Source organism: Eulemur rufifrons, chromosome 20, assembly GCF_041146395.1.
Source record: "Eulemur rufifrons isolate Redbay chromosome 20, OSU_ERuf_1, whole genome shotgun sequence".
NCBI lineage: Eukaryota > Metazoa > Chordata > Mammalia > Primates > Lemuridae > Eulemur > Eulemur rufifrons.
The window spans coordinates 10,550,329-11,127,044 of NC_091002.1; the positions used below are offsets into that span (position 1 = coordinate 10,550,329).

Genomic DNA, 576,716 nt, shown 5'->3' on the forward strand with positions numbered 1-576,716 from the left:
ATGTTTCAAAATGGTTCCTTTCCCCCATCTCTGTTGCAAGTATGAAGGGATTTTTCTCCAATTTTCACTGTGAAACCCTGGTAGAGCATCTGGGAAGAAAATTTACAAAAGTGTGTATGTCAGTGGTTCCTATGACCCTCTCCACCCTGAGTTTTTAACTCTCAGACTTGTCTACTCTCAGTCCCCAGCAATTCTAGCAATATGTGCATTACACACTTCAGTCTTTCTTACCCCACTATTTGCTCCCTCATAGGTTTCTGCTCAGGGGTTTCTGCTTTGGTGAAGTTGTGATTTTCTGTATTTGCCTATCTGTCTCTTTAATTTGGGGGACAATAGTTTGCCCTCTAATGAAAGAGTTGTTGATTTTTCAGTTGGCTCAGCTTTTTACTTAGTAAGACAGAATAATGACTTCCAGGTTCCTTATATGCTAGACCACAAACTGGAAGTCCATTTCTATACAAACTTAAGAATCAACTTGTTAACATATGTAAAAAAGCAGCTAGAATTTTGACAGATATTGTATTTAATCTGTGTATATCAATTGAAAGATTATTGCCATTTTAGCAATATCAGGTATTCCAATCCATGAACACAGTATCTTTCCATTTTTTTTTAGATCTCCTTTAACTTTTTCAATGATGTTTTGCAGGTTTCAGTGCACTTTTTGTTAAATTTATTCCTAAATGTTTAATTCATTTTTATACTATTATAAATGGAAGTGATTTCTTTCTTACATGTATTTTCATTGAGGATATTCTGTTCTATTTGCAAGTCTGTTCAGTGTTTTTATCAGTAAGGTGTTGAATTTTTTGAATGCTTTTTCAGCATCACTAAAGATCATCATGTGGTTTTTGTCCCTTATTCTATTAATATACAGTATAATTGGTTTATTTCTATATATTTAATTTCCACTTGCTTATGGAGTTTAATCCTTTTTCTATGTTGCTAGATTCAGTTTGTAAATATTTTGTTGGGGATTTTTCATCTATATTTATAAATGATATCAGTCTGTAGTTTTCTTTCTTATGAGGTCATTGGTTTGGGGATCAGAAAAATACTGATTCAAAGAATTAGTTGGAAAGTACTCCCTCCTCTTCTATTTTTAGAAGAGTTAGTGAAGAATTAGTGTTAATTCTTCTTTAATCATTTGGTATAATTCATCAGTGAAGCCATCTAGTACTGAGCTGTTCTTTGTGAGATTTTGGATTACTATTTTTATCTCTTGTTATAGGTATGTTCAGATATTGTATTTCTTCTTGAGTCAGTTTTGGTCATTCATGTTTTTCATGAATTTGTCCATTTCATCTAAGTTATCTATTTTTTTGGTATCCATGAATTTTTTTCATATTATTCTATTATAATCTTATTTTTGTGTTTGCTAAAATTCTTAATTTGAGCCTTTTGTCTTGTTTTCTGCATCAGTCTTGCTAAAGGTTTGTCAATTTCATTGATGTTTTCGGAGAATCAACTTCTGGTTTCATTGATTTTTTTCCTATTTTTTTCTATTTTCTATTTCACTATTTCTACTTCAATCTTTATTCTTTCCTTCCTCTGCTAGCTTTTTTGTACTTTGCTTTTCTTCTTCTTCTTTTTTTTTTGTAGCTTATTATAATGTGCCTAGCTGTGGATCTATTTGTATTTATATTATTTGAAGTATCTTGAGTTCTTGGAAGTATAGATTGATGTTTTAATCAAATTTGGAAAATTTTTGATCTTTATTTCGTCAAATATTCTTTCCAGTTATTTTTCTGGTCTCCATTTGGGACTTCTATTGTGTATATGTTGCTATGCTTGATGGTGTCCCACAGGTCTAGGAGGCTGTGTTCATTTTCCTCCATCCTCTTTTATTTCTATTTCTCAGACCACATAGTCTCAATTGATCTATCTTCAAGTTTTTTGATGCTTTCTTCTGCCTGCTCAAATCTGCTTCTGATAAACTCTAGCTAATTTTAGCTATTGTCTCATCAACTACAGAGTTTCTACTTGTTTTATTTTTTTAATAGTTTCTATCTTTTTATTGATAGTTTCTATTTGATAAGGTATTGTTCTTATACATTTTTTGACATGGTTTCTTTAGTTTTTTGGACATATTTAAAATATCTGATTTAAAGTCTTTGTCTAGTGTGTCTAATATCTGGGCTTCCTCAGGGACAGTGTTTATTAACTTTGTTGTGTTTGTTGTCATGGGCCATATTTTTTTGTTTCTTTGTATGTCTTGTAAATTTTGTCGAAAATTGAACATCTTAAGTAACATAACACAAGTCTGAAAATCATATTCTTCCCCTTTCTTAGGATTTGTTGTTGTTGCTATTTTTTTCAGTGAGTTTTCTGAACTAATTCTTTAATGTCTGCATTCTTTGTCATGTGGGGCCACTGAAATCTCTGCTTGTACAGTTTATTGGTCTGCTATTACTGAAAAGAGATTTTCTTAAAAACCTGGAGCCAAACTTTTTTGCCACAGAACTTAGTGTGTTTATATTGGAGCATACATTCACACTCAGCTAGGCAGATCACGACCCTGTCTTAGCTTTCTCTTCCTATTTGCACAGAGCCTCAATTCAGTCAGAGGTGAGAGTTTAGGGCCTTCTCAAGTCTTTCCTTAGCATGTACATAGTGCTGGGCATGCACACAGCCCCACATATGTGTGTGGCTTTCTATATTCCCATAAATGTTATGAGTTTTCAAAGTTCCCTATGGACATCTCATTCTCCAGTTTTTACTTTTAAGCTTTTTGGTTAACCTGCTATTTATTCCATCTGTTGTTCACTGCCTCAGGCATGATGTTCTCTGTTCTTACTTAGTTTCAGCCATTTTTATTGAATAAATACTCTCCAGATTGATGAAAATCTTTGGTTAATTTTCAGAGTCCTGGCTGAGCACAGTGGCTCATGCCTGTAATCCTAGCACTCTGGGAGGACAAGGCAGGAGGATACTCGAGGTCAGGAGTTCAAGAACAGCCTGAGCAAGAGCAACACCCTGTCTCTACTAAAAATAGAAAAATTAGCTGGACATGATGTTGTGTTCCTGTAGTCACAGCTACTTGGGAGGCTGAGGCAGGAGGATCGCTTGAGCCCAGAAGTTTGAGGTTTCAGTGAGCTATGATGATACCACTGCACTCTACCCAGGGCAACAGAGTAAGACTCTGTCTCGAAAAACATTTTTTTTTCTCAGAGTTCTGAAAAATTGATTCTGAGAATTTTCCTCAATGTTCTCACTGCTGTTATGGAGGGAAAGATTTTTGGACATACTTTACCATCCCTCTGCTCTTGGAAGTTTGAACAACCAGTGAGACATCTTCCATATGAGATTTTGCAGCACAGAAGAATGATCATGTACCATGACGATGGTTGCCTTAATGGGACCTCACAAAGATCCAAAGCCTTCAGGCCTGTGATCACCAGGGGAGAGGTCAGCAATGTGCTCTTCCCAGAAAGCTGGAATTCCCTGATAACTGTATGTCACTGTGAATGATGATGTGGTAATTCTTTACCTTAGAGAGAGGAAAGAAATTGGTGTTTTTTGTAAGTGAAATAATGAAGGCACCTGGAAATTGTGACATTCTTCTAATCCTACATATCAGAGAAAATGCTGGAATTAGCTCCTGGTTCCTTTGGGCTTTGGTTTGGCAGAATATTTACTCACCGTTCTGGAACTGGGGATTGTTGCTTAGTAAGGAATAGAAGGGGTTTGCTGTATGAACAAGAAGCCTTTGTTGTAACTTCAGTGTATCCGAGGATTCTCTTAAACACACAGAGAGCATAATGCTTGTTTTAAGAATAAAATAAACAAAACACCTTTGAACCATGACATTCTGAAGTTGATGGTCACCAATAGCACCCAATAGGTCTGACAAAGGATTTCTTCATGAAACCCACGTCAAGTAATCAAAGACTAAACTTGTCTCCATAGTTGGGGTGAAGGGAAAACTTCCCCTTTGCCTTTGGAAGGTTCTCTGAAAAATCAACTCCATAAAGCAGATTAATAAGAGAAAAGTTATCAAATTTATTTTAACATGTATACACAGAAACTCCCAGAAAATGAAGATTCAACTCCCCAGCAGGGTTCAGAAGAGTATGTGCCTTTCTGATTATGGGAGGGGAAAAGAGGAATTCTGTCCAGGGGCAATAAGGAATTACTAGGGAGGATCAATGGATGGGGAACAAAGATTAACTGGTAAATGGTTCCTTTTGGAATTTAATGAGTCTGAGAAATGGGACATTATCTTCCCCCCCCTTTTTTTAAATTTTCTATATTTACATTCACAGGTCAGTGTATGTAACTCAAACTCCTGGGCTCTGTTCACTGGCTGGCACGGTGGCTCATGGCTGTAATCCTAGCACTCTCGGAGGCCAAGGCTGGAGGATCACTTGAGCTCCAGAATTTGAGACCAACCTGCGCAAGAGTGAGACCCCATCTCTACTAAAAATAGAAAAGTTAGTTTCTACTGAAAAAACAACAACAACAACAACAACAACAAACAGATAAATAAGCTGGGCATCGTGGCATGCACCTGCAGTCCCAGCTACTCGGGAGGCTGAGGGAGGAGGATCACCTGAGCCCAGGAGTTTGAGGTTGCTATAAGCTATGATGACACCACTGCAGTCTACCCAAGGTGACAGAGCAAGACTGTGTCTCAAAAAAAAAAAAAAAAAAAAAAAAAAAGTCTATTGAGGTGTGGTTACATTCCTGGTCTTACGAGAAGGGGAAAAATTGTTCTCATAGGCGGGTCTGGATCTCAGGCAGATAAAGAAACTTCAATGATTTTAGGAGAGTTGGTGGTGGTTGGGGGAAGGTCAGAGAGACCTTGAGGCTTTTTTAGTCAGTCCAGCATATCAAAATGCCATATTTTGGGATAAAAAATATTTCTAATTTCCTTTACTACCAAAGGTTTTGTTAATACTAATAAAATGTGGATAATTTAAAAATAAAAAATGCAATCTTTTTGATTAAAAGTAGCTGTCTCAGCTTGATTTATTTTCTTTGCTAACAGTAAGTTTGATACATAGACAGTTGTATGGCTTTTCCACTCTGAATGGCACCCTGGTTCTTTTAAAGACAGACATAATCAAGTTCTATAACCTTCCACTCCTTGCCTGGGAGATTCATACCTGTGGATAGGGAGTCTTATCCATAGGAGATGAGAAGGTGTTGAAGGTGAGTGCTGCACTGACAAGCAGCTCCCTGGAACACCAGGATGGGATGGAAATACAACCTGCAGAGGGTCCCTTCTGCTTTCCTCTCCCGCCCATCACTGTTTATTGTGTGAACACAGCTTCCTTCTCTCCTCAAATTCCCAGCCCATTCACACACACTCACATCTCCTCTAGTAGCCATTCAATGCTTCAGGAAAATGGCAAGTAACTTGCCAATGAGACAGTTGAATACCGCAGTAATCATGGCTGTAGACAAGATCCATCTGTGGATGCCCAAATTAGTGTGTGAAATTTTGAGGAGAAAGAAAATTTGCACTATTTCAAAAACTCTACCCCCAAATACTAATTCCAAGTGATCAAGGTTAACATCACCAGTAGTAAGACACACTGAGGTCACAAATGCTGTGGTGTGGAGCACTGAGAAGGACATGGTGTGGCTTCAATGCCCAAAATGCATAAACTCATGCAAATCACGAGAATATATCAGACAAACTTAAATTGAGGGGCATTTTGTGAAATAAACCATCAGTATTCTTCAAAAGTGTCAAAGTCATGAAAGACAAGGAAAGACTGAAGAATTGTCACAGATTGGAGGAGAGTAAGGAGAAACAGTATCTAAATGCAATGTGGGATCCTCCATAGTGATACTGGAGTAGGAAAAGGACAGTAGAAGAAAAAATGATGAAACTTGAATGAAGTCTGTAGTTTAGTTAGTAATATTATACTTATGTTAGTTTCAAAGTTCTCATTATCTTACTATGCATACCCAAGATGATAACATTAGGAGAAGATCCATGAGGGGCCTACTGGAACTCTCTGCACTAGTTGCACAACTTTCTGTAAGTCTAAAATTAACTCAAAATAAAAAGTTAAACAAAAATTGTTATACCCAATCTTTAACATCTAAATTTTTCATTCCTTTAATAATTTTTATTTTCATTCCTTTAGTAATTTTTGCCATTTTACTAAAAAACTTGATATTTTTGGACATGATATTTTAATGAGAACATGACTAATGCAGACTATGATAGGATCCCTTTGGAAAAATGAAAAGGATTATAACACAGTGTTCTCAAATTCTCATGATGCTTTTTCAGAGTTTACGTTACACTTTGTTTTGTGTTTAAAGTGCACTGGTGTTGTCAAACTAACAGTTTACAACAGATATGAGATTGAACTTAGAAATTTTTTTTTTGAATATTATATGGAATGTAGTGTCTTGCTAGTCACAGCTAAATGTTTGATGCTATAGCTAGACTTACTATTCTTTAGGGACTTTGGAATCTATTGCTTGTAGATTACTTTAAATACTTAAAGATTGGGAATTTGGTATTGTTGGTTTTTCATATTTAAGAAATGTTTAAAAGCAAGTGAGACATGGAATATTGAAAAACCAAATGGTACATGTAATCTTGAGTGTTATAACTTACACTTAGCTATAAATATGGGCAGTTATGAAGTCCTAGTCATCTTGTCTATGAGGAAGTATCAGCCAAATCCATGCTTTTCCATCTTTAATGTGCATAGGAATCTTCTGTGGATTTTGTTACAATGCAAAGTCTGTGATGGGGTTCTGCATTTCTAACAAACTCCCAGGTGATGCCATTTACTGCCGGTCCTTGCTGGTCCAGGGACAATATTTTGCATAGCAAGAACTTAAATGGCTGGGGAAAAAATGCTACCGATGAGTTCTGTCTACTTCAGTCATAAGGGACTTAATTTTAAACAAGTGAAATATTCAAGTACCTAAAGGCAGTGCGGCTTGATAATAAAATTTGAGGAAATATCGCCAATGAAACAAACGCCAGAGACAGGACGTGCTGCAAGAGACACACCATTCATCTTAGTGTCAGCTATTGCCTGAGTGGAAATGTGGAAAGAAAAGAGACTGGATTCAGTCACAGATTAAGCTGAGCCAGTTGAGGACAAGTAGGGATCGCCTTTTAGGGGCGCAGAGATCCCGCAGGAGGATGTTTGCCACTGCCGCCAGGGGGCGCACCACCACAGCTTTCCAGGAGGACAGCGTCTGAACTGAGTCACCCCGGCTGGTCACCTGCTGGATAAAATGAGGAAAAGGGACAGATACAGAGTGGGGCCATCCCACTGACCTCTGGTCTCTCTGGTGACCGGGACTTGGCGATAGGTCATGTGTTTACAACGCTTAGGTTGTTAACAGCTGAGCTGGGCTCGAATTGAAGTGGATTCTGCAGTCAGATTCCAGGCCTTGGGCAAGAGGGGGTTGCTGTGATTATCCCCATGGCGATGACTAGGGCTGTCTAAAGTGCGAAAAGTTATCTCTGTCCTTTGGATATTTTGTATTTTCAAAATGCTTCATTGATGTAGAACATCCTTCCGAGGAAGGGTTGTTATCGTCTTCTCATCATCCGTGAGGAAACTGAGGCCCAGGGAAGACGTGGACTACTGCACCTTAGATCTGGGGCCAAGTTAGAATCAGGAGTCCAGCTTCCCGCTGTAGCCAGCCCAGGCCGACCACCCGGGTGGGCTGCTCCTCCCCTGCCAGCTCAGGGCTCCTGAGAACGGAGCCGCAGGGCACAGAACTCCAGCCAAGGCTGGGAGGAAAGGCTTCGCGGAGGGCAGGCCCGGGGGCCGACCTAGCCTTTTGCTCAATCCTGCCAAAGTCAAACCATGTCAATTCCTTTAACTTAAGTCAACTTGTCTTAACTGCTTACACATGAACAGATTCTTTTAATTTTTCTTTATTTTTTTAAATTAAAAATTAGGACATACTGATGGGAGAAAAATAATTTTAAAGCTATAGAACAGTATAAAAAGTGAAAGTCCCTCTTCATTCACTGATCCCCACCCCAGATCCTGAAATCCCACCTCCAGAAGTAATCATCTACATACATATAGAGAAAAGGAAAGAGAGAGAGAGGTACACAGATGATTTTGCTGAACTTTACAAAAATGGGATTATACCATTCATACTGTGGCTTCTCTTTTTCACTGAAGATGTACTGTATGTACATCATGGCCTACAGGACGGAGGTTTGAAACTTAACAATGGTAAGACATTTCACAGATCTATTGTCTTGATTAAAAACATGGGATTCTTTTTTTTTTTTTTTTTTTTTGGGACAAAGAATCAAGGCTATTTATTTCCAGGATGATACTTCCTGAGGCACAAAACATGGGATTCTTAAGTGTAATATTTACACATTAACAAAAATAAGCTCCCAGGGCCCTCCCCAGGCTCTTCTGCATCTTGTCTGCCCAAGTTTACAGGAGCAAAATCAAATTAGTGGCATTTACTTATTTTCTTTCTGAAGGATCCTGATAGAATGAGCCAATTGCTCAAATTGTGAATATTTAATTTTTGTCCTCTGAAGATTTAAAATTTTAATCTCTCTATTATTTCCACAGTTCTGAATTATGTTTCATAGCAGTCATTTTTTTTTTTTTACTAGTACTCATATGAAACAGAAGATAGATACAGACCTAGCTAAAGGGTGTGTTTGTATATTCTCTGTCTTTATTTCTTCCCAACACCCAAAACACGTCAATTAAAAGTATTGACACATAGGAGCTGGGTAATAAATACATTTTTCCCTTTTAGATTTGCCCTCCAGGATTCACTGTATATGCCAAGCTGTCTCCTTCTCTAGAACAGCAGGTCTCAAACCTTAATACGAAAGAATCCCTGGGAGTTTGTAAAAATGCAGCTTGCCAGGCCCCCTGAACCCCGTTTCCTCAGGCTGGGGTTGGGAATGCACATTACTAACAAGCTCCCACATGCTTTTTATGTCCACCAACATTTGATCGAAAGGATGCTTACACATGAACAGAGTCTTTTATGTTCTCTCCTTTAAAAGAAAAAGGTATAGAAAGAGTGCACAGTAAATAGGTTGTGCTGACTTTTTCCATTAAAGGTGCCTCAAAATTTTATGCACATCTTAGGAATTCTTCCGTGCTTGTCTTTAAGGGCAACCTCTAAAGGTTTGTCAGTGGACTTGTCCTCTTGCAGTTACCCTTGGGCCCCTCCTTACGTAGTGTAACTAGTTTGAGAAGCAGCCAATGACTGTTTCGATTTCAGCACAAGTTTCTTATAAAACTAGCCAATCTGGGAGGTCATTTGTCTCTGATCCAGATGCAGTGGTTTGATTATTCTTGGCTTACACTAAACTTGGAAGGGAACTGAAGCAGTAGGTAAAAACAACCTACACCTTCACAGCATGAAAAAGGACAAATCACAGCTACGGATACTAATATGGACGGATGTCACAGAAACAAACATGAGCAAAAGTAACCTTCATTTGCCTGATGTTCCAGGACATGCAACAGTAACCTAGGGCAAGAGGGGTGTGAAGAGGGGTTATCTCTGGGGGATTATCACCTGGGGAGAGGTTGGCACGAGGGGGATGAGACTTGGGGGGGGGGTGCAGGAAATGTCCTATGTCTTCGTCTGGACCCCATGTAGGGTACATGCCCATATATAAAGTCACCAGTTAAACGCTTAAGCTGTGTGTATTTTGCTGGATGTACATTATACCTCAACAAATTAAGAAAAGGCAGCTGAATATAACAACAGTCCACTGGGAAAAATCTATAGTTATTTCCATGTGGTTAGCTAAAATCACCAAACAAATGCACACAGTTGGGCAAAAAGAAAATTAAACATTAGAAACTATTATATTAATAAAATAAGCAGTCTCTTTTAACTCCAGTCATAAACTGAACACCTAAAGTAATGTGAGCCCACCTTGTAGACACAGCACTCTAAAGCCCTCATGTAGGAAGTGTGGACTTGTGCACATAGAAATGATTATTTTTTGTCCTTCGAAATGCTGCCTGTTCAGGAAGTGTTTGAACGAGCAGTTTTACTGGCCTTTTGGATAAGGTAGTGGACAAGAATGGGGAGGAAAATAAGTTGTTAGGTCTCCCTTAGTAAAGTTGAGGTTTTGTCCAAATCTACATGACGATGCATGTGCAGTGACAGTACATGTGGAGCTGATCAGTGCTATTCATGCAATAGTGTCCTGAGGCCACGTGTGAGTCTTGCCAAGACAGAAGGCCTGGACCTTCAAGTCCCTAGGTATGAAGAGGGTGTTCCAAGAATACTCCTTGGGGAACTCTCTTTTATTCCCCCATCTACCAACACTTGGTCTTCTTGTGTTTAAACGTTTTTCCATGAACATCTAGCGGTCTCTCCTCTCTCTGCTTGGGCCATGTCTCCTTTTGTTAGAAGCAGCCATGGCGAGGAAGATGACTTGTCACTTTACCGAGAAAGTGGCTTCTCCGGTTTTTCCCTCCTCTCTTCTCTTCCCTTGTCTGACACCACTGGCGATGTCTGGTGTTATGAAGACAAACTTGCTTTGTCCTGGAAACTGCTCTGTCATGTCTGGGTGCTGCGGGCAAGGGGAGGCTGGTGGCGGTACAGAGATGTACCCGGTCTGGGCACAGACAACATACCACTCATTGGGGGATGGAAGATTTGGCCTGAGCTAAGTGTCAGTGAACATGGCTGTGGGAGGCTTTTTATTCTCTGCTATAAAGGCAGAGCTAGGAGAAAGATGAACCACATCTGTTCCCCATGTCAGGTGCAATGTCTCTTTGTGGAACTGAAACGGAAGTGTTTATGGGAGGTCAAAATGGGGGACACGGACAGGGACCCCCGCACCCAGCCCAGGGTGGGGAGCTGCTCTGTAAATCCACCTGTCTTATTCCTGGAAGGTTGAAGACCGCCCCTCCCCCCCCATCTGGGGGTGATGCCTCTCTTTCCAGGCAAGGTAATTCTCAGACTGAAGTATCAGAGCCTGGACTTGCCTCCTTAAGGCTACACAAAATGTGAGATCAAATGCAAACAGATTAAGAAATAAAAGGCAAAAGCCACCTCAGGATTGATGAGGATCCTGATAGTGAAAGATAATAGGCACATTCTTCATTTCAGCTCCTGCTCCATCCACAGTTGTTTCCTGGGGGAGCTTCCAAAGCCATGGAGGGGCAGGTAGGGTAAAAATGACTGTTTTCTTTGGTAGAGGAGCCGCCCCCCGAGATCTGTCTCCTCTCTCCCCCTCAGTGCTGACAGATTGCATGAGAGCCTGCTCCCTCGACTCTTGCCTGAAGGACAAGGACTTCCCTGATCCCAGGCAAATTCCTGCACAGGAGCCACCACCGGGCAGGCTGAGGAGCCCAGCAGGTCCAAGATGCTGCCAGGCTGGGGACCAGAGGCCTCACCTTTCTTCCCTGGGTGGTGGCTGAAGAGCTCGTTCTCTGTGCTTTACTTCAACAGCTCCCTTTGCTCTGAAATCGGTCAAAATGAATATAAACTGAAAGAATCATTTCCATGTGCCACGTGAGTGATCTCCCCCGCCCCCGACACTCTGTCTTTCTTTCTGTCGCTGCCTGTGCTGAGATAACTTCTAGGGACTCGCCAGTTCTGGGTTTCTCCCCTTCCTCCTCCTGGCTGCCTCGCTAACATACCTCCCACCCCACAAGATTGCACAACCCCATGTGCCTACGGCAGTTTCCCCCTTGGGCTAGTGCTCATTCTCTAACACAATTAGCTCCAGATTCCCTCTCTCACCTTTTATGTTTCCTAGTTTTCACTAGAAAACCTTAATTTGAGCATCTTTCCTGGTTTGTTGAATTATTCTGAGCTCCTAAATTTTCTCTTCTGTGTCTTCGAATGCTTGATACAAAGAACACAACCAGAGAATTCTCTACATGCTCTCTAGCCTGGATTAACTTCCATATTTTTACATCCTCCGTAGTCTCTGGTAACCAAAGTTAAAGGGACAACCACTCTGGCATTGTAGGGAAGGTACTCTGTGTATCTGGGAAGATGCCAAGCTGAGAACACGAGTAAATAAATGATATGTCCAGGAAACAAAAGTCTTTCTGCGTGAAAATGTACCTTCTGTGGAAAGGAAGCCACCTATGGCTACTTACTTTGTCTTTTGCTGTGACCCCGCTCTCCCCGGAATGTTAGGGATCATCCGGGAGGCGGTGAGGGAGAAAGTCACCCACAGGTTGGGACTCATTTGGACTCTGTGGGCCCTCCTAGACCTAGGCAGGAGACACCTGTACAGAGGGTCCCTCCTTCCTCCCCACCTCCCTAGGGCCTGCAGCTAAATTCCCTGATCTGAGCAGATCCCACCGATACAGTCACCCAGACAGACACCTGGTTTCTAGGTGATCCCTTTTTGAACTAGCCTTTTGTTTTCGGCCCCACCACAATGGCATCTCCTCCTCATCCCAGCCAGCAGCCCCAGGGAGGCACCTGGGAAGTGTCCAGGGAAGCCCAACAAGGGAGACTGGGCTGTGCCTGGGGTCACCAGATGTCCCCTCCAAAAGGGCACCAGCAACTTTTGTAGGTGGGGGCGGGAGAACTGGAAGGCGGGAGGCGGGGATAGGAGGACTAGGCTCTAACCTCAGGGGTAGGGGCGGGCTGATGCTCCTTGCAGAAGGCCAGGAGCCTCTTCAGGCCGCCTGTCCCCAGGGACTGTGCCAGCTGCCCCCCTTCTCTCAGCCACAGCATTGGGCTTGGTCCAGCACTATCAGAAAGCGAAGTGTGAGCCCGGGCCAGAGGGGGGAGCCAGGACACCCTGAGCGAGCCAAGAGCCTCCGGGGAGGCCTGTTCCAGGACCGGAGCAGGCGGCCGCGCACGGGGATCCCCACAAGGGGGCCGAGGGAAACCCCGGAGGCCCGCGGGAGGAGGCGAGGCCAGTGGCTGGGCGCGGCAGCCAAGCCCGCTCCTGGCGCTCCTAGTCTGGGCAGCAGGTGGGGAGGGGGCTGAAGAGACCCTCGATTTCTCCTAAAGTTTCCAGGAATCTTTCTTGGTGGAGACCCGCCTCTCAGAGGCGGCGTGTGTGCTTCTCAAGAGGGGCCCCCGTGCGCCGCCTCCCCTGCCCAGGTACCGAAGGGTTGAAGGATTGCACACGGGGCTCCCTCCCCAGCCCAGTCTCCTCCCCGCGCGCCCCCTCCCCGCCGTGCGGGCCAGCGCTGGCTGCATCCCGGCCGCCCCTCCGCGCCCGCGCTCTCTCCTGTCGCCGACCCCGGCCACACCAGCGGCATCGCTGCAGGCTGCGGGGAGCTGCGCCCGCCCGTGCTCCCGGGTCGCTTCGTGCTCCCAGTGCGCTCTGGCCCCAGCTCCGGCCCCGGCTCCCGCGCGCGGACCATGGAGTAGGCGGGAGGCCCCGCGACGCGCTCCTGCAGCCGGCGAGGCCGGAGCCAGCCCGGGGTGGCCTCGCCAGCCGGCGGAGTTAGCCAGCGGCGGGCCCTCCTCCCGCCGGTCCTGCACCGCTCCTCCTCCCCGGCCCCCGCCGCCCCCGCCTCCCGGCCGCCCCCGCCGCCCCCGCCGCGCCGCCGCCCCAGGCCCAGCGCGGGCGCGGAGCGTGGGAGCCATGGCGCGCGAGGAGGAGAGGGACCCCGAGCGCCGGGAGGCGGCGGCGCTGGCGAGCGGCGAGGAGGAGGAGGAGGGAGGGGAGGAGGGACTGAGCGATAGCGACGACGAGGGCGACGAAGAGGAGACGGGCAGCGGCGAGGAGGAAGAGGAGGCGGAGGCGGCGGCCGGGTGGGAGCGCAGCGAGGACGCGCGGCTGCTGCGCGCAGGGCTGCCTCCCGCCGCCGTCCCCGCCGCGGCCGCCCGCTACAGGAGCGGCCGTCGTTTGCCGGGGCCACCGCCCGGCCGCCCGAGGATGCCGCCGCCCGGCGACGAGGACCGCGCGCGTCGCCGCCGCCGCCGCCGCCGCCGGAGAGACCTTCTGCTGAGCCAGCTCTGCTTCCTGGCCTCGGTGGCGCTGCTGCTCTGGTCGCTGTCGAGCCTGCGAGAGCAGAAGGGTGAGTGCTCGCTGCCTGCCCCGAGTGGGCGCTGCGGCTCCGGCGGCTCTGGGCTCCTGGGCTGGGCGCGGGGCTGCTGCGGTCAGCCCGGCCGGGCAGCCCGGCTTGAGCAGGCTGGGTCGGCGGGCGGGTGGGGCGCCCGGCGCTAGGACTCCCTATACCCCCCCGCAGTGGCTCGGGAGGAGGGGACCTCGAGCGCTCGGACTGGGGGACAGAGAAGCGGCCGGCACGCGTGGGCGCCCAGGTGCCCTGGGAACCTTTACCTGTGCCTCTTGCCTCTGCGCTTCTTGCCCGCGAGCTCGTGGGGCGTTTTGCCCTCAACAAGCCCCCCAAGGCCAGCGATAAAGTTGTCCTGGCAAGATTCAGTACTTGTGCAGGTAACCACCTGTACACTCCCTGGTTTGCTGAAGGATCGAATGGGGTTGGTTGACTGGTTAACACATAATTCTCCATGCATTAATAGGACCGGCGGGGTGGACCCTGGTGGACCCTGTAGAAAGCTCTTTACCGTTCTTTTCAGAACAGGTGCCGGGAACTTCGGGTAGGAAAAAAGTGTTGGCCATCCAGCTAGGGGTTAGGAATGGACTTGTTCTCTTAAACTGCCCACTCGCTGGGAAGACATGGACTCCTTCCCATAGGGTCCCTTTTGCAGAATTGCTGTGTGGAAGAAATGATTTGGAGCCGACTGCCTGTTCACTGCTTTCGCGGTGCCCTGCACGGGTCCGTCCTACTTTTGTCTTTGTCCTTGGCCTTTCTTGAGCTGAAATAGATCTTGTAGAGAAATGTGCTCAGAACAGTTGTCTGCTGAAAACAATCTGGACCCCGGGGTGCAGCTGTCTAAAAAACTAAGGAAAGACTTGGAAGAACAAGTGTTGTAAAACGGTTTTATATCCCGGCCTTTCAAGCGGCAGGGTTCGTGGGAAAACAGCTATGGAAACGGTTGTGAGTAACAGCAGTTACAAATGTGTGCTGTGGTGTTAAGGCAGACATAGCTCTAATTCAAGGTGCTATGAGGTGCAGCATAAGGACATTTTGATGGTGATAGTAAAATATTTTTAAAGATGCTGTCAATTTAAAAAGGGATCTCCCCCACATTAGTGGATCTGTCCCTTCGTGGTGGAACAGGATGGTGGGTCGGTCTTCGTGCAGGTCTCAGCAGACCTCTTGACAGACTTCATCTTATATGGTAATGGGAGAGAGTCCCTCTTGATCTTCAGTGAAGCCGGTAAAGATTGCATGGCTCTCTCCAGGGCTCCCGAACCCCAGAGCCTCTGTCCATGGGTTCTGACATAAGGAAGGGGGCTGTGCCGGTGGAAGGGAAGCAGGACATGGCTCCAAGGGGACGTTCAGACCTGCTAGATATCAGTCTGCTGATGGATTTTCACCGAGAAGGTTTTCATTAACCCCCTTTCAATCTTCCCAGTTTTTATGAGTGCAAAGCCAGTTTGTAGTTCATGCCACCTTTGGAGAGGGCCATTCCAAGTCCATGACATGCCAGCCATTTTTCCGGCATGTTGGGGCTCTGTGAGTCATAGAGTTCCCACCACTTTTCAGGATTTAAAAGACATTTTTCTGGATGGAGAATGTGACCCATACAGTTAAGTCGATCATCAGCAGGGGGCTGCCTGGGCCCTGGAAAGCTGGGATGTTTGAGGGGGAGGGGTGTAAGACACTCTGCAAACTTGAAACCTGGTGACTAGAATGTCATTTTGAAATGGTTTCCCTGGCAGTGACATTTCTGATCAGGTGCCACTGACTCAGATTTAGTTCCATAGCACAGCCCTCTCCCCCAACCCCTACTCTCTCCCTTTCTTCTTCCTACCATTCCCATCCTGTTTTTCCCTCTCACTTCCTCTCCATCTCCTCCCATCCTTGTCAAGGAAGCCCCCGACCCTAGCAATGGAAAATCCAACAGGGAAAAGCCAACGGTGTTAAGGGGGATGCCAACCAGCCTCCTTCATTTCCCCCAAATGACATGCATGTTGAAATTGTCTCTAATTACTTTTTCTTCCATTAGATATTGATGGTTTCAGTATGTGATTCACAACAGTAGTTTTCAGCAAGGCACAGGTTTTTCAAGATAATTATTAACATATTAATTAATGCATGTGAATCTGAAAATGATTATTTTGCTTGAGGAACTGTCATTCAGCATACCTAAGCATTTGAATGGTGACTTTTACCCTGGAAAATTGGAGGTCACTCTGCTTGATGGTCCTTTCAGTATAGATACTGAAGTTTGGAATTTAGCCATGTTTTGAAGTCATTATGACTTAGAGGGGCTGAGTAGATTGGCTTAAGGTCACACAGCAATGGAAGAGTAGAGGGAAAGAAAACAACCTGAGGTGGCCTGGCTTTTCCTTCCTACCTCTGTTTCTTGATATTCAAGCTACTGTCTGGGTGCAGTTTTGTAATATTTATATAAGTTCATGGGGGTACCTTCATAATGATCAAAGGTAATATTATATTTATTCATGTTGAAAGCCATGCAATGATTGTTAACTGTAACTTCCCAGAAACTTGTTTTCTAATACATATTGATCTTTCTTTCCCTCCCTCCCTCTTTTTCTTCCTTCTTTTCTCTCTCTCTTTTCCTGTCTCTGTTTCTAAAAAGGACAGTTCTTTTACCAAATCAAGTAGAGATGTGTGGCAGTTATGTTATATAATATCGTATAACATTTCTAATCATATGGAATCTGAGATCCCTTTCTTAACATCCAATCAAACTCAGATTTGGTTATATACTAAAAATTTTCAGTTATATACTGAAAAGTTATTCAGTACAGTGTAGTGATCTTTTTCTGCTGAGATAGAATATGAGGCTTGTTTAATTTAGGTCAGGAAGAGTTAGTGGTAGAATCAAGAAAAATTTTAATTCTAACAACAACAAAAGCAGTAACAATAACTGGAATTTGGTGAGCTCTTAAGTGCTAGGCACTATGCTAAGTACACCTTATACGCGTTGCTTTGTTTTATCTGCAGACACTCTTTTCAGACATTGAGCCTTCAGTGGTGGAGAAAGACAAGCCCTAGGTGCCCTACTTAGTTGTTATGAATGAAGAGCTCATTTTTTGATCTCTGTTTTCAAAGCCAATGGAAATAAAGTGTTAGATTGGCTAATGAGGATTTTCTTTTCTTTTTGCAGTGAGAATGGATTACTTTTGTATATTTTGAATGGTTTAAAAGTGTTTAATTTTTCTTTGACGTAAACGACCTGGCCATCCTTTTCCAGAAGTGGTGTGGATTCTACCTCAGAAGTAATTATAGACAGCCTCTCTAGGAGACACATATATTTATATGTACATACATGTATATATATAAAACTTTGAAATACTTTCTGTCCTAGTTACTATTGCTGCATAACAAATCACCCCAAAACTTAGTGGTGTAAAATAGCTGTTCTGTTTTTATTATTATTTTGCTTATGGATACTTAGGGTCAGGAATTTGGACGGGGGGCAGTTGGGGTGGCTTGTCTCTGCTTCATTATGTCTGGGACCTTAGCTGGAAAACTGCAAGGCTGGCTGACCCGACAGCTGGATCTGGAGCCGCTGGAGGCAGCATCGCTCCCATGTCTGGAGTTGATATGGCTGCTTAACTGGCCCCTCAGCTGAGCTGCCAGCCAGAATACCTACTACATGTGGCCTCTCCATGTGACTCAGTTTGAATTTCCTCAGAGCATGGCAGCTGGGTTCCAAGAGCGAGTGTCCCCAGAGAACATGCATGGCCTCAGAAGTTACAGAGTGTCATTTCCACTATTTTCTGCTGGTCAAGACAGTGACGGATGTCAGCCCAGTTTCGAGGAGAAGGGCATAGACACCACCACTCACTCGATGGAGGGGAGTAGGATCACATAAAAGCCTCTGCAGTGGGAGATATTGTGATGGCTGCCTTTGGAAAATCCAAGGATTTGAGAGGTTGTAGCTTAAGAGTGAAATATCTTTGAAGTGTCTTCTGCTAATGAGAGTGTTGTTGCTCATTGTAACTGGTGTGGGGTCTAGATGTGGTTTTTGCAAAGGGGGTGAAGATTTTAACTGTCAATTTAAATTTCAGATCTAAGAGCTCATCTTTGCCTTTGTGGCTTCCCATTCCTCCGAGGGCTATGATAGCAACCTTTGATCCTTCGCGTGGCCTTCCTGGACCCTGCTCCTTTCCATGCTTCCCCACTCTGGCTTGTCCTCTGCCCCTCACAATGGCAACACTTCTTCCAGCCTCAGGGTCTGAGGACCCATAGCACATGCTGGTCCCACCACTGTCTGGATTGCTTCATCCACCACCACAGCGAGTGAATCCTTCGCTTCCTGGCTCCAGACCCTCCCACTAGACCCTATGCCTTCATTTTGCTCTCCGAATACACTGTCTTTTCCCTTCATAGCATTTATCACAGTTGGCAATTATGTATGCATTTGGTCTTGATTTGAGTAGCATCTGTTCTTTCACAGGTTGTAAGTTCCAGGAGGTCTGGGACCCTATGAATTTTCCTCCCTTCTGTCACCCAAGTCCCCCATCGGATAGTGGGAGCTCAGAAGATATTTTTCAAATTTAGAGGCAAATATAAAAGATATTTTTTTAAATAAAGGAGCTCTTTTGATTTCTGAACTGTAGTGCCAGTGATAAAAAACTATCATGTGTTAGGAGACCACTAACTGGCATAGATTTTATTGTCATGATTTATAATTCTGCCCCCAGTCCAGCAAACTCAATGTTGTTACCACCCATTTTTCATGGGATAGCACTGAGCAGAAGAAAGTAGAATGCCATGCCCGGCGTCAGTTTGTTAAGTGGCAGGATTTGAACCCAAGCCCACCCACATCAGAGCTACATGTGGCTGCATTTTCCAGCCTCAGCTGAGGAGGATGTGAATAGAAGATGAGGAATCACCCTGCCTTTTTCAGTCCACTGGGGAGTAAGGAATAACAGAAGGTTGGTTTCATAGAAGCAGTATTTTAGAAACACATTGCTTTTCAACCTTTCTATTTTCTGCATACACATATATAGATGTGTCTCTTTCCTCCTGGCTTTTCTTAGCTTCTCATCAACCCAGATTTTTCTCAAACATTTCCTCCACTTGCAAGGCTCGGATCCTTGTGGGAAGCTTTTTTTTTTTTTTTTTTTTTTTTTTATTTATCCTGGAGGGTTGGCAAAGCAAAAAGAATTGCAAAACCAGCTATTTGGTGAGAATTCCAAGGCCTGGTGGAAGTTGGCTGATAGGATAGGATTTTGGCAACTCTCATTTTCTGTAAGGAGGTTTCATTTCCTTGAGCTGAAGAATTCTGGGGAGGAATAACAGCACACAGGCTTTCATGATGGAGAACTGGGGTATGGGGAGTGCAGAGAATGTCCCTGAAGTTGCAAAGCTAATGGGTTATGCTGCCAGGAAGGTAATTGGAGGTTTTTCTGGTCTATTCCTGCCTTCTGTTTCTGGAGAGCTTGTTTGACATTCATTTTTATTTATTGTTTGCAGTGACTTCACACATGGGGCTATCCCGTAGGATTTGAGAACCTGAAGCATTAAGGATTCAGGTGGAAGAAGGTTTTTTATGAGCCACACGGTGATGGGCCACAGGTCTCCTAGGGTTCGACCTGGTGCTCCTTTCTGATTCCTCTTCCCCCTGGGGGCGGTGGTGCTCCTTGTCATTGCTAGGCCTGAGGGCTACACCATCCTTTGTTGGTTTCCAAGCCCTTCCCTCACCCTGTAGACTGTCCCATTAGGAAACGCTCTTTAGTGGAACCTCTTGAGGGAGTTTCTGCCTGGATCCCGACAGTGTGAGACACAGGGACCTCGTCCAGTCCATTTGTTCATTAAACACGTGGCAGGGTTTTTGCTAGTTGCCGGGGTGACAGCGGTGTCTGTGATGGGCACCCCGAGTATCCATCCTTACAGTGCTCAAGCGTGGGTGAGAAGAGAGGCACTGAACTATTGTAATTTTCATGTATTATGAGAGATACAAATGAGAAATGTGGCACGGCATGCAGGAGGTCGTGGTGGTCAGCAGAAGCTGGAAGCTGAAAAACAAAAGGAATTAGGTTGATAGAGAATGGGAGATAAAAAGGCAGACTCATAGAAAAACGGGCAAAATGACAACAGACAGGCAGTTTACCCAAAAGCAATTGCAGATGGCCAATAGACACAAGTTACAACCTTAATCTCAATCTTGACAGGGAAATCTGAATTTAAAAATAATGAAATACCATTTTTCTCAATATTAGATTGGCAGAAATTAGAACGTGGGATCACATCCAGGGTTGATAAAGGTGCAAGAGAAATAAATTCTCTCATTCACTTCTGTTGAGGATGTCAGTTGGCTCCCCAAACACTGTGGGGGACGGCCACAGGGGATCTGGTTTTAGTCATAGACCCCAAATAAAGCCTTGGCCTTTTGATGAGAATGGTGTGCAGGAAGGGGGTGGGGGTGGGATTAGAATGGCAATACCTAAAAACTCAACTTCCCTGGATCCACCTGTGGGCCAGGGAGCATGTTGGTCATGACCCTTTCAACTCTAGTGTTCAGGGCTTAGGTGGGAACTTGAGGGAACAGGGAAAGACCTATGTCACTTCTGGAGCTGTCCAAACCAATAAGCATTGTTTATTTAACTCATGAAACCTAGCAGTCATTCTTGCTTGTCAATAGTTATTTATTTCTAGGAGAGGGTGAACAAAGAAAGTCAGCTCATCTGTGACCTGGTTTGGGGACTTTCACATTTGCAACATTTGCAATATGTCTCTTCATTTTTCCCTTTGTATTTCTGCACTGTTTAATTTTAGCAAAAGTCATTTTCACTCAAGTGAGCCAGTCTGCCACGGAATTTGAACGTGTGGAGGACAGGGAATGATGAGCAGGTTTCTTGAGCAGGACTTTGACAATAGAACAAAGGGGATGATGGGTGCCGTGGGCGAGCAGGAGAAAGGGGACACCACGACTCTACATTGTCAAGTCAAGATGCCATTTTTAAGACAGAACGTGAAACATTCATTTTTGGATATTTTGACTCTGAGACCATTTAGGTAGAACGTACAGCTGACAGTTGAAAGTCAAGATCATAAGCACTTGTGGCTGCAGATAAAGGTCTGGGAGTTGTATACGTGAGGGTGAACATTGCATCTTCAGTTAGCTCCATGGTTCTCAGTCTTCTCTGCACATTGTAATCACCTGGGGAACTTTAAAAATTACTCATGTCTGGGTCCCATCTCCCAGAATTTCTGATGTCATGCTCCATTCAGGGGTGTGGCCTGGGCATTTTTTTTTTTTTTTCCTTTTTTTTAAAAGATGAAGGTGGTGCTAGTGTGCAGCCAGGGCTGAGCACCACTGGGTTAGGTTAATGGTCAGTATTTACCTTATTACAGCCACATAAATCCTCTCCATAGCTGAGCTCTAAAATACACCATAATTAATTTTCCTGTCCTGGACAGATGTGAATTAATATGTGTTTGTCTGCTTCATTTTCTAAGCCTTTATCACTAACTTAAGCCCAAACTTTCCTCCAGTTGCCTCAATCTCCTGTCAATATGCACAGTGACATTAAGTATTCTATCCAGTTTGCTTTTGGAAGAAATTGTTACCAGATTCTTCTGGCCTGTTCTAGTCTGAACAAGTTCCTTATAAAGTCTGCTGCCCAGCTGTCATCTTCCAATCTCCCTTTTAGCTTCATTCGGCATATTTCTTTCAATTCTCGCTTGTGTGGAAAGCCCTGCTTTTTGGAACCCAGGTAGGTGTCTTTCTTGGCTTATTCCTGCATTTGCAGTGTACATTTGTGGAGGTCACACACTCCAGGTGCCTCTGACCATAAGCAGTGGGGAAAGTAAAGGTTTGAGACTTTGTGTGTTTGAAAATATACTCCTTCTACCTCCACACTTAGAAGATAGTTGGGCCAGGTTAAGAATTAGTTTGGAATGCATTTGCCTTGAAATTTTGAAGGCATTGCTTGGAGGACTTTCAGCTTCTAGGCTTGCCTCTGCGAAGTCTGATGCTGTTCTGGTTTTTAAATTTTTTTGGAAATTTGTTTTCTTCTGCTAAGAGCATGAATGTTCTTTGCTTTCCTCCTAATGGTCTGTTTTGTCCCAGTATTCAGTCATGTAATAATTATATGACTGGTGTGAATCTGTTTTCATCCATTTTTCTGGATCTACAGGTTCTTTTAATTTGGAAGCTTATGTTCTTCGGATCTGGGAACTTCCCTTTTATGGTTTCCTCCATCCTAAGTACCCTTCTCTGTCTTTCTGGTTTGCCTGTTATTTGGATGTTTGACTTCCTTGATAGATCTTTGAATTTTCTTATCTCTTCTCTCCCATTTCTCTCCTCCTTTTGCTCTATTTTCTATAGATTTTCTTGTCTGTATCTTCCAACTCCTATACTGAGCTTTTAATTTCTGCTGTCACGTTTTTAATTTCCAGGAGCTTTTTTTTTCCTATGAAAGTTGTTCTTAATAGCATCCTATTCTGCTTTATCGATACAATATCATCTCATATATCCTTAAATAGATTCATAGTTGTCTTTGAAGTTTTCTTTTCCTTGCATGGACTCTGTTTCTCCAGGTTGCTGTTGTCCATTTATTTCGACCTGTTTTTCATATTATGTGTTTTCTTCAAAGGTCAGGGAATCTTTGGCATCTCCTGATATTTATGTGGGGCCATTGATTGGAAACTGTGCAAAGGAGGGTTTGTTGATTGTAAATGTCTCTGTAAGGTGATCTGACTGGGCCGTTTCACTGGGCAATGTGCTGTGTCTCTAGTTTTAGACCTTTATCAAGGGCTGGTCAGATTTCCCAGAGAAGGATCACTTGACAGAAAAGACCTGGTTACTTCTGGGAATCCAATGGAGAGGAAGCTGGGGTTGAGGGAGATTTGTTCAGTAGAAGCACTTTCCTAGACTCAAGGGATATTCAGCCCTCACAACTATGAGTGTGAATAAGGATTGAATAATTTATTTGTATATTTAGCAGGGCCATCTCAAATTATTTACCTTCCCTTCTTCTTCCCTTCCTCCTTTCTTCCTTTTCTCTTTTACCTACTATACACATGACACTGGTAAGAGCTGCTGCGTCCTGGGAAAACTAATGTTTAAGGATGGGGGGATGGGGGAAGGCTTAATTTTCATCATATCCTTTTCTTTAAATCGAAATTTCTACTGAGAGAATTGCAGATTCACATGCAGTAGTAAGAAGTAATACAGAAACATCCCTATACATGTTCCCCAGTTTCCTCCAGTGGTAACATTTTGCAAAACTGTAGCATAATATCATAACCAGGATAGTAACGTTGATATAATTTACCAATCTTATTCAGATTTCTGCAGTTTTATTTGTATAGTAGTCCCCCTATCTGTGGAGGGTACATTTTAAGACTCCCAGTGGATGCCTGAAACCATGGGCAGTATTGAACCCTACACGCACATTGTTTTTTTCTATATGTAATTCCTATGATCAAGTCTAATTTATAAATTAGGTGCAGTAGGAGATTAACAATAACTGCTAATAAAATAGAGCAATTATGACAATATATTGTAATAAAAGTTATGTGATGTGGCCTCTCTCTCTGTCAATATATCATATTGTACCATACTCACCCTTCTTCCTGCGATGATGTGAGATGATAAAATGCTTATGAGATGAGATGAAGTACAGTGAATGAAGTAGGCATTGTGACATAGTGTTAGGCTACTACTATTCACCTTGAACACACAAGTGCAATACAGCAACAATTGATCTGAAAATGAGCCAGCTATTAAGTTACTAGTACACTAAATCTATTAGTGTAGACAGCATGGAGACACTGGACACAGGGATGATTCACTTATAGTGTGGGATGGAGCAGAACGTTGTGAGATTTCATCATGCTACTCACATCAGCATGCAACTTAAAACTTAGGAATTCTTTATTTCTAGAATTTTCCATTTAATATTTTTGAACCATGGTTGACCTTGGGTAACTGAAACCATGGGAAGTGAAATCAGAAATAAGGGTGGACTACTGTATTCATTGTGTGTGTGTGTGTGTGTGTGTGTATTGGGTTATACACAATTTTATCACCTGTGTAGGGTTGGATGTTCATCATCCTAGTCAAGATACTGAACATATCCAATACTACAAGGATCCCTTGTGTTCCTCTTTTATACCACATCCACGTGTGCCTTTTAGTACAAAAAGAAGCAGTCAAGTAACTCATCGCACCTATTCCAAAAATAAAGTGAATTAAAAAATTATAAGTTTAAGAATTAAGGAAATTCTATCCCCAATAATATTACACTCTACCCAAAGGATTGCTTGTAAGTTTGTGGAGGGAAATGAGCAGTAAGTCAATCTACATTAGTAAAATTAGGACATGGAGGGTTTTCTCCATCATTGCAGTTTTATTATTCTCAGTTATGGTAACCTGAGCTGAGTGCCGGATAACAAGCATGGCTTGTTAATGGTTTCTTTGATGAATATTTTTTTCTGTCATTTGCACAATATTTCTGAATGAATGCTCCATGAAAATAGTTTATTCAAGTAGTTTGTTCATTCAGGCAGTTTAGCCATGACTCTTGCAATATTACTTTCACCAGTATTTGTGTCTTAAAGTATTAGAGATGGAGAAGCTCTTGGGAACCATGTGTCTTAACATCTGATTTTACCTTTGAGAAAAATGACATAAAAGGAAATCAGAATTGAGGACCAGAACCCAGGCCTTCTGACCCCTTGCTTAGAAAATACTTAAGGAAAAACAGCAGAAGGTTAAGGTTAAAAATACATTTGATGCAAATGACTTCTTGGTAAAAATTATTTCAGATTCTAAAATATTTCTGAAATGCTGGAATCTCTCTGAGATTTTTTGGCTTTCTGTATAGTTGTTGCACAGGAAAAGTTAGGGATTTTCAGGTTGAGCTACTTTTTGTAGCAAACAAAAGATTTGTTTAATCAGAAACACTGACTGTTGGAACACTCCTAGCTTGCTTTAGGAGAAAGTTTGCACCATTGGTTCACCTTCTTCTACCTGGGCAGTCACCTCACCTGACCATTAGAATGATTGGCTGTTTTGAAAATAAATGGTCATTACTTCTTCAGGTTGGGGGTCTTTGAGCTTACAAGTTTTCAACTTTTTTTCATCCCTGTTGTTGCAATTCTGGGCTGTGATTTGAACAGAAAAGTTTCCTAGGACCTTAAGAACCCAGGCTTTGAAAACTTGATGTTAAGGACCTTTTGAGTGGGATGCCACACTTTGATTGTTTCAAATCACAGGTGTTTGTTAGGCTGTGTGCAGAAAGAAAATTCATCACTCCTAGTTTCAATAAATCTGGGCATGAAGATTGGTCAATTTTAGTATTTTCCAACATTGTGGTATATTTCCTCCTTTACAAATGTTAAAATTTGTGTTGTACTCTATATAATGTCTTGGATTCGACTTTTAAAATTAAACAAAAATACAGTAAAATCGATTGACAATCAGGATGGAGAACAGTATATCACTCTGAAAACCTCCATTAAGATACCCATTTGTAGTCACACCCTAACCCATCCCTGATACTGGATCTGTTCTCTATCACTGTAGTGATATTCTCTTTTTGACAGTGTCATACAAATGGAATCCTACAGTGTGGAATCTTTTGAGACTGGCTTTTTTCACTTAGTATAATGCCTCCAAGACTTATCTAAGTTGTTTTCTGTATCTTTTCATGGCTGAGTAGAATTCCATTATACAGAAGTACAAGAGTTTGTTTATCCATTTACCTATTGAAGAACAATAGGTTATTTTTAGTTAGGGTAATTATGAATACAGTTGCTATAAACATTCAGATCCAGGGTTTGTGATTTCTTTTTCTTGCCTTATTGCAATGGTTAGGACTTTCAGTACAATGTTGAGTTTGAATGGACATCCTTGCCTTGTCCCTGATCTTAGGGGGGAAGTATTTAGGTCTTCACTGCTAAGTATAATGTTTGCTGAAGGTTTTTCATAAATGTCATTTATCAAGAGAACAAGTTCCCTTCTAATCCTTGAAGTCTGTCACATGCTTTTCCTGCATCAATTGCTATACTTACGTGGTTTTTCTTCTTTAGGCAGTTAATATGGTGGATTGCATGGATTGACTTTTGAATGCAGAATCAAGCTTGTACACCCTGAATAAGTTCCCTTTGATCATGGTGTGTTTTTCATTGTATATTTTCTGGATTTGATTTGGTCATATTTTGTTGAAGACTTTCACATCTATAATCACAAAGATATGGGTCTGGAATTTTCTTTTTTTGAACTGTCTTTGTCTGGTTTTGCTATCAGGGTAATGCTGGCCCCATAAAATGAGTTAGGAAGTGCTCCCTACTACATTGTGAAAGAGATTGTGTAGAATTGGTGTATTCTGCTTTTGAACTTATCATAGGCATTTCTTTATGGCATTAAACTTAAAAACTAATTTTAATGTTTTCCTAATAGTCATAATAATCACAATATTTTTCTTAGTATTACAGCAAGTGATGTTTATTGATCATTTAGAATACTTGAGGCACTAAGTGCTTTACCAGTATTGACTACTTTAATCTTCACAAAAGCCCTACAGACTAGATACCTTTATTATCTCCATTTTTATATGCAAAGAAAAATAACACACAAAGAATTTAAGTAACTTGCTCAAGATCACAGAGTTTCTATGTGGCCAAGTACGATTTGAATCCAGGCTGTCTGATTCCACATCCCATGGTCTTAACTGTTATATGGTTTCCTTTGATTATATCGTAACTTATTTATTCAGGCCTCCATTTGAGTTACTTTGGGATTTTCCATGTCTTCACTGCAATGAGTGTTTTTATAAAGAAGTCTTTGACAGTCTCTGCCAATTTCTGTAGGTTGGTTCAGTGTCAAAGGGCATAGTGTTGATTGTAAAGGTTAATGCATATTACTATATAACTTTCCAGGAATTGGAACAAATTTGAAATCCCAACAGCAGTGTTTGAGAGTGCACAATTCAGTGTTCTCTTCCCAGAAATATTTTTATGTATTTGAGATTCAGTTTGATTGCATAAAGATGGTGTCTCATTGCTTTCGTTTACCTTCCTTCTTTACCAGTGAGACTGAACATTTTACAAATGTTTATTGAACATTTATATTTCCTTCCTTATGAGAAAGGTTTGTTCATGATCAGTCTCCATTTTTTTTATAATGGGATAATAGTGTTTTTCTTAATGTTCTGTAAGAGCTTTAAAATATTTTATTTTATTTTACCCTATTTAAAAAGTTTTGCTTATTTTTTTGCTATATGGAAGATTTTCATTCTTACCTATTCAAAACTGATTCTCTTTTTTCCTTGTATTTTTTCACTTATTAGATCTATGATCTCAATTATATATTTATTTCACATTTTTTACTGTCTTTTCCTTCCCTATTTTTATGGTTTAATTTTTTAAATATTTAACTTCTCATTTAGAATTTATTTCATCCTTAGATAAAGATTTAATTTAAACAGATGAACAGATTTAATAGTTAATTCCAGTATTGTTTATTGAATAATCTTTCCTGTATCTGTACATTTGTGGCATCATTTTTATACTGTGCTTATTCTTTTATGTATCACAGGCAGTTTTGTGGTATCTATTTTATTCTATTTACTCATTAATTAATTGTTGTAGCTTATTAGCATGTTAATTATCTAGTAGGGGAAGACTCCTTTCCTCTTGCTTTGAAAAAAAAATCATTTTCTATTATCACTCGTTTATCTTTCCAGGTGAACTTTAGAATCTGTATTAAATTTTCCCCAAATCCCTTTAGGTTTTGACAACTCTGTGAATAACTTGTGAAAAAATGACATTTTATAGCATTGATTCTTCTCATTCATAGAGTGCTTCTTCATTTGGTTAAGGTTTTTAAAACAATCTATCAAGATTCATGATTATCTCCATTTCTTTTTTATATTTATTTGCGAAAGCTATGCTGGTATTTGTTATTTATTGTTGCTATTGTTTTATTCCTTATGTATGCTTTAAAATATTTCTTCTTTGTATTTTAATCTTAGAACTTTGAAATTACATAAATAATAATAAAAATTTATTATACAAATCAATACCATTAAATTTTCTAATAATTTCCTATTGGATAGAGAGTTTTTAGATTCATGCTGTAACTGAATAGATTTTTAGTGTTGGAAGTCCATGTGCTATCCACTGCGCTATGGAGCCTTTTGGCTATTGGTTAGTTACCTTTTACTGTGCTGTAAAAGTTATCTTTTATTTATAGTTTTCTATGTTTTTTAAAAAATCTTCCATGGATGTTGAATGTGATCAAATGCCTTATTAACACTTATTAAAGTGCTTGATAAATATATATATGTATGTATATAGTCATATAGAGAGAGACCATTTTAAGCCACTTTGGAAATAAACTCTAGATAGCCACAATATTTTTTCTTTTACTATGATGTTGGATTTTATTTGTTGGTATTTTGTATGAAATTTTTGCTATTACAGTCATGAGAGAAATTGGCAGATAGCTCCTGTAGCTCCTTTGCCAGGTTTTGGTATTAGGATTACACTAACTTACAAAATGAATTGATGATCTCCATGTTATTCTATGCTATGTAATATTTTAGAGTCATTAGAATTATCTGTAACTTGAAAATTTGAAAAAGCCTTTATAATATCGCCAGGCCTATGGTCTTCTCTAAAGATAATTTTGAATCAATTTCTTTCCATTGGTACCTTTCAGTGTTAGTGATTTGTTTTCCTAGAGAAAGGTCAATTTGATTAAGATTTTAAAGATGAACAAAATTATGCATTACCTTTATTTTTGTTTTAACTTATTCCGCAATAAAGATTATGTAACCTTTTCTCAATACTAATTTATGTTTCTCTTCTTTTTTTCCTTGATCAAACCTGACTGTATTTGGTTTATTTTATCAATTTCTGAAAATCCACCTCTTGTATTTCTTTGTCAGTTTTGCTTCCCCCACCTTTCTGAGTCATTGATTACAGCTTTAATATTTTTTTAAAATCTTCTCTTAATGTCTTTTTTTCTAATATCTTGAATTAAGCTCTTTAATTTATTTTTATTCTTTCTTGCTTAATAATACATTTGACTTTGAGGGTAGTTTTAGATTCACAGTAGAAGTTTTAAAATGTCATGCAATATTAGTACTTTTCAAATAGTCTTGTAATTGTAGCTTTATTTTTTTATGAGCTTTGATGGTGGCTTTTCATTTGTTTGGGTCATTTCTCTTGGAGCATGAATTGTATGTAACTTAGATAGCTATTCTTCTGTCTTCCATGTCTGTCATCCTCTCTTCCATCATTTTTACCTTTTTGTCTTTCCATCTTTATTCTATAAGAGTCTCTATATTTTTTTCTCCTCAATGATTTGATTTTCAGCACTATGGGGATGGCTTATTCCCATTTGTGTTTTGTACTTGCATTTATGGTTTTTTAACCATTTTATATCTTGTCCACCTTTCTATTAGCTAACTCCCACTGAAATCTTAGCTTTTCTCTCCAATTAGTAGTTTTTCTTTCATATATCCCATGTTTCTTTGTATATTAGGATTACAAAATAAATTCTAAAATTTGCTTCTACTTCCTATTATAGATTCTTTTTAAAAGAATAGCATTCTTTTTTATGTTGCAGAGAATTTTCGAAGTTTTCTTGAGCTATCCACCTTTGAAAGAGAAGCCCCAGCCATGTGTGTGCCTGTGAACAGACCCTCCTATATCCCTCCTGTACCCTTACCACTCTCACCCGGCCACATGTGTCAGGTTACTCTTAGCATCACTTAAGCTGAAGGGCTGGTTGATGTGTGTGGCCCTTGACCAACTTTCCTATGTTTATGTTGACTTTTCTAGGGTGACTCAGCTTGCCTAAGAGGGGATGTTCCCTGGTAGTTTAAATATTTAAATAGAGCTTTATTCATTGTAATTTTGATGAGTGGATGGTTCGTCCTAGTTCTTATATCTGGAGACACTGCATGAAAATCTACCACCCTGGTTTATGTCTCCCTAATGGTCCTTTCCATCTCTCCTCTTTTCTATTAATCTCCAGAAGCCAGTATACCACCATCCTTCCACCTTTTTGCCTGGGTAAGTTGCATTTCCAGGAATGGGGTTCTCTGAATGGGTGGATATAGAAAGACATATTGATGGGGTGGGCATGGCTTTGACAGCAGTTCCCTACAGCAGCAAAAGCCTCATGCTTCTGAGGTTGGGGTCATACCTGGAGACCAATGTGCCCTCCCAGGGTTCACCTGTCACCCTCATTCTTGTGTGCTAGGGGCTCTTCCACACTCAGCTTCTTTCTGTGCATTTCTCTATTTCCTTCAGTGGGAATGTGGGAAAGAGTGACTCACGTGCTGTTGGCTAATTACCATAGTGTCCTGGATTGCCTGCTCAGATTTTAGCTTGAAATTTTCAGTTTGTTACGAAGAAAAAGAAATTCTGTTCATGAATAGAAAGATTCAGGGACAACTAAATCTATCTAATATTCACTAGCTTGTCTTTGCATTTTTTTAGATTCACATCTCTTTTCTTATTTATCTTTCATAATCATCTCCACAGAAGCATGCATTGGGTATTATTAACCTCATTTGAGTTAAAATGACTTGCCCAAAGTCTCACAGGTAGGCAAGGGTAGTTTTATATTTATATTTGCTGAGAAAAAAAACTCTTACACTGTTTCCCCTGTGCTGAACATCTCTGAGGAAAGAGATGTTACTGAACATTTCTGCCAGGAAGCTGGACAGGACCCTGGGACCCCAGTGCAGTGGGCGGAGTCATGCCCCCTGTTAGAGAGGTCCACGTCCTAACCCCTGGAATGTGTGAATCTGCCATGTTACCTGGCAGGGGGAATTAAAGTTGCTGATGGAATTAAGGTTGCCAATCAGCTGCCCCTGAGATGGGGAGAGCTTCCCGGCTGCCAAGGTGGGTACTCAGAAGAGAAAGAGGGAGTCAGCGGCATCAGAGCCAGAGGGGGTGATGTGACAATAGAAGTGGCGGTCACAGTGACGTGATTGCTGGCTTGGGGATGGAAGGGGCCATGAAGCAAGACACAGGGGCAGCCTCCAGGAGCTGGAGGAGGCCAGGAAACAGATTATTCCCAGAGCTTCCAGAAGGAACGCAGCCCTGCTGACACGTTGAACCTAGCCCAGTGAGATCCCTTTTGGATTCTGACTCCCAGAACCGTGAGACTGGGGCTTGTTTAAAGCCACTAAGTTTGTGGTGATTGTTTACGGCAGCAGTAGGAAACTCAGACACCCAGTGTATCAAATATTGGCTGTGGTCTAACTCCCCTTGGAGCAGGAACAGGAAGTCCTGGAGTGGCTGTGTGCACATCACATGGGTGTTTATGTTACATTTCCTGTGTCATTATTTTGATGGTTTTACATTTATTTGCTCATTTTGTTGTTATTTCCCTCCCCTAACTAGAATGTCAGCTTCCTGAGAGCAGGAACTTGGTCTGGTGCATTCACTGATGTGTGCCCAGTGCCTGGTATGGAGGAGAAGCTCAACAGATATTATTTTTTTTGGATTATTACTTTTTGCCCAGGTGACATTATCATCCAACTAAATGGAACCTAATTTACATCCTTGGTTTAACACTGCAACCTCCATAGGTAAAATAGAAATAAAGTGAAAGAAGAAATTGAGTTAAAATTATGGTGCCTTTCACTATCAAAATATTAATTTTCCATGTTCATTTCTAGCATTTGGTCACATCATACACTTTTTTGCAAAGGTAGTAAATACTCCTCACACATTGAATAATCATTTCATAAAATAAAAGGAGGACATCATAAAATAAATTCAATGTCTTATGTAGCATTTTTGACTTTTCAATAGGATGTTCCATGTTGCATTTTTGTGGCATAACATTTTAAATAAATGTAACTGTATTTTTTTTTAATTATTTCACAGTCTGGTTGGCATTCCATTGACTATATAGTTCATAATTATTTATTGTTGTTTTTTTAAATATTATAATTTTATAATAGTATTATAATTTTAATACTATTAATTAGACATCTTTGTGCATGAGTCTACTATAAATCATATTAACTCTCCAGTTATTGCTAAGTGTGTAACAATCCTCAGGCCTGCGCTAACTGGGAAAGCCACTAACGATGGCTGTGGCTTTTGCATGTTTGTGTAGAGCTCTGTGCCCTGGGCTACCTGCCTTAGTTTGTTGAATAGTTTTTACACTTTTGTTAAGACTTACTGAGAAGGCGTTTTGCACCTGGCATCAGGTATTCCCACTTTATCTCTTCAACCTTAGCTGGTGCTTCTAACCTAAAATTGTTCTTCATCACAAGTCCCCAAAACGTCTACCACCAGTGGAGGCAAAAGCAGGGTGTGGATGGAACAGTGACGGCAAAGAGGAACTGCCAACTTGGAAGACGAAGCGAGAGGGTTATTAGTATCAGACTAAGGCATCTCCTTTAAATGGGTCACATCATGAGCCTGACTTTTTAAATAGATGTTTTGTTTTTCTTATCTTCTCTTCTTGACAGTTGCTTTGGTTTTCCTACATGCTCACTGTTCTTCTGATAATAAAATGAGAAGGAAAAACAAAATTTTAACTGTTGACTCAATTTCGCAAGAGGGATGAGCAGTCCGGAGGTTGGGGAGGGGATCGCCCAGGCCCCCAGTGGCTGGACAGCTGGCTGTGCTAACTGCATTGCACACAGCAGCTCTAAGCCTGGGAGGAGAAGGATGTCTACTCCCAGATCTGGACAGTTGTTTTGCCTAAGATGGCAAGAACATCATCTTTCAATCTTGAGCCAAGAAAACCATAAACGGACACATCTTGTCCTGCCCAGGAAGGGATGCTGCTGCAGGCTTCTGAGGTGCCATAAAGGTCCCTTGATGGCTCCTTCACCTTGGGGTTTGTCTTCCAATGTTTTCTGAGTCCATTGGGAAGTAGGGTAGGGAGGAGAGAAAGAGGAAGGGGAGATAAGAAGTATGCTTGCCTGGGCGTGCTCTTTTCTGATGAACGTTCTGAGTGTCAGCACAGAATGAAGGTTTATTTTAGGAGACACCAGGAATAAGATCTTTTATGCTGATATTGTGCAGGACTGATCTGTGTTTTCTGCTGCGAAGGACAGTAAAACTTCATGATGCTCTGGCGTCTTTATAGTTTCTGCCATGAAAACATTCAAGGATAGGAAACTTGGCTTGCAAGTGTGAGGGACATTGTCCAGAACAGAAGGAGTCCTGGGCAGAGAGTCCAGAGACAGGGGTTCTAGTCTCACTTCTGCTACTGACTTCCTGCATGTTCTCTTTTGTTCTCAGTTTCCTCATCTTTAAAATGTGAGCATTTATGCTAAATTGTCTTTATATTGGTGACACTGAGTCTCTCTAGTTTGATCATTAACTTTGAACCTCTAGCCTCCTGAAAGATGTTGGAAATATGCTTCCTTCTGAGGCTAATTTACAGCCAGACTAATATGGTTTTGCTCCCGAGCATGCCCTGAATCATTATTCATTTTTATTTCATGAGAATTACTTTTGTAAATGTGATTTTCTATTAGTTTCACAGAGCCATTGAGATTTCACAGCTCAGTGGATTTCTTCTGCCCGTCATAAATTTTTGCTCATAGTATAAACTAGTGTTTTGCAAAGCCAGAGTCTTGGATCAGCCTCCCCTGGGGTCCCCTGTGAACTTGTTAGAAATGCAAAATCATGGGCCTCACCCCGACCTGCTGAATGGGAATCTCTGAGAGCAGGACTCATGAAACTTTGTCTACTGGAGTTTAAACTCACTGCATGTGAGAGAGAAGTTTGACAAGCACTGCTATCAGCCACCGCAGTAAACATGGCTTACAGCAACGCTTCTATGCAAATCGTTGCGGAGATTTTGCCCTCTGCACATGGACATACACTCAAGCATGCGGTTTGCTCCTCGAGTGACTGACCTAATGGGCTGTGTTAGAAATGCCAAGATTGAGACCCTTCTGTGTTGGTGAAGCAACTGCTGCTTTATTGAGAGCCAACTTGAGAGGGAGCTGCAGGAGTGTAGGAGCATCATAGTTGTGGGTGCTCTCAAGAAATGAGTCCGTGTGCAGAGGGTATTTCTGAAGGGGCTGGAGGAGGAGCAACATCTGTGATATGGCTACCATTTCTGTTACACACTACTGATTTTGATGTTTGACCTGGGGTTTGGTTCTCTGCCCTGTGGTGGCAGACGGGCACCCAGCACTCTGTCGGCCGGCACTAAAGATGGTTCTGAGGCCAGCAGCAGGCAGGCCCTCCGGGAACTCTTCCTGGAGAGCCCAGCCTGAGCTTAGACGAGGTCCAAGGATTCTCATTATCACAGTACCGCACATAATTACAGATGCTAATGAGTGTGTGCATGCACGTGCGACACACACACACACACCCCACACATCCGACCCAGGAGAGGGTATTGTGAAGTTTCTCTGTTTATCAGCCTTAGCTGGCTCTTGCCTTTAATACGGCGGGACAGTCTAGGAGCCGCCTGGGTCGTTTCCTCGGTGTAGACTCGCTCACACTAAGTTAAACGCTGCTGAGTGCTTAACCTTCTCGCTCTTTGACTATTCTCTATCCAAGAATACTTGACTCATTTCTTATATCGTCTGTTATCTTTTAAACTCAACAGTGCTCTGGCAGGGCCATTTAATGTGGTGGCGCATAGCATGCCCTGCATAGGACACCCAGCGTAGGCGTGAATGGGGCTGAGACCCTGGCCTGGAGATGCAGCTGCTCGGAGGAAGAGCTGCCTTTTTCAAGAGTGCAGAAAGGTGCCATCCACTCATCGTTCCTGCCTGTGTGCCCACCCAGGGGAAGGAGCGGGGATGCTTTCTCCGGTTTGTACAAAGGACTAGCCGTGGCTCTAGGTCCTGTAAGGTACAAGGGGAAACAGTTATTTTCACTCAGGTGCTCTGCCTTGATGTAAAGCAAAACTCATGGACTTACCCCCTAAAGTCAGGTGCCTTCGTGTTGGCACAGCCAGGTTTAACACAGATCCCTGTGTCTTCATGACGCCGGTGTCTGGGAAGCTGGATCTCTGTACTTTTCCTCTGCGGTGTCTCTGCCAGCTGTTCCTCATCTGTACTTGCACCTTGTCTGCCCTCAGGTCCAGACTCTTGACACCTGGTATCTGCACCTTCTGGACCCCTTACCTACCTGGCCTCCCAGCCCCTACCACTTTTCCCCAACTTGTACTAGCGTGTCACACTGGACCGGGCTTCCTGAAGTGGCCCTGAGATGGTAGCAGGTGCATCCCCTGCTGAACATCTGTCTGTATTTTTCAATTTCCCTGTCATGTACAAAGTGAGACTAACCCCCGCAGCCCGCATTTGAGGTATCTAGAATCCGGCTCCAGCCTGCCTCGGAGATGCAGAGCCTGTTCCGTAGACTATAGGGTCAAGCGCATGTGGGTCATAAATGAAATTAACAGAATGAGCACGGGGTGACAAACCAAATGAAGACACAGTTTTCCTCACTCTTTCAATGTTTGCAGGATGCCCACAGGGTGACAGGCTCTCAAACATTTGGTCCAACCCCTCTTTCCAGGCCTAACTCAGCTCCAATGTCCTTGACTCCTTATTCTCCCTAATGGTGAACTTTTATTTATTTTTTTTAACTTATTCATAATTTAATTTGATAAAATTCAACTGTTACTGGGAAGCCACTGTCTGTTGGTAGCATATGGAGCTGAGTGCCTTGGAGGCACCTAGAGTCCATTTGGGAAGACAGGCATGTGTAAACAAAAGACTCTCGTGCCACCTGTGAACAGCCCTTACGAAGCAACGTGGGACCCTGTGGGAGGTATTCATAGGGGCCCATGTGGGTTAATACCGCCAAGTAGCTCAGGGGGAAGCAGGGAGTCTCCATCCCTCTCCAGGGGGTTGATAGATGGGTCCATATTTCATCGTATGCTTCTGTCTTCCTCCCTGCAAAATTTTTAGAGAAGAATAAAAACAAACTTAGCATGAACATCAAGGTATAGGGAAAGGTCAACAGCTGTGACGGAGACCCCTAGACAGACAGGGATGCATGTGTGGGAAAGGAAGGAGGGCGTGTCCCACAGGGGGTGGTGGCACCCTTGATACCTCAGTGTCTGCAGGTTTATATAAACCATACTTTTTTTTTTTTTTGATAGAGTATCCCTCTTCTTCCCTGGGCTGGCATTCCCCAAAGAACTGCCTAGGCTCCAGACACCTCCAAATCCTGCTTTGAACTTTAAAAAGTAATAGTAATTATATTTTATAGCGCTTGGCCTGAAATGATGATAATAAGAAATTATGACAACACAATGAACATTTGGGGAGCTCCTTTTAACTAGGATTCTCTAAATTCTGAGTTTAGAGACCCTCCAGGTTTCAGGTGCTGCAGATGTTCATTCATTTTCCTTCCCTTCCCACCGTGAAGCTCTTTCTGCAGTGGTTAGAAAAACACCACAGGCCTGGTATTGCTGGGCAGGTGGGTGCGGGTCAGTGTCTGGTGGGGAAGGTGTGGCCGGGCATCTGGGTTAGGCTGGCCAGTGCACCCTCTGCTCCTCTCCTGCCTCAGATGCCTGCCTGCACCCACTTTGCCATTTGTAAGATATCCTGACAAGGAATTTTTTTAAATTTCAGAATATTATGGGGGTCCAAACATTTTGGTTACGTATAATGCCTTTGCCTCGCCCAAGCCAGGGCTATAAGCATGCCCTTCCCCCATACAGTGCTCAAGGCATCCATTAGTTGTGAGTTTACCCATCCCCACTATCCCCCTCCCACCTGCCCAGCACCCGATGAATATTAATTCCATGTGAGCACCTTATTGTTGATCAGTTAGTACCAATTTGATGGCAAGTACATGTGGTGCTTGTTTTTCCATTCTTTGATACCTCACTTCAAAGGATGGGCTCAATCTCTATCCAGGATAATATAAGAGGTGCTAGTTCACCATTGTTTTTTGGTTGAGTAGTATTCCATGGTATACACATACGACATTTTATTAATCCACTTATGTATTGACAGGCACTTGGGTTGTTTCCACATCTTTGCAATTATGAATTGTGCTGCCATAAACATTCGAGTGCAGATGTCTTTATTATAGAATGTCTTTTTGTCCTTTGGGTAGATGCCTAGTAGTGGGATTGCTGGATCAAATGGTATTTATATTTTTAGCTCTTTGAGATATCTACAAATTACTTACCACAGGGGTTGTAATAATTTGCAGTCCCACCAGCAGTGTAAGAGTGTTCCTATCTCTCCACATCCACGCCAGCATTTGTTGTTTTGGGACTTTCTGATAGAGGCCATTCTCACTGGAGTTAGGTGATATCTCACTGTAGTTTTGATTTGCATTTCCCTAATGATTAGAGATGTTGAGTACTTTTTTAAATGTTTGCTGGCCATTAGTCTGTTGTTGGAAGATTTTTAGTTGCTGCTTCAGTTTCTGTGCTTGGTATTAGTTTGTTCAGGAATTCTATTTCTTCCTAATTGAGCTTAGGGAGGTTGTATGTTTCTAAAAATTTGTCCATTTCCTCCACGTTTTGTAGTTTTGGGGCATATAGATTTTTATAATATTCAAAGATAATGTTTTGTATTTCTGTGATGTCTGTAGTGACCTCTCCTTTCTCATTTCTGATTGAGCTTCTTAGAGTCCTTTCCTTTCTAGTTCTTGTCAATCTAGCAAGAGGGCTGTCAATTTTGTTTATCTTTTTGAAAAACCAACTTTTGGTTTTATTAATCTTCTGAGAAGGAATTGCATGAGAATTACCTTCTGAGAAGACTGGGCGTGGGGTCCCTTTCCAATCCTAGGGAATCTGTGCTCTCTGGGTTCAACATCTGTTCACATCACATGCCTGCTCAGCTTGGCTCGGAGACATCCAAAAACTGGCAGGGCCAGGCTGGAACTGGGGTCATACAGTTGATGCTTCACGTGTTCCCCTTGCATAATATCTATCTCCAGTCCTGTGTCATGCCAGGATGCACGTGTTGTCTTTGCGTGGGCATTAGCATGTGGCTGAATTCAGTTGGGTTAAGATTTGCCCCCAGTGAGAGGACGATTGGGCAGGAGAGACGTGCAGCTCTCATGAGGGACTATTGACTCTGCCTCTTTCTCACCAAATCCCAGCCTGTGCCCACGTTCCCTCCCAGCTTCCACTTGCTTTCTGACTGAAGCCTGCTCCTGGGTCCTGCTTCAGTTGATTTTACTTTCGGTAGTTCTTATGGGAGCCTGAGCTGCTGTCACGCTTTCCTGCTACCTTTTCCGTTTTCAACCCAAATAGGAAGTGAGAAGGATGGTTTCAGAGTAGACAGAATGTGATTCATTTTGTTACTTTACTTCAAATGTTTTGTTGTTATTTAGTATGTATCTACAGAAAAGTGTATATCCTAAGTGGATAGCTTGGTGAAGTTTTACAAACTAAATAGCCACCGCCAGATCAAGAAACAGAGCAGGAGCCGCATCCCTGAAACCTGCTCGTGGTCCTTCTAGAGTCACCCCCTTCCCAAGGGACCACTGTCCCCACTTCCGGCAGCATAGATTAGTTCTGCCTGTTTGTGGGTTATTTCACTGTCATTGCGGTGTATGTCCTTCTGTAATCTGTGTGTGGGTGTTACACGCGTGAGAGTTATCCGCCTCGTCAGGTCTAGTTGCAGGTTATTCATTGTTGCGTTCACTGTTTTATTGTGAGGATTGATGGACATTTGGGTGATTTCTAGGGTTTGTTCGTTTTGAGCCACGCTGCTCAGAACGTTCTTGTACAGTCTTTCTGTGATCACATGTACGCGTTTTGATTTGGTATATACTCCAGAGTGGAGATGTAGGGTCTTAGGGGATACCTATGTTTGCCTTTAGTAGATCCTAAAAAACAGTTTTCCAAAGTGGATGTACCTGTTTAAAGTGTAACCTGGATTTTAAAGCAAAGTGGGTAATTGGGTTTGAACTTCGCAGTCACATCTATTGGATTGAAAGGCTTCGTCCACAAACCATGGCCAAAAGAAGAGTCTGGACCTTTGGGAGGGGCGGTCACCAGCACTGTGGTGTCCACACCCCCTCGCCCTGGTTTGGTGCTGGGTCCCTGCAGCATGCAAGAGGGTGGCTGGACCATGCCTCGCCCTCTGGAGGCTGAAACAACAATAATATTTAGCACTATTACTGACCCTCTTCCTCCTCTTCTTCCTCTTCCCCCCTCCCCTCCCCTTCCTCCAAAAAGGAGTCTTATTCTCATTCCCCGCCCACCGCACACACACTCACACATCGCTTGTGTGTGGGAGGACCAGCTCCTGAGGTGGTGATGCAGTCAGGGGAACCACAGCGTGGACAGAGTGCTAATTATAACAAAGAATGTGTGATTGCAATCACTGGAGCTCTTCAGAGAAAAAAACAACAGAGTAAGAATGAGTCTTCCCAAAATTGTCACATCTGGGGCCAGGCCTGGAGCTGTGCTCCCTGCGCTGTTTGAATGTGCTAAGCCTGTATCAAGCAGAACGGGCAAAACAGCCCAAACACTCCAGCCATCACCTCCTGCGACTGGGAATCCCATCGCCAGCTTCTCCCCAGCACCCACTGTGAGGCTGTCCCCCTCAGGTGGGCTGGGACGTGGGGCAGCTGGGGACCTGTGTGGGGCAGCTGGAAGAGGCCTGCTGGACACAGGAGGGATCCAGCACTGTTGGAGAGGTGGTTGCTTCCTTGAGAAGTTTGTCAGCCCACTAGGGGATGGTATCCCTAGGGCGGTTGACCCTTCCCTCCCCTCCTCCATTCAGTCTGTCTTGGCTCCGGGTGGTGGGGGAGCCTTGGACAGGCATGGGTTGCTCAGATTGCTTGTCTGCAGGTGGCTGGAGCGGGGTGGGGGTGCCAAACTCTTCGCATCAGCAGGTAATTGATTTGATGCACACAACTGTCATGTCCCGCTGTTCTTGCCCTGCCTGGTTGGGCACAAGGCTCCGGGGTCTGGCCCAAGATCACAGAGCTTGGAGTGGAGGAGCAGGGATCTGAAAGCCCATCTGCCTTTGTCCCACCTAGCTGCTGTCCCCAGCCCTCCGTGGGGCACTGTAGCAGCTGCTTCAGCCTATTGGGGATATTTCCTGTAAGTGGAAGCCATACCAATGGTGACTGTTTCTGCATGTGGGCTGCAATGCTCTGGGACCTCTGCAGGGCCCCAGCTCCCAGCCAGACCCTAAAGCTCCTGGCTGCCAGCCCAGGAGACCCTGAGGGTCTCTCTCAATGGCTGTGCCTCCAGGAATCAGGTACAGGGGAGGCATCTGTGGGGAAGCCGCATGGATGCAATCTAGCGGGCTCTGTGAGCAGCCTTGGCACTAGTCCAAGGGCCCTGGACACAAAGCGGGTGTCCTGGGAGAGGTCCCAGCCTGGGTGGTGGTGAACACTCAAAGCTGAGGCAAGTGGTGACACAGCCTGGGGAAGGGTTTGTGTCTCCCTTTGGCCAGATGCAGCCCTTTCTTCTTGACCACTGCAAAGCTCAGGGCTGGGAAGCCACCCTCTGAGTTCTTTGGCCCTCCTTGGACTTCGTGGGGTGCCACGGTATTTGTTGTGGGAGAAGCATGATTTGGGGTCATCCTGAGTCTCCTCTGTCTTCTCTCTGGCTGCCCCAACCCCAAGGGCCTAATAGAAATGATCAGTTTAACAAGGTTGTGAATACAGTGGTTTCTGATGACTCCTTCTGTCAGCTGCTTCCAGACGTCCAGTGTCTTGGAAGAGTCTGTTGACCAATGAAGCCATAATAATGAAGCATTCATTTCTTCGTTTTCCCCTGAAAATCATCATAGACTCACACAACTGCCAGTGGGGCTTTAAAGAGTCACACTGCAATAACTAATGTGACCATCTGAGTTTATCTAATTGCAGCTGAAATTGGAGGCTTGTGGCATTTTCGTTAGCCATCGCTGCCTTCACTGGAGTAGATCTGAGGTTCCGGTTGCTTTGAAATAACGTGCAGACCCTCAACACCACACTGTCCTACTGCAAGACGGAGAGGTGACTCTGAAAGGGATGTTTGCGTTGTAAAAGTGGACTTCTCCTTGCAGGGTTTTCCCAATTCTAGGTTATTGGAACAGTAAAACTCTCTTGAGGGTGGGCCAGACTGTGTGGGCCAGTGTGCAGACAGGCTCAGGGAAGCCAGCGTAGGTGTTGCCTGCAGCACCTCACCTCCCTTGCGAAGGAGTAAATGAAAAAGGAATCCTAAATGTCCTCTTGTGGCCACCCACTGTCTCTGGTTGCAGAGCCTGATTTGTGGGCAGGTGAGTAATTGGAGGAGGGGAGCAGGACAGGCCGGGGGTGAAGACTAAGCTGGGTGTGCTCTCCCTGGGGTCTAGCTGATCCCACAGGGAGCTCCAGAGCACAACATCACACAGTTGATCCTCTCTTGGGGCAAAGGGGCCACCTTTGGTAACCACAGTCAGCCACTCGCTAGCCCCTGGCTGCCCCTGGCATGGGACTGGGGAATGTGTGTCACCTCCTAGGCAAGGCAGCTTCTCTGGAGAAAGAGTAGCTGAGAGCTGTGAGCAGCCACCACTTGCAGAAATGGGGTGCATGGCTGGTGAGGGGGATCTGGTGGACACCACCTGTGAGCACCATGCCACCTGTGGGCCTGGTTGCCACAACCGTCTACCTCCCTCAGTGCTGTCCCTGTGAATGGGGCCACTCTGGATTTGGATCCTCCCTTTCGGACAGGTCTGTGCAGTCCTGCTGGAACCTTGAAGTAGATTTGGGGAAAGCAAACCAATCACATCCAAAAAGACTATGCAGGTGGGCAGAGTGGAGCTGCAGGGATGTGGCCGTATGGACAGGAAAGGGCCTGGGGGTTCCAGAGGTTTGGGGAGGCATGCCTGTCTGCCACCTGTCAGAGGTTCTTTCTGGATGGCATTTCTGCTCAGCTGTGTGTTCCTGTTTTGTCCACACGCTTTGAGGCACCAGGGTCTATGCAGACCTCATGGGGGCTTGCTTGGGACACCAGAACTCTAGCTCTGAGCTCTCTGCCCCCCACCTCCCAGCCATCCCCTCTTAGGCCATGGACCTGTTCTCATGATGCCCTGGCCCCTCCTTAGGACACTCCATTTCTCCGTTCTTGAGGTGGGGTTGTTGATTAGGAAAACCTCACCCAGTCTCACTCAGGCCTGGGTAGCCGTGGCAGGTCCGAATTCTTTGCAAAAATTGAAGTAGATTTACTGAGTGTGCCCAGGGGCATTTCCCAAAGCTGACACTGGTGAGTTGATAAGAATGATCTATTAATATCACTAGCACTGAGGTTTGTCTGTGTCTGTGGGGCTTGTGGACAGATGGTGGAGTTTTCAGCTCTGTCCCTTCTTGGCTGGATTGGAAGTGCCCCTTCCAGGCAGGTGGCTCTGAATTCAGCAGCTTTGGCACCCTTAGCTCTCACTGGGGGCAATTGTGAGGAAGAGCGAATCAGCATCCCTGACAGTGTGGGTCATTTTACTGCAAAATGGCTGCCTTTTGTCTCCCTGGCAAAGGGTGCTGAGAAATGAGTGTTGAAGGCTGTAGAAATGCTGAATAATAAGTGAACTTGATCCCACCAGGCCTCAAGTCTGAATGGCTCCCTTTGATTGACCCAGTTACACTCTCAAGGCCCCTGGACTGCGGCTTTGGAAAAAGTGAGTGGCTTCAGCATCTCTCTCTGTGTCTTGATGCTATCAGATTCCCATCATGGACTCTCATCTCAATAGTGCGTTTTAGGTTCTGAGAATAATAACTCAAAGAATTTCCTAGAGAAGGTGGAGGAGGAGGGGAGGTGTGGGATTGTGAACAGGCATTCTGGAGACCCTGATCCAAGAGGAAGATTAACTTACAGCTCAGAGGGAGGAGTGGAGGCTTGATCTGCAGCCAGTCTGTATGGGCCCTGACGGGAGGTAAATAAAAACCCCAGATTTTGTAGGTGTTTCAGCTTCAGTCGTTTGTTCATTTACTCATTCACTGAGTCAACAGACAGGTGTGGGATGAGGTCAGTTTTACTTGTATTGCGTTTGAGATGTCCCGTATAGATTGGGGTTTGGACGATAGAGGTTTGGGTTGTGGGAAGAAGCAATTCTTTACTCTTTTCCCAAGACAGCACCAAAAGCAGCTGGAATGGCAGCTGACATTTTCGACACATGGCTGTGATCTGAAAGTTCAGATTAGTTGTCAGTTGTCTCTCTAAATTCATGAGGCAGATTCTGTCATCCTTTGTTAAATAATAATTTTCAAAAATGGTTAACCATGACCCTTCTAAGATATTAAATAAACGTGTTAAAGATTTTATTTAACTCATTATGAATGAGGGAACGGGTAAGATGTTACAGATACTTCAAAGGAGAATCTAAAGGACAGACACATTTATAGATCAGGAATATTACAATGAATGTGCAAATGGCAGCAAAATTGATCGTTTTCACAGTAGGGGAGAAAACTCAATTGAACCTAGTGGACAAAATTTGCATGTATAGATAATAATTATTTTGCATCACTATGAATTTACTGTATTGTAAAATACTCCAAAGGCAATGATAGGTAAGAATCAGACAGTCTGGAAGAGTGGGCTGTAAACAACGCATAATTTTCTATTGAAGTACAAATTTTTCCCTCTACTTTGCTTGGTGAAGTCCAGTATTTTTAGTATTGAACTTGTCATAAAGTGCCTGTCTCCTTTTTAATATATAGGTAGCAATAATAAAAGTTCTTCTTTCATTTTGCAGTGTTGTGTGTCTGTTTTTATGATATTAAAGCCAGGGCTATTACTCTCCAAATAATTTGAAGAGTTATTTTAGAAGAGAATTACTGAAGTTACCCCATGTTGTTTCCTAAGGTCTGTATTAATGAGTAGAAAGTATGATTTATAAGATTTACATATATGAATTATAAGATATTGGGTATATTAGTAACATTAGAATAGTGAGTGTGTGAACCAGAAATAAAATGGCTCAAACAACACAGAAGTTTCCAAAGCATGGCTATTGTTTGGTGGGAGATGGGAGGTGAGGAAAAAGAGCACATTCAGAAACATCTGGCTAATTCCAAAACATAATTCCCAAAAAACTAATAGTTTCTTCATGCAATATTTTTAATCTCTGAAAACTTTTAGAGTACTTTAATCAAAGTTGACATTTCTCACAGTTCAGAAGGAACCCAAATCCTAGATGCTTCTAAGTTGTATGCCTTTCTGAAGTTGGTTCTGAAAAAAGGTGTCATTGTCATGAAAGTGGAGAGGGGTAGGCAATTCACAGCAGGATTTAACCTGCATAGGGTCTTCTGGTTTACAGTGAAAATATTTCTTCTTGACCTTTCTGTAGCCTTTGATACTGCAGGCTCAACATTTCCTGTTGGAAACCTATACTTGCTTTCCTTGAGCTTCCACAGTCCCTGTTTCCATGTACCCTTTGTTCCTGGGCTGCTGCCCTCAGCACTGTCCTCTCCCCACAGCCTCCCCCTGGAGGCTACATCTTCATCTAGGCAATCCACTCCCAGCTAGGTTAGCATGACCGAGGTCTTCTCCTGAGCATGGTGCTGATATTTCCAACTACCACTGGACTTTTCTACCTGAACATTCTTACACTTGATGCTCATTAGGGCTGAAATAAACATAATCAGTTATGTTCCAATGAAATGTAGCTCCTTTTCAAACTTTTTCTCCTATCCATCTACCAGGTGCTGTCCGTTATTCTTCTTAATCTCTCTCCTATCTGATCTTTCTTCTCATTCTATTGTCAGGCCATAATTCAGGGCTTCATACCTTCATCAATGGATCGTTATAACTTCTGCATTCATCTTAATTCAATCAGTATTCTTTTAGTGCGCCCTTCTGCGTTGATACCATGAGCCAGGCACTGACCCAGCTGCCAAGGTTCCAATGCTGAGAGACTTCTGGGAAGACAGACAGACAGACATCTAGCAGATACACTTTTAGGTATCTAATTATAAACTGAGATAAGTGCTACAGAGAAGGTGCTGTGAAAACATGCAATGGGGAGCCCTGAATTAGTCTATACGGACAGGCTGATGAAGTAATCACTGAGAAGGCATCTGAGGAATGAGTAGGCTTGAAATACCTAAAGGCAAGGTGGAGGGGGAGAATTTATCAGATGAAGATCCCAGCATTTGCCAGGTGGGGTGGTAGGAAGCTTGGTGCATTAGAGAGACTGAGTGTGAAAGGCCTGTTGCCACAGTGAAGTGAGCGGTGCAGAGCTACCCAGCATGAGCTGCTTGGGTGAGAAGGCTGCAGCAGGCAATGCGAAGTTGCAGTAGGAATTCACTGTCTATCCTAAGGGTAAAGGGGCGTCTTTGAAGGGCTTTAAGCAGGGAGGCAATGACATGACCATATAAACATTTTCCAAAGGTGGTTGTGACTGCTGTGTGATGCCCAATAGACAAGATAACTTGAAAATCCTCCTGATCCAAAACAACAAGAAATGTTTGATAATATCACAGCAGAGCTGAACTTACAAAGAAGTAAGAGAGATCCCTGAAGCCATAAATAAAGGGAAATACCCTGAGCATGCTGGCACTGACTTCGTCATCTTCCCCCTGTCATTTGCTCATTTCAGTAAATAAGAGATGTACCTTTCAATGACCACATAAGAACAGAAGACAAGGCTGGGGGTGTAAGTGGGTTGAGGAATTGGATCTGAGACCCCGACATAAGAGAGGAGCCCTTTGATTAGTAAACGGGACACCATACAGTAAGTCTGCTTCTCACAAAATAATATGCTAGAAAGTTTGTCTGTTTTGACCTGGGCTCTAGTTCAGCTGGGGGGAGTCTTCTCCATAAATATCTTAACACCATGGACATGTTCCAGGTGCATTTGGAGTTTTTTACACTACTTTCATGGCCCAGACACCTCATGTCAAGAAATTAACATAATAATGGGTCCTGCACAGGTCTTCTCCCTGGGATTTCCTAGCATGGAAGTTTTCTCTGAAATTGTCAGTAGAATTAAACTCTAAAGATTTTCTTCTAGCCAGAGCAACAATTAAGCAAGAGAAGGAAATAAAAGTCATCCAAATTAGAAAAGAGGAAGTCAAATTATCTCTGTTTGCTGACGGTATGATCTTATATCTAGAAAACCGTAAAGACTCCACCAAAAATCTCTTAGATTTGATAAATGAATTCAGTCAAGTTTCAGGATACAAAATTAATGGACAAAAATAAGTAACATTTCTATACACTCAATGATCAAGCCAAGAACCAAATAAATCAAGAAGGCAATCCCATTTATAATTGCTACAAAAAAATACCTAGGAATATATTTAAGGAGATGAAAGATTCACAAAGAAAACCACAAAACACTGATGAAAGAAAATTGTAAATGACACAAACAAATGGAAAATATCCCATACTCATGGATCAGAAGAATTAATATCATTAAAATGACCATACTGCCCCAAACAATCTACAGATTCAATGCAATCCTTATGAAAATACCAATGTCATTTTTTCACAGAATTAGACAAACAATCCTAAAATTCACATGGAACCAAAAAAGAGCCCAAATAGCCAAAGCAATCCTAAGCAAAAAGAACAAAGCTGGAGGCATCTCATTACCTGACTTAAAATTATACCACAAGGCTATAGTAACTAAGACAGCATGGTACTTGTATAAACACAGACACATAGATCAATGGAACAGAATAGAGAACCCAGAAATAAAGCCACATGTCTATAACCAACTGATCTTTGACAAAGCTGACAAGAACCTATAATGGGGAAAGGACACCCCCATCAATAAATGGTGCTGAGAAAATTGGATAATCATAGGCAGAAGAATGAAACTGGACTCTTGTCTTTCACCATAGACAAAAATCAACTTATGATGGATTAAGGACTTAAATGTAAGACCTGAAACCTTAGAAATACCAGAAGAAAACCTAGGGAAAACTCCTCTGGACGTTTGTTTAGGCAAAAAAATTCATGACTAAGACCTCAAAGGCACAAGCAACAAAAACGAAAATAGACAAATGGGACTTCATTAAACTAAAAAGCTTCTGCACAGCAAAAGAAATTATCAACAGAGTGAACAGACAACCTTCAGAATGGGAGAAAGTATTTACAAACTATCCATCTGATGAGGGACTAATATCCAGAATTTACAAGGAACCCAAACAACTTAACAACAACAACAAAATCCCCCAAATAATCCCATTAAAACACGGGCAAAGGACATAAATAGACATTTTTCAAAAGAAGACATACAAATGGCCAAAATCATATGAAAAAAATGCTCAACATCACCAATCATCAGAGAAATGCAAATTAAAATACAATGAGATACCATCTTACACCAATCAGAATGGCTACTATTAAAAGACAAAAAAGAAGAGATGTTGGGGAGGATATAGAGAAAAGGGAGCACTTACACACTATTGGTAGGAGTGTAAATTAGTATGAGATTCCTCAAAGAACTAAAACTAGAACTATAGTTGGATCCAGAAATCCCACTACTTGGTATCTTCCCAAAAGTAAAGGAATCATTATATTAGAAAGAATCTGGTACTCAGATGTTTATTGCAGCACTTCTCACAATAGCAAAGATATGGAATCAACCTAAATGTCCATACTGGATGATTGGATACAGAAAATATGGTATGTATGCACAATGGAATACTATTTAGTAATTTAAAAATGAAATCATGCCTTTTGCAGCAACATAGATGGAACTGGAAGCCATTGTCTTAAGTGAAACTACTTAGAAACAGAAAGACATACACTACCTGCTCTCACTTGTAAGTGGGAGCTAAATAATGTGTACACGTGGACATAGAGTGTGAAATGATAGATATTGGAAACTCAGGAGTACAGGGAGTGGGAGGGGGTGAATGATGAGAAATTACTTAATGGATACAATGTACATTATTTGGGTAATGGATACACTAAGAGCCTACATATCACCACTATGCAGTATATCCATGTAGCAAAAAAAGATGTTTAAAATATTTTAGGCTGTGTAAAGCAATAATGACTATGTATCAATTGGGGAAGGTGATCAGAATTAAAACATTTTAAGTCCTTGTATTTTTGGACAAGAGAGTGGGTATGTTGATTAAAATTTAATTTTATTAAGTTATGTGTGTATGTTCAAATTTATGGGGAATTACTAAAATAATAAGAATAGGGTAAATGATTTCCAAACTAATAGAGGAAAAAAATTGGTATATGAAACCCAGTGAATCCAAAGGAGAAAAAAGAACAAATAGAGGAAAAAATTGAGAAAGAGAAAAAGCAGGATAAATAAAAGACAAAAAATGAGGTGATAGAAATAAATTCAAATAGATGAATTATAATAAGCACAAATGGACTAAATTTATTACAGATTGTCAATCTGGATTAAAAAACAAATTTCACCTATATGCTGTTTACAAGGGATACATCTACAATATAAAGGTACAAATGGTTGAAAATAAAAGAACTGAAAAATATGTGGTAGGCAAACACTAACCAAATGACACTATTGGATTGGATTGGATGTTACTAGCCAATAAAGTAGATTAAGGGCAAAAAATTATTATTTGGGACACAGATTGATTATGTAATGGTTAATGGTTCAGTTTACTGAAAAGATATAACAAGTTAAAACTTTTAAGCATTTAATAACATAGTCTCAACATGTTAAAAAAAACTTCAGCAAAAACTGAAGATATAGCAAGAGGAAACTGAAAAAAACTGACAAATTTATAATCATTGAGAAATTTTAATACAACTTTCTCAGTAATAATCAAGTAATCAAATCATGAAGGAATAAAAGATTTGAACAAAGGTTCAAATTGATCTGATAGATACATATAGAATTTTATTCTCAATAATATAAAATACATATATTTTTCAAAATATATAAAAAATAAATCATATATAACAATTGACCTTGTGCCTGGCCATAATGCAAGTGTCAGAAAAATGTCATAGAATCAGCATCACATAATTAAATTCTTTGACCACAGCGAGACATTTATAGCTTTATGCTATATGCAGTATGTTACATCATATTATACTTTATTGTATTATATCACAATAAAAGAAGACTAAAAATAAATGAGTTAATTGTTAAGTGTAAAAAGATAGAGGAAATAAAAATAAAATAAATCCAAAGAAATTACAAAGAAGGAAATAATATATATAAGAGTAGAATCCATGAGATAGAAAATAGACTTTTAGAATTAATAAGAAAGTTCTTCTAGATAGAAGATCCATACACACAAATCAATTGCATATCTAGACATCAATCTTAAAAATAGATAGATACATACCATTTAGAAAGCAAGGCTAGTGTCCCCACTTGGTTACCTTTTCCCTCAGTGGAGCATTGCCTGGCCAGTCAACCTTCCCATTTAGATACAGAAACCATTCTGTGTACAACTTTATGCCCAACCTCCTACCCATCCTCACTTAAGTTACTTCCTCAGTTGCTTTGCTTTATATATATATATATATATATATATATATGTAATTTTTTTTACTAAAAAAATTAAGGAGAAAAAATTTAAATCCAATTTCTGAAATGTCTTCACCTCTTTCTGGTAATCTGTGACTTTCTTAGAAAATTCTTTAGCATGGAAGGGTATAATCCCGAGGCAATACTTTTGTGAATAAAAATATGAGGCTCATAGCCGCTGAAATTTTGGTTTCCAGAGGCAGAAGACAGTCCCCAGTTCTGTCATATGAAGCTCATGGAGCACTGGAAATGCAGAATTGAGATGTGCTGTAAGGGGAGACACCCATCAGATTCTGAAGACTTACTTAGTGCAAAAGAATGTAACCATTTCATTAATAATTTTATATTGATTACATGTTGCAATAATATTTTCAATACATTGGATTTATTAATTAAAAATTACTGCAATTAATTTCTTTTCAAAAAACTTGTAAAATGTGAACACTAGAAAATTTAAAATTATGTATGTGGCTTGCATTTGTAGACATTTTATTTCCACTGGACAATACTGTTGCAGGTCTTTTTATTCCTAATTATATGTTTTGGGGTTAGTGCTTCATTTTCTCTCAGCCTCAGTTTCTTCCTTTGTAAATAGGGCTGATGAGTGTCTCACCTGCCTTTGATGGTTGAGGGCATTCAGTGGAGAAATCCATCCTTCCAAGGATGACTTGATAGACGCTAAAGCTTTATAAAACCTACACTGGGTCATTTTATTTCTTTTTCGACAGTTTATTTTTGTTCCAGAGCACAGCATAGTCCCAGAAATAGGAAAAAAATAAAAAAGGGCTTGGAGAAAATTGACCACATTGCTGGCATCTTGCCTCTTGGTTGGAGCCAGGCATCGGAACTAACCTCTAGGCAAAGTTTTGCCGTTTGTCTTCCTTACAAGCTTCTACTTTTAAAGGGAATTGTGTGTGCCCAACATCCCGTTACCCATGCCGCAGTGGTGCAGAATTGTAAAAATGACGCTGTAAGTCAAAACTGTGCAGTGTGATCTTAGTAATTAATAAGAAAGATTATGATGGTTTGTGAACTTAAATTTTTTTTGTCAAATCATTAAAAACTCTCTTAGTATTGCTTATAAAAGTAAAATGGAAAATAGTAAAACTAACATTCAGTTAGTACACTTAATTAAAAACATTAGGAATATTGATGTGGAGAAAAGGGAATCCTAGTACCCTGTTGGTGGAAATGTAAATTAATACAGCCATTATGGAAAACAGTATGGAGGTTCCTCGAAAAACTGAAAGTACAGTTACCCTAGGATCCAGCAATCCCATTTTGGGGTTTATATACAAAGAATTTGAAATCAGTATGTCTACACTTCCATGTTCATTGAAGCATGATTCACAATAGCTAAAATAGGGAATCAACGTAAGTGTCCACCAGCAGATGAATGAGTAAAGAAAATGTGGTATAGATATACAATGGAATACCATGCAGATGTAAAAAAGAGAGAAATGATGTCATTTGTGACAATATGGATCAACCTGAAGGACATTACGCTATAGCCAGGCACATAAAGACACGTACTGTATGATCTCACCTATATGTGGAAGCTAATAATAGAACACCTAGAACAGGGAGCAGAATGGTGGTTCCCAGAGGCTGGGGAGTTGGGAGAATGGGGAGATGTTCATCAAAGGGTACAAAGTTTCAGTTAGACAGGAGGAATAAATGGCAAGTATTTGAGCTGATGGACATGTTAATTGGCTTGATTCCATCATTTTGCGTTGTATGCATATAAAAGCATTGCTTTGTACCCTCTAAATATATACAGTTAACTCTTGAACAGCACGGACTTGAACTGCGCTGTCTTTTTTATATACATGGATTATTTTCAACCAAACTCGTATTGAAAATACAGTATCTGTGGGATGTGAAACCCCCATATACAGATGGCCGAATTTTCACACACTCAGGTTCCGGGGGCCTGACTTTGGGACTTGAGTATGTGTGCATTTCAGCCCGGGGGGGAGTCCTGGAATGAATCACTTGAATATACTGAGGGACACCTGTACCATTATAATTTGTCAATATCCAATTTAAAAATTGTTATAATTTTGAGATTCAAAGTGTTTTATTTCTTTGTAAAAAAAAAAAAACTTATCAAGGGTAATTTGGTTTGAGCAGAGCTTGACATACGGAGCAAGCGTCTTTTCTATGGCCTGGCTAGTTATCATACTCCTCTGTAAGTTCGGATCAGCTTCCAACATTTTATCTTTTGCCTGTCAGTGTCGTGAAATATCTTCGAGAGTTCCTTTAGGACATCGTCCTTTTTCTTGTGACTGCTTTCTTCATTTGTGTTAAGTTTTTCTTCGCTAGTTCTCACAGCTATGCATCTAGAGTCTCACACTGCATTCCTGTCAACACTCCCACGGTCACCTGTGTCTTCTAAAACTCCATTTATGTTCCATTCACATTTCTCTTCCAGCGTTAACACTTTTCATTTCTTTGCTTCACTTTCCTCCTGTCCGCCGCTTTCCTTCTTTTGATTATGCATCTGGTATTTTCTCCTGGTTTTATCACTGGGAGACAGGGAGTTGGAGGACCAACTGATGCTCAGCGACCCATTGTGACTGACTTTGAAAAAACTGATGTGTTGGTCACTAAGAATGGTGTGCCTGTTATTTGCGTAGTGATTCGTGGATTGAACAGTTAGCGGCCAAGTGTAAACTATTAGCAATTATTCCCAGTTAATATATGATGGTAACTGAAATTTGAACTGTGTTATTGAGGGCACGGGTGTTATTTGACCAAATGCCTATCAGACCTATACAAAGCAAGGACTGCCTGTACTCAGCATGCTCAGAAGGTTGTTCTTGGGGGAGACATACCTACCCCTTGTGTCTTATCTGATCTGAAAGACCACCTTTCCTGTTTGCAGTCCTCAGGTGTTATCTTTTGAGCACTCCAAGTGTGCAGAGGAAACATGCAGGGGTCAGAAGTCATTAAGTCATTCAACAGCCTTGTGGGGTGTGCACGATATCCATTCTGTGCTGGGCTCAGTGCTAGGCTCTGGCATGTTCGCTGGCAACAGTAAGTTCCTTAAATTGCTCTCATTTTTGGCATTTGGCAGCTAAGTTTCCATCATATTTTCCAAACCACTGCTTATACAATTTGCACAAGGTTTTAAAGTTCTCGCTTGCACAAGTTTCCACTCTCTTGATTGCCGGGATACACAGATTGTCAGGAGCATCAGGTTCCTCAGGTTGGGATACAGTCCCCGCGGTGGCGGCGTGCCAAATGGGACAGTCCCTTTTCTAAATAGAACAATCAACTAATGGACACAGTCTAAACTTGCATGGTTGCTGCTTAATTATTCAAAGCGTGTTTCATCAAAGCTAGTCCCATTTCTCAGCATCTTCTTTCTTCAGTGTTTTTAATTGACCTAGGAATTACCATACTCTGAAGGGTGTGTCATAGTTTATTTAGAATAGGATGCCTTTGCCTGGAGGGTTAAATTCCACTGAAAAACTACTTCAGCCAGAAGAGAGGTGTGGCCAGAGGGAAAGGTTCATGACCTTAGAGTTTTTAAAAAATTCTTAATCCTTTTGAGATTCTTTGCCATTAAGTAAATTAAATAGTTTTGGCAAATAATCTATTTGCTTAAGAAAACCAAAACACTTTTTTAAAGGAGCTCTCTGGCTCCCAGTGGTGAAGGGAACCAAACGTTTATTGAACTGGAGCTTGGAGCCTTTCACATATCGTCATACACACTCCCCATCATGGCCTTATAGGATAGGAACCATTATCTGCATTTACACAGTTTGTGGAAACTAAGGCCTAGACAGGTAAATTAAGATGCCCAAGATCTTAACATCCTTTAGTTGTTAAAGCTGGATTTTGATTTTTTTTAGTTTGTCTGATTCCAAAATACTCACATTTTTCTGTATAGAAATGATTGCAGTTGCCTGGCATGCTGGCCACCACCCTCCCATCCTGATACCATTACAGACATCACTAACTGATAACCTATTTATTCTCCCTGCCTTATGCCATAGTGCTGCCCATGAAGATGTTGAAGGGTGCTCAGAATGGAAAACCCATCTTATCCCCTTAATTAAAGGTAATATAAGCAAAGAGATTTTAGGGATGTCTGGTCTAGGGCAGCACTGGTATGTCTGCTGGTGGGCAACTTTCAGGCCAATTTGGCCACCCACTGCTGTTGGGTCAGAGGTGCCCTACCCTCCTCCTGACATTTTCTTATGCCCACTATTTCTATATTAGGAGTAGCAAGAGAGAGCTAAAGTGTTCCCTGTGAAATAAGCCACAGAGAGGAAAACAAGAATTTACGACTTTAAATCCTATCTGTTTAGCCAGTGCTTGGTTTAGGTTTTCCTAAAAGCAGACCCTTAGACAAGGACTTGGGTGCAGGGAAGTGACCAGGAAGCACAAGAGAAGGAATGAGGTAAGTGAGACAGGTGGGGAAGGGCTGATAAAAGGTGCATTCTTAGGCAGAATACTGCAGTGGACTATGGGCCCAACCCTAGTGGCATCTCTGTGAGACCGTGTCATCAGGTCTCTGAAGTGTCCCGCAGAGGGGCAAGGAAGCTGGGCGTTTATCCACCCAATCTGATCCCCTCAGATGGATGAGGGATGCTCACATCATTCCCCTCTTCCAGAATTAAATCTTCTACACTTCTCAGTTGTGTCTGTGCTGGGAGTGGAGACAGCCCTCTGGCGCAGGAGCTGGGGGTGCAAGCGCTTGGGTTGGGAAGCTGTGGGCAGGACACTTCACTAGGGTGGCTTGGGGTACCCAAGGGGGCGTGGAGGAGGCTTCAGTTGTGCTTTTCCTTTCTAGCTGGCTCTGTTGGGTGACTTCCCTAGGTGGTGGGCAGAGAGTTAAGCTGATCCCACTTTCTTTACTTTTTTTAGAATGTTCCCCAGATTCTGTATGTTCTGCACATTGGCTAATGCCATGGGATGTACAGAACCCAGATGGCCTTTCTCTGTGGCCAGCTACATTCTCAGTGGTTGCAGCCATAGTAAATTCCTTGTTATCTTTTACAGCTATCTCGGGCAAGCGTTGTTCCTTTTGACACATTGGGACATGTTAGCCAGAGCGACTGTTACCCCAGACAAGCATGGAGGGAAGACTAAAGAGGTGTTGGGGCTAAAATAACTAGCTTCGAAATGGAGCCAAATGGTCTTTCAACAGCAGAAAGGGCAGGTACAAGGCTGGGTGAACTCAGATGACCTTTGTACTGGACAGACCCTTTGCTTTGGGGTGGAGGTACATCCTAGCAGTTGCTGGTAGTAAAATTTTTGCCACCAAGGCTTGGAGCAAGAAGAAAAAATGTGGTGGTGACAGAGTAACAAAATACTTGCGGTCACAGGCGCTAATTAACCCAGACAGCTGATTTTAATCATTGCTGTCATCTGTTGAAATCGGCTAGCTGACGGAGTGGTTCAGCTTCATCTTTTCCAATAAGCCAATATTTAAAGCTGTTCTGTTTTCCTCTCCTACCTCTATTCTTTTAGCTTGAAAAAAAAATGCCTAAAATTGAAATCGGGGGAGCACATTTTCCCAGAAACTCCTTGCAGTGTCCCTTGGGTAGTCTTGGTACATTCATTTGTAGGTGACGTCGTCTCACCAGATTATGTAAACTAGGCAGAATACGGCTCCACAGATCTTACTCAACAACTTTTTTATGTTACTTCCACGATAAACTTCTTTGAATCCTCCACTAGAGCCTCCGATATGGCGGAGGGGTCAACTCCACATATCTGGAATTGATGTGTTGATAGCTCTGTGCTAAATTCCGGCAAGTTGCACAGAAGAGGTGGTGCTTGATTTCACAATCTCATGGTAGGAGCTGTGTGTGCATTTAGATTTATATAATTATGCAATAGGTACTTTGCCTTGTGGAGTGAAACAAGGTCATGTGGCAACATGTGGAGCAATTCCTGGACGCTCGGGCTTCCCACGGGATTAGGCAATAGTGCTGCTTCTGATGCGCCCGCGGGCAGCGGACAGAATGGTATCATTTGTAGAAGGCATCAGGCATTGGCCCCAGGGTCCGTAGGCTCATCTGCTCGTTCCCATACGAGTGGGTGGAGGACGGGACAGACTTAAAACTTCACATCCCCTGGGGTCTGTTGGAGTGAGCCAGGGTTCTAACCATGTCCTGGAAATTTCCACCCATGATCCACCATGCTGAGTGTAGATGACCAGCCACTTTGGCCACAGGAGTCAGTCATTTTCAGGGTGCTTTCACTTCAAGAGAGGCACGAAATTGTTTTGGACTCCAGGGTCTGATGAAGGCGGGTGTGACACATGCAAATGAATCCCTTACCAAGTTGCACCCTGGCCCTGCCCCGCTGTTCCCCTCGGGTCCTGAGCCCTTCTGAGCAGTCAAGTCAGATTCCACGTGGTCTGGCACGCACTTCCTCTCTGATTGTTTCGCGATTGTTAATTTTGAGTCATCAGCATCTCTGCCTGCAGGAACTGCATGTGTGCACCCTCCGTGGCCTTGTGAGGTCTTGGCCCAGAGTTGACCAGCAAGGAGCTGTGCGGAGCCTCGCCTGTTACCTTTGTCCCTCCAGGTTTCCCAGGTTCTCACGTCACATCATTGAGAGCCTACTGTGGGCCCAGCCCAGTCTGGCAGGAAAAGAAGCCAAGAGAAGGGTGTGGAATGGTCCTGTCCTCAGAGAGCTTCTGGAGTGGATGGAGGAACAGGGCATTCACATGTGAGACAAAAACAAGATCTGACAAGCGTGATAAAGCCGGGACCTCACCATCCTTCTCCTGTGACGAGTCCGTTGTTCATGTCCCATGTCTAAATCAGAGGCCCTGGTGAGAGACAGTAGGGAGTGGTGGGGGCTGTGGCGAGTGCAAAGGAGCTTTCCCTGTCAAATGCGGGGTAGACGCTCCCGTCAGTGTAAATGTTAACCGGCTGTTGAACTCCTCTGTCACAATCAAAGAACGAAAGCAAGAAACAGTTCTGAAGCGGCAAGCAGCAAAGTTTATTAAAGTGAAAGTTCACTGTTAAAGGAGTTAAGAACAGGTACACGTCTGAGCCCGCTGTGGCCCTGGGATTTCACTGGGTTTTTCATCAGCAGGCCACAGTACACTCCAAAAGGGGTAGGAGTGGGCACACGTCCCAGGGGACAGTGGCACTGGGATCTCTGTGTCATCCCTTTTGCTCGTCTGGTCTCTCCTCCTTCGTGACATTGTCTGTCTCTTCTTCTTTTTTTTTTCTTTGACTGGTCTCCTTCCTGCTGTCGGGCGGAGAATTGTCCACCTTACATGGGTAGGCCGGATGTGTCCTGGTGTCCAGAGCCCTTTGGGCGGGTGGCAGACGGTGATGGACGGTGTGCGCTGTGTCGTTTCTGTTACGTTTCTGTGACAGTCGTGGTTACCCTTATCCCCGCTGGTGTTGCAGTGTGTGTCTTACTCGGCACCCAATTCCTTCATGTTCTTGCTGCCGTATTCTCTGCTCACGTCTCCCTTTGCTACGTGCGCCAACACAAACACGACATGAACTCCGGCCCATGTTGCCAGATCTTCCAGATTTCCAAGAGAAACTGGAAATCTGGCTTTTTACATGAAATAGGGGAACTTTTGCAACACTGTATGAACAAACCAAACATGCCTGTACCCGCTATGGCCCAGCCATTGTGGCCTGTAGCCAGTACGATCCCATTGTGCTCCTGCAGGGTGACATTGCCCAGGCAGCCTGATGTCCATCCACTCCCACCTGGACACCACAGCCTGGCGCAGTCACCCCAGGTGCTCCAGGGGCTCCTCAGCAGGTCATGGGAACCCCACTTGGCCTTCAGTGAGCAAAGCCTGGGAAAGAGGGTTCCCTGTGGGGACACTGGGTTCCCTGTGGGGACACTGCCTCCCCACGCTCACTAGGCTGCTTGCTGTCCTGGGCTAGCATTTCTGAGGAAGCATTTCAGGCAGCCGGGTTGGGGGGGCACAGTTTGGGGACAAAAGCAGTGAATCCAAGCGTAGTGGAGTCTGTCATTCCTCAGCAACAAACTCAGCAGCTCTCCTCACAATTTAATAAATCCAGACTCTTGTGGCTTGTACAACAAGCGTGATGACAAGTAATGATAACTCATAAGCAAAAGGAAGAAAAGTTTTTTTGTCTTCCTGACTCATGCATTTAGTGTGGGAAATCTAGTCAGGACGGCCGCAAGTGTTCTCTGGAGCTGGAAGGCGAGATTCTGGAGGACACAGGGCCTGGGCTGGGAGATCTTTGGGTTCCACCAAGAAGGAGGAGACTTCATAGGGAAGGTTTCCCTGGAGCTCCAGGTCTCTCAGGGGCAGCACAGTGGTCAGGAACCTGCATCCTGGAGTGAGACTGCCTGGGTTCACATGCTGGCGGTCCTACTTACTAGCTCTGTGACCTTGAGAAAGTTACTCAACCTCTCTGTGCCATACTTCTTTCATCTTTAAATGCAGAGAATAATAATAATGCTAATAATAACACCTCCCGCACAGGGTTGTGGGAACTAAAGTTACTGTATATAAACCACTTACAAGACTATCTGGTACAAATAACAGCCATGCAAGTGTTTGCTATTATTAATTGTTCCTATGCTAGATGCAAAAGAAAGGGTGCATCTGTCTTGCCCTTTCCCAGAAGTAGTAAATGCCTTTGAATTACTGGGTGGGGATCCACGGGACAATATTATTTGCAAGGGATGGAAGTTCATTGACTCTCATCACCCTGCAGGCCTCCCCTACCCAGGTGCACCTGCATCGCATCTCCACAGCTGCCTCATAAAGCAAGAGATGTACGTATCGTCCCTCTGCCAAGGGGCTCAAGGGAGTTGGGTGGCTTATTCCTGGTGACCCGTCAGTTTAACCATTGTGGCCTGTCGGCGGCTGCTACTGTTGGAAATCTGCTCCCCTGTGGGATGGAGAGGTGTTCTCTTCAGGGACACTGTGACTGGGCTGCCCTCACCCTTGTCCTGCTTGGCCTGTGCCCTGGCTGGAAACAGAAGATGACCAACACGATTTAGAGTGTTGTTGGGGGTGAAGAGTGGGTGTCCATGGACGTCTGTTCAGCTGGATGGATTTTCATCTGTATCCTCTCCTGTGGTCCTAAGCCTGGGTGAGGAGGAGGCATAGTGCCGCTGGGTGGGCCCAGGCACACTTGGGTTCAAACTCAGTTGGAGCCACTAGCGGGCACATGGGTTTGGGCAAGTGATTGTCCTAGTATTTTCTTTAGTTTCCTGAAGAGAGACAGCCTAGATCTGTGCTTTCTAACACGGGAGCCAGGCGCGGTGCGTGTGGCTCCTGAGCACTTGGAATGTGGCCGGGTGGGCGAGATGTGCTGTGGATACAAAATCCACTGTGCCTTTGGAAGGCTTAATGTAAAAAAGGAATGTAAAATAGACCATTGACATTTTTTGTCTATACAGTGGGATACTATTCAGCAATTAAAGGGGATGGAGTACTAGTGCATGCTACAACATGGATGAACCTTGAAAACATTATCCTAAGTTCACTAAGCCGTTCACCAAAGACCACGATTCCATATATTTGACGTGTGCAGAACAGGCAGATCTACAGGGGCAGAAAGCAGATTAGTCATGGCTGTGGGGGTCCAGGGGGTAACAGTGAGTGAGTGCTAATGGGTGCAAAGTGTCTTTTGGGGTGATGAAATATTCCAAAATTAGATTTTGGTGATGGTTGCACAACTCTGTAACTATTCTAAAAACCACTTAATTGTATACTTTACATGGGTACATTTTATGGTACTTAAGTTATATCTTGATAAAGCTGATAAAATAATTTTTATAATTATAACATGTTGAAATGATAATATTTGGGATATATCAGGTTAAGTAGAATATATTATTAAAATTAAATTCACCTGTTTGGTTTTATGTTTTTAATACGCCTGCTAGAAAGTCTGGACTTGCCTACATGGCTTGAGTTATGTTTCTGTTGGACTGCCGCACCGTACCGTCTCTGAGGACCTTTCTAGCTCCAAAATTATATTCTTCCATCAAACGATCCCCAGGTTTGGACTTCTGATGACTCATCTGGTATCATGGCTAATACCCAACTTGAAAAAAGTTGATTCGGGTTTTTTTTTTTTTTTTTTTAAAAAAAACATTTGCTAAAATAGGTTTTTAAAGAGAAATCCTAGAAGGAGGTGCAGAGTCGTGTAAGGCGAGCCCAAGAGCTGGCACCATCACTCTTCCTGCCCCTGTGAGCGTCCCAGAGCCATCTTATAACCACGGATGGGCCTGTTTTAAAAACATTGATAATCTGAGCCTGAACAGCCCTTAATTGATCCTCCCCTGGGAAAGCTGACTCCGAGACTGCCCTGCTAAGCGGCAGGCCCAGAGGGACAGGCAGGAAATCCCCAGTTTGTGTTGGCCAAGTCTGGGTGCTCAGGTTCCTCACATCCTCTACGGTCCAGCTGCAGACCAGGGGAGTGTCTTTTAATCCCCAAATGCTCAACGTCAAAACATAAATCTTGGCCCCCAGTTAGTTGCACCTCCATGGAGAGCTGAAGATGATCTTGGGAAGCATCTTTTTACTTTAGTCTTTCCGCAGGAATTATTTAACAAATGCCCCTTCTGTTTCCTGCCTTTTGCTGGGTGCTGTAGGGGAATTCAGAAGTCGTAGTTATATCCCTTTGCAGAGAGGCCTGACTCCTGCAGGAACCAGAGAATGTCAGTGTCCATAAAACAAATTCCTGGATGTGGCGTGTATTTCATTGTGAGGATGAGTTGCTCTCCTTCGTTTTTCCTGCCTGTTTCGTAGAGGCTGGTAAGAGTCCAAGCCTTGGGGCTGTGAGCCCTTGTCAACCTCTGCATTCCTCAGCACCTGCACTTGGGTAGGTCCCTGTTTGGAATGTTGCTTCCAAACTATTTTACCTCTCTTTTCACCCGCATTCATTTGAACCACTGGTGCAAGCGCTCGCCGTCTTAGAGGCCTTGCTGCAAGCTCCCGGAGGCCTCACCTGCTCTCGCAGCTCTTGACCGGCTGCTTCCTGCTCCGAGAGCTCTTCTTGGGCAAACGCATGGGAAGGGAGGGCTTTTCGGAAAAAGCCACTTTTAACATTTCCCAGAGAACAAGGCAAAAGCAAACTACTTTGTGTCCTGGGCGTCTTTGTAAATGATAATTAGATCCACAGAGGAATAGTAACAGAAGCAGTAATGACAAGGCAGACATAAGGGTGAACCCTCTCCTATGGCTTTCTCACTAGATATAGGCTTTTCAGAGAACTTCAGAGAAGAATACGTGGACACGGGGCTCGCGCAGGGGCAAACAAGCAGAAGATAAGGCCGCTGTCTCTAGAAGTCAGAGTGGTTTGCAGGACACTTAAGCAAATTGCATTGAGGCCCTGTCTTGTTCTGGCAATAATTCACCAGAGAAATGAGCCATTTCACTAGAAGATTGCCACTTTAATATTAGCGCAGAGATATAGGCCCTGTTTCTCAATTAAATTAGAGTCAGGTGAGTTTTCTAGTAATAGTGATGTCTTGAGAAGGGATTGAAGATAGAGCCGCTCAGAGATAATTTGCCGCTGAGCAAAGTTAGTTCATGGATCTCCCCGGAGAGGACCCTTTGCTGGTATGGCTTTGCCCCTGAGAGGAAGCCCCCCAAAGCCCAGCATGTGTGAGCCTTGCTTCTGGAATGGGCTGCTTCAGCCTGCCTGACACCACCAGGGCATTTTTTTTTTTTTTTGGTCAACAGTGGATGTTTGTAATGTGCTTGGCCACTGTATTGGCACCATGTCACTCTGGTGGTGACAGTCCGGACCCCAGAGGCCTTTGGGTGTAGATACAGTCTTGGAAGCAGAGCACTGCTGAGCGGCAGCGCCCCTTTGTGTTTCAGAACCAGCCAAGGTGGTGTGAGCACACCGTGGCCACACGGTCAGGCACGGCCACGTCTGCAGGGGTTCATTGAACACGTGGACCGTGGCCGCAGCTGTTGCCTTTGCATTGATCCTTCTTTATGTCACCCTCAGACACTGCAAGAGGGGTGTTAGTGCTATCAGTGTAGCACTGAGACATCTGCATCATTATTCCCCCCACCAACATCGTATATGGAAATGTTCAACCATACAGAAACATTGAAAGAATTGTACAATGAACGCTCGGATACCCGCCACCGAAATTTCACTATTAACATTTTGCTATATTTATACCTTTTTTATCTTGCCGTGGGAAAATCTCTTTTTGATGCCCTTGTCATATTTTCTTGTTTAAAAAAGCAGCCCTATCCCTCCCATGTCTGAGATGGAAACACCGAGGGGGGATCACGTAAAACAGCAGGACAGTGAAGCTGAGGTAAGAGTCCCGGTGTCCTGAGTTTAAGGCAGAGGCAGCAAAAGCTCTAGAGAAGACCTCTGCAGCGGGAGCTGGGAGGCGGGGTCCCAGGCTTGGTCTGGTGCTGCAGAGCGTGTGAACCTGATGTGATCCCCTTTATTCTGCCGGGACAGTCCTAAGGATGGCATTGGCCTAAGTGCTGACTGCGATCTAGTCCAATGTAGAGAGCTGGCATGTAGATGTCACATTTGGCAAGTTGCTGGACTAGATTCTGTCATTTGGGGAAGGGATATAACAACACCTAGCTCACAAGGCTGTTGTAAGAGTAAGTATTGAGATGCAACAAAAGTACCCCAAACTATGCCTGGCATGAGGTCAGCATACCCAGGGTGGCAAGCATTATGACTACAAGTACACGTATCCTTTTACTCAGTGCCCAACACATAATCTCACGGAGGGTGAGCGTTGCTGAAGTTAGATCTGTATTGTATTTAGGAATAATAGTTGTAGCAAGAGCATCGGTTGTTGTAAAGTTAAGTAAGCCTGAACTGAAGACAAAATAAGCAGAGATAAAATAAATTTTCTCAGTTCACAACTTGTGAATCCTCTGCATGAATTTGTGAAAAGAGCTATTGCATTTGCCTTTGTACAAGAGAATTTTCTGGTTTATTGCTTCCCATAAGAGATGGAAGCTATGAGACCACTGTTGTCCTCTGCGACCCTTTGCAGAAGGCCTGTGGGGCATCATTGCCGTCGGCGTCATCTGCAGCATGGGACGCGGTTACTGGAGCTCTGCCCTCCCGAGTTAGGTAACGCCCGCTGGCATGGATGGACACAGTCCTCTTGCTCAGTGACTTCCTGTTTATCATCTGGCAGCAGTCAGGCTGTCATCGGAGAGGATGGGATCAACTCGAGTCACAGATTCAATGTGTTTCTAATTGGAAACCGAATCAGGATGGCCAAGGATGCAGGAGATGGCAAGGAAAGACTTTCTACAGCACTCAGAAGCCGCCAAGCCCTGACAAGGCTCAGTGCATGCTTCGGGCTTCACGGTGCCTTTCCTGGCTTCGTTGAACCTCTCCGAGGCAAGGCGTCCTCTTGGAGAGATGGGGATTTATTTCGGGCACCCCTCATCCTCTTCACTCCTTCTCTACTGCAGTTTAGAGCTGAGGGACACTGAAGCTGGCTGTTAGACTGCCCTGGTGGAGACAAGGTGAGAACGTGGCAGGTGTTCTCACTCTGCAGACGAAGGGGATTTGACCTGATGGATAATGGAACCCTGGGAAGGGAGACAGGGACTTTGTGATGAGCTCTCACTGCCCTTGTTAAAAGTCTTTGTGTCCAGGGAGGCTGGCATATGGAACAGTCTCCAGGCGTGTAGGGCCAGCTTCTAGAAAGACGTCCGTGCAGTAGTGAGGACATAAGGGTCAGAAAGTTGCAGAGCAATAATTTGCACTAAAGTTGGATGCTTCTCCTGACAATGCTTGTGTCTTGTTAATGAAAGGCTTAATCTTGCAGGGCAAAGTGGCTCATGCCTGTCATCCTAACACTCTGGGAGGCTGAGGTGGGAGGATCACTTAAGGTCAGGAATTTGAGACCAACCTGAGCAAGAGGGAGACCCCCATCTCTACTAAAATAGAAAAAATTAGCTGGGCATGGTGGTGCGCACCTGTAGTCTCAGCTACTCAGGAAGCTGAGGCAGTAGGATTGCGTGAGCCCAGGAGTTTGAGGTTGCTGTGAGCTAGGCTGGTACCATGGCACTCTAGCCCTGGCAACAGAGTGAGACTCTGTCTCAAAAAAAAAAAAGAAGGCTTAAGCTGACATAGCAGTTATGAAGTCATGAAACTTCATGTTGTCAAAGATAAAAAAACATGCAAAATGCTTCATGCACTGGGGGATTTATCAGCAGATATTTCTGCAGGTAGTGTGGGTGTCAAGGTTGGTGTGATCAGCGGACCAGTGGTGTCATCAAGGACCTGGTTTTGTTCTCTTCTTTCCCTCCCTTCCTTCCGTTAGCTTCATCCCAAAACCAGCTTCCCCCATGGTAGCAAAATGGCTGCAGTGGTTCCAGACACTGCCTCTTCACACAGAAGGAGAAAGAAATAGGATGTCAGTAGCTCTTTCTGAAGAGTGAGATGCCTCCTGTCCCGGAGCCACCAGCAAACCTCCCATCGCATCTCACTGGCAGGAATGGGGTCATTTACCTCTTCCTGAACCAACTCCTTTGGCCATGGAGATGCCATATGCTGATGATCATGTTAAATATGATTATGTTAAAATAATGGGTAGCCCACCCCAGGAGTTGAGGTGGGGTCAGGGCATCCAGTCTCTGTAACTTTCTGCTGCTACACAGAGTGGGGGGGAAGAATGGGAAGGGTCTTGAGAACAGGACAATGTCCATGATATCTACCCTGGGGACGTTTACTAACCCCATCTGCTTTACAGTAGCTACTGCTCTTGCTTCTACTATTATTTCCAAATACAATGCAGATATAACTTCAGCAGTATCTACCCCCTGTGATATTATGTGCTGGGCACTATGCAAAGGTCCACGTGCTCTTGTATTCATAATATTTGCTGCCGACTCACTTGCCCTGTCACCACCCACTCAGCTTTCTGCCATGGAGCGGCCACACTGGATTCCAGAAGAGACAGACACACCCTTCCTTGCCAGAATCCTTCGCTCCCTCGCCCTTTGGCGTGTGTGTTTGTGTGTGTGTGTGTGTGTGTGTTCTTTTGTTGACTCCTCTCCCTTCACTTTTAGAAACAATGGAAAAGGCCTTTTACTTTTCTTTTTTCTTTCTGGGTCCATGTCAGAGGACTCACCGACCTTGACTGGTGGTGGCTGTGGTGGACAGGGAAGCTCGCAGCATTCAGAAGGGAATGGTCTCTCTCACTGGGCTTTGGGAGAGAGAATGTGGGCTGGAGAGAAAGGAGCAGAAACAGAGAGGGAAGAGGAGCCCCCAGCTAGGGATATGAAGCAGATTCTAAATACTGAATGTTGATTATCGTTTTCCCTGAGTGCTTTCAAGGGGGAAGTTATTGGAAGTCTGTGCTCATTGTCGGGACTCTGGGAAATGAACAAATCCTGATTACACGGGCAAATCCCTAATCAGTAAAAATATACTTCTAGGAGTTCACTAGGGATGAGAGCTAGAGAGGCGTTGCTCTCTGCTGAAATGTGAGAAACAAGCCTCCCCATTGCCCAGGTGCCAAGCGGTGGCCCGAGAGTCCTGCTTGCATCAGCTCCTCCCAGTCCGGCTCAGTCATTGCTCTCTCCCCATCTTCCCTTACCTGCTGGTGGAGCTCAGTCTTGGGACTGAAACCGAGAGAGCACGGATCCTATCTTTCTTTCCATTCAACCTTGTGGTTCTCCTGTTGCTGGCTTCAGTTTCCAATTTGGAAAAGTGCAAGCAGTGGATCAAAGAATAGGAAAAAGTGAGAAGAATGAAGTGTTTTTGGATTTAATTAAAAACTGCACTACCTCTCTGCTCCTCATTTCTGTCCTTCTCATTGTGAAGTATCCAAAGGACATATTATAGTCCTGGTGTCAAGTTCCATGGTGAGAGGAGAGAGCAGAAGAGGAAAACATTATTAGAAAATCTACGTGTCCATGGCTCTGGACCAAACACATCTTCCCACTGGCTGCAAGAGACGTTGTTTCCAAGAGGAAGTCAAGGTTACCTTCGGGAGCTGACATCAGTTGGTGTCCCTCAAGACAGCCCCTCAACCCTCCTCTGGTTCCAGCTGCAGCTGCAGTGGTCAGTTCAGTGTGAACCTCTACTCCCTTTGCAATGACACTGCCGCTGCAAGCATGGGCCACGTGTCTTTCTGCTTACTGGCCCAGGGTCTTCCTGATAGGTGGGAGCCAGCTTGACCTACTAAAAAGTGCAGCCTGGAATTTGGGGAATTTGTGCTCCTGGGGCAGCCCTCAATTAGTGGGGGGTGGAAGCCATAGCCCTCATCTTCCGGGGAGGCATCGTGGATGCATGTCTGAGCTTCCAGTGGGATCATGCCCTGTTGCCAGTAGCAGCTGCCTCCATAATGCATTCGTATATATCCTTTTCCCCTTTCCCTGTCTTGCTTTCCACTTTGTTTCACTCCTTCTTTCTGGGAGCCCCTCCAGAATAAGCTACTTGCACCCAATTCTTTGTCTCAGACCCAGCTTTTGGGGAACCCAAAGGAACACCTCTCAACGTTGCAAACACTGTATTGCAACCTAAAGCATTACTGCACGATCACAATGGTATTTGAGGCTTTTATTTGTTTGGCTGCGCCAGCCTCTGGCTGTTAGATAGTTCAGGCTTGCCAGGTATCTGGGAGCTGTGCATAGACTATCTTGCTCCACCATCAGTGGCTGACCTTCACCCCCCTGCAGCCTATGCTTGAACCTTTTATGCCCCATAGACATCCTAATTCACAATTTTCCCAGTGCTGTTGTAGCCTTATTACTTTGATTCATAGAAGCCATTTGGGAGGCTCTATATTCATGGCAGGGTGAGGAATAATTGTGCAGAGAAAAGGAAGAGCTCTCTGCTCAGCAGTGCACCACGATGGACTCAGGAGGAAGGCAGGGAGGATTGGGGGAGAGTTTTACTGGGTTTCTGTTTGGGATTTCATCAGACCTTACATGGGATGGGATTAAAAAAAAAAAAAAAAAAGCAGAAGCATGTATCATCTGTGAGCCTCTCAGCTGCTGTTAGAGAAAGCCAACCCAGTCTGGCTCAGGCTAAAAAAGGATGCATTGCAACATGGAACCAAAAAGTTAATAAGTTTAGCTTCAGGTATGCAGAAGCTGAAATGTGATATCATCGGGACTTGGGATTTCTTTGCCTCTTGGTTTGGCTGTGTGCTGGGGGCATTTGTGGACTCTCAGCTTAGGAGCTATCCTACTTCCAAGTTCTAGCCCACTAGGAGAAAATGGGTGAGTCTCTCTCCTGGGAGCTCTGCTTTGATTGCCTGACTGTTACAGGCACCTCTCAGAACCGATCATCATGGCCTGAAGGATGTGGGACTTTGATTGGTCGGGCCATAGTTGGGTGGGTGGAGCTTCCTTTCATAACTGGTGGGCTGGGAGTGGGGGAGGGGTCGCTCCCATAATGAAAATCTGAGGTTGATTCAGAGTAAAGGAGAGGAGATGCTGGGAGGGGGGTGCAGGCACCAAACTGCCAGTGTAGTTAATATTTTCATTTTCCTAATGGAGTATTATTGAATCCCTCCTCTATGCAAGTACTAGGACCAATGAGAAAAAAATGATGTCATTAGGAAGTTTATAGTCTAATGGAAGAAATAAGATATATACGTGGCTAACTGGAGTGTAATATTCGTTTGAAGACAAATTTCTTGTTGCTCTGTGAGCAGATGATATGTTCTTTCTCACTATTCACATGGTATCTCTTCTTCCTTCCCTTCACCCCCGGAGAGTCCTGATACTTGGTATATTTGAAGAAAGGTGTTCAGTCAGGATTTTGTATTTCTCTTCCATCTGCCTGACTCCCTAGTGGTATTTTTACTCTAGACATGAATTAAGAAAGAAAAATCCCAGATTTAAGGAAAGACTCCTTTCTTGTCCTATTCTATGATAGCAGAGACAGGGCGGCCCGAGAGGAAATAGCAGACAAGGTTATATACATACCGAGGAATAACTGGACTGTTTATCCAAGTACAAACAATGGAAATAGCAGTGATTTTGAGGAGCCAGATGTTGTAGCCTGGTCACTTTCTACTCAATTGGGAGTAAAAAAGTAAGTTTTAAAGAGAACTGAAAGAACAGGTTAGCAAGGGTCAAATGTATTAGATGTGAAAAATATGGGTATTCAGGGTATTCCAACAGAGCCTGGGCCATGGCATATTGTGTAGCTGGAAGGGAATTTGTCATCTGAAGCTGTGATCACCATGCTGTTCTTAGGAATGAATATTTATTTAGAAATTATGTATAATTAATACTGTAATATATATTATACATACATATGTATGAGGTATTATATTTAAGCCTTCTACTTACTTTTGTATTTGTAAACTTTTATGTTTAAAAGAAGGATCTCAACACTACATAAGCTTCAGCCTCTGAAAAACCTGGATCCACCCCCAGATTTTTTATGTATGATGAAATATAAATTTAAGAGGGAGAAAATGAAGCTGAAATAAACCATTTAAAAATAATAATTATTACATTTTTAACAGAACAAAACATTTTGATTTTTCTAAAGTATTGTGGTATTAATGTCATTATGTTTCTGAGTAATATTTTATTGAGAAAAACATGATTGAATATACTTAATCATTGTTGAAAATATTAGTTTCGTACTTTGAGATACAGCTATTTGAAGGTCTGCTTATTTTAACTTAAGGTTCAGTTTATTTTAATATTGAAGTTTAACGGCTGTCTACTTGAAATAGATAATTCACCAAGATACATAGATCCAAATGGAAGAAAAGCATCATGGGCTATCCCTACTAAATCAAGATGTTAATTTTTCAATTTCATCCACTAATTATGCAAAGAATTTTGTTAACATCTTCCCATCTTTCCTGATATCAGTTGATTAATCTTGCAAGTTTTCAGAAAGTGTTGCATTTACATATTTTTCATAAATCGGCTCAAAATTCGTTGAAACTCTTTGTTTTGGAATGTTTTTAATCAGGTTAGATAATTCTGCTTCCAAATTTTAAAGTGTAAAGTATGATTTTTATCATGGGGTGGCAAAAAATTTCTTGATATTTGTTTTCAAAATGCTCTCTCTGTGGAACAAATTCCTTTAGAAAAGCAGCTACTTTTTCACTGGTCGTTAAAATGTCACCTTGAAGGACATGTGTGTGTGGTGGGGGAGAGGGGTGAATGGGTGAGAATGTTTTCTCAAAATATCTGCTAGGTGCATACTTAGCTGGAAGCCACATGTCTTCCTAGAAAAGGTTAGCATATTTATAGCAGTTGTCTTTTTATAAGAGAGAAATGCATAATTCATCTTTAAGTTCAACGGTTTTTAAAAATTCTTTGCCAAAAGATAATCAGTGGACATCTGTATGGTATAAAAAGATTTCATGATCATGCTCCCATCTCATTTCAAAATACTGTAGAGATTTTACTATTTCAAATAATATTGGCAAATCTGTTCAACTGAGCCCACGTGAGATGCATTTTGCTGCAATACTTGGAAAGCAAGTGAGCTAGGAAGGGCACTATGTCCATCCTGTACTCTGTCTTCTGGCCCCTCCTCTGCTGTGGGCAACAGGGGCCCTTCTATTACATTAATTATGGAATATTTAAAATATTAAGTAAATATGTACTTTTCTTATTTTTAGAGTGGCATGTGATACAGATAGGAAGGTTCTAATGTTTTCTTCCCAGTCTCCAGTACGTCATGTACCCCACCCCCCTGGAGTGCACAGCTCTGAAGGCTGGAGACCCTATTGGCCTTTGCTCAGATGACTCTACCCCAGATTTTTAAAAAAAGACTCTTAAAGTCCAAGCTCAAGGGACATTAGAGGTTAGCTCATTCATGCCTTTCAATTTTCAGGTGCCGTATTGGGATAAAGTGATTCAACTTCTCCAGCAGCCTAAAGCTAGTGACAGATTTGGGTCTAGAATCCCAAGTTGCCAAATGCCCAAGATGGGGAATTTCTATTACCATAAGCCCAGCTACCCTCCCATGTGGGCCTCACATGGTTTATGATCAACTTGAGTTGTTTTTGCTTTAAATCCTGAGTGGGGGAGGTGCCTCTATGCCACAGAGCAAGATCACCATAGCTCTTTTGTCTAAGAGGGCTTGGGGTTAGGTTTTAGTATTGATGACCTCTTCTCTTCTCCTCTGCCAGTAAGATTGACTTTCTTTCTTCTTCTCAGGCAAAGAAGGAAGCCAAAAGAAAACAAAAGTGAGGCAAACCCCATCTATTTCTTTGTCTCATCAGAATGTTCGATTGCCTCCATTGAAAGCTCCCTTTGGCCCTACAGTGTGGTGACAGGATCGGGGTTCAGCCTTGGTTCTTGACCTTGGGACAAGGAAATCTGATTATGAGACAAGGCCAACCCTTAGTTTAGCCACTAGCCACATGTGGCTGTTTAAATTTAAATTTACACTAAATCTAAAATTTAAAATTCAGTCCCCAGTTGGATAGTCTTATTTAAAGTGCATAACAGCTGGTGGCTACCGTGCTGGATGGTGCAGATATAGGACATTCCCATCACTGCACAGAGTTCTTTTGGACAGAGCAGATCTAAATTGATCACCACGGTATCTGGGGTTTTCTGCTTTTTAAAGTGTGGGAAATGATCCTGGGGGTCATTTCAGGAGCTCAGAAGGGAATAGGTAACCACCCACCTACCAGAAAGATCTCCATTTAATTTCCCAAGTGTTTCTTGGCAGGTTAGATGTCAGGCCAGATGGTCAGAGAAAAACCCAGGGAGTGTGACAAATAGCATGTGACTGGCAGCCCCTATCTGAACGGTGACTTCCCTTTCAGAGCAAGGGATCTACGTTATACAAATCGAGTTGTGGGTGCACCTGTCACCACCTGCCCCCCACCCCATCCCCAATGCCCCCTTCTTTCCAGCTTTATCATCCCTGGAAGGCTGTCCTGGCTGTGAGACCCCCCTGCACAGAGTCTGAGTTAAATTAGCTTCGTGCCCCCGAGCATGTGTTCAGTGTCATGGGGATGGGTGGGGCATCAGCTGATGCAGTGCTCCCTGCCACCTGAGAAACACGTGGCTTGTTTCACTCGCCCTCGTCAGGTGTGGTGGGCACACAATTTTAGAACTTGCTCCTGAGTCCTGTATGATAATAGTTAAGACTCAGCAAGGCTCTTGCTTTTGGAGAGGGTTGACTGTAGGTCTGCAGAGTTATTGGGTGAAGAGAACATCCCTCATACCTTCATCTTCTTTCTCCTGCTGGACAGAAGCCGTGGCTGGCCAGAGCATCATCCTCTTCAATTCCATTCCTGTCACTTCCCTTCCAAAGGCACCTGATTGGGGTCTCCGGGAGTGTTCAGAGCTACTGCAGAAAGTACTGCCCGGGAACTTGCAATTTTCTTTCTGAAACACAGCCCTGTTGGGGTGCGTAGTTGCATATAGTGACTCAGACCCTTTCATGGGGGTGCACGTTTATTTAAAAATGCATAATAGAGCCTCCCTACTCACAGTGGTGCTGCACTGGCATCCATGGGGACTAATGAGAAATACAGAATCTCAGAGCCCACCCTGACTTCTTTACTCCAAATGTGCATTTTAACAAGGTCCCTAAGTTACATGCATGCATGTGCATTACAGTTTGACAAGTGTCTTAGTCAGTCCGGGCTGCTCTAACAGAATACCATAAACTGGGTGGTTTAAATAACAGAAATTTATTTCTCACAGATCTGGAGGCTGGAAGTCCAGGATCAGGGTGCCAATGCAGCCAGGCTCCGGTGAGGGCTCTTTTTGGGTTGCAGACTGCTGTCTTCTTGTGTCTTCACATTGCGGAAAAAGGGCTAGAGCACTCTGTGGGGTCCCTTTTATGAGGGCACGGATCCTCTTCATGGGACTTGCTGATTATGCCCCAATTTCATGACCTCATTACCTGCTAAACTGGGGGTTAAAATTTCAACATATGAGTTTTGTGTTTTTACAAGTATTCAGTCCATTGTAAGAAAAAACCCCATATTGGACACTGTATGTGTGGAGAGATAGACCAAGAGGGAGTGGGGGTGGGGTGGGGGGAGAGAGAGAGAGAGAGAAAGACTAGAAAGTAGAAGAGAGAGGAGAAGGGTCCTGCTTAGGTAGGGCTGGCCAGGAAAGACATCCATGCAGAGACCTGAGCCTTGAGCCACTGTGAATTGTGGAATCTGGGAGAAGGCTTCAGATAGGCAAAGAGGTAGCTGGAGAGCTTTTCGGGTGCAGCAAGGGCCAGAGGAAAGGCAGCCTGAGAAGCAAGTGCTGCCTTGGCCTCGGGGCTAAGCTTGGGCCCGACTGTCTGCAGACCACGGGGGGAGAAGCCAGGCCCTGAGCAGCAGAGCGCTCCTGGGCTCAGCCCTACGGGCCCTTAGAAAAGCCCCACTTGCTTTATTTAGTTCAATGGAGAAAGGCGGGGCTGCTGTGAAAGAGAAAGCGCTGAAGCCAGGCTGCTGGGACTTGAATTTGTCAAGCCTTTGGAGCAATTTCAGAAGGGAGCTGTCAGGGCAGAGGTGGGAGGAAGCATTTTGGGGTGTCCACACCCTATGTGGACGCTGAAGCATCCCCAGCAGGGACTCATGTGGTCTCAGCCAGGGGCCTTTCTGGTCCCTGGGATGTTGAGGGAGACCCTGCGTACTGGACTTTAGAGACCGAGAGATCAAGCTGAGCACCGTGCCGGGAGCTTCGAAGCCCGGAACGATGTGTGTGGATGAGGTTGGGGTAGAGGAGGTAAGCGCGGGGCCGCAGGGCTTCTCCAGCTTCACCGTGTGCTTGAGTCACCTTGTGACATGCAGGGTCTGCTGCAGTGTCCTGCGTTTCTCATCCCAGGTGAGGTCGATGTGGCTGGCCCGGTGTCCACTCTGAGGAACACGGCTGTAGTGCAGACAGTTTCCTCCAGGTACCCAGAAAACCTGGGTATTAGCTCAGGTTTGCCACTGAAATTCCTAGGCCCTTCATGTAAACTGAACCCCAAAGACAAGGGGTGTGGCCCTGATCTAGGATCTTTCTGGACACTCAGGGCTTCCCTCCACCCTTGGGGATTTGGTGATAACTGCCCATGCAGGTGGTGGCTTTAATGAAACACTAGGACACTGTGGCCATCTCGCATATGGAGTTTCAGGCCAGTTTTGGTGAGGGCAGGGGCCACAGAGTGATGGGAACAACACAGGCAGGAGTCTGGGTTCTCCTGGAGCTTATAGCCTGCAGTGGGGAGTGAGCGATGAAATAAAGACAGGTTTTGGTGAGGGAGTCCTGGAGAGTCCAGGAAGGCTGCCTGGAGGAAGGGCTTCTTCCCTCTGGAAGCAACAGGGGATACGTGGGCTCCTCCACCTTTGTGAATCACACAACTAACTTGCCTGGATCTGCCCGATGACCACAACAGAATCTGTCTTTGGGGCCAGTTTGGACTCTTGGCTCAGGCCTTTGGTGTAGCCGCTTTGGGCCATCCCCTGTTCCCACGGCCACCCTTGCTGGGGGCTCAGCCAGCCTGCCCCTTCCCATCCCAGCCTCTGCCAGTGTGGGTATGGGTGTGGGGGTGGGGCCATGTGGAGGCCAGTGTCAGGTGGGACGGGAAGGTGAAGGGATTTTGGTGGGGAGTAGGGAGGTAGTGGGCCTCTCTTTGGTCTCCTAGAGGTGAGTTTCCATGGGAACTGGTGATGGGGCTGGTCTCCCTGGGTGCAGGACACCAGTGAATGCTGCAGACCTCACAGCAGAGCCCTGGAACGCTGGCAGCTGGGCAAGGCCCTGCCCCTGCCCTCCCTTTCTCCCTCAGGGCTCCTTCTTCCCCTGCACCCTCAGCCCAGCCCTGGGGTGGGGACCATTTCTGTACACCCTGCAGCTCCCCTGTCAGGTCCTTGCAGGCTCTGCAGCCTCCCTGTTCCTGCTGGGAAGGCTGCCCCTCAGGGCCTGGGAGCAGCAACTCAGACTCCAGGGTGCCCAGGGGCCTCCTGTGGGTCTGTTAAATGCAGATTCCAACTCTGGTCTGGCCTCAGGAGGTGCCCCTGCTGCTGCTCCTCTGACCAGGGGATAGGGACTCCCATGAATGCCTACCTCAGCTGGGCAGGTGGCTGGGGTTGCCTTCTCTTTGCTTCCCCTCGGGGTGGAAGCAAGGCCTGTCCCATTGGAGGGACTGAAAACCATCCACTTTCAACACGGTTTCCAGGTGGAGTGGAGGTGCAGGGCCTTGACACTGGGAAGAAGTTCGCATCCTGCACGAGAGCTGCTGCTGGGATTGCCGTGGCTGAGCTGGAGACGTTACAGGGAGAATCTGACCCAGCCCGCAGGTTTCTCAGCATCCGCCGGCCCACTGGACAGGCTGTGTAAATGGCTCCAGGAAGAGGGTGTGAATGGAACCCAGGGCCTTCTGCTGCTCAAGGTTCTACCCACCTCGTCTGGATCCTCCCTTATCTGACTCTGTGGAAGCTTTGAGGCACTTGAGGGGAACCGGTGCAAGGCCTGTTTAGCTCCCAGCTTCCCCCTCTCCTGGTGGGTTTGGAGAGCTGGATCTGGTGGGGTGCAACCTCTCCACAATTTGTGCTCCTTTCCAAGGACAAATGCAGAGGGAAGCTCTTGTTTCAGCTGGAAAACCCATGAGAAACAGCCACACGAACAAAGCCAGGGCCTCCCTGGCTCCCCTCTTCCCCCCAGAGGCTGAGGGTCCTCCTGACACTCTGAGGGCAGGGTCTGGGAGGAGGTCAGGTGCAGAGTGCTGCTGCTCTCTCATGGCTGCAGAGCGTGGTCCACTGGCGGCGGCTATGCGAGCCTGACCTCCAGCCCCGGGGTGCAGCTCCGCTGTGTACAGCGTGGAGGCAGCTGTGTAAACTGCAGGGCGGGGTGTTGCAGCCTTGGTGAGGAGCGCCCGCCCGCCAGTCTAGAGAGCTAGTGAGTGCTGCCACCCTCGGCCCTGTTTCTCATGCTGTTAACTGAGTTTTCTGGACATTATTTCTTCAGCATTGCCTTAGGCATTGCAAGACTCAGTTTCTTCATGTGCAGATGAGGGGGCTGTTGTCCTGGCTATCTGTGTATTTCAGGATGGAGGTCCTCTCCTTCCCAGTTTTCAAAAAGAAAAGCAGTATTACAGTTCATAGGAGGGAGAGTTAATAGGTCCTCTCAAAGGTAGCCTGTTGATCCCATAAGGTCACTTCCCTCAGCTTCTAGAGCTCTGGGACAAGGTGGAAAGCCCATAACCTGGCCTTTGGAGTCAGATCTGGGCTTGGGTCCTGGCTTGGTTGATTGACTCCATCAGCAGCTGCAGAAAAATGGTCATCACTCCCTGTAAGAGGACGGAGGGAGATGGTACAGGAAGGGTGCTTGGCACATAGGTGAGGGCATAAAAGATAGTTATGCTGAGGATGCAGCAAACTTCCCCACCCGACACCAGCCCAGGCGTCTGAAGGAGTTAATCCCCTTCTCAGGGAGCAGGCAGCCCCGCTGCTCTGCCTGGCGGGACCAGTGTTTGGGAAGGGGTGGAAGCCCCGTGGGACAAGGCTGCACACAGGTGACAGTGTATTAGTTTTAGGGTGAAGGTTGTGAGCTGGAGCTGTTTGTTGGAGGGCACAAAGGGAGATCCATTCTTGGTATGAGAAATCCTTGGGCTCTCCAAGCCCCAGTAATAGGGAGGAGGGAAGAGGAGAGGAAGAAAGGAAGAGAGAGAGAGAGAGAGAGAGAGAGAGAGAGTGCTAGAGCACGAGAGGGTGAGCGCACGGTTCTGTAATGGAAACTTGGCATCCGGCCTCGCTTTCTGTCCTTCCTTAGTGCATGTGGCTTGCATCTCGGATTGAGAACTGGGCTTCCTCCCCTTCCAGCCAGCACCCCACTATCTCCGGGGCCCTCTTCTATCCCCACTCCTCTGCGCCTGCAATTCCACTGGCTTCCTCTGCTGGTGACATGTGACATGCGAGCCTGCTGCCTCCCCTCTTTGCCCCCCACCCCCTCTCCTGACTAATTAGGCCAACATGCAACTTCCAGGCCCTGGCAGATGAGGAGCCAAGAATGCCGTGGACAGGGGCCAAGTGTTTTTGTTGACATTGCTCAAGTGTAGCTTCGCAGAGCGGCCTCTTTGCCGTAGCAGAGAAGTCCAAGGAAGCTGGGGAGGTGAGCACAGGGAGATCAGGGAAGACAGCCAGCCTGGGCACCTCTCCATGTCCCCTTTGCCTTCCCCACCCTCTGAGCCTTCCCCACCACCCACCCTCTGCCCCTCCTTCCTAAATGCAAGAAAGTAGCTCTTCATGTCTTGGTCCATGGGACCAGTCGGTCTCCAGGAAATCAACACCGGCCAGAGCGCCGTGCACAGGGTTGGGCTTTAGAACCATCTTATTCTTTTGTTTGTGATGCTTTCGAGGGGTGATCCTCCTGCTTCACTGCTTTCCTAATATGGTCGTGTGTCGCTTAATGATGGGAGTACATTCTGAGAAATGTGTCATTAGGTGATTTTGTCACTGTACAAATATCACAGAGTACACTTGCAAGAGTTCAGATGGTGCAGCCTACTGCACACTTAAGCTGTGTGATATAGCCTGTTGTTCCTAGGCTGCAAACCTGTACTGAATACTGTAGGCAAATGTAACATAATGGTAAGTGTTTGTGTGGCTAAGCATATCTAAACATAGGAAAGGGACAGTGAAAATATGGTATTATAATCTTATGGGACCATCTTTCTGTATGCCATTCATTGTTGACCGAAACATCGTTACGCAGTGCATAACTATGGTTTCTGGGGAAACAACCATCTTTGAAATAGGTCCAGTGTGACAGTCTTCATCCCTAATACAGGGTGTCCCAAAAGTGGCCATACATAAGGAAAATGGGAAATGGGACACCCTGTATTATAAGGTGCAGGCTGCGTTATTGAGCTACCTTACCATAGCTGCTTAATGCAACCCCGACGGATTTCATCCTGCCCAGGGACCTACCAAGAATTTGGCCTTTGAGGTCACTAGACCTGGGTTCAAATCCTCATTCTGCCACTTGCGGGTCATGTGATCTGGACAAGTTATTTAACCTCTGTGTGCGTCAGTTACCTTATTTGCAAAATGGAGCTGACATTTCCCTGTAGGGCTGTTATGCATGAATATGAAACACAGTGAAGAATGGAAAGTTTGCTGTACATAGTAGATGATCAGTGAGTGGAAGCTGTGATAACTATTGAATGGTGGTTGGTGTGGTCGTGAATTGGCTCTGATCTTAGGCAAATTCACTCCTACTCTGATTTATTTATTCCAAAGGTTAAGTTCACCCCAGAACCAACTGCCCCTTCCTACCTCAGCAGGAATTTTGTGAAGACAAACGAACTGGGGTGTAATATTGTCAAACTTGGTTCTCAGTGGGAAGGAAATGAGTGCAATGTGTCAATTTCGTCACTCTTACTTTCTCAGGCTCTGGTCTCTGTATTACTGTATCAGTGGTCCATGGTCAAATATATTTTTGTTGAGATAAAAGTTTGTAGGTTTTGGACTTTAGAGGTGCTGCCTTAATAGTCACTAATTCCTGAAGATATTGAATCATTATGTTAAAAAATCCTCTAATTTTCTGCTACAATAGCTGGCTTTATTTTTACATCTCTTAATTGGTATCAGCTTTTCTCTCAGAATTACAGAACCATGGAAACTTGGCATAAGAAAGAACTTTGGAAGTAATTGGAAAGGATACTCTTGCTTCTTTGCAAATCTTTAGGGTCTTCCTGAACATTAGGATTGCACCACAAAGCATTTTTCTTTGGCCCATGTTATGAGAATAGTACAATGGCCAATCTTCTGGCCATAGCCCGACTCTCGCTTTAGGTACCGTGTGGGTGTGCAGATGCCATGCTGCTCTCCCATGTCGCAGTGTTCTAGCAGAGGCCATGGTGCCCTGCCCACCTCGCTCTGTTCCGACCTCTTTAAGAGCAGGCCAGCAGGGTCTGGCTTCGAGTACCTGCATCTCATTGCCCAAGGCCCTTTTCTGAGCGCCACCTTGGACACCCACCTGGCAGGTTGGAAGTGCTGGGGAATCAACGTCTTCTTTGAACAACCTTCAACCAATGTTAGACCAGGAGTAGGTGGATAAAGACCCAAGCTCCCCACCCCTGGGGTGTCTGAGATGCATGTCTACACTGGCTCCCAGAGCTTTCCAGAAGGGTTAAGTTCGAGTTACTCATTTTGACAACTGGCTTGAAAGGCACCGTTTATTGGCTGGTTCCTCTTCCCCGTTCTACTTCCCCACTCCCCTGCCAGTTCTTCCTCGGATCACCTCCCATACAAACCACGTGGGCTCAGATCCGCCTCTCAGGGGCAGCTTCTGCGGAAACCCAGCCTGAGACAAAGGGGATGCCTTTCTCCACACTTTCGGATCATTCATGATAATATGGTGTTATATTCACATTTAGAACTGCTTGTTGGAGTTCAGCACTGCTCACCTTACTGTTTCCTCATGAGTTTTTGAGATTATTTTTCTCTGCTTGTCACTATTCTTAATCATGAGAATCAACCATTTGGGTTATCGAGAATATACAAATGCCTTGCTTTGACCTAGACTTATCTTTGGAACTGTCCTCACAGTTTTGGCTAAGCTGATACATGTGTCTACCATGTAGGATTTTGTATTTCAGAGTCTAAAATTATTGTTTATTCTAGTTAGGCTCCACACTCTCCTCCCCCACTGCCCCTGCTTTTTTTTTTTTTTTTTTTTTTTTTTAATGAAAACCTAAAAGGGAGTGGGGGCTCTCCTGGCTGATATGCATAAGTTGTAATTTGTAATTAGATATCTTGATAAATTTACTTCTGGAATCAGGGGCTATGTTTTACTGGCGGGGGGAGACCTCAACACATGAGTTGCTGATATTATGTGTGTCCTGTTGGCTTAGATGAGGTGCCCACATGCATTGTGATTTCCGGAAACTTCCATGAGTCTCACTTTATCTACTTATAAAGTGGGAAGAGCTATTTCAACCCGTACTTGCTGAGCATCTACTCTGAGCCAGCAGTGACTAGGTGTTGGAGAGACAATTGTCCACTCTCCCCCTTTCCTGAATGGTGTTGTGAGCCTCAAAATTGATAACGAAGGTGAAATCATTTGGCAAACTGAATCTCCGTGGAAATAGAGGAGTGGGCATGAAGCCCTTCAGCTCCTCAGTGGCCACTTCAGACACCACGTTGAAGTGGCTGGGTGCCCTGTGTGGCCTCATGTGAAGGCCACTGGGCCCAGGGACTAGGCCCTAGTCTTGTACTTAGAACCATTTTCTGCCCACAGCAACCCTGGACACTGCAGAGGCAGCATGGCCTCGTGTCACTTCCTTCTTTAGTGCCAAGCCCCTGGAAAGAGCCACCCTGACTGCTGTCTCTGGCTCCCTGTGACCCCCTGTGGTCAAGCTCCAACTGTTCTTTCTCTGTCTTTGTCTTCCTTGATCTGTCTGTGGTCAAGGCTGTTGGCTGCTCTCTTGTTCTTGACATTATTTTTGCTCACCTTCCATGACACCAGCTTTCTCTGTTCTTTCCCTTCTCATGATCCTTTGCTGAATTCTTTTCTCTCCTTGCTCTCTAAAGGTGTTGGGTTCTTCTATTCCTTCTCTCCAGGCAACCCCATCCATATGTATGCTTCACACCCTTCCCTGCTGGCTGATGGCTGCCCTGAGGCATCTCCACTCACGTTATTTGGGCAGCACGCCTCCCTTCCATGCACTGCAGACACTTCACATGCAGTGTGCCCTAAACAGATGCACTGCCTTCTCCTCTCCCAGGTGCTCTGCAGCTTTTGTTCTTCCTCCTGGCACTTCCATCCCACAGTTATCCCAGCCAGAGCCCTGGGCATGGGTACATTCTCGCCCCCAATGCACCTTCTGTGGTCTACTTTTTTCTAGTTCATGCCTTCGTCTCTTGTTGATTGAAGACTTGCTATGTGGTGCTCACTGGCCTATGCTTTGGAGATGGTGAAGTGGTGGTATCTTAGCTTGGTAACCTCCCCAGAGGGCAGATCCTGAGCTGGGGTTTATTTGGGAGGTGGTTCAAGGAAATCCTGATCGGGGCTAGACATTGGTGGGCTGGAGCCAGCTCACACAGACTCAGTGGATGTGAGAGGGGCCGACTCTCCCCAACTCCATTTTTAATGATGTCATGTTGGGATCTTGAAATTGGCCATGGTGGGAATATTGACACCGTGGAAATTGACCAATGGCTACAAGTCAGATCTTCCCTCCCACCCTCTGAGTGTTGGTTTTTAAACATTTCTCAGCATGTCATTGGGAGCAGAGAGTAGAGACAGGGAAGGGACAGCAGCTAATAAAGTGTGCTTTATCAAGAGGATCACACTGTAGACAACTGGAGCTTAATCCCACTGGGGAAAACTCTGGAATCCAGTTTAGGACACACACATCAGAGCCATCCCACTCACGTGGTGAGGTATCTGTACACCATTTCCCACCAAGCATTGGTCAAGAGCTGCCTTGGTTGGGCCTAGGAGGACCCAGAAGCCAGGGGAACCCCTCAGGCAGTCAGAGGCAGGGTTGCCTGGCGGGTAGGCAGGGCTGAGCGAAGGAGGGTCAGTGCAGGCTGAAACCCAGCTGTGAGTGATGTGTGGTTATTGTCTCTTTCTTCCCAGAGCTTGACCTCATGGACCTCATAGGGGAAGACAGAAAGTGGATGGTGGGGAGGAAGCTGATGCAGGTGAATGACACTCTGACTTCTGAAGACGCAGGACTGCGGAGCAGCAAGAACTGCACTGAACCAGGTAACGGGTGGCTGGCTGCACACGGGCAGGGGCGTCACTTTCTCTGGTTGTGGCTGAGGAAGTGCTGGATGCCTGTTTGTTCTTTGAGTTCTAATCAGGAGAAGCTTTAAGGACATTTAGGGCAGGATCTAAGCAACTCAAAGGTGAGATCCTACGGGACTATGAAGGTGTTTTTCTACCTCTGTGTTCTTTTCCTAATGGAGCTGGGGAAAGGTAAGTCCAAGGCACTGAAGCTCCTGACTCTGCTGGCGTCACACGTGGAGGCTGGTGCTAGCTAGTGAGAAACTGAGTCAGGGGTACGGAGGGGAGGTCGTTCTGTGGCCACCTTTGCTTGGATCCCTGGGATCCTCCGCATGGTTTTCAGTCAGGAGCCTTGTTTCTGTTACAGTAAACACACAGGTGTTGGGCCAGATCCTCTCCCATGATGCTGATCTTTTCGAAGAAATGAATTTTCTTTTATCAGTTGTTATATTTGGTATCTATTGTGTCTCTCCTTAGAAAGGTATATGGAACATTTTACCTCTAATAATACTGGACTACTAAAGAAAACAAACACAAAGGGGTCAACAGGAGCTAGGAATTGTCAGAACCCAGCTCACCAAGCCTCAGGGAAACGACACGCACTGCTCTGGGTGAATGAGGTCCCTGATAGTTTAGAAAGGGATAGTTTAGATAGGTTGGAAAGTTCTGGAAAGGGCCAGTCCCTAAGTATCTTAGGCTTTGGAGGCCATATATAGTGTCTGTAGTATATTCTTAAAAAATGCTTTTTTACAATGCTTTGAAATTTTAAAAATCATTCTTAGCTCACAGTAGATCTGTGGACTTATTTTGTCACCCTGACTTGCACTTCTCCGCTCACTGGGGCCTCCCCCCTTGCCTGCTGGGGACTCAGGCCTCGTGTGTGCCCCTTTCAAAGAAAGCTCAACAACACGTTGATTCCACATTCAAGGCCTATCTCGTTTTTAGTGTCATAATGGAAGGACATAAACAGTCTTTATTGCAGCCCAAAGAACCATAGACCTTTGAGGACAGCAGGTGTTTTAGGGAGTTGTGTGTCTGTGCTTTCTGGGGAAGGTGGGTAGAAGTGCCCTTCCCCACCGTGCTGAGAATTTTAACAGTCAGCTCAAAGCAAAGCTGGAAAGAGTTAAAAATAGGTTGTCTACTCCCCCATACCAAAAACAAAACAAAACCCAAACCCTACATAATCTATATTCCTCAAGCTGGAGAATTCAAGGGTTACTGTGGCTGTTACGAAATGCTCACAAGGAACATTCTTGAAGGTCAGTGAAGCCCATGGGCAGCTACATGAAGTAGAAATGAAAATAGCCATAAAGGGTTTGAGTGGCCCCACTGAGCGGCTGAGCCCAAGGCAGGTTTCCCAAGGCCTGGCCTGGGAGTAAGGACAGGTGCAGGCTCTGTGCTAAGAACCCTATTTGCTGCTCTGGTCTTGTGGACAAATAATTTTCAACATCTTTATCCTACTAATAGACTGATAATGACAATGACTGAGATATTAGGAGAAAGGAAATACAGTATCAGAGAGCCCAGTTGTCACCTGTGGTATGGGAAAGAATGGAGTCAGGCATGATTTGGTGACCAGCTGTGAGTGTCAGGTTCGGCCACACACAGGGCTTGCAGGGAGGGAGGGCTTTTGTTCCCTGTTGCCAGGGCTGTGTTTGGGGGAGGAAGGTGGGCGGTCTCCCCATGAGTAGCGTTGCTCACTGTATTAGGAAATGCCTTTCTCCGAGTGACAGGTGTTTTAATGCGCTTTTAATAAAGTGCATTAAAAGCCACTGCAACAGAGGAAATGACTCAGCCTCATAGGTAGAAAAGAAAATGTCCAAGTTGATAAAAAGAGCACAAAACCAGAACCTGCTGGTGTTGGCAGAGAGGGCACAGGGAAAGGGAGGAGAAGAAAGGCTTCAGGAGGAAAGTGGGAGGAAGCAAAAGAGCGCTCAGTCATGCTGTGTAGAGCAGGTCCACAAAGAATATGGGGCCCGGAGGGACATTTTTGATTTCCTTTTTTGTAGTCTAAGATGACTGGGCTTGATTTCTGGGGCCCTTGATTTGGAATAAAATGCTGTAGGGGAGATGATCATGCCTGAAACGGGAAGAGTCCTGTTCAAATCCTAACACATCAGGGGCTGGCTCAGAACCTTTGACCTTCATGAAGACTGCTGGGACCATCCCAAACTACAGTGGCCATTCTCTTTTCTGAATGCCACTAGTACAAAATATCTCTAACTGCACTGTCCAATATGGGCATTCAACGGTGATTTAAATTCAAATGAATTCAAATAAAATAAAATTAAAAATGCTGATTCTCAGTTGTACCAGCCTCATGTCAAATATCTGACAGACACATGTAGTTAGTGGTTACCATAATCGAACAGCATGGACCATAGAACATTTTCATTGTCACAGAAAGGTCTATTGGACAGGCTGGTCTAGAACCTTCAGTTGTCTTTGGACATATCTCCTGTCTTTGCAGCCTGCTTGCAAACATCTCAAGGATGTAGAGTGGGTATGTAAATCGGACAGCCCTATCTCTCACCTGGGTCTTGGGTCCCTGCTCACTTGAGTTTGAATCCCAGCCTCGAAGCTGTGGGCTTTGGCAATAGTCAGGTTCCCTAAGCCTCTATGTGCTTCTCTGTGAAGTTGAGATAATCATCCTGACCTTTCATGACTGCTGTGAGAACTGGTAATGAAGTAATAAAGTACGGACAGCTTCGTGCCCCATGTTTGATAGCTCTATCCAGGAGTGTGCTCATGAATTTCCCACTGTCTGCTGGGGAGTGCCCATCTCCCCATTTTGGGCGGGGCGTGGTGCAAGATTCCTAGAGTGACATTCTGCAGCCACTCCCCATGAGAGCAGGCAGATACGACTTGTCTGGTTCTGTCAACAGGCCGTGCCCACAGGTAGCCCAGGTCTGAGCAGTCAGCAGTGCCATCTTCTCACACAGGCAAGCTTTGAAGATCCCGGGTGTGGTAATGAGCGCCACTACCTCTGCCCAACCATCTGTTTCTAGCAACAGTGTGAGCAAAGCATTGTCACAGACAGCATGGCCCCCGGTTACCTGGCGCTCTTACCAGAATGCTGTGGAAGGCTGTTTCTCCGTTGGAACTCAACAGGTATTTTAAGAAAAAAAGTTGAGAGCCAAAGTACTCGTAAGGTCTTGATTTAGATGTACAATTTTAATAGCATACATGTGTCTGCCTCTAATTTGTTGGGTAGGGAATCGAACTGGAGAGAGCCAAGGGCTGGTTCACTCCAGGACATTGCTCAGTTTCCCTTAAGAGGCCCGGTACACAATGGCCAATACTTGTGCTGGTTGAATATAGTGGTGCCTGCTCTCAGAAGTCTTAAATATAGGGGCCTGTGGTTTCTGGGCTCTCCCTTCCTATTTGCGATGACGTCAGCAGCAGCAGTGTGCTTAACAGAGACAGAGGATCAGGGTTCCCTCTGTGCTTGGAAGGGTGATCACCCAGGGACTTGAACATTTGGGGTGCAGTGTTCGTCCTGGTCGTGGGAGTACTGCTGGCAAGGTCACAGGCAGGAGTTAATTGGGTGCCTGTCGTAAAGTACACCCAATTGCCACTTGTGATGTCACAGGGCTTCTCATACTGTAGACCGTGCTGTCGGAACCGCTGGCTTTAGATGCCATTAGAGTAAGGCTGTGGATTCAGGCACTGGAGCTGGAATTACTTCTATTCTGGTTGTATTCCCTGCTGGGGATGTGGGGATGCTTTGCCTCTCAGATGCCCACTTTCTCACCTATGAAATAGACCTTCAATTAAATTTATCCCTTCCGTTGCGCAAATTCAATAATTGCAAGAAATTTCAAGAATAGAAATTCACAAAAACTTCCGCCCCATTGCACAAATACCTTAACTTCCCTTAATAAGTACTCTGTGTTTGCAAAATTCCATGTCATGCTTTAACTCTTCTTCTTCTCTCTCTACCCTGTTCCTCCCTCTCTTTCCCTCTCTCTCTTTCTGAAAACCAGAAGCCCAGAACAACCAGTTTGTGGGCCAGGGGAAGCCTAGGGTGCCCATTATAAAATGGCGGTGCTGTCTGTGACTGGTGTGACAACAGATGAGTGACATACTCTTCCTATGACAGCTGCTATTATAAGGATATTGCTTTTTACATTTTGCATTTTTTAAAAAATGGCATTCTTCCTCTGCCCCACAAAGAACTAATTTTGGTGGAAATTTCTGATACCTATATATTTTTAACCTCCAGAACTGTAGGAACAAGACTGACCTCTGGGCTCCAAGTTTTTTTTTTTTGTTTGTTTGTTTGTTTTTGCAGTTGTTCCAGCTCTCTGTGAAATTTTAAGGTTGTTTTCTTAGCCTGACACTGCTGATTTAATCTGAAGCCTGGAAACATTTTTTTTTGGGGGGGAGGGGGGCGAATAACACTTGAAATTGTTTATTCAGATGACCTATTAAGAGAAATTTAACTTTGAATAAATTTGATCCACAGAAAATTAAGTTAGCTAAATGTAATATTGAGGGTGGTGGACAACTGTAGCAGAAATGAATTCTTTGTAATATTTATTTGTACACTTTGAGGAATTCTATTTATACACTTCATAGTCTGTCTCCAGAAAAATCTATTATCTTTGGGTTTTCAGTTCTTTGGTATTTTAAGGAAATGGGTTTTTCTTCAGAGTGCCTCTTTCAAATAAACTTTGGAAGAAGGAAAATATTTAAAATGATGGCCTTTGGTACAGGCTTCACTGTGAGACTGCTGGATTTCCTTCCGGTAAAGGATCATCTCACTCTGACTTCCTGGCTTAGTTGGGCCTAAGGCATCTGCTGGTAAGGACACTCGTCCTGTGTTGCAAGACCAAGGTGAGGCTAGCAGGGCACTGGTCCTAAGGGGATGTGCCAGGAGTGTTTGCCAGATCAGGTGTTTACTGGAATGGCCAGAAACCAGATAATCTAGGAGTTTAATATGAATTGCAATAGAGGAAGGAAGCCCTGAGTCCATATGAGAGAAGCAATATGAGAGTAGGTTCCAGGGATGAGTGTGGCCCAGGCACAAGAACTGGAGCCCAGATGCAGATCAGCAAGCAGAGCAAAGTGGTTCAGGGCGCCGGCTGTGAACAAAGGGAATCTCACTATTCTGGGGTTTAAACCATAACATCGGGGTTGGCTGGTTTTAAAATCACAGGGCTGGGCATGACCAATTCACAAAGCATGAAAGGGCCAACTTTTTCATCTTTTACATGAAAAAAAAAAAAAAAAAGATCCAGAGGGGATGAACAACCTGCCCAAGGTCTAAGGGCCTGTCAGAAGCAAAATAGGGCCACAAAATTCCCACACAGTACTAGATACATATTAATAATTGAATAGAAAACCTGATGTTCACACGATCTAGAGTAGCACTATCCAGTAGAAACCTAATTAGTGCTACAAGTGTAATGTTAGATTTTCTAGTAGCTACGTTACAAAAGAAGGAAACAGGTGAAATTCATTTTGATAATTTATTTAACCAAATATTTTTCAAAATATTAGCAAAGACAAATTGCAATCACCTCAGTGTGGTTATTGCTGAGTTTGAACCCAGGAAAGAACTAAATTTAAAGTCTTAAGATCCATGAATATGTTATTTTACTAGCTCACATAACTTTCACTGACTTCTCTCTGCAGTTGTAATTCTCATGATGATTCAGATAATAGCTGTTGACATTCTTAAGTGGAACAAATCAGAAACTAATCTGATCTCCTTTTTGATTTGTATCACATGCTTTACTGACTTAGTTAGATAGGGTAATAGAAGCTGCTGTAACAGATAAGTTGTTCCGATTCGGGGATTTAACACAGGAGAAGTTTCTTTCTTTCTCGTGTAAAGTTCTGCTCTGTGGTTGGCCTTGTTGCAAGAAGTGGTCCATGGACTCTGGATCCTTCCATCTGGAGGCTTTCCCATCCTCACCTTGGCTTCCAAGGTCTCTGTGCTTCTTTGCATTAAGGGGAATGAGCTGGAGAATTGTGGGCAGGTAGCAGGGTTTTATGGGTGAGCTGCTCACTTCCGCTCACATTCCACTGGCCAGAGCTCAGTCACATGACAGCTTCTAACCACAAGGGAGGCTGGAACATGTATTAATACATTTTTAGCAAAATGTGGAAAGAAGAAGAGAAAACAGCTTTGGTGAACAGGTAGCTAGTCTTTGCTACATTAACTTCCCCCAAACTTGTTTCTTTTTGAAAAAACAAAAACAAATTTCCCAACTTTCCCTTATGTTTATCTTATTACAAAAGCAAAATACTCCCACTATGGAAAAACCAAAATCCAAACGTATGTCTTCCAAGCCTGGCTTTAGCTCATGGCTTAATCTTCACAATTCTTGCTTGATCATGGTGACACAATCTGATTCTCTTTTCACCATGGGAGTTTCGTCAGTGAGGTAGAAATTGTCCCTTTTGTGCCTATTTGCAAATTGCATCTTTTCTTTGGAAATACAAGAACCCTGGGGAAAGTAATGAGTGTTTTTGTGTAGATGAAGTCATGGGCAATCAATCACATGGAAAGAGCTGGAGTTGTGGGGTAAAATCCTAAATCCCAAGTCTGTCACCTTCGACCTGTGTGATGCAGGTGAGTTTCCTAAATTCTTTGCACCTCTTTTCCACCCTGTATAAAATGCAAATTAAGATGCCTTCATCACAGAGTTGTGGTAATCATTCAGTGAAGTAAGCTTTGTAGAGCGGCTGGGCTTAGTATGTGCCCATAGCATGTGCTGAGTAAATGGTAGCTACGTTATCTTTGTTACCAGAAGGACAATGGAGGGTGGACTGATGGCAGTCATTGACAAGGACTTTACCACTCTCAGGCATATTAGAACATTGTGGGATGATTCAAATTGTTGTAAGGATGAATAAGTTATGCAGTGTAGTTCAGCAGTGATGCAACATGAGAATCGGGCTGTGTGAAGGAGACATACAGAGTTATTAACTAGGAGGCTTCTGATTAATGGATTTTTCTGGCCTGAAAGGCCACTATGATGATCAACAGGATGAAAGAGGGAGTGGAGGATTTTCTACTTCATACTATCGAAGAGTTTAAAAGTCTCAGGCAGTGAGAGGAAAGGGACAGACGCGATTCATTTCTTCCAGCTTTGATATCCTTTTAGGATGTTTTTATCGAGGCATTCTTTTAAACCCTGTGCTTTGAAGGCAGCCCAGGCAGCTTAATCCAATGAGTGATGCCTGGAATCTTCCTGAAACACAGGTAGAGGATGATAAATGCAGAGGTTTAGTGGGCCTGTTGGCAAAGCACTTTAGACATTTCCAAGCTTTTTCACATTCATTAGCTCATTGGAACACGTTTGGTCCTTGGAACAAATACCTCAAGGTCAGGAGCGACTGTGTTGTGATGCTCAGTTGGTAGATTAGTTAGTGCGAGACCAAGACAAGTTGAGTTAAAGAATTGAGAATTCAGTCATAAATGTGAAAACAAGCCCAGGGATTATTGCTTCTAGTGGATTCCAGTGGTTTCCAAACCCTTTTCCTTTGAGCCACAGCTCAACAAATAAGAACCTTTGGGCAAATTGGTCCTGTTGACTGTGGAAATTTTCACCCCCAAGGTGTAGGTATTAGGAGATGGGGCCTTTGTGAGGTGATTAGGTCGTGAGGGTAGAGCCCTCAGGGATGGGATTAGTGCCCTTATAAAAGAGGCCTGAGAGTGGCTCCTCAGCCCTTCCACTATGTGAGGACATAGCGAAAAGACGCCATCTCTGATCCAGGATGTGCACCCTCACCAGGCACCGAGTCTACCAGCACCTTAATCTTGGACTTCCCAACCTCCAGAACTGTGAGAAATACATTTCTGTTGTTTATGAGCCACGCAGGCTGTGGTATGTGTTATGACAGCCTGAGTGGACAAAGACACCAGGTGAGCTGTGCACCCTGAGACCCACCTTGTGCACTGGCTGCCTCTGTACAGCCGGCTGCGGGGAGGACGGGGAGGATGGCTGGGCCTGCCAGCCCTCGGGGACCATCAGCAAGCCAGCTAACAAACAAACAAAGGCAGCGCATCAGCCGAATCTAAGACACCAAATCTCTCTTGCTGCGGGTTCCACATTCATTCAGCGCTCCTCATGAGTCATAGGAGCATTCCTTATTATACCTCATCTTGGGGGGCCGTGGGTTTTGTTTCTAAGCTTTCTTCCCCTGAGGAACACCAGGATGGCATGTCAACCTAGCTGTATTTTAAAATCCCTGTATAAAGTTGGGAAGGAATGTTCCTGCCTTGTCCTGCCTATGGACCTAATCTTGCCGTCTGGCTCCTTGCTGCCTTGGTGCTCACCTCTCCTGCCTACTTAGCACCTGGGCTGGCCACGTGCAGGGCTGAGGTGCCATGGGATGAAGACAGGGCCATGGGTCACTGACCCCTTCTCCTCTCCAGCCATCCTCTGACCTTAGCATGACACTCCCAGGCCTGGGGAGACTCTGGGGCTTCAGGGTAGGATGAACCCCAGGGAGGCCCAGCCTTTCTTCCCAAAGGCTCATCCTGGAGTCTCCAGGCCTGACCCATTTCTCAACAGGCTCCAGGAAAGGGGGCAGCCTGGCTGAGGGCTGCAGGAGTTGGGGGTTGGGGGGTCTGAGCTACCCCACTGGCTGTGCTTTGCACAGAGGCTCCAAGCATGGGCTGCATGTGGCCAATGGACTGACGGCCACCCCTCCAGTTTGTGTGCCCTGGGGTAGCCCCACCTAGGCCCGGGACAGGGCTCACATTGCGCCTCAGAGAGTGCGTCTAAATAAGTACATGTCTGGGCTATCATATGGGCGCTTCTGAGGTTCCTGATAGTGTTAATCCCATTTCATTTGGCTGAAATTTCTATAATAGAACAATAAAGTCCCTGAATTAAAGATTAGCAGCCTTTTTTAGAATCCAACTCAGAACAAAATGGGTCTGGGCTCAGCCCAGCGGCTGATGATCCATCCCTGTCAGGGCCTTTGTGCTGGGAGCGCAGCCCGGGCTCCGCAGCCCTGAGCCTGCAGCCGGACCTCGGGGCTCCCCTGGCATCCACACTGCTGGGGTCAGGGACGCCGGTTTGAGACAAGAAAGGCAACAAGCTGCAGACCTCTGGCATGGGCCATTCCGCAGGGAGCAAGGGACTAGGCCCAAGGAGTAGGCTGGACTCATTTAAGCTTCTGTCACCTCAGTTTCTAAGTGGACACTCAGAGCTCCCGCACTGCCTGGGGTTACGCAGAAGCCTGCAGACAACGAGTGCTCGTGGTTTGTAATTGTGAAGTACTCCTGGGCCCAGCTCGGGCGGTGGGGACCTGGACCAGCCATGTAACCTCCCAGAGCCTTGGTTGCCACCCCTGGGAAGTGGGGACAATTCAAGGGACAAACAGAAAGAGGCAGTGGAACAAGGTGTCAGCGCACAACCAAAGCTCAGCTGTGCGTGGAAGCCCATTTCCCGGCACCCACTCTGTGTGGGGCCCAAGGGGTCTCAGAAACAGAGTCTCAGTTCGTCACACTTGGGAGAGTGTGATTATTATTCACGCTGTTGATTCCTTTCCCTGCTTTTTAGAGCATGGGAGTTTTCTATGACAGGAGGTGAGTAAAACGAATCTGACAGGTACTCATACTATAAAAACCCAGGTGGAAAGTAAAAATAGCCCTAGTTGTCACAGCACAGGAGCCCAGCACACGAACAGTCTGTCAGTATCAAAGGAAGCCTCCCCATGGAGCTTTTCCCGGGGAACGGGAATTCCACGTATGCTGAAATCTTGTTGATTTGCCCTGGGCAAACCCATAGAAAATCCCCAATGATGGTGGTGTTGGTCTTCAGACTGAGTGTGCAGGTTGGGGTACAGGATGGGTCACCATGGATGCTGGAGATGGACTAAGGGGCATGAGCAGGTGGGAAAGAAGAGGGCTCGCTCTGCACTTGACTCTGACCTGTTTGTCTTAGTCCATCCGGGCTGCTGAAACAAAATATCACGGACTGAATGTCTTCAGAACAACAGAAATGTGTTTCTCACAGTTCTGGAGGCACCGGCAGAGTCAGTGTCTTGCAAGGGTTTCCTGGTTCTTAGATGACGCTTTTTCTCTCTAACCTCACACCGAGGAAGGGGCAAGGGAGTTCTCTGGGGTCTCCTGTATAGGGACATTGATCCCATTCCTAATCACTTCCCCAAAGGTCCCACCTCTTCATACCTCGGGGGTTAGGATTGTAATGTATGAACTTTGGGGGAACATAAACATGCAGACCATAGCATCCTTGCGTCATTGTTGAGGTGAGATCTGCCCTTTGGACGACGGGCTAAGAAACCACCGTCTTTTCATATTCCAGAAACACAGAGTTTCCCCACTGCCCAATCCATTTTAACCACAAACACTGGACCAATTTATTAAAGTGAATTATTTAATATTGAATTTAAAGGAAGGAAAGTTTAACACAGCTGTTCCTTCCCCTCTGGCAGCTGTTTGTACCCACTAACCCTGGCTTTGTGCAAGATGTTGGTCCCTTAGCATGAATCCTTTGTGTTTCTGGCTCAGGAAGGGATGTTTATGGATGCCCAGGCCGTGTTACTTGGTGCCTGGTGGCTCTGCTTAGTGGTTCCCAGGGGGACAGAATCTCTCAGTCGTCCCGTTATAAATTCAGAATTATTGTCCTATCGATGCCACAATTTCACATGCTGTTTATTTAAAATTTTGCATCTTCTCTCTCCCCATTCAGTCTCAAGAATCTTTCCTTTAGGTCCGGTTGTCTGTCCTTTGATATGCTCGAGGGATTGGTTCTAGGACAACCGCTGGCACACACACACCAGAATGCGTGCGCACAGTCAAGCTCTGGATGTAAAATGGTGTAGTGTTTGCATATAACCGGCACACATCCCCCTGCAGATTCAAATCATCACTAGGTTACTTACAGTACCTAACACAATGCCTACACATCCCTTTATTCACTGTAGTACTCAGCATGTGGCAAATTCAAGTTTTGTTTTTTGGAATTTTATTTTCTAGATATTTTTGATCTGCAGTTGGTTGAATCCATAGATGCAGAATCCATGGATGTGGAGGGCCAACTATACTTTCTTTCCTTTTTTTTTTTTTTTTGCTTCAGCATTTTATTATGAGCATTTGCAAGCATACAAAAAAATAGAATTTTACAGTGAACCCTATAGACCTAGCACCTAGCTTCTATAACTTACATTTTATTATACTGGCTTTATCACATGTTTATCAACCTATCCAACCCTGTATTCATCCTTTAATCCATTGCATCTTAGTAGACGGCAAAGTAATTTGTAGAAATCAAAACAGTCCTTCTCACACATATCATTATCTCCTGCATATTATTAGTTAAAGTTTATTATTTGTTTATGCTTTTTCGTTTTGGGTTACATTTATATACTGTGAAGTGCTAAGTTTCAAATGTACCATCAGTGGTTTCTGACATATGAATAAACCTGTACACCCAACCACTATCAAGGTGTAGGACATTCCATCATCCCAGGAAGTTCTCTCATGCACCTTTTCAGGAATCCCCAGCCCGGCACACCCTACACAACCCCTCTTCTGATTTCTATCATTATAGATTAGTTTATGCCTGTTCTAGAACTTTACGTGCATGAATCTTACAATATGTGATTTTTGATGTAGGTCTTCTTAGCATACTGCTTTTGAGATTCATCCATGTTTTTGTGGGTAATCACATTCTTGACTATACATACACATGCATAGATACACGTCTATACATGTGGATGACACATACAGTATGGAAAAACTTTCTGGGGAAAGGTTAATTTTTGGGGTGTATTTCTTTCCAGGAAATGCCTTGTAGATTTTGGTCACTTTTCTTAGATTTAGATATCTATTTTAGGTCAATTTTCAAAGAGACTTTTTTGATTTCTGGAAACCTAGAGCTTTGCTTGACCAGGGAAGGTAACCTAACAAGGGCCAGTGATCCCTAATACCCACTCTCACTTCCCTCCAAAGTAAAACCATGAACTGGACTCAGAATTCTTATGGGAAGGGAGGAAGGAAGGAGGGATGAAGTGTCCCTAGTCCTTAAGGCCTTAAAGCCAGTCACGCCTTTCAAGGGTAACGCTGCATATTCAGCTATAACAAGAAGTGGGAGGAGAGAAGTTGAGAATTTGGAGGAAATGGTCTGACCTGTTGAGTACACAGCCATGTTATTCTGCTGTGGGAGCTGCTTCCAGCAGCCAGGAGGCCTCCTCCTTACAAACACAGCATCAGAGAGAGAGAAAAACCCATTCTTTCTTCAACCACCTTTATTGGGAAATAGACGGCTGGTTAGGTAAGAAGACCAGGCCCTCTGCACCTAGACAGGGATTGCATGTGGTAGGGTCTTTGGAAAGGGTAAGATCCTCATTTTCCAAAACAAACTCTGTCCCAGCAGAACCCTTTGTTGGTACAGGTCCTCATTTGGTTCTTTTTTTGTTAGTTCCTGACACAGCAGTTGACTTTGAGTAGGTCACTGAGATGTGTAAATGACATGAACAACAGCAGCACACCCTTGGTGACCATGAGTATATTGCTGTGCCCATCGAATACCTTGACTAAGATTTGGTTCCCCCAGAAGCAGATGCTCAGACAAGGACGTGAGTGTGTGTTGTTTATTTAGGAGTTGACTCTGGAAACACCCGTAGAGGGTAGGGAAGTGAGACTGGGAAGGAGACACAAGGTAGCAGCCAGTATGTGGTGTGTCATCCCCTCTTACCACTGTGGGCGGCTAGGCTTAGTCTCCCCCGGGGAACCCAGGATACAGTGTGGAATACACACCTCAGAGTTCTCCCACCAAGAAGGAGGGAGCTGGGTGAATACACCGACTCCTGTCAGTCACGGTTTGGGGGCTACTCCAAGGGGTGTCAGTGCCCTGGTGCATCCCACCTGCCCCTCGAACAGGTAAAGCAGTGCCTGTGACCAGGGACAGACCTCTGGAAGAGGAGTACAGGAGCTGGAGGTTGAAAGTTGGGTCACTGTGCACCAAAGAGCTGAGGGTGAGGAGCGGTGAATCAGGCACCGACAGCTGTTGCTAAACTCCTATTTCCCGCAACAAAAGTGGCTTCGATGCTGTTGAATAGGTTGGAAATCTCAGCCTGACCCAGAAGACCATGTAACTGCTTTTCCTCCGTGTTTATGTGTGTTCATCTTGCTAAGTGCAGGCACTCAGACTCACCCCATTATTTTTCACTGCCTCATAACGTGTGTTTTTACAAGTGCGGGTGGCTCACTGCGCCGGCCTGCCGCAAGCCGTGGCTCAGCTGAGTCAGCCGAGCCGAGGGCGCCTTCAGGCCTGGGTCTGTGAGAGTGAGGTGCTTTCCTGGAAAACATCCCGTCCTTCCTCATTCATCTTTTACTGCCTCTGTCCATGCTCCGGACTTCTAGGGACCCCAGAGAAGCTCAAACCAGGTCAAAATTGAGAAAAGGAAACCAATAAGAAAATTCTGCTTGAGCTCCTTCTGCAAGAAAATAGAGGCTTGCTCACAGGGGTTCCCTTCCCCAGGGAAGATCTTTTTATGTTGCAATCAACTAAAGTAAAAGAGTTATTTCTAGAAGTGTTGCTGGGGCCTGGGGCCTGGCACATATGCAAACTCGGAGAGAAGACTCCATTTGAGCCCTGGATAAAAGCTGGAAGATGAGGTGTCACCACACAAGTGCAGCCTGTCCTGCGGGCTTTGGCATGTGTGTTCTTTTAGGGGCACACACTGGCTTTTCCAGCTCCAGAGTCAAAAGCAAATGTATTTGTATCTTCAGGCAACTATTAATCCCTCACTGGGCTCTACTTTATGGGAAATGGAATCCATATGTCACACAAAATTATTTTTCAAAGTGACTTGATATGCTTGAAGTTAGGAATGCTGTAGCCCTGGCATTCTGGTCCTCCATGATTTTGCATTTCCAGAGCCCCCGGATGTGGGACACATCCAACTTGGTGATGCTCTTCAGCCCAAAGCCTGGCACAGTGGGATGAAGTCACATGCTGGAAGGTGATGTGTAGGTCCCGCAATGGTGATGGAGTGCAGTTTCTAGAGGAAGAATTGTACCTGTGGTCTTTTAAAATATGCCACAAGTGCTTTGATATTTCTCTCGATGTGAAATGACTCTCATTGCCTTCCACTTGAAAATGCCTGACCTTTGTGACTAATATTCTATCTAGCAGATAGAATGTAGCAAAAGTTATGTGCCTTTCAAAGCTGCGTCGTAAAAGGCAATACAGCTCTCTCTCGTGGGATAATTCCGCTTGGAACCTGGCTGCCATACTGGCAGGAAGCCCAGGCGTCATGCTCCAGTTGGCAGCCCTAGTTGAGGTCCTAGCTGATAGCCAATGTCAGCAACTTGGTGTGCAAGTGAATATACCTCCTAGATGACCCTCGCCTAGTCCTCATCTGACTGCAACTGAATGAGAGACCTTGAATGAGAACTACCTGAGCCCAGCCACCTCCAGAATGAGGAGACGTAATAACAATAAACAATTGCTGCTATGTTGTGCTGCCAATTTGGGTTGTTTGTTATGCAGCCATGGTGACTGATACATATATACACTCACTGTCACACTGCCAAAGAACCTCTGGGGCCCATAAAGGAGCTCTACTGTCCATCACTCACTTCCTTCATCCGGCGCACTGACTGACTGACTTCTTGCTTCCTAGGAAATCAGTGTCTGGGGAGAAAAGATGAGGAGGGGTGTCTCTCTCTGATTGCCAGAGTCTCCAGCTTGCTGCCAAGTTTTGTGACCTAGGGGCAGGCAGGAGGTTTCCAGCTATTTCACCCTTAGGAGGTTGGGGATTGAGGGCCTGTTTGGTGTCTGGCTGTGAGCCATGGGGGCAGTAGCTGCCATCTTTCTCCCTCCAGATGAGATCACTGCAGTGGTGACAGCTGTGGGAAATGGCTCTGTCTGTTGTCCTCATGCCCTGGGCCCTTGGCTGAACTGCATACCTAACTTGCTTTTGGGCCGTGGCCCCCACAACCAAGCCTCTGGCCTCAGGAAGTGGTCGGTTGCAGGGTACATGGCAGTGTGGCTCCAGTGTCCCTTCCAATGCTTTGGTCCTGGGGAGGGCAGGTCCCTGTGTGCCCAACCAGGACTCTTTTCTCTTACTTCCTCCCCTGTACCTCAATCTGTTCAGCCCAGGAATGGGTCTGCCATTTCTTCGCTCACTCTTGGAGGGGAACGTGAAAATGCATGTAAGAGAACTTTGAAAATCTGCAAAGGTGTTGCAAAAATGGAAGCCACTATTAAGGGATTAGTGAGTAATCCCCAAGTCAGGCAGGAGCAGCACACCTGTGCAGCTGTCTCATCACCTCTAAGACCGTGAGTTAGAGTCACAAACTCTCAAAACTCAGAGACTTTAAAAAAGCATGTGGCCCAGCAGCCCGTATAATGCCTGGATGTCTTTGTAACATAACCACACAGAGATCTTCCGTCGTGTCCTTGTATAGCCTCAGTGATGGGGAGCTCACTCCCTACCTCCTTTTAGAGGCCTTTTATTCCATAGGCAACTAGGATTATTAAAATTGTCTTCCTTGTGGTGAACCAAACTAATTTTGCTGTTAGTCTTCTTGAGTTCTGAAAAATGAATCTCATTTCTTTTCCAGGTGGCATACCTTTGAGGTCAGCTATTAAAGTCTTCCTTGTCCAGGTTTCCCTCTCTTCAGTTTTTCAGCTGCCCCCTTATGTGACGTGGCTTGAAGATCCTCTCACTACCACCAACCTGGTTACCTTCCAGGCCAAATGCTGATCTCTTCAGCTCTTAAAAATCAGCCTGCTGTTATTATGTTTGAGCAGCATGTGAAAAAATTGGGCCTGATTCAATCTGTGCTCAGGTTTTGGATGTAATTATTGCAGATGCAAACCCAGCATTCCTAAACAAGGACATAAATCTATAGGTTCTTTCCAAGGACAAGGCAAAGGAACCGGGCATTTGTCGAGAGCCAGGGCTAGGCTAAGTGCTCTACCTGCAGAATCCCCTTCATTCCAGTAACGTGCCCAGGAGTCAGGCATGCCAGGAGCATGCAGAATGGGCGGGGCACAGCAGGAGTTAAAACCCGGTCACGTAGCAGTACTCCTTCCCAGCGCCCCGCTCCTCCCTAAGCTGAACTTCAGGGAAGAATCCCGAGCAGATGTGTTATTTCCATAAGTACTGGGTTTTGCCCTGTGTGTGAGGGGCCCCGTGTGGGCAAGGCCCAGGGCTGTTTTGCCCAGTAGTGTATCCCAGGATGTGGATAGGACCTGGAGCATGCTACCTCTAAAATACTTGTTTACGTTAAATCTTTGTTGAATGAATGATTGAATGAATGAATGAATCCTTGTAAATTTGCTGTGACAATTTTTTTTTTTTACATTTTATTTTGAAACAAAAAGTTAATACAGAAAACTATGAGGGAAACATAATAAACACCAGTGTGTTTACTCTCAGCATGAATAAATGTTAACGTTTTTCTATCTGCTTCTAATCTTTTTCCATTTATAGGAAATCAAACATTGCACATCAAGTTGACATCCTTTTTATTTGCCTTGTCAGGTCTTCTACCTGCAGAAGCAAACTTCACCTTTATTTTGGGGTGTTTTGACCTATGTTTCATATTTTTTACTCAGGTGTATATATGCATAAGCAATGAACAATTTTTGGTATATTTTCAGATTTGCATAAATGTTATTTTACTATAGTAATACTCTGCAGTGCTCATTTCACTCAGATATGTTTGAGATCTGTGTGTACACTCTAGTTTGTTTATCTGCTGTCTAGGATTCCACTGTATCACATTACTGACATTTATTTACCCATCCCCCAATAATAAATATGTGATATGTGGGTGGTTTTCGGTTCCCTGCTGTGGATAATTAATATTATCATCACTCTAAGTTTTCAAGCAAGGAAACTTAGAGCCAACAGTTAAAAGACCCATCTAAGGTGTCACAGTTTTAATAGGTTGTAGAATCAGGGAACACACCTTTCTTGGCAGGCCAGGGGTCTTTCTCACTGTACCGCAGTTGTCTCCCTTCAGGAAAGGAGGCAGGCTGAAGGAAATGTTGAGCTGCTCTGTCTTCTGAAAGCTTCAGGCAGGCAAATGACCATTTTTAGAGGAGAATGCGAGTGTTATATGCGAAAGGAGGCCACTATCCCTTGTCTCAAGGATGAGAAAAGACTCAGGTGTGATGGGAGGGTTGTCCCTGATGCTGGGTCTTGTCTTCATGTCTCTGATCTGTGTTGTCACTGTTTGGTGTGAACGGCATTTTCACCAAGTCACCGTTCCTGGTGACCACCGACCACTCACCCACGCCTTCCTGGGCAACAGGCAGGTAAGTGTTACCACCACCTGGCGGCCAGCATTCATTTTACAAAAGCATGAGGCCCTGGGTGGCAGTCTCTCCCAGCCCAGAGGATCCAAAGCTACCCAACCCCTGGAGGTGGGGGCCATTTCTGTTGTGGGTTAACATCGTTTTTTTCGTTTCAACAGAATATATCCCCGTAGAGCAGGTTTTTAAATCAGTTAACAAAAAAAAGACACTCATCATTGCTTTCCTCGTTTCTCTTTAAAATTGAGTGCTTTGAATAACAACCGACTTTCACAAATATACCAGAAGATGGTCTAGTTTCTGCTACAATAACGACCTTTTATTTCCCTTTTTGCTGGACGGGAGTGCATACTGGTCTGTAGCTGGCTCTGTTACTTGCTATCAAGAGGCCCAGGGGCAATTGGCCTAACTTTTTGCGAGTGTGAGTTTCCTCATTTTTCAAAGCAGAGGATGTTGATGCCTCATTGCCAGAACAGAGTTACTGGGAAGCATGAGCCTGGGAGCTCCTGACTCGCTGCAGGGCCCCTTCGAAGACCTTCTATCTCATTTCCTTGTCATAATTTGGTAGGCTTTTTCATAAAGAGGGTCCTTTGAATTATACAGCTCCAGCCCCATCAACCTTGGATCCACCTCACGTACGGAAGGTTGCTGGAAGGAGGATGCGCTCAACCTCGAAGTGCCTGTTGCATCATTAGTGCGCAGCAATTGCTAGCTGTTGTTGGGATCATTATTTAATTAAAGACCTGCGTGAAGAGCCTAAAGCCATGACTGGAACAGAGTGAGGGCTTAATCAGCGGCAGCTACGGTACTTTTGTTCTCCGATTCTGCAGGGTTCATGTTTCTTAGGGTCTTCATCTTCAGGGACACTGCGGGGAGGCCAGGAGGGGCCTGTGCCTACCCACCTGCTGCCACAGATAGTCTGTGACAAAGTAGACAAAAATCTCATTAATTCCTTAAGAGCCTTCTGCCTGTTTTTCCTCCTCTATTCTCCATAATCTGATTTCCTGACTGGGCCGGCGACCCCAGACTGCCCGGGCGAGGCAAGGACACAGTGAGGTTCAGTGCCATCTACTCCTGTGCTTTTTCTCTTCTGCAGAGGACGTGAATATGAAAATTCCTCAACGAAAAGCCAACTGGGGGACATTTTACAGGGGTAAAAAGCCTATGAGAAAATGCTGATTACCAGCAAAAGCAGAGTGTTCGCAGAGAGGGCGGGGCTGTGAAAGAGAGGGCATAGTGTTGAAAAGCATGCTCCTGGGCACCGTCAGTGCCTGTCTTCTTAAATAAGCTACACCCTGAAAACGTGGGCCAGGATATTTTGGCCCTGCCTGAATTTTAAGACCCGGTGAGTTATTTTTTTCCTTTCCTTCTTGAATGCAAAGTGACAGTTGTGCTTCTAAATTTAACTCTTCCTGTCGGCTGCTTGGAGTATGTGCTCACAGAAGGCCTGTGTGGGTGTTAGCAGCTCTCCGTGGGGAAGGATGGTCCTACGTGGGCCCCTCAGGGTTAGTGGCTCTTGCACGTCACCTTTCTTTCTGTGCACTGATTTATTTTTTCCCAGGGTTCATTTCCGTGGCATTCTGTTTCTCAGCCTCCCTAGCTTTCTCCTTCCTCTTAGGAAGTCCCTAGCACTGCTTCTTTCACGAGCAAATGTGGGAAGATGGTCGTTTTCTGTGTAATTCTGAAAGTCGTTTATGGAATCCTCTTCCAGTTTCTCACCTCTCTAAATGCCTCCTTAGCATTCACCCATCCCCGGCGAGCCAGATCGTTTGTCATCGAGGCACCTGAACCACCAAGGAGGGTGAGGGATGTGTCCACGGTTACAGCACATGCTGAGAGTGGATGCCAGGCTCTGATGTGGGGCGGGGTGCTGCTTTCGCTTGGACCCCCATTCTTGGCCTTGTGTGACTGTTCACACCAAGGCTGTCTACACTAGGATGGTTTGTGGGGTTAAAAACTATCTCCTGCGACACTGCATAGCATACGTAGCAATGGAGGGTGACCCTTCACTGACCTTTCCTTTGAGTGAGATCTGGATCTTCCAAGGCAGGACTCGAGGTCTTCGGAGCCTTCTTCAGGCTCTGGCTGTTCTCTGCCCTGGGGAGAATTTGGTTGGGGTGGGCTAGGGGTTCTGAGTCAATTGTGGGGAAGGATTTAAAGGGCAGTTTGGTATAGAAATAGCATTGAACTTGGATTTTATAGACTAGGTTTTGGCCGTAGCCTTTCCATTAATCAATTAGATGGGACCATCTGTCTTCTATCTCAAAATGGGGATATGAACTACATTCCTGGGTTATTATGAAGAATAAATGAGATAATATTTGCAATCAACCCCAATAATTATAGTACCAGGTATATGATAAAGGCTCAATTAATGGTCACCCCCCCTTTGAACCCCAGGTTTTCCATATACGAAATGCACCATTAGACTAGAAGCTCCTACTAGCTCTAAAATTGAATGATTTTATTTTTTAAGAGGAGACATAAAATCTCTCTTCATGTAGATGAAAAGCTGCCATAGATGAAAACATAGAACTTAAAAAAAAAATTGTTTTGTTTGCAAAGCCCTTTGCACAGGAGCATTCTCGGTAGGAAAACTCCCTGAGGGCGGGGTGTTTGTCTAGCATGTTTCCTGCTGTTTCCGCAGTGCCTAGGCCAGGCCTTGGCACAAGTAGGCTCCAGTCAGCTATTTGGTGAATGAATGACTGGACAGCTTAATGCCTGTCTTTGTAGGACGTGAGACCCCAGCCTCGGTAGTGGTCTGCAGAGGTGGGGTAAGAGATAGCTGGTGACGGTGGAGGGCAGGGGGATGGAGGAGGAGCTGGCTTTGGGGGTCAGAGTGCCCTGCTCTAAGATTCACTGACCTAACTTGAATAAAACAAATAATAACACTTGCCTGAAAAGTAGGTGCCCCACGGTGCACGCTGAAAATGTGTTCTGTTTAGCAACAATCTGGCCCAACTTGGAAAACAAAACTGGGGGAGGGGGCTTTCAAAGCCCATTATTCTTAGGAAACACAGGCATCAGATCCTTGGAGAGACCTAATACTCTTTCATCTCAAAGCCTCTGAGAACTGCAGGAAGAAACCTGTTCAAATCTGTTTAAGCCCCTCCCTGTTTTCCAAACCAATTGAGTAATGGAACTCGTTTCCGATAATTCCTGTTAACCTCCTAGGAATCTAGAATTCTGCAAAATACACTTGGGGAAATTCCCATTCAGGTGGTTGAGAATTGTGTTGCAATTTGTGGTCTTTATTGAAGACATACACCTCCAACTACTTACAAAACCAGGTTGTGATCCTCTGAAACATCTCATTCTGGGCAACCAGTGAAAGCTTTAGATGTGCATCTTAAGTGCTCCAGAAACCTTGCAACTAACTGTAGTCTATGTAGTTACTTAACCTAACTCAGCACAGGAATATTTGCGTTTTTCTGGTCCCTGATCTTAATGGAAACAAAGAAGTTTTGAAAGTGAAATGTTATCTTTATTTACTACACTTGGTCTAATATCTACAGGACACACGACACAGAGGTCCCCTCCGCAGGAATATAAAGAGGGCCCTTAGGAAATGGATGGAGGAGGGTGAACCAGGTGAGTCTGTTTTCCCTTCAACTTGGCCACTGTTTAACTTGAGGATGTATCATATTACTCATATTTTTCTTCAGTGCTATGAGGTTTTCCAAGGGGCTCATAAAGAAATGCTTAGAGCTATATTGGCCAACCTTGATGTTACCAACTTCTTGACTTTTAGTTTTTTCAACCCTACAGCTGTACAGACTGCTGAAATTGCCCTTGCAAAAAGAAAGCACCTACTTAAACAGAGAGTGGCTTCATTTTGAAATTGCAGAAGACTAAAGGCACATTTACTTTTTTGCACATTTTGTTTGGAGAGTCCAGCAGTTAAACCTGTGAGTCTACCCTGGCAGTTCCCAGGCCACTAGCTGGGGGCAGGTGACATCTGTGGTGTCTTCTGAAAGCAAGTGTTGGAGAGCTGAACCACGCCAAGCTCCCTGTCTGTGTGCTTTGTATCTGTCTCGGGGTTTATCAGGATAGATTTTATACTCAATGCACTCTGCAAAACCTTTATTGAGCTAGTTTTTATTAAGGTGTCTGAAATTAGCCATGTCATTTGCAACTCAGGATGGAGATAAACTAAATGAGTTTGCAGGAGGGGGTTTATTTCATTGTTAAGGAGCCTGTATTATGACTTAAGTACCTCATTTATCTGGCATCGTCGAGACATCGTTTCTGCCTCAGTGGCTGCTGCAGATAGCGCAGTTTCTCGCACATCTAGGAACTCAACAAACGTTTGTTGAGTACGGCCCAGTGAACTAAATGAAACGTTTCTTCAAATGCCAGACCATTTAAAAAGGTGATAGGCATTTGACTGATATCTTTCTAAAGTAAATTCTATACATTCTTGCCTACTGAGTCACAGTGCACTGAATGTGGGTTGGACTTTCTTGTGATAAATTGAAGCCATGGTTTGTTGACAGCTTATGTTCTTGTAACATCTTATGACACAGACTGGAGCCTCCTTTTCTGTTGCCACTGAGTCCATTGTCACATCTACGACTTTCTAATCTGCCTTCAAAATGTTCACGCCCTCTAGTCTTCTAAAGTTCCATCTTGACAGCAAATCCTATGGAAAGAATATAAGCTTTGGTGTTAGGCAGACCAGACTTGAAATCCAGATCCTCCCATTGTCTTGCAGCAGAACATGATCGGGTTTCCTAAATTTGCTGAATATGGGCGTCCCCATGTGTCAGGTGGAGGATGTGTGCTTGACCTGATGGCATTACTAGTATATTAAATCAACTAGCGTATATTAAGGGCCTAACCAGGTGACTAGCACATTCTCTCCCTTCTGCTATTCAGTGTGGTCCAGAGAGCAGCCCAGTGGCATCAACATCTCTTGGGAACCTGTTGGAAATGTAGACTCTCACGCCCCACCCAGACCTCCTGCATGAGAATCTGCATATTAATGGGCTCTCAGGTGGTTCCCGTGGAAAGCACTCCTGTAGGGCTTCCCTTTTCTCTCTTTGGGAGAGAAAACAACGTGCCATCTTTACCTAGTCAAGGCCTTCAGCTTCCTGGCAGGGTGCAGGGTCCTAAGCCTCATGAGAAGGGGCATCTGAAAGGAGAGTTGGAACTCCTTTCTGGATCCTTCTCTGTGTAGGCGGGTTAGTTTGAGATAGCGCTTTATTGTTCGTTTCTTAGCCACACACATGCAGACATTGAATCATTTATGGGATGTGAAGACAAGGGAGTCCCTCTTCCCCCTAGGGGAGCTGGGCCTCCAGTCTGGGACTCCATGTGCATGTGCCCTGGACTGATTCTCGGTCACCAGGCCGGTTCCAGGCGGCAGAGCATCACGTTCTCTCCGTTACCAGCACCCAACCTACCCGAGTCCTGACCCCGCACAGTGAGGACAGTTCAGCAGGCTCTGAGCGCCTGAGCAGAGCCAGCCTGGACATCGGAGGCAGCCCTGGGAGATGGTGTCCGGCTTATTTGTTTTGGGGGAGCTGATTCCACTCCTGGCTACCTTATCTAGGTGTCGTGGCATCTGATCACCGATTCTTCAGTTTCTTGACCAGCTGGACCCTTGCTTTCACACCGCCCCTTCTAACATCTTCCTGCCGTATTCTAAACCCTTGCTGCTCAGAGTGCGGTCTGAGCACCAGAGGCATTGGCATGGCTGGGAGCTTGTCGGCCACACGGAAGGTCAACCTCACCTGGACCCACTGAGTCTGAATGTGAATTTCAGAAGTTCCTAAGTGATCATGTGCACAGCAGATTTTGAGAAGCACTGGGCTAGTGTGTGGTCAGTAAATATTAATTCTCTCTTCCTTTGTTAAACCTGGTGTGTGAAATAAAAATCAATAAGGCTGTGCACGAGAGCTTGAGAAACGAGAAGGAGAAGTTTCAGGGCAGGACTTTTGTGAGCACTGCCTCTTCTCTAGCCTCAGCCAGTTCTCTGGAAGGTCAGGGCTGCTCCAGGACTGACCTGTGGCTACCTGGGGAGACAGCTTACAGCTCAGGCCACTGTTCTTCCTCGTGGATGTCTGCAGCCCATGACGCCTTACTGGAGACAGCTGCTGTCTTTGTTGCAATCATTCGGGGCAGCAAGAGCATAAACAGAGCCCGATGCTGTGTTCAGCTTTCAGTTACATAACCTCGATTTGGAGTCATACTTTCCAGATGTTGTGTATGGACATGCTCTCCTCTTCCTGCACTACCTGTTTCTATAGCCACATTCGGCTTTTCTGGTGAAAGGTCAAAAACAAGCTCCAAGAACAGCGAGGGTACTTTAAGTGTGGGAAAATGCTTTTTGTGAGCTCATTCAAAATTGTATTTATTTGCTTTCCTGGAGTCTCTCTGAAAGCTTTTCTTTTCTTTTTCTTTCTCTGTATGTAGCCAAACTAACTAACTGACTTCCTTCCTTTCTTCCTTCCTTCTTTCTTTTAATGGAGAAGCACAATTTTGGGCCACTGGCTTCATTGAAGCTTTGAGCTTCAGTTTTGATTGCTCACATGTATGTACAGACTTCAGTTCAGATTTAGAGGAATCTGGGCATGAACCTAAACCCATGTGTGAGGGCTTGTGGCTATGAGAGAACCTCTGGCCTACAGTCAGCACCTTTTGGCCAGCAGGGTCCACTGGTGGGTTCTCACCATGCAGTGGATCATTGTTGGGCCATACATAGGAAATCAGGGTGAGGATGAGGTGGTAACTCTACAGTCGGATTCACTCAGTGGACCCACGTTCCCTGCACTTTTGTGCTGGTCCAGGCATCTCCTGGTGGTGGAAAGGCTTAGAGACAGAAGGGACACGCAGCCCTCAGGAATCACACACTGAAGGTGGCAGTGGGAGAAATCCAGCTACTTCTCTTCGGAGTGGTAGTAAATGTTCCACTAAAGATGTGCACATTGGGCCCAGCTGGGGCCTAGAGGAGGGTCAGGATGAATGGTAAAGTGCAGGCTAAAGAGAGGCTTCCAGGAGGAGGCAGTGTTGGAGTCCACAAGTGTTTCAAAGGAAAATGATTAAATTAGATCACACCTGGGAGGACGGTGGTACTTGTTTGAGGAGGTGGAGGCCATGAAATGAGGTCAGCTGTTGTACATCAGCAGCACCAGCGTGCAACTCCGTTCTGTCACCTCCGGTCAGCAGAGAATTCATTTTGCAGCACTTGCTTCCTGTGCTCATTAGAAGCCAATATTTTCAAAAGTATCACATGGAAGGAATATACCTACAGTTGCCTGATGTAATCCTTGGCCCATCTAAGAACACAGCTGCCCGTGTTCTGTCTGTAGCACTAGCAGTTCTTTTCCGTGTGTCTCTCTTTCTCATCTGTCATGAGTAATGAGTAATTTTGCACCCATTTCCTCCTCTTGTTCTATTTCATGTTTCAAACACTGGAATATCAAATGGAAGTGAGCGTATAATATAAGAACAGTAAATTCAAGGGTAGCTCACTGTCAGGATGGAACATCGCCATGTGAACCTAAATGGCATGTGAGTAATGTATTAAGGTGACAATGTTATTTTGAAGTGGCAGTGGATGTCTCTCAGTTAGATCATAGTATTAGAAGAGCTTTTTAGGAGTGTAAAACACAGGGCTCCATTTTCCCTTTTGTGAAGGGCTTCATTCTCACTTATAAGAAAGGCCTTATAGGTGTGCCAGATGTTAGTGGCAGGTCACCCAAGGTGTGGACAGGTGCAGGGGAAGACATTCCAGGGCACTGTTCAAATCTCCAGTGATTTTTAAGTTGAGAACAGTTTAAGCATATAGAGCTTCTACATTTAAATCTTCGATTTTTTTTTATTCAAAGAGTCATTTAAGCACACATAAAATCCAAACAGTACTGAACTATACAGAGTAAAAAGTTAAAATCCTCCTTCTCCAGCTGCACTGTGCAAGGATAACTAACCCTCGTGAACAGGGAGGCCGAGAGGGCGCGATTCTCCATGACCTCTTTCTGTTCATTTGCAAGTACATATATAGATTATGAAAACACCAGTGAGGTGCATTTTACACTTTATTTTGGTTCTTGCTAAACTGCTGCCCCTGATGTGTTTTGTTTTGTTTTGTTTCCTGCACACCTTTTTGCCCAGACTTTACGTTGACAGGGGTGATGGAGAAGGGCCTTGGGGTTGTGAGTTTTGTTTCAGCGCTTGAATGAAATGAGGTGTTGCTATGTGCTCGTGAGGTTGCTCCAAGCTCGGAGCTGCTCCACGGGCCAGCTGTGCTTCACGTGGCGGCAGGGTGGGTACTGGTGGGTGGTGGTGATGCTGGCACGGCCTGGCCTGGCCGTTCGGTTTCCCTCGCCTGGAGGCTGACACACCTGCTCACTCTGTTCTTCGGTTCCCCTATTTATTGCGCTTCGTACAACCAGCAGTGTTGGGACTGACAACATGAGGGGCAAACAGAAATGTTCTCTAGTATTTTCATGGATTTCTCCTTTTCTTGTGGCCTTTTAAAATCATCCCTTCTTACTGGGGGAGGGAGATAAATGAAACCAAGTGTTTCAGATGCTGCCCTTCCCCCCAGGGGTGGAATTAAACTGTAGCCTTCCGAGGAAGAGCAGTGGGGTGGCTGGTTCCTGCCCTGTTTGCTCCGGGTCCTGCACCTGAGTGGCACAGAATAGGGACCTAAGCTCGTCTGGAATCCAGCCCTGCTCTGGGCCCGTGGCCCACATCTCGCTCTGAGGTCTGAACTCGCTTCTCCTGGTAGGTCTTTCTTAGTTGACTTAGTCAGATTTTGAGACTTAACCAAGAATCTGAGACATTGACTCTACCGAGGCTATAGTGTCCTGGCTGGGGATTCCATGTGAACATGTGACAGCTTCTACTTTCAGAGCAGGTCCTGACCCTGAGATGGCCATGACGTGGGGTGGGTTTTTCTTGTGCTTGAACCTTTTCTCCTGCCCTTTCAAGCTAGTAACAGAAAGGTGTCACCCTGACAAGTTTAATCCCCCTGGGGCTTTCGAAACTTGCTGTGCTACTCCCCACCCCTGCCCCACGTTTTAAAGGACAGGCCGACAGGCCGAGGAAAAGGGCGGTGCCAGATACATGGGCTGAACTATCGAACTTCAAGTATTGGGCTGTGGGAAGGAAAACTCAAGCTGTAAACACTCCCTGATGAAATTCACAGATCACGTTTACAGAGCCTGGGTATTGGTGGTGGACAACAAAAGCTTTTGCCTTTGAAAATTCTCTGTCCCCAAGTTTATCTGTGATCGTACTGTGAGGTCCCAGGCATGCAGACATGTGTCCTTCCACGGACCAACATTTTGCAAGGAAGATTGGAGTAAAGAGGTGATTGTTGCCTGATTCTATTCCAAATCATCTTTACTGGTGTCCTGGACAATTGAGCGTTCTCACTCAGGAGTGAGGTTTTCCTCAACTGCAGGTTGAAGGGAGTTGCTGCAGGAGGTTCTCGGCTGTGCAGGCAGCCTGGAACTCCTGCCACGCCAGCACACACAGAGTCTTCCAGAAGGAGAGTCAGCAAAGGCTTGTCATAACACACCTTGGTGTTTACCAGGCCTTGGCCTGTCGGTGTGTCTGGACACGAGTTACCGACTATGGGCAGGAGGCCTGACGTTTCAGATGTGTGATTTACACATGGTGTCTGCAAAGCACAGAATTACATTATCACCCTGTCATCTAAAAGCATTAACTGCATGTTTTGGCATTCGTTCGAAGGCCACGTATAAAAGCACTGAAGAAATTTGCTTTGATCTTCTGAGTCTCAAGGCCAGTGTGCTGCAATCAAGTGACCTGCGTCTGGGGCATCTGCAGTCTGCCCCAGCTCTAGGAGGTCACCTGCTTTGTTTCTGCTGTTTTTGCAAAGAAAGGGTCCTTTGTGTTGCTGTGCTCAGACCCGCCTATCCTCGCACTAACACCTGCTTCCACAGTTCACACATGATAGTTCACTTTCTCCTGTGCTGGGCAGACCCGTTTCCCCTCTTTTCCACCAGACTAGGAATGTTTTAAATGGGAAATGGGAAGGAGGCTGTGTGCGGCGGTGGTCCAGGGTGGGTTTTCCAGAGCGTGATGCTGTTAGGATCAGGTTGTAGGGGCTGGTGCTTCAGAGACCCCATTCAGGTGCAAAGGAGAAGGTGTACATTTGAGAGTTTTTCCATCCAGCACCAAATAGGAATGGAATGGAATGTTCTGGGAAGAGACCCGATTTGAGCTGAAACCCTGGGGTCATGGTCCCACCCTGAGTGGGTGATATATGGCTGGAGGCAGATCCTTCAACCTTCCTGGGCTATGGATTCTTCCTACAAAGTGCCAATGTTTCTCCCTCTCGGTTGTAGTTACAGGAATTGCATGGAATGATGCACTGTCCTGCTTAGGACATGACCAGGAACACATACTGGTGACTTTTGTGATCTGTGTGGATCCAGGGGCCCTGCTGGTAGGAGGCTCCCCATCCTGCTGGAGAATTCCAGCACCACAACCAGAGTTCACAGTTTTTTTGTTCACTTGTGCACATAGATACAGTTGCTCCTCCTTAACTTACAGTGGGATTACCTCCTGATGAATCCATCCTAAATTGAAAATACCAAGTTGAAAATACATTTAATACACCTAACCTACCGAACGTCATGGCTTAGCCTGGCCTACTTTAAATGTGCTCAGAACACTTACATTAGCTTACAGCTGGGCAAAAATTATCTAACACTGTGGTTCCCAATCCCCAGTCTGCTGACCAGTACTGGTCCAAGGCCTCTTAGGGACCGGGCTGCAGAGCTCTGCTGCTCCCCACCCCACCCCACCCCACCCCAGCACCATCCGTGGGAAATTGTCTTCCATGAAACTTAGGAAGGAGCAGGTGCACAGCAGTAGGTGAGCGAGCGAAGCTTCATCTGTATTTACAGCTGTTCCCCATCGCTGGCATCACCGCCTGAGCTCCGCCTCTCCCTCCACCCCATTCATGGAAAAATTGTCTTCCATGAAACCAGTCCCTGGTGCCAAAAAGGTTGGGGACCACTGATCCAACACAAAGCCAGTTTTGTAGCGAAGTGGCGAATGTCTCGAGCAATGTGTTGAGCACAGTACCCTGCAGAGTGCAGTGCTGTTGCTACCCTTGTGATGTTGTGGCTGCTGCCACCCGGCATCATGGAAGAGTATTGAGCCACATAGTGCTAGCTTGGGAAAAAAAAATCAACATTCAAAATTGAAATACAGTTTCTACTGAATGAGTATCGCTTTTGCACCACTGTGAAGTCAAACCATGGTTAAGTCGGGGACCGTCTGTACTAGTGTAGGGAGCTGTGAGCCTATGAGGCTGAAGTTCCTACCTCTCCGCTGCACTTGCTGTGGAGCTGCAGGGAGAGGGACAGATAAAGGCCGAAGCAACCGGAGAAGGTAAGCAGGTCCCCAGGGTCACATAAAACACCGGGGAAGGGGGGTTGCTGGCAGCCCCCTCGGGGGTGGTGGGCTGTAAAACTTAAATGTCCCTCATGCAAGTACATGCAGTAGTTCATTGGACAGGACAGGGTTTCCCTGTTTAATCTGAGCTCTGGCTCATAAATCAGTCATATTTAAAAAAATCCAATCTTGAAAATGTCTCGAGGTTCAAAACTTCTGGGATTAAGTGAGGACGATGGGAGCTGTCAATCAGCTGGCTGCTAAGCCATCCTGACCCTCCTACCTGGGCAGGAGTAGAGGAAGGTCCTGGAGGCCAAATCGGCCACAAGGGTGGGGCAGGAGGTCACCTGAGCAGAGGCACACTTTGCTGAGGAGAAACTGAGACCAGTGTCAAGGTCTTTGTAGAGGAGAGAGACATCTTTAAATGTTCCCAACTCTCTTTGCAAAATTAAAAAAAATAAGGCATCTCTTCGATTGCCAGGTGGACGCTGGGTGGCTGGGCAGACGCACTCATCCACGGCTCTAAGAATCGTCTCCTTTCTGTTTCTCCTCGTCACTGAATTTTGCTTCTGCTTCCTCTCTGCATCCCATGATGACTCCCCTGTGACCTGCCGAGTTCACAGAAAAGAGGCAAAAGGGGAAAGAGCACTTCAGGGCAAAGCAGCTGGGGAGAGGTCCACAGGCCCCTCCTTCCCGGCCACCCTGTCACTCCTGTGACCCCGAACGAACAGGAGAGTAGATTCTGACCCCCAGCTGTGAGACCTCTGGTCAGAAAGCCGACAAGGAGGATCCCCCGGTGAGCTCGCTTCACATCTTTGGGTGGGGGAGTCTCTTTTGTTCGCCCCTTCACCAGCTCTCCCCTTCTTGTCAGGGAAATAGATCTGCTTTTCTAGATGAATGAGCACGCGCTGTGTTTACATAACGGTGACCTCGGGTGTCCTAGCTGGTGTAGTAATAACTGTATTCCGGGTCGTTCGGGAAGCAGACACCACCCATGTCCTGCGCAGGGGTCCTTGCTCCTACCACGTCCGTGCACACTGGCCATGTTCCAAGCGCTCACCCCGGCATTCCTTTGCCAGAAGGCTTTCTCTGGGGGCCAGAGTCCACATGGCTCTGTGCATGGCAGGCTGAAAGTGTCAGGGTCTTAAAGACCCCTTTAGTGGCCCTCAACCAGCAGCTGATGGGAGTTGGTGTACATACCCCAGCTCCCTCGCCTCCCGGGTGGGATGACTCTGAGGCACGAGTCTACACTGTCCCCTAGGGTTGCCCAGTTGGACCATGTTCCAGCTGCTAACGTGCCTGATAACACAGGGTTTGTTGGCAGCCTTTCCCCTGTCTCAGTTCCTTCTCCCTCTATCTTTACCTCCCAAATAAATTACTTGCACTATTTGTCTCAGTGTCTGTTTGGTGGGATTGGAAACCAAGACATTTACTCGCATCCTTTTTGCAGGTAGGCAATGGTAGATGTAGGGAAGGAGTCATTAGCTGTGATGAGGGGAGAGCAAGAGACAACCAGAGCCAGAGCAGAGCTGGGGGAACACGCGGGCACATCAGCACACAGAGGCTGTGTGAGTTCCTCATCCCTGGTATGATGTTCACGGCTTTTCCAGAAAAGCTGAATTAGCTTCCCTCACGCCTGTTTCCTGAGACTTAGCTACTGTTACTTCCAGGTATGAAATCAGGAGTGGGAGGCATCCCGTGTTCTCCTCTGCCGTGTAGAGGCCCCCCGAGACCCCCATCTCTCGCTCCTTTCACAGGCAGGTGAGGTGTGGGGAGGAAATTGCTGCTGGGCTCCTGAGACGCTTGGCTGTCATGGGGAAAGGCAGCTCACAGGCATGTGGGATGCTCTTTGGGGCTGATGACGTGGGGCCACAGTGCCCCCGAGCCCCACCCTGGCCACTCGCAGGGTGACAACCCACCTGGGAGAGGAGAGAAATATTCTATCCAGTTCCATGCTGAATGGCTTTCTCAGTGTAAATGATAGTTTCTTTTCTCCTTTTGAGACAGCCACTTTCTTCCACGTAGCTCCTCCCCTTGTTTCCAGCTTTTCCAGACCTGGGGGTGGGGGGTGGGGGAGTGGGGGGTTAGAGAAGGATCTAGAGCTCTCCCTCACACCACCACTTTCCAGAGCACTCTGCTTGTGGACGAGTTTGCCATGCTGCTGTTCTTTGCCCCTTCCTGCCATAGATGACTTTGCAATTCGTTTTCAAGGGTGAGGCTCCACTTCCTTTAGGGAAGTAGAAACAGACTATCAAAGGGAATCTGAAGGGACCACGGACTCTACTGTCCCATGAGCATGTCGTGGGAGACACCAGTAGGGACAAGGCAGGCTTAATGTTTTGCTCCATAAATATGTGTGTGTGTGTGTGTGTGTGTGTGTGTGTTTATTATTTTAAAAGTGTATCTCAAGTAAGCATTTTCCAGCAGAACTGGCTTGTAAACCAGCACCTCAGGCCTCGTGCTATTTGTTCAGGTGCTGCCTCTAAAACTCAGGTGTGGCTCACAGGCAATGCGGTTCTCCTTACCTGCGTCACAGGCAGCTCTGCCCCAGGGCCGGTGCCTCTGGTTCCGCTGTGGACATGTTCAGATGCACTTAGCTGGTGCCTCCTAAGTGCGTGGCTCTTCTGTGAGCTGTACTGGGGTGTGGACATGAATAAAATAGACTCCTTGTCCTGGAAGCACCAGAGTCTAGAAAGCACAGAGCTGTTCAAAATATTCAACAATCACCGAGTAGCTGGCGCTGGGTTGGATGGAGGGAGATCTCAGCTCCTGTAGTTAACAGTTGTGGAGAGGTGGGGATGAGGGGTCCCTGGGGGGCAGGAAAGCACAAGAGGGGGTGCTGGAGGCATTCGGAGGGCAGTTATTTGCTAACTGGGACAGCTTATCTTGGCATTTTAACAACTGATGCATCCATACCTTTGCTTACCAGTTAACCTGTGCCCAACTGATCATGGGCTCGTGGGTTACTCACACCTAAGGAATCGGTGCGCTGGGCTTGTCATAGCATTGGCGGCTCCTCCCTGAGCTGGGGGCAGATCACCAGAGCTTCCTCCTGCAAACTCCCAGAGGAGCGCTCTGGGCCTGCCTTCCTCCTGGGCAGCTGAAGCACAGAGTGGCAAAGCTGGGTCCACGCAGCTTGCTCACCTCCAATTACGTCTGCTTCAATCCTTTGGCATGTCAAGGCTGTGCCTAGAGCCAAAGGTGTTTAAATAAAAGGAAGCCCCGATGTCCCTTGTCCTGCACTGCAGCCGTTTCATGGCTTTGTTTCCTGTCAGGCGCAGATGGGCTAAGCTTTGTCACTTGGAGAAGTGGTGCACATGTGTTTTTGTTTCACTCAAAATATGGTAATTTACTAACATCATAAAGGTCGACTTATGAAATTAACATGAGGGGATGCCTGAGTGGAACTTAAAAGATTATTTCCACCTCATTTAGGAGATTGTTGCTGAATTGCTATTCTGGAGCTCTTGGGTTTGGACATCTGCTCATTTTTCTGGGGCAGATATTGTCCCTTGCTTGTTTCATACAATGGTCATTCTGCTTGGAGTGTGCTCACCTCACTGACACATGCATTTCTGGCTCCATGTCACCATCCTATGTGGGGAGTTTATCACATCTCTATCACCATATATATCGTGTATTATGTGTACACGTATGTGTGTGTTACATAACACATATATTACTACTATTCAGTCATCCTTGGTATCCATGGGGAATACCAAAATCTGTGGATGCTCAAGTGCCTGATATAAAATGGTATAGTGTTAGCATACAAACTATGCACATCCTCCTTTATACTTTAAGTCATCTCTAAATTACTTATAATACTTAATATGATGTAAATGCTATGTAAATAGTAATTTTAGTATATTGTTTAGAAAATAATGACAAGAAAAAAGTTACATGTTCAGTATAGATGCAGTGTTTTTTTTGAATATTTTGATCTGAGGTTGGTTGAATCTGTGGATGTGGAACCTATGGATATAGAAGGCTGACTGTGTGTGTGTGTGTATGTGCGTGCGTGCGTGTGTGCACGTGCATATACATAAATATATGTGCATTGAGTATATGTATGTGCATTGAGTATATGTATATATGTGTGTATTGTGTGTATATATGGTTGACCTTCTGTATCCACGCATACAGAACCCACAGATACGGAGGCTGACTGTGTATGAGTCTATGTGAGTACATATGTGTGTCACACACACATACATATATATTATAAATTACTTGGGCTTTTCTTTTTTGAAATCATTTGAAAGTAAGTTGCAGAAAGACCTCATGACCCTTTGGCTCTGAATACTTCAGCCTGATCTAGGAACAAAGACATCACATTCCTATCTGTAAACGAATGCTATTATGACACTCAAGACATGAAACAGTCACCTCAAAAACTTTTAAAATAATACAAATGAGGTTTTTATCAAATTAAGACCTGAGTGTTAGAAGCATGCACAGTTATTACAAATTTGTCGAGTAGGCATTTCCTGGGTCGCTGGCGTGCACCAAGCGCTGGGCGTGGCACTAGGGAAGCAACCGGCAGAGGAAAGAACGAATTGGTTAAGATGCTGGAAATACGGGAAAGGGAGGCTGGAGAAGCTCATGCTAAGGGACTTCAATCTTGGAAAATCTTGGAAAATTAAAAGCCACTTCTACCTCTAGGTTGTCAGATCATCTGAAAGTCAACATAAATTATCTTATCTTATTCCTTAGGTCTCTACGACATTTGTTATATGTCAATGGGTTTAAAATAATTAAAGCGTATGTCAAGGGGGAGTAGAATAAAAGATGCTATAAAGTTTTGTGTAGTTACCTTCCAAGATGTTAAATAAATGTAGTTCCATTTTCTGGTCAAAAATAATTTCAGCCATATCTAATATAAACCCATATTTGAAATTTCTCCCAATTGTCCCCAGAAGTCTTTTGTAGTTTTATTATTATTTTTTAAAATCTAGAATCCAGTCAAAGTTCCCACATTGAATTTGGTTGCATTCAGAAACAATCCCCTGCCTTTTTCTTTTTCTTTCTGCCACTGACCCTCCGACGAGTCCAGGTGCAGGGCGAGCATCTTTGGCGCAAAGGGAGAGGTGCCCTTCTCAGTGGGTCATGTCGGAGCCACAGGATATCAATGTGTCTCGTATTGGTTAATTCTGTTGGCTCAATGTGGTGTGTGTCAGACCGACACTTTGTCTGCATATGACTCTTCTGCTTCCCAACAATGTCCCCCACCCCCTGCCACTGTCGCTTTAGCCTCCATGGATCATCCTCACCTGGACCAGTATTGCAGCAGGGTGTACAAAATGGTGATTTTTCTGTTCAGTCATTTTTTTCTACATTAACTGGCAATCCTCTCTAAAAATGACCCCTCCCTTTGGTATCACTATGGATTCATGGAGTCTTTCTTCTTCTTCTTCTTCTTTTTTATTTTTTACAATCCATTACCGTCTTTGTTGTTGTTGTTGTTGTTGTTGCTCAAATTGGCCCCATGTTGGCCATAAGAGCCCATTTAAGCTGACATGTTCCTAATAGACTTTCCAAACTCATCCCACCTTGTTCTTTCCTCCTGGGGTATTTTTGACTTTCAAAGACCTGAGATTTCCCTCTAGCCTGTACCTACTTGCTGTTCTATGAAATCTAGTTAGAGTACAGCAGTTTTTCTTGTGATTATTGAGTATTGGTCTTAAATATATAGCTCTCCTTGGTGTCCACTTGGCACACACAGGAGACGCCATCTGTGTGCCAGACCTGGGCCCAGCAGCCACCACCCCGTGGGACATGGCAAACCCAGGGTCTGTGGCTAAGTCCTTCTCTGAGCTTGTCAGGATTAACTCTCCTTGTCAACTAGAGCTGACAGTGAGACAAAAGAACCCATTTGGGATGAACACATTTTCCTTTGAGGAGAAATACAATCTTCTTTATTCTCCAGGCTCTTAGAGGATTGAGAAGAGAGCTTTGTAAGCAGAATGACCTGGAGCAAAGTTTAACTATCCATGTGCTAACTGAGGGTTAGAGTGCAAGCACATCTGTAAGTTTTGGGGTGGCGCAGACTTTTCCTAGGACCCAGAAGTTTCACCTAAGGTTGTTGTTTGTGGCAAAGTTGATCATTTCTTTTACACTTATGATATACTTAAATCTAAGGGTACCCCAACGACCAATAGAATAGGGCCCCACGGAGCCAATGGGACTAGACCCTGCGCATTCAGGCAGCCATCTACCTGCTACGGCTCCATCCTCCATCTGGGATGTGCCCACTGTCAGTTTTTTTACTGTGAATCCTACATCCAGTGGGTTCACCAGGAGGTTAATATGGGAGGTTGAGACTTAAGGGGGATGTTTGCTACCATTGACACATTTTATGGAACCTTCTATCAGAGAGGTGCTGGAAACCACACTTACCCACAAGGGGAACTACATGCTGATGCTTCATTTGCCGAGACGGCAGAGGATTAGCTTTAGCTGGAAAAATTGCTCCTTTCCACTGCTTGGTTTTAAGATTTTTTTTTTTTTTTTTGTAGCTCTGCAAACCATTTAATTGATGTTATTATCATCAACACCATCATTAGCATTTCAAAAAACTCTACTTCATTAAGAATATTTGCTTTCTAGTCTGTCATAGACAAGAAGAAGACCTGCCTCACAGGGGCGTGTGGAGGTGGATGAGATCACACACGGAGAGCTCCCGGTGCGATGCCTAGCACAGGATAAGAGCTCCGAAAACACTGGTCATGCTTATTGAACATGTTTGGTCACCATTATGATCTGGCCTGGGAACACTTCGGAATGAAAAATGCTCTTCCTAAGTCATTAAATAGTTCCTCTTATTTCAGTCGTTTGAAATCTCCTAACTGCGCTGTGGTGGACGCTAAGTTACAAATGGGTGTCGGAGGGCAGCTTTCAACTGCCCTTGCCCCTCGTTAGAGGAGGGGAAATTAGCCAGAATGGTGCTTCTGCTGGCGCTAAAACTCCACCCAGATCAGCCTGCAATCATTTCTGATTTTAATATTTTTCTTGTCTGCAGCGAGGTTAGACCACACACATAGCATCATGTCTAAGTCGTAAACCCTTTGGCATGTATCATGAAGCATTGTCACTGCTCTAATTCATGAGTAGGATGTTCTGCTTTTAAGAAAATGTCTCTCTCAGGTTCACACCAAGTGGTGTCACAATCCCACGACCCCCGGGTTTGTCCTGCCCTCGGGGTTCACTGTGCCCCCGCTGTGCTGCTCAGAGCCTCTCCTGACTCCGCACCGTGATGGGTTGACATCTTTACCCATCCGTATAATCAGAGCAAATCAAGTTGTTGCTTCATTAATGAGATTTCCTTAAGGCGATGCCCGCGGAATACCAGTTATACAGCTGGAAATGGGGAAGAGTCAATTATCTTATATTTCCCTAAGAGTTTAGCACAGTCTAAGGTTTGGATTAATATTGTGACACATGCCTTCCTGGGAAACGTTTCAGACTTTTGTTCACTGGGTTAATCCACGTGGTATCTTTGCTTTTCAGTCTTCACCCTGGCAGTTGACATTTAAGGAGCACAGCCTTGCTGTTATGACAGCTACTGAAGGTGAATAGAGGGTAGGGCTTTTTTTTTTTTTTTTTTTTTTTTGAGATGATACCATCTCATTCTTACTTATGCTTATCATTCTCTTGCATTCCTAAAATAATTTAGATGGCCTTTAGATCGGAGTGGGGTCACCCCAGAAAGAGAGAAGGAATCCAAGCTGCGGCCGTGAGTGCTGGCTTGGACCAGCTCCCGCCTTCTTGGAGCTGTTGGTGGTTTCCTCCAGCACCCCGCTCCCTCCCGACACCTTCGTGAGGGAGGAGGTGGCTACCTGGGCTGTAGGGATGAGCACCTCTTATCCGAAATACTTGGGACCAGAAGTGTTTTGGATTTCAGATTCTTTTGGATTTTTGAATATTTGCATATATGTAATGAGATATTTTGGGGATGGGACCTGAGTCTAAACATGAAATTCATTTGTGTTTCGTACATACCTTATAGCCATAGCCTGAGGATAATTTTATACAATAGTTTTAATAACTTTATGCATGAAACAAAGGTTTGACTGTGACCCATCACATGAGGTCAGGTGTGGAATTTTCCATTTATGCTCAAAAAGTCTTGGATTTTGGAGCATTTGGGGTTTTGGATTTTCAGATTTGGGATGCTCATCCTGTATTTTGCTGAGTGTCAAGTTTTCCTCTTGGCTCATGAACTCTTCCTTCAGCCGGGTCTGGGAAGCAACGGACGAGAGGCCTGAAAGCGGTGGGGGTGACACTTTCACGAGGAGCTGTTGATCACGACGTGGGCAGGGAGAGGGAGCTGGGAGCAGACGGTGCAGCACCCAGAGTGGCCACAGCAAGGCCATCACCACCCGCACCTGAGGGAGCAGGGGAGGGCGGGGCCCCATGCTGGGAGCTGTGGGTGCCCGGACTTGATAGGAGCTGTCGAAGAAGTACCCTGGCCCCTTTCTCCTTCCACCCTCTAATCTCCTGCCATTGGCCAAATCCGCCTGGAAGCCAGAGGAGAGGGAGCCAGGTCCGGCCTCCCGGGGCGCAGATTAGGGCAGAGGGGTGTGGAGCTGGACCAGGAGGGGAAGGGGGAGAATTCCTAGCACAGTTTTCCTTTTACACAGAACAAAGCTGGTTTCCTTTGTATTACAGAAACGGATTATTTCGAAAGCCAGGAAATGTCAATCCTGCCAATAATTAGGTCCTGTTTAGAGATTCATTAGAATGAGATTGCTCCAGGAAAGACACGCGGCCTGCTCATTTCATGAAAGTTTACTGTTCCCTACATTTAGTTTAACTTTTCTTATTTCTTTAATTTTATTTTTTGAATATCTTACTCATATTTAGCTACCAAGTACTGGATCATTCTGTTCTGTTCTGTTTCACACACCAGGAAGAGAATTTCTAAATCTCTTCTTTCCAATGGTTGCTGGCGTGGTGGGTTGTCAGAAATACCTTGAGCTTCTCCAGCTATTGAGAAGGTCGCTGTTAACTCCCCGCCTGTCCCTCCTCCTTGGCTGGGCAGGGAGGGCCACAGGGCAGCAGGCAGCTACGATTGCTTTGTTCCCAGATGCCAAGGCACAGCAAGGGTCCCCAAGAGCAAGACCGTCTTTCATCTCCCCATGCAAGAGTTCCCCCAGGGAGAGATGCCGGTGTGGGGAACATACGAGATGATGCAGAGGTGCAACGCGCCACGTGTGTACTGGGCAAACTTCCGCTGGAATTGACAAGAGAAACGTCTGTGTGTGCCATACCCTGACGCTCCCTGGAGTCTCACTGTGAAGCTTCGCACATGACAACTCCTCTGACTTCAGTAATGTCCTCTACACCTTGCCCCAAAGTCGGGTTCACTCAGGATATATTTTTCTGCTTCGATGACTATTTCTTCCGTTTACATATGGTCTTTATCATCATAATATCATTGCTGATTTGAACGTGTCTGCTCCCAGCCTCAGGGCACTCTACCGCCTTCTTGGCTCACCGTATGTTTGTGGCCTAAATGCGTGTTGTCCTTATTTTGTCCGCTTTTCCACAAAGCTGTGTAGAAACATGTTCATTCATTCAATATATATATTTATTGGGCACCCACTATGTGTTACGCATTATGTGTGTTCTGGGACATAAGGACAAGGAACAAGGACAAAGCAGTGTCCCTCCAGGGTGGGGTTGAGGAAGAAGACAAACAAGAAATAAACAGGAATAAGTAAATATGAAGTATGCTGGAAAATGATGGATGCTACGGGGGAAAAAATGAGCAAAGTGAGAAGGTCGAGGCGTTGGGGGTGTGTGGGGTGGGTTGCAATTTTAAATCAAGGTTGAAGTCTTTGAGAGGTGACATCTGAGTGATCTCTGAAGGAGGTGAGAGAGGGAGCCACGGAGGTGCTGGGGAAGAGCACCCAGGCAGAGGGGGCAGCAAGGACAAGGCCCTGACATGCTTGGTGTGCCCACGGGATGGCACAGAGGGTCAGTGTGGCTGGAGTGGAATGAGGGAGGGCTGGGATGGGTGGGAGGTCAGAGGGATGGGAACACCAGGTGATTTGGGTCTTAGAGGCCAGCAGAGGTCTTTGGCTTTCACTGTGGAAGGGAGCACCACCTCTGCTACAAGCAGTGATGTACTAGCCTTATGTTTTTAAAGAATCAACCAGAGTATTGGGTTGATAATAAAATGTAGGGGCCAAGGGTGGAATTGAAAGACTTAGGAGAGTATTAAAATGATTGTAGCTCAGAGCAGGGTGGTAACCAGGGAGGGTGTGAGGAGGCCTCAGATTCTGGGTATGTTTTGAAGGCAGTGACAACATCCTGAAGGATGTGGGTGAGAGAGAAATAGAAACGTCCAGGGTTCTTGGCCTGAGCAGTTGCAAGAGTGGGTGAGGGGGGCTGCTGGGGCAGGCTTTGCAGGGAGAAGATCAGGTGTTCTGTATTGGAAGTGTTCATTTCCAGATGCCTTCTAGACATGCAAGAGGAGGTAATGTGTGGGAGGGTGATAATGAGTAGTGTGCAATCAGAATTGAGGTGACAGGGTCAAGGCTGGAGATAAAACTGGGGACTCTGAATCAGAGAGAAGCTTGTATTTATAGCCATGAGATGGAGAGGACTCCCCCGTGGGAGTGAGTGTGGGCAGAGAGGGGACCAAGGACGGAGCCTAGGCCCTGTGAGGAGCCAGAAGAGGAGACTGCAGGTAAGGCCAGAGGAGGACCAGGAGAGGGGCCTGCAAGCTGGTACTGGGGAGGAGGGAGTGAGTGGCGGGGTGGAGGCTTCAGATGTATCAGGTGATTCCACAGCCATTGGTGGTGACATGGACAAGAACAGTCATGGTGCTGGTGGGAACAAAATCCTGATTGTAATGGGCCCAAAAGATGACAGGAGGAGGAGAATTGGAGGCAGGTCAGATAAGTAATTCTTTTCACAAGTTTTGCTACAAAATGGTGAAGAGAAATACAATGGTACAGGAAAAGTGGGAATAAGATTTTTTTACTTGTTAGAAAGAAACAGTATGTTTTAGGGAAAAGAAAAAAAACAAAACTATTCCTATAGGAAATGCACAGTAAGAAGTCCTTGAGTTCAGGTTTAGTTCATCTGTTCATTGGGCACATATAAATAATTTGACATTGCTCAACAATTGTTATATTACCTTGGTTATTGTGATATTTGATCATTACATTGTATTATATAACTCTGAAGGCCATTTTGTGTGTATTACCAGTGCATTTGTTGCTTAGCTTACAGAGCAGTAGGGTGTATTGCGAAATCATTCTTTGGGGAACAGTTATGATCCCTCCCTCTGGGTCTCCTACCACAGAAATAATTCTTCCCCCTTCACAGCTAAGTGACCCAGGCCAGTCAATTTGTGGTTGAAAATATGTTCGTTGGTCCTGAGTTTGCTGTTTGCATCATCCCATCTACTTAATACACAGTGAGTGCTATCCTTTTTCCCCCCGTGCTCTTCAAGGTCAAAGTGTTGAACTTGGCAGCATGTGGGGACCCTGTGTGATCTGACATATGTGAAATCATGCTTGTTCCGGGTTGGAGACCTGTCATGTTACTGGACACTCCTTGAGCTGGTTGGAATTGGTGTTTTAATCTTCTGCAGAGTCTCTAAACATGATTTTAACTAAAAAAGGGCTCCTTAGCACACATCCTAGATCCTTTTGGACCATGTTTGTTGCAGCAAGGTTCTTGGGCTAACCAGATCACACATGCATCTTCTGAAACAAAATCATGCCTTAACAAGGAAGTATCTTAGTGTTTTGCAGGGATGGGGTGCTGTTGTCTCTTGGCCAAAGGTTTCCCTGGGCAGGGCTGGGCTGAGGAGGGTCTCAGGGGCTCTGGGTCTGGACGTGCTCAGACTCCTCAGGGCTGCTTTCTCTTTGGCCTGGAGGAGTTGATCAAGGGCATTGCAGAGCTGTGACTTGGGCAAATAGATGACCCCTAACTGTCTAGAGCCTCAAAGCAGGGGGAATGCTTATTCCTTCCCTTAATGGGATAAAAAGGCACCTTTTAAGCAATCAGGATCTTACGAATATGCTTAAAAATTATCCCCCTTTACACAGAAGCCACCATGAAGGGGCTCCCTCTGGCCAAATCTGGGACAGTTTGAGCATCCAAATATTTAAGGATAGGAATGAAGTATAAACTTTGAAAAAATAAGAATTCATGATTCCATACTTGTAATAAATAAAGAAATGTAGAAGCAAATATGGAAGATGGGGGCTCTTGCTTTCAGTAGGATGCTGAGTACTGACTGCTAAATGTGGAGAAGGTGCTGGGTTGGAAACTCATAATTTTGCAGCCATCAAAGTAAGGATTTGGTCAGATAAAAGTCATCAGTAGATGCAGAATCTAGGGGAAAGTTTAGGTGAGGAAGAGGTATTTGCACGATTTTAAAATGTCTCCCCACAGATTACTTATACGTAGCAAGAGGAAAAATAGTAACTACACAGTACAGATATCTGACAATACTTTGACTAAAATGCCTTGATTAAAGTTAATGTCACCCATGAGACCAGGTGGTCATGGTGTCCTCCAGATGTGATGCCCTGAGAAGGAAGGACGCACCTTCCTCTTTGTGGTATTCTGGCCAGAAATGCACAACTTGAAACTGGTTATGAGGAAGCACCAGAAAAGCCCCCAAAGAGTAACATTCCACTGAAACAAGGGATTGTGTCCTTCAAAACTGCCGGCCATGAAAGACAGAAAGGCTGGGGAACTGCTCCAGGTTAGAGGACACTAGGGAGCTGGCACAGCTAAGTGCCAGCTCTTGACCAGATCCTGTACTGAAGGGAAAAAAATGGACATTATTGGGTCAATTGACAAAATTGGAATATTGAAAGTAAATTCGATAAAAGAATTGTATCATGATAAAAACTTAAAATGTGCTGTAGTTATGTAAACGAATGTCCTTATTCTTGGGAAATGACCATTGAAATATTTAAGGATGAAGGGTCACGATGCATGCAACCTACTCTAGAACAGTTCAGAAAAATAATGTAGAGAGATGGATGAATTAATGGAGAGGTGGGTAGTAGATTAATCGATCAGAACAGATGTGATGGATGGATAGAGAGGATAGATGGATAGAGAGGATAGATGGATAGGGAGATAGACTGACAGGTAGAAATTATATAGATAGATACAGATAAAAATTACATAGGTAAGTAGGATGATAAAGAAATGGGCAGAATACTGACAATAGATGAATCAGGGTAAAGGGTTCACGGGAGTTCCATGGGCTATTGTTGCAGTTTTTCTCTAGGTTCGAAATTACTTCCAAAAGAAAAGTAAAATAAATAAATCAAATAAGGTCCCATTTTTCATTGACTGATTGATGATTGACCCATTCCTGCAGGATTTAGTGAGCATCAGCCCAGGTCTGGCTCCATTTCCGATGCCGTGAGCCATGCTGATAAGCCCCTCATTCTCATGAAGCTTCCATTCTAGGGGGACAAGACAGAATTAGGGAATGAACAGAGAGCAGCTAAGCAGCATAAAATTGTGATAAGTGTCACAGAAAAGGAGCACGAGGTAGTAGGTAGTGATGGGGGTCGCCAGGAGGGGTCCTTTAGATCAGAAGCCATGGGCACAGAAACCTGATTGAGGGAAGGAGTCGGTCCTGTAACCAACCAGGGAAGAACATTCCAGGCAGAGGGACCAGCTGGTGCAAAGGCCCCAAGGCAGGGCTGAGAGGGACGTGCTTGGGGGAAGAGAGAAGGACATTGCAGTTGGGGATTAGGGGGAGAGGGAGAAGAATCAGAAGGTGGGGCAGGGCTGGACCACCTAAGGTCTTGTCAGCCACAGTGAGGAGTTTGGATTTTACCCTCAGTAGGAGAGGGAGCCAATGGAAGGTTGGAAGAATGGACGTGACATTGATGAATTCATGTTTCCAAACATCAGTCAGGTTACCATGTGGAGTTTAAGCAGGAAGCATTGAGCAGCAAAAGAAGCCAGAGGGCACTGCTGCGGCCTGAGGACACCGTCACCACACTCCACCAGGAGCAGGGCAGCCCCCTGAGTGCCCCTCACCTTGGTTCTCCTCCCCGGCCCTCACCCTCGCGGTGTTAATGTCTGAGGAGTACGGGAGGATCCAAGCGCGCCATCTCTTTTTTAATTTTCTAAACCAACACATATCTTCAGTGCAGTCACTCAGTTCCTTTCAACAGCTCTAAAAATTGACCAGATTTCTTCTTCCAACATTACTTTGACACATGCCAAGAATGACAAAAATGCATCTCTCTCCAACTGAATTTTTTTTTTTTTTTTTTTGCTGTTGAGCTGCTTTCAGGCCTGAAAGTTGGGGAAGAATAAATAGAAACCCAGAACGTGACTGAAGAGGCCCAGTTCCCCAGGAAGAAAACCACCTCGAGGCTCCAGAGAGGCATTTGGGGGATCCCTGGAGCCCAAAAATGGGGGAGGGGGTGACAAGAGGACACCGGTCGTGCTACATGGCATACTTTAAAGGGCATAAAGGTTGTGGCTTTTCTTGCCTGTTAATGGGTTCCCACCTCTGCCTCTACCCTGTATGGCACCAGCCACCCTCTTCTAGAATTTGGAATTCTTAGGTCTAGGAAGGTCTAGGGACAATTTAGGGAAGCTGCCCTAATAGCTTTCTGTTTTTTACCTCCCAGTGTCGGATGGACTGAGGTTTGTCTTGAGCAGGTGGAAGGGCCCCGTGGCTGGCTTCCTGTGGCTAAGAGATGGCTGTTCTGTTGAGGCACCACCCTGGCAGAAAACGTGAGGGGCCAGGGAAGTGTCCTCCAAAGCTGTGAGCCTTTGAAGAGTGGGCAGCTCTTGTAAAACCCTTTAAACTTTAGGCTCTGTGTGTGTGTGAGTGTGTCTGTTGTCTGTCTGGGGATTGGAGGGTGCATAGTGGGACAGTGGGTGTCCCTAGAAAGACATTTATCTGTGACATTGGCAGTTACAGTCAGATATTTTATTGGCTGTGAAGCCATCCCTTCTTATCTTCCCCCTGGATTGAATGCTTACCTGCTCTAAAGCACCTGCCCACTACAAGCAGGGTACTCAAACTGGGGCCAGAGAAGCAGATTCTGGTGGGGGCCTAAGAGGCCCCAACAGGGATGCAGGCGTGTTGGGTGGGGTGGGCGATTTAGTCTGTTGCAGACAGCAGTGCGGGAAGAGGAGGGGATCATTTCATCAAAGCAGTTTGTGGCATCAGTAAAAATCGGAGAACCAGGGAAGAATGGAATTTTTAAGAACACATTTTTGTGTGGGAATTTGCATTTTGTTGAGCAAACAAAACTTTACCGATGAGTCTAGTGTTGCTAAATTTTTTTTGCAGTGTAACTGATGATTTTACTGCCCCAATGATAAGATGAACTGATGACTGAGCTCGGTAATGCTGAAAAATGGGAGGGAAGGAGCAACATTAGTATAACTATTGCTTATCTTCTTGCCTAGCTTCAGTGGTAGCAAATTGGACATGTGGCTTTAATTTTTAAATGTAGCCACGAGTTTCTTGAACAGGAATAATGTGTGAGATTTAACTGCCTGTTACCATTTATGGTGAAAGAAGACAACAAAAGACATGGTATGGAAAAAATGTGGAACTGTACACTTTAAACGGGTGAATCTCATGACAGGTGAGTTATGTCTGAATAAAACTGTTAAGGAAAAAAAAGGCAGTAAAAGAGAAATAGGCAGACAGGTTTGACTATGAAGAAATCAGATTTTAAAGGTCACATAGGAAACAAAACACACAAGCGGGTGGACATTGTCCCCATGGATGTGGCCCACTTGTTCTAATGACTTGTTATTGGCCAAAAGGTCCTGAGAGCCGGACTTGGGAATAGCTTTCAGAGGCAGGGACGAATCCTCTTCAGTATTCTCAGTGGGGCCAAACGTTGTCCTGGGACAGTGGTTTGATTTTTGGAAACAGCCAAAAGGATTCAAAAGTAGGTTTGGTGACTTAGTGAATGATCAAGCTGAAAAATATGAACACAGTAAAACAATAATGAAAGAGTGCTATCAAGCACATAAAAGTATACCAACAGAATAATGAGATAAATAAAAGAATTCTGTAAAGTAGGGAAACAGACTTTTTTCCGGAGATGTCATATACCGATTCTATCAATGATCATCTTTTTCACCAGTAACATTAGCTAGTTTTCAAACACTAAGATTCAGTGCCAAGATAAATGTGACTATCTTAAGATTTAGGAACTACTCATGCAGTTCGCTGTCTTAGTTGGACTCTTCCAGAAGCCAACCCAAGTGGAGCCCGTGAAGGGAGTGTCAGCAGGTAGGTGATCACTGAGGGCAGCCAGGACTCACTGCTGCTGCTGCTGCTGGGAGCCTCAGAGTTACCCAGGCCAGGGAGTGTGGACACCGGGGTGCTTGTACACCGATTCCCCTCTGTCTTTGTTCAGCACTGCTTCCAGGGGTACTTGGCAATGCTGGCCTCACCTGCCCTGCACGTGGGCCGAATGTGCCCTTCTCGCCAGAAACAAAGCGATCAGACAGAGAGAGTGTTAATGGCAAACGGCCTCTACTGGGGTGTCTGGGGGTGCCCAGGAGATATGCACAGAGAGCTGCAGCACCTGCTCCTTTAGTCTGAATCAGTGCTGTCCAGTAGAACTTTCTGTGATGATAGACATGTTCTCTGTCTGCGCTGTATGGTAATATAGCTTGAAATAGGACTGATATAACTTGAAATATGACTGAAGAACTGAATTTTTAATTTTATTTCATTTTAATTTTAATTTAAATGGCTACGTATGGTTAGTGGCTACCATCATGGAGAGTGCAGGTCTGAATAGAATATTATAATAGAAAATGAATCCCTCAAAGTCTCATAGTCTCAAAGTTAGGTATTAAGAGGACTAGAATAAAGAGAGTGGTATCTAAGGATGTATTTTCCCTGCCCGTTAAGTCTTTAGTCTTTTACACTTGAGCTGGAGAGGTTTCCAGCTGCTCCTAGCTTAGAGATAGGACTTTGTGGGCTCAGCCAAAGACAATTGCTAATTAATGAAATTCAACAAGTTTTCCAGTGACCACTGTAGGAAAGTGCAGTGCCCTGTGTCCTGGCTCTGCATGCAGAGAAGAGTAACTGCTGGAGCCTTGATGACAAGGAACCTGTGCCTGTAGGGCTGCTCAAGTGCTTGACCTGGTAAAGGCTGCTCAGGTAAATATTGTTGCAAGGAGGCTGCTGGAATTACTCGTTTGGTTTGATACCCATAGTTGAAAGCAATTGTGATTAGGCAATTTTTTAGTCCTTTTAAGCTGCACTGTATAGACCAGCTCTTTACTTTTGAGAAGATGTAACTGAAGGTGCCAATCAGATCACTGAGTGAAGGGCATTCAGGAGCTTATTCACACCTGTTTTTGAAAGCAGCTTGAATTATCAATTAATATTTATCGAAATGGGTAGTGATGATATAGAACATCAATGACAAATATAAGGGGTGTTTGACTTATGCCATATTTCTCCCCTCCCTTGCCCAAGGCAGACATTGCTAATCCATCACAGCACTCATTCTTGCAGACCTACGATATAGCCTCTGGGTCTTGCGCAACACAGCATTCTTGGCATGTACTGCAAGTCCATCAAGATGAGTATGTTCAGTAAGAAACAGTTATTTCTGTTGCACTTCATAGAAAAGCGTGAGTGATTCAGATACCAAGTATAAGTAAGAGATTCTTTAATAGTCTGTTGTTGTTTCTTAACTCCGGAGAGTGAGGGCACTAACATTACAGTATATTTCCCCTCCCCGGCTCTATTTCTTAGGCTAGAGCTTGGCAAACTACGCCTGTTTTTGTAAATAAAATTTTATTGGACACAGCCACTCCCATTCGTTGATGTGTTGTCTGTGGTTGCTTTTGTGGTAGAACAGCGTATTCAAGACTGTGGCCTATTAAGCCTAAAATATTTATGATCTGGCCCTTTATAGAAAAAGTTTTCTGACTCCTGCCCTAGACTCTTTTCAACTTTTGTGCAGGGACAAGAGCTCTCCTTCCTGTTGGCACGGGGGCAGAGTTAGCTTAGCCTGTGCTTGCCCTCCTGGACTGGGTGAAACTGGTGGGGTTTATTACTCATGGAACTTCCTATCTATAAAATGTACGTGAACTTGCTATGTGGCCACAGTGGAAACTTTTGAACCTCAGCACATCATAATTAATTACAGAGACAGAACTTCTTAAGCACACTCTGTAAGCATGTGAGCTGGAGATAACTTGGCCTTGGGTTTGTGTTTTGGATCTGCCACTTGTTGTGTGACCTTAGCCCAGTCAGCCTCTCAGAGTCTCTGTTTCTTCATCTTTAATAAGAGAATATCAAGTCTCAGTCCTTGTGGGTGGCTTTTGAGATAACGTTGCTGGGAGGATTAAATAAAACATGAATTAAAAGTGCTTATCCTACTGCCTCACACATATTAAAAGTCCATAAATGGAAGCTTTTCTTGAAGCAGCATGTTTTTCTAAATAAGGTGGTGGAGTAGAAGGATGGGCACTGGTTCAGACCAAGCTCATATCTGTAAGCATCTTGGGGAAAGATTGTTCATTCATGCATTTGGGACCCTATTGTATCGGTTAGCTATAGCCGTGTAACGAACCACCCTAAAACACAGTTGCTTCAAACACTAAGCATTTGCTGTGGCTCGTGAGTCCATGGACCAGCTGGGCAGTTATGCTGCTCTAGGCCAGGCTCAGCTGATCTCTGCTGAGTTTGTTCATGCATCTGTGATCATCTGGTGGTCAGCTGGGGCTGGCTGGACAAGGCTGGCTCCACATGTCTTGAGGTTGGCTGGCTTTTGGCTGGCGCTTATCTCTTATCACCCAGCAGCTGGTTGAGACTTGTCTTGTTCGCAGCGCAGCGGCAGGGTGTGGGAGTGCTCGAGGCCTCTTGAGGGCTGGGCTGGGAAATGGCACAGCATCAGTTTCACCAATTCTCTTTGCCAGATCAAATCACAGGGACACCCTGAATTCAAGAAGTAGTGCCACCAAATGATGGGAGGAGCAGAAAAATCCAGTTGCAAAGGGTATGGATACAAGGATGAATGAAGAACTGGGAAAAATGTTATAATTATCTATGACATTGGCTCCTTCACCAAATGATAAAAAATAAATGGAGACATGACAGATACTGCATGTCTTTTAAAAATCCAAGTATTCGGATATTTTCAGCTACACCTTCTCAGCTTTATAAAGAAGACAATGAATATACACTCTTTACCTTTGATTGATAGAAGTTATGAAATAAAGCTTTTTATTAGGAAGTTCTGCATGGCAAACCCACGATCTCCCTGCCCTGTTACTCTCACCCTGACTTTGGCCGGCGGAGGAGTCTCTGACAGGACAGGATGTAATTTGTCCTGCCTCCTGCCGTTTGTCTCTCACGTGGCAGAGTCAGCAAGCCTCGGGCCTGTGGCTGGTTGCATGTGGGATTTCTTTCTCTGACATTTTCATGAGTAGCGTAGCCCTTGGAGTCTTTTAGGAAGGAGACCTCAAGCCCCCCACTTCTCAGGTGCATGGAGCTCCCTAAGGCTGTGTCTGCAGATTGCTGCCGAGACCACTGGAGACGTGAAAATCGCGTCTGGACAGCGCATTGTCTTGGCCTCTGGCGTCAAGGCCTCCTGGCTGACCTGCCTGTTTCATCTCTCTGGCTATTCTATTTCAGCCAGTTGTTTGGACTCACTGTTGAGAAGCATGTGTTCAAGAGCTTGGCTCTGGAGTCAAATAGGACGTGGAAACCTGTCTCTCTCCTGTGCAGGTGTGACCTGGGACAAGGTGCTGACCTCAAGGGGCTTCACGTTTTCCTGAACCCAGAGCATCTTCCTTCAGTGTATGGAATAAGCACTCACTCAATGAAAGCTCTTATAATCACAATTATTTTTTTGGGTCCGACTTCACCAAAGTCAGCCCCTGGCCATTAAGTCTGAAACCTATGCCTGGTTTTGTCCCTTTGAAGGGGTCATCACTACCTTTTTTTTAGGCCAGGTCTGCAAGGCCCAGTTGTAGTGGAAACATCAGTGGGTCACCACGAAGATGTCATGTTTTGATTCACACAGGGACTATCCACATTTTGAAGGGGGTAGCTGCTCCTCAGCAAAGGGACACTTTCCAAGCTTGGAAAGAGCTATAAACCTGCTGAATCGTGGAAAGGCAGTCTTGGACATGGAGCTCCCAGCAAACCAGACTCTGCTAGTAATTAATTTGAATGCTTCCAGAGCCTCCTATTATGTCCTCCCTGCCGTATTCCCACGGGGGAGTTCATCAGGCCGTAGCTACGGTTCAGATAATTGCATTCAGTCCTCGTTCTTATCACGTGGACCACATTTGAGTGGAGGGCAGTCATTTTTTGTCTCCAGGTATCTGTTTTGTTTGTTTTCTTCCTCAGCTCAGCATCAGTGTGGGTGTTTGCACTGCAAGCAGGAGTGCGTAAATAAATCAGAAAGGAGTACATAAATAAATGCGCTCAATGAAGAATCATGACAATATTTATTCATGAGCCATCGCTGAGTCTATATAACAATTTATAAGAGAACAAATGTCATTTCACTTATTTAGCTGTTCAGGAATTCTGATATTTGCTGTTTTATAAGGAACAGTAAAAGGAACGGGTTAGGAAAACTAAACCCAGAGTATGACAGTGTTAGAAGAAACAGAAATTGTTAAATAACTGTGGGAGTCACATTTCACTTTGCTTCCCACATGGTGTTTTAGAGAGATCCCACCCTGATCTACCTGCTGGGTAGAACTGTGTTCTTAACCTAGGGCTTTGAGGTTTGCCAAGACTCGGGGCTGAGGGCCAGAAACCAGCCAGGAGACGGGGAGCCAGCGCTAAGCTGGAGACAGCCCTCGTCAGATTCTGACCAAGAGCTGCGTTGCTTGGATGCAATTCTGAGTTAGTGACACTTTATCAAGTGTTTGGTAAGTCATGCTTAACCAACAGCATATTGGCTAGAGGGAAGAGGGGAGGGAAGAAGAGGAATTCCAGAACCAAATAAAGTGAGTTCCATATAGTCTCCAAAGGACCTCCTTCTGACGGTTTGTGGGACATTCTAACCAGTGCCCTGTACCCTGGCAAGTGTCTGGCAGCCTGTCTTCCATCTCTGGGACTTAGGGCATGAGGAGGACTCAAGAGGGTGGGGCGTAGGTCTTCAGGTTTGCCATGGTGTTAGGGGTTGAATTATGTCCCCTAAAACAGATTTTTTGGCATCCTAGACCTAACCCCCAGTGTCTCACAATACGACTTTATTTGGAGGTAAGGTCTTTAAGGAGATAATTAAGTGAAAATGAGGTCTAATTCAGCATGACAGGTGTCTTTATAGAAAGAGGAGATTTGGACACAGACATGCACACAGGGAGAAGACCACGTGAAGGTAAAGGCAGAGATTGGGGTGATGCGTCTATGAGACCAGGGATGCTACAGGTTAGCAGTGAGATTAGAAGCTGGAGAGAGGCAATAAACAGATTCTCCCTCACATCCCTCAGGAGGAGCCAACACTGCTGAAGCCTTCATCTCAAAGTTCTCAAAGTTCTCAAAATCTCCGGAACTGTGAAAGAATAAACCTCCATGGTTTAAGTCACCCAGTCTGGGGGACTTCGTTATGGCAGCCCTAGATAACTAAAAAGGATGTCATCTTGACAAAGGGCATGGTTGTTCTCCCTGCGTCACCCCACTCTCCTGTTTCTACCATCCCCACAGCCAGCGCAGGGAGGCAGAGTGGGGTAGAAGACAGGTCAGTGACAGGATTTGGGGACCGGGCATTTCTGGGTTCCCCCCATGAGGCTGGGAACCACTTGGCAACTAACATTCCTGTATTTCTCAGAAATAACATCATGAGCTCTAGATTTCTGTCCCTTACCTTCTCATCCAGATTTTCTGTTTATAACAAAAACGATCATCTGAAAAGTACAGTTGTATGGTGTGATTGCTTGAGGAAATGACACAATTGCCCCGGGTAACTGATGTGCGGACCACACTCCATCTTCAGCACCACTGGATGCAGTAGTACTTGTTAGGCCCTTTTTGTGAGGGCACTGAGGCTCCAAGCGGTAGGGACTTGTACAAGGTGAACTGCAGAACCAGAATTCAGGTTCACGACTCTTGACCTCCTGGATCCCTGCTCTTCCTGTACACTGGAGGTTGAGGGTCCCAGGGCTGGGCTGGGATTGCCTGGAGAGTTTTGGAAATACAAGTGCCGAGACCAACCCTGCAGGGGTTGAATTAATTGGTCTGGGATGGGGCATGGGGATTTTTGAAATCTTCCAGGTTGGAACCCACCACAATAGGCAGATGATCAAAGTATTTTAGGTGGACGGTGGCCTTGAAAAGTTAGCTTATCGAGAGGTTCTCACAGAGGTTTGTGACAATCCCCTGGGAAGTGGTTCCTTGAATACAAATTCCTGGGCCCTGCCCAGGCATACCAGATTGGAATTTCTGGGAGTGGAGTCCAGGAATCTGTATTTTACAAAAGTTCCAAAGGTCATTAGAGGATCATACAGGTTTGAGAACTGGATCTAGTCTATCTACTGCCTGCAGAGTGTGCTTTGGAGGGATTCTAGGCAGTAACGGACTCTGTTGTCTTCCTTTAAAGTCTTTGTTGTAACATTGCATCCAAGGACCATGGTTCTCTGCTTACCTCAAAGAGTCAAAGGGTAAATATTATAGTGTCATACTTGAAAGGCCCCAAGACTTAAAGACAGAGTAAATACTCCTTCACTCAGCAACTGGGCACAACTCCTAGCCACCCAGGAACCCTAACTTGGAATTCAGCAGAGTTTTATAGAAGCCCCCAAATGGCAGCAGTTTCCTGTTCCATAGGTCCACAGAATACAGCTTTTTAAATATCGTCTGGCTGAGTTCTTCATTCGGCAAATGAAAAATCTGAAGCCCACCAGTGTGGCCACCCACCTAATTGCTGCAAAGGGCAGGTCTAGGATAGAAGAATCTTATTGCCGACTGTTGTGCTCTTCCCCTTGTCCCTCTGTGCTTCCGAGCCTGGACTCATCCAGCTGCAGTTCACTGGCCACCTCTCTGAAAGATCTGTGTTCTGCATTGGCCCTTCCTGCAGGGGTCACCGTGATGTGGTGACAAGCAAAGCTGTTCTTGGCTAAGCCCTATGCTAGGACCTGGGGGAGTGTGCCCAATAAGAGCAAGAACGCAGCCCACTCTGCACGGGTGGCTTAGAACAAAGGCAGCCCAGTTTCTGTTCAGCATGTTCTGTAGAATGAATGGCACAGCCTTTTCTGGAAGGTTGCACATGCCACCCTTGGGAACTTCTCATTCTGCATCCTATAGACTTCTGCATATAGTCTTGCTTACATTCGAGACTCCCTTGTCCCGGGTGGTTCATCATTCTGGACGGAAAAGGGACCCGGAGAGACAGCATGACGTGAAGGAATGAGCACAAGTGTGGAGGCTGCAATCTGTGTGGCTCCGCTTCTTCAGTGCACTGGGCAAACTCACCAGGCTTCCTGCGCTTCTGTTTTCTCATCTCTAGTAATATCCATTTTTGGAGGAAAAAGTGAAGAGTAAAAGACATGGTGAGCATTAAAAGCACTTTAAAGTTTTATAAAATATTAGTTATTATTTTTTTGTTCGTCATGTTGAAATGCCAGTCTGCATTAGGTTGATAGAGTAAGTAATGGTGGGGTACCAACTTTGGTTTGTACCTATAGGAACAGTTAAATACTGTTTGTGGGTCTGTTTTTTTCCTCTTTTTGCCAGCCTTTAAATGATTGAATAATGTAATGCCCTATACAGTGAGTTAAGTTGATTAACTCTCTGCTCTCCTGGAGCTTAAAAGCCAAGACAGAAGCTATTAGCAGTGACAAAGGGGACTGGGCCATTGGCCAGAGCAGGTCCATTAATAAATCAGTCTTTACATCTTGCCCAGGCACTGTGGGAAGCTGAGGTGGAGCCGTGGGACCTATACTCTGCCCGTGTTCCGAACGTCTGGCCCTAGGTACCTGTCGTGGCAAATTTCTGCTGAGTTGACTATGTTAATCTTTGGACACATTAGATGTTTAAGATCATATAAATTATTAATATATAACAATCATGCATTGGAATATTGGGCAATCGTTATAAATTATGAATATTGAATGACATGGGAATATATTTATGATAACTGTTTTAGGTGCAGAAAGCAAGCTGCAACATGGAATTGTATGTACTAAATGTTAAGCATGAGTTTCTGGTGGCAGCAAGAAGATATTTTTATTTTCATCTTTGTATCTGTTGGTATTTTTTAAGTAAATGCTAATTCTGCCTCATGAATGTGGCTTCACAGAAGAGGTAACATTGGAGTTGGGTCTTGATGGATGTGTAGGAGTTTGAAAAGGCAGACCGGCCATCGAGAAGAAGGGGGTAGTATTTGTGGAGGCATGGGGTAGTGAAAGACTGTGGCCTGTTCTGGAGCTGGCTGGCAGTTCAGGCTGGATTACATTCAGCTGGTTGCCTGGTTAGTAATGCAGCGTAGCATACTGGTTGAGACACAGTATGCTGAATTTGAGTCTTGGCTTTATCATTCTGTGTGGCCTTTGGCAAGTCAGTTTACCTCACCTACTCTAAGTGCCTTAATCTGTAAAATATACATAATAATAGGATGGGGAAAGATAAAAATATGGGGAAAGATAAAAAATGAGTTAACACATGTGAAGCAATTAGACCCATCACCTGGAGCTTAGTGAGTGCTTAGTAAATGCCAAACAGTGGTATCATTTAGTCTAGCATATCTCACCACTGTAGCAGACATTCTTTTGGGCCCAGCAGAAATGCACACAGCTTTATTCTCTGAGACCTGAAGAAGAGAGAAAAATGGTGAGTAGGGAGTGATGGAGGACAGAGGCTCTGGAAGAATGTTAATAGAAGGCATTGCCATGGGAAAGGTAGCTCCAAATGAGAGCAATGCTGGGTTCAGGGTTTGAAGCCAGTTCTGGCTGGAGCAGAGGGAAGAACTGGGCAGTGTTGGGAAACAATGTTGGATGCGTTCAATGAAGCCCTATTATGGAGGGTCTGTGAATCAGGTGGTAGATGTCTCACCCGTAAAAGGGACAGGGAATTAATATGTGATTTTGCAGGTGCTGTGTGCTTGGTGGAAATGTTGGAACATAAGGGGTCAGGCCTTTGCCATGTTTTCTAAAGCCATTGGGTCATATTTCCTGTGGACCTCACCTGTAGCTAGCACTGATCTGGAAATATTCTGAACCTCCACCTGGCCACAGTCATGGTAATAAGCCCTGGTCTCTGTGCCTGGAAAGAACCATGGTAGAGTTTCCTTCTGAGCACTGGTTTCTGGGCTGGGGAAAGCAGATGAGTGTCTGCGAACACCTCCCCTCCTTCAGTGAATAAACAGGACGATAGCTGATGATGGAGAGAGCCGTGAACGTGCTGTGGCCACAGTAAAATATAATGCTACCTTGTTTTTAAAACATTGTTTGCCTTCTTACTTTTCTTTTTAATTTACTCTTTTGCTACCACATTATATTTAAAGTTTAATAATGTGGCTGAGATATATACCTAGCTGGGTTTCTAGCGAAACCACTACTCCATCTTGAGCAGCACGTGCGAGCGTTCTGAATCCTAATTTTCATACCTGTAGGTAGAGTGAAACTGGTTATAACTGCGTATGTACATGGCTTGGTCTTGGGTTGGGTTTCCCAAGGAAAAGACTCTGGGACTAACATTCAAATTCAACTAGTTTATTTAGGAAGGGATCCCAAGGGTCTCTGGTGGGGGAGTGGGAGGTGAGACAGGCACGGGGAGGAAGCCAAGCAAGGGTGTGTTAATGAATGAGTCAGTTCTGTGAGCAAGAGGGGATCAGCCCGCTGGGGGGACCCTGGGTTACCGCAGACAGTGCACACTGCAGGCTTGGCCCCCACAGGAGGTGAGGATACGGGGAGAGTTTATCCACTAACCGCTGTCCAGTACGGGTTGAGGGTTGCTTCTGAGGGAATTAACTTCCCAGCACTCCTGGGCTTCTCCGCATAATGGGCAGAGCCTGATCTGTGGCCAGAGAAAGCCCTGGACAAGGAAGAGTGGACACTAAGGGAAAATGGGCCGAACACCCACTACCCCATGTCACGTGGAGGGCACTCCAGGGAAGTGATGGTGAGGAACTAGGTGCTTTCCCCAAAGATCAGGAGCAAGGCAAGGGTGTCCATGTTCACCATTCTTACTTGACATCGTACTGGAAGCCATAGGCAATGCAATGAGACCAGAAAAGGAAATAAAATATATAAAGATTGGAAAGGAAGAAATGAACTATTTTTGTCCACAGATGACATGATTGGCTATAGAAAAATGGAAAGAATCGTCAAAATCTCCTGGAAATAATAAGTGATTATAGCAAGGTTTCAGGATATAAAGATAACAAAAATTAATTGTATACCAATAACAGATAATTGGAATGGTTTAATTCTAATTTTATTTTATGTATATATATATGTATATATATGAAAACTACAAAATTCTGATGAAAGAAATAGAAGAACTAAATGGATTTTCCATGTTTGTGAATAGGAGGAGTTCATATTGTTAAGATATCAGTTCTTCCCAACTTGCTCTGTAGATTCAATGCAATCCTAATCAAAATCTCTGCAAGTTATTTTGTGGACATCAACAAAGTTGATGTTTCAGAAGTTTATGTTGGAAGGTAAAAAGCCCAGAATAGCCAACCCAATATGAAGAAGGACAAAGTCAAAGGACTGACACTCTAAGACTTTACACTTACCATAAAGCTACAGTAATCGGGACAGTGTAGTGTTAGTGAAAGACTAAACAAACAGGTTAATGAAATACTATTCACAGCCCCAAATTTGGAGGCAACCAGGATGCCCTTTAATAGGTATATGGATAAGCAGACTATGGTACAAACATACAATGGAATATTATTCATTGATAAGAAGAAATGAGCTATCAAGCTGCAAAAAGACATTTAGGAGCATTTAATGCCTATTGTTGAGTGAAAGAAGCCAATCTGAAAGGGCTAAAGACTGTGTAATTCCAAGTATATGACATTCTGGAAAGGGAAAAACTGGAGACACAGTAAAAAGATCAGTGGGTGCTTGGAGTTCCAGGGAGAGGGAAGAAGAGAGGGATAAATAAGAAGACAGGATTTTGAGGGTGGTGAAACTATTCTGTATGATACCGTAAAGGTGGATACATGACATTGTGTGTCTGTCAAAACCTGTAGAATGTAGAACACCAAGAGTGGACCCTAATGTAAACTGTGGTCCTTAGTTAACAATAATGTATCAATATTGGCTAATCAGTTGTTACAAATGTATCTCGCCAATGCAAGATGTTAATAGGGGAAACTAGGGTTAGGGGAGCATTTTGGAGCTTTGTCCATTCTATTCAATTTTTCTGTAAACGTAAAACCACTCTAAAAATAAGGTGTATTGATAAATGAAACAAAATAAACCATTATGAAGATTGGAGTTTAAAAAAAATTAACATTTGTATTTGTCTTACAAAATGAATTGGAAAAGAGTCCACCATTTGCCCATTAAAAAAAATGGGCCCACTGTGAAAGGTGAAAGGGTGACATTATAGAAATAAAACATACTATGTTTGGGGATGTGCATGACATAGTGGAAGACCAGGGCTTCAGGGGACACTGTGTTTGAGGTCCATCTCAACTTGTCTCTGAGAAGCTGAGCTTCAGACTTCACGTCTGCAAGTGGGGTTGTTGCGAAGGTGAAGAGAGACGAAGTCTGCAAAGTGATTAGACAACACACAGCGCCTGGGGCTCAGGTCCTTGCCCTGCCTCCAAACCTTTCCTGGTGCTGAGCTGAATGTTTCTCTTTGATTCCATCGGTAGTTGCGCCATCTTTGGCTTGTGTTCTGTGGCTGGGCTGCCAACCGATGACAGGCAACTCCCGCGGCAGGTCACAACAAGGTGGTAATTGACCTTGCTACCCCGAGGACATCTGTTCAGCCTCCACTAGAAGCCAAGGGCTCCCTGATGTGGGGTTTCAGTTTCACGTTGCCGCACTCTGAACATTCTTTATGGGGTGGCAAAAGGCGTTTCACACTTCGGATGGGCCTCCCGAGGACGCTTTGCTTTCTTCAAGGAGAATTGGGAATTCCCAGATGATTGCAAGGTTCTGTACTTTCTCATTTTAGCACCTCAGATAGATTCTCCCACCCATGCCAACACAGTCATAGGTGGAGGAGCCATCAGCTGGTGACAGGAGCTGAACTGTAGCTGTGTTGGGCAGTGCAAATGTAGAACATTTCCATCATTGCAGAAAGACCTGTTGGACAGAACAGACAGAGAATATTCTGTTTCTCTCCTTTATCTCTTGTTTGCTATTTGTGCGTCCACCACTCTGGTTCTGGCCCTCGGTGCTTTAACATCCTGGTAAACTGATAGAGTTATCTTTCAGCAAGTCTGTCATAACGCTGTACCCCTGGCTTCACAAGTGGCAGGGCTGCTCCTCTGCTAGGTACTCAAGTCCTCACCAGGACCCCTGCCCGCCTGTGTCACCTCATGTTCTCCATTCTCCAAGATGTGTCCAGGAGTGCACGGGGTGCACACCTGCATTACCCAGCCTCACTTCCTCTTGGAATATATGTTCCTTTAAGGACAGTGCTCTGGAGCCTTCATCTGTATCCGCCAGCACAGCGCCTTGCTGAGCAATACATATTTGGTGAATTGTAAGACCCTCTTCCCAAGATGCAATGTCCAAAGTCACTTGTCCAAAAAATTCTTTCCTAAACACCAGAGGAACAAGCCAGCGCACTTGCACTGACTCCAGGTGGGGAGACTGCAGAGTGCCTGCCTCATGCAACAGTTTTTGCATTAATCTCTTGTCTCTGTGCCTCAGGGTGCCACACTGGTCGCCTGTCCCCTTCCGCAGACTAAGGGAATTAGACTGTGTAGCAGACACTCTCCATGCCCAGCTCATGTCTTGCAGGCCTTATTACTTAAGTGTATATTGCTCATACCTCCCACTGCCTGAACCTGAATCTCTTTGCCTGAGGGTTTTGGGAGGTTCTTCAATACCCAGGAGGCCCACACTGCCTGCAGACCAGAAGTCCCAGGAGAACTGACACCCCTGGGAAAAGTCCTCATCCAAGAACTGATGAGAGTCAGTGTGTAAATACCACAGTTCCCTCACCCGCTGTGTGGGAAGGCTCTGAGCTATGTGCTTTATATGGTTTTCTTGAGGCCTTAGCGGGATTAAACTTCAGTTGCCCACAGCGATAACTGGATTAATAACTTGCCCTTTGGTGGCTCCCTTCCTCCCTCTCCCCTTCTCCTCCCGCACACTACTTGCCTTCAATCTTTGTCTTGAGTTCTGCCTCCAGGGAACCCAAATTCAGATCGAGTGACTACCAAGTAATCTTCCTTTCTGACATTCTGGCTTCTTTGATGTCATCATCCTTTGATTTGCTCTGGTTGGTGTTTTGTCTACACAGTTTACCACCTGTGAGGCATATGTCCCTAAGCTCTTAGCTGAAACGATTGTCTCCTTCATGTCTAAAGACTAATCCTTGTAAATGGCATCAACTAGGGATGACGCCAGCAGGACGAGGAATATGCCTCGAGAGCATGAGCACCATTGGACGTCTCTCGGAGTCCTGGGAAAATGGCGCAGAGAAGTTCTTGACTGCAACAGCTCTGCCTTAAACTGGAGATTACTGAGAGTTCCCAGCTCTGCAATTTATAAGGAATTAATTCATAGCTGGGAAGTTTATACATGAAAAATGGGAAATACTTTTTAATGTGAAATTTCATTTTGCTCTGTTGTTGGTTAAAAGAGCATTTAAATAGAATTTGGTGGAAGAGATCAAAGTTACCTTGTGAAATTACTTTTACAAATTTATTTCTGTACATTTGCTCCTACTTTTCTTTCCTTAATTCCTGCTCTCCCATCTTCTCTTTTCATTCTTCTTCCTCCTTTTCTCTGTGCCTCTCTTTTTACCATGATTATTTGTGCTATTGTATTTAGAAAATGTTAAGGTATTTTCTTTTTTAAACACACATACAGATAATTTGATTTAACTATTTAGCATTTGAACTCATTAGAAGTTTCTAAACAAACAAAAAAAAGGACAAATTGGTAGCATGTGGTCTGATGTCTCCCCTCCACTGTGCTTGCCAGACATCACTAATCTATTGTAGCACCCTCTCAAGCCCACGCTCCAGGGAGCCATTGCAAGTGATGGGGAAACTGTTGTGATCTAAGGTAAATGATTAGATCGGGAAGACCAGTTTAGTCAGACACTTGATAGGCTCAGTTTCTCATTTGTCCTTTATTAGCAGAATGAGGCTGAAAGCTTCAGAAAAAAGAGGGTTCTTGGACAAGTTCTTCTTGAGTTCTATGGGTTGTGAGTCAGTCGTGGGCATGGGCTGTGCTAAGTTTCTCATCAGCTTGAGAGAACTCCGAGAAAGCATAGAGCCACCAGCTGGATTTTCCACTCACCTCTGTCCAGGCCCCAGTGGCAGTTTAACTTAGACCTTTCACAATATGGACAGATGGGATTCTTGCCCTTTCTCTCCTCCATTGAACTTTATACATATTCATGCCACTCACTTTCCCCACAGTCCAGTCCCCAGGTCCCCTTGCTCATTGACATTACTCTTCCTTGGATGTTTTGACATTTGGCTGTCTTTGTGATGTTGGTCAATGGCCCAGGTCCAGGGCTGGCCTTCATAGAATCTCTTGTGGGGACAGCAGAGAAGAGCTATTTCCTCACGTTCACACCTTGCCTTGGTCTTCCTGGAGGCCTGGGATGGGCTCTGCCAGCCTCACCCACAGGGCTCATTAGCCCTTCGGACTTTTATAATAAGTTTCCTCGGAGACCCAAGTGTGGGGATCATTCCCCCTCCTGCACAGTTTCCCAGAGTTCAAGCTCACTGTTGCTATTTCCTCTCTCTCTCTCTCTCTCTCTCTCTCTCGCATCTCCTCACCACTAGTTGAAAGTATCATGGCCAACCTGTGGGACTTAACTGTTTTTCTGTAAGTCTGGGTGTGTGATGAAATACGACCTCATCCCTCTGGCTCCCAGACCGCCTCCCTCCCTGGCGCTTCTCTGGTCCGTGTCCTGGCTGGAGAATCAACTGGCAGAGCCTCTCCAATGTTTGCTGTGCAACCTAAGTTAAGTGATTAAGCTTCTCATGAATCTCATGTGTGCAGACAGGGCTGGTAACGTTTGCCACTCCCAGCCTCTCCTAAAATTCCTTTCCTGGAGTGAGTGTTCCCCAGTGTCTTTTATACTGTTGACATGTGGGCTGGAGGTTTGGCTTGGTGCAGCTCTCTTCTATTACTCCTCGAGGCTTCATTCAGGAAAGGCTTCTTGTTTGATTGCTCAGTTGCCTCAGTTTCCCCCAGGTGATTGATTTGAGGCAGGCTGAACACAATAACATCCAGAGGCTCCATGGGTTTAAATATGTAAAGACAGAATGTATAGAAAATGTCTTCATCTGTGACTCCTTCATGCTGTAGGGACAGACAGCATGGTGGGGAATATTATCCTCTGTGTCATTAATGCATGTAAAGGAAATGGTGCCCCATAAGACCCTGGGTATCATGAGTGGGATTCCAGAAGCAGAGCCTGAGGCGAGGATTCGGGAGCATGTGTTTTATGGAGGGAGAGCTCTCAGGAGAAACCTGTGAAAGGCCAAGCAGCAGGAGGGGGCAGGGAAGGGGCCGCAGAAGGAGAATGTGGTGTCAGGCAGGACAGGCTCAGCCTCAGCCTCATCCGTTGTGGGGAGGGTTGGTTCTGTAGCATAAATCACACTCAGAGTTGCCGTTCTTGAGTCAAGGGCCTAAGCTTCTGTGCTAATATCAGTCAGCCATTGAATGCCCAGGCCCCTATTAATATAGGGCAGTTCTGCAGAGAGCAGGGGGATGGTGGTGCCAGCCGCTAAGGGAGATCTGGGTGGCACCAGTGGCAACAACTATCTCAAGCCTTGCTCAGGACAAAGGTAACTAAGACCGATTATAGGCTGCTCTGAGCAGGTGCTGGGTGAAGAGCTTCTATTTCCATCTTCCCCTTTAATTATTAAAACAACCCAAAAAGACATTATTCTTCCTGATTTTCAAGTGAAGACGCGGAGCTTCAGTGGGATTCAGGAGCTTCCTAAGGTCTAAGAATTAGTAAACAAAGGAGTTGGGATTTGAACCCAGATCCCTCTTGCTTTGTTTCTCTCCCCAAAGCTCGGGTCTGCGTTGAACCTCACTGTTGCCTAGGCCACAGACCCGTGTTTCGACATGTGGGTTCTCAGCCTTCTGTGGGGAAGAGACATTGTGTAGGAACCTCCTGTACAATCATCTTATAAAGTCTTTAAGGCCCTCACTCGGGCCTATTTGCTTTCATAGTCAGGCACTGCGTAACAATATTCAGTTAATGATGGACCACATATATGACAGTGGTTCCATAAGATTACAATGGAGCTGAAAAACTCCTATCACCTAGTGACATCATAGTCCTCATGATGTTGTAGCACAGTGCATTACCTTATATATGTTTAGCTATCTCTAGATACACAGACGCTTACCATTGTGTTACAGTTGCCTACAGTATTCAATACAGTGTTCATACAGTACAGCGTGCTGTACAGGTTGGTAGCCTAGGAGCAATAAGCTATGCCACACAGCCTAGGTGTGTAGCGGGCTACACCATCTAGGTTTGTGTTAGAGCACTCTGTGATGTTCACCTAATGACAAAATTGCCTAACAGCACTTTTCTCAGAACATATCCCTGTCATTGATTGACCCATGACTATATTTATACAGTTGTGAATGCAGAAGTCGAAACAAACTCCTTTGTCCGCTTCCCAAACAGGCCCAGAGTAGATTCAAATCACCAGTTTGGAAGGTAGGTCATCTACAAGCAGGCAGAAGCTGAAGATCTGATATGAAGGGAGAGATGGTTGAATCATAGAAATATGCGATAAAAAAAAATTAGCACTCTTGGGTTGTTCAGCACAGAGAAAGCTACAGCTTTACACTCTTTAGTAGGTCCCAAGGATGTTGTTAGATTATACCCTAGAATTTACTAGAATTCATCTGCTCCTTTATTCAGTAGACTTTTGTTGAGAACCTACTGTGTGTAAGGTATGTACTGGAGCTGCATGGACTCTTCAGAAAGGAGTTTGCATCTTAAAAACTTCTTGAACACAGCGTGGCTGAAGAGGAAGCAGGAGCTGAGAGCGAGTGCCTCCCCCAAGCAGGGTGATTTATCACATCAGCCAGACTAATAAAAACACATGACCTGATAAGCTCATAAAAGGATAACATCATTAGTCACAGGGAAATGAGAATTAAAACTACCACGAGGTACTACTGCATTAGAACGGCTCAAATTTAAAAGCTGGCAACGCCAATGCTTGGCGAGGTTGTGGAGCAACTGGAACTCAAATGTAAGGTTGGTGGAAATGTAGAATGATGTTTTCCAAACTTTGGAAAACAGTTTGGAGTTTCTTATAAGATAAGTAACCCAGCCATTCCACCTACCCAAAAGAAGTGAAAATATATGGTCACAAAAATATACATATGTGAATGTTTATAGCAGTTTTATTCGTAATATCCCCAAACTGGAAAAACCCAGATGTCCATCAACTGGTGAATGGATGAACAAGTAGGGGCACCGCCGTGCAATGGGACATGACTCAGCAATTAAAGGAATGCACCACTGAAACACACAAGAACACGAATGGATCTCAAAAGCATCTTGCTTAATGAAAGGAACGAGATACAAAAGAATATATACTGTATGATTCTATCTGTGTAAAATTCTGGAAAATGCAAGCTAGGCTATTAGAGCGGAAAGCTGATCCATGGTTATATGAACGCAGGGTGTGGGAGGGATGGCCTACAGAGGGGCAGGGAAACTTCTGGGGGTGATAGAAGTGTACACTTTAAATGGCTGCAGTTTATTATATATAAATCACACCTCAATAGAGTTGATTTTTCAAGAAGCACCTAGCAGGATGCCTTGCACATAGCAAATGATCAATAAATAGTGCCAGGTTCTTGCCAGCCTCATTCCTCAGATAAGTCTCTTCTTCTCTTATGGGCAGCAACAAGGTACAGACACTCTCCAACCTCCTTCCTGGTGGGCAAAAATGCCAACTCCAACTTCTCTTCTTGGTGGTCTCTTAGTTGCAGAGAAGGCTGCTCCTGCCGGGAGCAACTGTGTTCTTTTCCCTCTTGGCATCCTTAAGACCCTGTCAGACTTCAAAGGCCTGTCTGCCACACCTCAGGCCGGGCTGAGTCAGGAAGCCAGTGGCACCTGTGCCTGTCCTCCACATGGGTGTCACCGAAGGGGGGAAGCCGCATGTGGTTCCCATCACTGAATTACAGACTCGGCCTTCATTCACTTCAGCATGTGTTCGTTTCGGAGGCCTCCTTGGAGACTTTATCCACTAGTTCAGTCCTTGTGTTAAATTTATGTCTGAGTTCACAACACTTCACAAGACATCCCTGATTAAAATCCAATAAAATGAGACAGAGAAGACAGGATGAGAAGGATGACACATTTGGAAATAGCTCATCTTAATTCCTGGGCTCTGCCTTCTACATCTGCCAAGATAAACAAGTGCAACTTCCTTTTCCCCCTTGAGTTGAGATTTAATTCTTATCTCTGGCCCCTCCACCCTGAAGCTGTAGGGACCCCAGGGATCTTCGGTAGCCACTGACCTTGACCTTTGGACTCCCTAGGGAATCCCCAGCCCCTCTTCTTCTCCAGGGGTCCCTAACTCCTTGGCATTCTGGTGAAGAATTTTGTTTTAAAAAACACAGGATAAAACATGTAGATCAACAAAAAAATATTTCAAGTATATAGTGAATAAACAACCTGTTGGTGGAGGAATTCCTGTGTTTCTTTATTAGCACGTTCAACAGCAAGATCTGGTGGCGGGCCTAATAACTACTGTCATTTTGAATTGTTGATGAGCATAAATGCTATTTTGAGATGCCTGCCACACTGTCACAGGCTGTAAAATACCCGACTGCTGTTGGTGATAAAGTCATAGAAATTGCTAATACCATGTGGTGTACTGCCTGCATTCATACGGGAAGGAAATGCTACGTTTCACTTAGAAGTTAATATATAAAAAAATCCATGTATTTTGCTCATCCCACCTCACAGACCCCCATAGACACCCTGGGGCCAGTAGAGCCCAGGTTAAGAACTGCTGGGATGAACTCTTCTGCCTGTGGGACATTCTCACAGAGATGTGTCATTTTTCACCACTCCTGCCAGCAGCATACACCACCTTTCAATTAAAAAAAAAATTGTGACAAAATATTTCAGACACAAAAACACATAGGAGAGTAATATAACGAATATCAATATATCCATCACCCACCTCCCATGTAGACTATTTGCAAATATATTTTGAAATCTCCTGCAGACTTTTCACTGCTCACGGTTGCATTCTGTTCCCTGTCTGCCAGGGGCAACCTCTACCTAGAATTGGGTTTTATGATTCCTGTGCACATCTTTATGCTTTTACCACAAATGTGTGTACCCACTCACAACACCAAATATCACCTACATGTTTGAAAACTTGGTTTAAATGATATTGTGCTATATTCATCCTTCTGTAACGTGTTTCTCCCTTGATGTTGTTTGTGAGACTGATTTGTGTTGATGCATGGGGACCTTAATTCACTTACTTTCAATGTTGCATGGGGTCCTATTGCATGACTGTGTTGAAATAAGCTAGCTATTCTCCTGTTGGTCAGCATTTGGATTGTTTCCAGTTTTTCAACATGACAGTGCTCCACTGAACATTCTTGCAGGCATCTCCTGGTCAGGTGAATTTCTCTGGCAGTGGAATGGCTGGGTAATAAGGTTTGTGCATCCTTAGTTTTTATGGATTCTACCAAACTTCTCTCCAGTGTGGTTGTATTGATGGATTCACACTCTGACCAGCGGCAGATGTGAGCTCCTATTGTTCTACATTGTCATCAGTACTTGGTATTGTCAGACTTCTTGATATCTGCCGTCTAGTGAAGTGAAATGCTATCTTAACGTGGTTTCGTTCGCATTCCCCTGGTTACTGGTTGTAATGAAATAAATGGTGCCTCCCAAAGATATTAGGCGCTATCCCTGGAACCTATGAATATTACTTTAGATGGTAAATTATTTTGCAGATATGCGTAAGCTAAGGATCTTGAAATGAGAGATAATCGTGAATTTTCTGGGTGGGCCCTAAATGTGATCACAAGTGTCCTTAGAAGAGAGAGTCAGAGGGAGATGAGACACACACAGAGAAGGCAATACAGAGATGGAGACAGAGATTGGAGTAATGTGGCCACAAGCCAAGGAATGCTGGCGGCTGCTAGAAGTTGGAAATGTAGTCAAATGTGTCATTTCTTTTCCTTGATGATTTGTGCCAGGTCTTGTTTGAAAAGTCCTTTACTGCCCTGGGATTGGAGACACATACATATCCTGTTCTCATCTGCTAATATCTCCTGCTCTTTCGGAGCATGGCCAGCTCTGGCTCTTGGGTGAGAGTCCCCGGCTGGGAAGGGGCTGCCTCACTCTTCAGGTAACAGGCGGAGCCATGCAGACGTTCCAGCGAGCCTGCCGGCATGCACTGGGCTGGGAGCTGAGTTGGCTCACTCTTTCAAACCTTGATTTTGCCAAATGGCCATGCTAATTATTTTGATGTTGAATTTTCCTTGCTATCAACTCCTGTGCTTTTTGATCATCATTTATATTTGCCACTTTTCAGCTTAGTTATCATCGTTGTAGATCCAACTAAGGCAAACTTGTCCCTGCAGCCCAGCTGGGAGTTTCCAGGGCTGTTCCCCCTGCCGCTCCAACAGTGTCTTTATTTTTGTGGAGTTTATTATTTGCAGTGCCTAAAATTCCAATCGTGACTGCTTTATTTAGTATTTTCCTGTCAGTGATCCAGCTCAGAGGCCATGACCTCAAATGCCTTTGGGGTGAGGCAGGTGATCTAAGAGCAGGGAGGTGGGCGTGTGAGCTCAGGGGTGGCTGCACAGTGCAGGTCCTGCCTGAAATTTGGGATTGGCCACATGCACCTCACCTGCATCACACCTGGGCCCTGGGCTCCTTGCCCGATGGCGTGTCACAGACCCCCCACCAAGGAAAATTTGGTCTCATTTTGGAAAAAAGGAGCTCCGAGCCTCTAACAAAGTGAAATGATCCTGACTTCTTTGCAACCCTGACTGAGTCACCAGCTGCTCTGCAGTTTTCAAACGGGGTTATAGACTAGTATATCTTGGGCCCGTTCTAGCTGCTAAAAGTGTGTAAGGACATTTAAGACATCCAAAGTTGTCCGATTTCACAGACTTATATCTTCCTTTCTAAAAATATTGTGGTAAAATATACATAACATAAACTTTACTGTTTTACCCATTTAAAGGCATATAATTCAGTGGCGTTTGTACATTTATGTTGTTTCACAACCATTACCTCTGTTTCTAGAACATTTTCATCACCTCAAAGGATATCCTGTGTCCAATAGCATCACTCCCCATTTCCCTACCTCCCCCTGGCAAATGCCAACCTATGTTCTGTCTCTATGGATTTGCCTGGTCTAGGTATTTCATATAAATGGAATCATATGGTATATGGCCTTCTGTGTCTGGCTTATTTCACTTAGCATCATGTTCCAGTTTGTAGCATGTATTAGTACTTCATTCATTTTTATGACTGAATAGAAGTCCATTGTGTAAATATATCACATTCTGTTTATCCATTCATCTGTCAATGGACATTTGGGTGTTTCCACCAGAAACCACACAACTGTTTTACACAGCAGCTGCACCATTTGTATCTTTCTTGATGCCTTGATTCCCCAATTAAAAAAAAAAAATTCTTGTTTTGTTCAAAGTGTCCATGTTGTTTTATGATTCCTCTATCTCGGTAAGCACTTATGCCTACCCAGAGACCCCAGGAGACATCTTCTATGAACGCCCTTCGTGGCATTTCAGCACCTTCTCTTCCCACTGAGGAGCCATCCTGGGAGCTCCCCCAAAACAGAGCTATCAGCCCCTTTGCCCTGACTCACATGGCCATCTGGGTGCAGAAGGTGAGAAGTGGCCCTTCCGGATCCCCATGTAATGGGAGGTGGGCAGAGCCCAGGGAGATGAGCATGTCCCCAACAGAGGAAGGATCGTCATAGAGTAGGAGGCACCTGCATAGATTCTGTCATCCCAGTGACCCCTACTCCTCTATGGGCAGATCCCGACCCCCAGGTGCTGCAGCCACACCTGCAGAGTGTAGATGGTAACCCTGCAGAGGAGGACCAAGTCTCTTCTAGCAGGGGTGGGTGCCCTGACACTGCTCTCGGGGTGGCTTAGTTTGGGTTCAGAAACAAAGATTTAAGTACAAGTAGTTTGTTTTGGAGGCGATCCCAGGAAATACCAGTAGGAGACATCACCCTTGAGGACAACTGGGGCTCAATTCCAGTGAGGACCCCGTGGGAGATCGTGTATAACCCTCGATGTTGAGCCACTAAGAGGTGAGGGAGGTTCGTATTTATCCCTCAAATCCCATCCTGTGTTGGTTGAGGGTCACTCCTGAGGTGTCAACTCCCCAGCATGTCTGGCCTGCCATGTAGAGGATAAGCCCGCTCCTGGGGTAGAGAGAAGCAGGAAGCTGTAGGCATGGATGGAAGCTCTCTGTGGAGACCTCTAAGGTGGTTCCAACATGGTGTGCTTCAGGGAAAGGGGTGTGGAAGAAGAATTCAATAGATATTGCTGAGAAGGAGTCAGTATCTACATCTCGGGTCTGGCTGAAATGATCTGATGTTTGAAGTCAGACATATGCATGAGGTCTTAACATTGCAACATGTGAATGTCTTAACTGATCCTGTCAATATTTCTATATGTCAACATGCAAAAATATCAACACCTGAGTCTGCAAATGTTTCAACATCTGGACCTGTGAATATCTCAACACTTCAACATGCAAATATCCCAGTATCTCAATATATGAAAGTCTCAACATCTTAACATCACAATATCTTAACGTGGATGTCACATCAACAACTGAACCTGCGAATGTCTCAACAATTCAACATGCAGATGTCTCAACATGCAAATTTCACATCTGAACCTGAGGATGTCTCAATGCCTCAATATGCAAATGTCTCAGTGTCTTAACATGTGGTTGTTACATCTGAACCTGTGAATGTCTCCACATATCAACGTGCAAATGTCTTGATGTCTCAACATGTGATTGTCAGTATCTCAACGTGCGATATCTTGACCTCACAGCATATGAATGTCACAACACCACATCTCCAAAAAGCTGAGTGAGTCATTATCTTCCTTCCAAATCCAATTCCTCAAAACCCTATTGAAAATACTAACGCACAGAAATTTTTAACTCTTATAGAAATTCTGTACTTTTGCAGATCAGCACTGGATCTCATATGCAGAGAGCTATTTGGCCAAGCTTTGTAACAACAATCCAATAGCACTGCATTTATGTGGAAATCAGGCCGCTAGATATCTCAGATGCTCCCAGATCGTTTTTGCAGGGAAAGGCCACCCTGAGACCCATGTACTTTCCTGATAGTGGCTTTGGAATCACTCTCATAATCCCACCAAGATAATTGCAGATAAGATGAAGTCACAGATTAGAAACAGGACCTCTGACACTTGTAAAGTGATAGTTGACTGTCGGGAGAAAGCAGGGTGGCCCAGGAGGAGAAGGAAGAGCTGGTGAAAATAGGCAACCCAGGGAGTGAGAGTAAAATTGACTAAATAGAGGTATAGGGAACTTTCTGGAGATCAGCACTGGGTCTCATGGTAATGGTCTTTTATCTCCATAGGGCTTTGAGTTACACAGGTGCATTTATTTGTCAAAACTCAGTAAGTGTTCGCTTCCGATTTGTGCATTTCATTGTATGTTTTTAAATTTTATCTCAGCAGAAAAATACCATAAACAAATACTGATATGAGATACATGCTGAAGTATTCAGGGAAAAGTGTGCTGATGTTTGCAGTATGTTTTTAAATGTATTTTAAGAAAGACAGATTGATGGATAGGTAGGTGGCTAGATGTGTGATAAAACAAGTATTTTATAATGTTATGGTAGCATCTAGGTGGTGGGTAACGGTTTTTAAACTTTTCTGCGTATTTGAAAATTTTCCTATTAAATATTCCAGGAAAAGGTAGGCTTGGAAAACTAACAAATCCAGCCATTTGGGGCTGCTCAACCCACATCATAAACGCCAAGAATGTCGCCCTGTTGTATCTCATTTTCATGACTGATACTCATTAATGTCCTAGGATATTTTTAGAACTCTTAATTTCTGGTACATGTGTATTTAAGGCAGCAAAAAAAGAATGTAATTACTTTTGGAAAATTTCCATTAAAAATATCTGCATTTAAAAAAAGTTGATTCTTAATTAGGGGTAAGTTTTAGATACCTGGAAAATCCCACTTAAGTGAAATTTTGCATTCCCTGACAACACAGATGCAGGAGATGCCATTTTAGTTACCATTTCTAGTTAGTGGATGATCATGTCACCTTACCTGTAACTTAGCATCATCATTTCCAGGGCATTTTTATATGTATCATTTCAGGCTTTTAGAAGAAGGGCTTTTGAGTTGTAGTTGCTTGAGTTTGAACTCTAGTTCAACCACTTGCTGGGTGTGTGGCCATGAAGACATTTCTTAATTTGTTTGAGCTCAGTGCTTTTTGGGACGAGTGGAAATGATGCTACCTAAAATATGGGCTTCTTGTAACAAATAAATCAAAAAAATTCAGGCAAAGCACATTAAAGAGCCTGGCACATAGTAGGTTCTTAATCAGGTGGTGTCCTCTGTCTCGATTCCTTTCATGCAATGACCAGAACAATTTTGTGGAGGGGGAGAATGAATGTTGCTGTATCATTTCCCAGAGGAGATGACTAGCGTTTGGAGAAGTACAGTTACCTACAGATCTCAACCTCATGCGAATCCCAAAGTAGGTGGAGGACTCGAGCCCACATCTCTGCATCCACTGCTGTGTCCACTTCAGCCAGTCTCCCCCTGCCCCCAAGTCTGATGGGACAGTCACAAAAGTAGAATGAGAGGTGTGAAGATGAACTGAACAGGAATCTCCTTTGGTGTCAGGGCAAAAATAAGGTTGCCACATACTGGTAACTGTCGCAAAGAGTTTTGTCGAAAGTGGTAACATCCATGGCGGAACAGTAAAAATGCCGGCTGAAATCACTCAGCAAACTTGCTGTGACCTTTTCAAAAATGGTTAAACATTTGAGCTTCACACATGTCACCGTGGAGGCTTGGATTTGGGCCTACAACTGCCAACAATTTGAGATCACACTGTAGACACCACCAGATGTCTTCTCAGCCTGCGAGCTCTGCAGGCTTGAGAGGCTCCCACGTCTGCACACCCTGCTGCTCCTCACTCCGCCCCCTCGGGGTCCCCCCCCTGCCCACCTGATCCCAAGCACTGGTGAGGAAGCTCGGGGCACGGGTTGGGTGCACCGGAATGGATCAATAGGGCAGCAGTGGCCTTTCAAAGTATCCTCGGCCCTTTTCAAACACGTTGTCCCTTCCTTCCGTTTCTTTGGCCAAAGTGGTGGAGTTCCCACACACAGCAATTGAAGAATAGTTGCATTCCCTGCCAGACCATTTCCCTGGGACATTGAAGCTGCCTCAGCCCTGGTCCTGCTGGACGGCTTTATGCCAGATATCTAAGTTTCAACAAAGTTTTGCCTATCTTCTTAGGTTCACCATCCAGAATTGGCTACCAGTCGTGTTTGTGGCATAAAGCAAGAAAACAAATGTCCATTGGAGAGTAACGTTGGCTGTTAGAGTGCTCTCTCAACGCCCAAAGGGAGAGCCCTGCAGCCCAGCGTGTGTCTGGCTGGAGATGCCCATCCAGGGTGCTCCGTGGCACGGTAGAGACCACGGGAGGAAGAAAGGACACTCAGCCAACCCCGGGAGGGAAGCGATGGCCAAAGAACACACACCCTCATGTGGCTTATTGTTTTTAGAGTGTACTAGAGAATTACAGCAGACTGTTCGGAGCCTTAACAATCGCTTATTTTGTATTGGATGTTTTAAAAAAAAGCAAAGGATTTTTTTCTTTGTATGTTACATGTAGGCCAGCAAAAATAGTTCCTGGAGAATGAAAACAACTTGAGGGTCAGTTTGCAACATGAGACAGGCCGTTGGGCCCCGTTGCAAAGACACCGTTTTCTGAATTTCCGGGGGAAACAAATACGGTTGGTCAGGTGGGCTCCACGTTAAATGGTCGCCTGTCTTCAGGGAGGGCGCAGCCAGGTCTTCAGTGGGAGCTGCAGACGCGTCAGTAACCTTGCCTCTGGCCAGCAGGGACATGGCTCCTGGACAGCTGGTGTCCAGAGCACAGTGCGGAAAAAGAGCTGTGGTGTCCCACACGGCTCTAGGCTTCCTCAAGAGCAGTTAACTTTTATTTTGTTTTATTTTATTTTATCTTATTTTATTTTATTTTTTTACTTCCCCACCACACCCATATCCCTCTCAGTTAACTTTTAAACCGCACGTTGCCTTGACAATCCCAGGGCTGGGCTGGGAAGCCCCACCGGGCCCCAGGTTGTCCCTGGGCAGTGTGTTTATCTGCAGGGCAGGGAACCTGCCAAGTCAATGGCTCTGGGGGGCAGGCACAGAGGAACAGCAGGAGAAATGAGAAGAAGAAAGTGGCAAGAAAAGCCTGTAATTCACAAGCTCACCCAGGGCTGCGGTTGGCCGGCCTCCCTGTAGACCACGGGAGAGCGGCTCTCGGGGCCCTGTGTACCTTGTCTGTTGAGAATGAGGCCTTCCTCTTCCGCGGGGCTCTCCTATGGAGTCACACGGCCGGGTGCCCACAGACGCTCTCCCACAAGGCCCCGCCCGCACTTGGCACTGACCCCACAGGGGGAAAAGAGGGGGTGCTCCCCTACTGGCCCCTTCAGCTTCGCTTTTCTTCAAGCCGTCTTCTGAGAATGACAGGAATCCTTGAAGCAGCATTTCTCAAAGGGCAGTCCTGGGGCCGGCAGTGTCAGCTTCCCCTGGGAGCTCATGAGAAATGCACATTCTCAGGCCCCACTGCAGACCTGCTGAGTCAGAAACTCTGGGGGGATGGGCGGGGGTGGGGGCGGGGACAGGATCGGAGCTGTCAGGAGCCCTCCAGGTGAGCCTGATTAGCACTCTCGCTCCAGATCTGCCACTGCGGAGGAACCAGGACAGCCCCTGAAGAAAGTGGACAAGGGGTGGAGATTCTGTGCGGGACATTTCTTTAATCTCTTTCACGTTCTGCGCTCCTCCTGTTGGCTCTAGGGGGGTTTCTATATGGGAATGCATTTAGGAATATTTGAGGCAGAAATCTGGCTGGAATAGGGCACCAGGAGATTTTTCTTTTCTTTCTTTCTTTCTTTCTTTTTTTTTTTTTTTTGAAGTTTCTATGTAGAAAAGCACACGGTTATTACTGAAATTATATGTTGTAGATCAATAAAAGTGGCAAGGTTTCTTTTATGATGCTTTTGTTCACACTTTACGTAAGAATGAGGAAATGTCAGCAGTTCGTTTCCAAGGTTGCTATTAGTGCGTGTTGTCCGTGGAGGTTAGTGCTACCTCCAGCCCCACTGCCCAGCCCCCTCTGGGGCTCTGTGATCCACACATCCAGCAGCCAAGGTCTCCTGCTTTCTGGCTCCGGACACTGCTCTGTGAAATGAAGACCCCTCCTCCCATTTTTTTTTTTTTTTTTTTTCTGCTTCCTGACTTTTCCCTGACATGTGGTCCAGGTATTATTTATTATCTGGTTTTTCTCCCTGACTCCAGGCAAGGACTATATTTAAGCCAATCCAAACTTTGCAAATCTTAAAAATAACTCTCCCTTTGCTAAACCCTTCCAGGTTTGGCAGGGGCATCCTTGCGACAGGAAATCCATCTCTTTCTACCTGCCCAACCCTAGTGATTAACTGGTCCCATGATCTTTTCTTACCTTTTCAAGTTGTTGTGATATGATTTGACGGGGTCATTTTTTTGGTGGTGGTGAGAGGGGGTTGTTGGGGATGGGGCCCGGTTTTCTCCTTCCCTTCCAAGGGTCCTGATTTTTAATGGTGAAGATTAACTTCTTTAAAGGCAAAATAGTCATCATGGCCCCTCATGAATATTCACGCCTTGGGTGAGTTCATCTTTATCTAATTGTTCCTAAAAGTTATCCCAGCCTTCTGGAAGTGAAAGTTACTGTGACTATTTTAAAGAACGACCTTTAAATACCACTGATAATTAGCACTAACGTGAATTACTTCCATACTGAAAGGAGGCCTCGGGAGAAGTTTTCTTTTTTTGTAGTTCCTCCATATAATGGTTTTTGAGCACATTTGTGGGTTTTGGTTTCTCTTCTCCCACAGTTTGCCATCTGTCCCTAAGGACTAGAGTTTACCTTAAGACTTTTTTCTGTCCCTCCAAACATAGCAGTAACCAATCTCTCCATCCCCTAGCGGGGCCTCTTTGAACTGTGCTTCTCTCTTCACGGATCTTGAGTAACAGTGAGTGAGAATCTTTGGTCACCGAGAGGTTTTTAGGGGAATCAAGTTTACTTTAGAGGAAGGTAAGGAAAAATAGATACTAGCAAGGGGGCTTGCTTGAGGGGGATGTTTCCACTAGCTGAGAAATGAAAGAGTGGAAAGTATTTGGAAGGTCCAAGGTTAGTAGAAGAAAGCCAAGGGCCACATGGCCCCCAATGTCCACTGTCCCACCCCAGATGTGCACACCCTGCACTGACTGCCGTCCACGGGTATGAACGGAGACAGCATTCCGGGGAGTCCTTGAGTGGCTCAGCCCCAGGCTCTGTCTACTGTGAAATAGATGCACCAATTGTCCAACCTCGCTGGCCCATGGAGCTTTACTTGCGTGGTGGAAATTCTCTCGGCACTGTTAGTTCTGTAGCCCCTTGCAGTGTGTCTCCTGGGGACTTGCCATGTGGCTAGTGTGATGGAAGAGCGAAATTCCCAATTTTATTTAATTTTACTTAATTCACATTTAAATTTAAACGACCACAGGTAGCTAGTGGCTGCCAGCGCAGAGCTGGAGGGAAAGAAATGGAGTTGCTTGAGTGATGTCCACTCTTCCTCAGCCGCCAGAAAGTTCCTCTGGATGGGGCATGAGGAGCAGATGGCTCCCTGAACGGGAGTTCGTTCCCAGCTTTAAATCTGGAAGCTAAGAGAGGAAAAGACAGTTGTTTTGCGAAGAAATGGGGATAATTGACACTTGCAATTTTCACTGAGGTGAAACGGAGCCTTCATTATTAACAAATAGGGTGGGGACAAAAGCAAAGGCCTACAGAGAAAGCCCTGCCCCCACCTTTTTTTTTTAACTCTGTTTCGTCTACTAGGGACAAATTGCAGAAAACTCTGTGAGTGTCCAAGGGCTTCCGTTGCCTAGGACGAGGGCGGTGTAACTGGTTTTCTAATGAGACACCCAGGTTCTAGGACTAGCTGTGGTCTACCCGTCTCCTGCTTTACCGTCTGCTGAGCCGCACCGTGTTTGGGAAGAGAGAAGATAGGATTGAGAATCAGTTGATTTTGCCCTTGTTGGACAGGCTCATGAGAGCGTCTGGTGAAGTGGCTTGTGAAACACCCCAGGTAAAGTCTGGAAGATCACAGGTACCCCCGTGCCCAGTACCATTTGGCATTGGTGTGTTGGCCGTGTTCAAGCAAACTATGTCTACTTTGGAATGTTCCTTAGTAAGATCAACCAGCAGCCATCAGTGGATGTCTGCTGAGTGACAGGCTCCGTGTTTCATGCTAGGAGATTCAGAAGCATCATTTATTACCACAGAATATAAGACCATGGAGTTGGAAAGATAAAATATACACTCTTGGAATACATGGCAGTAAGGTAGTTATCAAAGTGCTGATTTTTCAGTAAAGAATAGGGAGGTGAGGGTGTGTGTGAGTGTGTGTGTGTATGCATGCGAGGATGTGTGTGTGCGCATGCATGCTAACATGCTGGTAAGAGTCAGTGGGACAAAACTTATATTAGAGGGATGTTGGGTTCCTTTTAACCTCAAAACCATCATGGCTGGTGTCTCTACTGAGGACAGTCCAGGAATTAGAGATAAGAGATGCTTGGACTTCAAGACAGGCAAGATATAGCCAGAGAGGATGGAGCAGACAGAGTTAAAAGCAGCAAACCAGGGTTCAAAGACTGCCCTGGGAACCTGGCACTACCCATCATGTTACTTCTTGGCACCTGCCTTTGGCTGGGTGTTTTCCCTAGCAACACTGTCCAGCAGCCTGGCTCTGCTCGTCCTGTTGGCTGGTACCCCCAACAGTGGGCCACTGCATGCAGCCAGGGTCTGGGCATTGGTCCTCCTTCCTGGGTGCCCACTGGGCACCACTCCCTCTGCAGCCTCAGGCCCATCTGCTTCACCGCTCCCTGGGGTGAACAGCCATGACAACTGTGGGCTCCAACACTGAGCAGCGTAGCCAATGATGCATTATTTAAAGATACACATTTAATAAAAGTCAAATCTATTCTGAAACAAAAATAGAGTCCATGGTCTCTCAGCATCTGGGAGAATTTTCTAGTCCTGACCTGTCAAAAGGGCACAGGAGGCAGCTTGAAGGAGCTCTCACTGCCCAAGTCTGGGAAAATTTGAACATGAAAATCAGTAATGACAGTAACAGGTTATAATCCATAGAGAAAAATACAAATATGTGAGCCCACACTGGAATGAACAAATGAATGAATGAATGAGGGAGAGAGATGGGAAAATTTCTTCCTTCGATTAGGAGAAATGATGGAATTAGAAAAGTCACCACTTGGCAACCATCATCATAATAATTGTTTCAAGCAGGAATCATAAACTAACACTAAAGGTAGTGAATAAATGCTTGGTAAACAGGATATTTGCATAGTCTCAAGTATATCCCCACAGGATACTTACTAATTACAAAGGAAAAGGCAGTAACTTTACTGGGGAGGAACCTGGCTGACTCTGCCCTAACTGAGCAATTGCAGTTAGTGTCCCCGAGAGGGGCTACACCTGCACTATGCCCCCTGATGATGGGCAGGCATTGTGCCTTGGGAAAGGCAAGGTGTTGCAAAGATGCATAACCTGAATATAAATTACGAGAAATCATTAGGCAAACGCAAATTGAGGGACAGTTTACAAAACGATTGCCCTGCACTCTTCCCAAATGTCAAGGGCATCAAAGACAAAGTAAGACTGGGAAACTGTCCTGGATAGGAGGAGACCAAGGAGATAGGACAGTTAAGTGCAAGGTGGGATGGTTGAATCCTGGATCACAATACTTTTTTCTTTACCTAGGAAAGATGGTAATGAGATAATGAGCAAAATGAGTAAAGTCTATAGAGTAGATAATAATATCTTTGTGAATTTCCATTTCTTTGATAGTTTTGCGGTAGTTATGTAAGACAATGTCCTTGTTCTTAGGAAATACACTAAAATATTTGGGTATACACGGGCATGATACCTGGATTGACTGGAAAGAGGCACAAAGGAATTGTCAACGTGATGGAAATGATCGGTGTCTTGACTGAGTTGTGGGTTACAGGGGGACCCACATTTGTCAAAACCCATTATACTGTATAAGGAAAATCTATGCACTTTCCCGTGTGTAAATTATGCCTCAATGAAAAGTTAAATCAGAAAAAAGTAAATACTTAAAGATTTTAATTCCAGAATTGTTAAGTATGTAAAGCCATCAAAGTGGGTGTAAATCTGTCCACAGTGGCTATTTTGAAATCCGGGAGTAGTCCCTGATCTGAGCACCTTGTTTCTTTTGATAATTCACTACTTTCTGCCACATGTTATTTCCCTCATAGCATTTAGCATGCTACGGAACGTGATAAACATTTGTCCGTCGTTTGACGACTGACATCACTGACTGTGCTAATACATTTCACCTGACTTGAGACCTTGAAGACAGGAATGGCATCTGTGTTTCCAGGGCAGAGCAGAAGGTGACCCAGGTCAGAACTTTCCAGGCACTCGTGACCTCTGTGGGGGTCATTTTTCCACCTGAAGAAATGTGGCTGCCGTCTAGCAGGCCATCTGGAGAGTGGTGAGCCCCCTGGTGCTGTGGTTTGGAGCCAGGCAGTCTGTTCATTGGAGTTTCCATTTAAGGGATCGCAGGCAGCTCCCTGCCTTGTTCCGTGCAACCGTTGGAGAACTTATTTGTCACTTTTAAAATCACCCTCCTGTGCCAAGAAGCTTCTAGACACTGTAATCCCTCCGCCTCCAAATCAGATGGAGTGAAAATTTCCTTCCAGCCTAGCCCGGCAGGAGGAATAGGAGGTGGGAGCATGTTGTCAGGTCTCTGAACTGAGGACTAGAGTTCAGGCCAAGGAAATGGAGTTGGGACTTTTTGCTCAAGAAAGGAAATGTGACTCTCAGGTTTGGCCAGTGCTGGGCTGTCAGCTGCCTGGTAGGTCCTGGTGGTGGTTCTTGTTGTTACATACATAGTTGAGTTGGGTAGGCTGTTGTTTGGTCCTGATTTTCAGATGATGAAATGGAGGGGCAGAGATATCAACCCTCTAGGACCTGGGCTTTCTTCCTTCTTTTCCAGGGCTCTTGCCTGTGGGTTTTCCTGGAAGCAGATCCTGAGCAGGACTGGAGTGTAGGAGGTCTGTCTGGGAGATGAACCAGGGAAGGGAGCCCTGGGGGCATCTGAGCTAAGATTTGTGCTGCTGGGGGATTCTGGAAAACTGTGCAGAACATGCACCTCAACATTTCCTCACCCACAGGGGAGGGAGCAGAGCAGGGCTGTGTATGTGCCAGCTTTCACTAGTTGCTGGTTGAGGGCTGCTGGGAGGTGGGGGAAGGGTGCTAATTCTGGGCACTTCTGTCCATCACTCATTTGTGCAGAGACCCCCGAGTTGGTGGGTGGGAGTTGAGCTGGCAGGCACTGGACAGGCAAAGACCAAGGAGGTCTGGGGTGTGCACCAGCAGTGTCTGCCACGCTGCCTCTCAAGTGTAGACCGTGTGGTGTGGAACAGACTGAGCATTATGGACAGACTCTAAGCCTGACCTTGGAATAGCATCATGCTGCCTGCGAACCAGTGGCCAGGCAGACACAAAAAGGCCCTGGTGGAGAGACAGGCATGATTCTCTAGTTAGTTCCTGGGTCTCCTGGACCACCTTTGGTAGTAAACCCCACCATCCCCCAGCATGGGGGTCAGGCACCCTGGCCACATCCCCACACCCTCTACACACAGGAAAGCCTTTGGCTGCCCATGTTTTTTTGTAATATATGTCCCCACCTTTGCGGGCTGGGACGCCAGACCCAGTTCTAATCCCATGTCTGGAACCTCCTGGCCACATGAAGCTGAGTCATGTGAAATCCTTGAACTAATTCCCTGTGTCTGAAATGCTGTCTGTGCTATAGCTGTGTTTGCTTGGGATCTTCTAACTCAGGGGAAGAGGCAGAATTTGAAGAAAGGCAGGAATGGGAATATAAAGAGACCATCAGGGTGGCATTGCAAGGTGACTGAAGCCTCGTGAGGCACAGGAGAAGGACAGGGCATCCACAGCCCACTGATGACACACTTACTCAGTGCCACATCTGACTCAGTCACACCTGCCCTCTGAGGGTGAGGGATGCTCTCAGAGGATGAAGAGTAAATTGAAAAACAAGTCCAAAAAAGGCTCACATGGGAATAAAGACTGTGACCTTGGCCTCATTAACACCATTTGGGAGCAGACTGTGCCATTCAACTGTTTCTTATGAAAACAGTGGGATCAAAAAAAGAACAAATCAACAAACAGACAAACCAAGCCTTGGAGAAGCTTCCTGTCTGTTTACTATGAATTGCATCCTGCTAGAGTGAGAAAACTGGGATTCCTCTATCTGCACCCCAGTTAGGGCAGGAAAGAAACTGAACTTCCTGTCCCCAGGGAGAAACTGAAAAAACACAAGTGACTGCAAGTCTTTCCCTCTGTGAGCTCAACACCACCGAGCAAAGGACATGGGAACAACCAGCAAATTCCGTCTTTCTCTCTGGTGGCCAGAATTACAGATTTAATCAGGTGGCATCAGGAGGCAAATATTTGGACCTGTCTATGGAAAGTTCTTCTGATCCACCATTTCCTGTGGTGGCCCCAGGGCTGGATGGAACTAAAAAGGAAATGAATTGCATAGAGAGGCGCATGCCTGACTTAGTTACCAAAAAATGGAAAGAAAGAAAAAGTCCTTTAGCTTTGTGATTTATTTGGCCCCCTTTGATTGGAGATCCTGGCAGTTGGCTCTGGTCGGGGGCCTGCAGGTGGACTTCCTGGCCCTGCCTCCCTTTGTGTTTTCACAGGGATAATTTTAGGTCTGGTTTTTGTTTGCTGCTGGTATTTAGTTCCTGAGAGAGGATCTGACTTCTACAACCTAATTTCACCCTCAGTAGACTCCAAGGGAAACCAAGGCCTCCGGTGGAGGCCTTCCTTGTCCTGGCCAGCCTCAGCCCCACCCTCACCTCCTGCAAAGGCAGAGCCCTGAGCTGGGCAGAGCGTGTCTTTAACCTGGCTGGGTAGTTGGGTGGGGGACTGGTAGTCTGGAGGGAGCAATGTGCCATATTGGTTTATGGTGTCAAAAGTTTAGAAAAGAGAATGAAACAACAAACAAAAAAAAGAGGACTCACACTTCTCAGAGAAGAAGGGGGCAGGCTCCAGTAGGGACCCCTGGTCACTTACTCATCTCCAGCACATCACATGACTTTGGGGAATCACCCCAAGTCTCTGGACCTTTTTTATTCATTGGAAGAACAAAAGCACAGGGCAGTGTGACCTCCAAAACACAAAAGGAGAGCCACGGAGAATGGGGACAAAAACCAGGGGCCCAGAGGGAGGGCAGGGGCTAGGTCTGCTATCAGCCTCGAATGGGTTGCTCAGCTACTCAGAACCCCAGGGAGGAGGTGGGAGAGGTGCCCTTGTACCTTTCCTGAGTGCTGGAGTCACCTTGGGGGACTCTTGGACAACCACCATTGCTGCCTTGAGAACGTCTCAACGCCCTTGTCTCCAGGATTATCTGCCTTGCCTTCATGGGGTGGCGAAAAGTCCACAGAGGTATCAGTGTTACCGGAAGGTTTGAGGGAGGACAGTCACTTCTTATGCTAAAACAAACACGGGTATGTTATGCTGTCAGTGTAAAATGTGCTTGAGTTTTGAAGATAGACACTTTAAAAACAATGACTGTAAGTGGATTCGTTGAGTGTCTTAAACTTCTTACAATGAGAGCCTGGCTCTTTTTGGGTGGGGTGCTGGTGCACCTGTCCACGGTTCCTCTGGTCAGGGACACCTGGGTGGAGCATTAGAGAGGCCGTCCCTTTCCTCCACATGCTGCAGAGCAGCCCACGTGCCACCTGGGTACTCAGCAGGTAAATGCTCCGTGTCTCCACGCCTTTCCTGGTCGTCACTGTTGGTTAGGATGATGGTTCCTAATTCTTGAGGGACCCTGAGCCCGTGGAGGATCTCATTATGGTGGTTATAAATCCAGACTTAGATTTTGCACAGAATCTGAGAGCAGACAAGCCCATCCTCTCCATCCCTAGTCCCTGGATCCTAGGTTAACACATTAATTGCCATCTGAGATGTATTTAACTCACGCTAGTTTTGAGCCTGGGGCCTCATGAAGCATATGTAATGCACATGTCTCTTTACCTTGGGAGCTACGTGAACTATTTTTCAAGTTGTATACAACTCACCCACAGAAAACAATAAAAAATAACAAATTTTTCATTAAATTAGAAAAGATCATTTTGTTTCCGAAGTTTTTATTGTATTTTCATAATAAAACACTGTGGCCCCAAGGAAAAAAAAATTTCTTTCTAGTGTGACAGTCAATATGTTAAGGAGACTTTGTCCAGAGAGATAGGGGTGTGGGGTGAGATTAGTGGAGGAAGAGCTTTAACCAACTGCCAGGCATCATTTTGCTGGAGTGGGTGAGCTTCTGGATTTGGAGGCGTCTGCTAAGAGCATGACTTGTTTTTAACCCAAGACAGGATGAAGCTGAGCGAGGTGGTGAGGGTAGTGTGGGCAGGGAGGAGTGTCTGTCTGTCCACAAATCCTGGGTCCCTGCTAGGGTTAATTACAGCTTCTTTCAGGATCTTAAATGGGTTGACTAATTGGATTAAGATTTCCTTATCCATGTAGTTGTCACCTAGCCGCTGACATCAGTTTTTCACGCCATCATTTTGTAAGGTAACATGGGTACTTTGATGCTAAATGTCTTTGCCGGAGGCCCAGGTAGAGAAGAGAGCTCAGACTGGGGCAGTGTAGCTCAATGGTTTGTTTCTCGGTCTGAGGGCAAAGCAAGGAGTTTCCATCATACTTTGAAAATGTGCAGGTCCCCCAGTTTCTCTGCTTACCTGACCCAAGATATAGCTTAAATGTCACCCTGGGGTGGGCTGAGAGAGAGCATGTGGGGTGTCACTCCTCCTCATGCTCAAGTCACCTTTTCTTTCTGGTCTTGCCTGAGTAACCGTAACCCTGTTAAAGTGACGAATGTTTTCCCTGGGCTGTGACATGGATAAAGCAGGCTGGATTCGTCCCCTGAAAGTGAGGCAGAGTTGCCTGCCCACTACACGCTCCGATGTATGGAGTCCTGACTATTGCATGGCCTCCCCTTTGGTGCTCAGTTATAAGGCACGGAGAGACAAAGCCTGCAAACTTTTCTTGCCTCTCCTGGAGCTTGGGGCCCCGGTGGGCTCCCAGCCATCCCTGCGGGCTTGGGAGAGTTCATGGTTTGACAGTGCTTTGTAATTTGCACGGTACTTTCACTGCGTCATCTGACTTAATTCTCACCACAAGCCTGTGGGGTAGGTACGATGGCACTGTTTTCTGATGGGAAGCGTAGGTGTGGGCTGGAGGAGTTAAGGGATCTGCCTGAGTCACGGCTCTGATCAGCAGCAGAACGTGGGACTGAGAGGCTATCACGGCCCTGATCACATCCTTCCCCAAAGGAGGCACCTGCATTCCTTTGCCTGAGCGTGCCTTGCCTGCCTTTGTGGTAGACCAGAAGTCAGAGGAATAAATGCTTCTGGAGCATTCCATAGCCTATGGCAGATGGGAGTTGGTGCATAAGTACCCCAGCGCCCTCACCCCTTGGGCAAGGTGACACTGAGGCACATGGTCTATGTGTTTTTCGTTTTCCCCACAGTCCCCACTGGCATTGAACCCCAGGAAGCCACAGGGACAACTGACCCGACAGCTCTTGCTTTCCAGGCTGTCTTTCCTCGCCAGTGTCAATTTCCCACCCCGCCGCCCGCCCTCCTTCCCCTCACAGAGCAATTACTTGCACTGAAACCCTTGCCTCAGAGTCTGCTTCAGGGAGAGCCTGTACCCCAGATTCTTGAGCACGAAATCCTGGCTCTCCTCATCTTCCTTTTGGGTGTAAGGGCTCACCGAGCTCTTAGGGAGAAGTCAGGCTGCGTTCTGAGGCTGACTCAATACTGTGGTGCAGAGCCTGTATTTAAGGTTGGCGGCTTGCCTGCCTCCCTTCCCTTCCCTTCCCTTCCCTTCCCTTCCCTTCCCTTCCCTTCCCTTCCCTTCCGTCCCTTCCTTGCCTGCCTGCCTGCCTGCCTGCCTTCCTTCCTTCCTTCCTTCCTTCCTTCCTTCCTTCCTTCCTTCCTTTATTCTGAGGAGGAAGAAACCTGACCGGTACACCTTTGTACACTCCCCGCCACCTGCACAAGTTAGCAGTGTGCTTCTTATCTGTAAAGGGAACTTGCCTGCAATGGGGGTGGCCGGGCAGAGACCCAGGAGAAAACCCCACTGTCAGAGCTGCTGGCCTGGGAAGACAGATGGGGCCCAGACAGGTCACAGAGTTCATGAAGTGACTGCATTGATTCTGCACATGGCCTTAGGTTATGTGAGAGGAGGAAGTGCCATATCAAATGCCGCGACAGATGTTGTAAATCATGGGAAGTGTGCTCTGGCCACCTCCGCGTACTATGACTTGGAAACGAAGCCATCTGTCAAACCAGGAGCCCAGGCAGCCTGCCCCTCACTGGGCCTGGGCTGTGCCTCTGGCGAGCGGCCACAGGGAGCTACTGAGGCATCCGTGGCATGGTGCTCTGAGACTTTTTTGAACATCCTTGAAAAGCAGGGAAGCTGAGGAAAGCACATCAAAATTTCCTGAGAATTTTTTTTTTCTGCACTTGGCAAAGGTCAGCTTGGTTTTGCCGTGTGTGTGAGGAGGTCCTTTCCAAATTAGGCAAGATCTCCACAGCTCTTCTACCTGTTTAAAAGCCTCCCTTGTGTGTCTTGAGAGAGATTGAAATAAATAGAAGATGTTGAGGTCAGCCTGGCTTTCTTATTTAAAACTAGTTATCAAAGTTGGATCCTTCTAGCCCAATACGAGAAGTGCGTGTGGTACCCACTGGAAGGAAATATATGAGGGTGAGGAAAAGAGGAAAATGGGGCTGCCTCATGGAATGCGTTGTGTATCCAAACTCATATTTTCTATAATTTTGTTTATTATTTTGTTTTCAATTTTACTTATTATTAATGAAACTGCCCATTTGAGAATGATGTTTTAGGTGCTAGGTGCCATGTTCAACAAGAAACCAAAAAGGAAAAGGAAAAATAGAGGGCTGCCTGTGTTTACCGTGGCTGCCTTCTGGCTGTTCGGTGAATAATAGCAACATAAGAGATGGGGACAGGGATGAATTGAAACTATCAGACAAAACGAGGCTCCAGAGTCATCTCCGGATTGCCTTTACCCTGCCGTGCCTGTGTCCTTAGCATGGGCACTTGTGTGGCCTTGCTGGGAGGCTGATCCTAATTCATTATTTCACTCCGCACCATGAACAAGCCAAGGGAAAAGGATATTCCCAGAACCAGAGTGTTCCAAGTTTTCTGAAAGGTCATTGCCACTTTTTTGGGGGGAGCTTCCAGCACAGCAGAAATACTTGGAAGACAACCCCGTCCCTTTAACACTGCTGTGAGCTGACTCCATTTGTTTGAGATAAAACTTCCCTCTTGGTCCAGTAACGTGCATGGCTGAATTGGCCCCGAGACAGAGGACCCTGTGTTCCTAATTATTTCTGGATGAAAAGTCCTGCGGGCGAGTGGAGATTTGGGGCAAGGATGGCCAGGTGGAGCAGTCACCAGCGTGCAGTGGATTGTAGAAATGGAGAGATAATTAAATTAAAAGTGCCAGGTGCAGGCATTGAAAAATAACCCTGGGTGTTAATTATGCAGTCCAGTGTTAGCAGAGGAAATGCCACAGGCCTGTCCATCACATGGCAGCTGAAAAGCTTGGGAGAAACACATTCATGGTTTCTAGAGAATTTGCCAGGGCTGCCTACTTGGGATTCTGGTGAAGCAGGGATTATTTATTAGCTGGAGTGTGCACATTTTTCCCATTTTCCACTGAGCCAGGGTGGGCATTTGGTGGGTGTGTGTGGGGTTGGGGGTTAGCTTTGATCCACACGGAAATGTGATGTAGTGAAGATAAAGTTTGAGTGTATCGTTTCCAATTTAGGCACATCTGGAGTGTTTCTTCTGTTTCTGATTTGAAACAAATTTGATGTTAGAGGTCAGGGGCACTGTGTCCTTGTCATGAAGATGAAGGGACAAATGATGGCGTAGTCATACAGTGGACTACAGCCCAGTAATCACAAGGAGTGGACGTTGGAAGCACAGCATTCCACAGCAGCGTGACTGTGCTGCACACACAGTATATTGGGTGAAAGAAACCAGACCTCAAAACCCATTCGCACGAGTTTATTTTGGTGATGTTCTAGAATGGGTTAAACTAAGCCATGGAGGTGGATGTTGGGTCTTCCGTTGCATAAGGGAACTTTATAGGGTGATGGGAATGTTCTGTTTCTTTCCTGGGCTGAGGGGTACATGGATATAAACGTTTTTCAAAATCTGTTGAATGTACACTTAAAATCTGTGCATTTTCCTTCGTGTAAGTTATCCCTTAACGAAAGATATGGGAAAAGATAGTCCAGTGCTTTATCCTTATATGGATCTGGAACTCTGGTCTGTGTGTCTCAAAGAATGATCAGAATAAATCTGTTTGTGGTCCATCCTGACCACCCAGCCTTTTCCTGTTCACAGAGCTGTTCAGAAAAGCCTTTCATTAGAAGGCAGCGGAATGGAAAACAGGGTGACAAACTGCAGCCCTCGAGCCAAATCCACTCACCCACATTTTTGTAAGTGAAATTGTGTCGGGACACAGCTACACGTCCGTGCATTTATGTGTTCTCTGTGGCTGCTTTCCTGCCACGGTGACAGCCCAGGAGCTGCTAGAGAGACCAATCCACAGCCTGAAGTATTCACTCTCTGTCCCTTTACAGAAACCGTTTGCTGACCTTTGGTCTAAAGAGTCATTTCTTTTTGGAACTTCTCATTTCAGGTCTGTGTGGGTGGAGGTTGGATGGAGAATGCTTTCTGGGCACAGGAATACTCTGGAGCCAGGTATAGCTGCTGAGGATGGTCACAATTTGGATAAGCTGTTGTCCATCTTGTGGCATTTGCTGGACATGCATGGTGTCACGGAGCCACAAGGGAATGCAGCTTGGCCTACATAAAATTTTTTAAAAAAGAAAAGTTTTCTGGGCCACTGTTAAGAGAGGAGAAATAAATAAGGTCTGGAAGCTGTCAGTGGCCAAAGCAAGAGTCCTGTTTTAAAGCCTAAGCCAGGGGGCTATAAATTAGCCCTGCGTGGAAAATAAAACCAAGCCAATTGACTTTGATAAAAAGTGAATATGATCTGGTTACATTTGGTCAACCCGATTGGCAATGTTTGTTAAGTAAATGAAGGAACAAATTGAACTGATGTAACTATTCAGTTTTGAATTTGGGGCTAAACGAGCTGTTTTGCAAAAGATACTCTGTATTGTTGCTTTCTTTAATAAGGTTTAAACCCCCCTTTTCTCCTTTACCTTCCATCTGAGATTAAGGCTCATGACCAGGCAGGAATCTCCAAGGATTTAGTAATAAGGCACACAGGTCCCAAAACTCAATCTTTCTTCATTTTGCAAGTATTTATTTCCTTCATCTGTCTGCTTTCTTGTTCCATGCTTGCTGGAATTAAAGAGCTAGATCTCGGGGAAGAGAGATCAATAGCTTTTTAAATGAAAAGAGTCACATGTGATCAGTATCACCTAAAGCTTGAGAAGGAGCCCCCTGCTCTCCTAAAAAAAAAAAAGAAAAGAAAAGAAAAGAAAAGACAGGATGCAGTGAGCTAATTATAGACCCCAAGAGTCTACCTAATTGGGGACTTAAAAAAAATCAAGCAGTGTCTCAGTTTTCTATTAGGCTGTTCCTTAATGACCCCAGGTTACAATGGCTGTGAGCAGGTGAGGAATAGTTGTTAGAAATGGAAAATTACCATCTAACCCAAGAAGATTTCAGAAACAAGCAGATGAACCGGGAGTGGTAAAAATGTGTTCCACAGAGTGTGAGCGTAACTGATTTGATTATGTGTCCCAGGCCTCTTGGGTGGGAATTCATTCATTTGGTCATTCCTGTGTGTTCAGAGCCTCCCATAAATCCAACAGTGTTCTAGGAGCTGGGGAGACCCCTGTAAGGGCCAGCTTACAGGCTGACCCACCCGCTTCTAGAGCGAAAGCTCCATGAAGGCAGAAGCTCGCAGGTAGTCCTTGCAATCGGGCTGAGTCTGATTTCAAGCACAGTAGGAAGCTGCTGCAGTGCTTTAAGCAGGGTGCATTTCCCTTTGGAAAACGTACATGTGGATTTACATTTTGGAAAGGTCTCTCCAGCTGCTGTGCTGGTGTGGACTGAAGGGGAAGTCTCAAGCTCCAATGATGGCTTTCTGCTGGTTTGTTTTTCTTCTTCTGCTTTTCCTCTGGGTTTGGGGGCTCTGGGCTGATTTAATCTCTGATAGCCTCTGAACAGAGGACTAGTCATGGGTGTTTATTAAATGAAGCTTGATGGATTATTCTAGAAGGACAGTCCGTGGGTTCTAGAATGCGCGAGAACCATACCATATGCCAGCAGCAGTGGGCAAAATGGGAATTAGGGTGCTAAGAGGTAAATCAATGTCTGAAGTGATTTCCATCCGCCCAACCTTGGCCATGAAGGTCAAGTTCCTATTTTAAACCTGCTTTTTCTTTAACACCCAAAATAAAACATAAGAAGTTTTCCTTAGCAGCAAATCTTAAATGATGGAGCCTTGGGGAATGATTTCTGACTCTCTGTAATATCAGCCAGGCAAAGATACATAGAGTAAGATACCTGGTGACCAAGAGCCTAAGGGCGGGGAGCGGGGCAGAGGATAGGAGGAGTATAAAAGTGCTTAACTCAGTGTGCTACACAGATGGCGGCTATTAGTATAATGGCTATTATAGATATTGACGTGCACACCACTAATACCAACAGGAATGCCCTGCGTGGTCTCACCTTTTAAAACATTGATTCGTATCCTCATTTATTTAACTCACTTTTTCAACCAATGTTTATTGAACACATACTATACGGTGCATGGTTATTATAGGTGCTGGGGATGTGACAGTGAGCAAAGCTAAGTCCCAGTCATCGTGGAGCTCAAATAAATAACTGAATTATCTGGCAGAGAAGAAACATAAAGCAGGATAAGGGGTGGAGAGTGCTGGATAAGACGGCCCGAGAAGGCCTCTCGGAGGAGGAGCTGTGAGCCAAGGTTTGTACAAATTATTCAGGTGCTGGAAAGAGGGAATAGCAGCTGCAAAGGCCCCCGCAGAAGATGCTGGCAAGGTGAGCAGAGTGCCCTCCGCTGTGTGCCCAGAGCCTCCGTCACTCTACAGCCACCAGCCCTTAATGACGGGAGTAGGTCCTCTTCCCGGGGAGGAGGCGAGCTGCTCTGTTACAGCGGCACCCACTTTCCCCATGTCCTGTCCTTGTTCTTTGAGGCTCTGATTTCCACCCCCCCTCACTGTTCCAGCACAGGTTAGGTCCACAGCCGTTCATGTACTCGGTGAAGGTTCTCAGAAGAAATGTCGTGAGGGTTTTAGCAAGTCGTAGGAAGATCGTGTCTCCTTTCTGACAATTTTCAAGATTGACAAAAACTGGGATTTGTCTAGGACACGGTGACGGACGGGGCAGGCATCCTGTTAAACACGGGACACAGAAATAAGCAGTGGGAGCTGACGTGCTGAAGCAGCGAGGGAAGGAAATGCAGCTTGGGATGAAGTGGAGCCACTCAAATGGCATTTGAAATGACTGCGTTCGGTAGAGGATGTTCTCTGCTGCCCCGCGCGTCTTCCGACATTCATGCAGATGTCTGCCACATGTCAGTTCTCATCTGGGGGCTGGGACACATTCTTCAGGGTGTCAGCGTCTTGGTAAACATGTCAGCAATTTGTATGATTCACCTCACTTGAACAAATGCTAGGAATTTGGCTGATCGATCGGTGTACCAGGGCCTGCAAATGTAGGAAAGAAAATGCCTCCTCTTATCTGTGAGTGGCAATGCAAAAACCAGCATGGTAGTGCACCATTGCGTGATGTGAGTGTGTGAAGAGTTTTAGAGACTCGATTACTGTTGAAGACAGTAAGATGAGTCATTGAAGCCACGTCGGAATTAGTCTAATTTACTGCTGTGGGAGGAAGAAAAATAGTGTTATTTTTTTTTTTTTTTACTCATAAGAGTCATCGTGATTAAAATTAAGCAACTTCCTCGTCTTTCTAAAAGAGAACCTGGAGGGGCTATTACCTTTGTTCTGGGGGCCTGGTGGCTGGCAGACATGCAATGTGAATTCATATGTCCTTCCTGATTTGGGAGCTGCTCAGCCCTGGTATGTAAGAAGCTTGGCACCCCTCTCTCTGGCCTTGCCAGGTGACACCGGAACCGCTGGAGTGCATCATTAAAACTGGGTAACCCAACGGTGCACATGTGCAGGGGAAGAACGAGTTTTAATTGCAGCTCCCCCCCCATTGCCCGTCTGTCTTCTCCCACCCAGAAATTGATTTGTGAACAACTACGGCATATCAGGGTCTGGGGAGGATTCAAACAGGAGGCTGTTTGGCTGCAGCCAGGCCAGGTGACAGGGCTGCAGTTTGCTTGAATGCTGCGATATAGTCACTCCTTCCTGGACGCCCCGTGCCTCTATGGCAAAGCCTGCAAAATTGTGAGCATTCAACTCTGTACAATTACCACTGACTCGGCTGCCAAAACATATTTTCCGTGCGTTTCTGACAGAGGCTTCTGTTTAAATAGAGAGGAGAAGAGAGAGATGATCTCTTTTCAAAGTGATTCCAGCCCGATTCTCGGAGTGCAAGTGGTAAAGTCACCAAGCCTAATTGGAATGAATTGATTTATCCTCTTTGGCAGCCTTGATCAGTACCCTCCCAAGAGGCCAGGCTATAAATGGGAGGTAATCATGATGATATACATATTTCTCTGGATGCTGCTTGGCTAATCCAGTCTATTTTCCATAGATATTATCACTTAAGACAGCTGCTATTCCATCGCTAGTCTTGAATTTGTTATTTAACCCTGTACTTCAGGAAGAGAAATCTGGTGGCCTTTTGAATGCTGTAGGATTGCCAGAAAAGATAGAGAAGGTGCATTCTCTCCTCTCACACTTTTTGATAGAAGTTAATTTTTTTTTTCACTTTCTCCCGGGCAAAACTTGAATGAGCATGTGTCCTGTAAAATGACATAAAGGTATGCATAACATACACATACGAATCAATTCACGTGCATGTGCCAAGGTTCTGTGTTCGTACGTCAGGTCAGCTTCATCGAGCTTCAGGTGTCATTTGCTTGTTTTGCGTGACTCACCGGGTTGGGGTTTCATTAGGGTGAAGCTAGGATAGTTGCATGACCTCCTCATTGTATCTGCTGACTCCTCAGTTACAAACCTCGAGAATTGTTTGCATTTTGACCTGTTTTACTCACCACACCTGCTTGCAACCCAAAGGTGAAAGCTTTCTCCAGGGAGCCGTTATTCATTTCTTAAGAACTGAGCTCTCTCGACTGGATAGTGCTTCATCTTCACTTTCCTTCCCTACTGATCAGACCAAAAGGCTCCACGGGCCTTGGGATAGTATCCTAATCTGTCTCTGGATTTCCAGCTCCCGACAGTGTGCTTATTCCACCGCCATGGAAACAAACCTCTGTCCTTCCTCAGATACCCAATGGCTCAGTTTAGCTCACCAGAGGGGATTTCCTGGCCACCCTGTCCAAGATTGCAGCCCCCACCATCACATGAACCCTCTGGTCCTGCTCACTCTTGCCTTGTGGGATGTCACCACCTGCAATATCAGATATTTATCTATTTATTTCCCCACCAGCTTTATGAAGGCATAATTGACAAATGAAAATTTATATATATTTACAGTGTATGATGTGATGCTTTGCTATATGTATACATTGTGCCATGGTTAAATCAAGCTAATTAACATAGCCATCAACTCACATTCTTACCATTTTTTATGGTGAGCCCATTCAAGGTCTAATTTCTTGGCCATTTTCAAGTATACAATACAGGATTATTAACTATAGTGATTATACTGTACAATAGATCTCTCGAACTTATTCATCCTATCTAACAGATTTTTGTACCCTCTGGCCAACATCTCCCCATTTCCTCAACCCCATTTTCTGACAACCACCATTCTACTCTCTTATGAGTTTGACATATTAGATGACATATAAAAGTGAGATTATTCAGTGTTTGTCTTTCTGAGCTTGACTTATTTCACTTAGCATACTCCCTGTAGGTTCATTCATGTCGTAGCAGATGACAGAATTTCCTTCTTTTTTAAAGGCTGAGTAGTATTTCATTGTGTATATATACCACACTTCCTGTATCCATTTATTTGTTGCAAACACTTGGATTAATTCAGTATCTTGGCTGTTGTGAATAATGTTGTATTGAGCTTGGGAGCACAGATGTCTCGTCAGCATACTGATTTCATCTCTTTAGGTTATGTACTCCAAAGTGGGATATTTGGATCATAAAAAATTCTATTTTTAATTTTTTGAGGAACCTTCATACTCTTTCCTATAATGGCTATACTAACTTACATTCCCACCAACAGTATACAAGGGTTCCTTTGTCTCCACATCCTTGCCAACACTTAATCTTTCATCTTTTGTTAATAGTCACTCTAACAGGTGTGAGGTGGTATCTCATCGTGGTTTTAATTTGCATTTCCCTGATGATTGAGGATATTTTTCATATACCTGCTGGACATTTACATATCTTCTTTTGAGAAATATCTATTTAGATCTCTTGTTAATTTTTTAATCAGTTTGTTTTTTTGCTATTGTGCTATTTGAGTTCCTTATATAGTTTGGATATTAACCCTTTATCAGATATATGGTTTGCAAATATTTTCTCCCATTCCATAGGTTGTCTCTTCACTCTGTGGATTATTTCCTTTACTGGGAAGAATATTTTTAATTTGATGCAATCCCATTTGTTTATTTTTACTTTTGTTGCCTGTGATTTTGGTGTCATATCCAAAAAATCATTGTCTAGACCAATGTCAAGAAGCTCTTTCCCTGTGTTTTCATCTAGTAGTTTTACAGTTTCAGGTATTATGTTTAAGTACTTATTTTGAGTTGATTTTTATATATGGTGTGAGATAAGGGTCCTTTAGCACCTAAGGGTGCTAAAGAAATTCATTCTTTAGCATGTGGACATCCAGTTTTCCAAACATCATTTACCCTAGAGACAGTGCTTTCCCCATTGTGTATTCTTAGAACCTTTGTCAAAGATCAATTGACTGTAAATATGAGGACTTATTTCTGGGCTTTCTGTTCTGTTTCCTTGATATGTGTGTCTGTTTTTATACCAGTACCATGTTCTTTTGACTATTAAGTCTTTGTAGTATATTTTGAAGTCAGGCAGTGTGATGACCCCAGCTTTGTTCTTTTTGCTCAAGATTGCTTGGCTATTTAGCATCTTTTGTTGTTCCATATAAATTTTGGAATTTTTTTTTCTACTTCTGTAAGTAATGCCATTGGAATTTTGAGAGTTTGCATTGAATTTGTAGATTGCTTTGGGTATTGTGGGCATTTTAACAATATTAATTCTTACAATCCATGAACATTGGATATCTTTCCATTTATTTGTCTTTTTCAATTTATTCATCAATATTTTATACTTTTCAGTGTACAGATTCTTTCCCTCTTTGATTAGATTTATTCCTAAGTATTTTTGTTTGATGCTATTGTAATGTATTGTTAATGTATAGAAACACTCCTGATTTTTGTATGTTAATTTTGTATTCTGAAAATTCTCTGAATTTATTTATTAATTCTAACAATTTTTCGTGGAATATTTAGGGTTTTGTAAATATAAAATTATGTTATCTGCTAACTGAGACAATTTAACTTCTTCCTGTCTAATTTGGATGCTTTTTACTTCTTTTTCTTGCCTAATTGCTCTGGCTAGAACTTCCAGTGCCATACTGAAAGTGGTAGCCTTGCCTTGTACCAGATCTTAGAGAAAAAGCTGTTAGTTTTCCCCCATTGATTATGATGTTAACTGTGGATTTCTCATAAGTGGCCTTTATTATGTTGAGGGAATTTCCTTCTATATCTAATTTCCTGGGAGTTTTTATCATAAAAGAATATGAACTTTTCCAAATGAGTTTTCTATATCTATTGAGATGATCACATAGTGTTTATTATTCATTATATTAATGCAGTTTATCACATTAATTGATTTGCATATGTTAAACCAACCTTGCATACTGGGGGAAAAATCCCACTTGGTCATGATATATAATTTTTTGATGTGCTGTTGAAATCAGTTTGCCAGTATTTTATGAAGGGTTTTGCATCTGTGTTCATCAGAAATATAGGCCTATAGTTTTCTTTGCCTCTAATGTCTGTGTCTGGCTTTGGTATCAGGGTGATGCTGACCTTATAAAATGAGTTTAGAAGTATTTTCTCAAGTTCTATTTTTTGGAATACTTCAAGTGGTATTGGTATTCAATCTTCTTTTAGATGTTTATTAGAATTCAGCCATGAATTAATCTAATCCAGGGTTTTTCTTTGTTGGTATTTTTTTTTTATTACCGATTTAATCTCCTTACTCGTGACTGGTGTGTTGAGATTTTCTGTTTCTTCATAATTCAGTATTGGTAGGTTGTGTGTTTCTGGGAATTTATCCATTTCTTCTAGGTTATCTAATTTGTTAGCATATAATTGTTCATAGTAGTTTCTTTTGATTCTTAGACTTTTTGTGGTATCAGTTGCAATGTCTTCTCCTTCATTTATAATTTTTGTTTGAGTTTTCTCTCTTTTTACCTTAGTCTATCTAAGGTTTGTCAATTTTCTTCTTCCTTTTGAAAAACCAACTCTTGGTTTTATTTATCTTTTTATTGCTTTTTTAGTCTCTATTTTATTTATTTTTGCTATGATTTTACTATTTTCTTCTTTCTGCTGACTTAAGGCTTAGTTCTTCTTTTTTTAATTCCTTGGGGTATAAAGTTAGGTTGCTTGAAATCTTTCTTTTTTCTTATGTAGACATTTATCACTATAAACTTGCTTCTTACAATTGCTAAATCCCATAATTTTTGGCATGTTGTGTTCCCATTTTCATTTGTCTCAAGATATTTTTTGATTTTCTTTTTGATTTCTTCTTTGATCCATTGATTATTAAGAAGTGTGTTGTTTAATTCCTACATATTTGTGAATTTTCAAAATTTTTCCTATTTTGCATTTACAGTTGTATACCACTGTGGTTGGAAAAGATACTTTATGTGATTTTAGTCTTTTTGAATTTATTAAGACTTGTTTTATAACCTAATATATGATCTATCCTGGGAAATGTTTCTCATGTGCTTGAAAATGACATATATTCTGTTGTTCTTGGATGGAATGTTCTGTATATATCTGTTAGGTCCTTTTGGTCTGTAATATTGTTCAAGTCTGTTGAACATACTATTGTTGTATAGCCCATATTATTATTGTATAGCCATCTATTTCTCCCTTTAATTCTATTAATATTTGCATTATATATTTACATATTCAGATGTTGGGTGTGTATATATTTACAATTGTCCTTTTGATGAATTTAACCCTTTATCATTATATAATGACCTTCTTTGTCTCTTGTGACAGTTTTTGACTTACATTATATTTTGTCTGATACAAAGATAGCCATCTCTGCTCTCTTTTCATTACCATTTGCATGGAATATCTTTTTCCATCCATTGACTTTCAGCCTGTGTTGTTCTTAAAGCTAAAATTAGTCTCTTGTAGGCAGCATATAGTTGGATCTTGTTTTTTTAATCTATTCAGCCACTCTATGTCTTTTGATTAGAGAATTCAATCCATTTACATTTAAAGTACTATCATTTTGTTATTTGTTTTCTGACTCTTTTGTAGTTCCTTTATTCCATTCTTCCTATCCTGTTGTCTTCCTTTGTGATCTGATGATTTTTGTAGCTATGTGCTTTGATTACTTTATCTTTTGTGTATCTGCTATAGGTTTTTTTTTTCTTTGTGGTTACCATGATGCTTACATAAAACATAGTTATTACAGTCAATTTTAATCTGATAACAACTTACTGTTGACCACATATAGAAACTACATTTTAACTTCCTCTCTCCTTATACTTTGTGTTATTAGTATCACAATTATCATCTTAATATGTCATGTATACATTATCAAGTTATTGTAGCTATGGTTATTTTTAAGACTTTTGTTTTTTAACTTTTATACTAAAGCTAAAAGTGACTTATGCACCACTGTTCCACTGTTACAGCATTAGGATATTCTGAATTTGATGATAATTTTACCTTTAAATTGAGTTTTCTACTTTTATATGCTTTCATATTGATACTATCTTTTTGTTTTTACTTGAAGAACTCCTTTTACCATTTCTTGTAAGGTAAGCTTAGTGATGATGAACTACCACACCTTTTATTTTTCTTGGAAAGTTTTTATCTCTCTATTTCTGAAGGACAGCCTTGCTGGGTATAGTATTCTTGGTTGGCAGAGTTTTATTTTTTTCAATACTTTGAATATATCGCTGCACTCTTTCTTATCTTGCAAGGTTTCTGCTAAGAAATCTTCTGATAGTCTTATGAACATTCACATGTATGGGACAAGTTACTTTTTTCTCATTGCTTTCAAAATTCTCTTTTTGTCTTTGACTTTGACAAATTTAATATAATGTAATCAGAGTATCTGATCTGAAGGAGAGGCTTCTCAGATCTCCAAGGTGGAGGATGGTATAGCCCAGTTTTTCTTGGGTGCACAAATACAAAGTCTAAATCAATGGTTCTCAACATGGGGTCCCCCATCCAGTGGCATCACCATCACTTGGGACCTTGGGACCCACCCAGACTTGCTGAATCAGAACTTCTGGTATGGGGCCCCGAAGTGTGTGCTATAACCAGCTTCCAGGATATTTGGAGGCACCCTAAATGTGGGAACCATTGCTCAGACCCTTGCATTTTTAGCTCTGTTGCTGCAGGGAGCTTACTTCAGTCTTTGGGAGGGGCCTTGGCTGACCAGCAAGAGGGGTTACACAGCCTCCATACCTGGAAGCATTGCACAGAAAACTGCAGAGGTTTTTTGTTTGTTTTGTTTTGTCTTTAAGAAGAATCACTCCTCTGGCCTCTTTGGGCCTGTGTCTGTGGCTCTGTGATGGGACATTCTAAAGACTTGCTTTCTGTCCCTGCTATACTGACTGTGTCAGGTGGCACATAGCAAGCAGTATCTCCAACTCCTGTGCATGGAGAAGAGAACGAATGCTCTGGGTTCTGATGATTCTTCATTTGTAGTCCATCTCCCTTTGAGAAATTTAACTGCATAAGATCAGGGCTGGGGTCTTGTCATTTGCCTCTGTGTGCCCCCAATACACAGTAGGTGCACAACAAACATCTGTTGATTTAAAAAAGGAAAAGTAGTTGGAAAATAGATGTTTAGAGGTCAGAGGGGAGAAATTAAGATTTATGTCTTAACAATTCCCTAAAGCTGAGCTATAATTCTCAAGGATAAGTAAAGAACACCTACACCCAAAGGCCACTTGCTTTGGGCCTTCCAATCACCAGTGGGTACAGGTGGACAGAAGGGCGGTCACAGAGGGACACAAAACCTTCAAATGCCTCATTCTGCCTCAAATACCCCAAAGCACATGGATTCTGGCATTATCTATCACCCTTCCTTGAGGGCAAAGGCTGTAGGACACTCTCTCAGTGTTCAAGGTTTTAGGGAAAAAGTTCTGGAGATGGGTTGCACAACAATGTGCATATATTTAACACTACTGCACCGTACATTTAGAAATGGCTAAAATGGTCAATTTTGTGTTATGTGCATTTTACCAGAATATTTTAAAGTAACCCATAATTCACATAATTCCGCCACTAGAACTGACCACCATTAACATTTTGATGTATAACTTTATTAGGTTTCTAAGTTTTTCTTTTCTATGTGTGTATGTTTGCAAATGTGCACACTCACACATATGTACCCACACTCACCAACACAAAATTCATGCTATTGGCCTGACAGCGTTGTAAGCACACATAAATGAGATGACGTGGTCCCTGCTCACATGAGCAGAGAGATAATCAAATAATTATCATGAAATCTAGTTGCGCTCTAGTAATTAAATGCTAAAAATGTCAGAACATTGTGAGAGCAGAGTAGGATGATTTTGCAGAAGAGGAGGCATCCAAGTTGGATTTTAAAGTATGAGTAGGAGTTTTATGGGCAAAGGAATGGGATCTGAGCATTCCAGGAAGGGAAATAGCATGTGAAGAGGCATGGAGCTGTGAGAGGTTGTGTATGTTTGGGGAATGGTGAAGAGTCCATGCCTGTGTTTGAGCACTGGGGTGGGGCAGGTGGAGGCATGGCATGATCCTGGAGGAGACGGTTTGGGGCCAGAATTTGGAGGCTTCAGTCTTCTGGCTGTCAGCCAACAGAGGTGTGCCCCCTCCCCCCCGCCCCCAGGTGGTTGGTTGGCTTGTTTTTAATAATGAGAATATTTTGGCTGCAACATGACACTAAAATGATGACCAGGAATTAGTCATCACTGTAGAAGTTGTGTGATAACCCTTGAAGATGACCATTTTAGGCTCCTCAAAAGAAAATTGTCAATGTCCTGCTCCCAGAGGATTAAGCTCATATAATGTGTGTGGGGGTTGGCTCTCAGAGAGGGGTGTGCTCTTTCTGTTGCATTTCAAATCTGTGAACTTTAAAATAAACCAAGCAATGAGTTCCCACTGTTTTTTAATCTTTGCTGGTAATATTTACTGGTCATCATCAGTAGAATAGCACTATCTAATAGATGTAATGCAAGAAATATAATTCAAAATTTTCTAATAACTGCATTAAATAAAGTAAAAAGAAACAGGAGAACTTGATTTGAATAATACATTTTATTTTACCCATCTGATTACTGAAATAATATCATTTCAACATGAAATCAATACAAAAGTTATTAATGAGGTATTTAAATTCTGTTTTTATACTAAATCTTTAAAATTTAATGTGTATTTTACATTTACAGCACATTTCAATTCAGACTATTAGCATTCTGAACGCTCAACAGCCACGTGTCATCAGTGGCAAACCTCTTGGACAGGGCAGGTCTAGAACATGCAGTGGTTTTAATGCAATAAATGATAGCCGTGTATTGTTCAAACCCTTAGGTTGGAATAAAACATGATCAGTATCACCATCCGTTTTTAAGACTTTGCTCACAGTGCAGATCAAATTACTTCCCTGGCATTTAGGAAGGTTTAAGCTGATGGAGTATAATTTTCACTGACACTTTCATTTGCCAGGATCATATAGTGTCTAAAAAATATGCAGTTGTGTCAAATCATGGTAATTAGTGCCAGGAAAAAAAAATTGTCAGGGCATGCATGCAGACTCTATCACCTCTGCTTGCCAATCTTGCATATAGATGTTCTCTTGCATTTCATCCCAGTCGATGAACTGAATTCCGCTTCTCAGTAGCTACACACGGGCCTGTGTTAGTAGTGTAGGTGGGATTGGAATTTCAAAGAGAACTTGGCCTGAAGGGTGAAGAGAAATTGATCATAATGTCACTAAATATTGGAGGTAGCAAACACATCATGAGCATGCACTAGACAGTTTGGTAAATGTGTTTGTACATATGTGCGCATTTCAACCCCACCCAATAGAATTCACTCTTTTGACCTCAATTTAAGCACATCATATCCACTTTTCAAATTTTCCCTCAGTCCACATCCTTCATGTTTTTAACATACAGATTTGGAACTCCTGAATCATACATTATCTTTTTCTCATCAACAAAATTTCTTCCACAAGCCATATTTTTTTCCTCTTAAAATATGAATGATTTCTTTTATATCCTCACCACTTAGGTTCTTGCCAAAGATATGAAATAATCTTTTGAGATGGCTTATCTTAAAGTCCTGCCCTCTAATCAAGATGATGAACCAGTTGGAAACCACTGCAGGTGGAAAGCAAACAAGACCCTTAACCAGGAGTTTAGCAGTGTTTTCAAACTTTGAAGGAAAATACAACCCTAAAAAAAAAAAAAAATCTTACATAACAGACATTTGTTGTCTTCACAAGAAGAAATGGTTTTTCCTTATCTCTTATTTTATCTTGAGATTGTTCACCTTTTTCAAACTGTGATTATAAAGGGAAAGGTTGTGCTTTTTTTTTTAATGGTTATTGAACAGATAAGGAGAACAATGTAAAGATTCTAAAGTTTGAGGCTGGTGAAAATAGCCAGATCCTTTGCACCTATTCAATAAGTTGGAAGCTTCCAGGAAAGAACATAATTTGGAATTGTTGTTGTGATGTTGAAAGAGCCATTAGTTCTTGATGCAGTCTTGTGAGAGCCTGAAGGAAAAGGAGTACTACCATCACAAGCTTCGCTCTCTGAGGACACAGGGCAACAAGAAGTGAGATTCCAGTAGGGAGTGAGATCCTAACAGGAGGTGAGAAACCTGGCTATTCTCCCTCAACCTGAGAAAGGGAGAGATTCACCTACGGAGGAAACCAACACCATTTTCTTAAAACACTGCTTTAGAGGAATGTAACCCACCTTCTTAAATACTTCTTTTTTTTTTTTTTTTTTTTTGAGACAGAGTCTCACTTTGTTGCCCAGGCTAGAGTGAGTGCCGTGGCGTCAGCTTAGCTCACAGCAACCTCAGACTCCTCGGCTTAAGCGATCCTACTGCCTCAGCCTCCCGAGTAGCTGGGACTACAGGCATGCGCCACTATGCCCGGCTAATTTTTTCTATATAGATTTTTTTTTAGTTGTCCATATAATGTCTTTCCATTTTTAGTAGAGACGGGGTCTCGCTCAGGCTGGTCTCGAACTCCTGACCTCGAGCGATCCACCCGCCTCGGCCTCCCAGAGTGCTAGGATTACAGGCGTGAGCCACCGCGCCCGGCCTTAAATACTTCTTTTTTCTATCTGGGCTTCTTTATCTTAAATCTTTACTTTTTACTTATTTCAGGAATTGAAGCTTTCTCTCTTCTCCCATTGGTACTCATTTCCTTTTTGGGTATGATTTAACTTGTGTGACTCCTAATTAGTATGCCTTCATTATTTAATTTAGCTTTAATGCTCCATAACTTTTTTTTTGTCTTCTCAAAAAAGCCTGGTGGAATTTTGATTGGGATTGTGTTGAATCTGTAGAAGTTAGAGAGAACTGACATCTTGATGATATTGAGTCTTCCAACACATGAACATGGTATAGCTCTCCATTTATTTAGGTGTTTAATTTCTCTCAGTAATGTTTTGTAATTTTCAGTGTACAGATCTTGCTCATCTTTTTTTTCAGATTTATCCTGCATTTATCACATTTTCAATGCTAAAAATGGTATTGCCTTTTAAACTTTTTTTTTCTGATATTTTGTTTTAATTTCAAGTTTTGATTCTTCATTGTTAGTATTTAAAAATACAATAGAGTTTTGCATACTGATTTTGTTTTTTTAAAGTTTTTCTTAAAAATTTCAATAGATTTAGGGGATATAAGTGATTTTTTGTTATATGGGTGAATTATATAGTGGTGAAGTTAGGGCTTTTAGGGTACCCATCACCCTAATAGTGTACATTGTACCAATAGATAATTTTTGACCTCTCACCCCCTCTTCACCCTCCCACCTTCTGAGATTCCAAAGTCCATTATACCACTCTATGTAGACACGTATACCTATCATTTAGGTCCCACTTATAAATGCTAGACACTTAGGCTGATTCCATATCTTTGCAATTGTGAATTGTGCTGTGATAAACATTTGAGTGCAGGTATCCTTTTGATATAATGATTTCTTTTCCTTTGGGTAGATATCCAGTAGTGGGGTTGCTGGATTGAATGGTAGGTCTACTTTTAGTTCTTTGAGGAACCTCCACACTGTTTTCTATAGAGGTTGTACTAATTTATATTTCCACCAACAGTGTATATGCATTCCCTTTTCACCACATCTATGCCAACATTTATTGTTTTTTGACTTCTTTTTCTTCTTTTTTTTAATTTCAGCATATTACAGGGGTACAAATGGTTAGGTTACATATATTACATTTGTCCCACCTGACTCAGAGCTTCAAGGGTGTATTTTTTTTTTTTTTTTACTTTTTAATAATGGCCATTCTGACAGGTGTAAGGTGGTATCTCCTGTGGGTTTAATTTGCATTAATTGATATTGAGCATTTTTTCATATGTTTGTAGCCATTTATATATCTTCTTTTGAAAAATGTTCATGTCTTTTACCCACTTTTTAACAGGGTTATTTGTTTTTTCTTGCTGGTTTGTTTGAGTTCCTTGTAGATTCTAGTAGATATTTAGTCCTTTTTTGGATGTATGGTTTGTGAATATTTTGTGAATATTTTTTCCCATTCTGTCGGTTGTCTGTTGATTATGTTTTCTGTTGTGCGGAAAATTTTTAGTCTAATTAAGTCTCATTTATTTATTTTTATTTTTGTTGTATTTGCTTTTGGAGTACTAGTCATAATTTTTTTGCCAAGACTGATGTCTAAGAGAGTTTTCCTAAGTTTTCTTTGAGAATTTTTATGGTATTAGGTCTTACATTTAAGTCTTTAATCCATATTGACTTAATTTTGTGTATGGTGAGAGATAGGGATCCAGTTTCAGACTGCATGTGGCTCTCCGATTTTCCCAGCACCATTTATTGAATAGGTCATCCTTTCCTCAATGTATATATTTGTCTGCTTTGTTGAAGATCAGTTGGTTGTAGGTATATGGTTTGATTACTGTGTTCTCTATTCTGTCCTATTGATCTATGTGTCTACTTTTACACCAGTACTATGCTGTTGTGGTTGCTATAGCCTTGAAGTATAATTTGAAATTGGGTAACATGATGCCTTCAGCTTCATTCTTTATGTTTAGGATTGCCTTGGCTATTTGGGCTCTTTTGTGATTCCATATGAAATTTAGGATTGCTTTTTCTGATTCTGTGCACAATGATATTGATATATTGATGAGAATCGTATTGAATCTATAAATCACTTTGAACAGTATGGACATTTTAACAAAATTGTTTCTTATAATCCATGAACATGGGATGTTTTTCCATTTGTTTGTGTCATAAATGATTTCTTTCATCTATGTTTTGTAGTTCTCCTTGTAGAGATCTTTCATCTCCTTGGTAAAGTATATTCCTAGGTATTTTATTTTCTTTGCAGCTATTATAAATGGTATTGAGTTCTTGATTTGATTCTCAGCTTGGCTCTTATTATTGTATAGAAATGCTACTAATTTATGTGCATTAATTTTATAGCCTGAGACTTTATTGAATTTATTAATTCTAGGAGTCTTTTGGAGGAGTCTTTAGGGTTTTCTAGATAAATGATTATGTCATTAGCAAACAGGGATAGCTCGACCTCCTTTTTATCCTATCTGAATGCCCTTTATTTCTTTCTCTTGCCTGATTGCTCTGGCTAGGACTTCCAGTACTGTGTTGAATAGAAGTGGTAAACGTGGGCATCCTTGACCTGTGAATATTGATTTGGTATCCTGCAACCTTTATGAAATTCATGGATTAGTTATAGTACCTTTTTGTTTACAACATTAGATTTTCTGCATAAAAAGTAATGTTATCTGCAAATAAAGACAGTTTTACTTTTTCCTTTCCAATGTAAATACTGTTTATATTATTTTCTTGCCATATTTCAATGGCTAGAACTTATATAATTTTTAATAGAAGTAACAGGGAGTAGATATCCTTCCTTTGGTCCATATTTTAGAAAAAGCATTTAGTCTTTCACTATTAAATATGATGCAAAATGTAGGCTTTTTGAATATGCCCTTCTAATAGTGAAGAAGTTCCCTTCTATTCCTAGTTTGCTAAGAGTTTTTAAATCAGGAATGGATATTGGATTTTGCCAAATGCTTTTTACGAATCTATTGAGATGATCATGTGATTTTTTTTGTTTGTTTTTTAGTTAATATGGTGAATTATATCAATTGATTTTGATGTCAAACCAACCTTGATTCTTAGGATAAATCTCATTTGATCATGATGTGTTATTGTTTTAACATATTGTTGGATTGAGTTTGCTAAAATTTTATTTTGAATATTAACATTTTTGTTCATGAGGGATGTTAGCCCATAGTTCTCTCTGCTTGTAATGTCTATGTCCCATATTGGTAGGTAACAGAATCATTAATGCTGGCTTCATAAAATAAGTTATGTGGGAGCTAGAAGACTTTGTTTGGGGTTGGTGTTATTTATTTCTTAAGTGAAGCTCTCTGGGCCTACAGTTTTGTGTTAAGGTTTTTAACTGCAAATTCAATTTCTTTAATATAGAGCTATTCAAATTATCTATTTCTTCTTATACGAGCTTTGGTAGTTAAGGAATTTGTTCATTTCATATAAGTTGTCAAATTTATTGGCATTAAGTTGTTTAAATATCTACTTAGTGTTCTTTAAATATGTACAGAATCTGTGTTGATGTTATCTCTGTCATTCCTGATCTGTCTGAATAAAGAGTTATCAATTTTTTGAGCCTCTCAAGAATAGGCCATTGATTTTATTGATTTTGCTTGTTTTGTTTGTTTCCTTTTTTTATTTAACAGCTTTATTGAGATATAATTAACACACACTAAACTGCATATATTTAAAATGTCCAATTTGATAAGTTTTTCTTAATTTTTAATTTTTTTTTGTTTCAGCATATTACAGAGGTACAAATGTTTAGGTTACATATATTGCCTTTGCCCCACCCAACTCAGAGCTTCAAACATGTCCATTCCCCAGATGGTGCACACTGCACCATTAGGTGTGAATATACCCATCCCCTTCTCCTCCCTCCCACCTGCCTGACACTATAGTTACTACTGCATTTGCACTTAAGTGTTGGTCAGTTAAGTTAGTTAATACCAATTTGATGGTGAGTACATATGGTGCTTGTTTTTCCATTCTTGTGATACTTCACTTAGTAGAATGGGCTCCAGCTCTATCCAGAATAATACAAGAGGTGCTAGATCACCATTGTTTTTTGTGGCTTAGTAGAACTCCATGGTATACATATACCACATTTTATTAATCCACTCATGTATTGATGGGCATTGTGCTACTATAAACATTCTAGTGCAGATGTCTTTTTTATAGAATGTCTTTTCTTCCTTTGGGTAGATGCCCAGTAATGGGGTTGCTGGATCAAATGGTAGTTCTACTTGTAGCTCTTTGAGGTATCTCCATATTACTTTCCACAGAGATTATACTAGTTTGCAGTCCCACCAGCATTGTAGGAGTGTTCTTATCTCTCCACATCCATGCCAACATTTATTGTTTTGGGACTTTTTGATAAAGGCCATTCTCACTGGAGATAAGTGATATCTCATTGTAGTTTTGATTTACATTTCCCTGATGATTAGAGATGTTGAGCATTTTTTCATATGTTTGTTCACCATTAGTCTATCTTCTTTTAAAAAGTTTCTGTTCATGTCCTTTGCCAACTTCTTGATAGGGTTGTTTGATTTTTTTTTCTTGCTCATTTTCCTAAGTTCTATATAGATTCCAGTTATCAACCCTTTATTGGATGTGTAGCATGCGAATATTTTCCCCATTCTGTGGGTTGTCTGTTTGCTCTCATGATAGTTTCCTTGGCTGTGCAGAAGCTTTTTAATTTGATCAGGTCCCATTTATTTATTTTTGTTGTTGCTGTGATTGCCTTTGGGGTCTTCTTCATAAATTCAGCAGAACTAAATGAAATCGGTAACAAAAAAACTATACAGAAGATTAATAAAACAAAAAATTGGTTCTTTGAAAAAATAAACAAAATTGACACTCCTCTTGCTAGATTAATGAGAAGCAGAAAAGAAAGGACTGTAATAAACTCCATCAGGAATGAAAAAGGAGAAATTAAAACTGACACCACAAAATTACAAAATATCATCTATGAATAATACTATGAAAACCTATGTGCACATAAACTTGAAAACGTGGAGGAAATGAACAAATTCTTCAAAACACACAGCCTCCCTAGGCTCAATCAGGAAGAAATAGAATTCCTGAACAGACCAATATTAAGTACTGAAATTGAAGCAGCAATAAAAAAACCTTCCTAAAAAGAAAAGTCCCAGAGCAGATGGTTTCACACCTGAATTTGACCAGACCTACAAAGAAGAACTGTGTCTATCCTGCAGAAATTATTCCACAACATCAAAAAAAGAAGGAATCATCCTCAACATGTTTTATGAAGCCAACATCACCCTGATACCAAAACCAGGAAAGGACACAATAAAAAAAGAAAACTATAGACAAATATCCCTTATGAATATAGATGCAAAAATTCTCAACAAAATCCTAGCAAACTGAATTCAGGTGCTTATCAAAAAAATAATCCATCATGACCAAGTGGGCTTCATCCCAGAGATGCAGGAATGGTTCAACATACACAAATCTATAAATGTAATTCACCATATAAATAAGCAAAAACAAAGACTCTGTGATCCTCTCAATAGACGCAGAAAAAGCATTCAACAAAATTCAGCACTCTTTTATGGTACGAACACTTAACAAAATAGACATAGATGGGACTTAACTAAAACTGATACAAGCCATATATGACAAACCCACAGCCGACATTATACTGAATGGGGAAAAATTGAAAGCATTCCACTTAGAACTGGAACCAAACAAGGTTGCCCTCTATCACTGCTTCTATTCAAAATAGTGCTGGAAGTCCTAGCCAGAGCAATCAGACAAGAGAAGAAAGTCAAGAGCATCCAAATGGGGGCAGAAGAGGTCAAACTATTGTTCTTTGCTGACTATATGATCTTATATCTAGCAAACCCCAAAGATTCTGCCATGAGACTACTGGAATTGATAAACAAATTTAGCAAAGTTCTCAGGTTATAAAATCAATATACAGAAATCAGTAGCATTCCTATATGCCAAAAACAGTCAAACTGAGAACCAAATCAAAGACTCAATACCCTTCACAAGAGCAACAAAGAAAATGAAATACCTAGGAATATATTTAACTGAGGAGGTAAAAGACCTCTACAGGAAAACTACAAAACACTGAAGAAGAAAATATCAGAGGACATAAACAGCTGGAAAACCATACCATGCTCATAGCTTGGCAGAATCAACATTGTTAAAATGTCTATACTCCCTAAAGTGATATGCAGATTCAATGCAATCCCTATTAAAATACCAACATCATTTTTTACAGATCTAGAAAAATAATTCTACACTTCGTATGGAACCAGAGAAGACCCCATATAGCAAAAGCAATCTTAAGCAAAAATAACAAATTGGGAGGCATCAATTTACCAGACTTCAAGCTATACTACAAGGCTATAGTAACTAAAACAGCATGGTACTGGCACAAGAACAGAGACATAGACAAATGGTACAGAACTGAGAACCCAGATATAAAACCATCCTCCTATAGCCATCTAATTGTTGACAAAGCAGACAAAAACATACACTGGGGAAAAGAATCCTTATTCAATAAATGGTGCTGGGAACATTGGATAGCCACATGTAGAAGACTGAAACAGGATCTGCACCTCTCACCTCTCACAAAAATCAACTCACCTTGGATAATAGACTTAAACTTAAGGCATGAAACTATAAGAATTCTAGAAGAAAATTTTGGAAAAACTCTTACAGACATTGGCCTATTTGTTTGTTTTCTATTTCACTGGTTCCTCCCCTGATCTTTATTATGTTCTATCTTCTACTTACTTTGAGTTTAATTTGCTCTTGTTTTCTTGGTTTCTTAAGGTGGAACCTAAGGTCATTGATTTGAAACTTTTCTTCTTTTTTAATATAGATCTATTGTGCCATATATTTCTATAGATCTATCATGCTATATATTTCCCCTTACTTAGTTGTATCCCACAAAGTTTAATATGGTGTGTTTTTATTTTCTCTCAGTTCAAAGCAGTTCTAATTTTCTTAGCATTGTTCTTAGACATAGCAATTATTTAGAAATATATTACTTTGTTTCCAATGATTTGGGAGATTTTTCAGATACCTTTCAGTAATTTCTTTCTAATTTGATTCCATTATGGACAAAGAACAAACTTTGGATGACTTGAATCCTTTTCAATTAACTGAAACTAGTATTATGGCCCAGAATAGGATTTATTTTGATGCACGTTCCATGCACACTTGAAAAGAACATGCTTTCTGCTGTTATGGATGGAGTGCTTCATAAATGTCAGTTTGGTCAAGTTGGATAGAGTTGTTTAAATCTACTATCTACTTACTGACTTTCTGTCTATGTGTTATATCAATTATTGAGAGAAGTGTGTTGAAATATCTTTTTGTTTTCTGTTTTATTTTGGATAGTTTCCAATACTATTATCTTCAAGGTCACTAATCTTTGCTTCTGAAATATCTAATCTGTCATTAATCTTGTCCAGTATATTTTTATGTCAGATATTGCAGTTTTATCTAGAGACATTCAGTTTAAATCTTGTTTGTGTCTTCCATGTCTTTATATAACTTTTGGTGTATATGAAACACAGTTATAACAGCTGTTCTAATGCCCTTGTCTGTTCTAATTCTAATATCTGTGTCAGTCCTTGCTTAGCTTTGATTTGGTCCCATTTTCCTGCTCCTTTGTGCAGTTGGTCATTTTTGATTGGCTATCCAGAAATTGTGAATTTTACCTTGTTAGGTGCTGGATATTTTTGTATTCCTATAAATATTCTTTTTTTTTCCTATAACTATTCTTGAGTTTTGTTCTGGGATTCAGAGAAATAACTTAGAAACAGTTTGATCTTTTTGGATCTTGCTTTTTTGATTTGTTAGGCAGGATCACAGCTGTGCTCAGTGGGGCTAAGTATTCCCCACTTCTGAGGCAAGACCCTTCTGAGTGTACTCTATCCACTGCCCATGCATCCTTCCATGTTCCAGTCTTGCTGGTGGGGACAAGCACTATTTCCAGCCCTGTGTTAGCCCTGGGCCACGTAACCCCTAATCCTTTTGAGTGGTTCTTTCTTGGGTAGTTTCCTCATCCATATGTGCTGATCAATACTCAATTGAATGCTCCAGGGAGACCCTCTGCAGCCCTCCAGAGTTCTGTCTCTGAGCAGCTCTCTTCTCCTCAGTACTCTGCTCTGATAATTCTAGCAGCCTTGGTCTACCCAGACTCTTAGCTCCTTCTCCTCAATTTAAGGGGCCTGCCAGCTCCTCTGTGTTTCTTCCCTTTGTGCTGCAGCAACCTGGTACATCTCTCAAGGCAGTAAGCTGGGGCATTTCTAAGGCTCATGTCATTTTTTTCCTATCTTTTGGGGATTGCTGGTCTTCAATGCCTGATGTCCATTGTCTTAAAAACTGTTGTTTCATTTTTCTGACTATTTCAGGTAAGAGGGTAAATTCAGGCCATTACTCCATCTTGGCCAGAACCTTGATCTGGAGCAAATGTTTAAATCTCAGTGCCTCAATTTTTTCAACTTTCACCCATGTTTTGTAGGGCTGTCATGGAGTGCGTGAGCTGATCAATATAGAGCATGCCGAACATGCCTGGCGTGTGCTAAGCACCCTTCCTATTTCAGGAGGGAGATTTACTGAAGTCCAAAGGGACATTGGTCCAGTAGCTCTTCCTGTGATTGCCAAAAGAATCATGAGACAGTGCCTAGAATGTTAGCAGCCCTCTGCGGTCAGTGATTGCGGCAGCAGTCCGCAGAGGTGGAGGCTGCTGCCAGTGGTGGCACCAGCCCTATTCTCTCTCAGGGTATTCCTGGAGTGTGAGAACAGTCCCTGCAGCAAACTGCCCTAAGTGGCCATGGAATCTACGAAGGACTTGTAGATCAAGACACTTGTTGCATCTGGTGGTCTATTGTCAGGCTTAGGGATGATATGGGGCATCTACTAAGATATCTGTTGGAAAGTAGTTCAGGGCTCAAATAATCTACAAATGTTTGCAGAACATTGTGATCATCTACTTTCGACCCTTCATTGGGCTAATGAGAGTAATTGAGTCATGGGAAGGCTAAGTGGCTTGTCCCAAAGGATTTCCCAATAGGGAGTGGTCAGGAACCTGTCTGGGGAGTGTAGCAGCTGCTATGAGGACCTTGCCCAGAGCCCCCCACCTTTAGCACATCAGGGCATGCATGCCCAAGTTCTGGATGCCAGCACCAACACTTCCTTGTCTGAAAGCTTGCTTTGGGTCACGAGGCATGTTTTGCCTGTCCAGTGGAAGCCTGACAGTTTGAGGAAATAGCACTCTTGTCTAGGAATCACCCTTAATTCACGACTGTGGGCATTGGTGTATAAATACTCCAGCTCCTGTGCCTCAGAAGCACGTGATTTACACTGTTTCCTAGAATTCTCCTGTGGGATTGAGCTCCTGTTGCCCACAGCCATAGCTGGTTTTATAACACACCTTTTAGTGAGGGCCTTCACTTTACTGTCTCATTTCTCTACCTCCTACTGGTGTTTCCTGGACCTCCCGAAAGCATGACTTGCCTCTGAATCCTTGTCTTGGTGTGTGCTTCTGGGAAGAACCCAAAACTAAGGCAGAGGCTACGTGGGGACAATTTACAAGCCTCAGAAAAGACAGAATCAACTAAGGCAGAAATCCCTTTTTAATGTAATGTTATGAAAGAGGAAAGAAAGAATTACTGCTATGAAGCTCTAATCTAAAGATTAGACAGAAGCCTTAGAGGAAATGATTACAAAATAATCAAATCCGTGATGATCTCAATAGGAATAAGCCAGAAAATGAAGAGAGTTCAGTTCAGGAAAGCAGATTTGCTTAGGTTTTCTCTCCAGCCGTTTTCCCCATCCTTTAGAGGAATGTGAGAGATGGATACAGATGTTGGAGCTATTATTTGACAGCCTTAAGTTTGCTTCAAAAAAAAAAAAAAAAAAAAAAAAAAACTAAGCAGAGTCTCAGAAGGACAGAAACGATGAGAAACCAATCAAGGACTCGTTGCAGACTCCGTGTAGTTAAGGCATGTCGGAAATGGGGCCATATTCTCCAAGAGAAATAGAATGAGACAGCCCAGCTCCATAAGGGTGTTGTCAGCAAAGGGTGTAAAAATAATCAAAACAAACAGGACATTTAAAATCTACTGGGCAGAAGGAAAGGATCAGAGAAGTTGTTTCTCTGACAGAAGAAAGCTTTTAAAATCTTTCTTACTTCTGTCCTTTCCGAAAAGATCAGCAGTGAACATTCAGCTGCAAGTTCCATGTACGACGTTAGGAAGGAAGGAAAAACCCAGATGGGGAACAATGTGGTCCAAGATGACCCAGAAATATGGCATGTGTTGAGCTTAGTAGGGTCCAAAACAGGACTGTACAGAAGAACTTTCTGCTTTGCTGGACATCACCTGTCTCTGGGCAGTGGTCACTAGCCACCCGTGGCTCTTGAGCACTCAGCATGTGAACTAGTGTGCCCGAAGCACTGAATTTTTTATTTTATTTCATTTTAAACACTGTAAATGTAATTAACCACGTATAGCTGGAGTCTTCCATATTAGACAGGCCGAGTCTGGAGTATGCATCCCAGGGGCATTTGGGTTGTTACGGAGAAGCCAGAGGCTCATGATTTTGAGAAACCACATGGGACAGAGGCTGAGCCAGAGGGCAGTGTTGTGTCTCCACTTTTCTAGGGGTAATGTGACCACCAGAAATAGGTTTGTCCAACATCTTAAGGTACATAGGATGGAACCCCCACAGTAATGAACTGTTATGCAACATCTTCATACCTGGTAAACTTGTCATTCATTCATTCCTTTGAGAAATAGGGAAATGCTCATTCTATTTTATAGAATGAAGTGCTGCCTGATTCTAGAATTGCAAATACTATAAAAACCCATGAAGATTTCAAAAAAAGAAAGAAAGAAAATGTTATTGAGTTCAGCTCTGGGGACCAGGTGGTGAACAAAACAGAGCCAGTCTCTGTCCTCATCCCACAGAAATGACAATCAAAGCAGTAGGCACAGACATCAGACCAATAATCACATTGATTTGTTTCATTATAGCAAAACTATAAAAAGTGCTATCAGTAAAGAGGACAGTGCTGTGAGAACAAATAACGGGGGCCTCATACTCCTCTGAAGACAGCAGGGTGGCTCTCCTGGGGAAGCAGCGTTTAAGCAGGAGTTGGTCTGGCAAAGACGTAGCAGGGGATGGGTGGGAAAGGGCATTCCAGGGGGAGGGCAGGGTGTGCAGGCTGGCCATGGGGAACAAGGACTTCGGTGGTATTCCAGGAACCGTAAGGATGCCAGGATAGCCAGAATGCATTTAAAGAATTTTAAGTATCATCAGACGGTAGAGCCTTTAGTGACAATATAGCCCAGTGGTTTTTCCAACCTTTTATGATTAGCAGGGGAACCCTTTAGCCAAACAAGATACTATGGGTAACACTCATAATGAGACAGACAAAGGTGGCTCTGCTCAGGTCTCCGGTGCACCTGCTGCACAGAAGCACCTCTGCCTGCTAAGCTTTGGGACTTCACGTGACATGGCTGGAAAACACTGCTGGAGTCATCTCTTCTCATTTCACAGATGAGGGATCCAAAGCTCAGTGCATGACTTGATTCAGGTCACATAGCTTGATATGAGCATGGGGACATCAGCACCATGGTCCTCTGGCCTCACTGTCGAGGGTTATTTCTGCTTTGCTGCAAAGGAAAAATTCTGAATCCTCTATCAGGGATTCTTGGCACCTATTTCAGAACTCAGTTTCACTCGCCAAATATTTTTGAGCACCTACTATGCGTGCCAGGTACTCTCCTGGGAGCTGGAAATATACCAGGTAATTAAACAGGTTGTGGTCCCTTGTGGAGCTAAATTTTTGTGAGCTTACATTCAGACAGTGAAATGCGGGTCTGGATAAGCCAGAAGGCTTTCTAGTGGTGGGAATCCTCAGGTTCTTATGACAGCACTGCGGGAAAAGAAAAATTCCCTTACCCACTTGTCATGGTGGTGTAGGGAAAAGTGGAAAAGCGAATGGTCACTGCAGCTCCTACCTGGTAAGTAGAGCTTGGATAGGCAAGACCAGGAAACAAGGAATCACCTGGGGCTGCTCCGCTATCATCTTCCCTCCTCGTGCATTTGTTAGTAGGAACCTAGTTGATGATTTGGGCATGAGTTTTAATCCCGTTGCATGCAAACTTCAACGCAATACAGCATGGTTGCCTGTGGGACCCAGATATCGGGCCAGAGCCCCTGTGGATTGTCAGGTGTGATCTGTTCCAAGTCCGAGCTGCCCCCTTGCACTGCGTGCTGCCTGCTTGTCCTCACAAAAGCCTGGGCATGGTGGAGGGAGGTGATGGACTCACTCTTCCCTTAATTTAGCGTCAGTTCTTTCCCCTGGCACCCAAGCAAGATGGTCTTGCAGTGCTGGTTTCTTTTAAGCCTATTAGGGTTGAAATGGCTTATTTTTAAGAGCCCACTCAGTTTCTCCCCACCTCTGTCTCAGGGCACTTAGGACAAAGAGAGCAGACAGTATGACATACCCCAAAGGCGTCCTTGCTCTATGACCACTAGCCAGTGGCCCAGGAGGTCCTATGCCTGTAGGGCGAGCTCTTGCCAGGCATGACTTTCTCTGAAAGTTTTTGCCTCCTTCCCCAACCCCCAGTTTGCCTGGAATCTTAATTCCAAGGTCCAGTGCATTTCTCCACGGTGCCTGGTCCCCGTGTCCTCAGAGGGCCACTCCTGGCATCACTTGCAGCTCAGTAGCTTGAGCGGGGCTGGGTTGTGGGTGTTACTGAAAGGACGTCTTGGTACTGCCACACCAGGGCTTCCAGCAGGCGCTTTGAGAACCGCAGGAACCACCAGTATGTCTGTCTTCAGGCTGTCTTCCCACTCTTTCCAGGAAGTGAAACTTACTGTTAGGAGAAAAGATTGATGTTTGAGAAAACAAAATTTTGGTGAGCCTTCTCTCAGTGGCATCCTTGCTGCTTCAAATTCCTTTTCATTTTGAGTTAGGGAATAAACAAATAACCAAAATGCTGTTGGTACCCTGGCCGTACATATGGAAACGGAAAAGGCAGAACAACAACGTGGGTTTGATCACAATGTTGGAGCATGATTTCAGCTGCATATACCTTTACAATTGGCGTTTTCTCTACATTTTCATTGAAAACCATCCTGACTTAAATAACCTAATTCCCAATGGTATACTTGGTATCAGCGCTGTTTCCAGCCGGTTTAAAACAAAATCCCAAACCTTAAGGAAGTATTTGAAGAATTTTAATTTTATTCCTACTAAGGAAAATCATCAAATGGGGCAGCTTCCTGGGCTAATGGGACTGTACACACTGGATAGTATAAATGAAGTTTTTGTTTCTATTTTTCTTTTCGTAGAGGGAACTTTGGATAAAATAATGAAACGGTTTTAACACACGGATTTGGAAATGTATTCATGTTTGTTCGGTGAATGATTTCCTGTGCTGAAGGATTGCATTAATAAATATTCTATCAGCAAAAGGAATTTCAAAAAGGAACCTCTGAAAATTTGATTTTGAATGGCCTCATGGAACGTGCTGAAATCTTGTGCCTGCCTTCCTTCTTCATTCGATTGCTTTAGAAAGTAATGCCGTCTGCCTAAGAGGCTTACCTCCCTTCAACAATATCGGGGTGGCCCAACCCCAAGTACTCAGTATTTTTGCAGAATGTGTAGTGTTCTTAAATATGTATTGTGTGTATTCGTGAGAGAGAGGGAGAGAAAGAGAGCGTATTTGAATGTTGGTACCAAATCATACCCTATAGAGAAGATTCCATTTTCTTTGAAATTCCACATAAGAATTTTTGTACTTACATGTGAGGATAATTGTGAAATTACAGCGGATTCGCAAAGTTGATTTAGAATTCGAAGGGCTTGGAGTTCACTTTTAGAGCTTTTCTACCTCTCCTTTCCTTTAATGTTTGTGCAGAGACTAAAGTAATTGACTTGTAGATCTTCATCCAGAGAGTCAGCCCAATTCAATTCGAAAATGTTTATTGCCATTCCATTCTGAACAAACAGGATGTGATTCCTACCTTAAAGGAATTTATAGTCTAGCAGGGGATCGAGACGTATGTGGACATATTTATTACAATATGGAGTGGTAAATGCAATCGGAAGAGTAAGCGTGAGGTGCAGGAGCCCGGCAGAAAGAGTGGGAGGTAGCACAGGAGGGGACGTGATTAAGTGCAGAGGCCTGGGGCTGCAGCAGGCGTCACAGAATCCTCCCTGTCCTGGGAGGCCAGTTCAGCACCCCCGACTGAAACAGGCTAGGGCCGTGGCCTTGGCATCCCAGAGCATGGGGACGTTATTTGTTTGCTTTCTTTATTGTATGTTAGAGAAATCTCCCACCCTATTTATTAGGTACTAAGTTACAAAGACACAAGTACAAGCCTTGGAAGAGTGGGCACAGGGATCCAGTAGGAGATGGCAGTTGGCAGATGGGTGGCACTCCCAGGGGTCCCTCTGTGACCCGTCACAGACAGATGTCACTCATCAGTTGTGGCACTCTTTTCTGTTGATCTCTGCCGAGATGGCGAACCAGGCAGTTTCTACCAGTCAGTGAGGCTGATGGGAGGAGGATGCCTTATTGACTATTACCAGAGGTCCTGTTTTTTGGAAGCTGAGCAGGGATGCGGGACTCCTTGGATTTGTTGATCCAGAGACAATAGAGGTGCCTGAGGACCGGAGCCTGTCCTTGTCGGAGAGTCCACGGGCAGAGGGGTTGGCCATCCTGGGAGTGCACTGGCAGCAGCAGTGCTGAGAGGCTGCCTGAGAAGGTCCCAGGAAAGGCACAGCCACTGGGTCTTTAGTGATGATCAATAGAAATGATGGAGGTAGGAGATCTCTGGACAGTTGGAAATGCCCTGCAGGTGGAGAGTATTTACCATCTTTCGTTTCTCTGTGTCCTGACGCTGTGTCCTCATTTCTGTCTTCCTCCTGGGAGTTGAGAAAGGGGCAGGCCGTGCTCTGATGCTGCAGCCCCCACTGCCCCCGGCATCCAGGGGGCCACCGGAGAAGCGGAGAAGCGGAGCTCCCTTTCATGTCAGCGACAGAGGAGGGAAAATAACAACAAAGTTTTCCTGGCTTTAGAAGTGAACTGCAGGGAAGACGCAGCAGAGAAAGCTCCTCGTGGAGAATAAATGAATCACGGAAGTGTCTATTTTAGGAATCTTTACTCTTGATTAATCGCAGGCATGGAAAGACAAAAAAGAAAAAAAAAAACCAACCAAGAACAACAATAATAATCACAGTTCTCATTTAGAGGTGCTGGTTTTCCCCTTCTGTTCCATGTTATATATTTTCCATTTTGCCGCCATTTTGATCGCTGAATCTTTTCTATTTTAGCAAGGAAATGTTGGCAATGGTGAGTTGCTATCATGCTGTCTGCACCCAAAGCACCTAACCACCACAAAAGAATTCCGCGGGTGTCAGTGAAACCGGAATAAGTCCTTAACTTCTGTCTACGTTAGTGGTGGTTGGGATACACCAAAGTGAAGGCTGCTGACAGCTCCAAGGCAGCCTGGTGGCTGGATAGCAGTAAACCTGTAAAACTGGTTCCTTCTTTGAACAGGCTTTTGGTAACACTTAAAAAAATACCTGCTGTTTGCAAAACACTTCAAAGACTGGAAAAGAATGTCTCCAGTACCTCAATAAAAGCTGGGAGAAAAATGTTGAGTGCAAATGCCTTTGAACTCAGAAACTCAAGACTTTTTTATATTTTACTTTTGTCTGATTGTAAAAGATAAGCATGCTCATTGGCGAAAATTTTTAAAACACTAAAAGTATAAAGGAAAAAAGTAATAATTTTATCATTCAGATATATCATAACATTGGTTGTCATAAAAAATTCGTTAAAACATGTTTTTTAAGCGCTGCACAATGTTTTGCCATTCCTGTGAGATTAACATGTAAAAATTTCCCCATTTTTCTATTTTAGGATTGTTTTCAATTTGATATTATAAATAGTGTTCTGGTGACCATCCTTGTGCCAAAAATGGTGTCTCCATTTTTGTCTGTGTCATCCTAGAAGCAAAATACTGGCCAAAGGATTGTGGATAGTTTCAAGATGTCAAAAATTCTGTGGGTATAAAATCCATCCAGACAATGTGGCAAATAAGTTATAGCACATTTCACCAAGGAAATGAGATTGACCTTCATGCATTCATTCATTCAGGAAACATTTATTGAGCTCCTGCTGTATGCTTTCATGTTCTTGGCAGAGGAGAGTCAGCAATGCACTTGAGAGACTGGGTTTGGCTAAAGGACGAAGACAATCAAGAAACGCATCAAAGAACCAGATATTTTCAGGGAGTGTTGGGTGAAGAGCTTAGTGAGCCCAGGTGATGTCATTGAGCATGACTGGTAGGGAGGGGATTTAGAGCTTCTGTAGATTGTAGAACCAGAGAGGCCTCTCTGAGCAGACTCACAGGCCAGAACTGAACCACAGGGAGACACCTTAGGAAGAGCTTCCCTGGAAGAGGAGCAGCAGCAGGTGCAGAGGCCAGGCAGGGGGGCTCCATGCCAGGGCGAGGAGGTAGAAACAGCTGCAGCGGTAGCAGGGTTAAGGAAGCAAAAACATGAGTGCCAGTGTTGACATTGAAGGGTCTAGAAGCAGGATGTACCCCATCAAGTGAAGACAAAGCTGCTTAGCTTTTGAACAGGACACACACCCTGAGAAGGAGAATGTTCGGGGCCTGATTGGACCAATAAACTGGGAAAGGTTCCAAGCACCTTTGTGGATGAGCAACTGAGTCAGAAATATTGTAGAACAATTGTGTTCAAAAGTCTGATTAGAGAAGGAGTGGGGGAGACGAATTCCTCGCACATCTGTAGCAAGAAATGGAAAACAACCCAAATGTCAAACTAGAAAAATGATACAATAAATCATGGTAGATCTATACTATAAAATATTATGTCACCATTTAAAATCATGGTTGTGAAGAATTTTAATGACATAAGAAAATACTAATGATACCATGTTAGATTTTTAAAAATCTAAAACTATGTATAGTATCACAGTTATATATATTAATTTTTTTTTCGAAAAATATTCTGGATTAGAGTGGTTCAAAATGTTAACAGTGGAAGTCTTTGCGTGGTAGGATATGGTTATGTTTAATTTTTATCTTTGTACTTTTTGCATCTTCCTAATTTTTAATGATATATGCATTACATCTCTAATGTGAAAAATAAACCATGTAGACTCTTTTTTGAATGCCAGAATTTAGATGAAATTCATGGCACAGTTACTCAATTATAGAACAAGGAACTGCAGTTAGAATAGGGGCATCCCTTAGAAAAACATTGAAAGGAACCTTGTAACAAAGCAAGTGCCCCACAAGGACTGAGAGACTATCACATGCCTTGTTAGAGGTCTGGGGAAAATACTTACAAAGAAGCAAGAGATGTGGCACCCAGAGGGAAAAAAGGAAACTACCATCTTGACAAAAAGGCATTAGACAATGTCCTTGAGGAAGCTGACATGCTGTGCCATCACAGGCCCCAAAAATGGTCAGAGAAAGGAAGGAAAAAAGGAAGCAGCGTCATTGTTGTGCATCTCAGGACACATGGAGGAGCAACAGAGGACATTGTGCTCTGTTCTGCATTGCCAGGTGTGACTTGGGCCATTTCACCACAAGAAAGGCAGAGGCAGAGAACACACAGGTGACGTTAGTGTGTACCAGATCATGAAATGATAACATGGCAGCACTGAAGGAAGTGTGCTGCTTCATCCAGATTGGGTTGAAAAATAAATGTGCTTGTCAGGCAGGTCTCTGGATTCCAAAGAGCCAAAGCCATCACATCCAGTTTTGCTCGTTGCCATAGCCCCAGCACCAAGCACATGGCCTGGCATGTAACAGCTTCCCAGTAAATCCTGAAAATAAATGAATGAAGAATCCAATGAACCAAGAATTTAAGAGGTATTGCAAGTGGTGACACTAGAAAGAAACATCTGCATTTGTAAATTCACTCATTGTTTCAACGACTATTTATTGAACATCTTCCTATGCAAGCCACCATCTTTAAAACAGAAACTGGTTCACAACACATTTGACTAGCTCAGTGAGCCTGCACTGGGGAAGATGAGTGGGAGATGTTGCTGGAAACATCCCTGGCCTTTTGAGATGGAGTCTGGGGAGAAGCCACAGGGTCCTTCCCTGCATTCCGTGGTGCCTCCGAATGGCCATGTGTTTACTGATTTGGTCCCGCAGTCTCTGTTATTCCAGGCCAGTTGACATGTTCCCCTCTGCTGTTTAGGGCACAGATGGCCAATTTTCGGGCTGTTGTGGAGGAAGCCTGTTTGGCCCCAAGGTCATCACAGTGTGAGTGACATGACCCCCAAGGTCATTCTCACATCAGGGTGCTCTCACATCACCCCTCTCCCTTAGGTGGTGCGTCTCTCCCCACGTTCCCAAATGGGGCCCACCCGGGGCCTGGAAATGGTCTTTCTTCAAATTCCTGCTTTCAAAAGAGAGTGTGGGGTTTTTATTTTTAGGGGGACAATGACTCTGTACACCGACCACTTTATGTTTCCAGCACAAGTCTTCAGAACTCTATGGTGTCCTGGTAGTTGAAAGGACGGTAAAGTCAATGTTTGGGAAATGTCAAGATAAATTTGGATTTTGCCTTGGACTTCGCCAAGCAGATTGATGATTTTTCCTTCTGATTCTAGGATCTGGATCTTTTACGTGCATCCAGCAGCACGCTATAGCATTGGGCATGGGGACACTGAATTTCCCTTGACACTGCCAAAATAGATGAGTTTTTTTTCCCCTACGTAGTTGGTGAACTTCCTTTGTGTTCATGTCAGGACCTGTCAGGGTATCAGAAATTTACAGTGTGAGCTAAAGAAAGGCACCATGACAATATCCACCCCGGCGTGTATGTGTTCCTCACAGTATTTTTCACCATGCCTACGTACAAGGTCAGGGTCATGGCATCTCCTCCTGCAACAAGCTCAAGAAACTTTGAAGGTATGAAACTACAACATTATTGAGTGTAGCACTAGGCAAATTTCAAATTCTAGTAACTCTAGGAATGTAGCGCCTTTGGCCTGCGAATTTATGTCGTGCTATTTTTGATCAAATCCATCCAACGTGTCTTTGTTTCAAGCCTAATAAAATTAAGTCCTGATGAAATTATTCGGGCAGAGGGAGTGACCCAGACGAAGAAGAGTGGGTGGTTGGGGTGGCCAGACAGAGCCACGAATGCATGGAGAGAACCTTCCGGTAGGACGGGGATGGGAAAGTAATGAAGAAGATCGTGAGGGCTCAAGTTCCCTCATGGTGAAATGCCGAACTGAAGAAGAAGAGGAGGAGGAGGAGGAGGAAGAAGAGGAGGAGAAAAAGGAGAAGCACCACCCAAAGGCAGCAGCGTGTCCTGATGAAATTCTTTCAAGATCTCTCACAGCACAGTATAGGATGTCACTTTGGCTTAGTATCTTGCAAGAAAAGAGGAAATGGGCTGTTTGCTCACAGCCTGAATCCCCCGTATTTCTGCGTATCTGGAGTAACAGCCGAACAGCTTGCAAATCACTACCTGATTGGCTTTCAGCCACGAAACTCCCAGTAACTGGCCGGTTGACATTATTTTGGAGGCTTCCTTCTCTTTCACATATCTCTGTCCAACACACTGCAGTGTTTTCAGGATAAATATAAATGGGGAAGAACATCCTAACTTATGCTTGCTATCAAAATGAGCCATCTTGGTGTGAATGCTCTAATTAGGGAGCTCTTCTGGTGCCCAACTGGGACATCCCCACGGTCGGTTAGCTCCTGAATTAGTGTTCAGCCCTTTGCCTTTTGGACACCTACGTAGTCATTGAACAAGGCCAAACCTAGACAGCTAAAGCTGGGACTAGAATTCTCCCAGACTTGGCCTGAACCTGTAAGTAGTAATATTTTGATAAGTCAGACCCTGAAAACAGGAAGACAGTGGAAAAAAGAGATCATTACAGGGCTGGTGATGCTTCATGGAGTATCTTGGGCAAAACCAAGATGCAGTGAATATTTGTCATATAAATAAATAAGTGGTATCAGACGTTGGGATCCCTGGTCTCTATGACAGTGGAAAAGGGCAGAGGAACTAGAGAAAATACTGAATGGTTAGAAAAATTTCCCAACTTCTCTTGAGGAAGAGGATTACCAAGTTTCAGGTGGGACCTCTGAGCGGCCCAGTGGTGCACCCGGTTCTTTAAAGGAGCCCGTTTGGCCGGGCGCGGTGGCTCACGCCTGTAATCCTAGCACTCTGGGAGGCCGAGGTGGGCGGATCGTTTGAGCGCAGGAGTTCGAGACCAGCCTGAGCAAGAGCGAGACCCCATCTCTACTAAAAATAGAAAGAAATTATATGGACAGCTAAAAATATATATATAGAAAAAATTAGCCGGGCATGGTGGTGCATGCCTGTAGTCCCAACTACTTGGGAGGCTGAGACAGGAGGATCCCTTGAGCTCAGGAGTTTGAGGTTGCTGTGAGCTAGGCAGACGCCACAGCACTCACTCTAGCCTGGGCAACAAAGTGAGACTCTGTCTCAAAAAAAAAAAAAAAAAAAAAAAAAAAAAAAAAAAAAATTAAAGGAGCCCGTCTGGGAGCACGACTCACAGTGCACGTTCCAGCTGCACCAGTTAGTTGCCTCCTTTGGTTGCTTGTTTCGGTTTCTATCAAGAACACGCAGTAATCACCTTTTACCTAGCCCTCAACCCTACTTTTGCAGCACAAACTGATGATTATAAATTTTGATTTGCAACTTCCTGTTTTGAAGCAAGTAAACAGAAGGAAAAACAAACGTTTCTATGACATTCTATGCTAGCTCCTAGTTCCTAGGACAGGAATATTTTAGTCAAGTTCTGTGCTGGAATTTCTTAATGTAAATGCATTGAAAGAAAACATAATGGAAGCAATCGCAATCGATAGGTTTGACTTCATAACATTTTAAAATTTCCCTCCGTAACGCTGTTTCTCATGAACAAAATTAATGGGTAAGCATCAAGCTGGGAAATGTTTGAAATATTGGGACAAAAAGGTTAATATTCCTAATATATAAAGAATTCATACAAATCGATAAGTAAAACATTAAGACCCAAAATAGATACCCAGGTAAAGGACAAACAAATCTCTAAAGAGGAAATCCAAATGGCAAATCAACGTATGATAAAATGTCCAGCCTCGTTGGTTTTGAACAAGATGCAAATTGAAATAGCAAGGGGACATCATTTCCCTTATCAAATTAACAAAGATTCTAAAAGGATGGTCCAAAAAAGGGTGCAGCGAGGTAGAATGTCATGTGCTACACAGGAGGAGCACAGACTTTCTGGAATATAACCTGCATCAAGATCTTTAAAATAAGTCCCTTTGGCCCAGGCATTCAGCTTATAGAAATGTATCTTGAGGAGGTCATCAGAAATGTGGGAATTCATTTCTATACAAAGATGTTCATAACAGACATTTGGTTATTTAAATACTAATTATAATGGAGTGAAAGTATGTCAAATTATGAAAATAGCTCAATAAATGTGGCTCATCCATTCTGTGCAATATAGAGCCATTAAATGTCTCATGGCATGGAAAAACTCTTTAGATATAACATTAATGGGAAAAAAATAGGAAAATATCACTGTATGTGATTTTATCTATATTTTTAAAAGTGGAAAGAGACTGGAAGAAACTACTTCAAATCCTCACGCCAGTGATGTAAGGGCAACGAGATTACTGGGAACTATGATTTTCTTTTTAAACATTTCCCCCCAGGTTTTCCAGAAAGGGTGTGTTTTCCTCTTAAAATAGAAAAACAATAGGGATCCCTCTGAGATGCCCTCAGTCAAGATCATGAACTTTGTGGTTTATTGACATCTTACAGCATGAACTCAGTCTGTGGACCAATAACCCTTAAATTACATAACACATCATATCATATTTCCCTTTCTGCACTGGTTGCCAAAAAGCTAACACCAAATATACTGCTCAACTAAAATAATCATCTCGACTTTGCGTTAAGTTTTTTCACCTCTCTTTACATCACTTTGTATATTTTATATTTATTTTTATACCTTATATTATGTATCTTTAATTAGAAATGATTTCAAATTCTTTTTATTTTGAAAGTAGTTATTCCATTATAATACCTACAAATGTAGATATGAAGTTTCAGAGTCAGTAGAAAGCATTTAGTTTTGATGTGTTATTCAGCAGTAGGGGTCTGTGGGAAGTGGTGTAAGAATCCTAGTGGTGTTGGGAATGTGCACACTTGTGTATACACACACGTGTGTGTGCATGTGTACACATGCATGTGCACAAACACTGACATCTGCACACACTGCTGGTCCTTCACTGTTCATTGTAGAATCTAAGCCTCAGGGTTGCATTCTTTCATGCCTGACATGTTGTTTCAGAACTGTGTAGACTCATGTGCCTCAGTTGTGCAGTTCATGGTGTGGCCTGAATGCCAGAAGCCACCTAACAAAGAATTCTACCTCTATTTATATAGAGAGGCAAAATTGTATTACAGACCCTTAAGTCTAGTCCCATGCATGTCTATAAAACAGTTGAGGTAGAAACCAATCCGTCAGCCATATCATTCATTTTTCCTAAAGAAAACCTATATAGGTATTCTGAGTTCCACTTTTTAAAAAAAGCTTGGATAAAACAACCTTTCAAAACTAACTCTGGGCTCACCAAGATATATACCTTAAAAGTGTACAAGTTTTTGTATATTGGTTGTACTTTGGTAAAGCTTAAAAAACAAAACAAAACCCATCTAACTCTGGGACCCTGTTCAGGGACTTCTGATTTCTCTTGGGATGAGGTGTTAAAAATCTGCATACGTTTCAGAGACTTTTCCCGATCAAGTTAATTTTCCCATCATATTCCAATTCTAGGAGGGGAAACCTAAGGTATACAATGAGCCTTATTAGGTCTTATGATTTAATACCTCCAAATGATGTCTTAAATGAAAAGGAAAACCCACCAAGGCTTTCTTGCATGTGGGTGTTTTGCCCCTTTCTTTCTGGATGTGAAAGGTGGTAGTTACATCATGGTAGTTTACCAAGGGTTGGGGGGTTCAGACAGGCCTAGCTTTGGATTATGTCTCTCCCACTTGTTAGCTCGGTGAGTTTTTCAGTGACATTTAACTCCTCTGAGCCTCACTTTCCTCATTTGTAAATATTCACAACAATGATAGCTGATGTATTACATCCTTGCGCCGAGGACTGGGCTGGGTGCTTTATAGGTATTGGCTCGTTTTATCCCTCACCACCTCCCTGAGGTGTGTGTTCCATGGACTCTTGTGGCAAACGGGGAAATTGAGGCACCAAAAAAAAAAAAAAAAACCCACAGCAACAACAAAGACAACAAAATCGTTTGCTTAAGTTCACCCAGCTTGTAAGTGGCAGAGCCAGGTTCCAACTTAGGACCTGGCCCTGGAGCCTGTGGTCTTAACCCCCCCACCCTGGCTGGTACCATTCGCATCCAAGGATCACCCTGAGGATTAGGTGAAACGGTGCAGGGAAAGTGACTGATACCCCCTTCACCCTCAACTCCAGGTAGTACCATCAGGGGAAGTCATCCTTAGGGCAGGCAATGTGGGGCCATCCCTTCTGTGACTTGAATAATATTCCAGGAAAAGTGCTTGAGTGTGAGAAACAAACACCCGTGTGGAAGGAATCCAGGGAGGGAGACCGTGCGGTGCCGAGGACACAGCACTCCCCGGGAGTGAAGAACCTGTTGCCTGGCTCAGCCGAGGACACCCCACTGGTCCCTGGGCAAGGTCTGTAACTTCTCCGGACCTTAGACTTTGTCTGTAAAATGAAAGGGCGCAGTGGGCTCAGTGGTTACTCAGGTCCATCTCTCTCTAACTCAGATCCCGGAAACTAGCGTGGCTGAGGCTGGACTAGAAAGCCACCCACCTCTTTGATCCTCCAGTCGGATGAGATTCTGCCTTGGAACCCCTGCCCCTTGATTTGAACCTTTCTTAAGACCTCTGTATGATCCCATCGCAGGTTCTAATTATTCATGAACTCATGTTACCTACTTGAGCTTCCTGAGTTCTCAAGGCTGTAGGGGGTTGGATTCAGAAAGATAACACTCTAGCCCTGTAGTAGATTTTTATTTTGTTCTCACAAGCTAACGAATATCCCTTCAATAAACTGTCCCCCTGCTTAACTCAGGCAGAGGGGCTTTCTCTTGTAGTGAAGCCCTTTGACTGATAAGAGCCCCTCTTCCTCACAGATGAACTATTGTCAGAAGAGTAGACTTGCTGAATGACATTTGCTATCCCATTGACACCTAATTAGTGCCCTTTGCTTGGTGCCATGCCACCTCCCTGATCCTCCTTGGTTAGAATAAATTGGTAGTATAAGAGAGATTCAAGGAAAAGATGGAATTTTAGCAGTTCACTAAAGAGAGCCTATAACTCACATAGAGTAGAGCAGGAATTTTAGGTTTGGAACCAAAAATTTTCACTCATTCCCTTGCTTGGTCCTTTCATTGAGATTAAGCATCTACCACTTCCTAGGCTCTCTGCTAAATACTGGAGATATGGACACAATGAGTCTTTCAAGAAGTTTCCAGTCTGTGGGGGAGACATACAGATACAATGAAATGCTGTAAGTGCTATAGTAAAGCTCACATAAGGTACTTGTGGGAGCCTGGGAGTGGGGTGCTGTTAACCCAAAACTAGCAAGAGTAATCTTGGAGGACTTCTTGGAGTAGGTGGCACCTACGTTTAATCTAAAACCCAGATAAATAAGAGTTATAGAAACAAAGCAAAACAGAAAATGGAAAATGGGATGATATTATCAAATCATGAATTAGATAAATGAAGAGAGATGGAAAGACAACATAGACAGGAAGGGCAGTGTGCACTAAGGTCCACAGCAGTATAAAATGTTAGGTGTTTGGGGGACTGCAAGTAATTCTGTGTGTATTAGACTAGAGAGATGGGTGGGAAAAAAAACAGACCCATGAAGGAGCTTAAATATTAACAAACTGAATTTTATCAAGAAAAACAGCAAGGAATGGCCAAAAAAAAAGTAACATGATCAGATCTGAATTTTATAAGGCGTTCCTCTGGCAGTAGTATAGGAAATAGATTGGAGACAACTTTTGGTTAAATATGGCACATTATGTATGTATTTATCTTTGTTTCCTTACAAAACTCATGGACATGGTAATAACATAAATAAAAAGGCATCAGTCCGCAAGTACAAAGAGAATGGAAGAATGGTCAGCAGATGAGAGGTGTCAACTCAGTTTTGTGAGATGTCAAGTGGATGGAAGGGTGATACCTGACCAGTGAACCAGCAACAGTGGGATCCCTGCCCCTGCCAGATGAGAAGGCAAGAAACCAAAGTGAAAAAGCAGGACAGAAAGGAACTTGAAGGAAACAGTGACAGCATGGAGCACACAGGAAATATCAAGACAATGATAAGCAATAGCCTTGGGTCTGAGAGAAGTTATTGCAACCATGGAACAAGAACAGCATGCTATAAAAAAGGAACATGCAGAGAACACAACAGAGCTCTTAAAAATGAGAAAAGTAAAATAGCAAAACCAAAAAAAAGTTCAATAAAGTAGCGACAACATAAAGTTGAGGAAATCTTCCAGAAAGTAGAATGAAATAAAGTAGGGATAAAAAAATCAGAAAATTAGAGGACTGGTCTAGGAAATCTAAAACCCTGATATATAAGAGTTACAGAAACAAAGCAAAACAGAAAATGGAAAATGAGATATTATCAAAGAAAAAAACACAAGATGCCTAACTCACAGATAAGGGTTGTCTGCTTTGAAAAGGTTCATTGAGTGCCCATCACAATGAATTTAAAAAGGCCCCAATCTCTAAATACCATTCCCCACTAAAAGCCAGAAATCTTTGGGAAAGTGGATGATTCTAGGCCTAGGGCAGGAAATGTACAAGATGGAACACTGTATCAAGCTAAACAGCACAACAGTCATTAAAGTCTGTTTGGGTCATGTCAGTAGGACTCAGGGGCCAATTTGGAGAGATTCCCACTAGCCCAGATGTTATGATTTGAGCATCACTTAGAATAATGACTGTAATGCATCAGATGTGTTTCAAATCATGAGTCTATAATGGTTCTTTAAAAAAGAACTCATTGGCCACCTTTGAAAGACACTAGGGAACCAACTCATTATTTTGAAAGCTGGCAAATAACAAGGAAGAATAAAGCATTTATTTTGTCTTTCTTGCAAAACTATAGCTCAGGTAAACAAACAGTTGGTGAGAGAAGGTATCTCTTGATTCAAGTATTTCAGCTAATAAACAAGGAAGGAATGAAAACAAATGAGAACCTCAACATGTTGTATCAGCCGGTGAAATAAAGGATCCAGGCCAAGACCATTGATTATCTCTAACATCACAGAAAGAGTGACAAGCAGACATTTGTGCCTCCCGGTGGAAGTCTGCACCACCACCTGTGAGGTCCAGTTGCCAAATTCCCTCTCCTGTTGGCAGAAGCAAGGCAGTAAAAAGCTCGTTTCTCATTTTTCTGGCTATTTAAGCCAGAAGAGAATATTTTATGCAGAGGCTCAGTTTACACTGAGTGCAGGGACGGGGGCGGGGGGGGGGGTATGGTATAAAGGCTTTTGCAAGTGATGGGTGTAATATTTAATGAGAGATCTGGTGCATCCAAGTGAAAGTTCCTGAATCTCTGCCCAGGGGGAATGCTGGAGGTTTAGCCCAGCTGTCCATCTGTCAAGGAGATAGTCTCTGCAGCCCCCTAAGGCCAAGGGAAGAGGGGTTCGGTCCTGGGTAGGATCTTTGCAGCAGCTGCCCTCTCCTCCCTGGTCCCAGCGGGGGCAATGTGCGGAGCTCCCTGCGCATAGTATCTCTTTGCACTTTTGCAGGATTTTAGAGACTGCAGCCACACAGGCTCAGAGACATTAACTTCAGATCGCATCATGTCTTAATTTGGGTTCCTTCAACATCTGACCCTAGAACAAGGGCTTGAGTTTAGGAGGTATCCCAGGAAGCAGAGTGAGCGAATGAGGAAGGGAGACAGGAGACCCAATACAAGATGTATCAGGGAGTGAGTTACTGCTGTGGGCAGCTGGGGCTCAGTCTCACCAGGAACCTCTGGGAGACTGTGAAGACCAGGCCTCGAAGTTGTCCCATCCAGCAACAAAGAAGTGGGAGTCTCTTTCCCCCTTTGGTTGAGGGTCACTCCTGGGGTGCTAACTCCCTGGCTCTCTGGCCGGTCCTATTGAGTGTGCTCTCTGGCCAGAGCACATGTGGACAGGATAGAGCTGTCTGCAGGTCTCCAAGTGAGTGGAGGTCTCCCCCACATAGCCAGTAAGTGGCAGAGCTCAGAGAACCAGGACATTCTGGCCCCAGCGCGATGCTTGTGGCAGCTGCACTAAACTGGTCTTGGGGGGGTTTTATAAAGCTCTGATCAGGAACTTGGGAGGGAGGGCAGGCTGATTCTGGCTGGACATGCCTAAGTCAAGCAGGTGGTGACACAGGTATTGTATGTCTGGAGAGCAGGCATTTAGGGGCTGGGCTGTGCACCGGTCACTGTGGCATGATGCACTCCAGAAAGAAATGGGGACACTTGTGCTCAGCAGGCTGGTAGGAACCTGGCATCCGACTGGGACTGTCCTGTTCCCGAGTTCAGCATCTTCTGAAGCCCTCCCTTCAACAGGGCAAACGGTGCCCTTTGCCAGGCAGCCTTGGTGAAAATGCTGACAGTAGTCCTCAACCCTGGCTGCACGTTAAGGTCACCTGGGGAACTTTAAAAAAACCGGATGCCTCTGTCCCCTCCCCAGAGTGAGGGAAATAATTGGTCTGCAGTGAGTCCTGGCAGGAGGAGCTTTAAAAATCTCCCCAGGTGTTTCTAATGAGCAGCTACAGCTCATAAGAAAGTTCTAAAAGCTTAAGCAGGAAGTTTCTATTGCAAGCAAGTATTATTTTAGCAATCAGGAAGGAATTTCTCACTTCTTTATAGAACCCCACCCACTGGGGGGGTGGAGAATGGGAAACAACAGAGGGCTGTGAGAGGGAGCACTGTTGCCTGCAGGCCTCTGATGGAATAGGAGGGTTAAACCTAAGTGTAATTGATCAGTGATTGATAAGGTTGCTCTGTCACCTCCTGTCCAGAAAAGCTTACTTACCAGCTGTGCCCCCTTACCTCCCTGAGCTTCAGTTTCCACATTTATAAAATGAACTGGGCACCTGGCACGCACGGGGCAGACACACGGGCAGCGGGACTGGCCAAGAGGGGGTCTGTATTCTGGGCCACTACGAAGCTGCTTTAGCAGGTCAGGGGATGTTTGGTTTTCTGTGCTGTGCTGGTCAGCCAGATGCCATGGGAGGGAGACATCGGAGGGGCCAAACTCAGGAGGGGAGATCTTCCTTCCTCCAGCTTTTCCTGCTTGCCAACTCAGTCCAGGCCACAGAAACTGAGACCTGGCAGAGGCGAGCACGGAGTGAAAAGGGGCCTTCACTGGGTCTGAGGGAGATGGCTGCGGTAATTAGGACAGAAGAATGCGTAGCTGGGCCATTTACAGACTTTGCAGGGCGCTTTCCCTCCCAAAGAATGAGCTAAGCGGGAGCCCCCCTGGAGGTGTTTTTAATGGGGCTAAGCAGCGGGAGCCTTTGCAGAGTTGTTTTCTCTGCTCCCAGGGGTTCCGTTTCTGTTTTGGTATAGGCACTGAACGTATTGGTCTTCCAGAGCCCCATTTGTTGTTATTAATAACACAGCATCATCCAGAGCTTGAGCAAAGGCAGGCAGCAAGGAAGCAGGGATCCTGCTATTTAGAGAGGGCAGTTTGTTTAGAGACATCCTGCCCAGCCCCCACAGTAGGTCTGTTCTGTAGACATTGGGGGTGCCAGGTCCTGACAGTGCAGCCAGGATTTGAAGCCAGTTCTGCCCGGAGAGCTTACTGTTTAGTGCAGGATGCCAGGTATATCTGCAGTTCATTTCACTGCAACACAGGGCATAGTACAACGGAGGTAGGCACCCCGGCCTGGAGAGAGGGGAGGGATGGGCAGAAAAGGCATTTGCCCCGCAAGGAGTCTTGTCTGAGATGAGTTTAAAGGAAAATCAATTACAGCATGAAAAGGAAGGAGGGATCCTTAATGGTGGAAGGATCTGCATGAGCCATGGCAGAAGGGGCAGGAAAGGCATGGTGTGGGGGAGAAACAGCCAACGGTGCAAGGAGCCAGGGGTGACTGAGCAGAGACCAAACACCCAGAACCCTTTCCTGAGTTCAAGAGCCAAGACCTGAATCCAACTCTCTCCAGGTTTTTATTTTGAAACTTCCAAACCTACAGAAAAGTTTCAAGACTACTATAGTAAATAACTGTACACCCTACACGTGGATTCCCAGCTTGTAACAGGTGCCACCGTGACCTTCTCTCCCTCTCTGGATTTGTTTTTTCAAACCCTTTGAAAGTAGTTACAGACATCATGACTTAAATACTTGAGCATGAGTCTCTAGGAGAAAAGGACTTTGTCCTGCATGACCACAATGCCATTATCACTCCCGTGGAACTGAACACTGATAATATATTGGATGTTTTATATGACATTTGTTCTGTAGTTAAATTTTCTGATTATCTCCAAAATGAACTTTCTAGCTCTTCTGTTCTTTACGTAGAGTCTGATCAAGGAAGACATGTGGCATTTGGGGACATTGACTCTTTAGTCTCTGTTAATGTAGAACAGCCTCCACTTTTTTGCTGCCATCGTTTTGTTTTTCTTGACATTAACATTTGTTAAGAATGCGGGCCAGTCACTTTGTAGAGTGTCCCTCAGTGTGGATTTGTGTGATTGTTCACTCATCTTTAGATTAAAGTTAAACATTTTTGGCAAAAGTACCTCATGGGAGAGGTCACGTCCTTCCCATTGCATCATGTCAAGAGGCTCGTGTTGCTAGCTTGTCTCAGTAGTGCTGTGCTAAGTTGTTCACTTGGTTGTGTCTCCACAATCTCTCCGTTTCAAAGGTACATATTACTCTTTATAGTTAAGGGTGATTTTACAATTCTATCTATCCACCTGGAGCTTGGCATTCTTTTCTAAAGAAAAACTCCCACCACACCCCCTTTTTTTAAAAAAAAAATCATCACTGTAGACTTACAGGATTCATTTTTTATTCAATGCATTATAATTCATTAATATCATTGTGCTTCTTGGTGCTCAAATCATCCCGAATTGAGCCAGTGGGAACTCCATCAAACCAGCTTGTGTGCACTCGATGGGTCCTTATTCAACTTTGGGCACTTCCAGACTTTCTGTCTCACTTGGTGCTTTCCTGCCCCAGACTTGGAATTAACCACTTCTTTGAGGAGCCCTAGTTCCTTTTAATGAGGAATAATAATGCGAAAACAAGGTCTGTGTGCAGCCTATGCGTCATTGCTACAGAACTATCATTGCTTCTAGGCCCTTTGAATGGAGAGTGCTAAGAAACGTTTATTTTTGAAAAAGATAATAGTTTATGTCAGTAACACCAATTCTTCACAGAGTTCTTCCTCACTTCCCCCCATTCCATATTCCCACATTGGTTCTCAAATATGTGAGCACTGTTCCCTTATTTGCTCTATCCTACAATATGCGTAAAGTTATTCCCTGATTGCTATATAAGTAACACCACCACCAACAGCAAACTTACTAGGTAAAGTGTAAGGTTTTTTGGAGCTATCTTCTTCCTTGGAATATATTCCACTAAGGGTGTACACTCAGGGTACTGTGTTAAGAATTACTTAAATTTATTATTTGTATGTGGGATTATGTTTTAGATATGTACAAGTAGATTCACTTGTTTGTATGCAACTTTAGGGTTCGTTTCTTCATCTTCCATTTCATTTTTTGGATGTAAAACACTTGCATTTCAAAAGTCAATGCTATCTAAATTGTTTATCTAACCAGCCTCCTAGGGATGGACACTTGGGTTTTTCCCAGTATTTCGCTATCACAAATAATGATGTGGTGAATTATTTCAGTTCGTGGATGTGTCTTCTGGGTAAAATCCTGCAAATGGGGTTGCTGCACTGAACGGCCCACGTCATTTTATGAGCTGTTGTCACAGTCCCTTCCACGCAGGCTGCGCTATTTGAGTTTTCATTGGTTCTTTCGGAGAATGGATTTGAGAGGAAGTAAGGTCGGACATAGGAAGACGGGTCAGGAAGCTACTGTGGCGGTCCCGGCCAGTGATGGTACCGAACCACGAACAACAGCGGGATACGGGAGGGAGGCGAAGGACCTTGATTGGGTGTGAGCAGCAAAGGGGTAAAAGCAACGGAAGGACAAAGAAACAAGAAGATTCCCAGGTGATGGGTGGAGGGAAGCAGGCAGTTTGGTGTCCGCACGAGGACAGGAAAGACAAGGAGGAAGAAGACATGTCTGTGTGTCTGCGTGTGTGAGTGTGCATGTACATGGGTCTGCACATGTGTTCACACGTGTGTGCATGTGCCTGTGTAGGTGTGTGTGCGCATGCACAGGCGAGAATGAGTTCAGTCTGAGCAGGAGAATTTTGGGAAGCAGATGCCCAGGAAGCTGGGAACACCGGGTGGGGTGGGGCTGGCAGCAGTGAGCCGCGGGCACGACGACGGAGACAGCAAAAGCCACGGGCGTGCACGAGGTCAGTTGACACACCGCAGAGTGTCCCCAAACTCTGAGCACACAGGGAAAAGGGTGCGTTTATTTTGCTTTTGTCAGATGAATGAGTGGACTCACTGCTTTAAATTTAGAGTTATTTCACCTGAAGAGGCATCTGGAAGCTGAAGAAAAACATATTTAGCCTATTATGTAAAAATGCAACTACTCTTAAAAAAGAAATGGAGTTTATGTTTCCCAGCTTTTCAGATACGGTATGCGCTTTAGTATTCCACCAGGGTGGGGGAAGGTAGACGCAGCCTTGTCCCCAAAATCAGGTGTCATGACTGTCACTGTGAAACAAGCTGCCGTCAAGAACCTCAGGAGACTGTCCCTTCGGGAAACTGTCCCCACGGGGCCTCTGCCTGGTACGGGCCCCGCCCTCCCACGCTTCCTCCAAACAGGCCTGTCCTGGGCTGACCCAGGGAGGATAAAGATCTCTCCTGGACAAAGGTATTCGCCGGAGGCTGGGAGGACTGGAGGCAGCGGAACCGTGGGACCTACAGAGGTTCTCTGGGAAGGGGCCTTTATCTGCCATCAAGGAACGTGCTCCTCATTTCTAGAGGGCAGTTTATGTTTGGCTAAAGGTGTGGCCCTGTGTATTCATGCACAACTGTGGTATGAGCAGACAAATCCACATTTTTAGAAGCTTATCGAAAATCTATCCTCCACACATAACAAAATAGCATATTTGCAGTAACACATTGAGGATCTGGCATCGTCCGTCATGTTCCTCATATTTGAATTACTCAAATAATTGAAAAATCCCTTCGAATACCAATTCAACAACAATAAGACACACACCCCCTTTGGATTTTGTTAATTTCAGTACCATCTTTTAGCAATATTTCTTGCCTCCTTACTGTGTGTAGTGCACATTACTTAGCCAGGTCTTTACTCAGCAGCACTAACATGAGCCACGCCTGGCTGTGATGATTGCAGCTGCTGTTTGCTCCCTTAATGGGTAGCCGCCAGCTTCTACTTCTGCTATGTTCTAGTTTGCCTCAACAGCTCTTTTCACATCGATAAAATCCAATCACTCTCCTTGTTTGCCGGCTTGAACATTCGGTGGGCTTAGACACAGCTGTCCATTCCACACAGTGTTAATACTCTGTGTTAAGTAGGAGTTGTTAGACTCTGAGAGGCCTCTCAAAAATAAATGTCTGTTGAGAGCTCAAGGCACCACCAGCAAGGGCTGAGAATGTGGATGTGGAGGAAGTTTGACATCTGGGCGGTGGAGTCTTACCACTGGCACTTCTTTTTCCCTAGAGTATAAAGCCTCCAATACAACTAACCAAGGTAAGCTGCAGTTTAATTGCTCATGTGAATTTCCCCCTTGGAGTGAGTGGGGATGGTATGAACTGTCCCTAGTCTTTGTCTGGGAAGCAGAAGAGGAGAGGCCCTAGATTGCAGTCTGAGTTCTCACCCACCGCAGGGCCCATCACTTCTTGGCCACGTGGTCTTGGGCGAGTTGGGGCCTTCTTATGTACAGGTCATTTTCTCTAAAAATGGAGCTATTACCTGCCCTGTCCAGATGGTGGTTGTGAGTAGGCTTTACACAAGCAATGCAGTCTACGCACATAAAATATCTTTATCAGTTCAGCATCCTTATTTGCACCTTGGGGATGTTGCATGTGTATAATAGACAAGTTATGAATTATGCTTTTTCTCAGCTACGGCAAGCATGGCATGCCTTCTTTGCATCTTCAAGTTCTTCCCTTTACCTTCAGAGTTTCCTCTACCTCCCTCTACCCCCAGGAGCTTAAAAAAGAAATATAATGCTGTGTTGTTTTTTTTTAAAAAAATCTGAAATAATTTTCGCCTTGTGCACTACACGTATCAGCAGCCAGAGTTTCATTTCTCTGCAGGTTACTAAACGCAGGAAGAGGTGTGAACTGTGTTGACAAAAGCAAGCCACTCAACTATCCTCTGCTGTCCTCACCTTTGCTCTGTTACCATCGAGGAAAGAAATGATGTAGTGGGTTGAATCAGAGGAAGCTGCTGATACTGGATTACTTTCGATATGCAAACATGGCAATTTTGTACGCTTAACCTAATGATTGCTGAGAAAAGAGAATTACACTCTTGGTTCAGGGTTATCCAAGCAATATTGCAGCAGAAAGCTGTGACCCTCATTTTTACGGTGAAAACTCTGCAAAAGACCTAGGGAGTGCCATGTAAGTGAACGCAGAGGGGACACATGCACCATCTCCGCTGCTCTGTTGCCTCCATTTTCAGGAGATACTGCTCTTTCTTGAGTCTGGTTCAGCCCAGGAGAGAGACACATGTTCCTGTGGGAGACGATGGGAATCGGACTTGAATTTACTGTGTCATTTTAATAGGCTGCTCCCTGTACTTGACAATGAGGTTCACTGAGGACTGTCTTCAAAGCCCTGCTGATCTGCTAAATAAATAATGCCCTGGGCCGCAGACTCTATACAGGGTCATCCGAGAGGGTCATAAATCTGTGCTCACGGTGGAGTCGCGGCGCGGTTACTCCATCTTTATTTCTGCCCGACCCACAAAAGGTGTCTTCAGTGTTGCTGATTATGCGCTCGTCATTTGATTTCAAGTTATGTCACCCTAAAGCAGGGAGAATTTCCTCACAATAAATCTCTCATTTTTAATCCAGAGCTTCTGTGAGAAAACCTGTCTGCACAGCTGAGGGAAAGAGGAGGGCCTGGGCTGTGCTTCCATAAGGTGCATGGTGGGGAGGCAGCCGCCCTACTGGGTGCAAGAGAGAGAGAGAGAGAGAGAGAGAGAGAGAAGAGGTCTGCAGGGGGCCCGTGGGGGCTGGGGCCCGAGGGAGGGCGGGAGGTGTTGGGTTTGGTCTTTCCCACTCCTACTCCTGACCCTACCCTAACCCTATGGTTCTTCTTTGAACTAAGACTTGGTTCTTGCTGGGTAAAGCCCACCTTTTGGGGGGTTTGGCTCCCTGGGAGCCGTCATCTCTGCTCTTGCAGAGACACGGCCAAGGGCACCATGTTTCTTCTGTCTTTTGGACTCACAGAGGAGGAGAAGGAGGATTAAGGCAGAGAAGATCAATAATCCAAAGAGAGATTTGCCTTGGCTCACAGCTCAGGCAGATGCGGTCTCCAGCCAGACCAAGGGTCCTCATGCCAAGAGAAAGAAAATAGACGGAGGACAGAACTTGGGAGAGGAGGAGGAAAGAAGGGAGTGAAGGAGGAAAGAGGGGAAAGGCAGAGAAAGGGAAGGAGAGAAAGGCCATTCTCCCAATTTGTGTGGAAATTAAAAACAGAACCTGTACTGTAGGGTTTCTGTAGTCTTCAGGGAGAGCATTAGTGGGGAAAATAGTGCATAAAAATGCAGCTGATCCTTTTTGGCAGCCCTTCTCCCTTGGGGTGTCCCTACCCCAGCCTGTGGCCACGAATACACACACACACAGTCTGACACACACACACACACACACACACACACAGTCACAGCCTGCTCCATCCTGCTTGTTTTGAGTCTTGGCCTTTGAGGTTGTCTTTGACCCTGGTCAGTGGTGGGGTCTCCACAGACAGGGTCAAGTCCTCCACCCTCTGCCTGCCCTCAGGAGCCCAGACCCTTCCGATATCTCTGCTGGGAACAAATGGAGCACCTGAGGCTTTGGGCTCAGGGCGGTAGCAAAGCCTTCATGCAACTGGTGAAGGTTTTAACCGGCTGGCTGGCCAGTGGGAAGGGAGTGTTGACCAGCAGTCTGGTGAGGACTTCAGTTTGTGCCTCAGCCCAGGCCCTGTCTGACATTCCAAGATCATCTGTAATTTGGTTCCTCCAAGAAACAGATACCAAGACAGAATGAAACATGCAAGGATTTTATTGGGGAAATGCCTGCAAAGAGGGCAGGGGAACTGGGAGAGGCTGGAAGAGGTGGCAACCTCCTGTGCTGTCCGACCCCGAGTGAAGGAGGAGAGAGGGAGGCAAGGTGGTGTGGACGCGTCCACGTGTGGACGGTCATGCAGCCTAGGGAATGTTCTGCCAGACCAGCAGGGAATCACCGAGTCCTTGGTATCCCCACTGTGCTCAGTCACCGGCTGGGAGCATCCCCCCATAGGGCCATGGAGCTCAGTCACCCTTTGGTCAGTGGATAAGCTACGTGTCACCTACCATGTCACTGACCAGGTGAGCAGCCAGAGCCTCCTGCCTGCTGCCCTCCAGACTGCCTCTGAGCAGAGGGAGAAGGGGGCAGGTTGAAAACTTAGCCCCAGAAGAGTCAGAAGCAGTAGCCCCAGTCCGTTTCATACTCAGTTGAAACAGATAATCAACAATTACTCAAGAAATAGGTTCACTTAGAAAAAATAAAAAGGTAAGCTCAGTCAAATAGTCATTTGTTAACAAGATATTTTCTCAGTCTGAATTCAAGGAGTTTTCTCTCCATGTCCAACTGGGCAACACATAGACGCAGCCGTTACCAGCACTGAGAAATGTTGGAGGCTTAAGCTGCTGCAGGGGCATTTAGGTTGGAAATAAGAAAGACTTTATGGCGGGTGAGGGGAGCTTTAAATATTGCCAAGGGGTATAGAGTTGTTTTGTTTTAGAATCCTTAAAAATCAGGTTTGGGCCAGACTCATCGGCTCATGCCTGTAATCCCAGCACTTTGGGAGGCTGAGGCAGGAGAATCCCTTGAGGCCAGGAGTTCAAGAGCAGCCTGGGCAAAATAGCGAGACGTCATCTCTACAAAAAATTTAAAAATTAACTGGACATAGTGGCGTGCACTTGTAGTCCCAACTAATCAGGAGGCTAAGGCAGGAGGCTCATTTGTGCCCAGAAGTTTGAGGTTGCAGTGAGCTATGATTGTTCCTCTGTACTCTAGCTCAGGTGACAGAGTGAGATCTTATTTCAGAAAGAATTTTAAAAATCAAGTTTGAATCCTGTCATTGTAAGGTAAGTTGAGTGACTCTATCTGAAGGGACACACTGTGAAGTCCTGGCTTTCCAAACTACCTGAACCTCCCCAGGATCTGGTTGAGGTCAGCAAAAGGCATTGATGGAGTGACAGGAGGGAGATCTTTGCATTTAGGACAAGGGAATGTGGTGGATGTCTACACAGTGCTTAACAAAAGCCAAACCCCAAGGTGGGTATGCCTAGAAGAGTAGATTGTGGTCTGACATAATTTTTACAAAATTAAACCCATTTATATGTAATCTTAGTAATCATCCTAATAAACAATGGAAAATTTAAGAGTTAAACTTTTAAAAACTCAATCAATCCTAGAAGACAAGAAAAAGTGCCTGAATAGTTTGAAGGTATTAGGTTGCTCTTTTTCTATGACCATCTTTCAGTTCACGTATTGAGCTTTTTCTCACTGTCCACAATAATTCAAGCAGAGGCAGATGACCCCACGGAGAATTCCGAGCTGAAGACTGATTCCACCGCTATCTGCCTATCTCAAGCCCCAAGACATTCATAAGTGGAAAAAAAAAATACCAGCAACAAAAGTCAGCAACTAAAGGAAGTCTTCCATCAGGAGCTTGGGGCCTCTCTTGTCCAGGGAGTAAAATGCACGTTATGTTAACACTGCAGAGACTGACTTGGCTGTGTTCCCTTGGCTAGTGAGGAAGATGCTTTGCCAGCTCTTAGTAGCCGGAAGTATTATTTAGCATGTGTTCGCGAAAACATCTTAAAACACGGATTTAGTGCTGTAAATTGTGAAAATTCACGTGAATGTGTTAAGCTTTCAGTGAACTTTCTGTGGATGGTGGTGGTTGTAACTGTCAGCATCTAAAGTAACTTCAGGATTATGGTTTCCATTCTTCAGGTAGTTCCAGTTAAAATACAGATGTTTTATCCACTGCAAATAGCTCTCTCTCTAGGAAGTTCTCCCTACTCAGGATTTAATGGAATATGCCCTTTCTCTGTGATGTATCACCTAAGGCACTTCAAGATCTATGTGGGACAATATTGTCCCACAATTTATTAGTAGACTAATGATAGATGACTGAATCCTTGCCCATAAAACATTTATGTTTTATTTTTGGAGTTTGGGAATTGAAACTGGGTCAAATCACAGAGAGCTCTTACACAAACTAATGAGCTTACAAAATCCAGATCCTCTCGGAAATCATGCTTGCAGTGGTTTTAATGAATGTTCCATGGGGAAAATGCACCAAGATTTTTTTGTTTGAATTAGGCAGTGACTAAACATAGGTCACTTTAGGTAAATTTCCTCCAATATACAGAGTATTAAACTTGCTTGTGTGTATCTTTGATTCTTTGGCTTCCTTTTTCAATCACAATTGCTAGTTTTCCTCTTTGGAAAGCAAGATGAAGGATGAAACCACCAAAATGTTTCTGCTGCCTTATGGGAGGTGGACTGTGGAATTTGGTGAGAGTGACTCACCAAAATTTTGTTTTAAAATGTTATGTATTAATAGAAAGTTTGAAGTATGGTAAAGACAACAAATTAGAAGATGACTGCCATTGAAAAAACAACTTGTTACAGTTCCAACAGGAGGGGGCCATGCTGGGCCACCCGGGGCCACACAGGGAAGGCAGGAGGCATAAGGAGTCAGGGGCCTGGGAAAGATGTGGGCAAGAACCTTTCCTGTGGTTTCCATGGGAAGGAATGGGTGAGGCAGGGTGAGCAGGCTTAGGATTGTCTAGTTTGAATAATTCAGTGGACGCGGGGGCATAGAGGCTGTCCCTAGGGTTTTTGGTACCTGGCTCCGGGGTGGTTAGGACAGAGGAATAGTAGCCCTGAGTGCAGTGTGAGATTCCAATAATGAAAGTTGGGGTGTAGGCTCTGGATTGGTTGGTTTATATTTGAAAAGCACGTGCATGGGTAGGTTGTTTACTATCTCTAGGAATTGGCTAACACTGAGAGGGGTGGTCCCCCCAGGTCAGCAAGGCCCCGATGTCAAAGCCTCAGAATACAGAAAATGAAAGACATGAGCAATACACATCTTCCAGCTGAAATTCCAGTGATTTGTCAAACAAGATAAGTAAAGATTTAGGGCTACAGTTTTGATCACAGAAACCCCCACATATGGGAAATTTTCATGGGCATTAAAACCAAGGAATCACAGAACTTTACTGTCCCATGGAAGTTCATCAATCTGGCATCTATCAGCCCCTTCTGGTCACTGCGGCGTGAGGGCCTGGAAGGCTCTCTGGAGAGAAGCGGGCGGCTGAACAAGGTGTGAGAGAGAAGGATCCTAACCTTGAGTTTGAGCACATGGCGGAAACAAACAGAAAACATTTTCAGGTGATCTCCGCTCAAGAACGTTTACACTGCAGGAATAACATTTCAGAACTTTGTAGATCCCTGGTCTTTACAGTTAGCATTGGTGACAAATGACCTTTTTTTTGGGGGGGGAGAATTTGTCGTTGGCTTAGAAAGAGACAAATAATACCTACAGTGTAGCATGGTCTCTACCATCCTCCTCTTCTCCACGTGCCCATAACAGGCTGCACAGCTGCCTCGGGGTGGTTATTTGTTCTCAGCTAATTACCGAGTAAAGAGATTTTACAGTCTTACAGATAGCAACTTACCGATAGAACTCTTTTTTCTTTTTTCTCTTGAAAAAAAATGGAGCCCAGCAAATGCCTACTTAGAGAGTCCAACGCAGGGAACGGGACATGCTGCCTGCAGGCCTGAAGGGAAAGGAAAGAGCCCCTCCTTTTTGCTGGCATCATACGGGAATTCCACCTCTTACTTTTGGAAACTACCTAACAACTGAGAGTTATCTTGGCAACAGCCAAGAGCTGTCTTTCCTTTGTGTCACCACTAGCTTGGGGTACTCTGCATGTCCAATCACTCCAGCTTTGGATGTTGCCAACATGATTACAAGATATTGACCTCTCTATTTTGGGACAGTTTGCAAGGAAGAGAGAACAGGCTTCCAGTTCAGGCAAGCCCAAGTTCAAATCTTGGCCAAGCCGCTGACCAGCTAGACTGATTTTGGGTCCAGCTTATTCCCTTGAAACCCTGTGTACCAAGTGACCTGCTGGCATGTCCTTCGTACAAATGCTGACTTGTTCTTGGTAAGGAGACTGGTTTAAGGTCTTCCTCAGTTAAAATCCAAATAAGAGAGACAATAGCAGCTAACACTTATTGAGTATTTACCATGTGTCAGATGTTGTTCCAAGAACTCGACACATATCAGCTCATTCAATCCTTACACCCTATGAGGTGAGGACCATTATTCGTATATACTAATGCAATAGCACTTACGTTTGGCCAGATAAGGAAACTGAGGTCCTGAGAGGTTCCATGCCTGGCCTCAGAGTTACATGGCTGGGGAGAGGAAGCAGCAGAGATGGACTTGTGCTGAACCACTGATGGACTTCCTATTTGATCCATAATTCTTCAAAGGTCAGGAGTACTCTCCTCTGACTTCCTTTTAAAAGGCCAAGCAAAAAGACGGAAGCAGAACTTCAGCTCATGATCGTGGCATTATTTAGCATGACTCTCTGATTTGTGTCTCTTAGACTTCGTACATGGGTGTGAGAAAGAACTCCTGCTCCACCTGTCAGAAAGGTCCAGTGTGCTCTTGTGCATTTACAGACCCTGGTGCTCACAGGGGCCTCTTCAGGGAATGTCTTCCTCTCCCCACCACCCCATCCCCTACCCCCAGTTTCTGGCTGGATGCTGCCAGGAGCTTTGTGGCCAGTAGAAAGTACTAGAAGAAAAGACCCTAGGAGGACTCATGGCTGCACCTCTCATCATGTCCGTGTTGTTCTTCTGCTGCTTTCCCTGGGTAGCCGGGTCCATGGTCACCACTGCACCTGGGCCACATGCTTACAGCTCAGCCTCTAGGGAGAAAGCGGCCCTCTCCCCAGCTCCAGTTAAGAAAACCCCAAGGAAGGGCTCTGATTGGCTACAGTTGGCCCCTGTGCCCTTACCTGGACCAATCACAATGGCCAAGGAAGTGAGGGCCTGTTTTTGGTTCAGCACAAGCCACGTCTCCACCTTTGACCAGCGCCTGCAGCCAGGGGAGTAGGGTCACGTCAGAGGATAGAAGCTCCCATTTGGAAGAGGGGCAGGGGGCTAGATGTATCCATGAAAAGAGAGAGGTCAAGTTCCAAAGCACAGGATGGATGAATGGGTGGACAGAATAGCAATGTGAGTTACGGATATAGAAAAACAGTCCTCTAAAGGTTCCTCAGAATGAGATGAACTGAGAGCATAACACTCTTCCCATGTGGGCAGGAAGTTTTGGAGTTGGGCTGTGAACGAACTAAGGAAGGAAGAGGAGGAGCCAGGGGTATTGTGAGGGAGTAATCAGGGGAGGGGTGGACTCATACACCCTGCTCTACCAGTCTTCCCTCTGTTTCTCAACCTAGTTGACTTTCTCACCACAGGGCCTTTGCACATGATGTTTCTGTTTTTGTAATGCAGCACACTCTTTTGCACACTTCAGATCCCAGTGTGAACGTTATCTCCTCAGAGACCCCTTTTCTGAGCTCCCGATATAACTCAGTTTCTTCTTTATTCTCGTCTTTCATAGACCCCGCTTTCCTTCAGAGCACTTGTAATACATTTCAGTCACCTATTGACTTGTTTACTGACTTTTTCCTTGTCTGTTTTCCCACTGGACTATGTCTTTTTGACTCCCTGGTATATCTTCAGGGCTTATCCGGTGTCTGGCAATCAGTAGGTGCTCAAATACTGTAGGAATAATTAAATTGGTCCTGTGTGAATGACGGTTTCAGGGAAAGACCACAAGCAAATGGGCTGTGCCAATGTGGGGAGGAGACAGGCTGTGTAAGAGGGAAGACACGAGAGTCTAAGAATCAGTAGAAGTCGGAAGAATGAGCAAGAAGCGACTGGGACAACAATGCCCTCAGGACCCCCAAGAGGTGGTGGTAAGAAGGTTGGGTTCCCCACACCTCATGTGGGGTGAGGGTTTATGCAGGCAAGTTTATCCAAATATCCAGGGTGGGATGATGCCACGGCATGACCCTGCTCCATGGCTATCTGGAGCAAACTGATGTGTGGGTCCCCAGAAAGATGGCTTTCAAGACAGCTGACGGGTGCCAGACGAGCTCCTGCACCTCATCTGTGTGCATTTGGTCTTGTTGTTATGCTCCACCTTGTTTCCACTGCTGTTTGGGGCACAGTTGTTGGCTATGCTTGGCTCTCACTGCCCATTCCAGAAAATTCCCCGCCATCACTTTATCACAAGATGGTGAAGGCACGCTCATGAGGCCATTGCAGAGGGTTGCTGTATTTTTGGAACAATATTCCATGTACAAGTCCAACTTCCAAGTGAGCGGATGGTTTTCCCTGAACGTCTCTGGCATTCCAGCCCCAAGCACTCTCTCTGCATCAAGGTTGAACCCAGGAGCCCTGTGTTATTGAAAAGGAGAAATGATAATTGAGAAAAGGAAGTCAATCGAGTTTGGCGAGTCCCCAATGTCTGGGCACCCTGCGCTCAGCCTCTGAGCACGCAGAAGACAGGTGACAGAGTTAGGATGGTGCGGCTTTTCACCGCTTCAGGGGGTAAATTGAACTTTGAAAAGGAGACTGTAGGCCGGCGCGGTGGCTCAAGCCTGTAATCCTAGCACTCTGGGAGGCCGAGGCGGGTGGATCGCTTGAGCTCAGGAGTTCGAGACCAGCCTGAGCAAGAGTGAGACCCCGTCTCTACTAAAAAATAGAAAAGAAAATTGTCGGGCCAACTCAAAATATATAGAAAAAATTAGCCAGGCATGGTGGTGCATGCCTGTAGTCCCAGCTACTCGGGAGGCTGAGGCAGGAGGATTGCTTGAGCCCAGGAGTTTGAGGTTGCTGTGAGCTAGGCTGACGCCACGGCACTCTAGCCCAGGCAGAGCGAGACTCTGCCTCAAAAAATAAAGTGGTTGGGACTGTATGAAAACTAATCTTAAAAAATAGAAAAAGAAAAAAAAGAAAAGGAGACCCTAATGTCAGGGAGGCCTGGTTTGCACAGTCACTGTTTCTGAGTGATATATTAATAGAAAGATGGTCTCAGAGATCAATATCAGCCTGCCCCTGACCCACTGCTGCTTAGGAGGGTGGTAGGCAGTGTAGACAGCAAGCTGTTTGTTGGCCTCTGCACCCTGCTCCCCACATGGTAGGTAGCATAGACAGCAAACCATGCATTGACCTTTGCACTTTGCCCCTCCACAGAGTAATTTGTAGCCTTCACTTCGTGGCTGCCTGAAGCACTTTAAGTCATGCCCACAGCCGGGGTGAAGCCGTCCTTTGGCTGTGGCTTTCTGGGATGCAAAATGGCCTCCCTGAAAATGAGGCTTACTGCTGGCGCCTCCCCACTGTGTAGCTGTTCCTGTTCAGCCGCCGTGTGTGTCTCCAGTGCAGTGTCCACCTTGTCCTCCACCGGCCTGACACCCTCTTGGCACACTGTGGCTACTGTCATGTTGGTGACCTCAGACCTACGTTGAGCAGAGCGTGTGATGTAACTGGGCAGCCACCCCAGGTTCAAGGATCAAGCCTCACTCACCCCAAGCAACGTTTTGACTTCCAAGGCCTTGCAGGAACATGACACCAAATTTTGTCTTTGTATTTTTGCTTGGTTTTTAATTTTTTTTCTTCTGTAGAAAACAAACATATGCAAAAAAAAAATCATATATTAGGACAGTAGCCTGCCTCTTCACTGCCAAAAAACAGGTAGGTTTGCTAGATTCCTAGCTCAGAGATGTATTTGTGAAACACTTGTTAGTGACATATATATATATCCTTATATGTAATCATGTGACACATTTATATATATGTCACATAATTCTATATAATTTTGTTGGCACATGTAAGTGATTCCTTAGGACCCCCCAAAAATGATTATTAGTAATAGTCTGAATTCAACTAAAACAAGCCATAATTCATTTCCTTCGAAGGACTTCTAAATCTCTTGCGTGCTTCCTTTTCATTTATGCATAAATTATGTCTACACAAAATCAGAGAAGACTTCTCTGGGTCAGACTGTTTTTGAAATCAGCTTGGAAGCTGTTAGCCTTCCCACCGTCTCACCAAGCCAAGGACGGACTGACCTGTTTACGGGGCTGTCCCTTCCTTGCACAGTAGGATCCTGTTTCTAATTCAAGCTCTGACACTGACCAACTCTGTAACCTTGGTTATCTCCCTCTCCTGGGCTCTAGAATCCCATCTGGGGGCCGGAAGTAATGACAGTCGGCACTCACAGCCAAGCACAGGTGTAGCACAGCCTGCTGTGGACACAACACTCTCATTTCTGGGTGAGGGTCCTGTGTGCCCAAAAGCAAAGGCGTGAAGGGTAGTGAGGGCCGAAGTCAGCACAGACTCAATTCCCTCCTCTGCCAATCAGATCATACGACTTAGAACCCCAGGCAATAAAAATATATTTATGTATTAAATACATATATGCATATGGTATATATGTATTTATGCATACATGCATATTTAATGTTTATTTGACACATTTTAAATTAACAGACGTTATTTTAAAGCAGTTTTAGAAGTTGACAGAAAAATGAATGGGAAGTAGAGAAAGTCCCCATATAATTCTGACCACCCCCAATCCCTAGTGTCCCCTGTTGTTAACATCTTACATTATTGTGGTACGTGTATTACAATTGGTGAACAAATAATGATACATTATTATTAACTAAACGCCATAGTTTATATTTGGGTTCATTCTTGGTGTACAGTTCTGTGGGTTTTGCGAAATGCATAATATTCACCATTACTGTATCCTGCAGAATGGTTTCCCTGCCCTAAAAATCCTCTGTCTTCACCTGTTCATCCCTCCCTCCCACTAATCCCTGGAAACTACTGATCTTTTTTGTCTTCATAATTTTCTCTCTTCCAGAATGTCATACAGTTGGAATCATACAGTATGTACCTTTTCAGATTGGCTTCTTCCCCTTAGTAATATGCATTTAAGGTTCCTTCATGTCTTTTTGTGTGTTGATGGCGCATTTCTTTTTACCACTGAGTAATATTCCATTGCCTGGGTGTGCCACAGTTTGTTTATCCATTCACCTACTGAATGACATCTTGGTTGCTTCCAGGTTGTGGCAATTAAGGGTAAGGCTGCTATAAATATTCATGTGTAGGTTTTTGTGTAGATCTAAGTTTTTAGCTCATTTGGATCAATACCAAAGAGCACTAGACTGGATCTCAAATATGGTAAACGCATGCTTTGTCTGTAGTAAACTGCTAAACTGTCTTCCAAAGTGGCTGTACCACTTTGCACTCCTACCAGCAATGAATGAGGGTTTTCCACATCTTCACCAGCATTTGGTGTTGTTAGTGTTTTGGATTTTGGCCATTCTAATAGATGGTTAGTGATATATAATTGTTTTAATTTGCATTTCCTTAATGACATATGTGGAACATCTTTTCATATGCTTCTTTGTCATCTATATCTTCTTTGGCGAGGTGTCTGTTTAGATGTTCTGCCCACTTTTTAATTGGTTGTTTTCTTTCTGGGTTTTTTTTTTTTCTTTTTATATCTTCCTTACTAGTCCTTTATCAGGGATATGTTTTGCAAATATATCCTCCCAGTGTGTAGCCTGTGTTTTCATTCTCTGAACAGTAGTATCTTTCACAGAACAGTTTTTAATTTTAATGAAGTTCAGTTTATTAATTTTTTATTTCTTGTATCTTGTATGTTATGTCTTGTATGTTATATCTGAAAAGACATTACCAAACTCAAGGTCACCTAGATTTTCTCTTATGGTTTTTTTTTTTTTTTTGAGACAGAGTCTCACTCTGTTGCCCTGGCTAGAGTGCTGTGGCATCAGCCTAGCTCACAGCAACCTCAAACTCTTGGGCTCAAGCAATCCTTCTGCCTCAGCCTCCCGAGTAGCTGGGACTACAGGCATGCGCCACCATGCCTGGCTCATTTTTTCTAGATATTTTTAGTTGTCCATCTAATTTCTTTCTATTTTTAGTAGAGACAGGTCTTGCTCTTGCTCAGCCTGGTCTTGAACTCCTGAGCTCAAATGATCCACCCGCCTCGGCCTCCCAAAGTGCTAGGATTACAGGTGTGAGCCACTGCACTCAGCCTTTCTCTTATGTTATGTTATGTTATGTTTTCTCTAGGGGTTTAATAGTTTTGCATTTTACATTTGGGTCTATGATTCATTTTGAATTAATTTTTGTGAAAGGTGTAATGTCAATGTCTATATTAGTTTTTGTTTTTTTTTTTTTTTTTGGCTGTGGATGTCTAGCTTTCCCAGCACCATTTATTGAAAAGACTGTCTTTTCTCCCATGCATTGCCTTTGATACCTTCTCGAAGATCAGTTGATTATATTTGTGTAATTTTTTTTTTTTTTTTAAGAGATAGGGTCTCACTATATTGCCCAGACTGGAGTGCAGTGGCTGGCTATTCACAGGCACAATCTCACTAATGATCAGCATGGGAGGTTTGACCCACTCCATTTCCAACCTGGGCCAGTTCACCCCTCCTTAGGCAAGTTGATGGTCCTCCACTCCTGGGAGGTCACTATATTGATGCCAAATTTAGTGTGGATACCTGATGAGCATAGTGCACTATTTCTGAGTTCTCTATTCTGTTCCATTAATCGGTCTGTTCTTTCACTGATATCATACTGTCTTGATTATTGTAGCTTTGTAGTGAGTGTTGAAGTCAGGTAGTTTTAGTCCTCTGGCATTGTTCTTCTACAGCATTGTGTTGGCTATTCTGGGTATTTTGCCTTGCCATTTAAACTCTGGAATCACTTTGTTCATAATCACTTGCTGTGATTTTGGTTGGGATTGCACTGAATTCATAGATCAAGTCAGGAATAATTGACATCTTAACAATATTCAGTCTTTCTACCTAGGAACATGGAATCTCTCTCTCTCTTTTTTTAAGTTATTCTCGATTTCTTTCATCAGAGTTTTATATTTGTTTCATTCAGATCTTATACATATTTCATTAGGTGTATACCTAAGTATTTTTTCTTTCCTTTTCTTGGTGCTAATATAAATGATATTTTTCTTTTACTTTCAAATTTTTCTTGTTCATTGCTGGTATGTGGGAAAGCAATTGACTTTTATATATAAACTTTGTATTCTACATCTTTACTGTTATTACTGGCTCCAAGAAGTTTTTTTTTAATTTTTGGGGGATTGTTTCTGCATAAGCAATCATGTAACCAATGTGTGTGTGCGGGGAGCAGTTTTATTTCTTCCTTCCCAATATGTATACCTTTTATTTATTTTTATTGTCTTATTGCATTGGCTAGGACTTCCAGTATGATGTTGAACAGGAATGGTGAGAGGGAACATTCTGGCCTTGTTCCTGCTCTTAGGGGAAAGGCATATAGTTTCTCACCATTACTTTTACTGTTAAGCTTCCGTGTGACATAGAGTAGTTTGTGGTTCTGCCTACATTCCCTTGGTTCACTCTTCCTTGTCTAAGGACTTTCTCTGGCCACAGAGCAGGCTCAGCCTGTAATATGGGGAAGTCAGGAGTGCTGGGGAGTTACTAAAGCATCTGGTTTCTCATCATTGAGTATAATGTTAGCTGTAGGCTCTTTGTAGATGTGCTTTACTGGGTTCCCTCTATCCGTAATTTGCTGAGATTTTTTTAATCATACATGGGTGTTGGATTTTGTCAAATGCTTTTTTTTTGCATCTATTGGTATGATCACATGATTTTTCATCTTTAGCCTGTTGATATGATGAATTACATTAATTGATTTTGAATGTTGAACCAGCCTTGCATACCTGGAAGAAATTCCACTTGGTCATGGTATATCATTTTTTATATACATTGTTGGATTTGATTTGCTAATATTTTTCTTGAGGATTTTTTTCATCTACATCCATGAGAGATATTGGTCTCCTTTCTTATAATTTCTTGATCTGGTTTGGAATTAGGGTAATGCTGGCCTAATAGAATGAGTGAAGAAGTATTTCCTCTGCTTCCATTTTCTAGAAGAGATTGTAGAGAACTGATGTGATTTTTTTCATTAAATGTTTGATATAATTCACTTGTGAATGCATCTGAGCCTGGTTCTCTTTTAGTAGATGATTAATTGCTGATCTAATTTCTTTAATGATATAGACCTATTCCAATTATATATTTCTCCTTATTTGAGTTTTGGTTTTTAAGGAATTGGTCCATATTATCTAGGTTATCAAATTTGTGGGTGTAGGGTTGTTCATAATATTCCTTTTTTATCTTTTTAATGTCCATGAGATCAATAGTAATGGCCCCTCTTTGATTTCTGATATTAATAATTTGTGTTTTCTTTCATTTTTCTTTTTATCTGGCTAGAGGTTGACCAATTTTATTGATCTCTTTAAAGAACCACCTTTTTGTTTTGCTTATTTTCTGTATTATTTTTCTATTTTCAATTTCATTGATTTCTGCTCTAATTTTTATAATTTCTATTTTTCCACTTACTTTGGATTAAATTGGCTTTTCTTTTTCTAGTTTTCTAAGATTGAAGTTTAAATTCTTGATGTTAGATCTTTCTTTTTTTAATGTATGCATTCAATGCTATATAATGCTCTAAGCACTAGTTTCTCTGTATCCCACAAATATGATAAGTTGTATTTTTATTATTTCACTTGAGATATTTTTAAGCTATAAAAAATACAAAGATAATTTAATATTCTCTGTATAGCTGCCAACCAGAACTGATCTTGTCAATGACCTTGTATTATATTTGTTTTATCTCTTAATAATAAAAACCAGTACAGGACTGTCATGAAGGCAGTGTGTTTCTTTTCAACCCAATTACTTCTACTGACTTGAATGGCAACCTTGATTATTCCTACATCAACAATGTGGACCTAAGGAAGCTGCAAAGGAGAGCAGTCAGTACAATAGAAGGTAGTAGAAGCAGAATTCATAGATCTCTAGTCCAGAATGCATGGATGGGTATCTATGCACAATGCATCTATCTTAGTTTGGGATCTCCTAGAAGCAGACCCAAGGTCAAAGATTCAAGGGCAAATAGCTTATTTGGCTGTGCTGGTTGCACGGATAGGAATGTGAGAGAAGGAAAGGAAGAGCTTGGAGAACGAGCATTGTCAAGGAAGTTATCGTTGTGGGCAACTGGAGCTTAATCCCTCTGCAGACTCTGGGAGGCCGTGTAGCACACACACGAGAAAGAGGTAGCAGGACGTTCATTCACAACACCCACCAGTAAGTTAAGAGCAGCTCCCAGGTACACTGAACCCCTGATATTTCTGGACGTAGACAGAGTCAGCTCTGACAGCCAGAAAGAGCCCTCTGGCAGGGAGACGCAGGCACCAGCAGGTGGAAATCAGACGGGTGTGCACAAGGTGAGGGGCGGTGAGTAGGCCATCATTAGGTAGCTTCTGCTAAAACCTCTTATAAAAAGTTCTTTTGCTGAGGTTTAACTTATTTAGTAGGTGTATAAAAAGACAAAAAAGTAAGAGTACCACCCTATTGACTACGTGCTGTGTGACAGGTCTTGGGATCTCATCCCATCCTTGCAAGAACCCTTTGAGGACATGGTTGTCACCTTTGTCCTCATTGTCCAGGTGAGGCTCACAGGGGTTCAGTGCTTAGCAGTGGCAGATGCCAGCACGAGAACTCCAACTCGCCTGCCCAGGACCCCAAGCTGCCATTCAGGGAGTGTGGCTTCGTTAACCGCTAAGAACATTCAGGAAGGAAAAGGCTGTGATGGCAAAGAAGCTTATTTTGAGTCAACTTTTAGAGGGCAGCATATAATGAGTTCTGGGAGCCTTTTAATTAAACATTGAAAAGCACAAGAGGTTGAAAGCAAGCTGCTTAAATGGGAAAGCTAATATTTACAGATTAAAAAAACATGTAAAAGTCTGGAAATCCAGGTCTCTCGTTAGGAGTAATATAATTACTGAATTTCCGTTTCCTAGCAATAAGGAAGAAGATGTTGATTCTCTGTCTGTGGATGGCGTTTAGGCAGCTCTTGGATGTGGTTGCTGGCTGAGCCTGTTGTCAAGAGACATATCTTTTGGCGTGTTAATGGAAGCAAGTGTTCTGGGAACTGCCCTGGAAAGGACAGAGTTACTCTCAGTCCTGGATTCAGGTGACTTGGATGAGCCATTTGAGCAGTAAATATCAGAAAAGCAAAGTGCTCTTTATGTGACCTTGAATCATTCCTTCAGGATGTCTGCCTACAAAGAAAACTCCTGGGCTAAAACAAAGAAGCCTCAGCTTTGCACTAGCCAGCTGTGGGACTTTGGACAAGACCGGGACAGGGGGGCGGATTCTCTGGATTTAGAGTGATTTTTGGCAAGTTCTTATTCAGTTCTGTTAATTGCACATGGCAGACAGGTGAACACACGAGCAGTGGAACCTTTGCCAAAAGCCCTTCCCATGCACCTGCAGTGCTCATTGTCAGCTGCCGCCCACACCTGCCACTAGTTCATGCCACCTTGTGTCATTAAGTGGGTTTCCCCTTGGCCAAGCCTGGTGGTTCACTGCGGTTCTCAACACATCCCGTGTGACTTGGATGCAGGCACTGAAAGCATATACATCACCCTGTGGATCCTGTAAAGCTGGAAGGATGAGGACAAAGTACCTAGTTGAATCACTTAAGGTAGCTACAGCTGGTATAATAGATGGACCTCCCCCCCCAAATTTCAGTGACTTAGCACCATACGAATTTATTTCTCAACTCTTGCAAAATCTGATGCAGTATTCAGCAGGTGCTCTTCCATACAGTGACTCAGGGACCCAGGAACCTATCCCCTTCTGCTCACCATCTCCTGGGACCCCAGTCACTCCTTGCTGCCTGGCAGATGGGGAGAGAGAGAGGGTGGAGGATCATGAGGAAGATTTAAAAGAGCCAGGCCAAGAAGTGGTGTGTATTCTTTCTGCCCACATATTATTGGCCAGAACTTGGTCACATGGCCACACACTGCAAGTGAGGCAAGTGCCCCAGACGTAGAGGGCATGGGTTTTGCTGGAATCATAGCCAACTCTGCCTTAATTGTATGAGAGCACAAATGGGGTTCACAGAGGTCTGACAGCGTTTAATGACAGGGCATATCTTAAAAGATGAAATTTGGTGGAGAAGATTTGAAGTCAGGCTCTGGGTTTGGTGAAAGCCTTTTTGCGGAAGCATGGGATGGAGAAGATACAGTTTAAGAACATCATATGTATGTATAAGTGGCTATGAGCTTCCTTGTGTCTGCATTTAACATACTGAGGGAGTAGCCAATGTTTGCAAAGTGCTTTCTATGTGACAGGTGTGTCCTGAACATGTCCGTGCATTTGCATTAATTATCTCATTTCATCTTTACATCCGCCCTCCTGGGCTAGTATTCTCATCATTCTCATTTCACAGATAAAGAATCTGAAGCTCAGAGAGATCCAGTGAATTTGTCCAAGGTCACAGGGATGTTGGGGGCAATGAGATTCAAATCCACCTTGGTCCTGTTCAGATTTCACGTCTTTCGAGAAGAATGGCTGTCCACTCATCACTCATGTTGAGCCTCTGTAGTCCTCTGAGCAGAGCCAGCTCTTTATCTCCTTCATTGCTGATGACAATTCTGCTGTGTGGCACAGTGGAGAGGGGACTTGTGCCAACTCAAGAGTTTTGTCACTTGAACTAATCCCCTGCTTTTGCAAGAGCGAGTGAAAGGTTGGCCGGCAGCTCCCTGTCGTGGAGACATTCTGAATGTTGGCTGCAAAGGCGTGTGGGATTGGGAGATTCTCAAGGTCATTGGAGAGGTTACAATTTCAGCCGCTGATAAATAACTTTCAGCTGGTTTCTCATTGACTCTGTCCCTTTCTGGTACTGTTTTCCTCTTCCCCCTTCCTTGCACCCCTGCCTCAGGAGTGGACCACATGGTCCTTGTCATGCAGTTGGCATCTCAGATCCCAGGCTATCCAAAGGGAATCAACTGTGTGTGTCTCTCTCTTTTTCCTAGCAGTGCTAGAATGAGCTTTCAGCCCCAATAAAGTGAAAGAAGGAAATGTTTACCAAGAGCCTCCCTCCCTGTCCTATTTGCTTTTCCTGACATGCTTCAGTCTGTCCACATGTTATAAGACAGGATTCTCTCTGTGGCTATTTTCAGAAGCCCAGACCACATCTCATTACAGTGTGAGAACATAAGTCAAAAGGAGCCCAACTCCACTCCTGGGAAGCCTTGCGTGTGAGAGATAAGACGCTCGAGGCTTATCCCACAAGTGCAGTCGTTCTTTTTCAGCCACAGACCAACATTTGAGAAGCCAAGAGGAAGACATGGTGTACTTTTTAAAGAACAGGGTTAGAATTTTCCAAGGAGGGGGAGGTTACCGTTTATCAAAGGTTCACATCAAAGCCTACTATCTGGCCATCAGGCTCCCAGCGGTATTTCTGTCCTAATTGCCAGAACTTGTCAGTGGCAAAAGCTTTTATAAAAGAGTGGAAAGCAGGTGGTCAGTGCGGGAGCCTGCAGTGTGGGTGAGAGTGTGAGTGTGAGAGTGTGAGTGGGTGAGAGTGTGTGTGTGTGTGTGAGAGTGTGGGTGGGTGAGAGTGTGTGTGTGAGTGTGAGTGTGTGGGTGGGTGAGAGTGTGTGTGTGTGTGTGTGTGTGCGGCTCGGCTCGGGGGAGGTGGAGTGGGGGGAAGGAGGGCTCTTAGAGAGGAAGGGAGGGCGTCCAGAGTTACAGGGAGTAGCCAGAGGGAAGCGTGTGTCCTTCCGCAGAGCATCCTGGAGGGGTCGCGGTGGGACTGTTTCACCCAAATCTGGCCCTTTGGTGAGGAGAAGTGTTGGGGGACACAAGGAACATACTGTTAACCACCGGTGTCCTTTGGGAGCCTGACTAAGTTCTGCGGGTCCTTGACTTCTGGCCTCAGACGAAAGTTTGCCAAGTGTCCAAGGAGGCCTGAGGAGTGGGGGTGGGGGTAGGATGGAGGGGAGATCCTGAAGACAGGTGGGCCTATTGAGGCGTGTTTGCAAGGTTTGCCTTAGACATGCTGGTCTCCTCTGTCGCCTTTGTCATACGCCCTGCTCCATCCGACGTGTGACCCCTGCTCGCCTTTCCTGTCCACCGGACTCCCGTGTGGTCTCACCCCCAGCGGAGCCGCTCCCTCTCCCCAGGTCACCTGCAGGGTCTGCCTACTGACAGGACAGTAACAGATGCACAAGAGGGGGCTTTGGGAGCTCAGAGTGTTCCCAGGCTGCCCTGTCTGCCTTTAAAAAGACTAAAAATGTACCTTAAGGCTTCATTTACAGCCAGCATTTGGGCTAAAGAGTGCCACCACCACTGATGGGACCATTTTTCCATTTTACAAGCTGCTGCCTCCAAATGTTAATGAATTATTCCTTGCAGCAATCCGCCCCGCCTGGTGAAATTCCCTCCTTAGAGTTCAGGAGGCAGAGATGCTGCGGGTTAAGAAGTGTGTTCAGAGCTGGTGATTTAGAGGCAGGTCTGATGTAACTGAATATTTATGGCCCATGGTGCGGGGAGAGCCTAGGCAGTCGGCCTCACTTCTTCCCGCCCATCTAAGAAGTAGAACTGTCATCAGACTAGTGAGGGGAAGACTCATTGATGTTGTGTCCCCCAACCTATAAACCTCTGATCTGGAATGGATTTAAGGTTCATTGAGGGCATCTTTTGCACTGATCATGCCTTTCCTGATTTTTGATAGGGTTTCCAGCCTGATAATTCAGTACAGTGAGGTAGATATATTTGCAACGTAAGATTTGCAGAATCTGTCATGCTATCGTTTTAGGCCAGCCAGATAGCTGTGCTGTGGGTCGGATACAGCTGGTTTATTAGCAACTGGCTACAAACAGCCTCAAAAATGTGATTCATGGCCTTGGGTCGGGGGGGAGGGGGAGAAGGGATTCTCTGTAACGGCACATCATCACTTGACCCTAACAAGTTCAACATTTTTACAAATGATAGAGAATTAGAAAAGTCAAGCCATAAAGAAGTTCAGTGAAGACATAAAAGGCATAATTATCACATTTGCAAAAGGCCCAAGGGTTGTCGGAGTAACCACAAAGTGTAATGAAGAACCAAGATTCTAGGCTATCTCCACAGCCTGCAGAGGAATGAGATGAAATTGAATCGGGATAAGGGCAGAGTCCCACATGCAAGTTCCCAAAACCAACTGCACAAGGGCAGGATGGGTGAACTCTGTCTAAATAGCAATTTCTTCACAAAATGCTTGTATCTTCGAGTTCTGTTAACATTAGTATGATCAGATACGGCTGAGAATGTATTAGTACATTGATAGAAACTGAGGTGATAGTATCACTCTCAGAACTCCCTCCCTCCTTCCTCCCCTCCCTGTCTCTTGCTGTATGTCTCTTTCTCTTAGCAAGGAAGACTTTTAGGGTCACTCCAGGACCTCCCCCTCATATCTCATGCACATTCTCAGGTCAAGCATTTGCAAGTAGAGTGGAGCCACCAAGGGAAGAGATGGCTGTGGGGTAGGCTGCCGAAAATGTCAGCTACAGAAGGTGAACAGTAACTATAATATTCTCTGGGATTTTTTCGATTTTTAATTTTCCATAGAGCCTAGTTTTGGGTTGATGGAGGGGGTTGATTGATTGATTGAAGGTCAGGTCTATTGTCACAGGTAGGTAGCCAGACAAACCTGATGGGAAAGTGGGATGTGAGACTGTGGCAGATGCCATCAGTGCCCTGCCTGTGCCCCCTCGGCCTGCCCTGGAGGTCACCTGTAGATACTTTTCATAAATATATGTAACAAATGGATTCTTGCATCTCTCCCCGTCATGGAAATGTGCTCAGCCTGAGCGCAGAGCAAGGTGACAATGGCTGGGGATCAGCGCCCCGGGAGCAATCTCCAACCAGTGAGAGGCAAGAGGCCAGGAGGTAGACACCAGCTTCCCCATCTCTCCATGGAGCAATTCAAAGGTGGTTTTCACACCACCTCTCAGTGTCTCCGGTGACATCGAGCCCTGGTTGTCCACTGAGTAACAAGCTCACGAGTGCACCCTGTGTGGGTTGCCGTTCCTTCCCCACTTCACTTCCCTACTCCCTTGCTGGTGCATCCTTGAGTCACTCCCCTAATCTCAGGGTCAGCTTCTGGGGAGACCCAAATGGAGATGGGGGCTAAATAATTAGCACTACTCGGTTGCAAGGCTAAAATGACAAGTGTTGCTAAAATATGCAATTGGTTCTTGAGGTAACATTTATCAGGGACCTATTGTGAACAAGGAACTACACTGTATGCTGGACATTTTCACAAGGACAAATGAGCCATGAGTTTATGGTGCACTGGGGAAGGTAAAGTAAGTACATCCCACCCAGGAAGTCCTCTGTGCTGCCAGGCAGTAAAATCTCCGTGAATCCTGTGTTTGCTCTGTTCTCCCATCGGTATCTATAAAACAAGTTTTTCTTGACCTTGGAAGAAAGGCCCTTTAGAAGAGAGATTTGGGCCCCTACAGGTAGGTGGTCTTTGGAGGAAGGCCTATGGGGAGAGAAAGTCCTGGTACTGTTCCTCCAGGAGAAGATGTACAACCCCTTCCTCAAAGCCTTCCCCATCATCTTGCGAATAACCAGCACTTCAGTGCCCACCCTGCCCCTCTGCCGCTAGCAGTGGCTCAGACGTCTGCTATCACGAATCCCAAACCCTGCTCCCCTGGGCACTGGGCGAGACAGGCTGGCAGGGGCAAGGGGGCGACTGGGGGTGGTGACTTCAAGCCTTGGGGCAGCTTTGACCTGGGAGTCAATGCAGTGCACCCATCACCACCCTGGGCGCGTGACGCTCCCCAGTATTCACTCTGGCAGGCACAGTGTGTTCACAGAGATAAAAAATGATATTGTGACCTTGTCCAGAACCTCTCTGCTAATGTCTTGCAAGCTTAAATATTAGAGCCTGAGCTTTCTCCTGGGATTAATATAAGAGGAGACGTGTGCCAGGCATGGCTCCTCCGTGAGCTCTCTGATGCTATAAAAAGAGACCCTGCAGAGGCCGTCCAGAAAAGCGTCTGAACCCAAGAAAAGAATGAATAATGTGGTGCTCACTGACCTTCGGCCTAGTTGTAAAGGGAAACCCTAATGCCGTAACCCCAGATCCGTCCTCTGTGGAGCCTCACGTTTTATGACCCGAGTTTCTAGTCATGGGGTGGGGGGCAGCGCCGGGGAAGGTGCAGGAAGATAGGGTTCTGGTTTCAGCTTTGCATCTAGTTGGCTGTGTGACCTGGGGCAGATCACTTTACATCCCTGAGCCTTAACTTTAAAATGGAGGAATTAGGCTGGGTCATTTGCAAGCAACACTGTGTATGTGTGTGTGTGGCATGATACAAATTCAGACTAAAATAAAAGTTATTTATGACCTATTTTTTTTCACTGAAAATGAAAATGCTTTATTGAATTCCTTAAAAGAAAATACGCATATTTTTTACAATTTGGGTGGTTTACTCTACTCCATAGAACACCAATGCAAAAGTCAACACTGCTGTTTAGCCTCTGAAGTGTTCATAGCTGGGCATATTTGGGCGTATTTGAGACGTGGTGCAGTGGTGGGAGCTTCCTAATGTTCTGCCCTGAAACTGGGTCTCTGGGCTGTCTGGGGAAGCCAAGCAAATCCTGTGCATGCCGACAGCCACAGATCCCTCGTGGGACCAGTGCCCCAGCCCAGAGTCCCATTTGAGGACTGACATTCCCCGGGCCGGTGATCTGGCCTGCTGTGACTCCCATCTGGAGGAGGCCGGGGGAGTCAGCTGTGAGGACTGGGCAGTCTCCCGGGAAAGACTCGCACGTGGCTTCTGCAGGAATCACCTCCAGCCCGTGGTAATCGAGAATGGCAGTGCCAGCTCCAGGGTTCAGAGGCGGCCAAGCCTGGGGATTAGGTGGCCCCAGGTGAATCACAGAGCATCTTGGGGGCTGTTGATGGATTTGTTCCCCAGCTTTTTTTCTCCAGAAATTCCAGGTTGTGCTACAGTTACATAATGATTCTTTCATCCATGACATCTGCAAGCCTGAGTTGGCAGCGCCGGGTGGGAGCTGCCATGAGTCGGAGGTCTGCTTGAGAGTGTGTTCTGAATTCTCTCATTCTACGTCCTGCAAAGAAGGAGGCTTCAAGCCTACCTCATACACACACACACACACACACACACACGTGCTTGCATGTGTCTGTGTGCATGTGTGTGTCTTTATTCTCTGCATCCTTGGTTTCACTTGAGAGTCAGAGGCAAAATTTGCACTCAGGCCCTTAAGGGTAGGTATGTAAAAATGACTTTTAACCAATTCTAACATATTTGGTGTTAGTCCAGAATGTGTGTGTGTTTAAAAATGTCAACAGATCTGGTTTGTCTTAACTGTTGTAAAAAACATAAAATTTACAGTCTTAACCATTTTTAAGGATACAGTTCAGTGGCATTAAGTGCATTCACATTGTTTGTGCAGCCGTCGCCAGAACTCTCCGTCTTGCAAAACTGAAACTCTGTTCTCATGAAACAACTCCTCTTCCCCCACCCCACCCTGGCCAGCCCCTGACAACCACCATTCCACTTTCTGTCCGTATGAATCTGACTACTCTGCACACCTCATGTAAGTGCAGTCATACAGTATTAGTCTTTTTGTAACTGGCTTATTTGGTTTAGTATAATGTCCTTAAGGTCCATCCGTATAGTAGCATATCTCAGCAGTTCCTTCCTTTTTAAGGAAGAACATTTTATTTTACATGATATACCACATTTTGTTTATCCTAGATTGCATTTTTAACAGCTGACTGAGCAGTCTTTTGTTGTTGTTAATATATATCCTGTGGCCATCCATATTTGAAATAAGAATTATATTTAATTCTGTGGACACAATGAAAAAAATGGGTGATTTTTTTTTTTTACCATGTGAGCTTTGGCAAGTTACTCATCTTGATGGACTTAAGAATTGTAAACTGTAGGTACCTGAGAACTTAGGACTAGTTAATGCACGTTTCTTGGCCCACTGGAGTGGCTGAGCTAATAGCAGTGTAGTCATAATTGCTCAGAACTCACTTGTTACCTCCATTGTAGGCTGGGTGTCACTGAAGTATTCTGAGATTTGGGGGACATGGGTCCCAGCACCTACCTGTGGGAGACTGTAAGATTGATGTATATGATCCATCATTCTTGGTTAACTTGAATTGGGTGATGAACGTGGTTTATGGAGTTGAGCTGCTTTTAATGGAAAGTACATACATTCAGATAATATTTTAAAGAGATATTCAGCATAACCCGAAATGTCGTGGCCAGTCTTGTTACATTCACCAGTATCTTCTAGTCTTCATTCAGGGTTTCCCTGATGTGCCCCCTACCACCCTTTCCCTCCTCTAAGGCTCTTTCAGATAAAAAACTGTCCAGTACATGTGGATTTCTCATGTTCTCCTGACCTCTCATGTTAGCAACAGGCTCACTGCCATTTTTCACATCTTCTAGTTGTGGAAGGAGTGGAAACTTGGGCATGTGCCTGACACATTCTTCTTTTAAATTCTGGATGCCTTCGAGACACCATGTAAATGCTTATTGATTTTTATTGCACAGACTGTATTGACATAATGCAATATTAAATAGAATCGTAGTACTGTGGAACCTTAGGGGGTGGTTGTTCCTCTATCCAAATACAATGCGTGAGCTTTGCTAAATATTTAATAAATGGTCAACAAACTCTTCTTGTAATGTAATCTGTGTGATGCATCCCTGGAAGCTGAATGTAGATTTGTGACATACAGGTGGCTGGAGAGACACTCGGGGGAACCCTTGGGGAATCTTCCTTCTACTGACATGGCTCACCTCCCAGCCCTCCGGCACCACCGGGGCGGAGATGGCAAACGGCAGATGAGCCTGGGGTTTCTGCCCTTCCTCAGCTCTGCCACCTCTCAAACTTCAGTTTTGCAGCTATGAATCACCTTGGGGTTGTTAAATATGGAGATTGTGACTCAGTAGGGCTGGAGTGGAACCCAGAGTCCTGCATTTCTCCCAAGCTCTAGGTGGTGGTGCTGCTATTGCTGGTCCATGGGGGGCGAGGCCCTCAGGAGCCTCACAGTGTAAAAGAAGCAGGCCAGGTTGAAGGTGAGGCGAGTGAGGCATCCGGGGCTCAAATTTAGGGAGGTGTCTGCTCACAGTCATCCCGGTGCTCTCAGGCAGGTTCTCCCTCTTGGGCAGAGCAGGTGCAGGACCAGCACGACCCTGAGAACAGGTGCCTCCTTGCATTTTGCATGCTGCACACCTCACACACCTCACCCTGGTTCTGGCTGTGAAAGGACACTTTTGGTCCAGGGGATTTGGGGCTTGTTGTGCTATTTGACTTGAGTTACCCTAGAGGCCAGTGCAGTAGAAGCCTCTTCCTGTTTGACCAGAGATACCTGGATTTCCTGCTCCCTGAGCCCTACAAAGAGTGCTTCTGGCGTGTTTTCTCCTGAGTGCTCTGTGGCGTGATGGGCGTGATGCTCCCATGGCAGCAAGCAGAGAGGACGTGGAATGAGTTAGTGGCGGGGCCGTGACTTGAACCCAAGCGCTCCCCAGACTCGCTGTGTCCTAACCACTCCACTCAGCTGTTTTATTTTGATGTTTTTCCCTCTAGAATGCTTATTGTGGATAATTATGTTCTCTTCAGCATGTTAACAGGGTAGAAGGAGGGATCGCAAAGCCTTCTGCTGTAGGCATTCCCTTGTTCCTTTACCTACTTTCTATCTCTCTCAACACATCTCTATCCAATAAAACTAAATTGTGGAAAAGGAAAGAAAAGAGGAAGGGGTGGTTAGCCGACAAATGATCAGTTCTCCGGTCGTGGACTTTCTGGGATGGGTGAGTGGGGGGGAGGGTTTTAATTTTCCTAGTGGAGTCACGTCCCAGGGGAGACCAGACTTCGGTTGTTTAAGGCATTTCTCAGCCAGTGACAGGATCAGCACCACATCAGGGTCTGCAGGTCCCAGAAGAGGACGAGGTGAGGCTGATGAACGTCACATCTGGGGGATGCCCCTGGACACCGCGGCCTTTTCAGATGCTACTTCTCAGCTCACCCTGTGATTGTTGCTTTAAGAAAACAAACAAGTCTCCAGGGAGGAGCTTAAGATGCTAAGTCTGAATTCACTCCATGCTCTCTAGATGGTCTTAGGCAAGTCCCTTGTCTTCCACCTTCAGTTTGAATTCTGTTCCAACAGAGAGTTGTTTCTTATTTCCTCCAGCAGAAGAACAATGAGGGGAAAAAAAAAGAAAAAAATATGCATACACACACATATACACATACATGCATGCATATACATATATGTATATGAACACACGTATATTTAATATTATATATAGTGTACACATACAATATGCATACATTAAGCACTTATTATTTGCCAGATGCTTGGCTAAGTGCTTTACCTACACTGTTTATTCCTAGGAACAATCTTAAGATGAAAGTACCAATATTCTCCCCCATTTATAAGGGGTTCAGTAAAGTATCTCATGTTAAACAAATATTAAATGGCTGATCAGAGATTGGAATCCAGACGTTCTGACTCCAATGTCTTGAATCTTACCCACTAGAGCAGTAAGTAGTTCTCGAACTTGAACAGCCATCAGGATCCACCAGAGGGATTGTTAAACCCGGATAGCTGGGCGCTCATCCTCAGAGTTTCCGATTCAGTGGGTCTGGGGCGTGGCCTCCCCTGGGGCTGCTACTGCAGGGAGTGCTGGGCACACGCCGAGAACCACTGTCCTGGACACAGCCTGCACGTCAGGGAAGGCCCCAAAACACAGTGACCAACTTAAAGGACACTGTGAGACCTGAGTCCCGGCTGGGATGAGCCTTGGGCAGGTGTCTCAGTGTCTCCAGTCACATCTGTATGTGAGCTCCTGGGTTGGTGAGCATCGGGAGGTCCTTGCGGGGTGGTGCTTTGGGCCTCCATCCACCCAAACGAGAGAGGCCCTGTCCAAGGCCAAGCTTCCCGTTGGCATCACCATGAAATCAGGGGGCCAGAGTCTGGAGGCGGTGAGGGGAGGTCAAAGTGCATCCACCTGGAGGGGGCACCATGGACCCCCCCCCATTTCCCTGGCAATATTTTCCCACTTAGAAAAGGTGGGCTAGACTTTCTATCCCAGGCAGTTTGGGATTTTAATTCAAATGTACCAGTTTTTCCCAGGTCATAATTTGAGAATCTGTCTGAGTAGTCAGTTCCCACCCTGTCTTAGGAAAAGATGTCTTATCCACCTCCCATCTCTTCACCGCCCAGCGTCTGGGCCATTCCTTCTCCCAAAGGGTCGGGAATGTTCCCCTTGTGAGGGGCCCGCTCAAGAGCATGCAGGCGGTGGAGAGAAAATAGAGATTTATTCATGGTTTGTTGCTTATTGACTTAGAAAACCGGCAGCTGCTTGGAAAGTGAATTCTTCTGTTTCCAGCTCTACCTCTACTGTTGAAAGATTTTTTTAAAGAAAGAGGAAAAAGTAAGCTTGTGAAGGGAAGTCTGCATCAGCGGGGGTGGCTTCATTTCTCACTGCAGAGTCCCTTGCAGGCTTTCCCAGGCAAGGGGTGCAGCGAGGATGGCTGCGGGGCAGGGATCCTTACCTTGTCCTGTACGGAACGGGAGCCTCTTCTTCCTGACACCTTTCCTAGCGCTCCTATCCAGTGTCTTCCAGGAGTAACCCAGCTCCAGAGGGGAAGAGGGATCCAACCACGTGACCCCATAGGGATTTCTTCTGACCACCCCTGCCCAAGTCTGGAGTGCCCTGGGATGCTTGCAGGACCCTGTTAGCTGTGGTGCAAACCAGGAGATAACCATTCTCCCGACGGACCAGTGTTAACATTTGAATTTACACGACACTTATTGTAGAATCCACATCGTAGGGCTTCATCCTCGTGGCTGATCTAGAAAGGCTGTCTCAAATCCAGGCATGGGAAGAATTCTGGGGGAAAGAAAGTCAGTTTCCTTTGTCATGTAGCCCTGGGGAAATCATGACTAATGGAACAAGGATTTGTAAATTAAACTGCTTTTCATGTATGTGGGTTTGAGTTCCCCCAGAAGCAGACCCTGAGATGTGGATTTGAGAATAAGTGGTGTATTTGGGAGGTGACTCCAGGACAGTGAGTGGAGAAGTGAGGTGGGGAGGGGAGGCAGCCTGTGAAGTCTGCTCTGTGAAGCCAGGTTCCTCTTTGGGCATCTGATGCTCAGTCCCACTGGAGGACTCAGGGAGACAGTAGAACAGGGCTCAGAGGTGTCCCACCTGGGGGATGGGGTATTTGTCCTCCAGCTGCCATTGCTCACCGAGCAATGTTCAGTCCCTGGCAATTCCGCCAGGTGGCCATGTGCCCAGGCAGAGAAGGTTCTGTTAGCTGAGAAAGTCACCTGCATAGAGATGCAGATGAAGACACTGACAGCATTGGGGATGTCCCCAGATGCAGGGCAGTGTGAAGTGTGTGTCTTCCCTGCCCGCCCCCCAGGAACCTGGGAAAGAGGGAATGTTCCAGTCCCCTGTCTCTTTGCTCCCATTTCCAAGGGAAGAGAGGACATTTGTGTAGGTAAAGCTCTTTCTCCGCTGAGTCTCCAAGATGAACAGCCAACCGCCTGGCCACAGGGCACCCCAGGGCTTTGTGCCTTGTCACACTCCTGGCTTTCTTTGTTTGGTATTGTCCTGTTCAGTCACTGAATGATCCTGCAGAAATCCAGATGTGGATAGTGCCTGAATGTGCCTCAGCACACGCAGAGCATGGCACTGTCATCATTGGAAGCCCAGGTCAGCTGCAGTATAAGTGGCGGGTCACAGAGAGGAGGAGCAAGGCGACTGTCCTCAGATGATCAGATAATGCTGGGGGCATCTTGAGAGCCCTAGCACGTGAGGCATTTATAGCTCAACTTTGCAGAGGCTGGGAGGGGAGAGCAAAGCCAGGGTGGCAGGGAGGAGACAAACCCTCTCCATCCAGGCTGTTGGGGCAGCAGGAGCTGTTCTGCAGCAGGGAAGCCAGCATGCCCTGTGTCTAAAGGGAGCCTGAACCTCCAGGACAGTTTTTGGTCTTCACAGGGCATTCACCTTGCTCCTTTGGCTTCTTAGTGTGAGGGTGATTTGCTGTCACTGAACAAATTAGGAGTCACTGCATTCAAGGGGCCTGGTGAAAGGAAGATGTTTTATGGTAGTTCTTTGGGCTTTAGTGCCTTTCTGACATCTGGTTCATATGCCTTGCACTCCCTTGTGGCTCACCTTGGATTTACGTGATGCCAAGGATGTTCTTCCTTGCACCCTCTCGTTGCACACAGCGAGGTCTGTGTCTTTAGCAGGTGGCTGCACGCCCCCACTGTAGCCCACTGCTTCTCTGGGAGACTTAGGGCTGTTCATCAAGGTGGTTCTCCCTCCTTCAAGGTGTGTGGCAGAATGACATTCTCATGCCTTTGAAGCCAGGTGTGGTCATGTGACACGTTTTCGGCCAATGAAATGTGAGAAGCGAGGTATGTTGTTCCATGTGGAAGCTTTAAGAGAGAATGGGTGATTCATCATGTCCTCCTCCCCTGCCTGGGTGATCTTGCAAGCAAGGGTTGAGATGAAGCCTCCCAAAGTGACTTCTGTGAGCACAGCGGTCCTGCTGCCTCGTGCTGAGCTCATGGTGTGAACAAGGAATACACATGTGGTGTGTTAAGCCACAACAGTTTCCAAGCTGTGCATTACTGCACATAACCTCACCCACCCTGAGGGGTGCAGTTGTTGTTAAGTGCACAGTTGCCTGCCCTCAGGTAGCCCTGTCACTTCCATCTCCTCCCAAGCTATTCAGAGTAATTCACCTCCTAACTGTTTTCGGGTTCTGTTTCCTGCCACAGTGTCCAGATTTCTACTAGATTCCCCACACATTTCCTAAATTCATCAGGCCAAGTCTCTTAGCAGTACCCATCTCCCTGAAAAAGTTCCTGATGTTAATTTTCAAGCAAACATCTCTTATCATTGTCTTAAGAAAATGGAAACTATCAGTGAACACAGTTGTGATTGTGTTTAAAGAATTCTACTGTAAATCTGAGGGTGTCACTGAATGAAACCGCTAGGCCATTACTGATGACATTTTACGTGGTGAGAAGATAATGGGACCCTCTTCCCCAATGGACCACCTTCCAGTTTTCCAAGGGCTGCCATGTAAGTGTCCTTGTTCAGTGAGCAGCATATTGTGAATCCCTTTTCTTGCCAATATGAAGAGCAATATTCCATGGCTTTTAATAACTGTATGGAGTTTACCTGCAGAAATTCTCCATCTCTACTGACTCAAGCTTCTCTTAGAGGCACTTGGATGACTCCCGGTTTTTCTGTATCATAAACAAAACTGCATCCTTGGGTATCCATCTTTCCTTACAACAAATTCCTGGGAACGTATTCTCTGGGCTCTGTAATGCCAGTATTTCCTGAGTGAGGTACACTTGGATGGCTCTCCTTTTTGCCAGGGTGTCCACCACAGTCCCTCGATCCCTTACCATTTCAGTCTTGGTGAGATAATGTCGCAGGAGTGTGTTCACATGTTTGTATAGAGGAAGACTCTCAGAATGTCTCCAATGAAGCACTCATCCCTTGTCATCGTGTACTTCTATTAGCAAGTGTCAAACAAAGTGCAGGAGAACTTCTTATGTCCTCTCTGTGACTTGTTCTGGGACAGCTCCCCAGGTGAATGCAGAGCATGATTGGAGGTTGTCACAGGAGAGGAATGGAGTTAGGAGCATGGACCATCACAATCATGCCAGGCGCCACGATGGGCTCAGCCAGGACACGGGCTGGTGAGTCCCTCTTTACAGCCCTGACTGCCCTGCTGAAGAGCCAGGACATGCACACAGGAGCCCTCTCCCCTGCCGTACCTGTGGATTGAGAAATTCTGGAGAAAACCTGCCTGGCAGAGGTGTCTGGGAAATGGGATTAGGGTTGAGAAAGGCCCAAGATAGATGTGAGGGGGTCCTCCTGGCTGGGTGGGAGGGCTCAGCACCGGTAGCACTTTCCTTGTCACCTACGCATGGCTGTCCCAAGATTGCTGGGAGGCACCCTGGTGCCTACCTACACTTAGTGCCCTGTTGAAAATAGAAGGCTGTTCACACAGAACACCCCGCCCTGAACACTCGCTCCTGACTTGTGAAACATGGAAAATGAAATTGCAGTGCACTGTCACCAAGGCCACTGGGAAGTTAATGGTTTTTATTGACCTTTAAAAAGGTCAGTGGAACCTATAAAAAGGTTCATCACCACAGGGGCTGTCAGGGGCTGCCCAGCTTCCGAGCCCACCCTGGCTGGCAGAGGGGGAGCTTTCCTGTGTCTTCTTGGAGCTGGACAAGTATCTGGCTCAGCTCCTCCTGCCACACAGCTCTGGCTCTGTGGCTCCCCTATGACTTCCTTGCTGTCCTCTGTGACTGTCCCTCAGGGCTTCTGAGACCCCCTGTTCAAATGCACATGTGCAGACATGCACACACATACACATGCACACGCATTTGCACACATGCACACACACACACAGCGAGTGAGGCTCACAAAGACAGTCCCAAAGAGAGAGCTGAAGTCACTTGGGGAAGGAATGGCATGTGAACCTCTGGTTTGGAGCAGCAAGTGGAGAACTCTATGTACTGGCTCATTTGCTCTCAGTAATTTTTCTCTCTGGGCCTGGTTGCTGGGGGGTGTTTGTTAGAACTTAATATTGTTCAAATTAACAATAATCATCATGCATTCTATGCACACAGCACATTTCTCTCAGGAATGTAAAGCTCCCTTTTTATCAAGGCTATAAATATATTGAGGCTGAGAGAAAAAAGAGTGAGTATGCCCATTACACATATTAAGAAACTAAGGTCCACAAATGCCTGGTGATGCCCCCTTTCTCCAGGGAATGACCTGGGTTATACTTAGGCATTCGATCTTCCTTCGTGTCTCCAACTCCAGTCGTGTTTCTCTGGTGTTATGTGGCAGGACACTGTAGGTCCAGAGCAGAGCTGTCCAGTAGAACCTTCTGCCATGATGGAAACGCCCTACACCTGTGCTGTCCTGTGGTAGCACTCACCACCTGTGGCTGTGGCACACTTGAAATATGGCTGGTGCAACTGAAGACCTTATGTTTAAAGATTACTTAAATTTAACTCGTTCACATTTAGATAGCCACATATGGCCAGTGGCTACCATATTGGACAGGGCATAGGCTTAGAGCAAGAAAAGAAAAGAGTGCTTAGCTGGGACAGATTTCACAGAGTGGAGAGTCAGTCCTCCTCGGCTTCCCTTCCTTAGAGATTCCACGGGGGAGCAAGATGGGAGGGTGGAGGGATCGGAACGCGTGGGAGGCCTGGGGATCTGAGGCAGTCATTAGTGGCTGTGGAAGCGTACACTGTGTCCAGTCCTCTGAGAGTAACTTCCTGTTTGGAACAGAGTCTCCCCTACGGGGCTCGGAAATATTTTTTCCCATTGAAACATAGAAACACAAGAGCCTTCCTCATAAGGTTCTTACAGGGTTTGCTAGCATGCACATTTGTTTGCTGCAGTCTAGCCAATGAGCAATGAAATTGAGTTAAGACGTTTTCCACAAAAACCAGAGTTGATGGTGTGTCCATCATATTACTGATTCTACACAACAGGATCCACATGATCAATTCATGCATGAGTCTTGTGTCTCCAAGGAAAACAGGAAATCTTATCTCTGCAGACCAATGTGTGGCCTCCTCTTAGCAGAAAATGAAATTGGCATGGCTCAGCAGGCTCCCCTCTGCCACTGATGTCAGAAACTGTGCAGGCAGAGTCACTGCCCGGTGGTACTCAGTGTCCTCTCTGGGATGTAATAGAGTCTAGCCCTACTTCCTATGGGCTGGGGCTGCTACCACTGGAGAGCTTTAAAAATAACACAGTGGGGCCCAGACTCTATCCCAGGACAATTAAACCAGAATCTCTGGGTGCAGCCTAAGACCTGACATCTTTTTAAAGCTGTCCAGGAGCTTCTACCATGAACCCAGGGTGAGCCACCACTCTTTAGGTGGTCTTTGTCCACGTTCCCCCTAGCTGCCTTATTTTGTATTTGACACTGGGATAAACCTTAAATAAAGTTCTGCATTGTGTTCATTAGAGAAAGTACAAACATATTCTCACCACTTATAGAAGTTTGGCTTTTCTTTAACATAGGAATCCAAATAATAAATATGAACGGAATTTCTATAAAATGCAGAATGATGTCATTATTTCAGGTTGATTTCCCCTGGACCCGCTCCCTGAAATCGTCCTTTTGGCCAGAAAGTCTGGTTGCCACAAAAAGGATGCTGCAGACCTCTCCTAAGTGGTGATGAATAAGTAAAATACACCAAAGAAATGAGGGCAGGGAGCCACTGAGATGCCTGAACCAACACTGCAAAGGCCGTCAAGTCTGAGCCACCTTTCTCCAGCTGAGGCACAGTGGAAGTGGCTAGCGGGTGTTCTGTGTTTGCGTTGGAGAGCAAAGCCTAATCCCTGCTCTGAGGGAAGCCTCTGTGTTTCTGGAATATGGCCGTGATTATGCTCCCCTCAAAAGGTAATAAAATATATTCATTCGCTTGCTGATTAGGACCAAATGTCAAAGTGTCCACCATGATGGAAGTCTCCGATTTCCATGGCTCTGATAAATCGCGGCAGGAGCTCATGAATCTTTAATGACTGGCCTATATTTAGGGACTTTCAGTTTCTGAGGGTGATAAAAGGTCTGCAGAGATGCAGTTCTCCTAGTGCACCGGCTTCTGCTGGGACCTGTGCCTATTTAAATCACGTCTCGTCTTTCGAATGTGCGGAGATTCTGCTGACAATGAGAAACCTTCCTGGATCTGAAATTAGATGACAAGACCTCCCACTCAAACAGTATTTATTCATTTATTCAAAAATAGGATATGGATTATCTACTTATGTGTCAGGCCTTGTGCCAGGCACAGTGGGGAGTAAGACAGGGCCTCTGACCTCTGAGCTTGCACTCTGGTTGGAGACACAGGCAACAGATAAGAAAACAAATAGTCAAGGTAATGACAGTTTGGGATAATTGCCGTGAGAAATATTAGCGGTGTGTTCGGGCACGTTTGAAGCACAGCAGTAACACCAGCTGATTTGCATTTTGAAAGAGAACTCTGATTGCTGGATGGAAAGATGGCTTGTAGGGGGGACAAAATTAAAATTGAGGACAACAATTAAGGGTCATTTCGGTGGTCTAGGGAAGAGATGGTGGTTAGAGGTGGAGAGAAGAGGGCACATTTCAGCATATAACTGAAAGAGAGAGAACCTGCTGATGATTGGGACAGGGTAGCAGAAAGAAAAGATGCCAGAAAAACTCCTAAACGTGCGGCTTAACAACTTGGTGGATTGTGGTAACATTTCCTGAGACAGAGAAGACCAGGGTGCAGGTAGGAGGAATAGGTTTGGAGAGAAATAGTGAGTGTATTGTCATCTACATTATCTAAGTGTGGCTGCCATCTAAGTGCCTAGAGTTTGGCTAGATATGCCTAGAGTTCTGGCTAGAGGTCAGGCCTGGAGGTAATTATTTTGGAGATATAAGCTTATAAATAGTATTGAAAACTATGAACTTCCCTGGAAAAATGGCTCAAATGGACCATGATTCTCTGATTCTCCACCCGTTAGCGTCCAAGAGCAGAGGTGCTATCGAAGGTAACCAAGGTAGAGTGGCCAGGGAGGTATTCCCTAGAAACCAAGAGAAGAGAGAGATTCAATAGGAGGGTGTCTTAGTTCCTTCGCTCTAAAGGAACACACGAGGCTGGGTAATTTATGAAGAATAGAGGTTTATTTGGCTCACAGTTTTGCCTGTTATGTGGGAAGCATGGTGCCAGCATCTGCTTCTGGTGAGCCTTCAGGGAGCTTCCACTCATGGTGGAAGGGGAAGGGGAGCCAGGGTGTCACATGGCAGGACAGGGAGCAAGAGAGAGGGGAAGGAGGTGGCAGGCTCTTTTTAACAATGAGCTCTCACTGGAACTGACAGAGTGAGAACTCACTCATTACCTTGAGGACAGCACCAAGCCGTTCATGAGGGATCCGCCCCCACAACCCAAACACCTCCCACCAGGCCCCACCTCCAACACTGGGGGTCAAATTCCAACATGAAATTTGGAGGGGACACATCCACACATGTCAGACGAGGTGGTCACCGGGGAACACGAGGTCAGAGAAGCATTCATTGAGGTATCTGGCACCACAGAGCCTATCTCGACTTCAACAAAAGCAGTTTTAGAGGGAAGTTTTAGAGTGAAAATGGACCAAATGAGACAAAGAGTAACTGTAATGAGAAAGTAGAGTTACACTTTTTCAAATTTGTCTTTGAAAACTGAGTATTGGAACAGTAGCTAGACATTGGGGACTGAACAGGTAGGAGATGCTTTTGGATAGAGATTCTGTAGCATATTTGTACCGTGACGGAGATGACAGGGCAGAAAGAAAGATGTTGGTGTGGTAAGGGGAGAGGGCAGAGCTATACAGGTAAACTGTCTGAAATCCAGGGTAAGAGGGGATGGATCCACAGTTCAAGTTCACTGATCCACCTTCTAAAGCAGTAGGGATGTTTCCATTTTAACAGTAGGAGAGAGAGAATGTGGGTGCAGATGCCAGGAGGCTGGGAGCTTTGGTGGAGAAGGTGAGAGTCTGGTCTCTCTTGATTTTTCTGAATATAAGGCAAAGCAATGAGCCGATGGGGAGGGCGTGTTCAAGGAGAGAGAGGACAGCAGGAAGCAAAGAGCAGAGACCAAACTCACTAAGAAAATGTTTCTGACGGCCTGTTTAGGGTGAGTCCTGCTGGCTTAGGTGTGTCATCTTCTCTGGCCACATATATTGCCCAGGTATGGCCCAGAGTAGTGGATGGTTGGGTTTAAGCACAATCTGAAGTTTAGCAATGTAAGTGCCGCATAAGATGACAGGGGCAAGGAGGTGAGTGTATTTGAAAAGGAGCAACTGGAAGGATAGACGATGGGATTCATGGGAAGCCAGCACAGAGAAGAAAGGAAAAGAATGGTGGATGGTGAAGAAGGGATGTAGCCCTGTGAGTTCTAGAGCAACAGATGAGGTGGGGGTGAGAGAGCAGGAGGTTTAAAAGCAGGATGTTTGATACAGTGATGTCACCCTTGCTACTAAGAGTCAAGGCTTAGGGGGACAGAGAGTGTGACCACCAGAAGTAATAAGATCAGGGCTCTGGATGGTCATCCCACAGAAACTAATGTCACCGTGATTACGACAGGAGCAGGGAGGGAGAAGCAGGGACCAAGCCTGGGAATGAAGGCTGTGCACTGGGCAGGCAGGAGAGGAGGGTTTGGAGGGGTGGCGGTGTAGGAGCTGCATGACAGGGACGTCAGAGGAGCTGGGACCTGAAGAAGGACAGATAGTTTGGCGGCAGCAGTGGGGAGCTTTGATGAAAATTAAGATGATCTGGATTGCCTGAGTTTTCTCACCATTTGGGCTTGGAGCCAGTGTTTTACCCAGTGCTATAGAAGATTCTTGGAGAACAACATGTCCCCAGGCTGGAGGACCCCCAGCTGCCCCTGGCCAACCTGCAATGCCGGAGAAATTGCAGCATGCCACAGTGCCAGGCAGGGAGTAGCTATGCTGCACCCACCGCTCAGTGGCCCAAAGTCAGTGCTGCATGTTGTCTTCATCTGGGGGCTTCAGGGGACTTGCCAGTTCATCCCTGTGTGACAGTGGACCTGTGATTCCACCTCAGCTTACTAATTCCAAAAATGAGAAGGCAGATGTTCTTCCTGGATTCCCAAATCCATTACCATTCTAGCCTTCCATGATTTTTCATGTCTATACCTGGCCTGAGGTCTCTCTCTTAAGCCTTGAGAAAACCTAGCAGGCTTCAGCTTGTGTACAGCGATAAAGGACCCCATCGATGGCTGTGGTCACAAGCCCATCCGAGCATGTCACCTTGCCAACCACAGCTCTTCAAGCCTAAAATTATTCCCATGCAAATGTAACACCTATGTCCATGCTAAGGGAGTGTCTGCCCACATGCATCTCCTCCCTGAAACCTTGGAGGTTCCCTCAAGCCAGCCAGGACCCCTTGCTTGAGAATCACCCAGCAAGCTTAGGTCATTCCCAGTCTTGGGACCATACACAAGTGCGGGAAGAGGCCCCCCACCCATGTTCCTGATCCATTCTTTGGCCAGTCCCACTCTACCTCTCTTGTCTGCAAGTTGGGGATTTCCAGTAGAGGCCAAAGCTCTACCCACAGAGGTTCATGCAAATATCCTTTCTTTCCTATCTGCTGTAGAACTGCCTGATGTATCCAGCTCCCCAAGTAAACAGACTCGAATGTGGCTCAGAAGTGACAATGCCCAGATTAGAGACAGGAGACTTCATGGGTCCCTGAGCAGGGCTATCTCAGCAACTCTGGGTGTGGGATTTTAGGGCCAACCTTCCTTCTCTGAGAAGGGGGAAGACTGAAACCTGGAGGCCTGGCTGCACTGCCCCAGTGTTGAGAGGGGGCTGTCCCCGGCAGGGGCGGGGAACTTGCACCCTTGGGGCCACATGTGGCCTTCTGGATCCTTGAGTGCGGCCATTTGACTGAATCCAAATTTTACAGACCATGTCCTTTTAATATCCTTGGGGTTGACCACTCAGGTCCACAGAATTAAGTTTGCACCTTGGACTCCTCCACCTCCTTTGTGCAAACGCACACGCATGTGTTCACATATGTATGTGTGCACACACATAGACACGAACACTATTGGCTGGTGCTGACATTAACACAAAAGGTAGAAATTGGACACAGCCACAGACTTTGACCTGCTCATCTGTATGTTGCCTGTGCCTATCACAGGACATGGCACCTGTTAGGTCACATATGCATGCACATTAGTTCATTCATTCATTTATCCCCCACTCACGTGTTAGTGACGTGAAACCCACATAGCCCCAGGCATTTAGGGAGATGCAGTCCAGGAGAGGTGAAACACACACACACACAGCAGCTGTCATGCAAATGTAGTAAGTGACATAAAAGAGAGATCAGGAGAATACCATGGGTGTCCAAAGCAGGACGAATTTCTCCTAACAGGGTGGACCAGGAGGGGTTCAGAGGGAGATGGAATGAGGATGCCTAAGATTCGAACCGGCAGAGGCTAGGAAGGGGCAAAGTCCCAGCAGAGTAGGCGTCAGGGGCTCAGAGTGTGCATCAGGGGGGTCTGTGGTCGCCATGTGACTATTCAGATGTTTCCAAGTCACGATGTCTTGATGGGCTTGAAGGAGAAGCAGAGTAAGGGGATGGTCTGTGCTGGAGCTGTGCGTGACACTCGGCTGAAATGCACCTGTAGCGTCCGGTGTTGCTGCGTAGTCCTTGCACAGGAGTGATCCCTGGATCTGCCCAGTCTTCACTCTAAACTACTGTTGTGGTCACCCCATGAATGTGGTCCCGAAACATTTACAGAAATTGCCTCAGATATCAACCTTAATTAATATGCCATTTAGATCAATGTGGCACCAATTTCTTCCGTAGGGTTCATTGATAGCACATTTCCCTTCATGCTCTGGAAGCCAGGTGTTGACTGCATGTAGGTGCTGAGGGGAGGGGGCAGCTGAGTCCTTGAAAAATGGCTGGGTGGAGGGAATGTCCCTATTTCTGTAGGGCGAACACCTCCACAGTGGCCAACATCGAGGTAAGAGCAACTGACTCGTAAAATTCTACGTGTTTATACTTGGCTCTCAGGAGCTGGTTCGAGATGGCTCAGCCCATCACTGGGTCAGGAGAAGAGTGAGGAGGAAGAAATGAAAGTGTGCGACAATAGAGGTAGCAAAGTGTCCTTCCCTAGGTACCCTGGTGTCTCCTATAGCACTTTCTACAAACAGTTGCTATTTTTTAAATTATAAAGAAAAAAAATTTAACTGAATGGATGCAGCCAATTTATCTCCATGTACCCAAATTTCAGACTAAAAAAGAGGAACATTTGAAAATCAAAATAATAAAAGTACTAGTCTACAAATCTGCATCACAGAGCAATTATTGCTTTACAAAGGAATTTTCCATGTGGTTCTTTAAATTCCAAGTTCTCCTGGAGTTTTAAAAGTACTCGGTTTTGCAAATATTTAATGTACTGTTTCTTTAAAAATTTCTTTTGTGTAGAGCAGTGGTTCTTAACTTGGGGTCCAGCATTGCTGGAAGGATCCACTGGGGCAGGAGTTCAGGGACATGGTGAATGCTCTGAATTAGTGCACGTGTGCTTTTTCTGTGGAAATGGTGGCTGGCTTTCAACAGATTCTTAAATATATCCATCACTTAAAAGGTAATGGCCTATGTCACCCGCCACGGGGCCCTGTGTTATGCAGACCATAAATGTGTGGGTGGTCAGCTCTGGGGGTCCAGGCATTTTAGAGCTGAAGGCACATTAAAGTTGGTGCGGATTTTGTCTGTGTAATGGCCCCCTTTACATTCCAGAGGAACTGGGCTTGCGCTGGGGTGGCAGGTGGGACGTGGGTGGGCTCTGTGAGCCAGTGTTTGCAACAGCTTTGTGATGATGATGGTGACAGTGATCATGACACCTTCACTTCACACACGTGGGGAAGGAAACCAAGCCAGAAGCCCAAGTGTGCTGTTACCTCCCTTCTCCGGCCACAAGGCCGCTCTGCCCTGTTTTGGTGTATGAGTCTCTGGCGTTTCACCTGCCGCCTTCACAGGGCTATGGAAGACAAGCCTCTGTGACAATATAACTGCTGAGCTGGGGCGGGGGGCGGGGTTCTCTCAAAAAGTTGGTCTTGGTCTCCTGGTTAACTGGGGGAGCCGAGGCCGCCTACACTAGCTTTCCCAAGGACTGTAAGATTTTCTGCTGGAGGAAAGGGACTGTGGACCTTCCCCTTCCCATTGCCTGAAACAGCAGGGCGAGTTATGGTGAGCGGGCATGGAAAGAGCTCACCACCCCCTTTCCAACTGTACTCGTTCGTGCCCACGGGCACACAGACTTCCTGGACCCCAGCCGCGTTTTCCTACAGCTTCACTCTCACGCACGTCTGTGCAGGCCGGTGTCGGCAGCGGTGGGGGCTGCATGTAAGGACCCGTCATGGAAACTAAGGAGGGAACAAGGGGACTTTAGCCCACTGAGCAGGACACTCGCTGGCCACTGGGCACTGCTGTCACTAGATGGTGGCGGGGAGGGCAGTCAAGGCTGGACGGCCATGCAGGGGTCGCTGGGCATCTGGTCCCAGAGTCAGGACTTCTGGCCTCTCCTCACTTCGCTGACTAGCTATACATTCAACAGAACATGAAGCCTGTGTCTGTGTCACTCTTTGGGATTTTAAAACACTTGTTCCTTAGAACTCTGTAGAACAAGATAGATGTTATTTATTTACATTATAGAGGCAAGAAAAAGGAGGCTTGGGTTTTGGGAATTGACTAAGGTTGGAGCGCGAGATGCCTAACTCACAACCCACTGTAACATCTGCCAAGGAGAAATAATAACAATAACAATAATTAAATAGCAGTAGTGGCGGTAGAGGTCGTAATAATAACAGCAGCAATGGAAGCTCACCTGCCTTGAGCACTTTCTGGAACTGTGTTAAGACCTTTCTGTGGTTTTCCTTTTTCATCCCACCGCAACCTATGTCATCCGTAAATCCTGTGATTACTCCCATATCTGAGGTCGCGCGGGTGAGTCACCCACCCACAGTCACACAGCTGGGCAATCGGGGAGCCGGGATCTGAGCCCCGGCAGCTGGACTCCAGCCCTGGGGCGCTCGGGGCCACCACTCGCTGCCCGTCCGTGTGCTCTGCGTAGCTCATGCCAGACTGCCCGGGGGGCTGCTGTCGCTGCTGTCGCTGCTGACCGGGGGCCTGGCAGCTCCTCTAAAGATGTGACAGGGCTCGGGCAGGTGCCCCTCCAAGGCGGTGTGGGGGGCTGCGCTGGCCCGGGCCTTCTCCCTCACGACCCCTCACTGTCCTGTACGAATCTGATCCATCCTTAAGCTGGTGGTTTGCTCTGCAGAGACTTCTAATTAAAAGATGGATTTTCTAATGAACTTTTATTAATTCAGCAATGTGTCTGGATGCTGAATTGTCATTTTTGCTAATAGAGAAAATGGTTTGGTTTATTTTCCAGAGCAGTGAAAGTCACTCAACTTAATTAAACTGTCTGAGGAGATTTTCTACTTGTCTCACTCAACACGGGCCCGGAGGGAGCTCCCTTCGTCAAGCCCGGCAGCCGCAGCGGCGATTCCAGTCTAGCTTTGCTTTTGAAGTCAGGGCGGATTTGGTGTCAGCCACTTCTAAAGTTCCCGGTCTGGTCTGCAGCGGCACCAGCCGCAGCAAGGCAAAGCGGGACATGTTCCGCGATTTTGGGTTATCGGAAGGGCCCCCCAGGTCCCTGGGAGCCCCCCGCTGCCCCTGTGCCTGGTATTCCCAGAGCGGCGGAGGGCGGCTTTTATTTCCCAAGGAAAGAAGACAGCACAACTCAGATTTTAAAATCTGACAGAAAGCACCCTAGAAAGAAAATTATTAAAAATTCAGAACTGTTAAAGAAAATACTAACTACAGTTGGCAGTACATTAAAGGAATCTTCTCTCATGAGCCGGTAGGGTGATGCTAAGACTGATTAATGGTAGACTATCCATCAGTGCCATACATCGTGGAGATGGGTCTCTGTGGAGAAAAACGCTGTGAGAAAAAAACGTTTTCAGGAACATTTTTACCTTTTCTTTATTGCATATATTTATTGGGTACAATGTGATATTTTGATAGATGCATGTATTATGGGATGATTAAGCCAAGCTAATTAACATATCCATCACCTCATGTACTTACCATGCTTTTTCACAGTGAGAACAGTTAAAATGTACTCTCTTAGCAATTTTCAAGTGTACATTGTTACGAACTGAGGTCTCCATGCTGTAGGATAGAGCTTCAGAGCTTACTCCCCCTCTCTAACTGCAACTTTGTACCCTTTGACTAACATCTCCACACCTGTCCCCTCTTCCCCCAGTCCCTGGTCACCACCATTCTACTCTTTGCTTCTAGGAGTTCAACTTTTGAAAAAAATATTTGATGTCGAAGGGGAGGGGATCCTCTGATGTCAAAAAGATTCTCTGACATGAACAGTCAACAGCAGAGAGGACCAGGAAACACATATGCCCCGTAAAAACCACATCCGAGACAAACAATGGCCACATTACGATTTTCATTTAATGTTTTAAAAGTTCTGGGGCTACTATAAATAGAAGGATAACTGTGATAGTTTAGAGATAATATGATCATATACCCAGAAAATCATGAGAATCTATTGATAATCTCCTAAAATTGATTATTAAATGATTGAATATAAGATAAATACACAGAAACCAATAGCTCTCCTCAATACTGGCAGTGACCAGTTAGAAAATACATTGAATCTTTTATTCAGATAGTATTAATAACAATAAAAGAAGAAGTAATAAAATAACCAGGATTGGCTTTAACTGTGCACAACCTATATAAAGAAAACATCAACATGTATCTAAATATATATTAAAATATTTTAATAAACAGATGTTCTTGGGTGGAAGAAGGAAACTTATTTTTAAATTATTTTCCAATGTAATTTGAAAATCTAGAAGATTTATTTTTGGATTTACCTAAAGACCTGAAAGTATTTTGACAAAGAGCAATGAAGGAACGTTTTTTTTTTTTCCTACTCTGTAATGAAATGTGTTTTCTATTTTATTAAAGCTATAGCATTAAACCATATAGGTGAGTGATATGAAATAGACAGTCCTGACATTAGGACCTGAGCCTCATCTATAACAGAGGAAACAGCCTGGACTGAGGCAGAGGGAAGGATCATTTAGCAAAGTGTGTGGGAAAATTGGCAAATTGCTCAGGAAAACTCACCATGTATATTAATATATTACAGCATCTTCCTTGGTCCTCACTACTTCTGTCAGACCCAAGGGATCCACTCCCAGATGGGACAGCATGAGTCCTCTGCCCACCCAGCCTCTTCCTTGATGGACTCTCAGCCGTTTTCTGTAAACGCACCCAGAGGTTCACTTTGATGAACAATTAATATTAATTCAAAATGTTGATGATTAAAAGTAATAAGTCTGAGCTTGCCTCAGGTGCAAATCATGGACTTGATTAAAGACAGAGGTGGGGGGGGCTAATGTTCTTACTACTTAGCAAATGGCTTCATTTTTTTTCCTGCTGTACAATATAAAATATAAATGTAAAATGCAAAGCTATAAAACTCCTAGAAGATAACATAGGAGAAAATCTAGGTAACCTTGGGTTTGGCTATGATTTTTTAGATACAACACCCAAAACATGAAACACGAAGGGGAAAATTGATAAGTTGGACTTCCTTAAAATTGACAACTTCTGCTATGCAAAAGACAGTATAAAGAGAATAAAAGAAAAAGACAAGTCACAGACTAGAAGAAATATATTTTTAAAAGACACACTTCTGATAAAGGACTAAAAGTATATGACGTATTATTGGAGAGAGTTAGGTAAATGATTGGAGGTGGTTGCTTCAGAGAAGGAGGGAAACACAGTTGAGAGTATGCAGCCTTCAGGAGCAAGGAGAGAGCAGGGCACATGTCAGCATCACAGTGATGGGAGCCCAGACAAGGGTCCCCTCCCAGGTTGCAAAGAATTCCAGAGGCAGTCCCTGGAGGAGGAACATGCACAGTGCCTGCTCGCTGGTTAGTCCTCTTTCTCTGACCTCTGTTGCCCTCCTGACTTCCTGACACCATATGGGCTCTCTAGGAGTGGTGACTTAGACACAAATGACAATGCAAGCACTCATTTCAGCCCCTGTGGATGAGCCCTCAGGGCATCAGCTGGGGTGGGGTTGGACAAAAGGGGGACAGGCACTGGCACTCAGCCATGGCTGAGCTGAGACAGGATTATCACCTGGGAAGAAGTGAGCAGGAGAGACTGGGAAAGGACGTACTACTTCTTTGTAATGGATCAAGCAGGTGGACCTCCTAGGACCTGCCCAGATGGCAATGAAGTGAGAAGAGCCCATGCACAGCCAAAGCATGCAGGAGCTAGGCCTCCTGATGTGGAAACCAGCTGGATGTGGGCTGGGTAGAGCGTGGGGAGGCCAAATGATTCCAGATCTCTGTTCTGGGCCTGTGTAGATGCTGCTGCCACTTACAGAAATAACAGATGCAGGAGGAAGCGGCAGGTGTTTGCAGCTGGAGGGACCTGCAGGGAGCAGGTCGTTAATTTTGTTGGAGGCAAGCTAAGTCCACAAAAAGGAGGGATTTTTAAATAGTAAAGTAATTACTCAGAAATATTTTTGAGTTACAGAAGTTTCTTTTCTACAGAATATGGAGAGAGAGAGCAGTGCTTCACTCAGAGTTCAGAATCACAGATGCCGCAGGCCTTGCATAGGGGAGAGTTTTCAGCCAAAGGGTTAACTTTGGCTCCTCCTGGCAGTGCTGGCCTTGCCTGGCCTGAGGGTGTCACGTGCCATGCACCTAAAGATCAGGTATCATTGACATCCCAATTAAGGCAAATGACTTGCTTATGTTCTTGCTTCTCTGACACTATCTCCCTGCCTTACACATGAATATCGCATAAACTCTAAATGCTGCCTTACTCTATACAGTATAAAACCAATTAGACTAGATGCAAAAAGGTATTAAATTGCTAATATTGGGTTTCGTAGGTATCGGAAGTGAGTGAAAGAATGTGGTTGTCATTTTCACAAGGGACAGCCTATACAGAGGATAAGAAACCCTACAGAGAAATAAAATGCCCAGGTCCCTGGACATCAATTTCCCCCTTGGAAGACCATCAGGAACCCCATCGCAGCTGCCAGCAAGTCCTCAGTCATTCTCATTTATTGCCATCTGTCATCTTGATTATTTGCAGGGATTTCATTTAGTGATGTGAATCCAGAGATTGTCCATCAGAATCAGCAGCCCAGGGATGACCTTGTACCCCTGGTTCTGGCCTCATCCCAGCCTTCCTGAAATTGATAACTGGCACCTCCCTCCTCCTACCCCTGGGAGAAATGAAGTGCAGGCTCAGGGCCTCATTGATTTCCCATAACGACGGATGCATCTTTCGGGCTCTATTTTTATTTCAGAAGTGGCCTTCTGACCTGATTCAGGTCTGTAAATCAGCTGATAAAATGTTTTGCTGCTGTTGTACTCAGCATGGTCCTTTATGCTGTAGTTTTGTCATATGTATGGCATAGAGTATATCCTTGGGGTTTAGCTACACTCCCTTCACTTGGGGGGCACTTTTCTGAACTTTAACCTCAAACATAGTTTTTGAAAGGGGAATGGAAGAACCACAGCCTTCGATCTATTATGGTTTGGCTTGTCCAGCTCAGAAAGCTGCAGAGGGCTGTGTATGTGGCTGTGCCCCCAGTGACCAGCAGTGTTTCTCAGCCCCTGCTGCGGTGAGGACAAACATTTCTACCAGCTAGAGTCTGGGCCTGTGGCCACACTTAGGCACCGAGTCACTCAAGAGCTTTTATGCTCCAAAAGCACTGTGCATCTCCTCTGTGTCCAGTGGATAAGTCCAGGTCACCAGGCCATTCAAACCCTGCCCAGCTTATTCAAATTATATGACAAGGAACTGGGGACCAAGAGCATTTTGGGAGCAAGAGTTGTCTCAAGTTCATCTGCATCTCCCAGACACAGCCCAGTGTCTGGCACAATCACCCCCAGTGTCAATCAACTCCTGTTGACTGAAGGAACAAATAGATGGTCTTGCCAGCAGCAAGTCTCCTTAGAAAGCAAAACACTGGTGATGCACCAGCTGCAGAACTTTCTGTTTCTTTCTCCAGAAAGCCGCTCTGCACATTGTTAGTCTCTGAGGATGATGTGGAATTTTCCCATGTTGAGCTCAGTGACCGGCTACCCCAAAGTTGAATGATCAAAGCATCCAGAGAGTCATGATGTGGGTTGTCTTAGTCCTCTGTGGCTAACAGATCTGCACACGTGGCTTCCTTCCTGCCAGGATCTGATTTGTTTTCAGCACCTTCACCAGCAACATCCGACTGGGGGCAGGGCACAGGTTGAAGTCTTCGACTTTACACGTTTTGTATGCTTCTTGGCTTCGTAACTGTGCCACATCTGTGTTGACAGGAGAAGGCAGCACCTCTAGACTGGCTTTCCTGACATCTCCTTTAGAGGTTTTATACACATCTTAGGTCCCCCATCTTCACAGATATGGAAACAACCATCCTGCTCTTTTCTCATGCTGGTATGGACTGGCTTCCCCAAGGAGCAGACCCTGAGTGCAGAGTCGAGTGTCAGTGCTTTCTTTGGAAGGTGATCTCAGGAAGTCTGGTGGATTGATGGAGAAGTGAGACCAGAGCAGGGGAGGAAATCAAGGTTAGGTGTGTGAATAAACGGGTTGTTTGGGGCAAATGGAGCTCAGTCCCGCTGGGGAGCTCTGGGAGATGGTGGAGGAGGCGAGGCTGCTGGTTTCACCCTCCAGCTCCCATCACTGTATGGCCGGAGCTACACTGAGGAGCATTAACCCCCAGCTCTTCTGCTCTGTCTCACTGTCCCACCTGCAGGATGAGGGAAGGCCCTCTGGTGGGCAGTCTCAGACAGTTGCATGAGGACCACGAATGCTCAGAGTACGTGGTTAGGACACTGACAGCCCCAGCTACACTTGAGCTTTGAGGACCTTAGAAGAAAATTCTAAAGAGCTTTGGCCTCAGTACCTGCTCATTCAGGGCACTTGAGTGAGCTGCTCAAACTCAGTGAGACTCAGTTCTTCCCCTTGTAAAAAGGTGCCATGGTGGTACATATTCCACATGGCGGTTGCAAAAACTAGGAGATGGGTAACATAGTGCTTAGCATGGGCCCGGCTAAGACAGCACAAAGACATATATTAAAATAAAATGTGGTATATGTATACCATGGAGTATTACTCAGCTATAAGAAATAACAGTGATATAGAATCTCTTTTGTTCTCCTGGAGAGAGTTGGAATGCATTCTATTAAGTGAAGTATCCCAAGAATGGAAAAATAAGCACCACATGTACTCACCAACAAATTGGTTTCCCTGATCATCACCTAAGTGCACATTTGGGAATAACACCAATTGGGTGTTGGACAGATGTGGGGGGTGGGGGGAGGGGATGGGTGTACACCTACATGATGAGTGCGATGTGCACTGTCTGGGGAATGGACACGCTTGAAGCTCTGACTTGGGGGGGTGGGGGGGCATGGGCAATATACATAACCTGAACTTTTGTACCCCCATAATAAGCTGAAATTAAAAAAAAAAGAAGAAAAAAAGAAAGCACAAAGACGTTTGAGCCATTAACTGTGTTATGATCATATTCGTCTTTTGCCCCCTCTTTTGGACTGAAATATGTTCATTGCCATGCAATAAGGTGTCTGCTGTATGCAGCAGAAAGTTGCAATTCTTAGGAGATGGGGGCTTGGGTGTCTAGCCTTAAGATTGACAGGGTAAGATTAGTCATTCCATCTCTCTGTGTCAATTTTCTCCTTTGGGCTATAATCACTCATGATTCTGTGAAACTATCGCTCCTAGAATAAGCACTGTATTCCACATTGCTCTTTTAGCTTCCTGAATCCACTTTTATCCAGCTTAGCCTTCTTTCCTTTGGAACCACATTTACATCATTGTACACAACAACACCTGAATTTTAGTTAGAAAAAGAAAACTTGTGTCCAACTTGAGGTACACTATTGCAGAAACTCATTAGGGACTTGACTGGCAGGTTGCCTACCTGATAGGTGGTGGTGTTCTTGGCTCTAGACTTGCTTCTGTGCCTTTGTCAGATGACTAGTGCATTTAGCTGCCGATATCCTGCTCATAGAGGAGTCTAGAACATTCTGTTGACTCCATACACCTTATCCTCAAACTCAGCTGGAGAGTGATTCTGTGTGCTGATCTCATAGAATGGAAAGTTCCCAAAAGGCCAGTTGACTTACCTGAGTTCGCTTGGTCAGTGGACTCAGTCTAAGAGCTGGTTTCATTGTTCATGAATATCTGGGTCCCAGGAGACTTATCCTTGCTGACTTTGCTGTCCTCCTAGGAGGCTGAAAGGGCACAACTGAGTTTATTAATGCCAAGAAAATGCCAGTAGAATTCAACAAATGCATATCGACTACTCTATTTAATACAAAGCCTCTGAAAATACTTTGGGTTCTTGACAGGGACGTTATAAATGCCTGTTTTTCTCACTGCCGACCACATGCTTGGACTTAACATTTCTTATGGCTGCATATTCACTGAAGGAGCAGTCGCTTGTGGAGCACATTCAAGGCAGCATAATGGGAACTTGGGAATCAAATATGAATGAAAAACAGCCCTTGCCTGCGAGGAGTTGCCAGTCCAGAGGAGGAAACAGATATTTTAGGTAATGCTCTCAAGAGAAGGTGCTGCATGGCTACATCTTGGCCATTAGTGTGTGCAAAGTATTTTAAGAGAGATAATTAAGCCATGATAACTAGTGTTTATTGAACAATTACTATGTGTGGGACATTGGTCTTAGCACTTTCCATGTATTCGTGCTTAGCTTTATGCAACGTTATAAAGTGTATGAGGCCATAGACACAAACTTAGCTGAGGAAATTAACACGTAGCTGGTCCAAGATTATCTAGCTGGTAAGTGGTGGAGTTGGAATGAAAATCTAGGAGGTCTGGCTTTAGACCCTACTGAAATTCCATCGTATCAATAGGAGAAGAATCTGATAGGGAGTCAGGAAAATCCAGAATGACTCCGATTCTTCAGTTGGGTGCCTGGAGAAATGGTGGTCCTGTCAGTCAAAACAAAGGATACGAGACAAGAGCCTAGTGCAGGGGTGGGGAACCTACGGCCTTAAGGCCACACGTGCCCTTCTAGGTCCTTTAGTGCAGCCTTTAGACTGAATCCAAATTTTACAGAACAAATCCTTTTAATTTTATTAATACATTTTTTATTGTCTTTTATATTTTTATTTTATTTTTAAAATGAACGTATTTAAAATATCAAAGAATAAAAGAAGTTTCAATGGAATAATCCTGCCAGATTGACCAGCACAATTAGAACATTTTAGTAAGCCTTTTGAGGGCTAAATGGACAGCTGCTATGCTCATGATTTAGTTCTAACTTCCCCGCCTGACTGGCACTTGAGGCTGGTTGTCAAGAGTTTGTGGGGGTCAAGTACACAAGTCTGTTATCAGCTTTTGACAACAGTGCACTGTGTTTCTGTTTGAAGTGGAATTTGTGAATTTGTGCTACACAGCTCGACAGTATTTTTTAAATCTGTCCGCTTAACAGCCCATCCTGTCAAAGAAGGCCAAGAGAACGCTGAAGGAAGAAAACAGATTTTTTAATGAGGATTGGGAATTGCAATATTATCTTATTTCTGCTAAAGATAAGATGATTTGCTTGCTTTGTGATGCTGCGATATCAACATTAAAGAAATTCAGTGCTCATCAGCATTATAATGCTCATGAGGACCGAAAATATTTTAAATTAGAGGGAAAGTCACAAAAGGTTGCATTACAGAAATTAAAAGATGAAAAGCAAAAGCAAAGACAATTCTTTCAAGCAACAGTAAGACCTGGAAATAATGCCACTGAAGCAACGTATAAAGTAACTCATCTTGGGGAAAAAAGAGGAAGCCATTCAGTGATGTAGAAATTGTGAAAAAAATGCATTGTCAAAGTTGTAGGACACTTAGACCCCGTTTCAAAGTACAAACAACTGCCTCTTTCAAAGAGAACCATAACTGAGTGACAGCATGAATTAGCCCTCAACTTACCAGAACAGCTTAATCCAATACTTCAAAAGGAAAATATATATTAATATTATTCAATCACTTTGGATGAATCAGCTGATACTACTGAATTGGCACAGGTTTTATACTTCATTCAGGTTATAACAGAAGATTTTCTTTGCTATGGAAAGTTACTCACTTTGGGCACTCTTGGAAACAGAACATGGGGAATAGATATCTTCAACAACTTTCAAGATGTCGTAAAGTTGGACTGAATTTGGTAAACTTATTGAGTGTATGTACAGATGGTACACCTTCCATAACAGGAAAACATGATTTATAGCACAGATTAAAAAAATTAACAGATCCAGATGCTTTCATTTCTTTTCATTGTATCTTGCTGCAGCAAAATCTTTGTGCTAAAGCTACTCTTTTAAATGACAGTTTGTAAAAAGTTGTAAGTGTTGTTAACTATATTCATGCAAATGCAACAGAGCATTGTCAGTTTCGTAACATGTTAAGGTTGAAAGATGAGGTGTTCAGTGTGGATTTGCCATATCATTCTAAAGTGCATTGGCTATCATAGGGACAGGTTTTGGCCAAAATTTTATCTCTGCAAGAACAGATAGTTAAATTTTATAATGAAGAAAATCAGCCAGGTGAATTATTGAAAGAACATTTCTATAGGAATGCAGCATTTCTGTGTGATATCATGTCAAATCAAAATGACTTTAATGTTCCTTTGCAAGGTAAAACTAAGTCTATGTATGATATATGGTAAAAACAAAACAAAACAAAACAAAACAAAAAAACCAAGCATTTTGAAAAAAACTGTCTTTTTTCAAAACACTTCTTCAAAGGGAAATTTTAGATGAACATTTTCCCCAGTTAGCAAAGGTCATTGATGAGCAGGATGATATATGTGAATCATTTGAAGAATATGCAGCTGTTACAGACCTATTAATTGGAGAATACAATGAAAGGTTCACTGACTTTGAGAATCATGAGATCACACTCAAAGTAGCATTTCGGCCTCACCTGGTTGATATCACCAAGGCTCCTAAAGAGCTACAGATGGAATTGATTGAGCTCTCAGTAGATGACATTTTAATGTCCTTGTTTGGTGCTAAGAAAGATCCAATTGAAATATGGAAAAATGTAGTAGAATACACACACCTTCGGCAACATGCCCCAAACATGCTTTCTTGCTTTTCAACCACTTATTGCTGTGAATCTGCATTCTCTTACCTAGCCCAAATCAAGACACCCTTAAGATCACAAATGACTGATACTCATCTAGAGCTGTTGTCCCTGGCCCACAGCCTATTAGGGACTGGGCCTCAGAGCTCTGCTATCCCCTCCCCAGTCCATGGATAAATTGTCTTCCATGAAACCGTTGCTTGGTGCTAAAAAGGTTGGGGACCGCTGATCTATACGATCAACTGAAACTGTGGACCTCCATGCTGCTACCAAATATTCAAATGCTTTCCAGCAAAAAGCAGAAACAACAAAGTTATTAAAAGGTTAGTTAACTTTAAAATCAACAAATAGTTTTTATTTTTTGAAATTATTAAGTACTTAGTAGGTACATTTTCACAAAATAATATACCTTTTAAAGTATATCCAATTGAAGTTTCTTGAATGCAGTCTTCTTTGATTATAGCTAAATTAATGCAACCTTCCAACATGAAAAGGGTCCTCACCCGTGGCCTAGTGAGTAGCTCCCAGGAGGGGGAGAACAGAGTGAGTCTGATTTGGAATAAGTGGAATGAGATGTTGGCAGGACAACTGGGAGAATTTCCAAGGGGACTCCCTGGGGAGGTCAGGAAAGTCAGGTCAGCATTTTGCTGCACCCAGAGAGAGCCCAGGGAGCATTCGCGGGGTGACCTTCCCACACAGCACCCTCTTCTCTGCCGTGGGTACCGAGAGCCTGCGCTGTTTGGCCTCTGCCCACAGGGTTCTCCTTTGAGCTCTGAACCCATACTTTCTGGCTCCTAGACCTAGCGAACACCTCTTCCTGGAAAGACACAGGCTCTTCAAACTCCACACATCCAAACTGACCTCTTGACCTATCCTCCAGACCTGGTCTTCTCCTGGGTTCCTGCTCCGTGCGCTTCTTCCTTTCCCCTGGACTGTGCTGTAGCCCACGTCACTCCGCTCGCCTCCAGTGTCCCTGCACACAGCAGCAGAACGATCCTTCAACAACTTGACCCTCACTAAGCACCTCACTTTAAACATATGTGAATGCATAGATGGTTTTTTGTTTATTTTTTTTTCTTTTTCTTTTTTGGGTACAGCTGTAAAATATTTGGATATAAGAAATGTGTTATTCTTGCAGCTTTGATATTCAGGGTGGATTGTAAAATATAAATTTTTGTGAGATTTCAAAGATTAAGATTATTTTGATAACATTATTTACAGATTTCAAAGATGTGGTTATCACAGGTCTGTTGAGGGGGAAATCTACTGCATAAAATAATTAACTTGGAATAAATATTTTGCATCAAAAAAAATATGTAAATGGTTTCCTGTTGCCCTAAGGGTGAAGACTGACCGACCCTTCTAACTCGGTCCTCCCAGCCCACCTGGCCCACTTGGGCTCCCTCCCCACCTAACCTCCTGTCCCTGCTCCCCAGCCCTCTGCGCTCAAGCCTCACTCTCCTTCTCCAACTGCGTCAACACCAGGAGTCCTCCCTCCCCCACGCTTCTCTGGGCTTTTCTTCTTCCTGGGACAGTGGTCCTCCCCATACCCTTGCTTTCCTCTAACCTCCTCGCCTCCCTGCTAGGCCAGGGCAGTCACAGCCCTCCTTTCTCAGGCTCTTAGGGTCCCAGGGAGCTCTGCCTGCGGCTCATCACAGTTGAGACTTTGCATTCACTAGTGAAATTAAATCACCGCTCACTGGCTTCCCCACCACACAGGCACTGCTCCGTATCCCCAGCACCTCGCCATTGGCAGGCACAAAGCAGGTGCTCAACAAATGTTATCTGAACGAACGAATGAACAATTGATGCAATGAATGAAGCGAAACTGGGATAGCCTGCCTTCTATTCCCGTTTGAGGATTGTTCTTGCTTCCGTGAGGACAGAACCTATACCCTGTTGAAGTGTTCTGGACAGTGACAATGCTTCTGCAGAGGTACATCCTCCAGCCGTGACTCGGCCGATCTCGGGGAAGGACTCTCGGACGGGGCTTGCGGATGCCCCAAGCACGTGGCTCAGCCAATAGGAGGCTCTGCAAGTGTGTGCACTGAATTCAGTCAGGGGGTTTATGATTCAGTGTGAAGACCCGCTTAGCAGATGGGAAGGCACTGAGTCAGAGCACTGCGCCATGGCACCGCTGTGGTCTTTCCCTCGCAGCAGTGGGGCGTGGCCAGCACAGCCTCTGCCTGAGCCTACGTGTCAACACACCTCCTGTCTCCATGGTTGGGGTCTAGGCTCTACGGCAATAAATAACCTACTAATGATTGGCTTGTTTCCTTGTAATTAATGACTGCTGAGGCCAGGCAAATCATGGCCAGTGATCAGTCCTGATGCATTGACCGAACTGTCCCATGACCATGGACTCCAGAAGGTGCCCAAACTTCTGCCTTCATCAGCAATTTTCCTCCCACCCTCCCCATGGAGGTTGACATTTAACAAACAATAGCTGCTTGGCAGATTTTTGACTGAGCCTGGATTCCTAAAGCAGTGGGAAAAGGGACCAAAAAAAAAAAAAAAAAAAAAAAAAAATTCTTTGCAATTGAAACAAATGGAAAATAAAATTTGGAAGCAGCCAGCTTAGGACAGTGGACACAAACCACATTTCAGTGGTTTGTGGGGTTTTGGAGTAGTTGTGGTATGTATGTTTTAACCAAACCTAAATTTAGGGTTTCAAATATTTGGCAAGATCTTACGGATAGGTGACATTTTTACTAGCTGTCCCAGCTATTTTTTGTGCCTTGAGGTTAAGAGATGTCCAAAATGCCCAAAAGGAGCTGCCTCCTATGCTGTGGACACCAGAGTCGTTGCAGCTGTGAGCAGGAGGAAAGCCAGCGGGTCTACACGGCCAGCAGGCTCCATCAAGGGCCCCAGCACTGAGCATGCGTGGTGGCTCAGCTTCGAGAGAGGCTGTGTGCTGATTGCCCAGCTTCCAGCAGCTGCGGGACCAGGCTGGGGCTGTGTTGCTGGGCCCGGTCTCTGGCTGTCTTCTTGGTACCATAGAGAGCTGAGGGAGCTAAGAACAAATTCCGTGATGGACTTGAATATCCACGACAGAGGCTTCTGGGAACCGAGGTCTGGCTGGTGTTTAAGGGTTAGCTGAAAATAAAATGGCATTAAAACATACTGAAAAAGATAAAAATAGAATTACCATATGACCCAGCAGTTCCACTTTGGGGCATATATCCAAAAGAATTGAAAGCAAGGTCTTGAAGTGATATTTGCACATTTGTGTTCATGGCAGCATTAGTCACAATAGCCAAGAGGTAGAAAGCAACTCAAGCGTCCACCCATGAATGTGTAAACAAAATGTGGTACAGGTTGAATGTCCCTTATCCAAAATGCTTGGGACCAGAAGTGTTTCAGATTTCAGATTTTGGAATATTTGCATATACATAATGAGATATTTTTGGGATAGGACTCAAGTATAAGCAGGAAATTCATTTATGTTTTATATATACCTTGTACACATAGCCTGAAGGTAATCTTACACAATCATTTTATAATTTTGTGCATGAAACAAGGTTTCGACTGCATTTTGACTGTGACCCATCACATGAGGTCAGGTGTGGAAATTTCCACTGGTGGCATCACATTGGTGGTCAGGGTTTCAGATTTTGGATTTTCAGATTAGGGCTGTTCCACCTGTGTATCTGTATAAGGGATATCAATCAGCCTTGCAAAGGAGGGAACTTCTGAGTCATGCTGCAACACAAACAAACCCTGAGGACATTACACCCAGGGAAACAAGCCCACCACAAAAGGGCAAATACTATATGATTCCACTTAGAAGAGGTCTCTAGAGTAGTCAAATGCATAGAGGCAGAAGTAGAAAGGTGGTTGCCAAGAGCTGGGCGGAGAATGGAATGGGGAGTTGTTATTTCATAGGTGCAGAGTTTCAGTTTTTTAAAATGAGAAAGTTCTGGATAGTGGTTCACAAACCATGTGAATATACTTAACCGTACTGAACAGTGCATTTAAAAATGATTGCAACAGAAAAATTTTTGTTATGTGTATTTTTACTACAACTAAAAAGATAAAAATTAAAAATAAACCTTTTACAAAAAACCTTACTGAAAGATACTCAGTCTCATCAGTTATAGGCAAAAGTGCAAATTAAAGCTACCCCAGATACCATCTTTTCTGTATCATAGTGGCAGAGATCAAAAAGTCACTAATGCACTGTGTTGGCGAGGACATGGGAATCAAGTGCTCTCATGGTGGCAGATGGGCGTAAATGTTGGCATAAGCCCTTTGGACGGTATTTTATTTCTGTCAAAAATTTTTAAATGTACATCACTTTTATCCATCCATTCCCCTTTTAGGTGTTTATTCTCCAAATATTCTTACCCAGACACACAGAGAAGTGTGCACAGGGTGATGCTACAGACACTGCTGCAGCCTAGATGTCTGTCACCAGGCACTGGGTACGGGAGTCAGTCCCTGACACCCAGTCAGTGGCAGCTGGATCGATACGCCTGCACGGAGAGATTTCCAAGACATGTTAAATGCAAATAGCCAATGCAGAACACTATGTTTAATTAGTTTCCATTCACGTAAAAAGAAAGGCTGTATTTATGCCTTAGTGCTTGATATGCTTAGGAACACACAGGCCAGGGCCTCAAGAGACTGAGCATCCTGTTTGCACCTGGGTGACCGGGAACTTCATTTCTTCTTTTCCTTTCGAGGATTGCTTTTCTAACGTGTGCGTTACCTATTCTTAATAAATACATGCATACGTAATACATCCATCCAAACACTCATATGCTTTTTTGGAGTTGGCTATATGGTGTGTGCCCCAGCCACGCTGGCCTCACAGCTCCCAGGAGAGCCACAGCTCTGGAGGACCAGACCACCAAGATTCACCCACTTCCAGAAAACACCTGCTCCAACTCTCTTACCGACATTGCTAGAATCTCAACAGAGAGAAAGCTCCCATTCTGGGAGAGAGGGAGGCCCCTCCAGAGCAGAGAGAGCCCCCTCCAGTAGAGACAGAGTCCCCTTTAGTAGAGAGAGAGGCCCCTCCAGGCAGCTGGAACAAACATTTGTTATCTTACACTGTTGTCCGCCACACCAGACTGCCTTCCACTTCTGGGGTTAGCCCAGGTGGTGAGCCAGGGAGAATGCCATTGGTGGACACTTTGCCTGCAAGCGGTCGAGTGTAGGCAGGTGCAGAGTCAGCTGCCACGTGAGGGGTTGGATGGGGGTGGTGGGCAGGTGGAGAGAGTTGTGGCTGCATCTGAGGGTGCCGCCCCTGTTCACTCGCCACGTCCCCCCACCTCACTGCCTAGGCTTAGCATGCCCTTGCTGACCCAGGGAAGGGGATCCTCCCCTCTAGGATGGCACTAATAGGGGAAACGGACTTTATAGTGACTAAAAATTATCCTTATCATAATGAATCATTCGTAAATTATAAGAGCAGCAAAACAGATCAGCGTTTTCCGAGGGCTAGGAGATGACTGCTAAAGAACTTGGAGGGTGATAGGACTGTTCTGTATCTTGATGGTGATGGTGGTTGAATGAGTGAATGCCTTTGTCAAAACCAACAGAACTGTACACCAAAAGTGGTGAGTTTGATTGAATGTAAGTTTTTGAAAAAGTAAATAAACATTTCCAAAATAAAATATCTGCCTGCTGGTAAGATAAGTGAGGAAAATAATTGTTATCATGTGGGTGGCATCGGCTCGGGACCTCAGCCCTCCATCTGGGGGCCGTGGCCCCAGGCTCAACGCACAAGCTTGCCTTCGGGAACACATTTTCAGTCCTCACTGGCCTCCCTCTCCCCATACCCAGCTCTGGCAGCAGTGCTGACTGACACTTCCGGAGAGTTGTTCTTGTGTCCTCTTTTATTCTCGTGTGCTCTGCTGATCTTTTATTCTCGTGTGCTCTGCTGATCCAATGTCTTCATCGTGGGGACCATAAATACCTAAGAAAAGAGGCGATCAGGTACTTCTCATGCTGAGGCTGAAGTGGAGGGGAAATTTAGGTTGCACTGATCCTCTGCCCCGCACCCAGGCCCTGCAGAATCAATAAAGGTGTGATCTTGCATAAGGAGGCTGGGTACTGAAATGCATCAGACGCCGTGTCGCATGGGCTTGGATATAGCCATGGTCAAGTTCTGTCTTTGCCGTAGAGCCCTGCCCTTCGGGATGGTGGTTAGAGGCACAGACCCTGGGGTCAGTCAAACCCGGGATTGAGTTCTGGCTTCAAGTCCTTGAACACAGTTATTTAAATGCCTAAACCTCAATTTTGTTCATCTATGAAATAGACATAATAGTACCTTCTTCCTAGGAGAGTTTGGAAGATCTGTTAGGTAAATGTGGAGCGTTAACTATTTCCTTATAACCTTTCTTTGGCATCTCACATAGAAGCAAGTGCTCAGAACACAGGGGATGCTAAGGAGATGCTTCTGGATCTGAATTTCATGCCTTGTCATGTGACGAAGAGAGGTTCAGAGGCTGGAGGCCCCGGTGCTGTCGGGAGTCTTTGTTTCCTTCAGAAGCAGGAGGAGGCCTCTCTGCTTTTTCACCACCTTCATTCTCTCTCTTTTTCCCTTCATAGTTTGTTGTTTTCTTTTTCATCACTCCTCTTTCCTCACTGCGCTTTGACTGAAACTGATTGGCTTTTCTTGCACCAGAATCAGTGCTTTCAAATAATAATGATGATGACAACAACAGTATCTCTTTACAAATTCCAAAGCAAAACGCCTGTTGCCTGGTTTGGTCAATGAGGAAACTTAGGCTTAGAGGAGGCACAGGGCTCATCTGTGCTCCCCAGGCTAATGCTCACCTGGTGGACCCAAGGCTTTCTGGAACACGGGACCCCGGACTGTTGCACAATAACATCAGTAAAAGCCATCAAGAAATGCCATCTTGAGTCAGTCACAGCCCCTAAACCTAGTCAGTCACTGTGGGCTGAGAAGGAGACCACAGAGGTCTGTACACCACACCAGCTGCCCCATGAACTGGACACTCAATTCTAGAAATATTTGCTCATCCCCAAGATACTGATGCCACTTGGAGGTCATGAAGCTTGGTTCCAAGTCGTCTTAGAATGATGTTTCTTTGTGGTTAGCTGCTGCTTCAATTTTATTGTCAGATTCCCTACAGAGTTTTGTTTTGTTTTTTCCCGACGAGCCTGTACGTGTGTGTTGTTTCCTTCTTCAAATTTGGACCAAATTGGGAGACATGTCAGTAACCATCTCTGCATGTCGCCACCCAGATTGATGGGGGTGGTCAAGGGAGACTTCACTATGCTATGCAAGAGGAGAATTAGCATGCCCTGGGTAGCGTGACAGTTATTGTTTGCTTTGGCATTTGTCTCCCAGTCACAGCTGTGATCATGGGACCTCAGACGGGGCTCAGCTCCCTCCACTGAGCCAGGCAGGGGCCCAGGGGCAGGTGCTTTGCAGCAAAGACTTGGCCCTCTCATCCCAGCTCCGCCTGCTCCCTGCTCACCTCTGAGGATTGCACCTCCTCCCTCCTGACTCACATACTCAAGACCTGGCCTGAGAAGTTAGGAAGGTGATCCTTTACATTGGAAAATAAAACAAAAACAGGGCAATGCTTCATTGGAGGACTTTGTGTGGGGGGTTCTGTTCCCCTTCAGATCGAGAGAAAGATCTAAGGAATTGCCTTGTTCCGTAAAGAAGTGAAAGTGGGAGCCTAAATCCACCCAGCCTGACCACCTCCTGGAGGAGAGGACATCCTAGGACTCTCTACTCTTCGTGACAGGTGCCAGCAGGAGGTGCTTCGTCCTAGAATTCTCAATTCAGAAGTCTCTGTAGGTGGGTCTACTTGGGAAATTGGCCAAACTGCATTTCCACTTAGTTACCAATGAGCAGAAGTACAGGTTGAGTGTCCCTTATCCAAAATGCTCGGGACCATAGGTGTTTCGAATTTTGGATTTTGGAATGTTCACATATACATAATGAGATATCTTGGGGATGGAACCCAAGTCGAAACATGAAATGCATTTTGTTACATGTACACTTTATACACATAGTCTGAAGGTAATTTTGTACAATATTTTAAATAATTTTATTCATGAAACGAAGTTTGTGTACATTGAACCATCATAAAGCAGAGTCACTATCTCAGCCTATTGGTGTTCAAAAAGTTGCAGATTTGGGGCATTTTGAATTTAAGATTTTCAGGTTAAGAATGCCTAACCTGTAGTTTATTTAAGCTATACTTACTGAGATTGATCACAGAATAGAAACCTGGGTACTGTTTAGTTGCATTTTTTTTCTTTTTCTCACTCAGGAAAGGAAAGCTGCTCTTAGAATTTCTGGGGAAGGTGCATAACCTAATATAATTCATACATTCAAAACTCCTATTGCCTATAATTTCTTGAGACAAAAGGGCATCATTGGCCAGGCACGGTGGCTCATGCCTGCAATGCTAGCACTCTGGGAGGCCAAGGTGGGTGGATTGCTTGAGGTCAGGAGTTCAAGACCATCCTGAGCAAGAGTGAGACCCTGTCTCTACTAAAAATAGAAAAATTAGTTGGGCAACTAAAAATAGAAACAAAAAATTATCCAGGCATGGTGGCAAGCGCATGTAGTCCCAGCTACTAGGGATGATGAGGCAGGAGGATCGCTTGAGCCCAGGAGTTGGGGTTGCTGTGAGCTATGATGACACCACTGCACCCTAGCTGGGGTGACAGAGCAACACTCTATCTCAAAGGGAAAAAAAGGGCATCCTCTCATGATAATGGAAGATTACTAGACCCTCAGCCCCAATCACGGGGTCCCCTTCCAGACATGACTGACTTGTTGGTTCCATGAGGTTTTCATTTTCTCTATGTATGTGGATTTTCATGTTTCAGAATCCTTAGTTAGATCATATTGTTTTAATTTCAAATATTTTATTTTATTTTATTTTATTTTTTATTTTTGTTTGTTTTTCAGCTCATTAAGGGGGTACAAAAGATCAGGCTATATACATTGCCCATGCCTCCCCATCCCCCCGAGTCTGAGCTTTAGTTGTGTCCATTCCCTATCATTGGAGGATAAGGCAGCACTTGTCTCCAAAAAATTAAGTAAACACCATAGTGATGTAGTTGACATGGCCTCATAGCCTTTGTTCTCAATTCGTAATTTACATGTACTACTAAATGGCTGCAGTTTGGTAGATACTATTGTAAACATTTACGTGTTTCTCTCTTTTATGGATTTGTTTCCCAATTCATTTTTTCAAATGAGCTCAAGGGCCTTTGGGGTGTTGCAGTGACCATCAGCCAGGAGCCGCCACTGGAATTATCAGTGGAATTTTAACTGCCGTGGAGCTTCATCGTGGCCCTGAAGATCTGTGGGTCCTGCGCTATCTTTTGAACTCAGAAGAAAAATTGCATTGTGTTCAGAAAAAGGTTAGCGTCGAGTGTGCTTTATAGCACATTGTCTTTTTAATTGTCGGCCCCTGGGTTGACATATGGTGGGTGCCTCTGTCTCTGAAATGTGCTGTTCTCTTTACTGTACTGAGTAACAGTTGAAGGTTGCCCCATATATATATATATATATATATATATATTTTTTTTTTTTTTTTTTCTGAATTCAGCACTAGAATTTGGAGGCTTTGAGTAGAAGGAAGTAGAAAATGTCTTTGGGAATAGAGAAAGTTTATGTCGTTTGTGTGTGTGTGTGAGAGATCCTGAATTGCTTACCTCTCTCTATGTCTGTAAACTTACAAATACTCCCAGATTTGTAAGTTCCCAGAGACCATGCTTCCCACTCACTGTTGGCCCAGACTGGCTGTGTGAACTATCACCAACTGTCCTTTTGATCCCAAAGGCCACATGTCCTCCCATCTGCCACTCTGGACAGTGATGAGATGGAAACCAATCTCGGGCTTCCAGGAGTAGCACCTCTCCAGTGCACGCCCCACGGACCTCAGGGAATTGAGAAAGTGTCTCTGGGTTTACTTTCCCAAAACAGAAACTCTTCTCAGGCTGGTGAGAAAGCCGGCAGTTGAAAAAGATCTCCTGCCCCCACTCCATCCACAAAGCCAAGAGAGAGGCAGGGCAGAGCCCAAGAGTCCCACTGGCTGCTTTGTTACCTGGCTGTCTGCAGAGAGGGATGCCCAGGTGCTCCCAAGTTATCATGTGCATAATTAATTACTTTAACAAACAGCTTTGGGTACAATTGTATTCGAACCACTGAAAAAGCCTGACCTGGGTGTCTGCTAAAAAACATTAATTATGATGGATACAGTTAGAGCTGTTATTAACACTGGGACATTAGGGTGAAGGTTTTTACCAAAGACACTTTCCTGAGAGGCACAGGATTCCATGTGCTCTTTGCACAAAACAGCAGAGCATCTACCTAGAGGGCAACTGGGGACCTATCTCCCCACCCTTGCTCTTTGCCTTCTCTTAAAGGTTGTAAAAATATTCATCTGTAGATACACAGGAATGAATGATTGGCTTTGGGGCAAACAATTTCTTCTCACCTCTCTTCCCTCCTAGAAATCTATGCAAGTGCCATTTTTTAAACTCTGGTTGTCTCTATGTTTCTTCTCAGTGAGAAGTAGTTTATTTGTATTTTAAAATATGGCACATTCATTACACTCAGTTTTACCTTTTCTCCCTTTCCCATGCATTAATAACTCTGTTACGGCAATAATTATTTGAAGCATATGAACTTGCCCTTTCACTCCTTGGTGTAAAGGCATCCTCACTGCCATCCTTGCATTTGGACGCTGGGACAGCAGTGCCAGCCTTCTCTCCCCAAGTCCCTCACCTGAACTCGTAGGAGTCATCCAGGAAAGGAGAGGGCTGTTCACTCTCCCCTGCCCTTTGCATGCCTTTGTTCTTGTTCTGACTTCTCCCGGCCATTGTGCTTTCCTGTCCATGAATCCCTCTTCCTTGTTAGCTATCGACACCATAACTAACTTCTTCAAAGGTGGTTCCTTTGTCGTGCTTCTTTCCCCCAGCACCAACCTGTGTGCTTTGCCGTCCGTGGGGCGTGCACTGGAGAGGTGCTACTCCTGGAAGCCCGAGATTGGTTTCCATCTCATCACTGTCCAGAGTGGCAGATGGGAGGACACGTGGCCTTTGGGATCAAAAGGACAGTTGGCGATAGTTCATACGGCCAGTCTGGGCCAACAGTGAGTGGGAAGCATGGTCTCTGGGAACTTACAAATCTGGGAGTATTTGTAAGTTTACAGACATAGAGAGATGTAAGCAATTCAGGATCTCACACACACACACAAACGACATAAACTTTCTCTATTCCCAAAGACATTTTCTGCTTCCTTCTACTCAAAGCCTCCACATTCTAGTGCTGAATTCTTGAGTTGGTTGAACAGAGGTGCCATTTGTCTTCCATGTCCCTTAGCACAATAATGACCTCCCTGATGGACAAAGGCAGCCTGAGCTTCTGGTCATTCTGACTCCAGCCTCCCCTGTCCCTGTGGTCCTAGGCAGTGCCATCCTGTGCTGGGCACCTCCTGCATCTCCTCTACCCTCCTGCTCATGTGTCAGACACTCTGCCCCACTTTCTGCCCACTGAGGATGGGCTCCCAGAACTGTTCCCAAGATGAGGACTTGTGTGCAAGTCACTTATTGATACTAAGGATGTGCTGGTCAGGGAGTGGAAGGAGGAAGAACCATATCAGGTGTGTCACCTTGGCAAGAGTCCTGCCCAGGACACCTTCCCCCTGACCCCACAGGCGGCTCTCAAGTGTGAATTCCGTCTTTGTGATGCCCCAACCCCTGGCAAGGGAGTTGGGCTTGCACACACCTGCCTCCATCAGTGATGAGTTGGGGGACCTGGACCGGGGAGCAGGGACGTTCATGCCCAGGCTCTTCTGGAGGTGTCCTAGGGCCCACCCTTTGAAGAGGAGGTGCGGGTGCTGGCTGTGGGAAGCTGGAAGCACACTGAAGGGGGTGCAGGTAGAACTAGCAGATCCCCTCGTTGTCCACTGTGCACCGATCTGAAAGTGCCAACTGCGAAGACAGGTGGCTTTAGGAGTATTGCAAATAGAGCCTTCTGGCCCTGACCAAGTCCTGCGAATTCTTCCTTGCCCTCTGCACCAGGTGCTTGCTTTATGCTTATCACACAACACTGTGGGGAAAAGCCTGGGCTCTGGAGTCAGAGAAAACTGGGTTTTAGATTTGGCTCTGCCACTCAGGAGTCATGTGGCCTGGGGCAGATTATTTGAATCTGAGTGGAATCTCTGCAGCTGTGCAATGGTGACAATTCCACTTACCTGCCAGCATGTTGGAAGGACCGTTTGAGACAACGTGTGTGTAGCCTGGCACTGGGGTCCAGCCACTGTCCCTGCTCAAGCCATTGATGTCTGTGGGCACTAATCTTTCCCATTCTGAGAGCAGATGATTCTGGAAAGTTAATGCTACAATAGAAGCCTACTTGCTCTTGACTTTTCTTAAACTCACTTTCAAAAAATAATATTTGTTTTTAAAAATGATTTTCTATCTTCTCCATAAATAAACATGGGTATTTTTATAATAACATTAAAATAATCATTATATAACCATTAACATCACAAAAGCTTGATCTCCTACCTAACATCATCTCACGCACCCCCGGAGGCACAGCCAGCACCTTCCAGGCTTTCGCTGGTGCTCACGTCCCATTCAGAAAGAGCTGTCCAACCAAAGCGATGGGACTACGGGAGCCCGAGAGTTTGGGAAGCAGTTAAGAGTATGGTATTTCTAATCTTTCCAATAATGTTATATACATCTCACTGCTGATGTCTGACTCTAGGCATGGAATTATTTCTAGACCCTGAGGTTGCTTGTGGGGCTGGTGTGTAGCTCTCTAAATTAAGCGGTTGGTCTGTCCCTGTTGCCATGGTGACAGGAATCAGCACCAGCCGACCAGGTGACCAGCTAGATGGGAAAGCATTACAGATGTGAGCCATTCCGTTGCCAGCTGTCTCAGAGCTGTTACCATCTCAGATCCCATCTCTGACACCTCTGTTGGGACAGCCTGAGGACCATGGGACCTGGTCTAGCATGCTCACCTTGGAAGATGCACACGTACAGTGATGGTTATTAAAAAAAAAGAAAAAAAAGAGTAAGAAAGATAAGCAAACAGGGTAAACATCGCCTATTTACTTGCAGATGAACAAAGCACCCGTGTGGAGTCAGCACTCAAAATTCTTATCGAATGAATAAATGAATCTGCCAATTACTAGCACTGTGCTATGTGATAATCATATGCCTACTTCCTCAAGCAGTGTTACTGACCTCAATCTTAGGACCAGATTGAGGATAAAAAGGGTAGAATAGTCTGGAAATGTGAAGTGCTCATGGGATGTAATGGGGTGGGTGGAGGAGGTGGGGACTGGGTAAGAGCTAGAGAACCTGGACTCTTTCTTAGGGTAAGAGGATAGATCAGGAAATGGGGACACTGAGGGTGGGGGGGCAGGGATCTGGGTTAGGGGTACAGCTGGGCTAAGGGCGAGTGAGGCATGCACCTCTCAAGCCAACTGCCAACTCCCCCACTGCCGTGAGAGAATGGTTCAGCCCTCCACACCCTGAAACGGCAGAGGGACCAAGCTGCTGCCTGCCTCTCTGGCTCCTCAGAGGCCTGGTTTGGAGGAAATGCTCTCTCGGGCGCGCTTGCTGTACACTGTATCTCTTGGCCCTGGGTTCCTTGGCCTAGCTTGCCACATTCCAAGTCAAAATAGCTCACGCTCCTCCCAGGCAGGACCCAGCAGGCTCCCCAGGGCCTGAGGTGTGGAGATCCGTGTGGAGATCCGTGTGGAGGGAGAGAGGGTCTGTGGCTGGTGACCTTCATTTGGACGGACGTCTCTGCACTGCTCAGCCTCAGCCATGGGCCTTTGTGCGACCAGCAGAGATGCTGCCTTTGTCATCTGAGTACTGAGACCCCGGGGCAGCCCGTCTGCGGTCCTGACCACCCAACTCAGTCATGCCCATGGAAACCGTTTTAAACATTTTTAGTCCTTGTGATGAAAGAGAGAAAAATCTCCCTCTAGAAGTCAAGTTGGAAGTTCTTCAACGGAGGAGCACTCCTGCAGGAAACGGGCTCAGTCCACCAGCGGTGCAGAATGAGCTGAGGAGAGCTTTGCCGACACCAGTCCTTGGGGCGTCTCAGCAAGGATGCCAGGTTCCGTCCAGACTCGTTCCTTTCCAAGTGATGGAATCATCTGGGAAATAAACTTCTTATTAAAATATAAAACGTTTCCAGAATCCCTCTTCAAACTTCAAAGGGAGATTTGGGGGAAGGAAATCCTACCCAATTTTAACTATTGCAGGGATGTTTGGGGTAGGGGGGATGGGCACATCATTTCTTGACATTTAATCCCAATTTTGTTCCGTGCTATCAGTTTCCAGGGCACACAGCCTGGACTGCGGTCATCTCTAAGTGGCCGGGGACAGGGGGCAGGGGGAGGGATCTCACCTCTAGCAGCTAATATAAATTTTACATTTCAAAGAGATGCCTTTGAAGACTTAGAGCAAAAGCCAGCCACAGGGATTATCTGGGGTTGGGTCCCTGAGACAGAGATTCTTATGCAGGTGAGATGGATGGAGAGTTCTCAGGAGAAGAGGAGTGAGAGAAACAGGCTCAGGCAGGAAAATGAGCCAGCAAAGTGGCCTCAGCTGCAGACTGGCCTCGGCCTGATCCCACGGAGACCAGAGGGTGTGCATGGCACCGCAGAGCTGTCTACCTTGCTGCACGGGCTGGCCCTTATACCCTAGTGTCAGCTACTGCTCTTGGAGAGAGGACTTAATCTTCCAGGCATTTCTGGGTGAAGGAATACACACTGGCCAAGGGCAATTCTCCAGGGAAGAATGCACTGTGAGCCGTTAGCAGAGGACACTCACAGCGCCGGGTGTTGGATCATTAGCCCAGTGAAGGGTTCCTGGGCAGGACCCAGAAGCATCTGCAGGGGTATAAAGTCATGTGGTCGTCCTGCCTGTGCTTCCTATGGGACTGGTTGTACATGTCACCTTAACAAGGAAGTGACATTAATCTGTCTATGAGAGCTCACTTTTCTTTCCAAGCCATATACCTTAGCAGGTTTTAGACATGTTTTAGAGAGAGAGGGAGAGGGTGGATACATGCGTGAATGCAGCTAGTCAAACACGAGCGCCTTCCCCTGTACAGAGCGCTGCCAGCCACAAACGTAGCCACTTAGCTATTCAGCCAGGCTCGTTAAAATACGAGGGCATAAAAAGAGCTGATTTCATTCATTTTATGGCAGTACAGTTTCCCCCAGGAAAGGCAAGGCTGGCCAAAACGTGTGTGGTCCACACCTTGTGTGTGCGAGAGATTTTCAAGACTCAACGCCCCAGGATATGCCCAGTCTTGCCCCTGGCCATTCACAGAGCTTCCTGCCCTTTCTCTAGCACTTGCCTTTCTGTTATTTGGAAATGGTTACAAAAAATTACAATCTTTTCCATTCTCAAGCCCAAGTTGCCATTTTCTTCCATTCCATGTGGTTCTAATATCCAGATCCTCCACAGCACTGGGAAGGGCATTCGGTTGTCACCTGAGTCTGTTCCTACTTCCAGCAGACTAAGACATAACCACACATTCTGTTCTGTTTGGCTATTTGGACCTGAGCTTCCTGGTAAAAACAAGATAAAAAAAAAAAAGAGAGAGAGAGAGAGAGAGAGAAATGATGTGATGGGAGAACACAGAAATGTCTGGAACGTGTTCAAGACCAGCGAAAACACTGTGAGAAGACGATCTCGCTGCCGCCTCTCGGCTCAGACGAGTCAGACGTGCCTCTGGGACAGCCCTGGCTCCCTTTGGCTGGCACAGGGAATGGAAACTTTGGCCATGGGTAGTTGTTTCTGCGGCTTCTCCACTCCCTGCCTCACCCCTCGTCTCTGACAATTTCCCAGAGCAAGTCCGGTCTAGCATCAATCCATCCTCGCCACCACCAGCCAGCCAGTCTCAGTGCCACAGGGCCCAGCAGCACGCCGGAGTCTCGGCAGAAACAGTCTCTTCCACCGAGCAAAACCAGGCCAGCGTGCCCGGAGCTGACGGGCCATGCAGGGATGCGTGTGGCTCACTCGGGGCCCTTGTTACTTTTTAAGGGAGAGTATGGGGCGCCGTACCCATGGCCCAGGGACGTGGGAGAGAGTTGCTGCCCACCACCCACCCTCGAGCCTACATTCGTGCGGTTTGGATCCCAGTCTCGATGGCTATTTAGTGCAGGATTCCTTTGGGATGATCAAGGGAATGTTTGTGGAAGAAGCAGCATTTGTGTGGTTCCTGGGTTAGCCTGGCTTCCCAGAAGCTGAGTGTGGCATGAGCGCTCCTGTGAAAAAGATGTTGAATGTGCTGTCTGGAAACACTGGCAGGAGAGCGAACAGCGTGACCGGGAAAGGTAGGAGGTCAGGAAGGGTGCGGTGTCAGGCAGAGCCTCACGGAGGGGAGCTGCAGCTGGCAGAGCCCTGGGTGCTGGCTCCCGGGTCGGGAAGCACCCCGGGAACTGGATCGAGCAAATGGTGAAGGGGTCACTGGGGAAGCAGGCAGAGCGTCGACGGTGACTTCTTCACTTCCATTCTAGCAAATAGCAGAGTCGACGGGAGCAATGATGGCACCAGGCCAGCTCTTCCCCAGTGTCTAAACCTCTCTCAGTTTTCAGCTGGGCTCCTTGTAAAAAGCCCCGATACCAACTCTGCCTGGCTCTTGTGAGTTCTGGCACACCAAGCGCACATTGGGGTACCGGCATCCCTCGGCCTTAAATGTGGAAAGGATGAAAAGGGGCCCTGAGGCACAGAAAGAGTTACTGCAGGAGGTGCCAACACGCTTTCCATCAGGATGTGTCTCAGGCAACGGCAGAATCTGAGTCAATTTCTAGCTCATTCTTAGCCTATGACAAATGTCAAGACACGAGTAGACATTCCCAGCACTTAAAAAAGGCAAGAATCCCGAACCAATCCCTTTTTGGGTAGAAGGGGCTAGCACTGCTCCGTCTGAGTAGGAAGCCCTGCGTGGAGAAAGGTGTTCGCCTCAAGGCCTGCAGTGAGGACACAACCCCAGACACTACACCCTCCAGGGTCGTGTTTCTCCAGCCAGAGGCTCAGCAAAAGGCTAATCAGGAAATTGGCCAATTTTAGTCTTGGGTCCCATTCTGGGTTCTAATGTACCATGAAATTTAACGCAGTTCCATGTGGTCTTTCAGATTCTGGATGCAGTCGTTTCTTTGAGAACAAAATACAGTTAGGATTTGCATAAGCATGTGTTTGTCTCTTTGAGCCTGGGGGGAAGGGTGAACTAAGCCGTATCTAATGTCCATGCTGAAGAGGCTACCGTGGTGAGGGAGAAAAGGCACTTGACTTCGAAGATCAAGTGGATCTTCTTGCTTTTGGAACTGGTCCTTAGTTTCCCACTCGATAAAGCACAGAGCTCTCGGGGTCGCCATGAGGATCAGGAAAGATGTAACGGGAACAATGACATGTTAACACATTGATAGCTGCTACTGTTTCCACTGGAGAACGTGGCTGTTGTTGAAGGAGAAACGCATTTGAGAGCACTCACTTCATTAGAACCCTGGATCCGTCGGCTCCTTCCCACCTCCACGCCTCTGTCTCTGCCTCCCTCTCCACCTGGATGTCCCCTCCCTTGCTCCGTAAACCCATCCCTTCTGCAAGGCTCCACTCAAGCCTGACTCACCCCGTGCAGTCTCCAGATACTTTCCTTCGTAACTTCACTTACCACTCACTGTCTGGTCCATATTAATAGCTACAGACTAGTTATAAATACGGTTATAGCTAAAGTTATCATTTCAGCTAGAGATAAATACTGGCAGATTGCATCTTCCAAAATGGCCACAGCAAGAACTCTAGGACCCCATACTCTTCTAGAATCTTGTCCCATTCCCACCAAAAATCAAGAGGTAGAGTCTACTCCCCCTTCCTGTAAGACTGGCCAGATCTTTGTAACTGCCCTAACCAGCAGAAGGCAGTGGCATTGTTCTGCGTGACTTCCCACACTAGGTCATGGGAGGCCACATGACTTCCTCCCCACTCGCTCTCTCCATACACGCACATACGGCTCTGAGCCACTGTGTGAGGAGCCCCCATGCTGAGGACACCATGTGGCAAGACCACACTGAGACAGAGAGGCCAAGGAGCCCTGCCGTCCCAGCCCCCGGGTGTTTGAGTGTCTTCGGCCCATGGACCAGACAGGCAGTGAGTGTTTGAGCCCTCACGTGTTTCCAGATCCAACCACTATGTGATTGCAACTGTGTGAGCTGCCAGGTAAAGGCCACCTACCCCCAGTCAATGCCTAGAAATGTGAGACATAATGATAAAATGTTACTGTTGTCTTAAACCACTATGTTTTGGGATGGTTATTATATAGATACATGTAACATGCATACATACTGCCTTAGTTCTGGTTGCTTTAACGAAGTACCGTACTGGTTTATAAACAACAGAAGTTTATTTGTCACAGTCCTGGAAACTGGGAGTCTGAAATCTCGGTGACAGCATGCTCAGGCTCTGGTGAGGGTTGTCTTCTGGGTTATGGACCTCTGGCTTCTCCTTGTATTGTCACATGACAGAGAGCAGAAGAGGAAGCAAACTCTCACATGTCTCTCATAGGGAAACTCATCCCATGCATGAGGGCTCCACTCAAGAACGCATCCTCCCAGAGGCCTCACCTCCTGTTACCGTCCCATTGGAGATTAGGATTTCAACATATGAGTTTTGGGGGCACAAACATTAAGTCCATTATGCATGCACACACTCATATGCTTACAGACATATACATGTATTTGCGCACACATACACATCCATGTGTGCACACTGTATATACTTACATACATGTGCGTGAATGTTACCTACATGTATACCTATGAGTACATACATGTTTGGGGATATAGCCTGCCTTCTATCATCCTCCAACTTGTGTGTCTACGTATGTGTGCTGGCATCTGGCTTCCCCAACTGGCTTGTAAACTCCAGAGGCCAAGACTGTGTTGTGTGTACTGCCTGTTGGCCTCCACCAAACTGAGAACACAAATGGATGGGAAAACACGTGTGCACATCCGTGTCCCTGAAAAGCTGATTACAGGATGAGACTGGGATCATAAACCAGAATCACTTTAGCCTGTGGCTCTTTCTCAAAGAAACCCTGTGTCCTGGGAAAGGACCATTTACCCGAGATTGTTGAGAATAAGCCACTCGATTTGCTTCTGTGTCGTAGACTCCGCGAAAGATAATGCTGCTCCCGCCAGCCCTCCAAACTCTGATACCCGACAGCGGTATCTTGCAAGCTATTAGGCTGGGCCTGGTTTCTTCGGTTCGGGATCCCCAGGGGGTTTGCTGCTTCCATCTTCAGACTCACAAGCAGCTCTTTTGCCTCTCTCCTCATCTCGGTGTTACCTAGGAGATCAGAGATTTTTACGAGATAGGTTTGACAGTCTGAGCATATTTATTTGAGCTATGCAGAAAAAGTTAAACATGGGAGTCTCTCATAGAATATAATGATAGTTGTATAAAAAAATTGTCTCAAAAGTCGAAAGGGTCATTTTCAAAAGAATTTATTTTAATAGATTTTTCTCCATGAGTCTATATGAAGTGCCCTGAAATTCAGTGTTGTACAATATATGAGGAAAGATCAAAGGAAGTAATGATATTAAATGTTTTTCCATCCTTTGAAAGTCTGCCAAGTTATTTTGCCCCACCCAGAGCATGAACTTGAAGCATGCCGAGTGATGAGCTGCAGCCCAGCACCTTCAAGTACGTGGTCACCCAGTCCTTGCATGATAGGGCTGGAGAGGAGATAGTATTTTCTTTGATTAGCCTTTTACTCAGTTGGGCCTGAGATGTGTCCTGCTTCCTGACAGTAAACATGTACATTTGCATCTGGCTTCTCTGACGTCATGACCAAGGTTATTACATCACAGAGCTGATGTTGCAGCCTGGCCCTCTGCATATTTTTGTCTCCAAATAATTATGTTGATTACGTTAAGGGTTTCTTTTAATCTGTTTTCAACTCCAGCCAACGCTGCAATGAAATATAAGCACATGGAAAGACACAAGATAGTCAGTGACACAAATGCGTAAGTTCTGAAGGGGACCAAGAGGTAATTGTCTTATCCTAGGGATATGCCGGAGTTCTGATGCGAGAACAGGGTGAAACCTTTGCTTCTTACTTCGTGTCAGCATTTCCGCTTTACTTTGAATGCAGTTTATAGTGTTTATTGTTTTTGTCCTAACCAATTCAAGAACTAAGCAGAATTTTCCCTTTCTTCTTTCTTAAAAAACAAAAAAAATTAAATGTTAATACTTTTGTGTGCTTCATGTGATGGCCAGACTTGGTCAAAAGTTTTGCTTGCTGCCTACCTTTCTTTCCTTTTTGTGAAGCTTCACAAATTTGCCTGGGCTTGAAAAGCATTTATTAAACACCTACCTTCTGTTGCTGTGAATTTCAATTTGCCAAACTTCACGTGGGACATCAAAATCTGACACTTAGAGGAAACATGTAAGAGATTCTTCAGATTCTAAAAGAAAGTAGAACGCAATTTCCCTCCCTTGGCTATAACTGGCCTCCCCCAATATCCTTTTGCCTCTGAACACACATGCTTGCCTCTGGGCCTTAGGGCATCACCTGTCAGAGACATTAGAACTGCCACAGAGGCATGTTTGGAATGACTTGACCTTGAAAGGTTTACAGCTGAGGGCTTTGGAATGCAGCAGCATTTCTTGTAATCTCCTCCTGTTCCGAATGCTTTTTCTGTCCGATCTTTGTCTTATCCATAGAAGTTGGTATGCAATTAGGTCACCTCCCAGGCCTTCCATCCTATCTTGCCAGCCCATCCCAGTGATCTTCACCTTCCCTAGGTGGTTATTTACCACCAGGCCAGGCAGAGACTCAAGGCTGCATTAGTTCCATGAAGGACTTAATGAGGCCAGTAGCAAGTTTTAGGAATCCTTCATGTGAATTTGTTTTACTGTGAATTTTCTGCGGCACGTTACGATGTAGAATATGTTCTGGAGGAAAGCGAATTAAGCAAGCAGAGACTGGCAGAGACATGAACCTTGAAAGAAGAGAAGCACACTGGGTGGGGACTGTACCAGTTGGCTTTTCTTCTCTGAAAAGTCTTCTGTGTGTACAAACTATGGGAGTCAGAGCTCAAACCGAAAGCGGCAATCCAATCGGGTTGAGGCATCAGATATTAGAGTTTGGAGCTCCCAGAGCAGCTGAAAATTGGGGGAAATGTCAGAATGGAAGGAGTTACAGAGGAAGAGCCCTGAAATCTGCATGTAAATTTCCCTCAGATCCATGAACTGCGCATGCCTGGGGAAGACTCGGGCTAGCGCAGGGGAGGAAAACAGCTGAAAAGCTGAAAGTAGATGCGTCAGCAGCTGCCAGAGCTGGGGACACAAAGTGAGGAGGTCAAGTCCCCAAAGTCAAAGGGGCTTGATAAACAGCTCAGATTTTCCATTGAAATCCTCCAGGGACCACATCCCAGGACTAAGGGCACAATCAAAATAGGCTTTTGTTATAACATAGCCTAAAATTATCACAAGAGGTGACCCTCTAGTAATTCAGCCAAAGCCTATATTCTAAAATTAGATCAAATGAAATAATTGCAAGAATCATGCTTACCAGGACCCTGGAGTTCTCAGTTATTCTTTCATTTTAGGACTTTGTCAGCAAAGCGTAGGGAAATGAGAAGCACACACGTCCCCATTCTCATTCCTGTAATGGTGGACGATGTCGACAGATGGAGATGTTCTACCACACTGAGCCCCACCCAGTCGTCATTACCAGTCAACTGATGAACACGAGATGAGACCTATTTTCTATCCCTGAAATTAACAATCATGAAATAACATCCTGGGGGAATTAAACAAACAGGTTTTAGAAGGGGAGGCAGAGGGAAATTTTCACCAAATCCTTCAGTGATTATCCTTCTACCTATAGACCGATAGTACACCAAAGGTTACTTCTAAGTCTGAAATTTGATGAATTAACATTAAAAAATGTTACTGACTTTGAAACCTCTGGCTACTTAGCACACACACTTCATCTATAAAATAAATGCTTAAAGAGTAAAAACTTTCCATGTAGATTCCTATGGGGAATTACTACGTGCAAAAAGAACCATTTAAAGTGCATTTTTTTAAAGAAAGTTTTTCATGCAGTCTCGTCCTTTCCTAGGGTGCTGAGGAGCAGTGGGCATTGCATCGAACCATGGTGACTCCTCCCAAGGAACTCTTTGGTGGGTTTCTGTATGCATCAGCTTATTGCGTGAATTTTATTAGATCAATAAGCAGACATAAGAACATGGTAGATGCAGCACTTGGGTCAGACCCTAGGTCATCCATCTAAACATTCTGTCTCTGACGTTGGCATCAAGGGACACTTTGAGAAACAAAGGAGTCCAAGAAGGGCATAAAGATCTGAGCACCGCAGCAATATTTATCATAAATATTTCATTTTCTTCCATGAGAATTCATTAGTGACACAGCCTTGATCATCCCATGTGCTTAACAATGCAAGTCATAGGCTCTTGCCCCTCCAATAGGCCTCCTACGTGCTGCCATGTTTGTGGCCTGGGAACACTACATTATTCATGAGATCGCTGTGTTTTCTACAGTAGCTGCTGGCGCAGAGACACGAGCAGCACCGATGCTGTGGTTTTTTTTTTATTATTATTATTGATAAAGAAATATGTTTCTAGTTCACCAAATTATATCTCAGTGCTCTGCCAGGCCAAAAGTCTACATAACTAACGATTGGGGTTCTTTAGTTCCAAAGAATGTCCTTTCCCTTCCAAGAGAAAAGCTTGTGGGATGATTGTTTAAAGTCTCCTGCCAATATGGACACGAGATAAAGAGCTCCAGAGTGGAAACCAAGGAGCTTCTCATGGTGTTGGATCCACTTCAGCATCATGAACAAGGAGCAAAGGCAGTTTCCCAACCTGCGTTCAGAAGCAAGGTGGTTCCATAATGCTGTCTAGATTGCGAATCCACTGAAAATTGCCCATAGAGACTATTGCTGATATTTAGGGGGAAATTCACCTATTTATGGAGGAATTCTTTCTTTTCTGGAAAAACTAATCCTGGTTGAAATACAGAGGTGCAAAAGTGCAAAATTCCTAGCCCCCTTATCTAAATACAGATTTTCCAGAAGGATTCCCTGAGGCACATGCAAGTATTATACAAGTAACCAGTTATTATTGTGAGCAACTAGAGCTTAATTCTACTGCGAACTCTGACAGTGTAGAACACACCTCAGAGTTATCTCATCTACATGGGAAGGGAGCTGGGGTACTTATTTATATACCCACCTTTCATCAGAATTTGGTTGGTGGCTTCTCTTGGGAGAAAAAAGGAAATCAGTGCTCCAGCATATCCAACCTACAGTGTCTGGACAGAGCGCCCTTTCTGAGCTTTGGAGAGAGCCCTCAGGCAAGTGCTTAGCACAAAGTATTCGGGCCCAGGACTGTGGGGAGGGCATTGATGTCTTGGGAAACACCCCCATCAATATTTCTCCCTCTCCATTATTTAATAAATTAAGGACAAAAATGCCTATCATTGGGTAGTTATTAAGTCTTACCCAATTCTAGGTACTGCATATTTCATAAGCATCATCACAAGTAATCCTCATAATAACCACATAAACTGGTGTTGTTTTTATCCTCACGTTTTGCACATTAAGAAACTAAGGATCAAAGAAGTTAAAGAATTTTCCCAAGGCCACAGAACTCAGGAGTGGAGAAGGAAGGCTTCAAACCCAGGTCTTTAGGCTCTTGTAAAATGCTGGTTGCCTGGGGTAAGCAAATGGCACCGCGTAAGCATTTGGCTGATCCAACTTTTCTCAACAAATTTGATTGGCAGTATCTTGTTGATTGATAGTTTGATGATCCTTGTATCGAAACTTGTTGTTACTGTGACCTGGGGTTGTGTCCTCCTTCACAGATATGCTTTCTTCATGGTCTTGTTTCCATTTGCACTTCAACATGCTTGCATCTGAACTTTATTTTTGGCTTTTGAAGGAAAGAACTTATGTCCTTAAAAGTCGAGAAAAAAGAGTCAATTTGCCTTTTCTAATATAGTGGAATCAACATGCACATTAATTAGACCCCAGCTGATCAGCTCCTGCACTCATATTTGTGTGAACTTAGGCTGGCTACTTGCCTTCTTTGGGCCTTATAGTTTACTTCTCTGGAAATTGGGATAATGCTTTCTATCATGTAGACGCAACAAAAAAGTGATAAATATATATTTGAAGTGTTTGATAAGGATGGATTTCATTCTTAAATTCAGAATACTTAAGTTACTGGGAGGACCTCAAGGAGAGTGGAGTGTTCGCTTGCTTCCAACCTAACCTTTCCTCCACTACGCCGTTAATTCTTCAATGGTAAAGGCTGTGCATCCTTGACTCGGGTTGAAGATAGTATCCAGCACATGGTAAGGGCTGAAAGAAAGTATGTTGTGGGTTTATTGCACTCATATTTATTTTGTAATAAATTTGCCAGGGTCATTAAGACATGATCCTGAGAACCAGAAAAAAGTACAAAAGATGATCTCAGAGCAGACTTCACTTACCTGTAACACTCAGCCCCTTCTGTTGCCAGATGCTCTCTCTCTCGTACTCCTGTGGCTTAACCTCACTGAGTAGAAGACTGCCCTGAAATGTCTCTAAACCATTTCCAGAGACTGAATATTTAAAAAATTAAGTTGTGCATGAATGCACTTCACACAGATTCTTTTGTGGCTAATTTTGTTCAGGAGCCTTTGGTTGTGACAAATGTGTTAATTTCCTCAATGAGCACTCATTAAGCAACTTGTGTGCCAGGCGCTTTGCAAGACAGTGGGGCTACAGAGAAGAATAAATATCCTGCAGCCTTAACCTCCCTCCCCTTGTCTAGTGGAGAAGACAGAAAATAACCAAAAATAGCTGAAAGCAAGACCGTATATGCAAAAGGATGTAAGAATTCTGAGGACCATATGCATTTCTCAGAAGGGGCTAGGACATGCTGGGTAACAAACAGCCCCCGAATCTCTCAGTGGCTACAGAAAGCAGCAATGTTATTTTTACTCATGCTGCATATGCAAAATATCTGTACCGGGGGTGGGGATTCTTACAGTAGTCACTCAGAGACCCAGGCTGATGGAAAATGCATGCTGATATATATTTCCAGGAACGCTGAGACAAGAAAATGCAAGATGGTAAGCCAAGCACTGGCTTTTAAAGCTATATGCAACACATATCATTTTTCTCACATTTCATTAATCCAAGCAAGCTTCATGGCCCCTCCTAACACTGAAGGGGATGTAGAAGTGTTCCTCCTGGGTCTTTGGGACAAGGAGAAATGGGATATTTGTGAACAGCCCTCAGGGCCACCAACGTTGGGTTCCAATTGTTGAGAGTTTTACTGAACTATCCCAACATCCTTTCTCAGCTAATAATTCTGTCTTGTGTTTATACGAAAACCACCTCCTGAGAGAAAGGCCCTTTGTGTTTAGTCACACTTGACATTTGTTGCCCTTTCTTGTGGATCCCAGCCTGGTGGGTGCTGTCCATGGAGGAACGACTGGGTTCCTATCCCCTGGGACCTCATGGGGTCACCTAGATCAAGGCACACACGGGGCCGGGCGCGGTGGCTCACGCCTGTAATCCTAGCACTCTGGGAGGCCGAGGCGGGTGGATCGCTCAAGGTCAGGAGTTCAAGACCAGCCTGAGCAAGAGCGAGACCCCGTCTCTACTAAAAATAGAAAGAAATTATATGGACAACTAAAATATATATACAAAAAAATTAGCCGGGCATGGTGGCGCATGCCTGTAGTCCCAGCTACTCGGGAGGCTGAGGCAGTAGGATCGCTTAAGCCCAGGAGTTTGAGGTTGCTGTGAGCTAGGCTAACGCCACGGCACTCACTCTAGCCTGGGCAACAGAGTGAGACTCTGTCTCAAAAAAAAAAAAAAAAAAAAAAAAAAAAGGCACACACGGCAAGCAAACGACTGCAGTGTGGTTGGAAAATCATGCAATGGGTGCTCGGACAGTACAGTGGCAAAAAGAGGGGGAAGGCTTTGTGGGAGGCCAGGGACCTACCACACCTGGCAGAGCTTTCACAACGTGCCCACCAGGAAAAGTGGGAGCAGCAGGTTTTACTAAGACAGATGATGAAAGTGTCTGAAACAGAAGCTTGAAGTCACCCATCACTGTAGGGAGAAATTCGGCAGCGTCAAGAGCCCCATTTCTCAGCACAGTCCCCAAGAGGCCAGTCGAACTGGCTAGGTTATTTTGTCATGAGAAGGGCCCTGGGATGAAAGACTGGTGTTCTGATGGCTGCAGCAGCCCAGATTCCTTTTGCCCAGATGTGTTAAGGCAGCTGGGCTTTTCAGGATGTGTTGATCTTCATCCTGGGCTGCTCCATTTGATTGACATGTGATGAATATTCCTAAAGGACATAAATGTCCCTTCTGCATTTTTTTTTTTTTTTTGCAAACAAAGCAGAAAACACACTCCACCCCTGCAAACCTCTGTTTAGACTCATCAAACTTGGGCCTCATGAAAGCAACCAGGAGAGAGAGGCGGGCGCTGATTGCTGTTGCCTTGGTAAGGGGAATCCACTGCTCTCAGGGCTCTGTGGTTTCCATGGGAACGGCACTGCCTGCTTTGCTGGCCCCCAGGGCAGGCGGGATGTGCTGAAAGGAAGATGGGGAGAAGAAAGAGAGGAGCGGAAGAGACTTTGAGCACCTTGAAGGTATTTGGAGGAAACCCTCAGCTGGAGGAGGCTGCTCCATTCTCCCTGCATATGTGGCTCTCCCGACACGCCACGTGGGCTATGCGGTCCCAACGGGCTGAACACAGGGACCACTCACCTGGAGGCACAGGCATTCATGCGGCTCCCATGGACTAAACACCATCCGGGGAAACAGATGCCAAAGCAAGGCAGGTGGGAATTGGCAATAGGTACATTTCAGCACCGAGACCAGAAAGGAATGTGCCCTCTGCCCATGCCAGATGAGCATCTCATCAGTGCTATAATTGAGAATGATGATAGGTAGCCCCACCAAGCATGGCGGTAGATATTGCAGAACCCTGCTAGGATGACATCAACACATCCATCTACAGATGAAGGAAATGGGCACTGAGTGGTCCAGGAGGGATCTGGACTCAGGCTGCTTCCCCATGGTGGGCCCTTGAACAAAATCCAACTGACTCCCCAAGGAAAATGTTAGTTCCCAAAGGTGGCGAGCATCCTAGCTTAAGCCGTAGGAAATGCCCCGAGTTCTCTTGGATTTGGCGTGAGGAGGCACACCCAAGCAGGATGGCATCAGCTCCGGCCCTTGGCCATGCAGGAGGTGCTAGAGGCCTCACATTGCCTCACCCCTTGTCCTACAGATGCGGAACCTGAGGCCAAGAAGCACTTGGCGGAGCCTTCCAGTCCAGTGCGCTTCCCCGTCTGGGTACACTTTTCTCAGAGAGCTGCAGCTGTTCTAAAACCCCACGCCCCACAAGCGTGTGCAGGGCACCAGAGTGTGTCACAGGCGCAGAGCTCGTGCAGCGTCCAGGAAGTAAGCGCAGCTGCTGTTGCAGCTCTTTTCTTGAACCACTGGGCAAACTGGCCAAAGTGGTCCATTTCCGAGGCCCATTCTCTTCAGACGTCTTCATCCCACTGACACTTATTAGGCATCTGCTGTGTGTGCTGCATTGGACTACGTGCTTGGACCAGAGGGAGCAGGGAGGAGGAACCTCAGAGCCCATTTTTCAGATGGTCAAAAGGCAAACTGAGGCCCAGAGAGACAAAGGGAGACAGCCACCAGAGGCCACACAGTGCGAGTCCTGGGACTGAGCCCCACATTTCCAGATTCCCAGTTGAGTTTGCTTCCCTTGACTCCCAGCTGATGCCTTCCTTAGGAAGAATAAACGCCAGCGTACCAAACAGCCTTACAACTACGACAAGATGACATTGAGTGAAATACAACGTGGGTATGGGTAGGTGGTGTGTGTAGTGCATACATAGGGTCTGACAGAGATCAATAATAAGCGTTAGGGGCCTCCCCAAATGAAGCTGCTGCCCCAGTCGGTCTCCTGATTCACGTCTGTGCCGCTGAGGTCATCCGGCAGTGCCCTTTGCAAATGAATCAAAGAAGCTTCTAATGTGGTGGAATCAGATGCTTAATGTAAGAACATGTTACTGTCTAGCTAACTAGGCTGGAAATCTTAACACGTGGGCCCTACCGTGATGGATTCAGAATGCAAGTCTCATCCACAGGTTATTCTGACTTTACACCTGGGCACAGTGCTTTTCTTCTGCCTCCTCCACCTCATGCCCTGCTGCTGTGTGCTAAAGCCAGTTATGCATATGCAAGTTATGGTCTCTCCGTTCCTACACATAAGGTGCCCTTCATCTCCTCTTTTTCAGTTCTTACACAAAGGAAGCTTGGGAGATGCTAAGGACTGGATGTCTGTGGCCCACCCCAAATTCATATGGTATGAATGTCCTGGCTCCCAAAGTAATGGTATTTGGAGATGGGACCCTTGGGAAGTAATTAGGACTAGATGAAGGTGGGCCCCCAGTGTGGGATTAGTGCCTGTATAAGATGAATAAGAGACCAGAGTTCACTCCTGCTCTGACAAGTAAGGATCCAGTGAGAAGGCAGCTGTCTGCAAGCCAGGAAGAGAGCCCTCCCCAGAACCAACCATGCCGGCACCCTGACCTTGGACTTCCAGCCTCCAGAACTGTCAGAAGTAAATTTTGTTGCTGAAGCCACCCAGCCTAAGGCATTCTGTTATAGCAAGCTGTGGCAGACACTGGCATCACTGTGCACAGTCATGCAGATGGTTTTCTTGATATGTCACCTGCAACTCTGTCTAGGACCTTCTCTGGCCCCAGGAACATGCTTGGCTTGGCCAGTGCAGGGCTGAGTAGAAGTATGGAGAGGTCAGTGCCTTTGGGACAGCCCTCAACAGTGACTGATGGGCCTCAGTGGACAGTTCCCCGCTCCTGACCCTGCCATAGACGACTCTGAGGCATGTTTACTGTATCTCCCAGCAAGTTTGAGCCACGGAATCATCTCCTTCCCCTCCCTGCCTCACCTCTCCACTCCACTCCCAATGCTTCCTGGAACCTCTGAGGGCAGACTCACCGCACCGAGGGCAGGAAAAGAGGGCTTCCAGCTCAGTTTTTAGATGTAGTCTCTTCTCATGACTTTTCTTTTTAAACTTAATGCGTAGATAAGAAGGAAAATAAAATATAAAATATATGTAGTGTTTTTGGGAAGTTGTGCATAAATCCTTTGAAACCATTGTCCCAATTTCATCATCCACCTGATGCATGTTTTTTGAGAGGAGCTGTAATGAGAAAGGGGTCGGAGTGGCTGGTTGTCAGGTGGCACTTGCAAGGGGCATATCTGACCTGGTCATTCTTTCCACATGACTCTTGCCCACCAAATAAGAATTTTGTTGTTGTTCTTAAAGACAACTGATTTGAAAGCATTTGACTGGCCCTCCTCTGCCTCCCCAGCCCCTTTCCCCACACCTGCCACCTTTTTCTCAGCCACTGACCAACACACTCGTCCCAGCGTGGAAGCCCCCCAGTGTCGGGTGCTCCATTTGCAGACCCCGGTGCCGGCTACAAAGGAAGGGTGGCTGTCATCACCCCACAGAGATCTTTCACACACTTTCTCATGGCTAGTCGTGGCATCTGATGGCGGAGACACCTTTAATCAAGGGCCAGGAGCTCCCAGCTGGCGACAGATCAGAGACCAGGCCCAGAGAGCAGACCAAGGTTGTCAGGTCACAGCCAAGCCCCCCATTAGAGGGGGAGGAAGGTCCCGGAACAAGCTTCTGTGGTCCCTCCTCAGCCCACTCCTGCTCGGCCAGGACTTTTGGGTGGCTCCTCCGTGGTCTTTCCTGAGGGAGCACTGGCCTTCTGAGTGCTGCCCCTACCCGGCGCTCAGCCGGGAGTCCCAGCGAGGGCCACAGCACAGGCTGGGCATGGAGACCTCTGACCGGACACTAGTCCCACCAGAAAGCGAGGCCCGTGGGATCCGTGTTTTCACTGTTGCTTCCTTCATCCAGTCGCTGTTTGTTGAGTGTCACTAAGATTTAAAATCAAAACGTCTGGATTCAAAATTCAAGTCTCCCACTTGCTGACACGGTGCCTTGGTCCAGCTGTTGCAACCTCTGGCCCTCGGCGAGCTCCCGGGTGAAGTGCAGTGAGGGGCAGGGGGGAGCTGGCAGGGGATGCTCCTTGTTCCCTAAAGCCACGTTACTGGTCCTGGAGAGGAAGGAAAGAAAAAGCCCCTGCCTTGGGCACCTCAGATAAGCAGTTGCACGTGCGCTTCCTCTCTTGGCGCCATCCCGGGCAGGCCGCTGGCTTGTTTCCCATGGCGATGGCTGCTGTGATCGATAATTTCACTTGGCATCCCGTCTGTCCCCTCCAGCTCTGGGGCTGGGAGGATGGTAAGAGCGGTGACCTGTCAACCCTGGGACTGGCCAGTGCGAAAAATCCCAGGGGCAGCTGCACTGAGAAATGTGAAGAGGAGGAAGCCCGCCGCGTCCCCTCTGGTGGTGGGGAGTGCAGGTCACATCAGACCTGCTGTCTGCAGGAAGTCACTCGGAGGAAGAGGGCAGAGTAAGATGGCACATCCCTGCCAGAGGGTAGGGGGACAGCGTGAGAGGTGTCACCGGCCTGGATTGGCTGGGTGTGTGGCCCTACTCTGCAGCTTTCTAGCTGTGGATCCTCAAGTATGTGACCTAATCTTTCTGCCCCTTGGGTTCCTCACCTACAACATGGGAGTAAGAGCTTGTATTGTGAAGAGAAAAGGGGACCGTGGGGACGAAGCACGAGGCACAGTGACTGCCAGGAGCCAGAGTACATGAATGTGTGCCCTGGTCATTCCTCTGCCCCTCACACTAATTTCCAGATCATGGCTTCATTTTGGTCCCCAAAAGGAAGTCCCCCAGACTGCTCCTCGCTCTCCCCACTCATTGACCAGAGGGACTCAGTGCCGCCTTGTTAGAACAGCTTCAGCTTAAATAAACAGTCAGGGGATCATGACATCCCTGTCTTTCCTGTCTCTTCTTTCTTTGTGTGTCTAAAGGATCATACAAAATAGATCAGTGATGAGCTAGACATGTACAGGTGTGCCTTGCTTTTTTTAAAGAGCTTTATTGAGATATCACTGGCATATAAAACTTGTATATGCTAATGTATACAACTTGATCTTGTGATATACATATATATCACCACATTCCAGGTAATTAATATATCCATCACCTCTACATAGTTACCGTGCATATGTATGTGTATTTGTGTGTGTGTGTGTGTGTGTGTGTGCATATGGTGAAAAGATTTAGATCTATCCTCCTAGCAAATTTCAAATATATTATACAGTATTGACTCCCATTCCTTGCCGTGCTTTGGAAGGGGAGCCTTGCTTTGTATTCTAGTTGTATGCTCTGGTCCAAATACCCCATGGCTCTGAGCCAAGACCTGCATGACGCCTTCACCCAGTGCTGCCTTAGAAGCAGAGAGCAGAGCCTTTTCAAGGAGTAGCCAATGGCTTGTGTTGGGCAAATCCACTGGCCAAGCAGGGGGTCCCTCCTACCCCCACAGATTGGGCCCGTGTGTCCTCAGCAGTCATCCATTCACCTGTTAGAGCATCATCTTTGATTCTTCTCCCTTCCTGGCTTCATTGCCTCCCTCACTCTGTGCATCCTGGAGTCACCTCCTGAATAAACTAGGTGCTCCCAAATGCTTGGCTGCAGGTCTATTTTGGGGGAACCCAAAACAAGACAAGTGGCAAGAAGGTGTCATTTTGCACATCTTCCCCATCAACTGGTGATGGTTTCCCTAAGTACCACTGGGGAAAGCCTTGAACACATCATTAGGCTCCCAGGGAAAAGGCTGGGCTGGGGGTGGGGGGCTCATGTGCTGTGCCCTGTAGCACCTGGTGGACGTGTCCTCCAGAGAAGGAAGCCATGGGCTCCCATTGGAGGGACCACAGGAGGCTTCATAAAGGAACAGAGAAGTGAGAACATGGCCACGGAGGTTGATTGGGTTTTATGAGAGGCAGAGAAAGAGGGGCACAGTTAGGGATGGGGGGTGCATGGGACCACCAGTTCACCGTCAGCTTTCATCCCATGGTGTGGGAGCAGCCTGGTGGTGACAGTCCAGTCCAGCAGCAAATAGAAATCAAGTTAGAAAGGTGGGCAGGGGCAGGACAGGGAGGGCTGTTGTAATGTGTGAGCCACTGCACTGCGGGCCAAGTCCCAGGTTCTGCTAACACTACTGTGATTTGTCACCTACGTTCTTATCTGAAGGAAACACTCAATTCTGGTTAAAATTTCATGGATTTAAAGATGTAGGGTTTTTTTCTCATCCAAGTTCGTGGATCCCATATGAAAACTGGGTCTCTAAAACCAGAGCTGGGGAGGCCATCCCAGATCCACAGCACCTAAAACGCTGTCGTGTGTACTGAGCGGGCTTTCTTTCTCTGTTCTGTAGCCCTGCACGAATTCCCCAGGGACATCTTCACCAACGAGGACCGAAGACAAGGCGCAGTGGTCCTCCACGTGCTCTGTGTAAGTACCCTTCTCCTGCGTCTGTCTGGGGGTCTGTGGGGCAGGCCTGGAGGTGGTAGGGGACAGCTGAAGTGCCCCCAGGGGAGTCTCCCCTCCCTCCTGTCCACACACCTGGTGGGGGTCCTTCAGGCCCAGTAGGGGCCACCTCTGAATGGACCATCTTTGAAAGGCCACAGCTTCCTAAGCTGGAAGACGCCTGCTTTGCATTCTTTCCTTCGTATCAGCGCCGAAAGTGCGTCCGACGTCAGCAGACTGACTCTGCACTAACCTTCCTCACTCTCTGCTTTAAACACCACCTCCCTGGGGAGCTCTTTCCTAACCAGCCCTTCTAAAATGCTGTGGTATTCCCTCTACCCCGCTTAATTTTCCTTCACGCTACCTGCCCTTATACAGTTATTTGCTTATTAACCGTCAGCCTCACTCACATGTAAGCACTGTGAGAATAGGGACTTTGTTTTGTACATGGCTTCATTCCCAGATCTGTTCTCAGCCCATGGCAGGGACAAAGCATTTGTTAAATTAATGGATTAAGTATAATGGCAGCCAACACAGCATCTGGCACATAGTAGGTGATCAATAAAAGCTTGTTCCCTTCCCTTCTGGCCCGTTAATGTCCACCATTGTCCTAGCATCTTCCTGCACAGACCCAGTAGGTCTGTCTTTGATTCACCTCGTGCCCATCTGGAGGGTTTGGGGAGGGCGTGAGTGAAGCTGTGTCTGAGGAGTGGCTGGCTGCAGCACCAGAAAGCTCTAGGCCACATTCTGGACTAGCTAACGTCACTGCTTCCCTGTCTCTGTGGCATTCCCTCTCCCCTAGATTATTCCCATTTACTGCTGCGAAACAGACTCCCCAAGTCACTATTTTGGTTTGCCTGTGGGTTCTGGGTATCGAGCATTCAGGAAGGGCACGGTGGGAATGTGGCTTCACAGAATCTGGGGCCTTCGAGGGGCCAACTCAGGTGGCTGGAGCTGGAGGAGCAGGGCTGGCGCACCCCCTTCCAAGTGGGCATCCTCACTCCCGCATCTGGTGCCTGGGCCGGGATGGCTGAAGGGCTGGGATGGCTGAAGGTCCGGCCCAGCTGGCCACAGCACCACAGGTGGCCTCTCCAGTGCAGCAGCCTCGGGTGGTAGGACTTCCACCGGGCAGCCCAGGCCCCAGAAAGAGGGGGTTATACCAACAAGGAGGAAGCCACATGGCCTTTTATGACTCGGCCTCAGAAGTCCCACGGTGTCATTTCCATCGTACTCTATTGCAATCACAAGCCTACTGTGATTCAAGGGAGGGGACAGAGACTTTCCTTTTCAATCCATACCTGAAGAAGGTCCGTAGACACACCCTGGGTTCTGGAGTCAGAGCAGACATGGGCTTGAACCCCACCTGTGCTGGCCTTGCTTCGTGTGTGGCTTCTGGAAAGACAGTGGATGTCTCTGGACCCCTGAGCCACCCCAGGCTCGACTCCCTCTCTGGGTGGAAACAATCAACTTCTCAACTCTTTCCTAACACCTTCTCCCCAAAAACAGCATGAAAAGCCCCTTTTCAGCAAAGACATCATGTAAAAATGCACAATGAATACAGAGAATCTCTGCGAGTACACTGAGCAGTGAATAGGGAGGCCGCCTGCAGCACCGAGGAGCCTTCCCTGTCGCAGGGCTGGGGAGACCCAGACACTGAGTTGAATCTAGAATTCCCCGGTAGCCATTAGCACCCTGATGCCTCGACATCTGCGAGATGAGATTTCCCAAACAGTGCGAGCTTTCACCCTCCTGGGGTGGTGTGGTCTTCTGCAGCTGCAGGGCCCTTTTCCCCACCTCCAGCTCCCCCTACACCCACCGAATCATCAGCTGAAGGTGGAGGGGTGCATTTTTCTTGCCCTTCATGAGCTCAGGGTACCCAAGAAGTCCTCTGCTGTCTGTGGGAGTGCGTTTCCAGGCTGGCGTAAAGGCAAAGTGGATGAAAATGGGGACTGTTCCCCTTAGACAGTTCCTCAAAGAGTGGGCAGAAGCCTGCAGCTTAGCACTTTGAAGTCACTGGTATCTAAGGCCATTCCTGGACCCGGCCCTGGGCCTTGCACTTTAGAACCCACAGGGCAAGGAGTCCAGGGGCTGAGGTCGGTGCCCATCTCTTCAAGATTATACTCCAGGCACGCAGAACCCCAGAATTCCCCACCCAGATAGCCCTGAGCCCACTGCTAAGGCCTGTGCAGTTTCCTCCCTGGGTCCACCTCTTGGAAGGAAGAGACCCAGGTAGGGCAAGCTTTAACTTGCTGCCTGGGTGTCCACATGCATGCACATAGTCCAGAGTGGAGCCAGGTGGGCAGAGCAGGGGGATGCCTCTTCTACATGGCAGAAAGAAACGTTAGGTGGGCATGCTGGTGTGTTCCTAAAGTCCAAGGACAAAATCTTACGTTATCCTACCCACTAGAATATGAACTCTCAACCTGGACATAAGCCTCATGAGAGAAGCCCCTTTTATACCAGGTCTTGCACATTGAACAGCACAAGTTGCACAGTCACTATTTGTTCAGTGTGGGAATGATTATCTGCCTCACCTTCCGTGTTGCCCAGCATGTGTGGGATGCTCAAGAATCATTAAATGAACATCCTTGATGTTAAGAAGATTCTCTGCAAGGGCAAACATTTGGCATTTGAGTCGCCAGCAGGAAACAGATGAATGCACAAGTCAAAGCTACAAGAAGTTAAACACAGATTTCCTGCACTTGGACATCTAGAATGTATTTCCTGAGCCCTGCAGTGTGGTAGTCCTGGGCTGGGCCCTTCCAGACGCCTGAGACACAGCCTCACTCTGAAGGAGCCCACTGTCTTGCGAAGAGAACTGCTGTGGCCAGCAGCTGCCTGTACAGCGTGTGCGGGAGCTCAGAGAAGGCATGATCAGGCACCAGGGAGGCAGGGCTGTGCTGTTCTTGAAGAGTAGGTAGGAGTTTCCAAAGGAGAATAGATTAAAGGGATTCCAGGCAGGAATGAGAAACCCCAGGGACAAGGATATAGGATGTGAGGGTTCAGGGAGCCTGCAGGGAGCAGAAACCCAGGCCGTGGGTGGTGGGGAGCCAGAGTAAGAGGGCAGAGAGGGCAGCAGGAACTTGCATGGAAAGCACCACAAGGTGACTTGGCTGCCGCACTGGGAGGGGTGGGAAGCAGATTCCTGATGGCGCCATCCCTCGGCCACCCCTCCTTGCCTAGGGTTAGGGCTGAATACGGTCAGGCACGGCCAGGAGTAGCCCAGAGTGGTCTGCCCTCCAGTGACTTGAGAAAGACCCAGGCAGGCCACAGAAAAAGGCTCAGGGCCATTTGGGCAGGAGATCCCAGGGTCCCAGGGACCCCGAGGAGCACCCCGGCCTGTTGAGGGTTACCCAGAGTGAGTATGGAGGACTGAACAGCACGCAGCATCTCTAGGCCTCTGAAGAGCTGGGTCTGCCTCACCCAGGCAGGGGAGGGATGGCTTCTGCCGGAGGGTCCCAGCAGGAAGTCCTTCACCCCAGGCTGCCCCAGGGGTGAGGCTGTCCTTTCATGGAGTTAACTGGCCCTAATCACAGATGTCAACCAGAGTGCCCAGTCCTTTCAAATTATACCCTAAAACCTATTCCAAGTTACTGTTTGCACATAAACTCAAACTGTCCCCTACCATTTGGGCCCCATGGGTGCACTTTTCTGCTAAGACTTGAAGCTTTCAGCCTCAGCTGGGTACAGGTCTGGGCACACAGATGGTTCTGAGACCCCCTCAACACAGTCTTTTAAACCTTAATGTCAAAGCCTGCTTCTCTTTTTCTTTTCTTTCATGTAAATACTTCTCTCTTTTGTGTGTGCTTTGTGGAACTCAAATGGCCCATTTCTGGTTCAACTTTCTGAACACACCGTAGCTTTAAGTCTCCCTTGGATCATTCTGTTTCTGTGGAAATCGGAAACCCTATTCCCTGACATTGCACTTTATAAAAAAAGTTTTCTATTCCTTCTGCCTGTTCCTCATGTATGGGTTTTTTACTCGTGGGGAAATCCATGATCTTTACAACTTTTCCAACAAAAGATATCCCCAAGAAAGCACACTTGTCATAGAACTTGTTTTATATCCAGCCTATTACGACACTGAGACACAGAAGGCGGGAGTTCCTGTCTATGAGGAAATTTACACCCTATGATCCATCTAGCTTGCCCCAAATAGAGGAAGGAGACTGAATCATTTTCTAGAACTGTAGTTTGTGATTTATAAATACCTTGTGCAATTTTTCTCATTATCCTACAGGACATAGATAGCCAAATCTTTGCGATTATAAACCAAGCTATACATTTTTTCCAGTAAAAGAAGCTTTAAGTAATCGATATTTGAAATTGTTTCTCAGAACGGTGTGAGCAGCTGTCTATCCTTAGTAGATCAAACTCCACAGCAGGAATAAATACCCACTATGCACCTTGTCAGCTTTCAAGAGTATTCTTTGTAAACTTCAAGCCTTCTTTTCCCATTTTAAATGCAATTCCTCTCTTCTGGCAGGCAGACATTTCCACACGCTTATGTGTAAGGGACTATAAAGTGTCACGCATCTGAAAAGGGTTCCGTCGCCATGACTGAGGCAAGCTCTCCAGCCCGTCTGTTTGGGAGAAGGGCTGCTCACCAGTCCAGCAGCCCGAACCTGCCAATGGGGGTGCAGGGGGAAGGCCATCAGTAAGAATGTTTCTGATGTGCATCTTCATGTTCTAAACCCTAGACATGCTCTGAGACGTCCCATAAGAAACTCGGGAGTCCACGCAGAAGGGACTGTCCCCTCCACTGAGCTGCGGGGGCGGCTGCCATCTGGGCCACCTCGGGCTGCCCAGAGCGTCATGTGTGAGCCCTGTGGGAGGTCCCTGGCCATCTGCCTTAGGCCCCCTCTGCCCAGTGGTGGGGACTCCTGTGTCCACGTCTCCGTCTTCACAGCACCCCAGTGCCCAGTGCCCCTGGGGGGTTCATGGTGAAATAAAGGATGTGGGCTCCCTGCAGGGAGGGACGTGGCGGAGTCCAGGCAGGATGCTAGTGCTGCCGTCACGCCAGGGCTCCCCGCAGGTGGAGGTGCTCCAGGAATGACAACGAGGACCCTTATTGCCATTCCTTTCACTGTCCCCAGGTGATCTGAAGGTGGGGGGTCTCCCGGCCCCCTCAACTCCTGTGCACACTTTTTTCATCCTTCCCCAGCCCAGGAGGCCTGTCTAGTCTGGGAACTGGGGAATCTTGCCTTACAAGTGTACATCCACATGCTCTCTCCCATCCTCAGATCAGCCTCTAGAGTGGAGAGTGCCGATTTCTGTCTCATGAGTCCATGGTGATCCCTTTTCTCCCCGAAGCTGCGGAAGAAATGGATGGCCTGGGAGGAAGGCCCTTGGGACAGAAGTGATGGAAGTGACCAGGGTATGGGGGCAGGAGGGAGGCTGTTCATATGGTATCCTCGCTCTGGTGTGTGGCTTGTTCTGGTCCATTCCAAATTGTGTCAATTTTTTAATAACCCTGGCCTGGCAGAGCGATGGCCTGCACCTCTCCCTCCCTCCCTCCCCACGCAGGCCTTTTTCTCTGTGATGTGCATTTTTGCTCCCGTCCTGGCTCTGATGCTACCTGGTGTCGTGTTTTGTGCCCTGATCTGCTTGTTCACTACCTCCCTGTGCTGGTCAGTTTCTTCGTTCACAACCCCCAGAAGTCTCTAATGGGCACAGCTCATATTTTTCCTGCCTGGCCGTGGGTCACCAGGCCTATGGGTTGACCTCCTCTGGGTCAGGTCTTAACCAGTCGGCATGACTGAACCACACGGCTTCCCTCGGGGGCATGGAGGGCAGAGGAGTCCCGGCTCCCCCGCCCACAGCAGAAGCAAAGGCTGATTTGGAGGTGCTCCCCGAGGCTGGGGAAGCTCTCTGGGACAGCCGAAGTCCCAGGTGAGAGGGGCTCCCTTACTCCCAGCTTGTTGTCCCCCTTTCAGTCCCAAAGGAGGGGGGAGGGAGCTCCTCTTTCTGGAAGGGGCCTCAACAAATGGATTTTGTTTCCTGGGGCCCGAGCTGCTTCCAGTTATTTCTGTTGTTTAATTTTAATGTCTGGAAGAGTGGTTTTCCTGGATGTGTTTCCCCAGGCCCAGATTGCTTTTGTTAAAAGCCAAAGAATAAACCTGTGATGCAGCAGCTCTTGGGGGGGCGGAGGGGCCAGAGTCCCGCAGGACGTGGAGAGGCCCCCTCCCCAGCACCCACCTCCCCCCGCACCTTGTGTATCTAAGCTCACTTTCCCCCTCAGCCCCAAGGGTTACTTTTGTCTTCCTAGGCTATCGTTTTGCTTTTTTGGCTCTGAGACTCAGTTTTATGTTTATAGACCATTGCTGTCCAACAGAACTTTCTGTGCTGTGTTCTCTCTCTCTGCTGTCTAATACGGTAGCCGTGGGCCATGGGCAGCTGTTGAGCACTTGAAATGTGGCCAGGGTGATTGAGGAACTGATTTTGGTTTTATTTCATTATAATTAATATTAATGTAAATAGCCACATGTGGCTAGTGGGTACCCTAGACGGCCAAGCCATGGATTCTAATTCAGCATCTCCTCTCCCTTTGCTTATGTTGTCAACTTGAAAGCAAGAAGCAGAGATGGCCATAGAAAAGGTCGCCAGCAAAGAGGCGCTGCTCCTTACTCAGTACTCTTAAGGATGGCCCCGGTATAGCCATTCAGACAAGCAGGATGTGCAGAAGGCACTGCCAGGCCCCCAGGCTTACTGAAATAAGGCCAGGATGTGATGTTCTGGGAGGAGGAAGGACACCCCGAGTAGGAGTGGGAAAGTGTGTATACGACCAATAAACCGGGGGCCTTGGACCCAATCCCAGAATTTCCCCTGACCTGAGTTTCCACTTCTATAAAGTGGGAACACATAGTAGGTGCTCAGTCAATGTTAAGTTTACTTCACTTTCTCCCCTTCCCAACACCCTACTAAAGGCATCTCACCTGTGCTTGCTTAACCCATCACACACCACCTCCTGTCGTGGGACCAGAGCCAAGTCCATTCAGACACAGCTGCCGTCCTTGTGAGCAACAGGGCTGGGATGTCACAGGAAGCCTCTCTGCAACTGGCATTTCCACCAAGCCCAGGGCTCGGGGAGAGACCACTTGCTGCGGGGGTCTTGAAAATTTTTTAACTGACAAATAGTAATTGTATATATTTATGGAGTGTAATGTGATGTTTCCATACATGTATACATTGTGGAATGAGCAAAGCAGGCTAATTAATTAATATATCCATCACCTCACATCCTTATCATCTCTTTGTAATGAGAGCATTTAAAATGCACTCTTTTAACAATTTTGAAATAGACCTCATTATTAACTATAAAATAGGAAAAGAAGAAGTAAAATTGTCTGCTGACAACATAATCTTATGTATAGAAAACCCTAAAGACTCCACCAAAATACTATTAGAACTGATAAACAAATTCAGTATAAAGTTGTAGGTTACAAAATCAACATACAAAAATCAGTAGCATTTCTATACACTAACAATGCACTATCTGAAAAAAAAAATTAAGAAAACAATCTCAGTTACAATAGCGTCAGGAGTAAATTTAACCAAGCAGTTTTAAAATTTAAGGGGACCTACGTGATGTGGTCAGAAAGGTCCCAGCAACAACTCACTCCTAGGCAGACGTGTTTAGTTAAGGGATTTTACTCTGGAAAAGAAAAATGATTAGAACAGCTTGTGGAATTTGCTGTTTACTCTTGGAAAAGTGCTGAGCATGTCCTTAATTTGTCAGTGTCAACACAAAGCTAAAACCGGTGTCCAGAGAGGATTAGCACAAAGAGAGTAAATTATGTTTGGATACATCCTAAATCACTGCCTCACCCCCTCTCTCATGAGACTTGATTTGAAGGCCCAGGTCGAAGCATGCGGCCCCCTGGCTCCACGAGGCCTTGCTGGGGGGTTGGTCCTGCGGGAGCTGAGCTGGATGTTCAGTGTGATGCTCAGAGCAAGCACGTGGGGGGAAACCTGCCTGAATTCAGACCCGGCTTTTCCACTTGTTGGCTTGTCGCCGAGGGCAAGCTGCTCTGCCTTGCCAGGCTTCAGTTTCCTCATCTGTCACTGGAGATATGGCGCCCACCTCATACATGAAAGCAGGTGTGTGAAGCTCTTGGAGGAGTGTCCGGCACTGAATGAACCATCCCCTCCCTGTCCCCTTAGTGCTTACGAATCGTGTGTACCCCCCGCCCCCAACTTCCACCTTGCAGCCCCTGCAACTCTGGGCTTTTTCTGGCCCCCATAGCCCATTCTACCCAAAGGCAGGACAGCCAAGAAGTGGCCCCCAGTAGCCCCCAGAAGCAGGCCTCAGACGGAAAGGGGCTTAGTGGTGGATAAATACCTCAATTCCCTCGTGCCTCAGTTGTACCGACTGAAACGCGTGTCCTACTCTGCCTCCCAGAGCTCCCCAGGCAGGAAGGAGTGCTAGCTGCCCACTCAGGAACCCGCCTGCTAACCTACCTTTACTAGCTGCTCTTCCTGCCCTGATCATGTCCCTGTTCTTCTCCTGGCACTTCCCGGGGTCCCCCCTCCCAGGTAAATGACTGGCACTGGGGTCCCCACACCAAGTTCTGCTTCTGAGGCACAGGCTTGATAAATATTACCGGCCAGTATTATCATGCAAAGTAGGCCCTACTGCAAAGCCCAGGAGAGGACAGAGATGCAGAATTCTGAGACTCCGGCCCTCGCTACACACCTGCAGAGAAAGGTCCGGCGGAGCCGCTCTGCTCTCACTTCGGTCCGTGTCCTGTGCCCAGCACAAAACAGAAATAAGTCTGGGGTGCGAGCTTTGAAGTAAACAGCTTCAAATCTGATTTTATGAGGGCCCCAAGTGGTAGTGGGAGAGAGATAATTTTATGTTTTATCTCATCCCTTCCCTTCAGTAGAGAGAGAGAGCATGCACATTGTTTAGATACCAAATGTTTACATATGGAGACCAGATACCTGCAGCCTGCTGTATGCGCCTCTTCATTTATTTGTTTAATTTATTACTTGGTCCACCTGTTCCCCACTCCATGTACATTATTTTTATTTATTAATTTTTATATAGTAAATAAACTTTATTTGTTCTTGTGAGCTGACATTGCCAACAGTCACAGATTTGCATATGATAGTTTTGTACTGACCGTGTGTACAATTTATAGGAGTATTATTTTCCTCTGAAAAATAGCAGTATAAAAGCTAAGTAAACAATGAGATAACTGCTATTTGGAATTATCACATGCCATAGCTTAAAGAACTAGTCTTTAGCAAATATTCAACTAATCAGTCTGGATAAAATAGCCAGTCAAATTATTATCGTAATGAATCAGAAAACACTCCATGTATTTTGAATATCGTGCTCAATGGCTTTTGGTGTGTGCCAGTTGTTTGCTGCCGATTCTGCTCTCGGGAGAACCTCAGTACAAGACCTGCTGTTTATCATTCCCTGAGACCTCAGAATAAATGCTATCCAGTGGGGCCTTTTTTGTTTTTTATTCTGTCTACCCTTCCTCTTCCCTCCCCCTACCCAATCTCCCACCTACAATGTTAGAGACTCCAGAAAGGGGTTTCAAGTTGAACAAAAAACCTGGCCTTACAGCAAAGAAGCTTCCCCACCGCAGGAACCTGTATATGCAGTGTGTTCCACAGTCAGTGTCTTGGGGACTGCTTTATTCCTTGAGGATTTGCACCAGAAGAGCTCCTGTGGCCAAGACAACTGTCTTAGGTGGAGTCTTGCAGAAACCAACCCTGAAACCAGGGGTCCAGGGCCAGAACTTCATTCCCAGGATGGTCCCAGGAAGCTCCGGGGGGTGGGGGGAGGGGATGTGAGGCAGAGGAAGGAAGGCAGCCAACACAGCGTGTGTGGGAAAGCCGGCTACCCCATGGCCGGGCAGCTGGAGCTTAACCCCACTGGGGAACTGGAAGATAGTGGAGAACATCCACTTCCACTTATCCCAGCCGGGGTGCGAGGCACCTGGGTGTTTATCCACCAGCAGCTGTCTGTTGTCGGCCGAGGGCTGCTTGGGGGTCCCTCACTCATAGCATGTCCAGTCGCCCCACACTCGGGGGTGCCTAGCAGGCAAGCTCCAGAGCCCTCGTGCAAATGGACGTTGTGGGGTTGGCATGACAGGAGCACGAGTGCCCAGGGACGAGGGTGGGCACAGACAATGCCTGTGACAGCACACTCCAGGTCTGCCCCATATCACGGCCCCACAGAAGGGCACATTGCACCTGTGCCCACCCCTGGAGTCAGCCTGAAGTTCTAGCCTTCCTCCAGGTCTTCTCCCCCCTCCACATTCCGCAGCCTGGGCCTGTGCGGCGAGCATTCAGATGCCACACCAGGGTCCTCCGGGAACGTCCCAAGGCAGGTTGTTTGGGCACAGTTTGTCTGAGCCAGCTTGGAGGTGGGGGGTGGGAAAAGATGTCATGCCTCTCACCAGTGAGCTGTGGGGAGCCTGAGGTCACCCAGTCCCAACACCCCACATGGGAGACTGTCAATGCCCTCCTCGGGTGCACTGTGTCGTCCTCCCGCCCACCCCCCAACAGCTTTCTTTCTGTTCAGCCCCCATGTTTCCTTTCCTATGCGCTTAGCCATGAAGAGCAAGGGTCTTGTCTCGTCCCAAAGCATTTGTTCCCTTCAGCGCATTGCCTCCGGTGCTGTGCCTGACTTTGGACTTGACAATTCCTATTGGCTCTGTCACCATTTCCCTGGATTAGTGTGGAGGTCAAGCGTGCAAAGCCCTGCTGTGCCACGTACTGCCTGCGTGACCTTTAATACTCCAGGCCTCAGTTTCCCCATATGCATGTGGGGAGGAGGCTAGCACCCACCTTACAGAGTTGAATAAGGTGGAGCATGTAACATGCCTAGTCCAGTGCCTGGCCCATAATAGGCACAAGGAAATATTAACTATCATACTATTTTCATTGCTTCTACCCTGCATCACTCTGTGGCCAGTACTTGCTCAGACAGCAACCACCTAAATGATCTTCCTGGATCCAATCTGTCCCCCTCCAATGCAAATTTAGCTCTTCCAGCAGCAGATCAATCTCTTGAGAGCAATGTTGAGGCCATGCTTTGCCCAGAACCCTCCCCCAGTTCTTGCCCCCGCCGTTGGAGGGTCAGCATGGCATGATGGGGAGAGAGTGTGTTTTTAGAGTCAGACTTTCTGGGTTCAAATCCCAGCCTCACCACCTTTTAGGTACATTAATGCTTAAAATAAAACTTATTTTCCCTCTCTGTACCTTGGTTTTTCTATAAAATGAGGATAATGATAGTATCTACTTCACAGGGCTCTCTGTGTAATAATTAGTCAATCCGTGCCAAATGCTTAGAGCTGGACACTTAGTAAGGGCTCAGTGATTATTAGCCGTTGCCATTATTGTTATTTCAGAGTGTCCCCACAGTCCATCTGACAACCATTTTTCCATTATTGTTGTTCTCTTCTCTTATACACCCATGTATGGTGGTTTAACAAGAACTCACTCTTCACTACCCACCAAGAAATCCCAGGGCCTTCCTGCTTCCAGTTCCTGGCTAGGCCCCCAGCACTTTTGGTCTCTTTGGAATCCAACTCCAAGGTCCAGCTATACGTCCTCTCCATGTTGAAGCTTTCTTTTACTTCTCATAAGGAACAGTGAAACTTTTGACAGTAGCACGGATCTCCCCTGACTCAGAATTCTACTTTCTGTTGTTGCCCTCCTGTAACGTGTCCTTCTCCTCCTCCCAGATTGATGGTAGAGAGCTGGGACCATGGCTCAGTGAGCTTCATGTCCCCATAATTCCCAGAATGGCAACTTGCGTGGAGGAATTGCTTGTTGAGCGGGTAGCATGTGAGTGAATGAATGAACGATGTGTGCTTAATATCTTGGTTGCTAAGTATAGAGCCTGTCCACTCAAATGGTGAGATATTTCCCAGTGTTTTCATAAGGCTCTGGGGGTTCCATCAATCCTAAGTCCAACAAGGTGAACTTTTTGGGGCCAGGCCTTCTTCAAGACACACATACGAAATCAAATACTCGAGCTACTCCAGCGTACAAGGCAGGAGAGAGCAAGTTAAAGCCAGAACATGCAGATCTCCCATACCAGGAGTATGCCTTTTCTCTTTCCTGATGTCCGTACTGCCCAGATAGCCTGGGCATTGCAAACTTCCAGGGACAGCAGAGACCTCCCCTGCAAAGATGTGTCTATTTCACAACTTAACCATGACTCACAGTCCTTTCTGAATATTTTCACAAAGACATGGCATCTAAACAAAATTCATTGTTAATGAGGATCACAATGTTCTCCAGCTTCTATTAAGTTAAATTCTTTCCTTGAAGGACTGGCCTCTATCTACTGAGGTATTATTTCCACAACCAAACTCAGTGTCCCTCATATAAAAGGTGCCCAAACATGTCATCAATTAGGGATGGGTGGAGGGGAGGTTTAGGAATGTGGCTTTGCTTTCCAAAGCCCACTGGGCCTGGGAGGCAACTATTGGGAAGTAAGTGGCCAGGTTCATTCCAGACCCCAGGGCTCCGCCCAGTGAAGGCCCAGAGCCCAAGCTCTGTAACACCCCTCTGCGTCCCTGAACTCCCAGCTCATTTTCTGCTCCCTTCAAAGATTCCAGAAGATTTTCCCAAACTGTTCTCACTTCTGGTACGCTCTTGTTCTCACACTTTAAGGAACCTCAAGGGCCCCAAAGATAACTTGCCCTTTCAATTTGCACAGCTCATCTTGTTGAGAAATTTGGAACCGGATCCCAAGGAGCTGGTTCAGAGGACATTTGGAATAAACTCAGTCAACAACCCTCCCAGGCACCATCATCAGGGGCCCAAGATGGTGCCCATTTTCCCATCCCTTTACCCCCAGGGCATGTGCCCTTGACTCCTGGTGGTGCTCTGTTTGATGGACTTAGTTTCTAAAGTTCCCTTCACCGTTTCTCCCAAGAACCCCAGCAGCTGTTTGCAAATAGACTTCTTGATGACATGTCCTTTTGCCTAGAAATCCCTAAGCACATTACAAATTAGGTCTACGTGCAGCCCTCACTACTGGGCCTTTGGTTTGGATGCTTTCCATTGACTCTCATGATTTATCCTCAGAATTCTGAAAGACTCCCTGCTGCTTGCTCGTGAGTAGATTCCAAAGGCAATCACGGAATCTGTCTTCTCAGCTATTTCATTAGCACTCTGGTTGCTGTTGTTTTATGTAGAAAGGTGGAAGCCTGAGGAATTAATTTTTTTTTCCCTTCTTGGATTTGTGAGAACTGCCTTTTCCTCTGCACCACGGACCACAGGGATTAGGCAGAGGTGTAGTTTGGGCGGTTAGCATAATGCTTTTCAGCATCGGAAGCTGTGATGAGACCAGCAGTTTGGGCTGGCTCTGGGCTCTCTCATTCCCTCCTGGACACAGGCCCAAGTTCATTTGACTTTATCACTCTGGTTTTGCAGAGTTGGCTCATGACAAGACCCCTTACTCCTCCTCACACAGGGTGGGTCCCCCAGGATGGCTTTATCCCCACACTTGGATCCGAACGCACACATTACAAACACATATATTTATGGTACTATAACTTTTTTGTAAAACACAACAGGCAGTAAGTCTTAACATATTAGGCACAACTACTTAAAGTGTGATTTGGAATACATGTGGATTTGCATGTGGGAGAGATATGTATGTGTGTGTGTGTGTGTGTGTGTATTCCTTGGCAACCCAGACAACACTTCCTGGGTTTACATGGAGTTCAAATCTTGTTTGAAATGGAGCTATGAGGTTTTAAAAGACTTTTGTCTTTGAAAATGAAGACACCTTTCATTCTTCCTGCACACCTGTTTGTTGCTTAGCTTTGCCATCTCCATATTGTCACCACCATGCACTGAGTTGTACAGGCTGGAATCCTAGAAATCAGCCTTGAGTTCTCTCCCTTCCACCCACCCCACCCATCTGCAAATTCTGGCCATTCACCTTCAATCTGGGTTTCCATCTCTCTCCTTCTCCTCATCTCCACTGGTGTGGCCCTTGGTCTGGCCACTGCCCACTGCAGGAGCTTGGTAATGGGCCTTGTGTCCATACTCCATGGAGTCCAAATGATGCTTTAAGAACATATTCAAGAATCAGGACTGCACAATCTGGCCCTGCGCACCTCTCCAAGTTCACTTCCTCCCTCCGCCAGTCCTTCCTCCTGTTCCTTAAACATTCATTCCTAGCTCATCCCACCTTGGGTACCTGGGTACACCCCATTTCTTTGATCCCACTTTAACCATAGGTACCACTGTCTTGTGCAGTTTGTTCCACACATGCCAGTTCTTGCTTGCAATGTAACTGTCACAAACAGCTTGCTGCCTGAAAGTTTTGCTCCACTCTCTGCTCTGCTGGCAGAGGAATCAGACCTTTCTATACCAAAAATGGCAAAAAGTGAATCTTCTTGTCTCCCTTCCTATAGTAAATAGATGAATCAGCTCAGAGAGGAATCTTTTCAAACTAGGAAGAGCTCAGCGTGACTCAAGAGCTGATTGATTGTGTCATTCCTTGTGAAACTTGCTGGCCCTCGTTTTGTTGTTGTTGTTGTTGTTGTTTGTTTTTAAAGAGCATTGGAAAGGAAGTAAAAAGCTCTTCTGCGAGTGTATTCGTAGACACTTGATTTAGTGACGGCGTTGGCATGGAGACACAGCATGAAAGGTGAAGGGGAGGGAATGTCCCACACTGTAAGCCATGGGCAGAGACTTCTATTGTTTTCTATTTCGATGTTTCTAATAAGAAGATGTGAAGATATTGTAATCGCTGGGCAGCAACAAGCAACAGGAGCGCCATGCTCCTTTGAATGTCCTCAGATCAGTTGAGTGTTGAGGGTCTCTCTCTGGTTCTTTTTGGGGTAAAGTAGTGATGGTCCCAGCCCCATTTGTCAAAGGAGGAGGAGTATGGATGGGTGATGTCAATACCTTTGGCTTGTTGATTTCCATGACAGCTCAGTGGTGTAGTGTCATTCTGTCCCGGAGCCACCACTGACCAGCTCTATGACCTGGAGTAAGTCACTTGCCCTTTGGGATTTTGGCTTCTTCCTCTTTAAAATGAGGAAAAGGTTCTCAGGGTCCAGTCTAACTCCAAGATCTATAATTTATACAGCCAAAGAGGAAAGGGCTCCTGGGTGACCTGCAACATCCATCCCTGGATAGCTGGGACATTGTGGGATTCCCCAGAATTCAGCCCCTTCCAAGGAGCTTGAAGTTCCTGGAAACAGACCCGGAGGCTTGATGTTGCTTGACTATTAATAAAACTTCCCAGACAGCAGCTGGGAGCTTGAGCACTGGGGTATACCAAGCACTTGTGGAAGGAGACTCCGTACCTTCTGTTTACAAGTGGAAGACTCGTCTCTGTGGCCCTGGGGTTGGATCAAGTCACACAATCAGTGTGGACAAAACAAAGACAGACAGCTGCTCCATGCAAGGAACAGGACTCCTGTCACAAATAAGAGCTGCTGCCCAAAAGAGAATAATATTAAAGGCAGGGGCAAGGTGCTAGCCAATGCCTGACTCGGGTTGCCTGTGGTCTGGGTGATCCGTGTGCTGTAGTCACACCAGTTCTGCATGTGCGTCAGGGTGGGAGCTGAGCAGAACAGTCCCCCAATGTTTTGCTCCTCTGTTGTAAGCCCAGCTACCAGATTCACAAAGCACTGATATCCCATTTTATTTTTCAGCCACAAATGGACCCAGCAGTGGGTACTAAGTACATCAGAGGGTTTTCCAGAAGTTCCAAAAAAAAAAAAAAAGCAGTCCATCAAGTAATTAGAAATTCTTCTCTCTTACTAAGTTGTTTACAAGAAAGAGTGGGAGCAAGAGAAGCATGGCATGTGAAAACATATAATGTACAAATACTGCTGTGCAGTTGTTTTGCACCCAGGCCATCCCAGAGGAGGGGGAAACAGCATTGGCTGGGCCCACTGTGTGGCGAGAGGGGTCCAGGGTCTTCCCTGCACTTTCTCGACTGTGGATTAAAATCCTCCCAAGTCTCTTTAATCCTCCCCATTTTATAAATGAGTAAACCGAGGCTTGGAGAAGTAACTAGTCCAAGGAAACAAATTGTTTATGTCATGTTTAGCCAACATATGCATAAATACCTCCAGTTAATCAAATGATGAAATATTTGTCAAGAACTTTATAAATGAGAGGGGTAGAATGGAGACAGGGAGGGATAGATAAGACATGTCTTCACCTCCTGGGAGTGTCTGGAAATGTTAGACAGCAATGGAAGGTGGAAACAGTTTCCCCAGCCCTGGCACGGACATCAGCTTGTACTGATACGTGGTTATTCAAGGTATTTAATAACTGGAGGCAGCAGAGATGCTGACCAAGCAGACAGACAGATATCATACATCAACAGCCAGTAGTTTGGCCACACCAACTCACACTAGCTGAATTTCAGAACTGCCTGATCCTGTCTTGGCCACAGAGAAAGCTACCTTTCTGGACATCTATTGCTGCATTACAAAGGACTCCAACATTTTGTGGCTTAAAAAAACTTACTATGAATCCTAGATCTGTTGGTTGACTGGGCTCAGCTGGAGGGGCTCTTGCTTGAGGTCCTTGCAGGCAGATGACAGGTGGAGTTAGAGTCATCCAAATGCTCTCCAGGGTGAACACCCATGACAACCTCCTTGTTCACATGTCTGGTGTCCCAGGGCTGCTCCAAGTGGCTTCTCTTGACAACAGAGGAGGCTGAGTGGCTCACACATCAGCTCAGAGCTCCAAGAGGCAGAAAGCAGGGCTGCCAGGCTACCCCGAAACTAACCCAGGGTCCCTTCTGCCCACTTATATGTAAGGGGTGTGGCAAGGTCATTCTGCAGGAGAGCAGGTGAGATGCAGTGGTATTGCCATGACCATCTTTGGAAAACAGTCTGCCACAGCAACCCTAGAAGAAGTAATATCTGTGTGGATCCAGGTAAAGGGGGCAGAGAAGGGTATTCCAGGCAGTGGGACAGTGCATGCCAAGGCAGAGGACAGACAAAATGGGGCATCTGTGCATTTCAAGGCACTCACTATGGCTGCAGTGGTTGTTGACTCAAGATGGGAAATGGCAGGAGCTGTGACAAGGGAGAGACCTAGATGTCACGGGACCCCCAACACCTAAAGAGTTTAGATTTTACCCTGGCGGCATTGAAAGACATTAAGGGGATTTCAACAAGCTAGGTATTGGCCCAACCACATCCATATCTTGGAAAGATTTTGCTGGCTGTAAAATGGAGAATGAGTAGACAAAGGCAGGTAGACCATGTGCCTTCCCCTAGCTGTCCCACACCCCAAAAGAGGAGCCACTGAGCTAGACCCTGGGCACAGCTCAGGCCTGGGCCCTGCCCTGGCCCTCTGCTCTCAGCGGAGCAGTGAAGTTGCACCAAAGAGTAGGGGTGCAGGGGCAGTGGTGTCTGCAGGGTTCAGCTGACTCTATCTGTTAGGCTCATTTGTCTGAGATTTTGGAAGACTTTGAATAGCACTCATGATAATTACAGATTCCCCACATATATTGATGAGAAACAGCTACATAAATAGCAAAGCTTGGTATTTATGAAGTGCCAGTTTTCTGTAAATATAGAATGTTGGCAGTTACCGCCATGCCGCTTGTCTGCTCCCCGGAGCCAGCACTGGTTTTATCACAGCCCTTTCCTGGGGAGGCTTTGCATCCGCCCCTACCTGTGGCCGGCCTGCTGCCTCTCCAGGTGCAATTGCAAGAAGCAGCCAGGCACTCTGAGACCAATGGCGGTAATCTCAAATCTCTTTTCGAATGTAGACACTCCTTTTTGACATCCAAAAAGTGTTTTGACCACTCCCACCATCTATGTGTAGAAACTCCAGGTATATGAGCCACAGACTGTAAACCAGGGCTCGTTCATAGATCTAGATCAACATGTCCCAAATTGTCTTCTCAGGACACTAGTGAAAGAAAGATACTCGTAGGGATTGTATGGAAAATAAGGATCCTTAATCAAGTGTTTAAGACATGCCAAGTTATTGTTTATTTTCTAAATGCAGAGTTTCTCACAAGCTTTAAATGTACTAATTTGGACCATGACTTTTCACAAAGGAAGTATAATAGCAGGATTCTCAAAACTGACCATGGAACTCTTTTTCACAGAGTATGTTACAAGAGTTTGAAAAGCATCCTCCTTTGAGTAATGATGACTAACTACCCTGTGGGCTCATTAATTAATCTCCGCTCATCTCTCAAAGGAGTAGTATGGTATCAGTTAGCTTTTGCTGTGTAACAAATTATCCTAAATTTTAATAGGTTACACCAATAGCTATTTACCTAGCTCATGGTTCTGTTGGTCAGCAATTTGGGCTGTGCTCAACTGGGTGGTTCTTCTGGTTTCGGCTGTCTTCCTCGTGTGTCTGTAGTCAGCTGTCAGCAGCCAGTCAACTTGGCTTTGGGCAATTGGCTGGCTTTCAGCTTGGGCAGTGAGAGCAACTGAGTCACATGCTCTGTCATCCTTTATCAGGCTATCTCAGGTTTATTCACATGCCAGATGGATAGGGCCATGTGAATAAGAGATCAACCAGAAACCATAGGGCTTGTTGAGGCCTAGGCTCCAAACAGACACAACACCCCCTCCCCTGTGTTCTACTGGGCAAAGCAATTCACATGGCCAGTTCCTATGAATCCAAAGCCCAGGAGAAATGAGCTTGAGAAACAGAGACTTCCAGATTCTTACACAGGAGAGTCTTAGGGGAGGTGATTTTCTTGAGAGAACATGATTAGGGTTATAGTTGAAGTTGTGTTTGCACAACAAACAAAAATAGTTCTGGACCTATACTGCATGTTTAGTTAGGGTGCTTGGAGGCTGTATTAGTCTTGTGATGTTATAACAGAATACCACAGACTAGATAATTTACAAACAATAGAAACATATTTCTCACAGTTCTGGAGGCTGGGAAGTCCAAGATCCAGAGCCCCGCACGTGGCGAGGTGCTTCTTGCTGCGTCACCCCATAGCAGAAGGGCAAAAAGAGGGGAGGGGGGAAGAGAGAAAGGTAAGGAGGATGAACTCATCCTTTTTAAAGAAACCCACTCCCACAATAACAGCATTAATTCCTTCATGAGGGCAGAGCCCTCACATCTTAATCTCCCCTTAAAGGTCCCACCTCTTAATATTGTTGCATTGGGGATCAAGTTTCCAACACACAAACTTTGGGAGATGCTTTCAAACCACAGCTGAGAGAGAGAGGCTGCTGATGGAGATTATGTAGGGCTAAAACCGCCCCTCAATCCACCCCTCAATGCCATCACTAGAAGTGAGTTTAAACTTCTCTCTCCCAATAAATAATATACTGAAAGCCCATCAACCAGAGATGACTAGGAATATGCTTGTAGTTGTATGTAGTACAAAGTTAGATTTTTTTTTTTTAGCATGCTGCAGCAAGGTTGAACATGCCCAGAGGAACTTTGGGAGTGTCTTTATCAGGGGGAGTTTGGCTTTGGGCTGTCCAACACTCTGAGGATGGATGATGAAAGAGGAGACAGGTCTGGGTTGAATGCTGTCAAAAGTGGGGGCAATGTGGTAATTGGATATCTCCATAATGTCTGTCCAGGAAGCAACAAGATTTAAGCAGCGGTGCACTTGCCATCAGTAAGGAAGCAGCAGTCACTCAGCAGACAAGAAGCTGGTCGTTTTGGGATTGGGATTCAGCCTTGCCTATGTCTTGCTAGACACGTTTCTCAGGATCTGTTGGCCTGTACGGAAACATCAAAGTTCTCTAGGTGGCCGGGCACGGTGGCTCATGCCTAGCACTGTGGGAGGCTGAGGCAGGAGGATAGCTTGAGCTCAGGAGTTTGAAACCAGCCTGAGCAAGAGCGAGACCCCAACTCTACTAAAAGTAGAAAAAATTAGCCGGGCATGGTGGCGCATGCCTGTAGTCCCAGCTACTGGAGAGGTTGAGGCAGGAGGATTGTTTGAGCCCAGGAGTCTGAGGTTGCTGTGAGCTAGGCTGATGCCACGGCACTCTAGCCAGGGCAACAGAGTGAGACTCTGTCTCAAAACAAAACAAAACAAAACACGTTCTCTAAGAAATATTGTGATCTGATCACTGGTGGGCAGATTATTATTTCATTATAGACCAGGATGGAAGTTGGTCAGTAAGAGACTTTACTAGAGATGGAGGTAGAGGTAGCCAACAAGTGATGCATATCCAGAATGTATTTTTTTTAACAACTGTTGCAAATCAAAAAGAAAAAGACAGACAAACCCACATAAAGAAAAGAGCAAAAAGACTTGAACTTCACAGATGAGGAAATTCAGATGGCGAATAAATGCCAAGTTGTTCAACTCCATTAGTCATCAAGGAAATGCAAATTAAAATCACAAGGCAGCACTACTATATACCCACTGGCATGGCTAAAATGAAAGACAGGCAAAAGCAAGTGTTGACAAGGGGTGTGAAGCAACTGGAACTCTCATCTGTTGCTGGTGGGATGTAAATTGATGCAGTCACTCTGTAAAAGCGTTTGGCAGTAAGTAGAGGAGCTGAACATATGCCTCCTCTATGACTCAGAAATCCCACTCCTATGGCTCAACAGAAATGCACATATATGTGTACCAAATGCACTAGAATTCCCATGGCAGCATTGTTTATAATAGCCAAACACTGGAAACTACCCAAATGTCCCTCAGTAACACAAAGGATAAATTCACACATTGGATTACAATACAGCAAAACGGTAATGATCTACAGTGATGTACAACTACAAACAACAATGTGGTTGAGTCCCAAGAACACAACATTGAGCCAGACTGTGTGATCAAAAGAGTACAGATGGTATGATCCTACTCATATTAAAGAACAAAAACAAGCAAAACTAATCAGTGGTGAAAGAAGTCAGGAAGGCAGTTAGCCTTAGGGGTTAGTGACTAGGGGTGCAAGAGCTTCTGGGGTGCTGGTCGTGTTCTGTCATTTCTTGGCCTGGTTACTGATTACAAAAATTCAGTCAAGCTATTCACTTCTAACACGTCCACTCCAATTATAAAGGAATCAAAATCAGAGTTCCTAAGTCACTAGTGACACAGCAGCCCCAGCCACGCTGGAGGCCAGTCCGCCTCCTGCGCCCATGCTGGGTTTCACCTGGGTGTGGGGTCCCTTCACACCCCCAAGTTGGCAGGGACACTGCTGTGAGCCCTGTGGCCATGTGGGGTGGCGAGCGGTGTCTGGAGCCAGGTGGCCTGTGATTCAGCTTGCTGGTGTGGACATCTGTCCTCCTAACGGTGAGACACAGATACACTGTAGACATGTTTGCTATTATTACCTGCCCCATTTTACAGATGAAAAAACTGAGGCTGAGAGAGGACAGGTGACTTTAGAGGCAGAAAGGGTGTGACGGCTTTCCTTCCTAGCATAAGGGTCGCAGCCAGCACTCCTATAACAAAAGATGGGTAAACAAGAGAAAAGCATAGCACATTTCTTTAATAGAAGTTTTACATGACACAGGAATGAAGACCCAAAGACCCAGGGAAAATTGTGTTTTTATGCTTAGATTCGATGAAACTTGGACACTGTATAGAAATGTGATTGGACGAGAAGGCTGTGATCTAATAGTAAGAGACTGAGGGGAGACACCAGCAAGGCCTGTCTGCTCAGATTCTTCTCGGCCTGTCTGCGAAGCTTTCCTTCCTCCCGGCTCTGGGACAAGACCCCTCTGGAAAGAGGGTCTTCCAGGGAGAAGGGAGATGGTGACCTTTCTAGGTTTTACACGAGAGACCTGTTGTGGGGAAGACGAGTTCTGGTTTCCATGACTTGCTCTGAGGGAGAAAGAGAAACGGGAGACAGGAGGGCAGAAGATCAGAGAGAACTTGCTTGAGGCCCTTGCGATGTCCTTCAGTTCAAAGTACTCCGCACGCCAAGGTGCCATACTTTGGGGTATCACGTTCTGAGTCCCAGCAAGATCCATCCTAGGTCATGTAGTCAACTCGTTCAGTGCACAGCTACAGTTGGAACCGGGTTCTCCCAAACCCCAGAACTTGTCATCTGAAGGATTCAGTCCTGCAGCCACAGACGGGAGAGCAGGGGGCCAGGGAGCCCTGCTCCCTGGGAGGGTCCTACTCTGACCAGACCTGAGCAACCCAGAAGCACAAGGAGGCCTCCCTTCCACACAATCATCGCTACCTGAGCACGCATTTTAAATGCAAACTAATTCTTTAATATGCCTTGAAAATGCAAAAGCTGTTCCTTTACAGAAAGATGAAACCAGAAGGTTCTCAGAGGACAGTGACGCCTACTCCCCTTTGCATCGTACGTTCCAGTACGTGGGGGACAGAGCCAGCACCACGGTGAGGAGTAAACATCACACGCGGGACACGTGGGTGGGTTCCCGCTGCGCGAAGCCGGGGCGAGGCCCATTTCCTCACATTCTGCTTCCACATTCTAGTCAGTGCTGCCTTAATGGGCAAGTTTGCACTGGATTTGCTTTATTTCCAAAATTATTTCCAACAATGGAAAAGGAAGCTGAGAAGAAAAAAAATGAAACCTCTCCGATCCACCCTCCCTTTATGGGGCAGCCCCACCCCACTTGTTACAATCACCAAAGATCAAATGCAATGTCAAGGAAAGGAAATTCTAGTCTAATAATGACGTCGCTCTAAACATATGTGAACTGTCTAAATGCTGAAGCGATTTTAATGCTAATATCCTCCGCAGGCCTACCCCTGCTTTCTGTTGTGGGATAACCCTACAAAACCATCCTCGGAGGGAATGTCTGTTGAATACTTGAAAGGAAACTGCCTTAAGAAACCCCCATACAGAGAGCTCACATGTTTTTCTGATTTAAAAGCAGCTTTTGACTCTGTTCTTCCTTTATAGTGGACATATTTAGCTGTAACCTTCCAGTAAAATATACCTTTTAGGCTAAAACCTATGATGAAAACCTTTTAGACAGAAAGGAATGACTTGTGCAAAAGACTTAATAATAGTGATAATAATGACATCTGCACCGAGGAGATGTCTCTGGAAGATGTGGAGCTGCCCTAATATTCCTCCACATCCAGTCACTGTTTGTGCTCTGCCCCACCAAGCCCTGCCCGTCCTTGCAGCCTGGCATCCCTCTCTTTTCTTTCTCTCTCTTCACTTCCTTTTTGTGGCAGATTTAAAACTTTCAGGAAAGCTTGTGTCCAAAACCAGCACCTTTCCCATCACCTCTGCCAAGCCCACAGCGTCAGATGCATGGATTCATTCGCTAGCACCATGAACTGCTGTCCCTGTGTTAGGACAAACGCAGAAGGGAGAAGATTTGGAGATGTGGCCTAAAGGATGCAGGGTGCCCCTCACCCTCAGCCCCATCCACCTGCAATCCCAGACCCCTAGCATCCCAGAATTAGGAAGAGTCTCAGGATCCATAGACTCATTCCTTATCAAAGTCATTTGTTAATTTCTAGAGCACTCAGGTGTTAATTTCGGAATGTGCCCATTAAAATATAAACATCTTACCTGAGATTTTAAAAACTTTTGCATCATTAAAAAAAAAAAAAAGTTGAGGGAGGAATGATGTGCTTGCCAGTTGGGACTTTAGTTAGCCAACCTCTTGAGGATGGGAGCTGTCTGTGTGTGGTCTATGGTCCTCCTCTCACACGTTCTCCTGGTTCTCATGCCATCAGCTATCATGAATTAGTCAGCAGACGTTATGGTGCTCCTACTATGTGCAGGCTACTGGCCAGCCTGGGAGTGAGGGGAGGAGGGAACAGGAGGAGGAAAAAGCTTCAGCTCCCACAAAACAGTCTGGCAGTGATCCAAGCCAATGGCAGTAGCAAATAAGAATCCAAGAGATCCCAGCCCACAAAGCGTTATCAAATCAGCCACTGGGGGCGGGGGGGCCTGCTCCAGGCTGGACGGTGGTGTTCAGAAGGAGAGAGGTGGGGTGGGGCGGGGCAGAGTTCAGAAGAAGAGACACACCTGGGCCGCACATGGACTGTTGAGGTCGAAACAAAAATTGTGGTCCAATCTGTACAGAAACCTTAGACAATGTGCCTTTGGGAGGTTGTGCATGGACATGATTATTAGGTACTGAAATTCCATAGGTGAATAGTCACTGTGTTTGGGATCAGAATAAGCTACTGGTCATCACTTGGAAACTGAAGCCTCTTCTTTAGAACCCTCAGGGCAGGGCTGTGCATCGGGGCTGGTAAATTGACTGGAGACGCAGCCCAAGGCCTCCAGGTGACATCACCTGCATTTTGTCTTTGAAGTTGCAAAGGTTTGTTTTCTTCTGCTGTGTTGTTTTTGTTCCTTATTACCACACGATGAACATTAGAATTTGGGTAAACCTTGGTTTGGGGGTGGATAGTCACCCCACAATGAGGGCTGCCTTTCAAAATGGGAGAGAGATGTTTTATCATATAGAGGTCAGCTGATGTCTTTTCTACCGTAATTGTGTAAGAGTTCAGCCCTGACTCAGACTGTGCTGAGGGAAAAGGAAAGGAATGCACCCAAGAGATGCTTATTGGCTAATTGAGAGTGGGACAGGGGCATGGAGACAGAGGGGTTAAGAGGAGCCCATGAGATCATAAGCCCATGGCAGGGAAGGAGACCACCCTATGCCAGACAGGTTTTGGACATTTGCACAGTTTTTCCAGAATGTTGGGGAAGGTCTATGGGACCGAGGTTCAGTCTGATCCAATCCTCGTTAGCAGGGTGACCCAGGGGAGTTACTAATGTCCCACAAGTTCAGTTTTCTCATCTTTGAAATAGGCATAATGACACCTACCACACAGCCTTAAAGAAAGGATTAAATTAAGGCCTGGATTTAAGGCACTGAGGACCATGCCCAAGTCGTAGTGAGTGCCCTTTCCACTGGAATTTCTATTGTAATTATCATGATCTCACTTAGTTTTCAAAGGAGCCAGGAAGGTTCATCTTACTTTCTCCCTTATACAGGTTAAAAACCAGAAGCTCCATTAGATGGAATCACCTCTTCAGGGTCACACATCTAGTGAGTGACAGTGAGGAGACGTGGCCCTATGTGTGTCTAAGCCTTAGCTGGGTGTCACTACCCCTGGAGGTGAGCCTATGGTAAGGAAAGGAAAAACTGGATACAGGTGGATTTTTGCAGAGCTCGGGCTTTGTTATTTGAATTGGTGTGTCATAGACAATGTTTGCAAAACCAAGGATGGTAGGCCATAAATTTGAGCCTCCGGATCCTGTAGCATCATCCAAGTGTCTGCTGAAGTCCTATGATATGCCAAGCTGGCGCTAATGTTGGTGATGCAAAGATGAGTGAAATTCCAACCTGCAGCCAGGCCAGGGAGGGAGGCAGACCCGGGGTTGGGGTGGGATATGATAGGTCTCCCATAGAAGGCCGGGGAGGGAGTGATCCACCCTCCTGGGTGGGATGGGAAGTTTTCACAAAGGCCACGAGAGAAGAGGAGGTGCAGCATCTTGTGTTCTAGGTAGGATGAACCAGTCACCATTAAATGTTTGTTGAATTGATTAAAAGAAAACGAACAGAAAAACTAGGTTTCCTAAGGGCAGTGTATGTGCTATTATTTGCAAAGAGGCTAGCAAAACTCTGAATATTGGAATCCAGTCCTGCTTCGGGTACAATTTATGGCTGTAAAGAATAAGGTTTATCTTAACATACGTTCCAGAATGTACACATTGAAATGAGCTTTGCCCCCTTTGGAATAGAATCCTGGGAGGCTACACATTTATTCCTGTGATTTTTGCCATTATCCCAAACATTTTTGGAACTCTTCATTGTCAGGTGAAGAATGCGATGTTTACAAGTCCCACTAGAAAGTCGAACTCATTATGTTGCCGCAGTCATAATTTATTCCTAAATTATTCCAAACAGGATTATGCAGCATGACCACACATTTGAATCACATATTTTACCTCCAGAGGGTTTTGGGCCACTTCCCAAAATCAAAACCACCCTCTAAGGGACCTACTTTGCAATATTTGATTGTAGGAAGGATCAGCCACGGGCTCTAAAAGCAATTCCAAAGGACAATAGTAATCTTACAGAAATCCTTCCTCCAGGACCCCGGGAGGTGCCCGGGGTGCATGGCCCCATTGAACCTCTTGGAAAGTGAGAAATAGACAAGGGTTGGAGAGGGGCACTTTCCATTCTCTGCCTGAGTTCTGAGAGTCCAGCTATCCACGTGTGACACAATAGAATCAACGGGAGCTCAAAAGGAAAAACAAAATAAGCATAAAAGGAACAGCTGAAATTCTAGTGCTTGTGCACAGAGGTGGGAGGGGAAGTCTGCCTGAGTGAGACCATTCTGGCCCCAGACTAAGTGCACAGGTTCAAAGGTCATGGGAGGGGAGGTTGGTAATGCTAATACTTACCCCTCCTGTTTGGGACATTTCTTAGCAAAGGACAATAACAAAATCAGAAATTAGGCATGCACCTGATAACCCCCCCTGTGCAAAATTTTAATAAAAGCTGGATGTATACACTCAAGCCTGAGGTTCCAGTGTTGCTTCTTTCTCTCTCCCCACCGAATCCAAGGTGGGAACCGGCAGAGGGGACCCGAATACCCCCGAGGGGCAGAGACAAAGGGAGAAGCACAAAGGCAAGTCAGTCAGAATGAAGCAATGCCACACACTAGCAAAGCATGGCCACCATGAACTTGAACTCTGACCTCAGATTAGCTTCCCTGTAGGAGCTGATAAGCAGAATGAGCAGGGAAGTAGAAGTGTGGGAAGGAGCCATGGGTGCTTCCTCCTCACATGGGATCCAAGGATTAAGGAAGAATAAGGCTGTGTGGGTATATTTATAGTTAAAAAAAAAAAAAAAGGACCTAGTGGAAGAGAGATTGAAAGGGGTTGAAAAACAGTGCAGCTCTGTTGTTTTGCTTTCATTTCTTCCTGGGCTCCAAGTGGTGAGAAGAGGTGAGAAATATACATGGGAAATGCATGAAGTCGCTCTTAACTCAGGATGCCCAGAATGTAGGTGGGAAGGCAACACATAATTACATACAATTTGTCAACTCTGAAAGAGCAGATAGGAGTTACTGAGTAGTCCAGCCAGCAAGTGTGGACAAATGCAACTCAGGAAGAAAGCAATTCCCAGTTTCCTTTCGGATATCTGAATGCTCTCTGCTCCTGCCGTTTGGCACGGCTCCCCTTCGAGGCTCTGCCCCTGGCGTGGGCTGGGCTCGGGTCCACATTGGGCAGAGCTGCTCCCTGTGTGCGGATTGGGTTTCACTAAGACCAGATAAAATGGCTGCTTTCTTTCCGACTCTTGTTCCCAACTAGACCAGCCACAGTCCGCTGGCCCTGGGAAGGGAGAGATGTCAGCAGGGCCCTCTGAGACAGGGATGGGGGCCTGGGGGGTCGGGGCCATGCTGCCTGGCCACCACCTCACCCCCAGCCTCAGGTACATTCATGAGGCCACCTGCTCCCCACGGGAGGATCCTGCGGTATTTCCACGGTGCCGGGACAAAATGCAATGACTGGTTTGGAGGCACATACCTGTTCCTGGAAAAGAAAAAGCTGCTTGAGTTTCATTTTGACTTTTACTGATACAAATTGATTGATTAGAAGAATGCTTCCATTTCCTTGGAAGTAAACACCATTCCTTATAATAACAGGTGGCTGACCTGAGCCTTCTTACCCTCCCTTCCCAGGATCGGGCTGGTAAGGAATCCCTCTCCCCACCCTCCCTGTACCCCAGAGCCTGTGAGGGACCTGGAGCCAGGAGGTGAGAAAAGAGTGCGGTGTCTGCCAGAAACCAGGCCACTCATGGCTCCATGTGACACCAAACCCTTTCATTACCCCTCCCATCTTTTTTTTTTTTTTAAGTAATAGATTATAAACCAAATCTCATCAATGTCTACAACAGAAGTGTGTGGGAAGGACTAGAGCCCTGCTCCCCGCCCTCCCCCAAGACAGCTCCCTGGCATGTTGAGCACTGGGGAGAATAGTTTGAAAATCTTGCCTTCGTTTTCAGGGATGGCAGACTAGTGATCTTTAAGGTGCTTTCCAACATTGAGTGTCTCTGATTCTCTGCAGCAAAGTCTCACAATACTCTCAGTCATCTGCTCACGGGAGTAAATCCAGCACTAGGACTTGACTTCCAAGCCTGGTCCTCTCTTTTCTCTGAGATTGGAGTTGCCCTTCCCACAGCGGCAGAGTCCAGAAACCTGGGTACTCTTTGTAACGCCTACCTCTGCCTTGCTGCATCTGCCACCGGGTCTTGTCGGTCCTGGCTACTCAATGTGTGGTGCATGGTCCACAAGTTTGGGTGTCACCTGGCATTGGATAGAATGCAGAAGCTCAGGCCCCACCCCAAACAGACTGAAATTAGCAAGATCCCCAGGAGACATGCATGCAACACATATGCACATGAAAGTGTGAGAAGCAAGTACCACTCAGCGCTGTTTCCTTCCCTTCCCTATTGCCCCTTGTCCTGTGGGTTCTTGACCAGACCACTGCATCTGCCTCATCTCTAGGTGGGGCAGCTCTGGTGCATTCACACTCTAGAGTCCCCCCTGGGCACAGGCTGAAGCAGTAGCCCCCACTTCTGTCCCTTCCCTTGCCACTCACCCACTGCATCCCTACAGGATGCTTAACAACTCTGACCTGCTTCCCTTTCTTCAGACGTCTGTTCTCTCCTTGGAAGATTAACTACTGCTCATCCTTGAGATCTCAGCTGAGAGGTCACCCCCTCTCTGGAGCTCTCTCTGACCACCCAGATCCGATCCCGTGCCCTGTCTGTATGAGCTGGTGGCACTCTATACTTTTCCTGTGGTAGCTGTTATCACAATATGTAATTACATATTTATATCTTTGTGGGATTATTTGATTAGCATGTCTCCCTGCTCGCCTTAATCTCCATGAGGGTAGGGACAGTGACAGTTTCACTCATCACTCCATCCCCAGGGTCCAGTTCAGTGCCTGACACATCACAGATGCCCCATAAATAAGCATCAAGCTAAGTGCAAGGAGCCAGATATGAAGGACTAGATGCTATATGATCCCAATGATATGAAGTGTCTAGAAAAGACAGAAAGCTGCCATGAGTTGCCTGAAGATGGGGGTAGGAGTGAGGGTTGGCTGCAAATGGACATGGGGGAACTTTTTGGGGTGATGGAAGTGTTCTAACATTGGACTGTGGTGATAGTTGCATGATTGTATACATTTGCTAAAAAATATAACTGTACAGTTACAGTGGGTGAATTTTATGACATATAAATTATACCTCAATAAAGCTGTTCAGAAAATGAAATGAGATGAGATGAAATGAAATGAAATGAACCAGGATCTCGCAGGTGACTGCACCCCCTTGGCTGCTGCCACATCTGCCCGTCTCCTTCATCCAGCAACGAGATGTGCACACGCAGCAGAAGCTGGGGGAATGACCAGGCCCAAAACGGCTCCCTCCCCCACCCTCCCCTTGCCCTGAGCCCAGCTCAGAGGCAGATGCTGAAGCTGCAGTTCCTTTGATGGTGTCCCAGAGCCAGGGCAAGAGAAAGATTCATGATTTCTAATAACTCTTGTCCCCGCTTGCATCTCTGTCCTCTCTCTAATTAGAGAAGTCTCCTTTGGGCACGGCCCAGAAATCAGGACATTGTTGTGGCTGTCACTGCAGAGTTTAGCAAAATAGTCAAATATTGGGAACTATAGTATGGTCCAGGATTTTTTCCCCTGAGATCAAAATTCCTCTGAGTGCATCCTTTTCTCTTCTGAAGTGACATGATCTTCTCAGTCACCATACAGAATAGTTGAGGCCCGGTGCATGAATATGTGGACCGGGCATAAAAGGTGTTGGTTTACAAGAAAAGACTGACATTCAGCCCTTCTCAGTTCTGACTGGGCCAGCATCCACCCTGGTTTGTGCTCGTGCCTTACCTGGCATGGGCATCCTGTTTGGATGCCCCGCCCCTCCCACCCCGCTTACAAGTAGCACACTCGTCACAAATTAGAAGACTTGGCCTCCGACGTTAAGTTCTTTGTTTTCACGTATGCTAACACTATAAACCTTGGAAAATCTATGTCATTAATTAGACATTTTCTTTATCACAATTTTTAAAAATTTAACAGTGAGATGGTACATGACATCAGACTCTAAAGTAAATAATCTCTGTACTAGTTAGGGTAGGCTAGTTGCATTAACAAATAGACCCTATGTTAGCTTTCTGCTGCTAGAAGAAAACTAGTGAGGTCTTTGCACCATGATTCGAAGAGCACCAGTTTTTGGTGGATACCTCTATGACAACTAAATTTTAGGGAAACGATCCAGGAGGAACGCATCCAAATGAGGTATATTATCCTCCAAGGTTAAAAGTTGACAGTAGAACCAATACCTCAGTTATGACCAAAAGACAGACTCCAGTTTTAAAAATATTAACACGTATATTATTCATAATTTAATTGCTCCATATGTTTACTAGATTCAACCTCTGAAGCCTTTGATTTGACTTTTCTGAAAAATCATATCCATTTCCAACTGATGAGGGGTTGGATGACGGAGATTCTTCCAAGGACAGGATGCAGGTCATCAAGATCTGAGTTCCAAATTTGTTTCTGAAAGATAGAAAACGTGAGAAAAACTATATAGCCTTCCAAGATGACTACTTTGAATTGTGACATTCATTTGAAAATAAAAGTTCTAGATGTTTCCTTTAAAATACCATATGTTGTTTGAGTCACACTTGATCACTGTCAGTTCTTCCTATCAGGAAAAAGCGTGTTTGGAGGAAGTGCACATAAAAGCTTTGAATCGCCAAGATAGCATTTACTAAATGTTGTCTTGAACATTTTCTAAAAGTTACTTTCTCCACGCTATTCTAGATGCAACACAAGAATGAGAGCAATTTCCTTTTTTCCTCACTCGTAATTTTTCTACCTTATGTATTTCTTTTTGATTCTTTAAAAGATAGCAGATAAAAAACAAAAAAACACTTGTTCTACCCATGTGTGAGAACCCCAAACAACACAAAGTATCATTGAGCTGAATTTCGTTGTATCCTCTAGAAGTTAACACTTCTCACAAAGGAGGAAAAGGGAGACCCAGTAAGAGGGGAGCAGACAGTAGTTTTAAAAGACTTTCCTTAGTTCATGCAATGAGGCTACAGGACAACTGGAAATTGAAAAGAAGAATTCTAGCTTCTTGACTTAATATGTAGCAACAAAATCACAATTAGAGAAAGAATATGTATATGTGTGTGAGTGTGTGCATGTGTACAAGGAAAATGGAAAATGCATTTCTGCATCTTATTTTGAATTTAATTTAAACACTAGCAGCATGATGCCATTGGTTTTTGACCAATATATGTATTTCACTTTTGCCTTTGTATATCTGTGGCCTGCTAGATCCTTATATTGTACCTGTGTAGAAAGGTAACCTCTAAGTGTAGTTGAGAGAGAAAGTGCCTTGAATGCTGTGACCAGTTAAGGAATTACACGAAAAAATTAAAAATAGGCAGTAATTAAGAGCAAATGAAGCTAAGGGTGAGAGTAGTAAGTAAATTAGACCCAAGTGGGCAGTGAGAACTGGGAACAAATGAGACTGGCGGGGAGAGAAGATACCAGAAGGCCTGGGGCAAATGGACCCTGCATCCTTGGCTGCAGGGAATAGAAAACCCAACTAAAAGTGCCTTAAACTCATAGGTGCCTAGTTTTCCCAAGGAAAAGGATTCAGAGGATCCTTCAGGATTCAGGCCAGGGCCGCGCCTTTGCAGTTTCATTAATGTGTGAAGTCCCTTCCATCTTTCCACTTAACAGAGCTTCTCTTTGGCCCTCAGTTTCAAGGTGGGGGCTCTATTTAGGGTGAAAGGATTATGGGAGTTGAGATGTTAGGTGGAGTGACCTGGGAAGACAAGGTCATTGTATACACATACTATTGTAAACATATACCAAATTTTAGTAATTCACTCATGAATTGACGGGCACGTGGGCTGTTTCTACATCCTTGCAATAGTGAATTGTGCTGCCATAAACATTCGGGGGCAGATGTCTCTATTATAGAATGTCTTTTGCCCTTTTGGGTAGATGCCCAACAGTGCTATTGCTGGATCGAACAGGATCAGGGTGGAACGCGTGAACTTGAGACTGAGGAAGGGACAGTGGGTATACATAATGACAAAGCCTGCTATGATATGACGATGGAGGTGAGCATCTGAGGTAGGATGGACAAGAACCTTGGAGAAGAATTAAAGAAAATAAGAAGCAGGGTAGTGAGAAGATCATCTATATGTATATTGAAATCTCCAAAAATTAAAACAGAAGTGATATTATTTTAAAGTGAATTATCACTCCCACCTCCCCATCCCACAACCACACGACCTTCCCTTACCTTCAGGATGGGTGTAGCAAAATAAATTCCTTGGTGGAGTTGCTATAACATGCCATGAGTTTCTTGGTTTTCTCCATGTGTGTTTCCTCTCAGCCTCCTCCAGAGGCCACGGATTGCCCTGTGCTGGGGGGAGTGCAACCTTTAGCCTGGGACGCCGTGCTCCCTTGGCTCCTGCTGGCTGCCACAGTCCCGTGGAAGCTCTTTCTCACACTGCTCCTCCTGGGGGACGCGCTATTGTCTTTCCTCCTGGGGGTTCTGGAACCAGCTTCAAGAGGCTGCCCCGTTACCTCCATTCTCCTTCCCTTCACTCCCCAGAGGTCCACACGGGCTGATCTCAGCTGCCTGATCCATTCTTGGGGTTCAAAATACATCAAAATCTCTCAAAAGCAGAGAGAGGAGAGGAGGGGAGGGGAGCGGAGGGGAGAGGAGGGGAATAAAAGAGCAAGCAGCAAAGAAGTGAGTAGCTTCTTGCCCAAGAAATCAGCAAAAGCCAGCTTTCAGGTTTTATGTCTCCTCTCCTCTCCTCTTCCCTCCCCTTCCCTTCCCTCCCCTCCCCTCCCCTCACTCATTGTTAGTACATTCCTGGGAATATTCTTCTCCAGGTACAAAATGTAAACATCAGCTGGGCCCTCTGGTTCTCAGGCTTCGGGCAGGAGTAGGAAGGTGAGCAGGTGCTTCCACACCCCTCCCTCCAGCAGCGGCAAAATGCCTCCCACTGGACAGCGCAGCTCCCCTGGGGGTCTGTGTAAGGAAAACCCCTTCCTCCCATGCCGCTGTCTACACCCCCAACACCTGGGGGAGAGACCAGTGTGTTCTGCTGATGGGGACTTCACCCCCACACCGAACTGTCCAGGTCTTTAGAATGTAGCTACTCTTCGCCGTGGCCATTTTTGTAGGTGTTCAGGAAAATAGACGGGTGTTCCTATTATTCCTCTTCCCCACCCTCTTGGCATTTCTTGCCGTTGTTTTGTTGGCAAAGAAGCCATTCCTTCACTGCTTACCAGCTGATCTCTGGCCTCCAGCAAGGAGGCTGAATCCAATTTCATTATGGAACAGCGTGTGAATTCAGCTGATTCCACGCACTTTTTACTTGGAATTTAAATATTTCAAAAGGCGTTTTTTTTTTTTTTTCTTCTTTCTGTCCCCTATTGACACTCCCTGTTTGGGTTCTCTCAGCTGCCTCCACTCTCCCTGGCCTATAATCTCACTGACACGGACTCCCTCTCCTGACTACCTGGAGCATCAGGAGAGGAATAGGCAGGAGTAGGTGAGAGTCTACACCTGTGTCACCTTGCTTCATCAGAGACAAGGGCAGGCCCTTAGATCAAGGCCAGCAGGGATTTGTCCTGTGCAGTGTGATGGGAAAATGCCAAGGGGTTTATTCTCAAGGCTTTGCAAAGGCTCCAGACAGACTCACCTTTTCCTTCCTTCCTTCCTTTCTTCCTTCCTTCCTTCCTCCCTCCCTTCCTCCCTTCCTTCCCTCTTTCCTTTCTTCCTTCCTTCCTTTTTTCTTTCTTCCTGTCATATCTAGAGTTATTCTGGCAAATCACAGGAGCTTACAGGAAGCAAGACGGCCTGTGTGCCTGCGTGTGCACCTGTACCGGGCATATGTGTGCACCTCTACTGTGTACCTCTGTCTGTGCGCACCTGTGCATGTGTGTGTGCGTGTGTGTGATGGATGGAGGTGACGCCTGGTATTGACTGGATACTTAAAAGCCATGTGGAAATGGTATGCAGATCACAGTTACTATAAAGTGACTCACTGCATAACAAGGAAGTAAGGTGATTTTCATTTTCACTCAACTCAGAAAATATGAAATTTTGAGCATCAGTGGGTAGAACAGGCTACCTATAACACAACTGTGTAAAATTCCAGAGGCTGGAAGGCCAGAGTCCAGATTGGAATAATCCTTACTTCTCCCTCAGGATGTGTCTTTGACGGTGTGGTACTCAGCAAATAATTGACAACAGAATGACTGGCAAGGTGTTTTAAGCTAATGCCGACAAACCTTTTAGTGGCACCGACGCTGTCCTCATCAGCTGGCTGTGGAATGGTGACCTTAAGTCTGAGAGTGTATGCGTTGAAGTGTACAGGTCTGCCTTGGAATGCTCTCAGAAATGCACACCATGGGAAATATAAAATATTTGGTTGCAAAAAAGAGAGAGCATTCGAAGAGCCAGACCTGTGTGTGCATCATTTGGGCGAAGTTGTAGAGACTTAAATGCCAGCTGAGTGGACAATCTAAGAATTGAGGGCAGTGGGCAGGGTTTGGGAAATGGAGAAAAATGATTAGAAAAGGCACAAAGTGACTCTGAGGCACTGAATGCAAAGTAAGAGAAATGGATCCAGTGACAATAGTGCAATCTGAGAAGAAATAACCCAGAGATGGGAAATTGGAGTAGAGTGACCGCCAGCCATGGGTGGTTCCAGAACACGTGAAGGTGGCCGATCCACACTGGGAAGTGCTGTGCCTGTAGAACACACCAGATTGCAGACACTTAGGAGGGAAAAGAAGAAGGCAAAATGTCACAATAATATTTTTATGTGGGTTACATATTGAAATGATAATATTTGGATATATTCTATTAAATAAAACATTATTAAAAATTAACTTTATTTTCTTCTACTTTTTACTTTTTTCTGAATAAAAAATTTTACTTCAAAAGTAGAACATTTTAAATTGCATGTGTAGCTCACATTATAATTCTCTTTGATGGCCTAGTTCCAGAAGTGCTTCTAGCAATGTGTAGGGTGAGGATGAGAGGAAAGGCAGAGGAGAGAGAATATTGTGAGAGGAGAAATCACGTTGGGCTTGCAGTTCACTTCCTGGCTGCAGGTTGCTGGGTTCTTCGTAGTTTCAGAAAGCCTCAGTTTCCTCATCTGTAAAATGGTGCTTGTCAACGATGTCTGTTGCATGGGGTTGTTGTCAAACCTAAATAGGAAACCATGCAAAGCCTCTAATGGGATAACTTGGCATGTAACAGGAGGTCCTAAAATAGCTCCTTTCTTCCCTTCCTTTCCCTCACCCAGAGTAGCACGTCAGGGGCTCCAGAGGCAGATAGAAGCTGCTCTCAGATATGCTTGGATTAAGCAGATACATTTGTTCCTATTAGGTAAAGAAGTGTGATTTTCTAATTCTTTGCAATTTTGTAAAGCCACCTTTGAGTTAACCATAACCTCAGCAACCTACAGCATCCCCCAAATAGAATTTAGCATCCCTGAGAAAGACGGTACAACCCCTGCATATTGTTCAGCTCAGAGACTCACTAGGAGAAGAACTTGTGAACTTGCTACTCATTAATAAGCCCCCTGCCAAAGGGACACAAAATAACAATGAATGTCCCAGGATCCTGGAGAGGCGCAGAGGTGGGAGCAATAGCAGATTATTTCAGAGGCCCCAGGTAGTGACTTGACACTTCTTAAATAAAGGAAACTGAAACTGAGGAATGCTGATGAGTGAGAAATTCTGTCGCCCAGTTGCAATCTGTTAGATTCATACTTCAAGAATGGCTGCGTTTCTTCTTCCATTAGTTAGACTTAACAGTGGGAAAGAGAAATTGATGCATGGCTAAGCCTGGACAGTAGATAATTGCCAAATTACTCCAGGCAGTCTTACAAAAACCACTGGTCCAGGGAGATTGAAGGAGACCTACTTTACTGTGATGGCACCAATACCTTGCTCCATCTCCCTGGGAAAACCGGGTCCCTTTTCTGTGGGCCTCAGTTTCTCATTTATAAAACAAAGAATCATTAGTGCAGGACAGGACATCATAAAACCAGTTCCCTAGGTTATGCATGGGAAAAAGACCCCAAAAGTCACCTTGTAAATGACTAGAGAAGATTTCAAATTGCTCCGAATTTTAAAGGATCCCTCTCCTCTGCGTGACAAATACACCACACCAATGGTTTCAATAACCCAGGTCAAGTGAACACATGCCATGTGTCTAACCATTCGCTCTGCTATAATTAACAGCGTAGCTTAGACTGGTGGCTTATAAACAACAGAAATTTACTTCTCACTGTTGTGAAGGCTAGGAATTCCAGGATCAAGGCGCTGGAAGATTTGGTTTCTGGCGAGGGCTTTCGGGTTCATAGATGGCACTTTCTCACTGTGTCCTCACAGGGTGGAAGGAGCAAGGTGTTTCTCTGGGGCCTCTTTGATCAGGATGCTAATCCCATTCATGAGGGCTCTGCCCTTGTGACCTAATCACCTCCCAAAGCTCCCTTCCTCCTAATACCTTCACACTGGCCATTAGGCTTCAACAAATGAATTTGGGGGTACACACACATTCAGACCATAGCACCATGGGCATCAAAAGTTGCCTGTTTCTTATATCCTTAGGCATAAGACAAATCCAAAAATTAAATTCCTTTCTTGCTAGCATAGTATTCTAGTGGGAAAATTGGTCATGGTGTTAATAATTAGTTTATCTTAATTAAATTGTCCTCTCTTCAGCCCCTATCATCAAAATTGGTAGAGAACTTAGAGTCAGCTGATTAATTTCACCATTAGGTTAAGTCATTTAGTAAGTGTGGGTTTCCTTCCAGCAATAATTATATCCAATTGTGAAGGAGGCATTGTTTTTAGCTGGAGTGTAAAAGTGTCATTGTAGTGGCCAATGTGTTAAAAAAAAAAAAAAGAAAGAAAGAAAACAAAAGGCAATTTCAGCTCAGCAGCTCAAACAATTCAGATTTAACTCACTTCTACAACAAGTTTGTGACACCTGGTTGGGACACCTTTGCCCAAGATTTTCAAGTGATTCATTTCAGTAATTCTTCCTCCAAGTGGTGGTGTTCTCTCTCTTAATGCACAGAAAGGACTGTGCTACATCCTTAGTGACCTCAAAACCCAACGTTGTGGAAAAAGAAGTCTAACTAGAAAGCAACAGCAGGCAGCCATTAGGTCTGCAGATGGCTAACAGGGCTGGATATTCCCCATACTTCTCTAACCCCATTTTTTTTTTTTTAAAAAAAGTCCTCACTTCATTCCCGGTGGCCTAAGATGTAGGGTCTTCTCCGTGGTCTAGCTGCCCCTTGGGCCTATGCCGTGTGCTGCCAATAAGATGCCCCAGGGCCTCTGGGCTTGTCCACAGGCCCAGCCCTTCGGAGGTCCTTCCACGTGGGGCTCAGGTGGATGGTTCAGAAGTCTGCAGCTCACACACTCCTGAGGGAAAACCGTTGTTGTTTTCTGCCCTGGTCGTCTTTGTTCTTCTATCATGGCAACATCTCGACTCTTCTTTGGCTTTTATCAGCTAGATAAAGAGGACTTTTCCACCTCCAAACCCCTATGAAGTTCTCTCTCCCAATTATCAGTATCCCGATCTTACCCTGGCCATGGAAACTCCTGGTGTCTGTCCAGTGGTGTGCCGGCAATGGCCTGTACTGGCTCACAACAGCCAGTGGTGCACAACTCTTCCCAACTTTGACGTCACAGCGGTAGCCTCAGATCAGCCACGGTGGGAGTATTTACGCCATGAAAGTTGGCAAATCAGGGGCTGTCCCCAGTGTCATCACTAAACATTTCCCAGCTCACTCCTGTGTCCATCTATTGATGATCACCACCTCCAACTCAGCAGCTGTCTCCAAATCCACCTGCCTACTTCCCGTTTTCTCAAAGACGAGTTTCTGAAAGTTAGACCTAAATGGAATGTTTTGAAATATAATCCTATTGAAAATTTAAAATAGGTCTTAGCAAAAATATCCCCCCTTTTAAATAGAGTCATAACAGAATAAACCTATGTCTGTGTGTGTATGGGCACGTACGTGTGTTTGTGTGTAAGAGAGGAAAAGCGAACAGTACAGGCTGCAGCGTGACCTAAGGTAGAGGATGGGGGTGGGAAATGGGGCTTCCCATGTCTTCATTTCAGCCTCTTGAAGAAACATCAGGCTCTCAGGGTCACAGTTTGAGAAACACAGGTTTACTAATATTTTTAAATCAGCTTTATGAAGGTATGATTTCATACAAAAAATTCACCATTTTTAGAAACTTTTTCTTTAGAAATCATTTTAGATTTACAGAAAAGCTGCAAAACAGTACAGAGGATCCCCATCTACCTCTCACCCAGCTTCCTCTAATGTTACCATCTTACATATTCAGTGTACAATGACCAAAATCACATTGTACATTGGTACTATTAACTAATCTGTGGACCTTGTTCAAATTTCACCAGTTTTCCACTAGGCTCTTTTTCTGGTCCAACCCAGTGTCCTACATTGCATTTAGTTGTTGTGTCTGCTCAGTAGCCTCCAGTCCATGACAGATCCTTGGTCTTTCCTTGTTTTTCATGACCTTCACAATTTTGAAGACTCCAGGCCAGTTCAGGTTTGTGTCCTATTTTCTCATGTTTCATTGAGGTTACACATTTCCAGCAGGAAGACCACAGTGTGGTGTGTGATTTTCAGCATATTATATCAGGAGTACATGGTTTGATATGTCTTAGTCCTGATAGTGTTAACCTTTCTCACATAGTATAATGCTTTTGTGATCCATCCATACAGTTGTGTATATATGTTATGTGTTCAAAGGGAGTTTATTCTTTTTTTATTGCCAAATAGAATTCTGTACAGGTGTACTAAAATTTGTTTATCCATTCAGCAGTTGGTAGACATCTGGGTTGTTTCCAGTTCGGAGGTTATTATGAATAAAGCTGCCATGAACATTCATGTATTAATACAATAGTTAGTGTCTATAGATTTTTCCATTTCTCTTGGGTAAATACCTGGGAGCAGTATGTAAGTATAGGTTGAATTTTATAAGAAAACACCAAACTGTTTTTTAATGTAGCTATACTATTTTATATTCCCACCAGCATTATATGAGAGTTCCAGTTGCTGCATTCTCACAAACACTTGATATTGTCAGTCTTGTTCACTTTAGTTAAGAAGTGTGTGAAGGTATCTCATTGCGGTTTTTATTTGCATTTTCCTAATAGCTAATGATATTGAACATATTTTCATGAGCTTCTTGTTCATTCATTTGTCTTTTTAGATGAAGTTTCTGCTCAAATATTTTGTCCCTTTTTTAATTGGGTTATCCGTCTTGTTTTTGACGTAAGTGTAAGTGTTCTGTATATATTGAATCCAAGCACTTAGGAAGATGCATGTTTTGCATCTATTTTCTCTCAGTCTGTGGCTTGCCTTTTCATTTTCTTAGCAGCATCTTTTGAAAAGCAAAGTTGTTTTTTATTGTGTTTTGTTTTGTTGGATGTGGCTCATTTTATCAACCTTTTTTCTTTCCCAGATTTTCCTTTTGTGCGTTATATCTAATAAGTCATTGTGTAGCCCAAGGCCATAGAGATTTTCTCCTGTATTTTCTTCTAGAATGACTTTCAAGTGGCGATGGCTCCTAGCATAGTTTCCTTTTAATTTCTGTACCTACTCCCCTAACTCTAAATCTAGTAACAAATTCTCTTCCAGTTAAGTGCACTGAGAATCATTAATTCTTTGGCCAATGAACAAATGCTTATAATAATCATGACAAATTTTGACTTTTACATAATCATAAATGTTCATTGTTGGCTTCAGGGGAGCACTTGCGACTCACAATCTCAGTTGTGGTGCTGCCCAAGACAAACTCCAGATAAGGACTTGGGTAAAGACAACAGTGTGCTTGTAAATATTTAACAAGGGGCCCTCCTGAAATAAATACATGCCCTGATATGTAGCATTTGCAAATTTCCATGGTGTAAATACAACATGACCAACGTTTAAACTACCAGAGTTACATCAACTGACTTGCAAAAGTCCTGAGGTTTTAATAATTGGCTCTCATGGCAGTTCATGAGACACAGTCCTCCTCCAGCACCCCGCCAGGCGCAGGTAGCATATCTGAGACAATCCCCAGGAACCGGAAGTGAGGGAGTGAGAGAAATGAGACAGGGAAAGGAAGGAAGCCAACCAAGGGGGGATTAAAGAGCTGGTAACACGGTGGACAGCTGGGACTCCATCCCACCGAGGAATCTCAGAGGGACAGTGTAGACCATCACCCAGAACTGTCCCAATAAGGGCTGAGAAGTTGGGTTATTGGTTTGCTGACTCCTACTCCTGTGTCTTCTCTCTGCTGTTGATAACCTGAGTTGTTACCTGAGCACTTTCAGGCTGCTCTGCACACGTGCTGAGAAAAGTTCTATAGCACTGGTGGAGGCCTCAGGCAGAAAATCAGGGAACCACAGTTGACGTGAAAGCTCTTGTGGGTAGGAGGCTGCCCGTGTGTCTTGAGTTGTCCATTGTCAAAGTGGCCCGAGGGTTATATCTGCTCCATGTACCACATGCCCTTTTAAACCCTGGATCACCACTAGTCAACAACACCTGCCATTAGACCCATGGTCAAAGGCACAATTCCTTGTCTGGTGCAAAGTCGCTGATAAAATATAACATGGAAGAGGCATCTTCGGTGTCAGTAAGTGATGCTTTCTTTATTGGTTGATGTGGTCTCAAAGTCCCCACCTGCCCAGAACCTAGTGACACTGGCGTTCCCTACAGGAGTAATGACTTTCATTCTTCTATTCAATTAGTAGATTTTATTTTGTTCATAGAAGGGGTAATTGGTTCTTTGTCAGTTCTTAAAAATACATGTAATGTGAGTGTGATTAATAGAATGCAGGCCACTTAATAGTTGGAATTCTATGTAAGTGCGGGAGTGGGGGGCAGGGGGTTGTCTTACAAACCAGTAGACAAGTCATATTCAAATATTTTCTAATCTCCAGACTGTCTCCCTTGTGGTAGCATCTTGAGCTCGAGTAGCAGCCTACATTCCGGAGGTATTTCCACTGACCTTTCCCTGCTCGGATGTCTGACCTAATGTTTCTGTGGTTAAGTAGATCAGAGAAAATCTTATCATGACAAATAAGAAGATATTTTCTTAAATGCAAAAGTCCAATTCTTCTTGGGGCAAAAAGAAATTGGCTATGGCTCTGTCTTCTCCGCTGGAGAAATGTCCCACAGATGTGGAACAGATGGGCCTAGATCTAGATACCATCTGCTTTTCAGTTGTAATTAACATTGGATCCAGGGGCAGGTTGGATTTTACCATTGAGTTGGCCATCCCCGTTGACCACTGGGGAATCCTAAGTCATGTGTTTGTCAGAATGTGAAATCTGGGTTGTGTTTCTCTGGATGGGCAACAGCTCTTAGGAGACAAGGGGAGAAAAGGAAACCAAGCTCTTCAGAGAACCATTCCTGTGTGTCTGCTTCTATGGAAATGGCCCCACAGCTGCAGCTGAAGACAGGAATAAGCCTTCTCATCTTTTCTTGTGACTTTGTAAAGAAGAGCGTGTGCATGGTTCTCTAAGCCCATTTCCACTCCTTTGGTCCCACTTTTTGAACAAATTGATTAAAATAATAATGACCCCCAGCAACAATATTATCTATTTAATAGCACCCACTGAATGCTTGCAACATTCCAGCTATGGTACTGAGAATTTTGCATGCATTATCTAGTTTCAGAACAACCTTATGAGGTGGGTACTATTATTTCTCCCATTTTACAGACAAAGAAAACTGAAGCCTTAGTGAGTTTAAAATACTCACCTCACCTCAGGTCACGCAGCTGAGATACGGACCCAGGCTCTCTGATTTCCACTTCTTGACTATGGTATCATCACTGCTGACTTGTTTACAGTAGGGAAAAGCAGGAGTAACCAGCTAGTGAATTTCTTCTGTTGCTGTTTTGTAAGGGGCAGAAGAGAACTAAAAAAACTAAAATATACCACTGTCCTCCAGCCCCTCTATAACCTTCATAGCCTCGGGGGAATTTATTTCTCTGTGCTTCAGCGTGCTCGACCCCAGCGTGCCTTCAGATGATCTCCTGGATTCTTCTTTGCAACTCTGCCTCCTGCTTTTTCTGGGCCCTGGGGGAGGTGACATGGTTAAATTTTACCTCTCTGCCTTGCAGCCTAACATTGGTGTCAGCACCTACAAACTGCAGCAAGAGTCAGTCCTTCTCACTAGCAATGAGAACATCTCACATTGTTCTTGCAATAACAGAGAGAGTTTTTAGTAGAACAGTCTTGATAGAATCTTCCTCTTGAGCCCAGGTTGCCCTCTAAGGGGGCCCCAGGTGAACAGATTGCAAGGACCTACCAAGAGCATCATTTGTACTGATGTCCGGGTACCAAGGTTTCCCCGGAACGCCCTGAATTTCAAGCTCGCCTACATCAGCCAGAGAGGAGGGAACCCACGTGCCCAACTAAGCTAATTATCTGACAAGAGAGGTTTTGAACCTCCTAGTTAAAAGTCCATAGTAATCATCTGGTAATTATTTTAATGGATTGGCATTGAAGTGTGAAGTTGGAAGTACTATAACAGGAAGCTTCCGTCTGGCTTCGTTAGCTGTGCTAGATCTTGAGCAATAAAACCAAAGGTCGGAGTTTAAACCCCACACAAGTCTGTTGGAGCTTTGTTCAATTACAGACACAGCCTCAGACCGGACCCCTGCCCACAGCCATCCAGCTTGGTATTTACACCTATCACAAGAAAGATCGGGCCAGAGACCCTGGTTGGACCCAGTGTAGCCCATCATCACTAACGGGAAGTCACCTTCAGCTCCAGGAGTTCAGCCGGTGACACTAGGTCAGTTCTGGGATAGGACAAGGGAAGTGCATGTCCCAACCTAGGAATGTTGCCAAGGCTTTCAAGTGGGTGTGCGAAGTTGGACGGTGGGGTAGCCATCTCAGGGTGCTACTCTACCGGGGCACTCAAACAGCATCATCACAAATGGGAAAGATGGTGCCGCTGAACTCGGATCCCCCATGACAGAATTCTGTACACAACTGAAAGCAAATAAATCCATCCCCTCCACCTGAAGTTGAAATAAAGAGGATCATCATCTTTCTTTTTGCTACTGCCAGCCTAAATACACATATTACATAAATCTTGTAAGGGCTCACATTGTCCCAGCCAGCTGAAATTTTAAAATTGAACAGTGTATAGTATTTACCAATGTTAAATAAACTGAGTTTCACTATCTAAATATTAAGTATTAAAACTTTGAATTCACCCACAAGAAGTTGCCTACTTGAGAAAAGCACAAAACTTGAAAGACAATAACAATTGCAGAAAAATGGGAGAAAATTTTGCAGAATAATTTTCAGACTATTGACTCTGTTTGTGCTAGGGGAAATGAATTAGTAAGAGGCCTTATTTCCACATACCTTTTTTATTAATAGAAGATGGATTTTCTCCTCCCTCCTCCACTGAATAAACGTGGAATAAATATTTAAAGAACATGGGTTTGAAGAGGCGTCAGATTAGGAGCCTGCCCGGGGTGACCGTGTCTCGGGTATATTCTGTTTTTGGAAGTCCTGGTTGCTTGTCCTTGACTGGGTAGCAGTTCCACTGTGTGATGTTATCTGGCATCTGCAGTGCCCACCTGCCCCCAGGATTATGTTTGCAGAGAGAATAATAAGAAAATGACAGAAAAGCAAGAATGCAAATATCTCGATAGCTTTAACCAGCCTGGTATTCTTTCAAAGGCTCAGTGTCGCAGTGAGCTTAGCTCCAGCTCTGGCATGAAGATCTCCACCGTGCTGTGGTGCTCCTCAGGAAGGCTCAGGTTACTAATGAAAACTTTTAAGCAAGAAGCATGTTTCTTACCAATCCTGAAGTGAAGAGTTTTACCATCTTGTGGATAGTTCCATGAACTTTGAGATTTCAAAGGCCTCCAGAAAAGTTACATTTTCTAACATCTGAAATACAAACCTAGGTAGAAGTCACTGTCCTCATTTCTCAAATGAACCTGAAGAGGATGATCCCAGTGTGGGTGAATAAGGCCTATTGTCAGCCAGTCTGTACCTGGGATTTCCAGAACTTCCACAGAGTGTGACACTATGGCTTAGAGGGGAGTGGGGAGGAAGTGTTACTGGGAAGGGAGAAAGGAAGAAAGGGAAGAAAGCATCTAAGGAATCAATAGAGGTCCTGAGAAATCTACAAGCCGGTGAGCATTCTGAGCCTGCAGGGCACGCCTCCTCTTTTGCTGCGGAAAGCAAATAGGGTTAGAGCCACTGGCTCTGGCTTGGATTGGAGTCGTACAAATAGGGTTGAAGTTCAGTCTCTGCCATTTACTGGCACTGTGACCTTGAGCTTATAGTCTCCCTTACTCAGTTTTCTTGTTTGAAAAGTGATGATAACAACAGTACCTACCTCATGGTGTAGTTGAGAGGATTAAGCTTTAAAGTAGTTCTAGGCTCATGGTTGATAGTCAATAAATATTAGCTGTCATCGTCATCACCATTGTTATCTTTGTCACTCTAACCACCACCATCATCACTATTATCACAATCATTATCTTTGTCATCCTCACCATCGTCACCATTACCATCCTCCTCCTCATCTCCATCACCATCACCATCATCATCATCATTGTCTCCATGATCATCACATCGTAATTGCCATCATCATCATTATCATAACCATCACATTATCAAATTATCACCATCGTCATCACCACAGCTGTCATCATTGTCATCGCCATCATCATCACCATCATCATCATCATCATTGTCCCCATCATCACATCACAATTGCCATCATCATCATCATTATCATAACCATCACATTATCAAATTATCACCATCGTCATCACCACAACCATCATCACTGCTATCGCCATCAGTATCACCATCATTATGCTTGTCATCATCACCATCATCATGTTGTCCCCATAATTATCGCATCACAATCGCCATCATCACCATCACCATCATCACTGCCATCAAAACCAAATTCATTATCACCGCCATCATAAGTTTCATCTAGTGGAGTCAGCAGTGATTCCTGTTCAAGACGGAAAGTCTGCATAAAATATCTCAGCATGGTATACAAGACTCTCCCCAGACTGAGCTTTGCCTTTCCCTCCAGCCTCATCTGTCTGTATTTCCTTACTCATGAGCTACACTCTGGCAGCAGTGAATGATTTATAGTTTTCAGCACAAACCATGTTAATTTATGACACCATGTTGTTATTCATGCTGTTCCCTTGCCAGTCCTTTCCCAACTTCTTTGCTTGGCTGCTATCTGTTCATCACCTTAGATGTAATTAAAGTATCAACTCCTCCAGATAATCTTACCATACCCTTCCCCACACTCTCTAAAACCTAGGTTAGGTGTCCCTCCTCCGTGCTCACATGGAACCAGTGAGTGTCTCTCTGTGTAGCTTGAATATCAAATGCTCTGCTCACGTATTGAGCAGGATGTTGGTGCTCCATCGAGCCACATGAATTCTCTTTACCGCTCCAGATGCCTGTCCAACCGCTTTATGTGCTTTGCTGTTAATGGGTCACCCCTGTGACCTCCAAAGAACTATATTAGGCCACTAGAGCTACTTCACCAGGAATGTACTGCCTGTGAGAAGCACCTGGAAATTTGCATTCTCTGTGGTGGTCAGTGGTCAATGACTGATGGGTGCAGTGGTACGAAAGCCTGGTTCCTTTGCCTCAGGGTGAGACAAATTCTGTGGTGCCATCCACACTGCAGAGTTCTGTGCAGGATTGGGCTGAGGCTGAGGTTTCACCTGGCATTACAAGAGCCTTTCCCCTTGCATTGGTTCATATCACCTGAGGGCCAATTGCCCTTTCCCAGTAAATGTCACCTTTAAATGAATGAATGAAATGGCGACGCACAGGTGGGGAATTCTGTGTCTGCAGTGTCTGGAGTCCAGGGGAGTGGAGGAAGTGTGATTAAGATTGGGGACTTTGGAGTCATGCAGGACTAGATTTGGGCGAATATTGACTCTGCAAATAGGATGTCTTTCTTATTCTCTCTAAATCTCAGTTTACTCATGTCTAAAATAGAGATTTTATAAGCCTGAACACTGTATGTGGGTTATTGGGAAGGTGAAATGAGCTAAGCCATATCAAGCCCAGAGTCCAGGGCTGAAGGAGCTTTTTCATTAATTCATTCATGCATTCAAATTCCAGAAACAGTGCCACACACTGTTCTAGGCCTGGGGATCCAGAAGTGAACGAAACTGTCCCAGGCTCATTCAAGCAACAGCCAGGAGGCCAGTGTGCCTGGTGGAGAAGCAGCAAGGGAGAGAGTAGGAGGTGAGATCAGAGTGGCTGCATTAGTTTCCATTACCTGAAATCCATGGATTTATCTAAAAGTTGACATTTGCAGCTTCTCTTGGAAAATTAGAAACTTTGGCCACTTTGAGCACATATTCTCTTGCAACAGTCGGCTAGGTCAGAGCACAGGCAGCCACCTCGGAGGGGCCTCCACTGTCTAGTGATCCACAGACCCGACTTCATCCACGTTTCCCATCCCCACACCCTGCTGGCCCCTGTGGACATGGAGGCCGCGGCCTAGGCAGCAGCTTCCATCAACACCAAGGATGCCCCAACTTCTCCTTGCTCACTGCCTCCACCCTTTCACTGTCATTCTTTCCATCACCTACAAAACAGGATAAAGAACCCCAATCTTCTATGCCTGTTTTTATGCAAACCAAATGAAGACTGCTGGTTAGTAATACCTTGAAAAGGAAGGAAATCCATACAGTTGTAGGGGGAATTAACATTCCCGATTCTACAAGCAAGGTTCTTCCTTGGGAAAGAATGAATGGACTCAAACCAAGAAAGCATCTTCCCCTGGAATGATGCTTCACGGAGGGTGTGTGCCCAGGGGGCGAGGGAGCAGGGGTACTGACACAGCAACTCTCAGCAGTCATTGGTTGAGGGCTCCCATGAGGTGTTAATGTCCCAGCATTTCTTGATTGCATTATGTGGTTAAATCAAGTCTCCAAACAAATTGAGGCAGACTCTGACATTTGAAAGTCAGTGGAGCTCACTAAATTAATAAGGCATGAAGAATATGGTGGGGGACACCCATATTCTTCTGCCACATTCTTCTTATCTGCAACAGCCCCCACAAAATCCTCTTGTTCAGATTTCTAATCTGGACCGTGAGGCTAAGCATTGCTCTCTAGTGACTAGAATCTGTGAACGCGTCCAGAACAATGATGTCTACAGTGGTAGCAGAACTCTGGAAAGCGGACATGTGGTCAGTTTCATCATGTCCTCATGGGGCCATTCAATACAGAGCCTATAATGGGGGAAAATGATTTCAAAAGAAATAACTTTTCCATTCCAAGCTTAATCATACATGATCACTTAACACTATGAATAAGACAGAGAAAGAAAAGGAAGATTTATTTTTATTATTCAAACCATGTTCCCTGGGAGATTTGAGATTTAGAACAATTTCCACCAAGGCCAGAGTTCTATAGATATTCCCTAGAAATTGCTTCTCCAGCACCACCTTCATTGAAATTAAAGACAGAGACAGGAGGGCAGACGATGTAGTAAAAAGAAATCGTCTGTGAAAACCACTGACTGTAGATGCCACATAAAACAGCAGGGTTAACGTCATGCTGTTCAGATGCGTTTGTCCTCACAATGCAGAAGCCCTTATGTATATCAACATTTCAGCTAGAGCCTGTTCACCTCCATTAAGTCACCGGCCACGATGACTTCCTGTTATCTTAGGTATTTTTCAGTTTAACCATTGTAGCCAAAATTCTTTGGTTTTATTAATCCCAACCAACCTTCAAAATTGCCTGATGAGACAGTATTTATCTTTCAAAATCCTGAGTTAATAGCCACTTCCTCTAACCTTTGCTAGCCTTTTTCACTACTGCCCAATAGAATGTCTTCTGTGCCCCATATCAGTTAGAGAGGCTTATGGCTGTAAGTACAGAAGCCGTGACTAATGGTTACTGAAATAAATAGGGATTTCCTTTCCTCACCTAATAAGGACAGAGGAGATGGTTTCAGGCATTAGTTCAGATGGTGAATGGTATGCTCAGGGCTCTGCCACCCTTACCATGTTGGCGTGTATTCTAATGTGTGTTGTCTCATAGTCACACAATGGCTGCTGCCATTCCAGACATCACTTCCAAGTTGCAGGTGAGAAGAAAGGGCGAACTTTAGTTGAATCTGTGCTTTATTCTCATTGGCCAAAACTATGTCACGTGGCCATGACTAGTTCCAGAGAAACTAGAAAAGTTGAGTATATTTCACTCAGAACAACATTGGAGTTGTGTTTGCAAGATAAAAGGGTTAATGGCTAATGGATATGCCACCAATAGTGTCTGCCACATTACAGACCTATATTCTAGAATATGATTCACACTGAGTTAACATGAGCCACTTCTCTTGGGTATTCCTGCCTGTACCTCAGGTCATTCTTCTTTGTCCAAGGACAGCAACCTGTTGTGTCCTAGACCTTCCCCAGCGGGCAGTGCATCTGGCTTCAAGCTGGCGCTGCACACACTATCGCTGAATTAATAAATAAATAACTTCAAATCCTAAGGCACGCCTGCCTCAGAATAGAATCATTTTTTGAGTGACCTCTGAATAGTGTATACTTTAAACATATAAATATTATTTCAGCTGAAAGGAGAGAAGGTGGTCCTGGCTACCCCTGAAAGATCTGTTTTGTCATCTTGTCTCTTAGGAATTTTTCAAGTCTGCTTTCTTGGAAGTTACTCGTTGTTGTTTCCACTGTGGCTCTTTTTATTATCTTGCCCATATCTGCTACCTGTGCATCAAAGGACACAATCAACGTCCTGCCACAAGAGTGCTGCGTAACAAAGGGCCTCACAACCCCAGTGATGTTCGACAATAAACAGTTGCTTGGCTCCAGGGTATTTGGTGAACTTGGGCTGGGCTTGGCCAGTCTCAGCTGGGCAAGCTCACCCACGTCTGGGGGTTAGCTGCTTGCTGGCTGACCTCTGACACTGTGGCCAAGACAACCAAGGTGACTCAGCTCTTTTCCACCTGTCTCTTTCCTCCCGTGGGCTAGCTTGGGTATGTCCCCATGGCATTATTGCTATCGCTGCAACAACTGTGCGTGAGGTGCTTTGCTGTGCCCACGCCCCTTTGCCCACTTGATTCCACTTATGTCTTAATGATAGCCTGGGAGCTAACCAGAGAGCAAGCTGTGGTTAGTCTCAAGTTGAAGGCTAAGTGAGGTAAGAAGAGTCACTCAAAGTCACACACCTTGGGAGTGTCAAGCCTAGGACCTGATGCGAGGTCCTTCACCCTATCTTGGGCTTCCTCGAAGGCTCCAGGCCACCTGTGTTTCAGCAGCTGCTTGTGCCCAGTCAGTGCTACTTGGGCATTTCCCTTGCTAGATCCCGAAGGTGACACCAGCTACTCCATGACCACCACCCTCCTGGGAATTCATTCACTTTGTATAAATGGAGCCCACTCTTGGATGGGGTGGATATGAAGGTGAGAAGGACACAGCTGCTGCTCTCAAGAGAAGGGAGCCAAATCCATGAACCTAAAGCACGGCTCATGCTCCAGGCTGCACACGATCTGTGCCGAAGTACCAATGCCCACACTGAAGGCTCTGATACGTTCAAAGGGAAGAGAAGCCCCTGTGGTCGTGAGACTTGGGTTGAAGCTCTAAAAGACTCCCCTTCCTTCTCTAGACATCCTTCACGTATGCTTCCAAATTGTGGCCTACATTTACTTGTGCTGTTTCTGTAGCCAAGCCTCAGGCTTGGATTCCAGGGTGTGTTACAGCACATTTGGGCCACCTCAGGGTATTGGGCCAGCTCGTGCATTTTTGAGAGCTCAGATCTGTCTCATGTTTTGTAGTGCACCTTGTAAAAATAATAATATTAATAAAGAACATCAATGGCTCTCACAGGCAGCCCCAGAAAGTGAATGGCTGGGATTCTAAAAATGTCCTTCCCTTTCTGTGGTTGGAGAAGACAGCTCATTAGTAGGTGAGGTGAAAATCAGAAGAAGTGGCGATGAGGTGGCAAACCAGAAGTGACCTCTGTATGGGGAGACAGCTGGGCTCCGTGGGAAGCTTGGGGAGTATCCTGCCATCTGCTAGCCCCGTGTCCTTGGCAAGTTACTACACTGAGTCATCTGGGAAATGGGGCCAGTAACTTCCTGCCTTACACAGGAGTTGGAGGAATTAAGTGAGATCGCCCTTGTAAAGTAGCTGGAGTGTGCCTGGAATTTCAGGCTCAACAAACAGTGGCAAATATCATTATTATCATCATCATTATCATCAATGATATTATTATATCCTTTGGAAATATAGGAATGGTCAAATTCATCTAAAAAATGCCTTACTCTTTAAACTATCTGTGCCAGTTGTATTGATAGTACCAGCAATATGACACGTCCAGTAGGTTTTCTGCATCATCTTAAAGTTTGACTTTGTACCTCTGTGTTGTTCCTTTGTTCTGTTTGCCTGTGCAGTGGGAACCTGTTTTTCAGTGTGTAACTTAGAAGAGAATTAGAGTGGAGTTTTTTGTAACCCAAGTGTCACACCTACCCTCAGAGGCCAGGAGATGCCCTGTGGCCAGCGAGGAGCCTCATCGCCTCGCAGGCCTCTCCAGGTGCCCAGCGGTGCTTTGTTGTGGGTGTCTGGTTAACAGTGGGCGTCCCCCCCTCGTGCTGCCAAGCTCACGAGAACTGACGTGGCCTTCGGTAGCCATCACTCTCAAAAGCACTGAGTGCTTGGCAGACCTATTCATTTCTCATCCCAATCTAAGCATTGATATCACAGTGTGTTAGATGGAGCTTCTTGCCTCAAAACTGGATCAATACTTAATATTGGAATGTATTCTTGGTGAGATGCTTTATAGACTTCTAAGTGGCATTGGCGGTCTTGGGGAGTTGGATATGTCAGCTATGAACAGCTTATTTAGATCTTGATTAATCCACAAATGTGAAATTCTGTATTTCAATTACTGCGTTTGAGTGTCCTTTCAAAGGTAATGTTAGAACCCCTGTATCATTGGATCAGCCAAGTCAGATGGCAAGAGAGGGTTTGAGTCCAGTACAATTTGGAAATGTATTTTCTGACTTATCCACAGGCTATAAAATGCAGCATTAATTATTTTTAATTGACAGTTTCAAGAAAACCCATAGGCAAGTAATTTTGTGCAGATGATGAATAGATCAATCAATAAAAAGTTATTTTTGAGATTTCTCTCCATGCCAGACATCTCAAGCTCCTTAGAGATTAGAGAAGTATAAAACAGAGTTCTTACCTCTAAATTCTCCTACCTCCTACAAAATTCCCACAAGAAATACGAATTCAGGGTGCAAAGACAGAAAATATAGATAAGGATTATAAAAGACAGATAGAGTCACACCAACTAAGGGAGATATGTAGTCATTATTTTGATTGGTGGCCTTATTATGTGCAAATATATGTGTATGCATATACACACACATATGTAAATACTTTAACAAAAACGATATTGGACGTTCTGTTTTACAACATTTTTCATTTAGCAATCTATTGTGAGTGCCTTTCCTTGTCATTGACTATGGATTTACATAATCCCTTTTAACAGTATTTCACTGAATTATGAATCATAGTTTATATAACTCATGCCCTGTGGTATATTTTGTTAGGTTTTGGTAACTTATATTTGGTAGTTTTGGAGTGAACACCACTGGTGCATATGTCTTTTGTGCATTTGTCTGATGTTGCCACAGAATCGAGTGTTAAGGTGCACTTTTGCATTTTACAATCTTATGGGAGAGACCAAACACATACACATGAAAAGAAAATGAAAAGAAAACAAGCTCATAAAAAGTAAGGGGACAGGGACTACATTAGTGCCACTGTCAAGAGTCAAAGGCCAGAGAGATCATTTCATGCCTGGGTGCTACAGAAGGCTTCATGAAGGACAGGTGTGAGTGACAGAAACTCAACTCAAAACAGCTTGAGTGTAAAAGGTGCATTATTGGCTCATGCAATTGAAAAGTCCACTTTGGTTTCAGACTGGGCTGGGGCCAGGGGTGGCCTGGTGTCACTGGGCACGTGTGTGTTGTGTGTTTGCGTGTGTGTGCACGCACATGTGTGTGGGTGTACCTGTCCCATCTCTTGGTTTGACTTCTTACTATGTGAGCAGCATCCTCGGGCAAGCTCTTTCTATATGACAGCTGCCTCTAGCAGCTCCAGACATCGGGCATGTTTATATCTCATAAGGAGAGGGGCTCTCTCCCCCAGCTTCTCTATTAATCCCTCTTGGCCCCTTCCAGACCTTTTGCCCACTCCCCACTGTGTGACAGGGAATGGGTGTTCTGGTGGCCAGCCTGGGTCATGTGCCTGCCCCTAGGTCATGAGGACAAGGAGGTGTGTGACTCCCCATCCTGTGGAGCCATCCTCAAAAGGGAAAGATGCCAGGATGTCAGTAAACGAGAGAGATGTCACTGCTGAGGGTGCTGGAAGTGCATCCACACCCACTAGATGCTTTGGGCGGCAAGTAACGGGGAAACTGCAAACCAAACTGGCCTCAGCAGTGCTCACTGTATGTTCCGATGTCTAGAGTCAGGGTGGGCCCTGGTGCCACATGATTAATGGAGTGAGCCATTGGGATATCTGGGGGAAGAGTGTTCTGGGCAGGGGGAACAGCAATTGCGAAGGCCCTGAGGCAGGCATCCGTGGCATGTTTGGGGAAAAGGGATGTGGACAAAAGGAGAGTGGCAGGCGATGAGGTCAGAGAGGAAGCTGGGACCAGGTCACGTGGGGTCTTTCAGGCGCTGCAAAGACTGTGTGCTTACCCTGAGTGAGATGTGGGATTCATGATGACCCAGGACATTATTGAACTGGAAAGTGGCCAGATCCTCACCCTCATGGCTCTGCCTCACTCTAACTTTAACTCTTTCTTTCTCCTCTTCTGTCTTCCAGGCCATGTACATGTTCTACGCGCTGGCCATTGTGTGTGATGACTTCTTCGTCCCCTCCTTGGAAAAGATCTGTGAGGTACGTGCCTCGTGTTCTCGGTGGGTGTGACCTGGGCCCGGGACAGGACCTGCACCCTGGACTGTTCCAGGCTTCTCCCTGAGGTCTGGGGAGTCCCTGCAGGCCAGGCGGGTGGGGACACAAGGCATCAGCATGCCCGAGAGCCACGGACAGTATTAGCCCAGAAGTTCCGTCAGTCTGCTTAGCATTTCATGATACGGATCACTAGTCGCACTTGAACCCCAGCTTCTCCCTCTCCACTGGGCCATAACTGAAGGTGCAATTTGTGTTCCTCTTCCTTGTTTCCTTTTCCTCTTTTGAATCCTGCTCCTCCTTCCGCCCTCTCTCTTCTGTTTCCTCGTGCCTCCATATTTGGTGAGTTATGGGATCCTCGCAGCACGAGGAACCCCAGCCACGCACCTGCGCCACCCTTCCTCTCTCTGTGACGTACAGAAATGCGCCAAGTGGAGGCCCAAAAGGCACGGAGATGAAAGGACTGGCCACAGAGATCAGCAAAGCGTCTCTGTCAGAAATCATCACAGCGAACAGACGCCAGGCGGAACAGCAAGTTAAAGCCCTTTCATCAAAAACAGATTCAGCAGATCTAGAACTCTTTCATTCTCTTACCTCTTTCATCTCTTTGTGTGTTTTGAAATGTAGTTTCCTTTATCTGAAAGTCCATTTTATTTATTTATCTTTTTAATTCAGAATCTTAGTTTCCAGAAGCGCCTCTCCCAGACACATCTCCCATCGGGAGCCCAAGTTTCTTTCTGCCGGTAGCTCTCACACCCTGCGGCCTCCCCTTTCCTTCTCCCTCCCCCAGAATCTGCTCCAGCAGGTCTTGGGGGCAGTCAGGGTATTGGGGGGGAGGGCAAGAACTTGCATTTCTAACAAGCTCCCAGGGGACGCTGAGGCTGCTGTTTGGTCCAGAAACTGCAGACTTTGAGAACCACAAACTTAAGCAGTTTCTTCTACATCCTGGAAGTTTGTTAGTGTTTGGTAGTTGAAAATGAATAAATAAATAAGAATCATTCCACAGTAACCCTAGAGGGGCCACAGGAGTGGGTTCCTTTGTGCAGTGGCATAGGGTAAGGAAAGTGAGGTGGCACCTGAGATGCACAGTGGGCAGGTGTGGAAGCCCCTTGTCAAAGGGGTTCACCCTGGGAGCAGGTCACCTCGTGTCAAAGATCGAAGTGTTCAGCACCTGGCATTGGGGTCATTTGCGATCTCTAAAATACCACATCTGGTGGTTTATTCTTCATGCAAAGCAAAATGACTCTCTCTTTCCCATATAACTTTATTTGTTGTGAATAGCAAAATTATTATGTTCTAGCAATGTAAAAACAATTGTCAACATGTGTTCTACTTTTTTGAAGAAACCCGTAGAACCTGAGAGTATACACACCTTTGTAGGAGGAAGCAGTCAGAAAGCCAGAAAACGCCAGAAAAAGAGGGCTGGCACTGAGTTTGTTAACAAAAAGTTTAAAAGAGGAGGAAAAGGAAAGAAAATGTTTAATGGCGGGGCGATGGGGGGAATGTTATTTTTACTGGGTCCCTCGTGTGCCAGAAACTGGTTTAGTTGCTACATGAGTGTGGTTAGAGTACGTCCATTCATCCCTTTAATCATCTCACTCTGCCAAGTGACTACTATTATCCCCTCTTTACAGACAAGGAAACCAGGGCTCAGAGAAGTTGAGCCACTTGCCCCAGGTCACACAGGGAATTGCGGGCAGTCACGATTTAAACCCAAGTGGGCCTGAGCTCCAGGCCTTCATGCTTGTCACTGCTCCGCTATGCAGAGATAAGCTTGGAGCAGGCCATGATTTTGTTAAAACTGGCCACCCCTCCAGGACCCACTTCTGTAAGGGAGGGGTGGACACAGAATAGGGACCACCTTATCCCGAGCTCTCCCTGCTCCACCCAGAGTCTGGTCTTAGGATCTATATAACAAGAGAGCGTCCCCGTGCCTGTCCCCTGGAAAGATAGCGTGGCTCCAAGGCCCTTAAACAACCTTAATCGCCGAGGAAACCTTATGCCTGTGATTGGTGGGTGGGCCGAGGCCAGAGTTTACATGTATTTAGAGATCCAACATGTTTACGTCTTCTAAGAGACGCGGGATCAATTCTCCCTGCAGTCACTTTCTTACAAGATTAGAGGGCCATGGTGCCGCTCGGCCCGCGGTGGCCTGGAGGGCCTCTCTGCCCAGGACTCTGTCCTGCCTTTGCTTTCCCTAATCACCTTCTAGTGATTTGATATTGTGTATTTAACGGTTGCTCGTAGACTAAAGCAGGAGGAGGGGCAGAGAATCTCAGATGGATGTTGCTTTCAGCTTTTGTGAAAGATGAGTTGGGAGAGAAATCTACACCATTCAACAAACCATAGCTCAGGGGGTTGGCAGGGGCCGGACTCTCCTCAGTCTCAAATACTTTAAAGTTGAAAGGCAGAGAAAAACAATCGGGGTGGGGGGAGGGAACAGCAAAGAAAAGAAAACGGGAGAGAGAAGAGGACAAATGACCCAGAGAGCCCAAGGCCAGGGTCAAAAGCGCCTGCTCCAGGTCACCCTCTTCTCCTGCCTGGACCTCGGTTTCTCCCTATGTGAGAGGACAGTCCCTAGGGTTTGGACAGCCAGGACATTTCATCACAGGACACGCAGAGAAGGTGTCAGAGTTTTGAGAAATCCTGTGAGCCAGGTCAGACAGGCGCGGCTGGGGCCAGGGGACAGGACGACGTGTGTGGGACACAGCCCACCCCACTTACTGTAGCAACAAGCTGGGCTCTGCCCGGGCCAAGCTTGGTGCCAGCGTCTGGGAAGGACACCTGGGCACACACACGTGGCCCTTGCCAGCTGAGGGCTGGTAGGCCACACAGCACTTCCAGAACAATACGTGCCGTGGGCTGGTGGAAGCGGCCGGGAATCAGAAAGCGCAGAGAGAAGGGAGGAAGGAGAGCTTGATCAGCGGGTCAGGAATGGGCTCGTGCAGGGGGCAGGACTGAGGGAAGGAGTCAGTGGCAGAGCATTTCAAGGAAGGATATTTGGTCAGAGAAAGTCTGAGCCGTAGAACCAAGGGGAGCCTGGGGGCACGCGGGCAGCCTTGAATGCCAGGCTGAGGCGTCAGGAATCACTGTGTCACGAGGGAGCTGGGGAGGGCTTCGGACGGCTCTGTCATGGCAGATAGACGGAGTCTAAAGGCAGGAAGTCCGCCTCACTGGTGATTCCAAGAGTCCTGGGAGATGTTGCCAGGGCTGCAGTGAATTAGGGATGAGAGATGGATGTAAGGAAATATGGAGAAAGAAAGAAAGTGACTGGGTGAGGCCTAGGGAGGAAGGGGACCAGAGCCCAGGGTTTGGACACTACAACGGGGGTCAGGGAGCCCAGCTGGAGAGAGCCACAGCCCCACGTGGCTTGTACCCCGCTGTGAGTCTTGCAAACCACAGGTGGCATCATGAGCTCTGCCTCAGGCTGCCTTCCTCATAGACCCTGTCCCCTGGGACTGGAGTACCCAGGCACCCCTGGCCACACCTTCCAACCTCGAGGGATCAGCATCGTCATAGTAGGGCTCCCCAGCACCCCATGGGAGGCTTAGCTGTCCACTCAACAGTGAAGGGACACAGGGTCCCAGGTCAAAATCCTCAACTGGGGCTCCGGCTGCAGCCCACTGCTGGCCGGTCAGCGGAGCCAGTGGCCCACACCGGGACCAGGCTGCCCCTCGATGGCAGAGCGAGGAAGTGCAGCCGCTGGTGCCATTGAGAAGGGGACCACGTCACCCAAGCCTGGCGTCTCTTACCTGGCATGCTAGGAGGGAACTGGCTATTTCCTGACAGCCAGAAACGTGCTTTCTGGGTCACAACTGAATGCAGAAAAGCTAAACCTGCTAACCAGCCTCTGACGTCTATTGGTCTTGTCGTCTTGCAAATCACCTTCTGGTTTCACAAACAGGGTGACCTGGGGAGGTCATTGTGTGCCCCACCTTGGCAAGGCTGATGGCTCATCACTTTCTGCTCAGTCTCAAGTCCCCACTCCCACCCCAGGGTTTCCAGACTGCACCAAGGCTGGCAGTGGGCTTTAGGAGGGGGACCCCCGCACCCACACCCCCAAATGCCTCCACAGCCTCCTAGAAAGAAGGCTCACAAACTGGTCATCGTGAGCCTTGTTTAGCCCAAGATCAGCCTAGCATTGCAAAAAGCAGAGTGTTTTGCATAAAAATCTGGATCGCTGGCATCTCTTAAAATCAGAGCAGCTGGCAGCACTGAGGGAGCAGAGCAGAGCCACCTGCAGAAGGAGGTGAAGCCCACTGTGGCCTCACATGGCCATTCCAATCCTCCCTGCCATCTGCATGGCCCCCGGGTGCATTTGGCTTGGGGACTCCTAGGTCTTCCCAAGAGCCTTTAGCTTGTGAAGCCATGCGGTCCCCTCCCTAACCCTGCCGCGTGAGCAGGACAGTGAGAGGAACTTTGGCCCAGCAGGGGTCCTGCAGGAGTGGCCAAGCTCTGGGAAGAGGAGGAGGAGGAAGAGGAGGGTGAGGGGGACTGAGCCCCAGGCCCCATCAGTCCTCCTCTCACTCAAGCCCCAGCCTTCCCTTCTCAGGGCCTGGCACCCGGGAGTCATGGTCACCTCTGTTCCCAGGTGGAGTCCCACCTCACCTGTGCTCTGTCTTCTCCTCCGTAGCGCCTGCACCTCAGTGAAGATGTGGCTGGGGCCACGTTCATGGCGGCGGGCAGTTCGGCCCCAGAGCTGTTCACATCGGTCATAGGTAGGTGACAGCCTGGGGGACATCTCAGCCCTTCGCTGTCTGAAGGAAAAGGGCGGGGACAGATGGGGCTGTCTGCTACTCATAGGAAATGGGAATCCAGAGACCTCAATAAGCAGAGGATCTGCTTCCCCCTCTGCTGTTGTTTCATTTAAGTGATGCTTTCACTGTGTGTGAACTTGTCCCAGACCAGTGCAGATGCTCCCGTGGGACAGTCTCCCCTCCGTGGATTGGTGGGCTCCCTCCAGCCCTCAGCTGTGTCCTGTAGATCCTGAAAACAGTCTAACATTTATAAAAGATCCCCCCCCCACCTTGGAATGCAGCTGGGCCACACAGCCAGACTGACTTTGGGTCTGTGTTTCAGGGGTCTTCATCACCAAGGGCGACGTGGGAGTTGGGACCATCGTGGGCTCGGCCGTATTCAACATTCTGTGCATCATTGGTGTCTGCGGGCTCTTTGCTGGGCAGGTAAGGCCGACCGACGGCTTCTTTGTGGTGGTGGGACGTGACATTTGGGGAAGGGGCAGGTGGAGTCCAGGCAGGGGAGTGTCCTGCTGGAATACAACCTCCATCAGGGCCCAGTGGTCTTGGGCAGTGGGGATTTGGGACCTCACGCCCCAGGAGGCCAGCCCAGCTGCAACTGGAAACAGTCAAGCTACCATTCTTTGGTCGTCATGCTAATGAACTATAGATTGCCCAGGTCCACGTAAATAATTAAGCAGCTTGACAGATGCACATTGCAAATTTGAAGGTGTCACACCCAAATTGATATATTACTGATCTGATTCAGAGTGGCCTAAAACAATTTTAGGTGTGATTTTGCCTCGCTGGAAATAGAATAAATGAGACAGAAAAAGAGATAGGAAAAGAGACAGGACTTTTTCTGCTAAAAACACGGTTTGGGACACAGCCTTTATTGTGGATGATGGTCGGGCATTTTATTTCTGTGTATGCTTTAGCTTGCTTTGGGGTCACGAGGGCCTTGCAGGCCTGCAGTTTACCTGTGGAGACTATCCCACTGCCAGGGAGTGTCACGGGAGTGTCCTTTAGGAATGCTGGCGCTGGGCAGCCGAGGCCGTGGTACGTTGTGTTACCTGAAGGTCTGCAGGGCTCGCAGCTGTTTTGCGAGCTCTGATATCCTAGTTTCTGCATAGGAATTTTATGCAGAAACAGCACGATCCTGAGCTGTCTGCTCAGACACCCACAACTCCGAGTATTTTCTAGACAAAGTGACTTCTAGAATCCCACAGAGGCAGCTGCACTTACAACGTTGAGAAACCTGATGATCCTAATCACCGAGCAGCTGCCTCGATGTGGACGGGTGCTGTGTCCCGCTGGAAACGGCTAGTTGGTCTGAAAGGCTAAGGGAAGCTCCGGGCAAACTTCTCCCTCACCCCTTGCCAGGCGCCCTCGCCTTTCAGCAGCCTGTCGGGGCTCCCGCGCCGCCCGATCTCTGATGCAGACTCGAGGGTCTCCATGCAGGGCACACCCCACCCTGGTGCACCCTTGCTGCTCTCCATCGTCTTTGTCTGGGTCGCCTGGTGTGTTAGCTGCCTCTCCGTGACCGGCAGAGGGACACTTTCGTGTCTTCAGGAATCGGCTCCAGGGCCCACAGGTGGACGGGGTCCTTCGGAGGCTCCTGGGCAGCCGTTTGTGTACGTGGTGACTAAGCTCTGCCCAACTTGCTAAGCTGGATATTTTCTTTTCTCTCATCTTTTTGGTCAACGACCTCTTGTCTCAGATTTTGGGGACCCAAAATATAGTGCTTTTAAAATCTCCTATAAACATAAACGTAGTTAGTACCAAAAAAGAATAAGTCTCCGTCTTTGCCTTTTTTGTCACTTGCACTTCCCTGGCTCTCCTCTGTCCTGGATGCCTGATATGTCCTTCCAGGGATGAATGGTCACACCCAGCAGAAGAGTCCGCCACTGTTAGCACTCTCTTAATTAGCATTGTCACCACTGGCAGTATGATTATTAGCCTGGCCGTTATTAGTGTTGTCATTAGTTCATTAGTCATTTGTACCTGAAGCTTGGTTCAAAAGCAAGCCCAAAGGAGGAGAGATAATGTGAGGAAATGAGACAAATGGCTGGGCAGTGTTAGTCGGAGCCATGCAGCTGATGACTTATGAAGTGGCTTGAAGGCAAGTGCAGTTCGTCATCCGTTAGCAAAACAGCTCATCCCCAGCTCGGTTCGAACACCTGCAGAAAAGGCAAACGGCTCCCTGAACTTCAGCAAATGCTGTTATCTGTCTCCTCACTCCCTCTGGAAGATCATCTGGCTCCTCTCACAACCCCACGTGACCATGGTGACAAGTAACAACTATGACTGTTGGTAGAAGCATTCCCCACCATGACTGGGTGCCAGCCCTTCCTTTTGACTTCCTGTCCTGTGCCCACTTGGGGATTTGCAAGGCCATCCAGCTCTCTTTTTCATGGTTTTGTAGAATCCCTGAAGTCTTTTCAGAAGAAGCAAAATGATGATTTACAAGGAACATGGGCCTGGGAATCAGACTGGCCTGGGTTTGAATCCCGACTCAGCCATTTGCTGGCTGTTGGCGAAATTACTTAAACCTCAGTTTTCTCATCTGCAGAGCAGGTCCAAGCACACCTTCTTCCCAGTGTGGCCATAAGGATGAGCCATAGCATGTTCAGCATTAATAGCACCTGGTTCACATGGTGAGTCGATAAAAGTTAGACACCATTACCAGCTCTCAGAATATCAATCCCTGGGGTGCTCGCCACCAAATTGTACCCTAGATCACTGTGGTAATTTGACCAACTGGTTGGTGAAATGTATCTGGCAATCAGGGCTGTCCATAGTTTAATTAAAAGCCACAGGACACACAGCAGAAAGGGAAGGGATGGTCAGAAGGGAGGGTCTTCTGAATGAAAACCAAAATGGGAGATGTTGATAGAAAGATGATCTCGGAGGACGGGCGCTGCTTCTGTGATCAGTAAGAAATGAAAGCTGCCCCGCCTTACTCACTCCCAGGCAGGGGAGCTGGTGCCATGGAATGTTACAGCAAAGGCTGGATATTGGGAATTGAAATGATTAATAAATCCAATCGTAAGTCTCACTTAGCATCATTGTTTATGTTGATCCGCACTTTCGTTTGGCTGAGAGAATTACCAGCCGGTGCCCGTGGGTTCCGGCGGGAAGGGCTGCACGTGACCACGTCTGTTACCCGTCTGAAATTAAAGGAATTAAGCCGTAAGGTTTGAGTTCCTGTCTCAACTAGGGTTTTGATGAATTCAATGTAATTAAATGTCTGCTGTATTTGCAGTTTGCAAACATAGCCAGCACTATGGTGTTCGCCTAAGGTACTTTGCGGAGTTTTGTGGGACAAGAAGGAAATTGCTTCTTAGGAAGTGGCTTATAGAGAGGTTTTTGGCATCACTGCAAGACACTTACAGGGCTGTAGTCCTACAAGTTTTCTTTATTTAAAAACAAAGAATAATAAAAACAAACAGAAAATACCAAGCTCTTGATGCAACATAATAATGTATTTTGCATATCGTATTGAAAGGACTTCATGCCAATTTTGTAAAACGACATACTTATGAATTTAAATCCACCATTCAGACCATGTTAAGTTTTAGATGCATAACCACAAACAGAAAGTAAACAGTTTAACTGCATCCCAGATTAGGACTTCCACATCCAGGTTATTACAGGCCGGCAGATGGCTCCAGTTTATAATAAAGAGCTCCAACACCAGCTCAGCTGGCATCCTCAAAATGTGCCTGATGTTCGTTGGCAGGGTCCTTCTAATCTTGGCTGCGCTTGCCTTCCCAATAATGCCCTATCCATGCTGGCTCATTTATATAAACCCTAGCAGCACCCAGAGGTTGCATATCCGAATTGAAACCTGCCTTCACTGGAGTTTCCCCAGAAGACTCCAGGCAAGGATTCGAGTGCAAGTAGTTTATTTGAAAGGTGATCCCAGGAAATGCTAGCGGGACAGTGGGGTAGTGAGGCGGGGAAGAGAAGCCAGCCAAGGGAAGTGTGCTAGCAAGCAAGCTATCACTGTGGGCAGCTGCAGTTTAATTCTTCTGTGGGAACTGGGCAAGAATTTAGAAGGAGAGCCACTAAGTTATTACTATCTCACATAAGGGGCAGGGGAGCTGGGGTATTTATCCACCAACTTCCATCATTCATTGCCTAAAGACTGCTCTTAAGAAATACTAATTCTCCAGCATTCCAGCTTGCTGGGCACAGGCAGGGTGGACTTTAAGGCCCAGAGGACACCCCCAGGCAAAGAAATATAAGGGCAACAGTTGGAAGGACATGAAATGGTAACGATGGGGAAATCTGAGTGGGCCCATAAAGCATTTGCTACAAACTCAGAGTAAGGCTTTCAAATAAAACCACTGTTGGGTCTCACTTCATCTCCCCTGGTGAAGCATTGGTGCTAGGCAGACGATTATGAGTCCAGGGCCAGGACATCTTGCATTTAGGGAATTTCCTCTAATGTTAAAAATAGCAGCTACTATTTATTAAGCTTCTCCAACATGCAGGCACCACACTAGATGCTATATAAATATTTGTAGAAATACACCCACTGAGTTTTAAGACAGTATTACCCTTATTTATAGGAAAGGCAATGGATACTGGGGGATTCAGTGTCCCCCAAATGACAGGGCTTTACCATGAGGTAGTTAAGGCTGAGTTTGAGCCCACATCACTGTTGAGTATAAAATCCATTCTCCTCCCACATGGGGAATCTATGATTTTAAAATCTCCAGCTGTTAGTATTGCATTGTCATGATTAGCCTTAGATTTTGTGTTCTTTAGAAGCTTGGGGTGTAGGATCTGGGGGCAGTGCAAAGAAGGGACACACTGGCACAATGGTGGTAACCCAAGGTCAGCGATGGAAGGACTTAGTGCACAGCCTGGGCCTGTCTTTAATCAGACAGCATCTCCCACAGCTGGGCTTCACGTCCACCACACAGATGGAGGACTTGGGCTGATGAGCACAGTGAAAGACCCACAGACCACCCTGGGTCACCTGTACACCTTGGTCCCCTGCTTACTGCTCCCCAGACAAAAACCCAACACATCACCTGCCCCGTTCCAATTCTGAGAAGCGCCCAGATTCTCCAGGAAGCTGAGGACTGAGGACAGGTGAGGCTGAAAACCATGCACCACATGTTTTGCCAAACCTAAAAATAGGGGCTGGAGGCCTCACATCTACCATAGGGAGAGAGATGAAAGTGCAAGGAAGAGAACGAGTGATCTGTCGAGAAACCAAGGGGGCAGGTGCAGGAGAAGGCCTTGGCCGGGAAGAGGACGCTTTGATGTTTGAACCTGGAAGTAGCGAGAGAGCAGCGTTTGTGGTGCAGGAGAGAACCAAGGCCAGGCTCAGGTCCAGCTGGAGCAGTCACAGATCCTATCGCATCCAATAAAACTGAGTTTCTCCCAGTGTCGTCTGCAGGTGGCCTGCATCAGGAGGTGGATCCCTGTTAGAATGCAGATCCCCATCCCTAGTCCCCGCCCAACTGAATCGAAAGAGCTCTGCTCAAATTCTTAGACCAAGCTTGGCCCTGGGCGAGAGGCAGCCCTCCGGCACTTGGCCCAGGCAGCATAAACAGTCCTTCGTCATTGCCCCAATCCTATCACTGACCACCTGCCCGAGGCTGACTCCCTCGCTGTCCCCTGGTAGTTTCTTTTCCTTGGCCATCCCCATCCCCCACCCACTCAAGGCCTGGTCCTGATGGGGTCCTACACCTGATGTTCCCCTGACAGACGCTGCTGTTCCTAGGCCCAGAGTACCATTAAGGTCACCTGCCCAGCTCTGCTTTGCTCCATTTTGATTGTCTCTACATCTTCATCCCAGATCTGTGTGTTAGCTTTGATTTTGACTCACAAAACTTGTTTCTGACTTGTTCTACTTCTTTGAAATGATCTCCTGAAATCAGATCGATTCTCAGATACACATGTAAATTAGCTCAGAGGCTTTCAGTTTCAGGTAACAAAAAATCCCAACTCTAACTGGCTTCTTAAATGAAGGAAATGTATTGGTGTCTCTGAAAAATACGAAGGAAAATGGACATCAGGTATGGTTTGATCAGGGCTGCAGTCCCATTGTTGTGATTCTCTTATCTCTAATATGCTCTTTCCCTTCCTTAGACTAGTTTTCCTTTATGGCAGAAAATGGCTGTAGCAGTTTCAGGTCTTATGTATACATACCACATTGGGCAGGAAAGAGAAAGAGAATGTCTTCTTGTCTACCCCCAACTCCCAACCCCCGCATAGCATCATCAAACAAAAATCCTATTGGCCAACTTAGGTCACCTGACCATCCCCAAACCGATCATTGTGGCAAAAGAACCAGAGTTACCCAATTGGTTTAGTTAGGTTAATCAAAACCACCTACCCATTTCTCCCTTCCCTCCAGAGCTAAGAATGTATCCAGTCCCACCCCAAATACATAGCTTTTGGTCCCTGGTTATTATAAAAAGCAGAGATAAATGACTATAGGACAATGCCTGTGCAGTATCACATTCTGCATCAGCTGCTGCTTTCCCTGGACTGGTATAACATAAGTGATAATATCACACAGATCCATCATAGGCTTTGTGTGGATACATGCTTTCATTTCTTTTGGGTAAATAATCTAGGAAAGGGATCACTGAGTTGCATGGTAGGCATGTTTGTAAAAAACTACCAAGTAGCTTTATAAAGTGCCTAAACCATTTTGTGTCCCTATGAGTGATATGTAGGTTTCCAATTGCTCTGCATCATCACCAGCATTTGGTATTATCCATGTCATTTTGTTTTGTCTTCATTTTAGCCATTTTAGTGAGTATGAGTAGCATCTCATTGTGGTTTTGATTTGCATTTATCTGATGAGTCATGATGTTCAGCATCTTTCCAAGTGCTTATTTGCCACCTTTGGTGAAAGGTCTGTTTAAATCTTTGCCCATTTGTTAGAGTTTTTATCCTCTTCTTAGTCTGTTGTCCAGGCGGTCTTTAAATCATTACACCCCACTACTCCTCTGAATCCTTCTGTCCAATTTATTTCCATTGCCTAATCAATAGAGTAGGGCCATTAGAAATGATTTAGAGTGATCGTGGCAATGTTTTATTAGTTTTGTTGCTTACATTTGGGTTTGCAAGAGAGGTACTCAGAAACAGCACCCTTCAATCGTGTGAAAGAAAATGAAGAAGTCACTTCCCTTCTTGTCTGGCAAACCCAGGAGTAGCAGTCAGTGAGGCCTGAGATGCATCATTGCAGAAATGTGAAGAGGAAAGTAGGAGTCTCTGGGGGCTGAGGATGAACATTCATCCCGTGTAATTAAGACTCACTTTGTTCCTTGAAAGTGAGTCTCAGGTCACTGCCTACATCCTTGGAAACGGTGTCCTGGGTGCTGGCACAGACTTTCAATGTAAAAGGAGCCCAGAATCCTACAGCCATCACAGCTGAGCACCATCCCAAGAGGAGAGTCCATCTTTGGACACAAATGTCATTTCTTTCCGTGATGCACTGTCCCCGACTGTACCTCCTATCACAGACAAGTGAGGGTCTTTGCAGGACTCTGCCACGTGTGTTCATGCCAAACTGAATCAAAGCCAGGGCCACCCCTTAGTAGAAACACGGAAAGAGGCGTAGACTGTGCAGCCAGGCCCCTCTCCTCTCACAGCAGCTGAACCTGAGTGAAAGGGTGTGTAGCGTGAGGACAGAGTCCGGCTGGCAGATGCTTGTCTTATGTCTGTCTTTAACAAGCACATCTCTGGTGCTTACTGTGTGCCAGGCGCTGTCTTGTAGTCGATCTTCCCAATAACTCTCTGAGGAGAACACTGTTTACAAAAGAGGAAACTGAGGCCCAGAGAGCTTAAGTAGGGTGTCGTCACAGAACGAGTGAGTTGGGAGGCAGTAGGGGCTGCAGGGGTCCAGCCAGTAGCACAGACATGGTAAGTTCTCTCTCCATCCCGGCTCCAGGAGTCGATTTAGACCGGAGGCCTTCACATGGGGACTTGCGCCATGCTGCGGCCATCCTCACCCCTCCTTCACAGCTCAGCGCCTTCCTAGCACCAGAAAACTCACCTCACCAAGAAGGCAGAGGGGCAGGATTGGGTGAACAGGGAAGGGTGGGCCAACAAATGCCTCCTTACCCCCTAGCTGGAATGTGCATGTGGTCTCTGCTGAGCTCATGTCCTTCCAGTGGGCCCTGGACACCTTGGGCTGGGCATGTCCAGTCCTGAGACCCATAAGAGGTGCCAGGTGGGCTCAGGCACCCCCAGCCCTTAGCACAGGGACCCCCTCACCACCATGCCTACCCTTCACAAGCAGGCAGAGCCTGCATGCCAAACAAGGAAGGGGAGCAGAAGAATTCCACATGTGGCCGTCAAACTCCACCCTGGGCAAGATGTCCCCGGAAAGCTTCCTGTGATAAAAGGGAACACAGAGCATCAGCAAGTCACGGAGGTGCATGTGCAGCAAATGCAGGCTGCCACCTTCTGTGCCTTCAGCCCCGTGTCCAGCAGAGCCTCTCTGGTCTTGCCTCTTGTCAGCCCCACACACAAGGCACCGTGTGGGCTGTGACAGAACCGACCAGACTTCACACTTTGCATCCACGCAGCTACAGTCCAGGCATCCGTGGCGTGAGCTACAGCCAGCACCTGAGGCCTGTGCCCACCCCGTGCATAAAATTGCAGGCCTGTCTTTTCACAATAACGTTAATTAGAGGTGGTTGTCTCTTAGTCATCTGTGAATTTAAAGCCAGGATAATAATTCATGGATTGTGTTATGGGGAAACATGTATATTATAGTACTTTGGGCATTAAGTTCATCCACTGATTTTACAAATGTTTACTGAGTGCCTACTATGTTCAAGGCACAGTTCTAGGAACTAGAGAGACACCAGTGGAAAAACTGCATTGTACTAGTGGGCTGTGGGATGTTAAATATCCAACAAAGATGAAGCTTGGTAGGGAGGTAGGTGGATGGATGGATGGATGGATGGATAGAGGGAGGGAAAGCCAGATGGAGAGTGAGATATTAGGATAGAGGGATAGGGAGAAGATATACCGTGTCAAGTGATAGTCAATGCTATAAAAAATACAATAAAATAAAGCATCCTAAGAGTTACAGAAATGCATGAGAGAAAAATTACTGTGCTATAGACGGTTTCCAGGGCGGGTACCTCTGTAAGGGCTGATAGTTTAATGAGGTGAAAAAAATACTACAACATGCTACTCTATAAAGAACATGGCACCATCTACAATATAGACGCTGATTCAGGTGCTGCTTTGAACATGAGTCACTCTGAGCAGAAGGAATGTGCCATCCCAGCAGATCCACAGCTGTTGCCCCTGGGAACACTGTGAAATGCTGGTCTGATAGCCTCACAAACTAGAGTAAGAAAACAGCAAAGGCCAAGGGCAGAAGGAAGAGGTGTGTACAGTGACCATCAACAGTGAAATGCATGATGTGGCTACAGAGGTGTAGGGAATCCCCCTTCTGCCAAGAGAATGGCTGTGCCAGGCTGTGAGCCCCAGGGGGGCCCCGCCAGTCTCTGCCTGTCCCCCACTGTATCCGCAGCACCAAGGGTAGTGTTGACATGGTGAGTGCTCAGTCGGTCTTTGGTAAGGGCCTGGCTAACTGATAAGCTGCAAGGGAACTACTCCGTGGGTGCCTGGGTGGTCAGATGGATGCACGGATGCATGTCACAACTTGCCACCAGGTGCACAAGGTGAGTTGAAACAGCAGAAACTATAAGTAGAACTTAAGACATAGTCATGAGACAGAGTTATTGGTTTCATGTGGGCTTCCATTCCCTGCCTATTAGGTATAGGCACAGGGCACACAGAGGTGAACAAGACAGGAAAGGTCCCTGCCCTCCTACAGCTTGTAGACCCATCGGGAACACAGGCAAGGAGCATGTGAACCAATAAATGATCAAATATAGAAAACAACAAGTTTGTGAAGGAAATGCATTGGGCAGTGGGATGGGGTGACAGGTAGGCACGGTGGAGGGGCAGCTTTAACGAGGGTGGTCAGGGGAGTGTCTCAAAGGACCCCAAATCATGAAGGCAGCTCCAGTGAAGATCTGGGAAAAGAAAGTCCCAGGTGGAAAGAAGAAAGGGTGTTCAGATAGGAACAAGCTTGAAGTGTTTGATGGTCAAGGCCAGTCTGGAGTCTTGTGAACAAGGCAAGTGTGATTGAGAGAGAGAGGTCAGAAGGTGCCAGGGACACGTCATGTTTGGCCTTGGTGTCATGGCGAGGATTTGGGTGCAATGGGAAGCCATTGGAGGGTTTCGAGTTGTAGAGTGACATCGTGAAATTTATATTATCAGAAAATCATCCCAACTACTCAGTAGAGAAAGGACCCTACAGGGACCAGGTAGGAAGCCTATGGTGAGATTTGAGTGGAGTTTTCAGCAGTAAAGATAATAAGAAGTGGGGCTGAGCATGGTGGCTCACACCTGTAATCCTAGCACTGTGGGAGGCCAAGGTGGGAGGATCATTTGAGGCCTGGAGTTTGAAACCAGCCTTAGCAAGAGCGAGACGCCATCTCTACTAAAAATAGAAAAAAAAGTAGCCCAGAGTTGTGGTGGTGCATGCCTATGGTCCCAGCTACTCAGGAGGCTGAGGCAGGAGGATCGCTTGAGCACAGGAATCTGAGGTTGCAGTGATCTGTGATGACACCACTGTATTCTAGCTGGGGCAACAGAGCCAGACACTGTCTCAAAAAAAAAAAAAAAAAAAAAAAAAAAAAAAAAGATAATAAGAAGTGGTTGCTAATTTAGAATATTTTTTGGAGGTGACACCAAGAGGTTTTTCTGATGAATTGGAATTGGGAGTGACAAAATGAGATAAATCATGATAGACTTCAGGATTTTTGTCCTGAGCAATGCAAACAGGTTAAGGACCATTTGACTGTCCAAATGAGTACAAATTGGCTGTGAGCAGTTAGGAGAACTTGTCTTCAGAGCCTATACAGGCTACTATCCAACGCATTCTGAGGCTGACCATTGTGTGTCTGATCCAGAAAGCTGGTAGGGTCTCCTAAGTAAATGGTGAGATTGCATTTTGTGAATCAAAAGGTTGACAGCTATCTGTTATTCCCCGGCAGCCCTGTCCGACCTCGCCAAGCAGCCCCACCCTCTTACGGAGCCACGACTCCTGTAGGTGGCACTTTGTGGTGAAAGTCCTGATTGGCTCCTTCTGGGACCTCAGACACAGTGACTAAGTCCTGGGTAGCCCTGCCCATCTCCAGGTCAGCCTCAGTCTTTATGAATTTAAAATTGGCACCTAGGAGCTCCATAGACTCCTGGGGGTCGTGATTTCACATGTGGTGAAGCAGATGTGAACAGTTGAAATCCACAGTGTTTACTGTCATGTGGCTTGACCTGTCAGATTCTCTGTCCCCTCCTTCCTTTTCCCACCCTTTCCCTGCCTACCCTAGGCCGGGCTAGAGCTTGGACATTTAATCAGATCTCACTAGGCTGCAGCACCGTCGGCGGGTCTTTATTCCAGGTTCTCTGAGCTCTTGACAAGCCATATCTCTACTCACTCACCCATCAGGCAGTAAGGACCTAGTTTGCAATTTTATTTTTAAAAATTTTTTATCAATAGATAGTATCTGTACATATTTACGGGGTACCTGTGAAATTTTGTTACATGCATAGAATATGTAATGATCAAGTCAGGGTATTTAGGGTATCCATCACCTCAAGCATTTATCATTCCTATATGTTGGGAACATTTCAAGTCCTCTCTTTTAGCTATTTTGAAGCACACGATACATTGTTGTTAACTGTAGTCACCATACTCGGCTATCAAACATTAAAACTGATTCCTTCTATCTAACTGTGTGCTTGTTCCCATCCACCAACCTTTCTTCATCCCCTCGACCACCAGCCACACACCCTTCCAAGTCTCTGGAATCTGTCACTCCACTCTCTATTTCCACGAGGTCGACCTTTTTAGCTCCCGCGTGTGAGTGAGAACATGCGATATTTGTCTTTCTGTGACTGGCTTCTTTCACTTCACATAATGTTCTCCAGTTCCATCCATGTTGCTGGAAATGACAGGGTTTCATTCTTTTCTATAGCCAAATAATATTCCGTAGTGTATATATACCACATTTTCTTTACCCATTCCTCTGTTGATGGACCCTTAGCTTTGCTATTGAGACTAGTGCTTCAGTAAACATAGGGGTGCAGGTAGCACTTAGATACTCAATTTGCAATTTTAAAACGGAGGATGGGGGAGACAACCAAAGGAAACTTTGTGGAGTGTTTTTATTTTTTTTTTAAATGTGACAAACCACTTTTATAGACCAATCTTTTTTATTCCAAGCCAGTCTCCTTTTATTTATGTGAAATAATACATTGATGCCCCCCCCTGGTGCAGCGGCTCTTTCCTGCAGGGGAAATCCAACTCTCCATTTAAATGGAAACCTTGAGCCTGAACCAGAGGCTGAATCTCCAAGTGAGAAAGAAACAAATGCCATTCACCTTTCCAGATGATGTGCAGACCATCTGGGGCAAGGGGAGGGCTCATGTCCCCAGTGTCTGGCTTTCACTGGCAAAGTAAGATCAGGTAGAGGTCGACCTGTGGCTCTCCCGCCCCTGTCCCACCTAAGAGGGCAACTTACCTGGTGCGTGGCAGGGAGGGTGAGTTCCTCCCTCTCCCCCGTGGTGGATATATTAATACATGGGCTGCCACTCCCAGGAGGTGGGAAAGAAAACTTGCCTCAATGCACTTTATTTGTTTGTGACTTTTTTTTTCTGAAACTGTGGCTGCAGTTGGGGCTTAGGAAATGAGAATTTGAGTGCATGGTGTGGTACCAGCAGCTGGGAAATTCAAGGGCTGGGTGCAGCTGTTAGACAACATTAGACCGCTGGCCTTCATTATTTTAAGATCTTGGTCGTTACACAGTCAACCCTATTTTCCACTCTCTTGCTCAGTCTTTGATTACTGCAACATGCAGCTTCTAAAAACACGTGTCTCGGCCTTCCCATAGCATCTTTGCTCTTGTCCTTTCTTTAAAAACAATATACAACTTTCTTCTGCTCCCAGTTACTATTTTTAGTTTAAATTAAAAAGTTTTCATATTCAGGCCGGGCGCGGTGGCTCACGCCTGTAATCCTAGCACTCTGGGAGGCCGAGGTGGGCGGATCGTTTGAGCTCAGGAGTTCGAGACCAGCCTGAGCAAGAGCGAGACCCCATCTCTACTAAAAATAGAAAGAAATTATATGGACAGCTAAAAATATATGTAGAAAAATTTAGCCGGGCATGCTGGTGCATGCCTGTAGTCCCAGCTACTCGGGAGGCTGAGACAGGAGGATCCCTTGAGCTCAGGAGTTTGAGGTTGCTGTGAGCTAGGCTGACGCCATGGCACTCACTCTAGCCTGGGCAACAGAGTGAGACTCTGTCTCAAAAAAAAAAAAAAAAAGTTTTCATATTCATAGCTAATCTTTATTAGGATCTCAGCTGAGGCAATACAGAATTATATGTGTTAAGTAGTTTAATCCTTATGTCAACCCCATGGTGTAGGTTCTGTGTTCCTCATTTTACAGATGCGAAAACCAAACCCAGAGAGGGAGGTTGAGAAACACGCAGGAAAAGCAGAGCTGAGGTTTGGAACGAGGCGCTTTGGTTCCAGAATTTGTGTCCTTACTCTCTGTGGGGCACATTTACGCCGGTGGAGCAGAACAGTGCAGGGGGCTCCCATCGTGGAAGGTTGTAGAAGAACATTTCTCATGGGTGAAGGAAGAGGCCATCCTAGACTGTCCAGAAACTGCAGAGACGGGGTGTCCTTGAACTTTGGTGTTTCAAAACTCTCACAGGCGGTGCTGAGACTGGCTCCCCAGGGGGTTGTGTCCAGGTGAAACAAAGTGTTGCCTCCTGTTAGAAACTGAGACTCTGTCTTACATTTATACATGCCCTGAGTATGGAATTAGGAGAGACTGAAATGTCGTGTGGGACTAAATGGGTTTTGAGGCCCTTTCTGATGCCATTTCCTGATACTGGGATGCTGGGACATTCTGCAGCATGGAGCCACGGAAGCCTCCCCTCTCCACCATCCATGATGGGTTCGTTCAGCCCATTCTGTGCTTGGTCTCTCTTCTCTCTTTGGGGAGTGTCCGCTCTGTTTCAAGGACAAGGAGGAAAGATTGAGAGGGAAACAGGTTCTCATATGACCCAGGGAACAAAATCTCAGGGTGTCCCTGGTGAAATGTGCAGTTTCCTTTTGGGAAACACTTTGCTTCAGAGAGCTTGGCTTGGCTTGTGCTACCTGTGAAGGCTCAGGGGCCAGGTTGAAATCTTTCTAAGTGGTGAGAAGGCCTCAGTGCTCTTGGGACAAAGTTGTGAACCAAGTCAGAAAACATGTGGCGTTTACCCAAGCAGGTAAAACTGCCCAGCAGTTAAATCCCAGAACACCTAATATGTGTCTTCATGTTTATATGAAGAGGGCCTCTGAGACCCTTTTAAAATGCCATCCAAAAAAAAAAAAAAAAAAAGACGGCTCCACAATTTCCCATAAACAAACAAGAATATCAAGCTAAAATATATTTCCTTAATTTCTATGACAATGAAAAAGAATTTCGCACATCTGCCATCTCACATAAATAAAAATGGATTTTAATGAAATGCTATTCTACAAGTTTTAACCGAAGCAAATGTTTAATATAAGATGTATGGCTCCAATTCTGACCCTGGGCAGAGAGAGTGATTATAAACATTACTCACGTTGTACTGAAATGTACAAGCACTAGGCTAAGCTTTTCACTGGCTCTGGAGGCTGACTGCCCAAGTTCAAATCCTGGCCTCGCCACATCTGGACTCTGTGAACTTCGGGAGTTATGTAATCTTGCTGTGCCTTAGTTTCCTCATCTTTTAAATGAGAATAAGAATGACGTTGACCTAATAGGGTGTGATGTTCAGATACTTTTATATATGCCAGGCACCTAGCAGACCCACTCGCCTTACCTTTGGCTTGGCCTTCTGCCCAGCACAAGAGCTCGTGTGGGGTCCAGATTCACTTTTCCACGGAGCCCTCTTGCCCAGAGGCCCCAAGCCTATTTGCAGCTCTGCAGCTGCCTTCTCAAATGCCCTGTCCTTTTGGCACCCCTGATCTCCTGGTCTGTGCTGTGAGCACCTGAGCCCTGGCCAGCCAGAGCTCAAGGAGCTGGAATTCCCTTTATGTGGGGATCAGTACTTGCAAATGGGTAGGAAAAGCGATGGCCCCAGACCCTGTGTGCCTGCACCCTCCCGCCTCCACACTTGTGGGGAAGGTCACAGACCAGGTGGAGATTGGGCTTCCCCCTTCAGACTCCTGTCCTGTTGGCAAAACCAGGAGGGTCGCCGATGCCATCCTGGTTTCTTCATAGAGAACCGAGGTTTGGCGCAGCCCTTTCTCAGAGGGCCCTGAAGGGACTCGTGCCCGGGCTCCTGGGACCTCAGAACATCCATGACCAGCCTTGCTGCAAGCCGGGATTGTGAATATGAGTGTCCTGCCGGTCAGAGCTCATCAGTCCCTCCATGCCCACGGCCTCCTGGCCGGCTCCGGACCACAGTGCTGGTGTTTTCCTGAAAACAGGGGTGCGAGTCAATGTTCCTCTTAGAACAACCTGCTCAATATCCCATGTGGATAGCTTTGTTTCATAGAATCACAGCACTGAGCGTGTACATCTAGATTTTAGTTTAAATGGTTTACTTGAAATAAAAGGCTATCAGAAGATGACTAAGAAAAAGTAGGTGTCAGTCTTACTTCCCACTAGTAATAATAATTGAAATAGTAATAGAAGTGTAGTAGCATTAATTTTAAAATTTATTATTATTCCTGACATGTATTGACAGCTTTTGGGTGCTGTGCTGTGCTCTTTACATGCATTATTTTATTTAATCCTCCCTAGAGTCCCTTGAAGAAAGTACTATCAATGCCCCCATTTTACAGACGAGAAAACAGAGATGGAGCCAGTGGATGGCTTGGGAGAGCTTTCACCCACCCACTGCGCACACAAGGCCCGCCCCTGTGCTCACTATAAAGACATTCGGAGAAAGCCCTGTACCTTCTCCTTTACCCAGACAGCTGGCTGAGCCTCTGCTTTATCAAACTTTGAAACCACAGCTGGTTTTCAATGTCACCCAGGTGTGGAGTGTCCAGTCCAAACTTCAAACCAAAGTCTGGCCAACTCTAGAATCCAGGCTATACCACACTCTGCACTGTTTATTCTAAGAGTCTCCATGCTTGAAACTTCCCCCTTCACAAGCGTCAACATCCACAGGGTTCTCTCTGCACATACACGAAACCCTGCTCACTGCTCTGTGCCACAGGACGCACGTCCAGAGCAGATGGCGGGAGGCACGGTGGACCCCTGGCTCTCCGTGCCTATGGGTCAGCAAGCAGGTGTGCGGTGAGTTGAAAGCCAGTTCACGTGCCCTGTGAGCAGACCCCTCGCTGCCACCACCGGAAGCATCAGGTAGCCGAGGGGGGCTTGTCCACACCTGGCCTGTCCACAGCTGAGAAAGATTGCTCAGAGGGAACCTGGCACGGCCACGGTGTGTGTGGAGTTAGATGCTGGTAAAACAAGGCAGGCTTTCAGCCTCTTTGGAAACGTCACCCTGTTTAAAGCCCCAGAATCACACGGCGTGGCACCAATCAGGGAATCCAAGTTTATCTGATGAAATCCCAAGTGTGATTTAGAAGCAAAAGGATCCTTACCCATAACTGGCCCTGATTTGGCCAACATCAGGCCTGATTTAGCAATTCCTGAGTCCTGGGCTTAAATTCTGTGGGGATTTTGGACTGAGCAGTCCTGGCCACAACTTGGCACCCGCCCACTAAACAGGCACCTCAGCAGGGGATGAGGTATATGCTGAATGTTTGCACCTCCAATTCCATGTACCCTAATTTCTCTCCTTTTCTAAAGAAAAGAAATTGACGTGGAATGGGAGTTGTTAGTGGATATTTCGGGGGCTGTTTGCCTGCTCTCAGTGCTCATGTATCTAGTGGGCTCCATCAGAGATGGAATCAATGAACTCCATAAATAGTCCAGAATGACTTCCTATTTGTGACCAAATCTTTCCTGAGTCTGAACACCTGTTTGCCCAGCAGGCTGGCTGTTGTCAAACCACTTGGCAGTTGTTTGAAAGCAGGAAGTCTTTTCTCCATCAGAAGAAAGAAGAGGCTTCCTATAGCTTTCAGAGTCTGGGGACATATTTTCCCTTCAGGTTTTTTTTTTTTTTCCCTTAAATTCTTTGTTCATTTTGGAGCTAAGTATGCCATCACCAGCCTTGGAGGCATGGATGCACGTGATCCACAAAAACGCTGTGAATTCCTGGAGTGCCAAGTGCAGCTGTCCCAGTGCCTCGGTTCACGCCGAGCCCGGGGCATGTGAGAACAGCTGGGCGGTGGCCTCTGTGGTCTCAGGGTCTGCGCTGAGACCCGTCGCTCACAGGTCTATGTAAAGCCTTCCAAGGGGAGCTCAGGGCTCCAGTGCCGTTGTGTCATGGCGGGCAGCAGAGGTCTCCACAATCCCAACAGCACCAGCGTGGTCCAATCACTGACTCCATCAGGGAGTATTTTCTGAGTGACAGTTCCAGGGCTTGGGGATATGGTGGTGATCAAGACAGGACAGGCGCCTGCTCCCAAGGCTCTCATGTTCCAGTGGAGGGAAGACAGGTGGTCGGCAAGAAAAAAAAATCAACAAGGTCATTTCAGATAGGCGTGGTCTGAAGAGGCTAAAATAGGGCAACGTCAATGTCTAGTGGGAGTGGGGGGCTGGAATGGGACCACCACAGATGGGGAGGGAACAAAGGCCTCTATGAGCGGGGAAATTGGGGGCTGAGATCTGCCTGGTATGAGGAGGAGCCGTGGAAGACCTAGAATGTTCCAGACAGAGTGACTTGCTGTGCCAAGACCCTGAGACAGCAACAGAGGGGCCCAGTTAGGGGAACAGAAGGAGGGCTCGTGCTGCTGGAGAGTGGGGTAGGGGGCTACCCTACCTACCGCCAGGGCTGGGCGGTAGGGGGCGTCCTGAAGGCCCTGGTGAGGGGCTGGGGTGCAGTCAGGACGATGTTCCAGGAACTCGCAGTCCTTAGGGCAGTGCTCCTGGTGAGACATCACAGACAGCGGAAAGGAGCCAGAAGTCCAGGTGTTAACCTGGATCTCTCAAGGTGCTGTATGCTCCTAAACCATCGTAATGCCACATGGGCGACATCCACAACATGACCCGAGTGTGGGTCTCCACCGGAGCCGTGGAGAGACGCCCACAGTTCCTCCCTGCCTGCCCTCTCCTCTCAGGGCTCTGGTCCGCACTTCAGAGCATGCCTCTGCCCTCAGCCTGTGTTGCATTCCTGAAAGATTACGCGGGTGGTTAACCGTAACCACCTTCTCCTCATTTTCTTGTTCCAAACCTTGTCCTTTTTCCTTCAACTCTCAGCATCCCCCTCTGACAGGTGACCCTTTGGATTAGCCGGCCCTGGGCTCTGGTATTTGCCACCCCACCCCCACCCCGGGGACCGTTCTCCCTCCCCTCCCACGCCCCATAGTGCCGCACTTGTCTGACCCCGGTGTATGCTGTTTCCGGGTACAAGAGTTAAATGGAGAGGTCGAGCTTGGGTGCTGAAATGTTGGAATTTGGTTAGACTGTCTGGTGGTGTATTATGAACAGCAGGTTGGAATATTTGAAATTGGGACTGTCCACAGGGTGGCCACTTTGTTCTCCCTCCTTCCATACTTCAATAGCATTTCATGGGCGTTTCTTTTGAATTATAATTCCTCAGATTTCTACTAAGATTGAGCTTCCCTTTCTTCCCAGACTCTCTCCATGGTACTTAAACTGAGTGTACACCACGGTTTTGCAGCTTTCCCCGGACTAGACGGCCTACATCCTAATGAAAGGGGACAGGTTTTACTGAGCACTAGGCATTGAACAAAAGGCATTGCGTGGGCCAGGCGTGGTGGCTCATACCTATAATCCTAGCACTTTGGGAGGCCAAGGTGGGAGGCTCATTTGAGGTCAGGAGCTCAAGACCAACCTGTGTGACATCCAGTGCCTACAAAAAATTTTTTAAGAAATTAGCTGGGCATTGTGGTGCACACCTGTAGTCCCAGCTACTTCAGGGGCTAAAGCAGGAGGATCGCTTGAGCCCAGGAGTTTGAGGCTGCAGTGAGCTATAATGATGCCACTGCACTCTAATCGTGGGTGACAGAGTGAGACCCTGTCTCAAAAAAAAAAAAGGCCTTGCACAAATTTCCTTGTCTAGTCCTTATAATAGCATTGACATTGAAAAATGACATTTGGCCAAGATGACATCCCATTGACCCCAGCCTCTGAATATTCAGGCATTTTTGTTCCCCTTACACACTGAGCAAGGCTAATCCAGGTAACTAATAGTATATTGTGGAAATGGTGGTGCGTAGCTTTTGAGGCTGCCCATATAAGGTATTGCAGCTTCTGCCTCCCCTTTTTTGTTGGATCCCTCGCTCTGGGCGAAACAGCAGCCATAGTGTGAGGACATCCAAGCAGTGTCATGGAGAGGTCTACATGGTGGGAGACGGAGGCCTCCTTCCAGTAGCACAAACTTCCAGGCATGTGAGTGAGCCAACCTAGAGCAGGTTCTCCAGCTCCAGTAAGTCATAAATTACCATGGCCCCAATTAACATCTTCACTGCAACCTAACGAGACCTTGAACCAGAATGACCCAGCTAAGCCACTCCCAAATTCCCGATTCTCAGTAACTCTGTGAGATAGTAAATGTTTATTGTTTGAGGTTGCTAAGTTTAGGGATAATTTGTTACTAATACACTAAAAGTTGCCCCACTTGACAAAAGAGAATGCAAACACCAAGATGTCAGAGATTTGCCAGTAAATGGAAGAGCCAGGAATTGGACCCACATCTATTTCATGGGAACGTCCATGCTCTCTCCTCTTTGCATTGCTGCCTGTAGCATCTGACTTTGGATAAGCAAATAATGTCAGGAAAAGCAGCAGGTCACATTGGCTTCATCACAATCCCAGAATGGCCCTGGACTTCAGGAACTCCCGGCAAGTGTGAGATGATCAAAGACCACTCAAAGAGATGATTTTCGCCATTTGTATGAAGTGTTTGATTGACCAGATTTAATTAAAGCTCTGTACTCACCCAGTTCAGCCACAGCTGTCTGATGTCTAAAGGCTTTTACACTGTGTTTATTTCCAGTTCTTTCTCTTGTGATTTTTTAAAAATCACTTAAATCCACTGACTAAATAGTCTGTTTCCAATTAAGACTTCTACTAAGCTTTCTCTACAGAAGAGGTTTTTCTTTTCTTTTCTTTTTTTATAAAATGCAGTCTTGCTGCTAGAACATAATGGCAACGTATGAGTTTCTGAAGCTGAAATCAACTGATTCTTAGGATTGTTAGCAATTTATCCTGACTGCCATTGAGAGATGAATGTCAACCCCACCAGCCTGCAGTATGAATTTTTGCTGCATTTGCTCATCCAGAGCCATAACATGTGCTGTCTTCCTTCTGCAGAGATGCTCTTCCCAGCAGAAACTCTCTGACATTTACCCGCAGAGTCTCTGTTTGTTTGGTGACCTGATTTTTCGACATCTTCCCCAGCAAGCCACAACCACTGATTTTAAGCTTCAGTTTTCCCCACGAATCAATCCACTGAACTTGCCAAACCAAAAGAAAACTAATAAAATTTAATAGCATTGAAAAGAAAAACAAATTATACCTATCAGACTGCTTTTTTTTTTTTTTTCCCTAGCTCCTCTACTCAAGAGGTTTAGTAGGACTTGAAGGGAAGAGGTTGCAGCTCACGTGTCCTCCCTGCTCTGAATGGCTGTGCCTACCTCCTGACGCCTAGCCCTAAATTCCTAGTCTGGGAATAGTCCTTCTAAAAGCCTGGAAGCCTCCTCGGCTTAGGCTTCATGATGTTCCCCAGCTGGACTTGCTGTTTAGCCAGACTGAGCAGCTAAGCAAAAGAAAGTCGTCCAAACCAGCCGCTTCCCACGCTTTCTCTCCCCAGGGCCTGCGGTAGCGTGATGGTTATCCCGGGCTGCAGGTGAGGCAGACCTGCCCACTTGGGTTGCACGTGAACACGCTACCCTCTGGCGCGTGTAGGACTGTCACGTTCCAGTTACTGCTTGCCGAGTGCTTAGAGGCTTCCAGTATGGGGAAGGGTGACTTAGATCATTTAAATGAGCTTCTCTTACAGCAGGAATGATGCCGGTTGACGTTGGCCCAGGCAGCGCCCATAGAAGTAATAGCAGTTGGTATTGATTTCATCTTTTATTCCATAGCTCAGGGTGTTTAAAATGTCTGGTGCTGAAATGCAGAAACACACATTTTTTGCAGGGAGGGTTAGGTGCCAGTAAAGCTCCAAACCTCTCGCTAAATTTGAATCTGGACGGCTGCTTTGCAAATGATATTCATCTGACTTTGAAGAGTGAATTTTTGAAGCCCAAGGAAGTAACCTTTTCTCTGTCCACAAGTGTAAATAGGAAGCGTCTGTGCCTCCCTCATGTGTAGGAGGGAGGTCAGAGGGGCAGGGACTCAGAGGACTGAGGATGCAGAGGGAAGAAAGCTGGGCAAGGTCACGAACCTCAGAAGCATGACCAAGACATAGAAGGATGTAGGAAAGCCAAGGTCAGCCCCCCATTCTGCAGATGAATGAACTGATGCCCAGGAGGGAGCGTGCCCCGTGCAGGCCCACACAGCCTGTAACTGCCAGACCAGGACTCTCAGCCCACTGTCCCACGTCACCCCCGGCCCCCTTTGACCACTCCAGTGCCTATGTGGACAGTGTGTGACCAAGCTGTGCTTTGCACCTGGTTCACCTGTGGACGCTTGTCCCCCTGCAGCCCCTCGGGCCCCTCTGTGAATTAATGAAGGGACGCATAGGTGTGGCAGAAAGATGGATGGGTCAGCGGGTCCAGATGGTCATCTTCAAGGAAGCCACCAGAAATATGAGTCAACTCACAGATATTCTTTGAGAGCCCATAACATGACGTGCCTCCTTCTCTTGCCCCTATCCCCAGTGGAAACTGATTCTTCAAATTCCCGAAAGATCTCTTCCTGGACACACATCCAGTGAATTTGTCCCACTTTCCCCTGCTCCCCTCTGCAGAACACTTTCTCTCTCCTGAAACCCCTCTTCTCTGACCCCCAAATGGTGACATTCCTCTCCCACAGAGCCGCCCAAGGCCACATCCCCCAAGATGGGGTGGTCTCATCTAATCTCATGCATCAGCCCCCTCCTCTGGGCACCCCACTCTTTATCCCTGGCCTTGACTTTCTCCCATCCACGGGACTTAGTTTCCAACTGGCTGCCAGATCTCTCCCAGCTGGGTCTTCTGAGACCGCCTCTGATTCAAGGTCTAAACTTTGAGCTAAACCCCTTGCTCGTTACCCTACTGTTCCACTTGAGTTCTCCAGGCACACTGGCTGCGCCCCTGTGGTTTCCACCAGTCTTGCGTTGAGCCTCAGCCTCATGGCAGACCCTCCACATCCAGCCTGCTGTCAGACCTGATCGAGTCTTCCCTCACAGCATCTCTCATCTGCCCCTTACTTTCCAAGTCCATTGCTCCACCCAACCCGGACCTCCACTCTTGCTCAACTGGACAGCCAGAGTCCCCTCACCCCTGTCTCTCTGCCTTTTATCCTCTGCTACCTCAAATCTGTTTTCACACTGATTGGACTTCCCGGGCTTCCACTCTGACCTCGTCTCTTGCCTGCAGGGCCCCCTTTGACGGTCACATCCCAGTCACCATTTCCCATGTCTGGCTTTTTCCTGTTCACATTCACAGCAGAACTGAACCGCTGTTTGTGTCTGACCTTCATAGTCTTACCTCTGTGCATGAGATTATACATGTGTTGTTCCTCCTAGCTGGGGTGACCTCCTTCATCTCTGTTCTCTCCGTACCATCCCCCAATTTTAAAAGTGCAGTCATTTTTGTTCTTCAAGATTGTATTCAATGTCACCTCCTACAAGAAGCCTTCCCTGATTGCTCCAGGTGAACATAATCTTCTCTCCTTTGAACTCCCATAGAAATCTTTTGGTTTTATTTCCTTATTCCTGTGGACAGATGATAATCTCTAATAGACTCCCAGACTTACCAGTCCAAACTGAGTCTTCTGGTATTTGCTTTCTTTGATGATGGTGACATGGGGGTGAGGATTTAGAGAAAAATACATAAACATGAGACTATTAATTCTCAGCATAAGATTGAAATACACATTCAGGACAACAGGAAATATGAAGTCACAGGTTGGTAAATGATTAACTGCCATATGCATTGTGTAGACTTCAGGATCCCAATGCATGATTCTACAGCATGAGTTCAAGTTGGTCCTTTGGTGTCTGTGCCGTTTGCTGGAGTCTTCTCATTCAGCATGCACAGTTCTGTGAAGACGCATAACTAAGGCAATAACTTTTTTACACATGTTAGCAATACCTGCTTCATATTTCAAGGATGCTTTGGTTGTTTCTATAGAATCACCATGTCACAATAAGGCTTTTAAATAGAAGAATAACAATTTTTTTTAAGTGGACAAGAAAGGGAGTATATCGTGTGATAGAGCCAGGGGTCCCGGTTGGTCTGAGCGCAGTATTCTTTATCGGAATCACTGCCGTTGGCAGGTTGCATAGGGAAGCAAAGTTGTCAAAACTCACAGTGTTCACTAATGAACCGGCCACTTTACGAACACACCCCCACCCCCATATGTGTTTTCTTACTTAACAATGGCACCTCTTCCTGTCCATTGCATCAGCCTCTTTGTCTGGGTTATGGCTATTTGTTCTAACAGCCCATAAAAATGCAAACTCACTGCAAAGTGTAACAAAAAATCTGGCGAAGACAGAGGATTTTGTGAAGTGGACGTGTTGGAGGATGGCTCCGTCCCACTCACAAAGGCGTTAATGAACAAGGTTCTCACAACTTAGGAAGAAAAAAGACGGGCAATAACCCAGGTCCTACTTCCTCCCAAAGAGAATGATTCAATATTAAAGGATTAAGACAGAGACTTGGAAAACTTGATGAAACCCTTGAATATTTTCCCTCAAAACTCTCTTTATGACCATGTGGAAAAATAAAATATGAAGGAAGGGGCTGGGAGTTGTTATCTCGTGCCTCCCTACCATTTTATGGGCAAATCACACCAAGGAACAATCAACTTGTTCATTCTTACAAGCAGGGCATGCTTGCTCGTAGAACCTAAAGTGTGGGGGAAACATTAGGTTCAAGTATTTTATTGTTCAAGACAAAATCTCAATGAAACCATTTTTTTATTTATACAACTTACCCTCATTTCAAGTAGTTTATGTGTAGACTTCTGTCCTCTACCAGCTATCCTCGTGTCTATGATGCTTAAATAATGCAAGAAGTTTCTTTTCTCTGAAAAAGGACTTTGAGACCAAAACTGGTTTCATTTGGGGGTCTCTGTATTCCTGTGAGTCAAGTGGAAGTGGTGACAGTAACTGGGGCTTTGCACAGCATCCATCCGTGTTGGTCATAACCACAAATCCTGCGCTTATACTCACCAAGTCGACATGTCTTGTATTGTATACCAGGGACCTCGAGTGGAAAACTGCTCATTTGTTTTCTTTATGAGCTAGCTATAGTCCGTCACTCCAATCCTGGTGAAATAAAGCTTTTCATGAAACTTGGTCCTTTTTTTCCTTATTTTTTGTTCCTATTTCTTTTCTCCCCCTCTTCTTTCTTCTTCCTTCTCCTTCTTCTGCCCATTCTCCTTCTCTTCCTCCTTATTCTCCCCCACCTTTTGTCTCTTTTGATTTTCATTCTGTTTTATACCAAATATTATTTCATTTACACAGATAAATATTGGCATCTTTCTGTTGCAATTTCTCCTCTCCAAGGTATAGAACATTAATGCTAAAATGAACCTGGGAGAGGATCTGGCCCGCCCCACTTTGGCCGAGAGACAGAATGGTGGGGCTGAACTGGGGCCCCCACACATGCACGGTGCCAAGCCCATCCCCTCGGTAGCCACCTGCCCTGAATCCAGGTAGGGATGGTCATGGAGAGGAATGACAAGAATCTAGGGACACCAGACCTTGGGGCCTTTTCCCCATGTCCAGTTTTGTGTTCCCCAGAAGTAGACCCTCAGACAGAGATTCCAAAGCAAGTAAGTGATTTGGGACAAGATCTTAGGAAAGACTGGTGGAGAGTGGGTTGAAGAGACAAAGGAGAGAAAGAGGCAGCCAGGGCGAGTTATCAAGCAGGTCACTGCTCTGCTCAGTCCCAGCCGGAGCTCTGGGAGGCGGTGGGGAATACATACTTCAGGGTGACGTCCCTGAGGGGTGGAGAGCTGGGTGTCCATTGGTGGAGAGCTGTCCCCTGAGGGTGTGACTTCTCAGCACAGCCAGCCTGTCCCATGTGAGGGCAGAGCAGGGTCAGGCAGCCAGAGAACACTCGGGCAAAGTCACAGGCACTGGCCACCCAGCACACCTGTATGGGAATGGTTGCTAAGGACGAGACACAGCAGGAGATGCAGGCCGTGCGTGCCACGCTCCAGATCACAGGGACACACTGCGGAGGGCACAGCGTCCACTCCTCCGTGCCCAGGTGGGAAGATACTGGCTTTATAGATGCCAAATTCCCTTTTCAAGAAGAATAGGAGGAAGGGGGAGCCAGGACAGCAGGACAGACCTAGATCCAAGTGACTCGCTCCCTCCCAGAAGGAAGCCTTTGAGGCAAGTCTCATCGAGGCACTAAATGCTGCAAACTCAATAGGCCGTCTGAGTAAATTTGGGATAAAAGGTGAATCTCATTCATCCTGTCTCCACTGCAAGATTCCACACTCCTCTGCCTTTTTCTCAGTCCTTAGAGAGAAGGTTAAATCTGTCACTGGAATGGGTCTTGGGACTGAGAAGAAAAGAAGTGGCTGTAACCCGCTGAGAGATTCTTTGAAGACAGGAATCGAGCTGACACCTCAACCAGATTCCTGAGTCCTCGCCCAGGACTCTCCAAGCAGAGCAGACCATATGTAAATTGTCCCCATTTTCATCCACAAACCCACTGGGCAAATGCATGGAAATGGGAAAATCCCCCTGGCTGCAGCAGAGCCTTCGGTCAAAGCCGTGACCTCTCCACGGGCTTTGTTGACCTTCAGGACTCGAGGTGGCCTTTTCCTCTTCAGCTGCCCTTCTGCTTACCAGCACTTCTTCTGGAATGGAGATATATAAGCTGTAGGATCTTAGGGTTCAAAGGGAACATTAGGGACTGTTTAGTCCAGATTTTCTCCCAATACAGTATTCCCTGAAGGGGCTCTTGGTCCCCTTCCCGGGTGCTGCTCTTGCCAAAGCCCCCCGTGGCCCCGCGTGGGCGAGTCTAACGCTGATTCTCAGCCTCTGGCTCCTGGACATAAAGCAGCATTTGGCACTTGCTCGCTCCCCCTGGAAACATTTCTTCCCCGGCCTCGGGGCTCCACACCGCCCTCTGGCCCCCTGCCTCCACCCAGTCTCCGTGGTGGGATTTTTCTCATCTCCCCACTGTCGTGCTGTGTTCCGTCTTCTGATGATGTCCCTTTGCTCTCCACGCTTGCTTCCAGGCCGTGGCTTTCCACACTATATATGCGCTGCCCTGACATCTGCACTGCACCATTCCGGGAAGTCCCTACTGCCTTTCCAAATGTCACCATCTCACTAGAGTCTTCCTCGGCCACCCTACTTGAGTTCACAATCCCTTTTTTCCATTTTATTCTTCTCCGTCGTATATATCGTCATAGAACATACTGTGTCATTTACTTTCTATTTATATACCATACATCTTCCTCCAGTGGGATGTGGTATCATGGCAGGTAGCTTTATCAACTGTGTTTCCTGCTGTATCCCCGATGCCTAAATAGTGCTCAAGATCCACGTGCTGACCAACCGATGATGAACAAACATCACCATGGACTGCCCATCCATCCTCAATAGCTTATCCTTCCATCGTTCAGGGATACAGATCTTGTCATTTTGTGAGGCATTTCTTCTGTTAATCTTTATAAGAGCTCTGTGTGGTATTGTGCTGAATTCTCCCTCCCTGGAGTGTGTGGCAGTTGGTTCCATTTCTGCCTTCTCTGCCCAAACAGAGTACATCCATTCCCTGTTTAATCAATCATAAAAGACAGATCTCAGATCAACCCCCAGACTTTGCTTCCACCTCCAAGGGGAACTGTTCTCTGCCTCTCTTGGTCATCTCAACTGCTTTTCTGGAACTTCCTCCAGACACCTGTCCCTCTTAGAGATACTCATGCATGGCCAGTGTCTCCACTCCGGGGAGGGGCCCAGGCCTGGAGGATATCTTCTCTAAAAGGGTAATGACCAGTGCTGAACACAGAGAGATGCCCATCTCTTTCCCCCCCTGTGAAACACCGTTTCACCGAGCTGAAGGCTGCACTGGTCCTCGTGGCCGTTGTTGCTCACTCTTGGCTCATGGGAGGTTCCCAGCAGCTCCAATCTCCAGGCACCTTTCCCATGCACCACCCTGTTCTGCATTGACACGGGCGACTCTTTGCATTCATCCCTCGCAAACCACCCTTGTTTGTCCTGGCACAGGCCGGTGACATCTTTTTGCATCTCGATCCTCTCACGCAGGGCGTTGGCTCTGCCCACAGATCTGATAAGCAGTGCCGGTCCTGGGATGAGGGTGGGGCCAGTTTGCACCTGGTGAGTCTCCAGGAAAGACTGCTCTTTCTCTGAATTATAGATAAATATGAGGAGGAGAATAAGGCCAGAGCAGCTGGCTCAACACGCCCAGCATTAATAGTCATCTTTGGGTACGTGGCAGCCATGAGAATGTGCCTCTCAGATTTTTGACTGCAGGAAGTAAAATGGACTGTCTGCCCTGGTTGGTATGTTCTGAAATGCATCACGGGCTTTGTGCCAGGGCTGTGTCCCCTCCAGACCTTCTCAGACAATGGCTTAATGGGGCAGAAGTGGTGAGTCGTCCTGGGACTCTCGAAACTCCTCCGGTGGGTGACTTTGACTTGAGGTTTCCTTGACAGCCAGACTTTCCTAGAGTTTAGACTTAAACTTAGAATTTAGATGCTGTCTAAGATGCTTCCACCCAACCCAACTTGTCTATGCTATCCCTCTGAGTCTGGCACCCCACCCCCATTAGAGTCTGTGGTCAGGCAGAAAATCAGATTTTGTATTTTCTTCCAGTTCTATAAAATTGCATGGGGGTTGGCTAGAGTGCCACCTTGAAAAGATCGTGATTGAGAGTGTGATTACGAGTTTGAGATTCGCAGCCGGACTATCGGGACTGAGTCCCATTTCTGCCACTTGCTGTCTGTATGACATTGAACAAATTTCTTAAATTCTCAGTGCCTCAGTTTCCTCATCTATAAAATGGGTTAATAGCTTACCTTGTGGGATCAGTGCACTAGTTGAATGAGTCCATACATGTAAAGTACTTAGAATGGAACCAGGTGTGTAGTAAATACTATGTAAAAATGAGCTATCAATTTGCTCTTGTCTGTGCAATATGCACTAGAATGTGTGCCTGCAGGGCCTGGCCCAGGCCCTTCATCTCCTGGGCGCCGTCCCCTAGTGCGACAGGCCCATCAACCTCCCTCCTCCAGACACTGGTCTTTACTGCAGAGCCTGGTGGAAACCCGTTCTGATCCCATTCTGCCTTTCTTGCCCACTTTGCCTGTGTTATTCTGGGTGTCTAGACTGTGGGCCCCGGGAGAGCAAGTGCTATTGCATAGCGGGCTCTTATTAACCGAAGACGCAGCCCAAGTGAGAGAGTCGGAGAAGTGCAGTCTGTGACACCAAGATGCCTCTGGATGCCATGTGGATTCTAATTAAAATGCCACCAACTTTCCAGCTGCTGTGACCTAACCTCTGTACCCAGACCCAGCCCAGATCCCTGACCTGGATCACTCTGCTAAGAACATTAAGACCGATAACAAATCATGAGGTTGAATTAGAAAGACGATCAAATGAGCCACTTGGTTAGCGTCAGCAATCAAAATTGAAATTTTCTAGTGGGATGCGTGTGCGCCTGTGTGTTGTGATTAGTGAATCTCTTCTGTTTGCTGATCATCCAAACCATAATCTTTTTTTTAAGCCGTAATCTTTTAAGCCTTAATTTCACAGACTATGTGGTCTTTAGCTTCATCCTTGAACAGACCTCGAAGGGATAGAGAATCTTTCCTACCAAGTGATTTAATTCCTTTTCCAGTCGGTTTTGTTGTTGTTTGGTTTAGTTGTGGTTCTGTCCTTTAAAAAAAAAAAATCTATCAGGGAAGGATCAAATCAGAGTGCAGAAATTTTAAGTGAATTAATTATATACTGTCACTAGTTGGGTTGTCTGAAAGCAGATGCTGAGACATGGTTTAGGGTGGAAGATTTTCTTAGGGCCTGATGCCTATGAAGGGTAGGCTCACCAAAGCCCCAGCCAGCCTGGCAAGGAGTTCTGGAACCAACATGACCCACGCTGGGCCAGAACTGCCAGGACTTTATACCACTGCCTCCTCTGCCAGTGGCTGTGGCCCTCTGAGCAAGGCCCCTCTCTGCAGCTGAGGCAGACCCGGCCCAGAGGAGCTGAGGGAGGCTGCCCAGTGACCACGCCCCTGCAGCTGAACAGCAGGTCCTTCCTTGTAGGGGTTTGGGTGCCACCTCTCCACACCTACCACGTGTGCCTTCCAACCCCCTGGAGCGCATCCTCCAAGACCTTTGAGCGTCCACCCTCACCCAGTCAGCAGCAGCATGTTGAGGCGAGAGCTTGGCAAAATTGTAACAAGTGCTGTGACCCGCACCCCCCTGCCCTGTTCCCAGGCCCACTGTCCATCTGAGACAGTTGACCTAGACCTGCCTGCTGGTGTTGGAGCCCCCCACACTGTAGGCGCTGGCACTGAAAACCTTCCGTGGTCAAAATCACCCCCAAGAAAATGGGCTCCAGGAAGTATCCACTTATCCAGGGGGCACTGGAAGGCCTAGGAGCCACTTAGGAGTTGTGACCCATCAAAGATGAGCCATACCCTTGGGGACGGCAGTTCCCCTCCAGCATCTCCTTCCTGCTGAAGACATCTTCAGCCAAGAGCCCAAACCTGGTTCTGTCCAGGGTGCTTCTCGGGCAGCTTAGAATGCCCTTCAGGGCCTGTCTGAGCAAATGGGAGGGAGGAAGGGAGCAAAGCACCTCCTACAGATGCCTGGGATTTCCCATGGGACAGGAGAACTGTCGCCTACTCTTGCTTTCCTTCATTCAGTGTTTACTGAGTACCCGGTGAACCGACAGATGAAGCCCCTGCCCTCCAGGGCTCTACGTCTGGGTGGGATGATGGCGCATCACACATGACAGAGGTTGCATGTGAAGTCAAGTGGGAATGGCTCCAGCTGCGAGCTAACAATCTCATGGGACAAGGCTCTAAGTGAATCTGACTTCATAGGGCTCCTCTCGATCGGGTCCTTTGGACTCACTCCATCTGAACTCTGGGGTCTGATAAGGTCTGAGAATCTGGCCAGGGCCCTGGGGGATGCCTGGCGGGCTCCATGCCCGTGCATGTGTGCACACACTCATCCCCCACCGGTGGTCAGAAGGTGTCCCTAGGGCACTTCTGAGTGTTGCCTGAGGTGTTGGACCAGAAGCTTCCAGGGCTGTGGCAGCCGCGGATATGTGTCCAAGCCCTTCTTCCCGCTGCCCTCCACCAGCAGTGAGGAATGGAGCCAGCACCATGGGTCTCGAAGCAGCAGGGCTTTAAGGAGTACAGTGGAGCTGGCCTTGGTGTCTTCTCTCATGGGCACAGGGGACTCCATCCATGACATTTGTTTCAGGGCAGCTCTGGGAAAGCAAGTAGGTGGTGAGACCTCTGCAGCTGCAAACCAGGACTGGCTGTGGGAGGGTGTTCTGGGCTCCCTCTCTGAGGTGTGGAGCCGGGAGCTGTCCCAGGAGGAGTCTGCTGCCCACGATCTCCATCCAAACCACCCGCCCCAGCCCATGCACTTTCTGCCTGTCACTGCAACGACGGTAAAAAGAGGAATTTAATAGAAAGAGTGCTGTCGTCCCAGCAGGAATTTCCGGTCTGCGGTTCAGACAGGGCAACGCGTTACATAACCGTGGGGTAATGAGAAGACAGGGAGCTCTGGGACTTTTCTTTTTGATCTCCAGCTTCCAAGCCAAATCCCAGGGAGCTTTAAAAATCCTCTCATCCTATTTTAAATGATCTCATTTCAGGTTTTTTTTTTTTTTTTTTCCCTTCCTGACTTTGAATTGACTTCTCCTCCTAACATATCCAGGGAGCATCTACCTGGAAATTTGTGGGGGAGGAGTGCCAGCCTGTTTTTAAACACATTTGTTACAAGGGTGGGAAAAGTTGGGGAAGAAGGTCACTGATGGGGACCCCTCGTCCTAGCCCCAGAGTAGAATGGGTAAGAACGCAAACCAGAGGCAGCTGCCTGTGTCCAGGTTCCAATATCACTGCTACATGAGTCTGCCCCGGCTGCCAGGGCAAAGTGCCACAGACTGGTGCTTACACAACAGAAATTCATGTCCTCCTAGCACTCTGGGAGGCCGAGGCAGGAGGATCGCTCGAGGTCAGGAGTTCGACACCAGCCTGAGCTAGAGCAAGACCCTGTCTCTACTAAAAAATAGAAAGAAATTAACCAGACAACTAAAAATACATAGAAAAAAGTAGCCGGGCATGGTGGCATATGTCTGTAGTCACAGCTACTTGGGAGGCTGAGGCAGGAGGATCGCTTGAGCCCAAGAGTTTGAGGTTGCTGTGAGCTAGGCTGATGCCATGGCACTCTAGCCCGGACAACAGAGTGAGACTCTCAAAAAAAAAAAAAAAAAAAAAAAAGACATTCATTTCCTCATACTTCTGGAAGCTGGAAGTCTGAGATCAAGGTATCAGCAAGGTTGGTTTCTTTCAGGCCTTTGACCTTGCTTGCGGGGGCCATCTCTCCCCTTTGTCTTCACATGGTCTCCCCTCTGTGTGTGCCTGTGTCCTATTAATAATTTCCTATCCTCATAAGAACACTAGCCATACAGGATTAGGGCCCACCCATGTGACCTCATTTTACCTTAATTCCCTCTTTAAAGGGCCCTGTCGCCAAATACAGTTGCATGCTGGGATACTGGGGTTAAGACTTAGACAGATGAATTTGGGGGGGACGACACTGAGCCTGTCACAACCACATACTATCCAGATGATCTTAAGCAAGCATTTTTTAAGCCTCTCATGTCTTTGTTTCATCTTATGAAAAATGGGCACCATAAAAGTTCCTACCTGGTGGGGTTGTTGTAAGAATTAGATGAGTTAATCCCCCCTGAGATAAGTATTAAAACAGCATCAGGAATCATTCCTATTTCTGAGGAAAGCCAAGCAAATTCTCAAGGCACAGCCCTTTCACTCTAGTGATCCATGAGGTCAGGGCATGCCCAACTTTGTCCTTAGATCCAGAAAGCGTTTGAGGCCAGTTATTTTTACTGTTGGAGAGTGCTGAGTGGTTCAGATTCCCGCAAACCAAACTGTAAAACCACGGTGGGGTAAACCTCCAAGGCCGCCCAGAGCTCCAGCCAACTCCCACACAGCTTCCCGGCTCCCAACCTGCCCTGCCCAGCTGCAGCAGCTCAGAACAAGGCAGTAAATTCTTTTACCCTCCTTCCATCAAAAAATGGCATCTCATTGCCCTCTCCTGGATTAGGAGTTGGCTCAGCAATTTCCTTACAGCAAGTATGAGACAGAAGTGACGCTGCGTGGCTCCCAGGGTGGGTCAGAAAAGGGGGCTTGGCCTCCCCTCAACTTGTCCTCTCTCTCACTTCTTTGGGACATGGACCTTCAGAGCCTGGAGCCACCATGAACCAAGCCCAGCTACCCTGAAGCTGCCGTGCTGGAGAGACCATACAACGACAGAGAGAGTTGCTCAAGGAGCCTCAGAGATCCCACCCCAACCATTTGAATGTTTCCAGCCCAGACACCAGACATGAAAATAAGCAATCTTCATATGGTTCCAGCCCCTGATCTTCAAGCCACCTCAGTCTATGCCAACTAGAGCAGAGACAAGCTGTCCCCGTGGACCCACAGGATCTGTGAGCATGAGAATGATTGTTTCATGCCATTACATTTCAGAGTAACTTGTAATTGAGCTGACATTACCGGAGCACCAACAGAGAGAAACTCCAGCCACTCTGGGACAGGCTTTATGGGGCACTTCTCAAGTCCTTGAAACAAGGAAGTGGCTTTAGCCCCACCCGTGGGGCACTGAGTTGCAACTCTATGATAATGAGCTCTGTAACCTGTGTGTTAGCATCAGTGTGTTTATGCTATTGAAAATTGCCAGAAGGAGCTTTTGTTTGTTGGTCAATGACAGTCGATAGTCTTAAAAGAACACAAAGTCTGGTTATGAGATGTCAGTGCGGGTGAAAAGTTATGCGTGCAGATTAAATTATGGCAAGGGAAAATCTTGGCCGAGAGGATCAAGAAGGAAAAGAAGATGGGGGGATATCTATGGTTTGGGGATATTTTATTCTGCAAGAAAAAAAATCTCTTAGGACTCACCAAAGGGGTCACAAGATCCCTCCTATCCACCCCCCCCAAAGCCCTCCTTTGCATTTTCAGAGAAACTGGACCACTTTTTCCTTGGCTGACTCACTCCACAACCCCCGGTGTTGATTCAGCAGCGGGGCACCCCGGCAGGCTGTCTAGCCTGAGGGTCTTCCAGCACAAGGAGGCTGTAATCCCGCAAATCCTCCCACGACACCTTTACTAGTTAAGCAGATCTTTTTATCAGGGCAGCTTCCAGCATGTTAGAAATAAGATTAAACGATTATTCTTTTCCCTTTGGGATAAAAGAAATGATGATTGGGGAGTCTTAAGAGTTTGTACACTGTCAATCTTCTTTGGGGGTGGGGAGCTTGAAGAGATAACGATTGTACTTGAGCATCTCAAAGTCAAAGCTCTTTCAGAGCCACACATTCTGCAGTGCTCTGCAAGGAGAAACCTTACAGAGGGTCAGAGATTAGGCATTATCGAAAGAGGCTGGAAGAGTAAGAAATGACATTGCCAAATCCTCAGTGGTTTGACATTAAGGCTTTATGACAAGGCAGAGGTTCATCGGGGCACAGGCTGCTGGAGTCTCCACTCCAGCTGTCCTGGGCTGTCCCTGGGACACCTGCACATCCATGGGGAAATTGGATAAGGCCCCGCCTGCTGGGACATTATTGAGTTTTCTGTCTGGCATTTGCGGAACAGCTGGATTGATAATTCATTTGTTGCTTACCTGAGAAATAGGGCCTGAGTTTCTGTCCTAGGGTGAGAGATTGGGAAGGAGAGTGAGGGTTTGTGGGGCTGGAAGAAGCTGTAGCTCCGGCCTTGTGCGTCTGCATTGCAAAGACAGAGAAGGAGAGAATGATGGGGCTCCCTGGCTCTCGTTACATTTGCCGGAGTAAATGTTGGCAAAACCCAGACATTTTTCAAGGGTCCTTAGTTTCCTGCAGAATGAAAATATCTCTGTCTCTGAAGAAAGGTGTCTTACCTAAAAAGTAAAACTTTCAGAGCTGTGTTTGATGTGAAAGGTGCCTTTAAGATTTGCTGTCTTCTATCTTTAGTGGCCAGTGGAGGCCTCCTATTCCAGACTCTGTGCTACACCAGTGAGAGGTAACAAAAAGAAGCAAATCACATGCTTTCTAGGAAACACACCAAAAAAACCACCAAACCTCCTGTCCTCACAGATCCCTCTGACTGACATCTTCCCACGTGTGCCTTCCTCTTGGGGCAGGAGTCACTGGAGTGGATTTCCAGAGACTGACATTGTCCACCCAGTGAATGAACTCAAAGAAGGTTCGTTTTTCCCTGAGTCTCTTGGCTTCTTGAGGGTTACCCTCACTCACCCCTCATCAGCACCCCATGCCCTCAGACCGAAATTCCTCAGGCTGTGTATGAGTAGAAGGCTTGTTTGCTGGTTTGGTTTTAACTAAAGATGCTGAGTATTGCTCACCTAGGTAGAGAACTGTGTCTTGACACTCTCGGTCAGAGCATGTTCATTTTGGTCCTCTCAGGGGTCCCTAAACATGTTGAGTAGTGTGTTCCTTTTTAGTAGAATTCACATCCCTTAAGCGTGTTCCAGGTGTTTGTTTAGTTCTAGACCCGCAGTGCTCACACTGTAACGTGCACACGGTTCACAGGGGAGCTGGTGAAAACGCAGATTCTGGTTCAGAAGGTCTGGGATGGGGGATTCTGCATTTCTAGTCTGCCGCTGGGGGCTGGGGGTGCTGCCATGCCCAGAACCATGCTAAAACAATAGGCAGTCAGGCATATCCAGGCTTCTGCGCTTTCCGTCATCCCCAGAATCACCGGCTTCCCCAGCGTTCCTTCAGAAACGCTCCCCTCAGCTGGTCTGTGTATGGAAGATCATTACCATGAGGCATGAAAGCCCAGAAATGCCACGTCTCCTGGTTGCCAGTGCAGACCTGTCACTCATCGGCCCCTGCTCACCCAACTTCAAGCTCGCATTGAGCTCCTCCCTCATGCCAACCTCTGCAAGCTGATGGGCTCCGGGGAGCTGTCCTCAGGGAGTTTCCGTGCACTTGCAGCCTCAGGGACCCAGAAAGAGAGCCAGATGAGACAGCAAGAAGAAAAGGACTTAGGTGTGTGATTGCACGAAACCAGTGCTATGAATCTTTGGGAAATTGAGAGGAGGCTGGGCACGGGAGCAGTGGGAGGGGCTGATGCCAAAAGGGAAGGTGAGGCTGGGTTCTGAGATGTGTCAGAGGGAGGTGACATGCAAGCAGAGTGAACTCAGCCTCTCTGGAGGAATGAGAGTAGGGTTCGCCTGCAGAGAGCTGGAAGTCTATATGGAAGGGAAAAACCAAGGTACCACGGCTGGGTTGTGTCCAGGGTGTCCCTTAGTGAGCTGGTTACGGCGTTTAAAGATAGTTCTCTGCCTGTCATCAAACCAGCAGCTACAATTCACACCCTTTGAGGATGGGTTTCTGATCAGAAAGAGCTGAAAAATTAAAAATCTGTTTCAGGAGCGTGGTTCGACATTTGCATTCTCATTCGTGAGGTCTATGCAGACTTTTGAAAAGGTCATTCGCAACACGCCATGCTTTGGGCTAAACTGGGCAATAGAGTGTCTGAAAGTAAACATGTCATTCCAACCATGCGAGATTATTTTCCAACCCTGGAGCATAAAGATGAGTGCAGATGAGTTCACTTGTGAGTGGTGTTTTTGTTTTTGTTTTTAGCAAGAAAAGCTACCAAATGCAGCATCTTGAACTAGAGTCTTTAATTGGTCAAGAGAAGGAGATTTCTGTCTGTGGCTTCCACAGGCTCTGGACTTTGAAAAACCCAGCACCATGGGTCGCTGTTGCTACTGTCCATTTATTGCAATGGTGGCACATCTCATATCATAAACCCTTTCTCCAAATGAGTAGCTCTTGGCACTTGAGAACTCTGTGTGCTGACTGCCAGCATCCGGCATGCTCAGCTCTGAAACAGGAGCTGCATAAGGACTATCAAGCCCGTGGCTAGTTTGTAGAGGCCTTGCTTTCCAATAGCTTTCGATTTCAAATTAGTAATATGTATTAGAGGTTCGTAATGTATTGGGTTTGGTCAGCACACTCCCCTCTAGAATTCTGCTGTCCAGAATGGTAGCCATTGCTGCATGTGGTCATTTAAATTTAAAATAATTAAAATTAAATAAAATTAAAAATTCAGTTCCTCAGTCACACCAGTTACAATACATTTTAAGGGCCTAGTAATCACATGTGGTTAGTGGCTACCATGTTGGATAGTGCAGGTTATAGACCATTTTCATCATCATGGAAAGTTCTATTGAACATCTCCTCTAGAAGTGAATCACACATATTGTCTTGATACCCAGTAGTGGATGGAGAATGGGCCTGACAGGATGTGAGCAAAACACTAGGGGAAGAAGAGCAAATATATGTCCCTAGGAAGAAAGACCACAGCTGTATAACCCCAGGTGGACTGGGCTATACAAATACCTGGTGGCCAGTCATATCCCCGTGACTCAGGAAGAGGAGGGGGAGTTGAAGAGCATGCTTTATTCTCCACAAAAGCCTCTTTTTCTGAGCTAGTCCTCCTCTTACCTCCTCTTATCAGGAGCCAGGGCACATATCTCCCTCAAAAGACCCAGAAATCTTTTCAGGTCTTGTCTCCTGTTATTTTTCTTCCAGAATTTACTTGCTTTGCCTGGGTACCTCTAAGTTCTTGTTTTGAGGCATTTTTACCTCTCACCCTAATTTCTTCCTAGTCCTTTCTCTCTGATGCTTTAATTGGACTCTCTGCTTGGTTTGATCTTGCCCTGGCCTCTTGCAGGTCATTTTTCCAAAGTCACTGAGTGACAGCTCTTCAGGCCAGTATTCTGGAACCCAGCATCCTAGACCCCAGGCCTATAGCAGTACCTGAGACACCCACTTATCTGTGAAAGAGGAGCAGACATATTGGCAGTGTCGAAATTAAGCTCTACGTGTGAAGAAGCTATCGCTGTGTAACAAACAGCCCCTAAATCTCAGTTGCACACAACGATAAGCATTTATTTCTCACATATTTTTCATTCTGGGGCCCAGGTTGAAGTGGTAGCAGCAACTCAGGAGAAGATCTTCTCATGTGGATGGTAGAAATACAAGATGACAAGTGAAATATGCTAAAGCTCTTAACTCTGGGCTTAGAGCTCTCATTCCAGTGTCCAAAGCCAGTCACATCACCGTGCTCAAAATCTAGGGTCTGGGAATCACTTCTACATTTTATGGAAAGAAGTGCAGAGTTTCTTGGAATATGGAGTGAGTCCAGAGTTGAGTGAAGCATTGGGTCCAGTCAGTCAGTCTGACACTCTGTGCCAGTCCCCTTATCCAGACGCTGGGAAGAGGGAGTAGGCAGGCAGGTAGTCATTCATCTCTCACTTACTGAGTTCTGACTCCGTGGATGAGTTTTGGACAGTGTCATGTATCTATTACTTTGTAACAAACTACCCCAAGATCTAGTGACTTAAAACAACGACCATTTTATATAGTTCGTAATTTTGTAAGTCAGCAATTCAAGCTCAACTCAGTGGGATGGTCCCAGTCTGGGCTGCTGTTAGCTGGGTTTGTTTCAATGTCGCAGGCTGGAAAGGCTGCACCTCACATTCTCCAACAGGCTAGTCCAGACTTGCTCACATGGTGGCGGAAGAATTCCCAGCATGAGAGTGGACACTCAAGGCCTCTTAAGATCTTGGAACTGGTACCCCACCACCTCTGCTCACCCTGTGGATCAAAGCAAGTTATCTCAGATTCAAGGAAAGAAGCGGGGAATAGACTCTACCTCTTGGTGGAACGAGCATCAAAGAATTCTGGATTTTCTTTTTTGAGACAGTCTTGCTCTATCACCCCAGATAGGGTGCAGTGGCATCATCGTAGCTCACTACAATCTCACACTCCTGGGCTCGAGTGGTCCTCTTGCCTCAGCCTCCCAAGTAGCTGCAGGACTATCTGGCTGATTTTTCCATTTTTTATAGAGACAGAGTCTCACTTGTGCTCAGGCTTGTCACGAAGGATTTTTGTTGCAATCTATTATATGGATCCAGGGTATATATTCCACTAACAGGAATAATAAGTGACCTGAGGTGCAAAAAGTATTAAATGCAGGTGGAGTTCAGAGAAGGACGTGTCTGTTTCCTCAGTTACTCCCTATACAGTGGGACATCATTACATGCCCTGTCTTACTTGATGAGACAGTATTAAAGGTATATTGAAGTTATATGATATATTACAGTGGCAGCCAGTTATTATCAATCCAATACCACACCAGCAATTCACTGGGTAAATTCACTGGGTCTGAATCTACTAAGAAAACCCCCATGCATGTCCATCCTCCATGTTACCACCTGTCAGTTCTTTTCTAAAGGATAGAGTTGCAGCTGCTAATAACAGCTGTCAGTAACAGCTGTAATAATAGCACTAAACCCAAGTTTCTGCAGTTTCATTCTTTCTGGGAGCCAAAGTGACTACAGACTTATATTTTGTCATTTATCCCTACTGAGGTATATTTATTCAAGAACAGTTGGCCACAAGTGAATGCAAGTGATAATTCCTTAAAATACATGTCTACTCCATGAAGTCCCAGTATTCCATTTCATCCCACCATGAGTTTTAATGCAACACTCTCTCTTACTTCAGGCATTTTAAATCTATTCATTTGATTCATATTTCTTTGGGATTGTCCCTTTTTCTGCCTTTACTGAATACTATTTTTCTTGCTATTTATCTAAGGGCATAGTTTATTTATTTTCCCTAAGTTTAGTCCCCCAGACCATAACTTTGTAGTTTGTCTATGAATTTGTTTGAGGAATAATTATTATAATATTATTTTCATTTGTAAAATGTTAATTTTCAACTTGTTATAGTCACTGAGTTCAATAAAAATCCATCAGAGTGAAGATAGAAAGGACACTATACCCCAGACTCCACAGTAAGACTTGACATTATCCTGTCCATCCTCATGTCAGTCCAAAAGGAGGTGGATTATCACTTCTATGCTTCAGCGGAGAAATCCGAGGCTCTGAACAGTGAAGCACCTTGCCTAAGTTCCAGGATAAGAGGGAAGCCAAGCAAGAATATCCTTCATGTCACTTTTCCTGATGGAAAAGCTGTGACATAAGTTACATAGAGAGGAAGTTAGAAATTCCAATATTTTTCTCAAAAACACCTATTTTTGTACTTTTCTTATAGTTGGGACAAAAACTGGGTGTTGAATTGAACAGAATAAAATCCACCTTTAGGGTAACTATGCAACTATTTCAAGAGTAAGTGAATATTTTGTTGGAGGACCTGGGTCCTCCTAGGTTCTAAGTAGATCTTCCCAGGAAAATGCAAGAGACATTTAGCTCAAGTCATTAAGGCTTCCTTGGAAATCTGTTTTCCTCAATGCCAGCACTCTGTATGTACCCCAACCTGAATAATATAAAATGACTCTGATGGCCGTTCTCCATCTCACAAACATTCTAACCCCCAAGCACTAGGAGTAAGAATGAATAGTGCAAATGTGGAGGAAAAAGTGTTAATGACCTAATGAGAATGACCTCAATTCTACTAAGCCGGCTTCGGATATTTCAATTACTAGCAATATGCCTATTTGAGCATTCCTCACCCGCTTTTGAAATGAATATGGACTGTCACATAGAGCCAGTCAAATACTTCAAAGAAGTCACAACAAGAAGTCTTGGGGGAAAACTTGGACAAGAACCTGGATCCCCCCACTTCTAACTGAGGACTCTTCCTATAAAGCTATACAAACTGTAGGAAATCGCTGACCTACTGGACATCTATCGATTGACCAGGAATGAAGCCCAGTAGACTCCCTTATTATCTGCAAAGCAGGAATGAGCCATGTCAGTGAGCCATCTGCATGTAACAGGCACTTAGGAAAGGTCTGATGAAAGGAAAGCACCCATTTGGGGATCCGTTCTATTCAAAGATGTGCCTACTATCTGAATGCAGTTATCTGAGCCATTCTTCTCAGCTACCCCATTTTAACACATAAAAATATTGTTATTCCATTATGTTTAAATTCTTTAGTTTCTTGATTCTCCCACTATCTCCATAGTATCTCCAACATGTAAGATTTGGTCTTTTGTGAGAAAGAGAGAAGTTCTTTAATTAGTTTCAGCACTCATAAGCCTAACATGTTTCTTGACCACTCTGCGTGCGGGAAGTCTAAGGCTACTTATAAGTTCTATGGACATAAAGGAGCCCTAACTCTTATGTTTACTTGGCAGATGGTTGAGGATGGAGAAAAGGGCACAGAATGAAAATGAGGAAATATCCTGGGGCCAGGGAGATTAGGATAAAATAGATAAAGAAAGCTGTGAGAAGCAAGACAAAAGAATAATCCATGTCTGACCAACATTATTTTAACTGTTCTACTACATTAGTTAGTAGAGGAAGGAACACCACATTGCCTTCCCTTAAGAAGAATGTGCAGTTGAGTGATTTGTGAAGCACATAGCTGTCATATTCATTGAACAAGTATTAACACTGAGTATTGATAAGTGACAAGGATTTCATAAGAAGATGTGTATTAGCACAAGTAGAAACAAATTTAAAGTAACTTTGAGAAAAATTTTAATCAACTGCCAAGCAGAATAGATACCTTAAGGAAATATTCTCAACCTATAAAAGTGGGGAGTAGAAAGAGCATTAGTGATGTCAGCAAGATGGCAAGATGGCAAGCCCCAGGACCTTCCCCATGGAGACATCAACTTAATAAGGTATGGACCAGATGACTTTTGTGAAAACTTCAGAAACCAGTTGACAGGTTACAGCACCCCAGGTAACCACAAGGTCAAGAGAGGGCACATTGGAGGGGGTAAGAACATTCATTTCACTTATTCATCATATTCCATCTCCCTCCCAGCACAACATGCCATGATTGTGAGAAAACTCCCAATACATAGCTTCTCCATCAGGAGAGAAAGAAAAGGGCAGAACATGCACTCAATGTCTGACTTTTTCAGGTGATATCCAAGGGACTGGTTTCTGTTTTGCCTGACAGAAAGCATATGGAAAAGACAGTAGCACACTTTGGATGACTGGGAGCTACTGAGAACCAAGGCCATCCTCAAGTTGCCATAGCACCAAAGAGATTACAGTATTGCAGACAGGCATCATCATGGGGAACTTTTGAGAAGAAACAGGCAAACATCTTCAGCTGGGAGATCAGACCCACAGCCCAAAGAAGAAACAGCCTCAGGAAAGGTTTGAGAGGATCATAGAATCTCTAGTGGGGCTGATTTGTGAAGGTGTTCCCCTGTATGAACAGCCTGTAAAGACTGGGAGAGGTGGCCGTTTTTTCAAATGCCCAAATCTCAACAAAACATCGCAAGACATACAAAAAACAGGAAAACATGACTTTATGTAAGGAACAAAGTAAATTTCCAATAACTGACCCTAAAGAACAAAGATTTGTGAATCACCTGACAAAGAATTCAAAATAACTATCATAAAGATGCTCAGTGAGCTAAAAGTGAACACAGACAACTAAATGAAATCAGGAAAACAATGTATGAACAAAATGAGAGTATCAACAAAGAGAGAGAAACTATAAAAAAGAGCCAAACAGAGATTTTAGAGCTGAAGAATACAATAGCTGAACTGAAAATTTCACCAGAGGAGATAAAAAACAGACTGTACCCAATAGAAGAAAGAATCAGAAACTTGAAGACAGGTCACTTGAAATTATCAAGTCATAGGGGCAAAAAGGAAAAAAGAATGAAGAAAAGTGAAGAGCGATTAAGAGACCATCAAGTTTCCCAATATGTGCATTATGGGAGTTTTAGAAGGAGAAGAGGGAGAGAAAGGGTAGAGAGACTATTTGAAGAAATAATGACCAAAAACTTCCCAAATTTGAGGAAGAAAATGGACATACAAATTCAAGAAGCTCAAAGAACTCCAACCGTGATTAACCCAAAGAGACCTACACCAAGGCACATTATAATCAAACTGTAAAAATTAAAGACAGCAAATCTTGAAAGCAGCAAGAGGAAAGCAACTTGTCACATACAAGAGAGAATCCATAAGATCATCAATGAATTTCTCACCAGAAACCTTACAGGCCAGAAGAAAACTCCCAACATATAGCTTCTCCCTCAGAAGGGAAAATATATTCAAAGTGGGAAAATATATTCAAAGTGTCATGATATATTCAAAGTGCTAAAAGGAAAAAAAAACTGCCAACCAAGAATATTATGCAGAAAAGCTGTCCTTCAATAATGAATGGGAAATGAGGATTTTCTCAGATAAACACAAGCTGAGGGAGTTCATCACCACTAGACTTGCCCTACAATAAATATTACAGGGAGTCCTTAAGTTGAAACAAAAGGATGCTAGATAGAAGCACAAAAATATATACAAATATGAAGCTTTCTGATAAAAATAAATACATAGACAAATAGAGTCCTATAGTATTGTAATGTTGGTGCATAACCACTTAATTCTGGTATAGAATTTAAATTACATAAGTATAAAAATAACTATAAATTGTTGATGAGTAGGGAGAAATAATCTCAGAGGTTTACGGAACAAGAGACCCTGTGAAAAGCACTTTGGTTTATATTCACGAGAGCTTCCATTCAGTAAAGTTGTCCAGATGGGCATGAGGGAGAGAATCACAGGTTAAAGCATTACACAAAGTCAGAAAATATTCAATAAGATTAAAACAGCTTGTGACTTTGAATATTTCTGTCCAATTATAATATTAATAACAGTAAGTTTTATGACAACAAGAAGCCACCCAAATACTCGTGAGGTCCCTCCATGTTTGACTTGAGTGACCCAAATGACTTGAGACATGTGACATGAATTTGCTGAGTCAATTACTGGAATCCTCAGGTCATCTGCCACTTCTGCTGACCACATAATTCTGGCTTGGTTTTGAAAGACATTCTGATGGTGAAGTTAAATAACAAGTTAGAATCAAGTAGACCATTGGAGAAAGAAAAGGATCCAAATTCTAGTTCTAGAATGGAATTCCAGACAGTAACAAAATATAGCTGGCCCCACATATTCTTTAGCTAAAAGGTGTTCTTTTCTGCAACAGGATTACAGTCATTCTCATCCATTTGACTCAGCAATATATGAAACCTCATTTTCTTCTTTAACTTCATTTTCATAGCTATGACATAAGCTAAACTCCATTAAGCTGAAAAGATTTTTAATGTATCTAATCAGGCTACAGTGGAAAAGGACTAGCTTTGTACATGGGGCTGGTGAGGCAGGCATTCCCTAAGAACGAAAACAGGCCCCAGAACTCACACAGCAAGGAGGGATGGGCCTCAATGGATGATGCTCTGAAAACAGCCTCTTGGAACTTAGGTGCTGGCCCTCAAGGAGTTAATCATGTGGATGGAACACGTTAGCTGCTTGGGAATAAAAGCCAAAAAATTACATTGACAACTGCCTTCATTACATAGAACATAATCACCGTGACCATGTCAGTGTAGTGTGGAACATGGAGTGTAAGTATTTTATTATAAAATGTGAAAGATGAGTCAAAACATTGTATTGTTTTGCAAAGTAATGGAAGGACATATTCATCATGGAAAGTCTAAAATAAAGCCAAAATACATCAACCCTTCCAATTTTTCTTTTTTTAGAGAGTACAGAAGCTCCTTGATTTACAATGAGGTTACATTCCAATAAGCTCATCATAAGTTGAAAATATCATGAGGCAAAAATGTATTTAATAAACCTAACCTATCAGTTGTTTACCCTCATGATCGCGTGGCCGACTGGGAGCTGTGGCTTACTGCCATTGCCCAGTATCACGAGAGAGTATCGTACCACATATCACTAGCCCAGGAAAAGATCAAATTCAAAATTGGAAGCACAGTGTCTACTGACTGCATAGCACTTTTGCACCCTGTAAAGTAAAAAAAAAAACATAAGTCAAACCATTGTAAGTCAAAAATTGTGTGTGTGTGTGTGTGTGTGTGTGTGTGTAACCACAATTTTTTAAAAGGCAAAAAAATGTGGGCAGACTTTGGGAAATGTGGGTCTGAATCTGACTCTGCCACTGTCAACCTTGGGACCTTGGGCAAGTCCCTTTGCTGTTCTAAGCTTCCATTTCCTTCTCTGGAAAATGGGAGTAACCACGTGAACCTGCACAGGGTTGCTATGATACGGTAGATTCATTGAAGACACTCACTCCCATGCACAGCCTGGACTGCAGGGCTTTGGGGCCCCAGTGGCCACAGCCTCTTACCTTAGGACAGGCACTGGAACTGTGCCCTTGGCTTACCGTGTATGGAGTTGGTGGAGGGCGGCAGCACACGGAGTCCTGCAGCAGGACAGGTGTGTTAGTTTCCTGTTGCCTCTATCACAAATTACCAGAAACTTAGGGGCTTAAAACAATCCACATGGATTCTCCTACAGTTCTGGAGGTTGGAAGTCTAACATCAAGGTGTCAGTAAGTCTGTGTTCCTGCTGGAAGCTTCTGGGGAGAATTTGTTTCCTTGCCTTTTTTGGCTTCTCGAGGCCACCTACATTCCTTGGCTTGTGGCCCCTTCCAGCCTCTTGCTTCCATCATCATGTCCCCCACTTACAAGGACCCTTGTGATTACCTAAAGCCTGCCCAGATAACCCAGGATAACCTCCCATCTCAAGACCTTTAACTCAATCAACCTACAAAGTCTCTCTTACTATGTAAACTAAGATATATTCAGGTTCTGGGGATTAGGATGCGGACATAGTTGGGGGGCCATTACTCAGCAGCCCACACCAGGCTGGGGAGCATCAGACACATCCTTTACATCACTCCAGAGCTTACTGCAGGGGTGAAGAAAAATTGTGCTGCAGGCTGGGCATCCCTGACAACAGATCTGGTGTGTTGAAAGTCCCTGGGCTCCCCATCCTAGACAGTCTTTTAAAAAATTCTCAGTCTGGCTCTGTTTGGCTTCGATGGCATGGACCAAACTTCCCCCATGCAGGAGTTTGTCTTCACAGTGAGTTGTGAACTCTCACAGGATAGGAACCCACCTTCCATTTTACTTTTATGCCTTGAAGAAAACATATAGGTGTTTTTTGTTTGCTTGTTTGTCACCCTGGATAGAGTACAGTGGTGTCATTGTGGCTCACTGCAACCTCAAACTCCTGGGATCAAGCAATCCTTTTGCTTCTGCCTTCCAATTATCTGGGACTACAGCCACCACGACTCTGGGGTAATTTTTTTGTTTTCCATTTTTAGTAGAGATAGGATCTCTCTCTTGCTCAGGCTGGTCTCGAACTCCTGAGCTCAAGCAATCCTCCTGTCTCAGCCTCCCAGAGTGCTAGGATTACAAGCGTGAGCCACCATGCCTTAGTTTATATATAATGCTTACAAACAAGGACTTTTGAGTCATTCATCTGGCTCCATTCCTGGGCATATACAAATTTAGCAATTTACCATGACCCTTGGTTGTCCACGTCTGTACAATGGAGATAATACTGTGTAACACGTCATCAGTCAGCTAGGGCTGCCATAATATAGTACCAAAGACTGGGCGGCTAAATAACAGAAATTTATTTTTTCACACTTCTGGAGGCTAGGAGTTCGAGATTAATGTATTGGCGGGGTTTGTTTCTTCTGAAACCTTTCTCCTTGGCTTTTAGCTGGCCATCTTCTCCCTGTCCCCTCCACCTGCACATATCTGGGTCCAAATTTCCTCTTCTCATAAGGATGCCAGTCATATCAGATTAGGGCCCACCGTAACGACCTCATTTTAACCTAATTGCCTCTTTAAAGATCTTACTTCCAAATACAGTCACATTCTGAGGTTATTACAGGTGAGGATGACAATTTATGAATTTGGGGGTGACACAACTCAGCCCCTGACAAGCACCTATCTTGAAGAGTTGCGTGCAAATTAAATTAATTAAAGCATTCGGAGAAAAGTCCTTAGGATGATGCCTGGCATTCATAAATATTCAATAAAATGCCGCTGCTGTTACTGTTTTTACAGGAAGTTGTCCAGTATCCCCTCCCACCTCTTTTTATATCTGCTATAAAATAGTTCACATGTGTTTAAGAAAAAAAACAGCTTTCTGTGCCTTCTGTTTCCTTCCAAGTTCCCTACTCAGCAATATTTTTATAGGCACGGCCATTCCTCAGTACGAGACATCACCAGTCAAAGGGGAAGCATTTTCAGGTTTTGCTCCTGGTAGCAGTGGTTTATGTGCTACTTAAAGGGAAGCTGCCTACCTCTTTCAAATGCTTATTAACAAAGCATGCCTGAGTCAACTTTTTCAGTTCAGTAATGCTGGCTTTGATTTTTCACAGACCACTTTTGATATGGTTAGCTCATTCCCTCCAACTCCTGGGAGCCAGAGTTTTCTCATTTATGGATTCTAGTTGCATAGCTGGCACCAGAAATTCTGCTGGCAAGACTCTAGTCCCTTTAACAAGGAAACAAAGGGCGTTTGAATATATATTAATAGATCTAAAACACCTGCATGGTGTTCATCAAAAGACTTGTATCAAAATGTTCATAGAGATTTTAGTAATAACACCTCAAAACTGGTAACAGCCTAGATATCTATCAATAAGTAAATAGATGAACAAATGTAATACCGCTCAGCAATAGCAAAAGAACGAATTATTGATAAACAACTTAGAGGAAGCTCAAAAGTAAGCTGAGTGAAAACAGCAGATGCAAAAGTATACAGACTGTGTGATTCCACTTATATGAAGTTCTGGAACAGTAAAAATTAATCCATGGTGATAGAAAGCAAGTCAGTGGTAGACTGGGTGGGGATAGATGGGGTGATTGACCAGAAGCAACTGGGAATGCTTTTCTGGTGACAGAAGTGGTCCATATCTTGACTGTGGTAGTGGTTACATGGGCATACCACATTTTATTGCTTATAAATTATACTTCAAATTTTTCATTTCAAAGTCAATCAATAAAATGTCACTCAACCAAGATAGAAGAAAATTAATCTAATCAACTTCATGGCGTGGGGACTTAGAAAAAAGACACTTGACTATATTTTTCATATTTGTACATGTGATACCTCATAGCCATAGCCTATTTCTAATTCATCAGTGCCTGTGAAATGTACCCATTTTTGAGCGATCTGTCTCCTTCTCTGAAGGGCCCAAAGGTGGTTCTCAGAAGGAACATTTACCTCCCTTGTCTACAAACTCCTTGAAATAACAGCCATGATACACAAAAGCGATGAATCCATTTTTACCCGGAGACCAGGAAGGCATACCAAGAGTGGCCTAGAAATTTTAATGAATTTAAAGGACAAAAATAAGATGCGACTGATCCAGAGGGTGGAAATCTTCACTCTAGAACACACACAGGAAAGAGTCCAAGTGGCGATGAGAGACATGAATCCTAGAGGAGCTCTCAGAGCTTCTGGCACAGAATCAAAAGAGATGTGTCATGTGAGTAGATTGATGGAGGACTAATCAGTGTAATTAAAGGGCTACCTTTGTGCCCCAGGAATCTACTGCTGTGTAACTCACCACTCCAAACTTAGTGGTCTAAAACAACCACCAGTTAATTGTGCTTAATGAGTCTGTGGTCTAGGAATTTGCACAGAGCAGAGCAGGGATGGCTTATCTCTATTCTACAATGTCTAGGGACTCCACTGGAAATACTGGAATAGCCGGAGGTAGTGGAATGGATGGGGCTGGAATCATCTGGAAGATTCTTTACTCACATGTTTGGTGCCTGGACTGGGGGCACTTGTAGGTGGGGCTCAGCTGGGACTTCATCTGGAGCACCTTGGTGTGGTCCCTTGTGGCTTGGGTTTCCTCACATCATGGCAGCCTCAGAGTATTAGGTACTTTCATGGCAGCTTAGGACTCTGAGAGTGAGTATTCCAGAACATAAGGTAGATATTGTAAGGCCTTTTGTGACCTGGCCTCAAGAGTCACATAACACCACTTCTGTCATACTCTATTGCTCACAAAGCCACACATCCACCCTTATTCAAGACGCGGGGACATAGATGCCCAACTCTTGATGATAGGAGTGTCAACGGATTTGTGACCCTGATTGAAAACCTCCATACCACGGAAAAAGGTGAATCAGTTGGTCCTTTCTCATCACTGTCCACTGGCTAGTGGCTTTCCCAAGGCAGGGCCAGAAAAAAAAAATGGTGTTTAAAGCAAATTAAGATGTATCTAGGGAGGTTTGTGACTGTGAGAGAAACCACAGAGGTATCTCTGAACCTTTCCAATGTCCAATGTCCTACAGGAGTCTGACTGGGAGACAGGCACAGTCAAGTATGACATTGCCTCTTAATTTTGGCTTTTAGAAGCCCTGAGCCTGCAATACTGACCACGCCCCCTAAGGGGAAGCCTGCCTGTCTGCACATCCTATTTACCTTCACAGAGCCGGCCGTCGGCCTTCCCATCCAGAGGAATCTGGGCAAGAAGGCCTGGGCACCTGCAAAGGACACTCGTGCTAGTTGCCACATCCTCATCTCAGCCACTGCTCCATTCGTATGAGCACGCTTCTGGAGATGGCCAGGCATTCGAGGATCCTTCCCAAAGGAAAGATCAAAATGAGTAAACAGAACAGCTGCCTACCAAGTGACCAAAGATAATTCCAGTAATAGAAATCAACTTTTTAAAAGTTTTAATTAGTATCCTCAGAGAGCTTCACAAGGATATTGAAGCCATAAAAGAAGAACAAGCTGCTATGAAAAAAAAAATTAGTAAAAAAGACATTCTTTTTAAAAAATTTAAAAGTGACTTCCAAAATATAAAAAAGGAATCATGAAAAGGACCAAAATAGTCCTTTTGATATGGTGACGACCAAAATAGAGACTTGAGAGACATAAAGCATAATTTTTTTTAAGGATGATGTTTCAGATAATACACTCTATTTTATCTTAATATAAGAACCTACCCTTTTGAATAGCAACTGGGTCATAACATTGAACCCATAAGAAATGTTCTTAGCACACACTTTGGCTCTCCAGTGAGGAATATTCACTTACTAGTAGTAATAATATAATTGCTAGTTATCATTTATCCAGAGTCAACCCTTAGATAAAGCATAGACAACTGAAAGATGGCAATAGACTAGAATGTAAATGTTTTTAATATTGACAAGGTAAAAATCAAGTTGTATCTGAGAGAAGATTAAAAGCACCAAGTGGGGTGAGAAGGAGGCTGGAAGGAAGTGATATCAACATCCTTGTTCTGCCTGGTACGGACTCCAGAGATACTCCTGAAAGCTAATGGAATATGCAATGGAGGGGGAACCTTCAAAGATACATTAGCCCTCATAATTATTACATAACTATCAAATATATTAGGGGTGTAAGAGGATGCAGGGAGTAATATAAATTAGCTAAATCTTCATTTTTCATAGTGGGATTTAATAGCTGATATCTATAGTAGATAAATCTAGAAAGATTCATTATGATTCTTTTAGTTGGCATTATATAAACAAGAACCAAAAGACCCAAAAATGTATATTGCTGGGACATAGGAGGGGTGAAGCAGGGGACAGATGTTTCTCATCATAGACCCTTAAGTACCATTTATATTCTGAACCAGGTCTGAATAACTGCAGAACCCACGTGGCTGGCTGCTTGCTAGTGATCACCCAACTTAACCCATTGTAAGCATGACCTGGGTCTGTTTGATAAATACAGATTGCTGGGCCCGCCCTAGACCTTCTGAATTAGACTGTCTCAGGGAGGTCATGGTCCTCAACCTTGGCTGCATGTTGGAATCACCTAGGAGATTTATGAAATCCTCATGCCTGGGCCCAACCCCCAGAGATTCTGGTTTAGCTGAGCTGGGCTGTGGCCTGGCCACGGGGATTGTTAAAAACACCCCCAGGTGATTCCAACATACAGCGGGGGTTGAGACCACTGCCCCATCCTGCTGTGCCCCGTGAGGCTGGTGCGTGTCCAGGTACTCAGAAAGGAGAGACACCCGGCACTCTCCAGTCCTGCACAACAGCCACGGAAACCCCATTGCTGTGCATGAGATTCTGAGCAGTCACAGCGCATTTCGTATATTCCTTAGGATTAACTCAGAGTTCCACACGCCTGCAGTGTTGCCTCTGCTTATAAAATAGATCTGTTTTAATATCCCTTTTATATTTGTGATAAAAATTTACCTTGAGAGTGCCCCCAGTATAAAACAAGAGGTATGGAATTGTCGGGCTTAATTTTGTAGCTGGGAAGACTCAGAGGCTGGGGCTGAATCATCTGAAGGTTTGTTCACTCACGTGACTGGTGGCTGACGCTGGCTGTCAACTAGGACCTCAGCTGGGTCTATGGGCCAGACCTACATGTGGCCTCTCCCCGTGGCTGGTGCTTCTTCACGGGAGAGCACCCTCAGGGTAGTCAGACGATTTAAATGGGAGCTCGGGCTCCAAATGCCAGTGTCCCCAGAGAATAGGTAGAAGCCATATAGCCTTTTATGGCTTGGCCTTAGAGGTCATATAGCTTCACTTTTACCTTAGGCACAAGGTTGGTAAAATCTTGTCATTGTCTGGAGTTTTAAATGGGACAGAAGGATTGGCAAGAAAATTTAAATATATTTTCCTTCAAACAAAAGAAACACAATCATAAAATGTTTAAGACAACTTTTCTAAAGGTGCATTTGGTTGCATGTGTCATGCACATCTACACAAATTGTACCTCCAGTCTTGAAAGACAAAAGGGTCATGCTGTGAATCTCACTAAGCCTTAGTTTACTCATCTGTGAAATGAGACTATTAGAAGATTCTAAGAAAAAAGGGCACAGAAAGTGCTTGGCACAGTGTTTGGCCTGTAAGAATCAATTTTTAAATGTAGCCCCTGACCTCCTGGGAGACAGGAGGACCCTGAAGGCCCCAAATCATTCAGAGAGGTCTTTTCTTTCCTAGGGGTGAGATAGGGTGCTGCAGTTAAAGCCACTGTTTGCAAATGCTTTGTTCCTAATGTATACATGCACAGTATTCCTTTTCATTCCAGAATTCTAGATCTTCTCATATGTTTTTGCACGGACCCTTACACATCGCTGAGGGTCTGGTGTGGGTAAATATCACCATTCCAGGTGAAATAAGGAAGAGCATGGTAAGGGTGAAGGTGGAGAGAAGCTCGGGCCTCCAGGCCATGCACTGTAACAGGTTGGGGGGAATGAGAGTGAGGAGGCTGCTCATGGAGCCCATTCTCCCTGTCTCAGCTCCCTCTGCACTACATAAGCCCATATCCCTACCACTGTACTTTCCACACTGCAATTTGATTACATTTCTGGTCCTGTGAACAGCTAAGGTACTAACTGCTCTCCACTTATATGGTCTTCGTCCACAAACTGAAAAATTAACATAAATAATTAGATCATGTAACCTCTCCCCAGGTTTTTAGCTAAAATATATTCAGCTCTTTGGGGAAGGGTTCTTTGCTGGGTGGTTGATTTATTGGCTGCCTTCGTCTCCCAGTTCCCTCAGCTCTCTGCTTTATTGTTTAACACGGATCAAGCCTAGATGTGTTATTGATGTGTTACCATGTTTTAATTCTCAATTTCTTTAATGCAAGGGGAAATATTCTCACAAGCATACATTAAAGGAAATATTCTTGTGTTCAGTTTGCCCTGGATGCAGAATTGGCTCATGAATGTCACCTGCTCTCCCTACCCTGAGTCATAGAAATTACTTAAAATAGATTGTCTGAAGATCAACTGGAGCCAGATGAGCACATAGATATAGCAACCAGTATTTTTTGGAGTAAAAATATCACTGTATGCTCCTAAGAGAAGAGATTGGCCTGCACCCACACCTGGGAGCAGACAGGTGCTTCCTGTCCAATCCCTAGCTCCCACCAAATACCCAGAAGGGTTTTGATTGTGCGTGGGGGTCACCCTCATTCGCTTTGGATGCATACACCATTTTAAGTTAGATCAGCTCCTGATACTGCAAAAGCCCCATTCCCTGTCAAACAGTAGGTAGAAATCTTAATTTTGAAAGTGCACCATCAACTTTTGTTCTTCTTTGTTAATCGGTGAAACCAGAGAACCTTGGATCCTTCCAGGTATGAAACAGAAACTTCTAAATCCATATCCAAGCCTGTGAACTGAAAATCGCTGGCCCTCCTGTTTTTCTACATCCTCTGTTTTCAGCGTTTTAATTTTCAGAGAGACTAGAGGGAAATGGAGCATCCGTCCCCTGTGATTCCATTACCGGCTCTCTAACACCATGAAAAATATCAGCTTCTGCATGCTGGTGATATTATAGACACCAAATGCTAATGTAATCGTGTATGTGTTTTAGGGAGGGTCTTACTTCCAGAAGCTTAAACTCAAATACCTGGTCTTAGCTGTCTGATCTCTGAACTCACTTGATATACAAGAGCTGTCTGCAAAGTATCCAGCCACTATTAATATAACAAGAACATATTACAGGGCTGGATACTTTCCGGACAGCCCTGTATATTAACTTCCTTTTCCGTCAACTCTTTAAAGGCCGAGAAGCCTCACACCATTTTGGAGACCAAGTGCTATGATGGTATGTTACACCAAAATGATCCCTCAAGCTAGAGCTTGCCCTTGTAGCTTTTATAATTGATAAAATGAGGAAATATTTGCCCCCTGCATATATCTGGCTACTAACCTGAAGGGTTTACATTTAAAAGTAAATTCAGTAAGACTCTGGTTTGGAGTTCTTTATACTGTCTTTTCGGTGGAGGGAGTAGGAGAGCTTGCAGGGAGCAGGACTGTTCTGCCATGGTGCTGTGCATTACACATAGGGACGGTTTCCCCCTGTGTCTCATGCAGGGCTGGTGCTTGGAATAGAGGAAGTAAGAAACCCCATACAAGCAGGAGAGTTGCAACCTAGCCCAAAGGTCCTAGATGGCTGTCTGTACCCCCTGCATAATGCCCAGAGGCCCCTACTGTGGGCTGCCTCACCAGCCTCTTGATCTTCGTATTTCAAACTTCATAGGTGTGACTCAGACGCTGAAATTCTCTGTCCTCTAAGCAAGCATTACTCACACCATAATGTGCATATAAGTCACAGGGGCATCTTGTTAAGATGCTGATTCTGATGCAGCAAGTCTGGAATAGGGGGCTGAGAGCTGCATTTCTAACAAGGTCCCAGGTGATGCTGATGTACTGCTGTCCCCGTACCACTTGGGGTAAATAGCAGAAGGCACACACTTAGCTGTGGAGAAAGTGTCTATTCTGTCCTCAGAGGAGTGACTCCAGTTCTGCACTTATCAGTCTGAGATAAGAGAATGAATGTTGTGAGCCACTTTAATTCTTCTTGCAAAACTATATAAACATAGCCAAGTTTCTTTCTATGATAATGGATGAAAAGAACAGCACATATGATCGAAATCTACAGATAGTCCCAAACAGTGTTTTTGCCATTAGTTTCAACCTCCTCCACCTGAGTCTTTATCAACACAGCCAGAGTGGACTGACAGCTGCATCACTTCCTGTCCTCTTCCTACCGGGGGACAATTAAATGACCCAATGCCAGAAGGAGTAGAACCTCAGGGTTTCCCTCTCCACAAACTAGATTAGGGTGTGGGGGAACTTGAATGAGAAAAATGTTACATCTTTATTTTTACTGAGCACTTCTATCTAGCATTTCATCTCATTGTATTAGCAGTACCTGTGATGTCATCTCCAATAGAAATGTAAGACACTTTGTGCTATGTTACAGCCATTGGGCAGGTATCTCGAATCTCTCTCATGCCCCACTATTTCAGAATGAATAACTCTGCTTATAATAAGGGAACTTACTGACTCTTGGTAATAAAGAAACATATATATTAATGTATCTCCATTTTTCTATGTTTGAAAATTGGTTTTCAATAAATCAGTTTCTTAGTAATTTTATGTTATTTATCTTATGCCTTTTAATATATTATTCTGAAAAGGGGTCTGCAGGGTGTTGCAGGGTGCATAGCACAGAAAATGTTTAAGAAGCCCTGAGCACTATGTCGAACTTTCAAGAAACAGCAACTGGTTGTGTTCAGCATAGTTGATACTAATCAATATGATTATTTTCAGTCAGGGATCGCAAACGCATATTCCTCCAGGGTTAAGTTCTATAGAATAAATGAGCGAAGTGGTCAGGTCTGAGGAAAACAGTAAGAGAAACGGCAACTGACTCTGGCTTTGGAGCTGGGGGCAAGGAAGAGCAGAGGGAAGCAACGCAAGCTGCAGAAGGCACGTCCTACCTAAAGGGGGCGCCACTGAGCCGCTCCACGGTGACACAGGCTGCCTGGCCTTCTGATTTTTCCAAGAGAAGCCAAAAGTTTGGTGTTGTAGAGATGCCCCTGAAAATACTAATAATGTACATTTTGGCTGCTATAAATATTTCAATTAACAAGAAACAAAGAAAAAATAAAGCCCTAACCAGGCCAAATAACCAGAATAAAACAGTGGTCAACATCCAACGTGAGATAAATAGGCAATATAGAAAAGGTTCAGCTTTCCTTTTACCTTAAGAATATTTGTTCCAAAATCACTAAACTTCCAATGTTGTGCTCACCCAAAGAAAGGCAAAATACTTATTCTAATCAATACTCAAAATCTAAGAAATAGGATTACTAGATTTAGCAAATAAAAATATAGGACATCCAATTAAATTTAAACTTCAAAGAAGCAATGAATTCCTTCAGCTGTTGCAGAGAAAAAAAAAAGAAAGAAAAAATAAAATAAAAATAAAAGAAGCAATGAATATATTTTTAGCATACTTGAGATATGCTTATATTAAAAAATCACCTGGTATGTACCTGAAATTCAGATTTCACTGGACTTCCTATATTTTATCTGGCAACTTTACTAATAAGCCAATCTCAAGTTGTGATGGAGTAGTTACTATTCAAGTTAATATGTAATGTTAATAATAACTAACATTGTAATTGCATTTGTGTTTTATTTTTGTTTGAATAACATTGTTGTGGAAGTACCACATGGAAAAGTGCACATGTACTGGGTATAGCTCACGACATTTCGGAAACTCAGCACACTTAGTCACCAGCATCCTGATCAAGACAGAGAAGAGTCCTGGCTTCTGGGAGACCCTTGAGTTCCCTTACAGACTCCATCCTTGCCTCAAGGAGAGCGCGATTCCTGACTTACAACAGCAGGAATTAGTGTGGCCTGCTTTTGAGTCTTACATAAATGGGATTGGGTTGTACTTTAAAGATTACAAAACCCTGCATGTGTGTGTGTTGTGTGTGCGTGCGTGCTAGTGGGAATGCTTTACTCTGATTATTGGATTACTATGTAAACCCATGTTTTTGGTTACAGCAGACACTGCCAGTGCCCTATGCATGACCCCTCACCTTTACCAGTTCTGTTCCCACTGCCCTGACTTCCACCTGCCAAAACCTGCATTTCTTTGTCTGAGGGCTCTTCCTAGTTACTGAAGCCCATGTTTTCTGCCCTTGGGGTAGGAAGTGCCAGGGAATGAACACTCCTGGGTTCAACCCTCAACCTCAATAACCAATGGGAGTGGGTGGACCAATACCCCAGCTCCCTCTCCCCGAGTGGGAGACAAGGGAAGGGGCATGTTCTGCACTGTCTCTCAGAGGTCCCCACTTAGGTTGAGCCCCCGTCACCCACTGCCATAACATGGTGGTCATCTTCCTTCCTCCACTGCTCCCCTACCAATGCTTCCTAGAATCACCTCCCCAAATAAACTATTTGCACTCAAATCTGGGTCTGTTTTTGGATGAATCTAAGCTAACACACACCTGGTTAAATGAAATTACCCTAAATGCCCTACATTTATTCGGTGAACTTGTATCAAGTTCTTGCTAGTGGTAAATGCTGTGCTAGGTGCTGGCACATCAGTGCCTGGCAGTGACTGCAGACGCCCCTGCCCCTGGTCCCCAGAGCAAGCGCAGGGCTCCAGGGCCACAGCAGGCGACAACCCTGTGACCACAAGTCCAGCGTTTTCTTCCCTGCAGCGGAGCTGACTCCCCGTGAATTCTAATGTGTGCGAGAACACTCTGAACTACCACATGTTGAAGACCTCGCAGGCAATAACTTACATTTAACACGAGAACTGCTGCACATAATGCCGCGGATGATTGAGAAGGCTCTTCTAAGTCCCACGGCGTCTTCTGGTCATTATGGGTATCCGTGGTTATTGTTCAGCAAGATCAATGAAGAGCATTCAAGAGATTATTCTACGTCCGCACTGTCCTGATGTGGCCTCATTTTTATTTAAATATATCTCCAGTAGCAGCTTGTTTACTTGTCATTTGTTCTCCTCACACAAAACTAGAACTCAAAATGAGTTTTCTTAGGAAAAGAATTAAAATTTAAAATATGAATTTATTTTATGTTCCTGGTTGGGAAGATTAATAAGCAGAAACTCATTGTATTTTGCAAAAGCTTGTTACTGTCCTATTACATAGCCCAATTATCACTGTCCATTTTCAACAGTGCACTTCTAGAAAGCAGGAGGCATTTGTATTTCAGTGATTTTTCTCAGCACAGAAATATTTAAAAAATGTTCTTGAATAATGAGCAGACAGACGGTAGCGCCAAGACTTCCCTGCGGGAAGAAACCCCACGTCAGGCCCGTCTGAACAGTACTGTGTGGTGTCCTCAGATTGTTTCGGGGACAACCCAGAGCCAGATCCTAACTCCAGATTCTGTGGCTGTATTTCCTGAGATGAGAATTGGCTGTAGAAATTGTGTCAGCTCAAAAGCTTGGAACGAAATTGATGTTATGATTTTTCAAACCCTTTTTCCATGAAATTTGTGTGAAAATAACAACATTTCTCTGAGACGATAGCAGTTTTATGTTTTATGTCATGTTACTATTATGGTGTTTTGTCTGCTTCAGTAGGTTTTTTTTAAAGGTATTTGTGCCTTTCAAACTGTGCCTGCAATGTCAAATTCCATTATTCATCAAGAAAAATAGTCATAAATATTATATTATATATACACACCTATCTCTCTATATACTGTATGTATGTTATCATATATATAAATGGCTATATATAGAAATACAATACATATCCATATACAGAAAATATATAGTTTTGTCATAAACAATCACTTTTAGCCTCCTAGAAGGAGCCAGAATTCCAGAAGAGAGGAGAGTATGTTGTTTGGGAAGTGTGATTTTTTTTTTTTTTTTCTTTTTGGCATTATGCCACTCAAAACTAAATGAAATTATAAGGAGGAAACTGAAGCTGCATGTTCAATAGAGAATGTGAGAAATGCACTCCAGAAATAGAAACAGAAATATCAAGATGAAATTCCAGCTGGGAGGGATTCCTAGAGCTATAGGGGGAAAACAGAGCCTCTGGCTGCATTGATGGAGGAATCGGCCCACGGATGGGCTTCTGTCATCTGCTCCATCTGTATTATTGATTAATGAGGTCAAGGGCAGAATCACTCACTGTTAGTTTTCTCCCAGGATCCCTATTCTGGTCTCTTCACCAGAGTGCCTTGTCTTTGTTCCCTGAGGTCGTTTTGCAAAGTGCTACGTATGGAATATGAGCTGTCCTCTCATCAACCTGCTCTGGCTGGGGTGACACCTGCCAACAGATGCAGAGAGACTCTCATTTTGATGCAGAGGCGCTAACACGTCCCTCTCTGCCAGCAAATGTGTTCAGGGTCCGAGTCCTGTGGTTGCCAGCCTTCAGCTAGAGATAAAAGACCCCTGACTGAGAAATGAAGACCACATAGACCCCAGAAGATGAGTGTGTTCATGTTTGTGAAAAAGTGAAACATTTAATCACCGATGAGCTAGCTGTATGGTGTTTTATTTTATTTTTGGCAACTAAACTATCCAAATGGACAAGTTCTTTCAGTATTATCTGATTCTGTTCCACCTAGAACATGTCCATACCTAGAATATATCTACACCATATCCATATCTATGGTCCTTATAGTAATTCCTTTCTGCTTGGATTACTTACCCTGATTCTCTTAGAAGCAGCTTTTTTAAATTTAGCTGTGGTTGCTGCTTTTTTTGTCTCTCATCCTTCAACTATTCCCCTCTTTGTCTACAGTCTCTAACATACCTGTTCTAATGGCTTCAAGTAATGGAGAAAATCAAAACCGTGGGAGGCAATCAAAACCAGGTGTCTGTTTTTCATCTTTACCTCCCTGAGGAACTGTAGTATAATGTGTGGGGACAGGGAACAGGACCTAGGCTTCCCGAGTTCAAATCCCAGCTCTCCCCCACTGCTGAAATACCATCTTGGTCAAGGCCCTCAACTTCACCAAGCCCAGATTGCTGGCAAATGAGGGTGAGCCTAACCTTAAGAGGTTGCTGTGAGGATTGAATGAGATGACCCTTCTACATCCCCATATTTGCAGAAAGTGTCGGATTAATATTTGCTGTTGTGGGGAATGGTGGTCTCAGAAAGATAAGGCAGAGCTGGACATGAGTTCATGCTCACAGTTCTTGCTATAACTACTGTAGAATTATGAATGATTTGAGTGTATGCCTTTTTAAAATTCCTTCTAGAGCATAGAAAGTTATTCTTTGGTTTGACAACTTCTTGTGCTCTATTTCATCACTTGTATAGGAAAAATTGGTTTGAATCTGAATCTGGGACTGAAATTTGATGACAATTGAAAGCTATTTGACTTAAAGAGAGAAAATATATCACTATCCACCCCAATTTGACATCTAGGCCTATGCAAGGTGTGTTTTTCTTTTCTTTCTTTCTTTCTTTCTTTTTTTTTTTTTTTTTTTTTGAGGTTTCTGTCTCACTCTGTTGCCTGGGCTAGAGTGCCATGGCATCAGCCTAGCTCACAGCAACCTCCAACTCCTGGGCTCAACCAATCCTTCTGCCTCAGCCTCCCGAGTAGCTGGGACTGCAGGCATGCGCAACGATGCAAGGTGTATTTCTTGCAGCAGTAAATCTAAGTGGATAATTTGTGTTTTGCTCTTCTATAGCTTATTTTTATTAAGCTTACATGTACACAGAGCTTAAAGAGGCAACCAGTTCTAGAAGGCTTATTATGAAAAACAGTCATCTTCCAGTCCCATCAACACTAATTCCCCACTCTTCTGAGGCAACTACTTTCCATTAATTTGGCTGTTCCTGATATTTGCTCAATATCTCTAAATAACCTGCTTAGATGGCAGCTATTTGGTTTTTCAGTTGCAAGCATTCTCCACTGACTTCACAGTGTAGAAGAGGAGCATTTAGGTCTCTTTTAGCCCTGCCTAGCTAGTCCCCTCTATCTTCCCTAAATAGTTATATTATAAGTTTGACTAGATAATAGTTTTCTTAGTTTATTATGACTATGTGACCACTCTTCATAGCTGAGCCATTAATGCTTAATGAGATTCATCTTCTTTTAGGCACAGTTCTAGTTTCCTTGTGGTTGATAATTATCTTTTTTATTGTTGTTTGTTTCATTTTCTATGTTCTAGTTACAGAGCTCTATAATGTCCTTTCTGTAGGTTCAGAATTATCAGATATCCCATCAGTTTGTCCTTTGGCATTTCTTCTGGAGTCTTCTGAGCTGCTCCAATTTGGCTGGGTTGCCCTCTAAGCCTGCTGCAAAAGTTTCATTTGGGAATCTCCTTTTACCATCCTTCTAGAATTTCCCTTTACCATTCATTCTAGATACTTTCTTTAATTATCTTTAGAGATTCTGGTTGCTTGGTATTATGGTTTATTGTAACATAATTTTAGGTAACAATAGTTTACTCCCTTATTTTGGTGGAATACATGCTCCAGTAGCTTTTTCAGAAAGGGTGCATAGGAGGTAAATTTCTTGAGACAACTAAATTTTAACTTTTATTCTTTTCTCACTTTTAATTAATAATTTGGTTGGGCACAGATTTCTAGGTTGAAATAATTTTCTTCCCTAATTTTGAATGCATTAGTCTATTTTCTTCTGGCTTCTCATGCTTTTGCTGAGAAACAAAATGTCAGTCTGGTTTTGAGCCTTTGTATATCAACCTGTTTTAGTCTCTCTGGTAGCTTTTAGGGTCTGTTCTTTGTTCCAGCATTCTGAAAACTCATGATTATGTGCCTTCATGTACATCTTTGTGTGTGTGTGTGTGTGTGTGTGTGTGTGTGTGTGTATGTATGCATACACTCAGTAAAAGATACTCAGAGGACCCCTTCACTCTGAGATTGCATGTCCTTAACTTCTGGGACTTGTTGTAAATTATTTATTTGATTTTTTCCTCCCCTCTGTTTTCTATGTTTTCTGACACTTCCACTGTTCAAATGCTGGATCTCTTATTTTCTATTAAGGTGAGGAATGGGCAGTAACTGGGCTCCTTGAAGTGAGGAAGGAGGTTTGGAGATTAAATTCTTTTTTTTTTTTTTTTGTAAAGTTTCTTAAATCTCTTTATTTCTTTTTTTTTTTATTTCAGCTTATTATGGGGGTACAAAAGTTCAGGTTATATATATTGCCCATGTACCGCCCATCCCCCCGAGTCAGAGCTTCAAGCATGTCTATTCCCCAGACAGTGCGCATTGCACTCATGATGAGATTAAATTCTTAAACAGTCCTTTACTTGTGCTGTTTGCAGGCCCACAGTTACCCTACTTCTAGAATTTTCCCCACTGCCAGCTAAATCACCAATTATTCTTCTGTTTTCCAGCTTCCAAAATTTTGTTGCTCTGATGAGCTCTTCTATTCTTTTTGCCCTGTGGGTTTATGGCTTATTTTAAAAACTCCCTTTACTATTATCTTGGTATAGTATAAGAAGGGGCAAAGGTAATGGTATGTGTTCAATCTGCCATCTTCAACTAAAAGCCTGTGATTTGTTAAAGAAATTTAGAATTGATATTTGCCACATGTTTTAAGTCCATTTGGCTGATTATAATAAATTGAATAAATATTCACAACCTTTTATGACCTGCTGGAAAATGAACAATTTAGTCCGATTTAATCTATTCCATAGATGGTAAGTGATGACCAAGTTCTAAGTGTTTTCAATGCAAGGAAAGAGTGATGAAAGGATACAGAATACTTCATATTTGTTCTAAAGGGATTTGTGTGGTGTGAGCCCTCTTCTCAACAATGCTGTCATGTGTAACTTAGCTCTGCACACACAATGCCTAATAAGGTAAAATCAGCAACAGAAAATACCTAAGTGTCCATATAACAAGTGGAAGAATGCATTAATGGAAAGAGACTGGCCTCATGATTCATTTATAGTTCTATTTAAGTCATATCTTTCATGTTATTTGAATCCAGAGAGCCTTCTCTGGTTTGACTTAGCCTAATCTTTCTTTATAGAGTGGCACAGCAGTCAGGGAGCAAAGAGGCCTGGAAGACTGCAGTGTCCCTTGGATCCCTTTTCGCTATTGTCTGTGGTGTACCATGTGCCTGTCATTGGCCCCGCTAAGAGTGCCGACGTTTCCTGGGTCATTTTTCAATTACTAGGCCAAGGGCAAAGGCAGTCAGACAAACATCCTGTGGCCACGGGGTAGGTGATACTCTTCCAGGGAATTGTCGTGACCACCCAGGAACCGCCTTCTGATGTGGCCCTGTGGACCCTCCTAGACTTTTCTATGGGTCTGCAGAGGAAATGTGAACAGAGAAAAAATACAAAGTGTCCCTCAAGCAGAGGTTTTGAAGGACCCGGCGCCCACAGTTCCCTCCCCTCCCTGTGACCTCTCCTCCCCACGATGCCCAGCCCTGGCTCTTCTGCCTCCTTGGGCACCTACAGACCCCTTCTCCTGCAGGCCAGGCTGCCTTAGCCTCCAGCAATGTGCTCCTCTGTGTCTCAGCCCCGCCAGCATCTCTTTTTAAAGAGAAAGGAGAGGTCATGGAGAAGGTCACCGTTGGGACATCTCTCAAATGCAAAGAACAACCTTTTCTCCAGATCAGCATGAAAATCAATCTTTTAAAGATTCTGATTAAACTAGGGGTCAAATGCCAATAAGGCCAGACACATAATAGAGATGAAGGAGGAGGGCCGGGTGAGACTGCAGGGCGGGCTTGTCCACGCCCCTTCTGAAGGGCGGCAGCTGCCCAGCACAGGTTGCTCATTCCACGTGGGAGGACTTGCTGCAGCAGACACTAGGGTCATCACAAAGGCACAGGAGAGGTTTGCTCTCCTGTCCCCTCACTGTTGGGGATGCTAGGACAGGCCTGTTCCTGGGAGACGTGAGACTCCTCTCATGAGCAGCTTTGCGTCGAGGGTCCCCCTGGGCCTTGCTGCACCTTCCTCAGACTGCTCGGCAGCCCAGGACAGTCTCTCCAGTGGCAGCCTTCCCTCTCTCCCTCAATGCTAACACCTGAGCTAGGGCTGAGCAGGTGGCACTCCCAGCTCCCTGATCCCCTCCGCACTTCCTATCACCTGCTGTTTCCCCCTAACATTGCTGCAGATTTAATTCCATCTTGACATCTGCCTCTCCAAAGATCCAGAGTAACACCTAAGGGCCTTTAATAAATTCCTATTGATCGGCAGATTGATTGGTCCAGGACAGGAGGCGCAGACGCGAGCCAGAGCTGGACAGCAGGAGGCGTCCTGTCTCGTTTGCATAGCCTGGTGACCTGCTCCTTGTTGACTGTGTCTCCCTTCCCCTGCAGGTTGTGGCTCTTTCCTCCTGGTGCCTGCTGAGGGATTCGATTTACTACACACTGTCTGTGATCGCGCTCATTGTGGTAAGTCACTCTTGCCGGGTTGGTGCCACCCGTGTACTTCTCAGCTCTGGGGCTGCAGCGACTGGGGCGCACTGGTGGGGCGTGAGTGGGTGCCCGTCTGGGTATGAAGGCAGGGTCTCTTTCTTCCAGCTTCTTTGAGCACCCAGAACCCTGGCCTGATTGAGGGGTGCTCAGAACCGGAGTCTTGCTTGAGTTACTTGGGCCCATGAGAGTCCTAGCTATTCTGTTCTGTCTCACTTTCCTCCAGCTCTTCCCTAACTCACTTCGTGGCATCCCCTCTCCTCCTTCCTCCCTCTGGAGGGTCTCCCAGGGCACTTCCTGCCCTCCCCACAGCGCCCATTACCACAGCCACCTGTATCCTCAGCAGTGACACCTCCCTGAGGTCCAGCCATGGATAAACAACTCTCTACCAGACATCTTCACATCCCACACTCCACACGTCTCTAACTAAACATTGGATGTTTGCCCCACGACTGGACCACCTTTCCATATTTCAGCCCCCATCCCTATCCTGGCCACCCAACCTGGAAATGATATTAAATTGGCCTTTCTCTCAATTCCCACCATTTGGCTCAATTGTACTGTGGATTTTCATCTCATGGAAATCACCCCAGTGTGCTCCTCCATAGCCTGCCTCACTAGAGGCTCTCTCTTGCCATCGCTGGCCTTAGCAGACGCAGCAGCTGCCCTGCAGTCCCAGCGGGTCAGCGTGTCCACCCAGCAGCCTCTCTGCCACCTGTCCTCCTTCCCTCTCCACCCATAGTTAGCCCTCAGAGCCATCCCAGTGCTGTCTCCATAAAGAACACCTGCAAATGCCACACATTTGCTTAACTGACCAGTGGCTCTAGGTCACCCGTGCAGAAAAACCCACACTTTTTAATGTACCATGCTGAAGGGTAGACAATTGGAAAGAATGTTGAAATACGAGTTGGGAGATCTCACTCCTAATTCTGCCTCTCCCTCCCCACATCATGTTTAATTTTACATCAACTTGACTGGGCTAAGGGATGCCCAGATGGCTGGTGAAACATTCTTTCTGGATGTGTCTGTGAGAGTGCTTTTCAGAAGAAATTAGCACTTGAATCCTTAGGCTTTATGAAAGGAGATCACCCTCACCAGTGTGGGTGAATTATCATTCAATTCATGGAGGGCCTGAATAGAACACAAAGGCAGAAGGAGGGTGAATTTGCTGTTTCTGCTGGAGCTGGGCCATCCATCTTCTACCCTTGGACATTGATGCTCCTGGTCCTTGGGCCTTTGGACTTGGACTGGGACTCACACCATTGGCTCCCCTGGTTCTCAGGCCTTTGGACTTGGACTAGAGCTATACCACTGGCTCTGTAGATGGGAGGGTATGGGACTCCTTAGCCTCTGTGATAATGTGAGCCAATCCTTCATTACAAATCTTCTGTGTGTGTGTGTGTGTGTGTGTGTGTGCGCATGTGTGTCTCCTTTTTATTCTGTGTCTCTGGAGAACCCTGACTGATCACACACCATCACTAGCTCTAATGACCTTGGAGAAATCAATCGCTCTGGGTCTTAGTTTTCTTACCTACAAAATGGGACTACATCCACTAAAGGGTCTTCTCACCTGTTTTACAAAGCACTTACCTGCAGGTTATTTTATTGTGAATCTGTATGTAAATCAATAAACATGATGTTTGATATGAGACTTTCCATAATGAGCCAGGTGAGTACTGCCGCTGAAAATCTTGGGTTTACAAATCATCGCAAGGTTTGCCAAGAGGTCAGTGTTATGCTAAAAATTGCTCTAAGCCTTGTTCTCCAGAGTCCCCATATTAAAAAGAGGACAGAAACTGGCCCAACCACACTCCCCAAATTCCAGGACCCCTTTACAATTAGGAGGGGGAGATCCACCCTGAGGAACAGAAGGGTCCAGCATGCCGTGTTGGCACTGGAGACATGCTTCACCTTTGACACTTCTGGTTAGCAGACACATGGACACACGTGAACTCTATGTTCTTATTCTCAGTCATTACCTGTGGAAAAGGTATGATCACCTGAAACCCGGAGGACTCTTCTCTTCACCTCCGTCCAGACTTCTCCAATGCTCTTTCCAGCAAGCTCTGTCCTGGAAACCCAAGCTGATTGTGTGCACTCTGCTCTTCTGCCTTGAGGGTCGTTAGGATGATTTCTGAAAATGACTTTCTTCAGGAGACACGGTCAGGGGACAGTAGAAATGAACGCAACTGTCTGCTTTGCTGAATCCCAGAAAGAGATGACGATACTGGTAAGCACAAGGCAACGGGACAGAACGGAGCAGGTCGGATCTCCCGGGAACACGGACTTGTCAATGCCACTCCCAACAGCAAATGTGCCGGCTCAGTTTCTTTCCGTTTTCAGCATAGACACTTCCAGGACTATGTGTGAAATAACTTGTCATCTGTCCAATTTATCCTGACATGTCCAAGATAAAATAAATGTAATTGTTGCTAATGATGTGTGAAGAAGCAAAGCTTCATTCTGCGGACGACGGACTCACCCGAGCCTGGTCTTTGGGCAAAGCAACCATCTGTGCTCAGGTGCGGCTTGTAAATCACAAAGGGGAGCCAGCTGAACACTCAGGCTGCTGGGGCAACTCTGCTTTTCCCCCCAGACAGCAACAAACTGCAAATGCAGAGGATTCTTTGCTGGTACCCGAGCATTTGGACTGTGTATTTACAGACAAGTTGTCAAGGCTAGAGTTTTGTGATTTGAAGAAAAATTACATTTCTCCACTGCTAAGAAGAAATGGAAAAAATAAGATTGGAGTCCTCAAAGTTAAGTCTTGGTTCTTTTTTACTTTAACTGGTATTCCTCCAACGTCACTGTGCATTGGAAACACCAGGAATGCTTACTTAAAGTGCGGAACCCAGAGATTTTAATTGCACAGGCTCTAAGGTAAGACCCAGGAACTTGCATTTTGACAATCATATTCCCCCACCCCAACGTGATTCTGATGCCAGTAGCACCATGCTGCATTTGGAGAAACACAACTTTAAATAAGGTTGGAAACCATGTTCCTCGGAGTATTCATCTACTGCGTAGAAGTGATCATTTGTAGAGTCAATTTTGAGATTCCCAAAGGAAACGAAACGTGGCAGCCTAAGTAACTTTAGTGTGACTGGATTTCTGACCATTGCTAGTCTGAATGGAATTTTGACGCTTGTTAAATGGTAGAAAGCTCCTGGGTCATTTTCACATGAGACTTAAAACTGCCATGAAGAGTAAAACAGAGTTGCACACCCAAAAGCACCATACTTCACAAAGTGGCTTTCACAATGTCCCCAGATCTGTTCCATGCCCCAGCCTCAGGCTGCAGCTCACACACACTCTGTGTCTTTTTGTCAAGGTTTCTTATTCTCCTCTTTCTGTGTTTCCCCTAGTATCATGGGAAGAAAGTCCTTTCCCTTCCGGTGTTCCTTACGTAATACTAAGCTTCTCCATAGGACTCTGCAAAGGGTACTTGAAATTCCTTTATTTAAAAGCCTTTCCTCCTACCCACAAAATAATTACCAACCTTCCCAAGCAATTTGTTCAACTGTTGGGTTTTTTTAAACACTCTCCCCTATTATATAGTTCTGAAATATTCAGAAGATGTAACTGTCGGTCCCCTGGGGTTGTGCACTAGAGAGTTCATTCAGCCAGAGGGCAGGTCCGAATTAAGTGGGACCAGAAGCCTTTCTATAGACATCCCCTTCCCACTTACGCAGAGGAGCCCCGAGGACCAACCATGGGGCCTGGAGATCCAAACAGCGGGAAAGATGACTTCTCCAGAGATGCTGATGGCCGCGCAGGGGCAGAGGGTTCAGAGTCGGGGCAGGAAGGTGCTGACCGAGTCCTTATTACTTGGATTCAGAACAGCAAATGTCAGCTGACGCAGGGGAGACAAGAACAAGGGCCCACAACAAAGCCGCGGGAGCAAGGCCAGCGTGCGCATCCCAAAACCAATGAAGCTCAAAACCGTTAACTCAGAGACACAGAGGTGGATCCACTTCGGTGTTTGGGAGTTTCACTTAAACTTTGCTCTGTGCTATTTCTAGCTTTTGTATGCTTGCTTGTTTGTTTTAAGGAGAAAGCAGAAGAAATGGAGAACATGTCATTGTCTAAAACAATTATAATTGCAAAAGCATAAAGTGTATGTTTCTCAGGGCCCTTCCTTGCCCCAGTCAAGAGTCCCCTGAGCCGGGGTGACATTTTGTACTTTGAAGCATCAGGCCGTGGAGAAGCTCGACAGTGCCCAGGAGGCTTGCCCAATGCCCCCAGTCTCTCTCTCTGCAAGAGAAGGGTCACCTTTTAAGTCCTGGGAACATTCTGGGTTCTTTGGAGCGCTTCCTTGTGTGCATCCACCCGACAGACCCACAGATCGTCTGCAAATCATCACAGACTGGCTGCGGCTTCTCCTCTACCCTCAGTGAGCCCTTCAGCCACGGGCATCTCCAGCCTCCCAGTCCTGCCTTTTCTCCAAATTCCAGCAGCCCTGACAGTTTCTTGTATTGAAATGTTACTGTAATTTACATAATCATGTAATTTACATAAATGCAAATGATCCATTACATCGTCAGTCTAGCAGCTGCCCTAAAAGAAGCACTTTATTTTTACCCTTCCTCTCTGCTTGAGAACAGGACTGTGTGTGTGGAGAAAAGGGGAGCCTCGGGGCAGGGGATTGGCCCATGGGGACAAGTTCCGATAATGCGGACTGGCTCAAAAGTGCACATTCACCAGGGCTGCCCGTCTGCTGTGGGCCAGGTGAGTCCCCGGCACTAGTTGGGGTGTCGTCAGGGCAGCCTGAGCACTGGCACAGCAGCGAGGCTCCTCCAGACCAACACTGCCCTTCCATTCCCTGGAGGGCTTATTGTAATGTCCCCAAGGGAGGGACCCCACAGCTCAGCCGACTCACCTGCCAGAGATGCTCAGCACTTCCAGCAGAACTTCCATGGTCACGGAAATGGTCTATAGTCCTGCGCTGTCTGATGCTGTAGCCACTAGTCACGTGCGGGCCACTGAGCACTTGAAATGCAGCTAGTGAGACCAAGGAACTATTCTTTTTATTTAATTAATTTTAATTTTTAACAAGCATAGACTCGATACTAAATATGGGACTGAGTACTATGCTGTGTCTGCTGATACATATTTTCTAGTTCAGTCCTCATGGCTGTGCGAGCTGGCTCTGTCATGTGTCCCATCTTACACATGGCAAAACCGAGGCTCCAGTGGTTAAGTGATTTGTTCCAGGTCAGGGAGCTGCAACACCTCGGATTTGCCAGAGCAGGTGTCTAAGATGATATAGCTGTACTGCCCCAGGACAGAATGAGGACTTCCCCTCCAATAAAATCTGCCACTTGCAGTCTTTCAGACTATCCTTATCCCCAGAACCCAGTCCCACTGTTAGAGAGGCGTGTCAGCCTCGCTTAAGTTTGTAGTCCTGTTTTTAGGCAGGAGAGAACAGCTTCAGCCTCCTCCTGCTAGAATTATTTCATTAAAACAACTAACCTGAAATGATCCAGAAATCTTTTTATCTTGCCCTTCCTGTGGGAGCAAAGAGGTCTTGGAGGCCATGTGGATGACTGTCCTCTGCCTCTCAGCTGGCCACCATGGCCCTGCCCCTCTGACCTGTCACCCCTCCTTCTTGAACCCAGTCTTCCTGGGAGTGAACCTTTTCTCTCTCCAACTCAGAAACCTTGCTGCTCTCAGGCTCACTGTGCCGCATTAAATCCCAGCTCTCCTCTGGAAAATTGGGAATAACTATGGTGGTTAGAAGATTCTCGCAGAGAATGATGGTGACAGATCCAATGGGAGGAAAGGCCTGCTTTAATGACACTAGGCAAACCCAGGGATGGGGTCAGGCTTGCGTTTGTTCCCTGAACAGGGAAATGAATTAGCTGGACGGGAGGATGCAGCTCCCATAGACGAGAAGCTCATCTTTCACAAGGAATGCGAGTTGGAAATTTAGACCTGTGTTTGTGCTCCACAAACATAGTCCTTTGGCTTAATAGCCCTCATCTCCTCGATCCCAAATTCATCCTCTTATCCCTGTTTCTTTCCTGTCGCCTGCCCTAACATATTTACTTGACTTGGTCAGCTCTGCCACAGCCCTGCCTGTAGGTCATCTTCTTTCCTGCCCTCCAGCATCCGCTGCCTTCATCGAGTCAGCCTGCTAAATGTCCTGAAGTAGGAATGCCTGTATAACTCTAAAACGGAACCCATATCTGTGCACAGCAGCTAGCTTTGCAATATACTCCATCGGATTCTTCTCTGCAGATGAAATCGCCGTGGCCTTAGCTGAGCCATCTGCACCCCACCCCCAGACCTGAAGAAGTGAGAACTCCAAATGCAGATCCATCTAGGGATTCCCCACAAGGCTGAGTGGGAAGAGCTACGGGAAGCTGTTTTCTTTACAGCAAGGAAGGGAAGATCGTCTAGGTTTCAGTCTCTTGAAATAAAACAATGGTGTTGATTTTCTCCTGTTATTTTCACTGCTTAAAATTCTAATGGTGCCTGTGACCGTGATACAGGTTCCAGCAATGCGCCCACCTCTGCTCCATGGCTACAGTTACAGTGAACAAGCCCACGGGCTGACACATTGAGACAGCCACCTGCCCCCCAGCCTCTCGTCTCCCGTCACACCTGCGCCATTCCCCGGTCATCTTCCTGTTCTTCCAATGTGAGCACGCCATTCCCTTGGCGATTGCCTGGCTTGCTCTGATATCCAGGGATTCACTCTCCTGATCTAAGCCTGTCTTGCTTGGAAGAATTCTAGAGCAGACACAGGAATGAAAAGCTGGTTTCCATGGTACCTAACCGTTTCTCTGAAGCCTGGAGGAAATGAGTGTTTTTTCAAATTCATTCCTGTTTAACATTTAGCTCAGCTGCAGAACACGTGGAAACCTTAGGGCGAAGCCAAGGGTGCCTGCGGGTGAAGCACATGTGGGTCAGAGGGCAGGGCCCCCAACCAGCCCGCGCTCAGCAGATCAGCGCCCAGCTATCAGTCAGCACCACCTGTGGTGGCTCTGTGCTGTCACAGTGCCCGGCCCCAAACACAACCAGCAGAGCACTAAGAGAAGAGCTGCCTGCCCCAAGCTCGCTTTCAGAAATCTGATTGGGAAAAGGCTGGGTCAGTTGCAAAGGCCACAGCAGGAGGTCACTCAGTTGCAACTCATCATGAGGATTGAGAGTTGACATCAGAGGACCTGTCCCCAGAACAGAGCACCAGGCAGGAACTGCCACCTTGCCCGTGACAGCAATGGCTCACTCAGTAGGCTGCCCACCTTGGGGTGCTTCCCCTCCTTCCAGGAGATTTAATGGAGCTCGGAAAATGGACTTGGCCTGACTTCATTCTAACTTCCCCAACCCTGGCAGAGCAGACCTGGACAGAGGGCCGGGACGTGAGCACCACCCAGTGGCCATTGGCAGGAACTGGGGGTCGAAATGATTGCGAGTTTTCTTCTACACTAGAAATATTGCCAGGAAGGGTGGAGGGGGGCCATTGCTTTGTTTTCTTTTAGTCGCAGCTAGGGCATAAAAATACTGAGGGATGTGTGCAATACTTGTCTTAAGAGAATTAAATAAAATAAAATCTGTAAAGAATAACAAACCCATTCCCCCAAACTTCATCCTTGAATGAAGGTGACCCCTGTCCTTGTCATTTTAAGAGTTTTCAGACAGGGAAACTCTAACGCTCCATCAGGATGGTCGGGCAGTGAACCCTCCTGAAGGGACATTTGCAAACTGTGCCAGTTTCCTTATTTTCTGTCTTCGGAAGAGGTGTTGATCAGCCACTGGTCCTTCAAGTAACACCACTAAATGCCAGGGGCAGCTCATAACTCACCTCCACTCCTTTCTCCCAGTGAACAAGCTGCTTCCATTTAGCTTTTCTTAGGGGCTGGAGTTTTAGTCCCTTTTGTTCATTTTATTGTCCTTTTCTGAGTCCTCCCATTTCTCTGCACAATCCTCTTAAAGTACAGGGATAAACCCAGATGGTATTTGCTATCAGCTGTGGGGGTACCTAAGGCCTCCTGGCTTTGTGGAAGCCTCCTCCTCCTCTTCCTCCCTCTCCTTCTCCTACTTTTCCTCCCCTCCTCCTCCTCCACTTCCTCCTCCTCTGCAGCAGTCATGCCTTCTGAGTGATGGGACTGACAGGACATCTTCATGCCAGGCAGAGAGATCAAAGGGAAAACTCTACCAGTTATTTGGATGCTTCCAGATCTCCACCATTTATTAGTACTTGTAGTGAGATCACCTGTGTTTCTCTTTGCCTGTCTGCCTCCCTGAACCACATCCCCACCCCCAATCCCACCCCTGCACCCCACCGCGCCACAGCCATCCCCTTGGCTTCAGGGTCGTGATGCTCTGTCCCTAATTGCATATCTGGTCCAATCTTGTCCAGATATGCCCACTATTTGTTGGAATTATTGTGCTCCTATTTGGGGTCCTTGGTATAAATAATCTCATTCTCATTTTTTTCTTTGTTGTGATCATTGAAATAATCAATAAGTAAAGTTGTATAGGTCCCAGAGCTGATTTGTAGACAGTACACGAAGGGGACTTTCTCCCAGGGAGAGTGAACTCCCAGCATCTCCCTTGCAGCCTCTGTGCCCCCACCTATGGGGAAGCTCACACAGAACACGGACTTCCTAAACGCTGCTTTCATATTACATGGTATTGCTTGCCTTCCCTGATAGGAGAAAATTAAATTGGCTTGGTCTAATAAACTCTTTCTCAATATCTTGTGTTCTCTTAAGTGGCTACGAATTGATTATTCCAGCCTGCTGCTAACACTAATATTGCATTAACTTCAATTAATACAAAATGTTTTCTATCTGAAATAATTTGGTCTCTTCCATGATTTTTTTGACAATGATCTTTTTTTAAAAGCTTGTGAATGCCTTCCAGCAAATAGATTCCATGCCGTTCAACCTGGATTATGAAATCATTGCCTTTATTTCTTTAATTCTCTTCCCATTCTAGTTTGACGTTTTCACCCAAATGCCAACTTGCTGAATCTAATAACAAAGCTGAGAGTAACAAAACTGATGAAGCCGAGGTCTTGTTTTCCAATGGCTTGTTAGGAAGAATGAGTTATTACTACAAATAAGCCTGGGCCCTTCCTCTCTGCTTTCACTTCGGACCTTCAAGATAATTAGAGAGGGTTCCTTTTATGTGCCTTTAAGCCATGCTCTGCTCATCTTGGAGGTGTCCTCTATGTCTCTACCCAACTGGTGGTTCTTGTAATCACGGGGGACTGCAGCAGTGCCCACCTTGTTAGCTAAGTTCACCATCTCCATGCCCTAATGACACTGCGCATCCAGATTGCCCTGCAGATGTCCACCTCGGTCTCCAAAGGGCCACTGCCTTTGCAGGGAAGGCCACTCAGAGATGCTCACGCTGAAAGCGGTCATATTTCGTGAATGTGGAAAGGATGAGCTACCAGCCATGTCCATGGCTTCCTGCTTAAATAAAATGTAGGTGTAGTCATTTGGTTTCAGCAACATGTCATCTGGGCAGATCAGTATGTCATGAAAAGAACACCAAGAGCTGCGGGATGAGTTTTAGAACCAATTCTACAGCAAACTGAGCAACCCCAGGAAAACTACTTGTGTGCTCTGTGACTCAGTTTCCCCATTTAAATCAAAAGATTACACCAGCTTTTTCCCTTTACATTATTTTAGATGGTATATGGATGGTAACAGTACTTAAATAAATTAAATCCCGCTATGTATTCATTCTCTCTGTATTCTCTTTTAATAAGGAGAAAATCTCAGTTTGGCACTTGTGTGTCGTTCACTCCTTCCAACCCCTGCTAATCTCCTTCCTTAATGAAAGAGCAGGCCCATGGCCCAGGGCTTGGGCAGCCAACACTGTCCAGCCAGGATCTGCAGACACTGTTAGTTGTTACTGCATTTATTTTTCAGGGTTACCCTTTATATATGGTGACAAGAGGTGCTGATCCTGTACTTCTGGTTGTGATGTGAAGTGCCCTTTGATAATAAATTCTTTTAAGGAAACAAAAAATAAGCCAATATAAAGAAAAGTGTTGAGTCCATAGAAGTCCAAGTGTTTGCATAAAAACTGTGACTACAAAACATGCAGAAATCGTACAGGTGGCATATAAGGGACTAAGGTTTGGAAGTAACCACAGAGCTCCTGCACCCCTTGCAGATCTGAAATTCTGAAATGTGTCTTGCTTCACAAAGCAGGTTAGTCACACTTCCCTGTCACTTCACTGTTGGACAGAAATTGTAGGGATGATGGGATTACCCGATGCTTCACACACACACACACACACACACACACACACACACATGTCCACCCCAATCTGCCAACACGGCCTTCCACTAACACTGGCCAAAGGCAAAACCGGTATGGAGGGGAGTTCACACACAGGTGCCTCGTGGCCCAGCCAGCCCAGAGCACACCAGCGACAAGGGTGGACAGTGTGCATTGGGGGGGGGGGGGGTGTCTAATCTTACATCCTTTTTCTTTTTTTCACAGTTCATTTACGATGAAAAAGTTTCCTGGTAAGTACCTCTTTTTCCCCCTCTAATTTCATTTTGTCATGTTGCAGACCTAAGTATGTTGAAGACCAGAGTTAGGATTTAGGGGAAAAAAGAAAATGTCATGACAGCTTAAAACAAGTAGAATTTCTTAGGAATCCTCTTCCCACCTTAAGGAAGGAATTAAATCACCTTTCACAGAGCAGAGACCTTTTCTTTTGGGGCTGGGGTGACAGAGCTCTATTTGGGATCCTAATTCTAGATGTCCTTATCCTCCAGGTTAGACATAGTCGTGACTGAATTGTGCCTTTCTGTCGTCTGCCATGTGCTAGGCCATGGTGAAGGTTTGATCTTTTCAAAATGTGTCCAAACCGAGTTCTGTGTTTCAAATTCCATGTACATCTCAGGAATCAGGACCCAGGCATTTCGGAAACCTTTAACCCGCTAAAGTTCTCTGTTTAATGTTCAGAAAGATCTTGGAGTTCTGAAAATAATTGATTTTTTTCGATAGAAAATTTTGCCCAAATTAAATATGTGGGAAGGCATTTGCATTTGGGCCCACAGTCCAAATCCCTATTTTTGAGATGGGTTCTGAGCAAGTCAAATATGTTTGAAATGGAAATAGAAATTGAGTTTCTTGTGCATTCTTGTTACTTTTTTTTTTTCAAATATTTGATCTATAGAAGTAAGTAGTATGGAATAACTTCGTAGGAATAGGCATTACTCTGCACATAGAAAACTTTCATGGTATTATTTAAAACTAAACATGAGGCCGGGCGCGGTGGCTCACGCTTGTAATCCTAGCACTCTGGGAGGCCGAGGCGGGTGGATCGCTCGAGGTCAGGAGTTCGAGACCAGCCTGAGCAAGAGCGAGACCCCGTCTCTACTAAAAATAGAAAGAAATTATCTGGCCAACTAAAAATATAAAAATTAGCCGGGCATGGTGGCACATGCCTGTAATCCCAGCTACTCGGGAGGCTGAGGCAGTAGGATCGCTTAAGCCCAGGAGTTTGAGGTTGCTGTGAGCGAGGCTGATGCCACGGCACTCACTCTAGCCAGGGCAACAAAGTGACACTCTGTCTCAAAATAAATAAATAAATAAATAAATAAAAATAAAATAAAATAAAACTAAACATGAGCTAGAAAAAGCAGCAGAGAGTCTACCAGGCTTGACTTTCAGCAGAATGACTGCTAACCCTTTGTCGAGCGGACACCTCTGTGTCTGAGGACAGCTCTGTGATTTTCAGAATTTGGGGGTGGCAGAGAACCTATCACATTGATGATAAAAGTAATGAACTATGATAGGGCATTAAGACATTTTTGCTTATTCTCTCTCTCCTCCATCCAAAAGGAAAGAGGAGGAGACAGCTAGGAGAATTTTCTGTAAGATGCATAATCTCCATATTGACTCATAAGAAAATAAGGAGGTCTTTTGTGAGTAATGGTAATCAACAGGCTGAAAGGGATCGAGACCCCCTGGAACCCTGGGTCAGAGGTGAGGAAGAGCCTCCTCAAGGGGTTCTCCTATGTGTGGCCACCAAATGGAATGGGGACATATCCTCCCCCATGTCCTTAGGGATGAAATGCAGGACAAGAAAACTTCCAGAAGCATTTTCCAGTGCAAACCGATGTCACGATTAGCACAACCACTGCTCTGCCTTAGCAAATAGTAAGTGCTTCCGCGTTGCTCTGTGTTACTCGTCTTCACTAGTGACACTCCCCAAAAGACAAACAAGTTCTGATCACAGCGACATCTGAAAGTTGTCTGCTGCTGTTGTGCAGAAAGACACTGAGAAAGGCCTTCCGGGGAGGTTTGCTGTCAGTCTTGGAGGGTGCGTCTTTCCCACCGTCTCTGTGGCGCGGCTGCGTGACAGCCGTGGCAGGAGGAGAGGAAAGCAGCCTTCGCCATAAGCCAGTTTCAGCCCTGACCCTCAAAACATCTTTTAGGATATTTCGGATAGTTTAGAGCAACCAAAGGACAGTCTATTTCCTCTTCATTCCAAAGGCTTTTGCTAGGATGTCAGGTGACCCCGTCCTCAGGTAGAAGCCTGGGCCTGTGGCTGAAAGGTCTAGACTCTGTAAGGTGACAGGTCATCAGAGCCTTCGACTGGAGCACAAAGACTCATTGCCATGTGTCCAGTTATGAGTCAAGGGCTGGGATGGCCATGGATAAATGAGTTGCAAATCCCCCGGTTTGTCTTGCTCTAGCAGGGGGAGGGGAGGGGAGAATCATATTAATAAATCAGGTGCAGCCGTAGCTTCCAGGAAAGCGCTGGGCTGGGGGGCTGGGCTGGGAGGGGGTGAGGTGGCACCAGAACAACATCATTCCCGGAGTTCCGGCCTGTTGCATAATGACTGTTATTAGGTGCACGGGCTGATGAAGAACATTTCTCACATGAGTGAGGCTGCGAAATTAAAGTCTGCACCGCTGGCCCTTAACTGCTGTAGGACTTCCAGGGATTTCGGCTCCTCATTTAATGGATGAAAAATATATCAAACTTGAAGATTTTTTATTGCTGTTGTTACTGTTCACTTCTCCTGCCTTCTTAACCAGCCAATCACGAGCATTTATTTTGCTGAAAGGATGCATCTAGGAGCTTATTTCTCTCTTTAAAATCAGAGTCTTTAATCTGTGCATTAAAGCACAGTAGCATTTCAATAATACCTTGAACAGAGAGTTCCATTCCTTGCTGTAGAACAGTCCAGCATGGCCTGGTGATTTCAAGGCATGCAACCCATTCACCCCAAATCCTCAAAAGGAAACTAATTTCAATTGTGTTTATTTGGACACTGGAGTACTTTCTAGGAGGAAGTGAGCTTTGTCAAACACAAATACACGGGCACAATGTATCCCTGTCATATAGTTTAGATTCTTTCACTGCTCTAGGAGTATCATTCTGCAGGAAGTCACATTCGGCCAAGAAGCGGCAGTCAGCAGTCAGGAATGCTTTAGTAGCAGGTAATAGAAAAAACAGCTTAAATAAATTTGTAAAACTAGTAGTTTATTTTTCTTACATATCAAGTGCCCCGGATTACATTTGTGCATTTCTCATGGCCTTTGCCTAATGGCCCCAAGATGGGTGCAGTGGTTCCAGCCACCAAGTTTGTCTGGAAGGCAGGAAGGAGGAAGAAGGGGCTCTGCTGCTTTCTTCACTCTTCCACCTGACACCTCTTTGGTCACAGCCAGGTCTGCCTTGACCATCGAATGGCCAGGCAGGATTCTAATCCCCCCCAGGTCAGGGGGATTAGAATCACAACTTTAGACCAATCATCATTCCTCATCTGGGCCTGGGGGTGGGCCTCACCGTCTTTGAGATCAGGGGGTACCCACTTGCTACCTTAGTGTAGTGGGGTTCTGTGAGCAGGCAAGAGGCAGGGGGTATCTGTTGGGGACTATCCTAAAAGACACTTAAACAGAAAGCATCAGAGGCCCACCGAGAAGAATGTGCGCTCAACATGCAGAGCAAAGCCCGTGATGACAGCTCAACAAGACCTGTGATGCTGTCAAAGGGAATTTGGAATGTGTCTTCAGTGAATCTGTAGCCGCAGCAAGAAAACTAAAGGATCCAGGGCGATGTTTTCATTTCTGCTTTTGATTCTCAACTTGTGACGTTGGGAGAGAAAAAAGACCCTGGAAACACAACTTGGAAACTGTCTACCTGGGGGGTGTTAGAGAGCAGCTTTTGGACCAGGGTCAGGAAACCAGAGCAGTGCACCCCAGGCGAGAACAGGCAGTAGTCCTCCAGTCTGGGAAAGAACAGTCTTTGGCAGGAGAAACAGGGACTAGTTGAAAATGATTTAACATGGAAGTTTGGGGAAGGGAAGAAACAAACCCAGATCAGACCGCAGAACCAGATCCCCAGGGGACAGTAGGTGGGGTGTGGTCAGGAGAGGAAGGTGGAGAAGATGCCCAGAGTCCTAGGAGGAAAGAGCAGGAAAGGGGACCAAAGAGTACCCGTGTGACTTCAGAGGTCTGGATGTGGATTCAGTCCAATCCCAAACTGTTTCCCAAGTACCTCCTGTAGGCCAGGCTCTTTCCAGAGCCAAACACATAATACAGAATGAAACCCAGCCCTGAGCTGGAGGGCTGCCCAAGCTAGAGGGGAGGCAGACGGTTGACGTGTAATTACGGGTTCCCTTGGAGATGCTCACGGCATTAGAGGGAAGGGGCCTGGGGAAGAGATGCTGAAGAGCATTAAGTCTAGGCTTGATGACCCAAACTCCGTCAGGCCAAAAAAGCAGGGGGAACAGGGCGGACGGCACAGAGCCCTCAGAGAGCCCAGTATGGTCAACATGGATGAGGCGTGGGATGAACGCTGAGTCTGGACCCAACAAACTAAACCTGAAATGTCAACAAAGGCAGGGAACCCCATCCCTCAGGCGCCCCTGAAAAACAGCCAGAGAAACCTTGCTTTGAGTATTGCAATGGAAGGGCTTGCTTTGAGTAACAAAATCAAAAAGATCTAAAAGAATTAGAAAGAGTATACATAGGCCTATTTAGAAAGTGCTAGATTTAATTCAACCCAACTATAATATTTCATTGAAGCTGGTTCATTTTTTGGTGACTTCTCAGTCTATTAAAATGCACTTAAGTGACAATGTGACATCCCTTCAGATCCTGGGTGTCTCTTCCTGCAAAATGAATGAATGTGCTGTGTATAAAATCTCCCTTTCACCCATGAAGTTTATGCTACATATATATTGGTTTTGATGAGATAAGAACCATGTTCAGGCCACTGGAGATGTTTTGCAACTGCAAAGTGATGTTTAGAGGAAGTGTCGTCCTGCTCGGATGGGCTGAAGGCTGCTTTGTGCTGGACAGGGAGAACTGTGGACGAAGACCGAGGGCGTGCGCGTGGGCAGAAATCAGCTGTCAGGGTTTTAAGTACCCAGGAAATGAAAAACCAAACACTGGGGCAGCACAGGTGTGAGAAGTGATGTCAGTAACTGCTAGAAACAGGCATTAGAAAATAAATGAGTAATAAATCAATAAACAAGATAATTGCAGACTGCTCAGAGGTTTAAAGAACATAAATAGGGTCATGGGATAGAAAGGGAGGGAGGGTAGGCAGGGAGGGTTTCTTGGAGGAGGTGACAATGTGTAAGCTGATACCTGCAGGATAAAAGGGGCCAGCCAAGGAGTGAAGGGAAAAACATTCCTGGCAGAGGGAACAGTCAGTGCAAAGACTCTAGAGCGAGGGAGAGGGAGAGAGATTGCTGCGTGCGAACGCAAGTCCAGTTTGGTGGGCACAGGCAAGGCACGAGACGGTTTGGAGAAGAAGAAAAAAGGATGAGATTTTGCAAGGAAGGAGGAACCTTTGATTTTTTTTCCAAGCCTTTCAGGGGGCAATTAAAGAGTTTTAAGTGGGGCAATGACGTGATCCTATAGCATCAAGGAAACCAGTTCAGAGGCTGAAATGAAGATGAACCAAGGAGAGGCGATAGAGAGGGAAGAAACTGACAATTCATGAAGTATTTTGGACGTGGAGTCCTGGTGAATGAGGAAGCAAGGGAAAAGTGTTCCAGACTGATTTCCAGACTTGGGGCTTGGCCAGGGAGGGAGTGGTACAGTTTACTGAGGTGGCAAAGCTTGGGCTAAAAAAATTTTTTAGAAAGGAGGCTAGGAAGTAGGAATAAAGAACTCTGCTCTGATGTGCATTTGGACTTCCAGGTAGAGAGGCCAGATTGGTAGTGGAGGATGTATGGATGATGCAGAGCTGGAGAGTGGGTGTGGGTGTGTAAGTGGGGGTCATTGTCATGTATTTGGTATTTATAGCAATAGGTCAGGATGAGATCACCTGGGGAGGAAGTATAGGTAATAAAGAGAAGATGATCAGGTCATCAGAGGTTGAACTGAGGAGGTGGAGAAGGCAAAGGAGACGGAGAAGGAGAAACTAGAGGCAGGAAGAAAACCAGGAGTGTGGCCGGCAGGAAGCCAGAAGAGAGCGTTTGAGGAAGGGGGTGGATGATCAACTTCCAGATTCTACTGAGGAGTTGAACAGGGTAACAGACAATCAGCCATCCATCCCTGGATTATTGTAGGTGGAAGTCACTGTGCCCCTGGCGAGTGACTCAGGGGACCGAGGGGTGTGGAAGTTAGACTGGAGAACATTACCCAGTGATCAGGAGGTTCCCAAAGGGAGTGTGCACAGCCGCTTGAGAAGTTTTGCTCTGAGAGAAGCCAAGAAACATGGCAGAAGTCAGAGGGATTTGGACACCCTGGTTTCTTCTCTCAGTAGTGCCTCATGAGCATGTTCTATGCTAAATACAGACGTATTTGCATAATATTTCTTAATGCGTGGTAGCCCATTGTATGGACCTACTTACAATTTATGTGCCCGTTCCCCATTTTATAACCATCTGACTTCTTTGCAACTCTTCATTTTATAAATGCCCTGGCAAAAAAGCCTTTGAATATGCATCCTTTTTACTTTTGACTGAATATTCTCTGGGGTCAACCTCTAGACATGGAATTTGCAAAGAGAAAAGGAAGGATGGGCGTAAGCCGGGATTCCCTCCTTACGCCATTCTCCAGTGACCTTCTCTCGAAGCCAAGATTACTCCCTCAATTAGCTAATTTAATTCTGTAGCTCGAGGGAAGCCTAGAAAACAAGTTCCTGTTTTCTAGCTGCAAGTTACTAAAATAAAGAAAACAGAAGAGGTATTCAAATTAGCAGAAGCTCCAGGCACACGCCAGTGGGTTTTATTTTTTTCTTCCTTCCTCCTGACTGTTTTCCCACCCACTCCTTCTTATCCGTCCTGCTGGCCCCTTCCCTGCCCTGGTTCTCTGTGTGTCTGTCTGTCTCTCCCACCCCTTTGCCCACCTCCTGTATATCCAACAGCCCCTCAGGCACCCCCATCAATTCCTCAAGTTTTAGCTTGCCCTTTGCAAATACATCTGCGTAATGTCAGTGAATGGTTAAGCTGCGGCCAGTTACACACATAGGCCCACATCCAGCAGTATGTGTGAAAGGCCTGCTGCTTTCAAAGACCTCTTTTAGGTGAGCGAGTAACAGAGAGGAAGGAGCATTTTCCTGTTAGGAGGGGAAGAAAGAGGAACATGGCTGAAAGCCGTATGCAGCACAGGGAGTATCTACAGACCAGGAAACCTCTGGAACCCTCTGCCTTCTCCTTGCCATCCTGGCTGTTCGCACCAAACATGTCTTTAGAGGGGAGGCTGGCGAGGCTCCCGGCTGTCTGTGGTGACCTCACTTAACTGTTCTTGGCTTGTACGCAGGTGGGAGTCTTTGGTCCTTGTGCTGATGTATCTTATCTACATTGTCATCATGAAGTAAGTAAAATGCTTTCTTCATTTCTTTTCCAAAACCGTTTCCTACATTCAACATTATGGACGATGTGGGAGAGGATGGGGGATGGGGGTGGGCATCCGACTGGTTTTTCAAAGCCTCCCATCGCAGACTCACATGGCTCCTCAAAACCTTTTGTGAATCACTGTAATTCTGATTAGCACCAATGGCAGAGACCCTTCTAATCCATATGCGATGATAGACTGAAAGCTTAATGTTTCATTCAAGAACCCTCTAGAACCCTTAATCCCTCTTCAGGATCTGACGACCTAGCTTTTGGATGTTTCTTGACTTTCTTTTATAACACAAAGGAGGTAAAACTCAGTAAGTTACACTTGTATAGAGGGTGAGGGAAGAGGGACAAGAGCGCTAGGTAAGAGGCGACTAAAATCTCGAACCAAATATCTGCAGACTTCCATTATTCATGTCATGTTAGTCATCTATTGCTATGTAACAAAATTCCACCAGAACTTAGTGGCTTCAAACCACAAACATGTATTATCTCACACAGATTCTGAGAGTTGGGATTCCAGGAGCAGCTTAACTGGTGGTTTCTAGCTCAGGGTATCTCATGAGGTTGCAGAAGATATCTGCCAGGGCCACCGTCATGTCCTTGACTAGTGCTGTAGGACTCGCCTTCAAGATGGCGCACACGGCTGGCCAGGTGATGCTGGCCCTTGGCTGGAGGGCTCAGCCCATGTGGGGAGAAAGTGAGACCTCCTTAGAGCTGCTGGAGTGCCTTCCTCCAGAGTGAGTGATTCAAGAGAGAAAGCAAGAAAGGCCCCGTAACACCTTTATAATCTTGTCCCAGAAGTCACACACCATCACTTCCACCATATTCTGTTTATTAGAAGCAAGTTACTAAGTCCAGCCTACAGTTAAGGGTTCTGTGTCATCTATCAAAGGGAAGTGTGTCAAAGAAATGTTGGTATATTTTAAAACCACCACATTATATGTTCTTTTCCCTCCTGGAGTCCAGGCAGGTCGTTATTTATATTAAGAATCATATTGTTGATGTTTCCCATACATGAAGTGAAAGGTCGGCGCCATTGTTACGAACCTGCTTGTTCACCTTTTGCCAAGTATCTTTGAGAGGAGGAGCTTCTAAATGTATGCAGAGAAGTTCCACGCTGTGGGTGCCTGCCCCGATGGGAGCTGTTGCTGTTCCTCTACATCAGCCCAAGCTAGTTTGCGCCAGCTTGTGTAGCTGCAGGAGTGACTGCCTTCTCTAGGGGGCAATAAAGTAGAAAGCTATCAGAAATTGCCAGTTTGGATATATCAAGTAGCAGTCTGGAATTGACACATTAAGATTTCCTTATTGTTGAGGCCTGAAAAAAGTTAATTCCAGCCACCAGTGATGGAGAGACCTGTTGGGGGACATCGGTGTGGACTTTGGCAAACATCATGGGAACAATGGAGGGAGGACCCGGCTTGGCTGATGTCCAGGGTTTGAACAGTTTGGACTGTTCAATCTGCTGCCAGTCTGCTCAGTATGGTGGCCAACACGTGCCAGAGGAGCTGTCCAGTGGTCAATGTAGACCCAATATCTGGGGCTTGCTGGAGAAGGGCATTGCCAGAGTAGGACTCACCCAAACTTATCCTGGTGTGGCGTTACCATAGTATCTCACGGTAACTGATGAAGAAACCAGAAGTTGTGCACCATAGACCTAATCGCCTTCCATTTAAAAATACCAATAGATGAGCTCCCATGAAAACCAGGGTTGGCCCAAAAGCTTTCCAAAGTTACTAGCCTCTGAAGGAAAATCCTTTAAAGATGGCAGCAACCAGCTTGCTCTTCTTTGCCCCAAATAGCCAAACTATATAGTGGGGAAGCCTCAAACAATACGCACATCTTCCTTCAGTGTGTCCTGTTGGATTGTTTCAGCTTTTTTTTTTTTTTTAAATCTTTTTGAGGCTCTTTTTGTGTTTCCAAAGGTGGATCAATCAATTATTCAGGGACTATTGTCACATAGTGTCTGCTATATGCCCAACATGGATCTTGGGTCTTGAATCTGAATGTTCATGAAAGTATGTCCCAAAATGAATTCACTAGGGGCTTCACAGAATGAGGTGTTCTTCCAAACTGGATTTGGCCCACAGGGAAGGAGGGCCGAGGAGTCTTGCTCACATGCGTTCTGTGGCTACTGCTACCCTGTTCCGAGCCACAGTAAAGCCCGTGGGCTGCTGGCAGGACTTGTGGACGTTAAGACAGCACAGCAAACACATCCTCTCCTCTTCCCCGAACCATACCAAATGTGGAAGTTAATGAGGTGTGTTTCTGCTGATGCCTCAGTTTTACCAGCATTCCAGCTGTGCAAACCAGCAGGACACAAATAAAACCGGGAGTGGAAGCTACCGCACTCGTGAAATTTTCTGCATAAATTCTGGTCTTAAGTTCTAAATTGAAATCTCTGTTCTTTAGCCATCCCCCTCTGCAATCAGAGGCTCTAATCATTGGGTTTTATAAAATCTGATTTATAAAATTGCATGCTTCACAATAAAATAGCTTCAGGGTGCAAGCACAAAATTTAAAACATTCAATTAAAAATATAAAACAGCAACAGCAGTTAAAAAACCAGCATATATTAGAATCATCAGCTGCTTCCAGGGTGAAGAGCCTTAAAATGACTTTAAACATTCTGTCTGAAGGTCAAAAAGCAATTTCAGATTGGCCATGTAGGTAGAAACTTTAAGGGAGAATGAGGCATACCTGGCCTTGGCAAGGACTGATTTCTGTACATCCTGGGTCGCCTCTTTGGGATGTGTCCCCCAGATGAAGCAATATGTTCTGGTGGTTAAGAACAAGTGCCTTACGCTCAGCCCTGGCAGCAGGTCTCACCCTTCCCCTGACTAGTCGTGGGGCCTTGGCCAAGCTATTCAGCCATTTTGAACCTCAGTTTCCTCTTCTACAAAATAGGATTAATAACAGTTTCTACCTCAGAGCGTTTTTTATGAGGATGGAGTGTGACAGCTTAGGTAAGTTATTAACCCAGTATCTGGTTTTGAGAAAGCCCTCACTGTTTGGTATTATTATTGTGTTAACCAAACCCCAATGAATGTATAATACACAGTTGTACTTTAAAAGAAAACCCCCTTATGCATGGTGCACGCCTGTAATCTCAGCTACTTGGGAGGCAGGAGGATCACTTGAGCCCAGAAGTTTGAGACCAGCCTGGGCAACATAGTGAGACCCCATCTCAAAGAAAGCAAACCTTCATCCAAGTCAGTGTGTCTATGGGGGGAAATGGATTGTAAGTCAAGATGACAGAAACATCACCTCTCTCCTTGTAGTCATTCTTGTTGACTCTGGAAACTGGGGGGATCTTTTCCCTAATTGGAATGTTGAATATAGATGAGAGTCCACAGAATAGTATGATGAACCCCCTGTGCTTGTCACCAGCCCCAACAATAGTATGATGAACCCCCCAGTTTGTCACCATCATCCCATAGTTGTTCCATCCACACCAGATCCACTTCCCTCTCCACATATAATTTTGAAGCCCCAGACATCATACTAGTTCATCCATAAAAATTCCAGTGTATGTCTGGCATTCTCTAGACATATCTAGAGACTTCTTTAGGACTCTAAAGGGACTCTTTATTAACATAACCACAATACTATTATCACACCTAAAATTAATGCTAATTCCTTAATACCATAAAGTATCCAATCAATGTTCAAATTTGCAATGGTCTCATAAATGTCATTTTTTACAATTTTCTTTCAGTCTCATAAATGTCATAAATATTTTTAAAATCCAAATCCAAATAAATTTCACTCATTATATTAATAACTGGTTGCTCCATTTTTTAGATCTCTTTTAATCTATAAATTCCCCCTCTGTGTTGTATGTGTGGTTCCCCCTTCTCCCCGTAATTTGTTCTTCGAGGAAGCTTGGTTTTTTGTTCAGCAGAGCTGCCCGTGGTTTGGAAATTGCTGATTACATCCCATGGTGTAGTTCAGCCTGTTCCTTTGGTCTTTGGGTTTCCCATATGTCAGTAATTGATCTGATTCAGGCTAGACCACGTCCCAAGTGGTGGTGAGTTCTACCAACACGAGGCATGCTGATGTCTGTCTGCCTGTCTCTCTGTGGTGCTCAATATCTGGGTGCATTATTTCATTAGGGTTGCAAAATAGTGATGTCCTCATTCTGGGCCCTGCGTCTTGTGAATCCTGAGAGTCCTCCAGGATTGGCCTGCCCACTTCCTTCTGTACAGCCACTTCCTTCTGTAGCAACCACTATTGTTGACTTGCTTTCTGTTCTCCCTCATGCCATGTGGGAAGAACTGCAGGCTCCTAGGCAGTGCAGGGAAAGGCTTATAGGTGAGAAAGTTCCAGCCACAGGGGGCCCCTCTGTCTCTACCACGACAGCTGTCTCATCCCCATAGGCCAGTCCACTCCAGAGCTGCACTGACTGAAGAATCAGGCACAAGGATACAGCAGGGAGGGACTCCAAAGAGCCTCTTCTCTGTGGAAGCAAAAGGATGAGAGAGAGGAAGAGAAACACAGGTCCAGTGGCCTCTCGGCTGGCGGGTTAGAGTCGCCATGCCTGGCTGCTGTTCCCATGGGGGGCTGGAGGTCAAGCTGGGGGGATGTCGCAATGGTTTGTCCCACAGCCAGTAAACCATCAAGGACTTTAGATCTCTGAGTGGGGACAAAAGCAGTCGTGGCCTCCAGTGCCCTGGAAACTGTGCCCGGCTGTCTTTGCCTATGAGTTTTCATGAGTTTTCCAGGATTACTCTATGGGAATCTTTTAACACTAAAGATAAAGGGACTAGATCACTAGAACATTTACCTGCCAAAAGTATCCTAGGAACCTGTCTAAGCTTCTGTCTTCCGACACAAGTCTGCTGGGGCGTGTAAGAAGTGCTGCACGATGTATTCACTTGATCATTCTGGAGAATCACAGGCCAGAGATTTGTCGTAAAGCCGAAAGCCCATTGGGCCTGGAATTAAGGCACAGCAGTAATAGAGATTCACAGAATCCCAGCCTGTGACCTCAGTAAGACACACAGAGGCCTGGACTGACAACCAGCCTGCAGCACGCAGACACTCATGCACAGCCACTGCCCTTGGGTATCGGATGGATGGAACTCCTTCTCCTTCCCCCTTAAGCTGGTCCCTAACCTCAGAGGCCCTGGGGATGTGGCCCAGAGGAAGTAGACCTTGACCTTTGTGCTGACTCTTGTCACAGATCTTCCACAGGCAGGCTCTGAGTGAGGGGGCTCAGCCTCCATTGACGTGGGCGAGGTTGCAAAGAGAGCAGTGTGCCATGATTTATTTATATAATGGCGGTTTTATGTTCACTTACCATATGTTCTTAAATTGGGAAATGGGACAGGTTGTATATTCTGAGGGGAAGTAGGTTGGCACAGTAAGAGCAGTAATAACTTAGGGCACAGGGTCCCGTATAGTGCATCGAGACAGGGAGAGCACCCAGGAGCTCTCGGTGTGAGTTAGGAAACAGGAATGGCAAACGCTAATGCACTGTCTCCCCTGGTTGCTTTGCTCAGGTACAACGCTTGCATACATCAGTGCTTCGAAAGGAGGACAAAAGGTGCTGGGAACATGGTCAACGGGTTGGCCAACAATGCTGAAATTGACGACAGCAGCAACTGTGACGCCACTGTGGTGCTACTTAAGAAAGGTAACCAAGGAGATAGCTGTGTCTGAGAAGGAAGTGCTGGAGTACGGGCCCATCTGCCCACTCTCACAGCCACACAGAGCGTGTCCCAGATGCCCTTGAGAGGACACGGCACTGTCTGCCCCAAGAGAGAGCAGAAGGTTCCATTCCTCCCTCCTCCCTTTCAGTACATCACGGGGCAGTCTCGCACCTGGGAATGAGCCAGCTCAGGAAGCCCCCTGGGCGGTCTCAGGCAGCACATTTGCTGGAAGTGACACAGGGAACTGAGAACAGGAGGGCAAATGAGAGGAGACCGTGGGTTCTGAGGTGCTGGTTCTGTCACCTGTTGGCTGTGTGACCATGAAACAAGTTACTTTACCTCTCTGAGCCTCAGTTTTCTCTTCTGAAAAATGGGAATCATTTTTGTAATAAACAAAGACAATAAACTTGAAAAATAGTTTGGTGCAATGCACTATAAGTGGCAGGTGTTATTAGTAGCATGTTACTATATCCAAATTCACTTTCAGACTACATTAACTCAGTTTCCACACTGCAAACGGAGACAGAATATTACTTTTCTTTTCAAAGTTATTCTAATATTCAATAGAGTCTTAATAAAGCAATTGATATACTAAGGGAGAGGATATAGTGCTCTCTGATAATATTCTTTCTTAGAGGAACATAGAAAATTATTCTTTAATTTTGCCTGGAATGTGCTTCATTTTTCATTTAATATTTTTTCACTTTCCTCTTGAAATGTTTGAGTTTATTTCTTCTTGGTCCCATAGGGTTGCTTTGCAGGAGACACAGAAAAATAAATTAAAAAAATATATAAGTTGTTTTCAAATATATCTCTGAAATCTCCGGGTAATTATTAGATTTTGCAAATCAAATGCCTGATATATTTTTCTGAATGATTATATGTATGTTTAACAGAAGACGTGAGAGTTATTTAGTACCCTTCCACGTGAGGATTTTATTTAGTTTCTTCTCTTCTGGGTAGTCTATAACCATAAAAGGAATACTCTGAGGGAACCAAAAAGAGCTACCTAATATTAGTCAGGGTTTCCAGAGATCATTTCATGCTTTACTGGCTTGGAAAACAGGAGCAAGGACGAAGAGAGGCTGTGGCAGGTACCTGTGAGCTGTGTGCACACACTGCTCATTCAGAGAGGGGGCTTTGGCCTTGGTGGAACAGGTTTTTCAGGCCTCCCAGCAAATCCTGACACAGGATTGGTCCCAATCCCCTCCTGACCTTGGCCCTCTTTAACCTGGACATCTCACTGCCCCACCCCCTTGTCGGCTCTGCTGGAAGGCTGGGGCCGGGGGATGTGTACATGCCCCCACCACGTCTTCCATGCTGCAATGAAGCCAATTCTGCAGCATTTGACAGCCCTGTGTGAATATTGCTAGCATTTGAAGGGCATAAAGGGTCACTAAAGCATGTTGGGATCTTTTTCTGTGCCCCAGGTCTGAGTGATGGGAAAAGAATCCTTTGAGGACAGGGAGGAATTCTCTTATGTTAGCCTTCATTCTTACCCCATCGATGAATGATGCTTAAATTATTTCAAGTCATTGCAAAAGAGCTATTATTATATTAAGACCCTCAGAAAGGAGATGTTGACTCTTCTCCACATTTTGCTCACTGCAACCTTCCCTGGTTGGATGGGTGGATGGATGGATACATGGATGGATGGAAGAAGGAAGGAAGGAATAAGGAAAGAAGGGTGGATGGGTAGGTGGGTGAGTAGATGAATGAATAAACAAATGGATGAATGGATGTGAGGAAAGAAGAGAGAGACGGAGGGAGAAAGGAAAAGAAGGAAAGGAAAGGAAGAACGAATGACTGCCTCTTCCCTGCTCGTGGCCTCAGTGATATCTTATCTTGTTTCCCCTTCCCTAGCCAATTTCCACCGCAAAGCGTCAGTGATCATGGTGGACGAGCTGCTGTCGGCCTACCCTCACCAGCTTTCCTTCTCAGAGGCTGGCCTTCGAATCATGATCACAAGCCACTTTCCCCCCAAGACCCGGCTCTCCATGGCCAGCCGCATGCTGATCAACGAGGTATCCAGGAAAGCACAGTCCACTGACACTGGACAGGGGTGGGGAACTTCGGGAAAGAGAGAGCATTTCTTACCTGAAAGAAGCGGCATCTAACTTGAAGTTCAACACAGTAACACCTCTCTGCCATTTCCCCACATTTCTGCTCCCTGGGCCAGCTGTGCTTCCTGGTCCTGGCTCTTCCCTCCACATGTTGAGAGACACATCTAGCTCCAAGTTATAAAGAAAAACTCCCTTGTGCTCTCCACCTACCTTTTTATTCTATTCTTCCTTTTGCATAAAGCCCCCTGATGTGAACCTGGACAGAAGTAGTTGCTAACTAAAGGTTACCTTAGTGTAAAGAAATCCAGAGTCTCTGACCTGAATTTTCCCATGTATTCCTTTCTCTGGAGTGTAGCCTTATTGATACACTAGTCTAAACACAGTTGTGTGGCTTTCTGACATATGGACCAAGGGACTCCTACAGTCTGGAGAAAAAGCATAACACCCCAGTGCATAGACAATCGAGGAAATGCACATCCTAGGCATAGGAATTTTTCTTTGAAGAGATTTGCAAGTTCCAATGAGTCATGAAAGGTTAGTCTTTCCTCCCAGACAGAAGTTGTCTGAGTTGGTTATCACTTTGAGGAATCCCTTAAAACTTGACTCCAGAGTCTTTATCTCTTAGTTAGCTGCCTGGGAAAGATCCCAACAGCTTGTGTTTTGGGTGTAAGGCATTTGCTGTCCCTCTGATAGTGGTAAGAGTGTGTCTTTCTCTTTCCAGAGACAAAGACTGATAAACAGCAGGGCTTACGCCAATGGGGAATCCGAGGTGGCCATCAAAATCCCAATTAAGCACACCGTGGAGAACGGGACAGGGCCCAGCAGTGCGCCAGACAGGGGCGTGAACGGGACTCGGAGGGACGATGTTGTTGCCGAGGCTGGCAACGAAACAGAGAATGAGAATGAGGACAACGAGAATGACGAGGAGGAAGAGGAGGATGAGGATGATGATGAAGGACCCTACACACCATTCGACCCCCCCTGTAAGAGGTCCTACATCTGGGCTGGGGTTGGGAGCTATTTTGAGGCCACTGAGCGGATGCTCTTGACTTGGATGATCTTTGCACCATTCAATTCGAAAAATACCTCTATGTGAGCATAAAAATATGTATGTTAAGTTTCTACAGTGGGCAAGACTCTGCTGTAGAAGGTCCAAGGATGACCAAGATGGTGGCACATGATCATTGGTTGGAATTTGAGCTCTTTGGCCAACTGCATTTCATGGAGAAAGGAAGGTCCTCTCTTAGCTGTTCTGTGGGACCTGTAGGTGCTAAGGAGGAAATGAATGTGACCCATTTCATCAAGGCAGCTCAGTGCTCAAGGGGAGAAGCACTTGCTTACCTCCACCTCTCCTGTGATGGTTGGCCAGGGAGCTCTCCTGCCAAAGCCACCCTGGGGGGGACACATGAAGCCCCCCAGTGCCCTGTGTTCTTCTCTCTTAGTGTCCCTTACCACCAATCAGGTCTCTCCCTCTCTCACAACCTGCTATCTCCAGGGCAGGGGCTGCAGGAGATGCAGACCAGGGCAAAAGCATCCTGGCCCCACGTAATCCTTCCCTAGTGGGACTGGTCCAGACACTCTCCCTGGGACCTTGGAGGGGAGGTTCAAGGTCTGTAAAAGCTTTCAGGACCTCAGCCACCAGGGTGGTGCCCTTCCCCCCACCCCACTGCTGCCTCCAACAAGGACTTGGTTGTTCCAGCACCCTTGTCATCCCACCCCACCCATTATCAGAACAGATGGACCAAGCCCAAAGAATGCTGCTTATTTCCTACAACTTCCAGAAGCTTCTGGCTGTTTCAGGAAAGAGTACACTGGTCTGATTCATATTCACTGTTGAGTGTGTGAGGCTCAATTCACATGTGCAGCCTCTCCAAGGTGTTGGAATTTGCCCCAAACTGCCTGAGGAAGGACCACTTAATTCATTTGAAAGCCCATTTGATGGTGGGGTGTGGGTGCAGCGTGTCAGAATCCTCTGTTATTTTTGGGTACAAGGGTTCGCTATGCTCCTGTGGAGCTCCTCTTCCTGTCCAGGTGACAGCAAGTAAAACTCACACCAACACTTCTGTGCCCACTCAGAGCATCTAAGATTTCAACCTCATCAAGTACTCACCAAAATTAATCAGAGCACGTCCATCCAGAGTCCCAGTCCTCAAATTCCCTAACCGCCCACCCAAAGTTAAATCATTGCTTGTAAGTGCATTATCTTGATAGGAAAATAGTACATACTGGCTCGTTATCCACTTTGCTACTGTCAGATATATTTCTTGGCAACCTTCTTCCCTGTCAACCAGGACAAAAATGTCTTAAGGGTTAAATGACCAAACACTCCATTCCTCCCTTGTAAGCTCTTGCGTCTGTTTTCTGTCGCTGCGTAACAGATTGCAGCGTCACCAGTGGCTTGTGACAGCACCCACAGAATAGGTCACGGTCTCGTAGGTGACAAGTCCAGCTGGCTTCTCAGAGTCTCCAGGCCATCATCAAGGTGTGGGCAAGGCTATGTTCCCTTCCAGGGGCCCTGGGCAGAATCATTTCTAGGCACCTTCAGGTTGCTGGCAGAGTTCCTTTTGGCCACAGCTGGAGGATGCTCACTGCTTTTAGAGGCCACCTGTATCCCTGGTCACGGGGCCCCAACCACCTTCAACTGGGGTGTAGCATCCTTCTCACATTCCTCTCTGGCTCCCCCTTCTGCTTCTGAAGGCTGGGGTGATGAGATCAGGGCACCTGCACAATGTCACCACCTGAGGGTCAACATGGCACAGTCCTGGGTTGGATAGCTCATCCTACTCCAGGCTCAGAGAATTGGGGCTCAGAACCTCGGGGGCCCATGTCTAGAACTCTGCCTACTCAACCTTTGTTTTCAGAGTCCGCCGTTGGCCTACCACAACCAATCTCCAGAAATGCTTATTTTGCTAAACTCTTTCACTGATTAAAGAAACAGTCAAGCCAGTTGAAGTGTCCATGAGTGACTATGTTGGCATCTGGAAGGTCCAAAATGCCCAAGTGCAGCCCTCCAGGCAGACCAAGAATGATCCGTGTGTGAGATAAAACCATCCGGCTCCCACGCCTGGGCCTCATTACTCAGTGGGACAAAGGTCCACTTCACATCCCTTGTCCCGGTTTCTCTCCTGGATGAGCCTTAACCATGGGGTCTCAAGGTCTTTGAAGTTCTTGCTTGCTGCCCTCTGGGTCACTGTGATTAGGTTTCAGATGATGGAGGCCTCTGACCTTCCTGCCCCACCTTGGCTCCCATGTGTTGGGAGACACGGCTGCAGACATCCCACCCCCACACAGTCCTGCAGCCAAGGCTCGGGAACCCCACATCAGATACCCTGAGCACGAGAGGAGAGGAGAGACGATACCCTGTGTGATCCCACCACCCCTTGGGATCTCTGTCATTCAAGGGCGGGCCCTGAACTGCCAAGACAGGAGGCAGAAGTCCAAGTTCTTCTCCACCAGCCCTTCTCACCTGGGCATCCTAAAATGCATGTTCTAATTCAGAAGGTCTGGGGTGAAGCCAGAGCACCCACATCTCTAACAAGCCCCCAGGTGACAGCTATGCTGCTGGCCCGTGGCCCACCCTTGGAGCAGGAGCGTTGAAGGGATAGAGACCTACAGGCACTCAGCCATCTTCACACGTCTTCTGAGACATAGGAGGGCCTGGTTCAGAGCCAGGGGAGCCTCCAAAATGAAGAGTGAGCTTGCCCAGATACCACTGTCCTTCCCCTCCACCAGCTGCTGAGAAACCCCGTACCTGGAATGAGGGACTCCATTTCACAAGGCAGGAAGACCGAATTCCCAGCCAGGCCCCTCCCTGGGCAGGCAGCCCCTGCTCAGGGTGAAGAGGCCAGCAGAGGGCAGCGAGAGCCAGGAGCATTCGGTCCAGGGACCCAGAGATGGGTTTCTCCCCAACTAAGTTCCTTTGGCCTGAAAAAGGTCCGCCCACGTGATGAGGACGTTTTGCCCTCTCACAGTAACCCTGCAAGGCGTGGGCACCCTGCGTTTCTGGCCCCCAGCTGCAGTGCTTTCTTCTCTCCAGGACTTGACTGTAGTAGGTATGATTAGCAAATATGTCATTACTGGGGAGTTTGCGAATATTATTTGGGAAAAGATATATGTGCATATATGCACAGTATGTAATTTATGATTGACATAATGTATGCAGATAACATGTGCATGTATATTGTATTCACTTAATATATTGCATACATGCACAATATATGCACAGATATTAACATACTTATGTTTTATATGCAAATGCTATATTATAGGTTATATACACGTAACACGTATACCCACCTATGCTTGGTATACGTACGTACATATAGACTTATAAATGTGCAGCTCTTCTTTTCTCTTGAGTGAAGAAAACCTTGTGGTTGATGGACAGGAAAAGGAAACATTGTCATGTGTATATAGGTAAACACACTAACATGGGGGGAAAAAAGACTGGAAGAAAACCAAAATATAAGTGTTTTCCAAGGTGGAAAGTATATTTTTTCTATATTTTCCACTTTAAAACAATATACATCCTTATTGCCTAAATAGTCAGATCAAATATATATTTCAGTGTAGGTCTGAAATACTGTGCAATGACTCTTTCTCTGTCCAGTAGAGTTAAGCTTTGGAAAATAATGTAGAAACAAGTCCTTTTGCTTTTCAAAGCCAAGTCATATGCAGAGGGACACTGCCCTGCTCAGTCCTTGGTTCGTGCCCCCGGCTTTGCCCCCCCTGGAGCTGGCTGAAATCTCGTAATTGCAGGTACCTCAGGGCTGTGGGCAGGGACTTCTGTTTCCTTAATTCCCCGCTGTCCCCACAGTGCCTGGGGCAGTACCTGGCACAAAGTGGCATAGAGAGCATTCAGTAAATATTAGTTAAATGGATTACTAAGCCTGTCCCCTCTGCTGCTCTATTTAGACCAAATGGTAATGGAACAAAATATGGGAAACTGTCCAGAAATGCTGTTGACTCAAAGGGAGAAGGAAACAGTTTTTGCCCTTTTATTCAGAAATGGAAATGAAGACTAGCGACAGCATGAGTGATCCTCATTTGATGGTTCCTGCCCCTCAAAATCACTTCAAAAGCATCCTCCTGTACCACGCGGTTTGCTCAAGGAGTTGTATCTTCGATATTACATTTCAAGATATTTCAGATGACACTCATTCAATTTCTACTTCGTTGAATTTTCTAAGCTTGTTGTTGCTGCAAGGGGGCAATAACTTAAAGAAAGCACATATATCATTGAAAATTATGTTTTCCAGATATGCCCTCCCAGTGTCCAGTCATAATTTTTGAAAACGGTTGAAAAAAGCTCAAAAATTCGTTGGCACTAACATGTGCTGCTTGCAGCTCTGTCTAATCAATACCATTTTCCAAGCTCTTGTAGTCGTACGTTCTGACTTCACTTTTCTTCATTTTTTATTTTCTGAAGAATTTTTTTATTTTCAAAGAGCCAAATTAAAGTCATCGCTCTTCCTAGTCATATGTTTCTTGGTGATCTTTGATAAGATGTGTAACCAAGTCTCTCTCCCTGAAAAGGCCTCAGCCATGTGGAAGGCCTGTTGTAATATATCTCATTTAATTCTCCCAGAAAATCTGTGAGCTCAGTGTTACTGTGTCTACATTTTATAGACGAAGAAACTGAGGCTTGAAGAATTTAAATAACTGAGTCGCTCAACTCATAAGCCTCAGAGCAGGGACAAGAGCCCAAAACTGTCTGATAAGAGAGCCTCATTTTCCCCCTGTAGACACAGGGCCTTAGTCATCTGAGAGAGGCCAGAGAGTGCCAGAAATGATGTTAGGTAACTTTTCTATGCCATTTTAAGAAACTATTTGGAGACTGGTAAGAGATATGAAATAAATACTGGATACTGGTATAAATTCATGAAATAAATTTTGTTAAACATTGAATTAATTCCTGTTCAAAATGTTATAATAAAAAATATCTCCTTAACTCTCGTGGGAATCTAAAGTGGTACAATCATTTTGAAAATTGTTTGGCAGTTTCTTACAAAGTTAAATCAACTCCCACCCCTATGACTCAGCAATTCTCCTCCCAGATCCTCACTCAAGAGAAATGAAACAAGCCCACAAAAAGTCTTGTACAGCAATGTTCATAGTCACTTTAGCTGTAATACCATAAAACTGGGAACAACCAAATGCCCATCCACAGTAGCACTGATAAACAAATTGTAATATATTCATAGGGTGGAATACTACACAGCAATGAAAAGGAATGAATTGCTGACACATGAATCAATCTCAAAAAATCTTATTCTTCTGTGTTGAATAAAATAAAGGAGGTACGTAGACATACTGTACAATTTCATTTGAAGTTGGGGAACAGGAAGAAACTAATCTATGGTGGTAGGGGGTGAAGAGTTGACTAGAAAGAGGCAGAGGTGACTTTCTGGAAGATGGAGATGCTCTTTCTCTCTACTGAAGTGAGGAGTGAATAGGCGGATGCATATTTCTTTCCAGAAGTGAGTTAGCAGTTAAACAGGGTGGTAATAAAGGCCAAGGACTAATCTGTCTGTCAAATCTGAGGCTACAAGGAACTCATGGCAAAATAAGCAAACTAAGCATTCTAGCACCAAAATAAGCATTTCTGGGTGTCTCTCATACACACAATACTCAGCACAGAGAAAACAGAAGTAAGTCATCACTGACACATCCATCGTCTTCTCCATGGCAGCAGGTACTGAGCCAGGAAGCAATTATTCATTTGCAAATCCTTATCAGCATGGGATACAAACACTCAAGTAATGTTTTGTCAACCTTGAAAGCCTTCAAGTCCTCCAAGATTTCTGCGTGCTGACCGACGATGCGGAGATAGTCCACTAGATGGCGCTGTGTCCACTGCCGCTTTATTATCTGGGGGAAAAAGTAGTTACCACACCACGTGGAGAACGCGCAGACTGGTGGTCTCCCCACCCTCCATTTCAGCCCCCCTCCCTCCCACACACACATACACACACTCTACCTCTTTTGTGTCCTGAGTGTCCTCCTTGTCTTTTCCCACCTGCCCCGTTTGCCAAACCATCCCCCCAGCCCAGTATTGCTCAGAAGTGACTCATCTTGTCGTTTAGAGACCTAACTAGAAGGTGGGCAGTGGATAATTTTTTTTATTCCATTTGGTTTTGTTTATCAGGTTTTGTTGGTGGTGGAAAGCCACTTGAGTGTTTCGGAAGAGCATGACAATAAGATTTAGGTCTGGGGAAAGCAATTCAGGGGATAGCAGAGAGCAAGGAAATAAAGCTAACTGATTTTTTTTTTTTTTTTCCATTTTTCCAGCTGGCAAACTGGAAACAGTGAAATGGGCGTTCACCTGGCCGCTGAGTTTCGTCTTATACTTCACTGTACCCAACTGCAACAAGCCGCGCTGGGAGAAATGGTTCATGGTCACGTTCGCTTCGTCCACGTTATGGATCGCAGCCTTCTCCTACGTAATGGTGTGGATGGTGAGTGCGTGGAGACCCCTGGCATGGCCAGATCTCTTAGAGAGAAAAGTGCACTCAAATGCAGGGGAGTAAGAGTTGGGGGTTTAGCCCAGTGATTGTATCAGTCAGCGATTGCTGTAATAAGCTGTGTAACAAACCACCCTTAAACTCACTAGTTTAGAATCAGAGTATTTATTCTCCTGCTCACTTGTCTTCAGATTGACTATGATTTGATTAATCTTAGCCAGAACTGGCCGTACAGCTCTGTCTCAAGCTACAGGATGGTCATGTTTGATTCAGGCAGCAAGTTGTGTTTGCTCATCTCCTTTGGACCAGTGGCTACCTGGGGGATGCTCTTCTTGTGGTATATCACAAGAAAGCAAGAGAGCATGTGGAAACAGGTGCCTCCTAGAATATTCACATGGAACTGACTTACCATAACTTCCCCCACATTTTATTGGCCAAGCCCAACATCAGTGGAGTGGGGGAATATACCCCACCCACTCTAGTGGGAGGGACAGCAGAGTGACAGGGCAAAGGACAGGGAGGAAGAGCATGAAGCATTGAGGCGTGATGATAAATGCCTGAGTCCTAGTTTCTTCCACCAGACAATGAGGTCATTGGATTAGGTGACTGCTCAGGGGTCCCTTCTGAGGTCAAACTAATCATTCAGTGATGGGGATTGGCCCCAAAGAGCCTGTGGCCCAAAGCCACTTTAGGAAACCTGGCCATCCAGAATGTATTGCCCACCGGTGCCTATGCTTTCTCACTGGGGAGCAAGCCTAAATGATTAGAATTAGAATTGGAGAGAAATTAAAAGGCATGACAAAAATATGCAAATCTAAATTAGTTTTACCTTGACTATTGGAGAGAAATGCAATATAAATTCTAGAAGATTAAATGCAAGAGCTAAAAAAAAAAAAAAGTTCTGCAAAAGACTTTTTGTAGGTAATAACAAGTTTGTAAATCTGATACAATTAACTCATAATCATCCCTTGTCTCACTACCACAGACAAATATATATTTTTTAAAACTCAAGTCTTTTAACCAGAGGTTTGTCCCTCATCCAGTATTCATTTACGTTTTTACTTGACATGTGCACTGTGTGCCACCTCTAAATCCAGGTTTGGGGGATGGTGTTGCTGTCACTGACCTCTGGGTGCCTGGTGATTTCAGCAAACTCACTGACCTGACTAATCTGAAGTTCACTGTCCTCCGGTTTGCCTCCCTCCCCTCTGGCAGAGGCTCTAACAAGTCCTGAGAAATGACCAGGAGTCAGGGAGCAAACAAAGAAAAGCAACAGACCTGGTCCCAGCCACCTGAGTTCCCCCAAACCGCAGCCACAACCACACACATGACAACAACAAGGAGCCCTCGGCAGGCCAAGCCTGGCTGAGCCAAGCCAGGCTCCTGCAGGGGCTGAGCCGAGGGTTAGAGAGGAAACACAGGCTTGGCCAGAATGCCCTCACTGCATTGGCTCCAGAGCCACGGGATACAAATGTTGCGCGTTTCTGCATCTCACTTTCCTCCCTGGAGGCTGGAAGTCAGAAAGCCCTGAGGCCACTCCAGGGTAAACTCAGCTCTGAACGGAAATGAGGTGCATCCTCAGGTTTGCAAGGGGGCGAGCCAGGCCTTTCAGGGGATTCAACTCAGCCCCAGCCTTTGGACAGGGAAGGTGCGAGTGAAGTCGGGGTTTCCTGCGTAGGCCTCTCTTTCAACGGCTGGCCCAGGAGCGACTGCGAGAAGAATGTGCTCTGTGCAACATGTGGTTTGCATTTCTTGTAATTTTTAGAAGGAAGGAGATCAAGTGGCATGCTACAATGACCTAATAGGCTCAGCTCTCGCAAGTTATCTTCTCTTAGCCCCACACACAGGGCGTTTGTCGTTTGTTGCTTTTTCCTCTTTCGCCACCCGCTCCCTGGTCATCTTTCTCACTACCGGTGTCATCTCAGTTTTCCCATCAGGAAACCAGGGGGCGAGAAGGGGCTCATTTACATAAATGGGAGCAAGACCTCAGGCATCATCTGTCGCCATCTCTGGCAAAACCCCTCCCGAGCAAGAAGAGGTGCTGCTCTGCGTGCGCCTGTCTGCCTTCTGGGCCCCGCCCCCACCGCCACTCACTAGCTCACTGCGACATGGGCACATGCTTCCCTGGGCCCCAGTTTCCTCTTCTGAAGGATGGAAATAGCACAGCACTTGCCCAAAGAGTTGTTGTGAGTTAAATAGGTTAAAACCCATGAACACCCCTCATCCCAGAGCCTCAGTACTAAATAAACATAAGTTATTATGGTGAAGACGATGGTGTTGACAAGGACAATCACATTGTCACCAAGTTTCAAGGAACAGAGGAAAGGAAAAGCTGGTTATGGCTTTTCCCACGAGACTGGGTGGTGTAAAGTCCAGCCCTCCCAGTTCGTGTAAATTCCCCCGTGCATCTCCCGACGTGGGTGCTCAGATTCCAAGCACAGCAGAACGACCATCCACTCTGGGTTTCCCAGGACCCTTTGGAGTTCAAGGACTCTGTCCCAGTATTGTGTTTTGCCAGAAACTCCTTTTCCCCTCTCTCAAACTCACCTGAAAAGAACAAGTGAAAAGGCCAGTGTTTTCTTGGCAAGCCAAGCACGGACTCTGTGATGGCCCTGGTCTGCATGGCCCTCTGTGTTGACAGAGAAAGCACATGTTGCCCCCCCTGCACAGCCCCCTCACCCCGAGAAAGACGGCCCAGATTGTAGCCTTTTCTGAGTCCCCATCAGAAGAACCATGGGCAAGTGGCAGCTCTCGGCTCACCGCCTCTGCCTGCTTCTTCCAGGTCACGATCATTGGTTACACTCTGGGGATTCCTGACGTCATCATGGGAATCACATTCCTGGCTGCCGGAACCAGCGTGCCCGACTGCATGGCCAGCCTCATAGTGGCCAGACAAGGTGGGACATCCAGTGGTGACAGGGGTGGGGAAGGAAGGAAGGAAGGAAAGCCTCCCTCCCCGGGGATCTGCTTGGCAATTAACAGGGCTTGGAAGGAAGGGTGGGTGACCTCAATGCCACGTTGGTCGAAGGGCTTCCTGGGATCAGAAGAACAGAGAAACCAGCCAGAAGGTCCCACCCTGGAGGAAGGCAGACACATTTCCTGGGTAGCACACACAGCCCCTTCTGGAGGTTGTAGTACCATCCTTCTATTATGAAAAGAGGTAATAAATATACTGATAGCTAACCTTTGCTGAGTAAAGCACTTTAGGTGCATTGTCTTATTTGACTTACATGGCAGCTCTATGAAGCAAATACCCCCATTTTGTGGTTAAGGAAACTGAGGCTTAGAAAGGGCAGACCCCATACCTAAGGCTTACCCAGCTGCAGCACCCTCAAAGTGGCAGTTGCCAGAGGTTAGTTTTCAGCATGTGACAGATCCTTCCCTCCTTCAATGCCAACCTCACAGGTCACCTTCCCAGATGGATGCCCAGGTGGCCATGCCCTGCCCCAGCACTCAAGGGTCTTTGCAGGGCATTTTGTCTCAAACAAACTTGTGTAGCCACAAAACTTAGCACAGCGTCCTCTACAAGTCCTCAGGAAATTCCACTGATTAACTTATTTTCATAATGTTTCTTGATTATTCTGAAGAATTGAGTACAGTGCAGAGCAGCTGGAAGGTGACACTGAGTGTGTGGGCTGGCGAGCTCATAAGCTTATAGCACTGTTGTTTATGCTTTCCCATAACGATGTTGCAAAACCTCCAGAATCTTTGGAAGCATACTTGGTTTTTCAGATCACTTACATTTAATCAGCGATCATATGTGAAGGAAAGGTCAGCAATTCCATAGAATGTGTATTTCTGTATTTTACAATCACTGTCATTCTTTACATCGGTAGTGGCCTATGAGAGAACTAAATATGTGGGCTAGCAAAGCTGCTCTCTGGCTGCCAGACCAAAGGCTAGGGAGAGTCCCATGTGAGGCCCTGCCCTCTCCTGGGATCACCTCTCTCACTTGAGTGACCTCTTGTCCCTGCAGGGATGGGGGACATGGCCGTGTCCAACTCCATTGGGAGCAACGTGTTTGACATCCTGATCGGCCTGGGTCTCCCCTGGGCTCTACAGACCCTGGCTGTGGATTACGGATCTTACGTAAGTGGTTTTCTCCATGACTACTTAAATCCAGGGCTACGCGGACTGTGTTTGTCATGGCCTTAGGCACTGGGTCTTTGTCTCAGGGCAAAGGAGGGAGGTGTAGAAACAGTAAGGTTGAGGGGAAACAAATTCTCCTTGTCCAAGTCCTTCCTACGTCAGGCTTGTGGGGACATTGAGAACTCCAGAGGAGGGGTCAGCAAACCTTTTCTGTCAAGGGCCAGATAGTGAATATTTAGGCTTTGTGGGCCAGAGCATTCCTATCGCAGCTGCTGAACTCTGCCATTGTAGCAGGAAAGCCGCCATAGACAATAAGTAACCAAATGGGTGTGGCTGTTCCAATACAACCTTATTTATAGAAACTGAAATTTGAAATTCATATAATTTTTGCATGTCATGATCTTTTATATTTCTTTTGATTTTTTTTTCAACCATTTAAAGATGTAAAAAGCATTCTTCACTCATGGGCAGTGAGGAAACAGTTGGTGGGCCACATTTGGCCCACTGGTCATCATTTGCCAGTCCCTGCGCTCGTGTATTTGTACTGGATTTATCTTATGATAGGTTAAGTGATGCAGGTAAGAGAGACACTGAAGAGATGTCATCCAGGTTGGCCACAGAAAGAGTGCCATCCACAGGTTGTCACAGGATTCCAAATAACCTTCCTGAGTTCTGCAGGCCCAAGAGTGAGACTTTTGTCAGTCGGGCTCTTATAAATTGACTCACATCAGCCAAATTCACAAGAGTTTGATGTCTAGACAGGGTCAATAGATTTTAGGGACAAATTGTAAGATATATAAGGACCAGGCAGAAAGCATACTTATTTTGGATGATTTGTTCTCTATGTTTTTGAAGAAAAATCTTACATGGGAGTTACTTTGGAGGTCCTATGACCATCCTCAAATTCAGTGATTCATCAGGAGCACTCACAGAACTCAGCAGCAGATCATATTCATGGCTGAGATTTATCACAGCAGAGGATATGGAGTAAAAGCAGTGGGAGAGTGAAAAGTATCGGGAGAAGCCTGGAGAGGTCATGTATCCCTGCCCGGTCACACGGGATGTGCTCTCTCCAGCACTGAAGTATGGGGACAGGTGGGAGACCTCTCTGTCCAGGTAGGTCCACTGAAGTCTGAGGCCTTTAGGGAGGGCTGGTCAGGTAGGCACAGTCCTGCTACAGGAACAGCTATGATGACTGAATCTCAGAGCCCCAGCACGGATACCAGATACGCGTCGTAAAGTTTGCTAAACAACCCTGACAAGCTGGTGCAGCATGTCCTATTGCTCCTGGTATAAAAAAACAGCATCATCAATCAGTGACATTCCAAAGATTCTCAGGGCTTGGCCCAGGGTTGCCCATGGTTCCAGGCTCCTCTGGAGGCATGCAGGGATTAAATAACCAGACCTGCTGCATTTACACCTTTCACACAGAAAGGCAAATTATTATTGTATTTGTCAGAATAAGTATTGCTAGCTACTATGTTACAAACAACTCCAGTTCTCACTGGGGTAGCCCAACAAGGTTTGTTTTTCTTATTGTTTGTTTGTTTTTCCCAAAGTCCACTGTGATGTTCCCATTCTAGCAGCTTCCATGGACTCTTCCAAGCAGAAACTCAGGGATCGGGATGTATTGCATCATGTGGTTCTGCCGTCTTGGGGTCCTTCTCCTCTAGCCACAGAGAAAGCAGAGAAAGCGAGGGCATGGAGTATTGTGTAGATCATTTTTTTGATGAGGCCTGGAAGTGGTATCTATCCCATCTGTCCCCATCCCACTGTCCGGATAAGTTACATGTACCCACTTAGATGCAAGAAGTATCCGAGTCATTAGTTTAGCTGTGTGCCCGGGAACACGAGCCGTCCCTACAGTCTGGCTTATCTGGGTGAGAGTAGAATCCGACATGAGGGATTTTCTGGATAACCCTCTACTGGTGCTGGCGAGTTGCCGTTGTCCGACACATCCTCCCATACCGTAGGGTTATCTCTCTGCCACCCAGCCAGGGCACCAAGTTGAGCCACCTACTAATCGTGCTGGGCACATTCACCAATCCTGGCTCTTAGAGCTCCTTTTTCTGGGCCACATGTGGACTGTCTCCCTTCAGTTAACACATCTTTTCTGTACTCAAGCTGAGAGCAAATTATTGATTGCGTTTAAACTCTCTCATTAAAGCTGTCTTGTTGCTTCCTTAAAATATAAGTCACTTAGATTCTGTTTTGCCAGTGCTAAAATCATCTCTTGGGGTTTTGCTCCAATTGGCTGATCTGAACCTTTACTTTTTAATTTTTTTCTGATCATAAAAATAACTTATGTAGCTTACAGAAAATTACAGAAAACTCTGGAGCAGTGCCTGCCCAATAGAACTTTCTATACTGATGGAAATAAATGTTCTGTAGCCGTACTGTCTAATATCATAGCCACCAGCCACATGTGACTTGTAAGCACTTGATCAGTGTCTGGGGCAAGTGAAGAACTGAATGATTAAATGTTTTTAAATTTTAATTAACATACATTTATGTAGCCACATGTGGCTTATGGCTGCCTGAGGACAGCACAGCTCTAGAGAATGAAATAAAAGTCATCCATAGTCTAATCTGTAGATAACTATTGTTAATGTTTCAGCGTATTTTTATTTTCCTAGCTTGTTTTGTGTAGCTGAGATCACTCTCTATAGACAATTTTGTACATTGCTTTTTATATTTATTATATCACACACGTTTTCCTTAAAATCTCATTAGAAACATCATCTTCAAGGTGGCCTAATATTACAGCAGAGGAATATTCCAGAATTTATTTAATCACATTGCTGCTCTTGGACACTCATGTCACTTCAAGATTTTCACTGTTCTAAATAAGGACACTGCAGGCATCTTTGTACGTTAGCAGATAGGTTTTAAAGTGGTACATAAATCTAGGACTACATTTCAAGTTGTTTCTTTAGATGATTTTTCTCAGAGTTGGAATTGTTATATAGAATATTGTTTTTCAGAATGACAATATTTCTTTTAATGTGTTCAAATTCATTCCTGGGTTTTTAGGGCAGCTTCGTGACACCCTCATGTTTGACCACAGGAAGCTTCATCTTCCTCATGGTACATAGAATGGGGCAAGTACAGGCTCGAGCCATGAGAAATGTGTTGAATGTAAGGGACCCCATGATTAGATCTTCCATTGTGTTTGCATTAGCCAATAGGTAACTATTTCACCAACAGTTACATTGCACGATTTACAGGGACACTTTGGTTCTAGGCTGAGACATGAGGGCATGAGTAGCCTCATAATTTAGTGCCTCAAAAAACATATTTTTACTTAAAAAACCATTGGTTCAACTTTTTTTTAAATTTTTTTATTTCAGCATATTACGGGAGTACAAATGTTTAGGTTACATGTATTGCCTTTGCCCCACCGAGTCAGAGCTGCAAGCGTGTCCCTCCCCAGCAACATTTATTTTTGAGAAGGAACAGACTACTGCATGAGCAAAAGGTGGACCCAGGAGATTACTGGTTCCTTTCAGTCATCTCTTGTTATCCAGCAGTTCAGCTCTGGGCTCAAACCTGCACATCATGCCCTGGACAAAAGCCCTGCAGTTAACACAACATAACTTCCTTAGAAAGTATTTGGTGACTCTCTGTCACTATTTAATCATACTTGGCAAGGAAGCCAATGAAGATGTTCGTTAACCCAGCATGGCGCACTAGGGGTACGGATCTGATGAGTTCATTGACAGTCCATCTGGTTTATTCCTCTGTTTCATTTCCCCACTTACCTCTTATCAAAGTTATGAAGAAGTAAAAATCAGACCTATCTGAATTTCAGCTGCTTTTTCTCTCCTTTGTTGAAGACTAGAAGACAGTGGCTGAAAGGCAGGCATCAGAAAGAAGGGAAAAAAGCCAGGCTCCAAATGACCTGAAAAATCCATCCCTGAATAATAAATTTTTACCACGTTGCCACCTTTTATTTTACTGGAATTACAGGGGACAATAATAGAAGGTGAAATCAAAAACTGTCATAAACAAAACTAGAACTCACTCCAGAAGTGAACTAGCTCCTCTTACCAACTTTGAGATCTTCTTGACTGAACATGACTATCAGGCCTGAAATTCCAACTTGATTAGGCATGTGGTAAATAACACCCCCCCCCCCCGCCGTGATCTACCCTCCTTTCCTCTCCTTCTGACATTCTACCAACACTCTTGAGGGAACAGAAAATTAAACATTATTCTCCTGTCAGTAATTCCCACAGCTATGAAAATATACCCTTTTCAAGTCCCCGAAGCCAGAGGGGACTTGAAGGGTCCAGTAGCCAGACAGGGTGACATCATGAAGACAAAAATTCAGGCTCTCTTAGATATTTTTCCCAAATTCATGTTTTTCGTCTAAAGATGATATAAATAGGTCACTCTGGTCATTCTTCTGGAATTGTACAAGAGCCACATTAAGTCCTGTAATTGACAATCTCCTTTATCCTTGAAATAGAAGGGGAAATGCATAAGAAAAAACTACTCAGATTTATGATCAACAGCTGTGGCAGACATAAGAGCCTCATAGGAGAAACTTTTGGTTGGGAAGGGTCTAGAGAAAGGTGTGTCATGTGGCATTTTCACCCAAATGCTGCTGTTTTTGTAACCAGTGCAAAGGAGATCTTCATTTTATTTCAGGGAAACAAGCATCCAATGCAGACCTTTCTTTTGAAAGCAGAAAATCAGTAATATAATTAATAAACAGTTTATAAACACCAGAAAAATTGAGGAGATTCCATTTTATGTATGGGTGTGAGGTAGGGATCCAACCTCATTCTTCGGCACGTGGATATCCAGTTGTTTCACCACCATTTGTTAGAAACGAGATTTCACTTTGAACTTGAAAAATTCAAAGGAAAAGTTTCTGGTTAACTTATTGTTCAGGAATATTTACAACTTAAGAACCATTAGGAAGCCATGATTGAATTTTGGTTAAAGCGGTGTATTCTAGAACCCTGAATTTCATAAATAGTGCCAACCCCCACTATTTGGAAAAGTCTTCATCCTGAGTCAGGCCTAAAATGTAAACGGGCAAGAAACAGGGGCAGGTCAGCCAGGTGAACTGAATCGAGGGAGTGGGGGTCATAAAGCCAGAGCCACATCCTAGTGGCATGCTTTAAAACGCTGTGTTTTACTTATTTTACTCAGATAGTTGCTCTTATTGCTCGAGAGGACGTTCAATGAGGGAAGACTCCCCATGAACAGAAGAACCGCAAGGCCTACCCACATGCCTAAATCCTCTAATCCTTCTAAGTGCCTCCCAAATACAGCCTCACACTGCATATAATCTCTTGTCCACATCCCTGTTGGCCCATCTGCCTTCCAACCTTGTTTGATGTTATTTACCTCATGTCATCTCTCTGCTGCTGGAGTCTGAGTTGAAGGCCTCGTCCGCGTCATGTCTGCCACCCAAACTGCACCAGTTGCATCTTGCACATAGTGGGATGTTTTACTTGTCTAAATAGAGAATAAATTTTATTTCCTCAGTTGTAGCAGTAAGTAATGCCTTTGTCCATCAATAGCTCCTGAAACCTTTGCTGTGCTTCAGTCCAGTTAAATAATTTATATTCCTGGTGTTGATCCTGAGTCATCAAGAAAAAGTTAAATTATATCTCATAGCCTCCAGGATGAGCATCAAGTTTATGACATATTTCAGAATCAAGCATTTTCATCAAAATGGTGAGGGAGCTAGCCTGTAGAGAGGTAAACTTTAATTTTCCAGAAACCTTTGCTTGTACAGACTATGCCTCTTTGACCAGTAGTGTTAGACCAAAATAGTAACACATTATTTGACCCAAATGAGCTTTTAGGTTTGGCAGGAAGCCAGGAGTTTCAGAAAATGGCCCCCAGGAACCAGACTCACAGAGCTCATCCTTCAGGTGTCAGCTTAGATGCCAAACTGTGATGTCCCGAGCCTGGGTCCGGTGTCACTGTGTTGTTTTTCAGCAGCTCCCATCAAAGTGCTCACCTTCGTCTCATCATCTGAGTCTCCCCCTAGAGAGGTGAGCTCCCTGAGGGCAGGAACTGTGCCGGTCTTAGGCATTTATTGTTTCCTCTGTGCCGAACACAGTGCCTGGCACTTGGAGTGTGCTCAACAAATATTTGTTGGATGGATGGATGGATGGATGGATGGGTAGATCCTAACTTCCTTTTCTGCATCACCTCACCTGGGGAGGAAGACATGTGAGCCAAGCAGCATGAAAGAGGAGGCTGACCCGAGAAGAGAGCAGGAGGCAAACAAAACAGCAGTAATAAGAGCCGACAGTCACTGAGCACCCACTGTGCTCCAGGTGCTGTGGGAACACTGTGTACACGTGGTCTCATCCAAGCCTTCCAACCGCTAAACAAGGAAAGGATCATTCCTTCAACCAATGCTTATCTTCCACCTACTATGTGCCGGGAACTTGGCGAGGCACTGGGTTTACAGAATTGAACAGGGTAGACTAGACTCTCTCTCTTAGAGAGTCCATAGGGTGGGAAGACACAGTACATACGTGAACATGCATGTGCTAGTTTCAGAGAACAAAGGCCTTATGAAGATGGGGAGACAGGGTGATGTTCTAGAGAGAAGGGTCCAGGTGTCACTCGTGCTGAGTCATGAATGACAAGAAAGAGCCAGCTGTGGGAAGAGCTGGGTGTGTGGTGGAAGGCGGGGGAGAATCCTAAGAGGAAGGGACTGTAAGTGCAAAGGCACCAAGGCAGGCTGTGTCCCAGAGAAGAAGGCAGGCCACACGGAGAGGTGGGCAGGGGCCACGCCCGGCTGCCTGGGCTGGGCAGGGGGCTCAGGTTTCATGCTAAGTGCAGCGTAGTTCCAACTCCCATTCTGCAGATCAGGAAACCAAGACCCAGAGGCTAAATCACACAGCCAGTAAAAGGCAGAGAGGAGATAATAAGATTTTTTTTCTCTCCCCAAAACACTGACGACTGTTGCCAAAGGGAAATGATGCCATGGTGGCCCCCCTTGCATGACTCTGGGTTGCCACTGGGCATGGCAGAATCTGGGATTGGATCCATTCCTGGGTTTGAATCTTTGCTAAAAGATAGGACAAGGTCTGCTTATTAAGGCTCAGGTGGCCTCTTCAACTTTATATGAAGAGAGAAGGAATTAGAAGGGGAGAGAACTCCTGACCCACGGTTTCCTATTGGAAACGTCCCACAGACATTGTGGGGGTTGCCATCCTCGCTGCCCGGGGCCCGTGGGGAGTGACATTTCTGCAGCGGGTTTCTGTCAGAGGGCTGGGGGGGGGGGGCAGTTCTAGATCCTTGTGCGAGGGTTACCCCCTCATTCGGTTCCTGGGCCCTCCCTGGCTTGCTTCAGGCAACATCAGGTGGCCAATCTCTCATGCCCAGCCTCACTGGGGGGCATCATTGTGTAGCTTCATGCTAAGATGCAGACGTTACCTGGGAAAATAGTCCCAGGTTCACAGAAAAGCAAACTTAGGCCTTATTTGCTGGGAGCACTTTGATCTGCCCTCATCTCCACCAGGGGAGGCTTCATTTCTAAAAGGACACTCAGGGTCTTCCTTCCATTTAGTGTAGCTGTAACCCCATGACATCTTTCTGCATCTCTGACATCAGAACCAAGCAGCCTGTGTGATTTTAATGGCCTCTTCCAACCCCACAAGAGACCTGCCAACAATTCCGAAGCAATTTTTCCATCTCATCTAGATGGGATTTCCAAGTCATAATTATCGGATAATTACCATCCAGACAGCTGTTGTGTGCATGGCATTAGGTTCAAGCATTTGACAGCGAGGAATGAATGCAGTTTTACAGATTTTGACATTTCTTAGCACTTTGTGGTGAGCTCAGAAGCCAGCTAGCTACCTAAGTGCCCAAAGTAAGAAATATTTCCAAAAGCCAGAGTTTGGAAAATGAGCACTTCTTGTCCTATTATGGTGATGAATGTCTGTTCCACAAGCTTTAACAGAAATTAAAAAGACACAAGGCAGACTCCAGGAAGCCAAGGCAAAACTCATATTTCTGAGCTCAGGGTTGGAAATGCAAAATAAATCTGAGATGCAACAGAGGGAGGAAGCTCGCCTGTGTCTCTCTCTTTCCAAGCAAGAGCCCACCTGACTCCAGAGTCCACAGAGATTAAAAAAAGAGCTGACCAGAAATATCCTCAGCCCACACCTTCTGCCCAGTTTATTCTTTCTTTGACCAAGCGTTAATTGAATGCCTACTGTGTGCTAAGCTGGTGACCACTGGAGGTGCTGCAGTAAGCAAAACAGGCAGAGTCCTGTGCTCCTGGACCTACTGGAAGGAGATAACTAGACAGCAATCCCAAAGGAAGTGTGACACCTGCTGTCCTAAGGGCTGCTTGTGCAGGGGTTGTGGTAGTGTGTGCCAGGGCTTGGGGAACCTGGAATGCTGCTGAGGAAGTGACATTTATTCTGAGAGTCTGAGATTATCAGAACTAGCAAGTGGGGAGGGATGAGAAGGCTTTTTTGAAGCAGAAGTAACAATGTGTACAAGACCAAGATATGGGAAGCTTGTTGCACTGAAGGACCAAAGGGCTGCTCCTGTGGCTGGGGGGAGGTTGGAAGGGGCTGGGCATGGGGAGTGAAGGGCCGAGTGGCAGGAATGAGACAGAGAGAGGCCACGTGGTAAAGGGCATGGTAATGGAAAGAATGAAGGCTATGCGAGAGAAAGAGGTGTGGTCATGTGCATTTAAAAACAAGATTCTGACAACTCCATGGAGAAAGGGCTGGAGCCCAAAAAAACTGTTGGCAGCAAGACCAGCTATGAGGCATTTGCAGGAAAGAGAAAATGGGTGACTTGGATTAGGGTAGTTGTATCAGTTAGCTGTTGCTACCATCATGCTGGGTAACAAAAGGCCTCCAAACTCAGTAGTGTACATCCATCAGTGTATAGTTCTCACTTGTGCCTCCGCAGGCTGATGGGGATGTAGCTGACCTGGGCTTGGCTTCCAGCTTCAGACAGGGCTGCCCTGTGTGCCTCTCATCCTCTCTGGACCAGTGGCTTCCTGAGACACATTCTTCTCATGATGAAAAGCAAGAATACAAGAGAATATGCCCAACTACACAAACATATTTCAAACTTGTGCTCATGACAGGTGCACTAATATCCTATTGGCCAAAGCATATCACACAGCCAGCCCCAAAGTCAGGAGTCAAGAAAATATGTCTGCCCGCCGTGAGGCTACGGAAAGTGTGTGAACATAGAACCCTCCGCAGATGAGAGGACGTGAGACCAGCAATCCACTCTGCCTCAGTGGTAGCTGTAAAGCTGGATAATAATGGAAGGCTAAGCAAGAGACTGCAGAAAAAGAAGGAGCAGTACCCGGCAATTGATTTAACATTAGCCCCTAACTAGCTGTTCATGATGGGGTGAGTCAGGAGAAACAGGGCCTGGTCATCCAGGTTTTTGTCAGCTGTTGCAGAAAGTTTGGGTTTTATTATAACTGCCATTGAGGATTTTAGCAGGGTAATGGCATGATTCACTTTAAATTATAAGATTGTATTTGATGCTATTTGGAAATGCATTAGAAGGCAAGAGAGGAAGAGGAAACAAGTCAAGGCACTGATAACAAAAAGAGATTCTTTTTAAAGGAAGAATTTATAAGACTTTCTAATGGATGCATGGAGGGGATGAGAGAAAGAAAAACTAAAGGTAACTTCTGGCTCTTTGCTTGGGCAACTAAGTGTATTGTGGTGACAAAGATGGGGGATGGGGAACACAGTTAAGATGAAATTTCAAGGCAGATTAAGGCTGATATGTTTGAGGCTCATCTGGGTGGAGATGTCAAGTAGGTAGTGGAATAAATGGATCTAAAGTTCAGAGGCAAGGTCTTGGCTGCAGGTGTGAATTGGGAGTCAATGGCATTAATATGGTCAGTGTAGATGGAGAAGAGAAGAAAGCCCCAACCATATCCTGATGTTGGATAGGAAAAAAAATTCACTGAAAGAGACTGAGGAGGGGTCAACCAGACAGGGCGAGAATCAAAAGAAAGTAGGGCCATGGAGCCATGCTTCAAGGAGGATGGAGCAGCTGAGTGTATCCGACCTCGTCCAAGGTCCTTCTTCTAGGGCCAGTTCTGTCAGGCAACCATCACCTCCTCCAAGAAGCCTACCCCCAGCCAAATTGAGTATCTCAGTGATAACATGGGGGTACAATCACTGATGTGTGTATCTCCCCGTTAACTTTCCAACTGAGGACAGGAACAGTATCTTATTCAACTTGTGCTCCCCAGTACCCAGCAGAGAGCTTCTGTGGGATGAATCAATGAGCCCATCAGTTCTTGATATCTTCCACATCGTTCTTTCTAACCTTTTCTAGCAACCATGCCCAAATCAGGTCCCCAACACCAGGACACAGCTCCATCTGCTAGAACCACTGGGCTTGGGGCCCCAGGGACCGTGGGTGCTAGAGGCAGCTGGCACAGGCTTGAGAGAAGCTCTTCCTAGCTCTGCCTCCAGTGACGTCACATTGGTGGTTTGAAATCAGCCATGGTGGAAGTGTTTACACCACAGAAATCAGCAGAATGTCAGAATGCCACTGCCAGGGCCAGTCTATAAACTATTCCCGCAGGACTTGCATAGGTAACTTGGGGATAGTTTGGTGACATCTTAATGAGTGAGTCTTGTTGAGGTTGTTCTAACAGATTTTCTGGGAGCTGCAGTAGCACCACCCAATCCCCTTCAGTCTGGACCATTGGATTCCAGATTCTGTTTGTAAAATTAGGTGATATTGGGGAAGGAAGTGTCCTTACAGTTAATCCCAGGTAAAGGCTTACCTGGGAAGCTGACTCAGTCTCCCTGCTTATTATAGTTTAGGTCCCCCCGAAACTATTCAATCTTGAGACAAGGATACTGGGCAGGGGGTTTATTCAGGAGGAGCAAGGAACTCTGGTATGAGAGAAGGGAAGAGAGATGGGATTCAGAGAACTGTTTTATGAGCAGCGGGTGTGTTAGCAAGCCTGCAACCACCATGGCAACTAAAGCAGAATCCCACAGGGCAGCTCTGGGAAATGGTGCCCAGCACCATCTCAGAATGAGAGGAGAAGGTAGCTGGGGTGTTTAGACACCCACTGCTCAGAGTCACTGGGGAGAGCAGCTTCTAGGGTTGTTCACCGCTTGGCACTTCCAGGGTTCAGGAGAAAGCCCTTGGGCACAGCTGCAGGTGCTGGCGGTTGGGAGGCAGCTAGCACCCACCAAAATGGTGATATCGGGAAGGTGGGGGGGACACGGATGGAGTACCGATGGCATCTGCTACAGTGGCAACTGTGGTTCTTACAAGTCATTCAGAACACTTAGGGAAATGATAGGCAGGGAAAGTCCAGATGCACTTTTGAGGGCTCCTAGCAGGTGAAGAGGAGACCCTGGCTTTCCTCCCATTCCTGGCGGGGTACAGTGAAGAGTCCAAAGTCCAAGTGAAAGTGCAGACTTGACCCTTCACTGGCTTCATGGCCTTGACTATGTGCTTCAACTCCTCTTTGCCTCAGTTGTCTCATCTTCAAATGGGGCGAACAAAATCTACTCCACTTATCTCATGGAGTTACTGCTGGAACTAAACGCACTGTCGTGTTTGTGGGAGGGCTTTGGAAGAGAAAGCACTTAGGGGTGCCAGCTGTCATTAATCTGCTTCTTTTCTGTGGGCTTGTTCACTTTCTTACCTCATTTAATTGCTCAAGGAAAGAGATTCCCATCCAGTGATATTATATAATGCAAAGCCAAGGCTAGGAACATCCATTTGGAAACTACACCCAAACAAGTGTTAAAACTACCCAAATAAGAAAATGTAAAATGACATGAAACATGTGTTCCAGGTTATAAATAAATTAGCAAAAATCCAGGGGCTTCTTATTTTTCCTGAAAGAATTTGTTGGTTGGGTCGAGCTGACCTCAAACCACAGAGAGATTTTAAACTTAGCATGAGGGAAATCAGAATCTTTTCGGGCGGGGGTGTTAGATCTCCAACTGTGGTAGGATTCAGGGAACTGTTTTATGAACAACATGTATGCATGAAACTTGGTATGAGTGGGTCCTGTGTGTGTGGGTCTGTACTAAAAAACATACATGCATTGTGGGCCAAGTTCCTGTTGATTTTGGAAGTAGCCAACCTTCTGTTTCCTCTACAACAACTGCCAAAAGGGAATTAGAGAATGAAAATGCTAATTTCTGAAGGCAAGAAATAAAAACAGCGTTAAATGTCAGGACTGAACGATCTGAGATGTGCCTCACGTGCTCTCAGATCGGCATTGCCATGAAGATTTTATGCATTTGCACTTAATGTTCCCTGCATCTGTGAGGCAGGGAGGGAGGAAACCATTCAGCTCAACACTGTGCAGGGCTGGAGCTCCAAGGCTTTTGCATACAGAAATGAGAAGGGTTTGGTGCTGTTGTCTGGCTTAGCAAGCCCCAGTAAAGTTGTTCTGCTGCCCTCAAAGAAAGTTACTAGGATGATGGAAATGTTTTATATATTTGTTGAGGTGTGGGTTGCAGAAGTATATGCATTTGTCAAAACTCATCCGATAGCGAGTACACTTAAGATCTGTGCATTTTACTCTATGCAAATGATGCCTCAATTTAAAAAATAAATAAATAAATTGGTGCCCTCTTACTTTATTACTTGCAAGGACCGGCTTCAATCCAACCCTCACCATGGTCTGTCTCCCCACTGACTCTCCACTCTTGCCCTTTGCTACCCAGCCTGCCTCCCAACACGCACACATATGCGCACAAGCAAATGCACACGCATCCCCAACAGGTGCTCATCTAAACATACAGTGTGTGGAGCAGGGGCTTGGGGAGAAGCAGATGCTGGAGTGAGAAAAAACTCAAGACCCAAGCTCTGCCTTCAGAGCATTTGGACTGGCTGGGGAGGTAAGAATGCACCCCGGGCACAGGAAGAACAAGATCAGTACCTGCTGGGCAATAATGAACTTGGAAGAGGCAAATGGACTCCGGGCAGGAGTAAAGCAGAGTAAAGGTGGGAAGGAGGTGAGAACCCCACCTGGCTGGACTGACGGTCTCAAAAGAGGGACAGGAGTGTGCTAAGGTGGAAAAGGCCAATTGCTCCAGTTCGGAGAGGGCTCCGAGCGCCCGACTGCAGAGAGGGGACGTCAGGATACGAGATAGTGACATGAGGTCTTTAGCAGAGTCTCTAGCTCTGCTCATTAGCAGCTATGCTACTGCAGAGGAAGAGCCACTGCAGGCCTCTTTTCATTTTGATTTTGAATTATAAAAGTGATATACATTAATAGCCCCCAAATGGAAGCAACCCAGCTGTCCATCAACAGGAGAATAATTAAACACACTATGGTATATTTATACTGTTATGGAAATAAATGAGCTATTGATGCAATGAAAACTATGAAGGAATCTTTTAAAATGATGCGAGTAAAAGAATGGTCACATAGAAGACTGCACACTGTAGGATTTCATTTCTGTGAAGTTCTAGGACAGGCTAAACCACCTGTGGTAGAGAAACTTAGAGCAGTGACTGCCCCTGGGCAAGACTGCCAGGAGGGCACAAGAGAACTTTCTAGAACAATGAAGTAATCTTCTGCGTCAGGATGGGAATTTGGGTTCCATGGTGCACGCATTTCTCAGAATCCATTGAACGGTGCAATTTTGATCTGTGAATTTTACCACATAAAAATTGCATCTAAGAATAAAAGACCCATGAACTACAACTCACCTCGACTTAATGAGATGCAGGCAGGGGCGAGCGTACTGGTCTCTGCTGCTTACTTTGAAGTTCATTAAAAAATAAGATGGTGTCATTATTTTAACTTTTCTGAATGCTTCAAAACTTTCATATAACATGTTAGGTAAAAAAAAAAAAGCTATACTTGCTCATTAAAAAAATCACATAAAAGTGAGGGAGAGAGAGAGGACGATGGGCAGAGATCACATTGCTTCTGGAACATTATCCAGGAAGAGGCATCCAGGGTCTCTCTGCTTCCAGCCTCCCTCTGACCAGTCCCTGCTGCCTCACAGACACACTGGTCTTCTTGTAAACCACATGCAAAATGAGACCTTGGGGTAGTCATCATTCATTCATCAATTCCATATTAATCGGGTGGTGTGTGCCAGCCCTGTGCCAGGCAGAGGGCATCTGTGATCTATGAAGGTATTGAACAAGGAACTCCAGGTGATGAGTTTATAAAAGTGGCAGCCAGGGAGGTGGGCCCAGGCAGCTCACCCGGTGGGTGGGGAATAGCGGCCCCAGCCACTGAGAATTTATCACACACGGAGCCCTGTTCCAGAGTTTCACGTGGATTAACTCAGGGAATCTGCCCACGCACCTGTAACATAGGAATTGTATTATCCCCATTTTACACATCAGAAAAGCAAGGCTCAGGGCAGTTAAAGTCACTTGTCCATGACTACAGAGCACATAAGTGACCAAGCAGGGACTCTAAACCCAGGAAGCTGGGTCTGGAGCCCATGCCCTACATCAGGAGATGGCAAACTTTTTCTATAAAGGGCCAGAGAGGAAATATTTTAAGCTTTGTGGGCTACACAGTCTCCGCCAAAACAACTCAACTTGGCTGTTGTCGTGTGAAAATAGCCATAGATGATATGTACATGAATGAGCTGAGTTCTGATAAAATTATATTTACAAAATAACAGGCAATGGGCCAGATTCGGCCTATGGGTCACAGTTTTAGGACCCCTGTGCCAAGCCACCCAGAGTCTCCAGTGGCTGGGAGATGTTCGCGGTAGACCAGAAGGCCACTGAAGGAGCCCCAACTCCTGACTGTCAGGTCCATGTGCAGGTGTGAGGGTCAGATAGCAAGGAGTAAATACAGCCTTTGAGAGCCCTGGTCTCTAACAGTGAAAACACCCCTGCGTGCGTGTAGCAGTTCATGACCAAAGGAAGGCTGCAGAGAGAAAGGTGAGAAAGTTAAAACACTCAGAGACCCAGAGAAAGAGTGAGTCGTCTTTCGTCTCCGGGCCCAGATTAAGATTTCCAGCAGCACTGTTCTTCGAGATTTTATGTGAACATAGGAAGAGTCAAGTTCAAACGCTTTGGTTTAATATGATTCATCTTGAAAATGCCTGACCAAAGAGAATTTTCCTGCTTGGAGCTTTGCTCTCACTGGCTCTTGACTTCTTAAGAGCAAGAAATCACTCTCCTCCATTCTTGCTGCTGGCAAGGAGTCGACCCCAGAACTCAAAGGGCAGGCCGGGCTGGGCATGCGTCGCCCCTGTTCGTAGAAGAATCTGTGTGTGCAGTGCCGAACATGAGGAGTTCAAAAGGATTTCTGAGTGTTCCTTCACGGTTTCGGGGTCAACCCAAGGACGAAGCGATCAAGGACAACCCCAGAGGCTCTTCCTCATTCTGCTCAGGGCCGTCATGCACTGAGGAGCCCACTGTCCCCTGTGACTCTGGGCCGGGCACGTGAGCTCATCACAGAGTCAGTGTGGACGGAATATTTGGGGGAGAACATCTCTTTCTGTACAACACATTTGTGATGCACTCCTGAGCACTGGCCTTCCTGTACCAGCCCAGCTGATGAAAGAGGAACATCTGTCCAGAGCCAAGTTGAGGGTGTGCACGAAGCTCAGCTATCAACTGGACTGAGGTGGGGAGGATACACCATTTTTCTGCACTGAATTAACCAGGTCAACCCATTGCTTTAGTGTCATGGAAATATGACATGAGTCCTTCTTTATTCTTAGGAAGGCATTTGGTGGTTGAGAACCATTTCCCGGCTGGGACCAGCAGATGGTTGACTCTCAGGGACTATGAGTCACAAGAGAAAGAGTCCAGTTCACTCCCTCTGTGACAGAATGTTGCTTAGTGAGATGTAACTGGATCTTCACGGAAAGGGTTGGCTGAGTAGGGTATATGGTGTCCTGTCACCAAAAGATGAACTTGACATGCCCACCTGGGGAGACACCTCCATGTTCCCCCAACACATACCCTGGTGGTGAACTGATGAAATGACAGCAAGACGTACCTTGAACCTTGTCAGAAGGGCCCAAGGCCACTCCTACGAATAATCGCCACTAAGTTGTCTAATGAAAACAATGCACAAATCAGCCAGCCTCACGTTCCCTTTTCATGAACACAAGTGAGCTTTTCACTCCCTGCAGAACAGCGTACATCAGTTGAGGGCTGTAGTCCTCAAACCTAGATGCCCGTAAGAGTGTCCAAGAGAACTTGTGAAAAATGAATGTCAAAGTCCCATCCTCAGAACCGTGGAGATCAGAAAAGGTGGATTTAGGCTTTGTACTTATTTTCTCTAAATCAGTGGTTCTGTCCTGTGCATCAGAATCACCTGGAATTAAAGCATAATTCAACAGGCCTGCTCTAGAGCTTCTGATCAGGGGGTCTGGGTGGGACCTGAGATTCTAACAGGTTCTCAAGTGCTGCTGCTGCCACTGCTGCTGTGGCTGGCCCAGGGCCACCCTTGGAGAACCGCTGCTCTAAGGCGTCTCTTCTATTTCAGGGCAGCCGGCCTCACGACCTTCCTCAAATGCACAAGTGGCATCTTCTCTACACTACGGAAGAAACTCTGTGAGCTCTGTTGGCCCCTCAGTACTGTCTACCTGCGCTGCCAGACACTGTAGCCACTAATCACGTGTGGCTCTTTAAATGCAAATTTCATTAAAGATAAACAAGATTAAAATTTTATTCCTCAGCTACATGAGCCATATTTCAAGCACTCAATAGCCACATGTGTCTAGTGGCTACTGTACTGGACAGCACAGATGGGAACATTTCCATTATCACAGAAAGTTCTACCAGACAATGCTCTTCTCCAGGAATTTCAAAAATTCCAAAAACTCTCTCTCTCTCTCATCAGTTTTCCTGATAATCCCCCATTGTACTGTGAAAAACAAACTCCCCAAAATCCTTTTACCGCATCAGAGAGGGAATTTTAATTTTTCTTTAGTTGCACACTATAGCAACCCTCATCCACCTCTTTCCATCAAGCTGGGGAAGGACACAGACATTTTGATGCAAGAGGAATAAAATGTTTATTTGTATGTTTCCATCCCCCATGCCATGAAATTCATCCTAAAAGCAGTGTGAGTTTGAGAAAGCAAAAGCTCCCTGGAGGTGAGGAAACACATCGGGAGGGAAGTGTTATGAGCAACAAGAATCAAGCAACATATGCTGGAGAGTCGGAGCGGCCGTGGGGCTGTCCCGCTGGGGCGCCGCTGTTGAAGGCCAGGGCAGGAGGGGGCTGAGAGTAGACAAAACAAAGACAAACCCGGGTTTCTAGGAAGGCACACATCACAGGCGCAAGCTTCAGGGCATGGCTGCCAAAGCTGTCTCTGCTTTTTCATCTTAGAACAGAGATTTGGATTCACTGCCACTCGGAGTTGCTGGAGTGCCCTGCACTAAGCAGATGCCTTTGCAGAAGCCTAATTCACTCTCATCCTTCCTTACAGATTCGGCTGAACAGCAGGGGGCTGATCTACTCCGTGGGCTTGCTCCTGGCCTCTGTCTTTGTCACGGTAGGTCTGCAGCTCTCTCCCCATTCTTGAGTTTGCCTGTCCTTCCCTCCTCTTGGATTCTTTGGAGACCAGATGGGCCTGGCCTCCTAGTGAATGGGGACAATCCACCTCCAGACGTCCCATCTCCTGGCTACTTCTTCTGGAAATGCGTCCTAACAACCCACTAGAAAGTCTTCTCCTTTTCTGAAAGAAGCCAGCCCTCCTTTCAGAAGCATGGTCCTGTCTCACGTCCAGCAAAACTGTTTTATCAAAAGCAAAGAGGAGATTCCCACTTCACCTGCAAGATTAGTCATGGGAAGGTAGATTCCAGTTAATTGATTGTTCCAAGTTACTAAATGTCTCTATAAATCCTTGGATTTGACTAATACTCATGGACTAAAAATGTATTTTACTGAGAATGTGCTTTTATGCCTTTCCACTCTCTCAGCCATTGTGCCCATTTGTGTAATTTAACATTCCTAGCTGAACTGACATGTCTGGTGGGAACAAATTCACACCAGTGCATGACTGACTCACACAAAGCATCCACCATAATACAAATACGCTGTTGAATTTTCACATTCATGAGCACTGAGACACAATATGTGTCTTCCTTAATTTTTCAGGGAAATAGTCATTGAGTTTCACCTGGCATGTCATCAGTGTACATATGCCAGAGAACGGGAGTTCAGAAAGGCAAGCAGGAAGCAAGAGAAGCAATTTACAGGGTCAGGATGTGAACCAAATGTCAAGATTTTACCAAAGTAAATACTGCCTTCCACAAAAGTGAAAATCTACATAATTCTTTCTTCCATGGTTTAGGAGGTTCTTCAGTTCTGGTGTGACTTGAAGTTATGATACTTGTAACAGTCATACCCTGTGCTTAAAGCTTTGCACATATTTTCCGATTTGGAGCTTATCACACCCCCATGAGGTAGTCACTAATGTCAGCCCCATTACACAGATAAGCACCTGAGGCCTAGAGAAGTTAAGTGACTCACCTTTGTTGAAGGGGGGGAGCAAGACGGCTGACACCAGAGTGCACGCCCGTAGCCTCTGTGCTTCTCCTTGAGCTGTGCTATAGTCACACAATCTACAGGAGACCAGGCTAACCACTAGCTGGGCTGTCGAAATGTGGTTGTTGAAAGGCTAAAGAGAAGTAAAGTAAAAGCAATTTCAAACACCTTAAGTCTGCAATGCCTATCTGACATCCAAGGAAAGAGGTCAAGAAAGCCATTGGAAATATAATTCTGAGTTCAGGAGAAACGTCCGAGCTGGAGACACCAGCATGGAAATGGTACTTAAAGCCCCGCAATTGGATGAGATCACCAAGGGAGTGAGTGTAGGAGAAAAAGAGAAGAGGCCCAAGATCTGGGTCTTGGTGGGCTCCAATGGTAAAAATGAAACACCTAAAGGCAAAGAAAATGAGCAGCTGGAGACGTAGGAGGAAAACTAGGAGAGTGTAGCATCTGGAAGCTGAGTGGAGAAGAGGTCCCCAGGTGGAGGGAGCTGTGGGCTGTGACCGGTGAGATGAGTCCTGAGCGTTGGCCATTGGGGTTAGAAATGCAAAGTCACAGTGCCATGAGGGTGGTTCTGTGAAGCTGAGCAGAAGGAGCTAACAGAGAATGGAAGGGGAGAGATTGGAGACAACTAGCTGATGGTCACAACTCTTTCAAGTTGGCTGGCCATAAAGAATGAGGGAAATGGAAATTAAGAAAAGGTGTAGTTATTTTAAGATAAGAGAGATAACAGCTTCCTCGAATTTAGAGTAAGACCCAACAGCGTGGCCCCGATGGTCAGCTGCATGGATGGAGCATGGCCCAGGTGGAGACTTGAGTTGAACTGAAGGGCTGTGGGTTAGCCAAGCAGGGACAACAGAGTAGGCGAGAGGCCAGGGAATCAGGGCAGTGCCTGGGAGCAATTCTAGCGATTATGGAAGAAATTGAGGCAGGGTAAGGGGAGTGGGGGAGGGAAGAGTGGGTGAAATCCTGGGGAAATGGCGATGGTGTCAATGAACTATAGAGCTTGCGGGGGTGCGGGGTTGTGGGAGCTGGGGACCCCAATGGAGGAGGCTGGGAAGAGAGGTTCAAGCCAGAAAGTGGGAATGTTTATGCTGAGATAACACAGCTGTTTCTTTTACTTGTGATAGCAGGATTTAGGTCACAGTGCTGCCCAGTAGAACTTCCCACAATGAGACGGCCTGTCCCTGTGCTAAACAGTAGCCACTGGCTACATGCGTGTGGCTATTGAGCACTTGAAATAGTGGGATTTCAACTGAGTTTTTAATTTTATTTCATCTGAATTTAAATTTGGGTAGCTCCTATGGCCAAGGCAGGGTGGAGGACCAGGACTTGAAGAAACAAGGTGTTAGGAAGCCCGTCTCTGGGGCAGAAGCTCCTAGGACTGGTGGAGACCAGGGATGCACAGTTGGCTGCAGCCAGATGGCATAGACAGGGACAGTCTGAAGACCTGAGATTCCAAGCTTATTGTTTTATGAAGGAGAGAAGGAAAATGATTTGGAGAATCCCTGAGGGGCTGGGGGGACAGCTTGCTGACATCCAGGCACAGCTCCCAGTGCCTGAGAGGGCTGCAGGGGTGGGGATGGCCCCCCACAGGGGACAGCCGGCGTCTGCTTAGGGCAAGGTGAGGAAGGGCCCCTAGGGATGTGGGGTTGGAGCCCAAGGGACAAGGAGTGGCTGCTATGACTGTGTTTACTAGTCTTGTCATGTTTTTCAAGTTATGTCCTCTCGTCTTGATCTTGATGTCCTTACCTTCCACAATCTGAGCGGGGGATTTTGCATGCTCAGAGAGCATCGGCACCCTGCCTGGAGCCACCATCATCAGCCCTTCCCTTGGGTCCCCCAAGGTCCCCCAGCTGCGGCCATCTATTCCGAGTGCCCTCTGAACCCCTTCTGTGCCTTGCAGGTGTTCGGCGTCCACCTAAACAAGTGGCAGCTGGACAAGAAGCTGGGGTACGGGTGCCTCTTCCTGTACGGCGTGTTCCTGTGCTTCTCCATCATGACCGAGTTCAACGTGTTCACCTTCGTGAACTTGCCCATGTGCGGGGACCACTGAGCAGCCACCCACAGGGGCTCGGTTCCTTCTTTTCTGTGCAATACGAGACCCGGCCACACCCGAGTCACGTGGGCCCCCGGGGCCATGGCGTTCGCCTCTCCCGTGCTGTCCACAGGCCTCCGCTCCTGTCCTGGTGGCCCAGGTACCCCCGCCCTGTCCCTCTCTTTCCCAGCCTCCGTGCGTCCTGCCTACACACCCCTCCTCCATGTGAAGATGCCCAACATCCACCTGAATTCCCAAGCTCCATTTCTGAACAGTGACTGAGAGTCTAGAAAAACTGGCTGCTAACTGGCCCAAGCCAGGCAAAACTTATTACAATCCCTCCTCCTGTTTTAAGTTATTTGATGGAAGACTAACCTAATTTATGACCTGAGACTGTTGAAGATGTATAAAGAGGAGAAGGTCCACTGATCCCAGGGAGCGTTTGGGATTCTGTTTTGTTTGGAGGTGATTTCTAGGTTACTGGCTTTGGGGGTTGTTTTATTTTGAGGGGTTTCCCCGTTCACTCCTTTTCTTCCAGAGATCAAGAGCTCTTCTTGCATCTTCTTTCACTGGGCTCTGGATTAGTCAAGGATCCAAAGGTTGCACCTGCTGTGTCCTCTGGGATTGAATCCCAGGCACATTGGAGTCTGCATGGATTTAGTGCTTATTAGAGGAACCATGGGGCAAGGCCACCGGGAACAAATCCATGTCATTTTATACCCTAGGATGCCTCACTAAAGCCCTGTGGGCATCACTTAGGGGAGCGCAAGTTTTTGGAGGAAGAAGACAGCTTCCCTCATGTCCATTATGACCATCTCTTTCTCACTAGGTTCTTTCTAGTTTTTCAAGCAATAGTTCTCGCCTGCCTGAGGCCTTTGACAAAGGGGCCCCAGTTAAACTATCCACCTGTGAGGCGCCAGGCAGTCAATGACAGAAGCTTCCCCAGCTTGTGAGTCCCTGAAATGTGCTCTTGTTGCTTGGCATTTGGGGTGACAGGGAGTGACCCAGAGGCCACCACTGCTTTTCATGCAGGAGTTACAGACACTGGTTTCTTGGAGAATGGAGAGAAGCGCACTTTGCACAAACGTCGTCAATTAAGTCCCAATTTGCCGCTTGGTATCGCGTACACTGGACCCTGACAGCTGGCTCTTGGGCAAATGGCCTTCCTTACTGGACGCCGTGGTCAAGTCGTCCCAGCTGCATCCCTCCCCTTCCGGAGGGATGGCCAGGGAAGGAGAAAACAGAACTGACACCTTTGAAACCACAGAATGTTCAATGCAGACTCGCTCAAGGGCATAAGTTATTGTGAACGTTTTTGCCAATCACTGCTCGACAGCCCTGCTAGATTTTGTATGATGCTGAATTATTATGCAGACTAATTCCACCGAGTTGAGACACACCCATGCTTGTTACACTTGTATTTATTGAAACTGTGGATTCTTGCCCGTGCTGTCCCTTGTATTTACTTTAAGCACTGATCACTTATCATTCATTCGGTATGGTTTTCCCCGTCCCTTGTACACATTCTGGTATGAATTGTAAAAATAACCTGCTACAAATTGGTTGACTGTCTCTGTCTGTGGTGCAAGCCAAGGCCAGCATTAGCGGATGAGGCACCTGCCCAGCTGAGGAACAGGGGAGGATATCACCAATTTGGGCTCTCAGAGCTAAGACACACTTATTGATTCTGTTGCACATTTTGCACTGGTTTATGGCAATTGTTTTCTTGGACAGATAGTGTAAAATAAACTTCTCTGTTCTGTATCATTCCTTGAGCAGGTTGCATTACTTTCTCCCCTGGAATGTTGTTCATTTTACACGGAGGAGAATGCATGAAAGATGAAAGGCTCACAGTGACTAAAAGGCCAGGTATTTGTGCATGCACTGTTTCTGCCTTGACTCGCATGGAAAGCTGGCATAGGCCTGGTAGATTGCAAGACTGAAGTGGGTCACCTCTAAATCTTAAAGGGACTTTGGGCCTGTCATCCTGTATTAGAATTCTAGAATTCCACGTGTCCTAGAAGACACATGACAGAATCATGTTAGGAATTCCTTCTTTCAGATGGACACGAGAGAAAGAGCATCACAGTGCTGATGGCAACATTGTGCAGTGGTCAAGTTCTCCATCTTGTCTGATGTTAGTAGATTTTTAATTGGAAAAATTATGATTCCCCCAGAACCGATTCCTTAAAAGAGACAGTAAGACATAGTTGTAATAAGCCATGTTCTGATGTTCTGATCTTTTGTGACTCTCAAGAAATAACCACCCAGATCTAAAATTAGATCTGGTTCCTACCTGAAATCCAACACAATCTATTTACAGGAATCAGAAGAAAAATAGCTACTGATTCACAGCACCAATTTATTTAAATATTTAAAAATATATATTCCCAGGGTGGGATCAAATACGAGGTGCTTATCTTTGTTTTGAGTGTTTACATCTTAAAATGTTTTACTACTATATTTGTGCATTTTACAAATATACCTGGACACAGAGCAGGATATTTTCATCCCACAGATTGGTGCTTAGAAAGCATCAGATACTTTCATATTAAATATTCTATTAGACTAGTCATAGTTAGTTTTAATCTTAAGCAAAGACATGTGGTCAGAAGGTTTTAGAGAAACAGCAATACATTTTCTATGAAATCTTTAAAACTATGACTCCATTTTCAAAGTGAAAATCTAGGATGAGGCAGAGTTTCCATGTTTCCGTGCATAATGATTGCCTACCCAGGAAGTGTAAGAGTTTTCTTTCTGAAATGACACTTTAGCATATTTCTGTCCAGATGTCAGCTATGCATGATGGCATCTTGAATCGCTGATTGAGAACATGGTTTGAAATGAACCGGCTGTCCAGTGCTGTAGAATTGCTGATGTTGCTGTCTTCGCTGCTTCCACTGCTCTGGGACTTGACGGGGGGCTGGGATGGGTTTGAGAAAATAACTTTTTTTCAGTGTCTCCAAACTTAACAGTGTTGCTAGAGAAACTCCCACAGCAACTTCCTGAGATGGCTGAACTCCCCAAGCTGCCGTCTCATGCACAAGTGGGACATCTCCCTGGCCTTGGCCAAAGGCAGATGGACACTGGGGCTCCCGTACTTCCTGCTAAGCACATTCTAGTGTCCCCCAGGAGGCATCTGAAGAACGTCCTCTTCTTCTGGAGACGCTGTTCCCACGCTGGCCCGGGCTTGAAGCTACTGTCAGCATATGCATTCAGATGGCCTCAGATACACAGAGGCCACAACAAGGGGACTTTCCCAGGCAGACTGGAAAGGTAGCTTCTGGCTCCTTCCAAAGGAAAGTGCTGGCCCTACCTTTTGAGGACTAGTGCACTTTCATAGGTACGTGTTTTGTATTTACCTCCATAAAAGACACCTGGGATGGAGGATGGGTGGGTGAAGGCTGTTGTGTTTTCGTAGGTCTTTTGCTGCAGGCACTTACAGCTTACAGTCCCAAATTTACAATCTAAGGATCTGAGACTCTGTATAGCTCAAACAGCAAATTTGAACTCATTGAAAGCACTTGGGCTTCAAAGAAAAATCTAAATGTTAAAAAAAAGACGGGGGATGATAATATAAAGTCCAGACAGTTTTCAATTGTGGCATATAAAAATAGCAATAACATCCAACTTGCAGTAAATGTAACCATATGTTAGCCTTTGAACTTTACCTAATTGTTCTTGAAAATATTCAAATTGTTGGGAAAAATTAGAAGTGGGAAATTGGTGATGGTGAAGGTGTTTTTCAAGATTTATTTATTTTCACCTTTTCAAAATAAGATAACTATCCCATTAATAGGATAATTATCCAATTATTCTGACCCATTTCCACCAACTATTTTGAAATAGATGGGACATTTCTAGGTTAGATTTTGCATAGTCTTATACTAAATAATGAATCTTGTTTATTTTGATATTTTCTGCGATGGCTGCTAATAAACACACACACACACACACACACGCCATCTATCTGGTACCAAAACTCTGTATGAAAACAAACCAGTGAATCTTTGAAATTCTTCCAAATATCCAACTGTCTCTTATTATATAACTGCAGGAATGGGGTGGATTCAGCAAACTTATTTCTGTTAAACACAAAGCTATGTGTTCATTGCATCATCATCCAGAGATATGAGCACTTCTGAGATGCTGAAAAAGTCAGGAACCAAGGCCATGGAGTGGGGAGCAGATTAGCAAAGTACATGAGATAGATTATGCCATGCCTCAGAAATGATTTCATGTTGAACTTTATGCTTAGTTTCAGAGCACAGGGCAGAGTAATAAAACTCCATAAAAATGTTTCAGATGGCTTACTGTTGCGCTTAAGGCATTTATTTTCTTAATAAAGTATACCCAGTAGTCCCATTAATTTAAGAAGTTTTTGCTAAACCTCAATGTAGCAAACATTCTTGCCAAGTTACAGAAATTTAAGCATGAGTGAGTAGTCATACTTAATATTCATTTTGCTTTTGGTCTTTGTTTTTGCAGCAGGTAGGAGGAAAGGGAAGATTTAAGATTACAGTTTTGGCATATATAGTGTGCCATTTAAGGGGTTTTCTACTTGAATTAATTTACATAAACATATGCATATATACATAAATTATATTTCTTCTTTACATAACTTCCAACTTACCCTATTTATCCAAAGCTGAATTTGGGGATGTTGCATCTTCTAGTTTGTTGGGATAATCAATCTGGGAACTGATTCCAGAAAATTACATGTAAAACTTGGAATGAAATGTGATGAGCAGTTTCACAATCCTTATAGTTATGGGTGGGTGCAGTGGTTCATGGCTATAATCCCAGGACTTTGGGAGGATAAGGCAGGAGGATTGCTTGAGACCAGGAGTTCAAGACCAGCTTGGGCAACATAGCAAGACCCCATCTCTACAGAAAAATAAAAAATAAAAATTATATGGGCGTGGTGGTGTGTGATTGTAGTTCCAGCTGCTTGGGAGGCTGAGGCAGGAGGATTGCTTGAGACCAGGAGTTCAAGGTCATAGTGAGCTATGATCATCCCACTGCACTTCAGCCTTGGTGACAGAGTGAGAGCCTGTCTCAAAAAAAAAAAAAAAAAATCTTTGCAGTTGCTTTTTGGGTACTTCTGAGCCATGCTTACAGATCATTGCTAAAAAGAGATGCATTTGTGTGTGAAGGTGCTTTCAGTATAAAACTGGTATTTTTTAATTTTTGCAAGAAAAGAATGTACTCCACTCAGTTTCCTATCTTTCTTTTTTGAGATGCTAAGTGAGGCGTTTCCTCTCTCTCCCATGATTGACCAAGGATGATTCATTTTTCAAATGCTACATACTAAATCTGTACTGTTTGGTCATCGTTGCTCTAACCACCAATGAGTTTGAACCAAAATGCCTACTGCTTTATTCTTAGGAGAATTTATTTTGTCTACTGGTTACAGGTTTCCAGCACATCTAAAAATTTATTGTCATAGCAGGTAGAATTGTTCCCTCCAGTTGCTTAAATATTCTATTCAACTTCATATATTAAAAATGTTTACTTGCATTTATTCATCTTAGTGTCTAAATTCATGTTTCCATCAGAATTACCTGTAGACTTACTAAAATACAGATTTCTGGACCCCGCCCTCAAGTTTCTGACTCAGTAGATCTAGGGATAGATCTAAGAATTTGCATTTCTCACCAATTTCCACACATTACTGTTGCTGGGGCTGGAACCCACTTTGAGAACTGCTGGTATAAATGTCCTTTGCCCATAAAGCCACACTTTTTCCTACACCAGCCCCTACCAATATCATTGATTTATAGCTTATGGAAAACAAATGCACACAGACACACACACACACACACACGGGTACTATTCCATTCTTTCAAAATTCTGTTTTCTTTCTACTTGCACTGAGATCTACAAATGGCTGAAAGTAGGAAAAGAAATGTGTTCAATTCTTCATAATCTACATTTTCTATCATCCTGTAGGCTGTCTTTTCCCAGCTAAAAACAATTTTTGAATTAAAACCAAACCAGATCAAAGTAAATGGTTTAAGATGAAGATGCAGGAAAGCCAAGATTCTGGGTGGGGTATTCACTCAGCAGAGATGGGACCAGTGACCACGGTTCCATTCAAGGTGAAAAGGATTTAGTTACAAACCACAAGAAAAATTAACAGCAAAGAAAGGAAAATTTTTTTTTGCACATGACCCCATATTTGCACATTACAACCACATATAGCTAATGTTCTAATCTAAATGTGTGATTTTTGAACCAGCAAAGGTGTCATGACACAGAAAAGAAATAAAAAGCGTTCAACAGCGTGGGCCACTAAGTGCTTGGGATAATCACATGTGCCCCATCATGTCTAAGAAACAAGAGCAGAACACACGCAGCCATGAAGCTCCTGCCTGGGGCTCAGAAACCGCCATGGACAGGCAGTGGCCATAGGTCCCAGGAGAATGATTGAAAATGGTGAGAGGCGGAGACCGGCATGGCTTGTGCCTGTGGCCAGACCTTAACTTAGGCGTGGACTCTTGGTTTATCCACAAGAGCTCCAAGGATACACTGGGCTTCAAAGTGACATGGTGAAAGCCACATTTTTATGAAGTCCACTAAAAGTTTTGCTCTGAGTCAGGAAGTGGGTTTCAATATTGGTAAGCATGACCAGGGGCGGAGCAGGCAAGGAGGAAGAGTGAAGTCCTCCTGTCCCAAAGTGGAGCATAGTACTCTCGGCCTGTGACAGTATAGAGTGGTCAGCCGAAAGGCAAGGGGTGCGTTACAGATGCTCTAAGAAGCCACCCTGTGACTCTCTCCTTGGGGGTGGTATCACCAGTCAAGACACATGCTCCTACGGCAGCACTGTCGCCATGGGACCTACTCTTGTCTCTACGATTGAATGCGAGAATTTCTTCCTATCTCTAAGACCCTCTGTGGCAGGGGCAGCCTCTTTATACTTCTAGGCAGAATCTAATCTGCCCCCTAAACGTTACTAATGACACTTTCTAGGAAGAAAAGCAAGAATTTTGAAAAAACAAAAGAGATCCATACCAAGAAATTCATTCATCTGTTGTACATAAGGCGAGTCTGTTAGGAATTAGCAGATCAATCAATGAGAGGCGTTGGTACTAACGTGCCTCGGACGAACATGGTAACAGAGGTATTTGTGTTCCCCTCAGAGGGAACCTGACACAATTCCAAATGTTCACCTTTGTTTTATTATTTGTTTTGGAAAGCAGTTACGTTCCTTTGGTATTTTCACAGGGTTGACCGGCTACAGGGAGTTTCACCGTTTTTATGCGTGAGTTCTAGGCCAGGACGGCCCTTCAGGAAAAGTGGCGTAAGCTCTGCCCGGCCCGGCGCAGGTGACTGTGTCCCTCCGCGTGTGTCGCCGTGAGAGTTACCGGTTGTCAGTCAGTGAGGGGGAAGCAATGAGGTCCCACGTTTCTGGGTGCCTCTTATTTCTCACTCATTTCACACCTGTCACTGTCATTGTTCCCACCTGGCCCCTTTTCACATGTCGCAGACAGTCCAACTTGACGTCTCCCTGTTGCTGGCCTGGAGCTGACCAGAGGTGGATTTTTCAAGGGTTCTGTTTGTATAATCAGTGCTGCTTGTAAATAGTTCTTTCTACACTCCTGTCCGTTTTTCTGAACATAGTCATGTGAACATAAGGCAGAAATTGGGGAACTTTGCTCTTAAATCTTTATAAAATATATTTCCTTACGTTGTGCATTTGACAGAGTATTTAAAATCTCACGAGCAACTCTAAAGCATTCCTCGCATGCAGGTAGTCATCACCTGGAGACATAAATCCAACTAAAGATAAAATTGCTTTGCCGTAACTGCTTTCGTGGGCCTGCCTGACCCAGGCACTATCTGTTTCCCAGGGATGCGGCATTAATGGGGATACCGATGGCTGTAAGAAGCGTGGTGACACAAAAATGTCTCACTTTCCCTTCTTGACTTCTATGCATGAGGCAGTTTCAACGTAGGGATCCTTGGAGCAAAGAAATGTCAAAAGCAAGCCCAGTTTCCCTTCAGTGGCACCGAACATCTCTTCTTGCCTGCAAACCCCGCAGTGCAGATGTCTCAGGTACTTCATCCCTATTTGAATTTTAAAATAATACTTATTTTTAAAGCTTCAGTCTTGTTTCTCGGAGACTTCATCTGAAAACCGAGGCACTGAAAAAGCCGTGAGGAGACGAAACCAAACAGCCTTCCGCTGGGTGTTCACAGAGCTCCCTGGAGAGCCGTGTGTTTGGGGAGCCCAGAAAGCATCTCCTGGCTCTCCTCGCCGTGTGTCATCGCAGGTCAGGTCCCGGCACTGAGTTCAGGCCCACAGCAGGGACTCCCCACCTCCGTCCCAGGTGGGAACCAGCTGACATGTGTTTCCTGATTTGGATTGTCTGATTACCTGACCCACCCCAGGACTTTGGATTTTATGTAACGTCCTCCGGGTGTTTCTAACATGTACTCATAGTTCAAAACCACTGGCTTAAGGAAGTAAAATGATACCATTGAGGATATTTTATTATGCAGATCGCAAAGAAATGCTCTGTGTCCTGCAGGTCGTTGCTACTCAGTGCGGGTAGACCTCAAACCAACAGGTTTCAAGAGAGAAAGAGAAACGATTTTTGAGAACATCATTGTCTGATAGAACTTTCTGCACTGATGGAAAAGTTCTGTACCTGTGCTGTTCAATATGGTAGCTGTTAGGCACATTTGGCTGTTGAATACTTAAAATGTGGCTTACGCAACTGAGGAATAAAGTTTTAATCTTGTTTAGCCTTAATTAAATTTACATTTAAAGAGCCACCTGTGATTAGTGGCTACAATGTTAGGCAGATCAGACAGACTCTATCCACCTTTTTGGCACCAGGGACCAGTTTCATGGAGGGGCGGGGAGAGGCGGAGCTCAGGCGGTGATGCCAGTGATGGGGAGCAGCTGTAAATACAGATGAAACTCCGCTTGCCCAGCGCTCACCTCCTGCTGTGCACCCCCACTTCCTAAGTTTCATGGAAGACAGTTTTTCCATGGACAGAATCAGGGGAGTCTGCGGCCAGGGCCCTAACAGGCCATGGACTGGTACCAGTCTGTGGCCCGGGAGTTGGGGCCACACAGGTAGAGAGTACTGAGGGGCCAACAAAGGTCATAGAATTTCTTCCACAGCGTAGAAAAGATGCGGCTGCTACCCTTGAGGAAGGTGGTGAGACCCGCTGCCCTGAAATAGAAGGGACACCTTAGAGCAGCGGTTCTCACAGTGGTCCCTGAGCCAGCCGCAGCAGCAGCACTTGGGAACTTGTAGGAAATGCAGAATCTTGGGCCCCATCCCAAACCTCCTGAATCAGAACCTGCATTTTAACAAAATCCTCAGATGATCTGTGTGAATATTGAAGTGTGAGAAGCCCTGCCGGTAGCTCTCTGCTCTGCTCTTCAGAAGACAAGTAGCTGTTTGCACAGAAGCCCTTTCCAAGGGGTCACTCTATATTGTCACCAGGATCAGTGTAAATCACCAGACTTGCCGAATGTGGGCAGGCACAAGTTAGAGAGGGCAACACATTTGAAATCGGGAATGGATTAGTGACGTTCGGGGGGCAAAAGTGTACCATTTTAGTTTCAATACACCTTCACTTTGACGGGGGCAAAGAAGGAACTGTGAAGAATTCAACTGAAAGGCAAAGATCTGACTCAAGGTGTTTTTTACTCGAAGTCGCTGCTTTAGATGGGGACTCACATCAGATGTCTTGTTAATATTGGAAATTTCTGAGTTGTGCTGACAAACAGAACAGGCCTGTCTCCTTTCCGTTATGACTTGGGGACAGATTCTATGCTTTTGCTTCTAAAGCCCCATGAGTCGTTGCCTTTCTTGCAAGATAGACTTTTCCTTTGAGGATACAGGAGGAAAAAAAAAAAAAAGCTCAACCAAGAAAGGCAACGCATTTAGCAAAGGAGGGCAGAAAATAGGACAAGAAAGAGAGTGGTTTATGTAACAGCAATTTTTCATCATAAGTGTGGGGACAGGTCCCACCGGGAGGACATTTAGGCTGTTAATTTTGAGATGATAATTGGGACCCAGCTGGGTAGCGGCAAGGTTTGAAGCCAGAAGCAAACACAGCCAGGAAGTGGAGGAGCAGATGAGTCAGCCCACGGGGCACCAGAGGTGGGGACAATTTCTTCGCCCAGGGGAGTAGCAATAGTCATCTGTTGTGTAGGCATCACCAAGTTCAACCGTGTGAGCCAGGACGGAAATCCGTCCTTCTGCAGCTTGCGAAAGAGATTAATCACTGCTCTCTGCCTGCCAGATTCTGGATATTTAGCCCAGACGGTCCCTGAATTTTCTTTTTGGTTGAATTTTCCCTTCCTGGGGACCTCTCATTACCCTTCCTCCACCTCCTTTGCCCATTTTGCTTTCCCCGATCCAAATAGGAAGCAAAACAACTGGGAATTGGTTCTAAATGCCTCTTTCACATCTGTTCAGGCCATCATTACAGAATTTCATTTGCAAAAAGCACAAGCTGAAAACAAATAAGGTATTTTATTCTGGCATTTCATTTTATTCTACCCACAGATAATGGCAAAGCAGTGCGGAGTTTGGGTCTGTGGCCTCCTCCCAGGACTAACAAAGACCTGACCCAAGAAAACACAGCCTCGGTGCTTTTATTACTAACCTCTTAGCATCGTCCCCACCAAAACAAGGAGATAAAAAGTCCAAAAGTGGGCCGGGCACGGTGGCTCACGCCTGTAATCCTAGCACTCCAGGAGGCCCAGGCGGGCGGATTGTTTGAGCTCAGGAGCTCGAGACCAGCCTGAGCAAGAGCGAGACCCCGTCTCTACTAAAAATAGAAAGAAATTAGTTGGACAACTAAAAATACATATAGAAAAAATTAGCCGGGCATGGTGGTGCATGCCTGTAGTCCCAGCTACTGGGGAGGCTGAGACAGGAGGATCGCTTGAGCCCAGGAGTTTGAGGTTGCTGTGAGCTAGGCTGATGCCACGGCACTGTAGCCCAGGCAACAGAGTGAGACTCTGTCTCAAAAAAAAAATTTTAAAGAAGTCCAAAAGTGTGTCAAAGTGCAGTATTCAAAAAGCTTTCCAGAAGGATTCTCATGGAAAAATAAAATAAATATAGGTTCAAGATTTATTAGCTCATTAATGCAAGAACTAGTTAGACTGTCAATGTAGCTCAAAAAGCATTTGGAGGATCTGGGGATTTATAGATATGTACCGAGACTGGGAAAAGAGAGTGGTAGAATTGAGACTAATTAATGAGCTCCAGTGCAGTGAAATTCATAACTTCTGGTGATCTTTATTACCCCATGGAAAGGATTTGCCCTTCCCAGGCAAGAGTCAAAAGTTAACAAGTAACTTTGTGAAGTCTGGACCCTCAATCAACAATTAAATCGCTAGCCAGAGGTACATTCCTCCAGTTTACACAATAATCCTTGGGTGAGCCCATTGAGCAATGCCCTGGTATGCCATTGAAAGGACAAGCCAACCTTAATCCTGACCCTAACCCTCTCTTGGCCTCATGCCCAAGTGTTGGATAACTACGGGAAACTATTCTTGGTTTCAACTGAAATCATTCATTATACATGCATTTTCACAAGTGCTTAAGTTAATCAGGGCTGAAATTCCTCTAGTTTCCTGGAATGTTACTAAAAGCCTTTCTCCTTCCTGAAATGTCTCCTTTTGAAGTCCCCCAAATACATAATATGATATTAATTCAAAGGAACTTAATGCAAGCAACGAAATTCCTTTCACCAGCAAACATGACTTTCTTCCTTCTCCATGGTCCCTGCATTTCATCCAAAGCTGCAAGAAAGCATGGCAGGAAAAATTGAGCTGAATGTATTCTGCAAATAAGTCAGAATGAAGCAGGAATGTCTTGCTGGATTGAATTCAAAGTTTTCTGTTTCGTTTTTCAGTTGAATTAAAAGTTCTGTGGTGCTTCTCTATGTGTAATATGTACATGAAATAGTGTTGAACTGGGGGGGAAAAAGCATGCTATATTGTCACTTTCTGTTCTTTGAGACTCTACAGTTAAAAAAAGAAAGAAAGCAGGTAAAGAATTACAAAAGCAAAAGTTTATTCTCAAATATTATTTTTCCCTTAATGAAATTATTTGTGTTAGAAGAAGTTTCAGCAAGAGGTAAACTTTGGTTATCCTTTAAAAAGAGAGATAAACTGATTTTTTTTCAGACTTGTACAAATGGTTTCTCTCTTTTTTTTTTTTTTTTTGCCATTTATTGTAGAGGACTACTTGCTTTTATCACCTGTTTTTTCTCCTTTATGTGCTAATTAGGAGTTTAAGAGATATGAGAGCAATTTTTCCACTTTTCAGTAATCTGATTATTTATAAACCAATCTTTCTGTATTTGAAAAATCTGTGGTTATTAGTAAGCCTAAGAAAATCTCATAACACTGTTACTTAAGGAGTAACAAGATTTATCACCTTTTACTATTCTAATTATCTTTTAAACTGATAAGAAGACATACTACAATTGATTTTAGCCAAAAGGCCAAGAAGTGATATTCTAATTATCTTTTAATTTACTTTAATAATTGTTGGGGGTTCAGTTGTGACACCTCTAAAAAATATGCTGAAGTCCTGTCCCCTAGAACCTATAAATGTGACCTTATTTGGAAATAGGGTCTTTGCAAATATGATCAAGTTAAGCTGAGCTCCTATGGGATTTGGGTACCCTCTAATCCAAATGACCGGGGTCCTTATTAGAAGAGGGAAATCTGGTCCCAGACACAGACACATAGAGAAAACACCCTGTGACCACAGAGATTGGCTGCCAGCAACCACCAAAGCTAGGAGAGAAGAATGGAATAGATTATTCCTCTGAGTCCCCAAGAAGGAACCAACCCTGACTGACTGTGGCCTTCTGGCCTCCAGAGCTGTGAGAGAGTAAAGTTCTGTTGTTTGAAGCCACCAAGTTTGTGATAACTAATAAAATAATGATTCAGAGAGCTATACTGAAACAATGCCGAGTTTATCAATATACCAGGTCTCTTTAATTTGATCTTAACTATTTACAAGAAAGAGTTGTGACTATTGGTAAACAAGGGAAATTTTCATAACACTGTTTAAGCCCTCTGTGTCTGTTTCCAGGGTAAAGCCAGGTATGAACAGGGTAAACAGAACTCTCCAATTTTGCTCCCTCAGAAACAGTGTTTCTGTGGGAGATCTATGCTAGGTAGCACCTAGAGATGCCAGGGCCACAAAGCCACTGCCCAACATCTACACACACACCCCAAGCCCCCAGTGTGGGAATAGATCCTCCTGCCTTGGCCTCCCAGAGTGCTAGGATTACAGGCATGAGCCACCGCGCCCGGCCTGTATAAGTGTTCTTATCTCTCTGCATCCAGGCCAGCATCTAATATTTTGGAACTTTTTGATAAAAGCCATTCTCAGTGGAGGTAGGTGATATCTCATTGTGGTTTTGATTTGCATTTCTCTGATGATTAGTGATGTTGAGCATTTTTTCATATGTGTACAGGCCATTAGTCTATCTTCTTTTGAAAAGCTTCTATTCATGTCTTTTGCCCACTTTTCCATGGGGTTGATTTTTTCCATGCTGATTTGCTTGAGTTTTTGTAGATTCTGGGTATTAGCCTTTTATCAGATGTACAGCTTGTAAATATTTTCTCCCATTCTGTAGGTTGTCTATTTGCTCTGTTGATTATTTCCTTAGCTGTGCAGAAGCTTTGGGAAAAGTTGAAAGCATTTCCACTCAGAACTGGAACAAGACAAGGGTGCCCACTGTCACCACTTCTAGCCAGAGCAATCAGGCAAGAGAAGGGTATCCTAATGGGGAAAGAGGCGGTCAAGCTATTGCTCTTTGCTCATGATATGATCTTATACCTATAAAACCCCAAGGATTCTGCCAAGAGACTCCTGGAATTAATAACTAAATTCAGCAAAATCTCAGGTTACAAAATCAATGTACATGAATCAGCAGCATTCCTATTCCTATACACCAATAACAGTCAAGCTAAGAATCAAATCAAAGACTCGATACCTTTCACAATAGCTACAAAGAAAATAAAATACTTAGGAATATATTTAACCAGGGAGGTAAAAGATCTCTACAAAGAGAACTATGAATCACTGAGGAAGGAAATTGCAGATGATGTCAACAAATGGAAAAACATATCATGCATGGATTGGCAGAATCAACATTGTTAAAATGTCCATGCTATGCAAAGTGATTTACAGCTTCAATGAAAAAAAAAAAAAACCCATGAAAATACCAACGTCATTTTTTGCAGATCTAGAAAAGACAATTCTACGCATCGTTTGGACCCAGAAAAGAGCCCAAATAGCCAAAGCAACCTTAAGCAAAAGGGACGAATCTGGAGGCATCACTTTATCAGACCATAAGCTATACTACCAGGCTACAGTAACCAAAACAGTATAGTACTGGCGCAAAAATAGAGACATGGACCAATGGAACAGAACAGAGAACCCAGATATAAAACCATCCACATGTTGCCATCTGACCTTTGACAAAGTAGACAGTAATATACACTGGAGAAAAGAACCCCTATGCAATAAATGGTGCTCGGAAAACTCGATAGCCACATGTAGAAGACTGAAATAAGATCCATGTCTCTCACCACTCACAAAAACGAATTCAAGATGGATAACAGACTTAAATCTAAGACATGAAACCATAAGAATTCTAGAAGAAAATATTGGGAAAACTATTCTAGATATTGGCCTAGACAAACAATTTATGAAGAAGACCCAAATGGCAAGCACAGCAACAACAAAAATAAATAAATGAGACTTAATTAAATTAAGAAATGTGAACTCACAGTAAATTTAATGAAGACACAAGCAGATGTGAGGATACTGATGAACAAAACAAACCAGTAAGTGAAAGATCCAGCCCAGACATACTCCCATGAATTTTACAACTTGGAAGATAAAGAAAACTTCCCAGAGAAAATGAAAATGAGATCAGTTATAAGGAGAAGGAGATTCAGACTGACATTGATTAAATCTCTTTCAACAATAGCAGATGGTAAAGTACAGTGAAGAAATAAATGCCTTCAAATTAAGAGGGAAAAGTATTTTGATCCAAAATGTCATCATGAGCCAAAATACCCACCAAACACGAGGGCAAAATAAATATGTTTCAGACATATACAGACTCTGAAAGTTAGCCTTCTGGAGCCCTTTCTGAGATAAAATGAGGGAGAAAACAGAAAAAGAGATGACTTGAGAGTCTGGAAAACCTCAGATCTACCCCCAGAAGTACAGAGGAAAAAGTCTTGGGATTATAGTTCCCCAAAGGTCTAGAAAATACCAATTCATATTGGAGCAGAAATGGAGGAGTCTCTGGAAACATGTCTTCAGAGAGAAAGTGAAGTCCCTGCAGTAGTTGGTGGAGTTAAGGAGTCAGATATTTCTGAAGATCTGTAATGGTAAATGTCCTCTGTTGACAATATAAATAATTTTTTTTAAAAAGGAAGGAAGGAGAGAAAGAAGGAAAGAAAAAAGGGAGGACAGAAGGAAATAAAAGGCAATTGGAAACCTCAGTGAGGGGTCCCTTTTAAGAAAATGATAGTTCCAATATGAAGCAAGCTGAAACACAGCATGGTCTTGATTTTGAGGAATTCAAGGGAGGCAAAAAAAAGAGAATGTACTTGACCTTGACACTAGAAACATTTTCCTTTAAATGTTACAGGAATAATGACATATAATTCATAGAGCTGGAAATGAATTTTAGCCCACTACATGGCTTTATAGTGAACACCAATTATAACGATGCTAATATGGCTTATATGGTATTCAATCTTTAGAATAGACCATTAAAAGTGTCTAGAAAATGGGATTAGAATTATAGCACAGAATGCACCTGTAAAAGTAAATATGTAGCTGATGGAGACAATGGGAAGAAAGAATTCTGTCAACTGAGGTAGTTGGAAAATGTTTGTGCTCTATAACTTTTCTCCTCTCCTCTCCTGTGTCCTTTGAGTTATGCTGTTGTGTCTGTTGCTCCACAGCCGTGCACAATCCCACCTCCATCCACACCTTTGGCCTTGCCGTGCCCTCTTCTGAGCTTCAGCCTCTTCGTCCAGCTTATTTAAGCCTCAGGCTCCAGCTCAAGGATCCACGTGTCGGTGCTGTCTCCTTTGGCAACCCAGTCTGCGGTGATCTCACTGCTGAGCCCAAAGGGATATTTGGGGACTGCTTCGCAAACTGAAACTGACTTACCAGACGGAGGATGTGAATAACATTCTCTTAATACTGCTTATGAAACCAAAACACATGCCAAATGTGCTATCAAAGGGAAATTTCAACTGCTTGTTTGGCAAACTTTCCTAACAGCAGGGAATCTGATCTATCCTTGAATTAATATTCTCGATGACTTCAACTTTCAGAGCAAAAGCAACACAGAGCCTTATTTTCTGACCACCACTTTTATTAATAACATTTTAAACCAAACACCTCCTTCCATTACTGAACAGAGGAGAAGAATGAGACCTGGTCCCTGTGAGCACTTTGCTACATGGATATCAAACCAGTGACATTTTGGCTGTGTGCTAGCATCACCTGGGGAGATTTTCAACGTCTTGATGCCCACGTTACACTCTGGACCAATTACATCACAATCTCTGGAGGTGGGGCCCATGCATCAGTGACTTTTTAGAGTTTCTCAGGAGATTTCAGTGTTCAGCCAAGGCCAGGAACTGATTTAAGGGCTGTATCTTCTTCAGCAGTGACACTTCTAGAGCCTTAGCTACATATTAGAATCACCTGCGTAGCTATAAAACTTCCTATCCTCGGGTCCGACTTTAGAGGCTCTAACTGTGGTGTGACCTGGGCATCCGGATTTTGTAAAACTCTCCAGGTGACTGTAATACACAGCCAGTGTTGAGCCCCCTGCTCTAGAATAGAACCAAGCACTAATGGCGAGAGACTCTATACCACAAGGTACAGGACCCCACACATAAAAGAAGCAGGAGGAGAGACAAGGAGAGCAGTGGAGGCAAAATAATAACATTTGGGGGGACTAGAGTTTTCCACTAACAGAGTTAGAGAACCAGGAAGTGAATTAGGAGATCAACTGCTGCTCACTGGCTAGAGGTGGCCAGATAGGGAACTGAGAGAATAATTGAAAGAAAGCTTCTAATTTTTGCTCTTGCCTCTCTACCTGGTTACCTGGCCTCTTTCACATAGAAATCAGCCACAACCACTCAGCTGCAGGTGTTAGAGAAAGACTATCAGGGCAGCACGAAAGCCCTTTGCAGTGAAGGACCATGGAAAAGAGGCTCCCAGAGACAGCATGAAGCCTTTGGACATTCCTTCTTCCAGGCTCCAAGGCCAAGTGGGCACAGTGACCAGCGGAACAGCTTCTTCCCAGTGGTCCTTCTTCTATAAGTTTAAAGATGAAGCCCGAGCAGGGGTGTTGTCTGGTGGAAAGTGATCAACAGTTGTTCTCCAGGTCCTGGGCTTTCCCCACTGGGTTCATCCTCTCTCCTCTTGGGTTAGGCACAGTCCTATGCAGTAGTCAGATGCCCCATGATCTCCAGCCCTGGAGTCACACCCACACCCTGCGTAATCCTCCTCTCTTCAGTGTGGGCAGGACTTGTGGCTTGCTTCTAGCCAACAGAATGTGGCAATGGTGATGGGATGTCACTCCTATGACATGACATGACATACATATAAAACTCCATCTTCTGAGAATGCATTACAGTGAGAGATGCTCTTGTGCTGACACTGAAGAAGCAAACTGCCATGTTGTGAACCACCCATGGAGGTGGCTACGTGGTAGGGGACTGCAGGTCCTCTAGGAGCTGAAAGGCTGAACATACAAATGGACAATGGCTGGACCATCTGTTAAAATAGAATTCTAACCAGCAACCTGCAGCAACCAGCCCAGGAAATCAACCCATTACCTACAGAAACCAGCCCAGAAGCCAGCCTGCTATTTATAAGTAAGACTTGTAGGAAATCGGACCACTATCTCCAACAACTGGTCCAGGAAGCCAAACAACCATCCCTGCAACAATCAGTCCCAAACTGTCAAGACTTAATTAGTAACTGACAGCTTTCTGGGTTGGTTGGTTTGCATTTGAAAGGCACATTCCTGGACAGAGTTTTTTGCTATCTCTAGGAATTAACTACCCCTGAGAGGGGAAGTCCCTTCCAGTGTCAGCAAGGCCCCAGGTGTCAAAGAATCAGAATAAAAAGACACGTTTAATACAGATGATTTCTGTTGCAGCTACTTAACTCTGCCACTGAAGCATGAAAGCAGCCACAGACAATATATAAATAAGTGGGTGTGGCTGAGTTCCAATAAAACTTTACTCACTAAAACAGGTGTTGGCCAGATTTTTCTCACAGGGTGTAGTTTCGGACCCATGTCTAGATAAAGGAATCAGAACAATTAGAACAAAAGCAATAATCAAGGCATCGCCAAAGAGAGATCAGAAGGTTTCACTGTGCTGTACACCAAATCAATGAAAAGATATTCATACTCCAACACATCCTGGGAAATTGCTTAACATAGGAAGATGAAGAAATATTCTTAAAGCATTTAAAAGCAGTGCCTATAATAATGAGGAAAAGCAAATCAGGCTGAATCTAGACTTCTCACTGAGTTTAAATATTAAAAAGTAATAAAGCAATGTCTATTGATATTTGAAGAGAAATGGTATCAATTATCTATTGTTGTATAACAAACTACCCTTAAAACAACAATTACTTATTTTTCATCATTAGGTAGGCTGGCTAGGCTCAGCTGGTGGTTCTTCTGCACCACATGGTGTCAGCTAAAGTCACTGACATGGCTGAATTTACCAGGAAGCTCAGCTAGGGCTGGATCATTCAAGATGGCTGGAGCCTCAGCTGGGTAACTAGATGGCTAAACATTGCCTAAGATTCTCTCTCTCCACATGGAGTTTCATCATTCAGTACCCAATCCCAAGATTCCTTACATGGCTTTGCATCCCATGAAGGCCAGAATGGGGGCTACCAGGCCATTAAAGTACTAAGGCAAAAGTCACACAGCATCACTTTCACCACATTCTATTGGCCAAACCAAGCCAGAGGGTGAGACTAGATTCAAGAAGAGGGGAAACGGACCAAGCTCTTGATGAGAAAAGTGACAGACGTGACTACACCAGGATAGGAGAAACTGTTGGGGGCCATTTTTGCAGATCATCTACCACAGAAAACAAGAATTCTCAACACATTTGTGTCTAAAAGGATGAGAAAGATTTTCTCAGAAACATAAATGATTAGAAAACTTATGACTTATGTTCTTCTTGAAGAAAATATTTTGAATTATATGGTAGCTGATGAAAAAGTAAATTATTAAGAATGGCAAAGACATGAAAGAGAAGTAGATATTGAAACAAGTTTAAACAAAGGATTAAATCTAAGTGACAGCTATAAATAAAATTGAAATCTGAAGATAGATATAAAAGTTATTCCTGAAAGATGAATCATATAGTCTAAAAATAATGATTCACTAATCGAAATATGGCTTAAAGTCCAGAACACATAAACAAAGACTAGACAGACTACAGAGGCTGGGCAGAGGCTGTGAGCAGGGGACAAGGAAGCATGATAAATTCCATGCTGACATGGGCACAGCCATGTGTTTTTGATTTTGGTAGTCAGGGTTGGCAGTTTTCAAATAAATTAAAGATACTCAGAACTCTTTATTTTCCACCCTCTCAAATCTGCCCGCATTCCAGTAAATGGCCCCACAATTCCAGGTGCTCAGCCAGAAGGGTAAGTGCATGTGTGGTCTCTCTTTGCCTCTCCTCTACAGGACTGCTGTGATGTGCTCCGAAGACTCATCCTCTGGAACATATGCAAAAAAGGCTTAGTGTATGTCTTAGTCCATTGTGTAGACTAAGTCTATAACAGAATACCCGAGACTGGGTAATTTATCATGAACAGAAATTTATTTCTCATCGTTCTGGAGGCTGGGAAGTCCAAGAGTGAGGGGTTAGCATCTGACAAGGGCCTTCTTTCTGTGTCATCACGTGACAGAAGGTGGAAGGGCGAGAGCAAGAGGGAGTGAATTTTCTCTTTTATAACAGCCCCAATCCCACCCATGAGGGTGGAGCCCTCATGGCCTAATCACCATAATCAATATCAGTTTTGGAGGGGACAAACATTCAAGCCAAAGCAAGGTATAAACATACAGACACACACACACACACACACACACACACACACAGAGTTTTTTTAAAATGCCACCCTATTTCATTCTAACTTCTGAATTTTCACAGTCTCAAAGGAGAACATATTTTTCCAGTTAATGTAAGCAAACATTTGCTATTTTAAGTTACCCTCCAAGTTTAGTAAATTTATTGATGGCTGAATTCAACTAAAGAGTAGTTCAAATTGTATCCAAATATACTCCAGGAGAGACATGTAAGAGAGCTTGCCCCATGGGTCCTGCCTTCAGAGGACACCTTGAACACACCCATTCGCCTCCATCTCTAACCCTCTACCCAATCCGTCTTCCTTTGCCTGGTGACCACAGGCCTACCTCGCTTGCCTTCTTCCATTCACTGCTCATCTCCTCCCTGTGATCCTTTCTTCCACAGCCTTTTCTGTGGTCATTGAAAACTGCAAATCAGACTGAGTCATTCCCTGCTCGGAACCCTCCCTGACTATCCCTAAACCTCTAATTTTAGCCACAGTGGCCATCCTGTTCCTTGACACCCACCTTAGGGCCTTGGCTCTGGCTGTTCCTTCTGCCTAGACTGGAATGTTTCTCAGATATTCACCTGTCTGCGTCCTTCTTATCATCCACCACCATGTAAGCACAACCTTCTCAGGGAGGTCTTCTCCAATAGCCCAAATTAAGTACGGCCCCAGCCACTGTCTCTCACTTACTCTGCTTTTCATGGCATGCATCCTGCCCTGTATAGCTTCATATATAATTGTTCATGTGTTTATTGCCTGTCTCTCTATTAGATGGTAAGCACCATTAAGGAAAAATTTTATCTATTACATTGCATATCCACAGTACCAAGGACAGTGCCAGCCACTCCATAGATAAAGTTATGTGTTGAAAAAAGGAATGAAAGAACCCGTATGGTTGAAACAGGAAGTATGCTTTCCAAATGACTGGAGGATAGACAGAGAAATGGCGCTCAGTCACTTTAACTAAAAAAACACAGAATTTAGGAAATGGTAGGGTTTTATAAAGCCCAAAAAGCGTAAAATTAAGATGGCAGAAATTAAACCAAATGCATCAGTTGGATTTAAAAATAAAATCCAATTATGGTACATATTGCTTTAAAAAGACTCATCTAAAACAAAACGATGCAGATAGCCTTAAAATAGAGGACGAACAAAAATTTACTTGGTGAATGCAAACACAAAGAAAGTAGGGGTCATGATATGAATTTCAGTCAAAGAATAAATCAGTGGAAATGCACTGAATGGGGCAAAGGAGGTTTATTATACTAATAACTATGCAATGCATGGCGGAATGATAGTACGCATAAATATTTATGTACTGTGTAACACGGCATGAAAATGCTGCGATACAAATAGTTGAAAGTCGAAGAAAAATGTCAGAACTCCAATTGAAATGGGAGATGTTCACACATCTGCCCTAGATCTGTTTTATTCAGGAAGAGGAGTAGGGAAGAAGGCAGGATATAAACCAGGAGACTGGCTGGCAAATAAAATAATAAAATAAATGACAGAGACTTTGAATAAATATGTAAGATGAATTAACAATTAATTACTATTTGTGTTCTCTAATAAACAATTTTTGCTAACGATTATATGCTAAGCATAGAACTAGATTATGGGGGAATGCTTAATATGCCTTCTTTTCTGATAAATGTGGAAATATTTTTTCAAAATTAATCATATACTAGGTCACAAAGAAAGTCCCAACTAATTTCCAAGAAGCAGAATTTTTATAAACTACATTCTTTGACCACAATGCAGTAAACTTGAAATTAATAACAAAAATTTAAAGAACAACAACAAACCTAAACACTTGGAAATTTTAAAATGATTTAAATGATAAAGTCAAATAAAGTAACAAAATATTAGGTAATTATGTATAGGTTTGCTTTTACATTTGTGCTTCTAATTCTATATATAAAATCCTATATATAAAATTAATGTTTTTTCTTCTCATTAACAAATTATTAATATAATATTTTAAATATTCAAACAGTTCCTAAACATACAACTTGAAAAGTTAAAGGTCTAATAATCCCACACTCCAGGGATAATCACTGATTCTTTCCTTTTAGATTCTGAAACAAAGATATTAAGTTAAAAATATATATATATATATGTATCCTTTCCGATGTCCCTTCTCTTGAGAACTACCTCTCTCCGGTGAACCACATCTTTGGAGAAGGAGGTAGGTAGTTCCAACTACTCTATTAGGTAATCCCTAACACTTGCAAATAGTTAACGAACCACTGCTATTCTCTCCCTATCTTCCAGGGTGGCATGCCAGCACAGACCAATCAATAAATAATCGCCATAATTATTATGATGATGATGATTTTATAGCTTCAGACTCTGGAGTACAAAACTGCTCTTTTCAAGTCATTTTTTATGCACACTCACCTCGACTTGCTCTGCTCAAAAAAAGACAGAGAAAAAATTGCTGAGTTGCCAGCTCTGAACAATGCTTCCAGCATCAATGCTGCCTGGTTTACTTTAAAGGGGAAATAACTTCATTAGAAATGGCATTTTCTTGGCTAGCTGGTCCCCCGCTGACAAAAATGCCCCAACAGCACTTGTACTCTCTGCAGCTGACAGGAGTGGCCACTCCAGTCTCCAGGGACCCTGGGGTAGGAGGTCAAACCTACCAAAAATGAGCTAAGTCCATGAGAGGAGGCAAGGTTCGTTACTTGAGTGCTATGTCCTCGCAGTATTCTCTGACCAAGTGTGGCCTCCCTAGTAATCTTTTTTCCTCTTCCCAGCTTAGTTTTCCTCCATGACCCCCATGCCATGCATCAACTTGTTTGTCTTGAGTGATTGCCTCTCTCTCCCCATCAGAATGTGAGTTCCAAGAGGGCACAGGGTTTTATCTGTTTGGTTCACTGCTGTAACCCTAGAGCCCATGACAGTGCTTGACACATAGTAGGTACCCAATAAATAGTTTTGAATGAATGGCCCCCAAATTCATATCTCCAGTAAAAGGCGCTTTCCTGGGAGAGGGCAGGGCCAAAGGGGCCAGAGTTCTGGATAGACAGAGCCTCTGGAACCATCCAGGAACAATGAATGTCCACAGAGGAAGGAAGTTTCCGAGAGGCCGCATGGAAGGAGAGAAGAACCAGAAGAAAGGAGCAGAGGCCAAGCACCTTCTGCGTTTACCTGGGGCCCCTCATCTGTAAAACTGAGTCACTCTGTGGCTGAAAAAGGGAGAGATGCAGGAGGGATGTGGGGTCAGGTCTACCTCTCTGTCCATCTCTCGTTTTGCCCGCATACCCTGTATCCAACCTCTTCAGAATTGCTGTCAGCAGCACTTTCAAAATAAATAAGAATGCAACTCCCTCTGTCCACCTCTAACACTGGAAATTAATTGCCGACAATGTTAGAGTTATGGAAGGAGCCAGCGTCACAGAGGGAACCACAAAGTGACAAAGGAACACCTCAAAGGTGTCAAAGAGGCCCCTGTTTTGGACAGAAGCAGAACACTGGAACGGAAAAGACATGGAACAGACCTTAGTTCTGTTCTTGTTCTGCTTCAGACAGGAGGGGAGGACACTTGGATTTCCTTAACGTTTGTTTTTGTGACTCCTACCTTCTAAAAGCCCAAGATTTATGTATCATTTATCAGCAGCTCAGCTCCCAAGAAAGCACACCACTGCAATTCTCCTGTTCCCAGTCACCCATTTAATAAATAACTGAGCACCTGCTACAGGCCAGGCGCTCTCAGTCTAATGCCTGAGATACGCTGAAGAGCAAAGTAGAGGTCTCCCTGCCCTGGGGGAGTTGACATTCTGGGGGCAGGGGTGGGTGACAGAGGGTAAACAATGAACATCAATAAGTAAATTATCTGGGATGTTAGAAGAGGTCAGTGACAGGAAAAAAGAAAAAGAATATTGGCACAGATCATAGAATTAAATAGGTGGGGTGGTCAGAGTAGGCCTCCTTAGGAAGGTGGGATTTGAGCCAAGAGGGTTAGAGCTGACTCTAACACTGTCAGCAATTAATCCCCAAAGGTGCCGTCCCCGGGCGGGAAGTGGGGAAACCCAGCAGATCACCAGGGACGCGCCTGACTCGAGAGGAGACGACCGCTGGTTCCCGCTCGGGAGCCCGCCCCGCAGCTCCGCGCGCCCCGCCTCGGTGCGCTGCCCTCGGCAGGGTTACAAAGGGCACCCCGCGCACGGCCAAACCACATTCCGCCTCCCAGCTGCTCGCCCTCCAGCGGGCCCGGGCGGGGCTGGGTGGCCCAGCGCACACACAAACAAACCCAGGCGGCCGCCTGGCCAGCGAGGACCGAGCAAAACAACCGGCCCTGGCTCCCAGAGCGTGTCCAACCCCAGAGAACGAGCCCCGGGACGAGGGCTGGGGCCAACGCACGCCTCCGGGTGGGGCTTTTCCAGCCCCCGCGGCCCATCCTGGGATCTGAAGTTGGGCGGCGGGGCTCGGTATGGGAAGGGGGTGCGCTTGAGTTTGTGAAAGAACGAGAAAGGGAAGAATCTCCAAGAACAAAACTGGTCCGCGCCCGGGAGCGCAGAAGAGGGAGGCCGCAGCGCCGAGGCGGGTCAGGAGCCGGTCCAGCCAAGTTTGCTCCGCGTTAGATAAACTTTCTGATCCCAGTTTTTCCTGCTTGCAGCCTGGGTTCCTGGTAACAGGGTAAGCGCCCAGGGCGGACGACAGGAGGGGCGGAGGGTGGGCGGTACGAGGGGTTGGGGATGGCCAGACCCAGGGTCGCGCAGGCGCCATCGTCGCCACCTCAGATCCGATCCCCCCGCCCCATCCCCTCCGCTAGCTCCAGAGGGTGGCTGGGGGAGGGGGATGGCCAGCCCTGCAGCGGAGGGAGGGCCGCAGGCAGACACAAAGCCCTTCCCTCTCCTCCCCCTTCCCCTCCCCTCTACCCCTTCCTCCTCCTCCTCCTCCTGCTCCTCCCGGGTGGGGAAACCCAGCCCCGCGCTCGTCCGCGGGGCCACCGGTCGCCCCCGCCTCCGGGACTTGCGGGGAGGGCCCGCTCGAGGTAAGGGGCGGTGGCAGCGGAGACCCCACCCCCTGTGCCCGCACCCAGCACCCGGGGAGGCTCCGGGCGCGGGCGGGGCTCTCCGGGGTTCCAGGCGCTGGGTGCTGCTGCGCTCACTCTTCTCCCCTCCCGAGGAGACGGAGAAGAGAGCCAGGGAGCGTGCTTAGGGGTCGTGGGGGACATATCGGAGAGGGGGCACCAGGGAGCGGGGACGAGGGCAGGGTGATAGTCTAGCGCGAGAGGTGACCTCTGGTCTAGGCAGGGTCACTGGGTATCCTCAGCTGAACTCTGCAGAGCGGGGTGAGAGGGGCAGCCCGGGGTGCGGGCACGATGGCTCGAGGTGCGGGTGTGTGCGCGTGTGCACGGGAAGGGACAGTAGGGACCTTTGTGCAGTTGTACCTGCGGGGCTGCCTACGGGGTGTCAAGTGCTGCGCCTTGCGTCTGTGCGCGCAGGCAGGGCCGGGGGTCGCATAGCCCCGGTTCCCAGCGCGAAGCCCGCCGGTGCTTCTAGCCACCGTGCAGGCCAGACGCTCCGACGCAAGATGTCCTCCCCCGGGTGGAAAAGTCCCCGCAGGAGGGTCGGTGAGTCCTGGCAGGGGGCGTTTGGGCTGTCGTGGTGATTGATGGCAGCACAGCGGGCGGAGGAGGAGCCCCGGGTTCCTGCCGGGAAGGGACGGGGCCACTTTCCCACTTTGAGGCTTCTCCGCCCCCTTCTGAGCTCAGCCTCCACCCTTGGCCTCGGCTCCCACGAGCGAGGCGTCCACCCACCGGTGATGGCGCGCCCCTTGACGGCGGGGGGCAGCAGGGTTTGCAGACGTTCAGCTTTAAAGCCTATCATGTGTTGCCAAGAAATACAACACAAGATCAGCCCCCTGGGCCCTGAGAGGCGCCTCTCTTCTGGCGCTCTCAAATCCCTGGGGCTTTCCTAATTCAGCAGAAGAGGCTGCAGCATACAGTATAGCTGCGCTTCCTTGCAGGGTTTTGGGCACAATGGGGTTTCTTAGGAAGATGCTATAATCAATAAGGCAATTTCGGAGTACTCTTCTACCAAAAGGCCCTTGTAAATACTGAAGCAAAAATAAACACTTGGCAGTACTCAGTAACTAAAATAAATAGTATTTTAATGCAATATTTTTTTAAACATGGATTGAATGTAAAAAATCCATGATGAACAAAATATCAACATTTGAAATAAAGATGGGTGTTGTTATGACCCTGCGTCATTGTGCAATGGAAACAATCGTTTCCAATCCCACCCCTCCCTGCTCCCATTTGTCTTGTTCCCTGCCTGGTGGCTTATGAGGGTTGACAATGGCATGCAACAAAATCAGCAACTCGAGCTGCATACATAGATAATCATGTTTATTGACTGTAGAGCTTTTGTTAACTTTTTGCCTGGCTCAAATATGAGAGGATATTTTGGTAAGTATATATAGAGGTGTTCGTTTTCATTTTTATCTCAGATCCAATGTCTCTGAACACCCATGCATTCCCATGCTTTGGCACCTTGGTAGAGGGCATCACAGGCCAGGGATGGGGAGGGACCTGGGGAACAGTGAAGGGCCCTTGCATTTGGGACTTGGGAAGAGGGTTGTTGACAGGAGCTCTTGGGTTTGGGGACTTGCCCTCTCCGAGGTTGAAGGCTGGGGACATGGGAGAAGACCAGCCTGCCACCTTGCCTGGAGACATTCTCCCGCAGACCAGGAGAGGACAGGAGACTAAAGTAGCCCACACTTGACCTCCAGTGTAAGGACAAATGGCAGGGAGGTTGACTTCCTCCAGGGCTATCATTTGTGCTTGTTTAGAAAGAACTTTCCAGCAATCCTTTTATCCCCACCCAAGGTGCTCCCCTCACATACCTTCTCCAAAGTCAAGGGCCACTACCTACTCCAAAGAGGAGTTCCACTCTCCAGAAAGAACCTCCTTACTTAGCTAAATCCTCTTCCTCTGCTTCCACAGGGAAATCATTTCTCTGTCAAGGGTATGCTACACTGGGCGGTAGGTGCACATTAATGGGACCCATTGATGGGAGGCCCATTCTTCACATACTCCCCACATTATATCATTTTGACCTTGTGTCAACTCCCCTTGTTCATTCAAACTTCCTAATGATCCTTCAAGAGTCCTACTGGATTCAGCAAGAAAGATTTCCCTGGCCCCTCCTCCTTTCCCTGGTAAGGCACCCCCTCAGTGCCACCAGAATTCCTTGTGGGTATCACTCAAGAGCAATATGCAGTGGCCCTCACTTGCCCACTGTCTGGAAGCCTCTCGGGGTCCAAAGCCAGGCCACAGCCCTTACAACCCACCACTCAAGGAGGGGTTACTGAGTGAGTGCATGCACAAAAGTATTCCTTTGTAAAGTCATTTTGGGGAGTTACACAGCAAGAAGTATTTTAATGCAACGTTTTTGAAAAAAAATCAATTGAATGTAAAAAATCCACAATGAACAAAATATCAACATTTTAAATAAAGACAGGTGCTGTCATGATGGTAATGCCTCTAAAGAAAGCAGATAATATTTTTACAGCACTTTATAAAATGCCTTTACAGATAGTATCTCAGTTGTTTTCTCACAACAATAGTGTTAATTGCATTTTGTAGGTGAGGAAAGGGAAGTCTAAAGGAACCAAAGCTGGAGCCAAGGTCTAGTAGTCATTCTATGGCACCACAGTGGACTCACTAAAGGTGAATCTGCTCAGAGGCGCACAGTGTGCAATGTACATCTAGAGCAGAATTTACTGAGTTGTGTTGTAGGATGCAGTTTTATTAAAAAAATTACTAAAAAGTTACAGTGATAAAATATGTTAGGAAAATGCTAATGTTAAGCTGTTTTTTTACTGCAGGACTTCTCAGGGCCTTTATTATTATAACATGCATTGGGACTCTTTAGGATGACACCATAGTATGGATGTTTGCCAACTTTATTTGGCCACAGAACACTCTCATGAAGCATCTTCTGGATCCAGTGTTCCAAGGAGTACACATTTGGAAACTACTGCTTAGTTGACCCAACACCTTCTGACATCTGGGTCAGTTTCCAAGGAATGTTGATCCCACCCAATATGTGGTGCTCTGGACATTAGAAAGGCATAGTAATCCACCCTGGTAAATTTAGAGTGAACTGTTGGTTTGCCAGCTTCTGTGCATCTGGTTAATGTGAGTCAGTTCTCAAAGGTTTGATCAGATCTGAGGGAACCCCAGGCTCTGAAGAATACTGTCTTGTTGCCCAGAAGTACTCAGATCTCAACCAGCCTTCCCAACAAGAGAATACTCCTAAACACAGCTATAAATATAGAATGGCAACTTTAGGATTCTTGTACTGAGAGCACTGTTTCATCTTGGTTTTATTACATCCACTGAGTGGGAAGATAGACCCACTCAATGAGCTTCCAGTCCTCTCACTTCCTCTTTCCCTGGGCTCTGGCCAAGTGGATTCTCTAGGGTGTCAATGTTTACATTTACTTATGAAAAGGTAGAAATAGTCACTCTCTGATTGTCTCAAACCTGGAACACAGAGCTGCTAACAGTGGGTCCCTCCCCACAGGAGGTACAGACCCAGTTCATAAGCACCCATTGTTTGAAATCAGGTGTTTCTAAATCAGAGTTTGCCGGAAATCTATTAATACTTGTTAGGGTGCTTTTCATAGGCCATAACCCGGCTATTCTGGCTTCATTGCAATTAAATAGGAGATGAAGAAGGGAAGCTGGAGTTAGTATTTCAGGGACTCAAAGGGGACTTGTAAGCTAGCTGAGGAGCCTTGGGAAAAGTGATCAGAGAGGCAGATATTTCCAGCACTGAGCAAATATAATACATCTCAAGATTTGTTCATAGATTTTCTCAAAGCATGGAAAGTAAAGGGTCTCACAGAGATACGTATTCAATAGCCTCACAGAAGTCAGGGAAGGAGTGTTTTGAGAAAAATGGACTTATCAGATGGGGTGGGATGGGAATGACAAAGGGAGGGGGAGAAGGTGGAAGGCTGATGGGCCATAGCCATGCCATGGAGTTGCATGTATGTGTTTGTGTGTACAAACATGTGTGCATGCTCATGCATGTGCCACCAAAGAAGATAGAGTGTGGAGAAAATACTGAGTGTGATTTCTAACCTGTTGAGTTTAAAAGTCCTGTGTGCTACCCAGATAGCAACACGATGAGCAGCAGGAAACACAGGGAGTCATTTGGCCACAGTGGGGACAGAAACAGGGGAGTCGAAGAACTGACCACCCAGGGAGAAGCCATGGGTCAGGCAGGAGGGGTCGAGGTGGAATTCTGGAAGCCACTTCTAGGGGGTGCAGAGAAGGGCGCTGTGAAGCCTGGGAGGGGGCAGGAGGTGCCTGGGTTGTTGGTGAGCCTGACTGAGCAGAACTTCCAACCTGCCAGTGTCTGTTGTCACTGGCCAGGACCCAGGCTGTCCCAGGCTGTTAAGTATTTTTAATATCAGCACAGAGAAGTGTGGAATGTCAGCTGAGCGAGTGACTAGAGCCATGCAAGTTCATACAGCCACTAGGCAAACAACTCAATAGCATTATCACGTAATGAATGAATGAATGATTAGATGACATTATTTTTGTGGCAGAAACTGTTTTTAAACTTGCCAATGGTTCTGTGAAAGTTTAGACACACCCATTTCATAGAAGATTCTAAGAAATTATTAACAAAGTAGGATTTTTTTTAAATATAAGTAGACAGTTTATTTGGGCCAAGTTTGAGGACTGCAACCTGGAAACATAGATTCAGGGCAACTCAAGTGGATTTTTCTTTTTTCCTTATGAGGCTAGGGTCACTTCAGCCTGTGTGAGATACCTTATTCTAATCAAGAATCTTTGGTTGAAAGGGCTTATATTAATAACTTTGGGCCAGGCATGGTGGCTCACGCCTGTAATCCTAGCACTCTGGGAGGCCAAGGTGGGAGGATCGCTCAAGGTCAGGAGTTCAAGACCAGCCTGAGCAAGAGTGAGACCCCATCTCTACTAAAAAGAAATAAAATGAAATGATCCGGACAGCTAAAAATATATATAGAAAAAAAATTAGCCGGGCATGGTGGCACATGCCTGTAGTCCCAGCTACTCGGGAGGCTGAGGCAGAAGGATTGCTTGAGCCCGGGAGTTTGAGGTTGCTGTGAACTAGGCTGATCCCACGGCACTCTAGCCCGGGCAACAGACCGAGACTCTGTCTCAAAAAAAATAAATAAATAACTTTGAATATCCCCCAAAGTGGACAGAACATGATTGAGAACCCCTGGCTCTATCTGATGCTGGAAAAGTTAGAAAGGTGTGCTAGTTTGGTTTTTTAAAACCAACTATAAGAGTGATCTAAAAGATATTGCTGAACTTTATAGTATTCAAATGAGAAACTAATTTAGAAGGTATTCTGATTACTACTGTGAGCTTATTTTAATTTGATGTTGCCATCTGGCTGAGTGATAGCATTTAATACATGAAGGTATGAACATGTAATCCTTCACTTGCCTAAAATTCTCAAAATTTGAGTCATTTAAAAAAATCAGACTTGGAAACATTTGTATTTTATGATTTACCATTTTGATGAATGAAGTCTTTTTCTAATGAAGTAAATGGGAAAAAGAGACATTTTGGTTTTTATGTATATGATTTTATTTGCTAGACCAGGAATTCAAAATACAAAAATCTAAACATTTTGCCTTCTTAAATAGTTACCTAGTTAAACTTTAGTTGTTTTATAAAGCATTTTCCCCTGTATTAAAGAAATCATCAGATTCTTTTCTCATATAGGTAACTACTCACTGCATTTAAACTATGGCTTGATTATAAGAATACTTTTAAAAAATGAATGGAGGCAGATATCTCTCCTGTGTGGTAACCAAGGGCAGGAGCAGGGGTGGGGGTGCATGTGAACCTTTGAGTGTCCTGAAGTCAGCCGATATCCCACACCGGGCAGTGGTGCCAAAACCAGCATCCCTGTCTGTGCCGGGGCGGTCTAGGGTGTGTTTAACCTTAGCACACCAGTCAGTGTGTGGGTCGGTGAGTAGTCCCTAAACAGTACTTATCATCTCACTCTTCTGCCTGAGGCCTGAATGCTTGTGACTTTTTGTCATACAAAAACTTTAACTTTTTGCATAATCAAGTGTTTATACTTTTCTTTTGAATTTCTCTAATGGGTTCCTGTGCACAGACACTAGCCATCCTCTTCCTCAAACAAGCAACTAGCCATTGATATTTCCTTCTAATGCTTATGGATTCAGTTTTACCAATTACTGCTTAAATTCATGTGAGATCATTTGGTAGGTGGCTTATGAAGCAAGAATGAATCTAAATTCTCGTTTCCCCTTAGTTTACCCCCAGGCCTGGCATCATTTGGTGAATAAACCTGCCTTTATACATGTTATATTGGGAAGGGCGAGTCCCACTCCACTTCGGCCCCTTTTATCTTCTTTTTTCCCCAAAATTTTCTTGGCAAAGTTATCCATTAATTCTTCCAGTCAAATTTTATTCCAGGAGATTTTTTGGAATTATATTAAGCCTAGAAACTAATTTGGGAAGACCCAGTAGATAGTTTTGGATCCTTTTTTTCCAGGAAACTGTGACACTGAATTAGAGCCTGCAGGCATCGACTATGTGTGTTCAGACCACCATGCTTACTGGTCCCTGGGGGGGCTGGTGAAGAAGGCACAAACCCAGACTGGTCGTACCTAGACAGCTCTGGTGTCAGGGCGGCTGGCAGGTGTGGGACCTTGGCTGCACAAAGGTTCATTTGCAGGTGGACCTGTGCAGGTGTCCTTCCGTGACCCCTGGCTTCAAAGGCCTTGTAGCCTAGCGGGGGATACTCACACACACTGGCAGGGACAGGACAGTGTGGTCCATGCTTGACTCACAGCAGACAGACACATCTGCATTGAGTTTGAACTTGACATCCCCTAATCCAAGTTCTGTTATTTTCCTTTGCAGTGGTTTTTTTCCCCTTGTCAATTTAGGGATCCCAAAAAGACAGGGACTCCTGTCATTTTGGAAAAGGTATTTATCCCTCTTCCCTTTATTAGACAAACACAAGGGTCGGGGGATGAGGTGGTGTGGGTTTAGGAGAGTCCTCTGGCTCTTGGCTAGACTAGGAGAAGGAAGGAGATGTCATCCCCATGGACAGTAAGACCCTTCAGAAGGTTTCGTGGCTTGTGAGCAAAGGAGCCTGCAGGGGGAGGTCGGGAGAGACAGACCAGGAGCAGACAGGGAGCGTGGCCCGCTCAGGCTGACGAAGGTGCTTTATCCAGGGTGGCCTCCTTAAAGCTTCTTATCCCCTCCATTGAAACGGCAGTCAGACAGCTCCCATCCCTCCCCATGGTGGGAGCCCGTTCCTGGCCATCTGTCGTGGGGTGCCCCACCCATTCATTCTGTATTCTGGGATTCCTGCCTTAACAGATGGTGTGTACTTGGTATGACAAACACTTTTTTTCTGGGCACATCTCATACCCCAATTATGTCTTTCCCTGAACAGTTTACAAGGTGACCTTAGACCATGTATATGCTCTGAATAATACAAATAACCTCCTACCTCTTAATGTCGGCTCAGGCGATCCCTCTCTCTTAAACTCTATTTCCAGGAGACTGGATTAGAAGGGGAGCTGTTTCAAAGGGCAGGACTAGGAAAGGGCAGATTCAAGGTTGGTTCGCAGACCTCTTTCTATTCAAGGGCAATATGGTTACATATAGAAAGGGGCACTTAACTCTGTCCTGGGCATCAGAAAAGGATTCACAGCAGAAGGGGTGTCTGAGCTCTGCCGGGTGGAGTCAGTGGTGTTAGCTAGCGACAGGTGGGTTCCAGGCTGGAGCAGCAAGCACAAAGAACGAGAATCGAGAGGAACTCTCAGCCTTTGGGGAAGGAACATGCAGTTCACTGCTGCTCCACTTGGGGTGCGAGGCTCCCTGCTTGGGTTCTGCGTGGAGAGAGAGGGAGGGTGTGGTCCAGACCCTTGAGGGCTTTCGGTCCAGGAAAGGGGGCAGGACCTGTACCTGCAGGACAAGTGGAGGACAACTTAGGATGGCGTCATATCCCAGAGTCAGACTGCGGTGAGATGGTGAAGTCTTCCAGGGAAACATTCCAGGCCACAAACAGATGCTCAGGTCCTGCGTGGACTTGTGCCCTATCTTTTGATTTAAGTACAATCGCAGCCTCCTTGTCTATAACAGGAGCTATAGGTAGACTTCTGTCTTAGATCAGGCTCCCTAGAAGCGGACATGAGGAGAGAATTCATGTGAAAATGAGTTAGGAAATGTTCACAGAAAAAATGGGCCAAAAGGAAGGTGCAAAACAGGAAAGTTCTGGAGACAGTATCGGCCCCATCAGCTCGGAGGCCAGCCTACTGAGTTGTTAGATCCCTGCATCGGTCAGAGTGTGGTTAAGGGCTGCCCCAAGCACTTCTACCTCTGGGCAAACCAAGCCCCATAAGCCTCAGGGCCACCCTCCCACAGAGAGACATGGGTGCTGGCTCTAGAGTGACAATGTGCGTGAAATGGTGTGGCACTCTGAGGGCGCACGGCCAGAGTAGCATCTGCGGTGGCCTGGGATGCCTGTTCTCAGCCTGGCGCGAGCAGGGCAGAGTGGACTGTTACGAGGAATCCACCCTTCGTCTCTGGTAACCTGATAGCACGAGAGAGCAGGAGTTTCTCACTGACTCTGCCAGGCACCATGACATGTGGCTTACTGGCCCCTTAGTGGTTCCACTGGCCCACCGGAAACCGTCTTCCCCAGCCATGTTCATTTCCCACAGTTCTGGTGCAGACTTTTATGCCTTTAGACTTTACTGGAAATATTCGATACGATCACAAGGATGCCTAGAGCTATGTAGATATCCTTCCTGGAAATAGTTAGCTTTTTGTTCCCACTATTGTTGACTCCGGGTTCCTTGAGGAGTAACTGAAGAGGGGTAGGGTAGAGGACACTGAGAACCTCAGGTCTAGGAAACCAGCGAACATGGAGCTGTGAAGAATCTCCTCATCGTGTCGGGGCACAGCAGCCCACACCTCACAGCCTAGTCATTTGTCAGATCCTTACTCGGAAGCACCTGAGTGCCCAGGCACCTTCCCACCTGCATCCGTCCTGTGCCACAGTCATCCCCACCCTCTCCCGCTCTGGTAGGTCCCACGGGCCCTGCCAGGGAAGCCCGAGACAATCAGATGTGTAAATTACTTCAAACCAGCCAAGCGGGAGGCTCCGGAGACAAAGCACGTTCTTACCAGGGGATTGTGATTGAACATGAAGATCCTCCCAGTATAAACCACCAGTAAGAATTTCCTGCATCTGCTATTCTGAGCATGCAGCAGCTGGAAGAGGGGCTGAGACAGAGAAGCCAGAGAAGCCACATGGCAGGACCACGTGGAATCAGATGAGATTTTAAATAGTGTGGGTCAAGATCTCAAGAGATGTATGGTAATAAGGTCTAATTTGAACTATTGCTATACCGTAGAAATCAATCGTTGGTATTTCATGCAGTTTAAGAATCAAGAAACCATAAAAATAATCACTGTGAGAGAAGAAATTATCAATGATAAGAACAAAAGAAAATGAATAGCACAAAAGGAAAGGGTAACATTTTAGCTGCTATTTCCCTGTAAGCTCATTTAAACTTCTGGGTCACAGTCCATCTTTAATATCCCAAGGAATTACTTCTATTTCCCACAAAAGATGCTGTAATGAAAATGTGAAAGGCTTCAGGGAAAGGTGTGCTCACATCTTCTAGAGAGGAAAAAAGAGCCTGGCATAGGAACCAAGATTCACATTTCACAAGGACTGTGATGCCTTTATAAAGGAAATATCATTCCAGAAGCAGAGATAAAAATGAATCTATATAGCAAAGTAGTTGTTGAAGGTTGACTGAACTGAAGGAACTATATGATTAACTATATGATTAAGTATTATTTAATTTACCAAAACTGCCTTTGAGAAAAACATTTTTTGGTGAGTGCTGGGAAAATTGACCAAGATATGATACCGTTTGACTTCAAAAATTTGTACATACCATCTGGAAAGCCCAGCACAGGGGCATGGAGGAAGCTCCCTGCCTGATAGAGCATGTCTTATTTGACAGAAAATCTCAGAGAATGAATAAGGGGACACAGTTCCCTGCCCTCTATCTTGAGGAGGAAATGTGAGATCTTGTTTTCCCCGGGGAGTCACTTCAGCTCAACCGTCACCATGCTCTACAATCCACGGGCCCTGCCACCTCGGCTCTGTCCCTCCCTGCCTCCTTCCCCAGCGTGGATTCCATGTTCTGCAATTATAACTCCTCCTTCACGTGTACCTTAATTCCTTCGCCTGATCTCTCTCTGGGCACCCCCTTGACCAAGCCCCAACCCTGGCTGAAGCACAGGTCCCCTGGGCTGTGCCCGCACTAGGCAGGTGGACGTGGCCAGGAAAGCCACAGCCGTGTTAGGAGGTCCGTGGCCATTGGTCTCAAGAAGTCCTGCTCCACTGACCATCCTCTAAATATCAGTCTTTGATAAACTTGTTTTTAAAGTTACATTTATATATGCAGGAGTGAAAGTAAGTAAGTTTTGGAGACTAACACTTACTACTCTGATATTTTCTTTTTTCTCCTCTCTGATCCTATCCTATTCTCATTTCATTTAAAATGCTTGGCTGGCAACTTCCTAACTTAATTTCACAACACTCTAATGGGTTTTGAAAAAAGATGCCCTGGGCTATGATTTCACTCTGACTCTTCCCTTCTCAAACCTCCCACATGCTCCTGCCTTCCTCACTCGTATTTCGCTGAGACACTAGAATTAATCAGCAGGACTCCTGTTACTCCCCCAACGCTGCCAGCCGGCCTGTACCTCGGTGCAGGCTCTGCTTCCCTCCTGCTGTAGGGGGTAGAACAGGTGCACCCCTCTCCGGGCCATCCTCTCCGCTTTGTGCAGTAGATCTGGCGTCTCTCGTATGCAGTACAAAGACATTGCTGCAGCAGTTGTCCCTCTCTTTGCTCTGTCGCCAGTTTCTCACCCTCTCTGCTGGGTCATTTCTATCCAGGTACAATCATACTGTAATAGGACCCGTCTTCATAGAACCTTCTCTTCACTCTACATCTGCCCCCAACTCTGACTTCTTTTCTCAACTTCATTTAACAATGGCACTCTTCACAGGAGTGTCACTGTCCCTCCCTCCTGTTCTTTCCTTGCTCCACTCCAATCAGGATGCTGCACCCTGAACTGATCTCGTCAAGGTCACCAGCGACCTCCCTGTTTTCAAATCCAGTGGTTGGTATTTGATCTCCATCTCATTTGATTTTCTGGAAGCATCTGATGTCACACTGAGGGTGGAGCCTTTCTGAATGCAGGGCCCTATGGGACTGCACAGGTCTCATGCCACGAAGCCAGCTTTGGAGCCACTGGATCTCATGTGCCATGTTGCATGAGGCATAAGCTCCCATGGACAAGTGCTCCAAGATCCCAAGTGATAATCACAGCAGCTGAGGGTACTGAGTGCCCACCTTGAGCTAGACCCTCTGACCAGGACTCCACATGTGCCAGCCTCATTTCAGAATCCTAACCAGCCTGTGAGGCGTCTGCCCCATGTATCATTCCCGTGGTACACATGAAACAGTTTTATTTACCCTCTATTTTCCAGATTGTAGAAGCTGAGGCACAGAGAGGTGAAGTAACTTGTCTATGGTCATAGAGCTTGAATGTGAAGGAACCCCAATTCAAACCAGGTCTATCAAACGACAGGGCCTATGCTCTTAGCAACTACTCCACAATATCTTCAGAATATCTCTAGGTAGAAATATGTGCATTCGTTTTCTAGGGCTGCCATAAAAAAATACCACAAACTGAGTGGCTTGAAACAACATAATTTATTGTCTCACAGTTTTGGAGGTGGGAAGTGTGAAATCAAGGTGCTGGGAAGGATCCGTTCCAGCCTTTCTCCTGGCTCTGGGAGCCTCAAGCGTTCTTGGCTTCCAAACCTATCAGCCCAGCCCTCCACATCCACGTGATGTTCTCCCTGTGTCTTCATACCGCCTTCCTCTGTGCACATCTATGTCCAAATTTCCCCCTTCATATCAGAGTAGAGCTCATCTGATGACCTCGTCTTAACTTGGCTGAGTCTGCATAGACCCTAATTCCCAATAAGGTCACATTCTGTGCTCCTGGGGGGTGAGAATTTGAACATATCTGCTCTGGGGGACACAATTCAACCCTTAACTGGGTGTAAAATTTACGACTGATCAAATATCCAGGAAGTGTGACCAATGCACACAGTCAGAAAATAGAGGCAGACATTCTCAGTAGTAAATAGTTATCCCATGGCCAAAGTGCTCGATGTGAATTGCCTCTGTCCTGCCTTGGTCTGCTGGGGGTGGGAATTGGGGCAGGGGGCCCTTAGCACCTTCTCAGGAGTGGGTGAAAGCAGAGTGGGAGCCAAAGGCTTAAAGAAATGGCCAAGTGAAGTGGGTGGTCCTTGGCCATTGATTTGGTGACGTGCTGTCCATTAAACTTCCATGGCCGGTTTTTCATGATCTTCTCTTGATGGGACTGTTAGGTGCCAGGTGCTTCTTAGGGAGTCAGAGCTTAATAAACTGCAACTTCTCCTTCCTGCTGGCTTAAGGTGCACTAGAGGCCAAATGACTATATTTGGAAGATGAGTAGTAGAATTTCAAAATTCCAAGTAATACAGTGATTCTGATCACAATCACTATTAAAATCACATCATGGATCGTGATCATAAAAATAAAATGATAATATATAACTTATAACAAAGATAAAAGGAATAATTTTTGCTTCGTATAAAACTCACCATTGTGTCCTTGATCTGCTCCTGACCAGCAGTAGTTCCCATGACCTTGGGGGTTCCTGGGTTCTAACCTTGAGCTCTGTCGCATGGAGCAGCTGCTCTTATGGGCTGTCGACCAGCTGCCACGGGCAGGGGTCAGAGACCTTTGCAGGCTCGGGTCTTTTGTCTTAACAGTAAATTGTTAAAGACAGAGCTCAGGTCCCAGAACTCAGCTTACACAGTGCATCTAAAATAACTTCAATATCAGGTCCTCTCCTTTCCCACCCAGAGCAGCAGAGCACCAGTGCACTGAAGCCAGAGAGAGAGTGTTGGGATTGCTAAATAGGACAGGATGACAGAGGCATGTAAAGAACTCAGCACAACCCTACCCTGATTTGTGTTTACAAAGGAAGTCAGATAGATAGGAATGTAGACTAGGCACATTGCAGTTTTCTTAGAGCAGCATGTGATAAAGGCAGTATTTCCACCACTCTACAAGTGGGGAAAAGATCAAGGCTCAGAGACTGCAGAAGATGCAAAAGGAATATTTCTTTGGGAAAAGCCATGTGTCTCCCTTGTCTCCTGCCAGCGTGGCACATGAAGGAATTGAAAATGCTTATAGAAAATCATTCATGTTCTAGAAAAAGGGCAGGAGGCTGTGAGACCCATGCATTCTCTCATCAGATTACAATTGTGTACCAACTACATGGTCCGGCGCTGAGTGGGTGGGTGCCCACTTGTGCACTTTCCTGATTCTCCATGGCTATTGCCCTGTTCCGAGCCATTGTTGCAAGCCATTGTCCCTCTCATGGAGAGGATGATATAACAGGATTTTGTGTTACAAAGATCACCCTGACTGCTGACTATAGACAGGAGTTTAGTAGTGGAGCAAGAGTGGTGAGATGATAGGAGAAGATTGTGATCATTCAGAGAGCGATGCTGGGCTGTAGGGAAGAACTAGAGGCAAAATTTGGAGAATGACCCAACAATGCTGTGGTGAGTTTGATGTGAGGAGTGCAAGAGAGGCATCGAGGATGGCCCTTCACTCACCACCTGTGTTCATAGAGGTGCCATTGAAGGAGATGGTAAATCTGGGAGGAAAAGGCGGCTTGACAGTTGAGTTCCATTTTGTATATGTTAAGTGGGATGAGCCTCTGAGAACCCAAGGAGGTGTGGAGGAGGCTAGCTCCAAAGATCTGGACTTCCAAGGAGAGCTTTGGGCTACAAATATGTAGGTAGCAGCTTTCAGTATATATAAAGCCAGAGGAGGATGACATTGCCTAAGAAAAGGGTATGGAGATGTTGTCTTAGGGTTAATTCATGTAGCAGGATGCTAATAAGTGCAGAATTTTATATTACTAAATATGGACCCAAAGTCTGTTGAAAATGTGGCAATCCGGGAGTCGGCTGCTGGTTCATTTTACTTAGTTGAGTATCTCCCCTAAAACCGGAACCCCCTTTGCAGTTGGTATTTGTGACATTAGCACCTGGCTCCCTGTAGTGTGGAGAGTTTCTGAGTCTGGTGGAGGTACACCTGTCTTTTGAAGTTGGGCCTGAGGACCCCACTCGATGTCAGCAAGAAACTGTAGATTGAGTGCTGAGAGGTGAGATCACTAGTGATCATCATGAACACAAGTATCTGTTGAGTAAATGTGTGTGTGTCACTCCTATGCTTGGCATGGTCCATGGGCTATCTTATTAAATACTCATACCAATCTTGAAGTCGCTCTCTAAAGCAGTCTTAGAGAACATAAGTAACTTGCTCAGTGTTAATCAGTGGTAGGACAGTGCTTGGACTCAGCTGTGTCCATTAACAGAGTCCAAATTCGTAAGTGCCAACTCTACCATTTCTCTGGAAGTGAGCAGTCTAAGGAACATATGTGTCTGTTCCGTGACCCTCATTGTTGAGCTGCGTGTGGGGCTCAGTGTTCAGGAGACTCATCCTCCATGGGCTGTCCCAGCCTCCAGCTCAACTCCAGCCGCACCTGTGGAGAAATGCCCAGGAAATCTGATTTTATAGTTTCCCTCTGAAATAGAAATGTTATTACTAACAAATAGTTCTGTGGTGCTTATAGTTCATTAGAGACTTTCCCAGGAATTCTCTGGTCTCCATCCTTCGTGTGCCCTAAAGTCTACCATTAGCTGCTTTTCAGTTCGTTGACAAATAAGGAAGGAGTGAGGGAGGGAGGTGGCGGCGCTTAGGAGTGGGCCCCTCCAGGAGTAAAGGTTTTTGATCCTGGCAGAGTGTTGGGGTTTTTTAATGCAGGACTTTTAGAAGGGTTGTATGCTCAGGAACTGGGGACACAGGGGGAGGACCCAGGGGAGCACATCAACATCCCAGCGGAAGGCTATAAGCCCTAGGTCCCTCTCCCTCCTCACCCTGCTTCTGGCTGACATGCCCCACTGGGGTCTTCCCCCCAGTCCACTGGGAATGGGAGCAGAGGTCCCACTGTGGGGACAGGAGCTGGGGCTGGGGTAACCCCCAACTCGCTTATAAAAGCAAATTGAGTTTTAGAACCTCAGTTCTGCATTCTTCACAAATTTCTCCTCTGCACCGGGAGATTAAAACCCCATAGTCCAGTTCCTATGAAACTGCACCACAGGGATTTAACAAGCTTTTATAAATTGTTGATTAGACCCGATGTCCACATTGCCTAATGGTTCCAGGAAATGACCATTTAAAACTAATCCTTCAAGTAAACTGGGGCTATCTTTCCTCAGAGCAGACACATTCACCATTATTTTTCTCTAATTTTGTATAAAATTAGATCTGGCTGACCATAGATCTTTCTTATAATAAATGGGGGATTTCCTGCTCATGTGAAATCTTTAATTTCTCTGGTTTAGTTTTCATTCCATGTAAAAAAAATACTGTGAATAAACAAACAAAATGCCCAAGTAGAGCAAAGGCTTGCTTTGTGGCATTCTTGGTTGTGTTGTTTTTGTTTTTGTTTTTTTAATTTTGCTTTTTTAAAAAAGTCAAATTTAAAAAATTAAGAAAATTAAACAAAATTTGACTTTTTTTTAAAGTCAGATTTTACTCTTTTGGGAGCAAACAAATGTAACTGAATTTTGGAAGGCTTCAGATGTGTGATTGCAATCAACACATGCTACAATCTACCATCTCACTTTTCTAGTGAGATTTTTCTCCAAATCTAAGGAAATTCTGAGAAAGACAAACAATGCTAGATAAGCTATATACTCAATGGAAAAAAAGAAAAAACATGCCTTTGTTTGGAGTCGACCTGAATATATTTTCATTTGTTTCAGAAGGAAAAATAAAGTCTTCTGATAAAGGAGAGAGAGCTTTAGAAATAAGGGTATTGCCCCTGGGCATTTATAAACCATCTACATGATTCCTTGCCAAGTGCTATAATAGAGGCAGAGTATTAGTGCTCAAACAAGATGGTGAATTAAAGTTGCATGAGCATTTGCAGAGACAAAGAATTTGAGATAACAAAAAGACTCTAAAAAAATCACTGAATCATATCACCTAATTTTGCAGAAGGGGAAATAATCCTGGAAAAGTCAAATTATGTTCCCAAGTCCTTGTACCCAGCACACTTACCCTTTGGGGACTATGAGCTGTGTGGGAAGCACTGTGGCACAAACTTTACCTGCTTTACTTCACTCAGGGTCCCCACACAATTTTGTGAGGTAAGTGCCTTGATCCGCACTTTGCAGACGGGTAAGACAAAGGCTCTGAGAAGTTAAGTGAACTGGTCCCAAGGCATAAACCTAGCAAGCAGTGCTACAGCCTGGATTTGAAACCAGGAGTGGTTGATTGCAAAGCCCAGTGTAGACTTTCCGTGGTACATCTCCAAAACAGGCTGATTCTTAGCTTTGGGCAGATGCTGGGCTGGGAGAACCCTGAGCCCCTTTGGGGCCAGGGACCGAGGTGTGACCTAGCCCCAGCAGCCAGAACTTGGGTCACACCAAGCAATGAGGTGGTGGGCTGAGGACACTTGGAGGAAGGGCATCTCTTCAGAGAATTGGGAACTTCAGAGTCCTCAGAGGGCCCCTTGGGGTGCAGGGAAAGAAACTGAGGCCAGAGAAGCCACTTGAAATGCCTTGCTAGTGTCTGGGATTGTGTTCCAGGCCTCCTGACTTTTCTGTGACTCCTGGAGTTCCACTTCTCCATTTCCTCACAGCCAAAAACTAGCAGTGGAGAATCTGTGTCTTAACTTGAGTAGAGTCCGGACTGGGAACATCACAAAGTCAAAAGGCAGAAATGTCCATAAGAATATTATAAGTAACTTAAAAGAGAAAATAGGGCCATGTGGCTGATCCAATGAGAATGCTCATGAGAATGTTTGGGAGGATCCATCCTCTTGGATCACCACAAAGCCATGACAAGGAGACTTAGCCATTTTCTCTGCAATTCTGGGTTAAGCTCAGACAGTCATCTCAGTGAGAGGATCCTGGGGTAGCTGATTTCTGGCTCAATTCTCACCTAAATCCACCCAGTTTTACATAGCAAATGCCATATCCTGTGCGTCAAAGTAAGACCAGGCATTCAAGCCCAGAAAAAGAAATATTTATGATAATTAACAATAGTAGTTAATATTCATTGAGTGCTGGCATGCAGCAGGCACTGAGAGAAGTGCTCTTCTCGGGGCTGGGCCCTGGGCTGGGCTGGGCTTGCCACAGAGATCATCTCATCTCATGCTTAAAGCAAAGTCCTGAGGGTGGGGCGTTCTTGTTATCCACAGTTCATGGGTCAGTAGAACTGAACCTCAAAGGAGTACAACTAACTTGCTTAGGATCCCAAGACGAGGGATGTGGAAGCTGGGATTTGAATAAGGGATGAGGTCAGCATTCCAGGATCCATGTGGCCTCCCAGGACAAAAATCTATTTCATTCTAGCTATTCTCATCATATTGTAACCAAGCAGAGAGCCTCAGATAAATGTCTCTAGACCCAATTATTATAAATACAAGTATTTTTTTTAAGCGAATGCTTTGAGATTTCCTAAAATAAGAAATTTGGTGGTTAGAAATCTTGCCATACTATGGCTTTCAAAAGTGTCACAGTTATTGCTTAGAGAGTTAGTGTGATTAATTTGATTTTTGTTGGCACCAGCATACTGTGTGCCTCTAGGGAAAGAATACACCAAATCTTAGGTCTGTCCAAGCATAGCAAAACCAGCCTTTTTCTGGAAGTTAGAGTGTTTGCCTCTGAACAATGTTGTGGCTTCTATAATAGTTAAGTCATTTCCTTTCCTTTCTGCTAGCACCTCATTAACAGATAATAGCTTTTATTTCTGATTATCCACTGATTGTACACAATATCAACAATTCAGAAAAATACAAAGACAAATATACAAAACACCAATGCCTCATTGATTCAACTCTTGGACCAGAGTGTAATGTAATTCAGATCATGAATTGTTAATGTGGAAGATATTTCTTGAGAAATTTCATTTATCATGCAGGCAGCTATATAATTGTAAGGCTGTGTATGCCTAGAATTCAGTTAAAAGGAACACATTAAAACAGCATGGAAACAATCATGACCTGGGTTGTTTGAGGAGACAGCTTCCCATAATGATCACACATTGGTAGGGTTTGAAGAAGCAGCGCCTCCCTTCCATTCCTGGGTGAGATGTCCCATCCTCTGCCATCCTCTGAGATCTGGGTGTAGTAAACTTCTCTGAAAGCAGAGCAAGCCAAGTATAAATCGGGGGTATCGCCATGAAACCTCCTGCGAGCCAGCGTGGTGTGAGTGCACAGTGCTCAAGGACCCAGCTGGTGCTGAAATGAAAGGATGGGTAGAAAAGTGGGACGGTGCACAAGGCCTTTCTTCCAACTCTGGTCACTCTACTTACTGGCTGTGGATCTCTGGGCAAACTAATTAACCTCTCTGAGCCTCCGTTCCTTCATATGTAAAATGGAGATAAGAATAGCACTTGCAGTCAAGGAGAAGATTAAAGGAGTTATGCTTGTATGGTACTTAAATTTGATTGGCATGAGGTGTGCACTCAGTGATTGTTCTTGTGATTTTTACATGCACTGAGGTCAACAACAGAGGTGTTGAATGGGGAGGCAGGGCCTGTGTTCATTGTACTTCAGGGCTTCCAGTGATGGAGAGATGGAAGAGTGTCTGTGGCCTGGCTGGGTGGTTGCATTTGTCAGGAGAAGCCAGCAAATAAACCCCACACTTTACACGTGAAGCTGTATGTGCAGCCAGTGTGGGTTGGGTGGCTCTTGTCTCAGGAACCCAGGCTGCTCCATCTTACAGCATGTCACATGGAACGTAGAGTTTACAAGGTTATTGCAGAAGGGAAGAGAGGGCTGGAGACACACGAGATGGTTTTAAATGCCATGTCTGGGGGTGACATATGTCACTTCCACCCATATTTTACTGGCCCAAACCCAAGCACATAGACCACCCCTTCCCAATGCAGGAACATCTGGGAAGTTGAAGATGTGCGCGGATGCTCAGTGAGCAGCCGTGGCTTCTGCCACAGTGGCTGCCACGTTGTGAGTAGTGACATAGAAATCGCTTATTATTGCCAAGACAGAGAACATTGACGATGACTTAGAAGTGGGTGGCTTCCTGGAGGTTAAGAAACTCCTTGTGTCCTGGCTTTGCGGATCTGTTTAGAAAAGCAGCAGTGTTGCGTCACCCAGGAAATGTCACATCTGCATACCCCGCACCACGCTTTCACGAGAGAGGCAAAGACCTACGCAAAAAACTATACTGCTTTTTTTTTCCTCCAAGAAAAGCATTTCCAGGTATTTCTCTGTGGCCAATTTTCATTAACCCTGTGCTTGCAATTATGCTCCCTGTAGCTAAGGACGCAAAATCTAAAACATATGTATTGAGATGACCCTGCATCATCAGAGAAAGGTTACATTTCCCATGAGAGGCTGGGTACTAAGGTAGGGGGATTTGGAATACATTTTAAATATAGCCCTGTAAGAAAAATCTGTTTGTTTGAGGTCTTAACGCCTAGATGGCTAATCTTTCCTTATCTGGGCTCAGCACATGACCAGAATCCTAGGCCCATATCAGACAAGTAGGATGGAGAATTAAAGGAGAATAATTCATAAAATATTTAATGGATTGATCACACTAGATTGGTCTGCCTCTCCCACTAAAACCCTTGAGGGAAGAAGAATCCAAGCCTATCTCTTCCTTGCTGTGTTCCTAGCACCTAACCCAATGTCAGGCAAGAAATATGTATTAAAAATGTTGATGATTTAAATTTTATTATTAAATAACAAAGTTATTAAAAACAACTGTTGATTTAATTAATTGATCGCCCCTCAAATTGGAAAAAGCAGTGATTCTGCCTATAAACATTCATCTTTTTCTTGCGTGTTCTAAATGCCTCCCTTGCTTTTACTTGGCATGAACCAAACTCATCAGCTTTGCGCGCCCATCTGGCCTCTTCCAAAACATGCCCAGGTTGATGGGTCCCTTGTCTTCATCATTAAGGTATTTCCTGCTTGGTGCACAGATTTATTTGTTGCATGGCCACCCAACAGATATTTAGCATGACCCCCTGCCTGCCTGGATGCTGGGATGGGAGGGAGACTGGCGTGCCAGCCAGCTTTGTGACAACATATCAGAGCTCCACGTATGACAGCTGCTTCAATATGCGACCCCATCCAGGAATTTAAAGAGCGGCTGCGGGGGCTCAGTGGTAAGAAGTTTTCTCGAGTCCCACACGGTAGCAGTCGAGGGAGTCTGTAGAATCCAGCTCTCCTGTCCATCCTGGTGGTCATGTTGCTCTAGCAGATCATAACACAACAAATATTTCTATTATATTAGAGTCATAACCAGAGAAACCTTCTGTGTTTAACAGGGTTTACATCAATGTGGTTTTCTCAAACTAAATGCCTCCTCACTCATTCATTCATTCCTGAAATATTTTCAGAGAAGTTTCTTTCTGTGTCTACAGGCCTTTGTCATGGATGGTGGCGGGTCTGCCACCACTGCCCCTTGAAATCCCAACCATGGCCACACCAGGGCTTCTCCGCATACTCCCGTCCCGACCTTCTCCTGAGCTTCCCTGGACCTCCAGGTCTGTGGGCATCGCATCTACGGCCTCCAGTCGTTCCCTCCCTATTGAGATGGGGGACCCAGTTTGGGGCATCTTCCTGCCTCTGACCTGGGAGATTCCTGTCCGGGCAGAGGCTCTGGGAGGCCAGGGGGCTGTCTTAGTCTGAGCTCCCCCAGAAACAGGCTCTGAATAAGGATTGGAATGCAAGTAGTTGAATGAGGGGCAGAGGCCATCCCAGGAAACCCCTAGGGGAGTGGGGAGGTGAGGCAGGGGAGGCAGGTGGCAGTATGGAGGGGTCTGTCATTTACCCTGCGGACAACTAGAGCTTAACCCTTCGGGACAGCTGGCCCAGCTACTGCCAGGGGTGGAGGGTGAGGGGCCAGGTCTTTACGTGTGGCTCCAGTCAGTCACAGGTTGAGGGCTGCTGGGGGTCGGGGGTCGATTCCCAGCACTTCAGGCCTCTTCCTGGGTAAAACCCACCCCGAAAGCCACTGGAATCTCTGGCAGAGAGACGCAGATGCTGGCACTGTGGGGTCAGGCAGATTAGCGCCAAAGGTGGGGCCGGAGCAGCACTGGCACGTGGCACTGGAAAGCTCTGCTGGGAACTGGAGGGTCACCTGTTTCAGAGGCAACTGGAAAATCAGGCGTGGCCTTTCCAGTACCTCCTACAACCTGTGATTTCATTCAGGGTGGCGGATGCTATCCAGGGTGCTGTGCCCTGGCTGCTGTAGTCCGGCAGGGGTTTGCCTGTTTGGGCGGTGGCTGATGACAAGTAAGAATTTTAGCTTCAGCTGTGCTACAGTGGGCACAACTGTGTGTGTGTGTGTGTGTGTGTGTGTGCTTGTTAGTTATTACAAAGGGTTCCTTGTTTAAAAAGTTATATATGCTGTTTTACTTAGAAATGTGTGTATAGTGAAGAATAAATAGGTTTGAGTAAAATGGATATTTTTGACGTAGTAAATGGCATTATTATTTAAACATACAGAGCTCTGAGGTGCAGTAGAATAATGGTGCTTGCCTAGATCCAAATCTCTTCCAGTACCTTAAAAGAAGCCACCCAAATCAACAAATAGAGCAAATAAAACCATTGTTTACACAAGCCCTCAGGATTACTAAGAGACAGAATTCCACAGACTTCCAATTCCCGGTAAAGTAGCAAGAGAAGCACCCAGGCCCAGCCAGGCAGGCTCTGGAGCCCCCCGCCCCCCGCCGGGGACCACTGGGTGGAAACCGCAGGGGACAAGCGGAGAAGGACAGGAGTCCGCAGAGGCTGGGGTGACGCAGCCCAGACCGCAGCACCCGCGGAAATAAAAGTCCCGTCCTGAGTGGGAACGCCGGGCGGCGCGTGGGAGCCCGGGTGACCGTCGTGCGAAAGGTGAGGCTTTGGGAAGACGGGGCAACCTAGGAAGGGAGCTTGCCCTTAGAGACTTGGTGATATCCAGAAGGAAGGCAAAAGGAATAAAATTAAGAGTACTGCATAGATCAAAGAGAATCACAAAAATCACCAAGCTTGCGCCTCGTCTCCAAGAGGAAGCACTTACTTAGACGACAAAGAAATTACACTCCACCATGTCAACGGCAGAGGGCGCGTTTGAATCAAGAAACCCACACGCCAACTCTCACCGCAGGTCTAGGAAAGAAAGTAATTACAAAAGGAGCAGGAACGTGCAAGCAAAGCTACAGTCAGAAGAAAACAGTTTGAGAATCAAAGCATTTTAGCTAATGAATGTTCTCACCCTTTCTAAACACATATGTACCCACATCGCAAAACAGAAGAAAACTGTAATGCCATGTTCCGGAATTAATTAAATATCCTAAGATAAGTATTTTCATATATAAGAAAAATCTGAATCTCGAATCAAAAATTCAAAAAAACCAGAATTAAAATGGACAAAACTCAGGAAGATGTGAAATGGAGGCTGGCTATATTCTGGAGAGGAAATGAAGAAATTCATTTTGCAGATATTTGTGTTGCCAGCAGGACCATCCTTGCAGTTGGACAGCGGTCAGACCAGCACCCTGGCACCTTTTATCTCTTGCTTTTTCCCATCCACAGGCCTGTCCTTCCTAAATTCCAGCGCAAGGCGAGGGAGCATTTCTTACACATAAGCATACTGACTCTTCCAATGGGAAACATTTTGTGAGGCCGATCTTGGTGACAGTTTTATTTGCCAAGTTCTCTATTAAATGAGACTGTAGGAAATACCCAAATACTTTCCCAGGGCAAATCAAGTGGAACTTGTTGAATAGATTAAACTTTCCAAAAAGACCTTCATTGTCCTTGATAATATGTCAAAATTTCAGAGATGTTTCCAAATTGTAAGGAATGACCACAATAAATTATGGTGTATTTTATAGTTGAAAAAGTAATTTTCATACATTATATGTATCATTAAAGTTGTATGTTAGTCAAAGAACACATGAAATAGTTTTTTGTCCCTGCCTCTTGTGACCAGAAACAGCTTAGAAATGCTTTGCACGGGTTTATATATTTGAAAAATAAGTAAGGCAATGGCTTCCTTGTATGTGACATTTGCAGTGCGTTGCTAACTTCAGACTGTGGGACAGATTGCATTTTTCTAGAGATGGCCGAGACAGCGTCACCCATCCCACACGTTCTTCTAGCCACCACCCCACTAAGAGATAAAGTCTAATCCCTTCCCCTGGACTCTGGGTGGGATTGCGTCTCACTTGTAACCAATAGAATATGGCAGAAATAATACTGCATTACTTCTGAGGATAAGTTGGAAAGGAAAAGATAATGCAATTTCTACGTTGCTTTCTGCTGCATTCTTGCTGGAGCACTGAGCTGCTAGACAAGCAGTTAGACTGAGACAAGCAGTCTGAGGCTGCCATGCTGTGAGGAAGCCCTAACTAGCCCATGCAAAGAGACCACATGGCAAAGCCCTGAAACTACATGAAGAGAGAGATGCAGTACCATTCTCTAGCTATTCCAGCTGCCCCACCACCACCACCTTTTGTTCCCGTTCCAGATACCACCTGGCTGCAACTACATTTGAGACTCTCAGCCAGAACTACCCAGCCAAGCCCTTCCTGAATTCCAGACCCTCAGATACTATAGCAATAATAAAATGATTATTGTTTTAAGCTACTGAATCTTGCAGTGATTTGTTAGGCAGCAATAGTTAACTAGGATGAATGAAGCCACAAGGAATAAGTACCATTTCTAGAGAAGCAATAATAACTATGCCTAATATCTTTTGTGGTTGTTTTGTTCTGGATAATTTTTAAAGAGGAAGTTGATAAAGCAGAACATGCCTCTTTTGAGAAGAATTATGTTCCTCTCTAGATTTCACTCATAAACTAACCTTTCCAGTGGAAAAGAATTGAGTTGTTTTCAGATGATTTTCTCTTTTTTGTAGTTGCAAACCTTTAAATATCTATTGCCTTTGGCAAAAGTAAATGATGGGACAGGTTGCTGGAGAGAGCTGTTTACTTTGTCCCTGGGTGGGATAAAGCTAAAAAGATGCAGGAACTAAGAACATGTCTGTGGCTCAAGGATTTTAAATGAAGCCCAACATTGGGTAGCTTCCATGCTGGCTATTTGGTGAGCAAACAAATCCAACTTTTAGGGTATAATAAAGAGAAGTGACCACAAATGGAGGGCTTGAGCAAGGAGGTTTCATTCCTGATGGCTAATGTTATGAAGTCAGGTGGCCTAGGTTTGAATCCTACTCCCTCACTTACTGACTATGTCACCACTGGCAGGTAAAAATTGATCTCATCTTGCCTCTGTTTCCTCATCTTTTGTTACAAGGGTGGTTGTGAGGATTGAATTAAATAATACACATGAGTGGCTTAATACAATGTCAAGCACATAGTGAGTACTCAATAAGTGGTAGCTACTACTATGGTTATTATATGCTGTCTGGATTTTAAGTTCTAGATCCAGAGACCCAGATCTAGTGAGTGGAGGATAAACTGTCCAGAGATTAAATTGCTTGACTCAGGTGTATGTTTACTGGCTACCATGTTACTGCCCTGTGCAGTACACAGGACAATTCAAGATCTACTTAATCTGTCCAAGGCAATGGTCTTTCCCAAATAGAGGAGGACAGTTCCTCAACCAACAGTGTAAAGTAGTTCACTCCCTTACTGAAAATCCCAAATAAGTTATCAAGCTTCCATTGTAGAATTTAACATTTAAGTTAAAAATACCTAATCTGATCTCAGCAAACTAGGATTAAAAGGTACCACTTTAATCTGATAAAGGGTATGTACAAGCCATATTTAATAGTGAAATACTTAATTGCTTTCACTCTGAGGTAGGGAACAAGACAAGCATGCCTTATCACTCTTATTTACTTTCATCTTGTATCATCTATCACCCTATCACTTTTGTTCAACATTGTACTGTAGTTTTACCATAGCACTAAGGTGAGAAAAAGAAATAAAAGCTATTAAAATTAGAAAATGACAATTAAAATGGTCATTATTTGGGATATTCAGGGGTTAATATACTAGCAACAATTAGAAAATTAAATAGAAACATATGATTTGTAGTACCATAAAAAATCTAATATCCAGGAATAAATTTAACAATAAATGTCCAAGAACACCCACCACATTGAAAACTACAAAACATTGAGAGAAATTAAAGAAAACCTAAATAAAGAGAAGGATATACCATGTTCGTGGATTGGAATATTCATTATTTTAAAGATGTCAATTCTGCCCAAAATGTCCTACAGATCCATTAAAATTCCAATTAAAGTCCCAGCAGAGTTTATTTCTGTATAAATTGACAAGTTGATTCTAAAATATAGATAGAAATGAAAAGTAATTATAACATCTGAGACAACATTTGAGAACAACAAAAAACCTGGAGAACATCACCAATTATTAAGACTTATTGCAAAGCTAAATAAGACTGTGGCATGAGGGCGGGGCATGGTGGCTCACACCTATAATCCTAGCACTCTGGCAGGCTGAGGTGGGAGGATCACTTGAGGTCAGGAGTTGGAGACCAACCTAAGCAAAAGAAAGACTCTGTCTCTGCTAAAAATAGAAAAAATTTGCTGGGTGTGATGGTGCATGCCTGCAGTTCCAGCTACTCAGGAGGCTGAGGCAGGAGGAATGCTTGAGCCCAGGAGTTTAAGGTTGCAGTGAGCTATGATGATGCCACTGCACTCTAGTCCATGCAACAAAGTGAGACCCTATCTTGAAACAAAAACAAACAAACAAACAAACAAAGACTGTGGCATCAGAACAATGTTAGACAAATAGATCAATGGAACAGAAGTGAGAGTCCAGAGACAGACTTACAGGATATATAGTCACTTGATTTATCACAACTACAATACAATTAATTGAAGAGAGGAGAGTCTTTTCCTCAGATAGTATTAAGTCAGTTGGATATTCATAAGGAAAAAAATGAAACTTGATTCTTATGCCATACACAAAAACTATTTCATGATAGATCATAGGCTTAACTGTTAAAACTAAAAAACAATCAACCTTCTAGAAGTAAATATAAGAGAATGTCTTCATAACCTTGGGGCAGGCAAAGATTTTTTTTAAACAGCATTGTTCACTTAAGACTTGTGCACTTTACTGTATGTTAGTTACAATTCAAGAAAAATTGAATTGTATTCAATTCAAGGGACAATTGAATTGTCCCTTATCTTTCATTATGTGACAATCTTAATTTTCTTCTTATTCCTTTTTGACTTCTCTATCTCCATTAGCTTCTTTTCTCTCATTTTGTACAAGATTCTTTCTGCAGTTTGCTTATTTTCTCTTGCTACAATCTGTGTCTTGGTCATCTTACCTATCTGTGGCTTCATCTGCCTGCTCTCTGTAGGTGGTTCTTTATGATATATCTGTTGTTCCAATCTGCCTCCTCCCATGGGGTCCCTGACTGACATCCAGCTGTGGTCTAGTTCCCCATGATGAGCTTCCATCCCCTCTGTAGCATCCCTCAGAGTTGTTTTCTGGTCTGTGCTTTAATATGTTTAATGAGAAAGAAATCACCCCCACCCCAAAATGCTAGTCAGAAATTCTTTACTTTGAGTTGCAATTTGCCACCTAGTTTCTGTCCTTGGTTCTAGGTCTACCTCCTATATGTTCCTGGTCAAATCTAATTCTACTTTCACATGACAGAGGAAGCCTTCCATGCTTTTTCTTTTCTCCAAGTCAACCATCTGAGGCTCCTTCAAACACTTTTCCCTAAACATGGTCACATACTTCATTTCTATCCACTTCTGGACAGGTCCCAATTTTATATGTTCCTGTCAAAATGCAGCACCCAGAATTAAACAGGAGGCTTGAGAGTTCTCCAGCCTCTGGACCACTGCCTCCCTCATTGCAGACATGTTATCTTCTGGATGCGGGTGGGGACTTACAGAGCCTTGGGGAGCCGTGGCAAGAGCCACCATAGGGGTTAATGGTGGAGGCAGAGTGACTGACAAACTAAAGATGAATCTGGACTTTGCCACTGACCAGCTCATGGCGTTCAGCAGGTCACCTCACCTCTTCTGGCTAAGAAATGAGAATATAGTGCTACCCACTTTGTAGGCTGCTGTGGAGATTTGGGGAGAAGAAAGAGCTCAGCACAATGCCTCGGGGGGAATCACTTCTTCATAAATGCCAACAATTGCCTATTATTTCTTGAGATGGATCTTAAAGGATGGACAGGATGGTGACAGGAGCGGGCAACAGAGAGTAAAATGTTTTAGGCTAAGCAGCCACGTGTGTGTGTGTGTGTGTGTGTGTGTACATGTTCATTGGTGTGTGTGTGCTCAGAATATAGCAAATATACCAGCCCAGCCAAGGGGTATTGGTGACCAGTAAGGCTTTGGAGACTATTCTAAAGTGCAGCTCTGTCCAATAGAAATATATTTTCCAATGTTCTTCTTGCTATTGATTCCTAGTTTTATTCCATTGTGGTCAGAGAAAATACTTGGTATGATTTCAATTTTAATTTTTTGAGACATGTTTTGTGGCCTAACATGTGGTCTATTCTTGAGAATGATCCATGAGCTGAGGAGAAGAATGTGTGTTCTGCAGCTGTTGGATGAAATGTTCTGACACTATCAATTAGGTCCGTTTGGTCTCTAGTGCAAATTAAGACCCATGTTTCATTGCTGATTTTCTGCCTGGATGACATGTCCAATGCTGACAGAGGAGTGTGAGGTCTCCAACAATTATTGCATTGGGGTCTACCTCTCTCTTTAGTTCTGATGATGTTGGCTTTATATATCTGGGTGCTCCAGTGCTGAGTACATATATATTTAGAATTTATATCCTCTTATTCAATTGACCCGTTTATCATTATATATTGGCCTTCTTTGTCTCTTTTTACAGTTTTTGTCATGAAATCTATTTTATTTGATAGAAGTATAGCTACTCCTGCTCCTTTTTGGTTTCCATTTGCATGGAATATCTTTCTCCATCCTTTGTTTTCAGTCTGTGTGTGTCTTTATAGGTGAAGTGTGTTTTTGCAGACAACATATAGTGGCCTCTTGTTTTTTTTCTCCATTCAGCCACTCTCTGTCTTTTGATTGGAGAGTTTAGTCCATTCACATTCAATGCTATTATTGATAGGAAAGGACTTACTTCTGCCATGTTGTTATTTGATTTCTGGTTGTTTTATGGTCCTCTCTTTCTTACTTCCTTCCTGTCTTCCTTTGTTAAATGTGATTTTCTCTGACAGTGTGTTTGAATTTCTTGCTTTTCGTTTTTTGTGTATCTGTTGTGGGTTTTTTGATTTGAGGTTACCATGAGGCTTGCAAAAACCATTTTATAACCAATTATTTTAAACATAAGACAACTGTGCTCACAAACAAACAAGCAAAGAGAAATGTAACAGAAATTCTACCCTTTAATGCCATCCCCCACTTTTTAACTTTTTGTTGTTTCCATCCATATCTTTTTATACTATTTGTCTCTCAAAAAGTTGTTGCTACTATTTTTTTATAGGTTTGTCTTTCAGTCTTCCTACTCAAGATATAGGGGGTTTATATACCAAAATTACAGCAATAGAGTTTTCTGTATTTGTGTATTCGCTGTTACCAGGGAGTTGTATACCTTCTGATGATTTCTTATTGTTGATTAACATCCTTTTCTTTCAGAGTGAAGAACTCCTTTTAGCATTTCTTGTAGGACAGGTCTGGTGTTGATGAAATCCTTCAGCTTTTGTTTGTCTGGGAAAGTCTTTATTTCTCTGTCATGTTTGAAGGATATTTTTGCAGGATATAAGATTCTGTGGCTAAGGTTTTTTTTTTTTTTCCATTCAGCAATTGAATATGTCATGCCTCTCTCTCCTGGCCTATAAGGTTTACACTGAGAAGTCTGCTGCCAGATGTATTTGAGCTCCTTTCTATGTTATTTTATTCTTTTTTCTTGCTTCCCCTAGGACCTTTTCTTTATTTATGACCTTTGGAAGCTTGATCATGAAATGCTTTGAGGTAGTCTTATTTCAATTAAATTGGCTTGGTAGTCTATGACCTTCTTGTACCTAAATATTGATATTTTTCTCTAGGTTTGGAAAGTTCTCTGTTCTTATTTCCTTGAATAATCTTTCCATCCCAATCTCTTTTTCTACCTCCTCTTTAAGGCCAATAACTCCTAGATTTGCTCTTTTGAGGATATTTTCTAGATCTTGTAGGTGTGCATCATTCTTATTTAGTCTTTTTTTCTTTTTTCTCTACTGTATATTTTCAAATAGCCTGTCTTCAAGCTCACTTTCTTTCTTCTGCTTTGTCAATTCTGCTGTTGAAAGACTCTGATGCATTTCTCAGTTTGTCAATTGAATTCTTAAGCTCTAGGATTTCTGCTTGGGTTTCTTAAATTATTATTTCAATCTCTTTGTTAAATTTCTCTGCTAGGCTTCTGAATTCCTTCTCTGTGTTGTCTTGTAATTGTTGTGACAGTGTCTTCCCTCACTCTCTGTGCTGGTCTGCTGGAGTTGGGGGAGGAGTGACATGGGCACTTCCTGGTGGTCACCAGCACCAGGTCCCACATGAAGCCAGCCCAGTCTCACCCAAAGCCCGTAGTGACTGCTGCCTGGCTACCTGTGATGTTTATTCAAAGCCAGGGGCTCTTTAGTCAGCAGGTGGTGGGTGAATCCTGCCAGGACTGGGTCCTTCCCTTCAAGGCAGTATGTTTCCTTCTGGCCCAGGGTGGATCCAGAAATGTCATCCAGGAACTAAGGCCTGGACTCGGGGGCCTCAGGTGTCTGCTTGTTACTTTATTTTACTGTGGCTGAGCTGGTACCCAAGTTGCAAAACAAAGTCCTCTGAGCTCTTTCCTTTGTTGTCCTCAAGTGGAAAAAGACTCCCGGAGCCGTACTGCCTGTAGTTGGGGGAGGGGTGACACAGGCACTGGCTTGGCCACCGCTGCTGGTGTCTCACTGGGTCACATGCACTCCAAGTCCACTGGCTCCGAGCCAGCACAGCCACAGGAATTGCCCAAGGACTGCAGCCCTGGTGGCCCAACTGCCTTGGGAATTTAGCCCAGGCCCCATGCTGCTCTTCGTCAGCCAGCGTTGGGGCTACAGGAGCTTGGGTTTGGGGTGGAGGATTTCCCTCTGGCCAGCCTGGTCAAAATGCTCCCTCCGTGGGCACCGGCAGAATTCTGCCCTGTGCCCTGTTCTCCTCTGCCAGGGTGGCCCTGCGTTTCAATGCAAAGTCCCACAATCACTTCACTCTCCCTTCCCTGGCACACAGATGCTGTCTCCACTGGGAGCTGGCACGGTACTGCCGGGGGATGGAGGGTGGCATAGGCCATGCAAGACTGTCTTCCTGCCCTCTTCAGTGCCAGTTTCCATGATGTAATGTTGAAACCAGGTAGTCTGATCACTAAGCCGATTTCTGGTTCTTCTGAAGGTTCTTGCTTGCGTGGATAGTTGTTGAATTAGGTGCTCACACGGAGAGACCATCACTGGAGGTTTCTGTTCAGCTGTCTTGCTCCCTAAGATTCTGTCCAACAGAAATATAATGTGAGCCGCATAAGGAATTTTAAATATTTTGTAGTCTCATTTTAAAGAGCTAAGACAAATAGTAAAATTAATTTTAATAATATTTTATTCAATCCAGTATCCCAAAATATTTCAACATGTGATCAATATGAAAATTTATTTCTTTTTTGGTGTGTTAAGTCTTCAGAGCCTGGTGTGTATATTTTCTTTCTTTCTTTCTTTCTGCCTGTCTTTCTTTCTTTCTTTCTTTCTTTCTTTCATTTTTCTTGAAGACAGAGTCTCACTCTTGGCCCAGGCTGGAGTGGTGCAATCATAGCTCACAGCAACCTCAAACTCCTGGGCTCAAGCAATCCTTCTGCCTCAGCCTCCACAGTAGCTGGGACTACAGGCATGCGCCACCATGCCCAGCTAATTTTTACATTTTTCGTAGAGGTAGAGGTTTCCCTATGTTGTCCAGGCTGGTCTCAAACTCTTGGCCTCAAGTGATCCTCCCACCGTGGCCTCCCAAAGTGCTGGGATTACAGGTGTTAGCCACCATGCCTGGCCCAGCCTGGTGTGTATTTTCTGCTTACAACACATCCATAGTCAGACTGGCCACACTTAAAAGAGCTGGATAGCAACATAGGGCTGGTGGCTGCTGTATTGTCTAGCTCAGCCATTGAAGGTCTTAACTCTGATAGCAGCATGGTTTTCTCTGAATGTTACTCTTTCTGTCTCGCTCCTCTCCCCCAGAGAGAGAGATGGCAATACCTTCATCTAATACAATTAATTTAAAGGAATAAAAAGAGGGATAAAAATGCTCCTGGACACCTTCTTTCACAGCCGGCCTAATCCTGAGATTTTCACAAACAAAGGCTTAAAAAATTCTGGTAGATACTGGAACATACTTTACCTGTTCTAGATTATATTACTATAGACACTCTGGAAATCTTGCAGCAAAGAAACCTGTTTTACTTTGTGTAACTCCACATTTTCCAATGTATTAGGATTGTGGAGCAATGTTGTAACACTTTCTAAGGTTGGGAATCCAGAGTTTGGTAGGAAAAGCTGTGGGAAGGGCTGGAGAAGCCTAGATTCGGGTTCCCCGTGGTAGCTACTGAGGTATTGCTAGGTAAGGAACTGGAGGGAATCGGAAAGGGAGAGAAAGCTCATAGCTGACACCAGTCAATTCTTAGCCTGAACCAACACCAGAAATGCAGTCCACTCATCATGACCATAACATTGGCTGTACTTGATACCTAATGGAGATCCATCAGATTGGTCACTGAATCTTTCAATCTGTCAAGCTTTGGTACACAGTGGTGGAATGAACCTAACCAATTTTACCTTCTTTAAGAGAAGAGCAGGGAAAATAATACACCGAAGACCACCATTAACAATCCAGAGAGTAGTGCATCTCTGGTCACTGTGCACAGAATGGAAAAGAAGGCCTGTAGTTAGAGATAAACTCTACTAATAGCAGCATTTCAAAATGGCATCAGGCAAGATGTCTGCATATGCAAACATTCAAAAATGTTTAATGACGCACAGTGATGGTGAACAGCATGCATATGAACATTTTAGATGACTTTATCAGCATATGTGGAAAAATAAGCAACTCCTTCCGTTTCCAGAGTAACTACTGCTGGATTAAAAAAAAGTAAAACCTAGTTTGTGTCGTGTTCTCTTCAACCTGCTTTTGCCTTGAGGGTTTTAATTTATAAATTTCTTTATAAGGACTTCAGAGCTTCTGATGAGAATAGTCACTCAGTGTTTCCCATAGTGCCTTGCACTTAATAGATGCTTACTCAACATTTTGTTTCATTAATGAGTAGTTCTGATCAACACAATCTCCCTTCATAAATGTGGCTTTCCTCCATGGAGAAATTAAGTTGAAACTTAAGATAATTTAAAATTCTCAAGGTTAGAAATATTTTCATAGTCTTTAGAGAAATTCTGGTTTGTTGAGAAACCCATGTAAGTTTGAAATGAATTTGCATTTCTCTTAGGAACACAACCCTGTTAAAATTTGATAAGCCATTTAAAAAAGATGCCCTTTGCTGGGGAAATGCTCCGGTGTACACGTGCGGTGACACTGACGCAGGAAGGTCCACAGCATCCTGAGTTGTTCCAGCTGCTTAACCCGGACTGGTGGGAAGCCTCAGTCAGTCTGTTTTTCTTCTTAATATATAGCTATATTTTTCTTATATAAAAGCACTGCTTTTAAGTGGCTAGTATTTTAAGCTTCTGTATGTAAGATGTTATAACATGTCATGTCATATATATTCAGTGTAAGTTCAGTTTTGTGTCCTTTTCTTAAGATTATTTGGGTTTGACTATTTATTGTATTTTGCAAAGTCAAAACCCCCTTGGAAGTTGGCTAATAGTATTTTGCATGTGAGTTTTTTTCCCTTGAGTCCTCAAAAAACTAAGTTTTAGACGCTGCTGCTACTGCAGCAACATTAGTGAAAATTGGGTATTGTTACCACCTCCTGTTCCCCTTTATTTTGCCCGTGTGGTAAGGGCATCAGACACCTCAAACAATATAGGCTGATGTTAAAAGGCGTGCTAGGCTGGAAAGCAAGTGATAACTATTGAGATACTACTAATGACAGCAAACGCCCTTCTCTAGAAAGCTAAGTGTGCTTTTTTTTTTTTTAGACAGAGTCTCACTCTGTTGCCCGGCTAGAGTGCCATGGCATCAGCCTAGCTCACAGCAACCTCAAACTCCTGGGCTCAAGTGATCCTTCTGCCTCAGCCTCCCTAGTAGCTGGGACTACAGACAGGTGCCACCATGCCCAGCTAATTAGTTGTCCAGCTAATTTTTTTTTCTATTTTTAGTAGAGACGGAGTCTCGCTGTTGCTCAGGCTGGTCTCGAACTCCTGAGCTCAAACGATCCTCCCACCTCGGCCTCCCAGATTGCTAGGATTACAGGCGTGAGCCACCACATCCGACCCTAAATGTGCTTTTTATCAGCTTCCCTAGAGTGCTATTGTGTTAAATCCAAGTGGGAAATATATGCCAGAATGCTACAACTCAGCCAACAAGTATTAATGCACATACCTACTTCATGCTTCATACAGTGTGATGCACCATGCCCTATGGGCACAGGGAGAATTAAGACCATTGCCGCTGAACAACACACAACAAAACATCATGAAGCTCCGAGAGCTCTGTGTTTAAGGATACACAAAGTAATCATTTAGGTATCTTTCAAATGAACAAAATGCTGCATGAAAATATAGATAAGAGATAATAGTTAGTGGGCAAAGCATAATAAACACAGGCATAGATGCATACAAGAGGGAATGTATATATGAGTTTGACCTTTTCTGTTTTGTAAAATGAAGGATTTCACCTATAATAAAGGTTTTCAAGGCCAGGCACAGTGGCTCACACCTGTAATCCTAACACTCTGGGAGGCTGAGGCGAGAGGACTGCTTGAGGCCAGGAGTTCAAGACCAGCCTGAGCAAAAGCAAGACCCCGTCTCTACAAAAAATAGAAAAATTAGCCAGGCATAGTGGTGTGCACCTGTAGTCCTATCTACTCAGGAGGCTGAGGCAGGAGGATCCCTTGAGCCCAGGAGTTTGAGGCTACAGTGAGCTATGATGATGCCGTGGCACTCTAGCCAGGGCAACAGAGCAAGACCCTATCTCTAAATAAATAAATATTTTCAAAATGAGCACCTAGAGGTATGGACTTATTCTCAGGGCTTCACATATCATTTTTGGAATTTATATCAAAGATAAAAATTTAGAATTAATCAAATTATATTCTGGGTTATTGAGAGCAGTGTTTTTCAAACCGTGGATCATGATTCCCTAGAGGTTTGTGACCTGTTAAAGGGTAAAATTGGTCACATACAGAATTGATTTAAATAAAAATGAAGAGAACAGAAAAGATCACAGTGTATAGCTGGTAGTAAGAGCTAAGTATAATATCATTTTATAAAATGTTTGTTTCTGTTTTATACATATCTGCACGGGTATGAATCATGATGTAAAATGTATTTATAACCGTACACAGAAGTCAAATAAGCTTGAAAGCCGTTAATCAATAGATCACTGGTTCTCAACCTTCACTGCACATTGGAATCACCCACGGAGCTTGGGAAATAGGGCCGCAGGGGTCTCACACCCTGAAATCCTGCTGTAATTCATTTGGGATGTAGCCTGGGTTTGCAGCTTTCTTAAAGCTTCTCAGGTGTGTAGCCAGGATTGAGAATCCCTAACAAGCTGAGCCTTGTGACCAAGTTCTGCCAAGTATTACGATTTCAGTGCCTGCCTCTGGGCTTGAGTTTATTTAATTGGCCTCTGGATCAAGTCGTTCCATAAATTGGGATTGTTTCAGGGTATGAAGAAGGGGCAGAGGAGGCTTAACACACACGTAATGTTTTCACCCCGGGTGAAGGTCAAATGCAGTCTAGTGGAGGTGACTGAAAGAAAGCTTCACAGTAGTTCGGGTAGAGAAATGTAGTGGGAGGATTCAGAGAGAGAGATAGTGGAAGAGCTTGGAATAATTCGACTTTGTGAGCGATTCCACCTGCCCCTCCACTCGGTGAGTGAACGTCCGGACTCGGCATGCTGCGGAGCACTGACGTTTGCTGTTTCTGCAGGTGTCTCCTTATATAGGGCCTCTGTGAGCCTCTCCACACAGTAGATTAGCTTTCAGGGTAATTTTTGATTTATTCTTTTATGTGAGCCTTTCCTTGTCACAGACAATGCAATTCCACCATATTCATGCTGCAAGAGTAACTTAGTTTCAGCAAAACATTATCCATTGCATTAAGTTAACTGAGTTACTTTCAATTGCATTAGTTTACATTCCCGTTCTTACGCAATTTCTAATTGTGCTTGGTTTTATAACTGTATAAGAGCAAGGACATGGGTTATTTACACTTAGTTATTTTATTCGTACATATTTATCGAGTACTATCATATGAACAATGCAGCAGCAGAAGCACTAAAATTTCTGTCCCTTAAAAGGGTAACCTTACTTTATTCACTGGCTCCCTTTGCCCTGTGTGATTTGTGCTGCTCACCCTGAACACAGTGGGACTTTAAATGAAATCCAACGTCTTATCTATCTATTAGTAAAGATTAGAAGAAACTGTGGAATGATGTAAACAGAACTTAAAGTTTATTGGGATTATTTTTCGGTAGTCCTATCTGTGTGTGAAGTAAGAGTTCAAAGAAAAATCTGGATTAAGAAGGAAAGTGGGATTTAAATGATTCCTGAAAAGGGGTGATGATGGTGGTGGTGGTGAACATCACTGAGCATTTACTATGTAACCTGCAATGGGCCAACGCTTTCCATGGATTATTTTACTTGATCTTTAGAACAACCCTTGGAGATAGGTGGTGTTACAATCATCCCATTTTATACACCAGCAGCCCAAGTTAAGTAGGTTTCCTGAGTGATTGAGCTGGGACTCAAGCCCAAACATGTCCAGGCCTGCGAGCTGAATCTTCTCAAGTATAAGAAGAAGGACAGGGAGGATATTCCAGGCCAGAAACCTAACATGGATCCAGGCATGAAGGAAGGGATGTGTGGGTGTCTGCATAGAAGGGTACCAGGGAGTTGCTGATGGAAAATCAGATGCCAGTTATAGAGCCTGACAGAAGAGTTGAGACCATTAAATATTATGAAAACATTGGAAAAAAAAAAGAACAAGATAATCTTCTTATACTGATGTAGGGAGTTCAGTGGGACATCCTGAGGATGGAACAAGCAAGGAGAATGAAGCACATGATAAACATGTATTTATCATGTGCGTGTATAATTGAATATTCAAATGCACAGAAGCAATCTGGAAAGATATAATCCAAATGATAACAATGCCCACCTCTGCTGAGGATATAAGTGTTAGTGGTGATGGTCAAAGGGAACTTGAACTTTGACCTAACATTTGCATTTTGTTTTCTTTGTTTGCCAGCAAGATGACTGCATTCACGTGCTAAGGCAATTTTGGAAAACACAGGGGGTTGAAACAAAAAGTTAAAATGAAATAAGGGATACTATGGGAATTTCATATTCATGTTGGGCCCATCTCCTGAATCCTAGACGGGAAGATTGCAGGATCCTCTTCGTAGGAGCTAACATGATACAAGGAATAAGGGGAAATAAATTGTCACTTGAGTGATAGAAAAGACAGGATGGTTGTTGATTAGACCATCTGGAGTTTTATCTGAGCACCGGCACAGGGATTTAGAGTGCATTCTGGTAAAGGAAGCCCCCTCCTCAGTTTCCTGGTCCAGAGGTAGAGTCAGGGTCAGAATGGGAAGGAGAAGCCATCGCTGTGTTCTCATTTATCAACGTGTCATCCCAGAGCCAGGCTGGGAAGCAGGTCCTCTGTGTGGTTGTTCATGGTGTTTTAAAAGCATGCAAAACCCTAAACGGTCGATTCTGTGTGTTGTAGATGGAGACAAGAGATCCAGACTTCTGAACTTCTACCAGAAGAGATAAAATGTGCAAGCCCTGCAGAATGCTGGGGAGGTGGGACTGAACTGGAGTGAGAGAGGAGAAGAGATGCTGGCTTGAAGGGGTACGTAACAATGAGATTGTAAAACCCAGTGTGCACCAACCCCAGGGTTTTTAATTTCATTTCCAAGCTTGTCAACATGATTGGGGCTGTTTTATGCCATACGGTATGTGGCTGTGGAAGTGAGATTCCTCTGACAGGGTGTCAGGGAGGATGTTTTCCTGTTTCCAGATGTCTGAGGGATTCTGGTCGTGATGCAGGAGCAGCAGGGCCGCACCAAGATCAGAACAGGTTAGGAGGCCCAGGAGCATAAAGTCTAACCACTCGTATTCATGGAGCACTAGCCATGGGCCAGGCATGGCTTTGAGCACTTTAACAGGTTAATTCATTCACGTTTCACAGTGACATCGTGAAGTGGACACTGCTGTTGCTCCCATCTTAGAGAGGATGCCACTGGGGAGCACAAAGAACCTGGTTGGTTACTGAGAAAAAACATGCCCTTTACCAGCAGTAACTATTTCACTCCTCTTTACTCCTCTTCTTTTTTCCCTCCTTGCCCTACTTTTCATTGATCTTTTTCATAGAATTAAAAATCTCCACTTTGAAAAGAAATTAGCATCAAAGGGATATCAGTATAGGTCACTGTGGCAGATCATATTTTCCAAAATGGCCACAGAAATATTACTGCTCTTCTAGAATGTTGCTACTCCCACTTCAACTGCGGCGACCTATTTTCCCTGCCCTTGAATCTGGGCAGGATTCAGTGACTGCCTTGACAGAGAGAATGTGGCAGAAGTGACGCTGAGTGACTTCAAAACCTACATCAGTAAAGGCAATGTGGCTTCCACCTGGCTCTCTGAATCCTTTGGGAGGCACACCCCTGAGACCCAGCCACCATGTTTCAAGGAAGCCCAAGCCTCCCAGAGAGGCCATAGGTAGGCAGACACTCAAGCTGACAGCCCCACTGACATGTGACTTTAGACAGCTGGCACCAGCCCCCAGCCTCTCACCTGCCTCCATTCATGCCAAGGGGAGCAGAGACAAGCTGTCCCTGATGAACTGTCCCTGCTGAGCCCTGCCCCTATAGCAGATTCATGTGCAAAATAAACATTGTCATCATTTTGAGCTATCTCATTTAAACCCATAGCAACACCATTTAAGATAGGTATCATTACACTCATTTACAAGTAAGAGAACTGAGGCCAAGTGAGATGAAAGTGACTCGCCCAAGGCCACACAACTGGTGTGTGTGTGTGGCCAAGATTTAAACCCAGGGCTGCCTGATTTCAAGCTTGTAAGGTTCACCAGTGTCCCTGCTACATGTTCCTTTTGGGCTAGGAGTTGGGGCCTTAGTTGCCATTCAGACACAACTGCTGTCAGAAAGCAAGCCCTTGCGGAGTAAAAGGTCAAGAGAGCAACATTTTTGAGAACTTCCTCTGCACAATATGTTGCAACTCTATTTCCTTAATTTGGACCCTGATTAAATGGCTCCAGGCCATGCTTAAATGTGAAGTTCTCCCAGGAAGCTATCTTCCTTCCCTCCACGACCTTAGATCCTGTGGTTTCTACTCATGTTATATAATATGTTTTTTCCTATCATGTAAACTAATAGTCATTATGTGATTATGTGATCAATGTTTCTATGCCTCGCTTGACTTTGTGAAGGCCGGGGATTGGTCTGTCTCTCATATTCCTCACCTGATTTCTTCTAGCAAAGGCCCTGACCTGAGCAGACAATGAATAAATGCATGTTAAAGAATCAGCAAAGAGCATTAAATGTGAATTTTCTTGATAATGAGGATGACAGGGTGAGCGAGTGCATAGTTTCACATATACACACTGAAGTCTTATCATGTGCTGAAGGTATATCTTTTGAAGCCAAAGATTTCCTTCTCACTTCCTCTGTCCTTCCTGTTGGATAAAACATCTTTGTGTTTGATTTTTATAAATAAATAACTTCATTGAAATGCAACCATAAACTAAACAGTAACAGGAATTTCCACAGGGCTCTGAGCCACTATATTATATTTGGTTATTATCCAAGTGGAAAATGTTTCCAAGGGGGGAAAAGGGAGCTGGAGAACTGACATTGGTATGAGTGTTGAAAAATGAAATATGTAACTTCTGCATTCCTTTTGGTCAGCCTTTGCTCATGGGAATTGTGGCCCTTGTCTATTTACTCATATTTAGGGGTGTGTATGTGTGTGTGCCACTGCAGCTACTTGAGAACCGTGAACAACTCTCATCTTTACATTGTCCAGAACATCCAATACTCCACCCTACACTTAGGAGCAATAAAGTCCAATATAATGGAGGTGGCAGGAGGACCAGAACATGAGGATATTTTTAAATTGAAGGATGGATAAATGCATGCAAAATGTTAGATGAGTTTAATTCTTTAATTGTTTTTTTATTGCCTAATCTATCAGTTAACTTTTGCTGCCTAACGAACTGCCTCAAAACTGAGTAGCTTAAAATAACAGTCATGTATGTATTAATAGTTCACGATTCTGCAGGTTGGCGATTTGGGCTGGACACAGCTGGTCCAGCTGGGCTAGCTGGGCTGCCTCCAGCGTCCTCAATCAGCTGGTAGCTTGGCCAGGAGCTGACCGGTGGAGGATGGCCTTGACTTGGGAGGGCTCCTCTGTGATCTGCATGCCTCTCATCCTCCAGCAGTTTAGGCTGAGCTCATACACTCAGCAGCAAGGCTCCAAGGGAGTGAGCACTCAAGGCTTCCTGAGGCTTGGCCTTGAAAATGACACAGCATGACTTCAGCCACATTCTATTGGCCAAAGCAAGTCACAGGCCAGTTCAGATTCCAGAGATGAGAAATAGACTCGAGCCCTTGATGGGAGGAGGTGCTAAGGCACCTTGCAAGGGGCAGGGATTCAGAGTGGGTGAAAGGCTGTGGTCATCTTTGCAACCTGCAACCCCATGTAAAATGCAAATATTTTACGGAGGGAATTAATGACATTACAAAGGAAAGGAAATCATTTGCATGGTTTGTAACTTAGGAGAAAAACTGAATGGGTTTGAGAGATGGGGGTGGGCAGAGCACAGGGTTGACAGCTGGTAGTAAGGAGAAAGAGTCTTTTCCTCTGCTGTTTCCTCCCACTGTCTACTGCAGGTGCAAGTGACGAGGGCTTGGCAGGCAGATTGGAGGTAAGGAGTCAAGCAGCCCTGTCATGTCTAACTCAGTAGAAAGAGACCTCTGTGGAATCTGACAGATCTGGAGCAGTGTTAGTTCTGCCTCCTTCCTGCCACTGAAGCTGCAAGTTCCATACAGTTTATCTGATGTGTCTTGTTTGTTGAAGAGTGTGGGGACCACCCCAGAGGGAGGGGAAGGGCCAAATGGTCTGTCTCCAGTATTGTTTTTTCCCCATGGATTTGAGCAAGTCTTCAACTTACAAACACCTGGGCCTCGTAATACCACCACCGTATCTATTGTTGCACGAAATCATCACCACAGCCCTATAAGGGTGGGATTATTATTATTCTCATTTCACAGATGGGGAAACTGAGCCCTAAGAGGCTGAGCAACTTGCCCTAGATCCCCATAGGTGGTAACAAAGGTGGAATTTGAAGCTGAGCTATGCGATGTCACAGGGCCCTGTGCTCTCACCCTGCACTAAGGTGGCCTTCCTGCCAGGCGGGAGTGGCTGCCCACACAGGGGGTAATCAGGGTCCTGGGGTTTGGCCTCCCTCCCTCTTCCCCTTGCCACAGTGTGATTGACGGGCTGGGGGGAGGGGTGGTACAGAAAGACGGGCTAGTGGGATGACATCGCTGGAGGAAAAGTCACTGGCAAGCAATAAAGTGACTACCTTTGGGTAGTCCTCGCCCTTTACCTGGGTAACTAGGGATGGGTGATTTTTAATGCCAACTGAGTGATCCCTTTTCTTCCTCTGGCTGAGTCCTGAGGGTCTCCCATAAGGCTAGGTTTGAGCACCCTATTTCATGGCACTAGCAAGCCCTAGTCGTCTGCCTACCAGGGCGAAGTCCTTGAGCCATTCCTGAGCCCGGTTTGAAATAAGTCCTCACGCGGGCACAGTCCTCTGGACGTGGCTCCCGTGCCTTAGCTCTGCACACCAAAGAGTGCAGCCGGCCACTGTCTCCCACTGGACACCCCTCTTTTATCTTCTCTGGCTGTCGGGCTTCTCCTCCCCTTGATGCAACAGAATTTCACTAACCAAATAAAATTCACGGAGGATGCTTTGTTTTTTCTGTTGTTCTCCCTGCTGCTTGCTCAGGAAAAGGCTCGTGCTGCCATCCCCTGGCTGGGAATTTTAAAGTGGTTTAATGAAGATGGAATTTATTCCTTTTCTCTTCGTTGTCTTTTCTCTCCTTACTTTCCTCAATTCTACCCCATTCTTTCCAACACTGGCACCTGCAGCCTGGAAGCCTGCTGGTAATGAGGATAAGTAAGGCTTGCTTGAAAATAAATAGCATTTACCAAAACCTGCTGTGACTCAGATCTTGTTCTAGGCAAGTTACTACTTCACATGAGGTTGGCAGGCACTATCCTTGTCCCCATTTTACAGATGATGAAACTGAGGCACTGAGAGGTGAAGTTATCTGTGTGTCGTGACATCTGGCACATTCAAGTGCTCAATGTGTATCAATTATTATTTGTAAAAATGAAGCTGTGTCTTAGTTTGGGTCAAGAGCTGGGGTGCAGGAGTTTCTATGGGCGGTGCTGCCCAGAAGCACAGTGAAGGAGTGGACAGTGGGATGAGACGGGCGAAGAGGCCGCACAGTCTGTGACCATGAGCAGGCTGCCACTGTGGGCTCAGGTCCCCTGGGGGCCCATGACAGACTCTGTAGGATACATCTTGGAATTGTCCCACTAAGGGACACAAATGTTGAGGTGTTTATGGGAGAATTTATGGGGACCTTTTTAAAGCAATTATGAACATCATGATTATATCCTGTATGTCGCCACCCATTTGAGCAGGGAAGTGGAAAAACCTAGTATACATTATTCCCCTTGGCTTCCTGCACTTCCCTTTGCTCCTGGTATCAGCTCTTACCTGTGCAGCAAACCACCCCCAAACTCCGTGGGAAAATTGATAAAAAGTGTCTATTTAGCTCATGCAACTAAAGGTTGGCTGGGGTCTGGCTGATCTTGGTGGGGCTCAGCTGGGCGCCTGCTTCCTGCATAGGTCCAGCTGGGCCTGACTTCTCGCTGAGGTTCAGGCCAGCAACACCTGAGCACATTCTAAGTCCAGGTAGGTGGGCAGTAGCTACTTGAGGGAAGTCCTTCTCATGACAAGGGCAAAGGTGCGGGAGTACAAGAGGGAACTTGATGCCACTTAAAGCCGTGGGTTGGAACTGACACTGACATTTCTGTATTATTCTACTGGCCAAAGCAGGTCACATGGCCAAACTTAAATCAATGGGCAGAGAAATATAATCGGCCTTTGCTGGAGGAGTTTCTACTGTTGGCCTTGGCTTAAGACCACACTCCCTCTGCCTTCTACCAAATTGGGCAAATATAATGCAAAATGTAAAAGCCTTTACCAGTGCCAGTTTTAGTTATCACTTTGGGCAAGAATCCCAAATCCTTAATGATATTCTAATTTGTTATTAATGAGAGAGGAAATGATGCTATTAATAGAAGCTGTATACCCCTGGTTCCAGGAACCTCTTTGTTATCTCAGAACTTAGCTGGGAGGCATGACCTTATCTTATATGATGGCCTTGTTGATCTTAGACTCAGGAATGTGTGGAGTTGGTGAGCTGGTTCCTCCCATGATAGCAAACCTGTTAGCCCCTCAGAAGCTGCCCAAAATGGTTAGACTTGGAATCAGCACTTGTCAGTTGCCCCAGCTTGTCAGAATGAAATAAGAGCAGCAAGTAGAATGAATAAATTGTCAAGTAAATTGTGTATGTTTTCCTACATTTTAGGAGAAGGTTTGAATTCTGTAAAAGTGTCATTTCTTTGCTTCTCTCAATACCTTGGCTTGCTCATCTGGCATGGATGCAATTTAGCTGGAAGGAGAAGAGGCAGAGCTTTTATGTTGGTTGGAACTTGCAGCCATAAATTCACAGGACTTTTTCCAAGTTAGCATGGAAAAGACTTGCCGTTTTATGCTTTTTGTGAGTTATAAGTCATAAAGCATATGCTAGGAGTGGCATCACTGTTGGGTTCTTGGCTGTGTAGAGAAGGTCTGCGGAAGAAACCTAAGCCTGGAATGATTAAATGTCTCTCCAAACACTCGTAAGTTATTTATACTGTGCACATTGGCCAAGCAAGCAAGTGAACACAGACCTTGACGTGTCTTAACAATGGCACCTTCTTTGGCCCAATAGAGCGTGTTAATTAAACTGTTAATGAAATTATGTGCCTTACTAATGCTGTTAAAATGCCCACATACTTAGTGGCTGGTTTCTGTCTGTATAAATGCACAAGGATTTACTGGAAAGTACCAGATGTGTAAGCCAACTAATAAGTGTCCCTTCTTGATGATGTCTTATTTTGGGGACATCCAAAAGAAGACCCTGAGATAAGGATTTAGATGCAAGTAATTTACTTGGCGTGTGATTCCAGGAAGGATGGTAGGAGCATAGAGAAATGGGACAGGGGAGGGAAAGTAATTAGTGTTATGAGCAGATTACCACTGTGGGCACCTGGGGCTCATTCGTGCCAGGACCTCTGGAAGGCGGTGGAGACTGCACCTCTGAGTTGTTTCGCCCGAGGAGGGAGGGAGCTGGGGTATTTATCCACAAGTCCCACCCATTAGTGGGGCAGTAACTTTCTGACACTTCTGGCCCACCCAAGAGTGATTCACGTATTCACCAGAGAGTCTTTGGGAAGAGTCATGGGTACTTGCAGTGGGAAGCCCTTGACATGGATGGGAACGGTGGGTATTGAGGGGACAAGGGTGAGGCACCGTCAGCCTCTGCCACAGGGTGCTCAAGACATTTTGAGGAATGGAAGGAAGCAATAAGTAGCTTTTAAAACTGAGCACAACAGAGGCTAAATATCTCCAAAGCCTCTGGACTGAAAGGGGAAAGGAGAACACTTTTTTTTTTTTTTAGCATGGCCATTTAATTTATTTAATTTGGGGCACAGCCATGCAATGAACCATTATGTAAATATAACCACGAAAAAAAGAGGAAGAACTCCTGTGCTGATATGAAACTCTCTTCAAGTTTCGAGTAGAAAGAAAACACAGCATATAACAATATTCAGAATATGCTCCCATTTTTAAAACCAGCTTTGAGTATAATCTACATATTGTAAAACCCATCCATTTTAAGTATACAGGTATGAATGTTTTCGTAAATTTATATAGCTTTCTAGAAAGTTCATGTAAATGGAATCATACCACCTGTGGTCTTTTGTGCCTGACAACTGTCACTCAGCATAATGTTATTAACGTAATCCATGTTGTGTCATGTATCAATAGTCTGTTCCCTTTTTACTGCTGATAGTATGTCATTGTATGGATATATCACATTTTGTTTATCTATTCCCCAGTTGGCAGACATTTGGATTGGTTTTAGTTTTCTTGTTATAAATAATGCTACTTTAAACATCCACATACAAGTCTTCATGTGGACATATATTTTCATTTCTCTTGAGTAGGTACCTATGAGTTAGAATTTCTGGGTAATAGGGTGAGTTTATGTTTAGTTCTTTAAGAAATTAGCAAACTGTTTTCCAAAGAGGCTGTACTGTTTTATGTTCCCATCAACTACACGGGAGGGTTCGAGTTTTTTCAAGTCCTCACCGACAGTTGGTATTATCAGTCTTTTTTATTTCAGCCCTTCTGATAGATGTGTAGTGGCATCTTATTGTGGTTTTCGACTTTCCCTAATGACTAATGATGTTAAGCATCAAAGTTCTTATTTTCCATTTATATATCTTTGATGAAATGTCTGTTTAAATCTTTTGCTTGTTTTGCGTTGGGTTGTTTTTCTTCTTCTTGAGTGGTACGGGTTCTGGACCACTGCAGTTTTTTCTGTAAGTTCAAAATGATTTTCAAATAAAAAGTTAAATAAAAACAATTCTAACTCCCCTCATGCCCCCAACCTCCATCAGAACAGCATGCTCAGGAATGGTTTCGTAGTGTGGACATCCTCACCAAAAGGAACGGCAAGATCAGATTTTAAATCTTTTGCCAGAAATAGTCATTGTCTGGTAACAACGCAATGGATCTTTTAAAATCAAGACATACTTCCCTTGATTACTTTTTGTCTGTGAGTGAGAAATTGGTGGTTAAAAATGTCCAGATGTTGCATACAGACAGACATGAAAGTGCTTATGATTCTCTTCCTTTCTTCAGTGGCTGCAGAAGTTCCTCAGCTTCCTCAGCCTTTTCCCTTTGGGTATGAACAGTCACTTGCTTTGTATCTGCCTAACAGCGTAGGGTCAGACGATGAGGATGGAGGAATGAAGCAAAGCTGTTCAACCACCACTCCTGCAGCATGGACACAGGTACCTGTGGGCTCCACAGGAGACTGTCCCGCTCCCATCCACTCCGCATTGGCTTCCTGCACAGTCAGCCCCATCACCTCTCCTTCACTTCCCCCTAAATCCACTACTTCTTTCTACTATTTCTCACTTGATGAAAGTCAACCAAATACATGCCTGTAGCTAATTTACTGAGTTCAAACAGAAATCAATAGGCTAATCAGCCAATAGCAGATGAAATTAAGAACAGTAAGGTGGAAAAGAAAGCTATTCCAATCCATTTGCCATATCCTCACTTTGGCCCAGTTGACTTCTACTTATTGGCTTTCAATTTTTCAAATATTTAGTGAGTGCCAATCATTCATTCATTCAGTCATTCATCCTCTATGGACACCTAATATGCACCGGACACTGTGTGAGGCCAGGGGGAATTATCAGTGGGAAAAAGTGGCAAAGTGCTTTCCCCCAACAGGTTGCCATCCTAGTGGGAGAAATAGATAAAAGCAAGTAATCAAATAAATACACAATACATGTCAGGTTATGTAATAGGCATTACAAAATGAAATCAAACACAATAAAGGAGTAGAGACAGACGAGTGCATAAAAAATCTGGAAGGATGTGCTTCAGAGGATTAACAAATAGACCTGTATAGGTTTTTAAATTTATATCTTCCAAATTTTCTAGAACAAACATGTATTGCTTTTGTAATAAAAACGTTACTCTAAATTTACAAAAAGCATTGAATTTAAATGTCCACATGATTAATTGTATCAACTGTTGTATCATAATTTTATAAGAAAAATATTGGAAAAATTCAAATGAAAAATAATACCTAGTCTGTATTAGCTGGGGTGTGGTTTCAACATGTTTTGGGAATTTTGATATCTGGAAATATAAGATAAATAACTACAGAAAACCAGACGTGTTTATAAAATACCTTCCAGATGGGTAATTTGAAATGATGAATAATCTCTTCCAGTCTTAGGAAATGGCAAAATGTGCTAAGTAGGTCGGAATGGAAAAATGGTAGCATTAAATGCAAGAAACAAAGACCATGACATTTGAGCCCAAAATGCTGTTTCTGATGTTGCATTCTGTTATGTTTTTACCAGCAAATGGAGTGAAAATGTGTATTTATGAGGTCACACAATAAAATATAAAGTGAACATTTTAGTTATTTGGTTAGATTGGCCCAAGGAGACACCCAAACTTGGAAAAATTAAACAAAAATAAATCACTTGAAGGCTCAACCTGCACTATTTGGCTTGGACTCAGCTCCCTGGAGCACTTGGATGCCTGTGTGGTACCTGGATGGGTGCCAGTGTTGCACACTTGCTCCTTCCTTCCCCTCTTCTCTTCCCCTCCTCAGTGCTTCCACAGCCTGACTCTGCCTTGTCACTGACTGACATTGCCTTCCAAAGAAGGTGACATGTTTATTTTCTAACATCACCACTGATTACAACAACAACCACTGACAACAACCAGTGTGGCCACACACCTTCACCAAGACATCCACCCAAAGCCTCCTGTTCCCACGCTGCTGAAGTTGTTCAATCTCTCGTCTATACTGATTTTAAAATCCACTTGTGGCCATCTCTGGTGCTAGAATAACCCAAATCCTATCCAAATATTAACTTCATTTTATGTTTCATAAACTTGGTCATGTCCTATTTATTCATTTATGCACTAACAAAGAAACTAAAAATTTGTGTTTGCATGGGTTATTAGTTGCTCATAATACTTTAAGTCTGAGCTCTATGGCTTTTTGCCTATTCCAGCAGGTTTCAAAGTGATTGCTTGATCTCAACAACTTCAAGGCTTGCTTTTTGTTTATTTGCTTGTTTTTTTAACTTGCTTGTTGAGTCCAACAAGGATTGTAACTTCCACTCTCTTATTTTGTGTTCCTGGATAATTCAGTTTTGGAAAATCAAATTATGCTAGTTGAAATAAGGCCTAGGATGAGGCAAGAATTCTATTTACAGAGGTAATTTAAGCAAAAGTTAAGATATTAAAGTTTGATAGTACACAACAAAAATGAAAGAAGATATATATAGGAATATCTGAGATTAGTTGAAAAATAATATATTGACTCCTTTTTTCTTATAACAAATACCAGCTTCACCAAAAATAATTCATTTCTTTTTATGTAACTACATTTTGCATTATACTAGTTCAATTTTGCCATCGATAGATTTGTTCGCCTTTGTTTTAAAAAGTTGCTTTTCTTTTTCTTCTTTGACTTTTCAAAAGCAGAAGTTACACTGACATGCTCAGTGTGGTATTTGCTGATGCGTGAGTGGTTTTAATTTTTAGGTTTGTTTCCCCTCAACACTGTCTTTTAGTGAATGTGAATCACAGCTCTATTTTTCATTCCTGAGCACTGTGATTCATTGCCCTCGACTTCCTCTGGAGCACACACTACACCACAGAGTCCTCTGGGAAATTGATTAGTCACCGCTGAGCAAGGCACCCTGCCTGCCCACGGTTAGCATCAGCTCAGACGACGTCCTCAGGGGGAAGATGAAAGTTGCTGTAGTATCTTTCTTTGGAGAAATAATAAACCCTCAGTTCGGGGGTTTGTAGCAATCCATGGATTCATCTTTAAATATACAGGCAAATTTGATATTAAAAAAGACAAATGTCTCATTGGTTAAGGAGCTTTTTGGGTACACTTCTGCTCTCAGAAAACAGGCATGAGAGGTCACAGAGCAGGGCACAGTGGCTCACACCTATAATCCCAGCTACTCAGCTACTCCAGAGGAAGAGGTGGGAGGATCGCTTGAGTCCAGGAGTTGGAGGCTGCAGTGAACTATGATTGCGCCACTGCACTCCAGCCTAGGTGACAGAGTGAGACTCTATCTAAAAAAAAAAAAAAAAAAAGAGTAAATCTCAGCCCCCTTGCCTGTGGCACGTGAATGTTTGTGTTGAATCTTACTATATTAATGTAGCTTTGAAAACCTTGGAACAGATTCATTTATCTCAAACATATTTTTACGTAACCTACTCAGGTCTAATTTCAACAAATTTTAAGCCAAGGGAATTTTCTTTAGAAGCTAGACTTGCAAAGACATTCCTAAAGTCATACCTTAATTACACTCAGTTATTCTCAATAGGTTTCCACTTGCATTTAGCATCGCCCATTGACAGCTTGTGACCACCTATTCCTCAGGTGTAGATGCCACCCTGCCCCCATTTGTATCATCTAACCTGAGGGTGCTTTGGCTGCCAGCTCTGCAATAAAGAGAACTCTAACTTTCCTGTTCAGTGAAAAGCCTCTACAAGTTTAAGGAATTAGGGCAGTTTAAAAACAGGGATGGGCCAGGCGCCCTGTAATCCTAGCACTCTAGGAGGCCGAGGTGGGCGGATCGTTTGAGCTCAGGAGTTCGAGACCAGCCTGAGCAACAGCGAGACCCCTGTCTCTACTAAAAAATAAAAAGAAATTATATGGACAGCTAAAAATATATATAGAAAAAATTAGCCGGGCATAGTGGTGCATGCCTGTAGTCCCAGCTACTCAGGAGGCTGAGGCAGGAGGATGGCTTGAGCCCAGGAGTTTCAGGTTGCTGTTAGCGAGGCTGATACCACGGCACTCTAGCCTGGGCAACAGAGTGAGACTCTGTCTCAAAAAAATAAAAAAAATAATAAAAACAGGGATGAATGGTTAAGCAGTTAAATAGGCCGAACGAGGTGTCAGAAGATCACATTCTGGTCTGAGCCATGGGTAGCACTGGGAAACCATTTTTACTTTGCTAGGCCTCAGGTTTCTTATAAGCCTGTTAGCATGGAGAGTTAGAGGTAGAAATGAAAACAGAAAACAGTACACCCCAGGTAGGGGTTGGACACGATTGACCCACAAGCAGAACTGGAACAAAAAACTTGATCAAATGCTAGGTGAACACATAAGAAGTGTAACTCTTAACCTTTGGAGTTAGGCTTGCCAGCTCTATCCTGGTGAGACAACAGAGCTCTTCTCTGGATGTTTCTGCTCTTATGTGTCCTGTGGATCATCTGGTAGCTCTGGGTAACAGATCGTAGTAGCCTTTCTGGTTGGAATTGGAATTTGATGTTGGCATGCTGTTGGGGGGAGGGCTCCTAAGTGGAAATCAGGAGAGCCAACTTCCTACCCAGCTCTGATTCTGACCAGCTGTGAGCGCCTGGGGATATAATGTAGCCTTCCGGGCCTCACTCTCTTCCTTGATGGAACCAATTAGGGAGACCTCTCCCTGAAGGCCTTGAGTGCTATATGGAAAAGGGTTCTGAGGCACCACTTTGAGAAACAGTGCCAGAGAGAAAAGGCAGCATGCCAGGTATCTGCCATCCATGTGCTCAATGATCTCCCAACTTGTTGCCAGTGCTAACAGCGCTCTAAGAGGCTCTGACTTATGACAAGTCTAGCAGGCCACGTTTGCTGGTGATGCCATGAATAACTGGCCAGCCTGAACATTGGCCAGCAACCTTCACAGGCGTAGAAACTGAGTTAACTACAAGGGGAAGCCCAGGCCTGAGGCTGTTCCCCCTAATTAGATCCTAGCTTGCTCATCTGCACACGACAGTGCCCATGAGCTGGTCTGCCTTGGGAGCGAATGCCTGGTGGGGAAACTGGAATACTCCCTGCTGTTCTGCAATTTGTGAGCCAAGAAAAATACACTGCTTTTCCAAAGGATGTCTCTGATGAGATTAGAATCAGAGAGAGAGTGAATGGTCCTAGTGATTATTTCTCATAGACCCCTGTTCTGCAATTAGAGGTACTAGATATCTGACTGGCCCCTCTGTCTCCAAACAATCAGGCCAGGGGAATAGTGATAAAAGCAACTTTCATAAAGCCTTTTTTGTTTCAGTTTCCATTTTCACTGGAATGTTAAGTTTTGTTTATCTTGTTACTCCTGGTTGTTACCATGAGGAAGAGAAGTCTGTTTCAGTGTAATTCAAGGGAAGTTTGTTGTTTCTAGCTTTTTATTTATTTCATATTTTAGTCAATTTTATAATATATATCTCACTTTGGTATTTTTCTGACAATCAGTTATCTATTTCCCATTTGTAAGATATTTGTTTATTATTACTGAATACAACAAAGATGTATAGCCTAGTACCCTAAAATATTGCAGTTTTTCTCTTAGAAAAACTTGTATTCACTAGCAACTCTCAATATTTTATAACTTGCTCTTTCATTACTTACTGTCCCCCAAAGGCTTAACACTTTAAATCAATCCCCCCATGGTTAATACTGTTAATACCTATTCCCCCTAGATACTTGTTTTATTGTTGATCTGTAAAAAACTACATAAAGATTTAATAATAAAAAATAAAGATAATCACCCCAATACAAAAATGTGCAAAAGACATTTTTTGCACAGGCCATCACAAAAACATAAAAATGAATAATAATTCAAACATTGAGTGTTTACTGTGTGCTAGGCACTATTCTAAACACATGATTTGCATCAAGTCATTTAATTTTACAATAACTCTATAGAGAAGACTCTGTCATGATTCTTATTTTACCAGTGGAGAAACTATGGCCTCCCTTTGATGGATCACACTCATTTTCGTTTATCCTGGAACCCCACTAAAATGACAGTTAAGGAGTTTTTTATGGCATAAACCCACAAGATTAAAAATAATAGAGAGAAAATGACAGCAAAAACATTTTTGGATGAGTCGTAACTGACTTATTGGAGAGAAACTGGAAAGCAGTGTGGTTTACACTGCAGAACCCCAGGAAGTGTAGGCATTGGCAGCACAAGTTAACTCTGCAAGTTGGGGTACAGTGAGGTTAAAGCAAAAATATTGGGTGAAAGTATGTTTAAGAAAACAGAGCCTCAGAGCCCCTCTCCCACTCCAACAGAAAGTAGAATGGAGGGTCTCTGCACAGAGGGACACCAGGGACTTCTAAGGTGAGGACATCATATTTTTTAAAAAATTTAATGAATGTATATACTTAATAATTTAGTAAATAGCACCCTCTGACCTATTCAGCTCCTAGAATGTGGGTGGCCAGACATAAATCTTCTTCCAGTAATAGACGAAAATATTCCTTTCTGGGAAATCAGACCAGCTCAAGAGAAGAAAACCAAATATACTGACAGCAGGATCCTCCCACTCCTACCCTGCCAAAGAAAATCACTTAGGCAGATTTCCTTACATTGAAGTTGACAAGTTTCACTTGCCTGCTAAGAGCTTGCAATCAGTTCTTTGGTGACTCACGCCTAAATATCAGGCAAATTACTAAGGATAAAAAGATATCTGGGGAAAGATAAAAACTAAAACAAACAATAGGGGGAAAAACAGCAACTTAGAGGCTCTAACTAAGACTATGCAGGATGAAGAAAATTTCAAACAAAGCCATTATTTAAATCCTTAGCTAGGGAAAGATATTACATCCATAACACATGAAAAGGACCCTAAAACAAAGGAACATTTAGAGAAAACAAAAAAACTTAATAAAAAATATGACAACACAGATACATAATTAATAGAAGAGTTTGAAAAGCAAGTTGAGAAAATCTGCCAGAAGGCAGAGCAAAAATACAAAGATATGGAAATAAGAGAGATAAACACTAATCTAGCCAATCTCACATCTGAATAATTGGAATTCCTTAAAAAAAGAACAGTGAGATGCAGAAGAAGCAATAACTAATAAAATAATTCAAGAAAACTTCCAAGAACTAAAGGACATCATTTCCAGATTGAGAAGGCCTGCAACTGTCCAGAACATTAGCTGAAAATAGACCCATATCAAGGCATATCATTATAAAATTACAGAACACTGGCACAAAGAGAAAAAGCTCGTATAAGATTTCAAAGAAATAAAGCTGTTTACTAAACAGTATCAGGAATCACAGTGGCCTCAAATTCTCTAATAATAGTGAAAGCTAAAAGACAGTGAAGCAATTACATTCATTGTTTCTCAAAAGAAAAATATTTCTAAACTGGAATTCAATACCCAGCAAAACTATCACATAGCAAATTTAACTTCTCATGCCCTCTTTCTCAGGCCCATGTAGGTTGTGCCAGATGAAAAAAAAAAAGGAGAGAAAATCTAGAAAAAAAAGACAAGAAAAAACTTAAGATATAGAGTATACTACAAAAGAGAGAGGCCAAAGACATCTTTAAGGTGTTGGTAAAAGGAAATCCTAGTATGATAACTATGGTAGACATGGAGGGTAACCAATTCAAAAGAAACATGTTTCAGAGATTTATTCAAAAAGAGGACATTGATATAATTCCTGATGCATCTGAATATTCTGAGAGAAGATTTAGAAAATTTGCAAGTTTCAGTATTAATAAGAGAAAAGTAAATAAAAACTAAGTAAACTAAAAATAAGACTATTATTAAGGTGTTCAAGAAAGAAGCATTTATCATAATATACTGAGTAGCTCAGTGGTGAATGCCATTATTGCAATATAAATCATATATAGAATAAAGAAATGTGTGTGTGTGATAGAGCTGGGATAGGGGTGGAGATGGTGAAGGAGAGTTCAGTTCTTGCCTTTCATAGTGTAAAATCAACAGTCTAAAACTGAAAATTCTAGAAATAGCAATACATGTGTTATTTCTTAGAGGTAAAACCAACTCTTTTGGTCCATTCAGGCTTCTATAACAAAATACCTTAAACTGAATAATTTATAAACAATAGAAATTTATTGCTCACAGTTCCAGAGGATGGGAAGTCCAAGATCAAGGTGTCAGCAGACTCAGTGTCTGGTGAGGGCTCACTCTCTGCTTCAAAGATGGCGCCTTCCAGCTTCTCACATGGCAGAAGGGGCAAACAAGCTCTTCTCAGTCTTTTTCTTTTTTTATATATAATGGCACTAATCCCATTTATGTAGGCTGCTCTTAATGCTATTGCATTGGGGATTAGGTTTCGACATATGAATTTGGGAAAACACAAACATTCAGACCACAGCACCAACAAAATCAGCTAAAAAGATTGAAAGTGGCCAACTCTAAGGAGAAGGCAATGGGGAGAAATGCTTTTTTATGCTAATAATAATCTTTATGGGGCTATTTGACTTTTTGTATAACTTGGAAAAAAACTAAAAACTGAAAAAGCCACAATAGTTTTTTAAAATAAAACAAATGGGTTAAAAAGAAAGAAAGACATTGATGCCAACTGAGGTTCAATAACTCGTGTAGGGTCCACCATTGGTAATGGGGCAAAGCCAGGACTCAAATGCTGGCAGCTTGGCTCTAGAGCCTGAGCACACAATTATTGTCTATCTCTTCTCCAAATAAAATTAAATATACTCATCATTATTCAAAATCAGATAACTGCAAATTAAAATAACAATGAAGCATAGTAATCCATCACTTAAGGACAGGGATACATTCTGAGAAATGCATTGCTAGGCGATTTCATCATTGTTCAAATATCATGGAGTGTACCTACATGAACCTAGATGGCATAGCCTACTACATACCTGTGCTGTATGGTATGGCCTATTGTTCCAAGACTGCAAATCTGTATGGCATATTACCATATTGAATACTGTAGGCAATTATAACACAATTATTTGTGTATCTAAATATATCTAAACATAGAAAAGATACAGTAAAAATAAGGTATAAAAGATTAAAAATGGTACACTTGCATAGGGCAGTTCCCTTATAATCATATGGGACCACCATCATGTATTCAGTCCATCATTGACTGAAATGTTGTTATTCAGTGCATGACTGTGTTATATTTTGCCTATAAGATTAGCAAAGATTTAAACAATTGTTAATGCTCATGGTTGGCAAGGGTGTGAAGTCATGGGCATGCTCATATCAGAAGTTCTTAGAAACTGCTTGTGTTTTGCCCTAGTAATTCCATTTTATAGAACTTAATTTAAGAAACTAATTGAACATAGATTAAAAGATACTTAAACTAAGGTTGCAACATGGTTTAAAATACCAAAAATAGCAAAAATTGTAAGCAACCTAAATGTTCATCAGTTTGTTAAATGTGTTATGGTATGCCTTTAAAATGAATGCCCCATAGGTACAAAAGGGATGAGGTGGATATAATTGTCTTAACATAAAAAGATATCCATGTTCTATTATAAAATGTAAAATGTATATCACAGGACAGTATGTATAATGGGATCCCTTTAGATAAAAATGTGTGTCTCTGTGTGTGTGTGTGCACACACATGGGCATACAGATAAAATCTGGAAGGATTAATGAAATTTATTTCTAGGTGGAAAAGGATTAGAGGGTGTCTTAGTCAGCTCTGGTTGCCATAACAAAATACCATAGGCTGGCAGCTTAAACAACAGAAATTTATTTCTGTGGATTCTAGAGGCTAAGAAGTCTTAGGTCAGGCTGCAGCATGGTCAAGTTCTGGTGAAGGCCCTCTTCTTGGCTTGCAGACAGCCACCTTCTCACTGTGTCCTCACGTGGCAGAGAGAAAGAGAGCAAGTAAGCTTGCTGGTGTCTCTTCTTTAAGGGCACTAATCCCATCATGAGGGCCCCACCCTCATGACCACATCTAAACCTAATAACCTCCCAAAGGTCCCACCTCCAAATACCTTCACTTTAGGGGTTAGGGCTTCAACATATGAATTCACATTCAGTGTGTAACAGAAGAGGACTCTCCCTTTTATTCATATACTTTTGTATTGTTTTAACTTTTACAAAGAATATTTATTACTTAATGATTGAAAATACATTTTCATTTTGAAAACAAAAGCATACTGCTGGAAGTGATTAGCAATGACACCTAATTCAAACTTTCAATTTGTATAGGTAATCAAAGAGATTTAATGGCTTTCCCCAGGTCACATAAATGCAAATGCAAATGAAAACTCAAATTCTAGTCTGGTGCTCTTTCTGCTATAACATGTTACAGATTATTGTAATTATATAAAAATATTAAAAATAAAACAATGACATCATATGGTTCTCATTAAATTCAAAAGGCCAAAACAGGCAACTCAAAATGTGTCTCCAGTATTCCGTGCAATTTGTTTCCATTTTCACATCAACACCGATTTTCACTGCTAATTCCATTGGTTTTAACCTTGTTTTGTGACAGTCATTAAGATTAGTAAAATCAGATGGCCAGTGTTATGACTATGTAAGGTGAAACCAGAAAAGAAGCCTTATTCTAAGAGAAGTCATTTTAATGGTAAATGGGCAGATGCTAATTTCAATGGACTCCATTCTCCATCCTTTGTCAGTGAGGTTTTAAGGTTTTAATTTAGCCCCGAAAAGCAAAGTAATGCACTGCAGACTCTTGAATTGTCACGTTTCTCCCTAAATTCCCTTGAAACACAGACAAAAAATAACTTATTTTAGGAAACATGAGAAGAGTGGGTTAGGTGGGCATGTTAATCCTATCAGATTTGAAGAGGTGTTGGCCAAATGTCAACAGTGTGTTTCTGGGTCCTCTGGCCTGGAGGCCCCCCCCCCAAGAGCAAGCCAGAGGTCTCCCTGAGCCAGTGCAGCCTCACATGAGTGTCCACTGGGATCCAGGCCAGGCTGGTCTGCCAGGCAGGTGTGGGCCCTGGGCTTTGTGTGTTTAGCTGGGATTCTCTAACTTTTTATCTGAAGCCCCTGGAGGGCTTATGTGAAAACTCCCAGAGTTTCTGATTCAATAGGTCAGGGGTGGGGCCTGAGAACTGGCATTTATAACTACTTCTCAAGTTCAGGATGCACTGGTAGCCAGTTCTGGGAGAGAGCACACCTAATTTATAGCGTTTGCTGATTTCCATGTTGGGTACATACTCCCACCAGGCTACCAAGGGTGTAACAACCAGACTTTCTGAGTATTTAACAGTTGCCTCTTGTGAGCTGGTGTGAGCTGGCACCAGAACATTGCTGCAGGTGATACTAATGCTGCTGACCTAGATGAGCTCTCCAGCTTTCTACCTGGAATCTCATCCATTGGTGACCTTTCCTGATCTAACTCTGTTCCTCCACCCCCTGACTGTGTGCATCTGAGCTCCAGACTCATCTATCAAACAAGTCATCTCCACTTTGGAGACCCACAGGCTCCTCAAATTCAGCTGGTCCAAAGTTCAACTATTTTATGTTTCTCTCACCACACCTGCTATCTCCCAAGATGTTATATGTTGGTAAATTGTACCTCCATCCGCCCAAGTTTTCTAAGGGAGAAACCTGAATGTTATCTTAGATGCCTTTTCCTCTTCCCATCTCCCACATACACTCAAATCCTGCATCCCCCCAATAGATCTCCCATATGTGCCCCTCCCTTTACATCCATCTCACAGGTGTACTGTCACTTCCCAGCCCTGACAATGCTGCTCTCCGACTCAGAAGTACTCAGTGGTGCCTCTTCTTCACCCATAGGATCAAACCTAAATTTGTTGGCATGGCCTATAAGGTGATCTCATCTCCCCTGTCCAGCCTCAATTCTCCTTCCACGTAATACCCCAGGCTCCAACAATAGTGGGCAGTATTGCAGTATTGGATTTGCAGCTTCTCCAAGCCACTTGTTCACTCTCCCTTTTGTGTATCATTTCTCACACTCTTCTCTCTGCCTGGAGTCCCTTCCTCCACCTACTCACGCTTTCAGGCTCAGCTCAGAGGTTGCCTTTTTTGCAAAGTTCTTCTGGTCTCCCTCAGCAGATCCTGCCCTTTCCATCTTCTGTTCCTATTCCACTGGTCACGAATCACCATTTTAGCAGTGATCTTGCTGGAAGTGTCTGGGTGCAAAGGGCAGCATTTTTATGTGTCTTTTATCTCACATTGACTGCCTGGTATGTTGTGGGTGCTCAGTCATGTTTGTTGAAGGGAAGAATGGTTGAATGGACTGTGGACCAAGTATCACCCATCCCCAGGGCTTAGGCTGGGAAAGGTAGACCTGAAAAGGTGAAAACTAGGACTAAAGCTGGCTCATTCCCCTTCCACTTTTTGGAAGATATTTTCAGATTACCCAGAATTATGGTCACTAGAATCTTCAGGCCCACAAAGTCCATTCTAGTCTATGTTTCAGTCTTTGAGATGGATGCAAGTGTATTTTATTTCTAGGAGGCTTAGAGTTTCACGCTTCCTGGGAGACTTGCAGACTAGAAATGATGCAGAACTGGTATGGGACAGACCAATCAGCTCTGCAAGACTGAGAGAGTGGGGTGAGAACTGCCTGGGCCTGACTGGTGGAATGGCAGCACTCTATTTTTCTTTCCTTTGGGATTCCTACATTTCCTCAGAGCTTATAAATGAATTCAAAGAATGGCAAGAATTTTCAGGGGCTGGATCAATAAAATAAATGGAAGAGCTCATTTCTATATGAAGAGATGCAAAAAGTGAGGAACTCCAAAAGCCAAGAATAGATCCTAAACTGATGTCCTGATTTCATCGTTAAAACTCTCTTGCTCAGGGCCTATCTTTCCTTGATCTGCTCTAAGTGCCTTCATCCCTTCAGGTTTTAGAATTACATGTAGAGCACTGTAATACCTCTGTAACAACACTGATTCTCCCAGGCACATAGTATGTGCTCACTGATTTACACGAATGAGAGAGAAACATATACACACACACAATTACAAATCTGGATACGAAAGCACCAGATAAATATATTTGGATGAGCATAATGTTAATTAGTGATGGATCACTGTTTATTGCTCATGCATTATTATCGTTAATATTTTTAACAATAATTTAACTTGCAAAGTGCTTTGCGTGCCTTTAATGTGCTATTGTGTCTTCACAGTATACTCTGTAAAAGGAGGTGGCCACTTGCATGAATACTTTTTATCTTGGCCTAGCAACTTAGTAAACCAAGCTTTTAAAAAATATTTCTAGTCATTTCTAATAATAAATAATAATCATTTGAATAGCTAGCATTTATTAAGCACTTATTTAAAATATTGCAGGCATTGTACTAAGAAGTGCTTTGCCTTGGATTATTTCGTTGAATACCCATTTTACAGATGAGGAAACTAAAGCACAGAGTAACTAAGTAACTTAAGTAACTGCTGAAAGTCACGCCCTTAGTGACCCCTGGGATGGACCCTTCCCTGTTTGTTAGTCATAGAGCCATAGCAAGGCAGACGTTACTGATGGCTGGAGTTTCTCACCGTGGTAGTGAGCATGGTGAAGGAGAAGAAGGTAGTGAAAATGTTCATGCTCTGGGTTCAAAATTCCCGTTTCAGGCCTTAGTAGCTGTTTGACCTTCTCTGAGCAGAAGTGAGCGAGTGGTGGTAACACCTGCTCTGCACCCACTGGGGGGCTGCTCTGAGCAACAGACGAGTTAACAATCGTATAAAAGTGCTTTGCGAGCTGGACCTTAGTAAGGTCCTACTGTAGGAGCCTCACCTGGTGACCTTCCCTTTCCTCTGTGGAAGAATGGGCCTCGGGCAGAGAATGAAGCTTCCAGGACTGTTTCCTGCCACCACTTTTCAGGGGGAGGAACGTGTACCCCTTGTCGAGCATGACATGATTTTAGAAGGAACATCTTTTTTGAGATTAGGGATTTACTTTAAGATTATTTCAAATCTACGTACCTAGCATATCAAATTGTGATTTCACCATGATTTTTATTTAGGAGGAGTCATAGTGAAGTATTCTATAGATATGGCCAAAATCAATGCAGACAGATGTAGATTTATGGTGTATCTAGTGACACTCAAGTGTCCTGTGAGGCCCTTCCCTTGCCCAGAGTCCTCCCCAGGCCTGTGGGCATTTCACTTTAGTAATTTTGTATTCTTTCTCATAAAAGGGCCTTCCAAAATAGAATGAACCTCAGGCCCCCTGAAGCCGGGATCTGCCCCTGCATGACAGGGACTTTGTAACAATTACAAGAACTCCTCAAAATCTTAGGAAGAGAGATTTTCATTGTGTTCTGGTTGTCTGGAACTCAATAGAAGCCCAAAAGAAGAAAAATGTTCTTTAACAGTTTTTTTTTTTTTTTTTTTTTTAAACGAACTGAAGACGTGAGTTCCAGAAACTCAGTGAGGTCCCACCAAACATTTCCAGGAGGAGAGAAACATTCAAAAGCCACCCTCTTAAATGACTGTTTGCAAACTGATCACCAAGATCCCCTTCCCCAGGCGCCTCTCCCCCAGCTGCAGTGAGTGTTAAATGCTAATGGCTCTCAGCAGAGACCTGCTTTAAACCATGGGAACCTACTCATCCAGGAGGACACACGGGCGGGGCCCCTGAGTGACATGGAGGTGTAAAAGGCAGCGCCCCCACCACCCTTGCCTGGGTGGGATAACTCTGTGATGTGCTCCATGCTCTTGAGCTCCCTGTGGGATCAGACCAAGGCTAGACTCTACCTGCAGCCACTCCTACTTTCCTCACTGCCTTACAAGACACTCCCAATAAGCCCTGCACATCTGATTCCCCACCCCAGGCTCTGCTTCTAGGAAATCTGATCCAGGACCAAGCCCTTCTCGAATGATGCTGGACCTATACGTGACCTTCCCCAGCAATCGGAGGTCCTCTGCCTCCAGGACTGTCCATTCCGTGAATGGTTGACGCTGATCGTTAGGCAGGTCTTCCTTAGTCTGAGCCAAGCAGATTGAACCTGGTTTTCAGAAAACAGTTCTCTGCTCCACCCCATGCCCCTTCCCTGTTTTCTCTCAACCTAAACCTTCCCAGGCCCTTCAGCTAACCTTGTGTGGCCAGGTTCCTGTTCTCTCACTTCCTGGGTTCTCTCCTCACCGCGGTGCAGTGCGGCAGAATCCCACCATTGGTGCCCACCAAGACCGAGCCCCACATCCCCCCCGAAGGCTGGGGACTCACGGAACGGGACTTCCGCCTATATAGACACCACCTTGGACGAGCCCAGATGCTCATCAGGGATTCAGGCAGCTCTGCCATCTTAAGCTCAGAGTCAGCTTCAGCCCACAGCCCCTCTCGTGTTTCTGGTTGGCTGCATCTTCCTACCTTCCTCTAGGACGTGCTCGGGCAGTGTTTCCTCTACCCCGCTCACAGGACTGTGCGCTCACTTCTGCTGCATCTCATGTTGTGAGCCTGTTTCCTCAGCCAGCTGAGTTGTATTTTGCATCCCAATTATGTCATCTGGCCCCATCTTTTCAAAGCACGTTAGAAATACCACTAGGTACAGTCCAGAAGATTTTTAGATGGAACTCAGATGTGCATTTTTTATAATTTTATTTCATTATTAGAATTCTTATGAACTTAAACTGTTGTAGAAAAATAGAATTGGCACATCAAATCCATTAGCTGCTTCTGTTATAAATGTAAGTTAAAAAGTGAATTGATTCACTTTTAATGAAAATCTGTAACCCCCTGTGGTACACAGTGGCAGGAATTGTGAAGGCAGTATGTGAATGCCTGATATTTAGGGAACATTGATTCATAAGATCGATGTCTGAGCAATCCCTATCCTAGTTTAACTTTTTAATAAACATCCCAAGCAGGGCAGGGGTGGCAGGAATCCTGGGGCCTACTCCTGTTTGACAGCAATCCACCAACTAGGGCTCTGTGTCTGCAGGCATTTAACTATTGTGTTTCACTGTTCCATCTCGCCAAAAAGGTGTCATTATTTGTCAACTCCTTTTTTGAAATTCAGATCCACATAACAGGTTTTTCCTAATTTCCTAGCCTCGTAGCCCTGCCAAACACATACGGAATATGGCCAAGCTGACACAGCTCGTCTTGGGAAAGCCAAGCTGACCCCTGGGGAGGACCACTTTTTGCCTAAGACATACTATCTCACAAATAGTCCCAAGTGGAATCATTTGTAAAATGGCCCTCAACCGCATGGCTCCATAACTGGAGGAGTCTATGGCTTTCTCTGCTTTTGAAACCGGGGACCAACATTATCTACCAACGTTGTCTAGTCCCTCTTCAATTCTGAATGCTTGAAGATAATCCCAGATAATCTCATGTGCATTTTATTTTTAACCATATCCTGGCATGTGATCCCTCCAGATTGGAAATAGAAATGCCTATCGAATATCCAAATACTCTCTTGCCAGCCTCCTCTTTCCATCTTACAGTTTATTTGTTGATTGTATGCAAATTATCCACTTCAATGGGCAAGGAGTTCAGTAATTTTGCTTTGCTTTAGTCTGCTGCCAGTCAACCTTATTGTGTTCCAAAAACACCTTTAAAAAGTTATTTAATGGTTTTATTAAGCTTTGTTTTATTTGTAAGACACCCCTTCCTGGGCTCTAGTCCTCTAGACATTATTCATACAGATCCATCGCACTGTTTGGCACCCACCTGTGCCCCTGGAACCCTCACCCCTACCTGCGTCCTGTCTAGCTGTGAATTTGTTGCTCATTGTCGGGATCAAACACATCTTCTCCTTCTTAGCTTATGACTTATTTGTGTCTGTGGTGTCCGAACCCCATTTTCAAGAACTTCCCGTTCTGCTTGATGGGAAGGAGGACGCTTTTTATAGATTCCAACTCACCTTTAAACTTTTGTACATCTCTGCTCATAAACCGCAAAATTCACAGCCCAAGCAGGCTTCTCATGCCCAGCGCTCATGAGCGGTAAAGATGATGTGAGAATTTCCTCTCACGCTGCCCATCACTTCCACTTCCCCAATCAGTGCCTCCTGGTTATTTAGACGTTGAGAAGAGCAGCCCCACCCACTGCTTTCTCATCCTGCTGAGGGCTGAATCTGTCACCAAGTTAGGTCAAGAGTGTGTTGTCTGTGGTTTTTATCACACGGATACTGCGAGGATGTGTGTGCACAGTTGACTCCACCAGCAGACAGTCTTCTGTCCTTCTGCCTGATTTCAGTCGCAGGAATGAATCACTCCCTTCCTGCATTTGACAGTGGCTGTGGCATCTTGTCATCACGGTAGCACTTTTGTTTTTTCTCCATTCATCTCCATTATTTTCCAACATGAAAGCTGGCATACAGATGCATAGATCATTTGTTCTTGACTTACAGAGAGAGTTTGTTGCTCGCAAAAAAAAAAAAAATCTATTTCTTATGAACGGAACATGACAAAGTATGCCTTCTCTTTGTCATATTCTAAGCAAGGGTCCCCTTCCTTGTGATCTCGCTGACTCCCATGCGGTTCTGTGGAGCGGACCATTCCCTCTACCGCCCCTACATCAGCCTCTGACTTCCCCCAACTCTGCTGTGTATGGTGTGGGCTGGCCCACCCAGCCACGCTGTCTTGGCTCCCTTTGCTAACTGGCTTCCTGCTAGTTTTGGCCAATGTGAAGCCCTGGTGGAGACTGTGGGTGGAAGGAAGGTATTAACAATTCAGATTTGTGCCTCAGCAACGTTATAGATGATCATCATCAGAGAATAGTTACTTCTGGAAAGGACTCCAGGACTCAGGCAGGACAGGCTCACAGCACTGAAAGCAGTAACAAACTTTGGTGCTCCAGTTGAAGTTTTTGACTCTGAAGAGCTCCCGAAGAAACTTGATGAGACCACTAAATTGCTCAGGAAGCTCCACGAAGCCCAGAATGAGCATTTAAGCACCAGACCCCCTCCCAATATGATCTGTCTCTTGGGTCCCTCATATAGAGAAACACATCTCGCTGAACAGGTGACCAATAATCTTAAAGAACTTGCACAGAAAGTAACTCCAGGTGATATTGTAAGCATGTGTGGAGTTTGAAAAGCAATGAGGATTTCCATTCCTTCCCTCGTCATAGAAAACAACTTTGTAGATGTAATGGAAGATTTTGAAGAACCTGAAGGACTGATGTTGCTGAGCGTGCTGGTGGGATTTGAGGCCACCTGGTATTTGATGATATATTATGTACATATTTTTTCATTCCTAACTTGGAAATGCTTTTCAGAAGATATTAAATATTTGTAAATTGTGTTTTTAATTAAACTTTGGAATAGCCAATTTTAATGTTCCAGAGATTGGACTTATATTAAGTAATAAAGCTGAAACTGGGAATCTGAAAAAGAAACAAAAACCAAAAACCAGCAGTGGGCTTTAGGCTGAGCTTCCCAAGTGACTCCCACAGTGGCACAGCAGAGTGAGCCCACCGAGGGGCTGGCCACCATGGCAGGGCAGGAAGCTGCTGCATCAGGAGACCCCCACTGCCCCTGCATAGCTGCGGCTCAGAGGCAGGCCAGCTCTGCCGTGGCCCTGACCTCAACAAGACAACCCGACCCCACCTCATTCCCAACAGAGCATGAGCCCATCTGCTGGGCAGAGCCTACATCACATGACCACATCCCAGCAGTAAGGACGCCAGGAAATGAGGTGTATGTTATCTTATTTTTACATTCTGTGTTGGAAAGACAGGAATTATCCTGCAAGGCACTATCAAAATGTGGGGAGTATGGTCAAAAGATATGGGGCATACACAAATGACTGGTGTCCACCTCAGGAAGACACATATTTTTTTAAGGAGGGGTGTATGGGATGAAATTTGCTTTCATATATATATATATATATATCACACACACACACACACACATATATATATATATTTTTTTTTTTTAAGAGAGAAGGTGTTTCCCAGGTTGGCCTCAAACTCCTGGGCTCAAGCAATCCTCCTGCCTCAGCCTCCCGAGTAGCTGTGACTTATAGGTGCAGCCCCCCACGCCTGGCCTTAGATATCATTTTGATGAAAGCATTTTGTTTTTCAGCCAAGGCCAGTCCTGAGGGCTGTGTGTGAGGTCGTGAGACGGCTGGTTCCTTTAGCTAGCTTCACCTTTTATTTTACCAAGTTCTCTGAATCCAAGTTAGCAGTTCATTAACTGTTATGCCAGGTTTCAAGTCATTTTTTACTTACATGACATGACCTTGGAGTCCTTTCTTGGCCTCTTTTTCACGAATCACTCTTGAGCAGTTTGGGGAAGACCCCCTGCTACCTAAGGCATGGAGTCCTGCTGCTACATGAGGGATGCCCTAATCCTGCAACAATCAGCCGCAAGTCTCAGCCCTCTGCAATGTCACTTCCCACAGCACATAACGTATGTTTATCACAGAGGTCATCTGATAACAAATGTTTACCGTAGCCTACTCCAGGCCAACCATTCAGTCTCTAGGACCCCAGATGAGGTTGGGCTGGAATTTCCTGTTGCTGTGGAATAAAGTATGTGCAATTGCCACATGCTGTGTCTCGAAAGTGAGTGAAGTATCATTAGTATGGTGGACACTGCGATGCCCACCAGCTTCCCTCTGAGGAGGGACTTGCTGCCCGGCTGCCAGAGTGTGACCACAGGCGGTCTACAGCTGCCAGGCCCTTCAGGGGTGCCTTGGCTGCAGAGAGCTGCGTAGTCCAAGGTCACCCACATCCAGTGCCTGGGGGCGGTGGGGGTACATTGGCTGAGGCATCTCAGCCCACCTCAGGGCACTGCCAGAGCTCCCTGTGAAGCTGCCTGAGCCTGCACCTAACCTCACGTCCCCATGTGTCTACTCCTGCTTCCTTGCTGACTCCACAGGCACTGATCCCCTGTGTGCTTCTTAATAAGGCTCCTGCACACTAACCTCCATCTCAGAGCTTGCTTCCCGCAGCCCCCATCTGTGAAATCAGCACACAAACAGACGCCCCAGCACGCCACATTCCCAGCAGATGCTCCACCCACCCAGGGCACCCAATTCACCTTAGAAACGTGCACCTGCCAACTGCTCTCCACCAGGTGATGTCTGGTGCCTGGCGCTTGGAAATAGTTTCATTTATTTAAAAACTAAATATAGGTCAAGTGCAGTGGCTCATGCCTATAATCCTAGTACTCTGGGAAGCCAAGGTAGGGGGATCACTTGAGGCCAGGAGTTAGAGATCAGCCTGAGCAAGAGTGAGACCTCATCTCTACAAAAAATAGAAAAATTAGCTGGACATAGTGGCTCGAGCCTGTAGTTCCAGCTACTCGGGAGACCAAGGCAGGAAAATCACTCGAGCCCAGGAGTTTGAGTTTGCAGCGAGCTGTGATGACACCACTGCATTCTAACCTGGGTAACAGAGCAAGACTCTGTCTCCAAAAAAAAAAAAAAAAAAAAAAATTGAACTCTAATGATACACATGGTGAAATATTTAAGGGGAAGTATGGGTGTCTGCAAATTTCTTTGAAATGCACCAAAAATAAGATGAATTGAGGGATGAGTAGATGGCTGCAGAGATCGATAAATATGTGACAAAATAAGTATGATGAAATATGAACGGTATAACCAGATGTTGTAATAATGAGCACTCAGTGAAAAGTTCTTTCAACTTTGCTCTGTTTGAAATTTTTTATTATAAAATGTTGGCAAAATAAATGAGTATAACTGTCCTAGAAAGGGAAGACTGAGAACCCTTTATGAACTTATTTCAAACATGAGGTTAAGCCCATCTGGTGGTCAAGATTATATCAATGTTATTTCCTTGATATTTTGGATCCATCATTAATACGGCAAACATTTGTTGAGCATGTTCTATGAACAGTATATACTGTAAGTGTTCTAGGGAGGATAAAGAAATATAACAGCTTTATTCTGCAAGTTTGTTACAGTAGATGAGGCAAATACATATAAAAAAATTAAATAATGGTAGTTCATATCATATCACTCTAGGCACAGACATTTAAAATGTGTTTGTTGGTTCTACTGTACGGGTAATATTTCCAGCAATGAATAATAAAAACAATAATAGCAGCAGTGACTTACTCACTGTTCACCATGCACCCGGCAATGCTCCAAGGGCTTCGCCTATTTTGATACATTTCATCCTTACACCATGTGGCCCTGAGAATGTGCCTGCAGACGTGAAGACAAAGGGGATGTGATTGCCGAGGGTGCCCGGTGCTGTGCTCTGTAATCCATCACCCAATTTCTAAGCCAGTAGCTGAGCCCTGCAGAGATACTAAGGCCCATTCCCAAGAGACGGGGGACTCCTCTGACAGCCGTCACTGGCTCCGTGGCTTTTCTCAGCCTGCCCGGTAGTTTAGGATGCTTTCCCCACCCTTCCTTCCTTCCCTCTCTCCTGCACGGGGACTAGACCTGAGGCACAGCCCCACAGCTCTCCCAGCCCCCCAGATCCCCCCCATACTCTCCCCACGGGCCCAGAGCTAATTCCTAGAGAAAGTAAAGGGCTCGCCGTGAGCATGCCTGAAAGGCAAACCAACCGACCCAGAGCCCACGCCTCGGCCACCTCCCTGTCAGCCTCTCACACTTTCAGCCACTATCCACCTGCCCTAATCCCCTCAGGGCCAGGCACCAGGCAACCAGGGCCAGCCCCTTTCTTAGTCTGTTGGTGCTGCTCTAACAAAATACCACAAACTGGGTAATTTATAAATAATATAAATTTATTCCCATGGTTCTGGAGGCTGGGAAGTCCAAGCTGAAGGGACCAGCAGGCTTAATGTCTGGTGAGGGCTCTGTCTTCTACTTGCAAGATGACACCTTGTTACTGTGTCCTTAGGTGGGGAAGGGATGGAAGGGGCCAAGTTGCCCCCTCAAGCCCTTTGATGAGACACTAATCCATTCATGAAGACAGAGCCCTTATGGCCTAATCACCTCCTAAAGGCCCCACCTCTTAATCCTGTTGCACAGAGGATTAAGTTTCAACGTGAGTTTTGGAGAAGACACAAACATTGAAACCACGGCAGCCCGTATGCCCTGGAGCCTGCTGAAGTTATTCCCACTGGCCAGTCCTAAACCTGCCTGCCCTGCCTTGCCTCTTACTTTGCGCATAAGCCCAATAAAGGCTCCTGCCCACAGCCTCCCCATCACCCTCTGCCTCCTGACAGACGCGGTGCTTCCCAGGGTGGCCCCCAGTGGCACAGCGTGTCCCTTCTCTTGGGAACTATGAGTAACAAACCATCTTCTCAGTGGCAGTCGTCTCCTGATCTGTTGCCTTGCCATACCTAAATCACAATAAAACATACATTTTTAAAAAAAACAGTTAAGTACCAACATGCCTTAGTGTTCAGCTATTCTGAGTTGTTTACAATTTGTTGAGCTCTTACAATAGCAAGAATGCCAAGAATATTTTGCCCTTAGTTTTTATGGTCTTACCTGCATAATGCAGAGAACAGCAGATATCCACATAAGAGTAGGTCAGTGCAGCCATGCTCTTGCAGGAGGCCCTGGGTCCCCAGGCCTGGGCTGCTGCCCCACCCCACGGGAGTGTTGGCTGCTAACTGGGCCCCCTCTCCAGGAGATTCTCCTACATGTGGGCCAGGGCAGCCCACCGCCAACAGCTGCCTGGCATCCAGGTTCAGCAGGGCAGCCCCAGTGCAGGGCCAGCTCTCTGGTGCAATGCAAACCCCAGAGCTCCCACAGGCTTGGGCTAAAGTTGACCTCTTGCTGAGGTCACATTTCCCCACTCCCTCCTGCTTGCCTTCTCCACTTCTCTCTCCCTTGCACAGGATCCCCGTCTCAGGCTGTGGTTAAGACCCTCGGTGGCCCTGGGTACCTACCTACAAGTATGCGTCATAGGAAATGTGGAGTGACCCTGAGCTGAGGAGTCGGGTTTTGCCCCTTTGTGTGGACTAGTTATGGACTGTTAGTGATGCCCACTCTCTAGTACTGCCTGTGGGAGCCTAATTAAAGGATGAGCCCAGAGACAGCTTCCTAAATATTCCACCTATGAAGAACTATAAAGAAACCTCCGGCATGAGCAGCAAATTACACACCAGGACATTCACATCTCCACATCCAACTTTTTGCTTAAGTGGTGTGATGAAACAGGGACCCATTTTTGCCAAAGTAGATGCCACCCCTGAGTGGAAATAGCAGGGAGGAGGGACACTTGTTTTGTGCCAGGTACCCTGCTAAGCACAGGTAGGACGGATGGCCCACCCCAAATCACACAGCTAGAGTCCACCCCCCCACGAATAACCACCCAACCAGACAGCCACGTGCTCTCTTGTTCCTGGCCAGGCCCCTCCTGGCCTCCCACCACTGTAAAAGTTGAGGAAAAAATAAAAAATATTGGTGCAAAGAGAGGGCACCACATGGCTGGCCTTGTTGGTTGTATGTATTCTTCAGGTTTCATAAATATACAAATTAGGAAAATAAAATAATCTTCTGGTTTTTAAGTTGTATGATAACTAATGTTCATCATTCTCTTTAAGATTTGACTCCAAATATAACTCAATGAGAAAGATTTCTCAGACTAACTCCTGCATTGCATTGATCATTTTCTTAATGTCTGCGTGAGTAATTGTGTAAAGTATCTACAGCTGTGGTCCCCAGCCACCGGGTCATGAACCAGTCTGTGGCCAGTCTGTGGCCTGTTAGGAACCGAGCCACACAGCAGGAGGTGAGAGGCAGGTGAGCGAGCGAGGGAAGCTTCATCTGTATTTACAGCCGCTCCCCATCACTTGAATGACCGCCTGAGCCCCCCACCTCCTGTCACATCAGTGGTGGCATTAGAATCTGCATTATGGTGAGTTGTATAATTATTTCATTGTGTATTACAATTTAATAATAATAGAAATAAAGTGCACAATAGATGTAATGTGCTTGAATCATCCCAAAACCTTCCCCTCCACCCCCAGGTCCATGAAAAAATTGTCTTCCATGATACGGGTCCCTGGTGCCAAAAAGGTTGGGGACTGCTGATCTATAGCACATTGTTGTGTTCTGTTAATATGTATGTGGTGGTGAAAGTTGTAGCTATAGGTCTGCATGTGTAATACATGTAAAAATCTTTATTGTTTGAAGCTCTCATATGTAAATGTTTTTATCTTCAACTTCATTAAAGTTCTTTGAGGGCAGAATATTTTTTTAATTTTTAGTAACAATTATATTACTTTAAACAAGATTGAGTAAAAAGGACGTAAGTAAATGTCCATTAAGTTACTAAGGAAATAAACAGAATTTCACATCATTTACATGAGGCATTTAAACGTTTAGCATTTACAAAGCTATACTGTAAGGTAATTAAATCAGTATCTGAAAGCAAATAGCAAGGACAAATTTAGTTAAAAGAAAGCAAGAAGAGTCAGTTTATCTAAAAAGCCATTTTCCCTTCTATACTGGCCTAAATCACCTTTCTTAGCCAATAAAAGCACGTATGAACAGAAAATTGAGTGGATGCTCAGAATTACTTAATTTTTTCTTTTAAGTGCTCCATTTAGTGAACCAGGATGGGTAGAGAATCTCTCTTCTCTGTGAACTTGTGTAGGTATAGAAAGCTGCAGAGGGGAGGTTGCTGGCCAGAAGGAGAGGTGCGTCTTGCTCCTTAAAGGGGGAGGGCAGGTGAGGAGAGCCGGGACCTCGCCCAGTCACTGGCTCCTCTGTGCTCTTGGCCCTGTGCTCGGAACCAGGCTGGGTCGCCTTTGGTCCTTTGGGGCGTGGCAGGGCTGTCTGGTGTCCCAGGCTACCAGACAAGTCCCCTCATCCCGCACACCCAGAAGGAGACCTAAGCTTCACACCAAGTGGGTACCAGACAGGCCATTGGCTGGAGCTTGGCCACTTCTGTTCCAGTAACTGTCGTCATCCTGTGACATTGTGGTTCTGCACAATACATCTTGATTGTGCAGATTTCTGGGCAAAGTGGCTTAAAGAATCAATGCATTGAATGCCTAAGTAATTATAATGCTGAACATGATAGACCCCATTTTTTCCAGGTAAATTCCTGTTTCAGTTAATTAAAATTAGAGTGAATTCATCAGTGACTATTTCCTCATCATGCATCACACAAAACTCAATTAAAGGATTTATCCTCAACTCCCTCATCAGCAACTTAAAAATAAGAACATGAAGAGATTTGTAATTCTAGTTACACATCACCAACTTGTTCTTCAGAAAAACTGAACTAATTAGATTTAACTTGGTTCCTTACAGTTATGTGGCTATCTTAATTAGAATTAGATTAAATCTTTCTATTAAATTAAGGAGTATTTTCATCAGTAGTATTTCTAGTCTGCCAACTAGGAGACTATGATCTTTCTCTCCATTTATTTAAAGCTTGCTTTATTTCTCCTATTAGGGTTATATCATTTTGAATGGTTCTTATGTTTATTGTTACATAGCTCTCATCTATTTAATTTTTGTAGCCATTATGATGGAGAAAGATAATGAGTTCCTAATTCCATTACTAAAATTAAATAATGCTGCTGATTTTGTGTTTATAGGTAACATCCTGTAATTTTGCTGAACTTAACTATTTCCTCAAAGAAACTTTTTGTTGATTTTTATCAAACTTTAAGGTATATAATCACATCATCATGAAAAACAACAATGAATTAAATATTAGAGTTTTATAACTCTGCAAGTAATAAGTATTAATTTTAGAGGAATTAGAAGATATGGAAAGAACATTATCCTGGCTAACTCACTATTGTCATAGCTACCATTTATTGCATGTCATATGCAGACACTTCCCATAAAACTTTATTTTTATAATTTCAATGACTTCTTACAATACCACTATGAGATGGATACTCTAATGATCCCCATTTTACAGATGTGGAAACTGAACCTCAGAGAGATTAACTAACACTGAAAGTAAGTCACACACACACACACACACACACACACACAGATACTGAATTAGAGAGCTTGGATTTAACCCTGCTCTGTCTAAGCCCAAAACCTACATAGGTAATAGCAGCAAAAAAGGAAGTACTGTGCTTGAGAATTAATTTAACCCAACAAACATGAAGAAAATTAAAATACCTCTGGGGAAATAAAGGCTCTGAAAAATCAACAAAGGGGCTTTATCTCTTTCCTAATCTTGGCTCTCATGGTCTGTTTAATTTGCATTTTTATTACTAGGAAATTTCAACATTTTCAAATTAATCACATATCTTTCCCATCCTGTGTTTTTTTCTTTTTTTTTTTTTTTTTTTTCCTTTTTTCCTATTCATAGCTTCTGATTTCACCATTGGGACATTAGAGTTTTTACTGAGGCATTTGAATTAATTATAAATTGTATTTATCTTTTATCAAATTTATAGCAAATGCTAAACCATCCTTTTATTTTGCCTTTTAATTGTGAAATATTTTGATGTACAGGAAACTTAATTTTTTACATAGTTAAATTTATCAATCTTCTTTTGTTTTCTTTTTTTGTTTTGGTTTTGGGGTATTATTGTTTTTTTTCTTTTTTTTGGATGGGAGTATATGCTGAATATAACCTTCCCAATCCAGATATGAGACAGATGTATGTCTGTATTTATTGTTTACTTAATTATACAATATATCTGAAACATATTTTCAATGGAGAGGGCAAGAAAAAGAAAGTAATTTATTCATCTGGCTAAAACAGTCACTTCACAAAAATCAGGATTTTTTTAATCAAAAAATCTTCAAAGATTTTGGCTTAAAAATAAAAATATGTCTTCTCTCATTGGGAGGCTACATCTATTAATATATTCTTTTAACATGAAGTAACTTTTGTTGGTTACATTCTGACTTCTTTTTTTTTTTTTTAGAAACAATTTTATAAATAGATACTTATAAAAGAAGAAACACATGTACAGAGCACCCAAATTACTAGTCAGGTGAACCCCAGCCCTCCTCTTCTGCATCGGGAAAACAGAACAGAGAACGGGAAAAAGTATTCCATCTTGCTTTTAACTCTTGCCACCTAAGCGCTCAGCTTTTCAAGCAGAGTTTCTGTTCCTTTGCTCGTGTTTTTGTTTTTTTCCAATGTGGGAATCAGGCTTTTTAGTCCAGCTTTGACTTTGTTTGCAACTTTACATTCTGACTTCTTTTTAAACAGATTCTGCAATAAGTCAGTCTAAGATTAATACTATCATGCTACAGTGATATGGTGAGCTAAGCTGGAATTTGTTTTGTGTCTTGAGGAACAGAGAAATGCCCTAGAGGAATGGACTAGAAGCTATGGTTAATTAAGTAGTTCATTAAATATGAAATATCCAATTTCAAATCAAAAGTTTCATTTATTATATTCAAACCAGAAGCAGTACAATTAATCAAAGTATGTGCCTAAACTGTCAACACAGTTTTGCCATCTTCGTGGTAATTTGTTTATGCCAGTAGCAAAGAAGCCTGGAGAGCAAGTGGCAATTAAATTGAAAAAGGCATTTTCCACATCTTGTTAAGAATTGACTATTTTTCCTTGCAAGAAGTGGTCCAAAGCCTGGAAGAAGTGGTAGTCAGTTGGTGCAAGGTCTAGTGAATATGGTGGATGACAGAGAGTTTCCAAGTCCAGCTGCTGTAGTTTGAGCAGCATTGTTTATGCAACATGCGGTTGAGCATTGTCTTGCAAGCGGATTGGCCTGTCACTATTGACCAACCTTGGCTGCTTAATCACAAGCAACCTCATCATTTCATCCAATAGGTTGTAGTAGACATCTGCTGTCATTGATTGACCAGGTTTCATGAAGCCATGGTGGATAATACCAGCGCTGGAGCACCAAACAGACACCATTAGCTTTTTTTGATGAATATTTGGTTTTGGACTGTGTTTCGGCACTTCATCTTTATCCAACCATTGTGCTGAACACTAGCAATTGTCGAAAAGAATCCATTTTTCATCACACATAACAGTATGGTGTAGAAATGGTTCGCCTTCATGTTGTGACAGCAAAGAAAGGCAAGCTTTGAGACGATTTCTCTTCTGACACTCATTTAATTCATGGGGAACCCATCTATCCAGCTTCTTTACCTTGCCAATTTGTTTCAAATGGTCCAATATTGTTGGAATAGTAACATCAAACCTTGCTGCTAATTCATGCATAGGTCGAGATGGATTCACTTCCACTACAGCTTTCAGCTCATCATTATCCACCTTGGTCTCAGGTCGCCCATGGGGCTCATTTTCAAGATTAAAATCACCACAGTGGAACTTCTCAAACCATTGAGGTACTGTGTGTTCATTGGCCACATCCTTCCCAAACACTTCATCAATGCTTTGACCTGTCTGTACTGCATTAGTTCCATAACAAAACTCATATTCAAAAATAACACGAATTTTTGACTTACCCATGGTTTTACAAAAGTTGCTCAAAAAACAATTTGAAAGATAATCACAAGCCAAAACATGTGTTTTCAAGACTGAGGATGTACCTTCACAATGAAAATAAAACAAGAAGTGTCAAAGTGAAATGTCAAAGACATCAACTGTCAAATTTAGTACTTAAGGAAATTGGACATTTCATACTTAACATAAATAATTTAATCAAGTTTATCAGTGGCTTTAATTTTAATAAGGTCATTATTTTTTTTTTACTTTTGTAAAATTAAAATATGATTGACGTACTATAGAATTCTCCTCTTTAAAGCATACAGCTCAGTGGGTTTCATCATATACATAAAATTTTGCAAGCGTCACGACTATCTAATTCCAGGACCCCAAAAAGAATCCCCATAACCACTGGCAACCACTAATCTACTCTCTATCTCTATGACTTTATTCTGGACACTTTGTATAAATGGACTCATACAATATGTGACCTTTCTGTCTGTCTCCTTTCACTTAGCATTCAAGGTTCATACATGTTGTGGCAAATATTAAATGTTAGTATTTTGTTCCTCCTTATAACTGAATAATATTTCATCGTATGGATATATACTGCATTTTGTTTGTCCATTCATCAATTGATGAACATTTTGGTTATTTCCACGTTGGGGCTACTATGCATAATGCTGCTGTGACACTGGGGAGGACTGTGTGGTTTTAGCCACTCCCCTTCCCACTGGGATTTGTGCAAAGGCCTGGAGCTGGCTGTTTCCACTCAGGTCTCTTTCTCTCATAGCTGGAGGACGTCACACTCCCAAACGTGGTACAATCTAAACCAGTGGTCCAGATACGTGCATTGCAGACAGTTTTGGCACTGTTTGGATGACCCAGCAGGCCTTGGCATACCCACACTCCGTCTGTTTCTCCAGTGTGGGATGTGACTCTGGGGGCAGGGCTGATGCTGGGGGTCCCTCCCCCTCCCCACACATGGGGGGTCCTGACCTCACACACGCCTTCTCGCCAGTTCCCGTAACTCCACTCAGTGTCCTGACAACACAAGCTTGTCAGCATGGAGGGACTGTGAGGCCTCTGGGATCATTTCAAATCCACACATAAGTGGGCCAACCTGTTTACTGAGAGCAGGATTGCAGCAGGAACTGTGGGGTGGGGCTGTTTTCTCAGTGGGAGGGGCCCAATCTGAGCCTGTGCAGTGTCTGTGCTCAGCGGCCTCATGAATGCACCCTGGCATCTGCTCTGATCCCCTGATCTGCTTTAACCCTTGTGGGACAACCACGTGGTTTCCGTGGGAAGAACTCATCCTCTGAGTGAATCCTGTCTAAAACGCATGGCTCCAAATCCAACAGGATTGAAATGTACAGTATGAAATATGTACAGTAATGTACAGGATTGAAATGTACAGTACTGATATGTTTCATGTGACAGTAAGTATTGTCTTCAAATCAAAAGTGCTTCTGTACAGGTTACAAAGTTGAAACCCACTATTCCTGCAGTCATAAAACCTTAGAGCTGACAGGGATTTGAAAGATTAATTATTTTTAAAAAAATGCTTGTATTTGAGGACAGTTGCCTAAAATTAGTACATCAAATGTTAGTAGTGGTTCGTTCAAGGTGGCAGTATTAAAGATATTTTTAGTTTTCTTTTTCAAGTTTTAATGTATTCCCTACATTGAGTATGTATTATTTCCATAATCAAGGAAAAAACTAAAAACTAATATTTCAAGTCCAACAACTCCAGCCTCAGATTTGGAGTTGTTGGCCTTGATAATAAACAAAGAAATAGAAACTTGGAGAGAATGTGCCTGGTCCCAGGTCACACCGTGGTTTACCAGTGGGATTGACTGAGTCCAGGTCTCAGGGTCCCGTCCCCATGGTTCTTCCCTGGCACCAGGCCTTGAGAAGACAGTGGTCACACTTGTCATCACTTACTTGGGCAACAGTTTGGGGTTGGCTGGTTGGTTGGTTGTTTTCTGTCCCTTGTAAGATGCCTGAGTTTCCCCAATGTGACAGTGAGCAGGCAATTTGGGGAGACATAAATTAAAACAAGGAGATGCTCTTTTGTTTTGTTTTTAATACGCAAACATACGTGGTCATTCCTTTTCCATAGAGAGCCCTTCCAGCAAAGCTTTATAATTGTTGACATAGCATATTCATAGAATCCTTTCAAGTCTAAGTCTCCATGCCCCACAGACCAACCAAGAAATACTTCTGTTAATTAAGGAGATGTCTACACATTTCAGTCACGCTGTGAATTGCTGGGAAAGCATCTTCACCCAGGATGGTAGTAGGTGACCAAGCCCCAAATCCACACCTTTCCATTCCCTGGGGCCCAGTCAAGCATTTTCTGTGCAGGTTTTACAAGCTTCTCTTATGGGCACCTTGGGCTTGGAGCTGTCCAATGCAAGTAACACATCTTTTCTTTCTAGAACTCGCAGATTTAAAATCTTGAAAAGTGGTTAAGGTATTTTGCTGTTGGGAGTTGAAACATAAGTCAAATGTGAGAGCATTCCCATCATCTCCAACATGGGACTTTCGTACTACTTTCCTCTTTCTTCTTTGGCCCCTCCCTGAAAGATATCTGTTCTTTAGGGAGCATTTGATCAGATGGGCCATATTCAATTCTTTGTTTCATATCAGGAAAGGACAGTGTGTTTTTGTTTTTAAAAGAGACAGGGTCTCATTATGTTGCCCAGACTATTCCCAGGTGTGAGCATAGTATACTATAGCCTCAAACTCCTGGGCTCAAAAGACCCTCCCGCCTCTGTCTTCCAAATAGCTAGGACTATAGGCATCAGCTACCACGCCCAACTAAGGACTTTTTCAAAAGGACTTTGTTATGATTTTCTTGGCAATGCTGGCTTAAATATGAGTTGGCTTTTGTTTTTTGCCAGTTCTATTGATGTGAATCTATAACCTCACCTGGAGTTGGGAGTAACAAATGCCATCGACTTGGCCGGCTTCAGGAATAAAGCAAGCCACTGTTGAGATGATGATTTGAACCATAAAGGAAAAGTCTCCTCTTTCTCTACTAGTGGGTGTTCATATTTATTTTGGAAGAGGATCTAGATGTCCTTATCATGAACAGACTTATCATATGACGAAGGTGACCTTTTCAAGCATCAACACCCATGAGGGCCTCCCACAGTTGGAAATCAGAGCGAGGAGCTGGAACCACCATGGAAAGGCACCTGGAGCTCAGCTGGGATTCAGGCAGGACCTCCCGGCACCTCCTCTGGGTAGGGGTCCTGTCGGGGATGTTTCCAGTTCTATAATAAGATCGTTGTAATGTACATCTTCGGGGTCGAGAAGGGAATTGGGAGAAGTGAGATCAGAGAAGCACGAGGTGTTTGAGAAAGGCTTCTGCAGGGAGGCGAGCTAGAGAAAGCTCTCGATGGAGCGAGGTCAGAAAAGCAAAAAGGAGTGGGAGAGAGTGAAATACAGGGTCGTCCAGCCTATCGAGGTGCTTGTCAGAAGTGTGGAGAATTTTCGTGAGGAGGGTGAGAAGAGTCGGGTATAGTCCTGGAAGTGATACCGGACTTCTTTCGGGTTCTTGGTCTCCGAGTGAATAGAAATTGGCAGGAGACAGACAGACGTAGACAGGCAACGCTTTAATGGGGCTTTTTGTTCAAAAGAGAGACAGTGCTGGTTAAGGGGGCAAAACAGACCGGCTCTCCAAACAAAGGCCTGGGGAACTTTTACGGGATTATAAAGAGGGAGGCAGGTGTCCGCTTCGAAGTCATCGCGTGCAGAGGCAGGATCCTGTTGGCGGCTGTGCACTCTGTTGGCGGAGGTCATTCTTCTTCATGCATCACGTGTATCACTAGCATTTTAGATCTCCACCGGTGAGCATGATTTTTAGCATTAAAATGAGGGAAAATTCAGGGTAAGGTCAGTATGAGTGTCTATTCTGGTTTGAGGTTCTTAGGTCCGGACAGGTCTGTTTTCTTTGCAGCCAGGTTCCTTGTCAGCAGGTGTCAGCATCTTGCTTCAGTGGTCCTAGAAGACATTACTCAAGAGACAGGCCAGATGCAGTGGCTCACGCCTATAATCCTCGCACTTTGGAGGCCTAGGTGGGAGGGTCGCTTGATGTCAAGAGTTCGAGACCAGCCTGAGCAAGAGCGAGACCCCATCTCTACAAAAAGTAGAAAAAATTAGCCGGGCACAGTGGTGCGAGCCTATAGTCCCAGGTACTTGGGAGGCTGAGGCAGGAGGATCCCTTGAGCCCTCTTGGGAGTTTGAGGTTACAGTGAGCTATCATGACGCCAATGCACTCTAGCCAGGGTGACAGAGTGAGACCCTGTCTCCAAAAAAAAAAAAAAAAGGACAGTTTGGCCCCCTCCTTATATGGGTATGGGTTGAATTCCAGCAATTAGGAGCTCATTTGTTTTTGCTCCTTTACAGTTAATTAGGCTAGGTCATGCTGCCCCATGTTGCCTCCCTTGGTCAGAAGTGAGGCTTGAGTCCTGTCCCTATACTGTCTTGGAAGGTCTGCCAGGCCACCCTGGGCAATGTTAATGTTTGGTTCAGAGACTCTGCAACCT

The 576,716-nt window shown here is 45.0% G+C and overlaps 2 protein-coding genes and 1 pseudogene across 3 annotated transcripts in view; 2 read left to right on the top strand and 1 right to left on the bottom strand.

The window, feature by feature from the left end:
• Positions 1-13,612: 13,612 nt before the first annotated feature.
• On the top strand, positions 13,613-475,512 carry SLC24A3 (solute carrier family 24 member 3). Its single transcript, XM_069495623.1, has 17 exons — positions 13,613-13,952; positions 79,734-79,862; positions 295,388-295,464; positions 348,374-348,448; positions 353,094-353,178; positions 353,540-353,643; positions 416,071-416,145; positions 426,637-426,662; positions 433,876-433,929; positions 439,460-439,593; positions 441,473-441,633; positions 442,394-442,655; positions 448,963-449,129; positions 451,918-452,032; positions 453,112-453,224; positions 470,618-470,683; positions 473,588-475,512. The coding sequence occupies exons 1-17, from the start codon at positions 13,811-13,813 to the stop codon at positions 473,735-473,737; spliced, it is 1,935 nt and encodes a 644-aa protein (XP_069351724.1). The 5' UTR covers positions 13,613-13,810; the 3' UTR covers positions 473,738-475,512.
• Positions 475,513-486,116: 10,604 nt separating this feature from the next.
• Positions 486,117-486,217, bottom strand: LOC138401360 (U2 spliceosomal RNA; annotated as a pseudogene).
• A 12,234-nt stretch (positions 486,218-498,451) lies between these two features.
• The window catches only part of RIN2 (Ras and Rab interactor 2), a 212,291-nt gene continuing 134,026 nt past the window's right edge, over positions 498,452-576,716 (top strand). Inside the window, exons 1-2 of one of the 2 annotated variants that reach the window (XM_069495860.1) lie at positions 498,452-498,516; positions 535,961-536,086. The gene's annotated coding sequence lies outside the window, so the exon portion shown is untranslated. Of the gene's footprint in view, positions 498,517-498,804; positions 498,875-535,960; positions 536,087-576,716 lie in introns of those variants that run through there. The other variant, XM_069495861.1, reaches the window with a different exon arrangement.

Excerpts from the sequence above, each read along its gene's own strand:
- SLC24A3 (XM_069495623.1), top strand. The coding sequence starts at position 13,811 with ATGCCGCCGCCCGGCGACGAGGACCGCGCGCGTCGCCGCCGCCGCCGC. Across the intron at positions 13,953-79,733 it reads GAGCCTGCGAGAGCAGAAGG|AGCTTGACCTCATGGACCTC; the intron begins GTGAGTGCTCGC and ends CTTTCTTCCCAG. Across the intron at positions 295,465-348,373 it reads TGGTCCTCCACGTGCTCTGT|GCCATGTACATGTTCTACGC; the intron begins GTAAGTACCCTT and ends TCTGTCTTCCAG.